At 48.0% G+C, this 467,951-nt stretch overlaps 5 protein-coding genes and 1 long non-coding RNA gene across 10 annotated transcripts; 3 read left to right on the forward strand and 3 right to left on the reverse strand.

Moving 5' to 3' along the window:
• Positions 1-10,727: 10,727 nt before the first annotated feature.
• STK33 (serine/threonine kinase 33) lies at positions 10,728-62,485 on the reverse strand. Its single transcript, XM_069740423.1, has 13 exons — positions 62,355-62,485; positions 37,435-37,548; positions 30,473-30,586; positions 30,287-30,391; positions 28,866-29,004; positions 26,014-26,102; positions 25,688-25,775; positions 25,251-25,326; positions 19,148-19,260; positions 17,228-17,313; positions 15,434-15,652; positions 13,335-13,418; positions 10,728-11,217 (listed from the first exon to the last, which is right to left on the reverse strand). The coding sequence occupies exons 2-13, from the start codon at positions 37,546-37,548 to the stop codon at positions 11,038-11,040; spliced, it is 1,407 nt and encodes a 468-aa protein (XP_069596524.1). The 5' UTR covers positions 62,355-62,485; the 3' UTR covers positions 10,728-11,037.
• A 157-nt stretch (positions 62,486-62,642) lies between these two features.
• LOC138649836 (uncharacterized) lies at positions 62,643-105,503 on the forward strand. Its single transcript, XR_011315372.1, has 3 exons — positions 62,643-62,693; positions 98,511-98,590; positions 105,078-105,503. It is a non-coding gene; the product is annotated as an uncharacterized lncRNA (long non-coding RNA).
• Positions 105,504-113,717: 8,214 nt separating this feature from the next.
• TRIM66 (tripartite motif containing 66) lies at positions 113,718-146,161 on the reverse strand. Its single transcript, XM_069738589.1, has 17 exons — positions 146,011-146,161; positions 145,659-145,785; positions 142,758-142,874; positions 142,244-142,358; positions 139,608-139,754; positions 138,034-138,151; positions 136,980-137,836; positions 131,056-131,223; positions 130,087-130,350; positions 128,477-128,732; positions 128,324-128,387; positions 125,798-125,972; positions 122,622-123,010; positions 121,768-121,903; positions 119,578-119,652; positions 116,722-116,874; positions 113,718-115,012 (listed from the first exon to the last, which is right to left on the reverse strand). The coding sequence occupies exons 1-17, from the start codon at positions 146,159-146,161 to the stop codon at positions 114,758-114,760; spliced, it is 3,567 nt and encodes a 1,188-aa protein (XP_069594690.1). The 3' UTR covers positions 113,718-114,757.
• Positions 146,162-184,600: 38,439 nt separating this feature from the next.
• Positions 184,601-452,320, reverse strand: DENND2B (DENN domain containing 2B). 5 transcript variants are annotated; one of them, XM_069739238.1, is made up of 21 exons: positions 452,235-452,320; positions 395,264-395,378; positions 315,024-315,128; positions 276,682-277,821; positions 272,115-272,251; positions 245,256-245,404; positions 243,986-244,201; positions 242,348-242,444; positions 242,186-242,230; positions 241,102-241,286; positions 238,535-238,644; positions 238,365-238,434; positions 210,726-210,803; positions 202,919-203,059; positions 202,693-202,841; positions 193,437-193,614; positions 188,441-188,482; positions 187,966-188,077; positions 186,548-186,787; positions 186,373-186,459; positions 184,601-184,986 (listed from the first exon to the last, which is right to left on the reverse strand). In XM_069739238.1, exons 3-21 carry the CDS (start codon positions 315,101-315,103, stop codon positions 184,952-184,954), a joined length of 3,291 nt encoding a protein of 1,096 aa, XP_069595339.1. In that variant the 5' UTR covers positions 315,104-315,128; positions 395,264-395,378; positions 452,235-452,320; the 3' UTR covers positions 184,601-184,951. The 5 variants fall into 5 exon arrangements, with proteins under 5 accessions (XP_069595339.1, XP_069595340.1, XP_069595338.1 ...); XM_069739239.1 differs by lacking the exon at positions 452,235-452,320 and adding an exon at positions 445,040-445,161; XM_069739237.1 differs by lacking the exon at positions 452,235-452,320 and adding an exon at positions 442,083-442,108.
• Positions 322,744-327,577, forward strand: LOC138649497 (dentin sialophosphoprotein-like). The gene is made up of 5 exons (XM_069739971.1): positions 322,744-323,028; positions 323,261-323,740; positions 323,859-324,115; positions 324,321-326,330; positions 326,527-327,577. Exons 1-5 carry the CDS (start codon positions 322,744-322,746, stop codon positions 327,575-327,577), a joined length of 4,083 nt encoding a protein of 1,360 aa, XP_069596072.1.
• Positions 404,475-405,704, forward strand: LOC138649499 (uncharacterized). The gene has a single exon (XM_069739972.1). The coding sequence runs from the start codon at positions 404,475-404,477 to the stop codon at positions 405,702-405,704; it is 1,230 nt and encodes a 409-aa protein (XP_069596073.1).
• Positions 452,321-467,951: the final 15,631 nt, after the last annotated feature.

Consider the following 467,951-nt stretch of genomic DNA (forward strand, 5'->3'; position numbering starts at 1 on the left):
CGTACTGTCCCCCTCATCATACACAGACTCCGCACCGTCCCTCCTGTCATACACCAACTCCGCACCGTCTCCCTAGTGATACACTGACTCCACACTGTCCCTCTCGCCATACACGGCCTCCGCACTGTCCCTCGTCAAACAGCCTCTGCACTGTACCTCTCGTGATACACGGCCTCCGCACCGTCCCTCTCGTGATACACGGCCTCCGCACCGTCCCTCTCGTGATACACGGCCCCCGCACCGTCCCTCTCGTGATACACGGCCCCCGCACCGTCCCTCTCATGATACACTGCCTCAGCACAGTCCCGCTCATCACACACGGCCTCCGCATCGTCCCTCTCATCACACACGGCCTCCGCACCGTCCCTCTCATGATACACGGCCTCCGCACCGTCCTGTTTTGAATTCTGTTGTCGAGCTCCCTCCTGTGGTCGTGAATGGTACTTCGGCGAGTTCTGTCTATGGGCTCCCTCTGGTGGCTATGAGTGAAGCTGCTGCTTCTGAGGTTCCTTACACAGGTGACGTGGTTTATCCTTTGGTTGGCTGCTCTATTTAACTCCTCTCAGATCGTTACTCCATGCCAGCTGTCAATGTTTTTTGCATTGCTTCAGTTCGCTCCTGGATCTCTCTGGTGACCTGCCTTCTCCTGCAGAAGCGAAGTTCCTGATAGTCTTTATTTGTTCACTGTTTTCTTGTCCAGCTGGTTATCATGATTTTGTCTTGCTAGCTGGAAGCTCTGGGATTCAGCGTGGCCCCTCCGCACCGTGAGTCGGTGCGGAGGTCCTTTTTGCACACTCTGCGTGGTCTTTTGTAGGTTTTTGTGCTGATCGCAAAGTTACCTTTCCTATCCTCTGTCTATTTAGTAAGTCTGGCCTCCCTTTGCTGAAACTTGTTTCATTTCTGCGTTTGTGACTTTCATCTATACTCACAGTCAATATATGTGGGGGGCTTCCTTTACCTTTGGGGAATTTCTCTGAGGCAAGGTAGGCTTTATTTTCTATGTCTAGGGCTAGATAGTTCTTAGGCTGTGACGAGGCGCTTAGGTCTGGTCAGGAGCGCTCCACGGCTATTTTTAGTGTGTGTGATAGGATTAGGGCTTGCGGTCAGCAGAGCTCCCACATCCCAGAGCTCGTCCTGTATGAGGTTTAACTATCAGGTCATTCCGGGTGCTCCTAACCACCAGGTCATAACACCGTCCCTTTCGTCACACACGGCCTCAGCCCTGTCCTCTCTTTTAAAGTATTCCAGCCACACACCCCAATATAAACTACTACAGTGTCCTCCCTTATGAATTAAATATCTATCACATGGTTCTCCTTTATGATCTGCCCTCCAGACCATTTCCATGTTTAGTACTCCCCCACACTGCCCCTCTCCATATTGCGCCTCATTCCCTTCTACAGCAAACGTCTCTTGTATCTTCAGCTCTAATATGGAGCACTTCACTTTTCCCCACTGAAGACGCTTTTGCCTTTGGTCTGGTGGAGGGGATCCATTCTTTTTCTTCTCTTAAGCCACCCTCAGTACCAGCCCCCCATCCTGGCACTTATGTCCCTGAATAGAGGGGTGAGTCTCCGCAGAGAAGTGTGGACCGTCCTGGGAGCTGCACCTGGCGATGAGATGTGGGCCAGTAGATTGCAGCCTCACGATGGTGCCATTGTGACGACACAGGTGACAGAGCGCTCTTATCTCCAGGCTGCAGGTAGCAGAACATCGCGGCTCCTCTTGTAACGCTCTGCGGCCGCGGACAGCCCCATCATGCGGCATTAATGCTGCATGCTATGACGGAGATCACTTCTTCATTCTTAATTGGTGCTTACATTTTTCTCCCTCTGATTGATCTAATGTTTAAATGAACTCATTTATTTATTAGAATTGCAGAGTCCTGACTACAAAGTCGCCCAAAATAAGGAACGTCGCTGCCAGATTGATCGTCCTGCCACCGAAAAAACCTGCCATCTGCTGCGCAGCCGCCACCGCCTCGTAAAACCGCAGAATGAATCTGGATTAAAGAATAAAAAGGCTTCATTGAGATTCTGGGGTGACGGTGCGGTGAGAACGAACTAGATTTAATAGTGTGGGGGAAGGGTCGCTGCTCTGTGATTGGCCGATTTATCCATAGATATACCTTACATGAAACAAGGTGGCAAATTCCCGGCAAGTAACAGCTGCACTAGAAAAATGGGAACGAGTCTGGTCCAGATACATAAAGGCGGCTCATATCATCACGGTAACTATCTCTGCTCACTGTCAGTCAATTGGAAGTTATCAGATTGATCTGCGCCTAGTCCTGCTCACACAGCTGATTTCACAGTGGCATGTAAAAGTGTCAGCACCCCTGGTCAAAATTACTGTTTTTGTGAACAGTTGATCAAGTAGCAAAAATGATTTCTAAAAGGCCAAAAAGGTAAAGATGACACATTTACTTTGTGTTTTAAGCAAAATTATATATATATTTTTTCATCTTTTACATTTTAAAAATTACAAAAAAGATGGGCCGATGTAAAAGTTTGGGCACCCTGCATGGTTCGTACCTAGTAACACCCCATTCTGCAAGTATCACCCCTTGTAAATGCGTTCTGTAGCCAGACAAGAGTCTTACAGTTCTTGTTTGAGGGACTTTCCACCATTCTTCCTCTGCTAGTTCAAGGTCTCGCCAATGATGGTCAGATCAAGGGACTGTGAGGGCCATTGTAACAGTTTCAGTTTGCGCCTTTTGAGGTCATCTATTGTGGATTGTGACATGTGTAGGATCATTATCCATTTGTAGCAGCCATCTTTTTCCTCTTTTCCTTCAGCTTTTTTACAGATGTGTTATGTTTATATCAAGAATTTGTTGAAATTTCATTGAATCAATTCTTCCCTCTACCCGAGAAATGCTCCCCGTACCATTGGCTGCAACACAACCCCAAAGCATGATTGATCCACCCCATGATTGGTGAGATTTTCTTTTCCTGAAATTCTGTGCCCTTTTGTCTACACACATAGCTTTGATCATTGTGGACACAGAGTTCTGTTTTATCCTCATCAGTCCACAGGATTTGTTTCCAAAATGTATCAGGCTTGTTTAGATTTTCTTTTGCATACTTCTGATGCTGAATTTTATGGTGAGGACGCAGGAGAGGTTTTCTTCTGATGACTCTTCCACGAAAGCCATTTTTGTGCGGATGACCCTGAACAGTAGAACAATGTACCACAACTCCAGAGTCTGCTAAATCTTTCTGACGGTCTGTTCCAGTTAACATAGTAACATAGTTAGTAAGGCCGAAAAAAGACATTTGTCCATCCAGTTCAGCCTATATTCCATTATAATAAATACCCAGATCTACGTCCTTCTACAGAACCTAATAATTGTATGATACAATATTGTTCTGCTCCAGGAAGACATCCAGGCCTCTCTTGAACCCCTCGACTGAGTTCGCCATCACCACCTCCTCAGGCAAGCAATTCCAGATTCTCACTGCCCTAACAGTAAAGAATCCTCTTCTATGTTGGTGGAAAAACCTTCTCTCCTCCAGACGCAAAGAATGCCCCCTTGTGCCCGTCACCTTCCTTGGTATAAACAGATCCTCAGCGAGATATTTGTATTGTCCCCTTATATACTTATACATGGTTATTAGATCGCCCCTCAGTCGTCTTTTTTCTAGACTAAATAATCCTAATTTCGCTAATCTATCTGGGTATTGTAGTTCTCCCATCCCCTTTATTAATTTTGTTGCCCTCCTTTGTACTCTCTCTAGTTCCATTATATCCAGTTAAGCAGGGATTCCGATTTGCCTCTGTAGCAATCCTACACGCTGCTCTCACTGACATTTTGCTTGGTCTCCCAGACCTTATCTTGACCTCCACTGTTCCTGGCAACTGACATTTCTTAATTACATTTCGAGCTGAGGAAAGGGCAACTTGACAACGCTTTGCTTTTCTTATAGCATTCTCTTGCTATTTGGGCCTCCACCATTTTCAGAGTGCTCGGCCGCTGCTTAGACGAACCCATGGCTGCTGTTTTATGGCAAAAGGTTTTCATAAAGCTGGGAAATTTGCATCACCTGGCCTTTCCTAACGATGCTCGTGAACAAGCCATAACCCTAACAAGCTAATTAAGGTCTGAGACTTTAATAGAAATCTGTGCATAGAAATCTCCAATGGCGCCCAAACTTCTGCACTGGCCCATTTTCCTTTTTGTATTTTTAAAAAATGTAAAATATGAAGAAAAAAAAATTATATATTGTTGGACTAAAATACAAAGGAAATGTGTCATCCGTAACTTTCAGCCTTCTAGAGATCATTTCATCTTCAACTTGCTTAACTGTTCACAGTAACAGTAATTTTGACCAGGGGCGCCCAAACTTTTACATGCCACTGTACAATACAAATCTTGGCAAGCTTAAATAGGCTGTCCTGGATTACATATACAGGGGCTTCTCACAAAATTAGAATATCATCAAAAAGTGAATCTCCTATATTCTATAGAGTCATTACACACAGAGTGATCTATTTCACGTGTTCATTTCTGTTAATGTTGATGATTATGGCTTACAGCCAATGAAAACCCAAAAGTCGTCATCTCAGTAAATTAGAATACTTTATAACACCAGCTTGAAAAATGATGGTAAAATCTGAAATGTTCCCTACTGAAATGTCTGTTCAGTAACTGCACTCAATACTTGGCTCCTTTTGCATCAATTACTGCATCAATGCGGCGTGGCATGGAGGCGATCAGCCTGTGGCGCTGCTGAGGGGTTATGGAAGCCCAGGTTGCTTTGATAGCAGCTTTCAGCTCGTCTGCATAGTTGGGTCTGATGTCTCATCTTCCTCTTGAAAATACTCCATAGATTCTCTATGGGGTTAAAGGGAACCTGTCACTCCCCCCAGGCGTTTTTAACTAAAAGAGCCACCTTGTGCTGTACTAACGCTATGTGCACACGTCAGGATTTCTGGCAAAAATTTTCCTGACAAAAATCTGACATTTCCGCCAGAAATCCGCATGCGGCTTTTTTTTGCGTGTTTTTGATGCGTTTTTTCCAAATGCATAGAATAGCGGGAAAAACACAAAATTAATGAACATGCTGCTTTTTTTTTACCGCAATGCATTTTTTTCGCGGAAAAAAAACGCATCATGTGCACAAAAATTGCAGAATGCATTCTAAATGATAGGATGCATATGTCTGCAGTTTTATCACGAAAAAACCTGAACGTGTGCACATACCCTAATGCTGCATTCTGACAAGGTGGCTCATTGCCGCAATAATCGCTTTTATAATGTGCCTCCCTCATACCTCGAATTTGTCAGCCTCCTCTTCCTTCATTAATGCCCCGACGCCTGCGCTGTAAGTTCGAAGGACAGCGCAACTGCGCATACCCCCCAAAAAAACAAAAAACCTTACAGTGCAGGCGCTGTAACGCTAATGTAGGAAGGAGGCGGGGCGCAGAGGCCCTGAGTGAAGGCGGTGGTGCGTCTGTGTCAGGGAGGAAAGACCTGCCCCCCCTGACAAATTCGAGGTATGAGGGGGCACATTATAAAAGCTATTATTGCAGCGTCGGCAGGGACCAGAACTAAAAGAGCCACCTTGTCAGAATGCAGCATTAGTGCAGCACAAGGTGGCTCTTTTAGTTAAAAACGCCTGGGGGGGGGGGAGTTTGGTGGGGACCGGAGACAGGTTCCCTTTAAGGTCAGGCGAGTTTGCTGCCAATCAAGCCCAGTGATACTGTTGTTTTTACACCAGGTATTGGTACTTTTGGCAGTGTGGACAGGGGCCAAGTCCTGCTGGAGAATGACATTTCCATCTCCAAAAAGCAGAGGGAAGCATGAAGTGCTCTAAAATGTCAAATCACCCACCTTTCGCCCCATTCAGAATAAAACAATCATTCAGAATCGCCTGATGAATTAAAAAAAAAAAAAAAAAATTAACCTGATTGCTTAACGGCGTAGCGAGAAAAAAGTCAAAACATCAGAATTACCTTCTTTTGGACGCCTCGACATTGCATTAAAATACAATAACAGGCGATCAAAAGATCGTATTTGCACCAAAATGGTATCATTAAAAATGTCAGCTCGGCGCACAAAAAATAAACGCTCACCCAACCAGAGATCTTGAAAAAAGGAGACTCTACGGGTCTTGGAATATGGCGGAATGTATTTATTTATTTTTTTAGCAAAGTTTGGATTTTTTTTTCACCACTTACCGTATATTCTCGAGTATTATTATTATTTATTGTTATAGCGCCATTTATTCCATGGCGCTTTACATGTGAGGAGGGGTATACATAATGAAAACAAGTACAATAATCTTAAACATTACAAGTCATAACTGGTACAGGAGGAGAGAGGACCCTGCCCGCGAGGGCTCACAATCTACAAGGGATGGGTGAGGATACAGGAGGTGAGAGGACCCTGCCCGCGAGGGATCACAATCTACAAGGGATGGGTGAGGATACAGGAGGTGAGAGGACCCTGCCCGCGAGGGCTCACAATCTACAAGGGATGGGTGAGGATACAGGAGGAGAGAGGACCCTGCCCGCGAGGGCTCACAATCTACAAGGGATGGGTGAGGATACAGGAGGAGAGAGGACCCTGCCCGCGAGGGCTCACAATCTACACGGGATGGGTGAGAATACAGGAGGAGAGAGGACCCTGCCCGCGAGGGCTCACAATCTACAAGGGATGGGTGAGGATACAGGAGGAGAGAGGACCCTGCCCGCGAGGGCTCACAATCTACAAGGGATGGGTGAGGATACAGGAGGAGAGAGGACCCTGCCCGCGAAGGCTCACAATCTACAAGGGATGGGTGAGGATACAGTAGGTGAGGATAGAGCTGGTCGTGCAGTGGTTTGGTCGATCGGTGGTTACTGCAGGTTGTAGGCTTGTCGGAAGAGGTGGGTCTTCAGGTTCTTTTTGAAGGTTTCGATGGTAGGTGAGAGTCTGATGTGTTGTGGTAGAGAGTTCCAGAGTAGGGGTGATACGCGAGAGAAATCTTGTATACGATTGTGGGAAGAGGAGATAAGAGGGGAGTAGAGAAGGAGATCTTGTGAGGATCGGAGGTTGCGGGTAGGTAAGTATCGGGAGACGAGGTCACAGATGTATGGAGGAGACAGGTTGTGGATGGCTGTGTATGTCATGGTTAGGGTTTTGTAGTGGAGTCTCTGGGCAATGGGGAGCCAGTGAAGGGATTGACAGAGGGGAGAGGCCGGGGAATAGCGGGGGGACAGGTGGATTAGTCGGGCAGCAGAGTTTAGAATAGATTGGAGGGGTGCGAGAGTGTTAGAGGGGAGGCCACAGAGCAGGAGGTTGCAGTAGTCAAGGCGAGAGATGATGAGGGCATGGACTAGGGTTTTTGCAGATTCATGGTTGAGGAATGAACGGATTCGTGAAATATTTTTGAGTTGGAGGCGGCAGGAAGTGGAAAGGGCTTGGATATGTGGTTTGAAGGAGAGATCAGCGTCAAGGATTACCCCGAGGCAGCGAGCTTGTGGGACTGGAGTATAAGCCGACCCCCCCCTAATTCTGCCACAAAAAAACTGGGAAAACTTATTGACTCGAGTATAAGCCTAGGGTGTGATATGCAGCAGCTACTGGTAAATTTCAAAAGTAAAAATAGATATCAATAAAAGTAAAATTAATTGAGACATCGGTAGGTTAAGTGTTTTGGAATATCCATATTGAATCAGGAGCGACATATAATGCTCCATAAAGTTTATGATGGGCCCCATAAGATGCTTTAGAGATATTTGCCCCATATAATGCTGCACAAATGTTGATTATGGCTCCAGAGATATCTGCCCCATATAATGCTGCACATGGCCACATAAGATGCTCCATACAGATAACTGCCCCATATAATGCTGCACATGGCCCCATAAGATGCTCCATAAATTATGCCCCATATGCTGTTGCTGCGATAAAAAAAAACGAGAAAAAAAAAAATAAAAAAAATCACATACTCCCCTCTCGTCGCTCAGGCCCCCGGCACTTGCTATATTCACCTGCTCCCCGTTCTACCGTCGGCACCGCTGTGTCTTCCGCGTCCTCTGCACTGACGTTCAGGCAGAGGGCGGCGCGCACTAATCGCGTCATTGCGCCCTCTGACCTGAGCGTCACTGCAGAAGAGACGGAAGACACAGCGGCGCCGACGGTAGAACGGGGAGCAGGTGAATATCGTGCACTGCGTCATACTCACCTGCTCCTGGGGCGGTCCCTGCACGTCCCTGGTTCTCCGGGCGCCGGCAGCTTCTTCCTGTAGTGAGCGGTCACATGGTACCGCTCATTACAGTAATGAATATGCGGCTCCACCACTATGGGAGTGGAGTGGGGTCCATATTCATTACTGTAATGAGCAGTACCATGTGACCGCTCACTACAGGAAGAAGCTGCCGGCGCCCGGAGAACCAGGGACGTGCAGGGACCGCCCCAGGAGCAGGTGAGTACTATAAGGGTATGTGTCCACTTTCAGGATGGCCGGCGGTATCGCCGGAGCGGCTTAGCCGCTCTGCGGTAAGCCCCGCCCCCTTTCTGGGACGCGATGATGCCGGATGTGTTCACAGCACACATCCGGCATCATCGCTCCCCACCATAGGGCCCTGTGCTATATCTTGCGGCAACGCAGCGTCGCCGCAAGATATACGGACATGCTGCGATCTGAAAAGATGCGCAGCATGTCCGGAGTCGCAGGGCCGCCGCGTGCGTGTTACCACGCATAGTGGAGACAGGATTTCATTAAATCCCCTGCACTATGCTGTAACATCTGGACGCTGCGTGTCTGACGCTGCGGCTCTATGCAGCGTCAGACATGCAGCGTTCCCTGCACGTGGACACATACCCTTAGACAGCTGCTGTTCTCCCTCCCATGCGTATGACTCGAGTATAAGCTGAGAGGGACAATTTCAGCCTAAAAAAAAATGGGCTGAAATTCTCTGCTTATACTCGAGTATATACGGTAGATAAAAAATAATCTAGACATGTTTGGGGTCTATGACCTGGAGAATCATAATGGCAGCTTAGTTTTAGCATTTAGTGAACCTAGCAAAAAAGCCAAAACAAAAAACAAGTGTGGGACTGCATTTATTTTTGCAATTTTGCCACACTTGGAATTTGTTTCACGTTTTCTAGTACATGACATGGTAAAACCAATGGCATCGTTCAAAAGTACAACTCATTCAGCAAAAAATAAGCCCTCAAATGGTCATATTGAGGGAAAAAAAATAAAAATATTTCTCTGGGAAGAAGGGGAGCAAAAAATGAAAATGCAAAACTAAAAATACCCCTAGTCGTTAAGCATTTAATCCCTTAGGAATTCTCTGCAGGTGTTTGTTGTTAATTCTAATTTACTGAGATAATGACATTTGGGCTTTCATTGGCTGTAAGCCATAATCATCAACATTAACAGAAATAGACATGTGAAATAGATCACTCTGTGTGTAATCACTCTACAGAATATAGGAGATTCATTTTTTGTATTGAAGAACTGACATTCACTTTTTGAGGATATTCTCATTTTGTGAGGAGTCCCTGTATATGGCTGCCTTCTGCCACATATAGTGCCACCCACACGTACACGTTGTGACTGGTCACTGATCTGCCACCATTTCAGCCACATCCGGCAGTATACAGGACAGCGGTCAGACGAGTGCGGCCAAGAGTCCTCGAAGAAGACAAAAAGTTAACTTTTATAAAAAGACAAACCAGCATGTGAATTGCCCCCTTTCAAATAAAATAAAAATTGTCTGCAGTAGGAAGGGGTTAATTAGGGGAACAATAATTCCCAGTCGGGGCCGTGGCTCACATAGGATCTACGTAGACATCACTAGTCCTACATACATGGCGCACAAGAACTGACAGCAGCCGCTGAAATTACTTTAATGGAAAGAAAGTCTGTGGAATTAACACATTAATCTGAAACCAGCCAGTCTGGGGGTCAGCCGTGTAACCAGCCAGTCCGGGGGGGGGGGGGGGTCGGCCGCGTAACCAGCCAGTCCGGGGGGTCGGCCGCGTAACCAGCCAGTCCGGGGGGTCGGCCGCGTAACCAGCCAGTCCGGGGGGTCGGCCGCGTAACCAGCCAGTCCGGGGGGTCGGCCGCGTAACCAGCCAGTCCGAGGGGTCGGCCGCGTAACCAGCCAGTCCGGGGGGTCGGCCGCGTAACCAGCCAGTCCGGGGGGTCGGCCGCGTAACCAGCCAGTCCGGGGGGTCGGCCGCGTAACCAGCCAGTCCGGGGGGTCGGCCGCGTAACCAGCCAGTCCGGGGGGGTCGGCCGCGTAACCAGCCAGTCCGGGGGGGGGGCGGGGGGGGGCGGTCTGGCTGGTTACGCGGCCGTCCGGGGGGGTCGGCCGCGTAACCAGCCAGTCCGGGGGGGTCGGCCGCGTAACCAGCCAGTCCGGGGGGTCGGCCGCGTAACCAGCCAGTCCGGGGGTCAGCCGTGTAACCAGTCCGGGGGTTGGCTGGCTCTGCTGCTGGTTACACACTCAGATTTCACACAGTTTTAGCAGCACGTGTAGGAACAGTGTATTGGATCTGGGCTGAGACTTTCTACCATGTTAGTAAAATAAAAAGGGTAAAATCCGGTCCCTTATAAAGTCTCTGCGCTCGCAGGCAGCAGATGTCTTGTGCCGCAGGCACCTGGTAATGAGAAGTCATCAGCGCCACTTTTCCTGAGGGTTACGGGAGAATACGACATAGAAAGACAACTGGTGACGGATGGCTGTGGCAGCGGGCGGTGTGACCAGCGTTTTTTTTTTTTATCCTGCTCTCCTTTGAAGATTCTGCTCTTTTTCTGTCTCCTTTAAGGCACTCATAGTTGGGGGACATAGGGGACTGCAGCCGTGTATCCGCACCTAGAGACGCTATACAGAGGTGGGGAGTCTGTGATGATTCCGACCATCAGTGCAGTTAAAGGGCCGATGCGCGCTGCCAGTTCAGGTTCTGACAAATTGCCATTGCAGTTCTTGACATTTGTCAATTGTTCACACTTTGCGGAAAACGCAATGTCTTCTGTCTGCTCCTCATCGTGGCCCCTGTTACTTTGGCAAAAGAACTCCTATAGTCTGATACTACAATGTCTTTTTTATCTGAGGGGTGCTCAGTGGTCCAGGGGACACCCGATGTCCCAGACTGGAGCTCGTGCTGAATCCCGGCTTCCCAGGGATCACTCTTATGGTCCGCGACAGAGAATGGTCCTGGCTGTCCTGGAGCCGGATGGGCTTGGGCTTTGGAGACATTTTTCTCTCCATCTTTGGGGAGGGAAAAAAAAACAAAAACGAAGATATACATGTTAAATTATCCCACTTTCCCTTCAGGCTCCTCCCTTACTTTTCCTCCCCCCCACCCCCTTTTTCTTCCAGGCTCCTCCTCTTTCCCTTCAGACTCCTCCATCTCCCCCTTTTCCCTGCAGGCTCCTCCAGCCCCCCCCCACCTTTTCTTCATGCCCCTCTGTCGCCAGCTTCTTCCCCTCTCCCTCCAGGCTCCTCCAGAGTCGTTCCATTTATCCTCCCCTTCAGCCGCCTCCGCTCCCCCCCTCCCCCCCATTTTCCTCCCCTTCAGGATCCTCCGTCTCCCCCTTTTTTCCTCCTGTCACGTTAATGTATAAAATGGAGTATGGCTTTCATTTCCCCCTTGTTATCACACACGAGGTGGGCTCAGACCCCCCTTCCCCTTGCCTTCGCTGATCTAGGCACAATCCCGGTTTAACTTGAAACTCCAGGGGGAGCCTTGAAACTCCTCTCTGCTCTTTTCCCCCTCCCATCGGAATGTTAATTAGCCATGCAAGTCTCTTTTGTCTCCAAACCCATGTGATTGCTGTAAAGGGGGGAGATATTAAATAAGTCATAATGCGCCGCCAGTGTATGATAGGAAAATTCCAGATACATATTCGGAACGTGCTTTGGTATAGCTTCACAACAGGGCCTTTTGCTGGAGTCTGGCACCAAGAGAATCAGAGAAATGGAGTTCTCCTAAACAGAGTGGAATAGCGAGACAGAGTTTAAAGTCATTAGAAAGCTAATTTTAATATAAGATGAATGATGTGTGTGCTGTGACTCTGCTAGGTTCTCAAGCCTATTTAGGAGTGTTACACGTTTCTTACCAAAATGTGCACCCTGGCAGCTAGGGGAGGGTGCAAATAAAACAACCCCTTTAGTGATGTCACAAGTATAAGTCACTGCACTCAGCCCAGCCTTCATTCTTGCCTGGGACCTCACTGCATCAAGACTCCCTGATTAACTGGGATATCTGGCTCTTCCCACCAGCATGGTTAGCTGAAATGATCTAAGCAGAATGTGAGTGTTAATCTTCTTTAATCCCTGTTTTTTTTTTTTTTTTTTTTTTTTTTATAATTGCTTGTACATACGTTAAGTTGTCTCATATTACAAAATCTTTATAGAATTTTGTAAACACTGCCTAATCTTTTATGGAGTAAAATATACATACTAGCTTTGTTTTCCTTGCTCTAAAACCGTAAGTCCTCTGAAGTTAATTACGCTACTAATTTGGGTTGGCTCGAATCCCTCTGGAGAAATCTGAGCTGGTGGCAGCGAAGTGTGTTCTGGGCTAGGTGGGTACAGCTGGCAGCGACGGAACGGGGTTTTATAAGCTATTGTCTGGCTGCAGCCTGAGCATTTAGAATTCCCTCGCTGCAGGGTGCCTGCTAGCCAGTTCACAGTGAAGCGGCCTGTCCGGCGACTAATTATCCTAGGTGTAGTTCCCTGACTGACCTGAGGGTAAGGGGGGCGCCGGAGAGCTGAAAGTTCCAAAGCGGAACTGTAAAACGGGATCTACATAAATCCCTGCAGTTCGTGATATATTGTAGCAGCAGTGGGATAACTAAAATAAGCCCCTGCTGTAAACTAAGAGGTCAGTCAATAGCCTTGTTTGTGCTTTCGTCACATTGTAGCAGTGGTGGGATAACTAAGATAAGCCCCCATACACATATGGTGATAGCCGTGTGCTAGCCAAAGGTCAACCCCCGATTCGTGACACCTCCCCTCCAGGATCCTCCGTCCCCCTATCCCCCCCCCTTCCTTCAGGCTCCTCCGTCCCCTTTTTCCTCTTTCCTTCCAGGCTCCTCTGGCGTCATCCCCTTTATCCTCCCCTTCAGCCTCTTCTGTACCCTCCCCCCCCCTTTAGGATCCTCCGTCCCCCTTTCCAGGCTCCAGCCAGTGAAGATCAGCCTGCACACTGTTTTCCTGTTCTTTATCAAGGGAGATTTAGGAGACCCCATACAGATATTAGAGGGTCCTGGAGGAATTATTGGGGTCAGCTGACATCTATAATATGGGGTCTTTTACAGTGACCCATCTCTGTTGCCCTCTTTGTCTGCGGTGCTGTTTTGGGGGCTCTGTATATGCCCTACCGCATTAGAAGGCCTAAGACTTGCGTTCTTCCTCAGGACGGTGCCGTTTGGTAGAGAACTGGACATGAGCTTCTTGTTTCCGACCTAAAGGGAAAGAAATGAAGATTTGTGAGCGGCGGCAGAGAGGAGAAGCGGTAACAGCGGGCGCCGCTGTGCGGCCCATACAATAGAAGGGGCGGACGGCGGAGAGGAGGCGGCAGCCACCATGTGTCAGTCACAGACGTGCCGACAGTTGAGCGAGTGTGAACAGCGGCCTATTAATACCAGGTAAGGCCGGCAGATGGGCAGCGCAGGAATCTAACCCTTAATGACCCAGAGGGCAGATGGGCAGCGCAGGAGTCTGACCCTTAATGACCCGGAGGGCAGATGGGCAGCGCAGGAGTCTGACCCTTAATGACCCGGAGGGCAGATGGGCAGCGCAGGAGTCTGACCCTTAATGACCCGGAGGGCAGATGGGCAGCGCAGGAGTCTGACCCTTAATGACCCAGAGGGCAGATGGACAGCGCAGGAGTCTGACCCTTAATGACCCGGAGGGCAGATGGGTAGCGCAGGAGTCTGACCCTTAATGACCCGGAGGGCAGATGGGCAGTGCAGGAATCTGACCCTTAATGACCCAGAGGGCAGCGCAGGAGTCTGATCCTTAATGACCAGATGGTGATTTATTTTTCACTGTTACTGTCCGCATCTTGGCAGCCATTGCGGTTTCTAGTCTCGGGTCTTTACAGGGTCTTAACGCAGGAGAACTCTGTGCGCTGATTGGGGAACTTGTAATCACGGTGTAATTGTCGTGTGGCCGAGAGGGATTTTGCAAGTCTTTACTTTTACCTTTCACAATAAGTAACGCGCCATGAGGTTATTACGTAGATATCAAATGTGCAGAGATGAGAGCCAGGGTCCAGGACGCCACTCTGCGCCCCGTCACCTGCATTATGCTGCGGTGGAGCTGCTGCACGGGGCGATCATTGGCCGCGGGTCCGGTGTACACAGCCCTGGCTGCAGAACGCTGGACGATCTCTGGAACAACTGTGCAGGTACGATGTGAAATATGCAGCTCGGGAAGGAGACATTTACCCCCGAGCACCGGCACAAGTGTAGGGTCTGAAGCTGCCGGCGGATCTCGTGTTCGCAGCCACGGAGCTTTACATAAAATCCTCGTCCCCCACAATCAGATGAAACAAAGCTCCGCATACGGGCGATGCGCGTCTCCGCTCTGCGGCCGGCCCGTCTGTAAGTCAGAGGCTGACATTTACTGTCCAGTAAAAAGACCGTGAAAACGTCGCACAGATATACGGCGCGGCGCGAAAATATCAGATCCTCCAATAAACCGCAAATAACAATAAAACGGAGACTTTATGGGACAATGAAGGAAAACATCACTCGTTAAATGGGGTTTAATGCAGCAGTATCTTCTCCACGATCACCGGCAGATGGCACTGCCGCCGTAAATCACCGATCAGTTACTGGGCAGACGGCACTGCCACCGTAAATCACCAGTTACCGGGCAGACGGCACTGCCACCGTAAATCACCGATCAGTTACCGGGCAGACAGCACTGCCGCCGTAAATCACCGATCAGTTACCGGGCAGACAGCACTGCCACCGTAAATCACCGATCAGTTACCAGGCAGACGGCACTGCCGCCGCAAATCACCGATCAGTTACCGGGCAGACGGCACTGCCACTGTAAATCACCCATCGGTTACCAGGCAGACGGCACTGCCGCTGTAAATCACCGATCAGTTACCGGGCAGACGGCACTGCCACTGTAAATCACCCATCGGTTACCAGGCAGACGGCACTGCCACTGTAAATCACCGATCGGTTACCAGGCAGACGGCACTGCCGCTGTAAATCACCGATCAGTTACCGGGCAGACGGCACTGCCACTGTAAATCACCGATCAGTTACCGGGCAGATGGCACTGCCACTGTAAATCACCGATCAGTTACCGGGCAGACGGCACTGCCACTGTAAATCACCGATCGGTTAACAGGCAGACGGCACTGCCGCTGTAAATCACCGATCAGTTACCGAGCATAAGTTCAGAGAACACCGGGCGCATACACAGTACCGGGGGGCTCACTGCCTACGCTGTGTACCGGTTTGGTTGGCGTGGACGGTTTGCTGCTGCAGCTGTCGGTCTCCGATGTCCCGTTGCTACTGGTTGGGCTGCTCCGATCCTCGACTACGTCCAGTATGGCCGCCCTGGGAATGCCTTTTGTCTCTCCTTCCAGACGGTCGTCGTGGTCTGGGCTGTTTCGCCACGTCTTCATCATTTCCAGAACATTGGACGGTCTCTGGTCGCTGCTGGTGTCCCCCTGACAAGTAACGTTATCAGAGCGTTAGGTCTCCTGCACCATTTTATACTAAGGGGAAGCGCTAACCTAGCAGCACCCATTCCACCCAATTATCCGGAGACAATGGTGTCCAGAGAGGACAATGGAGGACAGGGGCGTCCAGCAGGAAGAGGACGGGGGCGCAGAGAGGTTTGGAGGAAGACAAGATGGGGGGGAGGGGTAGTCAAGGGACAGAAGGATAAGTTATATATGGAGGACACAGTGGTCAGAGGACAGTGGGGTTAGGAGGGAGGACGACAGTGGTCAGGGGGGTCAGGAGGGAGGACGACAGTGGTCAGAGGACAGTGGGGTCAGGAGGGAGGACGACAGTGGTCAGAGGACAGTGGGGTCAGGAGGGAGGACGACAGTGGTCAGAGGACAGTGGGGTCAGGAGGGAGGACGACAGTGGTCAGGGGGGTCAGGAGGGAGGACGACAGTGGTCAGAGGACAGTGGGGTCAGGAGGGAGGACGACAGTGGTCAGAGGACAGTGGGGTCAGGAAGGAGGACGACAGTGGTCAGGGGGGTCAGGAGGGAGGACGACAGTGGTCAGTGGGGTCAGGAGGGAGGACGACAGTGGTCAGAGGACAGTGGGGTCAGGAAGGAGGACGACAGTGGTCAGGGGGGTCAGGAGGGAGGACGACAGTGGTCAGAGGACAGTGGGGTCAGGAGGGAGGACGACAGTGGTCAGGGGGGTCAGGAGGGAGGACGACAGTGGTCAGAGGACAGTGGGGTCAGGAGGGAGGACGACAGTGGTCAGAGGACAGTGGGGTCAGGAGGGAGGACGACAGTGGTCAGAGGACAGTGGGGTTAGGAGGGAGGACGACAGTGGTCGGGGGTCAGGAGGGAGGACGACAGTGGTCAGAGGACAGTGGGGTCAGGAGGGAGGACGACAGTGGTCAGAGGACAGTGGGGTCAGGAGGGAGGACACAGTGGTCAGAGGACAGTGGGGTCAGGAGGGAGGACGACAGTGGTCAGGGGGGTCAGGAGGGAGGACGACAGTGGTCAGAGGACAGTGGGGTCAGGAGGGAGGACGACAGGACAGTAGGGTCAGGAGGGAGGACTACAGGTCAGAGGACAGTGGGGTTAGGAGGGAGGACGACAGTGGTCAGAGGGGTCAGGAGGGAGGACGACAGTGGTCAGAGGACAGTGGGGTCAGGAAGGAGGACGACAGGACAGTAGGGTCAGGAGGGAGGACTACAGGTCAGAGGACAGTGGGGTCAGGAGGGAGGACGACAGTGGTCAGAGGGGTCAGGAGGGAGGACGACAGGACAGTAGGGTCTGGAGGGAGGACGACAGTGGTCAGAGGGGTCAGGAGGGAGGACGACAGTGGTCAGAGGACAGTGGGGTCAGAAGGGAGGACATGGGACAACTGAGCAGCAGCCTTCTGCCCACTGAAAACACATGAACATTAGTCTGGGCGTCCGTGTGTATGGGAGAGAGGGGGCTGATATCAGCCAGTGGGTCAGTAACCTGCATCACGCAGTTATGATTTCTGGGGGTCTCTGGGTGGGAGGATACGATGAGGCACATGTCCATGTAATGCTGCTGGCACCTACTGTGATCCAGGAATTGTCGAGCAGTTCGTTGGCGGTGATCCGGTCAGCAGGATCCACTCTCAGAAGTTTCTGTAGAACGTCTTTGGCTGGAAACAAATTGAAAGAACAAACAATACTTTACTAGGAGAAGCGCATCATGTGCGACATCGCTACGCATCCAGTCACATCACGTGGGGAGTCGCTACGCATCCGGTCACATCACGTGCGGTGTAGCTACACATCCGTCCCATCACGTGCGGTGTAGCTATGCATCCGATCACATCACGTGCGGTGTAGGTACGCATCCGGTCACATCACGTGCGGTGTAGCTACGCATCCGGTCACATCACGTGCGGTGTAGCTACGCATCCGGTCACATCACGTGCGGTGTAGCTACGCATCCGGTCACATCACGTGCAGAGTCGCTACGCATCCGGTCACATTGGGAATGGCATCGCTATGTCAGAATGGTTAATCTATTTCTATAGTCTCTGCTTGCTGTCAGTGAATGGGATGATTTTATTTACATCTGAAGATTTAAAACTCGCCCCGGTCTAGTGATGTAGACGGAGATAGTGATATAATTGTATCTAGTCTACACAATCATCTCTGCACACTTTGTGCCCAGTTCTCAGTACCTCCGCTTGCTGTGATTCAGGAGGACCCCGTCATGTGATGCAGAGGCAGGGGAGCACGGCTCGACACAGGCAGAGGCAGGGGAGCACGGCTCGACACAGGCAGAGGCAGGGGAGCACGGCTCGACACAGGCAGAGGCAGGGGAGCACGGCTCGACACAGGCAGAGGCAGGGGAGCACGGCTCGACACAGGCAGAGGCAGGGGAGCACGGCTCGACACAGGCAGAGGCAGGGGAGCACGGCTCGACACAGGCACCGGCAGGGGAGCACGGCTCGACACAGGCACCGGCAGGGGAGCACGGCTCGACACAGGCAGCGGCAGGGGAGCACGGCTCGACACAGGCACCGGCAGGGGAGCACGGCTCGACACAGGCAGAGGCAGGGGAGCACGGCTCGACACAGGCACCGGCAGGGGAGCACGGCTCGACACAGGCACAGGAGCTTCCGTCTGTCGATCACATGAACATTACAGGATTTTTAGGTCCCGAAAGAAACAGCAAGCAGAGATCTTGAAACTAGGTAAAATGACAATGACAGAAAAAAAAAAATCGTATAAAGCATTTTTGTAGGATCTGGAATATTCCAGAACATTACAAGCTACTTAACTTTCCAAAAAAGGGGGCCACGTTCTGTTCTGCAGGGTCCTGCCGCTGAGAGCGATTTCCTGAAGCAGACCGGAGGCTGCGAGTCACCGCTCCATTCAGTCTATGGGGCCATCAGAGGTAGCGGAGCTGCACTCCGGAGGAAGTGCGCCTGCGCTGCCCCCCGCTCCACTCTCTGGGGGTCCCAGATGTGATCACATCTTCTGTGGATTGGTGAAAACTTGTAATGTGGGGATAACCCTCGCAGTTACTGATTACTGGAAGCCATTTGTGTTTATTTCTCAGTCTTTGTTTTTCAGGCAAACTGCTGGATGTGATGGAATAAGTGGCGGCTCCAGGGGCTGGCGTTCTGTGTGGAGCCCCCCGGCTGCCGCATATAATAGCACTTGACTGTTGTGGTATTGCGGCAGCCCTGGGCGTCTGTGTGCGGAGATGGCGGCATTAGACTCAGGCTGTGATATTAGGTAACACAGGAGCTGAGCTGTTCACCATTGTCAGAGTCGCGGGCTAATGTAAGCGATCGATGGCTGAACCTTTCCTAAGTACACGTCCCTGTCAGCCGAACAATGGCCGCTCTGCCCGGCATGGCGGCTGCTAAAAGGCTGTCTATTTGTAGTGCTGCGGCCGGGGCTGTCGACAGCCATTAAAAGCCTTTTCTCTGCGACACGCTGCTTCTGTCCTCGGCCTTCTGCGTGGGCACTTACCCGCCTCGCTCACAGACTGCCACACCGGAGACGAAAAGTTTAGTTTCCCTCGCTTTATGTGTTCAAAAAGTTTATCCTCCGAGCTTCCCATGAATGGCGGATCCCCGGACAACCTGAGGAAATACAGACACAATCAGGGGACCTGGAGTAGTACCCCTATCATCCCACTCCCTGCAAAGTACATGGGGCAATGCAGATTCTCCCCACGGCTGCAGCGCTAAAATTTCACTTTGCATTTTGTTATCATGAGATCAAGTAACCGGCCGCTATCATTCATATAACCTAATGGGGTATGCAGATTGTGGACCCTCGTTTGTGTGGAAAGTCTGGTTTTTGGACGCAATTCTTCCATGAAGACGACTTCTGACCAGATTCCTCCAAACAGTAGATGGAGTAGCTGCTCCCCATGGTTGATGCCAGTTCTGAGATGATGGCACTGCTGGACATCTGATCTGTACAGGAAGCAACACGATGCATCTCATCTGCTGCACTAAGTTCCCTTGGCCAATCCTTGTGTCTATGGCCCTCAACGTTGCCCATTTCTTGGAGCCGCTTTTTCTTGAACGACAGGTCCTGACGCCCAGTATGTTGTAAAGCTTTGCCTAGGAGACACCTTGTTGATGCAGTATAACTACCTTGTGTCTTGTTGCGCTTAGTCTCGCCATGACCGTGTGTGACCATCGTCCACGACCTCACCTTTGTAGAAGAGTTTTGCTGATCCTCACCCAGTTTTCAGCCTCCTAAATGGCCATTTTATCCTCTATATAAAATGATTATTATCACAGGTTTGGTAGAATTTGTTACTCAGACAGCTGACCATAGTCCTGGGTGTATTTGCAGTCAGGGATTTTGCAGAAGTGATGAAGACGGGCGGTCACCAGCTACTGATGAAGGAGACGGGCGGTCACCAGCTACTGATGGAGGAGACGGGCGGTCACCAGCTACTGATGGAGGAGACGGGCGGTCACCAGCTACTGATGGAGGAGACGGGCGGTCACCAGCTACTGATGGAGGAGACGGGCGGTCACCAGCTACTGCTGGAGGAGACGGGCGGTCACCAGCTACTGATGGAGGAGACGGGCGGTCGCCAGCTACCAATGAGGGAGGCGATGGGCGGTCGCTAGCTACTTTTGCAGTGTCTTTTCTACACCTGCCCAAAACTTTTGCACACTGCTGTCTGTCCAATCTGCAGGTTTGTCATACGTCTAATACCAGCTGGATCCACGCTTGGCTTTATCCAGAATTCCCAAGCCAGTGCCTGCAGAAAGTGAGCTGCATCCATCAGATGTAGAGAAGGCTGTGCAGTAAAAGCTGCACTATACCTACTGGTGGGCATGCTCCGGGGTGGGCTGCAGAGATCAGACATTCGTACCCCACTACACGTTACTCCATATTACCCATCAGCCGATAGCCGGAGGAGCTGCAGTCACGTTCTGGATTATGAGATGACAGCATTGCTCTGCGTGGATGCACGGTCCCGGGACGGCCTGTAGGAGTCGCAGTCACTCCTCCGATTATTTTGACTAATAAATGGCTTCTTTTCGCAGTAGTCAATTATTTCGTTGCTCAGTGTAACCCAATTTCACAACTGTCAGCGTCGGCGCCATTACATAATGATCCTCATCAAAATGCAAATTCCTTTTATTTGTTTTGCAGACGTATAAAGATATTATAGACGGAATAATGAAAATCACAATTAGTCACTTGAGAGAGCAGAGAATTGCGCCACGATTTAGGCCTTGTTTTCACGCTATGATCACGGTACTTAAAAAAAATAAATAAATGTATATCTAGTGTACATATATCTATATACATACATACACTAGATGGTGGCCCAATTCTAACGCATCGGGTATTCTAGAATATGCATGTCCACATAGTATATTACCCAGCCACGTAGTATATTGCCCAGCCACGTAGAATATTGCCCAGCCACGTAGAATATTGCCCAGCCACGTAGAATATTGCCCAGCCACGTAGAATATTGCACAGCCACGTAGAATATTGCACAGCCACGTAGAATATTGCACAGCCACGTAGAATATTGCACAGCCACGTAGAATATTGCACAGCCACGTAGAATATTGCACAGCCACGTAGTATATTCAGACTTAAAATAAAAAATAAACATACTCACCCTCCGTTGAAGTCCTGGCCCTGTGTGCGGTGCACGCAGCAGCTTCCGGTCCCAGGGTTGGTATGGGCGCAGGACCTGTGATGACGTCGCGGTCACATGACTGTAACGTCATGGAAGGTCCTTGTCGCATACCATCATTGCCACCAGAACCTGCCGCTTGCATGGAGCGGTCACCAGAGCGTCGCGAGGAGCGGGAAAGGCCCCGGAATGTGAGTATATGATGATTTTTTATTTTTTTCATTATTTTTAACATTAGATCTTTTTACTATTGACGATGCATAGGCAGCATCAATAGTAAAAACGTTGGTCACACAGGGTTAATAGCAGCGTTAATGGAGTGCGTTACACCGCGGCATAACGCGGTCCATTAGCGCTGCCATTAACCCTGTGTGAGCGCTGACTGGAGGGGAGTATGGAGCGGGCACTGACTGCGGGGAGTAAGGAGCGGCCATTTTCTTCCGGACTGTGCCCGTCGCTGATTGGTCGCAGCAAAACAGCCATGACCAATCAGCGACTTGGATTTCCATGACAGAGAGGCCGCGACCAATGAATATCCGTGACAGAAAGAAGGACAGACGGAAGTGACCCTTACACAATCTATATACATAATTGTCTAAGGGGTACTTCCGTCTGTCTGTCCTTCTGTAACGGTTATTCGTTCGCTGATTGGTTTCGGCAGCTGCCTGTCATGACTGCCGCGACCAATCAGCGACGGGCACAGTCCGGAAGAAAATTGGCGCTCCTTACTCCCCGCACTCACTGCCCGGCGCCGGCATACTCCCCTCCAGTCTGCCCTCACACAGGGTTAATGGCAGCGGTAATGGACCGCGTTATGCCGCGGTGTAATGCAGTCCGTTACCGCTGCTATTAACCCTGTGTGACCAAGTTTTTTTTATTACTATTGACGCAGCCTATGCAGCGTTAATAGTAAAAACATCGAATGTTAAAAATAAAAAAAATGATTATATACTCGCCTCCGCCGCCTTTCCCGCTCCTCGCGATGCAACCGGCACGTTCCGGTCGCACGGATGGTCTGGCAGAAGGACCTGCCACGACGTCACGGTCATGTGACCGCGACGTCATCACAAGTCCAGTGCGCCTGCGCGAACAGGACCTGCCATGATGTCACAGTCATGTGACCGCTACACAATCATGTGACCGCGACATCACGGCAGGTCCTGCATGACAAGGACCTTGCCGATTGCAATGCAGCGGTCCCGGGAGCGTGGCGACAAGCGGCAAAGGCGGCGGATGGTGAGTATAGCAGGCTTCCAACGGGCCTTCGGAAGGTGAGTATATGTTTATTTTTTTTTTTTTACGTCTCTATACTACGTGGCTCTGTGCTGGGCAATATACTACGTGACTGGGCAAAATACTATGACGATATATTCCACGACGCGCAAATCGTTCCCGGCACAGAGGAGCCGCGTCCCGCAAAGGAAGTGTGTCTGACAACCGACGTGTGACAGCGGCCGCTCCGCTTCCCGCAGGTGACCCATACTGTGCGGGATATAAGGGACGTCTGTACACTGCACAATATGAAGCAGGGGGTCTCTGTGCCCCACGTCTCGGTGGATGCCACAACTATCTGATAGCAGAAGACAGAACAGAGTCCGACAGAGAGAGGAAAGAAAAGGTGGCGGGGCAGCCGGAAAGAGAAGAAGAGGTGGGGCAGCCGAAGAGACAAGGCGGCGAGCGAGGCAGTGCTGGAAAGAGATTAAGAAGAGGCAGGGGGTGGCCGGGAGGAGAAGGAGAAGAGGCAGGGTGCCGGAAAGAAGACAGCGAGCGAGGTGGCCCTGGAAAAAGGAGGCTGGGAGTTGGAAAGAAGGGAGGGAGAACGGTGCTGATGTGCGCAGTTCTAGAGCTAATGGCGCTGCACTGATATAGAGCGCCCTGTACAGGACAGAGGCGTTTGATGTTAATGTTTGGTATGATTCTTAGTTGTCCCTGTTAGCCCACATTGTGGGCTCTGACCCCCCTTCTCTCTGTGCTTCTGCTGGCAGAGATGTGTGTATGTGGATCCCAAATCCCTCATGGCCCCCACAAGAATTTTTATTGCCCTTATAGCTGCACAAATCTCCCTCCAGCTGAAACTGGTATGATATCCCTCTCAAGACATGAGGTTCTTTGTTCTATTATAGTAAGATATTGGGCCACCAATTTGGGCTAGAAAAATAAAGAGTATATTTTGCTAACTTTCATTGGTAGATCTTTCAGCCACTATAACCACTTCTCCTGCTCTAAAACGTACCCTAAGCCTTCTGAAGGGAATTACGCTACTGTTTCGGGTTAGCTTCAGACCCGTTAATCGGAGCTGGTGGCAGCATACCTTGTCCTGCACTTTTGGGAGTCATTGTAGCGACGGCGGCATTGATAATTATTGTTCCCGCCTGAGTGGGAGTATTTACATCGCCCTCGCTGCAGCGTGCCCAATAGCCAGTACATAGCAGGCAGCCTTTCTGGCGATAATTACCCTAGGTGCAGTACCCTGACTGACCTGAGGGTGAAGGGGGGCGCCAGAGAGCTGCAAGTTTTCAATCGGAACTGTAAAGCGGGATATACATAAATCCCTGCAGTTAGGGTTATATTGCAGAGCAGTGGGATAACTAAAATAAGCCCCTGCAGTAAATTGAGAGGTCAATAGCCATGCTTGTGTTTTCATCACATTGGAGCGGTGGAGGGATAACCAAGATAAGCCCCCCTGCACTTGTGATAGCCGTGGGCTGGCCAAAGGTCACCCCGATCCGTGACATAGGGGTGACAGTCACGGTGTGAATCCATGACATGGCGCTGCGCAGTTATAGAGTGCCCTGTAAAGGACAGAGGCTGATGGCGCTGCGCAGTTATAGAGTGCCCTGTAAAGGACAGAGGCTGATGGCGCTGTGCAGGACAGAGGCTGATGGCGCTGCGCAGTTATAGAGTGCCCTGTAAAGGACAGAGGCTGATGGCGCTGTGCAGGACAGAGGCTGATGGCGCTGCGCAGTTATACAGTGCGCTGTGCAGGACAGAGGCTGATGGCGCTGCGCAGTTATACAGTGCCCTGTACAGGACAGAGGCTGGTGGCGCTGTACAGGACAGAGGCTGATGGCGCTGCGCAGTTATACAGTGCGCCGTACAGGACAGAGGCTGATGGCGCTGCGCAGTTATACAGTGCGCTGTGCAGGACAGAGGCTGGTGGCGCTGCGCAGTTATACAGTGCCCTGTACAGGACAGAGGCTGGTGGCGCTGCGCAGTTATAGAGTGCCCTGTACAGGAGAGAGGCTGGTGGCGCTGCACAGTTATAGAGCGCCCTTTACAGGAGAGAGGCTGGTGGTGCTGCACAGTTATAGAGTGCCCCGTACAGGAGAGAGGCTGGTGGCGCCGCGCAGTTATAGAGCGCCCTGTACAGGAGAGAGGCTGGTGGCGCTGCACAGTTATAGAGTGCCCCGTACAGGACAGAGGCTGATGGCGCTGCGCAGTTATAGAGTGCCCTGTACAGGAGAGAGGCTGGTGGCGCTGCACAGTTATAGAGCGCCCTGTACAGGAGAGAGGCTGGTGGCGCTGCACAGTTATAGAGTGCCCCGTACAGGACAGAGGCTGATGGCGCTGCGCAGTTATAGAGTGCCCTGTACAGGAGAGAGGCTGGTGGCGCTGCACAGTTATAGAGCGCCCTGTACAGGAGAGAGGCTGGTGGTGCTGCGCAGTTATAGAGTGCCCCGTACAGGAGAGAGGCTGGTGGCGCCGCGCAGTTATAGAGCGCCCTGTACAGGAGAGAGGCTGGTGGCGCTGCACAGTTATAGAGTGCCCCGTACAGGAGAGAGGCTGGTGGCGCCGCGCAGTTATAGAGTGCCCTGTACATGACTGAGGCTGGTGGCGCTGCACTGATGATGGGTGCTCTGCACTCTATAGGTAACACTATCTTCACTCTTGTGGGAACTGGGGGGTGAAGGCCTCGCCCTTCCAGGAGGGACCCCGCTGCCTACTTACAGCATGTACATGATGACCCCGATGCTCCAGATGTCGCACTGCTGACTGTAGTCGTGCGCGTTGATCACTTCGGGAGCTGCCAGTAAAGGATAAACACGAATATTAATACAGAAATCACGTATAAATGCTTAAACACGCGGCGCAGCGATTCCGCTGATGGGGTCTAATTTATTCCCCGATGAGTCCAGGACGACAGCAGATGTGGAGATGAATTATGTACAGAGCTGTTCAGTCCGCGTTTCCCCCACAGAAGTGATGACTGGAGGAATATTCGGATGAGCGGTGACTGCGGCGCGGAGGTATATAGAAGAGACAGGCTTAAAGGTTTGATGTGGCGGCTGCTGATCCTGCGGAACATCACCCAACGGGACGGACCTGCCATGTCTCTACATAGTAATGGCCCCTTAAGAAAGGACTCTGGGCCCCGGCGATCTTACCCATATATATCGGGGTCCCACAGGTGGACTGCAGCATGTTCTCACTGCCCACCCCACCTTTCTGCACGGCCAAACCGAAATCTGTCACCTGATGATGGAAAACAATAATTAGTAAATTACATCATAGCGGATACATCTCAGTCCCCAATTTATAAGAGGCGATGATTAGAGGAGGCGCGGATGATGGGGGGGCGTGGATGCGTGCAGGATGGGGGGCGGATGTGCGGTGGTCTCCTTTCTTTATAGGGACCGGGATCCACCAACGCCTGACTGCAGCTCTGGTCTAGAACGTGCGCATATTCAGGAGCAGACCCCACACAACACACCTTTATGTTCAGCGCCATCACTTCACCTTCTGCTACGTCCGGGCTCTGCACTAAAATGTTCTCCAACTTCAGATCCCGATGCACGATGTCTATAGGAAAGAAACAAAGATTATAGCAAGAAGAGACCCCACAATGTCTGCCGTCATACAAGACCGGACCCTCACCGTCTGCCCTAAAACCGGACTCCAGAGAACCTGCACCGACCAACAGTCACCAGACGTGGAATAATGTATACCCCCATTATAGGAGCTCAAAACGGGGGTCTGTCCACAAGCGGGATTCCCATTAACAACCAGCAGAATAGTGAGTGCAGCTCTGGGGTATAATACAGGAGGTAACTCAGGATCAGTAATGTAATGTATGTACACAGTGACTGCACCAGCAGAATAGTGAGTGCAGCTCTGGGGTATAATACAGGATGTAACTCAGGATCAGTAATGTAATGTATGTACACAGTGACTGCACCAGCAGAATAGTGAGTGCAGCTCTGGAGTATAATACAGGATGTAACTCAGGATCAGTAATGTAATGTATGTACACAGTGACTGCACCAGCAGAATAGTGAGTGCAGCTCTGGGGTATAATACAGGAGGTAACTCAGGATCAGTAATGTACTGTATGTACACAGTGACTGCACCAGCAGAATAGTGAGTGCAGCTCTGGGGTATAATACAGGATATAACTCAGGATCAGTAATGTAATGTATGTACACAGTGACTGCACCAGCAGAATAGTGAGTGCAGCTCTGGGGTATAATACAGGATGTAACTCAGGATCAGTAATGTATGTACACAGTGACTGCACCAGCAGAATAGTGAGTGCAGCTCTGGGGTATAATACAGGAGGTAACTCAGGATCAGTAATGTAATGTATGTACACAGTGACTGCACCAGCAGAATAGTGAGTGCAGCTCTGGGGTATAATACAGGATGTAACTCAGGATCAGTAATGTAATATATGTACACAGTGACTGCACCAGCAGAATAGTGAGTGCAGCTCTGGGGTATAATACAGGAGGTAACTCAGGATCAGTAATGTAATGTATGTACACAGTGACTGCACCAGCAGAATAGTGAGTGCAGCTCTGGGGTATAATACAGGATGTAACTCAGGATCAGTAATGTAATATATGTACACAGTGACTGCACCAGCAGAATAGTGAGTGCAGCTCTGGGGTATAATACAGGATGTAACTCAGGATCAGTAATGTAATATATGTACACAGTGACTGCACCAGCAGAATAGTGAGTGCAGCTCTGGGGTATAATACAGGAGGTAACTCAGGATCAGTAATGTAATGTATGTACACAGTGACTGCACCAGCAGAATAGTGAGTGCAGCTCTGGGGTATAATACAGGATGTAACTCAGGATCAGTAATGTAATATATGTACACAGTGACTGCACCAGCAGAATAGTGAGTGCAGCTCTGGGGTATAATACAGGAGGTAACTCAGGATCAGTAATGTATGTACACAGTGACTGCACCAGCAGAATAGTGAGTGCAGCTCTGGGGTATAATACAGGAGGTAACTCAGGATCAGTAATGTAATGTATGTACACAGTGACTGCACCAGCAGAATAGTGAGTGCAGCTCTGGGGTATAATACAGGAGGTAACTCAGGATCAGTAATGTAATGTATGTACACAGTGACTGCACCAGCAGAATAGTGAGTGCAGCTCTGGGGTATAATACAGGAGGTAACTCAGGATCAGTAATGTATGTACACAGTGACTGCACCAGCAGAATAGTGAGTGCAGCTCTGGGGTATAATACAGGAGGTAACTCAGGATCAGTAATGTATGTACACAGTGACTGCACCAGCAGAATAGTGAGCGCAGCTCTGGGGTATAATACAGGAGGTAACTCAGGATCAGTAATGTATGTACACAGTGACTGCACCAGCAGAATAGTGAGTGCAGCTCTGGGGAATAATACAGGAGGTAACTCAGGATCAGTAATGTAATGTATGTACACAGTGACTGCACCAGCAGAATAGTGAGTGCAGCTCTGGAGTATAATACAGGAGGTAACTCAGGATCAGTAATGTAATGTATGTACACAGTGACTGCACCAGCAGAATAGGGATGATGAAAGCCAAAAATCTAATCAGTGTTACAGCCATGTCTGTACTTTACATAACAATTGTATGGAAAGGCTCTCTAAAAAAAAAAATATAAAGAAAAATAGTGCAGATACGCGTGTAAACTATTGAGTATTCAGAGGTTTGGGACGCTACACAGCATTGTACACGAGCGTCTGCCATGACACTATTTCTCCTTATGCCCTGCAGACTGTGAGCCCTCGCGGGCAGGGTCCTCTCTCCTCCTGTACCTGTTAGTGCCTTGTTTTACTCATGTTTATTGTACTTGTCTATATTTGCCCTGTTCACATGTAAAGCGCCATGGAATAAATGGCGCTATAAAAAATGAATAATAATAATAATAAAATGGGTAATGACATTTGTCAGTAATAAAGCCTGAAAGGCTCAGTTTGTGCAATGCCCCAAAGCTCCCAGCAGAGGGAGACAGCGTCCAGCCGCTCAGATAACAGGTCGGAGCTGCCATCATCCTCACATTATTTTCAGGGGAAGCAACAAACGCACTAACAGAATGGTTGTTACAAAACCCGGCAGAAAACGAGGGGTGAAGCCCTCAGCAGTCCTCACTTAGCTCCGCGACAATGGTGCATGCACCCGACAGCACACAATTAGAGCTCCTACAGTGGCTGTCTGTCCTCCAGGCTCCTGAGGGGGGTGCACAGCCGGGTCCCTAAAGACGAGACCACCGCAGCACCCACTCTCCAGCCTGCAGGACCGATTGTCAGCATCACTCAGCAGCAGAGCTGCGTACCATTCTTGTGCAGATAGGCGATGGCGGAGGCCAGGCTGTGGATGACATGTCTGGTTTCACTCTCTGACAGAAGCTTCCTCCGGTGCAGGATCGTCCGCAGCTCTCCACCTTCACACAGCTCCATCACCAGGTAGACCCTCTGAAAGGCAAATATCAGCATCTCCAGTTACATCCAGAGCTGCAACTCAATGCTTCTATGTCTCTGGCTACATCACAGGCTGCAAAGCCGCAACTCACCCACTGCAGCCGCCTACGCAACGCAATACTCACAGCGGCCCCGTCCAGTGGTCTCCCACAGCACCGGCACCAGACCGGCCACTCATGGGTGTGCTCCAGAGCAGAGGAGGAACCTGAACCAGCAAGTGTCCAGCTCTGGAGGTGACTGGAGGATAAGACACCATGTAACAGCAGAATAGTGAGTGCAGCTCTGGAGGTGACTGGAGGATAAGACACCATGTAACAGCAGAATAGTGAGTGCAGCTCTGGAGGTGACTGGAGGATAAGACACCATGTAACAGCAGAATAGTGAGTGCAGCTCTGGAGGTGACTGGAGGATAAGACACCATTTAACAGCAGAATAGAGAGTGCAGCTCTGGAGGTGACTGGAGGATAAGACACCATGTAACAGCAGAATAGTGAGTGCAGCTCTGGAGGTGACTGGAGGATAAGACACCATTTAACAGCAGAATAGAGAGTGCAGCTCTGGAGGTGACTGGAGGATAAGACACCATGTAACAGCAGAATAGTGAGTGCAGCTCTGGAGGTGACTGGAGGATAAGACACCATTTAACAGCAGAATAGAGAGTGCAGCTCTGGAGGTGACTGGAGGATAAGACACCATTTAACAGCAGAATAGAGAGTGCAGCTCTGGAGGTGACTGGAGGATAAGACACCATTTAACAGCAGAATAGTGAGTGCAGCTCTGGAGGTGACTGGAGGATAAGACACCATGTAACAGCAGAATAGAGTGCAGCTCTGGAGGTGACTGGAGGATAAGACACCATTTAACAGCAGAATAGTGAGTGCAGCTCTGGAGGGGACTGGAGAATAAGACACCATGTAACAGTAGAATAGTGAGTGCAGCTCTGCAGGTGACTGGAGGATAAGACACCATGTAAGAGCAGAATAGTGAGTGCAGCTCTGGAGGTCAGAGGATGATAGGACATTATGTAACTGCAGAACAGTGAGTGCAGCTCTGGAGGTGACTGGAGGATAAGAATGTAACAGTAGAATAGTGAGCGCAGCTCTGGAGGTGACTGGACTTTTAGGTTTTACCTTTGCGTAGATTGTGCACTTTGATTCATGAAATCATTTCCTTTCCTCCTTTTTGGCTTTTTGGTCTGGACAGTTACCGGCGAGGGGGCAGATGCGACATTACAGGGTCTCTGCCGCAAATAAATGGCAGAATTCGGGGCACTCACCTTGGGCGTCTCGAACACTTCCTCCAGGTGGATGAGGTGGTCGTGATTAACCCTTTTCAGGATGGAGACCTCTCGTTCCAGCAGTTTGACAGCGGAGCTCCCGGCCTGAAGGAGAGTGGCAGCATGAAGTATCAGTCAGCGCAGAGCGGGCATGCTGGGGGCAGTAGTACAGAGGAAACGTTTTACCTTTTCTCTATGGACCTTTTTAATCGCCCACTTCTTCCCCGTCTCCTTGTGTGTAGCTTCAATGACCACCCCAAAGCTCCCGCGTCCCAACTCGTTACTAAACGTATAGACTTGCTGAAACATAAAACGAATAAAGATTATGAAGAGAGAAAGACAGCAAATGTCACAGAGGATACAACGTACACAGGTCTCTTCACACGTGCCGTCATAATACACAGGTCTCTTCACACGTGCCGTCATATAATACACAGGTCTCTTCACACGTGCAGTCACATAATACACAGGTCTCTTCACACGTGCAGTCACATAATGCACAGGTCTCTTCACACGTGCCGTCATAATATACAGGTCTCTTCACACGTGCAGTCACATAATACACAGGTCTCTTCACACGTGCCGTCATATAATACACAGGTCTCTTCACACGTGCCGTCATATAATATACAGGTCTCTTCACACGTGCAGTCACATAATACACAGGTCTCTTCACACGTGCCGTCATATAATACACAGGTCTCTTCACACGTGCAGTCACATAATACACAGGTCTCTTCACACGTGCAGTCACATAATGCACAGGTCTCTTCACACGTGCCGTCATAATATACAGGTCTCTTCACACGTGCAGTCACATAATACACAGGTCTCTTCACACGTGCCGTCATATAATACACAGGTCTCTTCACACGTGCCCGCATATAATACACAGGTCTCTTCACACGTGCAGTCACATAATACACAGGTCTCTTCACACGTGCCGTCATATAATACACAGGTCTCTTCACACGTGCAGTCACATAATACACAGGTCTCTTCACACGTGCCCTCATAATACACAGGTCTCTTCACACGTGCAGTCACATAATACACAGGTCTCTTCACACGTGCAGTCACATAATACACAGGTCTCTTCACACGTGTCCTCATAATACACAGGTCTCTTCACACGTGCCGTCATATAATACACAGGTCTCTTCACACGTGCCCGCATATAATACACAGGTCTCTTCACACGTGCCCGCATATAATACACAGGTCTCCTCACACGTGCCGTCATAATACACAGGTCTCTTCACACGTGCCGTCATATAATACACAGGTCTCCTCACACGTGCAGTCATATAATACACAGGTCTCTTCACACATGCCCTCATAATACACAGGTCTCTTATATACCGTGGACTGTGAAAGTATTCACCCCCTCTGGCTTTATACCTATTGTGTTACATTACAACCGGTGTGTAAATATTTGTGTCATCCGCATTGTGTGTGATGTATCAGCACCGAATAGTCTACACTAGTGAAGGGAGAAAAATATCAGCATAAATTACATGTATGGGATCAAATAGCTGAATATTGGCATGTGCAAATGTATTCACCCCTTTGTCTATGAAGTCCCTAAACACTTCTGGTGCAAGCAATTCCCTTCATAAATCCCCTTGTTTAGTGACAGGACGTCCCCCTGTGTGCAATCTAATGGTCACACTGTCAGTATATACACGTCACCCTCTGTGTAAGGCCACAACACCATTAATAAGAGGCACCACTAACCAAACCACACCACCGAGAAGACCAAGGAGATCACCACCCACCACCGTGAACACCAAGGAGATCTCCAAACACCACCGTGAACACCAAGGAGATCGCCAAACACCATCGTGAAGACAAAGGAGATCGCCAAACACCATCGTGAACACCAAGGAGATCACCACCCACCACCGTGAAGACAAAGGAGATCGCCAAACACCATCGTGAAGACAAAGGAGATCACCACCCACCACCGTGAACACCAAGGAGATCGCCAAACACCACCGTGAACACAAAGGAGATCACCAAACACCACCGTGAAGACAAAGGAGATCGCCAAACACCATCGTGAACACCAAGGAGATCACCACCCACCACCGTGAACACCAAGGAGATCTCCAAACACCATCGTGAACACCAAGGAGATCTCCAAACACCACCGTGAAGACCAAGCAGATCTCCAAACACCACCCTGTATTATATTGTTATATTAATTACGGTATATTATACAACACCCTGTATGTTGTACATCCTGTATTATGCCCCAGAGCTGCACTCACTATTCTGCTCGTGCAGTCACTGTGTACATACATTACATTACTGATTGTCAGGATGCACACCGTGACCGTCACCCGTACGTCACGGGTTGGGGTGACTTTAGGCCAACAGACGGCTATCACATGTGCAGGGGGGCTTATCTTAGTTATCCCTCCACTTCACAATGTGATGAAACAACACACACAAGGCTATTGACCTTAGTTTACAGCAGGGGCTTATTCTAGGTATCCCACTGCTCTTCAATATACCACAAACTGCAGGGATTTATGTATATCCCGCTTACAGTTCCACTTAACACTTGCAGCTCTCTGGCGCCCCCTTACTCTCAGGTCAGATTAGGGTACTGCACCTGGGGTAATTAGTCGCCAGAAAGGCTGCCTGCTATGTACTGGCTATTGGGCACGCTGCAGCGACGCGATAAACTACTCCCACTCAGGCAGGAACAATAATTATTAACGCCGCAGTCGCTACAACATCACCCAAAAGCCGGCACACGGTACGCTGCCACCAGCTTCGATTAAACGGGTCCGAAGCTAACCCAAAACAGAAGCGCAATTCCCTTCAGAAGACTTAGGGTACGTATTAGAACAGGAGAACGAATCTAGTATATTAATTATTATACTCCATAAAATTTAGGCAGTGTTTTATCAAAATATTTTACAAGGATGTTACAAAAGAGACAATTGCAAATATGTACAGGGTAATTATAAAAAAAACAAGGATTACATGAGAATAACACTTACATGTGTTCAAAGCATTGCATGGCAGGCAACCAGGCTAGTGGAGTTTCCATCTGTCCCAATGCATGAGATACAGCTCTTCAGATCAGACTCATGTCCTTCCAGCAGCAGACCGACTGCTGGGATCTGGGCAGACAGTTATAGCTGCAGCCTGTGCCATCCCAGAAAGGGGTTGGATCACCTCGTCCCTCCTACCTCTTCAGTTAACTAATTTTACCCTAACTTTTATCTAATTTCTATAACTCCGCTCCAGAACATGTCATGGTCATAACAAACCCAGCATTCATCTCGTATTAACATTGGCATTTTAACGAGATCAAATATGTCCTATCTGGGATACATATTTACAGAGAAATCCCTACTTCTTTACCAGATGGAGCCAGTGTTTAGAGTGATGGGTAGATCCACAGAGGGAGATTAAGAATATATATTTGCGTGTTCTTAACTTAAATGGTTTGCGTAATATCTTACAAAAACAGAACAAAGAACTTCCATGGATTCTAGAGATTTCTAATCCAGTTCCTGCTGGAGGAAGATTCTAGCCTGGTCGTAAAAATTCCTTTAGGCAATAAAACTCCCATGTACATTGGCAAGGCAGCTCTTGCCTGAGTGAAAGGGAAGGGGTTTTTTTTTAGCCCACAGCCTGCTAGCAAGAGAAACTACTTATATGATATTTCATACAATATCGTGACACTGATCCTGAGTTACATCCTGTATTATACCCCAGAGCTGCACTCACTATTCTGCTGGTGCAGTCACTGTGTACATGCATTACTGATCCTGAGTTACATCCTGTATTATACCCTAGAGCTGCACTCACTATTCTGCTGGTGCAGTCACTGTGTACATACATTACTGATCCTGAGTTACCTCCTGTATTATACTCCAGAGCTGCACTCACTATTCTGCTGGTGCAGTCACTGTGTACATACATTACATTACTGATCCCGAGTTACATCCTGTATTATACCCCAGAGCTGCACTCACTATTCTGCTGGTGCAGTCACTGTGTACATACATTACATTACTGATCCTGAGTTACATCCTGTATTATACCCCAGAGCTGCACTCACTATTCTGCTGGTGCAGTCACTGTGTACATACATTACATTACTGATCCTGAGTTACATCCTGTATTATACCCCAGAGCTGCACTCACTATTCTGCTGGTGCAGTCACTGTGTACATACATTACTGATCCTGAGTTACATCCTGTATTATACCCTAGAGCTGCACTCACTATTCTGCTGGTGCAGTCACTGTGTACATATATTACATTACTGATCCTGAGTTACCTCCTGTATTATACCCCAGAGCTGCACTCACTATTCTGCTGGTGCAGTCACTGTGTACATACATTACATTACTGATCCTGAGTTACATCCTGTATTATACCCCAGAGCTGCACTCACTATTCTGCTGGTGCAGTCACTGTGTACATACATTACTGATCCTGAGTTACCTCCTGTATTATACTCCAGAGCTGCACTCACTATTCTGCTGATGCAGTCACTGTGTACATACATTACATTACTGATCCTGAGTTACCTCCTGTATTATACTCCAGAGCTGCACTCACTATTCTGCTGGTGCAGTCACTGTGTACATACATTACATTACTGATCCTCAGTTACATCCTGTATTATACCCCAGAGCTGCACTCACTATTCTGCTGGTGCAGTCACTGTGTACATACATTACTGATCCTGAGTTACCTCCTGTATTATACTCCAGAGCTGCACTCACTATTCTGCTGGTGCAGTCACTGTGTACATACATTACTGATCCTCAGTTACATCCTGTATTATACCCCAGAGCTGCACTCACTATTCTGCTGGTGCAGTCACTGTGTACATACATTACATTACTGATCCTGAGTTACTTCCTGTATTATACCCCAGAGCTGCACTCACTATTCTGCTGGTGCAGTCACTGTGTACATACATTACTGATCCTGAGATACATCCTGTATTATACCCCAGAGCTGCACTCACTATTCTGCTGGTGCAGTCACTGTGTACATACATTACATTACTGATCCTGAGTTACATCCTGTATTATACCCCAGAGCTGCACTCACTATTCTGCTGGTGCAGTCACTGTGTACATACATTACTGATCCTGAGTTACCTCCTGTATTATCCTCCAGAGCTGCACTCACTATTCTGCTGGTGCAGTCACTGTGTACATACATTACATTACTGATCCTGAGTTACTTCCTGTATTATCCCCCAGAGCTGCACTCACTATTCTGCTGGTGCAGTCACTGTGTACATACATTACATTACTGATCCTGAGTTACTTCCTGTATTATACCCCAGAGCTGCACTCACTATTCTGCTGGTGCAGTCACTGTGCACATTATATCTGCAGGACTCACTAGCTGTCACTAGGGATGCTGATCGGCGGCCCCACGCTCGCACTCCGCGCTGTGAGCTCTCTCTCATGCCGCCATCTCCTGTCATACTGTCACCCTGAGGACCTGACTGCTGTGGGTGAGGACGATCCACACAATGGCCATTATACTCAGCTATGTTAAGAACGCTCTTGTAATAAATTACAGGCTGTCACATCGGGGGGGGGGGGGGGGAGGGGGGGCGCTCTGCGTCGTTAAGTGACCGCCTCAACATGGCAAGAGACGGAGGATAAGACGAGAATCCAAGAACAGGATAAACCAGGACAAAACCTGGAGAACTGTCCAGTCATGAAGAGGTTAATGGGTATCAGCATTTTACATAGCAAGCCATGTCCTGGACATAAGAAGAACACATGGCTGAGAGAGAGCGATCAGAGAAAAGAGGCCGGGACAGAGGAAAAAGAAATAATAATAATAATAATAATTTTTATTTATATAGCGCCAACATATTCCGCAGCGCTTTACAAATTATAGAGGGGACTTGTACATACAATAGACAAAAGAAAGGAAGGAAGGAAGGAAGGAAAGAAGGTGAAGACAGAGAGAATTACAGCAGAGACAGAGACTTGGGGAGAGAAAGCGGAGGCAGAGACAGAGCTCAAAGCAGAGGGAAGGAGAGGAAGAGACAGAAGCCAGAGACCGGAGACCAGAGGTCAGGACAGAGAAAAAGATGAAGGAACAGAAGACACGACAGAAAGAAGAAGAGAGAAAGAGGAATTGGTCAGGACATAGAAAGAAGAAACAGCAGCAGCAGAAGAATGAGCAAACATAAGTGGCAGAGGAAGAAGAGGAGGACGGCAGCAGAGGAAGAAGAGGAGGACGGCAGCAGAGGAAGAAGTGGAGGACGGCAGCAGAGGAAGAAGAAGAGGATGACGGCAGTGGTGGGACAGTGAGGTCAGGAGGAATATGAGGATGGCAGCGGCACGACAGTGAGATCAGAGGAAGAAAAAGAGGAGGACGACGACAGCAGCAGTGGGACAGAGCAGAGGAAGAAGAGCAGTACGACGGTAGAGGAAGAAGAGAATAGGAGGATGGCAGCAGCGGGATAGTGAGCAGAAGAGGATGATGGCGGCGGCAGTGGGACAGATCAGAGGAAGAAGAGGAGGAAGACGACGACAGCAGCAGTGGGACAGAGCAGAGGAAGAAGAGGAGTACGACGGTAGAGGAAGAAGAGAATAGGAGGATGGCAGCAGCGGGATAGTGAGCAGAAGAGGATGATGGCGGCAGCAGTGGGACAGATCAGAGGAAGAAGAGGAGGAAGACGACGACAGCAGCAGTGGGACAGAGCAGAGGAAGAAGAGGAGTACGACGGTAGAGGAAGAAGATGAGGAGGAATAGGAGGATGGCAGCGGCGGGACAGTGAGAGCAGAAGAAGAGGAGGAGGAGGAGGAGGAGGACAACGACTGCGGCAGCAGTGGTACAGAGAGCAGAGGAAGAAGAGGAGGAAGACTGAGGAGGAGGAGGACGGCAGCAGCTGGACATTGAGAGCAGAGGAAGAGGAGAAGGACGGTGGAGGGACAGTTTAGAAGAGGAGGACGACGACAGGAGAGAGAACAGAAGAAGATTAGGATGACGGGACAGAGTAGAAGAGGAGGATGAGGATGACGAGACAGAAGAGGAAGAGGACGGTACAGAGGACGACAAAAGATGATATCAAGATGTTATAAAGAGAGGAGGTGAATCACAGGCCGCAGAGAACTCTTGGACAGGAGACTCGATACCTTGATGGCGGCTTCGTCGTCCATGCGGGTGTGCGGCACCTTATTCTCTGCGCTGCTGCTTCGAGACCACTGCGCCGCCATCTTCCTCCCATCTCGTCCTTCTGAGCTCAGCATCTTAAATACAATAATGAAGAGAAGGATGTGATGGGGTGTGGACGCGCACCGTGAGGAGCACTAGTGACCCGCAGCATTGGGTGCGGCAGTCCGCCAACACCGGAGATATGGGGGGCACGGTCTCCTCTTACCTTCCATGCTGTCACTTATACAGGGGAGCGGCCCCCCAATCTCTGCCCCCCACATTCCCCCTGGGTCTCCCCAATCTCTGCCCCCCAATCTCTGCCCATTCTCAAACACAGAATAATAGTTAAACAAAAAACAGTACAGATAACTGCTATTTAGAATGAAGTTAACCAACATTAAGCCAATCACACTGCTTGTATTTTGCTGGGGCTCCATTCACACCATGGGGTATTTTTTTTTTTTTTTTTTTATTGCTTACTCCTCCTTTCTCACTATGAAATGTGGACTCAAAATGCAAGGAGATAGATATCCAAGAACATGTAATGAAATCCTAGCACTAATTCCTTGCAATTGCACTTTCAGAAATCTGCATAAAAAGCGGTTTACTTACAAGAAACAAGTGACAGTGACAGACAAGCTGGAGATGATCAGCTCTCCTGGTCACACAGGTCTCTGTGCCTGGGCGCTATCCCACTCTCCCCCAGCAGAGGGCGCTCTGCCTCCACCTTCCATCCACACTGATGGCTACATAGAAGCCACAGAGGGAATTTATGGGATCACATTCTGATTATTAAATATTAGCACAGGGTCCGGTGTCTGCACAGGGCGAGGGTGCGCCGGCCATTATTACCTCCGCAGGGTGAACGCTCACAAGATTAGTGTGGATTTCACTGAAAGATGAAACCAAGGAGAAAAATGATCTTACAGAGCTAATTAATTAAGTGAGAGGCCAGGAAGGTTTGTCATAGTCCTGGGGTGCCGGACCAGTGACCAGAGCAGGCAAAGGGTCACCTGACACCCAAGGTGGTCTCCGGCACCAAGGATCCCACTGAATAATGTCTCCAGATCACACTGTCCCCCTACAGACATGACAGGACTGATGAGCCCCTCTTATAACGCTCCAGTACCGATATCAGCCTCTTATAACGCTCCAGTACTGATATAACCCCAGACACTACACCATATGTGACTGATATCAGCCCCTCTTATAACGCTCCAGTACTGATATAACCTCCAGACATTACACCATATGTGACTGATATCAGCCCCTCTTATATCGCTCCAGTACTGATATAACCCCAGACATTACACCATATGTGACTGATATCAGCCCCTCTTATATCGCTCCAGTACTGATATAACCCCAGACATTACACCATATGTGACTGATATCAGCCCCTCTTATAACGCTCCAGTACTGATATAACCCCAGACATTACACCATATGTGACTGATATCAGCCCCTCTTATAACGCTCCAGTACTGATATATCCCCCAGACATTACATCATATGTGACTGATATCAGCCTCTCTTATAACGCTCCAGTACTGATATAACCCCCAGACATTACATCATATGTGACTGATATCAGCCTCTCTTATAACGCTCCAGTACTGATATAACCCCCGGCACGGAGCAGTAGTTTGCAGTCAGTAATATTCAGACTTCCTGACCCCGGTCGCCTCCAGCACTGCAGGTAAACACCATCCGCTGCGCCGCATTGTGCCCATAATCCGCACTACACGACCACAGCACAGGGCGGCCGGTGCCTGGAGATCCCGGTATTAGTGTATTACAAAACCCACACAAAAGTCACAGCGTCCGTAGAGAACCCAAGCGGAACGCACAACACCGGCCACCAGGAATACAGGCCGGGGAGAAGATCACTGCCGCTAATCACCATAGGACGCGATGCTCCCAAATAATACAATTGTGTAACACTAGGCAGCGCCACAGCCAGCGCACCCAACACTAGTGAGTGCCACAACCAACACACCCAAAACTAGTGAGTGCCACAACCAGCACACCCAACACTAGTGAGCGCCACAACCAGCACACCCAACACTAGTGAGCGCCACAACCAGCGCACCCAACACTAGGCAGCGTCACAACCAGCACACCCAACACTAGGCAGCACCACAACCAGCACACCCAACACTAGGCAGCACCACAACCAGCACACCCAACACTAAGCAGCGCCATAACCAGCACACCCAACACTAAGCAGCGCCACAACCAGCACACCCAACACTAGGCAGCGCCACAACCAGCACACCCAACACTAGGCAGCGCCACAACCAGCACACCCAACACTAAGCAGCACCACAACCAGCACACCCAACACTAAGCAGCACCACAACCAACACATCCAACACTAAGCAGCGCCACAACCAGCACACCCAACACTAAGCAGCACCACAACCAACACATCCAACACTAAGCAGCGCCACAACCAGCACACCCAACACTAAGCAGCACCACAACCAACACATCCAACACTAAGCAGCGCCACAACCAGCACACCCAACACTAAGCAGCGCCACAACCAGCACACCCAACACTAGGCAGCGCCACAACCAGCACACCCAACACTAAGCAGCGCCACAACCAGCACACCCAACACTAGGCAGCGCCACAACCAGCACACCCAACACTAAGCAGCACCACAACCAACACATCCAACACTAAGCAGCGCCACAACCAGCACACCCAACACTAGGCAGCGCCACAACCAGCACACCCAACACTAAGCAGCACCACAACCAGCACACCCAACACTAAGCAGCGCCACAACCAGCACACCCAACACTAGGCAGCGCCACAACCAGCACACCCAACACTAAGCAGCACCACAACCAGCACACCCAACACTAAGCAGCGCCACAACCAGCACATCCAACACTAAGCAGCGCCACAACCAGCACACCCAACACTAGGCAGCGCCACAACCAGCACACCCAACACTAAGCAGCACCACAACCAGCACACCCAACACTAAGCAGCGCCACAACCAGCACACCCAACACTAAGCAGCACCACAACCAGCACACCCAACACTAAGCAGCACCACAACCAGCACACCCAACACTAAGCAGCGCCACAACCAGCACACCCAACACTAAGCAGCACCACAACCAGCACACCCAACACTAAGCAGCGCCATAACCAGCACACCCAACACTAAGCAGCACCACAACCAGCACACCCAACACTAGGCAGCGTCACAACCAGCTACAGTGTAAAGCATGGGGGAAAGCTAAAACTGCTCCTGAGGAGACAGGAGGATTCTAGACTACCTCAGACACCCGTGGACAGTGCAGCTGTGCTGGAGTCACTAGTCTCAGCCATGTCCTGGCAGCAGCGGCAGGCACTGTTCTTTGCCCCTCCCCGTTGTCTGGTGGCCGCACTCCTTGTTGCTCTCCATATTTGCGTTGCCATCATCTCTACATTAGACGGTGACACTGATACACTGGTATTCAGCTCCTGACGTCAGCAGAAGATCAGACAAAACACGGGGCGCGTCCCGGCCAATATTTGCAGAGCGTCTGCCGGTCCCCGACACCAGAACGGGCGATTCCCCGGATCACAGCAGCAGCTCCAGAGTCACAGAGAAAAAGTCACCGCCGTCATCACCGGCAAACCTCCAACTCCACAGCCCTGGTTATCACGGGGATGAGCAGCAAACTATTAGATTTATTCTGCATTGCTTATATGCTTATATAGCGCCATCGTATGCCGCAGCGCTGTACAGACACTGAGCCCCAATGGGGACAGAGATGGCAGTCTACAATCCCCATCAGTCTCTGGAGAGTGGGAGGAAACCCACAAAATATGGGGAGAACATACAACCTCCTGGCAGATGTCGTCCGCTGTGGGATCTGAACCAAGAACCCCAGCGCTGCAAAGCAACAGCGCTAACCGCCGAGCCGCAAAGCAACAGCGCTAACCGCCGAGCCACACGCAGCGCGCTAACCGCCGAGCCACACGCAGCGCGCTAACCGCCGAGCCACACGCAGCGCTAACCACTGAGCCTATGTGACCGAGCCATGGGACCGTGCTAACCACTGAGCTTCTGCGCTGCACTCTTTACGGTACAGTACTAACCACTGAACTTACACTAACCACCGAGCCGCCTAATCTATTTGCTTTTACTTGATTTGCTATACACAATCGGAATGAAAGCCATGTGGAAACCATCAACAAGCAGGCCATCTGTAAGGATAGGGATATTAGATTCCCCTATAGACGGCGGTGATCACAGTCCGGCGCCTCCTGATGCAGGAGAGCGATGAGCAGTGCACACAGGATTACCTGCACTGACACACTGTGACAAACCCTTAGGACAGAAGTATTCGGCCTCTGCAGGTTTTCAGGCTCTGGATGGGAACAGAAAACTTTCACTGACAGCAAGCAGAGATCCTGAAGACACCGAGTTTGTGAAGTTATGAAGTTTCCACGACAAGGATTTAGTACCCCCTCATCTCCACTATATGCGTGCGGGAATATCCTGTGTTCTCGCAGGTGGCAGCCATGAGAACGTCACCGACAACGTAACAGCACCATTCTGCCCAGGAACCAGGAGGCCCAGGATGAGCATGGTCAGAGCCGTTTCCGGAACAGTCACCAGCGTTGCTCCCACTGCAGCGTGCCAGAATCTCTGCACACCACCCAATCCTCCCACCAAACCGAAAAATGAGGCGCGCACGTCCCTGGCAGGGGGTAACCCACGAACAAACCTCTCCACAGAGCCGCAGGCAAGACACTGCAGCAGAACCGCCCCGAGCGTTGCTATGCCAGTAACTGGAGAGGACGGCGGCAAATCAGAGCAGCCGGTGGTGGAGGACAATGCCTGGCATAGACAGGCGATGAGCCGCAGCGGTGACGCACAGCGCCGTACACAAGGGTCAGTGAAGCGAACAAAAGCCACGCGTGATAAACAAGGACGCCGACACAGGTGGTCACTCACCGACACGGGCAGCGGGATGGAGACTGGCCCTATGACACTGGAATGTACGCTGTGGGGGCCACCACAAATCACAGATACAGGATGAACCTGCCAACCTCAGGGGGACACAGGACGACACCTTTATTGACAGATTAGGATAAAAGGATGGGGCTGTTCGGTTCAACATGCCCAATCCTCATGATTCCACTCTATCCATCGGGCACACGTGCAACCTCAGCATTTCCATGGCGGATCAGGAAGGAGCTCGCTCCACGTTAATACCTGGACCCAAGCATTCCACTTCCTGTACATGGAATGATGAGGGTTGTAGTCCGCACAGAGGGAAGCTTGGCTATGTGCACACGTTCAGGATTTCTGGCAGAAATTTCCTGAGAAAAACCTGAAATATTCTGCAAGAAATCTGCATGCGCTTTTTTGGTGCGTTTTTTTTTGCGGATTTTTCCGGACATTTCCGAATGCATGATATAGTGGGAAATCCGCAAAGTTAATAGACATGCTGCGTTTACCGCGATACGTTTTTTTTCGAGGAAAATAGAATTATTCTTACCGTTAATTCGGTTTCTAGTAACCCACCACGACAGCACACCTGGAGGATGTTACCCCTTTCCTAATAGGGACAGGAAATGACAAGGTTAAATAACCCTCCCTCATCCTCCCCTCAGTGTTATTATAAAGGACCACAGGAGAATGAATGCTTCAAATTATATTTATTCTTTTCAGAATGTATATCAAGCAAAGGGAGGGATTACTCCTGCTGTCGTGGTGGGTTACTAGAAACCGAATTAACGGTAAGAATAATTCTATTTTCTCTAGTAACCCCCCACGACAGCACACCTGGAGCAGTACCCAAGAGTAATTTTAGGGAGGGACTACAGCGCTAAGGACTTTTTCTCCGAAGGCTAAGTCTTCTTTTGACGTCAGGTCAAGCCTGTAATGTTTGGAGAACGTATGGACCGAGGACCACGTAGCCGCTCTGCATATTTGCTCGATGGAAGCACTGGCTTTCTCGGCCCAGGAGACAGCTGTTGCTCTAGTAGAATGGGCTGTGAGCTTTCCTGGTGGTGGGAGGCCTTGAATTTGATAAGCCTCCAGGATTGCTCTTTTGATCCAATTTGCAATTGTGGATCTGGAAGTCTTCTTCCCCTTATTCTGGCCGAGAAGATGAATAAACAGATTCTGGTCTTTTCTAATTTTCTCTGATGCATGAAGATAATAGAGTATCATTCTTCGAACATCCAAAGTATGGAAATGTTCCTCTTCCTCATTCTTTGGTTCTTGATAGAACGACGGAAGAATTATCTCCTGCGATTTGTGGAAATCAGAGACGACCTTTGGGAGAAAGGATGGGTCTAATCGCAGGATAAGCCTGTCCTGAAGAATCTTCATGTAGGGCTCATTGATTGACAGGGCTTGAAGTTCACCAACTCTTCTGGCTGTTATAGCTACCAGGAAGGTGGTCTTCCAGGCGAGTCTATCCATACTTATGGATGACAAGGGCTCAAACGGTGGCAGTGTAAGTCCTTTCAGGACTATATTCAAGTCCCAGGATGGAACTATATTTATGGGTCTTAGAGATATGCGGGATGCTGCAGTCATGAATCTTCTCACCCATCTATGGTCAGCTAAAGACTGGTCAAAATAAGAGCTCAAGGCTGCTACTTGTACCTTGAGGGTGCTGGGTCTGAGACCCTTTTCCAGCCCATCTTGTAGGAAATCCAGGATCTTGGCTAGGTTCGGTCTGTCTGGGTTAGGTTGTTCAGGAGCACACCATGTGATAAAAGTCTTCCAGATTTTTTGGTAGATGGAATTAGTGACTGTTTTACGGCTTTTTTGTAGTGTTTTAATTACTCTCTTTGATAGCCCTCTGGTTCTCAGAATTGAGAATTCAGAAACCAGGCATTTAGGTGTAACCTCTCGGGATCTGGATGGAGTATTGGCCCCTGGTAGAGAAGGTCTTTGACTGGTGGAAGTGCTATTGGTCCATCTATTTTTAGGCTGATGAGGGCCCCGAACCAACTTTTGGGCCAAAGTGGAGCCACTAAGATCACCTTGAGTTTTTCTGCCCTTATCTTCTGCAGGACTCTTGGTAGGACTGGCAATGGCGGGAAAGCGTATGCTAGCGAGAATGTCCATGGCTGGACCAATGCGTCCACAGCTAACCCCGGATTCATCGGATCTAGCGAGAAGAACTGGTCTACTTTTGCGTTCTGACTGTTCGCGAACAAGTCCACTTCTGGTTGTCCCCATCTTTTGACCAGTATCTGAAAGACTTCTGGGTTTAGGCTCCATTCTCCTGGATGGACCTCTGTTCTGCTCAGGAAGTCGGCTTGTACGTTTATCTCTCCTTTTATATGTAGGGCGGATATGAGAGAACATGTTCTTCGGCCCACGAAAATATTCTCGCTGATATTCTTTTTAGATCCTCGTGTCTTGTACTTCCCTGATGGCGAAGGTGGGCAACTGTTGTCATGTTGTCTGAGTATATTTTTATATGGGAATTTTGTACAAGAGTTACTGCCGCTTTGAGAACTTCTACTGCTTTTAGCTCTTTGAAATTTGAGGATTGCTGTGCTATTTCGGTTGACCAGAATCCCTGGAATATGTGCTGGTCTACCGTAGCTCCCCAACCTGGCATCTACTGTTATGGTCACTGCTGGGACCTGCAACCAGGGAACTCCTCTTATTAAGTTCTCTTTTTGTAGCCACCATGTCAATGAGGATCTTACATGCGGTGGTATCCGGATCTTTTTGTCTAGAGAACCTGGGGATCCATCCCAGCTTGATAGAATATGGGTCTGAAGTATCCTGGTGTGGGCTTGTGCCCATGCCACCATCTGGATGCAAGATGTCATGGTTCCTAGAACTGACATGGCCCATCTTAGAGATACTCTCTTCTTGTCCCGCAACAGTCTTATCTTTGATGTAAGCAGGGAACGCTTTTGTTCGGGCAAGAAATATGTTTGGTTGTGGGAATCTAATAAGACTCCTAAAAAGATCTTCGTTGTGGACGGAACCATATCCGATTTTTGGGGGTTTACCACCCATCCCAGGGATGACAGGATCTGGACTGTCGTTTGAAGATGTTCCTGTAGAATTGGAACCGTGGGAGCCACTACCAAGAGGTCGTCGAGGTATGGGATTATGCATATCTGCCGACTTCTGATGTAGGCCATTACCTCGGACATGACCTTTGTGAAGATCCTTGGAGCTGACGATAGTCCGAATGGGAGGACATTGAACTGGAAGTGGTCTATAACCTCTCCTCTGGTGACCGCAAACCTTAGAAATTTTCGGTAGGTCGGATGGACTGGGACGTGATAATATGCGTCCTGTAAGTCGATGGTTGCCATGACGAAGTCTTGCCCTATTAAGGGTACTGTCGATCTGACGGACTCCATTCTGAATCTTCTGTAGGTTACATACTGATTCAGAGGTTTTAAATTGATTATCATCCGATGGGTTCCGTTTGGTTTCCTTATCAGAAATAGGCTGGAATAATGCCCTTTGCTTCTTTCGTTTTCTGGGACTATGGAGATCACATTGTTGAATAAGAGATCTTCTATCCCAGTTATCAGGGTGGACTGTAGTTTCGGTGTTGATAACGTTGTCGTTTTCATTCTTTTTTGGGGATATGATGTAAACTCTATTTTCATCCCCTCTTTGACCAATCTTAAGGTCCACTGATCCACACCGATCTCTTGCCAGACTGGGAGGAAGTTTGAAATTCGACCCCCCACTATGACGGCGTCATTGCTTTCTCTGGTTTTGGGGTTGGGAAAGAAAAAGATTCCTGTCTTTCCCTCCTTTTGGATAACTCCAGTGACCTGTCTTACCCTTTCCTCTGTATTGAGGAGTATGCTCTTGCTGAGCGCGGAAGGGTCTTTTCCTAGGGTTTCTAGGTACTGGTAAGGTCTTTTTCTTGTCTGAAGCCCTCTCCAAAAGATCATCCAAGGCTGGTCCAAACATATACTTTCCCTTAAAAGGAATAGAACACAGCCTCCTTTTGGAAGTCATATCACCAGACCAGGATCTTAGCCAGAGTGCACGCCTTACTGAGTTTGACAGTGCAGATGATCTCGCCGTCACTCTCACGGATTCTGCGGAAGCATCTGCTAAAAAGCCTGTTGCTTTCTGGAAGATAGGCAAGGAGGCCAGAATATCTTCTCTCGGAGTACCTGAGGACAAGTGCTCCTCTAGCTGCCACAGCCAGCGATGCATCGATCTAGCCACGCAAGTGGATACTGAATTGATGTTCAGTAAGGACGCTGATGTTTCCCACGACTTTCTTAGTAGTCCGTCCATTTTACGTTCCAGAGGGTCTCTCAGTTGGGAGGCATCCTCAAATGGTAGCGTGGTCTTTTTGGCTAGTCTGGCAATCTGGACGTCCACTTTTGGGACTTCTGACCAGCATGACACTGTCTCGGCATCCACAGGAAATCTGTCTTTAATTTCCGCTGGAGTAGTCAGCTTCTTTTCTGGGGATTCCCACTCGTCCAGAACTAAATCCCGGATGTTTTGGTGAATAGGAAACACCTGACGCTTCCTAGAACGAAGTCCTCCGAACATCTCTTCTTGTACTGACTGGGCCGTCTTCTCCTCAACCTCCATAGTTTTCCTTACAGCCGTAAGGAGTTCTTCTATATCAGATGAAGAGAAGTAGTATCTCTCTTGCTGGACAGTTTCAGAGTCCAGGGATAATTCTCCTTCCTCTGGGGGTTCGTCTGATGTCTCAACTTGAGAGTCCTCCTGCTCTTCCTCCTGTGGATTAAGTTTCCTTTTCTTAGCCTCAGGATGGGCACTAGGAGATGGTGTAGGCTGGGAAAGAGTGGCCAGAGATGTTTTAATCTCCTGCTGGATTAAGGTTTTAATCTCCTCTATCAGGGATGGTTGTTCCTCTCTGATAATTTTGTCTGTGCATTCTTTGCACAATGATTTCTTGTATGAAGAGGACAGCTTCTTCATACAAACTGGCATTTGCGGGTAGTTTTTGTTTTGCTTCCTGATGTGGGTTCCTTGTCCCCCTAAAAAGGAAGGGGAAAAGGAATCATGAGACTACAACCCACATCAGGGAATGGACACCCGGGGCCAGATTACTCACTGGGGCCGGGATGGTGCTGTGTTCTGCAGGTGCAGAGCGCGAGGAAGTAGACATCTCCATAGTCTTCACCACACAGTGGTCCTACCTGCGATGTCTTCCTGTCCAGGGCCTGTATAGGCGACCGGACGCAGCACCTGTCCTCCTGGATGAGGACCTCCTCCTCCGGTGTCCGGAAGTACGTGGGGGGAGAACGCCAAGGTATCCCACGCTGTTTGCCTAGCGTTCCGGCTGGAACGCACAAGGAACTTCCTGTTTAGAGAAGCCGGCCGGCGTCTGACGTCATATCCGGCCGCCGGCTTCAGACCGGAAGTATTCACACGCGCGCGCGGAGGAGGAGAAGGGCTGGAGAGCTCAGAGAGGCTTCCAGCCGAAGAACGCCCCAGACCTTACCCACAGGTGCGGAATGGCGGCGAAAGGAGTCCCGAGTCGGAGGAGACGGGAGCAGCGACAGGGAATGGACGTAAGTCTGATCCCCGCTGCCCGGCTAGTTAACTATTCCCCCCGGTGACCGCTGCCGGCACAGTGCACCTGGGATGACCTCTTCATCCCTAGTAGGTACAGGAAAGAACACTGAGGGGAGGATGAGGGAGGGTTATTTAACCTCTTGTCATTTCCTGTCCCTATTAGGAAAGGGGTAACATCCTCCAGGTGTGCTGTCGTGGGGGGTTACTAGAGAAAAAAACGCATCATGTGCACAAAAATTAAGGAATTCATTCTAAATGATGGGATGCATAATGTATACTGTTTTTTTTAGGTTTTAGAGCGAAAAAAACACGAAAAATCAGCAACGTGTGCACACAGCCTTAGGCAAAGCACCCTCATGCTGTGTCCACCTAATAATTACCGCTCCATATTAACTCTACGCTGTCATTATCCCGTCTGATGATGCCTCACAGCCAACACAGACAGAAAAGCCATTGTCCTCCGAGTCAGAAGTAACCAAAGGCTCACAAAGAAAGAGCCGAACTGCCGCACAAAATCAACCTACAGAGCCCCCGACCAGGGACTGAGCTGAGGAGCTGACTCTCTGCTAGGAGCGGATCACCAGACAAAGTGCAAGCTCCTACATGTCAGACATGGAGAACACGAGAAGTCCCAGAAGATCGGAGAAGGGCAAACGTCATCCCTAAAAAGGAAAGAAGATGAAGCCAGGAAATTACAGGCCAGTGAGCCTTACTTCTGTACCAGGAAAGATCTGTGAGCAAATTATTACAGCATGTATGGAAGTACTTGGAAAAGAATACAGTAACTAACCAGAGCCAGCATGGGTTTGTACCAAACAGGTCATGCCGAACCAATCTAATTTCCTTCTATGATGGAATCACTGACTGGGTGGACCAGGAAAATGCTATAAATCTAGTGTATCTCGACTTCAGCAAAGCATTTGATAAAGTATATCACACTATCATTATTGAAAACATTACCAAGTATGGGATTGACAGGGCTACGATTAGGTGGATTGATAACAGGCTCAGTGCTCGCACTCAAAGAGTGGTGATAAATGGCTGCACATCCAATCGGAAGAGTGTTTCAAGTTGGTACCACAAGGCTCTGTCCTGGCTCCAATGTTACAAGTGGGGACCACAAGGCTCTGTCCTGACCCCAGTGTTACAAGTGGGGACCACAAGGCTTTATCCTGGCTCCAGTGCTACAAGTGGGGACCACAAGGCTCTGTCCTGGCCCCAGTGTTACAAGTGGGAACCACAGGGCTCTGTCCTGGCCCCAGTGTTACAAGTGGGGTACCACAAGGCTCTGTCCTGGCCCCAGTGTTATAAGTGGGGACCACAAGGCTCTGTCCTGGCCCCAGTGTTACAAGTGGGAACCACAGGGCTCTGTCCTGGCCCCAGTGTTACAAGTGGGGACCACAAGGCTCTGTCCTGGCTCCAGTGTTACAAGTGGGGACCACAAGGCTCTGTCCTGGCTCCAGTGCTACAAGTGGGCACCACAAGGCTCTGTCCTGGCCCCAGTGTTACAAGTGGGGTACCACAAGGCTCTGTCCTGGCCCCAGTGTTACAAGTGGGGACCACAGGGCTCTGTCCTGGCTCCAGTGCTACAAGTGGGGACCACAAGGCTCTGTCCTGGCTCCAGTGTTACTCAACTTTTTTTTTTTTATAAATTATCTAGATAAGGGAACTATAAACTGATCAAATTTGCAAACGATGCAAAGCCAGGAGGGATGGCTAAGGGTACCGTCACACAGTGGCATTTTGATCGCTACGACGGCACGATTCGTGACGTTCCAGCGATATCGTTACGATCTTGCTGTGTCTGACACGCTCCTGCGATCAGGGACCCCACTGAGAATCGTACGTCGTAGCAGATCGTTTGAAACTTTGTTTCGTCGCTTGATCTCCCGCTGACATCGCTGGATCGGCGTGTGTGACACCGATTCAGCGATGTCTTCACTGGTAACCAGGGTAAACATCGGGTTACTAAGCGCAGGGCCGCACTTAGTAACCCGATGTTTACCTTGGTTACCAGCGTAAACGTTAAAAAAAACAAACAGTACATACTTACCTTCCGGTGTCTGTCCCCGGTGCTGTGCTTCTCTGCACTCCTCCTGCATCCTGTGTCAGCGCCGGCCAGCCAGAAAGCACAGTGGTGACGTCACCGCTCTGCTTTCCGGCCACTGTGCTCACAGTCAGTGCAGGAAAGCAGAGCGCCGGGGACAGACAGCGGTACGCAAGTATGAAGTGTTTGTTTTTTTTACTTTTACGATGGTAACCAGGGTAAACATCGGGTTACTAAGCGCGGCCCTGCGCTTAGTAACCCGATGTTTACCCTGGTTACCAGGGGACTTCGGGATCGTTGGTCGCTGGAGAGCTGTCTGTGTGACAGCTCTCCAGCGACGCTGCAGCGATCGACATCGTTGTCGTATCGCTGCAGCGTCGTTTCAGTGTGACGGTACCCTAACACTAGAGAAGACAGAGAAAGGATTCAGAAGGATCTAGATAAGATTGAACAATGGGCAGTGACAAATACTGTAGAATGGTATTTACCAGGGAGAAATGCAAAATTCTACATCTGGCCAAGAAAAACTGAAATTACATCTACAAAATAGGAGGAATAGAACAAAGCAACAGCACGTGTGAAAAAGACTTGGGTATACTCTACTCTCTGCTTCACACCTGAATGCACGTAGTTGTACATATATTGCTTAGTACAAGTCTGCAATGACTTTAGTCTGCTGTGTGATTCCTATAAGTGTGTCCTAGAAGTGTGAAGATTAATGTAGAATTGAACCAGAAGGGAACTGAAGGTAACTGGCCAGTCACTAAACAATGTTTATGTTTGTTTTCACTTTCACCCCTATAATCCTTCACTTTCTGCAAACTCCCCTGATCCCTACTCCTAGTAAGGAACTGTTCATCTCCTCTTCAATCCTCCCCATCCATCTCACCTCCTCTGAACTGTTCCATAACATACAATCCTGTCTCCAAGCACAGACAGCCCCCTCATGCCCTCTCCTGCTCCCACCTGCTAACACTTTCTCTGCTCCTTCTCACTGCTGGTGAGATCTCTCCAAATCCTGGTCCTCCTCACCATATTCCCAGTCAGTTCTACCTCACATTCACGCTCTATCACAACCTTCCGTAACCTCTCTAACCTTATACCCATTCGCCCAGCCCCCGCCTCCCCAGTCCCACTAACAGGAGCTCTGTGGAACGCTCGCTCTGTCTGCAACAAGCTTTCCTACATCCATGATTTTTTTTGTTACTACCAAAATTTCCTTCCTCGCCATCACCGAAACCTGGCTCACCCCTTCTGACACAGCCTCCCCTGCTGCACTTTCCTATGGTGGCTTCCACCTTTCTCACACACCCCGTCCCAGCAGCAAACATGGTGGAGGAGTTGGTTTTCTCCTGTCAGATAACTGCTTCATCACCCCAATCCCACTGCCGCCCTCTGTTACCCTCCCTTCCTTTGAGGTGCACACTGTGCGCATCTACTCCCCCACCAACCTCCAACTGGCTGTCATTTACCGCCCCCCAGGGCCAGCCACCATCTTCTTTGACCACTTCACCACCTGGCTACTTCACTTCCTTTCTGCTGACATCCCCACTATCATCATGGGCGACTTCAACATCCCCATTGACACTTCCTTCTCAGCTGCCACTAAACTTCTAACTCTCACTTCCTCCTTCGGCCTCACTCAATGGTCTTCTGCAGCCACTCACAAAGACGGTCACACACTGGACCTCATCTTCATCCGCCTCTGCTCCCTATCTAACCTCTCTAACTCACCTCTTCCACTCTCTGACCACAACCTTCTCACATTCTCATCTCTCTCCACTCCATGTCTACAATCCCCACCCCACAAACTTTCACACCCTCGCAGAAATCTTAAACATCTTGACCTACATTCATTCTCTGAATCCCTCCTCCCTACATAAGTTCCATACACAATGCGGATGACGCTGCCGCTCTATATAACACCACAATAGCTGTAGCTTTGGAATCTCTTGCCCCTCACACGTACCAAAGCTCGCAAAATCAACAGACAGCCCTGGCACACCAGCCTGACCAAAGAACTGAGGCGAGCTTCCAGGGCTGCTGAGCACGGATGGAAAAGATCCCACTCCAACGAGCACTTCATCGCATTCAAACAGTCCCTCACTACTTTCAAGACCACACTCGCCACAGCTAAACAAACCTACTTCTCACCTCTCATATCCTCCCTGTCTCACAACCATAAACAGTTATTCAACACCTTCAATTCTCTCCTCCGTCCCCCAGCACCTCCTCCCTCCCCACTTATCTCCGCTGAAGACTTTGCCTCATTTTTCAAGCAGAAGATTGAGAACATCAGAGACAGTTTTAGTTGACAACCCCCAGAGCCCTTCCTCCCGACTTCCCAGCCCTCCACCTCCAAAACCAACTTCTCCACAATTACAGAAGATCGACTCTCCACTCTACTCTCAAGATCGCATCTCACACCTGTGCACTTGACCCGCTCCCTTCCCACTTCATCCCAAACCTCACCACAGTCTGCATCCCAACCCTAACCCATCTCTTCAACCTATCACTAACAACTGGTGTTTTCCCCTCAAGCTTTAAACATGCCTCCATCACACCTATCCTCAAAAAGCCCTCTCTTGACCCATCCTCTGTATCTAGCTATCGCCCTATATCACTTCTCCCCTATGCCTCCAAACTACTGGAACAACACGTCTACCTTGAACTGTCCTCCCATCTATCTTCTTGCTCCCTCTTTGACTGCCTACAATCTGGCTTCCGGTCACACCATTCCACCGAAACTGCCCTAACTAAGGTCACCAATGACCTCTTAACCGCCAAGAGCAAGCGACACTACTCTATCCTCCTCCTCCTGGACTTGTCGGCTGCCTTTGACACAGTGGACCATTCCCTATTACTACAGACCCTCTCATCCCTTGGCATCACAGACTTGGCCCTATGCTGGATCTCATCATACCTAACAGACCGGACATTCAGCGTGTCCCACTCACACACCACCTCCTCACCTCGCCCCCTATCTGTCGGAGTCCCACAAGGTTCAGTCCTAGGGCCCCTGCTCTTCTCCATTTACACCTTTGGCCTGGGACAGCTCATAGAATCTCATGGCTTTCAGTATCACCTCTATGCTGATGACACACAGATCTACATCTCTGGACCAGATATCACAGGGGTGGGCAATTAATTTAGCCATGGGGCCGCATGAGAAATTGGAATGGTTTTAGAGGGCCGGACTAATATAATTAACTAATTTTTACCCAATACTGTAGTATACTGTAATGGCCCCATATAGTGCTGCACAAACATTACGGCCCCCATATAATGCTGCACAAACATTATGGCCCCATATAGTGCTGCACAAACATTACGGCCCCCATATAATGCTACACAAACATTATGGCCCCCCTAAAGTGCTGCACAAATGTTATGTCCCGGCTGCCCCCCCCCCCCCTGGATACGCCACTGCCAGTCACAGCCCCCCAGGACCAGTATAGAAGGGGATGTCGCTAGTCACAGCCCTCCAGGACCAGTATAGATGGGGAGGCCACCAGTCACAGCACTCAAGAACCAGTATAGAGGGGGAGGCCGCCAGTCACACAACCTCAGAAGTCAGCCAGAATGCAGGCCGTTGGGTGCAGCCGGTCAGGGTGAAGCATGGACGGTGGGTGCAGGGAGGGCGGATACAGCCTCTCTTGGACACTTACCAGTGACCTTGGCGCCGGTCTCGTCCGCATGGACAATCTCAGGGATAAATCTCGGCTCCTCACACCCAGCCGCCACCGTTAGAGCCTGCAGAAGCCTCCAGAGACCGGCAGCTCCCCCTCACCGAGGTCAGTGACAGACTGACAGGCCAGCCAATCACAAGTAGTGATGGAGTGAGAGCCGGGCGGCTCAGCCAATGGTGTAGCACAATGCAGCCAAAGGGCGGGGCCAGGAGCTGCACAGTGTCTGAGGAACCGCCAATGGCGTCTGGCCGAGCGGTGGCGGGGGCGGCTGTCAGAAGTGACAGCTAGCTGGCGGGCCGTTCAAAATCATCAGGCGGGCCGGATGCGGCCCGCGGGCCGCATCTTGCCCAGGTCTGAGATATCACCTCCCTAATAACCAGAATCCCTCAATGTCTGTCCACTATTTAATCCTTCTTCTCCGCTAGATTTCTGAAACTTAACATGGACAAAACAGAATTCATCATCTTTCCCCCATCTCACACGACCTCCCCAACGAACCTATCCATTACAGTAAACGGCTGCCCACTCTCCCCAGTCCCACAAGCTCGCTGCCTCGGGGTAATCCTTGATGCAGATATCTCCTTCAAACCGCATAACCAAGCCCTTTCCACTTCCTGCCGACTTCAACTCAAAAATATTTCACAAATCCGTTCATTCCTCAACCAAGAATCTGCAAAAACCCTAGTCCATGCCCTCATCATCTCTCGCCTTGACTACTGCAACCTCCTGCTCTGTGGCCTCCCCTCTAACACTCTCGCACCCCTCCAATCTATTCTAAACTCTGCTGCCCGACTAATCCACCTGTCCCCCCGCTATTCCCCGGCCTCTCCCCTCTGTCAATCCCTTCACTGGCTCCCCATTGCCCAGAGACTCCAGTACAAAACCCTAACCATGACATATAAAGCCATCCACAACCTGTCTCCTCCATACATCTGTGACCTCGTCTCCCGGTACTTTCCTACACGCAACCTCCGATCCTCACAAGATCTCCTTCTCTACTCCCCTCTTATCTCCTCTTCCCACAATCGCATACAAGATTTCTCTCGCGTTCACCCCTACTCTGGAACCCTCTACCACAACACAGACTCTCGCCTACCATCGAAACCTTCAAAAAGGGCCTGAAGACCCACCTCTTCCGACAAGCCTATTACCTGCAGTAACCACCGATCGACCAAACTGCTCCACGACCAGCTCTACCCTCACCTACTGTATCCTCACCCATCCCTTGTAGATTGTGAGCCCTCGTGGGCAGGGTCCTCTCTCCTCCTGTATCCTCACCCATCCCTTGTAGATTGTGAGCCCTCGCGGGCAGGGTCCTCTCTCCTCCTGTACCAGTTATGACTTGTATTGTTTAAGATTATTGTACTTGTTTTTATTATGTTTACCCCTCCTCACATGTAAAGCGCCATGGAATAAATGGCGCTATAACAATAAATAATAATAATAATAATACTACTAATAGATCACAGACTGCACTGGAGTCAATAGTGCGATGCAGCAGCAAAAAGGTAAACACCGTTTTAGAATGTATAAGGAGAAGCATAGTGTCCAGATCACGTGAAGTAATTCTCCCCCTCTGCTCCTCCTTGGTCAGACCTCACCTGGAATACTGGGTCCAGTTCTGGGCTCCACATTATATAAAAGACATTGAAAAACTGGAGCAAGTTCAGAGAAGAGCGACCAGGATGGTGAGTGGACTGCAAAGTATGTCCTACGAGGAACGGTTACAGGATCTGGGAATGTTTAGCTTGGAAAAAGGAAGACTAAGAGGAGATTTAATAGCTGTCTACAAATATGTGAAGGGCTGTCACAGTGTAGAGGGATCATCATTATTCTCATCTACACATGGAAACATGAGACGCAATGGGATAAAACTGAAAGGGAGAAGATACAGATCAGATATTAGAAAAAAGTTCATTTTCTAATGAGGGAGATCAATGAGTGGAACATGCGGCCATGAGAGGTGGCGAGTTCTCCTTCAATGGAAGTCTTCACACAGAGGCTGGACAGACATTTGAGATGGTTTAGCGAATCCTGCATTGACCAGGAGGTTGGACATGAGGACCCCGGGGGTCCCTTCCACCTCTAACATTCTAGGGTTCTATGTAGGGGCGTGGTACGATCGGGGGGGGGGGGGGGGGGGGGGGAGGGGGGGGGAAGAGGTTAAAAAACAAATAGAAATAATGAAAAACCACGATGCCACCGACACCTGACTGCAAACCTGGCAATTATAAGGAGAGACTAGCACACGGTCATATTAAAAAATTGTGCACTTGAGGAAGGGACTCGCAGTTTAGAATTGTTGAGGAAGAAACCTCAGCACCACAAAAGAAACAAGGAGACTGGGCGTTTTGGTGCAGTGATCGTTTATTTTGATCCAGCAAGGAGTCAAAAACATGCAAGCTCCAACCTTTGGACCAGGAGCGGTCTTGGTCTAGGACATCTGTGTGGGGCAGGAGCCGGGAAGGCGGCCCACGGCTTGTACTCTGCTCGCCACATTCCCCGATTCCTGGCTCACACAGATATCACAGACTGCTCCAGGTCGAAACGTTGGAGCTTGTGTGTTTTTCACTCCTTGGCAGGGAAAAAACGAGCGTTCTTGATGGATTTGGGTAAAGTCAATGGTGAAAAACACAGGGCAAAAACGCACAGAGGATCGACGCTGCACATTACTTTCTGCACCAGATCTGCAAGTCACAAATACTCAGCGTGTGCGTGACACGTCAGGTCTGTCATTCAGTTTGTCAGCATCAGGTTGTGTCACAAATCAGCAGAAAAAAAATGTGACAAAAACGCTCCAGACCTGTAACGTGTGCACACAGACCAAATACAGAGGAGTAAAAAGTGGCGAAGGTCTCATTATAAATCCGGCACATCTCCGGGGGTCCCGACACAGAAGGTCAGCTACGGCCACAGGGGCAGCGGTGCGATATTTAATCATCATCACTCGTTAGTGATCACTATGTACATTACCTGTCAGCAATTAACATTCTTAGGCAGTTCACACCAGACAGCGAAACCCCAGACAGGACACTGGCCAAACATTAATTAGTGATATCCTGAGCACTCGCCAAAGAAAACAGCTGACGTGCCAAGGAGCACAGCGTGTACCCAGGACCCAGGGGCAACTGCACTCTACAACCTGCAGCAGCCCTGTAACCAAGACAGAAGTGACCCCAACATCACGGCCCCCTCCATTATATACAGTCATGGCCAAAAGTATTGACACCCCTGCAATTCTGTCAGATAATACTCAGTTTCTTCCTGAAAATGATTGCAAACACAAATTATTTGTTATTATTATCTTCATTTAATTTGTCTTAAATGAAAAAACACAAAGAGAATTGTCCAAAAGCCAAATTGGATACAATTCCACACCAAACATAAAAAAGGAGGTGGACAAAAGTATTGGCACCGTTCGAAAAATCCTGTGATGCTTCTGTAATTAGTGTAATTAACAGCACCTGTAACTTACCTGTGGCACCTAACAGGTGTTGGCAATAACTAAATCACACTTGCAGCCAGTTGACATGGATTAAAGTTGACTCAACCTCTGTCCTGTGTCCTTGTGTACCACATTGAGCATGGAGAAAAGAAAGAAGACCAAAGAACAGTCTGAGGACTTGAGAAACCAAATTGTGAGGAAGCATGAGCAATCTCAAGGCTACAAGTCCATCTCCAAAGACCTGAATGTTTCTGTGTCTACCGTGCTCAGTGTCATCAAGACGTGTAAAGCCCATGGCACTGTGGCTAACCTCCCTAGATGAAGACGGAAAAGAAAAATTGACAAGAGATTTCAACGCAAGATTGTGCGGATGTTGGATAAAGAACCTAGACTAACATCCAAACAAGTTCAAGCTGCCCTGCAGTCCGAGGGTACAACAGTGTCAACCCGTACTATCCGTCAGCGTCTGAATGAAAAGGGACTGTATGGTAGGAGACCCAGGGAGACCCCACTTCTTACCCCGAGACATAAAAAAGCCAGGCTGGAGTTTGCCAAAACTTACCTGAAAAAGCCTAAAACGTTTTGGAAAAATGTTCTCTGGTCAGATGAGACAAAAGTAGAGCTTTTTGGGTAAAGGCATCAACATAGAGTTTACAGGAGAAAAAAAGAGGCATTCAAAGAAAAGAACACGGTCCCTACAGTCAAACATGGCGGAGGTTCCCTGATGTTTTGGGGTTGCTTTGCTGCCTCTGGCACTGGACTGCTTGACCGTGTGCATGGCTTTATGAAGTCTGAAGACTACCAACAAATTTTGCAGCATAATTTAGGGTCCAGTGTGAGAAAGCAGGATCTCCCTCAGAGGTCATGGGTCTTCCAGCAGGACAATGACCCAAAACACACTTCAAAAAGCACTAGAAAATGGTTTGAGAGAAAGCACTGGAGACTTCTAAGGCGGCCAGCAATGAGTCCAGACCTGAATCCCATAGATCACCTGTGGAGAGATCTAAAAATGGCAGTTTGGAGAAGGCACCCTTCACATATCAGGGACCTGGAGCAGTTTGCCAAAGAAGAATGGTCTAAAATTCCAGCAGAGCATTGTAAGAAACTCATTGGTTACCGGAAGCGGTTGGTCGCAGTTATTTTGGTTAAAGGTTGTGCAACCAGGTATTAGGCTGAGGGTGCCAATACTTTTGTGTGGCCCATTTTTGGAGTTTTGTGTGAAATGATCAATGTTTTGCTTTTTGCTTCATTCTCTTTTGTGTTTTTTTCATTTAAGACAAATTAAATGAAGATAATAATCCCAAAGAATTTGTGATTGCAATCATTTTCAGGAAGAAACTGAGTATTATCTGACAGAATTGCAGGGGTGTCAATACTTTTGGCCATGACTGTAGGGTAATGCCCAGTAATGTACAAGCTGCAGCTGCCCTGTAACTAGGGCACCCGGCCACCTCCACTATATATAGGGTAAAGCCCACTAATGTACAACCTGCCGCAGCCCTGTAACCAAGACAGAAGTGACCCCAACACCACGGCCCCCTCCATTATATATAGGGTAATGCCCACTAATGTACAACCTGCAGCTGCCCAGTCACTACAACACCCGGCCCCCTCCATTATATATAGGGTAATGCCCACTAATGTACAACCTGCAGCTGCCCAGTCACTACGACACCCGGCCCCCTCCATTATATATAGGGTAATGCCCACTAATGTACAACCTGCAGCTGCCCAGTCACTACAACACCCGGCCCCCTCCATTATATATAGGGTAATGCCCACTAATGTACAACCTGCAGCTGCCCAGTCACTACGACACCCGGCCCCCCTCCATTATATATAGGGTAATGCCCACTAATGTACAACCTGCAGCTGCCCAGTCACTACGACACCCGGCCCCCCTCCATTATATATAGGGTAATGCCCACTAATGTACAACCTGCAGCTGCCCAGTAACTACGACACCCGGCCCCCTCCATTATATATAGGGTAATGCCCACTAATGTACAACCTGCAGCTGCCCAGTCACTACGACACCCGGCCCCCCTCCATTATATATAGGGTAATACCCACTATAGACTGGACCCATGCAAGTATCAAAACAAAACAGCAGATGACGCCGGACCCCTACAGGTGTCACACCCCCTCACAGGTGACGCCGGACCCCTACAGGTGTCACACCCCCTCACAGTAGTGGAAAAAACGTGTGCACTACTGTAGGAATGGTGCTAAGGTAGGTTCCGACACCTTAGTGTAATGTACAAAAAGAACCTAGCACTCAACTTGATGCTCCAGTGAAAGATTTATTGTAGTACCAAATAAACGTTTCGGTCCATCACACGGACCTTCATCAGTAACGTACTGTACTTGAGTAGGGTCAAAGAGACCAAAGTGTCTGGGCACACGTGTAAAGCAGCGTCTTATACCAGAGCTCCGTAGGGGAATCTATGTAGAATAAACTACTGTTACGGGTGTATAGAGCTGTGCCAAAAGCTAGACGCGGTGGACCCTACTCAAGTACAGTACGTTACTGATAAAGGTCCGTGTGATGGACCGAAACGTTTATTTGGTACTACAATAAATCTTTCACTTGAGCATCAAGTTGAGTGCTAGGTTCTTTTTGTACATTACAACCCCTCACAGGTGACGCCGGACCCCTACAGGTGTCACACCCCCCTCACAGGTGACGCCGGACCCCTACAGGTGTCACACCCCCCTCACAGGTGACGCCGGACCCCTACAGGTGTCACACCCCCCTCACAGGTGACGCCGGACCCCTACAGGTGTCACACCCCCCTCACAGGTGACGCCGGACCCCTACAGGTGTCACACCCCCCTCACAGGTGACGCCGGACCCCTACAGGTGTCACACCCCCCTCACAGGTGACGCCGGACCCCTACAGGTGTCACACCCCCCTCACAGGTGACGCCGGACCCCTACAGGTGTCACACCCCCCTCACAGGTGACGCCGGACCCCTACAGGTGTCACACCCCCCACACAGGTGACGCCGGACCCCTACAGGTGTCACACCCCCCTCACAGGTGACGCCGGACCCCTACAGGTGTCACACCCCCTCACAGGTGACGCCGGACCCCTACAGGTGTCACCCCCCCCCTCAAGGTGACGCCGGACCCCTACAGGTGTCACACCCCCTCACAGATGACGCCGGACCCCTACAGGTGTCACACCCCCCTCACAGGTGACGCCGGACCCCTACAGGTGTCACACCCCCTCACAGGTGACGCCGGACCCCTACAGGTGTCACCCCCCCCTCAAGGTGACGCCGGACCCCTACAGGTGTCACACCCCCTCACAGATGACGCCGGACCCCTACAGGTGTCACACCCCCCTCACAGGTGACGCCGGACCCCTACAGGTGTCACACCCCCTTCACAGGTGACGCCGGACCCCTACAGGTGTCACACCCCCCTCACAGGTGACGCCGGACCCCTACAGGTGTCACACCCCCTCACAGGTGACGCCGGACCCCTACAGGTGTCACACCCCCCTCACAGGTGACGCCGGACCCCTACAGGTGTCACACCCCCCTCACAGGTGACGCCGGACCCCTACAGGTGTCACACCCCCCTCACAGGTGACGCCGGACCCCTACAGGTGTCACCGGACCCCTACAGGTGTCACACCCCCCTCACAGGTGACGCCGGACCCCTACAGGTGTCACACCCCCCTCACAGATGACGCCGGACCCCTACAGGTGTCACACCCCCTCACAGGTGACGCCGGACCCCTACAGGTGTCACACCCCCCTCACAGGTGACGCCGGACCCCTACAGGTGTCACACCCCCCCTCACAGGTGACGCCGGACCCCTACAGGTGTCACACCCCCCTCACAGGTGACGCCGGACCCCTACAGGTGTCACACCCCCCTCACAGGTGACGCCGGACCCCTACAGGTGTCACACCCCCCTCACAGGTGACGCCGGACCCCTACAGGTGACGCCGGACCCCTACAGGTGTCACACCCCCCTCACAGGTGACGCCGGACCCCTACAGGTGTCACACCCCCCTCACAGGTGACGCCGGACCCCTACAGGTGTCACACCCCCCTCACAGGTGACGCCGGACCCCTACAGGTGTCACACCCCCCTCACAGGTGACGCCGGACCCCTACAGGTGTCACACCCCCCTCACAGGTGACGCCGGACCCCTACAGGTGTCACACCCCCCTCACAGGTGACGCCGGACCCCTACAGGTGTCACACCCCCCTCACAGGAGACGCCGGACCCCTACAGGTGTCACACCCCCCTCACAGGAGACGCCGGACCCCTACAGGTGTCACACCCCCCTCACAGGAGACGCCGGACCCCTACAGGTGTCACACCCCCCTCACAGGTGACGCCGGACCCCTACAGGTATCACACCCCCCTCACAGGTGACGCCGGACCCCTACAGGTGTCACCGGACCCCTACAGGTGTCACACCCCCTCACAGGTGACGCCGGACCCCTACAGGTGTCACCGGACCCCTACAGGTGTCACACCCCTACAGGTGTCACCGGACCCCTACAGGTGTCACACCCCCCTCACAGGTGACGCCGGACCCCTACAGGTGTCACACCCCCCTCACAGGTGACGCCGGACCCCTACAGGTGTCACACCCCCCTCACAGGTGACGCCGGACCCCTACAGGTGTCACACCCCCCTCACAGGTGACGCCGGACCCCTACAGGTGTCACACCCCCCTCACAGGTGACGCCGGACCCCTACAGGTGTCACACCCCCCTCACAGGAGACGCCGGACCCCTACAGGTGTCACACCCCCTCACAGGTGACCCCATAGCGGCCGCCTCTCGGTAATACGGGCAGGATCCTTCCGGTGACTGACGTCGCTCCGTTTACGCTCCGGTGATTTCGGAGGTATAATCTGGCGCACACTCCGCATATAACGCAGGGTGTGATCGCGGCCCTCCCCGGTAACATCCCTGCCCCTCACAGCGCGACCTCCGCCACTATATGCAGCGTCCTGTCAGCGGTCAGAGCTCCGCGGACTGTGCGGTACATGTGGGGGGCGCTGCCCGGAGACCCCCGGCTTCCCCTGCAGCCCGAGCACCGGAGATCACGTGGCCAGCGCTGCCTGCTGCCTAGCGTTACCATGACAACCGCACAACTCAGGTTACGCAGCCTCTGCCCCGCACCACGCTGCCCTCTCTGGCCGCTCCGCTTACCGTCAGCCCACCCGGGGCCGGAGCGGGACTCAGGCTGGATACCCGACTTCTTCCGCCGAGCCCGGAGTCCGGCTAAAACTTTCCAGCCATCAGCGGGAAGAGGAGTGAAGTTACGGAACGCAAGACGAGACAAACTTGGCCCAATCGCGTTACTGAGGCGGGGCTAAGAATCTTTTCATCCATCCAATCATTGGCCTTACCTGACAATTGTGAGCATGAAAGTAGCCAATCCGGAGCGGAGGGCGGGGCTTATGTGTCTGACTAAAAGCTGAGGTGACGAAGAGGCGGGAAAATGACGAGAGAAGAAGATGAGGGCGAAGTGTGAGGCGTCACTGAGAGGTGCGCAGCCGCAGACATGTAGCTGTACTAGTATATATATATCTCTATATACTGCACTCAGGATATATACCTGTATATGAGGGGCAGACATGTAGCTGTACTAGTATATATATCTCTATATACTGCACTCAGGATATATACCTGTATATGAGGAGCAGACATGTAGCTGTACTAGTGTCCATATATCTCTATATACTGCACTCAGGATATATACCTGTATATGAGGGGCAGACATGTAGCTGTACTAGTATATATATCTCTATATACTGCACTCAGGATATATACCTGTATATGAGGAGCAGACATGTAGCTGTACTAGTATATATATCTCTATATACTGCACTCAGGATATATACCTGTATATGAGGAGCAGACATGTAGCTGTACTAGTGTATATATATCTCTATATACTGCACTCAGGATATATACCTGTATATGAGGAGCAGACATGTAGCTGTACTAGTGTCCATATATCTCTATATACTGCACTCAGGATATATACCTGTATATGAGGAGCAGACATGTAGCTGTACTAGTGTCCATACATCTCTATATACTGCACTCAGGATATATACCTGTATATGAGGGGCAGACATGTAGCTGTACTAGTGTCCATATATCTCTATATACTCTGCACTCAGGATATATACCTGTATATGAGGAGCAGACATGTAGCTGTACTAGTATATATATCTCTATATACTCTGCACTCAGGATATATACCTGTATATGAGGGGCAGACATGTAGCTGTACTAGTGTCCATATATCTCTATATACTGCACTCAGGATATATACCTGTATATGAGGGGCAGACATGTAGCTGTACTAGTGTCCATATATCTCTATATACTCTGCACTCAGGATATATACCTGTATATGAGGAGCAGACATGTAGCTGTACTAGTATATATATCTCTATATACTCTGCACTCAGGATATATACCTGTATATGAGGGGCAGACATGTAGCTGTACTAGTGTCCATATATCTCTATATACTCTGCACTCAGGATATATACCTGTATATGAGGAGCAGACATGTAGCTGTACTAGTGTCCATATATCTCTATATACTCTGCACTCAGGATATATACCTGTATATGAGGGGCAGACATGTAGCTGTACTAGTGTCCATATATCTCTATATACTGCACTCAGGATATATACCTGTATATGAGGGGCAGACATGTAGCTGTACTAGTGTCCATATATCTCTATATACTCTGCACTCAGGATATATACCTGTATATGAGGAGCAGACATGTAGCTGTACTAGTGTCCATATATCTCTATATACTGCACTCAGGATATATACCTGTATATGAGGAGCAGACATGTAGCTGTACTAGTGTCCATATATCTCTATACACTGCACTCAGGATATATACCTGTATATGAGGGGCAGACATGTAGCTGTACTAGTGTCCATATATCTCTATATACTCTGCACTCAGGATATATACCTGTATATGAGGAGCAGACATGTAGCTGTACTAGTATATATATCTCTATATACTCTGCACTCAGGATATATACCTGTATATGAGGGGCAGACATGTAGCTGTACTAGTGTCCATATATCTCTATATACTGCACTCAGGATATATACCTGTATATGAGGAGCAGACATGTAGCTGTACTAGTGTCCATATATCTCTATATACTCTGCACTCAGGATATATACCTGTATATGAGGAGCAGACATGTAGCTGTACTAGTATATATATCTCTATATACTCTGCACTCAGGATATATACCTGTATATGAGGGGCAGACATGTAGCTGTACTAGTGTCCATATATCTCTATATACTGCACTCAGGATATATACCTGTATATGAGGGGCAGACATGTAGCTGTACTAGTGTCCATATATCTCTATATACTGCACTCAGGATATATACCTGTATATGAGGAGCAGACATGTAGCTGTACTAGTGTCCATATATCTCTATATACTGCACTCAGGATATATACCTGTATATGAGGAGCAGACATGTAGCTGTACTAGTGTCCATATATCTCTATATACTGCACTCAGGATATATACCTGTATATGAGGAGCAGACATGTAGCTGTACTAGTGTCCATATATCTCTATATACTGCACTCAGGATATATACCTGTATATGAGGAGCAGACATGTAGCTGTACTAGTGTCCATATATCTCTATACACTGCACTCAGGATATATACCTGTATATGAGGAGCAGACATGTAGCTGTACTAGTGTCCATATATCTCTATATACTCTGCACTCAGGATATATACCTGTATATGAGGGGCAGACATGTAGCTGTACTAGTATATATATCTCTATATACTCTGCACTCAGGATATATACCTGTATATGAGGAGCAGACATGTAGCTGTACTAGTGTCCATATATCTCTATATACTGCACTCAGGATATATACCTGTATATGAGGAGCAGACATGTAGCTGTACTAGTGTCCATATATCTCTATATACTGCACTCAGGATATATACCTGTATATGAGGAGCAGACATGTAGCTGTACTAGTGTCCATATATCTCTATATACTGCACTCAGGATATATACCTGTATATGAGGAGCAGACATGTAGCTGTACTAGTGTCCATATATCTCTATATACTGCACTCAGGATATATACCTGTATATGAGGAGCAGACATGTAGCTGTACTAGTGTCCATATATCTCTATATACTGCACTCAGGATATATACCTGTATATGAGGAGCAGACATGTAGCTGTACTAGTGTCCATATATCTCTATACACTGCACTCAGGATATATACCTGTATATGAGGAGCAGACATGTAGCTGTACTAGTGTCCATATATCTCTATATACTCTGCACTCAGGATATATACCTGTATATGAGGGGCAGACATGTAGCTGTACTAGTATATATATCTCTATATACTCTGCACTCAGGATATATACCTGTATATGAGGAGCAGACATGTAGCTGTACTAGTGTCCATATATCTCTATATACTGCACTCAGGATATATACCTGTATATGAGGGGCAGACATGTAGCTGTACTAGTGTCCATATATCTCTATATACTGCACTCAGGATATATACCTGTATATGAGGAGCAGACATGTAGCTGTACTAGTGTCCATATATCTCTATATACTGCACTCAGGATATATACCTGTATATGAGGGGCAGACATGTAGCTGTACTAGTGTCCATATATCTCTATATACTGCACTCAGGATATATACCTGTATATGAGGGGCAGACATGTAGCTGTACTAGTGTCCATATATCTCTATATACTCTGCACTCAGGATATATACCTGTATATGAGGAGCAGACATGTAGCTGTACTAGTGTCCATATATCTCTATATACTGCACTCAGGATATATACCTGTATATGAGGAGCAGACATGTAGCTGTACTAGTGTCCATATATCTCTATATATACTGCACTCAGGATATATACCTGTATATGAGGAGCAGACATGTAGCTGTACTAGTGTCCATATATCTCTATATACTGCACTCAGGATATATACCTGTATATGAGGAGCAGACATGTAGCTGTACTAGTGTCCATATATCTCTATATACTGCACTCAGGATATATACCTGTATATGAGGAGCAGACATGTAGCTGTACTAGTGTCCATATATCTCTATATACTCTGCACTCAGGATATATACCTGTATATGAGGAGCAGACATGTAGCTGTACTAGTGTCCATATATCTCTATATACTCTGCACTCAGGATATATACCTGTATATGAGGAGCAGACATGTAGCTGTACTAGTGTCCATATATCTCTATATACTGCACTCAGGATATATACCTGTATATGAGGAGCAGACATGTAGCTGTACTAGTGTCCATATATCTCTATATACTGCACTCAGGATATATACCTGTATATGAGGAGCAGACATGTAGCTGTACTAGTGTCCATATATCTATATATACTGCACTCAGGATTTATACCTGTATATGAGGGGCAGACATGTAGCTGTACTAGTGTCCATATATCTCTATATACTCTGCACTCAGGATATATACCTGTATATGAGGAGCAGACATGTAGCTGTACTAGTGTCCATATATCTCTATATACTGCACTCAGGATATATACCTGTATATGAGGGGCAGACATGTAGCTGTACTAGTGTCCATATATCTCTATATATACTGCACTCAGGATATATACCTGTATATGAGGGGCAGACATGTAGCTGTACTAGTGTCCATATATCTCTATATACTGCACTCAGGATATATACCTGTATATGAGGGGCAGACATGTAGCTGTACTAGTGTCCATATATCTCTATATACACTGCACTCAGGATATATACCTGTATATGAGGAGCAGACATGTAGCTGTACTAGTGTCCATATATCTCTATATACTGCACTCAGGATATATACCTGTATATGAGGAGCAGACATGTAGCTGTACTAGTGTCCATATATCTATATATACTGCACTCAGGATATATACCTGTATATGAGGAGCAGACATGTAGCTGTACTAGTGTCCATATATCTCTATACACTGCACTCAGGATATATACCTGTATATGAGGAGCAGACTTGTAGCTGTACTAGTGTCCATATATCTATATATACTGCACTCAGGATATATACCTGTATATGAGGGGCAGACATGTAGCTGTACTAGTGTCCATATATCTATATATACTGCACTCAGGATATATACCTGTATATGAGGAGCAGACATGTAGCTGTACTAGTGTCCATATATCTCTATACACTGCACTCAGGATATATACCTGTATATGAGGGGCAGACATGTAGCTGTACTAGTGTCCATATATCTATATATACTGCACTCAGGATATATACCTGTATATGAGGAGCAGACATGTAGCTGTACTAGTGTCCATATATCTATATATACTGCACTCAGGATATATACCTGTATATGAGGGGCAGACATGTAGCTGTACTAGTGTCCATATATCTCTATATATACTGCACTCAGGATATATACCTGTATATGAGGGGCAGACATGTAGCTGTACTAGTGTCCATATATCTCTATATACACTGCACTCAGGATATATACCTGTATATGAGGAGCAGACATGTAGCTGTACTAGTGTCCATATATCTATATATACTGCACTCAGGATATATACCTGTATATGAGGAGCAGACATGTAGCTGTACTAGTGTCCATATATCTATATATACTGCACTCAGGATATATACCTGTATATGAGGAGCAGACATGTAGCTGTACTAGTGTCCATATATCTCTATACTCTGCACTCAGGATATATACCTGTATATGAGGGGCAGACATGTAGCTGTACTAGTGTCCATATATCTATATATACTGCACTCAGGATATATACCTGTATATGAGGAGCAGACATGTAGCTGTACTAGTGTCCATATATCTATATATACTGCACTCAGGATATATACCTGTATATGAGGGGCAGACATGTAGCTGTACTAGTGTCCATATATCTATATACTGCACTCAGGATATATACCTGTATATGAGGGGCAGACATGTAGCTGTACTAGTGTCCATATATCTCTATATACACTGCACTCAGGATATATACCTGTATATGAGGAGCAGACATGTAGCTGTACTAGTGTCCATATATCTATATATACTGCACTCAGGATATATACCTGTATATGAGGAGCAGACATGTAGCTGTACTAGTGTCCATATATCTATATATACTGCACTCAGGATATATACCTGTATATGAGGAGCAGACATGTAGCTGTACTAGTGTCCATATATCTCTATATACTGCACTCAGGATATATACCTGTATATGAGGGGCAGACATGTATCTGTACTAGTGTCCATATATCTCTATATACTGCACTCAGGATATATACCTGTATATGAGGGGCAGACATGTAGCTGTACTAGTGTCCATATATCTCTATATATACTGCACTCAGGATATATACCTGTATATGAGGAGCAGACATGTAGCTGTACTAGTGTCCATATATCTATATATACTGCACTCAGGATATATACCTGTATATGAGGAGCAGACATGTAGCTGTACTAGTGTCCATATATCTCTATACTCTGCACTCAGGATATATACCTGTATATGAGGAGCAGACATGTAGCTGTACTAGTGTCCATATATCTATATATACTGCACTCAGGATATATACCTGTATATGAGGAGCAGACATGTAGCTGTACTATTGTCCATATATCTCTATATACTGCACTCAGGATATATACCTGTATATGAGGGGCAGACATGTATCTGTACTAGTGTCCATATATCTCTATATACTGCACTCAGGATATATACCTGTATATGAGGGGCAGACATGTAGCTGTACTAGTGTCCATATATCTCTATATATACTGCACTCAGGATATATACCTGTATATGAGGGGCAGACATGTAGCTGTACTAGTGTCCATATATCTCTATATACACTGCACTCAGGATATATACCTGTATATGAGGAGCAGACATGTAGCTGTACTAGTGTCCATATATCTCTATATACTGCACTCAGGATATATACCTGTATATGAGGAGCAGACATGTAGCTGTACTAGTGTCCATATATCTCTATATACTCTGCACTCAGGATATATACCTGTATATGAGGAGCAGACATGTAGCTGTACTATTGTCCATATATCTCTATATACTGCACTCAGGATATATACCTGTATATGAGGAGCAGACATGTAGCTGTACTAGTGTCCATATATCTCTATATACTGCACTCAGGATATATACCTGTATATGAGGAGCAGACATGTAGCTGTACTAGTGTCCATATATCTCTATATACTCTGCACTCAGGATATATACCTGTATATGAGGAGCAGACATGTAGCTGTACTATTGTCCATATATCTCTATATACTGCACTCAGGATATATACCTGTATATGAGGAGCAGACATGTAGCTGTACTAGTGTCCATATATCTCTATATACTCTGCACTCAGGATATATACCTGTATATGAGGGGCAGACATGTAGCTGTACTAGTGTCCATATATCTCTATATACTGCACTCAGGATATATACCTGTATATGAGGAGCAGACATGTAGCTGTACTAGTGTCCATATATCTATATATACTGCACTCAGGATATATACCTGTATATGAGGAGCAGACATGTAGCTGTACTAGTGTCCATATATCTATATATACTGCACTCAGGATATATACCTGTATATGAGGAGCAGACATGTAGCTGTACTAGTGTCCATATATCTATATATACTGCACTCAGGATATATACCTGTATATGAGGGGCAGACATGTAGCTGTACTAGTGTCCATATATCTCTATATACACTGCACTCAGGATATATACCTGTATATGAGGAGCAGACATGTAGCTGTACTAGTGTCCATATATCTCTATATACTGCACTCAGGATATATACCTGTATATGAGGAGCAGACATGTAGCTGTACTAGTGTCCATATATCTATATATACTGCACTCAGGATATATACCTGTATATGAGGAGCAGACATGTAGCTGTACTAGTGTCCATATATCTCTATATACTCTGCACTCAGGATATATACCTGTATATGAGGAGCAGACATGTAGCTGTACTATTGTCCATATATCTCTATATACTGCACTCAGGATATATACCTGTATATGAGGGGCAGACATGTAGCTGTACTAGTGTCCATATATCTATATATACTGCACTCAGGATATATACCTGTAAGTAAGACAAGAAAAACAACAACCATATCCAAAATGGCAACCTCTGGCTCCAATACTTCAGAGACCTCTATAAAGACATTCCAAAGGAAGGACTAAGCCAAGAACAGGAAAACATAATGGCGAAACTAAAAGCAATGGAGGAAAAAATCAAAAACTTCCAAAACCCGGTGGATACACCTATAACACTACAGGAAGTAACCGAGAGACTCTCCTCCATAAGAAGTAGAAAAGCCGGTGGCCTAGATGGAATCCTACCAGAAATGCTGAAGTACAGCCCACCAGAAATACAGGCTGCAATGGTTAAACTCTTCAATATTGTACTGAGTGCCGGCTACTTCCCTCGTACCTGGAACCAAGGCCTCATCACACCCATCCACAAGAGTGGGGACAGGTATGACCCAGCCAACTACAGAGGCATATGCGTCAGCAGCAACCTGGGAAAACTGTTCAACAGTATCCTGAACAAGAGGATCCTCACCTTCCTCACCGAGCACAACGTCCTCAACAAGAGCCAAGCAGGGTTCATGCCGAACCACCGCACCACTGACCACATCTATACTCTGCACAGCCTCATTCAGAGACACGTCTACAATACAAAGAATGGGAAGATATACGCCTGCTTTGTGGACTTTAAAAAGGCCTTTGATTCAGTGTGGCACCCGGGCTTATTCCTGAAACTGCTGGAGAGTGGAATAGGAGGAAAGACCTACGATGTCATCAAAAGCTCCTACACCGAGAACCGCTGCAGCGTGAGTGTGAGCGGCAAAAGAACGGCTTTTTTCCAGCAGAGCCGCGGAGTAAGACAAGGCTGCAGCCTAAGCCCAACGCTCTTCAACATCTACATCAACGAGCTGGCTACCGCCCTGGAATCCTCCTCAGCACCAGGACTCACCCTCCACGACGCTCAGGTGAAATTCCTGCTGTATGCAGATGACCTGCTGCTGCTGTCACCAACCGAGAAAGGCCTCCAGGACAACCTGAAAATCCTAGAGAAATTCAGCTCCACCTGGGCCCTACCGGTCAACCTAAAGAAAACCAACACCATGGTGTTCCAGAGGAGAAAGAGAAGATCAGACCAACACCCATCATTTATCCTCAACAACTGCGACCTCACAGGAACGGACAAATATACCTACCTGGGCCTAGAGATTCACCGGTCAGGGAACTTCAAACAAGCCATAGAGACCCTGAAAGACAAGGCCTGCAAAACCTTCTATGCCATCCGAAGGACACTCTACCATCTGAAGCCACCAGTGAGGGTCTGGCTAAAAATCTTCGACTCCATCATCGCCCCAATCCTCCTGTATGGCAGCGAAGTCTGGGGTCCTCACACCTACCCAGACTGGTCAAAGTGGGACTCCAGTCCAACAGAAATATTCCACCTGGAATTCTGCAAGCACCTTCTCCAGGTCCATCGGAGCACCTCCAACAGTGCTTGTCGGGCCGAGCTGGGCAGATTCCCTCTACACCTGACAGTTCTAAAGAGGGCGCTGTCATTCCGGGCTCACCTGCATAGGAGCAATCCAAGCTCCCATCACCATAAAGCCCTGATACATGAAGGTGAAACAGAAAAACCAGAACCCCCGGAACAGCCCAGCCAAACCCAACCGGAGCAGAACACCAATCACAACAACCTGACAAAAGCCGGAATTAGGAAGATGGCAGATGAAGGCCAGGAGAGGTATGTCAGTGACTGGAAGAATGATATCATCAGCTCACAGAAACTGACCATGTACCGGAGCCTACAGAGAGACTACAGACTGGCCCCATATCTGGAGAAACTCCCGGACCCCAGAGACCGCCAGATCCTGAGCCGATATAGACTCAGCGCCCACAGTCTGGCCATCGAATGTGGCCGACACAGGCAGAGCTACAAGCCCAGGGAGGAAAGACTGTGCCAACACTGTGACCAGGAGGCCATAGAGGACGAAACCCACTTCCTGCTACACTGCTCCAAATACTCAGCAGTGAGGGACACTCACTTCAGGAGACTCTCACATCTCTTCCCAGACTTCATCACCATGAAGGAGGAAGAGAAAACATATATCTTGCTGGGAGAAGAAGAGAGAGCGGTGGAGATAGCAGCGCGGTATGTGAGCGAATGTCATAGACTGCGAGAAAGAGAACTATGATGCCATGGACTATAGCCCCCAACCTGGATCTGCCCCATCCACCTCCCCTATGCCATGGACTATAGCCCCCACAATGGACCTGCCCCATCCACCTCCCCTATGCCATGGACTATAGCCCCCAACCTGAACCTGCCCCATCCACCTCCCCTATGCCATGGACTATAGCCCCCAACCTGGATCTGCCCCATCCACCTCCCCTATGCCATGGACTATAGCCCCCAACCTGGATCTGCCCCATCCACCTCCCCCCACAGCTCCTACCCAACATCCCCTCAGTCCCTATCCCTATTGCCTCTATACACTTGCTTTGGCAAAACTGATGTGTATTTGGTCCTGCCAATAAAGCTTCTTTGAATCTTGAATCTTGAATCTACTGCACTCAGGATATATACCTGTATATGAGGAGCAGACATGTAGCTGTACTATTGTCCATATATCTCTATATACTGCACTCAGGATATATACCTGTATATGAGGAGCAGACATGTAGCTGTACTAGTGTCCATATATCTCTATACACTGCACTCAGGATATATACCTGTATATGAGGAGCAGACATGTAGCTGTACTATTGTCCATATATCTCTATATACTGCACTCAGGATATATACCTGTATATGAGGAGCAGACATGTAGCTGTACTAGTGTCCATATATCTCTATATACTGCACTCAGGATATATACCTGTATATGAGGAGCAGACATGTAGCTGTACTAGTGTCCATATATCTCTATATACTGCACTCAGGATATATACCTGTATATGAGGGGCAGACATGTATCTGTACTAGTGTCCATATATCTCTATATACTGCACTCAGGATATATACCTGTATATGAGGGGCAGACATGTAGCTGTACTAGTGTCCATATATCTCTATATACTCTGCACTCAGGATATATACCTGTATATGAGGGGCAGACATGTAGCTGTACTAGTGTCCATATATCTCTATACTCTGCACTCAGGATATATACCTGTATATGAGGAGCAGACATGTAGCTGTACTAGTGTCCATATATCTCTATACTCTGCACTCAGGATATATACCTGTATATGAGGAGCAGACATGTAGCTGTACTAGTGTCCATATATCTCTATATACTCTGCACTCAGGATATATACCTGTATATGAGGAGCAGACATGTAGCTGTACTAGTGTCCATATATCTCTATACTCTGCACTCAGGATATATACCTGTATATGAGGGGCAGACATGTAGCTGTACTAGTGTCCATATATCTCTATACTCTGCACTCAGGATATATACCTGTATATGAGGAGCAGACATGTAGCTGTACTAGTGTCCATATATCTCTATATACTGCACTCAGGATATATACCTGTATATGAGGAGCAGACATGTAGCTGTACTAGTGTCCATATATCTCTATATACTGCACTCAGGATATATACCTGTATATGAGGAGCAGACATGTAGCTGTACTAGTGTCCATATATCTCTATATACTGCACTCAGGATATATACCTGTATATGAGGAGCAGACATGTAGCTGTACTAGTGTCCATATATCTCTATATACTGCACTCAGGATATATACCTGTATATGAGGAGCAGACATGTAGCTGTACTAGTGTCCATATATCTCTATATACTCTGCACTCAGGATATATACCTGTATATGAGGAGCAGACATGTAGCTGTACTAGTATATATATCTCTATATACTGCACTCAGGATATATACCTGTATATGAGGAGCAGACATGTAGCTGTACTAGTGTCCATATATCTCTATATACTCTGCACTCAGGATATATACCTGTATATGAGGAGCAGACATGTAGCTGTACTAGTGTCCATATATCTCTATACACTGCACTCAGGATATATACCTGTATATGAGGAGCAGACATGTAGCTGTACTAGTGTCCATATATCTCTATATACACTGCACTCAGGATATATACCTGTATATGAGGAGCAGACATGTAGCTGTACTAGTATCCATATATCTCTATATACTGCACTCAGGATATATACCTGTATATGAGGAGCAGACATGTAGCTGTACTAGTATATATATCTCTATATACTGCACTCAGGATATATACCTGTATATGAGGAGCAGACATGTAGCTGTACTAGTGTCCATATATCTCTATATACTGCACTCAGGATATATACCTGTATATGAGGGGCAGACATGTAGCTGTACTAGTGTCCATATATCTCTATACTGCACTCAGGATATATACCTGTATATGAGGAGCAGACATGTAGCTGTACTAGTGTCCATATATCTCTATACTGCACTCAGGATATATACCTGTATATGAGGAGCAGACATGTAGCTGTACTAGTGTCCATATATCTCTATACTGCACTCAGGATATATACCTGTATATGAGGAGCAGACATGTAGCTGTACTAGTGTCCATATATCTCTATACTGCACTCAGGATATATACCTGTATATGAGGAGCAGACATGTAGCTGTACTAGTGTCCATATATCTCTATATACTGCACTCAGGATATATACCTGTATATGAGGGGCAGACATGTAGCTGTACTAGTGTCCATATATCTCTATACTGCACTCAGGATATATACCTGTATATGAGGAGCAGACATGTAGCTGTACTAGTGTCCATATATCTCTATATACTGCACTCAGGATATATACCTGTATATGAGGAGCAGACATGTAGCTGTACTAGTGTCCATATATCTCTATATACTGCACTCAGGATATATACCTGTATATGAGGAGCAGACATGTAGCTGTACTAGTGTCCATATATCTCTATACTCTGCACTCAGGATATATACCTGTATATGAGGAGCAGACATGTAGCTGTACTAGTGTCCATATATCTCTATATACTGCACTCAGGATATATACCTGTATATGAGGAGCAGACATGTAGCTGTACTAGTGTCCATATATCTCTATACACTGCACTCAGGATATATACCTGTATATGAGGAGCAGACATGTAGCTGTACTAGTGTCCATATATCTCTATATACTCTGCACTCAGGATATATACCTGTATATGAGGGGCAGACATGTAGCTGTACTAGTGTCCATATATCTCTATACACTGCACTCAGGATATATACCTGTATATGAGGAGCAGACATGTAGCTGTACTAGTGTCCATATATCTCTATACACTGCACTCAGGATATATACCTGTATATGAGGAGCAGACATGTAGCTGTACTAGTGTCCATATATCTCTATATACTGCACTCAGGATATATACCTGTATATGAGGAGCAGACATGTAGCTGTACTAGTGTCCATATATCTCTATATACTCTGCACTCAGGATATATACCTGTATATGAGGGGCAGACATGTAGCTGTACTAGTGTCCATATATCTCTATACACTGCACTCAGGATATATACCTGTATATGAGGAGCAGACATGTAGCTGTACTAGTGTCCATATATCTCTATACACTGCACTCAGGATATATACCTGTATATGAGGAGCAGACATGTAGCTGTACTAGTGTCCATATATCTCTATATACTGCACTCAGGATATATACCTGTATATGAGGGGCAGACATGTAGCTGTACTAGTGTCCATATATCTCTATGTACTCTGCACTCAGGATATATACCTGTAACATAGTAACATAGTAACATAGTTAGTAAGGCCGAAAAAAGACATTTGTCCATCCAGTTCAGCCTATATTCCATCATAATAAATCCCCAGATCTACGTCCTTCTACAGAACCTAATAATTGTATGATACAATATTGTTCTGCTCCAGGAAGACATCCAGGCCTCTCTTGAACCCCTCGACTGAGTTCGCCATCACCACCTCCTCAGGCAAGCAATTCCAGATTCTCACTGCCCTAACAGTAAAGAATCCTCTTCTATGTTGGTGGAAAAACCTTCTCTCCTCCAGACGCAAAGAATGCCCCCTTGTGCCCGTCACCTTCCTTGGTATAAACAGATCCTCAGCGAGATATTTGTATTGTCCCCTTATATACTTATACATGGTTATTAGATCGCCCCTCAGTCGTCTTTTTTCTAGACTAAATAATCCTAATTTCGCTAATCTATCTGGGTATTGTAGTTCTCCCATCCCCTTTATTAATTTTGTTGCCCTCCTTTGTACTCTCTCTAGTTCCATTATATCCTTCCTGAGCACCGGTGCCCAAAACTGGACACAGTACTCCATGTGCGGTCTAACTAGGGATTTGTACAGAGGCAGTATAATGCTCTCATCATGTGTATCCAGACCTCTTTTAATGCACCCCATGATCCTGTTTGCCTTGGCAGCTGCTGCCTGGCACTGGCTGCTCCAGGTAAGTTTATCATTAACTAGGATCCCCAAGTCCTTCTCCCTGTCAGATTTACCCAGTGGTTTCCCGTTCAGTGTGTAATGGTGATATTGATTCCCTCTTCCCATGTGTATAACCTTACATTTATCATTGTTAAACCTCATCTGCCACCTTTCAGCCCAAGTTTCCAACTTATCCAGATCCATCTGTAGCAGAATACTATCTTCTCTTGTATTAACTGCTTTACATAGTTTTGTATCATCTGCAAATATCGATATTTTACTGTGTAAACCTTCTACCAGATCATTAATGAATATGTTGAAGAGAACAGGTCCCAATACTGACCCCTGCGGTACCCCACTGGTCACAGCGACCCAGTTAGAGACTATACCATTTATAACCACCCTCTGCTTTCTATCACTAAGCCAGTTACTAACCCATTTACACACATTTTCCCCCAGACCAAGCATTCTCATTTTGTGTACCAACCTCTTGTGCGGCACGGTATCAAACGCTTTGGAAAAATCGAGATATACCACGTCCAATGACTCACCGTGGTCCAGTCTATAGCTTACCTCTTCATAAAAACTGATTAGATTGGTTTGACAGGAGCGATTTCTCATAAACCCATGCTGATATGGAGTTAAACAGTTATTCTCATTGAGATAATCCAGAATAACATCCCTCAGAAACCCTTCAAATATTTTACCAACAATAGAGGTTAGACTTACTGGCCTATAATTTCCAGGTTCACTTTTAGAGCCCTTTTTGAATATTGGCACCACATTTGCTATGCGCCAGTCCTGCGGAACAGACCCTGTCGCTATAGAGTCACTAAAAATAAGAAATAATGGTTTATCTATTACATTACTTAGTTCTCTTAGTACTCGTGGGTGTATGCCATCCGGACCTGGAGATTTATCTATTTTAATCTTATTTAGCCGGTTTCGCACCTCTTCTTGGGTTAGATTGGTGACCCTTAATATAGGGTTTTCATTGTTTCTTGGGATTTCACCTAGCATTTCATTTTCCACCGTGAATACCGTGGAGAAGAAGGTGTTTAATATGTTAGCTTTTTCCTCGTCATCTACAACCATTCTTTCCTCACTATTTTTTAAGGGGCCTACATTTTCAGTTTTTATTCTTTTACTATTGATATAGTTGAAGAACAGTTTGGGATTAGTTTTACTCTCCTTAGCAATGTGCTTCTCTGTTTCCTTTTTGGCAGCTTTAATTAGTTTTTTAGATAAAGTATTTTTCTCCCTATAGTTTTTTAGAGCTTCAATGGTGCCATCCTGCTTTAGTAGTGCAAATGCTTTCTTTTTACTGTTAATTGCCTGTCTTACTTCTTTGTTTAGCCACATTGGGTTTTTCCTATTTCTAGTCCTTTTATTCCCACAAGGTATAAACCGCTTACACTGCCTATTTAGGATGTTCTTAAACATTTCCCATTTATTATCTGTATTCTCATTTCTGAGGATATTGTCCCAGTCTACCAGATTAAGGGCATCTCTAAGCTGTTCAAACTTTGCCTTCCTAAAGTTCAATGTTTTTGTGACTCCCTGACAAGTCCCCCTAGTGAAAGACAGGTGAAACTGCACAATATTGTGGTCGCTATTTCCTAAATGCCGAACCACCTGCAGATTTGTTATTCTGTCAGGTCTATTAGATAGTATTAGGTCTAAAAGTGCTGCTCCTCTGGTTGGATTCTGCACCAATTGTGAAAGATAATTTTTCTTGGTTATTAGCAGAAACCTGTTGCCTTTATGGGTTTCACAGGTTTCTGTTTCCCAGTTAATATCCGGGTAGTTAAAGTCCCCCATAACCAGGACCTCATTATGGGTTGCAGCTTCATCTATCTGCTTTAGAAGTAGACTTTCCATGGTTTCTGTTATATTTGGGGGTTTGTAACAGACCCCAATGAGAATTTTGTTACCATTTTTCCCTCCATGAATTTCAACCCATATGGACTCGACATCCTCATTCCCTTCGCTAATATCCTCCCTTAAAGTGGACTTTAGACAAGACTGTATATGAGGGGCAGACATGTAGCTGTACTAGTGTCCATATATCTCTATATACTGCACTCAGGATATATACCTGTATATGAGGAGCAGACATGTAGCTGTACTAGTGTCCATATATCTCTATATACTCTGCACTCAGGATATATACCTGTATATGAGGGGCAGACATGTAGCTGTACTAGTGTCCATATATCTCTATACACTGCACTCAGGATATATACCTGTATATGAGGGGCAGACATGTAGCTGTACTAGTGTCCATATATCTCTATATACTCTGCACTCAGGATATATACCTGTATATGAGGGGCAGACATGTAGCTGTACTAGTGTCCATATATCTCTATATACTCTGCACTCAGGATATATACCTGTATATGAGGAGCAGACATGTAGCTGTACTAGTGTCCATATATCTCTATATACTCTGCACTCAGGATATATACCTGTATATGAGGGGCAGACATGTAGCTGTACTAGTGTCCATATATCTCTATACACTGCACTCAGGATATATACCTGTATATGAGGAGCAGACATGTAGCTGTACTAGTGTCCATATATCTCTATACACTGCACTCAGGATATATACCTGTATATGAGGAGCAGACATGTAGCTGTACTAGTGTCCATATATCTCTATATACTCTGCACTCAGGATATATACCTGTATATGAGGAGCAGACATGTAGCTGTACTAGTGTCCATATATCTCTATATACTCTGCACTCAGGATATATACCTGTATATGAGGAGCAGACATGTAGCTGTACTAGTGTCCATATATCTCTATATACTGCACTCAGGATATATACCTGTATATGAGGAGCAGACATGTAGCTGTACTAGTGTCCATATATCTCTATATACTCTGCACTCAGGATATATACCTGTATATGAGGAGCAGACATGTAGCTGTACTAGTGTCCATATATCTCTATATACTGCACTCAGGATATATACCTGTATATGAGGGGCAGACATGTAGCTGTACTAGTGTCCATATATCTCTATATACTGCACTCAGGATATATACCTGTATATGAGGAGCAGACATGTAGCTGTACTAGTGTCCATATATCTCTATATACTCTGCACTCAGGATATATACCTGTATATGAGGAGCAGACATGTAGCTGTACTAGTGTCCATATATCTCTATACACTGCACTCAGGATATATACCTGTATATGAGGAGCAGACATGTAGCTGTACTAGTGTCCATATATCTCTATATACTCTGCACTCAGGATATATACCTGTATATGAGGAGCAGACATGTAGCTGTACTAGTGTCCATATATCTCTATATACTGCACTCAGGATATATACCTGTATATGAGGAGCAGACATGTAGCTGTACTAGTGTCCATATATCTCTATACACTGCACTCAGGATATATACCTGTATATGAGGAGCAGACATGTAGCTGTACTAGTGTCCATATATCTCTATATACTCTGCACTCAGGATATATACCTGTATATGAGGAGCAGACATGTAGCTGTACTAGTGTCCATATATCTCTATACACTGCACTCAGGATATATACCTGTATATGAGGGGCAGACATGTAGCTGTACTAGTGTCCATATATCTCTATATACTGCACTCAGGATATATACCTGTATATGAGGAGCAGACATGTAGCTGTACTAGTGTCCATATATCTCTATATACTCTGCACTCAGAATATATACCTGTATATGAGGAGCAGACATGTAGCTGTACTAGTGTCCATATATCTCTATATACTGCACTCAGGATATATACCTGTATATGAGGGGCAGACATGTAGCTGTACTAGTGTCCATATATCTCTATATACTGCACTCAGGATATATACCTGTATATGAGGGGCAGACATGTAGCTGTACTAGTGTCCATATATCTCTATATACTGCACTCAGGATATATACCTGTATATGAGGAGCAGACATGTAGCTGTACTAGTGTCCATATATCTCTATATACTCTGCACTCAGAATATATACCTGTATATGAGGAGCAGACATGTAGCTGTACTAGTGTCCATATATCTCTATATACTGCACTCAGGATATATACCTGTATATGAGGGGCAGACATGTAGCTGTACTAGTGTCCATATATCTCTATATACTGCACTCAGGATATATACCTGTATATGAGGAGCAGACATGTAGCTGTACTCGTGTCCATATATCTCTATATACACTGCACTCAGGATATATAGCTGTATATGAGGAGCAGACATGTAGCTGTACTAGTGTCCATATATCTCTATATACTGCACTCAGGATATATACCTGTATATGAGGAGCAGACATGTAGCTGTACTCGTGTCCATATATCTCTATATACTCTGCACTCAGGATATATACCTGTATATGAGGAGCAGACATGTAGCTGTACTAGTGTCCATATATCTCTATACACTGCACTCAGGATATATACCTGTATATGAGGGGCAGACATGTAGCTGTACTAGTGTCCATATATCTCTATATACTGCACTCAGGATATATACCTGTATATGAGGGGCAGACATGTAGCTGTACTAGTGTCCATATATCTCTATATACTGCACTCAGGATATATACCTGTATATGAGGAGCAGACATGTAGCTGTACTAGTGTCCATATATCTCTATATACTCTGCACTCAGGATATATACCTGTATATGAGGGGCAGACATGTAGCTGTACTAGTGTCCATATATCTCTATATACTGCACTCAGGATATATACCTGTATATGAGGAGCAGACATGTAGCTGTACTAGTGTCCATATATCTCTATATACTGCACTCAGGATATATACCTGTATATGAGGAGCAGACATGTAGCTGTACTAGTGTCCATATATCTCTATACACTGCACTCAGGATATATACCTGTATATGAGGGGCAGACATGTAGCTGTACTAGTGTCCATATATCTCTATATACTGCACTCAGGATATATACCTGTATATGAGGAGCAGACATGTAGCTGTACTAGTGTATATATATCTCTATATACTGCACTCAGGATATATACCTGTATATGAGGGGCAGACATGTAGCTGTACTAGTGTCCATATATCTCTATACACTGCACTCAGGATATATACCTGTATATGAGGGGCAGACATGTAGCTGTACTAGTGTCCATATATCTCTATATACTGCACTCAGGATATATACCTGTATATGAGGGGCAGACATGTAGCTGTACTAGTGTCCATATATCTCTATATACTGCACTCAGGATATATACCTGTATATGAGGAGCAGACATGTAGCTGTACTAGTGTCCATATATCTCTATATACTCTGCACTCAGGATATATACCTGTATATGAGGAGCAGACATGTAGCTGTACTAGTGTCCATATATCTCTATATACTGCACTCAGGATATATACCTGTATATGAGGAGCAGACATGTAGCTGTACTAGTGTCCATATATCTCTATATACTGCACTCAGGATATATACCTGTATATGAGGAGCAGACATGTAGCTGTACTAGTGTCCATATATCTCTATATACACTGCACTCAGGATATATACCTGTATATGAGGAGCAGACATGTAGCTGTACTATTGTCCATATATCTCTATATACTGCACTCAGGATATATACCTGTATATGAGGGGCAGACATGTAGCTGTACTAGTGTCCATATATCTATATATACTGCACTCAGGATATATACCTGTATATGAGGAGCAGACATGTAGCTGTACTAGTGTCCATATATCTATATATACTGCACTCAGGATATATACCTGTATATGAGGGGCAGACATGTAGCTGTACTAGTGTCCATATATCTCTATATACACTGCACTCAGGATATATACCTGTATATGAGGAGCAGACATGTAGCTGTACTAGTGTCCATATATCTCTATATACTGCACTCAGGATATATACCTGTATATGAGGAGCAGACATGTAGCTGTACTAGTGTCCATATATCTCTATATACTGCACTCAGGATATATACCTGTATATGAGGAGCAGACATGTAGCTGTACTAGTGTCCATATATCTCTATATACTGCACTCAGGATATATACCTGTATATGAGGAGCAGACATGTAGCTGTACTAGTGTCCATATATCTCTATATACTCTGCACTCAGGATATATACCTGTATATGAGGAGCAGACATGTAGCTGTACTAGTGTCCATATATCTCTATATACTGCACTCAGGATATATACCTGTATATGAGGGGCAGACATGTAGCTGTACTAGTGTCCATATATCTATATATACTGCACTCAGGATATATACCTGTAAGTAAGACAAGAAAAACAACAACCATATCCAAAATGGCAACCTCTGGCTCCAATACTTCAGAGACCTCTATAAAGACATTCCAAAGGAAGGACTAAGCCAAGAACAGGAAAACATAATGGCGAAACTAAAAGCAATGGAGGAAAAAATCAAAAACTTCCAAAACCCGGTGGATACACCTATAACACTACAGGAAGTAACCGAGAGACTCTCCTCCATAAGATGTAGAAAAGCCGGTGGCCTAGATGGAATCCTACCAGAAATGCTGAAGTACAGCCCACCAGAAATACAGGCTGCAATGGTTAAACTCTTCAATATTGTACTGAGTGCCGGCTACTTCCCTCGTACCTGGAACCAAGGCCTCATCACACCCATCCACAAGAGTGGGGACAGGTATGACCCAGCCAACTACAGAGGCATATGCGTCAGCAGCAACCTGGGAAAACTGTTCAACAGTATCCTGAACAAGAGGATCCTCACCTTCCTCACCGAGCACAACGTCCTCAACAAGAGCCAAGCAGGGTTCATGCCGAACCACCGCACCACTGACCACATCTATACTCTGCACAGCCTCATTCAGAGACACGTCTACAATACAAAGAATGGGAAGATATACGCCTGCTTTGTGGACTTTAAAAAGGCCTTTGATTCAGTGTGGCACCCGGGCTTATTCCTGAAACTGCTGGAGAGTGGAATAGGAGGAAAGACCTACGATGTCATCAAAAGCTCCTACACCGAGAACCGCTGCAGCGTGAGTGTGAGCGGCAAAAGAACGGCTTTTTTCCAGCAGAGCCGCGGAGTAAGACAAGGCTGCAGCCTAAGCCCAACGCTCTTCAACATCTACATCAACGAGCTGGCTACCGCCCTGGAATCCTCCTCAGCACCAGGACTCACCCTCCACGACGCTCAGGTGAAATTCCTGCTGTATGCAGATGACCTGCTGCTGCTGTCACCAACCGAGAAAGGCCTCCAGGACAACCTGAAAATCCTAGAGAAATTCAGCTCCACCTGGGCCCTACCGGTCAACCTAAAGAAAACCAACACCATGGTGTTCCAGAGGAGAAAGAGAAGATCAGACCAACACCCATCATTTATCCTCAACAACTGCGACCTCACAGGAACGGACAAATATACCTACCTGGGCCTAGAGATTCACCGGTCAGGGAACTTCAAACAAGCCATAGAGACCCTGAAAGACAAGGCCTGCAAAACCTTCTATGCCATCCGAAGGACACTCTACCATCTGAAGCCACCAGTGAGGGTCTGGCTAAAAATCTTCGACTCCATCATCGCCCCAATCCTCCTGTATGGCAGCGAAGTCTGGGGTCCTCACACCTACCCAGACTGGTCAAAGTGGGACTCCAGTCCAACAGAAATATTCCACCTGGAATTCTGCAAGCACCTTCTCCAGGTCCATCGGAGCACCTCCAACAGTGCTTGTCGGGCCGAGCTGGGCAGATTCCCTCTACACCTAACAGTTCTAAAGAGGGCGCTGTCATTCCGGGCTCACCTGCATAGGAGCAATCCAAGCTCCCATCACCATAAAGCCCTGATACATGAAGGTGAAACAGAAAAACCAGAACCCCCGGAACAGCCCAGCCAAACCCAACCGGAGCAGAACACCAATCACAACAACCTGACAAAAGCCGGAATTAGGAAGATGGCAGATGAAGGCCAGGAGAGGTATGTCAGTGACTGGAAGAATGATATCATCAGCTCACAGAAACTGACCATGTACCGGAGCCTACAGAGAGACTACAGACTGGCCCCATATCTGGAGAAACTCCCGGACCCCAGAGACCGCCAGATCCTGAGCCGATATAGACTCAGCGCCCACAGTCTGGCCATCGAATGTGGCCGACACAGGCAGAGCTACAAGCCCAGGGAGGAAAGACTGTGCCAACACTGTGACCAGGAGGCCATAGAGGACGAAACCCACTTCCTGCTACACTGCTCCAAATACTCAGCAGTGAGGGACACTCACTTCAGGAGACTCTCACATCTCTTCCCAGACTTCATCACCATGAAGGAGGAAGAGAAAACATATATCTTGCTGGGAGAAGAAGAGAGAGCGGTGGAGATAGCAGCGCGGTATGTGAGCGAATGCCATAGACTGCGAGAAAGAGAACTATGATGCCATGGACTATAGCCCCCAACCTGGATCTGCCCCATCCACCTCCCCTATGCCATGGACTATAGCCCCCACAATGGACCTGCCCCATCCACCTCCCCTATGCCATGGACTATAGCCCCCAACCTGAACCTGCCCCATCCACCTCCCCTATGCCATGGACTATAGCCCCCAACCTGGATCTGCCCCATCCACCTCCCCTATGCCATGGACTATAGCCCCCAACCTGGATCTGCCCCATCCACCTCCCCCCACAGCTCCTACCCAACATCCCCTCAGTCCCTATCCCTATTGCCTCTATACACTTGCTTTGGCAAAACTGATGTGTATTTGGTCCTGCCAATAAAGCTTCTTTGAATCTTGAATCTTGAATCTACTGCACTCAGGATATATACCTGTATATGAGGAGCAGACATGTAGCTGTACTAGTGTCCATATATCTCTATATACTGCACTCAGGATATATACCTGTATATGAGGAGCAGACATGTAGCTGTACTAGTGTCCATATATCTCTATACACTGCACTCAGGATATATACCTGTATATGAGGAGCAGACATGTAGCTGTACTATTGTCCATATATCTCTATATACTGCACTCAGGATATATACCTGTATATGAGGAGCAGACATGTAGCTGTACTAGTGTCCATATATCTCTATACACTGCACTCAGGATATATACCTGTATATGAGGAGCAGACATGTAGCTGTACTATTGTCCATATATCTCTATATACTGCACTCAGGATATATACCTGTATATGAGGAGCAGACATGTAGCTGTACTAGTGTCCATATATCTCTATATACTGCACTCAGGATATATACCTGTATATGAGGAGCAGACATGTAGCTGTACTAGTGTCCATATATCTCTATATACTGCACTCAGGATATATACCTGTATATGAGGAGCAGACATGTAGCTGTACTATTGTCCATATATCTCTATATACTCTGCACTCAGGATATATACCTGTATATGAGGAGCAGACATGTAGCTGTACTAGTGTCCATATATCTCTATACACTGCACTCAGGATATATACCTGTATATGAGGAGCAGACATGTAGCTGTACTATTGTCCATATATCTCTATATACTGCACTCAGGATATATACCTGTATATGAGGAGCAGACATGTAGCTGTACTAGTGTCCATATATCTCTATACACTGCACTCAGGATATATACCTGTATATGAGGAGCAGACATGTAGCTGTACTAGTGTCCATATATCTCTATATACTGCACTCAGGATATATACCTGTATATGAGGAGCAGACATGTAGCTGTACTAGTGTCCATATATCTCTATATACTGCACTCAGGATATATACCTGTGTATGAGGGGCAGACATGTATCTGTACTAGTGTCCATATATCTCTATATACTGCACTCAGGATATATACCTGTATATGAGGGGCAGACATGTAGCTGTACTAGTGTCCATATATCTCTATATACTCTGCACTCAGGATATATACCTGTATATGAGGGGCAGACATGTAGCTGTACTAGTGTCCATATATCTCTATATACTGCACTCAGGATATATACCTGTATATGAGGAGCAGACATGTAGCTGTACTAGTGTCCATATATCTCTATACTCTGCACTCAGGATATATACCTGTATATGAGGAGCAGACATGTAGCTGTACTAGTGTCCATATATCTCTATACTCTGCACTCAGGATATATACCTGTATATGAGGAGCAGACATGTAGCTGTACTAGTGTCCATATATCTCTATATACTCTGCACTCAGGATATATACCTGTATATGAGGAGCAGACATGTAGCTGTACTAGTGTCCATATATCTCTATATACTGCACTCAGGATATATACCTGTATATGAGGAGCAGACATGTAGCTGTACTAGTGTCCATATATCTCTATATACTGCACTCAGGATATATACCTGTATATGAGGGGCAGACATGTAGCTGTACTAGTATATATATCTCTATACTGCACTCAGGATATATACCTGTATATGAGGAGCAGACATGTAGCTGTACTAGTGTCCATATATCTCTATATACTGCACTCAGGATATATACCTGTATATGAGGAGCAGACATGTAGCTGTACTAGTGTCCATATATCTCTATATACTGCACTCAGGATATATACCTGTATATGAGGAGCAGACATGTAGCTGTACTAGTGTCCATATATCTCTATATACTGCACTCAGGATATATACCTGTATATGAGGAGCAGACATGTAGCTGTACTAGTGTCCATATATCTCTATATACTGCACTCAGGATATATACCTGTATATGAGGAGCAGACATGTAGCTGTACTAGTGTCCATATATCTCTATATACTGCACTCAGGATATATACCTGTATATGAGGAGCAGACATGTAGCTGTACTAGTGTCCATATATCTCTATATACTGCACTCAGGATATATACCTGTATATGAGGAGCAGACATGTAGCTGTACTAGTGTCCATATATCTCTATATACTGCACTCAGGATATATACCTGTATATGAGGGGCAGACATGTAGCTGTACTAGTGTCCATATATCTCTATACTCTGCACTCAGGATATATACCTGTATATGAGGGGCAGACATGTAGCTGTACTAGTGTCCATATATCTCTATATACTGCACTCAGGATATATACCTGTATATGAGGAGCAGACATGTAGCTGTACTAGTATATATATCTCTATATACTGCACTCAGGATATATACCTGTATATGAGGAGCAGACATGTAGCTGTACTAGTGTCTATATATCTCTATACACTGCACTCAGGATATATACCTGTATATGAGGAGCAGACATGTAGCTGTACTAGTGTCCATATATCTCTATACACTGCACTCAGGATATATACCTGTATATGAGGGGCAGACATGTAGCTGTACTAGTGTCCATATATCTCTATACACTGCACTCAGGATATATACCTGTATATGAGGAGCAGACATGTAGCTGTACTAGTGTCCATATATCTCTATATACTGCACTCAGGATATATACCTGTATATGAGGAGCAGACATGTAGCTGTACTAGTATCCATATATCTCTATATACTGCACTCAGGATATATACCTGTATATGAGGAGCAGACATGTAGCTGTACTAGTATATATATCTCTATATACTGCACTCAGGATATATACCTGTATATGAGGAGCAGACATGTAGCTGTACTAGTATATATATCTCTATATACTGCACTCAGGATATATACCTGTATATGAGGGGCAGACATGTAGCTGTACTAGTGTCCATATATCTCTATACTCTGCGCTCAGGATATATACCTGTATATGAGGAGCAGACATGTAGCTGTACTAGTGTCCATATATCTCTATATACTGCACTCAGGATATATACCTGTATATGAGGGGCAGACATGTAGCTGTACTAGTGTCCATATATCTCTATACTGCACTCAGGATATATACCTGTATATGAGGAGCAGACATGTAGCTGTACTAGTGTCCATATATCTCTATATACTCTGCACTCAGGATATATACCTGTATATGAGGGGCAGACATGTAGCTGTACTAGTGTCCATATATCTCTATATACTGCACTCAGGATATATACCTGTATATGAGGAGCAGACATGTAGCTGTACTCGTGTCCATATATCTCTATACACTGCACTCAGGATATATACCTGTATATGAGGAGCAGACATGTAGCTGTACTAGTGTCCATATATCTATATATACTGCACTCAGGATATATACCTGTATATGAGGAGCAGACATGTAGCTGTACTAGTGTCCATATATCTCTATATACTGCACTCAGGATATATACCTGTATATGAGGAGCAGACATGTAGCTGTACTAGTGTCCATATATCTCTATACTCTGCACTCAGGATATATACCTGTATATGAGGAGCAGACATGTAGCTGTACTAGTGTCCATATATCTCTATATACTGCACTCAGGATATATACCTGTATATGAGGAGCAGACATGTAGCTGTACTCGTGTCCATATATCTCTATACACTGCACTCAGGATATATACCTGTATATGAGGAGCAGACATGTAGCTGTACTAGTGTCCATATATCTCTATATACTGCACTCAGGATATATACCTGTATATGAGGAGCAGACATGTAGCTGTACTAGTGTCCATATATCTCTATATACTCTGCACTCAGGATATATACCTGTATATGAGGGGCAGACATGTAGCTGTACTAGTGTCCATATATCTCTATACACTGCACTCAGGATATATACCTGTATATGAGGAGCAGACATGTAGCTGTACTAGTGTCCATATATCTCTATATACTGCACTCAGGATATATACCTGTATATGAGGGGCAGACATGTAGCTGTACTAGTGTCCATATATCTATGTACTCTGCACTCAGGATATATACCTGTAACATAGTAACATAGTAACATAGTAACATAGTTAGTAAGGCCGAAAAAAGACATTTGTCCATCCAGTTCAGCCTATATTCCATCATAATAAATAAATACCCAGATCTACGTCCTTCTACAGAACCTAATAATTGTATGATACAATATTGTTCTGCTCCAGGAAGACATCCAGGCCTCTCTTGAACCCCTCGACTGAGTTCGCCATCACCACCTCCTCAGGCAAGCAAGTCCACATTCTCACTGCCCTAACAGTAAAGAATCCTCTTCTATGTTGGTGGAAAAACCTTCTCTCCTCCAGACGCAAAGAATGCCCCCTTGTGCCCGTCACCTTCCTTGGTATAAACAGATCCTCAGCGAGATATTTGTATTGTCCCCTTATATACTTATACATGGTTATTAGATCGCCCCTCAGTCGTCTTTTTTCTAGACTAAATAATCCTAATTTCGCTAATCTATCTGGGTATTGTAGTTCTCCCATCCCCTTTATTAATTTTGTTGCCCTCCTTTGTACTCTCTCTAGTTCCATTATATCCTTCCTGAGCACCGGTGCCCAAAACTGGACACAGTACTCCATGTGCGGTCTAACTAGGGATTTGTACAGAGGCAGTATAATGCTCTCATCATGTGTATCCAGACCTCTTTTAATGCACCCCATGATCCTGTTTGCCTTGGCAGCTGCTGCCTGGCACTGGCTGCTCCAGGTAAGTTTATCATTAACTAGGATCCCCAAGTCCTTCTCCCTGTCAGATTTACCCAGTGGTTTCCCGTTCAGTGTGTAATGGTGATATTGATTCCTTCTTCCCATGTGTATAACCTTACATTTATCATTGTTAAACCTCATCTGCCACCTTTCAGCCCAAGTTTCCAACTTATCCAGATCCATCTGTAGCAGAATACTATCTTCTCTTGTATTAACTGCTTTACATAGTTTTGTATCATCTGCAAATATCGATATTTTACTGTGTAAACCTTCTACCAGATCATTAATGAATATGTTGAAGAGAACAGGTCCCAATACTGACCCCTGCGGTACCCCACTGGTCACAGCGACCCAGTTAGAGACTATACCATTTATAACCACCCTCTGCTTTCTATCACTAAGCCAGTTACTAACCCATTTACACACATTTTCCCCCAGACCAAGCATTCTCATTTTGTGTACCAACCTCTTGTGCGGCACGGTATCAAACGCTTTGGAAAAATCGAGACATACCACGTCCAATGACTCACCGTGGTCCAGCCTATAGCTTACCTCTTCATAAAAACTGATTAGATTGGTTTGACAGGAGCGATTTCTCATAAACCCATGCTGATATGGAGTTAAACAGTTATTCTCATTGAGATAATCCAGAATAACATCCCTCAGAAACCCTTCAAATATTTTACCAACAATAGAGGTTAGACTTACTGGCCTATAATTTCCAGGTTCACTTTTAGAGCCCTTTTTGAATATTGGCACCACATTTGCTATGCGCCAGTCCTGCGGAACAGACCCTGTCGCTATAGAGTCACTAAAAATAAGAAATAATGGTTTATCTATTACATTACTTAGTTCTCTTAGTACTCGTGGGTGTATGCCATCCGGACCCGGAGATTTATCTATTTTAATCTTATTTAGCCGGTTTCGCACCTCTTCTTGGGTTAGATTGGTGACCCTTAATATAGGGTTTTCATTGTTTCTTGGGATTTCACCTAGCATTTCATTTTCCACCGTGAATACCGTGGAGAAGAAGGTGTTTAATATGTTAGCTTTTTCCTCGTCATCTACAACCATTCTTTCCTCACTATTTTTTAAGGGGCCTACATTTTCAGTTTTTATTCTTTTACTATTGATATAGTTGAAGAACAGTTTGGGATTAGTTTTACTCTCCTTAGCAATGTGCTTCTCTGTTTCCTTTTTGGCAGCTTTAATTAGTTTTTTAGATAAAGTATTTTTCTCCCTATAGTTTTTTAGAGCTTCAATGGTGCCATCCTGCTTTAGTAGTGCAAATGCTTTCTTTTTACTGTTAATTGCCTGTCTTACTTCTTTGTTTAGCCACATTGGGTTTTTCCTATTTCTAGTCCTTTTATTCCCACAAGGTATAAACCGCTTACACTGCCTATTTAGGATGTTCTTAAACATTTCCCATTTATTATCTGTATTCTCATTTCTGAGGATATTGTCCCAGTCTACCAGATTAAGGGCATCTCTAAGCTGGTCAAACTTTGCCTTCCTAAAGTTCAGTGTTTTTGTGACTCCCTGGCAAGTCCCCCTAGTGAAAGACAGGTGAAACTGTACAATATTGTGGTCGCTATTTCCTAAATGCCCAACCACCTGCAGATTTGTTATTCTGTCAGGTCTATTAGATAGTATTAGGTCTAAAAGTGCTGCTCCTCTGGTTGGATTCTGCACCAATTGTGAAAGATAATTTTTCTTGGTTATTAGCAGAAACCTGTTGCCTTTATGGGTTTCACAGGTTTCTGTTTCCCAGTTAATATCGGGGTAGTTAAAGTCCCCCATAACCAGGACCTCATTATGGGTTGCAGCTTCATCTATCTGCTTTAGAAGTAGACTTTCCATGGTTTCTGTTATATTTGGGGGTTTGTAACAGACCCCAATGAGAATTTTGTTACCATTTTTCCCTCCATGAATTTCAACCCATATGGACTCGACATCCTCATTCCCTTCGCTAATATCCTCCCTTAAAGTGGACTTTAGACAAGACTGTATATGAGGAGCAGACATGTAGCTGTACTAGTGTCCATATATCTCTATATACTGCACTCAGGATATATACCTGTATATGAGGAGCAGACATGTAGCTGTACTAGTGTCCATATATCTCTATATACTCTGCACTCAGGATATATACCTGTATATGAGGGGCAGACATGTAGCTGTACTAGTGTCCATATATCTCTATACACTGCACTCAGGATATATACCTGTATATGAGGAGCAGACATGTAGCTGTACTAGTGTCCATATATCTCTATATACTGCACTCAGGATATATACCTGTATATGAGGAGCAGACATGTAGCTGTACTAGTGTCCATATATCTCTATATACTCTGCACTCAGGATATATACCTGTATATGAGGAGCAGACATGTAGCTGTACTAGTGTCCATATATCTCTATATACTCTGCACTCAGAATATATACCTGTATATGAGGAGCAGACATGTAGCTGTACTAGTGTCCATATATCTCTATATACTGCACTCAGGATATATACCTGTATATGAGGAGCAGACATGTAGCTGTACTAGTGTCCATATATCTCTATATACACTGCACTCAGGATATATACCTGTATATGAGGAGCAGACATGTAGCTGTACTAGTGTCCATATATCTCTATATACACTGCACTCAGGATATATACCTGTATATGAGGAGCAGACATGTAGCTGTACTAGTGTCCATATATCTCTATATACTCTGCACTCAGGATATATACCTGTATATGAGGAGCAGACATGTAGCTGTACTAGTGTCCATATATCTCTATATACTGCACTCAGGATATATACCTGTATATGAGGGGCAGACATGTAGCTGTACTAGTGTCCATATATCTCTATATACTGCACTCAGGATATATACCTGTATATGAGGAGCAGACATGTAGCTGTACTAGTGTCCATATATCTCTATATACTGCACTCAGGATATATACCTGTATATGAGGGGCAGACATGTAGCTGTACTAGTGTCCATATATCTCTATATACTCTGCACTCAGGATATATACCTGTATATGAGGAGCAGACATGTAGCTGTACTAGTGTCCATATATCTCTATATACTCTGCACTCAGGATATATACCTGTATATGAGGAGCAGACATGTAGCTGTACTAGTGTCCATATATCTCTATACACTGCACTCAGGATATATACCTGTATATGAGGAGCAGACATGTAGCTGTACTAGTGTCCATATATCTCTATATACTCTGCACTCAGGATATATACCTGTATATGAGGAGCAGACATGTAGCTGTACTAGTGTCCATATATCTTTATATACTGCACTCAGGATATATACCTGTATATGAGGAGCAGACATGTAGCTGTACTAGTGTCCATATATCTCTATATACTCTGCACTCAGGATATATACCTGTATATGAGGAGCAGACATGTAGCTGTACTAGTGTCCATATATCTCTATATACTGCACTCAGGATATATACCTGTATATGAGGAGCAGACATGTAGCTGTACTAGTGTCCATATATCTCTATATACTGCACTCAGGATATATACCTGTATATGAGGAGCAGACATGTAGCTGTACTAGTGTCCATATATCTCTATATACTCTGCACTCAGAATATATACCTGTATATGAGGAGCAGACATGTAGCTGTACTAGTGTCCATATATCTCTATATACTCTGCACTCAGGATATATACCTGTATATGAGGAGCAGACATGTAGCTGTACTAGTGTCCATATATCTCTATATACTGCACTCAGGATATATACCTGTATATGAGGAGCAGACATGTAGCTGTACTAGTGTCCATATATCTCTATATACTGCACTCAGGATATATACCTGTATATGAGGAGCAGACATGTAGCTGTACTAGTGTCCATATATCTCTATATACTGCACTCAGGATATATACCTATATATGAGGAGCAGACATGTAGCTGTACTAGTGTCCATATATCTCTATATACTGCACTCAGGATATATACCTGTATATGAGGAGCAGACATGTAGCTGTACTAGTATATATATCTCTATATACTCTGCACTCAGGATATATACCTGTATATGAGGAGCAGACATGTAGCTGTACTAGTGTCCATATATCTCTATATACTCTGCACTCAGGATATATACCTGTATATGAGGAGCAGACATGTAGCTGTACTAGTGTCCATATATCTCTATACTCTGCACTCAGGATATATACCTGTATATGAGGAGCAGACATGTAGCTGTACTAGTGTCCATATATCTCTATATACTGCACTCAGGATATATACCTGTATATGAGGGGCAGACATGTAGCTGTACTAGTATATATATCTCTATATACTCTGCACTCAGGATATATACCTGTATATGAGGAGCAGACATGTAGCTGTACTAGTGTCCATATATCTCTATACACTGCACTCAGGATATATACCTGTATATGAGGAGCAGACATGTAGCTGTACTAGTGTCCATATATCTCTATATACTGCACTCAGGATATATACCTGTATATGAGGGGCAGACATGTAGCTGTACTAGTATATATATCTCTATATACTCTGCACTCAGGATATATACCTGTATATGAGGAGCAGACATGTAGCTGTACTAGTGTCCATATATCTCTATATACTGCACTCAGGATATATACCTGTATATGAGGAGCAGACATGTAGCTGTACTAGTGTCCATATATCTCTATATACTGCACTCAGGATATATACCTGTATATGAGGAGCAGACATGTAGCTGTACTAGTGTCCATATATCTCTATACACTGCACTCAGGATATATACCTGTATATGAGGGGCAGACATGTAGCTGTACTAGTGTCCATATATCTCTATATACTGCACTCAGGATATATACCTGTATATGAGGAGCAGACATGTAGCTGTACTAGTATATATATCTCTATATACTGCACTCAGGATATATACCTGTATATGAGGGGCAGACATGTAGCTGTACTAGTGTCCATATATCTCTATATACTGCACTCAGGATATATACCTGTATATGAGGAGCAGACATGTAGCTGTACTAGTGTCCATATATCTCTATATACTGCACTCAGGATATATACCTGTATATGAGGAGCAGACATGTAGCTGTACTAGTGTCCATATATCTCTATACACTGCACTCAGGATATATACCTGTATATGAGGAGCAGACATGTAGCTGTACTAGTGTCCATATATCTCTATATACTGCACTCAGGATATATACCTGTATATGAGGGGCAGACATGTAGCTGTACTAGTGTCCATACATCTCTATATACTGCACTCAGGATATATACCTGTATATGAGGAGCAGACATGTAGCTGTACTAGTGTCCATACATCTCTATATACTGCACTCAGGATATATACCTGTATATGAGGGGCAGACATGTAGCTGTACTAGTAACTTTCTGGGATAAATGCATCATCCCCACCGTCAGACATGGTGGCAGCAGGATCCTGTTGTGGGGAGGCAGGGCAGCTGGTCAGAGGTGATGGGAGATGGATGGAGCTAAATACAGGACAGTTCTGGAGGAATATCTGTTAGCGGCTGCAGGAGACGTGAGCCTGGGGCGCAGGTTCACCTTCCAGCAGGACAATGACCCTCATCATGCGGCCAAAGTTACAATGGAGGGTGTAGATCAGAGCATGTTCTGTGTTACCGTCTGGGGGGCTGAATACTAATGCTCCTCACAATTCTCAGATTTAGAGCCTTACAATGATGAGTAAACTTCGTATCATTTCCTTTACTTGTCACAAATACCTGTTACTTTAAGTTGGTGTCACATAAATCCCAATAATTACATGTACGTTTGTGGGTGTAATGTGAAAACTGTGGGAAAGTTCCCGTGGTGTGAGGACTTCTTCAAGGCACGGTGTATATTATATATACTATATCCACACAGACATCTGAGGGATATGCAGACATATGAAGGTACTGTAAAAGTTGTATACGTACAGTCATGGCCAAAAGTCTTAACACCCTTGACATTGTTCCAGTAAATGATACTTTTCTCCCAAGACATTATTGCAGTTCCCCATGTTTTGTTTGTTTGTGTGTATAGGACCAACCCAAAAAAGAGGAGAGAAAAAAAAAAAGCAAATTGGACATAATTTCACACAAAACCCTAAAAATGGGTCCCACAAAACTGCACACTTCCAAGAATGTGGAACTTTGTGTGTGCATGTGATGCTCGTTCACACTCACCTGTGGCAAGTAACAGGTGTGGGCAATAAGGGTATTGCACCTGAAGATGGATGATGAGGGGAGAAGGCTCCTTAGTCCTTGCATTGTCTGTGTGTGCCACACTCAGTGAGGAGGAGACGTTCTGGGGCTGCGTTGCTGCCCTGGGTGCCATGACGGTGTGTAAGGCATCATGAAATCTGAAGAGTACAAAGGGTTTTGGGTTGTAACGTGCTCGGTGTCAGTAATCTGGGTTTGTGTCCTATGTCGTGGGTCTTCCTGCAGGACAATGACCCCAAACATACTCCAAGAAGCCCCCAGAAATGAAGGCAACAAAGCGCCGGAGAGACTGAAGTGGCAGCAATGGCGAGATGTTAGAATATGAGACGCGCGCAGTCTATAAGTGTTGTCCATGATTGCAGGTGAGAGGTGCAAGAAGCCGGCGGTGGTTGTAGGAGGCGACGGGGTGCAGCTATTTATTACCATGGGCGCAGCCAAATATTACATTGAGGCTGAAAACTATTTTGTCTGGAAATTATGTCTAATCTGAATTTTTTGTGTGGTGTTTTTTTTCCAATCAACATAAAGGAAATAAACATGCTTGTATAACAAAACATGTGGAATTGTAAGGGTCTGTGCACACGCTGCGGATTCGCAGCAGTTTTCCATGCGGTGTACAGTATAATGTAAACCTATGGAAAACAGAAACCGCAGTGCACATGCTGTGGAAAATACTGCGCAGAAACCGAGGTTTATTTTCCGCAGCATGTCAATTCTTTGTGTGGAAACGCAGGGTTTCTGCACCATTCACTATACATTAAGTAAGGCAAATGTGCATGACAATCCGCATCAATTCTGCAACGATTTGGGCCTTTTTCTGCCAAGAGATGTGGATTCTGTGCGGACAGATCCACAGACAAATCTGCAACGTGTGCACATAGGCTTATTAATTCCCTGGGTGGAATAAAAGGGAACCTGTCACCCCCAAAATCGATGGTGAGGTAAGCTCACCGGCATCAGGGGCTTCTCTCCAGCACTCTGTAATGCATTCTGTAATGCTGTAGATAAGCCCCCGATGTATCCTGAAAGAGGAGAAAAAGAGGTTAGATTATACTCACCCAGGGGCGGTCCTGGTTCTGGTCCGATGGGTGTCGTGGTCCGGGGCCTCCCATCTTCTTACGATGACGTCCTCTTCTTGTCTTCCTGCCGCGGCTCCGGCGCAGCCGTACTGATCTGTCCTGATGAGGAGCAAAGTACTGCAGTGCGCAGGCGCCAGGAAAGGTCAGAAAGACCGAGCACCTGCGCACTGCAGTACTTTGCTCTGCCCTCAACAGGACAGATCAGTACCGGAGCCGTGGCAGGAAGACAAGAAGAGGACGTCATCGTAAGAAGATGGGCGGCCCCGGACTGGACCGTGACACCCATCGGACCAGAATCAGGACCGCAGCAGGACCGCCCCTTGGTGAGTATAGTGTAACCTTTTTCTCCTCTTTCAGGATACATCGGGGGCTTATCTACAGCATTACAGAATGCATTACAGAATGCTGGAGAGAAGCCCCTGATGCCTGAGGCCGCAGCTCATATGTGAAAAAATGAGGTGACAGGTTCCCTTTAATTTTCTGAAATAATTTCAAGGGCATCAACACCTTCGGCCATGACTGTATATTATACATGCACATATATACTGTACACAAATATATATAGCTATGGTACCAATGTCATGTGTCCCCACCCTTACACCTATATTATATACTCCTCACACCTGTGTACGTTTATTTCACACACACAAACTGTTATGATACATTATAACACCATATATCAGTATACAGCATTATTACACATATAGCTATCATACTCCTCTATACCTCATTGTATCATCATTGTGATTATTCACTCCTCAGCTGCTGCAGAACCTCCTAGTACACACCTAAGCCGCTGTTATTTCTCCCTAGTTGTTGGCAGCGGTGTCACTATGGCGTCTCCAGGCTGCACCATTTGCGGATCCCATGGTTTTCCGTACGTTCCTGTGACGGTAGGATGTGGTTTTGCTTCTCTAATATGATTACTTTTGTTAATGTTCCTCATTGGGTGTATGGGCTGCAGTGACCCAAGGGGTCCTATAGCGATGCACGGGGGGATTGGTGGTGGGTGCAGTGACCCAAGGAGGCATATATCGATGCACGGGGGGATTGGTGGTGGGTGCAGTGACCCAAGGAGGCATATATCGATGCACGGGGGGATTGGTGGTGGGTGCAGTGACCCAAGGGGGCATATAGCGATGCACGGGGGGATTGGTGGTAGGTGCAGTGACCCAAGGGGGCATATAGCGATGCACGGGGGGATTGGTGGTAGGTGCAGTGACCCAAGGGGGCATATAGCGATGCACGGGGGGATTGGTGGTAGGTGCAGTGACCCAAGGGGGCATATAGCGATGCACGGGGGGATTGGTGGTAGGTGCAGTGACCCAAGGGGGCATATAGCGATGCACGGGGGGATTGGTGGTAGGTGCAGTGACCCAAGGAGGCATATATCGATGCACGGGGGGATTGGTGGTAGGTGCAGTGACCCAAGGGGGCATATATCGATGCACGGGGGGATTGGTGGTGGGTGCAGTGACCCAAGGGGGCATATAGCGATGCACGGGGGGATTGGTGGTAGGTGCAGTGACGCAAGGGGGCATATAGCGATGCACGGGGGGATTGGTGGTAGGTGCAGTGACCCAAGGGGGCATATAGCGATGCACGGGGGGATTGGTGGTAGGTGCAGTGACCCAAGGGGGCATATAGCGATGCACGGGGGGATTGGTGGTAGGTGCAGTGACCCAAGGGGGCATATATCGATGCACGGGGGGATTGGTGGTAGGTGCAGTGACCCAAGGGGGCATATAGTGATGCACGGGGGGATTGGTGGTGGGTGCAGTGACCCAAGGGGGCATATAGCGATGCACGGGGGGATTGGTGGTAGGTGCAGTAACCCAAGGGGGCATATAGTGATGCACGGGGGGATTGGTGGTAGGTGCAGTAACCCAAGGGGGCATATAGCGATGCACGGGGGGATTGGTGGTAGGTGCAGTGACCCAAGGGGGCATATAGTGATGCACGGGGGGATTGGTGGTGGGTGCAGTAACCCAAGGGGGCATATAGTGATGCACGGGGGGATTGGTGGTAGGTGCAGTGACCCAAGGGGGCATATAGCGATGCACGGGGGAATTGGTGGTAGGTGCCGGTGTTAGGGGAATTGATCTGCAGTTCAGATTCTACTTGTCACTTTATACTGTGGATTTTCACTGCTAATTTCACCCCTAGCAAAGTGTGGGGTAAAAAATGAGCAAAATCCACGATATGTAACACTTCCATATTGTGCTGAGATTTGAAACCAGATTCTTTCTACACAATTTTACATCCTATTAATGAAGGAACCAACAGCAATCTGCCCAGATCCGTCCCACCCATGGGGTCTGCACTATCTGGGGTCTGACACAAACCAAACTGGTGTTATCCCATGGAGGGATGGAAATGCTGCAGCTGCCGCCTCCACCGCCCAGGATAGTGTGATGCTGCCATCTAGTGGCCAGATGCTGCCTGTTTACATTTCGGGGTCAGTGCTGATACACAAAAAAAACTTGGGGGAAAAGAAACACCATGAAGTTTGAGTTTTTCAATTATTTTATGTGGCTTTTATTTACATTAATTTTTTTTAAAGTTTTGTAAAAAAAAAATCTACACCCATAATATAATGTGTACAAAGAATTTGCATGATAAATGAATTGTGAAATGAATAAGTGATGTCAACCTTTATATCCACAGGGGCAGGAAATCTCTAAATTATAGTCTATAAAAGTGCTGGGTAAAATATGGTGTATGTTTAAAATAAAGAATTAAATGAAAAAAAAATGGTGTGGGCGTCCGATGTTAATAATCTGGGGCAAGGGGCGATACCCCATAAGGTTCCCAGGCCATTAAGAACAGCTTATAGCTGTAGGCTTAGCCTTTCCTGGTGAATTTACGGGGGACCCCAGAAAATCAAGACGTAGGGTCTCCCTATAAATTCAAACCTGCCAAGGCTAAACAGACAGCTGAGAGCTGATATTAAGAGCCTGGGAAGGGGCCCGAGATATTGCCCCCAGCCGCCCCATAAATGGCAGATCCATAAGATATAATAATAATATTATCCATAAGATGTGCCAGATCATGCACTTAGCCTCGCTCTCCCCACTTGCCTTGGTGCGGTGACAAGTTGGGTGATATCTGTAGGGCCGATGTCGGCTTTGTATTGTCCGGAGATATCAAACCTGCGGATTAGGCTAGGTTCACATTGCGTTAGTGCAAGCAGCGTCCGCGGTCCGTCTGAAACTAACAGGACATCGCTAGCGCGTGCCGAAAATGGCATGCTCTAGCGATGCACTAGAGATCCGTTAGCACATTGCCGTCAATGGGTGCGCTAAGGTTACGTTCACATTTGCGTTGTGCGGTGCTGCGTCGGCGACGCAACGCACAACGCATGCAAAACGCAGCTTTTAGTGACGCATGCGTTCATTTTTGCATGATTTTTGGCGCAGAAAAAACTGCATCATGCAGTGTCTTCTGTTGCGCCAAAATGACGCATGCGTCACAAAACGCAAGACAACGCATGTCCATGCGCCCCCATGTTAAATATAGGGGTGCATGACGCATGTTTCGCCGCGGCTGCGCCCGACGCAGCCCCGCACAACGCTAATGTGAACTTGGCCTTACGGATCCGTTGCATGGCGTTAATTGCGACAATTTCGCCATGTAACGGAGTCTGCTAGCGATAACCCATTAACGCAATGTGAACCTAGCCTTAGTAACAGTGAAGCGTCTAGAAGACACCCCATTACTAACCCCATAGTATTGAAATAAAAACGCTGCAAGAATAAAATCTTTTATTTGAAATAAAACAAGTTTTATTTAAAAATAAAAAATAAAGTTATGTTCACCTTACACCTAATGCATTGAAGCCCATATTTCCTGGAAAAAAAAAACCAAACAAACAAAAAAAACAACCCTCTCCCTCACCTGTCGGATGTGAAGATAATCCATACTGTGACATGAACCGTTCCGTGATGCGACCCTGCGAGTGCAGCTTCTTGATGACCGGTGACATCAGACGTTACCGCCAGTAATTTTCTCACGGTGCCATCGGCGATCTCATTGGGGTGAACTGAGCGTTGTCAGCGCAGTTTCGGTGAGCGGCGGTAACCTCTGTGACGTCACTGAGGCTGCGCCTGATATCTGCGGGCACATTGTGATCACCCGCTTCCATGATTTCTGCTCACTAACTGACGGCAATCACCACGGCTTGCAGCAATGCTTACAATGGATGCAGACTGCAGTGTAAAGCATGGAGGCCTGTGCTCTAGCAGCAAGGACTTGTATAGATCTCCTTGTAGTTTTGCTTGGCTTACAAGGAATGCAGACTGCAGTGTAAAGAATGGAGGTTCATTATGGCCGGCGTTACCTGTATAAGAGCTGCAGTGTACCCTAATTGTGAGTTTTTTTCATTATTTTTTTTATCTTAGACTCAATAAAAAAAAAGTTTTACCTCTACCTCATCCTCATACCTGTAACTTTGCATTACTATTTACCATTATTTAAAAACCCTCCATTCTTTGCACTGCAGGCGGATATAATAATAATAAAGATTTGTGCACAACATCCACATTATAACGTCACCATAGCTTCACTGGGTCCTGTAAGATGTGCACTTACCGTCCCCAAACCTGTGAGCGCACAGACCCCCCCAGACGCCGCACAAGTGGTCACTGGCGGACAATTCTAAACATTCCGGAAAGTTTTACATTTTTATTGACAAAAGCCTCGATGTTGCCACTTATCCTCCACACTCCGGCCCTTCCCCCGGCAGCTATCGGCTTCTGGCCGCCCGTTCTATCATCAGATCTTGGAGTTCTCACAATCTCTGGGTTTTGTCATTTTTTTTGAGGATTCTCTGCAGGTTCTCAGTGGGTTTGTTGCCGAAGACCCAAAATGCCATTGTTTTTCCCCCCGACCACTTAGTTCTCACATTGCCTTAAAACAAGGTCTCCATCATTGGGGGGGGGAGAAGTTTTTCTCTGGGGGAGGTTTAGACCTCGTTCTATATTCATGGCCATGGTGGTAAGTATAATTGTGAGTGATTACCCATCCATGGATGAGAAGCCTCCACATATTGAGCAAGCCCCCTCCATAGATGAGTAGCCTCCACATATTGAGCTAGCCCCCTCCATGGATGAGAAGCCCCCCACATGTTGAGCGAGCCCCATCCATGGATGTGAAGCCTCCACATATTGAGAGAGCCCCCTCCATGGATGAGAAGCCCCCCACATATTGAGCAAGCCCCCTCCATGGATGAGAAGCCCCCCACATATTGAGCAAGCCCCCTCCATGGATGAGAAGCCCCCCACATATTGAGCAAGCCCCCTCCATGGATGAGAAGCCCCCCACATATTGAGCTAGCCCCCTCCATGGATGAGAAGCCCCCCACATATTGAGCTAGCCCCCTCCATGGATGAGAAGCCCCCACATACTGAGCGAGCACCCTCCATAGATGAGAAGCCCCCCACATATTGAGCGAGCACCCTCCATAGATGAGAAGCCCCCACATACTGAGCGAGCCCCCTCCATAGATGAGAAGCCCCCACATACTGAGCGAGCATCCTCCATGGATGAGAAGCCCCCCACATATTGAGCTAGCCCCCTCCATGGATGAGAAGCCCCACATACTGAGCGAGCACCCTCCATAGATGAGAAGCCCCCACATACTGAGCGAGCCCCCTCCATGGATGAGAAGCCCCCACATACTGAGCGAGCCCCCTCCATAGATGAGAAGCCCCCACATACTGAGCGAGCCCCCTCCATAGATGAGAAGCCCCCCACATATTGAGCTAGCCCCCTCCATGGATGAGAAGCCCCCACATACTGAGCGAGCACCCTCCATAGATGAGAAGCCCCCACATACTGAGCGAGCCCCCTCCATGGATGAGAAGCCCCCACATACTGAGCGAGCCCCCTCCATAGATGAGAAGCCCCCCACATATTGAGCGAGCACCCTCCATGGATGAGAAGCCCCCACATACTGAGCGAGCCCCCTCCATGGATGAGAAGCCCCCACATATTGAGCGAGCACCCTCCATGGATGAGAAGCCTCCACATATTGAGCGAGCATCCTCCATGGATGAGAAGCCCCCACATATTGGGCGAGCACTCTCCATGGATGAGAAGCCCCCAGACATTGTGAGTGAGCCCCTCCATGGATGAGAAGCCCCCACATATTGTGAGTGAACCCCTCCATGGATGAGAAGCCCCCACATACTGAGCGAGCATCCTCCATGGATGAGAAGCCCCCACATATTGGGCGAGCACCCTCCATGGATGAGAAGCCCCCAGACATTGTGAGTGAGCCCCTCCATGGATGAGAAGCCCCCACATACTGAGCGAGCATCCTCCATGGATGAGAAGCCCCCACATATTGGGCGAGCACCCTCCATGGATGAGAAGCCCCCAGACATTGTGAGTGAGCCCCTCCATGGATGAGAAGCCCCCACATATTGTGAGTGAGCCCCTCCATGGATGAGAAGCCCCCATATATGAACAGTGTCAGGAGGCATTACTGCAGATACAGGACTGGTCGCAGCGCCCCCTTCTCTTCTCCGGACAATCATTATATCCGTGTTCCTACAATCTGAGGGGGATTTCAATATCTTCTGGGGATTGTGCTGCAGAGGACGAGGGGAAGTTTTGTCCATGACGGTATAGTGCATATGTTATGTGTGTAATATACACTGCTGCCCACCATTATTGCCACCCCTTAAGTTTTTATTCAATATAGTTATATGCTCGGGATTTTTAATTAATGGTACAAAGTCATACAACAGAACATTGTTTTTCAACGTACGTGTTGCAACCTCAAAGATTCAGCATGTGCAGCAAAAAAGTCAACTAGTGAATACTTTGTTTCACACCCTTTGGCATTGACTGCCTCCTAACGATTCTTGTAGCCATCTATCAGCTTCCCGCACTTCTCCATTAGTGTTTTCTCCCACTCTTCCTTTGCAGTTTGTTCAAGCTCTTGAATGTTTGCAGGCTTCTTTTCCCCAATGGCAGATTTCAGCTTCCCCAAATATTTTCAATGGGATTGAGATCAGGACTCGTTGGCCATTTTACAACAGTCCACCTTTTTTCTTTTATAACCTTTCCTGTGTACTTTTGGTTGTGTGCTTTGGGTCGCTGTCTTGCTGAACGACCCATGATCTTTGACTCAAACCAAGTTTTCTTACACTGGGTAGGACATTTTGCTCTAAAATCTCTTGATAATTCTCTGATTTCATGATTCCTGTGATACTGTCAAGGCCTCCAGTACCAGACACAGCAAAGCATTATCCTCCACCATGCTTAACTGTTGGTAGGGTGTTATTTTCCTTTATAAGCTTCATTGTGTTGATTATAAACAAACGGTTGCTTTGCATTTCCAAAAACCTCTATTCTTGTTTCATCTGTTCACAGAACGTTTTCCCAGAAGGATTTTGGCTTGTCCAGGTACTCTTTGCTGAAGAAAGACAAAAAGGAACGATTGATCTTTACCAATGTTTCTTCCTTGGCCTTTTCCCATAAAGCTCTGCTTGTTTAATGTGCGACTTATAGTACTTGTTGAAGCCATGACCCCAGACTGTTCCAGGTTGGTCTTTGGATGTCTGACGTGGTGTTTTTTCCACCATTCGCACCAACCTTGAAGACCTCTCTTGTCAATTATCCTCTTTCCCCCACGTCCAGGAAGGATCTTGACTGTTCCATGCTTGGAAACCTTCTAAATAACAACATTGTATGGTTTGTGTGTAATATATACGTGTAAATATATGGTATATGTGTGTATTATACATTTACAGTGTATATAGCCACTTCATTATTAATAAATTGCTGCTGTTTTTATTATTTTACAATCAATATCTGATGCTGCTAAGAAATGCGATTTCCGTGAGATTTCAGGACTCCAATCACCAATGACGCATTACTGACATCACAATAAAGAGGCAGCTGTAATCAGTCCAGTGCTTCATACTGATGGCTTATCCACAGCATAGCCCCTTAATATCTGATCAGTGGAGGGCCAACATCTGGCTCCAAAGCCAATCCGCTGTTCTTGGTGCTGGTGGCGTCCGGAAGTGATGATTTGTGGAGCTGAGGACACAGCGCCATCCTCTGTATAGTGGCCACAGCCGGGTACTGATCCTCGGATAGGCGTGGAGCTGCAGCATGCGCTGCGGTCAGGGAAGAGCAGACTGATTTGGGCATTTCCGCTCTGCAACTTTCCACTTCCACCCATCACGGAGAACTGATTGGCGGGGGCTGCAGGAGTCAAACCCCCACTGATCTAATATTGCTGACCGATCCCTTGTAGGCCATCAATATAAAGTACCAGACAACCCCTTTAAGACCTTACCTCTCCTAAATAAAGAGCCACTAACCCTAAAATCTGCATGTGAGGATAATGTATAATATAAGTTTTAGTCTCTCATTGCCAGCACCTATAGGGTGGGCGTTGACCCCCCTTTACTTCAGGGTTTAGCTTTTCTTTTCAATGGGTGTAGAAAAGCCTTTATTGATTCTTGCTGCAAATTCCTGACTTTGAGCAACTTACTCCTCATGCCCCTCCCAAAAGAATTTTTACGATCGCTTGTGTCGGCTCAAACCTTCCTCCAGCAGAAACTGGTCTGATCTCCTTCTGTAAAGGCAAGAAGTCCTTTGTTCCATTATAGTGAGATATTGGGCCAACGGTTTAGGCTAGGAAAATAATACGTCCAGTTTGTGAATCTCCATCGGCGGATCTATCGGTCATGGTAAGCGCGGGCTTCTAGTTCCAACAGGGACAGAGTATGGATTTCTCTGAAACTATGTATCCCATCAAGCCCAAATTTGGTCTAATTAGAATGGCAATGTTAATACAAGATGAATGCTGGGTGTGTTATGATTCTGACATGTTCTGTAGCGGAGATACAGGCATTAGACAATCTTGTGTTAAATTTAGTAAGACTGAAGAGGTAGGAGGGTCTGAGGAAACCAGCCCTGTTAGTGATGTCTCAAGGCTGTGGTTATTTACCGTATATACTCGAGTATAAGCCGAGATTTTCAGCCCAAATTTTAGGGCTGAAAGTGCCCCCCTCGGCTTATACTCGAGTCACGGTAGCGGTGGGGTCGGCAGGTGAGGGGCTGAGGGCGCTGAGGTATACTTACCTAGTCCCAGCGATCCTCGCGCTGTCCCTGCCGTCCCACGGGCTTCGGCGCTGCAGCTTCTTCCTCTCTTCAGCAGTCACGTGGGACCGCTCATTACAGAAATGAATAAGCGGCTCCACCTCCCATAGGGGCGGAGCCGCTTATTCATTTCTCTAATCAGCGGTGCCGGTGACCGCTGATAGAGAAAGAAGCTGCAGCGCCGAAGACAGGAGGGGACAGCGCGAGGATCGCCAGGACTAGGTGAGTATGTTATATTCACCTGTCCTCGTTCCAGCCGCCGGGCGCCGATCCATCTTCCCGGCCGGCGCCTCCATCTTCCCGGCGTCTGCGCTCTCTGACTGATCAGGCAGAGGGCGCGATGACGCATATAGTGTGCGCGGCGCCCTCTGCCTGATCAGTCAGAGCAGAGACGCCGGGAAGATGGAGGCGCCGGAACGAGACGCCGGGAGCTGCAATCAAGGGAGGTGAGTATGTGGTTTTTTTTTTTTATTGCAGCAGCGGCGGCGGCGGCGGCAGAGATTAATGTGGAGCATCTATGGGGCACAGTGAACGGTGCAGAGCACCGTATATGGCACAGCTAGGGGGCACAATGAACGGTGCAGAGCACCGTATAAGGCACAGCTAGGGGGCACAATGAACGGTGCAGAGCACCGTATAAGGCACAGCTATGGGGCACAATGAACGGTGCAGAGCACCGTATAAGGCACAGCTAGGGGGCACAATGAACGGTGCAGAGCACCGTATAAGGCACAGCTAGGGGGCACAATGAACGGTGCAGAGCACCGTATAAGGCACAGCTAGGGGGCACAATGAACGGTGCAGAGCACCGTATAAGGCACAGCTAGGGGGCACAATGAACGGTGCAGAGCACCGTATAAGGCACAGCTAGGGGGCACAATGAACGGTGCAGAGCACCGTATAAGGCACAGCTAGGGGGCACAGTGAACGGTGCAGAGCACCGTATAAGGCACAGCTAGGGGGCACAGTGAACGGTGCAGGGCACCGTATAAGGCACAGCTAGGGGGCACAGTGAACGGTGCAGGGCACCGTATAAGGCACAGCTAGGGGGCACAGTGAACGGTGCAGAGCACCGTATATGGCACAGCTAGGGGGCACAGTGAACGGTGCAGAGCACCGTATAAGGCACAGCTAGGGGGCACAGTGAACGGTGCAGGGCACCGTATAAGGCACAGCTAGGGGGCACAGTGAACGGTGCAGGGCACCGTATAAGGCACAGCTAGGGGGCACAGTGAACGGTGCAGAGCACTGTATATGGCACAGCTAGGGGGCACAGTGAACGGTGCAGAGCACCGTATAAGGCACAGCTAGGGGGCACAGTGAACGGTGCAGAGCACCGTATAAGGCACAGCTAGGGGGCACAGTGAACGGTGCAGAGCACCGTATAAGGCACAGCTAGGGGGCACAGTGAACGGTGCAGAGCACCGTATAAGGCACAGCTAGGGGGCACAGTGAACGGTGCAGAGCACCGTATAAGGCACAGCTAGGGGGCACAGTGAACGGTGCAGAGCACCGTATAAGGCACAGCTAGGGGGCACAGTGAACGGTGCAGAGCACCGTATAAGGCACAGCTAGGGGGCACAGTGAACGGTGCAGAGCACCGTATATGGCACAGCTAGGGGGCACAGTGAACGGTGCAGAGCACCGTATATGGCACAGCTATGGGGCACAGTGAACGGTGCAGAGCACTGTATATGGCACAGCTAGGGGGCACAGTGAACGGTGCAGAGCACTATATGGGGCACAGCTATGGGGAAATATGAATGGTGTAGAGCACTATATGGCACAGCTATGGGGAAATAATGATCTGTTTTTATTTTTGAAATTCACCGGTAAATGCTGCATTTCCACCCTAGGCTTATACTCGAGTCAATAAGTTTTCCCAGTTTTTTGTGGCAAAATTAGGGGGGTCGGCTTATACTCGGGTCGGCTTATACTCGAGTATATACGGTAAGTGATTCCACTTTACCCAGCCTTCAGAGTCTTAGTCTGAGTCTGATTTGAGGAGCCCTCACTGCCAGTCTTGATGCATTGGGACATGTGGGAGCTCTGCCCACTAGCCTGGTTCTGCCTGCCATGATCTGAACACGTGTAAGTGTTGATTTCTTATTTAATCCCTGTTATTTTTATAATTACCTTGTACATATTTTCAATTGTCTCATATTGTAACATCGTTAAAATTAAGGCAGTGATTATAAAAAGGAGTTAAAATACATGAAATACTAGTTTCGTTCTTCCTGTTCTAAAACGTACCCTAAGTCTTCTGAAGGGAATTATGCTACTGTTTTGGGTTAGCTTTGGACCCGGTTAATCGAAGCTGGTGGCAGCATACCTTTGTGCTGGGCCTTTGGGAGTCGTCGTAGCGACTGCGGTGTTGATAATTATTGTTCGTGCCTGAGTGGGAGTAGTTATATTGCCTCGCTGCAGCGTGCCCAATAGCCAGTACATAGCAGGCAGCCTTTCTGGCGACTAATTACCCTAGGTGCAGTACCGAATCTGACGAGAGTGAGGGGGGCGCCAGAGAGCTGCAAGTTTTCAAGCGGAATATACATAAATCCCTGCAGTTCGTGGTAAATGGAAGAGCAGTGGGATACCTAGAATAAGCCCCTGCTGTAAACTAAGAGGTCAATAGCCTTGTGTGTGTTTTCTTCACATTGTTAGCAGTGGAGGGATAACTAAGATAAGCCCTCCTGCACATGTGATAGCCGTCTGTTGGCCGAAAGTCACCCCGATCCGTGACGTGGGGGTGACGGTCACGGTGTGAATCGTGACATACAGTATGTACAAGTTCTGTAGCAGTGTCTTCAAAAGAGGAGCTGATATCGGCCGCCCTCCTTATATCACTCCAGCACTGTAATAAGAAGTGACTGATATCAGTCACATCTTATTACAGAGCTGGAGCGATATAAGGAGGGTGGCCGATATCAGTCACATCTTATTACAGAGCTGGAGCGATATAAGGAGGGTGGCCGATATCAGTCACATCTTATTACAGTGCTGGAGTGATATAAGGAGGGTGGCCATCAGTCACATCATTATTTTTTTTATTTTTTAAATTCGTTTAGTAAACATCCAAAGAACAATAAGATATACATGTTGCTTGCAACCAAGCCAGTACAGATGTATAGCACAGGTCCTATCTGCACATATCTTGGTATATAGAGCCAGTAATTCAGTTTATCCACGGACCTGTAATAAATCTCTCAAACTGTCTTGCTGCCAAAACCAATTCCATTTTAATTGTGTTTAAATGTTGAAACGGGGCGCGAAGCAATGTAGAATTCTCCCATTTATTATAATGAGGCTCTGTCCTGTGATGACATGGTGAGGCACGATGGTGAGGCACGATGATGAGGCACGATGATGAGGCACGAGGAGTTCCATATATCCCAGATCTTCCCAAACTTCCCCATATAGCCCCGATTCTGGTATAATGTGCGTTCATAAGGAATAACTGACTTCACCAGATTAGTCCCGGCCCTAAGGGATGGCTGATTGTTTCCCATCCAGCGCAAAGCTATTATTTTCCTTGCCAGAAAAAGCGTTTCTCTCTCAAAAAAATTTTGAACATGGTGTCCCCTTGTCTCTTCTTCCAGCACCCCGAAAAAAACATATTAATGGGTTCAAAGGAACGGGGACATGTACGAGGGAGGTTATTAACGATGTCGCCTCACTACAAGAGGACTGAATCACTGGACATTCCCCAGACCGTATGTATGAAGTCTGCGTCCCCTGCGTGGCATCTCGGACATTCCGAAGAGTTCGTCCAACCCAACGTAAATAGTCGTGACGGGGTTAAATATGATTGATGTATTACTGTAGTTTTCGCTTTGTAAGACACTCCGGATTAGAAGACGCACCCCAAATTTTGAGGAGAAAAATAGGAAAAAAACTTATAAATAAACTGGTGGTGCTTCTTATAATCCATGCATCTTATTGCTTACCGGGGGTTGTGGCTGCGGTGAAGTGGGGTCCCAGGGTCGCTACTGGAGACAGAAGTGAAGTGTTGCTGCAGACTGAGATGAGGGGGTGTGCAGGGGGGCTGCGGTGCTGCGGGGCTGTCTCTGGTGCTGCGGGGCTGTCTCTGGTGCTGCGGGGCTGTCTCTGGTGCTGCGGGGCTGTCTCTGGTGCTGCGGGGAAAATGGTCGCCGGGAGGCGGCTCATGCACAGATGGAGATCTTGGGACCAAGATCTCGAGAGATGAGATATCGGCGCTGAAATCTCACCTCCCGAGATTCCGGCGGCCATTTTCCCAAAGTCCGTCGCACAGGAAAGCCTAGACCAACTGCCGGGGGGCTCTGGCCTTTCACAAAACATCGCCAGAGCCCCCCCAGAGCACCAGAGACTACAGCATCACCCTGGGCGGCAGACAACCACGGCAGCGGTGGCGGACACCCCCCCTCATCCCAGCCTGTAACCGTAAGCGGTATATCCGCTTTGTAAGACGCACCCCCATTCCCCCCCCCCAAATTTGGGGAAAATAAAAGTGCGTCTTACAAAGCGAAAAATCCGGTGTATGTATAGTTGGATCATCTTATTGTTGGCCGAAGGGGACCCCTAGATGGGGATTCAAGAATTGTTTCCCAGTCCTCATCTTGAAGATCAGGAACTAGGAGTTTCCATTTTTCTTTAACCGGCAATGCCGCCGAGTCTGCACTTATGGACAGCATGTGAGTGTACGATGTGGATGAAGGACCCCGGGGCCCCTGTGATTTAAGGATCCCCATGAATGGAAGGGATGACATTAGCACGGCATTTACACTGCGCATGTACGGTTGTATTGCTGATCTGAGCTGCAGATAACGGAAGAATTGGGGCCTTGGGAAATCCTACTTAGTCTGTAACTGTTCAAAAGACATTAAAGGGAACCTGTCACCCCGTTTTTTCAGATTGAGATATAAATACTGTTAAATAGGGCCTGCGCTGTGCGTTACTATAGTGTATGTAGTGTACCATGATTCCCCACCTATGCTGCGCAATACATTACCAAAGTCGCCGTTTTCGCCTGTCAATCAGGCTGGTCAGGTCGGGTGGGCGTGGTGACATCGCTGTTTCTTCCCCAGCTTTCCGTTGGTGGCGTAGTGGTGTGCGCATGTCCAAGTGCCGAATCCACTGCGCAGGTGAAGAAAAAGCGCGCGATCTGCGCTATTACCCTTGTCATCGGTGGGGGCGGCCATCTTCCTGAGGTCGCGCATGCGCAGATGGAGTGCTCTGCTGCACGGGGCTTCAGGAAAATGGCTGCGGGATGCCGCGGGTGCGCAGATGGAGATCGCGGCGGCAATTTTCCTGAAGCCGAGATGCAAACTCTGCTTTGGGAAAATGGCCGCCGCGATCTCAATCTGCGCACGCGCGGCCTCAGGAAGATGGCCGCCCCCACCGATGACAAGGGTAATAGCGCAGATCGCGCGCTTTTTCTTCACTTGCGCGCAGTGGATTCGGCACTTGGACATGCGCACACCACTACGCCACCAACGTAAAGCTGGGGAAGAAACCGCGATGTCACCACGCCCACCCGACCTGACCAGCCTAATTGACAGACGAAAAACGGCGACTTTGGGAAGGTATTTCGCAGCATAGGTGGGGAATCAGGGTACACTACATACACTATAGTAACACACAGCGCAGGCCCTATTTAACAGTATTTATATCTCAATCTGAAAAAACGGGGGTGACAGGTTCCCTTTAAGGCTATGTGCACACGTTCAGGTTTTTTCACTTTTTTTCGCAATAAAAACGCATAAACACATGCATCCTATCACTTAGAATGCATTCTGCAATTTTTGTGCACATGATGCGTTTTTTTTTTCCACGAAAAAAACGGATCGCGGTAAAAAAAGCAGCATGTTCATTAATTTTTTGCGTTTTTCCTATTTAATGCATTGGGAAAAAAACGCAAAAAAGCACAATGCGTAAAAAACGCCAAAAAAAACGCATGCGGATTTCTGGCAGAAATATCCGTTTTTTGTCAGGAAATTTCTACAAGAAATCCTGAAGGTGTGCACATACCCAGACGCCCTGCTCATACAGATTATTAGTGGAACGGCCCCGCGTGAGGTCCAGAATTGCGCAGAGGGCGGTTCAGCAGCTCCGGGACGTCCGTATTATTCCATAATGGCATTTCGGCTATAAGACCTTCAGAATGAACGGCCCTTTTCACCTGATCCAAACCAATCTCGCTAAGCGGAGAAGCCGTAATAATTTTGAGGTGTTGGGTCTATCGATGTCTAAAAAGCCTAATGAGCAATCAAGCTTCGCAGCGCGGCCAGAGGACTCCCCGAGTCTGGAAAATGACCCCCAGGCATCAAATAATACAGGAAAAAGTCAGGCAGAGCCCACACCTCCATGTGCTTGGATCTGATATCAGTCACATCTTATTACAGTACTGGAGCATTATAAGGACAGCGGCTGATATCAGTCACATCTTATTACAGTACTGGAGCATAAGGACAGCGGCTGATATCAGTCACATCTTATTACAGTGCTGGAGCATTATAAGGACAGCGGCTGATATCAGTCACATCTTATTACAGTGCTGGAGCATTATAAGGACAGCGGCTGATATCGGTCACATCTTATTACAGTGCTGGAGCATTATAAGGACAGCGGCTGAGATCGGTCACATCTTATTACAGTGCTGGAGCATTATAAGGACAGCGGCTGATATCGGTCACATCTTATTACAGTGCTGGAGCATTATAAGGACAGCGGCTGATATCGGTCACATCTTATTACAGTGCTGGAGCATTATAAGGACAGCGGCTGATATCGGTCACATCTTATTACAGTGCTGGAGCATTATAAGGACAGCGGCTGATATCGGTCACATCTTATTACAGTGCTGGAGCATTATAAGGACAGCGGCTGATATCGGTCACATCTTATTACAGTACTGGAGCATTATAAGGACAGCGGCTGAGATCGGTCACATCTTATTACAGTGCTGGAGCATTATAAGGACAGCGGCTGATATCGGTCACATCTTATTACAGTGCTGGAGCATTATAAGGACAGCGGCTGATATCGGTCACATCTTATTACAGTGCTGGAGCATTATAAGGACAGCGGCTGATATCGGTCACATCTTATTACAGTGCTGGAGCATTATAAGGACAGCGGCTGATATCGGTCACATCTTATTACAGTGCTGGAGCATTATAAGGACAGCGGCTGATATCGGTCACATCTTATTACAGTGCTGGAGCATTATAAGGACAGCGGCTGATATCGGTCACATCTTATTACAGTGCTGGAGCATTATAAGGACAGCGGCTGATATCGGTCACATCTTATTACAGTGCTGGAGCATTATAAGGACAGCGGCTGATATCGGTCACATCTTATTACAGTGCTGGAGCATTATAAGGACAGCGGCTGATATCGGTCACATCTTATTACAGTGCTGGAGCATTATAAGGACAGCGGCTGATATCGGTCACATCTTATTACAGTGCTGGAGCATTATAAGGACAGCGGCTGATATCGGTCACATCTTATTACAGTACTGGAGCATTATAAGGACAGCGGCTGATATCGGTCACATCTTATTACAGTACTGGAGCATTATAAGGACAGCGGCTGATATCAGTCACATCTTATTACAGTACTGGAGCATTATAAGGACAGCGGCTGATATCGGTCACATCTTATTACAGTACTGGAGCATTATAAGGACAGCGGCTGATATCGGTCACATCTTATTACAGTGCTGGAGCATTATAAGAGGGCCCGATATCGATCACATAGAGATAGGTGTACTGTATAGAACAGGGATTTGCATAGAAATAGAAGTGCACCCGTTGTATAAACCTTGTATGTTTCCTTCCTTTGTGTGCAGACAGACATTACATGGAGCAGTAGTCCCATCTGCAGTACCAGACGCTGCCACTGTGGCTGTCACTGTGCGCTGCCATGCTGGCCGGCGCTTCCCGCGGGGCGCTCTAGCACAGGCTGAAGTCTCTGGCCTTCTGGTTGATGGCGTGGCGTCTCCTTCTCTTCGGCTGCGCACATTCGGCTCCATAGTTTGGCCAGTGGAAGCTTTTCAGATTCAGGGGGCCATCGTCCGCCCCAATCTCCTCAGTGTCAGAGTCCTCGTCCTGTGGGAAGGGGAACGCTCGGCCCGGATAAGTCTCTTTTAACATGTCCTCAAAACACAGCTCCAGGTCCCTCCCCGCCTCGGCGACCTCGGAGTCTTCCTGGGGAGACATGAGAGTTGCCGTTAATTACAGAAATCCCCTCATAAAGAAAATCACCTGGATATTCGATGTCTAATGATATTAGTGAAGGTGACCCTGGTCCTGCAGTGATGACCTTCTGTATGAAGCTGCAGTGATTGGCTGCAGTGGTCATTGCAGGAGGGGACGATTTGATTAGTTTAATCCTATTTTCTTTCGGTCTGTGTATGCACGCGCTGTTTATGGAGCCCATGCGTCCTTTGGGTTTAGTATCCCCCTGTGGCAGCCACCATTGCCGTCCCCCTGGGGATTTACACTGACCCCACTCTCCTCTATATCTGCTCCTGTTGTGCCCAGATATATATTGTCACGCTGCTTTCCTACAATCACAGCGTTGTATAAAGCGGTTATTAAGTAGGCGGCGTATTCACTACACAGTAGCGGGCAGCGGATGGTGCGGCGCTGGCTCAGGGCCGGGGTACCACAAGTCACATCAGACTCATCCACTACATGAAGCGCGGTCTGATCGGTTTCCATAGATTGACACCGAGTCGGTGCAGAAAATTCAATCTACATAGAATGCTTATGAATGGGGATTTCACCTTTTAGTCACATGCAAAAGTAAATGATTGCACCTTGGGGTTTTGAAGCGTGCAACTTTTAGATTCTGCCTAGAAAATGTATGGAAGCTATGGTGCGGATCCGCAGCAGAATTTCAGGGTCAGCCTCCCAAGTTGTGCGCTGCAGACCCCCTCTGACCACACTGTGAGGCTGCGGGCGTGTGATGTGTACACTGGTGCCCATTATTCCAGCACACCGCCTCTGTACTGAGCCCCACTCTTTGTCGCCCCCACTCCTACGCCCTGGTATCAGATACCCCAGCAGCCGGCCATGCCAGGGTTGTAGCACAAGTGAAAAGAGCTGGCGCCGGACCAAGATATCGTCTTACTGCAGAAATGACATAAACTGGCGAAGGCCTCGCTAATGATGGAAGCCTAAACTAATGTCTATACAGTCTGAGCAAATGCGTGCCCAGCCCAGGCACGTGGAAGCGGTGGCAGAGGCTTCTCTGCGCCCATCTGCCAAGCCACAGAACTGTCCTCGCCCCGGATCACCCACCACAGGCTGGGAATATTCTGCAAAGTAACAGGACTCCAGGAAAATGGCTTCTTAAAGGGGACTTCCACTAAATTAACAGATTCTAAATAAAAACTATCCCGGCCTCGTCCTGCTCCGCAGCTTGTTACAATGTATCAGTTTAAACTCTCCTCTTAGCAAAACTCAGAGGAACCTTACTCTCTCCTATGGTGCCTGGCCCTCCTGACCCTGCGCTGCTCGTCCGGTCCACGCACTTTCCTTGTTGCCCTGCGGTCGCCCCTTCTGGTGAGAAGTCATGCCACCGCTGCAGCTAGTTGGCATCTCTGATCGGCTGCATCCATCACATTTTGTTCGAGCCAAAATAAACAATCCCGTCTTCAGCAGCGGACAAAATGTGAAGGCTGCAGATGTGACTGTGATGTTCCCCTCCAGAAGAAGCAGCCAGGAGCCTGGCGGGGAACACGGTGCCCAGCCCAGAGAAGCGGTGTCCGTCCACAAGGCGAGTATCCATTATTAAATCCGTTTACAATGTGCTCTGATGAAGTGGATAAGCCAATGTTAATCCCACGTCTTGTGCCGTTCCCTCTCCGGCCCGGACACACCCGCGTGCCGTCCTTCACACCGTCACTTACGTAATTAAACTTGGCGCAGTTCCAGAACATGAGCCTGATGTCGGACACCAGCTCCTCGGGGGCGGAGTAATGAGGGATATGCCGCCTCTGGAGCTTCTTCCGAATGATTGACAGGTCCATCGGCCTCTTTATAATCTGGTAATAGTGACGTGCCTTCATTAAAAGACGTGCATATAACACAGCAATTAGTCCAATAAGCGATATAAGAATCCCTACGATACCGCGGTATCTAATGCTGCAGCTGCTGTGCTCCGCTCCCTCCAGCGGTACTATAAACTGTGCTTCTGGGACCATCACTATAATCAGACGGGCACTACGTAGTTATTGCCTCGGGGTCGGGGCGTTGTAGAGATGCTGCTCTGTGAACTAGGTGAGATAGTCTGCAGCAGACGGCAGGCATAGTACTGAGGATAATGTGACCGTGTGGGGCACTTAGGTCGGATAGTCTGCAGCAGACGGCAGGCATAGTAGTGAGTATAATGTGACAGTGTGGGGCACTTAGGTGGGATAGTCTGCAGCAGACGGCGGGTATAGTGGTGAGGATAATGTGACAGTGTGGGGCACTTAGGTGGGATAGTCTGCAGCAGACGGCGGGTATAGTAGTGAGTATAATGTGACAGTGTGGGGCACTTAGGTGGGATAGTCTGCAGCAGACGGCGGGTATAGTGGTGAGGATAATGTGACAGTGTGGGGCACTTAGGTGGGATAGTCTGCAGTAGACGGCAGGTATACAGTTGTGGCCAAAAGTATTGACACCCCTGCAATTCTGTCAGATAATACTCAGTTCCTGAAAATGATTGCAAACACAAATTCTTTGTTATTATTATCTTCATTTAATTTGTCTTAAATGAAAAAACACAAAAAGAATTGTCCTAAAGCCAAATTGGATATAATTCCACACCAAACATAAAAAAGGGGGTCGACAAAAGTATTGGCACTGTTGGAAAAATCATGTGATGCTTCTGTAATTAGTGTAATTAACAGCACCTGTAAGTTACCTGTGGCACCTAACAGGTGTTGGCAATAACTAAATCACACCTGCAGCCAGGTGACATGGATTAAAGTTGACTCAACCTCTGTCCTGTGTCCTTGTGTGTACCACATTGAGCATGGAGAAAAGAAAGAAGACCAAAGAACTGTCTGAGGACTTGAGAAACCAAATTGGGAGGAAGCATGAGCAATCTCCAGGCTACAAGTCCATCTCCAAAGACCTGAATGTTCCTGTGTCTACCGTGCGCAGTGTCATCAAGAAGTGTAAAGTCCATGGCACTGTGGCTAACCTCCCTAGATGTGGATGGAAAAGAAAAATGGACAAGAGATTTCAACGCAAGATTGTGCGGATGTTGGATAAAGAACCCCGACTAACATCCAAACAAGTTCAAGCTGCCCTGCAGTCCGAGGGTACGACAGTGTCAACCCGTACTATCCGTCGGCATCTGAATGAAAAGTGACTGTATGGTAGGAGACCCAGGAAGACCCCACTTCTTACCCTGAGACATAAAAAAGCCAGGCTGGAGTTTGCGAAAACTTGCCTAAAAAAGCCTAAGAGTATGTGTCCACGTTCAGGATTCCATCAGGATTTGGTCAGGACTTTATGCAGGTAAAATCCTGACCAAATCTGCACTTGAGGTCACTGGCAGGTCACCTGCACTGTCCTTGCGCTGTTTCTGCAATGTAAGGACATGCTGCGTTCTTAAAAGACGCGTCGCATGTGCGTTTTCGCGGGTATGCCGCCTGCGGCTTTTAATGCATAGTGGAGACGGGATTTCATGAAATCCCCTCCACTATGCTGTAACATCTGGACGCTGCATTTTGACACTGCGGCTCAAGCAGCGTAAAAAACGCAGCGTTTCCTGCACGTGGAAACATACCCTAAAACGTTTTGGAAGAATGTTCTCTGGTCAGATGAGACAAAAGTAGAGCTTTTTGGGCAAAGGCATCAACATAGAGTTTACAGGAGAAAAAAAGAGGCATTCAAAGAAAAGAACACGGTCCCTACAGTCAAACATGGTGGAGGTTCCCTGATGTTTTGGGGTTGCTTTGCTGGCACTGGCCTGCTTGACTGTGTGCATGGCATTATGAAGTCTGAAGACTACCAACAAATTTTGCAGCATAATGTAGGGCCCAGTGTGAGAAAGCTGGGTCTCCCTCAGAGGTCATGGGTCTTCCAGCAGGACAATGACCCAAAACACACTTCAAAAAGCACTAGAAAATGGTTTGAGAGAAAGCACTGGAGACTTCTAAGGTGGCCAGCAATGAGTCCAGACCTGAATCCCATAGATCACCTGTGGAGAGATCTAAAAATGGCAGTTTGGAGAAGGCAGCCTTCACATATCAGGGACCTGGAGCAGTTTGCCAAAGAAGAATGGTCTAAAATTCCAGCAGAGCATTGTAAGAAACTCATTGATGGTTACCGGAAGCGGTTGGTCGCAGTTATTTTGGATAAAGGTTGTGCAACCAAGTATTAGGCTGAGGGTGCCAATACTTTTGTCCGGCCCATTTTTGGAGTTTTGTGTGAAATGATCAATGTTTTGCTTTTTGCTTCATTCTCTTTTGTGTTTTTTCATTTAAGACAAATTAAATGAAGATAATAATCCCAAAGAATTTGTGATTGCAATCATTTTCAGGAAGAAACTGAGTATCATCTGACAGAATTGCAGGGGTGTCAATACTTTTGGCCACAACTGTAGTAGTGAGGATAATGTGACAGTGTGGGGCACTTAGGAGGGATAGTCTGCAGCAGACGGCAGGTACAGTAGTGAGGATAATGTGACAGTGTGGGGCACTTCTATGTGTCACTCTCCATCAGGGCTTATTAGAGCGCCTCCGCTAGGATGGTGCAGGAATGACACTTACGACAGGGCTGACTGGCTCCTGGAACGGCACACTCAGACTATTGCAGTACAGAGACAGCACCATCTTCTCGCACCGCTGTAATGGAAATGCACGGTGTCAGGTTATAAAGCTCCGTACAGCAATGAACACAACTGCAGAAGAGGTAGAGAGTATTGTCCTCAAAAATGCACAAAAAAATTAACATCAACAATAACAAAAAAGAACAATTACAGGAACGGAAATTATTAAAATACGGTATAATTTTATAAAATATACAAATTGCATAACTGGAATTAACAAAGCAAAGCCGGCTGTCACGGTTCACGGGGAGGATACCTTTATCATCCCCACCACTCACCAATTTGTCATGAACCGGGGTTGTTTGGTTGCCCCTGGTTCTTTCTGAAGGGGATTTCTCTATATCCCACTTCCCAGTTCCGATTTGGAACTTTCAGCTCTCTGGCGCCCCCCTTACACTCAGGTCAGTCAGGGTACTGCACCTAGGATAATTAGTCACCAGAATGGCTGCCTTACTTTGTACTGGCTAATGGGCATACTGCAGCGAGGGCGATATAACTACTCCCACTCAGGCGGGAACAATAATTATCAACGCCGTCTGTCGCTACAAAGCCTCCCAAACGCGCAGGACAAATCCGCTGCAACCAGCTCCAATTTCTTAATTAATAACGGGTCTGGAGCCAACCCAAATTAGTAGCGTAATTAGCTTCTGAGAACGTGACAGTTTGTTATAGAGCAAGGAGAAACAAAACTAGTAATTTTATATATTTTACTCCAAAAAGGTAGGCAGTGTTTACAGAAGTATAAAAAGGTATTATAAAAGTAGACAAGTAGCTTATGTACAGTACAATTACAAACAAAATGGGATTAAAGTAGAAAAACACTACAGTTCGTTCATATCATTTCATCTCATGGCTGACCATGTGCTGTGGGGGAGGGTACACATCTAGATGCATCACAGATCTGTCTTGCAGCTAGACCCTAGACAAAAGACTAGCGAAGACTGATGTTTCCCTTTCTTATCTCCTTGCCCAAAACCACGGCACTCCCCCTGTGGTGACCTCTCTCAGAGGCTGAATACTCCCCTTTCTTAGAGTTATGACAACCCATTTATGTACATAACTCGCTGTATGAACCTCGTAGAAGAACAATACAATGATCATGATGCGCACCACGTCAGGGAGGTTCGTTTAAGTATAAACACGGCGTAGGTATATGACTCGCTTACAGAGAAATCTGTTCCTTGCATTTCGTTGGCTTAGATCCTAGCGATTTCAGTGAGTTATAGATCTCTCTGTGGACATCCGGAATATGTAACTTTTATATCTCTATCCCTGATCAGTGCCAATATACATAACTTTTCAAGAACAAAAGAGTCCGATGAGGTTTGGAATTTGCCGTACCAGTTTTAGCTAGTATCAGACGGGAGGGGGATGAGGGGTTTAGGGAGAGGACTGGCTTTTCCAGTACAAAGCCATAACAATTCCTCAGTGGAGCTGGCACGATGGTCCCACATTACAGCCATATAGCAGGGGGGAGGGAGTTGCCTGCAGGCTAAGAGAGCAGAGCTTCCTAGGCAGAGTGAAGAGGGGAGGGGGTCGGAAAAGCCCACAGCGTGTGTCTGAAAAGCCATGGACCTTTTAGGTATATACTCAAAACCTGGCATATTCATATTATCGTGACACCGGCAGAGATGATGTCATCTAGGGATTGAATGCAAGGTGATAAGTACAGAGAACGAGCAAAAGGCAAAGAATGGTAAAAGGGAAGAGTCTGGCTCCCCGCGGCGGCCCAGAACACCAGTGTCAAGTACCGAGACAAACCCCAGCGCTCTTCACCACGGCTTCCCCCCACCCCCGGGCTGCTTCCTGCATTAGGCCTGACATGGCGTCCGTCATACCCGTCTGGTCGGCCGCTCCCGGCTCGCACACTGTTCTTGTGTTTCTGGATTTAGTAAATTCTAATTAATCTTTTTAATACATTTGATATCTGTATAATAATTCCTGTTCCGTCACTCGTTCCTTATTTCTAATAGGCATAATCCGGTACATTGTAGGATTAGATACACTGGTCAGCAGACAGTATCACACAGGATGGGATTAGATACACGGCTCAGCAGTCAGTATCACACATGGTGAGCTCAGATACTTAGTCCTTATTAATAAGTCGCGCTGCTTATAGTGAGGGTCTCACCCGCTGATCTGCGGTGTCCAGGTGCGGTAACATCCCGGCTTCGATCTTATTTTCCCGGCTGTAGCGCGTGTTATCGCAGTCATATTCCACTTCTGGCTTGCTCAGATGGCGACACAGTGTACAGACCCATTCACCTCTGCAACAAGCACATCAGATATCACCAAAATGCCTGAAACTAGCGCCCCCTAGGTCAGAAATCCAGTATTGCGAGAGCCCTGTCTGCTCAGCAGGGGGCAGCAGAGATCTGTTCTGTGTCTACAGTCATAAATGGGGTTGGGGATTCCCTATTTCTATCTCTAGGGTCCTGGAAATTCAAAAACCTGTGCCCCCCACCTGTCTGTCCCCCGTGCCCGTACCTCGGCTGTGTGCGTCCCCTGCCTGTGCCCGTCCCACACCTGTGCCCCTCTCCCATCACTAAAGTACATATTATATGCAGGAACCCATAGACAGTAAGGGGGCTTCTAAACCATGTAAAAAAAAAAAACCTTTTGACCCAATGAAAAATGTTTTTACTCCTTTACATCAAATTGAGGTCATGTAAACCGGACCCCAGTTTCTGGCACAATCACACGGCTGTATAACGGGGTCCAGGGTCGGGGTGCAGGGCGCAGACGGCTGCATACAAATGCATGAAGATGAAAGCCGCGGGCAATCTGCTGCGCGCCGAGCTCGGGCCCATTTATACGGTCACGCGCTCCGTGAACGCTCAGTGTTTTCCGTCAGTATTTGTTCCTCTCCTCGTTGTGGCCTACAATCAGAATATAATGGAGACCACCACACATACTGGAGGTGTGAGCGTGGCCTCGCATGGATCGTGCAGCATAGGACGCCCGCAGATACAGGTGACTCCGTACCCTGGGAAGCTGAGGAGCGCGGGCACGTGGCAGGACAGGTGGTAAACCTTCGGGCAGGTGTCGCAGCACAGCATCTCCCCGCCGTTCAGACACACAGCGCAGAAATCCTCATTTTCAATGTGATTGGGGTCATCAGATTTTTTCGACGGTCCTGTGTTCATCTTGCATTCATGGGGGTGTTCAGGCTCAGGCTCCACTATGTGTCTGATCTCCTGCGATCCCCCAGTATAAGACTGTATCCGAGGAAAAGGATGCGGCCTTACTGGTGGCGTCTGCACAGGAGGAGCTGTGACCTGTGGTACGGCGTCCGGATCATACGGAGACTGTGCTGCCGACTGTGGCGAAATCACCGTGGACGGAGATGACGAGTGTGAGCTATCCGCATTCACCTGCAGCAACCAGAACCAACATGTCAGCCAGGACTTCACTATACCTCCAGTCACATTGTGTCTTATCCTCCAGAGCTGTGGTCACTATCCTGCTGTTACATCATGTCTTATCCTCCAGATTCCTCCAGAGCTGCGGTCACTATCCTGCTATTACATCGTGTCTTATTCTCCAGAGCTGCGGTCACTATTCTGCTGTTACATCGTGTCTTATCCTCCAGAGCTGCACTCACTATTCTGCTGTTACATCGTGTCTTATTCTCCAGAGCTGCACTCACTATTCTGCTGTTACATCGTGTCTTATTCTCCAGAGCTGCACTCACTATTCTGCTGTTACATCGTGTCTTATCCTCCAGAGCTGCACTCACTATTCTGCTGTTACATCGTGTCTTATTCTCCAGAGCTGCACTCACTATTCTGCTGTTACATCGTGTCTTATTCTCCAGAGCTGCACTCACTATTCTGCTGTTACATCGTGTCTTATTCTCCAGAGCTGCACTCACTATTCTGCTGTTACATCGTGTCTTATTCTCCAGAGCTGCACTCACTATTCTGCTGTTACATCATGTCTTATCCTTCAGAGCTGCGGTCACTATCCTGCTGTTATATCGTGTCTTATCCTCCAGAGCTGCGGTCACTATTCTGCTGTTACATCATGTCTTATCCTCCAGAGCTGCGGTCACTATTCTGCTGTTACATCGTGTCTTATCCTCCAGTCACCTCCAGAGCTGCAGTCACTATTCTGCTGTTACATCATGTCTTATCCTCCAGAGCTGCGGTCACTATCCTGCTGTTACATCGTGTCTTATCCTCCAGAGCTGCGGTCACTATTCTGCTGTTACATCATGTCTTATCCTCCAGAGCTGCGGTCACTATCCTGCTGTTACATCATGTCTTATCCTCCAGAGCTGCGGTCACTATCCTGCTGTTACATCGTGTCTTATCCTCCAGAGCTGCGGTCACTATTCTGCTGTTACATCGTGTCTTATCCTCCAGAGCTGCGGTCACTATTCTGCTGTTACATCGTGTCTTATCCTCCAGTCACCTCCAGAGCTGCAGTCACTATTCTGCTGTTACATCATGTCTTATCCTCCAGAGCTGCGGTCACTATCCTGCTGTTACATCGTGTCTTATCCTCCAGAGCTGCAGTCACTATTCTGCTGTTACATCATGTCTCATCCTCCAGAGCTGCGGTCACTATCCTGCTGTTACATCATGTCTTATCCTCCAGAGCCGCACTCATTATTCTGCTGTTACATCATGTCTTATCCTCCAGAGCCGCACTCACTATCCTGCTGTTACATCATGTCTTATCCTCCAGAGCTGCAGTCACTATCCTGCTGTTACATCATGTCTTATCCTCCAGAGCTGCGGTCACTATCCTGCTGTTACATCATGTCTTATCCTCCAGAGCTGCGGTCACTATCCTGCTGTTACATCATGTCTTATCCTCCAGAGCCGCACTCATTATTCTGCTGTTACATCATGTCTTATCCTCCAGAGCCGCACTCACTATCCTGCTGTTACATCATGTCTTATCCTCCAGAGCTGCAGTCACTATCCTGCTGTTACATCATGTCTTATCCTCCAGAGCTGCAGTCACTATCCTGCTGTTACATCATGTCTTGTCCTCTAGAGCCGCACTCACTATCCTGCTGTTACATCATGTCTTATCCTCCAGAGCCGCACTCATTATTCTGCTGTTACATCATGTCTTATCCTCCAGAGCCGCACTCACTATCCTGCTGTTACATCATGTCTTATCCTCCAGAGCTGCAGTCACTATCCTGCTGTTACATCATGTCTTATCCTCCAGAGCTGCAGTCACTATTCTGCTGTTACATCATGTCTTATCCTCCAGAGCTGCAGTCACTATTCTGCTGTTACATCATGTCTTATCCTCCAGAGCTGCAGTCACTATTCTGCTGTTACATCGTGTCTTATCTTCCAGTCACCTCCAGAGCTGCGGTCACTATTCTGCTGTTACATCATGTCGTATACTCCAGTCACCTCCAGAGCTGCAGTCAGTAATTTGCTGTTACATCATTCCTTATCCTCCAGAGCTGCACTCACTATTCTGCTGTTACATCGTGTCTTATCCTCCAGTCACCTCCAGAGCTGCGGTCACTATCCTGCTGTTATATCGTGTCTTATCCTCCAGAGCTGCGGTCACTATTCTGCTGTTACATCATGTCTTATCCTCCAGAGCTGCGGTCACTATTCTGCTGTTACATCGTGTCTTATCCTCCAGTCACCTCCAGAGCTGCAGTCACTATTCTGCTGTTACATCATGTCTTATCCTCCAGAGCTGCGGTCACTATCCTGCTGTTACATCGTGTCTTATCCTCCAGAGCTGCGGTCACTATTCTGCTGTTACATCATGTCTTATCCTCCAGAGCTGCGGTCACTATCCTGCTGTTACATCGTGTCTTATCCTCCAGAGCTGCGGTCACTATTCTGCTGTTACATCGTGCCTTATCCTCCAGAGCTGCGGTCACTATTCTGCTGTTACATCGTGTCTTATCCTCCAGTCACCTCCAGAGCTGCAGTCACTATCCTGCTGTTACATCGTGTCTTATCCTCCAGAGCTGCAGTCACTATTCTGCTGTTACATCATGTCGTATACTCCAGTCACCTCCAGAGCTGCAGTCACTATTCTGCTGATATATAATTTTTATATCTGATGCCGTCATTTGATACGTTGTATGCAGAGTTCAGCTCTGGGTGTGACTGGAGCATGATACTGCTGCTGTCAGTCGGTGTGGTGCTCGCTCTCTGCCGCTCTCTTACCTTTATGGACATGCTTTTGTACCGGGCGCCATATTTAATCAGTAAGCGCAGAGAGCCGTCCTCATCCTTCTTCGGTGGCTGCACCTTAAACACCGGGAGCTCTCCTGACGGAGGGGGACAGATCTTCAGACGCTCCAGTCGCACATACGGGATCTTTGTTTCTTTTGCTTCTGCCCTGAAATAAAATGATGTTCCCGTTTTACTGGCTGTGTGCTAGATGCAGTGTAAAGAATGAAGGTTTTCAGTAATGGCCATGTTATGCTGATTTATTTCCTGGTCCAGTGCATACTACCGATGCTATCGGGCATGGAAAACACAACACATTCCTCCATTCTTTACACTGCAGGCTGCAGTCAAGAAAACACAGCTAAACAGGTACGTGTTCAAGTGATCTCCACTGCTGAAACGGCTTTATATCAGATAGACCTCTGAAAGGGTTAATACAGGCTGTATAGTGAGTGCTGGTGCTGACCTCTGGCCTTTCTGAGGCACCTGACCCCCATGGGGCAGAGAAGAGGGGCACTAACCTCACTAATGACAACTTGTGGATTATTAATGGGATTACACCCGTTCTAAAGGAAAGTGATGTCCGTCCAAGAGGCTTTGTGAAGGACAGACCCCGTAATCTGCTCGGACGGTCTTGTGATTGGCGCCTCGGGGAATGTCGCCACCTGTGCGGTCAGGATCTGAGCGCTTAGATTAGGGAGCACTCGTGCTTGCTGTTCTGATCCTGATACGATGACCTCGGTTCCCCTCTGGCTCCAGTGCTGCCTAATCTGAGCGTTATCCTGAAGCCCTGACCTTGGAAATGCAGCTGTGGCCCCGCAATGGTCACCGATACATCCAGCTCTACCTCCTCCGTATGGGACCGATCTGATGTGGAGAACCTACAGCCACAGACTCCCTTCTCCTGTGCCCATATGGTCTTGTGCTAGGAGTCCCTGCGGTGTTCACCATGTCTGTTTGCTGTCAGTGAATTACATTCAATCGTGTGCAAAAAAGAGCAGTTTATTACAGTTCCAGCAACGTGGGGGAGATTTAGGCGCATCTCATGTCCACTGCGCAATGTTTTTTAACGTAGCAGAAATCGACCGGCATTTAAAAAAAAAAAAAAAATTTGCAACGTGAATTTCTCTCATGCATTTTACTTTTCTCCATAGACTTGAATGAAACTAAGAAAAACATAGATATAACCTACATGTATCTTAAATGGGTGTGATACACACGACTTTACCAATAAGTTAGGTAACTCTGCAACTGGGATGATTCCAAAGCAAAGTAGATGGAAAACGTGACAAACCAAAAAGGAGAGAAAAAACACCACTGCAAAAATGTGGTAAAAACACACATAAAAAACCCCCAAAACACTATAAACAACCAGAAGTAAACTCAATTATCCAAGCAGAAAATGTACATCATCAAAGATGCACCAAATACTCGTCATGGAAGCTTAGAATCTGCTCCAGAGCTGTATTCACAATTCTGCTCTTTGGAAATAGTTGGTAGATTATGGACATTCGCCCTCCACTAGCTGAGCTGTTATACTGCAGGGGGCAGTAGGACAGATATCGCTCATCAGGCTGCAGTGTATTTGTCGGTCGCAGGGTTCTCGCAGGATAGTCGCCGGTCGCAGGGTTCTCGCAGGATAGTCGCCGGCTGCAGGGTTCTCGCAGGATAGTCGCCAGCTGCAGGTTTCTCGTAGGGTACTCGCCGGCTGCAGGGTTCTCCCAGGGTACTCGTCGGTCGCAGGGTACTCGCCAGCTGCAGGGTTTTCGCAGGATAGTCTCTGGCTGCAGGGTTCTCGCAGGATAGTCTCCGGCTGCAGGGCTCTCGCAGGGTACTCGCCGGCTGCACGGTTCTTATAGGGTACTCGCCGGTTGCAGGGTTCTCGCAGGATAGTCGCTGGCTGCAGGGTTCTCGCAGGATAGTCGCCGGCTGCAGGGTTCTCGCAGGATAGTCGTCGGCTGCAGGGCTCTCGCAGGATAGTCTCCGGCTGCAGGGCTCTCGCAGGGTACTCGCCGGCTTCACGGTTCTCATAGGGTACTCGCCGGTTGCAGGGTTCTCTCAGGATAGTCGCTGGCTGAAGGGTTCTCGCAGGATAGTCGCCGGCTGCAGGGTTCTCGCAGGGTACTCGCTGGCTGCACGGTTCTCGCAGGCTACTCGTCGGTCGCAGGGTTCTCGCAGGGTACTCGTTGGTAGCAGGGTTCTCGCAGGATAGTCTCCGGCTGCAGGGTTCTCGCAGGATAGTCTCCGGCTGCAGGGTTCTCGCAGGGTACTCGCCGGCTGCAGGGTTTTTGCAGGATAGTCGCCGGCTGCAGGGTTCTCGCAGGATAGTCACCGGCTGCAGGATACTCGCAGGATAGTCGCCGGCTGCAGGATACTCGTCGTTCGCAGGGTTCTCGTAGTTTAGTCACCGGCCGCAGGGTACTCGTCGGTCGCAGGATACTCGCAGGATAGTCACCGGCTGCAGGGTACTCGTCGGTCGCAGGGTTCTCGCAGTTTTGTCACCGGCCGTAGGGTACTCACCTGCTGGTGCCTTCTTGCCTCTTCAGCTCTTGGGGATAACGCTGCTGGAAGCGACTGTCTGTATCTAGGAGAGAAATGATTGTAACAGGGCAGAGCTCTGGTGTATTGTGGGGTCTATGAGGGGGGCTCAGACATATCTCAGGGTTCATTTACCGGCTTCATTCTTGATCTCCTTCATCACTGGTTGTGGGGGTGTGGGGTCTCTTTGGGGTGCAGAGGACGATCCAGTTGGGTAACATTTTTTAAGGGAGAGATTTATTGGCTCCTCAAACATATTCTCCAGCGGCAGCACAATATCATTCATTGCTGTGCTGCTGTCCGGCCCCAGAGTGGTGTCAGGCAGCGGCGGGGCTTGTGGGGGCAGTGGTGGAGGTGGTAGTCCACTGCAGCTGAAATTCTCATTTTCTATCTGAAGAAACACATTAAAATAAGAAGGGACCAAATCTACTTATGTTACTGGGATAACAGCAATGTATCTGGACAATGCAGGAGTCACCAGTTACTTCAGTCACAGACACACAACAGCTCCAAGGTGCAGGAGACCCTAAAACAAGTCGGTGTGAGCCCCTCTATGGGAAAATGGCCAAATCCACCTGCTCACAGCTGTGGGAGCTGCATGGTGCACTGACACTCTGGGTACAGTATAATAACACTGACACTCGGGGTACGGGAGAATGACGCTGACACTCGGGGTACGGGAGAATGACTCTGACACTCGGGGTACGGATAATGACACTGCACTCGGGGTACGGGATAATGACACTGACACTCGGGGTACGGATAATGACTCTGGCACTCGGGTACAGGATAATGACACTGACACTCGGGGCACAGGATGAGGACGCGGACACTCGGGGCACAGGACACTGACACTCGGGGCACAGGACGAGGACACTGACACTCGGGGCACAGGACGAGGACACTGACACTCGGGGCACAGGATGAGGACGCGGACACTCGGGGCACAGGATGAGGACGCGGACACTCGGGGCACAGGACGAGGACGCGAACAGTCGGGGCACAGGATGAGGACGAGGACAGTGACACTCGGGGCACAGGACACTGACACTCAGGGCACAGGACGAGGACACTGACACTCGGGGCACAGGATGAGGACGCAGACAGTCGGGGCACAGGACACTGACACTCGGGGCACAGGATGAGGACGCTGACACTCTGGGCACAGGATGAGGACGCGGACAGTCGGGGCACAGGATGAGGACGTGGACAGTCGGGGCACAGGATGAGGACGCGGACAGTCGGGGCACAGGATGAGGACGCGGACAGTCGGGGCACAGGATGAGGACGCGGACAGTCGGGGCACAGGATGAGGACGCGGACAGTCGGGGCACAGGATGAGGACGCGGACAGTCGGGGCACAGGATGAGGACGTGGACAGTCGGGGCACAGGATGAGGACGTGGACAGTCGGGGCACAGGATGAGGACGCGGACAGTCGGGGCACAGGATGAGGACGCGGACAGTCGGGGCACAGGATGAGGACGCGGACAGTCGGGGCACAGGACGAGGACACTGACACTCGGGGCAGAGGACACCGTGCTATTTCCTATGCTGAGGCTTCTTGTGTGTGCTGACACTTGTTAATAAGTTGTTGTTACATTTGCGTTGTATAATGTATCGTTTACGCCCTGTGCGTGGAGCGGGGAGCCCTGCGTCTGTGCACGGTCCCTGATCTACGCGGAGTGCGGCCTCAGAGCTCGGCATTGTTTGTGCTACAGTCCTCCGGGGATCAGTAAACCATACCTTACATACTGCGTTCCCCAGGAGAGCGCCCCCTGTTGCTAAGTGATCACTGCGCTCTAGATGCATCTCCTCCGCCACAGCTGCTCCCACTGCGCCGTAAGCAGCGATTCTCTCCGTCTCCCCTTCACTACCATAGCACCTGTCTGGGGGCTGACTGAAGAACTGGCAGGCCACCGCTGGCATTTGGGGATCCACGGAGCGAGAAAGTCTGGGAGATGATAATTCTAGTTCTGGAGAATTTGAGAAAGTTTCTGAGGCTGAACGCTGAAAAAAAAAAAAAAATGAGTTGGTCAGTCATATATGGAGTAGTGCGCCCGGTAGTGACGGCATCCACCGCTTGTGGAGAGCCGAGATATTACCACCCACGCCATAGAAAGCTGATGGGCTTGTTACAATGTATCAGTGAACAGTAGACCATAACCTGCACTGCTACATTTTAACAAACCCTCTGCTGTGCAAATACTCCGTAAATAACAACGATGGAAGCAAAATATTAGAAGCCTCCGAAGATTGACCATACACAGGACTAAATGGGTCCCCACAAGTTTTGTATTAATAGAGGTTAATAATTGGAAACAATCTGACGTTTTCAAGATCTTTGCTTGCTGTCAGTGAAGGAGAACATTCTTGCTCACATTGTGGGTTTTGCATTCACAGTACCAGACTTCGCCTGATGTGTCTGGGGCTCAGTATAGAGTCTTCCCTTACATCCCCCATTTGTCGGCCACAAAACCTGCTGGCATTGCCTAAAGCTGTGAAACCTGCGGCCGCGCGGACTCGAACAGGTCCCTCCAGCTCCCGCGACACTTGGTGCACTCATCGCTAGCAGTGGCCCTTTCTCAACAAGACCTTTGGACGAGGCACAAAGTGTCTATAGTGTGTGATAAATATTGTGCCCATGCTGCCCCATGTCGCCCGATGACCATCCCTCGGTGTATTGCAGATCTCCACTTTCCCGATGGCACGCACCTTCCTTGATGGATTTGCGGAGAGCTGGTTCCTCCGGCACGCATCGCTCTCCACCGCCGCAATAATCTCATCGGCTATAGACTGAGACTGCGGATTCCCAGGAGAATGAGCGGTTACGGGGGATAAATCCACGGTGTGACCCCCGGGTGATATGGGCTCATCACAGACCTGAAATATCAGCAAACAATAGAGATTAGCAGCACCCGCATCGTTAGCGCCCGTCCCGTGCTGCTTTCATCATGACCAAGAAAGGGAAGCTGCCACCAAGATTTGCTCCCCACCTGAGAGCAGCATGATGGCGGGGCAGAGACCCTGATTCCAGCCATGTCTCACTTACTGACAAAGCTGCACTCTGTAACGCCATGACTTGCAAACACGAAATATGACATTGGAATTACATTACTGCTCCAGAATATTGGAAAAAACGTAGATACTTATAAACTGGCCAATGTGTGTGTGCCCAGCAGCCATGACAAGGCGATCCTCTCTGCTGGGAACCTGCCCTAATGTGATTCCTCTCTACAATAAGCTGTGCTCAGATTATCTGTCACAGATTCCCTTTAAGGATCATAATACGGTAAAATGTCAGAATACATGAAGATCTACTTACAACATCTCTGCACTGCGCGTCCTTCACATCATCACCGCACCGTGCTCTCTACATTACATCATCTCCGCACTGCGCCGCACTGCTCTCTACATCACATCATCTCCGCACTGCTCTCTACATCACATCATCTCCGCACTGCGCCGCACTGCTCTCTACATCACATCATCTCCACACCGCACTGCTCTCTACATTACATCATCTCCGCACCGCACTGCTCTCTACATTACATCATCTCCCCACCGCACTGCTCTCTACATTACATCATCTCCACACCGCACTGCTCTCTACATTACATCATCTCCACACCGCACTGCTCTCTACATTACATCATCTCCACTCTGCTCTCTACATTACATCATCTCCGCACCGCACTGCTCTCTACATTACATCATCTCCACACTGCACTGCTCTCTACATTACATCATCTCCACACCGCACTGCTCTCTACATTACATCATCTCCGCACCGCACTGCTCTCTACATTACATCATCTCCCCACCGCACTGCTCTCTACATTACATCATCTCCACACCGCACTGCTCTCTACATTACATCATCTCCCCACCGCACTGCTCTCTACATTACATCATCTCCACACCGCACTGCTCTCTACATTACATCATCTCCCCACCGCACTGCTCTCTACATTACATCATCTCCACACCGCACTGCTCTCTACATTACATCATCTCCACACCGCACTGCTCTCTACATCACATCATCTCCCCACCGCACTGCTCTCTACATTACATCATCTCCACACCGCACTGCTCTCTACATTACATCATCTCCCCACCGCACTGCTCTCTACATTACATCATCTCCACACCGCACTGCTCTCTACATTACATCATCTCCCCACCGCACTGCTCTCTACATTACATCATCTCCACACCGCACTGCTCTCTACATCACATCATCTCTGCACTGCTCTCTACATGACATCATCTCCACACCGCACTGCTCTCTACATTACATCATCTCCCCACCGCACTGCTCTCTACATTACATCATCTCCACACCGCACTGCTCTCTACATTACATCATCTCCCCACCGCACTGCTCTCTACATTACATCATCTCCCCACCGCACTGCTCTCTACATTACATCATCTCCACACCGCACTGCTCTCTACATTACATCATCTCCACACCGCACTGCTCTCTACATTACATCATCTCCACACCGCTCTCTACATTACATCATCTCCACACCGCACTGCTCTCTACATTACATCATCTCCACACCGCACTGCTCTCTACATTACATCATCTCCACACCGCACTGCTCTACATTACATCATCTCCACACCGCACTGCTCTCTACATTACATCATCTCCACACTGCTCTCTACATTACATCATCTCCACACTGCACTGCTCTCTACATTACATCATCTCCACACTGCTCTCTACATTACATCATCTCCACACTGCACTGCTCTCTACATCACATCATCTCCACACTGCTCTCTACATCACATCATCTCCACACTGCTCTCTACATCACATCATCTCCACACTGCTCTCTACATTACATCATCTCCACACTGCTCTCTACATTACATCATCTCCACACCGCACTGCACTGCTCTCTACATTACATCATCTCCACACTGCACTGCTCTCTACATCACATCATCTCCACACTGCTCTCTACATTACATCATCTCCACACTGCTCTCTACATTACATCATCTCCACACTGCTCTCTACATTACATCATCTCCACACTGCACTGCTCTCTACATTACATCATCTCCGCACCACACTGCTCTCTACATTACATCATCTCCACACCGCACTGCTCTCTACATCACATCATCTCCGCACTGCTCTCTACATCACATCATCTCCGCACTGCGCCGCACTGCTCTCTACATCACATCATCTCTGCACTGCTCTCTACATCACATCATCTCTGCACTGCTCTCTACATCACATCATCTCTGCACTGCTCTCTACATTACATCATCTCCCCACTGCACTGCTCTCTACATCACATCATCTCCGCACTGCTCTCTACATCACATCATCTCCGCACTGCGCCGCACTGCTCTCTACATCACATCATCTCTGCACTGCTCTCTACATCACATCATCTCTGCACTGCTCTCTACATTACATCATCTCCACACCGCACTGCTCTCTACATTACATCATCTCCACACCGCACTGCTCTCTACATTACATCATCTCCGCACCGCACTGCTCTCTACATCACATCATCTCCACACTGCTCTCTACATTACATCATCTCCACACTGCTCTCTACATGACATAATCTCCCCACCGCACTGCTCTCTACATTACATCATCTCCACACCGCACTGCTCTCTACATTACATCATCTCCACACCGCACTGCTCTCTACATTACATCATCTCCGCACCGCACTGCTCTCTACATCACATCATCTCCACACTGCTCTCTACATTACATCATCTCCACACTGCTCTCTACATGACATAATCTCCCCACCGCACTGCTCTCTACATTACATCATCTCCACACCGCACTGCTCTCTACATTACATCATCTCCACACCGCACTGCTCTCTACATTACATCATCTCCACACCGCACTGCTCTCTACATTACATCATCTCCACACTGCTCTCTACATTACATCATCTCCACACTGCTCTCTACATGACATAATCTCCCCACCGCACTGCTCTCTACATGACATAATCTCCCCACCGCACTGCTCTCTACATTACATCATCTCCACACCGCACTGCTCTCTACATTACATCATCTCCACACCGCACTGCTCTCTACATTACATCATCTCCGCACCGCACTGCTCTCTACATCACATCATCTCCACACTGCTCTCTACATTACATCATCTCCACACTGCTCTCTACATTACATCATCTCCCCACCGCACTGCTCTCTACATTACATCATCTCCGCACCGCACTGCTCTCTACATTACATCATCTCCACACTGCTTTCTACATTACATCATCTCCGCACCGCACTGCTCTCTACATTACATCATCTCCACACTGCTCTCTACATTACATCATCTCCGCACCGCACTGCTCTCTACATCACATCATCTCCACACTGCTCTCTACATTACATCATCTCCACACTGCACTGCTCTCTACATTACATCATCTCCACACCACAGCATGCTTACTGCACTATGCATTCTACACACTATTCTGTTTTTGTACACTATATTTTGTACACTACTATATATATATATTTTCCATTCTGTGCGCTGTATACACTCCATTCTGCATTTTCTACACACGTTATGCTGTGCGCTGTATACACTCCATTCTGTGTATTATAGACACTACGCTGTGTGCTGTATACTCTCCATTCAGCATTTTATACACACGTTAAGCACATACAGTGGGGTAAAAAAGTATTTAGTCAGTCAGCAATAGTGCAAGTTCCACCACTTAAAAAGATGAGAGGCGTCTGTAATTTACATCATAGGTAGACCTCAACTATGGGAGACAAACTGAGAAAAAAAAATCCAGAAAATCACATTGTCTGTTTTTTTTTATCATTTTTTTTTGCATATTATGGTGGAAAATAAGTATTTGGTCAGAAACAAACAATCCAGATTTCTGGCTCTCACAGACCTGTAACTTCTTCTTTAAGAGTCTCCTCTTTCCTCCACTCATTACCTGTAGTAATGGCACCTGTTTAAACTTGTTATCAGTATATAAAGACACCTGTGCACACCCTCAAACAGTCTGACTCCAAACTCCACTATGGTGAAGACCAAAGAGCTGTCAAAGGACACCAGAAACAAAATTGTAGCCCTGCACCAGGCTGGGAAGACTGAATCTGCAATAGCCAACCAGCTTAGAGTGAAGAAATCAACAGTGGGAGCAATAATTAGAAAATGGAAGACATACAAGACCACTGATAATCTCCCTCGATCTGGGGCTCCACGCAAAATCCCACCCCGTGGGGTCAGAATGATCACAAGAACGGTGAGCAAAAATCTCAGAACCACGCGAGGGGACCTAGTGAATGAACTGCAGAGAGCTGGGACCAATGTAACAAGGCCTACCATAAGTAACACACTACGCCACCATGGACTCAGATCCTGCAGTGCCAGACGTGTCCCACTGCTTAAGCCAGTACATGTCCGGGCCCGTCTGAAGTTTGCTAGAGAGCATTTGGATGATCCAGAGGAGTTTTGGGAGAATGTCCTATGGTCTGATGAAACCAAACTGGAACTGTTTGGTAGAAACACAACTTGTCGTGTTTGGAGGAAAAAGAATACTGAGTTGCATCCATCAAACACCATACCTACTGTAAAGCATGGTGGTGGAAACATCATGCTTTGGGGCTGTTTCTCTGCAAAGGGGCCAGGACGACTGATCCGGGTACATGAAAGAATGAATGGGGCCATGTATCGTGAGATTTTGAGTGCAAACCTCCTTCCATCAGCAAGGGCATTGAAGATGAAACGTGGCTGGGTCTTTCAACATGACAATAATCCAAAGCACACCGCCAGGGCAACGAAGGAGTGGCTTCGTAAGAAGCATTTCAAGGTCCTGGAGTGGCCTAGCCAGTCTCCAGCTCTCAACCCTATAGAAAACCTTTGGAGGGAGTTGAAAGTCCGTGTTGCCAAGCGAAAAGCCAAAAACATCACTGCTCTAGAGGAGATCTGCATGGAGGAATGGGCCAACATACCAACAACAGTGTGTGGCAACCTTGTGAAGACTTACAGAAAACGTTTGACCTCTGTCATTGCCAACAAAGGATATATTACAAAGTATTGAGATGAAATTTTGTTTCTGACCAAATACTTATTTTCCACCATAATATGCAAATAAAATGTTAAAAAAACAGACAATGTTATTTTCTGGATTTTTTTTTCTCAGTTTCTCTCCCATAGTTGAGGTCTACCTATGATGTAAATTACAGACGCCTCTCATCTTTTTCAGTGGTGGAACTTGCACTATTGCTGACTGACTAAATACTTTTTTGCCCCACTGTACACACATGCATGGTCCTTCTTTCCTGGGCCTATACACTTATGCAGTGGTTGTGCTCCTCTCTCTGTGTTCTCTCCTCTGCACACTGGGAGGATTGGACACGCTGAAATCCACATGTACGATCCTTCTTTCTATACGCTTATGCAGTGGTTGTGCTCCGCTACTCCACGTGTTCTCTCCTCTGCACACTAGTAGGATTGGACATGCTGAAATCCACATGTACGATCCTTTCCCACACGCTTATGCAGTGGTTGTGCTCTGCTACTCCACGTGTTCTCTCCTCCGCTCAGTGGATATCACACACACATACAATGGCGCAGGTGATGCACTGACCGGAGACGCGTCCTCTTGGCTCTGCAGCGGTGCGGGCTGGCGCACGATGTAGTTGATCTGGCCCACTATGGTCTGCTGGACGTGCTGCGGCTGTTTGCTCTGGGTGAGCTGGACGCTCGATGGCTGGCTCTGGAGGAGAAGCTCCAGTCCTTTCTGCATTTGCTCCAGCTCGAACTGCTGGTTGATGAGGTCCATACTGTGGTGCATCACCTGCTCGTGGGTGGTGTCGGCCGGGCACACCGTGGTCTGGCTTTGGCTCTGCGCTCTCTGTTGTTGGACACTGTGCACTGGACCCAGCTGCATTTGCACAGAGGGGGCCGGTAATGGCGCTGTGGTACTCAGCGGGATGGCGGTGGCGTGCACCTGGCTATAGTCCTGCGAGGTCTCGGAACATATGGGGGCTACGTTCTGGACAGGGGGCTGGATGGCAGCTCTCTGCGTCTGACTGTCCGCCCAGTATGAGGAGTTGTCCTGCTCGGAGGGCGGCTGGTGCGGCAGCCATGGCTGGATGACTCTCAGAGGTCGGGACAGGCACTTCTGCTCCTTGCCGCCGCCGCTGTACTGTATGGGCTGCACCACCTGCTGCTTGATGGTGGTGGAGTGGGTGAAGTTCATGTGGTGGCTCACGGTGGGCTGGCTCTTGGTAATGGAGGGCAGCGTATGGCAGTGAGCGCAGCAGACGGGTGTGGGGCACTGGACGGTGGGTGCGTAGCTTTGGGAACTATTGATGGCTGGCAGGTGAGGACTGGGGGCAGGGTGATGAGCCGGGTAATAGGATGACTGCACATCGTCTATAGATCCACCATAACTGGGGGCATCAGTAGGAGGTAAGTGCGCCGGGTCCGTCAGTATGCAACCTGCGGAGAAGAGGTGGGAGTCGGGAGAGAAAAGTGATTGATGGGGGAGACTTATCAAATCTGGAGCAAGGAAAGTGCAGCTGGCATGCCCCCGGCATTGAGGCTCCCTGGCTGGTCACCGTGGGCGACTGCTCCACTCTTATTTTCGACTCCTTATGATAAATCTCCCCCACTATCTCTCTCGGCTAATGTCTTACCAAGGTTTGAGATTTGCTTGGTCCAAAAAGAGGGTTCCCAGCTAAACTTCATCTTCAGGGGACGTCCAAAGTCGCTTCCACAACTCGTTTCCAGAAGTCGCTGCATCTGGAACACAATCTGTAGGAACATGAAGTGTTAATTAGCGGTGCAGCACTGATGATGGGGCTTCCTCAGCAACAAACAAGCAACTTTCCGCTTTGTCTCTCATCAGAAATCCTCTCCATTCTCATGAATATTGGGATATTTCCATGCGATCACTTCCAGCTCGCTGCCTTGGTTACCAGCCTCCACTGCTGTCTTATCAGTGGCGGCAGGTTGTCTAGGCAAGGAGCGCAGCACTTGCAGACTCTTTGCTATAGAGCCAGTAAACGCTGCTGTGAAGCTGATGGATTCGGCAGCTCCGTGCCCCTGCGCTCCTCCGATGCAGCGGAGTAGTGTCGCGCCGTTGGTCTGACCTGTCAATCATCAGGTCTGTAGCTGGCGTGCCAGTCATTCCCCCGATCCTGGGGTGCGGGGAGCGGCCAGACAGTTCAGCAGGACCAGGGCCTGACAGTCATTGGGCCCCCAATGATCTGATACTGGTGTGGAGGCCATGCAGCGAGCACTAGTAGTTTATTTGCTGCGCATACTGGAGCATCAGAAAAAAGCCACGACAAGGCACCTGCGATCGCACCTCCCAGAATGTAGATTTTGGTGCAGCTCCAGTGTCGGCGAACCTCGGCAGCACAGATCTCTGCATGTCACACTGTATCTGCACTGTAAAGTCTTATAGATACAACTGTAACAAACCACCAGCTGTGAGATACTGAGGACACAGGATCGCTACCTGTCGCCTTCTACTGACAGCAAGCAGAGATCTTGAAAATATCAAATATGAAACGGTAAATGACAAAACTTTTTATTCCACACCTAATAACTATTGTTCCTCTACCAGACGCCACAGACGGCAACTGGTTACACGTTTTATGGCTCATTTCTCCATTTCCTTCCTTGCAGAACTTGCCGCTCTATAAGGGTATGTTCCCACGGTCAGGAACCGGCAGCGCTTTGGATGCAGCACATGTCTGCTCTACCCAAAGCACTGCCGGCTATTGATCGCCGGTGATGCCGCATGTGTTCACTGAACCGTGCTGAATCACCGCGCTCAGTACATTGGATGGAAAGTTTATCTCGCGGAGACTGAGCGTCTCCATAAGATAAATAGACATGCTGCGGTCTGAAAAGATGCACCGCATGTCCGTCTCCACAGGGAAGATGGAGGTGTCCGTGCACACATAGTGGAGATAGGTTTTCTTCAAATCCCATCCACTATGCTGTAACATCTGGCCGTTGCAGATGTACACCGCATCCAACCCGCAGCATTTAGTGACCGTGGGAACATACCCTCAGTCATGGCTCAGCTCATACTGATCTCTCTGGTGCATGAGCATCGTGGTAGAGCAATGGCAGAGACGGAAGAGAGAGGAGCTGCGGGGATGTAATCTGATTGTAAGAATGCCGCCACATAATGCCACGTGGGTCTTCTCGCCATTAACCCTCTGTGTACCGATAGTAGCCCATTTCCAGCACGTACCAGCTCCTTGCTGAACAGGAAGGGGACGCTGTTCTTGCTGTACATGGCCCAGTTCACAAAGTTCTGCACATGCTCCAGCTGACGGTTTATAAGAAGAACTGACTGCAGCTGCTGCTCGAACTTCTGCTGCTTCTCGCTCGTCATTTTCTGCAATAGATACAAGTAAAGGCGGTCAGAACGGAGCTAGAAAATCATCTGTGCGGGGGAGGGGCGATGACAACACTCAGCTCTTATTTAGAGCAGCAGTTGTCACTTTTTCACCTCCCACCACATCGGGGTGCAAAATGTTTTCTTTTTAAAGGGGTTGTCCAATGCCGCTCATTTTCAACTCAGGAGGTGTCAGGCACGCGTCGTGCACTTCTGTGTAGACCTCATTGTCACCACTCGCATGATGCAGAGCTGCGGTGGCCGGAGGCAGAGCTGCGGTGGCCAGAGGCAGAGCTGCGGTGGCCAGAGGCAGAGCTGCGGTGGCCGGAGGCAGAGCTGCGGTGGCCGGAGGCAGAGCTGCGTGGGCGTGAGGCAGAGCTGCGGTGGCCGGATGCAGAGCTGCGTGGGCGTGAGGCAGAGCTGCGGTGGCCAGAGGCAGAGCTGCGGTGGCCGGATGCAGAGCTGCGGTGGCCAGAGGCAGAGCTGCGGTGGCCGGATGCAGAGCTGCGTGGGCGTGAGGCAGAGCTGCAGTGGCCGGATGCAGAGCTGCGGTGGCCCGATGCAGAGCTGCGGTGGCCGGAGGCAGAGCTGCGTGGGCGTGAGGCAGAGCTGCGGTGGCCGGATGCAGAGCTGCGTGGGCGTGAGGCAGAGCTGCAGTGGCCGGATGCAGAGCTGCGGTGGCCAGAGGCAGAGCTGCGGTGGCCGGAGGCAGAGCTGCGTGGGCGTGAGGCAGAGCTGCGGTGGCCGGAGGCAGAGCTGCGTGGGCGTGAGGCAGAGCTGCGGTGGCCAGAGGCAGAGCTGCGGTGGCCGGATGCAGAGCTGCGTGGGCGTGAGGCAGAGCTGCGGTGGCCGGATGCAGAGCTGCGTGGGCGTGAGGCAGAGCTGCGGTGGCCAGAGGCATAGCTGCGGTGGCCGGATGCAGAGCTGCGTGGGCGTGAGGCAGAGCTGCAGTGGCCGGATGCAGAGCTGCGGTGGCCCGATGCAGAGCTGCGGTGGCCGGAGGCAGAGCTGCGTGGGCGTGAGGCAGAGCTGCGGTGGCCGGATGCAGAGCTGCGTGGGCGTGAGGCAGAGCTGCAGTGGCCGGATGCAGAGCTGCGGTGGCCAGAGGCAGAGCTGCGGTGGCCGGAGGCAGAGCTGCGTGGGCGTGAGGCAGAGCTGCGGTGGCCGGATGCAGAGCTGCGTGGGCGTGAGGCAGAGCTGCGGTGGCCAGAGGCAGAGCTGCGGTGGCCGGATGCAGAGCTGCGTGGGCGTGAGGCAGAGCTGCGGTGGCCGGATGCAGAGCTGCGTGGGCGTGAGGCAGAGCTGCGGTGGCCAGAGGCAGAGCTGCGGTGGCCGGATGCAGAGCTGCGTGGGCGTGAGGCAGAGCTGCGGTGGCCGGATGTAGAGCTGCGGTGGCCGGATGCAGAGCTGCGTGGGCGTGAGGCAGAGCTGCGGTGGCCAGAGGCAGAGCTGCGGTGGCCGGATGCAGAGCTGCGTGGGCGTGAGGCAGAGCTGCGGTGGCCGGATGCAGAGCTGCGGTGGCCAGAGGCAGAGCTGCGGTGGCCGGATGCAGAGCTGCGTGGGCGTGAGGCAGAGCTGCAGTGGCCGGATGCAGAGCTGCGGTGGCCCGAGGCAGAGCTGCGGTGGCCAGAGGCAGAGCTGCGGTGGCCGGATGCAGAGCTGCGTGGGCGTGAGGCAGAGCTGCGTGGGCGTGAGGCAGAGCTGCGGTGGCGTGAGGCAGAGCTGCGGTGGCGTGAGGCAGAGCTGCGGTGGCCAGAGGCAGAGCTGCGGTGGCCGGAGGCAGAGCTGCGGTGGCCGGAGGCAGAGCTGCGGTGGCCGGAGGCAGAGCTGCGGTGGCCGGAGGCAGAGCTGCGTGGGCGTGAGGCAGAGCTGCGGTGGCCAGAGGCAGAGCTGCGGTGGCCGGATGCAGAGCTGTGTGGGCGTGAGGCAGAGCTGCGGTGGCCAGAGGCAGAGCTGCGGTGGCCGGAGGCAGAGCTGCGGTGGCCGGAGGCAGAGCTGCGGTGGCCAGAGGCAGAGCTGCGGTGGCCGGAGGCAGAGCTGCGGTGGCCGGAGGCAGAGCTGCGGTGGCCCGATGCAGAGCTGCGTGGGCGTGAGGCAGAGCTGCGGTGGCCAGAGGCAGAGCTGCGGTGGCCGGATGCAGAGCTGTGTGGGCGTGAGGCAGAGCTGCGGTGGCCAGAGGCAGAGCTGCGGTGGCCGGAGGCAGAGCTGCGGTGGCCGGAGGCAGAGCTGCGGTGGCCCGATGCAGAGCTGCGTGGGCGTGAGGCAGAGCTGCGGTGGCCAGAGGCAGAGCTGCGGTGGCCGGATGCAGAGCTGTGTGGGCGTGAGGCAGAGCTGCGGTGGCCAGAGGCAGAGCTGCGGTGGCCGGAGGCAGAGCTGCGGTGGCCGGATGCAGAGCTGCGGTGGCCAGAGGCAGAGCTGCGGTGGCCGGATGCAGAGCTGCGGTGGCCGGATGTAGAGCTGCGGTGGCCCGATGCAGAGCTCCCGCTCACCTCCAGCTGCTCCAGCAGAGCGTTCATCCTCTTGTTCAGCTCGTTAATTAGCACCATCTTGGTCATCTTTATCTGGTTCTCCACCTTCCTGTGCATGTGCTTTATCTCATACAACCTGCAGAAGATGGAGTAAGCACAAGTCAGCTTCGGCCCCTGTCTCCCACCAGGTCAGGTAACAGTGCAGTTTACAGATCCTGACGGCACAATATGAGCGCAGGCGTCCTCCAGCTGATCCGTATGGTGCGTCCATCACTGGGAACCCGGACTGCATCCCAACTGAGGCTCCGCTGCTGAGCCTGCCGTGTCCGCGACCTGTCTGTGCACTCGGACCGCCCGGATCTGACTCTACCATGAGATCTTCTGGACTGGCATCAGGTTTAGGGACATTGTACTGTTTACCAGCAGTGATCAGAGATTCTCTAGATCTACAGTGTGAGATCAGTATGAAGAAGCCGCGACCGATTCTGGAGGGCCAGACCCCGGAAGGCGCGCTCACCTCTCCTCCATCGCTCACCTCTCCTCCATCTGTTTCCCTGCCGCCTGCACAACTATTTTCTTTTCCTCCACTTGAGTTATAACATTTTCCAACAAAACTCGCTGGTTCTGCAGAGCTTCATCCAATCTCCGAAATCTGCGCCAAAGATAGGGATGAAAACACATCATTAAATGTGCTCGGAGGTGGAGGAGCGATGCTCTGCAGATCTGTAGAAGTCAGTGGTGTAATAATCTGCAGGATATATCATCCTGTATCTGTCAGGAGGTGGAGGAGCGATGCTCTGCAGAGAGGTCAGTGGTGTAATAATCTGCAGGATATATCACTATGTATCTGTCAGGAGGTGGAGGAGCGATGCTCTGCAGAGAGGTCGGTGGTGTAATAATCTGCAGAATATATATCACTATGTATCTGTCAGGAGGTGGAGGAGCGATGCTCTGCAGAGAGGACAGTGGTGTAATAATCTGCAGGATAGATCACTGTGTATCTGTCAGGAGGTGGAGGAGCGATGCTCTGCAGAGAGGTCAGTGGTGTAATAATCTGCAGGATATATCACTATGTATCTGTCAGGAGGTGGAGGAGCGATGCTCTGCAGAGAGGTCAGTGGTGTAATAGTCTGCAGGATATATCACTATGTATCTGTCAGGAGGTGGAGGAGCGATGCTCTGCAGAGAGGTCAGTGGTGTAATAATCTGCAGGATGTATCACTATGTATCTGTCAGGAGGTGGAGGAGCGATGCTCTGCAGAGAGGTCAGTGGTGTAATAATCTGCAGGATATCACTATGTATCTGTCAGGAGGTGGAGGAGCGATGCTCTGCAGAGAGGTCAGTGGTGTAATAATCTGCAGGATATCACTATGTATCTGTCAGGAGGTGGAGGAGCGATGCTCTGCAGAGAGGTCAGTGGTGTAATAGTCTGCAGGATATATCACTATGTATCTGTCAGGAGGTAGAAGAGCGATGCTCTGCAGAGAGGTCAGTGGTGTAATAATCTGCAGGATATATCACTATGTATCTGTCAGGAGGTGGAGGAGCGATGCTCTGCAGAGAGGTCAGTGGTGTAATAATCTGCAGGATATATCACTGTATCTGTCAGGAGGTGGAGGAGCGATGCTCTGCAGAGAGGTCAGCGGTGTAATAATCTGCAGGATATATCACTATGTATCTGTCAGGAGGTGGAGGAGCGATGTTCTGCAGAGAGGTCAGCGGTGTAATAATCTGCAGGATATATCACTATGTATCTGTCAGGAGGTAGAGGAGCGATGCTCTGCAGAGAGGTCAGCGGTGTAATAATCTGCAGGATGTATCACTATGTATCTGTCAGGAGGTGGAGGAGCGATGCTCTGCAGGGAGGTCAGTGGTGTAATAATCTGCAGGATATATCACTATGTATCTGTCAGGAGGTGGAGGAGCGATGCTCTGCAGGGAGGTCAGTGGTGTAATAATCTGCAGGATATATCACTATGTATCTGTCAGGAGGTGGAGGAGCGATGCTCTGCAGAGAGGTCAGTGGTGTAATAATCTGCAGGATATATCACTATGTATCTGTCAGGAGGTGGAGGAGCGATGCTCTGCAGAGAGGTCAGTGGTGTAATAATCTGCAGGATATATCACTATGTATCTGTCAGGAGGTGGAGGAGCGATGCTCTGCAGAGAGGTCAGTGGTGTAATAATCTGCAGGATATATCACTGTATCTGTCAGGAGGTGGAGGAGCGATGCTCTGCAGAGAGGTCAGTGGTGTAATAGTCTGCAGGATATATCACTATGTATCTGTCAGGAGGTGGAGGAGCGATGCTCTGCAGAGAGGTCAGTGGTGTAATAATCTGCAGGATATATCACTGTGTATCTGTCAGGAGGTGGAGGAGCGATGCTCTGCAGAGAGGTCAGTGGTGTAATAATCTGCAGGATATATCACTATGTATCTGTCAGGAGGTGGAGGAGCGATGCTCTGCAGAGAAGTCAGTGGTGTAATAATCTGCAGGATATATCACTATGTATCTGTCAGGAGGTGGAGGAGCGATGCTCTGCAGAGAGGTCAGTGGTGTAATAATCTGCAGGATATATCACTATGTATCTGTCAGGAGGTGGAGGAGCGATGCTCTGCAGAGAGGTCAGTGGTGTAATAATCTGCAGGATATATCACTATGTATCTGTCAGGAGGTGGAGGAGCGATGCTCTGCAGAGAGGTCAGTGGTGTAATAATCTGCAGGATATATCACTATGTATCTGTCAGGAGGTGGAGGAGCGATGCTCTGCAGAGAGGTCAGTGGTGTAATAATCTGCAGGATATATCACTATGTATCTGTCAGGAGGTGAGGAGCGATGTTTGCAGAGGTCAGTGGTGTAATAATCTGCAGGATATATCACTGTATCTGTCAGGAGGTGGAGGAGCGATGCTCTGCAGAGAGGTCAGTGGTGTAATAATCTGCAGGATGTATCACTATGTATCTGTCAGGAGGTGGAGGAGCGATGCTCTGCAGAGGGGACAGTGGTGTAATAGTCTGCAGGATATATCACTATGTATCTGTCAGGAGGTAGAGGAGCGATGCTCTGCAGAGAGGTCAGTGGTGTAGTAATCTGCAGGATATATCACTATGTATCTGTCAGGAGGTGGAGGAGCGATGCTCTGCAGAGAGGTCAGTGGTGTAGTAATCTGCAGGATATATCACTATGTATCTGTCAGGAGGTAGAGGAGCGATGCTCTGCAGAGAGGTCAGTGGTGTAGTAATCTGCAGGATATATCACTATGTATCTGTCAGGAGGTGGAGGAGCGATGCTCTGCAGAGAGGTCAGTGGTGTAATAGTCTGCAGGATATATCACTATGTAACTGTCAGGAGGTGGAGGAGCGATGCTCTGCAGAGGGGACAGTGGTGTAATAGTCTGCAGGATACATCTTTGTGCCGCCGGGTCACTCTGCTACCTGTGGTCCTTGTGCTCCAGGACCAGGCAGTGACGACACATCAGGACGTCGCACGATTCACAGAATAACTTCAGCGACTCTTGATTGTGAATGGGACAAAGCAGGAGATTTGTGGATCCGTCGCCTCCTGTCCGGGAAGAAATCATTGACATCAGTGACATCATCCGTATATAGCGGAGCCGAGTCAGCCACCACCTTGTGCAGCCCTATGTAAATTCACAGACCGAACTGCACAAAACAAGAAGGAAGGCGTTAACTGCGCAGACTGAGTCGCCAATGGATTCTTATGAGACCCTATAGTCAGGGTGCAATGAGATTTCTGGACTGTCACCATCGGGACCCCCTGTGTTACCTCTTTGCGATGTTGCCAGGTAATGCTCCGCGGCCGCCGCCTTCCCATGTCGATGCTGCTCGGCGCAGGTACTGCACAGCCACTTATTGCATCGGGTGCACAGGCTGTGCGCAGGGTTCTTCTCCGTACAGTCATAGCAGGTCTGCAACATAGAGCATGTTATGTCAGTGATTGAGGGAACTACAGCGCTCAAAAAATAAGGGAAAACAACAGAATATAACTCCAAGTCTGTGACATCAAACTGCCCACTTAGGAAGCAACACTGCTGACAATCAATATCACATGCTGCTGTGCAAATGGAATAGACAACAGATGGAAACTATTGGCAATTATCAAGACCCCCTCAATAAAGGAGTAGTTCTGCAGGTGGGGGCCACAGACCACATCTCAGCACCAATGCTTTCTGGCTGATGTTTTGGTCACTTTTGAATGTTGGTTGTGCTTTCACACTCGTGGTAGCATGAGACGGACTCTACAACCCACACAAGTGGCTCAGGTAGTGCAGCTCATCCAGGATGGCACATCAATGCGAGCTGTGGCAAGAAGGTTTGCTGTGTCTGTCAGCGTAGTGTCCAGAGGCTGGAGGCGCTACCAGGAGACGTGGAGGGGGCCGTAGGAGGGCAACAACCCAGCAGCAGGACTGCTACCTCGGCCTTTGTGCAAGGAGGCGGTCAAAAGAGCGCTGAGAAGTATCACAGGGGGTTAATCCTTTATTCCACAAAGTGTTTCGACGGTTGCAATTGTCTTCATCAGGTAGCAAAGACTGTCACCTGATGAAGACTGTTGCAACCGTCGAAACACGTTGTGGAATAAAGGATTAACCCCTTGTGATACTTCTCAGCGCTCCTTTGACCACATTCTTCAGTACTTGTCATTATTCTTCCCTCTCAGAGGGCTCAAGGCTGGAGCTGCTGCGGACTTAACACTTATCTAAAGGTACCGTCACACATAACGATATTGTTAATGAAATCATTATGCGTAACAGCGACCAACGATCAGGCCCCTGCTGGGAGATCGTTGGTCGCTGGGGAATGACCAGGACTTTATTTTGTCGCTGGATCGGCGTGTGTGACGCTGATTCAGCGATGTCTTCACTGGTAACCAGGGTGAACATCGGGTTACTAAGCGCAGGGCCGCGCTTAGTAACCCGATGTTTACCCTGGTTACAAATGTAAAAGTAAAAAAACAAACACTACACACTTACATTCCTGTCACGTTCCTCAGCGTCAGCTTCCCTGCGTCCCCCAGTGTCAGCGCCGGCCGGCCGTAAAGCAGAGCACAGCGGTGACGTCACCGCTCTGCTTTCCGGCCAGTGCTTACACAGTGCAGGGAAGCTGACGCTGGGGGACGCGACAGGAATGTAAGTATGTAGTGTTTGTTTTTTTTTACATTAGCACTGGTAACCAGGGTAAACATCGGGTTACTAAGCGCGGCCCAGCGCTTAGTAACCCGATGTTTAATAACAGCAAAACGAGGCAGACATGCTTACCTGCCTAGGCCTCTAAACAAATGCACTATCAGGATGCAGTGGACCCATGTGGTTAAGATGGAGACTACACAGGTGCAGCATAACCGATGAGGCAGCCACTCTCAACCTACCAAACTAATGGAGGGGGTGGCTGCTTGGCACATTGCTGCACATAAAAGACTTGCATGTGGCGCTGTTCACACAATGGAGATGCACAGCATCCAGGCAGGCCTAGTAGTGACACCCTTCTATTAGATCAGGCGGGCCTGCCCAGCGCTATCCAAATGCACCCCATGTGAACAGACACCACAGTTTACAAGACAAAAATGGGCCCAACTGCACCCCGAAAAAAAGTGCAAAAAACACAAAAAAAAAATATATATAAAATTTTTTTGTGAGGTATTAGTCTCCATCTTAACCACATGGGTCCACTGCATCCTGATAGTGCATTTGTTTAGAGGCCTAGGCAGGTAAGCATGTCTGCCTCGTTTTGCTGTTATTTCTCATTTTTGGAGGATCTCTGAATCCTCTTCTTGTGCTCTTGCTGTTTAGAATTATAACCCGATGTTTACCCTGGTTACCCGGGGACTTTGGGATCGTTGGTCGCTGGAGAGCGGTCTGTGTGACAGCTCTCCAGCGACCACACAACGACGCTGCAGCGATCGGCATCGTTGTCTATATCGCTGCAGCGTCGCTAAATGTGACGGTACCTTAAATCTATTTGACCCCTCTGGCCTCTTGTTCAGCGCTCCCCAGAGACCACTAATCTGTTTTCCTTCACTTTGTGCAAGGAGGAGCACTGCCAGAGCCCTGCACAATGACCTCCAGCAGGCCAGAAATGTGCACGTGTCTGCACACAGGGTTAGAAACTGACTCCATGAGGATGGTCTGAGAGCCCGACGTCCACAGATGGGGGTTGTGCTCACAGCCCAACACCGTGCAGGACACTTGGCATTTGCCACAGAACACCAGGATTGGCAAATTCACCACTGGCACCGTGTGCTCTTCACAGATGAAAGCAGGTTCACACTGAGCACAGGTGACAGACGCGTCAGAGTCTGGAGACGCCGTGGAGAGCGATCTGCTGCCTGCAACATCCTTCAGCATGACCGGTGTGGCAGTGGGTCAGTAATGGTGTGGGGTGGCATTTCTTTGGAGGGCCGCACAGCCCTCCATGTGCTCGCCAGAGGTAGCCTGACTGCCATTAGGTACCGAGATGAGATCCTCAGATCCCTTGTGAGACCATATGCTGGTGCGGTTGGCCCTGGGTTCCTCCTCATGCAGGACAATGCCAGACCTCATGTGACTGGAGTGTGTCAGCAGTTCCTGCAAGATGAAGACATTGAAGCTATGGACTGACCGCCCGTTCCCCAGACCTGAATCCGATTGAGCACATCTGGGACATCATGTCTCGCTCCATCCACCAACGTCACACCACAGACTGTCCAGGAGTTGGCGGATGCTTTAGTCCAGGTCTGGGAGATCCCTCAGAAGACCATCCGCCGCCTCATCAGGAGCATGCCCAGATATTGTAGAGAGATCATACAGGCACGTGGAGGCCACACACACTACTGAGCATCATTTCCTTTTCATGAGGCATTTCCACTGAAGTTGGAGCAGCCTGTAACTTCATTTTCCACTTTGATTTTGTGCATCATTCCAACTCCAGACCTCCGTGGGATATTAGTGGTGATTTACGTTGATCATTTTTAGGTTTTATTGTTCTCAACACATTCCACTATGTAATCTGCGATGTGCGATTTTAGTGCTACCTTTATTTTTTTTGAGCAGTGTATAAGTCCCAGCACATAACATGGCTCTGACCTTTCCACAATCTCTGCTTGCTGTCAGTAAAACCCCTGCAGGTGATCAGTGTAGACAAAGCTGTACGCAGTGCAGCGACCCCTCAGCTGTGAGAAGGCGTCGGTGCAGCTCTCGGAGGTGACTGCACCTGTTTTCTGCCGCTCGCGTCTCCTCGCACTCGGTAATTATCTTGTTTACCTGCCACTCATGGAAAGTGACTATTTATAGCCGGATCCAGGTAATTACCTCCCGTCTCTGTGTGCACCGGCTGCACCTCCAGGTCCTGGCGCTGCCTGATAATGTGCCATAATAATGGAGGACAGACATGACGCACCCACCTTAGCCATAGTGACGCCACTGCGGGGGGCTCTGGAGACGGATTTACATGTGACACAGTGCGGGGCCGACACCTGAAATACAAAGCAGCATGTGAATATAACTGGCGGCCACCGGCCACGACAAAAAGCCTGGAAAATACCATACCCCCAAAGATTGGAGCGACCACTGTGTGCCAAGATGTCTGCAGACATAGAATATCTGGCGTAAGATTGTTACTGCCACAAACTGGAGGCGCACACATTGGCAATTCATGTGCCCACCGGCCACGACGAGGAGACATTTATTCACAGGACTGCAACATGCAGACATTCCCCACCCGAGTGTGACAGCCGCCTAGAAATATATGAAGCATGTCTGGGTTGGGAGAAGCGCGCTCAGTCCATGCATTGCGGTCCGTGATTGGACCTAAATCCATGAGCCCTAAGTCTGCTAAATGTTGGGGTCTCCTCAATAAAGGTGGCCTTGTCTTGGCCGGTGGGCACATGGCTTGGCTAATGTGTGCAGTAATGTATATGAAGTTTGGGCTGCATTACTGCCGTACGGACCAGATTCACGTCCGTCATCTCGGTACACACCGGCTGCTGCTGCTGCACTCTCTGGACATACCGCAGTCACAGCGCCTGTTCACACCTGCTTCTTTCTGTTAGGAGGAGACGGTCAAATTTGTGTTTTGTAACCACAGAACTAGATTTGTCATAGTTTTGTTCACTGGGAACACAGACACGGCCCTGGGCAATAACAGTAAATGGGCCCTATACAGCCCACTATCTCCTCATAATGAACAATGCCACCTGCCTTGGCGGTAGATGTGCCCCCCACCTCTTGGGTCCCTGTGCGGCCACATATATGGGGTACGGAAAGTACTCGGACCCCTGCAAATGTTTCACTTTTATTTCATTGTAGCCATTTGGTAAATTCAAAAAAGTTCATTTTTTCTCATTAATGTACACTCTGCACCCCATCTTGACTGGAAAAGAAACAGAAATGTAGAAATATTTACAAATGTACTAAAAAAAAAAGAAAAAAACTGAAATATCCCCTGGTCATAAGTCTTCAGCCCCTTTGCTCAGACACTCATATGTAAGTGCCATGCGGTCCATTTCCTTGTGATCCTCCTTGAGATGGTTCTCCTCCTTCATTGGAGTCCAGCTGTGTGTAATTACACTGATAGGACTTGATTTGGAGCGGCGCACACCTGTCTATATAAGACCTCACAGCTCACAGTGCATGTCAGACCAAAGGAGAATCTTGAGGTCAAAGGAACTGGCCAAGGAGCTCAGAGACAGAATTGTGGCACAGATCTGGCCAAGGTTACAAAACAATTTCTGCAGGACTCAAGGTTCCTAAGAGCACAGTGGCCTCCATAATCCTTATATGGAAGAAGTTTGGGACCACCAGAAGTCTTCCTAGACCTGGCCGTCCAGCCAAACTGAGCAATCGTGGGAGAAGAGCCTTGGTGAGAGAGGTAAAGAAGAACCCCAAGATCACTGTGGCTGAGCTCCAGAGATGCAGTAAGGAGATGGGAGAAAGTTCCACAAAGTCAACTATCACTGCAGCCTCCACCAGTCCGGCCTTTATGGCAGAGTGGCCTGACGGAAGCCTCTCCTCAGAGCAAGACATATGAAAGCCGTATAGAGTTTGCTAAAAAACACATGAAGGACTACCAGAATATGAGAAATAAGATTCTGGTCTGATGAGACGAAGATAGACCTTTTTGTTGATAATTCTAAGCGGTATGTGTGGAGAAAACCAGGCTCTGCTCATCACCTGCCCAATACAATCCCTACAGTGAAGCATGGTGGTGGCAGCATCATGCTATGGGGGTGTTTCTCAGCTGCAGGGACAGGACGACTGGTTGTCATTGAAGGAAACATGAATGCGGCCAAGTACAGAGATATCCTGGATGAAAACCTCTTCTCTGCTGTGGACCTCAGACTTGGCCGAAGATTCACCTTCCAACAAGACAATGACCCTAAGCACACAGCTAAAATAACAAAAGGAGCGGCTTCAGAACAACTCTGTGACCATTCCTGACCGGCCGAGCCAGAGCCCTGACCTAAACCCAATGGAGCATCTCTGGAGAGACCTGAAAATGGCGTCCACCAACGTTCCCCATCCAACCTGACGGGACTGGAGAGGATCTGCAAGGAAGAATGGCCGAGGATCCCCAAATCCAGGGGGGAAAACTTGTATCATTCATTCCCAAGAAGACTCATGGCTGTACGAGCTCAAAAGGGGCTTCTACCCAATACTGAGCAAAGGGGCTGAAGACTTATGAGCATGGGATAATTCAGGTTTTCTTTTTTAATAAATTTACAAAAAATTCCACATTTCTGTTTTTTTTCAGTCAAGATGGTGCAGAGTGAACATTAATAAGAAAAATGAACGTTTCTTGAACTTACTAAATGGCTGCAATGAAACAGAATGAAAAATGTAAAGGGGTCTGAATACTTTCTGTACCCTCTGTATGGTCGCACTGCAGGATTGTGTCTGTAGTCACCATGGCCTAAAGGGTACTGGGCGGCACTGCTGCATGACACTGCATGTGAGTATTATACGGCACTGCTGTGTTGGTACTGAGGAGTACTGCTACTTAGGCATCATGCCGCACTGTTTAGTAGGTGTTATATGGCACTTCTGTCTTCATGTTGGGTATTAGTTTTATATAGGCATTATATGGGGCACGGTCTGTGAGTACTGTATAGCACTGTGGTGTTTGTACGGTGTAGTAGAATCAATAAGGCACCTACTATACATGATGGACTCAATATGGCTCTGTTGTGTGGGTGTTATGTGGCCCTGTTGTGTGGGTGTTATGTGGCGCTGTTGTGTGGGTGTTATGTGGCCCTGTTGTGTGGATGTTATGTGGCGCTGTTGTGTGGGTGTTATGTGGCGCTGTTGTGTGGGTGTTATGTGGCGCTGTTGTGTGGGTGTTATGTGGCCCTGTTGTGTGGGTGTTATGTGGCCCTGTTGTGTGGGTGTTATGTGGTGCTGTTGTGTGGGTGTTATGTGGGTGTTATGTGGCGCTGTTGTGTGGGTGTTATGTGGCTCTGTTATGTGGGTGTTATGTGGCACTGTTGTGTGGGTGTTATGTGGCGCTGTTGTGTGGGTGTTATGTGGCTCTGTTGTGTGGGTGTTATGTGGCACTGTTGTGTGGGTGTTATGTGGCTCTGTTGTGTGGGTGTTATGTGGCTCTGTTGTGTGGGTGTTATGTGGCGCTGTTGTGTGGGTGTTATGTGGGTGTTATGTGGCCCTGTTGTGTGGGTGTTATGTGGTGCTGTTGTGTGGGTGTTATGTGGGTGTTATGTGGCGCTGTTGTGTGGGTGTTATGTGGCTCTGTTATGTGGGTGTTATGTGGCTCTGTTGTGTGGGTGTTATGTGGCCCTGTTGTGTGGGTGTTATGTGGCACTGTTGTGTGGGTGTTATGTGGCACTGTTGTGTGGGTGTTATGTGGCACTGTTGTGTGGGTGTTGTGGGTGTTGTGTGGCACTGTTGTGTGGGTGTTATGTGGCGCTGTTGTGTGGGTGTTATGTGGCGCTGTTGTGTGGGTGTTATGTGGGTGTTATGTGGCTCTGTTGTGTGGGTGTTATGTGGCTCTGTTGTGTGGGTGTTATGTGGCGCTGTTGTGTGGGTGTTATGTGGGTGTTATGTGGCTCTGTTGTGTGGGTGTTATGTGGCTCTGTTGTGTGGGTGTTATGTGGGTGTTATGTGGCACTGTTGTGTGGGTGTTATGTGGCACTGTTGTGTGGGTGTTATGTGGCACTGTTGTGTGGGTGTTGTGGGTGTTGTGTGGCACTGTTGTGTGGGTGTTATGTGGCGCTGTTGTGTGGGTGTTATGTGGCGCTGTTGTGTGGGTGTTATGTGGGTGTTATGTGGCTCTGTTGTGTGGGTGTTATGTGGCTCTGTTGTGTGGGTGTTATGTGGGTGTTATGTGGCACTGTTGTGTGGGTGTTATGTGGCACTGTTGTGTGGGTGTTATGTGGCTCTGTTGTGTGGGTGTTATGTGACACTGTTGTGTGGGTGTTATGTGGCTCTGTGTGGGTGTTATGTGGCGCTGTTGTGTGGGTGTTATGTGGCGCTGTTGTGTGGGTGTTATGTGGGTGTTATGTGGCTCTGTTGTGTGGGTGTTATGTGGCTCTGTTGTGTGGGTGTTATGTGGGTGTTATGTGGCACTGTTGTGTGGGTGTTATGTGGCACTGTTGTGTGGGTGTTATGTGGCTCTGTTGTGTGGGTGTTATGTGGCACTGTTGTGTGGGTGTTATGTGGCTCTGTGTGGGTGTTATGTGGCGCTGTTGTGTGGGTGTTGTGTGGCACTGTTGTGCGGGTGTTATGTGGCTCTGTGTGGGTGTTATGTGGCTCTGTGTGGGTGTTATGTGGCGCTGTTGTGCGGGTGTTGTGTGGCACTGTTGTGCGGGTGTTGTGTGGCACTGTTGTGCGGGTGTTGTGTGGCACTGTTGGTTGGGTGTTGTGTGGGTGTTACATGGCACTGTTGTGTGGCACTATTGTGAGGGTGTTGTGTGGCACTGTTGCGTGAATACTGTACAGCAAAACTCTCCTGGCACACACAAGTGGCATCAGACAATGGCGATATTTTGTATGAACTACATGACGGTTTTATTTGAGTAGTTTGCGTCACAACCTATATATTTTTATGCTAATTAGGGTGGAGGAACTAAAACACGAGCCCTCGCCTTGTGGAGCTACACCTGACTGTGGCTGTCAGTGCCGTGCCTCGGACAGATCCCAGTAGTGGAAACCTCTGCCCCCCCGCCCCCCCGCCCCCCCATGGAGCCTTTTATCTCTGGTCCAAGATCAGATTTCACCAATCAGGTCCTCTGATTGGGATCTGGCAGATCACTGAGGTTTACACAGCAGTTCTGGCTGCGGCTCAGGGAATCGTCGCCACAGCTGGTGCCCGGGTAAATCATCAGCCACGAGGGTCTCTTGCGTCACTGTTCCACTGATATCTGGGGGCCGAGGATGAGGCAATCTGATGACATGCCAGGGGCCCCTCCAGATGTGCCTGCAGATCCTCGGAGCAGAGTGACTGTAATCTGGGATCAGCCACCTTGAGGCAGAGACGTCATCTTCTCGGAGTCTGGAGGACATTTCTGGCCACATTTCTGCCCAGTTCTTAGTTGCACAAAAATTTTGCGACTTTTTTTAGGCTGGATGCACACGATCCAGAAGTGGCAGCACTTTGGATAAATAGACATGCTGCGGTCTGGAGAGACGCTCTTCATGTCCACCTCCTCGGGCCTCTGTGCACCCATACGGGACATGGGATATCTTGAGATCCCCTCCATTATGCTGTAACATCTGGCTGCTACATAAATACGCGACGTCCAACCCGCAGCGTTTACTGATCATCTGCACCTACCCTAAACGTTTTTTACACCAGAATTCTTTATGACCCTTTAACATTTCGGGCCCAGATTCATAATTCGCGGGTGGGGTGCCACTTATTTTTTATCTTGTGGTATTCACTGACATTTATTGTGCCAAATTCATCAAAATGGTGAACGCAAAATGTATTTCTTTTCCCACCAACAAACTTAATTTTAATCAACAGATCTTGGAATAATAATAATTTCTACAATTGAATGTGATGAATAAAATGTTCCTGTGCTGAGATAATTTTACATTGGGCCCCTGCTGTACTGTGTAATGGTCGTGTCCGACCATACAGGGGCATGGTCTGATCATACCACATCTCCTGGGCAGGGGGGGACGCAGGACACTACACAGACATTACAGCCGGGATCACAGATGATTATTTTTGTGAGGTAAAACATTTCTCCGCCTGTTTTTAACCCCTTAGTGACAGAGCCAAATTGATATGATGCAAAAAAAGCGCAAAAAATCACATGAGCAAGTGCAATAATGAATCTCTGCTTTCTTTTTTAATTTTTGCTGGTTTTGCCGAACACTGTCTTTTGCTTAAGTATATGATGATGGCGAATGCTTACATGACATCACGCTGTGTATATGATGACATCACCAGTCCTTCATGGATGGCGCCACCCCACAGTCTCGGTGACATCACCAGTCCTTCTCTTACGGTCCCACTCCACAGCCTCGGTGACATCACCAGTCCTCTTACAGCCCCACCCCACAGTCTCGGTGACATCACCAGTCCTCTTACGGTCCCACTCCACAGCCTCTGTGACATCACCAGTCCTTCTCGGATGGCCCCACCCCACAGCCTCAGTGACATCACCAGTCCTTCTCGGATGGCCCCACTCCACAGCCTCGGTGACATCACCAGTCCTTCTCGAATGGCCCCACCCCACAGCCTCGGTGACATCACCAGTCCTTCTCTTACGGCCCCACTCCACAGCCTCGGTGACATCACCAGTCCTTCTCGGATGGCCCCACCCCACAGCCTCAGTGACATCACCAGTCCTTCTCGGATGGCCCCACTCCACAGCCTCGGTGACATCACCAGTCCTTCTTGGATGGCCCCACCCCACAGCCTCGGTGACATCACCAGTCCTTCTCTTACGGCCCCACTCCACAGCCTCGGTGACATCACCAGTCCTTCTCGGATGGCCCCACCCCACAGCCTCAGTGACATCACCAGTCCTTCTCAAATGGCCCCACCCCACAGCCTCGGTGACATCACCAGTCCTTCTCGAATGGCCCCACCCCACAGCCTCGGTTACATCACCAGTCCTTCTCTTACGGCCCCACTCCACAGCCTCGGTGACATCACCAGTCCTTCTCGGATGGCCCCACCCCACAGCCTCAGTGACATCACCAGTCCTTCTCGAATGGCCCCACCCCACAGCCTCAGTGACATCACCAGTCCTTCTCGAATGGCCCCACCCCACAGCCTCGGTGACATCACCAGTCCTTCTCTTACGGCCACACCCCACAGCCTCAGTGACATCACCAGTCCTCTTACGGCCCCACTCCACAGCCTCGGTGACATCACCAGTCCTTCTCGGATGGCCCCACCCCACAGCCTCAGTGACATCACCAGTCCTTCTTGGATGGCCCCACCCCACAGCCTCGGTGACATCACCAGTCCTTCTCGGATGGCCCCACCCCACAGCCTCAGTGACATCACCAGTCCTTCTCGAATGGCCCCACCCCACAGCCTCGGTGACATCACCAGTCCTTCTCTTACGGCCCCACTCCACAGCCTCGGTGACATCACCAGTCCTTCTCGAATGGCCCCACCCCACAGCCTCGGTGACATCACCAGTCCTTCTCGGATGGCCCCACCCCACAGCCTCAGTGACATCCAGTCCTTCTTGGATGGCCCCACCCCACAGCCTCAGTGACATCACCAGTCCTCTTACGGCCCCACTCCACAGCCTCGGTGACATCACCAGTCCTTCTTGGATGGCCCCACCCCACAGCCTCGGTGACATCACCAGTCCTTCTCGGATGGCCCCACCCCACAGCCTCAGTGACATCACCAGTCCTCTTACGGCCCCACTCCACAGCCTCGGTGACATCACCAGTCCTTCTTGGATGGCCCCACCCCACAGTCTCAGTGACATCACCAGTCCTTCTCGGATGGCCCCACCCCACAGCCTCGGTGACATCACCAGTCCTTCTCTTACGGCCACACCCCACAGCCTCGGTGACATCACCAGTCCTTCTCGGATGGCCCCACTCCACAGCCTCGGTGACATCACCAGTCCTTCTCTTACGGCCACACTCCACAGCCTCGGTGACATCACCAGTCCTTCTCGGATGGCCACACTCCACAGCCTCGGTGACATCACCAGTCCTTCTCGGATGGCCTCACCCCACAGCCTCAGTGACATCACCAGTCCTTCACGGATGGCCCCACCCCACAGCCTCGGTGACATCACCAGTCCTTCTCGGATGGCCCCACTCCACAGCCTCGGTGACATCACCAGTCCTTCACGGATGGCCCCACCCCACAGCCTCGGTGACATCACCAGTCCTCGGATGGGCCCACTCCACAGCCTCGGTGACATCACCAGTCCTTCTCGGATGGCCCATTCCACAGCCTCGGAGACATCACCAGTCCTTCTCGGATGGGCCCACTCCACAGCCTCGGTGACATCACCAGTCCTTCTCGGATAGCCCCACTCCACAGCCTCGGTGACATCACAAGTCCTTCACGGATGGCACCACCCCACAGCCTCGGTGACATCACAGTCCTTCTCGGATGGCCCCACTCCACAGCCTCTGTGACATCACCAGTCCTTCTCGGATGGGCCCACTCCACAGCCTAGGAGACATCACAAGTCCTTCACGGATGGCCCCACCCCACAGCCTCGGTGACATCACAGTCCTTCTCGGATGGCCCCACTCCACAGCCTCTGTGACATCACCAGTCCTTCTCGGATGGGCCCACTCCACAGCCTCGGTGACATCACCAGTCCTTCTCGGATGGCCCCATACCACAGCCTCGGTGACATCACCAGTCCTTCTCTTACGGCCTCACCCCACAGCCTCAGTGACATCACCAGTCCTTCACGGATGGCCCCACTCCACAGCCTCAGTGACATCACCAGTCCTTCTCGGATGGGCCCACTCCACAGCCTCGGTGACATCACCAGTCCTTCACGGATGGCCCCACCCCACAGCCTCGGTGACATCACCAGTCCTTCTCGGATGGCCCATTCCACAGCCTCGGTGACATCACCAGTCCTTCTCGGCAGGCCCCACCCCACAGCCTCGGTGAGATCACTAGTGCCAAGATAATCCCGCACAGTGCACAGATAATACCATACAATGTCCAGATAATGCCGCACAGTGCCCAGATAATACTATACAATGTACAGATAATGCTTCACAGTGCCCAGATAATACCAGACAATGTCCAGATAATGCCGCACAGTGCCAAGATAATACCAGACAATGTCCAGATAATGCCGCACAGTGCCAAGATAATACCATGCAATGTCCAGATAATGCCGCCCAGAGTCCAGAAAATGCCAGTGTCGAGATACCAATGTTCAGATAATGCCACACAGTGCCCAGATAATACCATACAATGTCCAGATAATGCCGCACAGTGCCCAGATAATACCATACAAATTGTATGGTATTATCTGGGCACTGTGGGGCATTATCTGGACATTTTATGATACAATGTCCAGATAATGCCCCACAGTGCCCAGATAATAGCATACAATGTCCAGATAATGCTGCCCTGTCCCCAGATACCAATGTCCTGATAATGCCACCTAGTGCCCAGATAATACCATACAATGTCGCACAGTGCCCAGATAATGCCGCACAGAGCCCAGATAATGCCATACAATGTCCAGATAATGCCACCCAGTGCTCAGATAATACCATGCAATGTCCAGATAATGCCCCACAGTGCCCAAATAATACCATACAATGTCCAGATACTGCCGCACAGTGCCCAGATAATACCATACAATTTTGCAGTGCCCAGATAATACCACACAGTGCCCAGATAATACCATACAATGTCCAGATAATGCCACCCAGTGCCAAGATAATACCATGCAATGTCCAGATAATGCCGTCCAGTGTCCAGATAAATAGTATGCACATTGCTGAGATAATGCCTCCTGGTACCCAGATGTGTGAACATTGGTGCTATCTGAGCACTGGGTGGTATTACCTCTGATGAATGTAGTGTTAAGTGTCATAAAAGGTCCAGATAAATAATACATACATCATGGGAATAGTCCCCAGATAGCGCCATACAATGTCCAGATAAATGGTGCCACACACACACGAGGTCCCCAGACACTACGCACGGTGTATGACACAACACTTTCTTCTGGGGCAGATAATGAGACGCCAGGAATCGTATAGCGCCATCAGTGCCGCAGCGCAGATGTCCTCCCTCCACAGTGTGAGCTACAAGGTAAAAGGAAGAACTTTCCCCAGGAAATCAGGAAGGATGGAAAATTCTCTCAGAAGTTATCAATGAGAACAAAGTAACAAATCGCCAGTTTGTAACAATCTACCCAAGTAAAACCTGCAGCTCCCCTCTTCTCCTCCCCAGGACCCCGCAGCTCTTCTCTCCTCCTCCCCGGGACCCCGCAGCTCCTCTCTCCTCCTCCCCGGGACCCTGCAGCTCTTCTCCTCCCCGGGACCCCGCAGCTCCTCTCTCCTCCTCCCCGGGACCCTGCAGCTCTTCTCCTCCCCGGGACCCCGCAGCTCCTCTCCTCCTCCCCACCCCATGTACCTACTACCTGTAGTGCCTGCTGGCAGTCCGCGCTGTGGTGCCGGGTGCAGCAGCGCCTCTCTCCTCCTCCCCGGGACCCCTCAGCTCCTCCTCTCCTCCCCGGGACCCCGCAGCTCCTCTCCTCCTCCCCGGGACCCCGCAGCTCCTCTCCTCCTCCCCGGGACCCCGCAGCTCCTCTCCTCCTCCCCGGGACCCCGCAGCTCCTCTGCTCCTCCCCGGGACCCCGCAGCTCCTCTCCTCCTCCCCACCCCATGCTGGTACCTGTAGTGCCTGCTGGCAGTCCGCGCTGTGGTGCCGGGTGCAGCAGCGCCTCTCTCCTCCTCCCCGGGACCCCGCAGCTCCTCTGCTCCTCCCCGGGACCCCGCTGCTCCTCCCTCCTCCTCCCCGGGACCCCGCAGCTCCTCTCCTCCTCCCCGGGACCCCGCAGCTCCTCTGCTCCTCCCCGGGACCCCGCAGCTCCTCTCCACCCCATGCTGGTACCTGTAGTGCCTGCTGGCAGTCCGCGCTGTGGTGCCGGGTGCAGCAGCTCCGCTCTCAGCAGCTCCGCTCTCAGCCGGTCCCTGGCGGCGCAGCTGTTTATATGAAGAGCTGAATGATGCAAGCACTGGATGTAAATGGCGGCCCCCGGGGGCCCCGGCACTGCTGGGGAGGGGCCGCAGAGCTGACACTCTGGCGAGCATTAACCCCTGCTGATCTGCCTCCTCCAGGGGTGTCTGCTGAGTGGCCAGATCCTCCCTGCAGCCCTGCCTGTGTCAGTCCTCACTGCAGCTCTAGTATTCTGATCATGGAGGCAACAGGTAGATCAGGATGAAGACCGGAAAAGTGATCAGAGATAATTAGCTCGTTATTAACCCCGTGATTACTGAAGCGTCACTCATTAATGGGGTCTGTTCTGCCCCCTCTTCCTCTAGTTCTTCTCTAGTCTCATATCCTGGAGGATTCTTGGTGCTGGAACATCGGACATCTGAAAATGATAATAATAATCTTTACTTTTATATAGCGCTAACATAGTCCGCAGCGCTTCCCACACATTATCATTATCGCTGTCCCCGATGGGGCTCACAATCTACATTCCCCATCAGTTTGTCTGTGGAGCTACATAGTTCTCAGAATATTACAGATGTCTCTATTCACTGACAGTAAGCAGAGATCTCGAGACCTATAGTGATTATGGACGGTCGTTATCGACTTCTGATCACCGGCGACCTGAGCTCATCCGCAATCTGTGAAGTCTGATTACATCATGTCGTCCGCCAGGAGCGTGGGATTCTGCCGGGACAAGGAGACAGACACAGCCGTGAGCGGGGTCTTCCCACCCAGCTCTGCTGGGACCCTCGTCATCAGCAGCCACATGGGAGATGGAGGATCAGAAGATGCACTATTAATCGGAATGTAATGATGGGGGGCAGAGAGGCGGCTGACAGCAGCATGCAAAAGGTGGTGTTCACCCAGCCTACAGTCCCCCCCCCAGTAATGGCCGATAACAGGGAGCAATAGATTGTAGGCTCCTGTCCTACAGTCCCCCCCCCCCCCCAGTAATGGCCGATAACAGGGAGCAATAGATTGTAGGCTCCTGTCCTACAGTCCCCCCCCCCCAGTAATGGCCGATAACAGGGAGCAATAGATTGTAGGCTCCTGTCCTACAGTCCCCCCCCCCCAGTAATGGCCAATAACGGGGAGCAATAGATTGTAGGCTCCTGTCCTACAGTCCCCCCCCCCCCCCCCCCAGTAATGGCCGATAACAGGGAGCAATAGATTGTAGGCTCCTGTCCTACAGTCCCCCCCCCCCCCAGTAATGGCCAATAACAGGGAGCAATAGATTGTAGGCTCCTGTCCTACAGTCACCCCCCAGTAATGGCCGATAACAGGGAGCAATAGATTGTAGGTCTTTTATTAAATAAAAATACTTTCACGTGCCACTAACTATGATACATTACAAATAAAACACAACAGAACAAAACATAAGAACAAAGCTCCAATCAGACGGCAACAAACGACAAAAAAGAAACCTACTAATCAGGGTCAAGAAAGAGAAAAATTCCAATAAAATAAAGAAAGCAAAAACAAAAGACAACAAACAAAATACTCTTAACTTGCATGAATACCCCTGTAAAAATTATAAATAATAAATAGTATAAAATCATGTAAGACCCCTGGCCCAGCTTCATTCATACTACTATATACAACCCCAACTACATTCACACCGTCCTATATACAATATTATATACAATATATACACTATAAACACATTACACTAAACCAAACACTATACAACACCACAAACACAACAAAACCCTGCTGGTCCCCCCCTTACACCACCACATTCACCCTACAACAAACCTAAACACATCACAGTGTACAACATTGACATTTGTTGTTGTTTTTTTAAATATATATACACACACCTACTCTAACTATCCCGCCACCCCTGATCCAGCTCTGGCCACAAAGTTCAGGAATCATCCGAGCTAGGATCAGGCCCCAAAGTTTTTCCCCAGGCGGGGCCTGGGCCAGGCCAGATCAGTCTCTTATCACCGCCGTTGAACCCCCCAATCCCCCCACCCAACCTAACTAAGACCCTCTATTATACACACTATATACAATATATACAATACACTATATACAATATATACATAAACCAACATCATAGAACACAACCTACATTCTCACCACCCGAGGCTCACGTTCGATGCCTGCAAACCTTCTATTCAGGGAACAGAAATACAAAACAAAAGTCTAGGGTGTAAAGACATCAGCCCACCACCAGGATATAGGAGCGCTAACGGACTAAGACACCCGGAAGGAGAAACCCCTCCAGAGATGGGCCGCCCTCCGGGCACCCAGTCCTCCGCACTCCAGAGAACGCACCTTCACCAGGGCACCTAGGATGCTGCTACAAACTTCATCTACATGGAGGATTTTACTCTGCGTCGAAACTAAAACTCGTGCGTTCCACGTGAAATACCTGACCACTGCGCTGACTAAGAATAAAGTGGCTCGGTCCCTTCTCCCGAGGTCTCTGAACGCTCCATAGGCCCACTCGGCATAGGACAGAGTGGCCAGCCGCGGCCAACCAATGGAAGCGCCCACCCTGTTGTACACCTCTGTATTAAAGGGACAATGAAGCAGGAAGTGCTCCATGCTTTCCAGCATGGTAGCGCAAGCCTCACGGGGACAATTCCTGTCCGCGGAGCTCCTGTGCTTCAAATTGTACCTCACATACAACTTACCTTGGAAGCAGCGCCAAGTCAAGTCCCAATACTTTTTGGGGATCCTGCTAGAATTTAACAAACTCAACCCAACCTCTAGATCCCGACTCGGGCAGTCCTTGAGGACCAATGGTCTCTGAAAATGCGAAAGCAAGACCCGCATATCGAGGAGTTTCCTCGGGAGGGACCTCACTTCCCACATTCCCAGACCCCACCGGCGCATCATTTTCAGAACCGGGGTAACATAAGCCGGGAGATGCCTGTGCGGTGTGTGAAGATCCTTCAATCTTCCCCCTGTCTCCCATTCCTGGAAGAAAGGCTGAAACCATCCCTTGCAGGTGAATACCCACGGAGGAGCCCTCTCTTTCCAGAGGTTTGCCACGTTAACTTTCAAAAAGGTGTTCACTAGAAACACCACGGGGTTCACCATATTCAACCCCCCTAGTCTCCTCGTGCGATAAGTGACCTCCCGTTTGACTAGGTTTAGTCTATTCCCCCATAACATCTGGAAGAACAGACTGTAGACCCGTGTCCAGAGAGGCTCTGGCAAGACACAGACACTGCCCAGGTCAATAAGCAAGGGGAGCAGGAAAGCTTTGCACAGGTCCACCCTTTCCCTCAGGGTCAAAGACCAACACTTCCATTGGTCCACTCTTTGGGCGACACCTTTGATTCTGCCTTCCCAGTTTTTCGTGGGGTAATCACCCTGGCCAAATTCGATGCCTAGGACTTTGGCATGTTCTTGGGGTTCGGGGAGGGTGTCCGGAAGATCAAACGTGGGATCCCCGCCTCCCAGCCAGAGACTCTCACACTTGTCCTGGTTGACCTTGGACCCGGATGCCTCCGAGTAGCTCTCCACTTCTAACATCACCACCATCGCCTCCCCTTGCGAAGAAACAAAGACGGTGACGTCGTCCGCGTAGGCCACTACCCTCAGGATAGCCTCTGGCGCCACCCCGCCCATCCTCACCCTGCCAACGGTCCACAATCGACCCTTCTGAGGAAGGGATCGATCGCAAACGCGTAAAGCAAAGGGCTAAGAGGACAGCCCTGGCGGACACCAGATCCTACCCCGAAAGGTTGTCCACCCGTTTACCAGAGGGAAAGTCTCAGCCCATGCGTACAAGGTCTTAAGCAAGTCCACAAACCCTCCAGGCAGAACATACCTCAAAAGAGTGGAGCAGAGGTACTCGTGTTCGACCCGATCAATGGCTTTTGGCTGATCCAGGGTCAGCAAGAACTCCTTCCAAAGGCCCGCCCTGCCTTGCTCCACGGCCTCTCGGACACCCAGAACAGCACTGAAAGTGCTACGGCCAGGAACGCAACAGTGCTGGGCCTCCGAAAGGAGCCGCGGCGCAAACTTCACCAGCCTGTTGAAGAGTATCTTAGCCAAAACCTTCCTGTCCACATTGAGAAGTGCTATGGGACGCCAATTATCAATGCATGACGGATCCTTACCCTTTGACAAAATGATCAAAGCCGACCTCCTTAATGATCTCAGCAGAGTGCCCGAGGAGAGACACTCATTGAACACCTGAGTCAAGAGGGGGACAAAGGAGTCCCTAAAGGTCTTAAAGAACTCGGATGTTAAGCCATCCGGACCTGGCGATTTTTTGGGGGCCGGAGCCCATCGATCGCCAGTCTCACTTCCTCTTCTTTGATCGCTTCTGCCAAACCACCCAGCAAGTGGTCAGCCCCTGGCTCAGGAACAGCTTCAGCTAGGAAAGCTGACATCCTGTCACGATCCAGTTCCTTCCTCCCCAAGAGGTGCGAGTAGTATGAACTGACGACCTCCAAGATCCCTGATCTGGACCTTCTCAGGATCCCGTACTGTCCATCAGCCCTGTCACTATCTTACTATTCACTGACATCTTGCAGCTTCTGTAAGGGTCAGGCGAGTAGTACTTCCCGTAGTCCCTTTAAAAAAACAAAGATGCGTGCCTATCGTCCTTACACCTCATTAGCAAGGATTTCACACTGGAGATCGCCTCGCGGCTACCCCCAGTCGAGACAAGATGCTCGAGTTTCCTCCTCAGGCTCTGATACAGGCGATCCCTGTTCAGGCTTCTGAGGTTCGAGAGTTGCCGGAAGAATCTCGCCACCCAACGTTTGAACATCTCCCACCACTCAGACTTAGTGTTACTTAGGCCCAGCAGCGGTACCTGGCTCTGAAGAAATTCCTCAAAGGACCGTCTTACAGCTTCTTCCTCAAGGAGTGACGAATTCAGCTTCCAATAACCTCTTCCCATCCGAGGAGTCTCTGTAACGCTCAGAGAAAACATAATCAAACAGTGATCGGAGAATTCCACCTCCACAACCGACAACGGTGAGGAGACGGCCTCCACCTTCAAATAAAACCTGTCTAACCTAGACCTGCACTGACTACCTCTAAAAAAGGTGAACCCCGCATGGCCTGTGTTGTGCCGGATGTGGACATCCACCAGGCGTGCCTCACTTACTATCCTATTTAGCGCAACACAATTGTAAGCCAGCCGGTCTCCGGAACCTCCTCTATCACAGGGTCTCGTGACGTTGTTGAAATCCCCTCTGTCACGATATTGTATGAAATATAATATGATTTTGATGTTTTGCCCTTCAGACCCATGCTGCCGGCTAACCCCCCCCCCCCCCCTCTTTTGTGTGTTTCTGAATGTATGTGTAGAAGGTGTTTTTATTGCCCTGGCCATAAATTCCAACCTCTGAGCAACTTACTTACCCCCCCATCTGTACTAGCTAGGACTGGTATAGAAGTTCTTTAAAACATGAGGTCCTTGGTTTTAATCTTGTATGATTCTAGGCCAAAGATTTGGGCTAGGAAAATAATGAGTACATACTGCTAAAGTCCATCGGCGCATCTATCCATCACTGTAAGCGCTAGCCTCTAATTCCACCAGGTAAATAAGTACAGATTTCTCTGGAACGGAGTGTCCCTACTAGCCCGAATTTAGTATCTATAGAGAGCAAATCTTAATACAAGATGAATGCTGGGTGTGTTATGATTCTGACATGTTCTGTAGCGAAGATACAGGCATTAGACAAACTTGTGTGAAATTTACTAAGACTGAAGAGGTAGGAGGGTCTGAGGACACCAGCCCTGTTAGTGAGGTCACAAGGCTGTGGTTATTTAAGTGACCCCACCTTGCCCAGCCTTCAGTCTAGAGTCCGCAGAGTTTTACTTAACCCCTTTCTGCCATTGGATGTACTATTCCGTCCATGTGGGGTGGGCCCTACTTCCCAATGACGGAATAGTATGTCCAGCGCGATTGGCCGTGCTCACGGGGGGAGCGCGGCCGAGTGTCAGCTGCCTGTCGCAGCTGACATCCGGCGCTATGTGCCAGGAGCGGTCACGGACCGCCCCCGGCACACCGCGATCAAACATGATGGTACAGGGAAGCACCGCGCAGGGAGGGGGCTCCCTGCGGGCTTCCCTGAGACCCCCGCAGCAACGCGATGTGATCGCGTTGCTGCGAGGGTCTCCTTACCAAGGAGGCTTACCAAGTGCCTGCTCAGAGCAGGCGCTTGGTAAGCCTGCAGCCCTGTAAGTCAGATCGGTGATCTGACAGAGTGCTGTGCAAACTGTCAGATCACCGATCTGTGATATCCCCCCCTGGGACAAAGTAAAAAAGTTTTTAAAAAAAATTTCCACACGTGTAAAAAAAAAAATTTCCTAAATAATGAAAAAAAAAAATTATTCCCATAAATACATTTCTTTAACCCCTTCCCGACCCATGACGCCACGTAGGCGTCATGAAAGTCGGTGCCATTCCGACCCATGACGCCTATGCGGCGTCATGGAAAGATCGCGTCCCTGCACATCGGGTGAAAGGGTTAACTCCCATTTCACCCGATCTGTAGGGACAGGGGGAGTGGTAGTTTAGCCCAGGGGGGGTGGCTTCACCCCCTCGTGGCTACGATCGCTCTGATTGGCTGTTGAAAGTGAAACTGCCAATCAGAGCGATTTGTAATATTTCACCCATTATAACGGGTGAAATATTACAATCCAGCCATGGCCGATGCTGAAATATCATCGGCCATGGCTGGAAATACTAGTGTGCCCCCACCCCACCCCTCCGATCGCCCCCCCACCCCCCCGATCTGGCCGGTACACTGCTCCGGCTCCCCTCCGCCCTGTGCTCCGCCCCCCCGTGCTCGTGTCCGCTCCCCCCGTGCTCCAATCACCCCCCCGTGCTCCAATCACCCCCCCTGCACTCCGATCCACCCCCCCGTGCTCCATTCCAGCCCCCCCGCGCTCCGTTCCACCCCTCCCGCGCTCCGTTCCACCCCTCCCGCGCTCCGATTCCCCCCCCGTGCTCCGATCCCCCCCCCCGTGGTCCCCCCCACGGTCCCCCCCCACCCTATCATACTTACCGATCCAGCCGTGGTCCCGTCCGTCTTCTCCCGGGCGCCGCCATCTTCCAAAATGGCGGGCGCATGCGCAGTGCGCCCGCCGAATCTGCCGGCCGGCAGATTCGTTCCAAAGTGCATTTTGATCACTGAGATATAATCTATCTCAGTGATCAAAATAAAAAAAATTATTAATGACCCCCCCCCCCCCTTTGTCACCCCCATAGGTAGGGACAATAAAAAAATAAAGAAATTTTTTTTTTTCCACTAATGTTAGAATAGGGTTAGGGTTAGGGCTAGGGGTAGGGTTAGGGGTAGGGGTAGGGTTAGGGCTAGGGTTAGGGTTAGGGCTAGGGTTAGGGCTAGGGTTAGGGGTAGGGTTAGGGGTAGGGTTAGGGCTAGGGTTAGGGTTAGGAATGTGCACATGTATTCTGGTCCTCTGCGGATTTTTCCGCTGCGGATTTGATAAATCCGCAGTGCTAAACTGCTGCGGATTTATGGCGGATTTACCGCGTTTTTTTCTGCGCATTTCACTGCGGTTTTACAATTGCGATTTTCTATTGGAGCAGTTGTAAAACCGCTGCGGAATCCGCACAAAGAAGTGACATGCTGCGGAATGTAAACCGCTGCGTTTCCGTGCAGTTTTTCTGCAGCATGTGTACAGCGATTTTTGTTTCCCATAGGTTTACATTGAACTGTACACTCATGGGAAACTGCTGCGGATCCGCAGCGTGTGCACATACCTTTAGAATTAGGCTATGTGCACACGGTGCGGATTTGGCTGCGGATTCGCAGCAGTGTTCCATCAGGTTTACAGTACCATGTAAACATATGAAAAACCAAATCCGCTGTGCCCATGGTGCGGAAAATACCGCGCGGAAACGCTGCGTTGTATTTTCCGCAGCATGTCAATTCTTTGTGCGGATTCCGCAGCGTTTTACACCTGTTCCTCAATAGGAATCCGCAGGTGAAATCCGCACAAAAAACACTGGAAATCCGCGGAAAATCCGCAGGTAAAACACAGTGCCTTTTACCCGCAGATTTTTCAAAAATGATGCTGAAATATCTCACACAAATCCGCAACGTGGGCACATAGCCTTAGGGTTAGGGTTGGAATTAGGGTTGTGGTTAGGGTTAGGGGTGTGTTGGGGTTAGTGTTGTGGTTAGGGGTGTGTTGGGGTTAGGGTTGTGATTAGGATTACGGCTACAGTTGGGATTAGGGTTAGGGGTGTGTTGGGGTTAGTGTTGGAGTTAGAATTGAGGGGTTTCCACTGTTTAGGCACATCAGGGGTCTCCAAACGCAACATGGCGCCACCATTGATTCCAGCCAATCTCGTATTCAAAAAGTCAAATGGTGCTCCCTCACTTCCGAGCCCTGACGTGTGCCCAAACAGTGGTTTACCCCCACATATGGGGTACCAGCATACTCAGGACAAACTGCGCAACAATTACTGGGGTCCAATTTCTCCTGTTACCCTTGTGAATCTAAAAAAATGCTTGCTAAAACATAATTTTTGAGGAAAGAAAAATGATTTTTTATTTTCACGGCTCTGCGTTGTAAACGTCTGTGAAGCACTTGGGGGTTCAAAGTGCTCACCACATATCTAGATAAGTTCCTTGGGGGGTCTAGTTTCTAAAATGGGGTCACTTGTGGGGGGTTTCTACTGTTTAGGCACACCAGGGGCTCTGCAAACGCAACGTGACACCCGCAGACCATTCCATCAAAGTCTGCATTTCAAAAGTCACTACTTCCCTTCTGAGCCCCGACGTGTGCCCAAACAGTGGTTTACCCCCACATATGGGGTATCAGCGTACTCAGGAGAAACTGGACAACAACTTTTGGGGTCCAATTTCTCCTGTAACCCTTGGGAAAATAAAAAATTCTGGGCTAAATAATTATTTTTGAGGAAAGAAAACGTATTTATTATTTTCACGGCTCTGCATTATAAACTTCTATGAAGCACTTGGGGGTTCAAAGTGCTCACCACACATCTAGATAAGTTCCTTTCAGGGTCTAGTTTCCAAAATGGGGTCACTTGTGGGGGGTTTCTACTGTTTAGGCACATCAGGGGCTCTGCAAACGCAACGTGACGCCCGCAGAGCATTCCATCAAAGTCTGCATTTCAAAACGTCAGTACTTCAATTCCAAGCCCCGGCATGTGCCCAAACAGTGGTTTACCCCCACATATGGGGTATCAGCGTACTCAGGAGAAACTGGACAACAAATATTGGGGTCAAATTTCTCCTGTTACCCTTGGGAAAATAAAAAATTCTGGGCTAAATAATTATTTTTGAGGAAAGAAAACGTATTTATTATTTTCACGGCTCTGCATTATAAACTTCTATGAAGCACTTGGGGGTTCAAAGTGCTCACCACACATCTAGATAAGTTCCTTTGGGGGTCTAGTTTCCAAAATGGGGTCACTTGTGGGGGGTTTCTACTGTTAAGCCACATCAGGGGCTCTGCAAACGCAACGTGACGCCCACAGAGCATTCCATCAAAGTCTGCATTTCAAAACGTCACTACTTCACTTCCGAGCCCCGGCATGTGCCCAAACAGTGATTTACCCCCACATATGGGGTATCAGCGTACTCAGGAGAAACTGGACAACAACTTTTGGGGTCAAATTTCTCCTGTTACCCTTGGGAAAATAAAAAATTGCAGGCTAAAAGATCATTTTTGAGAAAATAATTTTTTTTTTTATTTTCATGGCTCTGCGTTATAAACTTCTGTGAAGCACTTGGGGGTTCAAAGTCCTCACCACACATCTAGATTAGTTCCTTTGGGGGTCTAGTTTCTAAAATGGTGTCATTTCTGGGGGATGTCCAATGTTTAGGCACACAGGGGCTCTCCAAACGTGACATGGTGTCCGCTAATGATTGGAGCTAATTTTCCATTTAAAAAGCCAAATGGCGTGCCATCCCTTCCGAGCCCTGCCGTGCGCCCAAACAGTGGTTTACCCCCACATATGGGGTATCAGCGTACTCAGGACAAACTGGACAACAATATTTGGGGTCCAATTTCTCCTATTATCCTTGGCAAAATAGGAAATTCCAGGCTAAAAAATCATTTTTGAGGAAAGAAAAATTATTTTTTATTTTCATGGCTCTGCGTTATAAACTTCTGTGAAGCACCTGGGGGTTTAAAGTGCTCAATATGCATCTAGATAAGTTCCTTGGGGGGTCTAGTTTCCAAAATGGGGTCACTTGTGGGGGAGCTCCAATGTTTAGGCACACAGGGGCTCTCCAAACGCGACATGGTGTCCGCTAACAATTGGAGCTAATTTTCCATTCAAAAAGTCAAATGGCGCGCCTTCTCTTCCGAGCCCTGCCGAGTGCCCAAACAGTGGTTTACCCCCACATATGAGGTATCGGCGTACTCGGGAGAAATTGCCCAACAAATTTTATGATCCATTTTATCCTACTGCCCATGTGAAAATGAAAAAATTGAGGCGAAAATAATTTTTTTGTGAAAAAAAATTACTTTTTCATTTTTACAGATCAATTTGTGAAGCACCTGAGGGTTTAAAGTGCTCACTAGGCATCTAAATTAGTTCCTTGGGGGGTCTAGTTTCCAAAATGGGGTCACTTGTGGGGGAGCGCCAATGTTTAGGCACACAGGAGCTATCCAAACGCGACATGGTGTCCGCTAACGATGGAAATAATTTTTCATTCAAAAAGTCAAATGGCGCTCCTTCCCTTCCGAGCCTTACCATGTGCCCAAACAGTGGTTTACCTCCACATGTGAGGTATTGGTGTACTCAGGAGAAATTGTCCAACACATTTTAGGATCCATTTTATCCTGTTGCCCATGTGAAAATGAAAAAATTGAGGCTAAAAGAATTTTTTTGTGAAAAAAAAGTACTTTTTCATTTTTACGGATCAATTTGTGAAGCACCTGGGGGTTCAAAGTGCTCACTATGCATCTAGATAAGTTCCTTGGGGCGTCTAGTTTCCAAAATGGGGTCACTTGTGGGGGAGCTCCAATTTTTAGGCACACGGGGGCTCTCCAAACGTGACATGGTGTCCGCTAAAGAGTGGAGCCAATTTTTGATTCAAAAAGTCAAATGGCGCTCCTTCCCTTCCAAGCCCTGCCGTGCGCCAAAACAGTGGTTTACCCCCACATATGAGGTATCAGGGTACTCAGGACAAATTGGACAACAACTTTCATGGTTCAGTTTCTCCTTTTACCATTGGGAAAATAAAAAAATTGTTGCTAAAAGATAATTTTTGTGACTAAAAAGTTAAATGTTCATTTTTTCCTTCCATGTTGCTTCTGCTGCTGTGAAGCACCTGAAGGGTTAATAAACTTCTTGAATGTGGTTTTGAGTACCTTGAGGGGTGCAGTTTTTAGAATGGTGTCACTTTTGGGTATTTTCAGCCATATAGACCCCTCAAACTGACTTCAAATGTGAGGTGGTCCCTAAAAAAAATGGTTTTGTAAATTTCGTTGTAAAAATGACATCGCTGGTCGAATTTTAACCCTTATAACTTCCTAACAAAAAAAAATTTTGTTTCCAAAATTGTGCTGATGTAAAGTAAACATGTGGGAAATGTTATTTATTAACTATTTTGTGTCACATATGTCTCTGGTTTAACAGAATAAAAATTCAAAATGTGAAAATTGCGAAATTTTCAAAATTTTCGCCAAATTTCCGTGTTTATCACAAATAAATGCAGAATTTATTGACCTAAATTTACCACTAACATGAAGCCCAATATGTCACGAAAAAACAATCTCAGAACCGCTAGGATCCGTTGAAGCGTTCCTGAGTTATTACCTCATAAAGGGACACTGGTCAGAATTGCAAAAAACGGCAAGGTCTTTAAGGTCAAAATAGGCTGGGTCTTGAAGGGGTTAAATAAAAAAACAAACAATAAAAGTACACATATTTAGTATTGCCGCGTCCGTAACGACCCATCCTATAAAACTGTCCCACTAGTTAACCCCTTCAGTAAACACCGTATGGAAAAAAAAAACGAGGCAAAAAACAACGCTTTGTTATCATACCGCCGAACAAAAAGTGGAATAACACGCGATCAAAAAGACAGATATAAATAACCATTGTACCGCTGAAAGCGTCATCTTGTCCCGCAAAAAACGAGCCGCCATACAGCATCATCAGCAAAAAAATAAAAGTTTTAGTCCTCAGAATAAAGCGATGCCAAAATAATTATTTTTTCTATAAAATAGTTTTTATCATATAAAAGCGCCAAAACACAAAAAAATGATATAAATGAGGTGTCGCTGTAATCGTACTGACCCGAAGAATAAAACTGCTTTATCAATTTTACCAAACGCGGAACGGTATAAACGCCTCCCCCAAAAGAAATTCATGAATAGCTGGTTTTCGGTCATTCTGCCTCACAAAAATCGGAATAAAAAGCGATCAAAAAATGTCACATGCCCGAAAATGTTACCAATAAAAACGTCAACTCGTCCCGCAAAAAACAAGACCTCACATGACTCTGTGGACCAAAATATGGAAAAATTATAGCTCTCAAAATGTGGTAACGCAAAAAATATTTTTTGCAATAAAAAGCGTCTTTTAGTGTGTGACGGCTAAAAATCCACTAAAAAACCCGCTATAAAAGTAAATCAACCCCACCTTCATCACCCCCTTTGTTAGGGAAAATTAAAAAAATGTATTTATTTCCATTTTCCCATTAGGGTTAGGACAAGGGTTAGAGTTAAGGCTACAGTTAGGGTTGGGGCTAAAGTCAGGGTTAGGGTTGGGGCTAGGGTTAGGGCTACAGTTAGGGTTGGGGCTAAAGTTAGGGTTTGGATTACATTTACGGTTGGGAATAGGGTTGGGATTAGGGTTAGGGGTGTGTCTGGGTTAGAGGTGTGGTTAGGGTTACCGTTGGAATTAGGGTTAGGGGAGTGTTTGGATTAGGGTTTCAGTTACAATTGGGGGGTTTCCACTGTTTAGGCACATCAGGGGCTCTCCAAACGCGACATGGTGTCCGATCTCAATCCCAGGCAATTCTGCGTTGAAAAAGTAAAACAGTGCTCCTTCCCTTCCGAGCTCTGCCGTGTCCCCAAACAGGAGTTTACCCCAACATATGGGGTATCAGCGTACTCAGGACAAATTGGACAATAACTTTTGGGGTCCAATTTCTCCTGTTACCCTCGGGAAAATACAAAACTAGGGGCTCAAAAATAATTTTGGGGGGAAAATGTTTTATTTTAATTTTCACGGCTCTGCGTTATAAACTGTAGTGAAACACTTGGGGGTTCAAAGTTCTCACAACACATCTAGATAAGTTCCTTGGGGGGTCTAGTTTCCAATATGGGGTCACTTGTGGGGGGTTTTGTCATGATCCCAATGGCAGGGGATCACAAAAGGACAAGCACACAAAAAACAGAACAAGCTCTAGGGTGATGGAAACTGAGCTGACCGCGATCCTGAACCTAATTCACAACACAACAAGACCTCTCTTGCCTCCAGAGAAACACCCCACAGAAATAGCAGCCCCCCACATGTAATGACGGTGAAATGAGAGGAAAGCACATACGTAGTAATGAAAACAGATTCAGCAAAATGAGGCCCGCTAAAACTTGATAGCAGAGGATACAAAAGTGAACTGCGCGGTCAGCGAAAAACCCTACAAAAAACCATCCTGAAATTACCTGAACTCATGTGCCAACTCATGGAACATGAGGAGTAATATCAGCCCACTAGAGCAACCAGCAACAAGGAATCACATAACTGCAAGCTGGACTAAAACAAAAATAAAACAAAACGTGGAACAGGAAAATCAAAAACTTAGCTTGTCCTGAAGATTACAGAAGCGGGAAGCAGAGGTAACAAGACACACTGATTACATTGATCGCCGGCGAGGAAATGACAAGAAAGCCAGGTTAAATAGGAAACTCCCATATCCTGATAGAACAGGTGGACACCAGAGACCGCAGAGAACACAAGTCACCCAGTACCATCTGTAACCACCAGAGGGAGCCCAAAAACAGAATCCACAACAGTACCCCCCCCTTGAGGAGGGGTCACCGAACCCTCACGAGAACCACCAGGGCGACCAGGATGAGCCCTTTGAAATGCACGGACCAAATCAGCAGCATGAACATCAGAGGCAACCACCCAAGAATTATCCTCCTGACCATAACCCTTCCACTTGACCAAATACTGAAGTTTCCGTCTGGAAACACGAGAATCCAAGATCTTCTCCACAACATACTCCAATTCTCCCTCCACCAGCACCGGAGCAGGAGGCTCAAGCGAAGGAACAACAGGTACCTCATACTTCCGCAACAACGACCGATGGAACACATTATGAATAGCAAACGATGCCGGGAGATCCAAACGAAACGACACAGGGTTAAGAATTTCCAAGATCCTATAGGGACCGATAAACCGAAGCTTGAACTTAGGAGAAGAGACCTTCATAGGAACAAAACGAGAAGACAACCACACCAAGTCCCCAACACGAAGTCGAGGACCCACGCGGCGACGGCGATTAGCAAACTGCTGAGCCCTCTCCTGGGACAACTTCAAATTGTCCACCACATGACTCCAAATCTGATGCAACCTATCCACCACCATGTCCACTCCAGGACAATCAGAAGGCTCCACCTGACCAGAGGAAAAACGAGGATGAAACCCCGAATTACAAAAGAAAGGAGAAACCAAGGTAGCAGAACTAGCCCGATTATTAAGGGCAAATTCGGCAAGCGGCAAAAAGGTAACCCAGTCATCTTGATCAGCAGAAACAAAACACCTTAAATAAGTTTCCAAGGTCTGATTAGTTCGTTCCGTCTGGCCATTCGTCTGAGGATGGAATGCAGACGAAAAGGACAAATCAATGCCCATCTTAGCACAGAACGTCCGCCAAAATCTAGACACAAACTGGGATCCCCTGTCAGAAACAATGTTCTCCGGAATCCCATGCAAACGAACCACGTTCTGAAAAAACAGAGGGACCAACTCAGAGGAGGAAGGTAACTTAGGCAAGGGGACCAGATGAACCATCTTAGAAAAGCGGTCACACACAACCCAGATGACGGACATTTTTTGAGAGACAGGGAGATCCGAAATAAAGTCCATGGAAATGTGCGTCCAAGGCCTCTTCGGGATAGGCAAAGGTGACAACAATCCACTGGCCCGAGAACAGCAAGGCTTAGCCCGAGCGCAAACTTCACAAGACTGCACAAAAGAACGCACATCCCTCGACAAGGAAGGCCACCAAAAAGACCTGGCCACCAAGTCTCTAGTACCAAATATTCCAGGATGACCTGCCAACGCAGAAGAATGGACCTCGGAGATGACTCTACTGGTCCAACTATCCGGAACAAACAGTCTTTCAGGCGGACAACGATCAGGTTTATCCGCCTGAAACTCCTGCAAAGCACGTCGCAAGTCTGGGAAGACAGCCGACAAAATCACCCCATCCCTAAGGATACCAGTGGGCTCAGAATTTCCAGGGGAATCAGGCACAAAACTCCTAGAAAGAGCATCCGCCTTCACATTCTTTGAACCTGGCAGATATGAAACCACAAAATCGAAACGGGAGAAAAACAGTGACCAACGAGCCTGTCTAGGATTCAGACGCTTGGCAGACTCAAGGTAAATCAGATTTTTGTGATCAGTCAAGACCACCACACGATGTCTAGCACCCTCAAGCCAATGACGCCACTCCTCAAATGCTCACTTCATGGCCAAAAGCTCCCGATTACCAACATCATAATTCCGCTCAGTGGGCGAAAACTTTCTAGAAAAGAACGCACATGGCTTCATCACCGAGCAATCGGAGCTTCTCTGTGACAAAACCGCCCCCGCTCCAATCTCAGAAGCATCAACCTCAACCTGAAAAGGAAGCGAAACATCTGGCTGACGCAACACAGGAGCAGAAGAAAACCGGCGCTTAAGTTCCTGAAAGGCCTCCACAGCCACAGGAGACCAATCAGCAACATCAGCACCCTTCTTAGTCAGATCCGTCAAAGGCTTAACAACACTAGAAAAATTAGTTATGAAACGACGATAGAAATTAGCAAAGCCCAAGAACTTCTGTAGACTCTTAAGAGATGTAGGCTGCGTCCAGTCACAAATAGCTTGAACCTTGACGGGATCCATCTCAATAGTAGAAGGGGAAAAAATATACCCCAAAAAAGAAATCTTCTGGACTCCAAAGAGACACTTTGAACCTTTTACAAACAAAGAATTGGCCCGCAGGACCTGAAACACCTTCCTGACCTGCTGAACATGGGACTCCCAGTCATCAGAAAAAACCAAAACATCATCCAAATACACAATCATAAATTTATCCAGATATTCACGGAAAATATCGTGCATAAAGGACTGGAAGACAGAAGGAGCATTAGAAAGTCCAAAAGGCATCACCAAAAACTCAAAATGGCCCTCAGGCGTATTAAATGCGGTTTTCCACTCATCACCCTGCTTAATCCGCACAAGATTATACGCACCCCGAAGATCAATCTTAGTGAACCATTTAGCCCCCTTAATGCGAGCGAACAAATCAGTCAACAATGGCAAAGGATACTGATATTTGACCGTAATCTTATTCAAAAGACGGTAATCTATACAAGGCCTCAAGGAACCATCTTTTTTGGCCACGAAAAAAAAAAACCTGCTCCCAAAGGAGATGAAGATGGACGGATATGTCCCTTTTCCAAGGACTCCTTAACATAATCCCGCATAGCAGTATGCTCTGGCACTGACAGATTGAACAAACGACCTTTAGGAAATTTACTGCCAGGAATCAAATCTATAGCACAATCGCAATCCCTGTGAGGAGGAAGCGAATTGAGCTTAGGCTCCTCAAAAACATCCCGATAATCAGACAAAAATACAGGAACCTCAGAAGGAGTAGATGAAGCGATAGAAATCGGAGGTGCATCATCATGAACCCCCTGACATCCCCAGCTTAACACAGACATCGCCTTCCAGTCCAAGACTGGGTTATGAGTTTGTAACCATGGCAGACCAAGCACTAAGACATCATGTAAATTATACAGTACCAGGAAGCGAATCACCTCCTGATGAGCGGGAGTCATACGTATGGTCACGTGTGTCCAGTACTGAGGTTTATTCATAGCCAAAGGTGTAGAGTCAATTCCTTTCAAAGGAATAGGGACTTCCAGAGGCTCAAGACTAAACCCACAGCGGTTGGCAAATGACCAATCCATAAGACTCAGGGCAGCGCCTGAATCCACATAGGCATCGACGGAAATGGCTGATAATGAACAAATCAGAGTCACAGACAGAATGAACTTAGACTGTAAAGTACTAATGGCAACAGACTTATCAACCTTTTTTGTGCGTTTAGAGCATGCTGATATAACATGAGCTGAATCACCACAATAAAAACACAACTCATTTTTCCGCCTATAGTTTTGCCGTTCACTTCTGGACTGAATTCTATCACATTGCATTGTCTCAGGTGCCTGTTCAGAAGACACCGCCAAATGGTGCACAGGTTTGCGCTCCCGTAAACGCCGATCAATCTGAATAGCCATAGTCATAGACTCATTCAGACCTGTAGGCGCCGGGAACCCCACTATAACATCTTTAATGGCCTCAGAAAGGCCATCTCTGAACCTTGCAGCCAGAGCGCACTCATTCCACTGAGTAAGCACCGACCATTTCCGAAATTTCTGACAATATATTTCTGCTTCATCTTGCCCCTGAGAGAGAGCCAATAAAGCTTTTTCAGCCTGAATCTCTAGGTTAGGTTCCTCATAGAGCAAACCCAATGCCAGAAAAAACGCATCCACATTGAGCAACGCAGGATCCCCTGGTGCCAATGCAAATGCCCAATTCTGAGGGTCACCCCGCAGGAAAGATATTACAATTTTGACTTGCTGAGCAGGGTCTCCAGAGGAGCGAGATTTCAAAGAAACAAACAACTTGCAATTGTTCCTAAAATTCAGAAAACTAGATCTATCTCCAGAAAAAAACTCTGGGATAGGAATTCTAGGTTCAGACATAGGAGCATGTACAACAAAATCTTGTATATTTTGAACCTTAGCAGCAAGATTATTCAGGCTGGAAGCAAAACTCTGGACGTCCATGATAAACAGCTGAGGTCAGAGCCATTCAAGGATTAAGAGGAGGTAAGACGCAGCCAGGCTGCAATTAAGGCTAGGCAGCAAACTCTGAGGGAAGGAAAAAAAAAAAAAAAAAACTTCCTCAGACTACTTTTCCTCCTACTTCAGCCAATACCACTTTTCTGGCCGGCGATACTGTCATGATCCCAATGGCAGGGGATCACAAAAGGACAAGCACACAAAAATCAGAACAAGCTCTAGGGTGATGGAAACTGAGCTGACCACGATCCTGAACCTAATTCACAACACTAGCAGTAGCCGGGGAACGTGCCTACGATGATTCTAGACGTCTCGCGCCAGCCGAAGGACTAGCTTCCCCTACTAGAAGAAACAAAGACCTCTCTTGCCTCCAGAGAAACACCCCACAGAAATAGCAGCCCCCCACATGTAATGACGGTGAAATGAGAGGAAAGCACATACGTAGTAATGAAAAGAGATTCAGCAAAATGAGGCCCGCTAAAACTTGATAGCAGGGGATACAAAAGTGAACTGCGCGGTCAGCGAAAAACCCTACAAAAAACCATCCTGAAATTACCTGAACTCATGTGCCAACTCATGGAACATGAGGAGTAATATCAGCCCACTAGAGCAACCAGCAACAAGGAATCACATAACTGCAAGCTGGACTAAAACAAAAATAAAACAAAACGTGGAACAGGAAAATCAAAAACTTAGCTTGTCCTGAAGATTACAGAAGCGGGAAGCAGAGGTAACAAGACACACTGATTACATTGATCGCCGGCGAGGAAATGACAAGAAAGCCAGGTTAAATAGGAAACTCCCATATCCTGATAGAACAGGTGGACACCAGAGACCGCAGAGAACACAAGTCACTCAGTACCATCTGTAACCACCAGAGGGAGCCCAAAAACAGAATCCACAACAGGGTTTCTACTGTTTAGGTACATATGGGGCTCTGCAAACGCAATGTGATGCCTGCAGACCAATCCATCTAAGTCTGCATTCCAAATGATGCTCCTTCCCTTCCGAGCTCTGCCATGCGCTGAAACGGTGGTTCCCCCCCACATATCGGGTATCAGCGTACTCAGGACAAATTGGACAACAATATTGAGGGTGCAATTTCTCCTGTTACCCTTGGAAAAATACAAAACTGGGGGCTAAAAATTTATTTTTGTGGAGAAAAAAAATATTTTTTATTTGCGCGACTCTGCGTTATAAACTAGTGAAACACTTGGGGGTTCAAAGCTCTCACATCACATCTAGATGAGTTCCTTAGGGGGTCTACTTTCCAAAATGGTGTCACTTGTGGGGGGTTTCTACTGTTTAGGTACATTAGGGGCTCTGCAAACGCAATGTGACGCCTGCAGACCATTCCATCTAAATCTGCATTCCAAATGGCGCTCCTTCCCTTCCGAGCCCTCCCATGCGCCCAAACGGTGGTTCCCCCCCACATATGGGGTATCAGCGCACTCAGGACAAATTGGACAACTTTTGGGGTCCAATTTCTCCTGTTACCCTTGGGAAAATACAAAACTGGGGGCTAAAAAATAATTTTTGTGCGAAAATTTTTTTGTTTTATTTTTTCGGCTCTGCATTATAAACTTCTGTGAAGCACTTGGTGGGTCAAAGTGCTCACCACACATCTAGATAAGTTCCTAAGGGGGTCTACTTTCCAAAATGGTCACTTGTGGGGGGTTTCAATGTGTAGGCACATCAGTAGCTCTCCAAACGCAACATGGCGTCCCATCTCAATTCCAGTCAATTTTGCATTGAAAAATCAAATGGCGCTCCTTCGCTTCCGAGCTCTGTCATGCGCCCAAACAGTGGTTTACCCCCACATAAGGGGTATCGGCGTACTCAGGACAAATTGTACAACAATGTTTGAGGTCCATTTTCTCCTGTTACCCTTGGGAAAATAAAACAAATTGGAGCTGAAGTAAATTGTTTGTGAAAAAAAGTTAAATGTTCATTTTTATTTAAACATTCCAAAAATTAATAAACTTCTTGAATGTGGTTTTGAGCACCTTGAGGGGTGCAGTTTTTAGAATGGTGTCACACTTGGTTATTTTCTATCATATAGACCCCTCAAATGAGATGTGGTCCCTAAAAAAAATGGTGTTGTAAAAATGAGAAATTGCTGGTCAACTTTTAACCCTTATAACTCCCTAACAAAAAAAAATTTTGGTTCCAAAATTGTGCTGATGTAAAGTAGACATGTGGGAAATGTTACTTATTAAGTATTTTGTGTGACATATCTGTGATTTAATTGCATAAAAATTCAAAGTTGGAAAATTGCGAAATTTTTTCACAAATAAACGCAGGTGATATCAAAGAAATTTTACCACTATCATGAAGTACAATATGTCACGAGAAAACATTGTCAGAATCACTGGGATCCGTTGAAGCATTCCACAGTTATAACCTCATAAAGGGACAGTGGTCAGAATTGTAAAAATTGGCCCGGTCCATAACGTGCAAACCACCCTTGGGGGTAAAGGGGTTAAGGAGCTGTTTCTATCCAAACCTCCCGATGCACTGGGACATTTGGGAAGCTCCGCCCACCAGCATGGTTTTGCCTGAAATGAACTGAGAACATGTAAGTGTTGATTTTCTCATTTAATCCCTTTATTTTTAGAATTACCTTGTATGTATTTCAGTTGTCTCTTTTGTAACATCTTTATATGCCTTTTTATAAACACTGCCTTAAAATCTTTTATGGAGTATACTATTTAATATACTAGATTCGTTCTTCTGCTCTAAAACGTACCCTAAGTCTTCTGAAGGGAATTACGCTACTGTTTTGGGTTAGCTTCGGACCCGTTTAATCGGAGCTGGTGGCAGCATATCGTGTGCGGGGCCTTTGGGTGTCGTAGCGACTGCGGCATGGGTAATTATTGTTCCTGCCTGAGCGGGAGTAGTTAAATCACCTCGCTGCAGCGTGCCCAATAGCCAGTACATAGCAGGCAGCCTGTCTGGCGACTAATTACCCAGGGTGCAGTACCTAATCTGACCTGAGGGTAAAGGGGGCGCCAGAGAGCTGCAAGTTCAAGCGGAACTGTAAAGCGGGATATACATAAATCCCTGCAGTTCGTGGTATATTGAAGAGCAGTGGGATAACTAAAATAAGCCCCTGCTGTAAACTAAGAGGTCTATAGCCTTGTGTGTTTTTTCATCACATTGTAGCAGTGGAGAGATAACTAAGACAAGCCCCCCTGCACATGTGATAGCCGTCTGTTGGCCTAAAGTCACCCCGATCTGTGACGTAGGGGTGACGGTCACGGTGTGAATCGTGACACTCTGTATACAGGGAGCTTTCCCTAGTGGTGGCTGCAGACAGGATCTTATCATGTATCTCTGTATATAGGGAGCTCCCCCTAGTGGTGGCTGCAGACAGAATATTATCATGTATCTCTATACAGGGAGCTCCCCCTAGTAGTGGCTGCAGACAGGATCTTATCATGTATCTCTGCATACAGGGAGCTCCCCCTAGTGGTAACTGCAGATAGGATCTTATCATGTATCTGTATACAGGGAGCTCCCCCTAGTGGTGGCTGCAGACAGGATCTTATCATGTATCTCTGTATACAGGGAGCTCCCCCTAGTGGTAACTGCAGATAGGATCTTATCATGTATCTGTATACAGGGAGCTCCCCCTAGTGGTGGCTGCAGACAGGATACTATGTATCTCTGTATACAGGGAGCTCCCCCTAGTGGTGGCTGCAGACAGGATACTATGTATCTCTGTATACAGGGAGCTCCCCCTAGTGGTGACTGCAGACAGGATCTTGTCATGTATCTCTATATACAGGGAGCTCCCCGTAGTGGTGGCTGCAGACAGGATCTTATCATGTATCTCTGTATACAGGGAGCTCCCCCTAGTGGTAACTGCAGACAGGATCTTATCATGTATCTCTGTATAGAGGGAGCTCCCCCTAGTGGTGGCTGCAGACAGGATCTTATCATGTATCTCTGTATACAGGGAGCTCCCCCTAGTGGTGGCTGCAGACAGGATCTTATCATGCATCTCTGTATACAGGGAGCTCCCCCTAGTGGTGACTGCAGACAGGATCTTATGTATCTCTGAATACAGGGAGCTCCCCCTAGTGGTGGGTGCAGACAGGATCTTATCATGTATCTGTGTATACAGGGAGCTCACCCTAGTGGTGACTGCAGACAGGATCTTATCATGTATCTCTGTAGACAGGGAGCTCCCCCTAGTGGTGGCTGCAGACAGGATCTTACCATGTATCTCTATATACAGGGAGCTCCCCCTAGTGGTGGCTGCAGACAGGATATTATCATGTATCTCTGTATACAGGGAGCTCCCTCTAGTGGTGGCTGCAGACAGGATATTATCATGTATCTCTGTATACAGGGAGCTCCCCCTAGTGGTGACTGCAGACAGGATCTTACCATGTATCTCTATATACAGGGAGCTCCCCCTAGTGGTGGCTGCAGACAGGATATTATCATGTATCTCTGTATACAGGGAGCTCCCTCTAGTGGTGGCTGCAGACAGGATCTTATGTATCTGTGTATACAGGGAGCTCCCCGTAGTGGTGGCTGCAGACAGGATCTTATCATGTATCTCTGTATACGGGGAGCTTCCTCTAGTGGTGGCTGCAGACAGGATCTTATCATGTATCTCTGTATACGGGGAGCTCCCCCTAGTGGTGGCTGCAGACAGGATCTTATCATGTATCTCTGTATACGGGGAGCTCCCCCTAGTGGTGGCTGCAGACAGGATCTTATCATGTATCTCTGTATACGGGGAGCTCCCTCTAGTGGTGGCTGCAGACAGGATCTTATCATGTATCTCTGTATACGGGGAGCTCCCTCTAGTGGTGGCTGCAGACAGGATCTTATCATGTATCTCTGTATACAGGGAGCTCCCTCTAGTGGTGACTGCAGACAGGATCTTATCATGCATCTCTGTATACAGGGAGCTCCCCCTAGTGGTGGCTGCAGACAGGATCTTATCATGTATCTCTGTATACAGGGAGCTCCCCCTAGTGGTGGCTGCAGACAGGATCTTATCACGTATCTCTGTATACAGGGAGCTCCCTCTAGTGGTGGCTGCAGACAGGATCTTATCACGTATCTCTGTATACAGGGAGCTCCCCCTAGTGGTGGCTGCAGACAGGATCCTATGTATCTCTGTATACAGGGAGCTCCCCCTAGTGGTGTCTGCAGACAGGATCTTATCATGTATCTCTGTATACAGGGAGCTCCCCCTAGTGGTGGCTGCAGACAGGATCTTATGTATCTCTGTATACAGGGAGCTCCCCCTAGTGGTGGCTGCAGACAGAATCTTATCACGTATCTCTGTATACAGGGAGCTCCCCCTAGTGGTGGCTGCAGACAGGATCCTATGTATCTCTGTATACAGGGAGCTCCCCCTAGTGGTGACTGCAGACAGGATCTTATCATGTATCTCTGTATACAGGGAGCTCCCCCTAGTGGTGACTGCAGACAGGATCTTATCATGTATCTCTGTATATAGGGAGCTCCCCCTAGTGGTGACTGCAGACAGTATCTTATCATGTATCTCTGTATACAGGGAGCTCCCCCTAGTGGTGACTGCAGACAGGATCTTATCATGTATCTCTGTATACAGGGAGCTCCCCCTAGTGGTGGCTGCAGACAGGATCTTATCATGTATCTCTGTATACAGGGAGCTCCCCCTAGTGGTGGCTGCAGACAGGATCTTATCACGTATCTCTGTATACAGGGAGCTCCCCCTAGTGGTGGCTGCAGACAGGATCTTATCACGTATCTCTGTATACAGGGAGCTCCCCCTAGTGGTGACTGCAGACAGGATCTTATCACGTATCTCTGTATACAGGGAGCTCCCCCTAGTGGTGACTGCAGACAGGATTTTATCACGTATCTCTGTATACAGGGAGCTCCCCCTAGTGTTGGCTGCAGACAGGATCTTATCACGTATCTCTGTATACAGGGAGCTCCCCCTAGTGGTGACTGCAGACAGGATCTTATCATGTATCTCTGTATACAGGGATCTCCCCCTAGTGGTGCCTGTAGATAAGGGTATTCATGAATCCTCTATCTACTTCTCACATGATACGATTCTAATATACCTAGCATCCTGTCATTTAAACCTAGCCATGAGTTAGCCAACTCATAATGAATTTACTGTGTTATCTGTGGTTTTGCATAGGACTGCAGGTAACATATGAAGTGTAAATGATCACACGACTCCATGCTTTAGTCTCCGCATTTATTCCGTCCTGCACATTAGCTGCGCTGTCCGCTACGATCGTTTCTCCTTCATTGGTGCAGTCATAGTGCAAGTGCAGTGACCATTAAACGTTGGCGGATGTGTGAGCGGGCAGAGCGAGCCGGTGCCATCTCCATCTGTAGGACGGACTCTGCCTTCTGCGCGATTTACCAGTTCATTCTGCCTCATAAAAAAATGACAATTAAAAAAAAAAAAAGTCCAATATTTACAAATATATAAGTGGTGATTCCCGATCATTAGTTCCTGCGCCTCCTCCTATCAGTCCATGTGAGGCGCGTGGTGTAATATCCGTAACCCGGCCGCTGCCGCCGAGGTCTCAGCTCTTCTTATGGAGAAACTTCATCTTGTTCCCTGTGGAAAGAAACAAAATGTCAGTGACCGATTCCCCGAGAAGAGGCAGAAACAGGGGAACACGGCCCGAAATATTCACCCTCCTGATACAGTACAACATCCCGTTATCAGCCATTACTGGGGAGGAGACTGCTATCTATTACTCCCTGTTATCAGCCATTACTGGCGGGGCTGTGGAGTCGGAGTCGTGGAGTCGGAGTTAGTTTTGGTTGGAGTCGGTAGAAATGTACCGACTCCGGCTTTAATAAAAATGTATTAATATTTCATAATTGAACTTTCATATGAATTTTATAAATGTTACTCAAATATATATGTTCTATCAAACTATGAACAACAGTGATGAGCATTTCTGCTGGAGATAGAGACATTTTTTACTTCTTGTGTGTCAGGCTATGTGCACACGCTCATGTTTTTTTTGTGTTTTTTTCATGTTTTTTCGTGCTAAAAACGCTATAAAAACTCATTAAAAATGCATACATTATGCATTCTATCATCTAGAATGCATTCTGCATTTTTTGTGCACATGGATGCATTTTTTTCCGCGAAAAAAAAACGCATCGCGGTAAAATAATGAACATGTTCATTATTTTTGCAGATTTTCTGCGTTTTTCCCGCAATTTTAGAAAAAAAACGCACCAAAAATGCGTGAAAAACGCGGTAAAAACGCATGCGGATTTCTGGCAGAAATGTCCTGTTTTTGTCAGGAAAATTTCTGCATATACCCTCACTGTTCTCCACTGCCCTTAACTAATCTTATACTTGGTTAACCTCATGCTGCCCCAACCCCCTACTTACAATGTATGAAACTGAAAGCGAAAATGTGCTGTAAATTCTTAGTAGTAAAGCTCCTCCTCTAGACTAGATGTTTGTTGTGCGTCTTCCAAGCATCTCACAGCTGCTACTCAGAAGAGGAAGACTGGAAGAAGTATTATCCTTTCAACAAACTTTGCATCAGTTAACTGTGAGTACATGAGGAATAACAGTATTACCAAGTGATCTCATTACTTATATGATGGTGAGACCCTGAATAAGCACGATGTTAATATTTTACAACAGTAAATTTATTGTTACGAATTGGCCATATATGAAGGAGCCGGAGTCGGAACCTGATAAAATCCAGGAGTCGGAGTCGCAACTGTGGCTTACCGACTCCACAGCCCTGATTACTGGGGGAGGTGACTGTAGGATAAGTGGCTACAATCTATTACTCTCTGCTATCAGCCATTACTGGGGGGGAGATGAGTACAATCTATTACTCTCTGCTATCAGCCATTACTGGGGGGGAGATGAGTACAATCTATTACTCTCTGCTATCAGCCATTACTGGGGGGGAGATGAGTACAGTCTATTACTCTCTGCTATCAGCCATTATGAGTTGCCTCTCACCGAGTCCTCTCCAGAACTTGTTGACCCCGCTCTGCTCGTGGTCGGGGAGCTCCTCCAGATACTGCTCCACCCTTTGCTCAAAGAGACCTAAGAGGAGAAGAGCGACACCAGGTCTGATATGGAAACCTGCGCAAACCCAGTTGGCCATTGAAAGGTGCAGACGCCAATCACTCACCTTTGGCTCGACATTTCCGGAGCTCTCTGTCTTGGATGAATCCGGCAAACATCTGAGATTCCATGAAGACCTCCAGGAATCGGCGAATGCTCTTGGAGGCCACGGATTTACGGAAAGCTTCTCTCTGGAAGACCCTTTCCCCGCGCTCATTCTGAGCCAGGAACAAGGAATAATGGCCGATGGTTTCCACAAAGAAGCGTATGAAGACCTCGGACACGAGACCATTCAGCGTGTTACACTCTGTGATACAGAAGGAGACGTCGTTAGTGACGGGCGAGAACAGAAGTTACGATGAATACATAACTGCAGCCACCACCCAATGGTCTGGAAGTCTGAGGCCAGCAAGGTCCACCTGATGGAGTCGGGTGCCAGACTCCCTCGCTGGTGGCTCCCGGGAATCTGTGCATGTGTGGAATCTACTTTACATATCTGCTGGAATCAACATTATTTCTGCATCTGAGCCAGGATTCATGGTGATAGGTGAGAAACGCTCATCATCTGCTGTAATAGCAGAGTACAGCTCGTCACAGTGTGTCAGCTCGTTCTGCACTTCATGGCACTTGTGTTATGAGGCATTTTCACTGTTTGCTGTCATTGAGAAGGAAATCTCTAGTTTCCATACAGAGATCATTACAACGGCGAGGAATCGCATCACAAGGTCTTATAGAAAGTTGCAGAACTCGATTGTACACTGATTATAGGAGCATCACGGAGGTGACCTCCACCCCACGTTGTCTCCATCAATGGAAAGGTGGCCACTCACCAGCAGGATCCATTCACTTGTCTGCTGGATGGGAGCCGCAGCCGTCAGATATGTATTATTTCCCGTGTACGGAATACCCCACACGTCTGTATAATACCGGTAAAAAAAAGGTACCGGTGCCGTCAGCGTGTTGGATCAGAGTGTTGTCAGCGTTTTGGATTAACGTGCCAACAGCATTTTGGATCAGCGTGCTGTCTCCTTTTGGATCAGCGTTTTGGATCAGCGTGCTGTCTCCTTTTGGATCAGCGTTTTGGATCAGCGTGCCGTTTCCTTTTGGATCAGCGTTTTGGATCAGCGTGCTGTCTCCTTTTGGATCAGTGTTTTGGATCAGAGTGTCGTCTCCTTTTGGATCAGTGTTTTGCATCAGCGTGCCGTCAGCATTTTGAATCAGCGTTTTGGATCAGCGTGCCGTCAGCGTGTTGGATCTGTGTCATCCTTTTTTTCCTGCATGGCTTAAAAAGAATAATTTGCCAAGCTTCTCCTATGCTTCGCAATGATAAACACGTACAGCACACGGATGACACGTGGATGATAGACACATGACACAGGGATGACATCCGTTTTCCATGGACCCATAGACTTGGATTGGCTCTGCATGCTGCTGGTTATACACAGACATGTGATCAGCCCCATAGACTATAATGGCCGCTCTCACCTTCATCCGTGTCGCTGTCCGAGTCCTGACCGATCAGCTCGCCCTTCCTCTCCAGCGCCTGCTCCAGAGCCGCCTGCAGCTTCCGGGGTAACAAGGCGTCCTCATCATCCATCTGTAAGTACAGATCATACAGCGGGAATCACTCCCACATATGAAGCCTCAATAATGGCAGATCGCGCAGAAGATCCCATCCAGGGCTCCACGGTCAGGGGCCCCTGAAGACACATTGTACTGAACATCTGACAGAGTATGGAGGAAAAGTTACAAGACCGGTTCATAAACTTTTCCCTACAGCGATCCTTGGAGAAACCACCATCAAGAATTATTGGAGAACTGCGGCCCCTGCAGTCACACCGCATGGCGGCACGGTCCCAGCACCACCGCAGCTTCCCGATGGTCAGACACATCTGTCCGGTAACGGACGAGTCTCAGATCACAGACTGTTAACCCTTTAACAGCTGCTGTATAATCTCACCTGTCTTATAAATCGATCAGAGCCGAGATCCACCATCAGCGCCTGTGGGGAGAGGGAGACGTTACGACAGGTGGGCACAAAACTCAGTACAGCCGAGACCCCAAAAATCACCAGAATGATGGGATGGGGAAGCAGGATTACTATGGAGGGCACAGACGCTACACGAGACACCATTACTACAGGGGGCACAGACAATGTACAGGGCAGAGACGCTACAGGGGACACAAATATACGGGCACAAATGCTACACGGGCACCATTCCTACAGGGGGCACAGACGTTATAGAGGACACCGATGCTACACAGGGCACAGATGCTACACAGGGCTCAAACTCTACAGGGGACACCGACTATATACGGAGCACAAGCTACAGGGGGCACCGATGACATACGGGGCACAGACGCTACAATGGACACAGACGCTACAGAGGGAACCGATGTGACATATGGGGCACAGACTCTATAGAGGACACCAATGCTACAGGGGGCACTGACGCTACACGGGGCACAAATGCTACAGGGGGCACAATTACTACAGAGGACGCCAACGCTATAGGGGCACTGGCACTACAGGGGGCACCATTACTACAGTGGACAGAGACACTACAGGGGACACAAAGGCTACAGGGGACACCAACAATATACAGGTCACCATTCAACAGGGGGCACAGACACTACAGGGGGCACCATTACTACAGTGGACAGAGACACTACAGGGGACTCTGACTACACGGGACACAAACGCTACAGGGGGCACAGACACTACACGAGGCACAAATGCTACAGGGTCACAATTACTACAGAGGACGCCAATGCTACAGGGGGCACTGACACTACAGGGGGCACCATTACTACAGTGGACAGAGACCCTACCGGGGACTCCGACTCTACATGGGACACAGACACTACACGAGGCACAAATGCTACAGGGTCACAATTACTACAGAGGACGCCAACGCTACAGGGGGCACCATTACTACTGTGGACAGAGACACTACAGGGGACATAAAGGTTACAGGGGGCACAGATGCTACAGGGGACACCGACAATATACAGGGCACCATTCAACAGGGGTCACAGACACTACACGAGGCACAAACGCTACAGCGGACACCTGATGCTACATGGGGCACCATTCCTATAGGAGGCACTGACACTACAGGAGGCACAGATGCTACAGGGGACACCGACAATATACAGGGCACCATTCAACAGGGGGCACTGACACTACAGGGGGCACAGATGCTACAGGGGACACCGACAATATACAGGGCACCATTCCTACAGGGGGCACTGACACTACAGGGGGCACAGATGCTACAGGGGACACCGACAATATACAGGGCACCATTCCTACAGGGGGCACTGACACTACAGGGGGCACAGATGCTACAGGGGACACCGACAATATACAGGGCACCATTCCTACAGGGGGCACTGACACTACAGGGGGCACCATTACTACAGTGGACAGAGACCCTACCGGGGACTCCGACTCTACATGGGACACAGACACTACACGAGGCACAAATGCTACAGGGTCACAATTACTACAGAGGACGCCAACGCTACAGGGGGCACCATTACTACTGTGGACAGAGACACTACAGGGGACATAAAGGTTACAGGGGGCACAGATGCTACAGGGGACACCGACAATATACAGGGCACCATTCAACAGGGGTCACAGACACTACACGAGGCACAAACGCTACAGCGGACACCTGATGCTACATGGGGCACCATTCCTATAGGAGGCACTGACACTACAGGAGGCACAGATGCTACAGGGGACACCGACAATATACAGGGCACCATTCAACAGGGGGCACTGACACTACAGGGGGCACAGATGCTACAGGGGACACCGACAATATACAGGGCACCATTCAACAGGGGGCACTGACACTACAGGGGGCACAGATGCTACAGGGGACACCGACAATATACAGGGCACCATTCCTACAGGGGGCACTGACACTACAGGGGGCACAGATGCTACAGGGGACACCGACAATATACAGGGCACCATTCCTACAGGGGGCACTGACACTACAGGGGGCACAGATGCTACAGGGGACACCGACAATATACAGGGCACCATTCCTACAGGGGGCACTGACACTACAGGGGGCACAGATGCTACAGGGGACACCGACAATATACAGGGCACCATTCCTACAGGGGGCACTGACACTACAGGGGGCACAGATGCTACAGGGGACACCGACAATATACAGGGCACCATTCCTACAGGGGGCACTGACACTACAGGGGGCACAGATGCTATAGGGGGCCCTCCTGATGAGCACGGTTTACTATGTGGACGTTTTTGGCAGCACATACAGAGGCTTCTCACAAAATTCTCAAAAGATTATCATCAAAACGTTCATTAATTTCAGTTCTTCAATACAAAAAGTGAATCTCCCATAGTCTACAGTATAGAGTCATTACACACACCGTGATCTATTTCACGTGTTTATTTCTGTTAATGTTGATGATTATGGCTTACAGCCAATGAAAACACAAAAGTCATTATCTCAGTAAATTAGAATTAACAAGAAACACTCCCTCTATTGCCGACATCATTGATATTATGTTCTCTGATAACTCTTCGCTTTAAGGAATAACTCTCTACCTAAATAGAATTCCAAATGGTTCTCTTGGAACGTAATCTTTTCTCTAAGTAAGAAAAGCCTCTTTATTTCAGGTCTTATTACCGTACTTTGCCAGAATACTTTTAATCTATACTTTATTTTATGTTGTTTTTGCACTTGGTATGTTAATTGTTGTGGTGCGGCCATGTTAAGATGATCTTCATTTCCCTTCTCTCCTCTTCCTCCCTAGCCCCTTTCCTCTTCTCCTTTGTTTGGATTCCTTCCATTCCCTTCATTACTTTCCTGTCCCATTATCCCCTATACTGTAAAAATCCCCTAATAAAAATTATTTTGAAGAGCCGCGACACACAGACGTCTCCAGGACCTGGGCCACAAGTATCACATTCCTTGTGTCCGGCCACTCATGACCAATAGACAACGCCAGAAGCCTCTTACCTGGGCCAAGGAGAAGAAGATCTGGACTGTTGTCAGTGGTCCAAGGTCCCAGAGTCTGGAGGAAGAGTGGAGGCCACAATCCAAGCTGCTGGAGGTCTGGTGTGAGGTCTCCACAATCAGTGATGGTTTGGGGGCCATGTCATCTGCTGGTGTAGGTCCACTGTGTTTTATCAAGACCAAAGTCAGCGCAGCCGTCTACCAGGACATTTTAGAGCACTTCATGCTTCCCTCAGCCGACAAGCTTTTTGGAGATGGAAATGTCATTCTCCAGCAGGACTCGGCCCCTGTCCATACGGCCAAAAGTACCAATACCTGGTGTAACCCCTTAACGACCAGATGTATATTTGTTTCTGCGTTTTTGTTTTTTGGCTCCCCTTCTTCCCAGAGCCATAACTTTTTTTTATTTTTTGGTCAAAATGGCCATGTGAGGGCTTGTTTTTTGCGGGATGAGATGTAGTTTTGAAAGACACAATTGGTTTTAACATATCCAGAGTATGTTGAAATTGCAAAAAAAAAAAAAGTGCACTCCCAGTTTTTTTTTTTTCCTACCATGTTCATTAAGTGCTAAAACTGAGCTGCCATTATGATTCTCCAGGTCATTACGAGTTCACAGACATCAAACATGTCTAGGTTCTTTTTTATTTAAGCGGTGAAAATAAGATTCCAAAGTTTGGCACCATTTTCTGATACCCGTAGCGTCTCCATTTTTTGTGATCTCTGCTTGGGTGAGGGTTTATTATTTAAGCTCCAAGCTGACGTTTTTATAGATACCAATTTGGTGCAGATACGATCTTTTGAACGCTCGTTATTGCACTGATGCAGGCACAGGTCAGCTGTATATATCAGGTGCAGGCGCAGAGCTCACATCAAACAGGGGTCCGACATCGGCGTAGTATTACGCCCAATGTCGCAAAGGGATTAAAAACAACAGTATCACTGGGCACGATTGGCAGCAAACTCGCCAGACCTTCACCCCATAGAGAATCTATGGAGTATTGTCAAGAGGAAGATGAGACACCAGACCCAACAATGCAGACGAGCTGAAGGCTGCTATCAAAGCAACCTGGGCTTCCATAGCCCCTCAGCAGTGCCACAGGCTGATCGCCTCCATGCCACGCCGCATTGATGCAGTAATTAATGCAAAAGGAACCAAGTACTGAGTGCAGTTACTGATCAGACATTTCAGTAGGACAACATTTTGGATTTTACAATAATTTCTCAAGCTGGTGTTAGTAAATTAGAATACTTTATAAGATAATGACTTTGGGGTTTTCATTGGCTGTAAGCCATAGTCCTAAACATTAACAGAAATAAACACGTGACATAGATCACTCTGTGTGTAATGACTCTATAGAATATAGGAGATTCACTTTTTCTATTGAAGAACGGAAATAAATTCACTTTTTGATGATATTCTAATTTTGTAAGAAGCCCCTGTATATAAAATATTTCCTAAAATTTCCTGGACAAGGCTGGTACTGCAAAATGTGGTGACCTGAGAATCTGTGCGCCACGGGAGCTTCTCCTCAGTGGTGCAGACATTCTGGTATTATTACTATGGTGGCACTGTGGGGCGCACGATTATGGTAGTGGCAATGTAGGAGCACAGTTATTTTGGGGCACTATGTAGGAGTACTTATTTTGGGGCACTATGTAGGAGCACAGTTATTTTGGGGCACTATGTAGGAGTAGTTATTTTGGGGCACTATGTAGGAGTAGTTATTTTGGGGCACTATGTAGGAGTAGTTATTTTGGGGCACTCTTCTATTTGCCAAGTTCAGGGCAGGTAGGGTTTTTATTTGCTGGGCACTGTTCCACTACCTCTTGTAATACTCGTATTTTCAGGGGGCCCCTGTAGCATCACTCGGTGGGGCAGGACAAATTCTCGCTATCAGGGGGTGCGGCCCACATCCCAATCATTGGGGGGCAGCAGTTTGTTCTCACCTCTTCTACCGGCAATTCCTTCAGTTTCGGCAGTGAGTTTGAGAGTAATCCCACCAGGAAGGGCGTGGGGCAGCAGACGATGTCAATCATGGAGGATGGCAGCACCGGGATGAAGGTGTGTTGCCAGGAAAATGGGTAAAGAAGAGCAACGACAGCGTGAGAGCAGCTGGACAGAGTGCTGGGGAGACAGAAGAGGACATGTGGGTCTGTACTCAGCACTGAGGAGCCCCCTGTTATATGTCAGGTGCCCCCTACTGTGTATTACACATTACATCATATGTGACTGATATCAGCCCCTCTTATAACGCTCCAGTACTGATATATCCTCCAGACATTACATCATATGTGACTGATATCAGCCCCTCTTATAACGCTCCAGTACTGATATAACCTCCAGACATTACACCATATGTGACTGATATCAGCCCCTCTTATAACGCTCCAGTACTGATATAACCCCCAGACATTACATCATATGTGACTGATATCAGCCCCTCTTATAACGCTCCAGTACTGATATAACCCCCAGACATTACACTGTATGTGACTGATATCAGCCCCTCTTATAATGCTCCAGTACTGATATAACCTCCAGACATTACACCATATGTGACTGATATCAGCCCCTCTTATAACGCTCCACTACTGATATATCCTCCAGACATTACACCATATGTGACTGATATCAATCCCCTCTTATATCGCTCCAGTACTGATATAACCTTCAGACATTACACCATATGTGACTGATATCAGCCCCTCTTATAACGCTCCAGTACTGATATAACCTCCAGACATTACACCATATGTGACTGATATCAGCCCCTCTTATAACGCTCCAGTACTGATATAACCTCCAGACATTACACCATATGTGACTGATATCAGCCCCTCTTATAATGCTCCAGTACTGATATAACCCCCAGACATTACACCACATGTGACTGATATCAGCCTCTTATAACGCTCCAGTACTGATATAACCCCCAGACATTACATCATATGTGACTGATATCAGCCCCTCTTATAACGCTCCAGTACTGATATAACCCCCAGACATTACACTGTATGTGACTGATATCAGCCCCTCTTATAACGCTCCACTACTGATATATCCTCCAGACATTACACCATATGTGACTGATATCAATCCCCTCTTATATCGCTCCAGTACTGATATAACCTTCAGACATTACACCATATGTGACTGATATCAGCCCCTCTTATAACGCTCCAGTACTGATATAACCCCAGACACTACATCATATGTGACTGATATCAGCCTCTTATAACGCTCCAGTGCTGATATAACCCCCAGACATTACACCATATGTGACTGATATCAGCCCCTCTTATAACGCTCCAGTACTGATATAACCTCCAGACATTACACCATATGTGACTGATATCAGCCCCTCTTATAACGCTCCAGTACTGATATAACCCCCAGACATTACACCGTATGTGACTGATATCAGCCCCTCTTATAACGCTCCAGTACTGATATAACCCCCAGACATTACACCGTATGTGACTGATATCAGCCCCTCTTATAACGCTCCAGTACTGATATAACCCCCAGACATTACACCGTATGTGACTGATATCAGCCCCTCTTATAACGCTCCAGTACTGATATAACCCCCAGACATTACACCATATGTGACTGATATCAGCCCCTCTTATAACGCTCCAGTACTGATATAACCTCCAGACATTACACCATATGTGACTGATATCAGCCTCTTATAACGCTCCAGTACTGATATAACCTCCAGACATTACACCATATGTGACTGATATCAGCCCCTCTTATAATGCTCCAGTACAGATATAACCTCCAGACATTACACCATATGTGACTGATATCAATCCCCTCTTATATCGCTCCAGTACTGATATAACCTCCAGACATTACACCATATGTGACTGATATCAGCCCCTGTTATAACGCTCCAGTACTGCTATAACCCCCAGACATTACACCATATGTGACTGATATCAGCCCGTTATAACGCTCCAGTGCTGATATAACCCCAGACATTACACCATATGTGACTGATATCAGCCCCTGTTATAACACTCCAGTACTGATATAACCCCAGACATTACATCATATGTGACTGATATCAGCCCGTTATAACGCTCCAGTACTGATATAACCCCAGACATTACACCATATGTGACTGATATCAGCCTCTTATAACGCTCCAGTGCTGATATAACCCCCAGACATTACACCATATGTGACTGATATCAGCCCCTCTTATAACGCTCCAGTACTGATATAACCTCCAGACATTACACCATATGTGACTGATATCAGCCCCTGTTATAACGCTCCAGTACTGATATAACCCCAGACATTACACCATATGTGACTGATATCAGCCTCTTATAACGCTCCAGTACTGATATAACCCCCAGACATTACACCATATGTGACTGATATCAGCCCCTCTTATAACGCTCCAATACTGATATATCCCCCAGACATTACACCATATGTGACTGATATCAGCCCCTCTTATAACGCTCCAGTACTGATATAACCCCAGACATTACATCATATGTGACTGATATCAGCCCCTCTTATAACGCTCCAGTACTGATATAACCTCCAGATATTACACCATATGTGACTTATATCAGCCTCTTATAACGCTTCAGTACTGATATAACCCCCAGACATTACATCATATGTGACTGATATCAGCCTCTCTTATAACGCTCCAGTACTGATATAACCCCCAGACATTACACCATATGTGACTGATATCAGCCCCTCTTATAACGCTCCAGTACTGATATAACCTCCAGACATTACACCATATGTGACTGATATCAGCCTCTTATAACGCTCCAGTACTGATATAACCCCAGATATTACACCATATGTGACTGATATCAGCCTCTTATAATGCTCCAGTACTGATATAACCCCAGACATTACACCATATGTGACTGATATCAGCCCCTCTTATAACGCTCCAGTACTGATATAACCTCCAGACATTACACCATATGTGACTGATATCAGCCCCTCTTATAACGCTCCAGTACTGATATAACCCCCAGACATTACACCATATGTGACTGATATCAGCCCCTCTTATAACGCTCCAGTACTGATATAACCTCCAGACATTACACCATATGTGACTGATATCAGCCCCTCTTATAACGCTCCAGTACTGATATAACCTCCAGACATTACATCATATGTGACTGATATCAGCCTCTCTTATAACGCTCCAGTACTGATATAACCCCCAGACATTACAACATATGTGACTGATATCAGCCTCTTATAACGCTCCAGTACTGATATAACCTCCAGATATTACACCATATGTGACTGATATCAGCCTCTTATAACGCTCCAGTACTGATATAACCTCCAGACATTACACCATATGTGACTGATATCAGCCCCTCTTATAACGCTCCAGTACTGATATATCCCCCAGACATTACACCATATGTGACTGATATCAGCCTCTTATAACGCTCCAGTACTGATATATCCTCCTGACATTACACCATATGTGACTGATATCAGCCCCTCTTATAATGCTCCAGTACTGATATAACCTCCAGACATTACACCATATGTGACTGATATCAGCCTCTTATAACACTCCAGTACTGATATATCCCCCAGACATTACACCATATGTGACTGATATCAGCCTCTTATAACACTCCAGTACTGATATATCCCCCAGACATTACACCATATGTGACTGATATCAGCCCCTCTTATAATGCTCCAGTACTGATATATCCCCCAGACATTACACCACATGTGACTGATATCAGCCCCTCTTATAACGCTCCAGTACTGATATAACCCCAGACATTACACCATATGTGACTGATATCAGCCCCTCTTATAATGCTCCAGTACTGATATAACCTCCAGACATTACACCATATGTGACTGATATCAGCCCCTCTTATAACGCTCCAGTACTGATATATCCTCCAGACATTACATCATATGTGACTGATATCAGCCTCTCTTATAACGCTCCAGTACTGATATAACCTCCAGACATTACATCATATGTGACTGATATCAGCCCCTCTTATAACGCTCCAGTACTGATATATCCCCCAGACATTACACCATATGTGACTGATATCAGCCCCTCTTATAACGCTCCAGTACTGATATATCCTCCTGACATTACACCATATGTGACTGATATCAGCCTCTTATAACGCTCCAGTACTGATATATCCCCCAGACATTACACCATATGTGACTGATATCAGCCCCTCTTATAACGCTCCAGTACTGATATAACCCCAGACATTACACCATATGTGACTGATATCAGCCCCTCTTATAACGCTCCAGTACTGATATATCCTCCAGACATTACACCATATGTGACTGATATCAGCCCCTCTTATAACGCTCCAGTACTGATATAACCTCCAGACATTACACCATATGTGACTGATATCAGCCTCTCTTATAACGCTCCAGTACTGATATAACCTCCAGACATTACACCATATGTGACTGATATCAGCCTCTTATAACGCTCCAGTACTGATATAACCTCCAGACATTACACCATATGTGACTGATATCAGCCCCTCTTATAACGCTCCAGTACTGATATAACCTCCAGACATTACACCATATGTGACTGATATCAGCCCCTCTTATAACGCTCCAGTACTGATATAACCTCCAGACATTACACCATATGTGACTGATATCAGCCCCTCTTATAACGCTCCAGTACTGATATAACCTCCAGACATTACACCATATGTGACTGATATCAGCCCCTCTTATAATGCTCCAGTACTGATATAACCTCCAGACATTACACCATATGTGACTGATATCAGCCCCTCTTATAACACTCCAGTACTGATATATCCCCCAGACATTACACCATATGTGACTGATATCAGCCTCTTATAACACTCCAGTACTGATATATCCCCCAGACATTACACCATATGTGACTGATATCAGCCCCTCTTATAATGCTCCAGTACTGATATATCCCCCAGACATTACACCACATGTGACTGATATCAGCCCCTCTTATAACGCTCCAGTACTGATATAACCCCAGACATTACACCATATGTGACTGATATCAGCCCCTCTTATAATGCTCCAGTACTGATATAACCTCCAGACATTACACCATATGTGACTGATATCAGCCCCTCTTATAACGCTCCAGTACTGATATATCCTCCAGACATTACATCATATGTGACTGATATCAGCCTCTCTTATAACGCTCCAGTACTGATATAACCTCCAGACATTACATCATATGTGACTGATATCAGCCCCTCTTATAACGCTCCAGTACTGATATATCCCCCAGACATTACACCATATGTGACTGATATCAGCCCCTCTTATAACGCTCCAGTACTGATATATCCTCCTGACATTACACCATATGTGACTGATATCAGCCTCTTATAACGCTCCAGTACTGATATATCCCCCAGACATTACACCATATGTGACTGATATCAGCCCCTCTTATAACGCTCCAGTACTGATATAACCCCAGACATTACACCATATGTGACTGATATCAGCCCCTCTTATAACGCTCCAGTACTGATATATCCTCCAGACATTACACCATATGTGACTGATATCAGCCCCTCTTATAACGCTCCAGTACTGATATAACCTCCAGACATTACACCATATGTGACTGATATCAGCCTCTCTTATAACGCTCCAGTACTGATATAACCTCCAGACATTACACCATATGTGACTGATATCAGCCTCTTATAACGCTCCAGTACTGATATAACCTCCAGACATTACACCATATGTGACTGATATCAGCCCCTCTTATAACGCTCCAGTACTGATATAACCTCCAGACATTACACCATATGTGACTGATATCAGCCCCTCTTATAACGCTCCAGTACTGATATAACCTCCAGACATTACACCATATGTGACTGATATCAGCCCCTCTTATAACGCTCCAGTACTGATATAACCTCCAGACATTACACCATATGTGACTGATATCAGCCCCTCTTATAACGCTCCAGTACTGATATAACCTCCAGACATTACATTATATGTGACTGATATCAGCCCCTCTTATAGGCTACGTTCACATTGGCGTTCCGCCAATGTGCGTCGCTGTTGCGCCGGCGACGCGCCCCTATGTTTAACATAGGGGACGCGTGCGTCGTTTTGGTGGCGTTTTTCGCCACGTGCGTCGTTTCCGACGCTAGCGTCGGGCGCAAGAAAACGCTACATTGTAGCATTTTCTGTGCGTCCGATTTTCGTCAAAAACGACGCACGCGTCGCAAAACGCGCGCGTTTTTGCGCGCGTTTTTACGTGCGTCGCGCGTTGCGTCGCCGACGCAGGGCGGCGCAACGCTAGTGTGAACCTAGCCATAACGCTCCAGTACTGATATAACCCCCAGACATTACACCATATGTGAGTGATATCAGCCCCTCTTATAAAGGTTCACTGTCCTTTGAAGTGTATGTGCTATTCCTAATTGCACCTGTAGGTGGCAGTAAAGCTCTGGGTGAATACTAGTAGTGGTTGTATGTGCGCCTCAGCCCATAGATCCGCTGCTGTATCTGTGTAGAACGTTATGATGGACATTGGAAGCTGACTGTCTTTGGAATTAACATGGATTTGGGGGAAATTCCATCCAGTCACCTAGAGGTCAGTGATTGACAGGTGACAGATGTCCAGCTCCGCCACCATCAGCTGCTTAGTTGTCATAGATCCATGTGTCAGGACAGCAGTGACTCATTCCGCCACAGTCCACGATGCTGGGACTGACCGGGATGGTGACATTTCGGGCTGCACTGTGTCTGGACCAGTTCCCTTGTTTCCATGTCTGGATATATCCATAGTAATGTGGCCCCTGCTGCACTCCGACCAGCGAGAGTTAATGGAGAGTTCTATATGTCCAGTCCAAACATATCTGTACAGGACGGCGCTATATATAGTGATAGAGATTCGACGTGATCCCTGGTCAGGTACAATGCCCCTATATATGATACTGTATGACATCACTACCCGACTCCTCCCTCCCTGTGATGTCATCACCCCTATCCTCCCTCCCAGTTACGTCACCACCCTTCTTTCTGTGATGGCACCACCCTTCTCCTCCCTCCCTGTGATGTCATAACCCCTATCCTCCCTCCTTATGATGTCACCACCCTTCTCCGCCCTCCCTGTGACTTCATCACCCTTCTCTTCCCCCTCCGTGATGTCACCACCCCTATCCTCTCTCTCTGTGACGTCACCACCCTTCTCCCTCCTTGTGATGTCATCACCCCTATCCTCCCTCCCAGTTACATCATTACCCTTCTCTCTGTGAGGTCAATACCCTTCTCCCGCCCGGTGACATCACCACCCCTATCCTCTCTCCCTGTGACATCACCACCCTTCTCCCTCTGACGCATCACCCTTCCCCTCCCTGTGACGTCACCACCCTTCTCCTCCCTCCCTGTGACGTCACCACCCTTTCTCCTCCCTCCCTGTGATGTCACCACACTTCCCCTCCCTCCCTGTGATGTCACCATCCTTCTCATCCCTCCCTGTGACATCACCACCCTTCTCCCTCCCTGGGATGTCACCACCCTTCTCCCTCTGATATCACTACCCTTCTCCGCCCTGTGACGTCACCACCCTTCTCTCCTCCCTCCTCGTGACGTCACCACCCTTCTCCTCCCTCTGATATCACTACCCTTCTCCGCCCTGTGATGTCACCACCCTTCTCCTCCTTCCCTGTGACATCACCACATTTCTCCTCCCTCTCTGTGACGTCACCACCCTTCTCCTCTCTCCCTGGGATGTCACCACCCTTCTCCGCCCTCCCTGTGACGTCACCACCCTTCTCCTCCCTCCCTGTGACGTCACCACCCTTCTCCTCCCTCCCTGTGACGTCACCACCCTTCTCCCTCCCTGTGACGTCACCACCCTTCTTCTCCCTCCCTGTGACGTCACCACCCTTCTCCTCCCTCCCTGTGACGTCACCACCCTTCTCCTCCCTCTGATATCACTACCCTTCTCCGCCCTGTGATGTCACCACCCTTCTCCTCCCTCTATCACCACCCTTCTCCTCCCTCCCTGTGACGTCACCACCATTCTACTCCCTCCCTGTGACGTTACCACCCTCTCCTCCCTCCCTCTGATGTTACCGCCCTTCTCCTCCCTCCGTGACGTCACCACCCTTCTCCCTCCCTGTGACGTCACCACCCTTCTTCTCCCTCCCTGTGACGTCACCACCCTTCTCCTCCCTCCCTGTGACGTCACCACCCTTCTCCTCCCTCTGATATCACTACCCTTCTCCGCCCTGTGATGTCACCACCCTTCTCCTCCCTCTATCACCACACTTCTCCCTCTCTGTGACGTCACCACCCTTCTCTTCCCTCTGATACTACCCTTCTCCGCCCTGTGATGTCATCACCTTTCTCCTCCCTCTATCACCACACTTCTCCCTCTGTGACGTCACCACCCTTCTCTTCCCTCTGATACTACCCTTCTCCGCCCTCCCTGTGACGTCACCACCCTTCTCCTCCCTCTGATATCACTACTCTTCTCCGCCCTGTGATGTCACCACCCTTCTCCTCCCTCCCTGTGACGTCACCGCCCTTCTCCGCCCTGTGACGTCACCGCCCTTCTCCGCCCTCCCTGTGACGTCACCACCCTTCTCCTCCCTCCCTGTGACGTCACCACCCTTCTCCTCCCTCCCTGTGACGTCACCACCCTTCTCCTCCCTCCCTGTGACGTCACCACCCTTCTCCTCCCTCCCTGTGACGTCACCACCCTTCTCCTCCCTCCCTGTGACGTCACCACCCTTCTCTTCCCTCCCTGTGACGTCACCACCCTTCTCCTCCCTCCCTGTGACGTCACCACCCTTCTCCTCCCTCCCTGTGACGTCACCACCCTTCTCCCTCCCTGTGACGTCACCACCCTTCTCCTCCCTTTCTGTGACGTCACCACCCTTCTCCTCCCTTTCTGTGACGTCACCACCCTTCTCCTCCCTCCCTGTGATGTCACCACCCTTCTCCTCCCTCCCTGTGATGTCACCACCTTTCTCCTCCCTCCCTGTGATGTCACCACACTGCAGTCTGGCCATACTGGGGGTTACAGTTTCTCCACCGCTGGACAGCCGCAGGTTGAAGACTCCGAGCACTACATACAGCAGATCCTGAATCTCTTGCACCCGCAGAGCAGCGGTCGTCGGCTCCAGGCCTTACCTCAGCTTCTCTGCCACAAATATGACTCTTCTCTCCAGCAGCAGCGAGGCAAATATCCGGATGATCTGCCGGACGCTGAGGCATCGGAAGAGACACTCGAAGTCCACATGTTCCAGCCGTGAATCCATCGGTCTCCGCAGCTCGATGACCTAAAGTGACAATGAAAGGCAATGAAATGTCAGAGTGACCACATGGGGGCGCTGAAGATAATACCCCTGTCCAGTACCTCATTCCCTGCGCCCGGGAGGAACGTCTTCACTCGGATTGTCTTCCCAGGAGCCGGGAAGGGAGACTCCATCAGACTCCTCATAAACGGGTAGACGAGTGCAGCAGAGATCCCCCTCCTCCGCTCCACCTCATCCAAGATCTGCGGAGAAAAGAAGTCGCTAATTACAATCAAAGTGAAATCCCCGCTAACGAAGGGACAGCAAGAGAAGAATAGGCCCTCCAACAAGACGAGCTCTGCTACATCTGTCCGCCAGGATGGGCCCTCCAACAAGACGAGCTCTGCTACATCTGTCCGCCAGGATGGGCCCTCCAACAAGACGAGCTCTGCTACATCTGTCCGCCAGGATGGGCCCTCCAACAAGACGAGCTCTGCTACATCTGTCCGCCAGGATGGGCCCTCCAACAAGACGAGCTCTGCTACATCTGTCCGCCAGGATGGGCCCTCCAACAAGACGAGCTCTGCTACATCTGTCCGCCAGGATGGGCCCTCCAACAAGACGAGCTCTGCTACATCTGTCCGCCAGGATGGGCCCTCCAACAAGACGAGCTCTGCTACATCTGTCCGCCAGGATGGGCCCTCCAACAAGACGAGCTCTGCTACATCTGTCCGCCAGGATGGGCCCTCCAACAAGACGAGCTCTGCTACATCTGTCCGCCAGGATGGGCCCTCCAACAATACGAGCTCTGCTACATCTGTCCACCAGGATGGGCCCTCCAACAAGACGAGCTCTGCTACATCTGTGTGCCAGGATGGACTCTCCAACAATACGAGCTCTGCTACATCTGTCCACCAGGATGGGCCCTCCAACAAGATGAGCTCTGCTACATCTGTGCTCCAGGATGGGCCCTCCAACAAGACGAGCTCTGCTACATCTGTCCGCCAGGATGGGCCATCCAACAAGACGAGCTCTGCTACATCTGTCCGCCAGGATGGGCCCTCCAACAATACGAGCTCTGCTACATCTGTCCGCCAGGATGGGCCCTCCAACAAGACGAGCTCTGCTACATCTGTGTGCCAGGATGGGCCATCCAACAAGACGAGCCCTGCTACATCTGTGTGCCAGGATGGGCCATCCAACAAGACGAGCTCTGCTACATCTGTGTGCCAGGATGGGCCCTCCAACAAGACGAGCTCTGCTACATCTGTGTGCCAGGATGGGCCATCCAACAAGACGAGCCCTGCTACATCTGTGTGCCAGGATGGGCCATCCAACAAGACGAGCTCTGCTACATCTGTGTGCCAGGATGGGCCATCCAACAAGACGAGCTCTGCTACATCTGTCCACCAGGATGGGCCCTCCAACAATACGAGCCCTGCTACATCTGTGTGCCAGGATGGGCCATCCAACAAGACGAGCTCTGCTACATCTGTGTGCCAGGATGGGCCATCCAACAAGACGAGCTCTGCTACATCTGTGTGCCAGGATGAGCCCTCCAACAATACGAGCTCTGCTACATCTGTGTGCCAGGATGGGTCCTCCAACAAGACGAGCTCTGCTACATCTGTCCATCAGGATGGGCCCTCCAACAATACGAGCTCTGCTACATCTGTCCACCAGGATGGGCCCTCCAACAATACGAGCTCTGCCACATCTGTGTGCCAGGATGGGCCCTCCAACAATACGAGCTCTGCTACATCTGTCCGCCAGGATGGGCCCTCCAACAAGACGAGCTCTGCTACATCTGTGTGCCAGGATGGGCCATCCAACAAGACGAGCCCTGCTACATCTGTGTGCCAGGATGGGCCATCCAACAAGACGAGCTCTGCTACATCTGTGTGCCAGGATGAGCCATCCAACAAGACGAGCTCTGCTACATCTGTGTGCCAGGATGGGCCATCCAACAAGACGAGCTCTGCTACATCTGTGCCAGGATGGGCCATCCAACAAGACGAGCTCTGCTACATCTGTCCACCAGGATGGACTCTCCAACAATACGAGCTCTGCTACATCTGTCCGCCAGGATGGGCCCTCCAACAAGGCGAGCTCTGCTACATCTGTGTGCCAGGATGGGCCATCCAACAATACGAGCTCTGCTACATCTGTGTGCCAGGATGGGCCCTCCAACAAGACGAGCTCTGCTACATCTGTGTGCCAGGATGGACCATCCAACAAGACGAGCCCTGCTACATCTGTGTGCCAGGATGGGCCATCCAACAAGACGAGCTCTGCTACATCTGTGTGCCAGTATGGGCCCTCCAACAAGACGAGCTCTGCTACATCTGTGTGACAGGATGTGCCCTCCAACAAGACGAGCTCTGCTACATCTGTGTGCCAGGATGTGCCCTCCAACAAGACGAGCTCTGCTACATCTGTGTGCCAGGATGGGCCCTCCAACAAGACGAGCTCTGCTACATCTGTGCGCCAGGATGGGCCCTCCAACAATACGAGCTCTGCTACATCTGTGTGACAGGATGTGCCATCCAACAAGACGAGCTCTGCTACATCTGTGCGCTAGGATGGGCCATCCAACAATACGAGCTCTGCTACATCTGTGCGCCAGGATGGGCCATCCAACAATACGAGCTCTGCTACATCTGTCCACCAGGATGGGCCCTCCAACACTACGAGCTCTGCTACATCTGTGCGCCAGGATGAGCCCTCCAACAAGACGAGCTCTGCTACATCTGTGCGCCAGGATGGGCCCTCCAACAAGACGAGCTCTGCTACATCTGTCAACCAGGATGGGCCCTCCAACAAGACGAGCTCTGCTACATCTGTCCACAGGATGGGCCATCCAACAATACGAGCTCTGCTACATCTGTCCACCAGGATGGGTCCTCCAACAAGACGAGCTCTGCTACATCTGTGCGCCAGGATGGGCCCTCCAACAAGACGAGCTCTGCTACATCTGTCCACCAGGATGGGCCATCCAACAATACGAGCTCTGCTACATCTGTGCGCCAGGATGGGCCCTCCAACAAGACGAGCTCTGCTACATCTGTGCTCCAGGATGGGCCCTTCAACAAGACGAGCTCTGCTACATCTGTCCACCAGGATGGGCCATCCAACAATACGAGCTCTGCTACATCTGTCCGCCAGGATGGGCCCTCCAACAAGACGAGCTCTGCTACATCTGTCCACCAGGATGGGCCCTCCAACAAGACGAGCTCTGCTACATCTGTGTGCCAGGATGGGCCCTCCAACAATACGAGCTCTGCTACATCTGTGTGCCAGTATGGGCCCTCCAACGAGACGAGCTCTGCTACATCTGTGCGCCAGGATGGGCCCTCCAACAAGACGAGCTCTGCTACATCTGTGTGCCAGGATGGGCCCTCCAACAATACGAGCTCTGCTACATCTGTGCGCCAGGATGGGCCCTCCAACGAGACGAGCTCTGCTACATCTGGGCGCCAGGATGGGCCCTCCAACAATACGAGCTCTCCTACATCTGTCCACCAGGATGGGTCCTCCAACAAGACGAGCTCTGCTACATCTGTGCGCCAGGATGGGCCCTCCAACAAGACGAGCTCTGCTACATCTGTCCACCAGGATGGGCCATCCAACAATACGAGCTCTGCTACATCTGTGTGCCAGGATGGGCCCTCCAACAATACGAGCTCTGCTACATCTGTGCGCCAGGATGGGCCCTCCAACGAGACGAGCTCTGCTACATCTGGGCGCCAGGATGGGCCCTCCAACAATACGAGCTCTCCTACATCTGTCCACCAGGATGGACTCTCCAACAATACGAGCTCTGCTACATCTGTCCACCAGGATGGACTCTCCAACAATACGAGCTCTGCTACATCTGTCCGCCAGGATGGACTCTCCAACAATACGAGCTCTGCTACATCTGTGCGCCAGGATGGGCCCTCCAACAATACGAGCTCTGCTACATCTGTCCGCCAGGATGGGCCCTCCAACAATACGAGCTCTGCTACATCTGTCCACCAGGATGGACTCTCCAACAATACGAGCTCTGCTACATCTGTCCACCAGGATGGACTCTCCAACAATACGAGCTCTGCTACATCTGTCCACCAGGATGGGTCCTCCAACAAGACGAGCTCTGCTACATCTGTGTGACAGGATGAGCCATCCAACAATACGAGCTCTGCTACATCTGTGTGCCAGGATGGGCCATCCAACAATACGAGCTCTGCTACATCTGTGTGACAGGATGGGCCCTCCAACAAGACGAGCTCTGCTACATCTGTGCGCCAGGATGTGCCCTCCAACGAGAGGTCACACTACTGAATCCCAGGCATGGAGACAAGCCGAGCTCTGCTACATCTGTATCAGGTCCTACAACATCTGCAGTGTAGCCTGTATGAGGCGGCGCTCAGCGAGTCTCCTCTGTAATACCTGGCGCCAACACAAACACCAGCGAGCTCAGCGCTCCCAGCAGCACGGGGATGTAATGAAGAGCGCCAGCTCTCCAGTGGTTTGACCTGGAACACGGCAGGATGTCTCTCCGTCCTCATACTGGGCGCACAGTGAATGCGCTGGCACCAGCTGTGGATGCAAGAGGGCGCTACTGTCCCTCCGGGCACAAGGATGGCGGAGGCCACTGCTATCGGCAGTCGTCAGAGGAGTACGGCAATCTCCAGTGATCGGCCGTTAGAACGGATCCAGCAGCGATACATTGGCTAAAAAGTTCTGTAGACACAAATTTTCTGTCCGTTTTTAATAAATTTGATTTCAATTGGATCCTTTTTTTTACATTGAAGTCTATGGAAAACGGATGTGTTAATTAGCGGTCCGTTTCCTTCCATTTGAGAAAAATCAGGTTTTTTTGCTTACTGGATCATGTGACATAGAAGATCATGAATGGCTAATAACAACAGACTTATGTTAAAAAAACAGATTCAGCTGAAATCAGTTTATTAAAAATGAACAAAAAAGTTGTCGATAGAACTTTTTTGCCAACAAATTGCTGCTGGATCCGTTCTAACAGATCATCACTGGACATATGAGCATTGCCTAAGTGTAAAGGGGTATTCCAACTATACAACCTCCTGTCAATCATAGTCGGGGGGCAGCAATAATGAATGACTGGACCTGGCAGAGGTGGCGACTGTAAGGCTACCTTCACATTTGCGTTGTTTGGTGCAGCGTCGTCGACGCAATGCACAACGCATGGCAAACGCATACACAACACAGCGTTTTTTGACGCATGCGTTGTCCTATACAATTGAAGATCCAAAACGCCAAAAAAACAAAAAAAAACATAGTCAAAAGACGCATGCGTCAAAAAACGCGGCTCAACGCAGGCACCTGCGCCCTACGCGTTTTTCATAGACACTAATGTGTTTTTTTGGCGCATTTATGACGCAGGTGCGTTGCATGCGTTTTTCTTCGGAAATGTGGCGCATCAAAACTGCAACGTGCAGCGTCGTCCGCGTCCTGTCTGGTGCGCCAAAAAAACGCATGCGTCATAAAACGCATGACCACGCATACGGCACATGTCCATGCGCCCCGCCATGTTAAAGATAGGGCGCATGACGCACGCGTCGGTATGCGTCGATGACGCTGCGCCCCACGGCGCAAATGTGAACGTAGCCTAACCCTGTATCTACTGCTCAACTACATCAGCGAGACCCTCACACTTTTCAAGAGACGCCCATAGAAATGGTGTCATCTGTGCGGCTGCAACTATCAAAAATGTCAAAATAATGCTGGAGGCAGAGTTATGTCACCAGCCGCTATGTGCTGTATGGTGCGGACCCCACATCACACCGTGACGATGGCGGCTGAATTACGTAGCCAGACAGGCCGCGGGTGGCTCTGATCATAAAGGCCGCATTTAAGTTGCTTGTATATCCGCTAAATGCTGTGTTATAGACCCTAGAGGGACTTAAAAAAATAAAGTAAAAAAAAGTTTTATAAAATATACACAGGGGCTTCTCACAAAATTAGAATATCACCAAAAAGTGAATTTATTTCCGTTCTTCAATACAAAAAGTGACTCTCCTATATTCTATAGAGTCATTACACACAGAGTGATCTATTTCACGTGTTTATTTCTGTTAATGTTGATGATTATGGCTTACAGCCAATTTAAAAGTCATTATCTCAGTAAATTAGAATACTTTATAACACCAGCTTGAAAAATCATTGTAAAATCTGAAATGTTCCCTACAGAAATGTATGATCAGTAAATGCACTCAGTACTTGGTTGCGGCTCCTTTTGCATCAATTACTGCATCAATGTGGCGTGGCATGGAAGCGATCAGCCTGTGGCGCTGCTGAGGGGTTATGGAAGCCCAGGTTGCTTTGATCGCAGCCTTCAGCTCATCTGCATTGTTGGGTCTGGTGTCTCCTCTTCCTCTTGACAATACACATAGATTCTCTATGGGGTTAAGGTCAGATGAGATTGCTGCCAATCAAGCCCAGTGATACTGTTGTTTTTACACCAAGTATTGGTACTTTTGGCCGTATGGACAGGTGCCAAGTCCTGCTGGAGAATGACATTTCCATCTCCAAAAAGCTTGTCGGCAGAGGGAAGCATGACGGGCTCTAAAATGTCCTGGTAGACGGCTGCGCTGACTTTGGTCTTGATATAGCACAGTGGACCTACACCAGCAGATGACATGGCCCCCAAACCATCACTGATTGTGGAGACCTCACACCAGACCTCCAGCAGCTTGGATTGTGGCCTCTCCACTCTTCCTCCAGAGTCTGGGACCTTGACGTCCACATGGAATGCACAATTTACTTTCCTTGTGGAGTGTGGCAATGACGCCTTCTGGACATCTGTCAGGTCCGCAGTCTTCCCCATGATTGTGGAGCTACTGAAACAGACTAAGGACCTTTATAAACACTTAGGAGCCTTTGCAAGTGATAATTGTTAATTATTCTAATTTACTGAGATAATGACTTTTGGGTTTTCATTGGCTGTAAGCCATAATCATCAACATTAACAGAAATAATTTTCATTGGCTGTAAGCCATAATCATCAACATTAACAGAAATAAACACGTGAAATAGATCACTCTGTGTGTAATGACTCTATAGAATATAGGAGATTCACTCTTTGTATTGAAGAACTGAAATAAATTCACTTTATGATGATATTCTAATATTGTGAGCCGCACCGATATGTGTACCCTCCTCCGCCTCTTCCCCTTTGAAAAATAAAGACATGAAAATAGATTAATCTATATAGAAAAACAAATCATGGAATTAATGGTGCTATATAAATAATAATAATCCATGTCTGGTATCGTGGTAATCACACCAGGTCATTTTTACGGCGCAATAAACCCTGTAAAAGTAAAACTCCAACAATTATGAGAGAATTGTATTTTTTCCACCATTTCACTTGGATTTTTTCATTTCTTGATGCACAGAAAACAAGCCGCCATATGGTGAAGTCGACAAAAGTCAAAAAGTTATGATTCTTGGAAAAGGAGAAAAGAGAAGGCACAGAATACACGGGCCTGTGACTACTCTGCTAGATCAGGGAGACCCCTGGGCCCATCAAGAGGCGCCGCCAGAATCCCCCTATAAGCCAATGGTGGGATCTGTACAGTTACAATAGTCAAAAATGGTAATTAACCCCTGTAACCCAACGAGAAATTGAAGATGGCCTCTAACACAACTGATCATAGGACTCTACAGAATGAGGCACGTGGACAAGAAAAACCAGCAAAAAGGGTCCGAAAATACCCAGCGCAAAATGTCGTCGGAGAATTTGCTGTAGTTTGACATTTGGAGCAGAGGAATGAAACCCAAACATTTTCTCCAGGGCTGCACATGATGGCGGCCGGAGGCTTGATGAATATAGGGTTTCTGCTTGCGCCGTTTTCATCTCCAGATGTTTGTTTTTTCCAGTACCCGAATCTCGCTGCCTCCTCTTACCTTGGAGAACAGGTCGAAGCATCCCAGCCGGCTGATGACACAGTAAACCTCAGGGAGCCGGGGGCCCTTCCCGCTGGGCTGTGGGAGAGATGATACAAGTCAGATCCCGGGGGCTCGCCGAGCAGCCGCTCTACAACAGCGCACAAAACACACTAGGAAAGGTTACAGCAGTGAAATATCCATTGGTTGCAAAAGTTTACATCCCCTTTAATACTGACATGGGTAAACACTACCCTCATGAGGGATCATCCCACTGATATTATGAGGTTTCCGCAAAATGACGGTGGTCGTCCTCCCCTCTCATTATCATAATGTGCTGGCTCCACAGGCTGTAATTTGGGGTCTCCAGTCTGTAATTTGGATTAATACTAATCCAGAAACAGTCAGTGTTATTCTGAGATTGATTTCAGGGCTGAGAAAAGCTCAACGGGCGGTGAGGAACGCTCTGCTATGCTGCACCACTGCTCCAGCACTACTGCCACCACTGCTCCAACACTACTGTAACCACTGCTCCAGCACTACTGTAACCACTGCTCCACCACTACTGCAACCACTGCTCCACCACTACTGCAACCACTGCTCCAGCACTACTGCAACCACTGCTCCAGCACTACTGTAACCACTGCTCCACCACTACTGCAACCACTGCTCCAGCACTACTGTAACCACTGCTCCACCACTACTGCAACCACTGCTCCAGCACTACTGTAACCACTGCTCCACCACTACTGCAACCACTGCTCCAGCACTACTGTAACCACTGCTCCACCACTACTGCAACCACTGCTCCAGCACTACTGCGACCACTGCTCCAGCACTACTGCGACCACTGCTCCAGCGCTACTGCGACCACTGCTCCAGCACTACTGCCACCACTGCTCCAGCACTACTGCCACCACTGCTCCAACACTACTGCCACCACTGCTCCAGCACTACTGCAACCACTGCTCCAGCACTACTGCCACCACTGCTCCAACACTACTGCCACCACTGCTCCAGCACTACTGTAACCACTGCTCCACCACTACTGCAACCACTGCTCCAACACTACTGCCACCACTGCTCCAGCACTACTGCCACACTGCTCCAGCACTACTGCCACCACTGCTCCAGCACTACTGCCACACTGCTCCAGCACTACTGCAACCACTGCTCCAGCACTACTGCGACCACTGCTCCAGCACTACTGCGACCACTGCTCCAGCGCTACTGCGACCACTGCTCCAGCACTACTGCCACTGCTCCAGCACTACTGCCACTGCTCCAGCACTACTGCCACCGCTGCTCCAGCACTACTGCCACCACTGCTCCAGCACTACTGCCACCACTGCTCCAGCACTACTGCCACCACTGCTCCAACACTACTGCCACCACTGCTCCAGCACTACTGTAACCACTGCTCCACCACTACTGCAACCACTGCTCCAGCACTACTGCAACCACTGCTCCAGCACTACTGCGACCACTGCTCCAGCACTACTGCGACCACTGCTCCAGCGCTACTGCCACCACTGCTCCAGCACTACTGCCACCGCTGCTCCAACACTACTGCCACCACTGCTCCAGCACTACTGCCACACTGCTCCAGCACTACTGCAACCACTGCTCCAGCACTACTGCGACCACTGCTCCAGCACTACTGCGACCACTGCTCCAGCGCTACTGCGACCACTGCTCCAGCACTACTGCCACTGCTCCAGCACTACTGCCACTGCTCCAGCACTACTGCCACCGCTGCTCCAGCACTACTGCCACCACTGCTCCAGCACTACTGCCACCACTGCTCCAGCACTACTGCCACCACTGCTCCAACACTACTGCCACCACTGCTCCAGCACTACTGTAACCACTGCTCCACCACTACTGCAACCACTGCTCCAGCACTACTGCAACCACTGCTCCAGCACTACTGCGACCACTGCTCCAGCACTACTGCGACCACTGCTCCAGCGCTACTGCCACCACTGCTCCAGCACTACTGCCACTGCTCCAGCACTACTGCCACTGCTCCAGCACTACTGCCACCGCTGCTCCAGCACTACTGCCACCACTGCTCCAGCACTACTGCCACCACTGCTCCAGCACTACTGCCACCACTGCTCCAGCACTACTGCCACCACTGCTCCAGCACTACTGCCACCACTGCTCCAGCGCTACTGCCACCACTGCTCCAGCGCTACTGCCACCACTGCTCCAGCGCTACTGCCACCACTGCTCCAGCACTACTGCAACCACTGCTCCAGCACTACTGCAACCACTGCTCCAGCACTACTGCGACCACTGCTCCAGCACTACTGCGACCACTGCTCCAGCGCTACTGCCTGCTCCAGCACTACTGCCACTGCTCCAGCACTACTGCCACCGCTGCTTCAGCACTACTGCCACCACTGCTCCAGCACTACTGCCACCACTGCTCCAGCACTACTGCAACCACTGCTCCAGCGCTACTGCCACCACTGCTCCAGCGCTACTGCCACCACTGCTCCAGCACTACTGCCACCGCTGCTCCAGCACTACTGCGACCACTGCTCCAGCACTACTGCGACCACTGCTCCAGCACTACTGCGACCACTGCTCCAGCGCTACTGCCACCACTGCTCCAGCTCTACTGCCACTGCTCCAGCACTACTGCCACTGCTCCAGCACTACTGCCACCGCTGCTCCAACACTACTGCCACCACTGCTCCAGCACTACTGTAACCACTGCTCCAACACTACTGCCACCACTGCTCCAGCACTACTGTAACCACTGCTCCAGCACTACTGTAACCACTGCTCCAACACTACTGCCACCACTGCTCCAGCACTACTGCAACCACTGCTCCAACACTACTGTAACCACTGCTCCACCACTACTGCCACCGCTGCTCCAGCACTACTGCAACCACTGCTCCACCACTACTGCCACCGCTGCTCCAACACTACTGCAACCACTGCTCCACCACTACTGCCACCACTGCTCCAGCACTACTGCAACCACTGCTCCAGCACTACTGCCACCACTGCTCCAGCACTACTGCAACCACTGCTCCACCACTACTGCAACCACTGCTCCAACACTACTGCCACCACTGCTCCAGCACTACTGTAACCACTGCTCCACCACTACTGCCACCACTGCTCCAGCACTACTGCAACCACTGCTCCAGCACTACTGCCACCACTGCTCCAGCACTACTGCAACCACTGCTCCAGCACTACTGCAACCACTGCTCCAGCACTACTGCAACCACTGCTCCAGCACTACTGCCACCACTGCTCCAGCACTACTGTAACCACTGCTCCAGCGCTACTGCTCCAGCACTACTGCTACCACTGCTCCAGCACTACTGTAACCACTGCTCCAGCACTGCTTCAACCACTGCTCCACCACTACTGCAACCACTGCTCCACCACTACTGCCACCACTGCTCCAGCACTACTGCCACCACTGCTCCAGCACTACTGCCACCACTGCTCCAGCACTACTGCAACCACTGCTCCAGCACTACTGCCACCACTGCTCCAGCACTACTGCCACCACTGCTCCAGCACTACTGCAACCACTGCTCCACCACTACTGCAACCACTGCTCCAGCACTACTGCCACCACTGCTCCAGCACTACTGCAACCACTGCTCCAGCACTACTGCAACCACTGCTCCAGCACTACTGCAACCACTGCTCCAGCACTACTGCAACCACTGCTCCAGCACTACTGCCACCACTGCTCCAGCACTACTGCAACCACTGCTCCAGCACTACTGCCACCACTGCTCCAGCACTACTGTAACCACTGCTCCAGCACTACTGCTCCAGCACTACTGCAACCACTGCTCCAGCACTACTGTAACCACTGCTCCAGCACTGCTTCAACCACTGCTCCACCACTACTGCAACCACTGCTCCACCACTACTGCCACCACTGCTCCAGCACTACTGCCACCACTGCTCCAGCACTACTGCCACCACTGCTCCAGCACTACTGCCACCACTGCTCCAGCACTACTGCCACCACTGCTCCAGCACTACTGCAACCACTGCTCCAGCACTACTGCCACCACTGCTCCACCACTACTGCAACCACTGCTCCAGCACTACTGCCACCACTGCTCCAGCACTACTGCAACCACTGCTCCAGCACTACTGCCACCACTGCTCCAGCACTACTGCAACCACTGCTCCAGCACTACTGCCACCACTGCTCCAGCACTACTGCCACCACTGCTCCAGCACTACTGCAACCACTGCTCCAGCACTACTGCCACCACTGCTCCAGCACTACTGCAACCACTGCTCCAGCACTACTGCCACCACTGCTCCAGCACTACTGTAACCACTGCTCCAGCGCTACTGCTCCAGCACTACTGCAATCACTGCTCCAGCACTACTGTAACCACTGCTCCAGCACTGCTTCAACCACTGCTCCAGCACTACTGCTACCACTGCTCCAGCACTACTGCCACTGCTCCAGCGCTACTGCCACCACTGCTCCAGCACTGCTGCGACCACTGCTCCAGCACTACTGCCACCACTGCTCCAGCACTGCTGCAACCACTGCTCCAGCACTACTGCCACACTGCTCCAGCACTACTGCCACCACTGCTCCAGCACTACTGCCACCACTGCTCCAGCACTACTGCCACCACTGCTACAGCACTGCTGCCACCACTGCTCCAGCACTACTGCAACCACTGCTCCAGCACTACTGCCACCACTGCTCCAGCACTACTGCAACCACTGCTCCAGCACTACTGCCACCACTGCTCCAGCACTACTGCAACCACTGCTCCAGCACTACTGCAACCACTGCTCCAGCACTACTGCAACCACTGCTCCAGCACTACTGCCACCACTGCTCCAGCACTACTGTAACCACTGCTCCAGCGCTACTGCTCCAGCACTACTGCAACCACTGCTCCAGCACTACTGTAACCACTGCTCCAGCACTGCTTCAACCACTGCTCCAGCACTACTGCCACCACTGCTCCAGCACTACTGCCACTGCTCCACCACTACTGCGACCACTGCTCCAGCACTACTGCCACCACTGTTCCAGCACTGCTGCAACCACTGCTCCAGCACTACTGCCACACTGCTCCAGCACTACTGCCACCACTGCTCCAGCACTACTGCCACCACTGCTCCAGCACTACTGCCACCACTGCTACAGCACTGCTGCCACCACTGCTCCAGCACTACTGCAACTACTACTCCAGCACTACTGCCACCACTACTCCAGCACTACTGCCACCACTGCTCCAGCACTACTGCAACCACTGCTCCAGCACTGCTTCAACCACTGCTCCAGCACTGCTGCGACCACTGCTCCAGCACTACTGCCACCACTGCTCCAGCACTACTGCGACCACTGCTCCAGCACTACTGCCACTGCTCCGGCGCTACTGCCACTGCTCCAGCACTACTGCCACTGCTCCAGCACTACTGCCACCACTGCTCCAGCACTACTGCAACCACTGCTCCAGCACTACTGCCACCACTACTCCAGCACTACTGCCACCACTGCTCCAGCACTACTGTAACCACTGCTCCAGCACTGCTTCGACCACTGCTCCAGCACTACTGCCACCACTGCTCCAGCACTACTGCCACCACTGCTCCAGCACTACTGCCACCACTGCTCCAGCACTACTGCCACTGCTCCAGCACTGCTGCCACCACTGCTCCAGCGCTATTGCGACCACTGCTCCAGCACTACTGGCACTGCTCCAGCGCTACTGCTCCAGCGCTACTGCCACTGCTCCAGCGCTACTGCCACTGCTCCAGCACTACTGCCACTGCTCCAGCACTACTGCAACCACTGCCACTGCTCCAGCGCTATTGCCACTGCTCCAGCTCTACTGCCACTGCTCCAGCACTACTGCCACCACTGCTCCAGCGCTACTGCCACCACTGCTCCAGCACTACTGCCACTGCTCCAGCACTACTGCCACCACTGCTCCAGCACTACTGCCACCACTGCTCCAGCACAACTGTAACCAATGCTCCAGCACTACTGCCACTGCTCCAGCACTACTGCCACCACTGCTCCAGCACTACTGCCACCACTGCTCCAGCACTACTGCCACCACTGCTCCAGCACTACTGTAACCACTGCTCCAGCACTGCTTCAACCACTGCTCCAGCACTACTGCCACCACTGCTCCAGCACTACTGCCACCACTGCTCCAGCACTGCTGTAACCACTGCTCCAGCACTGCTGCAACCACTGCTCCAGCACTACTGTAACCACTGCTCCAGCACTGCTTCAACCACTGCTCCAGCACTACTGCCACCACTGCTCCAGCACTACTGCCACCACTGCTCCAGCACTACTGCCACCACTGCTCCAGCACTACTGTAAACACTGCTCTAGCACTACTGCCACTGCTCCAGCACTACTGCCACTGCTCCAGCACTACTGCAACCACTGCTCCAGCACTACTGCCACCACTGCTCCAGCACTATTGTAACCACTGCTCCGGCGCTACTGCCACCACTGCTCCAGCACTACTGCCACTGCTCCAGCACTACTGCCACCACTGCTCCAGCACTGCTGCCACCACTGCTCCAGCACTACTGTGACCACTGCTCCAGCACTACTGCCACCACTGCTCCAGCACTGCTGCGACCACTGCTCCAGCACTACTGCCACTGCTCCAGCACTGCTGCCACCACTGCTCCAGCGCTATTGCGACCACTGCTCCAGCACTACTGGCACTGCTCCAGCGCTACTGCCACTGCTCCAGCGCTACTGCCACTGCTCCAGCACTACTGCCACTGCTCCAGCACTACTGCCACCACTGCTCCAGCACTACTGCAACCACTGCCACTGCTCCAGCGCTACTGCCACTGCTCCAGCACTACTGCCACTGCTCCAGCACTACTGCCACCACTGCTCCAGCGCTACTGCCACCACTGCTCCAGCACTACTGCCACTGCTCAAGCACTACTGCCACCACTGCTCCAGCACTACTGCCACCACTGCTCCAGCACAACTGTAACCAATGCTCCAGCACTACTGCCACTGCTCCAGCACTACTGCCACCACTGCTCCAGCGCTACTGCCACCAGTGCTCCAGCACTACTGCCACTGCTCCAGCACTACTGCCACCACTGCTCCAGCACTACTGCCACCACTGCTCCAGCACAACTGTAACCAATGCTCCAGCACTACTGCCACTGCTCCAGCACTACTGCCACCACTGTTCCAGCACTACTGCCACTGCTCCAGCACTACTGCCACCACTGCTCCAGCACTGCTGCCACCACTGCTCCAGCACTGCTGCAACCACTGCTCCAGCACTATTGTAACCACTGCTCCAGCACTGCTTCAACCACTGCTCCAGCACTACTGCCACCACTGCTCCAGCACTACTGCCACCACTGCTCCAGCACTACTGCCACCACTGCTCCAGCACTACTGCCACCACTGCTCCAGCACTACTGGCACTGCTCCAGCGCTACTGCCACTGCTCCAGCGCTACTGCCACTGCTCCAGCACTACTGCCACCACTGCTCCAGCACTACTGCAACCACTGCTCCAGCACTACTGCCACCACTGCTCCAACACTACTGCCACCACTGCTCCAGCACTACTGTAACCACTGCTCCACCACTACTGCAACCACTGCTCCAACACTACTGCCACACTGCTCCAGCACTACTGCCACCACTGCTCCAGCACTACTGCCACACTGCTCCAGCACTACTGCAACCACTGCTCCAGCACTACTGCGACCACTGCTCCAGCACTACTGCGACCACTGCTCCAGCGCTACTGCGACCACTGCTCCAGCACTACTGCCACTGCTCCAGCACTACTGCCACTGCTCCAGCACTACTGCCACCGCTGCTCCAGCACTACTGCCACCACTGCTCCAGCACTACTGCCACCACTGCTCCAGCACTACTGCCACCACTGCTCCAACACTACTGCCACCACTGCTCCAGCACTACTGTAACCACTGCTCCACCACTACTGCAACCACTGCTCCACCACTACTGCAACCACTGCTCCAGCACTACTGCGACCACTGCTCCAGCACTACTGCGACCACTGCTCCAGCGCTACTGCCACCACTGCTCCAGCACTACTGCCACCACTGCTCCAGCACTACTGCCACCACTGCTCCAGCACTACTGCCACCACTGCTCCAGCACTACTGCCACACTGCTCCAGCACTACTGCAACCACTGCTCCAGCACTACTGCGACCACTGCTCCAGCACTACTGCGACCACTGCTCCAGCGCTACTGCGACCACTGCTCCAGCACTACTGCCACTGCTCCAGCACTACTGCCACTGCTCCAGCACTACTGCCACCGCTGCTCCAGCACTACTGCCACCACTGCTCCAGCACTACTGCCACCACTGCTCCAGCACTACTGCCACCACTGCTCCAACACTACTGCCACCACTGCTCCAGCACTACTGTAACCACTGCTCCACCACTACTGCAACCACTGCTCCAGCACTACTGCAACCACTGCTCCAGCACTACTGCGACCACTGCTCCAGCACTACTGCGACCACTGCTCCAGCGCTACTGCCACCACTGCTCCAGCACTACTGCCACTGCTCCAGCACTACTGCCACTGCTCCAGCACTACTGCCACCGCTGCTCCAGCACTACTGCCACCGCTGCTCCAGCACTACTGCCACCACTGCTCCAGCACTACTGCCACCACTGCTCCAGCACTACTGCCACCACTGCTCCAGCACTACTGCCACCACTGCTCCAGCGCTACTGCCACCACTGCTCCAGCGCTACTGCCACCACTGCTCCAGCGCTACTGCCACCACTGCTCCAGCGCTACTGCAACCACTGCTCCAGCACTACTGCAACCACTGCTCCAGCACTACTGCGACCACTGCTCCAGCACTACTGCGACCACTGCTCCAGCGCTACTGCCTGCTCCAGCACTACTGCCACTGCTCCAGCACTACTGCCACCGCTGCTTCAGCACTACTGCCACCACTGCTCCAGCACTACTGCCACCACTGCTCCAGCACTACTGCAACCACTGCTCCAGCGCTACTGCCACCACTGCTCCAGCGCTACTGCCACCACTGCTCCAGCGCTACTGCCACCGCTGCTCCAGCACTACTGCGACCACTGCTCCAGCACTACTGCGACCACTGCTCCAGCACTACTGCGACCACTGCTCCAGCGCTACTGCCACCACTGCTCCAGCTCTACTGCCACTGCTCCAGCACTACTGCCACTGCTCCAGCACTACTGCCACCGCTGCTCCAACACTACTGCCACCACTGCTCCAGCACTACTGTAACCACTGCTCCAACACTACTGCCACCACTGCTCCAGCACTACTGTAACCACTGCTCCAGCACTACTGTAACCACTGCTCCAACACTACTGCCACCACTGCTCCAGCACTACTGCAACCACTGCTCCAACACTACTGTAACCACTGCTCCACCACTACTGCCACCGCTGCTCCAGCACTACTGCAACCACTGCTCCACCACTACTGCCACCGCTGCTCCAACACTACTGCAACCACTGCTCCACCACTACTGCCACCACTGCTCCAGCACTACTGCAACCACTGCTCCAGCACTACTGCCACCACTGCTCCAGCACTACTGCAACCACTGCTCCACCACTACTGCAACCACTGCTCCAACACTACTGCCACCACTGCTCCAGCACTACTGTAACCACTGCTCCACCACTACTGCCACCACTGCTCCAGCACTACTGCAACCACTGCTCCAGCACTACTGCCACCACTGCTCCAGCACTACTGCAACCACTGCTCCAGCACTACTGCAACCACTGCTCCAGCACTACTGCAACCACTGCTCCAGCACTACTGCCACCACTGCTCCAGCACTACTGTAACCACTGCTCCAGCGCTACTGCTCCAGCACTACTGCTACCACTGCTCCAGCACTACTGTAACCACTGCTCCAGCACTGCTTCAACCACTGCTCCACCACTACTGCAACCACTGCTCCACCACTACTGCCACCACTGCTCCAGCACTACTGCCACCACTGCTCCAGCACTACTGCCACCACTGCTCCAGCACTACTGCAACCACTGCTCCAGCACTACTGCCACCACTGCTCCAGCACTACTGCCACCACTGCTCCAGCACTACTGCAACCACTGCTCCACCACTACTGCAACCACTGCTCCAGCACTACTGCCACCACTGCTCCAGCACTACTGCAACCACTGCTCCAGCACTACTGCAACCACTGCTCCAGCACTACTGCAACCACTGCTCCAGCACTACTGCAACCACTGCTCCAGCACTACTGCCACCACTGCTCCAGCACTACTGCAACCACTGCTCCAGCACTACTGCCACCACTGCTCCAGCACTACTGTAACCACTGCTCCAGCACTACTGCTCCAGCACTACTGCAACCACTGCTCCAGCACTACTGTAACCACTGCTCCAGCACTGCTTCAACCACTGCTCCACCACTACTGCAACCACTGCTCCACCACTACTGCCACCACTGCTCCAGCACTACTGCCACCACTGCTCCAGCACTACTGCCACCACTGCTCCAGCACTACTGCCACCACTGCTCCAGCACTACTGCCACCACTGCTCCAGCACTACTGCAACCACTGCTCCAGCACTACTGCCACCACTGCTCCAGCACTACTGCAACCACTGCTCCAGCACTACTGCCACCACTGCTCCAGCACTACTGCAACCACTGCTCCAGCACTACTGCCACCACTGCTCCAGCACTACTGCAACCACTGCTCCAGCACTACTGCCACCACTGCTCCAGCACTACTGCCACCACTGCTCCAGCACTACTGCAACCACTGCTCCAGCACTACTGCCACCACTGCTCCAGCACTACTGCAACCACTGCTCCAGCACTACTGCCACCACTGCTCCAGCACTACTGTAACCACTGCTCCAGCGCTACTGCTCCAGCACTACTGCAATCACTGCTCCAGCACTACTGTAACCACTGCTCCAGCACTGCTTCAACCACTGCTCCAGCACTACTGCTACCACTGCTCCAGCACTACTGCCACTGCTCCAGCGCTACTGCCACCACTGCTCCAGCACTGCTGCGACCACTGCTCCAGCACTACTGCCACCACTGCTCCAGCACTGCTGCAACCACTGCTCCAGCACTACTGCCACACTGCTCCAGCACTACTGCCACCACTGCTCCAGCACTACTGCCACCACTGCTCCAGCACTACTGCCACCACTGCTACAGCACTGCTGCCACCACTGCTCCAGCACTACTGCAACCACTGCTCCAGCACTACTGCCACCACTGCTCCAGCACTACTGCAACCACTGCTCCAGCACTACTGCCACCACTGCTCCAGCACTACTGCAACCACTGCTCCAGCACTACTGCAACCACTGCTCCAGCACTACTGCAACCACTGCTCCAGCACTACTGCCACCACTGCTCCAGCACTACTGTAACCACTGCTCCAGCGCTACTGCTCCAGCACTACTGCAACCACTGCTCCAGCACTACTGTAACCACTGCTCCAGCACTGCTTCAACCACTGCTCCAGCACTACTGCCACCACTGCTCCAGCACTACTGCCACTGCTCCACCACTACTGCGACCACTGCTCCAGCACTACTGCCACCACTGTTCCAGCACTGCTGCAACCACTGCTCCAGCACTACTGCCACACTGCTCCAGCACTACTGCCACCACTGCTCCAGCACTACTGCCACCACTGCTCCAGCACTACTGCCACCACTGCTACAGCACTGCTGCCACCACTGCTCCAGCACTACTGCAACTACTACTCCAGCACTACTGCCACCACTACTCCAGCACTACTGCCACCACTGCTCCAGCACTACTGCAACCACTGCTCCAGCACTGCTTCAACCACTGCTCCAGCACTGCTGCGACCACTGCTCCAGCACTACTGCCACCACTGCTCCAGCACTACTGCGACCACTGCTCCAGCACTACTGCCACTGCTCCGGCGCTACTGCCACTGCTCCAGCACTACTGCCACTGCTCCAGCACTACTGCCACCACTGCTCCAGCACTACTGCAACCACTGCTCCAGCACTACTGCCACCACTACTCCAGCACTACTGCCACCACTGCTCCAGCACTACTGTAACCACTGCTCCAGCACTGCTTCGACCACTGCTCCAGCACTACTGCCACCACTGCTCCAGCACTACTGCCACCACTGCTCCAGCACTACTGCCACCACTGCTCCAGCACTACTGCCACTGCTCCAGCACTGCTGCCACCACTGCTCCAGCGCTATTGCGACCACTGCTCCAGCACTACTGGCACTGCTCCAGCGCTACTGCTCCAGCGCTACTGCCACTGCTCCAGCGCTACTGCCACTGCTCCAGCACTACTGCCACTGCTCCAGCACTACTGCAACCACTGCCACTGCTCCAGCGCTATTGCCACTGCTCCAGCTCTACTGCCACTGCTCCAGCACTACTGCCACCACTGCTCCAGCGCTACTGCCACCACTGCTCCAGCACTACTGCCACTGCTCCAGCACTACTGCCACCACTGCTCCAGCACTACTGCCACCACTGCTCCAGCACAACTGTAACCAATGCTCCAGCACTACTGCCACTGCTCCAGCACTACTGCCACCACTGCTCCAGCACTACTGCCACCACTGCTCCAGCACTACTGCCACCACTGCTCCAGCACTACTGTAACCACTGCTCCAGCACTGCTTCAACCACTGCTCCAGCACTACTGCCACCACTGCTCCAGCACTACTGCCACCACTGCTCCAGCACTGCTGTAACCACTGCTCCAGCACTGCTGCAACCACTGCTCCAGCACTACTGTAACCACTGCTCCAGCACTGCTTCAACCACTGCTCCAGCACTACTGCCACCACTGCTCCAGCACTACTGCCACCACTGCTCCAGCACTACTGCCACCACTGCTCCAGCACTACTGTAAACACTGCTCTAGCACTACTGCCACTGCTCCAGCACTACTGCCACTGCTCCAGCACTACTGCAACCACTGCTCCAGCACTACTGCCACCACTGCTCCAGCACTATTGTAACCACTGCTCCGGCGCTACTGCCACCACTGCTCCAGCACTACTGCCACTGCTCCAGCACTACTGCCACCACTGCTCCAGCACTGCTGCCACCACTGCTCCAGCACTACTGTGACCACTGCTCCAGCACTACTGCCACCACTGCTCCAGCACTGCTGCGACCACTGCTCCAGCACTACTGCCACTGCTCCAGCACTGCTGCCACCACTGCTCCAGCGCTATTGCGACCACTGCTCCAGCACTACTGGCACTGCTCCAGCGCTACTGCCACTGCTCCAGCGCTACTGCCACTGCTCCAGCACTACTGCCACTGCTCCAGCACTACTGCCACCACTGCTCCAGCACTACTGCAACCACTGCCACTGCTCCAGCGCTACTGCCACTGCTCCAGCACTACTGCCACTGCTCCAGCACTACTGCCACCACTGCTCCAGCGCTACTGCCACCACTGCTCCAGCACTACTGCCACTGCTCAAGCACTACTGCCACCACTGCTCCAGCACTACTGCCACCACTGCTCCAGCACAACTGTAACCAATGCTCCAGCACTACTGCCACTGCTCCAGCACTACTGCCACCACTGCTCCAGCGCTACTGCCACCAGTGCTCCAGCACTACTGCCACTGCTCCAGCACTACTGCCACCACTGCTCCAGCACTACTGCCACCACTGCTCCAGCACAACTGTAACCAATGCTCCAGCACTACTGCCACTGCTCCAGCACTACTGCCACCACTGTTCCAGCACTACTGCCACTGCTCCAGCACTACTGCCACCACTGCTCCAGCACTGCTGCCACCACTGCTCCAGCACTGCTGCAACCACTGCTCCAGCACTATTGTAACCACTGCTCCAGCACTGCTTCAACCACTGCTCCAGCACTACTGCCACCACTGCTCCAGCACTACTGCCACCACTGCTCCAGCACTACTGCCACCACTGCTCCAGCACTACTGCCACCACTGCTCCAGCACTACTGCCACTGCTCCAGCACTACTGCCACCACTGCTCCAGCACTACTGCCACCACTGCTCCAGCACAACTGTAACCAATGCTCCAGCACTACTGCCACTGCTCCAGCACTACTGCCACCACTGCTCCAGCACTACTGCCACTGCTCCAGCACTACTGCCACCACTGCTCCAGCACTACTGCCACCACTGCTCCAGCACTGCTGCCACCACTGCTCCAGCACTGCTGCAACCACTGCTCCAGCACTACTGTAACCACTGCTCCAGCACTGCTTCAACCACTGCTCCAGCACTACTGCCACCACTGCTCCAGCACTACTGCCACCACTGCTCCAGCACTACTGCCACCACTGCTCCAGCACTACTGCCACCACTGCTCCAGCACTACTGCCACCACTGCTCCAGCGCTACTGCCACTGCTCCGGCGCTACTGCCACTGCTCCGGCACTACTGCCACTGCTCCAGCACTACTGCCACCACTGCTCCAGCACTACTGCCACCACTGCTCCAGCACTACTGTAAACACTGCTCTAGCACTACTGCCACTGCTCCAGCACTACTGCCACTGCTCCAGCACTACTGCAACCACTGCTCCAGCACTATTGTAACCACTGCTCCAGCGCTACTGCCACCACTGCTCCAGCGCTACTGCCACTGCTCCAGCACTACTGCCACCACTGCTCCAGCACTGCTGCCACCACTGCTCCAGCACTACTGTGACCACTGCTCCAGCACTATTGCCACCACTGCTCCAGCACTACTGCCACCACTGCTCCAGCACTGCTGCAACCACTGCCCCAGCACTACTGCCACTGCTCCAGCACTGCTGCCACCACTGCTCCAGCGCTATTGCGACCACTGCTCCAGCACTACTGGCACTGCTCCAGCGCTACTGCCACTGCTCCAGCGCTACTGCCACTGCTCCAGCGCTACTGCCACTGCTCCAGCACTACTGCCACCACTGCTCCAGCACTACTGCAACCACTGCTCCAGCACTACTGCAACCACTGCCACTGCTCCAGCGCTACTGCCACTGCTCCAGCACTACTGCCACCACTGCTCCAGCGCTACTGCCACCACTGCTCCAGCGCTACTGCCACTGCTCCAGCACTACTGCCACCACTGCTCCAGCACTACTGCCACCACTGCTCCAGCACTACTGTAAACACTGCTCTAGCACTACTGCCACTGCTCCAGCACTACTGCCACTGCTCCAGCACTACTGCAACCACTGCTCCAGCGCTATTGTAACCACTGCTCCAGCGCTACTGCCACCACTGCTCCAGCACTACTGCCACTGCTCCAGCACTACTGCCACCACTGCTCCAGCACTGCTGCCACCACTGCTCCAGCACTACTGTGACCACTGCTCCAGCACTACTGCCACCACTACTGCCACCACTGCTCCAGCACTGCTGCGACCACTGCCCCAGCACTACTGCCACTGCTCCAGCACTGCTGCCACCACTGCTCCAGCGCTATTGCGACCACTGCTCCAGCACTACTGGCACTGCTCCAGCGCTACTGCCACTGCTCCAGCGCTACTGCCACTGCTCCAGCACTACTGCCACTGCTCCAGCACTACTGCCACCACTGCTCCAGCACTACTGCAACCACTGCCACTGCTCCAGCGCTACTGCCACTGCTCCAGCACTACTGCCACTGCTCCAGCACTACTGCCACCACTGCTCCAGCGCTACTGCCACCACTGCTCCAGCACTACTGCCACTGCTCCAGCAGTACTGCCACCACTGCTCCAGCACTACTGCCACCACTGCTCCAGCACAACTGTAACCAATGCTCCAGCACTACTGCCACTGCTCCAGCACTACTGCCACCACTGCTCCAGCACTACTGCCACTGCTCCAGCACTACTGCCACCACTGCTCCAGCACTACTGCCACCACTGCTCCAGCACTACTGTAACCACTGCTCCAGCACTGCTTCAACCACTGCTCCAGCACTACTGCAACCACTGCTCCAGCACTACTGCCACCACTGCTCCAGCACTACTGCCACCACTGCTCCAGCACTACTGCCACCACTGCTCCAGCACTACTGCCACCACTGCTCCAGCACTACTGCCACCACTGCTCCAGCACTGCTGCCACCACTGCTCCAGCACTACTGCCACCACTGCTCCAGCACTACTGCAACCACTGCTCCAGCACTACTACGACCAGTATCATATTAGGGCAGAGATGTATGGAGAGGACAGGTTATATACTGGAGATTATGTGTGGAGGTGTCAGGAGATTAGGACAGAGATGTATGGAGAGGACAGATTATATACTGGAGATTATGTGTGGAGGTGTCAGGAGATTAGGACAGAGATGTATGGAGAGGACAGGTTATATACTGGAGATTATGTGGAGGTATCGGGAGATTAGGGCAGAGATGTATGGAGAGGACAGGTTATATACTGGAGATTATGTGTGGAGGTATCAGGAGATTAGGACAGATATGTATGGAGAGGACAGGTTATATACTGGAGATTATGTGTGGAGGTATCAGGAGATTAGAGCAGAGATGTATGGAGGGGACAGGTTATATACTGGCGATTATGTGTGGAGATATCAGGAGATTAGGACAGAGATGTATGGAGAGGACAGGTTATATACTGGAGATTATGTGTGGGGAGGTATGAGGAGATTAGGACAGAGACGTATGGAAAGGACAGGTTATATACTGGAGATTATGTGGAGGTATCGGGAGATTAGGGCAGAGATGTATGGAGAGGACAGGTTATATACTGGAGATTATGTGTGGAGGTATCAGAAGATTAGGACAGATATGTATGGAGAGGACAGGTTATATACTGGAGATTATGTGTGGAGGTATCAGGAGATTAGAGCAGAGATGTATGGAGGGGACAGGTTATATACTGGAGATTATGTGTGGAGATATCAGGAGATTAGGACAGAGATGTATGGAGAGGACAGGTTATATACTGGAGATTATGTGTGGGGAGGTATGAGGAGATTAGGACAGAGACGTATGGAAAGGACAGGTTATATACTGGAGATTATGTGGGGAGTTATCAGGAGATTAGGACAGAGATGTATGGAGAGGACAGGTTATATACTGGAGATTATGTGGGGAGGTATCAGGAGATTAGGGCAGAGATGTGTGGAGAGGACAGGTTATATACTGGAGATTGTGTGTTGGAGGTATCAGGAGATTAGGGCAGAGATGTATGGAGAGGACAGGTTATATACTGGAGATTATGTGTGGGAGGTATCAGGAGATTAGGGCAGAGATGTATGGAGAGGACAGGTTATATACTGGAGATTATGTGTGGAGGTATCAGGAGATTAGGGCAGAGATGTATGGAGAGGACAGGTTATATACTGGAGATTATGTGGGGAGGTATCAGGAGATTAGGACAGATATGTATGGAGAGGACAGGTTATATACTGGAGATTATGTGTGGAGGTATCAGGAGATTAAGACAGATATGTATGGAGAGGACAGGTTATATACTGGAGATTATGTGTGGGGAGGTATCAGGAGATTAGGACAGAGATGTATGGAGAGGACAGGTTATATACTGGAGATTATGTGTGGGGAGGTATCAGGAGATTAGGACAGAGATGTATGGAGAGGATAGGTTATATACTGGAGATTATGTGTGGAGGTATCAGGAGATTAGGACAGATATGTATGGAGAGGACAGGTTATATACTGGAGATTATGTGGGGAGGTATCAGGAGATTAGGACAGATATGTATGGAGAGGACAGGTTATATACTGGAGATTATGTGGGGAGGTATCAGGAGATTAGAGCAGAGATGTATGGAGAGGACAGGTTATATACTGGAGATTATGTGTGGAGGTATCAGGAGATTAGGGCAGAGATGTATGGAGAGGACAGGTTATATACTGGAGATTATGTGTGGGGAGGTATCAGGAGATTAGGACAGAGATGTATGGAGAGGACAGGTTATATACTGGAGATTATGTGGGGAGGTATCAGGAGATTAGGGCAGAGATGTATGGAGAGGACAGGTTATATACTGGAGATTGTGTGGGGAGGTATCAGGAGATTAGGACAGAGACGTATGGAAAGGACAGGTTATATACTGGAGATTATGTGTGGGAGGTATCAGGAGATTAGAGCAGAGATGTATGGAGAGGACAGGTCATATACTGGAGATTATGTGTGGGAGGTATCAGGAGATTAGAGCAGAGATGTATGGAGAGGACAGGTTATATACCGGAGATTATGTGTGGGAGGTATCAGGAGATTAGGGCAGAGATGTATGGAGAGGACAGGTTATATACCGGAGATTATGTGTGGGAGGTATCAGGAGATTAGGGCAGAGATGTATGGAGAGGACAGGTTATATACCGGAGATTATGTGTGGGAGGTATCAGGAGATTAGGGCAGAGATGTATGGAGAGGACAGGTTATATACCGGAGATTATGTGTGGGAGGTATCAGGAGATTAGGGCAGAGATGTATGGAGAGGACAGGTTATATACTGGAGATTATGTGTGGAAGGTAACAGGAGATTAGGACAGAGATGTATGGAGAGGACAGGTTATATACTGGAGATTATGTGTGGGAGGTATCAGGAGATTAGAGCAGAGATGTATGGAGAGGACAGGTTATATACTGGACATTATGTGTGGGAGGTATCAGGAGATTAGGGCAGAGATGTATGGAGAGGACAGGTTATATACTGGAGATTATGTGGGGAGGTATCAGGAGATTAGAGCAGAGATGTATGGAGAGGACAGGTTATATACTGGAGATTATGTGGGGAGGTATCAGGAGATTAGAGCAGAGATGTATGGAGAGGACAGATTATATACTGGAGATTATGTGTGGAGGTATCAGGAGATTAGAGCAGAGATGTATGGAGAGGACAGGTTATATACTGGAGATTATGTGTGGAGGTATCAGGAGATTAGAGCAGAGATAAGAATCTTATAGGTCACTCACATTTGGGTCTGACAGTGATTCTGAGATTTCTGTTTTCTACCTCCTTCAGCTCCTGGGGATTTTTCTCCCCGGCTGAGGAAAAACATTATAGACCATTTCTTCCGGTATAAACTAACAGCGATCAAACACACAAGAACAGGTGCAAAATCCCGGATTTCCAGATCTCAGCACATCAGAGGGACGGGATCTCGCCTTTTGTCCTTATTAGGTAGAGGAGACGGCCGGCCATGGTGATTGAATCAAGTATGTTGGATTTTGGTTAAACCCCATTGTGTCAAATCTGAAGGAATTCTGTATGCAGCCAGGGGTCCTGGAGAGACACCAGGAAAGAGCGCGGGTGCTGCGTGCCAGTAAAAGCATCACATTCCTGAGTCACAGCGCCGTCCAGGAATAATATCTGCGGAGCTTACAGTCCACATGTGAGACATCGCTCCGGCCGCACTCTGCATTGTGTCCCAGCACAGGGAAACTGCAGCTTCACGGACACTTGTGACTCCTAATTGTGAAATCTGGGAAACTGGGCAAGATGACGACATAAGGGCTGCTGCGTGGTTCAGAAATTACCATTATCCCTCAATCAGCTCCTAAAATGGAGACGGCAGTAATAATCTAGAAATTTATGCTGAGACTGCACTGAGCATAGGGATGTGAATGAAAAGAAAAAGGGGGGGAATGTAAGGAGGAGGAAGGGGGGGAGACATAGGGGAGAAGGGGAATGAGTGGAGGAGGTAGAAGGGGGAATAATCGGGAGAAGGGGAATGATTGTGGAGGAGGAAGAAGGGGGGAATGATCGGGAGAAGCGAGAATGACAGGAGGAAGAAGGGGGAATAAGCAGGGAAGAAGGGGGAATGTGAGGAGGAGGAAGGGGGGGAGACATAGGGGAGAAGGGGAATGAGTGGAGGAGGTAGAAGGGGGAATAATCGGGAGAAGGGGAATGATTGTGGAGGAGGAAGAAGGGGGGAATGATCGGGAGAAGCGAGAATGACAGGAGGAAGAAGGGGGAATAAGCAGGGAAGAAGGGGGAATGTGAGGAGGAGGAAGGGGGGGATGTAGATGAATGAGTGGAGGAGGTAGAAGGGGGAATAATCGGGAAAAGGGGAATGTTCGTGGAGGAGGAAGAAGGGGGAATAAGCAGGGGAGGAGGAAGAAGGGGGGAATGATCGGGAGAAGGGAGAATGACAGGAGGAAGAAGGGGGAATAAGCAGGGAAGAAGGGGGAATGTGAGGAGGAAAAAGGGGGAATAAGGGAATGTGAGGAGGAGGAAGAAGAGGGAATAAGCAGGGGAGAAGGTGGAATGAGGGAAGGAGGAGGGAGGAATGAGTGGAAGATAAGGGGGAATGTGAGGAGGAAGAAGCAGGGGAGAAGGTGGAATGAGGGGAGGAGAAGGAAGGGGAGAAGAGGGAATAAGCAGGGGAGAAGGTGGAATGAGGGGAGGAGAAGGAAGGGGAGAAGAGGGAATAAGCAGGGGAGAAGGTGGAATGAGGGGAGGAGAAGGAAGGGGAGAAAAGGGAATAAGCAGGGGAGAAGGTGGAATAAGGGGAGGAGAAGGAAGGGGAGAAGAGGGAATAAGCAGGGGAGAAGGTGGAATGAGGGGAGGAGAAGGAAGGGGAGAAGAGGGAATAAGCAGGGGAGAAGGTGGAATGAGGGGAGGAGAAGGAAGGGGAGAAGAGGGAGGTGGAGGGAGCAATGAGTGGAGGATAAGGGGGAATGAGGAGAATAAGGGGGAATGTGAGGAGGAGGTAGAAGGGGAGAATGAGCAGAGAAGAAGGGGGAATGTGAGGAGAAAGAATGGGAATGAGGGAATTGACTGTTGGAGGAATGAGGGGAGGAGAAGGGGGAATGAGCGGGGGAAATGAGCGGGGTAATGAACGAAGAAGGGGGAATAAGCGGCGGAGGAGGAAGAAGGGGGAATAAGCAGAGAGGAGGGAGGAAGAAGTGGGACTGAGCAGAGGAGGAGGAAGGGGAAAATGAGTGCCGAAGCAGGAAGAGGGAAACGAGTGGCAGAAGAGGAATAGGTGATCGAGCAAAGGGAGGAAGGAGTGGAGGAGGCTGTGGAATGGGGAACACACAGTCGAGGAGGAAGGAAAGAGCTAGTGAAGGGGGAACGAGTAGAGGAAAGGGGGAATGAGGTGAGGGAGGGAAAGAAGCAAGAAAGGATGACAATTGTTTGGAAACTATTAGGCTGCAGTCGCAGGATGTGTTTGTTTGCAGGTTGAATCTTCCCCTCTTTTCTATATGACATCTGGATCAATCACCGCCATTAGCGAGTCCAGTCTAAACGTCAGGCCGTGTCCTCAGCATTTTACTCTTGCTCTGGTCACCTCCGTATACAGATAGCATGGCAGTCATATCATGAATTCTCCAGTAATTAGATTACCAATAATGAGGCAATGTAAATGATCCGGATCCTGACCCCGGTAATGGCATTATTCCGGCCTGTGTTTGTGTCTTACTATGTTAGTCTCCATAGTGATCTATGAGTAATCTCTGAGATTTGCCAATACAATAAGAAGTGAATGTGAAGCACACGCTGCTCTAATCCCAATGCTGCAATCTTTGGGTTTTTCACGAGGCGATATGTGACCTCAGGCCCGGAGACTTCCCTCGTCTGGATGAATAACTGCTCCCCATGGAGCGTCCATGTTCCCCACAGATCGCACGCTGAACATGAAACCCCAGGATGGCGGAGACTTACACAATGAAGTGTGTGGAGTGAGAGGTGTGAGCAATGGTTACGAGTCCTCGTGTGATTCCCACCCTAAAGTTACAGTCACCCCTCCAATGACCTAAAGAACTGCTGCCGAGTGTTCCCAAGAAAGCAGCCGAATCCCTCCTATAAGTTCACGCTCAAGGACCAAGAAGCTTTCGAGGACTCTTAGAACGAATCTCACCCATAATCAATAACATGAGCACTGGCCAATGTGGACCATTTCAGCTGATCACCATTTTAAGGATTGTACCATTATGTCCAACGACCGACAACTGTATGTCAGTGACTGTTCTGAGCCGGTCGGCTGAAGCGAAGCATGAGGCACAATCGGCTCCCACTTTTCGGCTCTGACATCTTCCATTTCCAGTCCGGCTTGCGGTAACAAACAGACATTGTGGTGACCACTTCTAGTCCTACGTGTTTGGCCGGGATTTGTGTAGCTGGATCTCTATTATGTTGTAAACTACGGTGACGACTGAATAACATCCAGTCCTGAGGATTCACCAGATCCACGTTTCCGATAACCATGGAAATCTGCAGTGAAAAGTGAGGCAAGGACAATGCTCAGAGGCCACGTGACCACGTAGAGCATTTCTTGTGCTGCGGTGCAGGGCTGGGGAGGGATTCGGGGTCAGGATGATGGGAGTAATGACTACATATCTGTAGGAGCCGCTCTGTGAGGAGCCACAGGCCAGTGCACAGTTCTCGTGGTGGCATCGAGCCACATTGCCCCTCGCTACGTGTCCACACTCCGCGCATAAAGTTTCCTTTATTTTGCTGACTGCGATGTGATTTCTCTTGATGTAAAATCTCAGAAATGTAGATGTCCTATAAATATACAGGCAGGGAGCAGAGAATTCTCCTTCTTATTGGCTGTTGGATGCCGTCCAGTTACAGTCTCCAGCCTGGTGATAGCCCCTCAGAAAACCCTTGTTCCATCAGTTTTAAGAAAACGATACAACTCAAGGCTCAGACCGCTGTGGATCAGAGTTCAGCTGGGAAAGTGACCGCAGCCGAGATCATGTTATGTAGCAGAAAATAAATGATCACAATGATTGAAAGTGGAAGGAGCCAGTGGATCATAACGCGCCCCCCGGGTTACGGCACGGTCTTCACGCATGCACCCGTCTGTGGTTATATCCGTGACACCTATTTTCCCGACTTGTCCCTAGATGTCAGACTCCATTTCTTTGTCTGATATCATTGCCCTATAAAGGCTGCAGGCGACAGCTCAGCTTCACCCAGGAGGGGGTCAGAAAGCAGAAATGAAGCATCATGGGAAATAAAGAATACCCTCATCATTGTATGTCTCCAACAGGGAAAATAAAATATTACTACAGGAGTTGTCCTATATTCCCAATGCAAAAATAAAACCAAACAAGGAAATGCCTCATGACATTTGGTGCGGAGGTTGTGCCAGCCCAGTGCAGGTTTAGTCCACCCATCAGACAATCTGCAGCTAAACACATCATATCCTCATTCCTCATGGGCGGTCTAAACCCGCTATTGGCTGGCTCATCTCAAGCCCTCATGGGTGGTCCAAACCTGCTATCGGCTCATCTCAAGCCCTCATGGGCGGTCCAAACCTACTGGCTGGCTCATCTCAAGCCCTCATGGGCGGTCCAAACCTGCTACTGGCTCATGTCAAGCCCTCATAAACCTGCTACTGCCTCATCTCAAGCCCTCATGGACAATCAAAACCTATCGGCTGGCTCATCTCAAGCCCTCATGGGCGGTCTAAACCTGCTATTGGCTGGCTCATCTCAAGCCCTCATGGGCGGTCCAAACCTGCTACTGGCTGGCTCATCTCAAGCCCTCATGGACAATCATCTCAAGCCCTCATGGACAATCAAAACCTATCGGCAGGCTCATCTCAAGCCCTCATAAACCTGCTACTGGCTCATCTCAAGCCCTCATGGACTGTCTAAACCTGCTATCGGCTGGCTCATCTCAAGCCCTCATGGGTGGTCCAAACCTGCTATCGGCTGGCCCATCTCAAGCCCTCATGGGCGGTCCAAACCTGCTACTGGCTCATGTCAAGCCCTCATAAACCTGCTACTGGCTCATCTCAAGCCCTCATGAGTGGTCTAAACCTGCTATTGGCTGGCTCATCTCAAAACCTCATGGACTGTCTAAACCTGCCATTGCCTGGCTCATCTCAAGCCCTCATGGGCGGTCTAAACCTGCCGTTGGCTGGCTCATCTCAAGCCCTCATGGACTGTCTAAACCTGCCGTTGGCTGGCTCATCTCAAACCCTCATGGACTGTCTAATCCTGCTGTTGGCTAGCTCATCTCAAGCCCTCATGGACTGTCTAAACCTGCCATTGGCTGGCTTATCTCAAGCCCTCATGGACTGTCTAATCCTGCCGTTGCCTGGCTCATCTCAAGCCCTCAAGGACTGTCTAAACCTGCTATTGGCTCATCTCAAGCCCTCGTGGACTGTATAAACCTGCTATTGGCTCATCTCAAGCCCTCATGGACTGTCTAAACCTGCTATTGGCTCATCTCAAGCCCTCATGGAGTGTCTAAACCTGCTGTTGGCTCATCTCAAGCCTTCAAGGACTGTCTAAACCTGCTATTGGCTGGCTCATCTCAAGCCTTCAAGGACTGTCTAAACCTGCTATTGGCTGGCTCATCTCAAGCCCTCATGGACTGTCTAAACCTGCTATTGGCTCATCTCAAGCCCTCATGGACTGTCTAAACATGCTTCTAGCTGGCTCATCTGCATTATTCTTAGAAGGTCCAAATAGGCTACTAGCTGGCTTACTTCTATTCCTTGTGGGTCATATAGACCTAGAGTGGAATAATCCATCTCTATTCCTTCTGGATGGTCCAAAGCAGCAATGAGCTGTCTCACCTCTAATAGGGGAAGTCTAAATCTACTGCTGACTGTCTCATCTCATTCTTCATACTTCGGCTGCACTGACAAGCCCTTAGTGCTTCCTCATGGGTGGTCTCAATCTGCACTGTTTTGGCACAACCTCTTCCCTTTTGGGAGGTAGATGGTGATGGGAACATGAAAACTGTTACCTGATCCCAATGTTAACAAAAATGGGGAAAAGGACTCATCATTCCTACACTGGATAAGATATCGGAGAAGTGAACTGGGACTTGGAAACAAGGATTGTGTTCCTGTGAAAAAGCGCAAGAAGGTTTAGATTCTTGTACGGAGCCGTCTTAGGCTACGTTCACACTAGCGTTCGGCTAGTGTGCGTCGCGCTAGCAGCGGCGACGCACGCGTCATGCGCCCCTATGTTTAACATGGGGGACGCATGCGTTTTTGCTTGTTGCGTTTTCCGACACGTGCGTCTTTTTTGACGCTAGCGTCGGACCAAGAAAACGCAACAAGTTGCATTTTTCTTGCGTCCGATTTTCGTCAAAAAACGACGCACGCGTCTAAAAACACAGCGTTTTTGCGTGCGTTTGCACGAGTTTTTCGGTGCGTTGCGTCGCCGACGAAGCGGCGCACAACGCTAGTGTGAACGTAGCCTAACAGAACTCTACTGCCCCCCTTCATGACCAGCAGTGTCCATGCAGGACCGGATTGAGCTGAAATCACTAATTTGGTGCAGAAGAAGCAAGAACATTCGTCTCCAGGAGACGGAAACACAAATATTATAAAATCTGCTGAAGAAAGAACATTTATAAGTGGAATCTGGAATAACCTTATTTATCACACAGCGATGCCATCAATCTGCAGAAAATCGGAGATGAGGAGCGCTGAAAGACAACGAGACCCCAGGGTGTCACATCAACACCCCCAATGGCTGCAGATCGACCTCTCACAAGACACCATGATGGAAAATAACCGGGGGTCATACAAAACAACAGAAGCATGGAGCTGTAATCTGCTGAGCCGTGTATCTAATCCTATCCTGTGATACTGTCTGCTGAGCCGTGTATCTAATCCTATCCTGTGTGATACTGTCTGCTGAGCCGTGTATCTAATCCTCTCCTGTGTGATACTGTCTGCTGAGCCGTGTATCTAATCCTATCCTGTGATACTGTCTGCTGAGCCGTGTATCTAATCCTATCCTGTGTGATACTGTCTGCTGAGCCGTGTATCTAATCCTCTCCTGTGTGATACTGACTGCTGAGCCGTGTATCTAATCCTATCCTGTGTGATACTGTCTGCTGAGCCGTGTATCTAATCCTATCCTGTGTGATACTGTCTGCTGAGCCGTGTATCTAATCCTATCCTGTGTGATACTGTCTGCTGAGCCGTGTATCTAATCCTCTCCTGTGTGATACTGACTGCTGAGCCGTGTATCTAATCCTATCCTGTGTGATACTGTCTGCTGAGCCGTGTATCTAATCCTATCCTGTGTGATACTGCCTGCTGAGCCGTGTATCTAATCCTCTCCTGTGTGATACTGACTGCTGAGCCGTGTATCTAATCCTATCCTGTGTGATACTGTCTGCTGAGCCGTGTATCTAATCCCATCCTGTGTGATACTGTCTGCTGAGCCGTGTATCTAATCCTATCCTGTGTGATACTGTCTGCTGAGCCGTGTATCTAATCCTATCCTGTGTGATACTGACTGCTGAGCGGTGTATCTAATCCTCTCCTGTGTGATACTGACTGCTGAGCCGTGTATCTAATCCTCTCCTGTGTGATACTGTCTGCTGAGCTGTGTATCTAATCCTGTCCTGCGTGATACTGACTGCTGAGCCGTGTATCTAATCCTATCCTGTGTGATACTGTCTGCTGAGCCGTGTATCTAATCCCATCCTGTGTGATACTGTCTGCTGAGCCGTGTATCTAATCCTATCCTGTGTGATACTGTCTGCTGAGCCGTGTATCTAATCCCATCCTGTGTGATACTGTCTGCTGAGCCGTGTATCTAATCCTATCCTGTGTGATACTGTCTGCTGAGCCGTGTATCTAATCCTCTCCTGTGTGATACTGACTGCTGAGCCGTGTATCTAATCCTATCCTGTGTGATACTGTCTGCTGAGCCGTGTATCTAATCCCATCCTGTGTGATACTGTCTGCTGAGCCGTGTATCTAATCCTATCCTGTGTGATACTGTCTGCTGAGCCGTGTATCTAATCCTCTCCTGTGTGATACTGACTGCTGAGCCGTGTATCTAATCCTCACCTGTGTGATACTGACTGCTGAGCCGTGTATCTAATCCTGTCCTGTGTGATACTGACTGCTGAGCCGTGTATCTAATCCTCTCCTGTGTGATACCGTCTGCTGAGCTGTGTATCTAATCCTATCCTGTGTGATACCGTCTGCTGAGCTGTGTATCTAATCCTATCCTGTGTGATACTGTCTGCTGAGCTGTGTATCTAATCCTATCCTGTGTGATACCGTCTGCTGAGCTGTGTATCTAATCCTCTCCTGTGTGATACTGTCTGCTGAGCCGTGTATCTAATCCTTCCCACTGTGATACTGTCTGCTGAGCCGTGTATCTAGTGCTGTCCCGTGGTACACAGCACTACTCCCCCCATCGTGTGCTGCGCTCCCTGTGGTTGCTCTGTGCACATTCCAGCGGGTGGCGCCGTGCACCAAACAAAAGCTGTGAAGGTAAATAAAGATGTGATTGCACAATAGGGCGGCACAACTCGCAGGATCCAGGACAGCGGTCACCAGGGAGACTAATAACACTGGTGGGAGTATTCCTCCAATTACAGAGCGGAAGACCCTGGTAAGGGGGTCCTGTACAGACTACAACGAGGATGGGGGGTCTCACAGGTTAACCATTTACAGTCTGAGGCTGGACACCCCTACTGCTCACCAGCTGTATAGTCTGGAGATTTGTGCTGCAGTCTGCAGCTTCTAAAACATTTTTATTTTTTATTATTTTACGCTGAACCATATTGTAACAAACCCTCAGCTGTGAAAGCTGCAGATCAGGACAAGCATCCAACCTTCTATGTTACCGGGCCTCAGAGGTTCTGACATCTCTGCGATCTCCAGTATTGAATGAGATCTTCATTTCACATCAACAGGTAAAAAAAGAGAAAGTGTTTGGTACTTACAAGTAGTCGCCGACAGTACCCGAACCGCCTGCTGCCATCTTCACCCGTCAGCATGAAGGAGAACGTCTCGCTGCAACAGAAGTCAGAAAAACATATAAAACCAACAAAGAATTCAGACACAAGATAAAAAGGATGAGACTCGAATACAAAACCGCAGGGGCCCCACCGACCTGCTATACTCCGACACCGGCACCCAGTCCCGGGCGTCCGGAAAACAGAACTGAGGAATGGCCTTCAGTCTCTCCTCCGCCTCCCGCATCTGCTTAGTGGGTCGCTCTAGCTGTGGAAGACACACGGGTATCACAGCAAAAAAGTATCACAGCGGCGGTATTATAGTAGATATATTCCTGTACATAGGAGCAGTATTATAGTAGTTATATTCCTGTACATAGGAGCAGTATTATAGTAGTTATATTCTTGTACATAGGGGCGGTATTATAGTAGATATATTCTTGTACATAGGAGCAGTATTATAGTAGATATATTCCTGTACATAGGAGCAGTATTATAGTAGTTATATTCCTGTACATAGGAGCAGTATTATAGTAGTTATATTCTTGTATATAGGGGCAGTATTATAGTAGTTATATTCTTGTACATAGGGGCAGTATTATAGTAGTTATATTCTTGTACATAGGAGCAGTATTATAGTAGTTATATTCCTGTACATAGGAGCAGTATTATAGTAGATATATTCCTGTACATAGGAGCAGTATTATAGTAGTTATATTCCTGTACATAGGAGCAGTATTATAGTAGATATATTCCTGTACATAGGAGCAGTATTATAGTAGATATATTCCTGTACATAGGAGCAGTATTATAGTAGATATATTCCTGTACATAGGGGCAGTATTATAGTAGTTATATTCTTGTACATAGGAGCAGTATTATAGTAGTTATATTCTTGTACATAGGGGGCAGTATTATAGTAGATATATTCCTGTACATAGGAGCAGTATTATAGTAGTTATATTCTTGTACATAGAGGCAGTATTATAGTAGTTATATTCTTGTACATAGGGAGCAGTATTATAGTAGTTATATTCTTGTACATAGGGGGCAGTATTATAGTAGATATATTCCTGTACATAGGAGCAGTATTATAGTAGTTATATTCTTGTACATAGGAGCAGTATTATAGTAGTTATATTCTTGTACATAGGGGCAGTATTATAGTAGTTATATTCTTGTACATAGGGGGCAGTATTATAGTAGTTATATTCTTGTACATAGGGGCAGTATTATAGTAGTTATATTCTTGTACATAGTGGGCAGTATTATAGTAGTTATATTCTTGTACATAGAGGCAGTATTATAGTAGTTATATTCTTGTACATAGGGGCAGTATTATAGTAGTTATATTCTTGTACATAGGGGGCAGTATTATAGTAGTTATATTCTTGTACATAGGAGCAGTATTATAGTAGATATATTCCTGTACATAGGAGCAGTATTATAGTAGTTATATTTTTGTACATAGGAGCAGTATTATAGTAGTTATATTCTTGTACATAGGGGCAGTATTATGGTAGTTATATTCTTGTACATAGGGGCAGTATTATAGTAGTTATATTCTTGTACATAGGGGCAGTATTATAGTAGTTATATTCTTGTACATAGGAGCAGTATTATAGTAGTTATATTCTTGTACATAGGGGCAGTATTATAGTAGTTATATTCTTGTACATAGGGGCAGTATTATAGTAGTTATATTCTTGTACATAGGGGCAGTATTATAGTAGTTATATTCTTGTACATAGGGGCAGTATTATAGTAGTTATATTCTTGTACATAGGGGCAGTATTATAGTAGTTATATTCTTGTACATAGGGGCAGTATTATAGTAGTTATATTCTTGTACATAGGAGCAGTATTATAGTAGTTATATTCTTGTACATAGGGGCAGTATTATAGTAGTTATATTCTTGTACATGGGGGCAGTATTATAGTAGTTATATTCTTGTACATAGGGGCAGTATTATAGTAGTTATATTCTTGTACATAGGGGCAGTATTATAGTAGTTATATTCTTGTACATAGGAGCAGTATTATAGTAGTTATATTCTTGTACATAGGGGCAGTATTATAGTAGTTATATTCTCGTACATGGGGCAGTATTATAGTAGTTATATCCTTGTACATAGGGGCAGTATTATAGTAGTTATATTCTTGTACATAGGAGCAGTATTATAGTAGTTATATTCTTGTACATAGGGGCAGTATTATGGTAGTTATATTCTTGTACATAGGGGTAGTATTATAGTAGTTATATTCTTGTATATAGGAGCAGTATTATAGTAGTTATATTCTTGTATATAGGAGCAGTATTATAGTAGTTATATTCTTGTACATAGGAGCAGTATTATAGTAGTTATATTCTTGTACATAGGGGCAGTATTATAGTAGTTATATTCTTGTACATAGGGGGCAGTATTATAGTAGTTATATTCTTGTACATAGGGGCAGTATTATAGTAGTTATATTCTTGTACATAGGGGCAGTATTATAGTAGTTATATTCTTGTACATAGGAGCAGTATTATAGTAGTTATATTCCTGTACATAGGGGCAGTATTATAGTAGTTATATTCTCGTACATGGGGCAGTATTATAGTAGTTATATTCTTGTACATAGGGGCAGTATTATAGTAGTTATATTCTTGTACATAGGAGCAGTATTATAGTAGTTATATTCCTGTACATAGGGGCAGTATTATATTCTTATACACACATACCTTGGGAAACTGATACGTGACTTCAGGGATATAGGTGTTTTTTGAAGGTTTTTTCTTCATCGAAATCACCACAAAATACTCAAACAGCTCTCGCTCCTGCCATTCGATCAGCTCCAATTCCAGTGTTCGGTAACTGGGGGCTCTGTTTAGCATGGACTGGATGAGGACCAGGCGTTGGGTATGTGCTGAAAGAGGAGCCCATTGACAAGTGTCAGTACATGTCACCTATGAAAGGTGAGATACCACACAGGTGATAGATAATCAATCAGAATTTTATATTTATATGTTATATATATTATTAGAGCACTGAACCTTAAAGGGATAGAGATAAGTGGCCCCTCAGTCTCCAGGACAGATATAGGTGCCAGACATCCAGTCGAGATGCCGATGAGAGACTCATGTGATAAAATGGGGGCCTGTGTGTCCTGAAGTCGCGCGGTCATTGATGACATTGTCCATAAAGCATCATTACCTGTATCTCTCAGCGCCATCTTGACTAGATGTTTTGCGCCTTTATGGTTCTGATGACGGTACACCTTGCCGGACCCGGCACAGAGCGGCAGCATTTCCATCTGATCATCGATCCTAGCACAACTCCGCAGGGTGAACCTTTATCTTCCTGTTCCTACTTCGCTCCTTTCTTGGAACGTACTCACCTTGTAGCGCCCCCTTCTGGTCTGGTTTATAACAGCACACGAAGGGCTGAAACATTCGGTAGAAGTCACTGTTGTAATCATTTGTGTTCCTCAGTGCTGTCGGCTTACACTCGGCTATGATCATCGCTGTTATGTGACTTTACACCACATTATTGCCATTTTAAATAAAACGATGTTACCCAAGTTGTCCCAGGAGCAATTACAGAGTCTAAATGAAGCAATAAATTCTACAGCTCATTTACATATAAGAAAAATGTACGATTTTTTTCTGAAATAAGACTTCGGATTCATTTTTATAGTGGAAGCAATGTGGCTTGAGCGGGGTTGCACGGTGTGTTGGAGCCTGGCGTAGCAGCAATTCCCTGCTTCATCAGACGCACAATGCCGCTCTGTCTGTCCACCATGCTTTACACAGATTCGCTGCTCACCTTTGAAGCGGTCGTCTGAGTCGCTTTCACTCTCACTGTTGTCATCTGCACAAAGAAGAAAATATCACAGTGAACGTTACTGGGATGGTCCATAAACCACCGACAGATCTCAGACCAGGCGCGTGCAGCACGGTCACATGATCAGGTCACATGATCCACTACCTCGCAGCGATGCCGTCTCCACGCTGGACATGGACAGCTTCTTTAACCTTTTCTTGCCTCGCTTGGCGTTGTAGATGGAGTTGATCCTCTGCACGAGCTGCAAGACAGGATTATTGACAAACTAGTCCTCCAGAGTCACAATGATGGCTGCTCATTTATCACACAGCCATTATCAGCGATTCCGCTGTACTGCACTGTCTATTGCACTCCGTGGTTGTCCCAAGGGTCAGATCACGTTATACAGATGCAGCAGATCTGCAGCAGGTGACAACAGCCAGAAAGTCAGCGGGTCATAACAGCCTGAGGCACAGCAGGTCATAACAGCCTGAGGTACAGCAGGTCATAACAGCCAGAGGCACAGCAGGTCATAACAGCTAGAGGCACAGCAGGTCATAATAGCCAGACATGCAGCAGGCCATAACAGCCAGAGGTACAGCAGGTCATAACAGCCAAAGGTACAGTAGGTCATAACAGCCAGAGGTACAGCAGGTCATAACAGCCAGAGGCACAGCAGGTCATAACAGGTAGAGGCACAGCAGGTCATAACAGCCTGAGGTACAGCAGGTCATAACAGCTAGAGGTACAGCAGGTCATAACAGCCAGAGGTACAGCAGGTCATAACATCCAGAGACACAGCAGGTCATAACAGGTAGAGGCACAGCAGGTCATAACAGCCTGAGGTACAGCAGGTCATAACAGCCTGAGGTACAGCAGGTCATAACAGCTAGAGGTACAGCAGGTCATAACAGCCAGAGGTACAGCAGGTCATAGCATCCAGAGGTACAGCAGGTCATAACAGGTAGAGGCACAGCAGGTCATAACAGCCAGAGGTACAGCAGGTTATAACAGCCAGAGGTACAGCAGGTCATAACAGCAAGAGGCACAGCAGGTCATAACAGCCAGAGGTACAGCAGGTCATAACAGCCAGAGGTACAGCATGTCATAACAGCTAGAGGTACAGCAGGTCATAACAGCCAGAGGTACAGCAGGTCATAACAGCCAGAGGTACAGCAGGTCATAACAGCTAGAGGTACAGCGGGTCATAACAGCCAGAGGTACAACAGGTCAAAACAGCTAGAGGTACAGCAGATCAAGAGGCTCAGAAGGTCATAACAGCTAGAGGTACAGCAGGTCATAGCAGTCAGAGGCACAGCAGGTCATAACAGCTAGAGGCACAACAGGTCATAGCAGTCAGAGGCTAAGCAGGTCATAACAGACATAGGTACAGCAGGTCATAACAGCAAGAGGCACAGTAGGTCATAATAGCCAGACATGCAGCAGGTCATAGCATCCAGAGACTAAGCAGGTCATAACAGCCAGACGCGCAGCAGGTCATAACAGCCCGAGATTAAGCAGGCCATAACAGCCAGAGGGCTCCACAAAGTACTACAGAGGCTGGTCATGAAGTGGTGAATAATCCCAAGACGGCAGGAGTCAGTAAAAGGGGCATTTTGTGGTGAATTTGGGGAGACAACTTGTTATACTAGCTGTGTTCGGCCATTTAAATTGTTCTTATTTCATTGCTTTATTTGAAAGAGCAGAACGTTTGTAAATTAAGTTTTAACCAATACATCGAATCTGCACTAGGGTGAGGGGATCATTTACATTGCCGCTGCAGACCATCCATCAAGAGCTTACCTTGGGGACTCGCCGGGCCCGACGTGACGACAGGAGCCCGCTGGTGGTGCTGAGGCTGTCTTCATTCAGGCTGGAGGGGGACGGTGGCATTGTCAGCTGTGCCAGGAGCAGCATGTCATCATGGCTGTGCCGCTTTGGCAGACGAGCTGAACGATGATCTTTTCTTTCGGAGGAATTTCCAACTCGCAGTGACTGGCTGCCACTTTTAGACGTCACCTAAAGTTAGGAGCGTAGACGTTAGAGACAGCAGGAGCCCACACAGGTAAACGAGGCCCCTCTAGGGATGGCTTTAGGGTCACTTGTTTTCCCAGTTTCCAACAAAAAAAAGTTGACTTCTGAACATTATTCTTCCTGCAGTGTAAAGAATGAAGGTTTTCCTCCTAAATTTACAGGTGTCAAAAGGAACGGCGGCCGCCTTTCTTTACACTGCAGCGTGTATCCAAACACCTGGTAACAGTTCACACTGCGACGTCTTCCCTTCCAGGTGATACATTTCATTATGTGAGGCGATCAGTGAGGATTACCGTTATGTTAATCACTTGGCTCCAGAAAACGAACATTCAGCAATATTCAGTCGCATCTGACGAGGTGCAGAAATAATATGTGGAATAACTGGAATGATTCCCTGTAAGTAATCGCCGCAGTCATTGAGCGCAGTATAAGGTCACAGATTCCGGTCACCGAGCGGTGGATCCCTGAACTTTATACGAATTGATCTACTGATACATTTTGGAAACTCCTCTCGGGGACCACCACGGTAGGGTTGGTACCACCAGTCTGATCTGTGCGCAACGGCAGGATCGATTAGTAATGTCTGCTCTGTATGAACAGGATACGCAGAGACAGAACAAAGTGTCATGTCCATACAGAGCAGCCTGGTGCATCCATCCTGCACTGGGGCTGAGGGGGGTAACATGAAGGGCTGACTTATAACCCCTGTATATAATGAACGCGTTCATGCTGGGGGGATATGTAACTAAAGATGAACAGTCGCATAGGAAAGAGGTCAGAGACTTTGTAACCAACCATGTGCTACATATCCTCATCTCTGCTTGCTTTAATGAATGGTAACAGCACAGATTTGTCCTGATAGTTTGCTGCAATATATCAGATACAACTATAACACCCCCGAACTAGGAGAAGTAGTAAGTCAGTACAAGAAGGACAACAAGCAATGGCGAGGATATGACCCCCAGTAGGTAACAGAACTTTCTATTATTACAGGGTCCTGAGCCCAACATCTGTACATGACGCAGAGGGGGCTGCGTACCTGGGGGGGCGCCGTGTACTTCCGCTCTGGCGTCCTCAGCATCCTGTTTGACGGCGGCTTCGAACTGTCCGGTGACAGCTGGGATTTGCGGGCCAAGTGTCGTCCCTTCAGGTCCACATCCTCGTAAGGGTTTTCCTTGGGCGAGTCGCCTTGTTTTTTAACCGAGAAGTAAAAACAGACTCAAGTTTAGAAAAATACGAAGATGTGAAATGAACGCGAACCGCTCAGCAAAATCTCCGAAGATTCCTGCGTGACTCATTCCCCCATCTGCAGCTGGGATCTGGCACCATGTCCTCTCGTATCCAACCTAGCGCACACAAAGAATTCGCTGCGCAGCTCCGCCAGCTGCGCCGTCTCTCTGGATCAGGCTCCGGAGAGCGGGAATGGCTGGGGTCTTCCCAAGAGCTGCCATCTACCCCCTGACTAATGAAGTCCTACAGCAGGAGAGGGGCCGGTAACCCCTCCAGCATCTGAGCCACAATGACGTGCGAGAGGATCAGGATCAGAATTATTAATAACCCAAATCCCAGGAATCAGGGAGAAGACGCCAAAGAATGATTCCTGCAGATCCTACAAATCCGGGACATGTTCTAGACTCGGGTTCTGGATACCTGAGCGTCGCACTGGCCACATACGCCCTATGGAAACGGAGCCCACCAGTGCTCCCAGTCTGTGGGGGCAGCAGGCACCATTGTAGGGCTGAGGGATGGTGCGGGGATGGGCAAGTATACAGCTGGGAACAACGGAAAAAGTCAACCAGACCCTAATCCTGACAAAATCCCCAAAACCAGTGTTCATACATGATCCTCCAAAGTGGGCGTCCTACCTGCCGGATGTCTGGCGGCCCCTTATCTCCCCTTCATGTCATGTAGCAGAGAACTTCGTGGGGACCGAGAGCCACAACCACGAGCCACAACCACGGGCCACAACCACGAGCCACAACCACGGGCCACAACCAAGGGCCACAACCACGAGCCACAACCACGAGCCACAACCACGGGCCACAACCACGAGCCACAACCACGAGCCACAACCACGGGCCACAACCACGAGCCACAACCACGGGCCACAACCACGAGCCACAACCACGAGCCACAACCACGGGCCACAACCACGGGCCACAACCACGGGCCACAACCACGGGCATGAAGAGCTTAGTCTATGCAGGCCTGAGAACTGGAGAATGGAAAGCGCTGACACTTATTGCTTTAACTTCTCAGCATTTTCAGGAGCTCTGCTGGCAGTCAGTGAAGAAACAGTCATTGCAAATGGCTGTAGTAACATTGCTGTAACTGACTGTGCACCTGTGGGACAAGGACAGCAGTGCAGGATCACATTCACAGCAAGCAGAGATCTTGAGAAGGCAGAAAAAATAATCCACAAATACTGGTAAAGTTTCTGAACTTCTCTGTAGGCTGGAGACAGCAGCGGACGGCATCGGATACGTTCTACTAATGACCCCGGTTTCCAGCTTCGCTGCCATTGTCAGTGCTCTGACCCTCCGAGAGAACGGCAGCACAGGTGCGGAGGAGACGGAGAAAGTAACTCTCCATCTCCTCCATGGCCGGACATCGGACTGGGATGACATCTGAGTGCAGTCCGAGACTTGTATGGATTAGTGAGCCGAGCCTCGCTGACTGGGCATGAGACAATAATGGCCGATCTGTGCGGTAACGTCCCATCGCACCGGCCGTGTTATACTGTGACCCCGGACTGAAGACGGCTGATGAAAACCAATGATACATTGCTGAACCCATCGTCTCCCCAGAAATGTCGCCACGTTCTGCTGCAGTTCTCCTTCACTGTAGGAAAGAACAGAATTGTGACCACTGAGCCAGTTTTCTGTCAGACCTAATGACTCCATGAAGGGTCCTCTCCCTGTAACTCTCCTGAAATACTCTGTGCAGCTTGTGATCCTGCTCATTCCACAATGTCACTTCCACAGGATCAGCGGATAATTCTGCTGAAATACTCTGTTAGGCCGGTTTCACACGTCAGTGGCTCCGGTACGTGAGGTGACAGTTTCCTCACGTACTGGAGACACTGACTCACGTAGACACATTAAAATCAATGCATCTGTGCAGATGTCATTGATTTTTTGCGGACAGTGTCTCCGTGTGCCAAACACGGAGACATGTCAGTGTTCTTGGGAGCGCACGGATTACACAGACCCATTAAAGTCAATGGGTCCGTGTAAAACACGTACCGCACACGGACAACGTCCATGTGCCGTGCAGGAGACAGCGCTACTGTAAGTGCTGTCCCCCCCCACTGGTGCTGAAGCCGCCATTCATATCTTCTCTGCAGCAGTCTTTGCTGTAAAGAAGATATGAATAATCCTTTTTTTTTTGTTTCTCGTGTTTAAAATAAAGGTCCATATCCCCACCCCCCTCCCACCCCCTGTGCGCCCGCCCGCTGCTTCCTGTCCTGGCCGCACCTTGTACTGTATGAGCGGTCACGTGGGGCCGCTCATTTACAGTCATGAATATGCGGCTCCACCTCCCATAGGCGTGGAGCCGCATATTCATCACTTTAAATGAGCGGCCCCACGTGACCGCTCATACAGTACAAGGTGCGGCCAGGACAGGAAGCAGCGCCAGCCAGCGAGGGAGCCGGGTGAGTATTTTAAGAACAGCGGGCGGGCGCACAGGGGGTGGGGATATGGACCTTTATTTTAAACACGAGAAACAAAAAAAAAAGGATTATTCATATCTTTACAGCAAACACTGCTGCAGGGAAGATATGAATCGCGGCTTCAGCACCAGATGCAGGGGACAGCGCTAAACTTTAGCGCTGTCTCCTGCACGGTGCGTGTGGTACCCAGTGGGCACACATGTGCCGCACGTGTGCCACAGAAACGCACGGGCACACGGACACGGATAATTCCGGTACCGGAATTATCTGGACGTGTGGGACTGCCCTAATGCTGGGACCCTGTTATCTTTCTTATTTTACTTTCAACCAGTGATGGCCAAAAAGATTAGCACGCTCCTCTCCGGAGAAACTCTGTGCTGTGGACCCTTTTCCTCTGCCTCCTCCGATAAGAGAAGCACATTCTTCTGCTGAAACCCTCTGTGCTGCTGTAAGCATCCCCAATCAGTCTGCCGTGCCATGGGCCTTGATACATAATAGTGGCCCGGTAAACCTGCAGCCGCGGACTGCGGTCAGACCGGAGACTGCTCTCCTGCTAATAAAATGATTACTGGAGAGATTAGGACATAAACGTTTCCTTCGCTTCCTGTCCCAAATTAATTCAATGAGAGAATTTAGCAACTGGAGTAAATTCTATTTATTCCAAATCTCTGCAGAATGCGGCAGCAGCTCATCACTCCCATCGTCCAGAGGAGGGAATCCGGTGGGGGTGCAGCGGTGCCACCGCCTCTCACTACAGGTTTATACCCAAGAGCGACTCTGCACATGGATACGGATGGACGGCATCGGCCAAGTCTCCGCTCTGGGACCAGTCTGCCATTGTCAGGATAAGAAGCGGCCGGAGAGGGGACACTGGGGGGAAAGGGTCTGATATCAGAAAGGAAGTCACCAGATCCCAACAACAGGAGCATATCCGACTCTGGTCACTGCGAGAGCTGCACCCCAAGCTACAACGTGACTGATACTCTAGTCACCGCGAGAGCTGCACCCCAAGCTACAACGTGCCTGATACTCTAGTGACTGCGAGAGCTGCACCCCAAGCTACAACGTCCCTCATACTCTAGTCACTGCTAGAGCTGCACCCCAAGCTACAACGTGCCTGATACTCTAGTGACTGCGAGAGCTGCACCCCAAGCTACAACGTGCCTGATACTCTAGTGACTGCGAGAGCTGCACCCCAAGCTACAACGTCCCTCATACTCTAGTCACTGCTAGAGCTGCACCCCAAGCTACAACGTGCCTGATACTCTAGTCACCGCGAGAGCTGCACCCCAAGCTATAACGTGCCTGATACTCTAGTGACTGCGAGAGCTGTACCCCAAGGATGAAGCTACAACATGCCTTATACTCTAGTCACTGCGAGAGCTGCACCCCAAGCTACAACATGTCTGATACTCTAGTCACTGCGAGAGCTGCACCCCAAGCTATAACGTGCCTGATACTCTAGTCACTGCGAGAGCTGCACCCCAAAGTATAACATGCCTGATACTCTAGCCACTGCGAGAGCTGCACCCCAAGTATGAAGCTACAGTGTGCCTGATACTCTAGTCACCGCGAGAGCTGCACCCCAAGCTACAATGTGCCTGATACTCTAGTCACCGCGAGAGCTGCACCCCAAGCTATAACGTGTCTGATACTCTAGTGACTGCGAGAGCTGCACCCCAAGGTATAACATGCCTGATACTCTAGCCACTGCGAGAGCTGCACCCCAAGTATGAAGCTACAGTGTGCCTGATACTCTAGTCACCGCGAGAGCTGCACCCCAAGCTACAATGTGCCTGATACTCTAGTCACCGCGAGAGCTGCACCCCAAGCTATAACGTGTCTGATACTCTAGTGACTGCGAGAGCTGTACCCCAAGGATGAAGCTACAACATGCCTTATACTCTAGTCACTGCGAGAGCTGCACCCCAAGGTATAACATGCCTGATACTCTAGCCACTGCGAGAGCTACACCCCAAGTATGAAGCTACAGTGTGCCTGATACTCTAGTCACTGCGAGAGCTGTACCAAGTATGAAGCTGCAACGTGCCTTATACTCTAGTTACTGCGAGAGCTGTACCCCAAGCTATAACGTGCCTGATACTCTAGTCACTGCGAGAGCTGCATCCCAAGTATGAAGCTATAATGTGCCTAATACTCTAGTCACTTCTAGAGCTGTATCCCAAGTATGAAGCTATAACGAGTGTAATACTCTAGTCACTTCTAGAGCTGCACCCCAAGTAATAAAAATAATAATTTTTATTTATATAGCGCCAACATATTCCGCAGCACTTTACAATTAAGCGGGGACATGTACAAACAATAACTTCGGTACGAGTTAAGACAATTTAAACAGTGACATTAGGGGTGAGGTCCCTGCTCGCAAACTTACAATCTACAGGGAAATGGGGACACAATAGGTGAAAAGTGCTCGTTATTTCAGGTCTGGCAATTATAATAAATAGGGATTTTCATACAAAGCTGCATGATCCGGTCATCAGCCCATGTGCAAGTATGAAGTTATAACGAGCGTAATACTCTAGTCACTTCTAGAGCTGCACCCCAAGTATGAACCTATAACGTGCCTAATACTCTAGTCACTTTTAGAGCTGTATCCAAGTAAGCTGTGCAGATAGAAGAGCTGTGCAGATAGAAGAGCTGTGCATATACAGTTAAGTCCATATATATTTGGACAGAGACATTTTTCTAATTTTGGTTATAGACATTACCAGGAGGAATTTTAAACAAAACAATTCAGATGCAGTTGAAGTTCAGACTTTCAGCTTTCATTTGAGGGGATCCATATTAACATTGGATGAAGGGTTTAGGAGTTTCAGCTCCTTAACATGTGCCACCCTGTTTTTAAAGGGACCAAAAGTAATTGGACAATTGACTCCAAGGCTATTTCATGGACAGGTGTGGGCAATCCCTTCGTTATGTCATTCTCAATTAAGCAGATAAAAGGCCTGGAGTTGATTTGAGGTGTGGTGCTTGTATTTGGAAGGTTTTGCTGTGAAGTAAACATGCGGTAAAGGAGCTCTCCATGCAGGTGAAACAATCCATCCTTAAGCTGCGAAAACAGAAAAAAACCATCCGAGAAATTGCTACAATATTAGGAGAGGCAAAATCTAGTTTGGTCCATCCTGAGAAAGAAAGAAAGCACTGGTGAACTCATCAATGCAAAAAGACCTGGGCGCCCACGGAAGACAACAGTGGATGGTCGCAGAATAATCCCCATGGTGAAGAGAAACCCCTTCACAACAGCCGACCAAGTGACCAACACTCTCCAGGAGGTCGGCGTATCAATATCCAAATCTACCATAAAGAGAAGACTACATGAAAGTAACTACAGAGGGTTCACTGCACGGTGCAGCCACTCATAAGCATCAAGAAGAAAAAGGCTAAAAAACATCTAAAAAAGCCGCACAGTCCTGGAAGAACATTCTATGGACAGATGGAACCAAGATCAACCTCTACCAGAATGATGGAAAGAGAAAAGTATGGTGAAGGCGCGGTACAGCTCATGATCCAAAGCATACCACATCATCTGTAAAACACGGCGGAGGCAGTGTGATGGCGCGGGCATGCATGGCTGCCAGTGGCACTGGGTCACTAGTGTTTATTGATGATGTGACACAGGACAGAAGCAGCCGAATGAATTCTGAGGTCTTCAGAGCCGCCATACTGTGTGCTCAGATCCAGCCAATGCAGCCAAACTGATTGGTCGTCGTTTCATACTACAGATGGACAATGACCCAAAACATAAAGCCAAAGCAACCCAGGAGTTTATAAAAGCAAAGAAGTGGAATATTCTTGAATGGCCAAGTCAGTCACCTGATCTCAACCCAACTGAGCAGCATTTCACTTGTTAAAGACTAAACTTCAGACAGAAAGGCCACAAAAAAACAGCAACTGAAAACCACCGCAGTGAAGGCCTGGCAGAGCATCAAAAAGGAGGAAACACAGCGTCTGGTGATGTCCATGAGATCAAGACTTCAGGCAGTCATTGCCAACAAAGGGTTTTCAACCAAGTACTAAAAATGAACATTTTATTTAAAATTATTGAATCTGTCCAATTACTTTTGGTCCCTTTAAAAACAGGGTGGCACATGTTAAGGAGCTGAAACTCCTAAACCCTTCATCCAATTTTAATGTGGATACCCTCAAATGAAAGCTGAAAGTCTGAACTTCAACTGCATCTGAATTGTTTGGTATAAAATTCATTGTGGTAATGTCTATAACCAAAATTAGAAAAATGTTGTCTCTGTCCAAATAAATATGGACCTAACTGTAGAAGAGCTGTGCAGATAGAAGAGCTGTGCAGATAGAAGAGCTGTGCAGATAGAAGAGCTGTGCAGATAGAAGGGCTGTGCAGATAGAAGGGCTGTGCAGATAGAAGGGCTGTGCAGATAGAAGAGCCGCGCAGATAGAAGGGCTGTGCAGATAGAAGGGCTGTGCAGATAGAAGGGCTGTGCAGATAGAAGAGCCGCGCAGATAGAAGAGCTGTGCAGATAGAAGGGCTGTGCAGATAGAAGGGCTGTGCAGATAGAAGGGCTGTGCAGATAGAAGGGCTGTGCAGATAGAAGAGCCGCGCAGATAGAAGAGCCGCGCAGATAGAAGGGCTGTGCAGATAGAAGGGCTGTGCAGATAGAAGAGCTGTGCAGATAGAAGAGCTGTGCAGATAGAAGAGCTGTGCAGATAGAAGAGCCGTGCAGACAGAAGAACCGTGCAGATAGAAGAGCCGTGCAGATAGAAGAACCGCGCAGATAGAAGAACCGTGCAGATAGAAGAACCGTGCAGATAGAAGAACCGTGCAGATAGAAGAGCCGTGCAGATAGAAGAACCGTGCAGATAGAAGAGCCGTGCAGACAGAAGAACCGTGCAGATAGAAGAGCCGTGCAGATAGAAGAACCGCGCAGATAGAAGAGCCGCGCAGATAGAAGAACCGTGCAGATAGAAGAGCCGCGCAGATAGAAGAGCCGTGCAGATAGAAGAGCCGTGCAGGGCCGTGCAGATAGAAGAGCCGTGCAGATAGAAGAGCCGTGCAGATAGAAGAGCCGTGCAGATAGAAGAGCCGCGCAGATAGAAGAGCCGCGCAGATAGAAGAGCCGCGCAGATAGAAGAGCCGCGCAGATAGAAGAGCCGCGCAGATAGAAGAGCCGCGCAGATAGAAGAGCCGCGCAGACAGAAGAACCGCGCAGATAGAAGAGCCGCGCAGATAGAAGAACCGCGCAGATAGAAGAGCCGCGCAGATAGAAGAACCGTGCAGAGAGAAGAGCTGTGCAGATAGAAGAGCCGTGCAGATAGAAGAGCCGTGCAGATAGAAGAGCCGCGCATAGGCGGCCACCAGTCCAGTCCTACAGACACACAACAGCACCCAGTATCTATCAAACTTCTGGTGGATCCCGAGAATGTGCCATAGATCTTGGCTGTAGATATCACACACGATCCGCACAGGTTTCCTGACGCGTAGAAATCGCAGTAAGATCCCCACAATCAGATCTGGTGTCTTTACAGCTTCAACTCATTTCCCAGGAGAAATCTGTCACACGAAAACAAATATCTTCCGTGTCACGTGGGATGGAAGGAAACCTGTCCGATCAGCCTCCAGAATATCCCTATCCTCCTCCTCCAGACTCCTCCGTTGTCCCCCTCCAAGAATCACCTCTGTCCCCATTCAAGAACACCAGACTCCTCCATTCCCTCCCTATTCTCCTCCTCCATACTCCTCATCCAGATTCCTTTGTCCCCATCCTCCAGGCTCCTCTGTCGTCCTCCTCCTGCAGACTCATCTGTCCTCATCCTGCAGACTCATCTGTCCTCTTGAATTCTCTGTTCTCCTCCAGAACACCTGTCTTCACCTCTAGACTCCATCCCCCTCCTACAGACTCCTCTGTCCTCCTCCAGACTCCTCAATCGTCCTTCTCCTCCTTTAGACTCCTCAGTCGTCCTTCTCCAGACTCCTCAGTCCTAATCCTCCTCCAGACTCCTCAATCGTCCTCCTCCTCCAGATTCCTCTGTCCTCATCCTCAAGACTCCTGTCCTCAGACTCCTCTGTCCTTCTCCTCCACCAGACTCTTGTCGTCCTCCTCCTCATCTTCCTCCAGACTCCTGTGTCGTCATCCAGATTGCTCGGTCATTGTCCTTCTCCAGAATCGTCTGTCGTCGTCCTCCTCCTCAATATTCCTCTGTCCTCCTCCAGACTTCTCAGTCCTACTGAATTCTCTGTTCTCCTCCTCCAGAACACCTCTGTCCTCACCTCCAGCTCCAACCCCTCTTACAGACGCCATAATCATCCTCCAGACTCCTCAGTCATCCTCCAGAGTGAATCCTCTGCCATCCTCTTCCTCCAGACTCCTGTCGTCCTCTTCCTCTAGACGCCTCTGTCTTCCTCCTCCAGACTCCTGTCCTCATCCTCCCCCAGACTCCTCCATCCTCCTCCAGAGTGAATCCTCTGCCATCCTCTTCCTCCAGACTCCTGTTGTCCTACTCCTCCTCCGTCCTCCTCCTGACTCCTCTGTCCTCTTCCTCCAGACTCCTCTGTCTTCCTCCTCCAGACTCCTGTCCTCATCCTCCTCCAGACTCCTCAGTCATCCTCCTCATCCTCCCCCAGACTCCTCCAGAGTGAATCCTCTGCCGTCCTCTTCCTCCAGACTCCTGTTGTCCTACTCCTCCTCCAGACGCCTCTGTCCTCCTCCTGCAGACTCCTCTGTCCTCCTCCTCCAGACTCCTGTCGTCCTCTTCCTCCTCCTCCAGACTCCTGTCGTCCTCTTCCTCCAGACTCCTCTATCTTCCTCCTCCAGACTCCTTTGAACCTAGAAGAATAGTGAGTGACGCTCTGGATGTAATCAGTCGTAGACATGATGGAACACAACGAGCAGTAAAATACTCATGTGAAGGATTTCGTTTTCCGTTTTTTATGCTGGTCACATGTATAATGCAGAGATCTTCCTGGCTTATCCATCTCGCAGCCACCACTGATCTTACAGACGTCCATCTCCCTGCAGGCCACTTTTCTTGCTGTGCAGTGCCGGTGGTCTCCTCTGGGGGGCGCAGTTCAGAGTGTGTTCTGTGAGAGCAGATAATGGGTGTCCTCAGCAGCCCCGGATCTCAGCGCTGTGTATTTATGCAGATGTGCAGGATGCTGGATATTACAGGTTTCACTTCCACAATGTAAATCCCAGTCACTGACTACAAACACTCAGAGACCTGAGCAGGGGGAGAACTCCTCTCTGGCAACAGAACAAGCCCACCTGGGACCCCAACAAGACAGAGCTATTAACCCTTCATCCGCACAGCGTCCTGTACAGAACAGGCGATAATGCGTCATCTCCACATGGTGTATACAAATCCACAAAAAGCAATTCCAGAAAAGTATAATCACAGACGCTTCCTGATGTATAAAACACAGTGACATCTAGGTGTCCTTCAGAAGTATAGTGAGCGCAGCTCTGGAGTATAATACAGGAGGTAACTCAGGATCAGTAATGTATGTACACAGTGACTGCACCAGCAGAATAGTGAGTGCAGCTCTGGAGTATAATACAGGATGTAACTCAGGATCAGTAATGTAATGTATGTACACAGTGACTGCACCAGCAGAATAGTGAGTGCAGCTCTGGAGTATAATACAGGAGGTAACTCAGGATCAGTAATGTATGTACACAGTGACTGCACCAGCAGAATAGTGAGTGCAGCCCTGGAGTATAATACAGGATGTAACTCAGGATCTGTAATGTAATGTATGTACACAGTGACTGCACCAGCAGAATAGTGAGCACAGCTCTGAGGTATAATACAGGAGGTAACTCAGGATCAGTAATGTATGTACACAGTGACTGCACCAGCAGAATAGTGAGTGCAGCTCTGGAGTATAATACAGGATGTAACTCAGGATCAGTAATGTATGTACACAGTGACTGCACCAGCAGAATAGTGAGTGCAGCTCTGAGGTATAATACAGGAGGTAACTCAGGATCAGTAATGTATGTACACAGTGACTGCACCAGCAGAATAGTGAGTGCAGCTCTGAGGTATAATACAGGAGGTAACTCAGGATCAGTAATGTAATGTATGTACACAGTGACTGCACCAGCAGAATAGGGAGTGCAGCTCTGGAGTATAATACAGGAGGTAACTCAGGATCAGTAATGTAATGTATGTACACAGTGACTGCACCAGCAGAATAGTGAGCGCAGCTCTGGGGTATAATACAGGAGGTAACTCAGGATCAGTAATGTAATGTATGTACACAGTGACTGCACTAGCAGAATAGTGAGCGCAGCTCTGGGGTATAATACAGGATGTAACTCAGGATCAGTAATGTAATGTATGTACACAGTGACTGCACCAGCAGAATAGTGAGTGCAGCTCTGGAGTATAATACAGGAGGTATCTCAGGATCAGTAATGTATGTACACAGTGACTGCACCAGCAGAATAGTGAGTGCAGCTCTGGGGTATAATACAGGATGTATCTCAGGATCAGTAATGTAATGTTTATACACAGTGACTGCACCAGCAGAATAGTGAGTGCAGCTCTGGGGTATAATACAGGATGTAACTCAGGATCAGTAATGTAATGTATGTACACAGTGACTGCACCAGCAGAATAGTGAGTGCAGCTCTGGAGTATAATACAGGAGGTATCTCAGGATCAGTAATGTATGTACACAGTGACTGCACCAGCAGAATAGTGAGTGCAGCTCTGGGGTATAATACAGGATGTATCTCAGGATCAGTAATGTAATGTTTATACACAGTGACTGCACCAGCAGAATAGTGAGTGCAGCTCTGGGGTATAATACAGGATGTAACTCAGGATCAGTAATGTAATGTTTATACACAGTGACTGCACCAGCAGAATAGTGAGTGCAGCTCTGGGGTATAATACAGGATGTAACTCAGGATCAGTAATGTAATGTTTATACACAGTGACTGCACCAGCAGAATAGTGAGTGCAGCTCTGGAGTATAATACAGGAGGTAACTCAGGATCAGTAATGTAATGTATGTACACAGTGACTGCACCAGCAGAATAGTGAGTGCAGCTCTGGAGTATAATACAGGATGTAACTCAGGATCAGTAATGTAATGTTTATACACAGTGACTGCACCAGCAGAATAGTGAGTGCAGCTCTGGGGTATAATACAGGATGTAACTCAGGATCAGTAATGTAATGTATGTACACAGTGACTGCACCAGCAGAATATTGAGTGCAGCTCTGGAGTATAATACAGGATGTAACTCAGGATCAGTAATGTAATGTAATGTAATGTATGTACACAGTGACTGCACCAGCAGAATAGTGAGTGCAGCTCTGGGGTATAATACAGGATGTAACTCAGGATCAGTAATGTAATGTTTATACACAGTGACTGCACCAGCAGAATATTGGGGTATAATACAGGATGTAATTTTTGTGATTATATAGTTACAGTACTACATCATCATGTTACGTGTACGGTACAGTTTATGTTGGGGTCCTTGCAGCACAACAGGATCTGTAGGACTGTGATTTCTGACCACAGATGCATCTTATGAATTAACTTCCTCTATGACCAGTATAACGTTGTGAAGGCCTTAGGGGGGAGAGTCAATAACTGCTGATACCTCTGAATAGGGGACATGAAAAGCTGATTACAGGAGAGTGAGATTGTAATCAGCAGACAGAGGAGGCTCATCCAGTCCGCGGGGAGCACAAGCATGAGGACCGTCCAGAGGTCACGGCGCTGCGCTCAGCACAGAGATGGATCTTCTTTCTTCTGCTTTATATAAGTACATTCTGGAGCGCAGCCACGGATTATTCCTCATACAGCTCCGCGACTGCTCAGCAGACAATGTGTTTCCAATATCGGCCTCCTCTGAGCTTTCCGGTAACTTATGAGTAATGAACTTGCACTCACTCCATGTTTGGCTCGGGATGCGGTCCGACGCCACCGGCTAGAGCTGTCCCCAGCCTGTCAGTGCTCGGCGTCTACACTGACCAAACCCCAGGGAAGGTGACCGCACAACCCAGCTACAGACAGGGCAACAACCAAAAAACTGCCCCAGTCTCACTGATAATAGAGGCTGCTGTGGACGGAAAGTATTAAGTAAAGATCTTAAGCACTATCAATCCCCAGCTGGGGACAACCAATATGGCCGCCATTATAGCTCCGCACGAGTGTCGCTCTATATTCTGCCTTCATGACTTGAACGGTTTCTCCTTTCTGTGTAACTTGCTTTACACTGCCTGAAGACACTGGGGGGTATATGGTGTCCCTACAGGAAGTGGGGTCTCTACAGGAAGTGAGGGGCCAGGTCTCTACAGGAAGCGAGGGGCCGGGTCTCTACAGGAAGTGGGGTCTCTACAGGAAGCGAGGGGCCGGGTCTCTACAGGAAGTGGGGTCTCTACAGGAAGCGAGGGGCTGGCTCTCTACAGGAAGTGGGGTCTCTACAGGAATCGACGGGCCGGCTCTCTACAGGAAGTGGGGTCTCTACAGGAATCGAGGGGCCGGGTCGCTGCAGGAAGTGAGGGGCCGGGACTCTACAGGAATCGAGGGGCCGGCTCTCTACAGGAAGTGGGGTCTCTACAGGAATTGAGGGGCCGGCTCTCTACAGGAAGCGAGGGGCCGGGTCGCTACAGGAAGTGAGGGGCCGGGACTCTACAGGAAGCGAGGGGCCGGGTCTCTACAGAAAGTGGGTCTCTACAGGAAGCGAGGGGCCGGCTCTCTACACGAAGTTGGTCTCTACAGGAAGCGAGGGGCCGGGTCTCTACAGGAAGCGAGGGGCCGGGTCTCTACAGGAAGCGAGGGGCCGGGTCTCTACAGGAAGCGAGGGGCCGGGTCTCTACAGGAAGCGAGGGGCCGGGTCTCTACAGGAAGCGAGGGGCCGGGTCTCTACAGGAAGTGAGGGGCCGGGACTCTACAGGAAGTGGGGTCTCTACAGGAATCGAGGGGCCGGGTCTCTACAGGAAGCGAGGGGCCGGGTCTCTACAGGAAGCGAGGGGCCGGGTCTCTCTACAGGAAGTGGGGTCTCTACAGGAAGCGAGGGGCCGGGTCTCTACAGGAAGCGAGGGGCCGGGTCTCTACAGGAAGTGGGGTCTCTACAGGAAGCAAGGGGCTGGGTCTCTACAGGAAGCGAGGGGCCGGCTCTCTACACGAAGTTGGTCTCTACAGGAAGCGAGGGGCCGGCTCTCTACAGGAAGCGAGGGGCCGGCTCTCTACAGGAAGCGAGGGGCCGGGTCTCTACAGGAAGCGAGGGGCCGGGTCTCTACAGGAAGCGAGGGGCCGGGTCTCTACAGGAAGCGAGGGGACGGCTCTCTACAGGAAGCGAGGGGACGGCTCTCTACAGGAAGCGAGGGGCCGGCTCTCTACAGGAAGCGAGGGGCCGGCTCTCTACAGGAAGCGAGGGGCCGGGTCTCTCTACAGGAAGTGGGGTCTCTACAGGAAGTGAAGGGCCGGGTCTCTACCGGAAGCGAGGGGCCGGGTCTCTACAGAAAGTGGGTCTCTACAGGAAGCGAGGGGCCGGCTCTCTACAGGAAGTGGGGTCTCTACAGGAAGCGAGGGGCTGGGTCTCTACAGGAAGTGAGGGGCCGCCTCTCTACAGGAAGCGAGGGGCCGGGTCTCTACAGGAAGCGAGGGGCCGGGTCTCCCTACAGGAAGTGGGGTCTCTACAGGAAATGAGGGGCCGGGTCTCTACAGGAAGCGACGGGCCGGGTCTCTACAGGAAGGGAGGGGCCGCCTCTCTACAGGAAGCGAGGGGCCGGGTCGCTACAGGAAGTGAGGGGCCGGGACTCTACAGGAAGTGGGGTCTCTACAGGAATCGAGGGGCCGGCTCTCTACAGTAAGCGAGGGGTCGGCTCTCTACAGGAAGCGAGGGGCCGGGTCTCTACAGGAAGCGAGGGGCCGGGTCTCTACAGGAAGCGAGGGGCCGGGTCTCTACAGGAAGCGAGGGGCCGGCTCTCTACAGGAAGCGAGGGGCCGGCTCTCTACAGGAAGCGAGGGGCCGGCTCTCTACAGGAAGCGAGGGGCCGGCTCTCTACAGGAAGCGAGGGGCCGGCTCTCTACAGGAAGCGAGGGGCCGGCTCTCTACAGGAAGCGAGGGGCCGGCTCTCTACAGGAAGCGAGGGGCCGGCTCTCTACAGGAAGCGAGGGGCCGGCTCTCTACAGGAAGCGAGGGGCCGGGTCTCTACAGGAAGCGAGGGGCCGGGTCTCTACAGGAAGCGAGGGGCCGGGTCTCTACAGGAAGCGAGGGGCCGGGTCTCTACAGGAAGCGAGGGGCCGGGTCTCTACAGGAAGTGGGGTCTCTACAGGAAGCAAGGGGCTGGGTCTCTACAGGAAGTGAGGGGCCGCCTCTCTACAGGAAGCGAGGGGCCGGGTCTCTACAGGAAGCGAGGGGCCGGGTCTCCCTACAGGAAGTGGGGTCTCTACAGGAAATGAGGGGCCGGGTCTCTACAGGAAGCGACGGGCCGGGTCTCTACAGGAAGGGAGGGGCCGCCTCTCTACAGGAAGCGAGGGGCCGGGTCGCTACAGGAAGTGAGGGGCCGGGACTCTACAGGAAGTGGGTCTCTACAGGAAGCGAGGGGCCGGCTCTCTACACGAAGTTGGTCTCTACAGGAAGCGAGGGGCCGGGTCGCTACAGGAAGCGAGGGGCCGGCTCTCTACAGGAAGCGAGGGGCCGGCTCTCTACAGGAAGCGAGGGGCCGGCTCTCTACAGGAAGCGAGGGGCCGGCTCTCTACAGGAAGCGAGAGGCCGGCTCTCTACAGGAAGCGAGGGGCCGGGTCTCTACAGGAAGCGAGGGGCCGGGTCTCTACAGGAAGCGAGGGGCCGGGTCTCTACAGGAAGCGAGGGGCCGGGTCTCTACAGGAAGCGAGGGGCCGGCTCTCTACAGGAAGCGAGGGACCGGGTCTCTCTACAGGAAGTGGGGTCTCTACAGGAAGTGAGGGGCTGGGTCTCTACAGGAAGCGAGGGGCCGGGTCTCTACAGGAAGTGGGGTCTCTACAGGAAGCGAGGGGCTGGGTCTCTACAGGAAGTGAGGGGCCGCCTCTTTACAGGAAGCGAGGGGCCGGGTCTCTACAGGAAGCGAGGGGCCGGGTCTCCCTACAGGAAGTGGGGTCTCTACAGGAAATGAGGGGCCGGGTCTCTACAGGAAGCGACGGGCCGGGTCTCTACAGGAAGGGAGGGGCCGGGTCGCTACAGCAAGTGAGGGGCCGGGACTCTACAGGAATCGAGGGGCCGGCTCTCTACAGGAAGTGGGGTCTCTACAGGAATCGAGGGGCCGGCTCTACAGGAAGTGGGGTCTCTACAGGAAGTGAGGGGCCGGGTCTCTACAGGAAGCGAGGGGCCGGGTCTCTACAGGAAGTGGGGTCTCTACAGGAAGCGAGGGGCTGGGTCTCTACAGGAAGTGAGGGGCCGCCTCTCTACAGGAAGCGAGGGGCCGGGTCTCTACAGGAAGCGAGGGGCCGGGTCTCCCTACAGGAAGTGGGGTCTCTACAGGAAATCAGGGGCCGGGTCTCTACAGGAAGCGACGGGCCGGGTCTCTACAGGAAGGGAGGGGCCGCCTCTCTACAGGAAGCGAGGGGTCGGGTCGCTACAGGAAGTGAGGGGCCGGGACTCTACAGGAAGTGGGGTCTCTACAGGAATCGAGGGGCCGGGTCTCTACAGGAAGCGAGGGGCCGGGTCTCTACAGGAAGCGAGGGGCCGGCTCTCTACAGGAAGCGAGGGGCCGGCTCTCTACAGGAAGCGAGGGGCCGGCTCTCTACAGGAAGCGAGGGGCCGGCTCTCTACAGGAAGCGAGGGGCCGGCTCTCTACAGGAAGCGAGGGGCCGGGTCTCTACAGGAAGCGAGGGGCCGGCTCTCTACAGGAAGCGAGGGGCCGGCTCTCTACAGGAAGCGAGGGGCCGGCTCTCTACAGGAAGCGAGGGGCCGGCTCTCTACAGGAAGCGAGGGGCCGGCTCTCTACAGGAAGCGAGGGGCCGGCTCTCCCTACAGGAAGTGGGGTCTCTACAGGAAATGAGGGGCCGGGTCTCTACAGGAAGCGACGGGCCGGGTCTCTACAGGAAGGGAGGGGCCGCCTCTCTACAGGAAGCGAGGGGCCGGGTCGCTACAGGAAGCGAGGGGCCGGCTCTCTACAGGAAGCGAGGGGCCGGCTCTCTACAGGAAGCGAGGGGCCGGGTCTCTACAGGAAGCGAGGGGCCGGGTCTCTACAGGAAGCGAGGGGCCGGCTCTCTACAGGAAGCGAGGGGCCGGGTCTCTACAGGAAGCGAGGGGCCGGGTCTCTACAGGAAGCGAGGGGCCGGGTCTCTACAGGAAGCGAGGGGCCGGGTCTCTACAGGAAGCGAGGGGCCGGGTCTCTACAGGAAGCGAGGGGCCGGGTCTCTACAGGAAGTGGGGTCTCTACAGGAAGTGGGGTCTCTACAGGAAGCAAGGGGCTGGGTCTCTACAGGAAGTGAGGGGCCGCCTCTCTACAGGAAGCGAGGGGCCGGGTCTCTACAGGAAGCGAGGGGCCGGGTCTCCCTACAGGAAGTGGGGTCTCTACAGGAAATGAGGGGCCGGGTCTCTACAGGAAGCGACGGGCCGGGTCTCTACAGGAAGGGAGGGGCCGCCTCTCTACAGGAAGCGAGGGGCCGGGTCGCTACAGGAAGTGAGGGGCCGGGACTCTACAGGAAGTGGGTCTCTACAGGAAGCGAGGGGCCGGCTCTCTACACGAAGTTGGTCTCTACAGGAAGCGAGGGGCCGGGTCTCTACAGGAAGCGAGGGGCCGGCTTTCTACAGGAAGCGAGGGGCCGGCTCTCTACAGGAAGCGAGGGGCCGGCTCTCTACAGGAAGCGAGGGGCCGGCTCTCTACAGGAAGCGAGGGGCCGGCTCTCTACAGGAAGCGAGGGGCCGGGTCTCTACAGGAAGCGAGGGGCCGGGTCTCTACAGGAAGCGAGGGGCCGGCTCTCTACAGGAAGCGAGGGGCCGGCTCTCTACAGGAAGCGAGGGGCCGGCTCTCTACAGGAAGCGAGGGACCGGCTCTCTACAGGAAGTGGGGTCTCTACAGGAAGTGAGGGGCCGGGTCTCTACAGGAAGCGAGGGGCCGGGTCTCTACAGGAAGTGGGGTCTCTACAGGAAGCGAGGGGCTGGGTCTCTACAGGAAGTGAGGGGCCGCCTCTCTACAGGAAGCGAGGGGCCGGGTCTCTACAGGAAGCGAGGGGCCGGGTCTCCCTACAGGAAGTGGGGTCTCTACAGGAAATGAGGGGCCGGGTCTCTACAGGAAGCGACGGGCCGGGTCTCTACAGGAAGGGAGGGGCCGGGTCGCTACAGCAAGTGAGGGTCCGGGACTCTACAGGAATCGAGGGGCCGGCTCTCTACAGGAAGTGGGGTCTCTACAGGAATCGAGGGGCCGGCTCTCTACAGGAAGCGAGGGGCCAGGTCGCTACAGGAAGTGAGGGGCCGCCTCTCTACAGGAAGCGAGGGGCCGGGTCTCTACAGGAAGCGAGGGGCCGGGTCTCCCTACAGGAAGTGGGGTCTCTACAGGAAATGAGGGGCCGGGTCTCTACAGGAAGCGACGGGCCGGGTCTCTACAGGAAGGGAGGGGCCGCCTCTCTACAGGAAGCGAGGGGCCGGGTCGCTACAGGAAGTGAGGGGCCGGGACTCTACAGGAAGCGAGGGGCCGGGTCTCTACAGGAAGTGGGTCTCTACAGGAAGCGAGGGGCAGGCTCTCTACACGAAGTTGGTCTCTACAGGAAGCGAGGGGCCGGGTCTCTACAGGAAGCGAGGGGCCGGGTCTCTACAGGAAGCGAGGGGCCGGGTCTCTACAGGAAGCGAGGGGCCGGCTCTCTACAGGAAGTGGGGTCTCTACAGGAATCGACGGGCCGCCTCTCTACAGGAAGTGGGGTCTCTACAGGAATCGAGGGGCCGGGTCGCTGCAGGAAGTGAGGGGCCGGGACTCTACAGGAATCGAGGGGCCGGCTCTCTACAGGAAGTGGGGTCTCTACAGGAATTGAGGGGCCGGCTCTCTACAGGAAGCGAGGGGCCGGGTCGCTACAGGAAGTGAGGGGCCGAGACTCTACAGGAAGCGAGGGGCCGGGTCTCTACAGAAAGTGGGTCTCTACAGGAAGCGAGGGGTCGGCTCTCTACACGAAGTTGGTCTCTACAGGAAGCGAGGGGCCGGGTCTCTACAGGAAGCGAGGGGCCGGGTCTCTACAGGAAGCGAGGGGCCGGGTCTCTACAGGAAGCGAGGGGCCGGGTCTCTACAGGAAGCGAGGGGCCGGGTCTCTACAGGAAGCGAGGAGCCGGGTCTCTACAGGAAGTGAGGGGCCGGGACTCTACAGGAATCGAGGGGCCGGGTCTCTACAGGAAGCGAGGGGCCGGCTCTCTACAGGAAGCGAGGGGCCGGGTCTCTCTACAGGAAGTGGGGTCTCTACAGGAAGTGAGGGGCCGGGTCTCTACAGGAAGCGAGGGGCCGGGTCTCTACAGGAAGCGAGGGGCTGGGTCTCTACAGGAAGTGGGTCTCTACAGGAAGCGAGGGGCCGGCTCTCTACACGAAGTTGGTCTCTACAGGAAGCGAGGGGCGGGCTCTCTACAGGAAGCGAGGGGCGGGCTCTCTACAGGAAGCGAGGGGCCGGCTCTCTACAGGAAGCGAGGGGCCGGGTCTCTACAGGAAGCGAGGGGCCGGGTCTCTACAGGAAGCGAGGGGCTGGGTCTCTACAGGAAGCGAGGGGCCGGGTCTCTACAGGAAGCGAGGGCACGGCTCTCTACAGGAAGCGAGGGGCCGGCTCTCTACAGGAAGCGAGGGGCTGGCTCTCTCTACAGGAAGTGGGGTCTCTACAGGAAGTGAGGGGCCGGGTCTCTACAGGAAGCGAGGGGCCGGGTCTCTACAGGAAGTGGGGTCTCTACAAGAAGCGAGGGGCTGGGTCTCTACAGGAAGTGAGGGGCCGCCTCTCTACAGGAAGCGAGGGGCCGGGTCTCTACAGGAAGCGAGGGGCCGGGTCTCCCTACAGGAAGTGGGGTCTCTACAGGAAATGAGGGGCCGGGTCTCTACAGGAAGGGAGGGGCCGCCTCTCTACAGGAAGCGAGGGGCCGGGTCGCTACAGGAAGCGAGGGGCCGGGACTCTACAGGAAGTGGGGTCTCTACAGGAATCGAGGGGCCGGGTCTCTACAGGAAGCGAGGGGCCGGGTCTCTACAGGAAGCGAGGGGCCTGCTCTCTACAGGAAGCGAGGGGCCGGCTCTCTACAGGAAGCGAGGGGCCGGCTCTCTACAGGAAGCGAGGGGCCGGCTCTCTACAGGAAGCGAGGGGCCGGCTCTCTACAGGAAGCGAGGGGCCGGCTCTCTACAGGAAGCGAGGGGCCGGGTCTCTACAGGAAGCGAGGGGCCGGCTCTCTACAGGAAGCGAGGGGCCGGGTCTCTACAGGAAGCGAGGGGCCGGCTCTCTACAGGAAGCGAGGGGCCGGCTCTCTACAGGAAGCGAGGGGCCGGCTCTCTACAGGAAGCGAGGGGCCGGCTCTCTACAGGAAGCGAGGGGCCGGCTCTCTACAGGAAGCGAGGGGCCGGCTCTCTACAGGAAGCGAGGGGCCGGGTTTCTACAGGAAGCGAGGGGCCGGGTCTCTACAGGAAGCGAGGGGCCGGGTCTCTACAGGAAGCGAGGGGCCGGGTCTCTACAGGAAGCGAGGGGCCGGGTCTCTACAGGAAGTGGGGTCTCTACAGGAAGCAAGGGGCTGGGTCTCTACAGGAAGTGAGGGGCCGCCTCTCTACAGGAAGCGAGGGGCCGGGTCTCTACAGGAAGCGAGGGGCCGGGTCTCCCTACAGGAAGTGGGGTCTCCACAGGAAATGAGGGGCCGGGTCTCTACAGGAAGCGACGGGCCGGGTCTCTACAGGAAGGGAGGGGCCGCCTCTCTACAGGAAGCGAGGGGCCGCCTCTCTACAGGAAGCGAGGGGCCGGGTCGCTACAGGAAGTGAGGGGCCGGGACTCTACAGGAAGTGGGTCTCTACAGGAAGCGAGGGGCCGGCTCTCTACACGAAGTTGGTCTCTACAGGAAGCGAGGGGCCGGCTCTCTACAGGAAGCGAGGGGCCGGCTCTCTACAGGAAGCGAGGGGCCGGCTCTCTACAGGAAGCGAGGGGCCGGCTCTCTACAGGAAGCGAGGGGCCGGCTCTCTACAGGAAGCGAGGGGCCGGCTCTCTACAGGAAGCGAGGGGCCGGGTCTCTACAGGAAGAGAGGGGCCGGGTCTCTACAGGAAGCGAGGGGCCGGGTCTCTACAGGAAGCGAGGGGCCGGGTCTCCCTACAGGAAGTGGGGTCTCTACAGGAAGTGAGGGGCCGCCTCTCTACAGGAAGCGAGGGGCCGGGTCTCTACAGGAAGCGAGGGGCCGGGTCGCCCTACAGGAAGTGGGGTCTCTACAGGAAATGAGGGGCCGGGTCTCTACAGGAAGCGACGGGCCGGGTCTCTACAGGAAGGGAGGGGCCGGGTCGCTACAGGAAGTGAGGGGCCGGGACTCTACAGGAATCGAGGGGCCGGCTCTCTACAGGAAGTGGGGTCTCTACAGGAATCGAGGGGCCGGCTCTCTACAGGAAGCGAGGGGCCAGGTCGCTACAGGAAGTGAGGGGCCGCCTCTCTACAGGAAGCGAGGGGCCGGGTCTCTACAGGAAGCGAGGGGCCGGGTCTCCCTACAGGAAGTGGGGTCTCTACAGGAAATGAGGGGCCGGGTCTCTACAGGAAGCGACGGGCCGGGTCTCTACAGGAAGGGAGGGGCCGCCTCTCTACAGGAAGCGAGGGGCCGCCTCTCTACAGGAAGCGAGGGGCCGGGTCGCTACAGGAAGTGAGGGGCCGGGACTCTACAGGAAGCGAGGGGCCGGGTCTCTACAGGAAGTGGGTCTCTACAGGAAGCGAGGGGATGGCTCTCTACACGAAGTTGGTCTCTACAGGAAGCGAGGGGCCGGGTCTCCCTACAGGAAGTGGGGTCTCTACAGGAAATGAGGGGCCGGGTCTCTACAGGAAGCGACGAGCCGGGTCTCTACAGGAAGGGAGGGGCCGGGTCGCTACAGGAAGTGAGGGGCCGGGACTCTACAGGAATCGAGGGGCCGGCTCTCTACAGGAAGTGGGGTCTCTACAGGAATCGAGGGGCCGGCTCTCTACAGGAAGCGAGGGGCCGGGTCTCTACAGGAAGTGGGGTCTCTACAGGAAGCAAGGGGCTGGGTCTCTACAGGAAGTGAGGGGCCGCCTCTCTACAGGAAGCGAGGGGCCGGGTCTCTACAGGAAGCGAGGGGCCGGGTCTCCCTACAGGAAGTGGGGTCTCCACAGGAAATGAGGGGCCGGGTCTCTACAGGAAGCGACGGGCCGGGTCTCTACAGGAAGGGAGGGGCCGCCTCTCTACAGGAAGCGAGGGGCCGCCTCTCTACAGGAAGCGAGGGGCCGGGTCGCTACAGGAAGTGAGGGGCCGGGACTCTACAGGAAGTGGGTCTCTACAGGAAGCGAGGGGCCGGCTCTCTACACGAAGTTGGTCTCTACAGGAAGCGAGGGGCCGGCTCTCTACAGGAAGCGAGGGGCCGGCTCTCTACAGGAAGCGAGGGGCCGGCTCTCTACAGGAAGCGAGGGGCCGGCTCTCTACAGGAAGCGAGGGGCCGGCTCTCTACAGGAAGCGAGGGGCCGGCTCTCTACAGGAAGCGAGGGGCCGGGTCTCTACAGGAAGAGAGGGGCCGGGTCTCTACAGGAAGCGAGGGGCCGGGTCTCTACAGGAAGCGAGGGGCCGGGTCTCCCTACAGGAAGTGGGGTCTCTACAGGAAGTGAGGGGCCGCCTCTCTACAGGAAGCGAGGGGCCGGGTCTCTACAGGAAGCGAGGGGCCGGGTCGCCCTACAGGAAGTGGGGTCTCTACAGGAAATGAGGGGCCGGGTCTCTACAGGAAGCGACGGGCCGGGTCTCTACAGGAAGGGAGGGGCCGGGTCGCTACAGGAAGTGAGGGGCCGGGACTCTACAGGAATCGAGGGGCCGGCTCTCTACAGGAAGTGGGGTCTCTACAGGAATCGAGGGGCCGGCTCTCTACAGGAAGCGAGGGGCCAGGTCGCTACAGGAAGTGAGGGGCCGCCTCTCTACAGGAAGCGAGGGGCCGGGTCTCTACAGGAAGCGAGGGGCCGGGTCTCCCTACAGGAAGTGGGGTCTCTACAGGAAATGAGGGGCCGGGTCTCTACAGGAAGCGACGGGCCGGGTCTCTACAGGAAGGGAGGGGCCGCCTCTCTACAGGAAGCGAGGGGCCGCCTCTCTACAGGAAGCGAGGGGCCGGGTCGCTACAGGAAGTGAGGGGCCGGGACTCTACAGGAAGCGAGGGGCCGGGTCTCTACAGGAAGTGGGTCTCTACAGGAAGCGAGGGGATGGCTCTCTACACGAAGTTGGTCTCTACAGGAAGCGAGGGGCCGGGTCTCCCTACAGGAAGTGGGGTCTCTACAGGAAATGAGGGGCCGGGTCTCTACAGGAAGCGACGAGCCGGGTCTCTACAGGAAGGGAGGGGCCGGGTCGCTACAGGAAGTGAGGGGCCGGGACTCTACAGGAATCGAGGGGCCGGCTCTCTACAGGAAGTGGGGTCTCTACAGGAATCGAGGGGCCGGCTCTCTACAGGAAGCGAGGGGCCAGGTCGCTACAGGAAGTGAGGGGCCGCCTCTCTACAGGAAGCGAGGGGCCGGGTCTCTACAGGAAGCGAGGGGCCGGGTCTCCCTACAGGAAGTGGGGTCTCTACAGGAAGTGAGGGGCCGGCTCTCTACAGGAAGCGAGGGGCCGGCTCTCTACAGGAAGCGAGGGGCCGGCTCTCTACAGGAAGCGAGGGGCCGGCTCTCTACAGGAAGCGAGGGGCCGGGTCTCTACAGGAAGCGAGGGGCCGGGTCTCTACAGGAAGCGAGGGGCCGGGTCTCTACAGGAAGCGAGGGGCCGGGTCTCCCTACAGGAAGTGGGGTCTCTACAGGAAGTGAGGGGCCGCCTCTCTACAGGAAGCGAGGGGCCGGGTCTCTACAGGAAGCGAGGGGCCGGGTCTCCCTACAGGAAGTGGGGTCTCTACAGGAAATGAGGGGCCGGCTCTCTACAGGAAGCGAGGGGCCAGGTCGCTACAGGAAGTGAGGGGCCGCCTCTCTACAGGAAGCGAGGGGCCGGGTCTCTACAGGAAGCGAGGGGCCGGGTCTCCCTACAGGAAGTGGGGTCTCTACAGGAAGCGAGGGGCCGGCTCTCTACAGGAAGCGAGGGGCCGGCTCTCTACAGGAAGCGAGGGGCCGGCTCTCTACAGGAAGCGAGGGGCCGGGTCTCTACAGGAAGCGAGGGGCCGGGTCTCTACAGGAAGCGAGGGGCCGGGTCTCTACAGGAAGCGAGGGGCCGGGTCTCCCTACAGGAAGTGGGGTCTCTACAGGAAGTGAGGGGCCGCCTCTCTACAGGAAGCGAGGGGCCGGGTCTCTACAGGAAGCGAGGGGCCGGGTCTCCCTACAGGAAGTGGGGTCTCTACAGGAAATGAGGGGCCGGGTCTCTACAGGAAGCGACGGGCCGGGTCTCTACAGGAAGGGAGGGGCCGGGTCGCTACAGGAAGTGAGGGGCCGGGTCGCTACAGGAATCGAGGGGCCGGCTCTCTACAGGAAGTGGGGTCTCTACAGGAATCGAGGGGCCGGCTCTCTACAGGAAGCGAGGGGCCAGGTCGCTACAGGAAGTGAGGGGCCGCCTCTCTACAGGAAGCGAGGGGCCGGGTCTCTACAGGAAGCGAGGGGCCGGGTCTCCCTACAGGAAGTGGGGTCTCTACAGGAAATGAGGGGCCGGGTCTCTACAGGAAGCGACGGGCCGGGTCTCTACAGGAAGGGAGGGGCCGCCTCTCTACAGGAAGCGAGGGGCCGGGTCGCTACAGGAAGTGAGGGGCCGGGACTCTACAGGAAGCGAGGGGCCGGGTCTCTACAGGAAGTGGGTCTCTACAGGAAGCGAGGGGCCGGCTCTCTACACGAAGTTGGTCTCTACAGGAAGCGAGGGGCCAGGTCTCCCTACAGGAAGTGGGGTCTCTACAGGAAATGAGGGGCCGGGTCTCTACAGGAAGCGACGGGCCGGGTCTCTACAGGAAGGGAGGGGCCGGGTCGCTACAGGAAGTGAGGGGCCGGGACTCTACAGGAATCGAGGGGCCGGCTCTCTACAGGAAGTGGGGTCTCTACAGGAATCGAGGGGCCGGCTCTCTACAGGAAGCGAGGGGCCAGGTCGCTACAGGAAGTGAGGGGCCGCCTCTCTACAGGAAGCGAGGGGCCGGGTCTCTACAGGAAGCGAGGGGCCGGGTCTCCCTACAGGAAGTGGGGTCTCTACAGGAAGTGAGGGGCCGGGTCTCTACAGGAGGGAGGGGCCGCCTATCTACAGGAAGCGAGGGGCCGGGTCTCTCTACAGGAAGTGGGGTCTCTACAAGAAGCGAGGGGCCGTGTCTTCCTACAGGAAGTGGGGTCTCTACAGGAAGTGAGGGGTCGCCTCTCTACAGGAAGCGAGGGGCTGGGTCTCTACAGGAAGCGAGGGGCCGGGTCTCTACAGGAAGCGAGGGGCCGGGTCTCTACAGGAAGCGAGGGGCCGGGTCTCTACAGGAAGCGAGGGGCCGGGTCTCTACAGGAAGCGAGGGGCCGGGTCTCTACAGGAAGCGAGGGGCCGGGTCTCTACAGGAAGCGAGGGGCCAGGTCGCTACAGGAAGCGAGGGGCCGCCTCTCTACAGGAAGGGAGGGGCCGGGTCTCTACAGGAAGCGAGGGGCCGGGTCTCTACAGGAAGCGAGGGGCCGGGTCTCTACAGGAAGCGAGGGGCCGGGTCTCTACAGGAAGCGAGGGGCCGGGTCTCTACAGGAAGGGAGGGGCCGCCTCTCTACAGGAAGGGAGGGGCCGCCTCTCTACAGGAAGCGACGGGCCGGGTCTCTACAGGAAGCGAGGGGCCGGGTCTCCCTACAGGAAGTGGGGTCTCTACAGGAAGTGAGGGGCCGGGTCTCTACAGGAAGCGACGGGCCGGGTCTCTACAGGAAGGGAGGGGCTGGGTCTCTACAGGAAGCGAGGGGCCGGGTCTCCCTACAGGAAGTGGGGTCTCTACAGGAAGTGAGGGGCCGGTTCTCTACAGGAAGCAACGGGCCGGGTCTCTACAGGAAGGGAGGGGCCGGGTCTCTACAGGAAGCGAGGGGCCGGGTCTCCCTACAGGAAGTGGGGTCTCTACAGGAAGTGAGGGGCCGGGTCTCTACAGGAAGCGACGGGCCGGGTCTCTACAGGAAGGGAGGGGCCGCCTCTCTACATGAAGCGAGGGGCCACCTCTCTACAGGAAGCGAGGGGCCGGGTCTCCCTACAGGAAGTGTGGTCTCTACAGGAAGCGAGGGGCCGTGTCTCCCTACAGGAAGCGGGGTCTCTACAGGAAGCGAGGGGCCGCCTCTCTACAGGAAGCAAGGGGCCGCCTCTCTACAGGAAGCGAGGGGCCGCCTCTCTACAGGAAGCGAGGGGCCGCCTCTCTACAGGAAGCGAGGGGCCGCCTCTCTACAGGAAGCGAGGGGCCGGGTCTCTACAGGAAGCGAGGGGTCGGGTCTCTACAGGAAGCGAGGGGCCGAGTCTCTATAGGAAGCGAGAGGTCGCGTCTCTACAGGAAGCGAGGGGTCGCGTCTCTGCAGGAAGTGAGGGGCCGCGTTTCTACAGGAAGTGAGGGGCTGCGTCTCTACAGGAAGTGAGGGGCCGCGTCTCTACAGGAAGTGAGGGGCCGCGTCTCTACAGGAAGTGAGGGGCCGCTTCTCTACAGGAAGTCGAGGGGCCGGGTCTCTATAGGAAGTGAGGGGCCGGGTCTCTACAGGAAGTGGGGGTGGGTCTCCCTCTCTTTCCAGGAAGTGGGGGCGGGTGTGTCTCTCTACAGGAAGTGGGGCGGGTCTCTATAGGAAGTGGGGCGGGTCTCTATAGGAAGTGGGGCGGGTCTCTACAGGAAGTGGGAGCGGGTCTCTCTACAGTAAGTGAGGGCAGATGTTTGTTTCTCTGCCTATAAAGTAAGATATAGGAAGTTCCAGAACCTCTAGTGCTGCCAGTATGCTGATAAAGAGGCCAAAAGCAGTTTTTCTTAGTTGTAGTGGATGAGGGCAACAAGACCTTGACTCTCTATAGGTACTTTAAGAATGGACAGGTACGCTTTAAGACCAGCTAAATTGGTTGTCCCCAAAAGACATGTTAGACTGTCTTCTAGGGACCGATTTTTATTGGTGCGACGTTTTGTGTTTGGAGACGTTCCTCACAGATTGTATAGAAGATACAGATTCACATTCTTACCCACAATATCCTCGTAGGCGTTCTCCTCTAAAGTGCTCTTAGAACCAGAACGGCGCTTCTTATCTGTACCATTCTCTACTGGTGCTGGGGAACCCGGGGAAGGGACGCTGTGGGCGTCCTCAAACTCCAGAGACTTCCTACACAGAAGAGAGCAGAGGGTTAAACAATCATGAGAGAGCTATGTAGGGACAATCTGTACATAATTATATATTTACAGCTGGTATAACCTGGGCATCTCCTGTATATAATTATATGTACACCCGGTATAACCTGAGCATCTCCTGTATATAATTATATATGTACAGCCGGTATAACCTGGGCATCTCCTGTATATAATTATATATGTACAGCCGGTATAACCTGAGCATCTCCTGTATATAATTATATATGTACAGCTGGTATAACCTGGGCATCTCCTGTATATAATTATATGTACACCCGGTATAACCTGAGCATCTCCTGTATATAATTATATATGTACAGCCGGTATAACCTGAGCATCTCCTGTATATAATTATATATGTACAGCTGGTATAACCTAGGCATCTCCTGTATATAATTATATATGTACAGCTGGTATAACCTGGGCATCTCCTGTATATAATTATAGGTACACCCGGTATAACCTGAGCATCTCCTGTATATAATTATATATGTACAGCCAGTATAACCTGGGCATCTCCTGTATATAATTATATATGTACACCCGGTATAACCTGGGCATCTCCTGTATATAATTATATATGTACAGCCGGTATAACCTGGGAATCTCCTGTATATAATTATTTATGTACAGCTGGTATAACCTGGGCATCTCCTGTATATAATTATATTTGTACAGCCGGTATAACCTGGGAATCTCCTGTATATAATTAGATATGAACAGCCGGTATAACCTGGGCATCTCCTGTATATAATTATATATGTACAGCCGGTATAACCTGGGCATCTCCTGTATATAATTATATATGTACAGCTGGTATAACCTGGGCATCTCCTGTATATAATTATATATGTACAGCCGGTATAACCTGGGCATCTCCTGTATATAATTATATATGTACAGCCGGTATAACCTGGGCATCTCCTGTATATAATTATATATGTACAGCCGGTATAACCTGGGCATCTCCTGTATATAATTATATATGAACAGCCGGTATAACCTGGGCATCTCCTGTATATGATTATATATGTACAGCTGGTATAACCTGGGCATCTCCTGTATATAATTATATATATACAGCCGGTATAACCTGGGCATCTCCTGTATATAATTATATATGTACAGCCGGTATAACCCGGGCATCTCCTGTATATAATTATATATGTACTAGATGGTGGCCCGATTCTAACGCATCGGGTATTCTAGAATATGTATGTATATATGTATATAGCAGCCACATAGTATATAGCACAAGCCACGTAGTATATAGGAGCCATGTAGTATATAGCAGACAAATACTACGTGGCCTATGCTATATACTATGTGACTGCTATATACATACATATTGTAGAATACCCGATGCGTTAATACAGACCACGCAATATATAACAGTGGCCACGCAGTATATAACACAGCCCACGCAGTATATAGCAGCCACGCAGTATTTAACACAGGCGACGTAGTGTATAACACAGCCCACGCAGTATATAGCAGCCACGTAGTGTATAACACTGCCCACACAGTATATAACAGTGGCAACGTAATATATTACACAGCCCACATAGTATATAACACTGCCTATGTAGTATATAACAATGGCCACGTAATATATAGCACAGCCCACATAGTATATAACACTGGCCAGGTAGTATATAGCAGCCACGCGGTATATAAAACTGCCCACGCAGTATATAGCAGCCACGTAGTATATAACACTTCCCACGCAGTATATAGCAGCCACGTAGTATATAACACTGCCCACGCAGTATATAGCAGCCACGTAGTATATAATACTTCCCACGCAGTATATAGCAGCCACGTAGTATATAACACTGCCCACGCAGTATATAACAGCGGCCACGTAATATATAGCACAGTCCACAGAGTATATCACACTGCCCACGTAGTATATAACACAGCCTATGTAGTATACAGCACAGAGCCACGCGGTATCTAACACAGCCCACGCAGTATACAGCAGTGTGGGCACCATATCCCTGTTAAAAAAATAATTAAAATAAAAAATAGTTAAATACTCACCCGGCGGGATCCACCGAAGCTCCGGCGTTACCCGCGCGGCTGCCGCCATCTTCCGTTCCCAGGATGCATTGCGAAATTACCCAGATGACTTAGTGGTCTCGCGAGACCACTAAGTCTTCTGGGTAATTTCGCAATGCATCGCCGGGAAAGGAAGATGGCGGCAGCCGCGAGCGGCTCGGCGAACTACGGAGGGTGAATATAGCAGGTTTTTTGTTTTTTTATTATTTTTAACATTACATTTTTTTTTACTATTGATGCCGCATAGGCAGCATCAATAGTAAAAAGTTGGGGACACTCAGGGTTAATAGCAGCAGTAATGGAGTGCGCTACCCGAGACATAACGCGGTCCGTTATCGCCGGCATTAACCCTGTGTGAGCGGTGACCGGAGGGGAGTATGTGGGCGCTGACTGCGGGGAGTAAGGAGAGGCCATTTTCTTCCGGACTGTGCCCGTCGCTGATTGGTCGTGGCAGTTTTGCCGCAACCAATCAGCGACTTGGATTTCCATGACAGACAGAGGCCGCGACCAATGAATATCCTTGACAGAAATACTGAGACAGACGGAAGTGACCCTTAGACAATTATATAGTAGACAGTTGGTATAACCTGGGCATCTCCTGTATATAATTATATATGTACAGCCGGTATAACCTGGGCATCTCCTGTATATAATTATATATGTACAGCCGGTATAACCTGGGCATCTCCTGTATATAATGATATATGTACAGCTGGTATAACCCGGCTATCTCTCCTGTATATAATTATATATGTACAGCTGGTATAACCTGGGCATCTCTTGTATATAATTATATATGTACAGCCGGTATAACCTGGGCATCTCCTGTATATGATTATATATGTACAGCCGGTATAACCTGGGCATCTACTGTATATAATTATATATGTACAGCTGGTATAACCTGGGCATCTCCTGTATATAATTATATATGTACAGCCGGTATAACCTGGGCATCTCCTGTATATGATTATATATGTACAGCCGGTATAACCTGGGCATCTCCTGTATATAATGATATATGTACAGCTGCTATAACCCGGCTATCTCTCCTGTATATAATTATATATGTACAGCTGGTATAACCTGGGCATCTCCTGTATATAATTATATATGTACAGCTGGTATAACCTGGGCATCTCTTGTATATAATTATATATGTACAGCCGGTATAACCTGGGCATCTCCTGCGTATAATTATATATGTACAGCTGGTATAACCTGGGCATCTCCTGCGTATAATTATATATGTACAGCTGGTATAACCTGGGCATCTCCTGCGTATAATTATATACGTACAGCTGGTATAACCTGGGCATCTCCTGTATATAATTATATGTACAGCCGGTATAACCTGGGCATCTCTTGTATATAATTTTACATGTACAGCCGGTATAACCTGGGCATCTCCTGTATATAATTATATATGTACAGCCGGTATAACCTGGGCATCTCCTGTATATAATTATATAAGTACAGCTGGTATAACCTGGGCATCTCCTGTATATAATTATTTATGTACAGCCGGTATAACCTGGGCATCTCCTGTATATAACTATATATGTACAGCCGGTATAACCTGGGCATCTCCTGTATATAACTATATATGTACAGCTGGTATAACCTGGGCATCTCCTGTATATAATTATATATGTACAGCTGGTATAACCTGGGCATCTCCTGTATATAATTATATATGTACAGCCGGTATAATCTGGGCATCTCCTGTATATACCGTAATTATGTATGTAGAGCCGGTATAACCGGGGCATCTCTTGTATATAATTTTACATGTACAGCCGGTATAACCTGGGCATCTCCTGTATATAATTATACATGTACAGCCAGTATAACCTGGGCATCTCCTCTATATAATTATATATGTACAGCTGATATAACCTGGGCATCTCCTGTATATAATTATATATGTACAGCTGGTATAACCTGGGCATCTCCTGTATATAATTATATATGTACAGCTGGTATAACCTGGGCATCTCCTGTATATACCGTAATTATGTATGTACAGCCGGTATAACCTGGGCATCTCTTGTATATAATTTTACATGTACAGCCGGTATAACCTGGGCATCTCCTGTATATAATTATACATGTACAGCCAGTATAACCTGGGCATCTCCTGTATATAATTATATATGTACAGCTGGTATAACCTGGGCATCTCCTGTATATAATTATATATGTACAACCGGTATAACCTGGGCATCTCCTGTATATACCGTAATTATGTATGTACAGCCGGTATAACCTGGGCATCTCTTGCATATAATTTTACATGTACAGCCGGTATAACCTGGGCATCTCCTGTATATGACTATATACCTCTGCGATCTGCGGTGGTCCTTCTTGGGCTTCCTGGTGACAGGGGGCGCCGGTGTGGAAGGAAGAGGCGGTGGGGACACAGGTGATGAGGAAGGAGGTATATTATTGGGGTTGTTCCGGTGGCTTTTATCAGCTTCATACTCGAATGTTCTTTTGGGTTTGGGGACAGGGTTGACATCAGCGGCGGGGCTCTCGGGGGCCACAGTTGGGCCTCTGCAGTCTGCAGTAGTTCCTTGTTTGTGGTCATTTACCACATTTACATTTCCAGATTTGTCGCTCGGATTCTCTAAAGTACCTGACGTTATTGAGCGTTTTCTCCCCAGGTCCACACTGAAACAACTGCTGGGCAGCTGCGGATGCCCCATGCCCGGGTTCTCCTTCAGCGCCTGCTCGATCTTCTGGATCCTGTTCAGCACCGCGGACGACTCTTTCCTCGAACCCCTGACAAAAGCATTAGCGGGTTCTGTTCTGCTGGAGCGCCTCTCATACCGATGGAGAGACTCTCGCTCCGACGCCGTCGTCTCCTCCTCCTCGGTCTCGGGGTAAGAGCACTCAGAAAATGTTCTGCTCATTCTCCGGTATCCTTTAAAGTCAAAGGTCTTTTCACTGCATGGCGATGCCAGCATGCTTGGGCATCCTTCGCTGGTGGAGCGGTCACCCGGGTCTCCTCTGTCCACAAAGAGGCTGAGACGTGGAGAAGGTTCTCCTCTGCATTCCCATTCTGAGATCTTACGCCGAATGTCGAGCACCTGCGAGCGGACAGCGCTTCTGTTCTGCGGCCGGTTCCGCTGATTGGCGGCAGAGCCCAGCGACAGCGTGCTCCGGCTGATCTGGCACTTACCGATCACATCACTCTCCTTGGCCTCGAAGACATTTTCTTTTTGCTTGGGTCCTTTAAATACTGAAAGTCTTTTATCCAGACACGCAACGCTGACAGATTTTGACAAGTGATTGGATGTGTCGACCCCCTGAGAGATCAGGCGGGGGTCTCGCAGGTTTGATCCTCTCAGGGTCCAGTCTTTGATCACCAGCTTGTTGTTGGGGAATCTGTTGGCTCTGCAGAACTCTTCGCTGTCACTGAGAGGATACGACGGGGTCCTGACTGGAGACAAAACGGGCGGAGGAGACACCGACTGGGACCTGGAAAACGGAGAACACATTGTCACAACATGACATTTTACCAGACTTTCTGCAATACCGGATGGCAGGGAAAACTCACAGGGGTGGTGGTCGCACACGCTCACTACGGCTCCATACATACAGGGGTGGTGGTCGCACACGCTCACTACGGCTCCATACATACAGGGGTAGTGGTCGCACACGATCACTACGACTTCATACATACAGGGGTAGTGGTGGCACACGCTCACTACGACTCCATACATACAGAGGTAGTGGTCGCACACGCTCACTACGGCTCCATACATACAGGGGTAGTGGTCGCACACGATCACTACGACTTCATACATACAGGGGTAGTGGTGGCACACGCTCACTACGACTCCATACATACAGAGGTAGTGGTCGCACACGCTCACTACGACTCCATACATACAGAGGTAGTGGTCGCACACGCTCACTACGGCTCCATACATACAGGGGTAGTGGTCGCACACGATCACTACGACTTCATACATACAGGGGTAGTGGTGGCACACGCTCACTACGACTCCATACATACAGAGGTAGTGGTCGCACACGCTCACTACGACTCCATACATACAGGGGTGGTGGTCGCACACGCTCACTACGGCTCCATACATACAGGGGTAGTGGTCGCACACGATCACTACGACTTCATACATACAGGGGTAGTGGTGGCACACGCTCACTACGACTCCATACATACAGAGGTAGTGGTCGCACACGCTCACTACGACTCCATACATACAGGGGTGGTGGTCGCACACGATCACTACGACTTCATACATACAGGGGTAGTGGTGGCACACGCTCACTACGACTCCATACATACAGGGGTGGTGGTCGCACACGCTCACTACGGCTCCATACATACAGGGGTAGTGGTCGCACACGATCACTACGACTTCATACATACAGGGGTAGTGGTGGCACACGCTCACTACGACTCCATACATACAGGGGTGGTGGTCGCACACGCTCACTACGGCTCCATACATACAGGGGTGGTGGTCGCACACGCTCACTACGGCTCCATACATACAGGGGTAGTGGTGGCACACGCTCACTACGACTCCATACATACAGGGGTGGTGGTCGCACACGCTCACTACGGCTCCATACATACAGGGGTGGTGGTCGCACACGCTCACTACGGCTCCATACATACAGGGGTAGTGGTGGCACACGCTCACTACGACTCCATACATACAGAGGTAGTGGTCGCACACGCTCACTACGGCTCCATACATACAGGGGTAGTGGTCGCACACGATCACTACGACTTCATACATACAGGGGTAGTGGTGGCACACGCTCACTACGACTCCATACATACAGAGGTAGTGGTCGCACACGCTCACTACGGCTCCATACATACAGGGGTAGTGGTCGCACACGATCACTACGACTTCATACATACAGGGGTAGTGGTGGCACACGCTCACTACGACTCCATACATACAGAGGTAGTGGTCGCACACGCTCACTACGGCTCCATACATACAGGGGTAGTGGTCGCACACGATCACTACGACTTCATACATACAGGGGTAGTGGTGGCACACGCTCACTACGACTCCATACATACAGAGGTAGTGGTCGCACACGCTCACTACGGCTCCATACATACAGGGGTAGTGGTCGCACACGATCACTACGACTTCATACATACAGGGGTAGTGGTGGCACACGCTCACTACGACTCCATACATACAGGGGTGGTGGTCGCACACGCTCACTACGACTCCATACATACAGGGGTGGTGGTGGCACACGCTCACTACGACTCCATACATACAGGGGTAGTGGTGGCACACGCTCACTACGACTCCATACATACAGGGGTGGTGGTCGCACACGCTCACTACGACTCCATACATACAGGGGTGGTGGTGGCACACGCTCACTACGACTCCATACATACAGGGGTGGTGGTGGCACACGCTCACTACGACTCCATACATACAGGGGTGGTGGTCGCACACGCTCACTACGACTCCATACATACAGGGGTGGTGGTCGCACACGATCACTACGACTTCATACATACAGGGGTAGTGGTCGCACACGCTCACTACGGCTCCATACATACAGGGGTGGTGGTCGCACACGCTCACTACGACTCCATACATACAGGGGTAGTGGTGGCACACGCTCACTACGACTCCATACATACAGAGGTAGTGGTCGCACACGCTCACTACGGCTCCATACATACAGGGGTGGTGGTCGCACACGCTCACTACGACTCCATACATACAGAGGTAGTGGTCGCACATGCTCACTACGGCTCCATACATACAGGGGTGGTGGTCGCACACGCTCACTACGGCTCCATACATACAGGGGTGGTGGTCGCACACGCTCACTACGGCTCCATACATACAGGGGTGGTGGTCGCACACGCTCACTACGACTCCATACATACAGGGGTAGTGGTCGCACACGTTCACTACGACTCCATACATACAGGGGTGGTGGTCGCACACGCTCACTACGACTCCATACATACAGGGGTGGTGGTCGCACACGCTCACTACGACTCCATACATACAGGGGTAGTGGTCGCACACGCTCACTATGACTCCATACATACAGGGGTGGTGGTCGCACACGCTCACTATGACTCCATACATACAGGGGTGGTGGTCGCACACGCTCACTACGGCTCCATACATACAGGGGTGGTGGTCGCACACGCTCACTACGACTCCATACATACAGGGGTGGTGGTCGCACACGCTCACTACGACTCCATACATACAGGGGTAGTGGTCGCACACGCTCACTATGACTCCATACATACAGGGGTGGTGGTCGCACACGCTCACTATGACTCCATACATACAGGGGTGGTGGTCGCACACGCTCACTACGGCTCCATACATACAGGGGTAGTGGTCGCACACGCTCACTACGGCTCCATACATACAGGGGTGGTGGTCACACACGCTCACTACGACTCCATACATACAGGGGTGGTGGTGACACACGCTCACTACGACTCCATACATACAGGGGTGGTGGTTGCACACGCTCACTACGGCTCCATGTATACAGGGGAGGTGGTCGCACACGCTCACTACGGCTCCATGTATACAGGGGAGGTGGTCGCACACGCTCACTACGGCTCCATGTATACAGGGGTGGTGGTCGCACATGCTCACTACGACTCCATACATACAGGGATGGTGGTTGCACACGCTCACTACGGCTCCATGTATACAGGGGAGGTGGTCGCACACGTTCACAACGACTCCATACATACAGGGGTGGTGGTCGCACACGTTCACAACGACTTCATACATACAGGGGTGGTGGTCGCACACGCTCACTACGACTCCATACATACAGGGGTGGTGGTCGCACACGTTCACAACGACTTCATACATACAGGGGTAGTGGTCGCACACGCTCACTACGACTCCATACATACAGGGGTGGTGGTCGCACACGCTCACTACGGCTCCATGTATACAGGGGTAGTGGTCGCACATGCTCACTACGGCTCCATACATACAGGGGTGGTGGTCGCACACGCTCACTACGGCTCCATACAGGGATGATGGTCGCACATGGTCCATTCACACAGGATATTCTGAGCCCCCCGTACTCTGGATTAGTGGTGGGTGACGGGTCGGAGTAGTCGAGGCCCCAGAGCTCATACATTTATCATCTGTCCTGTGGATATTAACGTGATCCAATCTATACAGATTAATCATTGTGTAATTAGAAGCGCTACAGCCTTGTAATAGACTTTTTGTTTACATTCGTAATAACTTTCAGGACCTCTGCTTGCTGTCCATGAACAGGCCAAATGCTGGTTGTTTGCATTCATTGTGGAAAAAAGCTGTCCTAGCCCAATACGTTTAACAGCAGAAAGTTTGTTACAGTGCATCGGTGGTGAATGCAGTCCATGGTGAGTGGAGCTGCAGAGCTGTCCGCCTCCAGACCTTTCCCTGAAATGAATGCTGACGTCAGGACTCAGCACAGTAATCTCCATTCTGCAAACACAAATGATCGGATTCTGCAGCTCTGCAAACAAATGTCAGGTCGCTTGTGTTATTCCCCTCCGTCAGCCTACATGGCACTGTTGGTATTGAGTGAACGCCAAGAAGAGATGGCGATGACAGGAGAACACTGCAAATGTGAGGCCAAAACAGCAGCAAAGTAAAGGCTGGCACTATGGCAGCCGAGGGGTTACTATGTGCAGATCCAAGAAGAATATAGTTATCACTGCTGAGAGTTTGTTACAATTGTATCCAACGCATCAAACGGTCTGATACCTGCACTGATACATTGTAGCAGACCACATGCAACTGTGCAGTTCAGTGGACACGTCCACAGGCCACACACAGAGTGGCAGAGAATCAGGTTATGTTCACATGCAGAATTATTTTTTATGCAAATTAAAAGCTGTGTTTTACCGGACAGTTCAGAATCTCATGCGCACACTTGTGCTTATTTTCCTGAGCACTGCGGCGGTTTTCCTTTCAGTGTTTATGCAGCAATTTTTCACTCAAAAATGAAGTACCGTTAGGAGAAAGTGCAAAAACTGCGGCTATCAGGTTTGTGAAATGCTCAGATCTTCATGTGACCGCAGGCCCGTGGTATAAACTGTGAGTCGTGGCAGTGTCGCCGAGCCCTGGGGGACAAAACAGGGCAGAATCTGATGACATAGCAGCCCCCAAAAACCTGACACAGGATATCTCCAAGCAAAAGGCCGAGCCCAGTGCCCACTAACATGGCTGCAATTACAGCCACAAATGAGCTGTCGCTCAGCTATTCCAGACATACGAAGGGTAAATCTGCAGCCGTGTGCTGACTAATGGCAGCCGTGTACACAGGCAGGCGTGTGCTGACTAATGGCAGCCGTGTACACAGGCAGGCGTGTGCTGACTAATGGCAGCCGTGTACACAGGCAGCAGTGTGCTGACTAATGGCAGCCGTGTACACAGGCAGCAGTGTGCTGACTAATGGCAGCCGTGTACACAGGCAGGCGTGTGCTGACTAATGGCAGCCGTGTACACAGGCAGCCGTGTGCTGACTAATGGCAGCCGTGTACACAGGCAGCCGTGTGCTGACTAATGGCAGCCGTGTACACAGGCAGGCGTGTGCTGACTAATGGCAGCCGTGTACACAGGCAGCAGTGTGCTGACTAATGGCAGCCGTGTACACAGGCAGGCGTGTGCTGACTAATGGCAGCCGTGTACACAGGCAGGCGTGTGCTGACTAATGGCAGCCGTGTACACAGGCAGGCGTGTGCTGACTAATGGCAGCCGTGTACACAGGCAGCCGTGTGCTGACTAATGGCAGCCGGGTACACAGGCAGCCGTGTGCTGACTAATGGCAGCCGTGTACACAGGCAGCCGTGTGCTGACTAATGGCAGCCGTGTACACAGGCAGGCGTGTGCTGACTAATGGCAGCCGTGTACACAGGCAGGCGTGTGCTGACTAATGGCAGCCGTGTACACAGGCAGTCGTGTGCTGACTAATGGCAGCCGTGTACACAGGCAGCCGTCTGCTGACTAATGGCAGCCGTGTACACAGGCAGGTGTGCTGACTAATGGTATCCGTGTACACAGGCAGACTAATGGTATCCGTGTACACAGGCAGCCGTGTGCTGACTAATGGCAGCCGTGTACACAGGCAGCCGTGTGCTGACTAATGGCAGCCGTGTACACAGGCAGGTGTGCTGACTAATGGTATCCGTGTACACAGGCAGACTAATGGTATCCGTGTACACAGGCAGCCGTGTGCTGACTAATGGCAGCCGTGTACACAGGCAGCCGTGTGCTGACTAATGGCAGACGTGTACACAGGCAGGCGTGTGCTGACTAATGGCAGCCGTGTACACAGGCAGGCGTGTGCTGACTAATGGCAGCCGTGTACACAGGCAGGCGTGTGCTGACTAATAGCAGCCGTGTACACAGGCAGCCGAGTGCTGACTAATGGCAGCCGTGTACACAGGCAGCCGAGTGCTGACTAATGGCAGCCGTGTACACAGGCAGCCGAGTGCTGACTAATAGCAGCCGTGTACACAGGCAGCCGAGTGCTGACTAATAGCAGCCGTGTACACAGGCAGCCGTGTGCTGACTAATAGCAGCCGTGTACACAGGCAGCCGAGTGCTGACTAATGGCAGCCGTGTAAACAGGCAGCCGAGTGCTGACTAATGGCAGCCGTGTACACAGGCAGCCGAGTGCTGACTAATAGCAGCCGTGTACACAGGCAGCCGAGTGCTGACTAATGGCAGCCGTGTAAACAGGCAGCCGTGTGCTGACTAATAGCAGCCGTGTACACAGGCAGCCGTGTGCTGACTAATGGCAACTGTGTACGCAGTCACCCATATTTCCCACAGGCTGATTCTATTTTCCATGTGGGGGGATGCAGCAGATGTTTCCTGTGAAGCCTGACGCCGGCCGCACCTGTACACCTGTGTGTGACCGCGGTGAGCCGCCTGCCTCCTCCGAGCACTGACCTTATGGACGGCTGCCGTCACCTTCACAATATGTCAGCCCTGGGAACAGCGAAGTGATCTGTATGTCCTCCTGGAAGTGTAACCAAAACCCAGCAATATCACCTGGTGCCTCCCCAGCAGCTGTACACAGCACTCATAGGTGCGCCCTCACCTGAGATCTCCAAGTACCCAGCATGCCAAAGGGCGGGCCACCACCATGGTGAGATTAACTCCTGCCGCTGCGAAGGAGAGGGAAGTGCATGATACAACAGGTGGGTGACGTGACCTCACCGGACATTATATTATAATAGAAGATGTGACAACTGACAGGAGACTCAGAGAAAAGACGATCGAGTAAATGCACCCTAAAAAACAGGAGGATGTACCTACAAAAGCACACAGGCAGCAACAGATAGCAGAAAACAGAGACAATTTGTAGTAGAGTACGAGCGCCCCTGCCTGTATATCCCAAGCCAAGCATGAGCACCCCTGCCTGTACATCCCGAGCATGAGCGCCCCTGCCTGTACATCCCGAGCCAAGCATGAGCGCCCCTGCCTGTACATCCCGAGCCAAGCATGAGCGCCCCTGCCTGTACATCCCGAGCCAAGCATGAGCGCCCCTGCCTGTACATCCCGAGCATGAGCGTCCCTGCCTGTACATCCCGAGCATAAGCGCCCCTGCCTGTACATCCCGAGCCAAGCATGAGCGCCCCTGCCTGTACATCCCGAGCCAAGCATGAGCACCCCTGCCTGTACATCCCGAGCCAAGCATGAGCGCCCCTGCCTGTACATCCCGAGCCAAGCATGAGCGCCCCTGCCTGTACATCCCGAGCCAAGCATGAGCGCCCCTGCCTGTACATCCCGAGCATGAGCGTCCCTGCCTGTACATGGGCAGCACGGTGGCGCAGTGGTTAGCACAGCAGCCTTGCAGCGCTGGAGTCTTGGGTTCTAATCCCACCCTGGACAACATCTGCAAAGAGTTTGTATGTTCTCTCCGTGTTTGCGTGGGTTTCCTCCGGGTTCTCCGGTTTCCTCCCACATTCCAATGACATACTGATAGGGAATTTAGATTGTGAGCCCCATCGGGGACAGCGATGATAATGTGTGCAACCTCTGTAAAGCGCTGCGGAATATGTTAGCGCTATATAAAAATAAAGATTATTTATTATTATCCCGAGCATGAGCACCCCTGCCTGTACATCCCGAGCATGAGCACCCCTGCCTGTACATCCCGAGCATGAGCGCCCCTGCCTGTACATCCCGAGCATGAACGCCCCTGCCTGTACATCCCGAGCCAAGCACGAGCGCCCCTGCCTGTATATCCCAAGCCAAGCACGAGCGCCCCTGCCTGTACATCCCGAGCATGAGCACCCCTGCCTGTACATCCCGAGCATGAGCACCCCTGCCTGTACATCCCGAGCATGAGCACCCCTGCCTGTACATCCCGAGCATGAGCACCCCTGCCTGTACATCCCGAGCATGAGCGCCCCTGCCTGTACATCCCGAGCATGAACGCCCCTGCCTGTACATCCCGAGCCAAGCACGAGCGCCCCTGCCTGTATATCCCAAGCCAAGCACGAGCGCCCCTGCCTGTACATCCCGAGCCAAGCACGATCGCCCCTGCCTGTACATCCCGAGCCAAGCACGATCGCCCCTGCCTGTACATCCCGAGCCAAGTACGAGCGCCCCAGCCTGTACATCCCAAGCGCCCCTGCCTGTACATCCCAAGCGCCCCTGCCTGTATATCCCGAGCCAAGTACGAGTGCCCCAGCCTGTACATCCCAAGCGCCCCTGCCTGTACATCCCAAGCGCCCCTGCCTGTACATCCCGAGCATGACCGCCCCTGCCTGTACATCCCGAGCCAAGTATGAGCGCCCCTACCTGTACATCCCAAGCGCCCCTGCCTGTACATCCCGAGCCAAGCACGAGCGCCCCTGCCTGTATATCCCGAGCCAAGCATGAGCGCCCCTGCCTGTACATCCCGAGCCAAGTATGAGCGCCCCTACCTGTACATCCCAAGCGCCCCTGCCTGTACATCCCGAGCCAAGCACGAGCGCCCCTGCCTGTACATCCCGAGCCAAGTACGAGCGCCCCAGCCTGTACATCCCAAGCGCCCCTGCCTGTACATCCTGAGCCAAGCACGAGCGCCCCTGCCTGTATATCCCGAGCCAAGCACGAGCGCCCCTGCCTGTACATCCTAAGCCAAGCATGAGCGCCCCTGCCTGTACATCCCGAGCCAAGTACGAGCGCCCCAGCCTGTACATCCCAAGCACCCCTGCCTGTACATCCCGAGCCAAGCACGAGCGCCCCTGCCTGTATATCCAGAGCATGAGCACCCCTGCCTGTACATCCCGAGCCAAGTACAAGCGCCCCTGCCTGCACATCTCAAGCACGAGCGCCCCTGTCTGTACATCTCGAGCGCCCCTGCCTGTACATCCCGAGCCAAGCACGAGCACCCCTGCCTGTACATCCCGAGCCAAGCATGACCGCCCCTGCCTGTACATCCCGAGCATGAGCGCCCCTGCCTGTACATCCCGAGCGCCCCTGCCTGTACATCTCGAACACGAGCACCCCTGCCTGTACATCCCGAGCCAAGCACGAGCACCCCTGCCTGTACATCCCAAGCACGAGCGACCCTGCCTGTACATCCCAAGCACGAGCGCCCCTGCCTGTACATCCCGAGCCAAGCACGAGCACCCCTGCCTGTACATCTGAAGCACAAGCGCCCCTGCCTGTACATCCCGAGCCAAGCACGAGCACCCCTGTCTGTACATCCCAAGCACGAGCGCCCCTGCCTGTACATCCCGAGCCAAGCACGAGCACCCCTGCCTGTACATCTGAAGCACAAGCGCCCCTGCCTGTACATCCCGAGCCAAGCACGGGCACCCCTGCCTGTACACCCCAAGCACGAGCGCCCCTGCCTGTACATCCCAAGCAGGAGCGCCCCTGCCTGTACATCCCGAGCACGAGCGCCCCTGCCTGTACATCCCAAGCACGAGCGCCCCTGCCTGTACATCCCAAGCACGAGCGCCCCTGCCTGTACATCCCAAGCAGGAGCGCCCCTGCCTGCACATCCCGAGCACGAGCGCCCCTGCCTGTACATCCCGAGCACGAGCGCCCCTGCCTGTACATCCCAAGCAGGAGCGCCCCTGCCTGTACATCCCGAGCACGAGCGCCCCTGCCTGTACATCCCGAGCACGAGCGCCCCTGCCTGTACATCCCGAGCACGAGCGCCCCTGCCTGTACATCCCGAGCACGAGCGCCCCTGCCTGTACATCCCAAGCACGAGCGCCCCTGCCTGTACATCCCAAGCACGAGCGCCCCTGCCTGTACATCCCAAGCAGGAGCGCCCCTGCCTGTACATCCCAAGCAGGAGCGCCCCTGCCTGTACATCCCGAGCACGAGCGCCCCTGCCTGTACATCCCAAGCACGAGCGCCCCTGCCTGTACATCCCGAGCACGAGCGCCCCTGCCTGTACATCCCGAGCACGAGCGCCCCTGCCTGTACATCCCAAGCACGAGCGTAAGAGGGATGATAACATGGAATAAGCTGCCAGAAATTACACAAGAGCTGTTGAGGGCTCCTTCTATAGCAGTTATAATTCCTGTAATCCGGAATGTTACGGCCTAGATCCAGATAATCCAGGATGAGACATCACTGCAGAATCAGCGCCCACCACAGTTCTGTATATATCAGCGTCTGGTCACTGGGAATATACAGTTACATCTGAGAGTTTCCGAATCATCAGAGGTTTACTATACACGGCCCTGCACACGTCCTGCCCCCATCTGTAGCCACCATATACTCCTGGATATATGGATACAGCAGGACGCCGGCCCCAGCATGGAGGCCACCAAGCACTGGGCACCAGGGCCATGTCCACCACTAATCCTTCCATACATCCATGCACATCATGGCCGTGTCATCAGGAATTACGGAGCATTGTAGCAATACGTACTAGCACCTATTATTTATGTGTATGAGATGGTGATATTATTTATTAGAAGTGTATGATGGTACTATGTATGAGGAGGTGGCATTATGTACATGACATGGTAGCTTTACTATTACAGTATAGTGTCATTATGTGTATGACATGGTAGCTTTATTAGTACAGTATAATGCCATTATGTGTATGACATGGTAGCTTTATTAGTACAGTATAGTGCCATTATGTGTATGACATGGTAGCTTTATTAGTACAGTATAGTGCCATTATGTGTATGACCTGGTAGCTTTATTAGTACAGTATAGTGCCATTATGTGTATGACCTGGTAGCTTTATTAGTACAGTATAGTGCCATTATGTGTATGACCTGGTAGCTTTATTAGTACAGTATAGTTCCATTATGTGTATGACATGGTAGCTTTATTAGTACAGTATAGTGCCATTATGTGTATGACCTGGTAGCTTTATTAGTACAGTATAGTGCCATTATGTGTATGACCTGGTAGCTTTATTAGTACAGTATAGTGCCATTATGTGTATGACCTGGTAGCTTTATTAGTACAGTATAGTTCCATTATGTGTATGACATGGTAGCTTTATTAGTACAGTATAGTGCCATTATGTGTATGACATGGTAGCTTTATTAGTACAGTATAGTGCCATTATTTATGTGTATGACCTGGTAGCTTTATTAGTACAGTATAGTGCCATTATGTGTATGACATGGTAGCTTTATTAGTACAGTATAGTTCCATTATGTGTATGACATGGTAGCTTTATTAGTACAGTATAGTGCCATTATGCGTATGACCTGGTAGGTTTATTAGTACAGTATAGTGCCATTATGTGTATGACGTGGTAGCTTTATTAGTACAGTATAGTTCCATTATGTGTATGACATGGTAGCTTTATTAGTACAGTACAGTGCCATTATGTGTATGACCTGGTAGCTTTATTAGTACAGTATAATGCCATTATGTGTATGACATGGTAGCTTTATTAGTACAGTATAGTTCCATTATGTGTATGACATGGTAGCTTTATTAGTACAGTATAGTGCCATTATTTATGTGTATGACCTGGTAGCTTTATTAGTACAGTATAGTGCCATTATGTGTATGACATGGTAGCTTTATTAGTACAGTATAGTTCCATTATGTGTATGACATGGTAGCTTTATTAGTACAGTATAGTGCCATTATGCGTATGACCTGGTAGCTTTATTAGTACAGTATAGTGCCATTATGTGTATGACCTGGTAGCTTTATTAGTACAGTATAGTTCCATTATGTGTATGACATGGTAGCTTTATTAGTACAGTATAGTGCCATTATGTGTATGACCTGGTAGCTTTATTAGTACAGTATAGTGTCATTATGTGTATGACATGGTAGCTTTATTAGTACAGTATAGTTCCATTATGTGTATGACCTGGTAGCTTTATTAGTACAGTATAGTGCCATTATGTGTATGACCTGGTAGCTTTATTAGTACAGTACAGTGCCATTATGTGTATGACATGGTAGCTTTATTAGTACAGTATAGTGCCATTATGTGTATGACATGGTAGGTTTATTAGTACAGTATAGTGCCATTATGTGTATGACCTGGTAGCTTTATTAGTACAGTACAGTGCCATTATGTGTATGACATGGTAGCTTTATTAGTACAGTATAGTTCCATTATGTGTATGACATGGTAGCTTTATTAGTACAGTATAGTGCCATTATGTGTATGACATGGTAGGTTTATTAGTACAGTATAGTGCCATTATGTGTATGACCTGGTAGCTTTATTAGTACAGTACAGTGCCATTATGTGTATGACATGGTAGCTTTATTAGTACAGTATAGTGCCATTATGTGTATGACATGGTAGCTTTATTAGTACAGTATAGTGCCATTATGTGTATGACCTGGTAGCTTTATTAGTACAGTACAGTGCCATTATGTGTATGACATGGTAGCTTTATTAGTACAGTATAGTGCCATTATGTGTATGACATGGTAGGTTTATTAGTACAGTATAGTGCCATTATGTGTATGACCTGGTAGCTTTATTAGTACAGTACAGTGCCATTATGTGTATGACATGGTAGCTTTATTAGTACAGTATAGTGCCATTATGTGTATGACATGGTAGCTTTATTAGTACAGTATAGTGCCATTATGTGTATGACCTGGTAGCTTTATTAGTACAGTATAGTGTCATTATGTGTATGACATGGTAGCTTTATTAGTACAGTATAGTTCCATTATGTGTATGACCTGGTAGCTTTATTAGTACAGTATAGTGCCATTATGTGTATGACCTGGTAGCTTTATTAGTACAGTACAGTGCCATTATGTGTATGACCTGGTAGCTTTATTAGTACAGTATAGTGCCATTATGTGTATGACATGGTAGGTTTATTAGTACAGTATAGTGCCATTATTTATGTGTATGACATGGTAGCTTTATTAGTACAGTATAGTGCCATTATTTAGGTGTATGACATGGTAGCTTTATTAGTACAGTATAGTGCCATTATGTGTATGACGTGGTAGCTTTATTAGTACAGTATAGTGCCATTATGTGTATGACCTGGTAGCTTTATTAGTACAGTATAGTGTCATTATGTGTATGACATGGTAGGTTTATTAGTACAGTATAGTGCCATTATTTATGTGTATGACATGGTAGCTTTATTAGTACAGTATAGTGCCATTATTTATGTGTATGACATGGTAGCTTTATTAGTACAGTATAGTGCCATTATGTGTATGACGTGGTAGCTTTATTAGTACAGTGTAGTGTCATTATGTGTATGACATGGTAGCTTTATTAGTACAGTATAGTGTCATTATGTGTAGGACATGGTAGCTTTATTAGTACAGTATAGTGCCATTATGTGTATGACATGGTAGCTTTATTAGTACAGTATAGTGTCATTATGTGTATGACATGGTAGCTTTATTAGTACAGTATAGTGTCATTATGTGTATGACATGGTAGCTTTATTAGTACAGTATAGTGCCATTATGTGTATGACATGGTAGCTTTATTAGTACAGTATAGTGTCATTATGTGTATGACGTGGTAGCTTTATTAGTACAGTATAGTGTCATTATGTGTATGACATGGTAGCTTTATTAGTACAGTATAGTGCCATTATGTGTATGACATGGTAGGTTTATTAGTACAGTGTAGTGTCATTATGTGTATGACATGGTAGCTTTATTAGTACAGTATAGTGCCATTATGTGTATGACATGGTAGCTTTATTAGTACAGGATAGTGCCATTATGTGTATGACATGGTAGCTTTATTAGTACAGTATAGTGTCATTATGTGTATGACCTGGTAGCTTTATTAGTACAGTATAATGCCATTATGTGTATGACCTGGTAGCTTTATTAGTACAGTATAGTGCCATTATGTGTATGACCTGGTAGCTTTATTAGTACAGTATAGTGCCATTATGTGTATGACATGGTAGCATTATTAGTACAGTATAGTGCCATTATGTGTATGACCTGGTAGCTTTATTAGTACAGTATAGTGCCATTATGTGTATGACCTGGTAGCTTTATTAGTACAGTATAGTGCCATTATGTGTATGACGTGGTAGCTTTATTAGTACAGTATAGTGCCATTATGTGTATGACATGGTAGCTTTATTAGTACAGTATAGTGCCATTATGTGTATGACATGGTAGCTTTATTAGTACAGTATAGTGCCATTATGTGCATGACCTGGTAGCTTTATTAGTACAGTATAGTGCCATTATGTGTATGACCTGGTAGCTTTATTAGTACAGTATAGTGCCATTATGTGTATGACATGGTAGCTTTATTAGTACAGTATAGTGCCATTATGTGCATGACCTGGTAGCTTTATTAGTACAGTATAGTGCCATTATGTGCATGACCTGGTAGCTTTATTAGTACAGTATAGTGCCATTATGTGTATGACATGGTAGCTTTATTAGTACAGTATAGTGCCATTATGTGTATGACATGGTAGCTTTATTAGTACAGTATAGTGCCATTATGTGTATGACATGGTAGCTTTATTAGTACAGTATAGTGCCATTATGTGTATGACATGGTAGCTTTATTAGTACAGTATAGTGCCATTATGTGCATGACATGGTAGCTTTATTAGTACAGTATAGTGCCATTATGTGTATGACATGGTAGCTTTATTAGTACAGTATAGTGCCATTATGTGTATGACATGGTAGCTTTATTAGTACAGTATAGTGCCATTATGTGTATGACATGGTAGCTTTATTAGTACAGTATAGTGCCATTATGTGTATGACATGGTAGCTTTATTAGTACAGTATAGTGCCATTATGTGTATGACATGGTAGCTTTATTAGTACAGTATAGTGCCATTGTGTGTATGACATGGTAGCTTTATTAGTACAGTATAGTGCCATTATGTGTATGACCTGGTAGCTTTATTAGTACAGTATAGTGCCATTATGTGTATGACCTGGTAGCTTTATTAGTACAGTATAGTGCCATTATGTGTATGACATGGTAGCTTTATTAGTACAGTATAGTGCCATTATGTGTATGACATGGTAGCTTTATTAGTACAGTATAGTGCCATTATGTGTATGACGTGGTAGCTTTATTAGTACAGTATAGTGCCATTATGTGTATGACGTGGTAGCTTTATTAGTACAGTATAGTGCCATTATGTGTATGACCTGGTAGCTTTATTAGTACAGTATAGTGCCATTATGTGTATGACATGGTAGCTTTATTAGTACAGTATAGTGCCATTATGTGTATGACCTGGTAGCTTTATTAGTACAGTATAGTGCCATTATGTGTATGACATGGTAGCTTTATTAGTACAGTATAGTGCCATTGTGTGTATGACATGGTAGCTTTATTAGTACAGTATAGTGCCATTATGTGTATGACCTGGTAGCTTTATTAGTACAGTATAGTGCCATTATGTGTATGACCTGGTAGCTTTATTAGTACAGTATAGTGCCATTATGTGTATGACCTGGTAGCTTTATTAGTACAGTATAGTGCCATTATGTGTATGACGTGGTAGCTTTATTAGTACAGTATAGTGCCATTATGTGTATGACCTGGTAGCTTTATTAGTACAGTATACTGTCATTATGTGTATGACATGGTAGCTTTATTAGTACAGTATAGTGCCATTATGTGTATGACGTGGTAGCTTTATTAGTACAGTATACTGTCATTATGTGTATGACATGGTAGCTTTATTAGTACAGTATAGTGTCATTATGTGTATGACATGGTAGCTTTATTAGTACAGTATAGTGCCATTATGTGTATGACGTGGTAGCTTTATTAGTACAGTATAGTGCCATTATGTGTATGACGTGGTAGCTTTATTAGTACAGTATAGTGCCATTATGTGTATGACGTGGTAGCATTATTAGTACAGTATAGTGCCATTATGTGTATGACGTGGTAGCTTTATTAGTACAGTATAGTGCCATTATGTGTATGACGTGGTAGCATTATTAGTACAGTATAGTGTCATTATGTGTATGACATGGTAGCTTTATTAGTACAGTATAGTGTCATTATGTGTATGACCTGGTAGCTTTATTAGTACAGTATAGTGCCATTATGTGTATGACATGGTAGCTTTATTATTACAGTATAGTGCCATTATTTATGTGTATGACCTGGTAGCTTTATTAGTACAGTATAGTGCCATTATGTGTATGACATGGTAGCTTTATTAGTACAGTATAGTGCCATTATGTGTATGACATGGTAGCTTTATTAGTACAGTATAGTGCCATTATGTGTATGACATGGTAGCTTTATTATTACAGTATAGTGCCATTATTTATGTGTATGACCTGGTAGCTTTATTAGTACAGTATAGTGCCATTATGTGTATGACATGGTAGCTTTATTAGTACAGTATAGTGCCATTATGTGTATGACATGGTATCTTTATTAGTACAGTATAGTGCCATTATGTGTATGACATGGTAGCTTTATTAGTACAGTATAGTGCCATTCTGTGTATGACATGGTAGCTTTATTAGTACAGTATAGTGCCATTATGTGTATGACATGGTAGCTTTATTAGTACAGTATAGTGCCATTATGTGTATGACGTGGTAGCTTTATTAGTACAGTATAGTGCCATTATGTGTATGACGTGGTAGCTTTATCAGTACAGTATAGTGCCATTATGTGTATGACATGGTAGCTTTATTAGTACAGTATAGTGCCATTATGTGTATGACGTGGTAGCTTTATTAGTACAGTATAGTGCCATTATGTGTATGACGTGGTAGCTTTATTAGTACAGTATAGTGCCATTATGTGTATGACATGGTAGCTTTATTAGTACAGTATAGTGCCATTATGTGTATGACATGGTAGCTTTATTAGTACAGTATAGTGTCATTATGTGTATGACATGGTAGCTTTATTGGTACAGTATAGTGCCATTATGTGTATGACATGGTAGCTTTATTGGTACAGTATAGTGCCATTATGTGTATGACCTGGTAGCTTTATTAGTACAGTATAGTGCCATTATGTGTATGACCTGGTAGCTTTATTAGTACAGTATAGTGCCATTATGTGTATGACATGGTAGCTTTATTAGTACAGTATAGTGCCATTATTTATGTGTATGACATGGTAGCTTTATTAGTACAGTATAGTGCCATTATGTGTATGACGTGGTAGCTTTATTAGTACAGTATAGTGCCATTATGTGTATGACCTGGTAGCTTTATTAGTACAGTATAGTGCCATTATGTGTATGACCTGGTAGCTTTATTAGTACAGTATAGTGCCATTATGTGTATGACATGGTAGCTTTATTAGTACAGTATAGTGCCATTATTTATGTGTATGACATGGTAGCTTTATTAGTACAGTATAGTGCCATTATGTGTATGACGTGGTAGCTTTATTAGTACAGTATAGTGCCATTATGTGTATGACATGGTAGCTTTATTAGTACAGTATAGTGCCATTATGTGTATGACATGGTAGCTTTATTAGTACAGTATAGTGTCATTATGTGTATGACATGGTAGCTTTATTGGTACAGTATAGTGCCATTATGTGTATGACATGGTAGCTTTATTGGTACAGTATAGTGCCATTATGTGTATGACCTGGTAGCTTTATTAGTACAGTATAGTGCCATTATGTGTATGACCTGGTAGCTTTATTAGTACAGTATAGTGCCATTATGTGTATGACATGGTAGCTTTATTAGTACAGTATAGTGCCATTATTTATGTGTATGACATGGTAGCTTTATTAGTACAGTATAGTGCCATTATGTGTATGACATGGTAGCTTTATTAGTACAGTATAGTGCCATTATGTGTATGACCTGGTAGCTTTATTAGTACAGTGTAGTGTCATTATGTGTATGACATGGTAGCTTTATTAGTACAGTATAGTGTCATTATGTGTAGGACATGGTAGCTTTATTAGTACAGTATAGTGCCATTATGTGTATGACATGGTAGCTTTATTAGTACAGTATAGTGTCATTATGTGTATGACATGGTAGCTTTATTAGTACAGTATAGTGTCATTATGTGTATGACATGGTAGCTTTATTAGTACAGTATAGTGCCATTATGTGTATGACGTGGTAGCTTTATTAGTACAGTATAGTGCCATTATGTGTATGACGTGGTAGCTTTATTAGTACAGTATAGTGCCATTATGTGTATGACATGGTAGCTTTATTAGTACAGTATAGTGCCATTATGTGTATGACATGGTAGCTTTATTAGTACAGTATAGTGCCATTATGTGAATGACATGGTAGCTTTATTAGTACAGTATAGTGCCATTATGTGTATGACCTGGTAGCTTTATTAGTACAGTATAATGCCATTATGTGTATGACATGGTAGCTTTATTAGTACAGTATAGTGCCATTATGTGTATGACATGGTAGCTTTATTAGTACAGTATAGTGCCATTATGTGAATGACATGGTAGCTTTATTAGTACAGTATAGTGCCATTATGTGTATGACCTGGTAGCTTTATTAGTACAGTATAATGCCATTATGTGTATGACCTGGTAGCTTTATTAGTACAGTATAATGCCATTATGTGTATGACCTGGTAGCTTTATTAGTACAGTATAGTGCCATTATGTGTATGACATGGTAGCTTAATTATTACAGTATAGTGCCATTATTTATGTGTATGACCTGGTAGCTTTATTAGTACAGTATAGTGCCATTATGTGTATGACATGGTAGCTTTATTAGTACAGTATAGTGCCATTATGTGCATGACGTGGTAGCTTTATTAGTACAGTATAGTGTCATTATGTGTATGACCTGGTAGCTTTATTAGTACAGTATAGTGCCATTATGTGTATGACATGGTAGCTTTATTAGTACAGTATAGTGTCATTATGTGTATGACCTGGTAGCTTTATTAGTACAGTATAGTGCCATTATGTGTATGACGTGGTAGCTTTATTAGTACAGTATAGTGCCATTATGTGTATGACGTGGTAGCTTTATTAGTACAGTATAGTGTCATTATGTGTATGACCTGGTAGCTTTATTAGTACAGTATAGTGCCATTATGTGTATGACATGGTAGCTTAATTATTACAGTATAGTGCCATTATTTATGTGTATGACCTGGTAGCTTTATTAGTACAGTATAGTGTCATTATGTGTATGACATGGTAGCTTTATTAGTACAGTATAGTGCCATTATGTGTATGACATGGTAGCTTAATTATTACAGTATAGTGCCATTATTTATGTGTATGACCTGGTAGCTTTATTAGTACAGTATAGTGCCATTATGTGTATGACATGGTAGCTTTATTAGTACAGTATAGTGCCATTATGTGCATGACGTGGTAGCTTTATTAGTACAGTATAGTGCCATTATGTGTATGACGTGGTAGCTTTATTAGTACAGTATAGTGCCATTATGTGTATGACGTGGTAGCTTTATTAGTACAGTATAGTGTCATTATGTGTATGACCTGGTAGCTTTATTAGTACAGTATAGTGCCATTATGTGTATGACATGGTAGCTTAATTATTACAGTATAGTGCCATTATTTATGTGTATGACCTGGTAGCTTTATTAGTACAGTATAGTGCCATTATGTGTATGACATGGTAGCTTTATTAGTACAGTATAGTGCCATTATGTGCATGACGTGGTAGCTTTATTAGTACAGTATAGTGCCATTATGTGTATGACGTGGTAGCTTTATTAGTACAGTATAGTGCCATTATGTGTATGACGTGGTAGCTTTATTAGTACAGTATAGTGTCATTATGTGTATGACCTGGTAGCTTTATTAGTACAGTATAGTGCCATTATGTGTATGACATGGTAGCTTAATTATTACAGTATAGTGCCATTATTTATGTGTATGACCTGGTAGCTTTATTAGTACAGTATAGTGCCATTATGTGTATGACATGGTAGCTTTATTAGTACAGTATAGTGCCATTATGTGTATGACATGGTAGCTTTATTAGTACAGTATAGTGCCATTATGTGTATGACGTGGTAGCTTTATTAGTACAGTATAGTGCCATTATGTGTATGACATGGTAGCTTTATTAGTACAGTATAGTGCCATTATGTGTATGACGTGGTAGCTTTATTAGTACAGTATAGTGCCATTATGTGTATGACATGGTAGCTTTATTAGTACAGTATAGTGCCATTATGTGTATGACATGGTAGCTTTATTAGTACAGTATAGTGCCATTATGTGTATGACATGGTAGCTTTATTGGTACAGTATAGTGTCATTATGTGTATGACATGGTAGCTTTATTAGTACAGTATAATGCCATTATGTGCATGACCTGGTAGCTTTATTAGTACAGTATGGTGTCATTATGTGTATGACGTGGTAGCTTTATTAGTACAGTATAGTGCCATTATGTGTATGACGTGGTAGCTTTATTAGTACAGTATAGTGCCATTATGTGTATGACGTGGTAGCTTTATTAGTACAGTATAGTGCCATTATGTGCATGACGTGGTAGCTTTATTAGTACAGTATAGTGCCATTATGTGTATGACGTGGTAGCTTTATTAGTACAGTATAGTGTCATTATGTGTATGACGTGGTAGCTTTATTAGTACAGTATAGTGTCATTATGTGTATGACGTGGTAGCTTTATTAGTACAGTATAGTGTCATTATGTGTATGACATGGTAGCTTTATTAGTACAGTATAGTGCCATTATGTGTATGACATGGTAGCTTTATTAGTACAGTATAGTGCCATTATGTGTATGACATGGTAGCTTTATTAGTACAGTATAGTGTCATTATGTGTATGACATGGTAGCTTTATTAGTACAGTATAGTGTCATTATGTGTATGACATGGTAGCTTTATTAGTACAGTATAGTGCCATTATGTGTATGACATGGTAGCTTTATTAGTACAGTATAGTGCCATTATGTGTATGACATGGTAGCTTTATTAGTACAGTATAGTGTCATTATGTGTATGACGTGGTAGCTTTATTAGTACAGTATAGTGCCATTATGTGTATGACGTGGTAGCTTTATTAGTACAGTATAGTGCCATTATGTGTATGACGTGGTAGCTTTATTAGTACAGTATAGTGTCATTATGTGTATGACGTGGTAGCTTTATTAGTACAGTATAGTGCCATTATGTGTATGACGTGGTAGCTTTATTAGTACAGTATAGTGTCATTATGTGTATGACGTGGTAGCTTTATTAGTACAGTATAGTGCCATTATGTGTATGACGTGGTAGCTTTATTAGTACAGTATAGTGTCATTATGTGTATGACGTGGTAGCTTTATTAGTACAGTATAGTGCCATTATGTGTATGACGTGGTAGCTTTATTAGTACAGTATAGTGCCATTATGTGTATGACGTGGTAGCTTTATTAGTACAGTATAGTGCCATTATGTGTATGACGTGGTAGCTTTATTAGTACAGTATAGTGCCATTATGTGTATGACGTGGTAGCTTTATTAGTACAGTATAGTGCCATTATGTGCATGACGTGGTAGCTTTATTAGTACAGTATAGTGCCATTATGTGCATGACGTGGTAGCTTTATTAGTACAGTATAGTGCCATTATGTGTATGACGTGGTAGCTTTATTAGTACAGTATAGTGCCATTATGTGTATGACCTGGTAGCTTTATTAGTACAGTATAGTGCCAATATGTGTATGACATGGTAGCTTTATTAGTACAGTATAGTGTCATTATGTGTATGACCTGGTAGCTTTATTAGTACAGTATAGTGCCATTATGTGTATGACATGGTAGCTTTATTAGTACAGTATAGTGCCATTCTGTGTATGACATGGTAGCTTTATTAGTACAGTATAGTGCCATTATGTGTATGACCTGGTAGCTTTATTAGTACAGTATAGTGCCATTATGTGTATGACATGGTAGCTTTATTAGTACAGTATAGTGTCATTATGTGTATGACATGGTAGCTTTATTAGTACAGTACAGTGCCATTATGTGTATGACATGGTAGCTTTATTAGTACAGTACAGTGCCATTATGTGTATGACATGGTAGCTTTATTAGTACAGTATAGTGTCATTATGTGTATGACATGGTAGCTTTATTAGTACAGTATAGTGCCATTATGTGTATGACATGGTAGCTTTATTAGTACAGTATAGTGCCATTATGTGTATGACATGGTAGCTTTATTAGTACAGTATAGTGTCATTATGTGTATGACATGGTAGCTTTATTAGTACAGTATAGTGCCATTATGTGTATGACCTGGTAGCTTTATTAGTACAGTATAGTGTCATTATGTGTATGACGTGGTAGCTTTATTAGTACAGTATAGTGCCATTATGTGTATGACATGGTAGCTTTATTAGTACAGTATAGTGCCATTATGTGTATGACATGGTAGCTTTATTAGTACAGTATAGTGTCATTATGTGTATGACATGGTAGCTTTATTGGTACAGTATAGTGCCATTATGTGTATGACATGGTAGCTTTATTAGTACAGTATAGTGCCATTATGTGTATGACGTGGTAGCTTTATTAGTACAGTATAGTGTCATTATGTGTATGACGTGGTAGCTTTATTAGTACAGTATAGTGCCATTATGTGTATGACGTGGTAGCTTTATTAGTACAGTATAGTGTCATTATGTGTATGACGTGGTAGCTTTATTAGTACAGTATAGTGCCATTATGTGTATGACGTGGTAGCTTTATTAGTACAGTATAGTGTCATTATGTGTATGACGTGGTAGCTTTATTAGTACAGTATAGTGCCATTATGTGTATGACGTGGTAGCTTTATTAGTACAGTATAGTGCCATTATGTGTATGACGTGGTAGCTTTATTAGTACAGTATAGTGCCATTATGTGTATGACGTGGTAGCTTTATTAGTACAGTATAGTGCCATTATGTGTATGACGTGGTAGCTTTATTAGTACAGTATAGTGCCATTATGTGCATGACGTGGTAGCTTTATTAGTACAGTATAGTGCCATTATGTGCATGACGTGGTAGCTTTATTAGTACAGTATAGTGCCATTATGTGTATGACGTGGTAGCTTTATTAGTACAGTATAGTGCCATTATGTGTATGACCTGGTAGCTTTATTAGTACAGTATAGTGCCATTATGTGTATGACATGGTAGCTTTATTAGTACAGTATAGTGCCAATATGTGTATGACATGGTAGCTTTATTAGTACAGTATAGTGTCATTATGTGTATGACCTGGTAGCTTTATTAGTACAGTATAGTGCCATTATGTGTATGACATGGTAGCTTTATTAGTACAGTATAGTGCCATTCTGTGTATGACATGGTAGCTTTATTAGTACAGTATAGTGCCATTATGTGTATGACCTGGTAGCTTTATTAGTACAGTATAGTGCCATTATGTGTATGACATGGTAGCTTTATTAGTACAGTATAGTGTCATTATGTGTATGACATGGTAGCTTTATTAGTACAGTACAGTGCCATTATGTGTATGACATGGTAGCTTTATTAGTACAGTACAGTGCCATTATGTGTATGACATGGTAGCTTTATTAGTACAGTATAGTGTCATTATGTGTATGACATGGTAGCTTTATTAGTACAGTATAGTGCCATTATGTGTATGACATGGTAGCTTTATTAGTACAGTATAGTGCCATTATGTGTATGACATGGTAGCTTTATTAGTACAGTATAGTGTCATTATGTGTATGACATGGTAGCTTTATTAGTACAGTATAGTGCCATTATGTGTATGACCTGGTAGCTTTATTAGTACAGTATAGTGTCATTATGTGTATGACGTGGTAGCTTTATTAGTACAGTATAGTGCCATTATGTGTATGACATGGTAGCTTTATTAGTACAGTATAGTGCCATTATGTGTATGACATGGTAGCTTTATTAGTACAGTATAGTGTCATTATGTGTATGACATGGTAGCTTTATTGGTACAGTATAGTGCCATTATGTGTATGACATGGTAGCTTTATTAGTACAGTATAATGCCATTATGTGCATGACCTGGTAGCTTTATTAGTACAGTATAGTGTCATTATGTGTATGACGTGGTAGCTTTATTAGTACAGTATAGTGTCATTATGTGTATGACCTGGTAGGTTTATTAGTACAGTATAGTGCCATTATGTGTATGACATGGTAGCTTTATTAGTACAGTATAGTGCCATTATGTGTAGGACATGGTAGCTTTATTAGTACAGTATAGTGCCATTATGTGTATGACATGGTAGCTTTATTAGTACAGTATAGTGCCATTATGTGTATGACATGGTAGCTTTATTGGTACAGTATAGTGTCATTATGTGTATGACCTGGTAGCTTTATTAGTACAGTATAATGCCATTATGTGCATGACCTGGTAGCTTTATTAGTACAGTATAGTGTCATTATGTGTATGACGTGGTAGCTTTATTAGTACAGTATAGTGCCATTATGTGCATGACATGGTAGCTTTATTAGTACAGTATAGTGCCATTATGTGCATGACGTGGTAGCTTTATTAGTACAGTATAGTGCCATTATGTGTATGACATGGTAGCTTTATTAGTACAGTATAGTGCCATTATGTGTATGACATGGTAGCTTTATTAGTACAGTATAGTGCCATTATGTGTATGACATGGTAGCTTTATTAGTACAGTATAGTGCCATTATGTGTATGACATGGTAGCTTTATTAGTACAGTATAATGCCATTATGTGTATGACCTGGTAGGTTTATTAGTACAGTATAGTGCCATTATGTGTATGACATGGTAGCTTTATTAGTACAGTATAGTGCCATTATGTGTATGACATGGTAGCTTTATTAGTACAGTATAGTGCCATTATGTGTATGACATGGTAGCTTTATTAGTACAGTATAATGCCATTATGTGTATGACCTGGTAGGTTTATTAGTACAGTATAGTGCCATTATGTGTATGACATGGTAGCTTTATTAGTACAGTATAATGCCATTATGTGTATGACCTGGTAGGTTTATTAGTACAGTATAGTGCCATTATGTGTATGACCTGGTAGCTTTATTAGTACAGTATAGTGCCATTATGTGTATGACATGGTAGCTTTATTAGTACAGTATAATGCCATTATGTGTATGACCTGGTAGGTTTATTAGTACAGTATAGTGTCATTATGTGTATGACATGGTAGCTTTATTAGTACAGTATAATGCCATTATGTGTATGACCTGGTAGGTTTATTAGTACAGTATAGTGTCATTATGTGTATGACATGGTAGCTTTATTAGTACAGTATAATGCCATTATGTGTATGACCTGGTAGGTTTATTAGTACAGTGTAGTGTCATTATGTGTATGACATGGTAGCTTTATTAGTACAGTATAATGCCATTATGTGTATGACCTGGTAGGTTTATTAGTACAGTATAGTGCCATTATGTGTATGACATGGTAGCTTTATTAGTACAGTATAGTGCCATTATGTGTATGACATGGTAGCTTTATTAGTACAGTATAGTGCCATTATGTGTATGACATGGTAGCTTTATTAGTACAGTATAATGCCATTATGTGTATGACCTGGTAGGTTTATTAGTACAGTATAGTGCCATTATGTGTATGACATGGTAGCTTTATTAGTACAGTATAATGCCATTATGTGTATGACCTGGTAGGTTTATTAGTACAGTATAGTGCCATTATGTGTATGACCTGGTAGCTTTATTAGTACAGTATAGTGCCATTATGTGTATGACATGGTAGCTTTATTAGTACAGTATAATGCCATTATGTGTATGACCTGGTAGGTTTATTAGTACAGTATAGTGTCATTATGTGTATGACATGGTAGCTTTATTAGTACAGTATAGTGCCATTATGTGTATGACATGGCAGCTTTATTAGTACAGTATAGTGCCATTATGTGTATGACATGGTAGCTTTATTAGTACAGTATAATGCCATTATGTGTATGACCTGGTAGGTTTATTAGTACAGTATAGTGTCATTATGTGTATGACATGGTAGCTTTATTAGTACAGTATAGTGCCATTATGTGTATGACATGGTAGCTTTATTAGTACAGTATAATGCCATTATGTGTATGACCTGGTAGGTTTATTAGTACAGTATAGTGTCATTATGTGTATGACATGGTAGCTTTATTAGTACAGTATAGTGCCATTATGTGTATGACATGGTAGCTTTATTAGTACAGTATAGTGCCATTATGTGTATGACATGGTAGCTTTATTAGTACAGTATAGTGCCATTATGTGTATGACATGGTAGCTTTATTAGTACAGTATAGTGTCATTATGTGTATGACCTGGTAGGTTTATTAGTACAGTATAGTGTCATTATGTGTATGACATGGTAGCTTTATTAGTACAGTATAGTGCCATTATGTGTATGACATGGTAGCTTTATTAGTACAGTATGGTGCCATTATGTGTATGACCTGGTAGGTTTATTAGTACAGTATAGTGTCATTATGTGTATGACATGGTAGCTTTATTAGTACAGTATAGTGCCATTATGTGTATGACATGGTAGCTTTATTAGTACAGTATAGTGCCATTATGTGTATGACCTGGTAGCTTTATTAGTACAGTATAGTGCCATTATGTGTATGACGTGGTAGCTTTATTAGTACAGTATAGTGCCATTATGTGTATGACATGGTAGCTTTATTAGTACAGTATAGTGCCATTATGTGTATGACCTGGTAGGTTTATTAGTACAGTATAGTGTCATTATGTGTATGACATGGTAGCTTTATTAGTACAGTACAGTGCCATTATGTGTATGACGTGGTAGCTTTATTAGTACAGTATAGTGCCATTATGTGTATGACCTGGTAGCTTTATTAGTACAGTATAATGCCATTATGTGTATGACCTGGTAGGTTTATTAGTACAGTATAGTGCCATTATGTGTATGACATGGTAGCTTTATTAGTACAGTATAGTGCCATTATGTGTATGACATGGTAGCTTTATTAGTACAGTATAATGCCATTATGTGTATGACCTGGTAGGTTTATTAGTACAGTATAGTGCCATTATGTGTATGACCTGGTAGCTTTATTAGTACAGTATAGTGCCATTATGTGTATGACATGGTAGCTTTATTAGTACAGTATAGTGCCATTATGTGTATGACATGGTAGCTTTATTAGTACAGTATAGTGCCATTATGTGTATGACATGGCAGCTTTATTAGTACAGTATAGTGCCATTATGTGTATGACATGGTAGCTTTATTAGTACAGTATAATGCCATTATGTGTATGACCTGGTAGGTTTATTAGTACAGTATAGTGTCATTATGTGTATGACATGGTAGCTTTATTAGTACAGTATAATGCCATTATGTGTATGACATGGTAGCTTTATTAGTACAGTATAGTGCCATTATGTGTATGACCTGGTAGCTTTATTAGTACAGTATAGTGCCATTATGTGTATGACATGGTAGCTTTATTAGTACAGTATAGTGCCATTATGTGTATGACATGGTAGCTTTATTAGTACAGTATAGTGCCATTATGTGTATGACATGGTAGCTTTATTAGTACAGTATAATGCCATTATGTGTATGACCTGGTAGGTTTATTAGTACAGTATAGTGTCATTATGTGTATGACATGGTAGCTTTATTAGTACAGTATAGTGCCATTATGTGTATGACATGGTAGCTTTATTAGTACAGTATAATGCCATTATGTGTATGACATGGTAGCTTTATTAGTACAGTATAGTGCCATTATGTGTATGACATGGTAGCTTTATTAGTACAGTATAGTGCCATTATGTGTATGACATGGTAGCTTTATTAGTACAGTATAGTGCCATTATGTGTATGACATGGTAGCTTTATTAGTACAGTATAATGCCATTATGTGTATGACCTGGTAGGTTTATTAGTACAGTATAGTGTCATTATGTGTATGACATGGTAGCTTTATTAGTACAGTATAGTGCCATTATGTGTATGACATGGTAGCTTTATTAGTACAGTATAATGCCATTATGTGTATGACATGGTAGCTTTATTAGTACAGTATAGTGCCATTATGTGTATGACATGGTAGCTTTATTAGTACAGTATAGTGCCATTATGTGTATGACATGGTAGCTTTATTAGTACAGTATAGTGCCATTATGTGTATGACATGGTAGCTTTATTAGTACAGTATAATGCCATTATGTGTATGACATGGTAGCTTTATTAGTACAGTATAGTGCCATTATGTGTATGACATGGTAGCTTTATTAGTACAGTATAGTGCCATTATGTGTATGACATGGTAGCTTTATTAGTACAGTATAATGCCATTATGTGTATGACCTGGTAGGTTTATTAGTACAGTATAGTGTCATTATGTGTATGACATGGTAGCTTTATTAGTACAGTATAGTGCCATTATGTGTATGACGTGGTAGCTTTATTAGTACAGTATAATGCCATTATGTGTATGACATGGTAGCTTTATTAGTACAGTATAGTGCCATTATGTGTATGACATGGTAGCTTTATTAGTACAGTATAGTGCCATTATGTGTATGACATGGTAGCTTTATTAGTACAGTATAATGCCATTATGTGTATGACATGGTAGCTTTATTAGTACAGTATAGTGCCATTATGTGTATGACATGGTAGCTTTATTAGTACAGTATAGTGCCATTATGTGTATGACATGGTAGCTTTATTAGTACAGTATAGTGCCATTATGTGTATGACATGGTAGCTTTATTAGTACAGTATAGTGTCATTATGTGTATGACCTGGTAGGTTTATTAGTACAGTATAGTGTCATTATGTGTATGACATGGTAGCTTTATTAGTACAGTATAGTGCCATTATGTGTATGACATGGTAGCTTTATTAGTACAGTATGGTGCCATTATGTGTATGACCTGGTAGGTTTATTAGTACAGTATAGTGTCATTATGTGTATGACCTGGTAGCTTTATTAGTACAGTATAGTGTCATTATGTGTATGACCTGGTAGGTTTATTAGTACAGTATAGTGTCATTATGTGTATGACATGGTAGCTTTATTAGTACAGTATAGTGTCATTATGTGTATGACATGGTAGCTTTATTAGTACAGTATAGTGCCATTATGTGTATGACATGGTAGCTTTATTAGTACAGTATAGTGTCATTATGTGTATGACCTGGTAGGTTTATTAGTACAGTATAGTGTCATTATGTGTATGACATGGTAGCTTTATTAGTACAGTATAGTGTCATTATGTGTATGACATGGTAGCTTTATTAGTACAGTATAGTGCCATTATGTGTATGACATGGTAGCTTTATTAGTACAGTATAGTGCCATTATGTGTATGACATGGTAGCTTTATTAGTACAGTATAATGCCATTATGTGTATGACCTGGTAGGTTTATTAGTACAGTATAGTGTCATTATGTGTATGACATGGTAGCTTTATTAGTACAGTACAGTGCCATTATGTGTATGACGTGGTAGCTTTATTAGTACAGTATAGTGCCATTATGTGTATGACCTGGTAGCTTTATTAGTACAGTATAATGCCATTATGTGTATGACCTGGTAGGTTTATTAGTACAGTATAGTGCCATTATGTGTATGACATGGTAGCTTTATTAGTACAGTATAGTGCCATTATGTGTATGACATGGTAGCTTTATTAGTACAGTATAATGCCATTATGTGTATGACCTGGTAGGTTTATTAGTACAGTATAGTGTCATTATGTGTATGACATGGTAGCTTTATTAGTACAGTATAATGCCATTATGTGTATGACCTGGTAGCTTTATTAGTACAGTATAGTGCCATTATGTGTATGACATGGTAGCTTTATTAGTACAGTATAGTGCCATTATGTGTATGACATGGTAGCTTTATTAGTACAGTATAGTGCCATTATGTGTATGACATGGTAGCTTTATTAGTACAGTATAGTGCCATTATGTGTATGACATGGTAGCTTTATTAGTACAGTATAATGCCATTATGTGTATGACCTGGTAGCTTTATTGGTACAGTATAGTGTCATTATGTGTATGACATGGTAGCTTTATTAGTACAGTATAGTGTCATTATGTGTATGACCTGGTAGCTTTATTGGTACAGTATAGTGTCATTATGTGTATGACCTGGTAGCTTTATTAGTACAGTATAGTGTCATTATGTGTATGACCTGGTAGCTTTATTGGTACAGTATAGTGTCATTATGTGTATGACCTGGTAGCTTTATTAGTACAGTATAGTGCCATTATGTGCATGACGTGGTAGCTTTATTAGTACAGTATAGTGCCATTATGTGTATGACATGGTAGCTTTATTAGTACAGTATAGTGCCATTATGTGTATGACATGGTAGCATTATTAGTACAGTATAGTGCCATTATGTGTATGACATGGTAGCTTTATTAGTACAGTATAATGCCATTATGTGTATGACCTGGTAGGTTTATTAGTACAGTATAGTGTCATTATGTGTATGACATGGTAGCTTTATTAGTACAGTATAGTGTCATTATGTGTATGACCTGGTAGCTTTATTAGTACAGTATAGTGCCATTATGTGTATGACATGGTAGCTTTATTAGTACAGTATAGTGCCATTATGTGTATGACATGGTAGCTTTATTAGTACAGTATAGTGTCATTATGTGTATGACCTGGTAGCTTTATTAGTACAGTATAGTGCCATTATGTGTATGACATGGTAGCTTTATTAGTACAGTATAGTGCCATTATGTGTATGACATGGTAGCTTTATTAGTACAGTATAGTGCCATTATGTGTATGACGTGGTAGCTTTATTAGTACAGTATAGTGCCATTATGTGCATGACGTGGTAGCTTTATTAGTACAGTATAGTGCCATTATGTGTATGACGTGGTAGCTTTATTAGTACAGTATAGTGCCATTATGTGTATGACGTGATAGCTTTATTAGTACAGTATAGTGCCATTATGTGTATGACATGGTAGCCCCTGCCTGTACATCCCAAGCACGAGCGCCCCTGCCTGTACATCCCAAGCACGAGCGCCCCTGCCTGTACATCCCAAGCACGAGAGCCCCTGCCTGTACATCCCAAGCACGAGAGCCCCTGCCTGTACATCCCGAGCACGAGAGCCCCTGCCTGTACATCCCAAGCACGAGAGCCCCTGCCTGTACATCCCAAGCACGAGAGCCCCTGCCTGTACATCCCAAGCACGAGCGCCCCTGCCTGTACATCCCGAGCACGAGCGCCCCTGCCTGTACATCCCAAGCACGAGCGCCCCTGCCTGTACATCCCAAGCACGAGAGCCCCTGCCTGTACATCACGAGCACTTTGGTGTGGGAGGAAAATGAGGGACTTTCCACAGGAAAGAAAACAGATAAAAGTATAAAGTTTTATGAGGCTAAAAGAGCCACTTCTAATTGCAGGAGAAAACATATAAAAGCCTTACATAATGGTGAGTAAGTAGCAAAGAGGATCTCAGGGGAGAAGACAAAGGTGCAAACTTCTGACAAAGTAAACATTCTAACCCTAAACCTGAGCTACATTTTATAAACCACGCCCAGCTTACAATAGACTCCGCCCTTGTACAGATAAGCCACACCCCTCTGAATAATAATGGTGGGCACTTTAAGAACACTTTTATATTGCATCTTGTGTGAATTCCTGTAGCAGACGAAGAGGACAGTAATTATAGAGCGGGATGTGATAATCATCGTAATGATATGATAATTTGTCAGGCTGAGGAAAGGCTTCATGTAATGCAGTAACACCATAAACATGATGAATGGGATTAACGCGTTTCACAACCTGACGTTCCCTGCGGTAATGAGCCGCGCACATTTACACAAGGTGAATCGCAAGAATCGCAGGTTCTCATATAAAAAAAGAAGAGGAAATCGAGACGACGGCTTCAATTACTGCATCTATTAGCACATTGTGACCGCAGGGCGAGGAGCGGCACACCGGGCGTAAGAGGGATGATAACATGGAATAAGCTGCCAGAAATTACACAAGAGCTGTTGAGGGCTCCTTCTATAGCAGTTATAATTCCTGTAATCCGGAATGTTACGGCCCAGATCCAGATAATCCAGGATGAGACATCACTGCGGCATCAGCGCCCACCACAGTTCTGTATATATCAGCGTCTGGTCACTGGGAATATACAGTTACATCTGAGAGTTTCCGAATCATCAGAGGTTTACTATACACGGCCCTGCACACGTCCTGCCCCCATCTGTAGCCACCATATACTCCTGGATATATGGATACAGCAGGACGCCGGCCCCAGGATGGAGGCCACCAAGCACTGGGCACCAGGGCCATGTCCACCACTAATCCTTCCATACATCCATGCACATCATGGCCGTGTCATCAGGAATTACGGAGCATTGTAGCAATATGTACTAGCACCTATTATTTATGTGTATGAGATGGTGATATTATTTATTAGAAGTGTATGATGGTACTATGTATGAGGAGGTGGCATTATGTACATGACATGTCAGCGTCATTCTCCCGTACCCCCAGTGTCAGCGTCATTCTCCCGTACCCCCAGTGTCAGCGTAATTCTCCCGTATCCCCAGTGTCAGCGTAATTCTCCCGTATCCCCAGTGTCAGTGTAATTCTCCCGTATCCCCAGTGTCAGCGTAATTCTCCCGTATCCCCAGTGTCAGCGTAATTCTCCCGTATCCCCAGTGTCAGCATCATTCTCCCGTACCCTCAGTGTCAGCGTAATTCTCCCGTATCCCCAGTGTCAGCGTCATTCTCCCGTATCCCCAGTGTCAGCGTAATTCTCCCGTATCCCCAGTGTCAGCATCATTCTCCCGTATCCCCAGTGTCAGCGTCATTCTCCCGTACCCCCAGTGTCAGCATCATTCTCCCGTACCCCCCAGTGTCAGCATCATTCTCCCGTATCCCCAGTGTCAGCGTCATTCTCCCGTATCCCCAGTGTCAGCGTAATTCTCCCGTATCCCCAGTGTCAGCGTAATTCTCCCGTATCCTCAGTGTCAGCGTAATTCTCCCGTATCCCCAGTGTCAGCGTCATTCTCCCGTATCCCCAGTGTCAGCGTCATTCTCCCGTATCCCCAGTGTCAGCATCATTCTCCCGTACCCCCAGTGTCAGCATCATTCTCCCGTATCCCCAGTGTCAGCGTCATTCTCCTGTATCCCCAGTGTCAGCATCATTCTCCCGTACCCCCAGTGTCAGAATCATTCTCCCGTACGAGTGTCAGCGTCATTCTCTCGTACCCCCAGTGTCAGCGTCATTCTCCCGTTCCCCCAGTGTCAGCGTCATTCTCCCGTATCCCCAGTGTCAGCATCATTCTCCCGTACCCTCAGTGTCAGCGTCATTCTCCCGTACCCTCAGTGTCAGCGTCATTCTCCCGTACCCTCAGTGTCAGCGTCATTCTCCCGTACCCCCAGTGTCAGAATCATTCTCCCGTACGAGTGTCAGCGTCATTCTCTCGTACCCCCAGTGTCAAGCATCATTTTCCCGTACCCCCAGTGTCAGCGTCATTGTCCCGTACCCCCAGTGTCAGCATCATTCTCCCGTACCCCCGGTGTCAGCGTCATTCTCTCGTATCCCCGGTGTCAGCATCATTCTCCCGTACCCTCAGTGTCAGCGTAATTCTCCCGTATCCCCAGTGTCAGCGTCATTCTCCCGTATCCCCAGTGTCAGCGTCATTCTCCCGTACCCCCAGTGTCAGCATCATTCTCCCGTATCCCCCAGTGTCAGCATCATTCTCCCGTATCCCCAGTGTCAGCGTCATTCTCCCGTTCCCCCAGTGTCAGCGTCATTCTCCCGTATCCCTAGTGTCAGCATCATTCTCCCGTACCCTCAGTGTCAGCGTCATTCTCCCGTACCCTCAGTGTCAGCGTCATTCTCCCGTACCCTCAGTGTCAGCGTCATTCTCCCGTACCCCCAGTGTCAGCGTCATTCTCCCATACCCCCAGTGTCAGCGTCATTCTCCCATACCCCCAGTGTCAGCGCCATTCTCCCGTATCCCCAGTGTCAGCGTCATTCTCCCGTATCCCCAGTGTCAGAATCATTCTCCCGTACGAGTGTCAGCGTCATTCTCTCGTACCCCCTGTGTCAAGCGTCATTTTCCCGTACCCCCAGTGTCAGCGTCATTGTCCCGTACCCCCAGTGTCAGCATCATTCTCCCATACCCCCAGTGTCAGCGTCATTCTCTCGTATCCCCGGTGTCAGCGTCATTCTCTCGTACCCCCAGTGTCAGCGTCATTCTCCCGTACCCCCAGTGTCAGCGTCATTCTCCCGTACCCCGTATCAGCGTCATTCTCCCGTACCCCCAGTGTCAGCATCATTCTCCCGTATCCCCCAGTGTCAGCATCATTCTCCCGTATCCCCAGTGTCAGCGTCATTCTCCCGTTCCCCCAGTGTCAGCGTCATTCTCCCGTATCCCCAGTGTCAGCATCATTCTCCCGTACCCTCAGTGTCAGCGTCATTCTCCCGTACCCTCAGTGTCAGCGTCATTCTCCCGTACCCTCAGTGTCAGCGTCATTCTCCCGTACCCCCAGTGTCAGCGTCATTCTCCCATACCCCCAGTGTCAGCGTCATTCTCCCATACCCCCAGTGTTAGCGCCATTCTCCCGTATCCCCAGTGTCAGCGTCATTCTCCCGTATCCCCAGTGTCAGAATCATTCTCCCGTACGAGTGTCAGCGTCATTCTCTCGTACCCCCAGTGTCAAGCGTCATTTTCCCGTACCCCCAGTGTCAGCGTCATTGTCCCGTACCCCCAGTGTCAGCATCATTCTCCCATACCCCCAGTGTCAGCGTCATTCTCTCGTATCCCCGGTGTCAGCGTCATTCTCTCGTACCCCCAGTGTCAGCGTCATTCTCCCGTACCCCCAGTGTCAGCGTCATTCTCCCGTACCCCGTATCAGCGTCATTCTCCCGTATCCCCAGTGTCAGCATCATTTTCCCGTACCCCCAGTGTCAGCGTCATTCTCCCGTACTCCCAGTGTCAGCATCATTTTCCCGTACCCCGTGTCAGCGTCATTCTCTCGTATCCCCAGTGTCAGCGTCATTCTCCCGTATCCCCAGTGTCAGAATCATTCTCCCGTAGGAGTGTCCGCGTCATTCTCTCGTTCCCTGTGTCAGCGTCATTATCCTGTACCAAATGTCATCAACATACACCCAGCCTGTCAGAGTCATTATCTCGTACCCCGAGTGTCAGCGTCAGTATTCTGTACTCAGAGTGTCATAGTCCTACACCCGAGTATCATAGTACTACACCCCGAGTGTCAGCGTCATAGTTCTTCACCCCAAGTGTCATAGTCATACAGCTCGAGTGTCAGCGTCATGGTCCTGCACCCCGAGTGTCAGTGTCATAGTCCTGCACCCCGAGTGTCAGTGTCATGGTCCTGCACCCCGGGTGTCAGTGTCATGGTCCTGCACCCCGAGTGTCAGTGTCATGGTCCTGCACCCCGAGTGTCAGTGTCATGGTCCTGCACCCCGAGTGTCAGTGTCATGGTCCTGCACCCCGAGTGTCAGTGTCATGGTCCTGCACCCCGAGTGTCATAGTTCTACACCCCAAGTGTCAGCTTCATGGTCCTGCACCCCGAGTGTTAGCGTCATAGTTCTACACCCCAAGTGTCAGTCCTACACCCCAAGTGTCAGCGTCAAGGTCCTGCACCCCGAGTGTCAGTGTCATAGTCCTACACCTCGAGTGTCAGTGTAATGGTCCTGCACCCCGAGTGTCAGTGTCATGGTCCTGCACCCCGAGTGTCAGTGTCATGGTCCTGCACCCCGAGTGTCAGTGTCATGGTTCTGCACCCCGAGTGTCAGTGTCATAGTCCTACACCTCGAGTGTCAGTGTAATGGTCCTGCACCCCGAGTGTCAGTGTCATGGTCCTGCACCCCGAGAGTCAGTGTCATGGTCCTGCACCCCGAGTGTCAGTGTCATGGTCCTGCACCCCGAGTGTTAGTGTCATGGTCCTGCACCCCGAGTGTCAGTGTCATGGTCCTGCACCCCGAGTGTCAGTGTCATGGTCCTGCACCCCGAGTGTCAGTGTCATGGTCCTGCACCCCGAGTGTCAGTGTCATGGTCCTGCACCCCGAGGGTCAGTGTCATGGTCCTGCACCCCGAGTGTCAGTGTCATGGTCCTGCACCCCGAGTGTCAGTGTCATGGTCCTGCACCCCGAGTGTCAGTGTCATGGTCCTGCACCCCGAGTGTCAGTGTCATGGTCCTGCACCCCGAGTGTCAGTGTCATGGTCCTGCACCCCGAGTGTCATAGTTCTACACCCCAAGTGTCAGCTTCATGGTCCTGCACCCCGAGTGTCAGCGTCATAGTTCTACACCCCAAGTGTCAGTCCTACACCCCAAGTGTCAGCGTCAAGGTCCTGCACCCCGAGTGTCAGTGTCATAGTCCTACACCTCGAGCGTCAGTGTAATGGTCCTGCACCCCGAGTGTCAGTGTCATGGTCAAGCACCCCGAGTGTCAGTGTCATGGTCAAGCACCCCGAGTGTCAGTGTCATAGTTCTGCACCCCAAGTGTCAGTCCTACACCCCAAGTGTCAGCGTCATGGCCCTGCACCCCGAATGTCAGTGTCATAGTTCTACACCCCAAGATTCATAATCCTACACCTCGAGTGTCAGTGTCATGGTCCTGCACCCCAAGTGTCAGTGTCATAGTCCTACACCCTGAGTGTCAGCGTCATGGTCCTGCACCCCGAGTGTCAGTGTCATGGTCCTGCACCCCGAATGTCAGTGTCATAGTCCTACACCTTGAGTGTCAGCGTCATGGTCCTACATCCCAAGTGTCAGTGTCATAGTCCTACACCTCGAGTGTCAGTGTCTTGGTACTACACCTCGAGTGTCAGTGTCTTGGTCCTACACCCTGAGTGTCAGCGTCATAGTCCAACACCCCAAGTGTCAGCGTCATAGTCCAACACCCCAAGTGTCAGCGTCATGGTCATGCACCCCGAGTGTCAGTGTCATAGTCCTACACCCTGAGTGTCAGCGTCATGGTCCTGCACCCCGAGTGTCAGTGTCATGGTCCTGCACCCCGAGTGTCAGTGTCATGGTCCTGCACCCCGAGTGTCAGTGTCATGGTCATGCACCCCGAGTGTCAGTGTCATAGTCCTACACCCTGAGTGTCAGCGTCATGGTCCTGCACCCCGAGTGTCAGTGTCATGGTCCTGCACCCCGAGTGTCAGTGTCATGGTCCTGCACCCCGAGTGTCAGTGTCATAGTCCTACACCCTGAGTGTCAGTGTCATGGTCCAGCATACATTTTCTCCAGCTCATCTCTTACCGTTCCAGAGACTCCCGCGGTATCCTACAGCCGGCAGCAGTTTGGGGGATGGCTGCGTTCTTGTTGGCAGTCATGGTCATTTCTGCTCTCTGTGGAGCACAGAACCTGGGACAGAAAGAGACAGGGGAGTTACAAATCTGCTCGTCAGCTGATCGCACGCCGCCATCACTCCAGGGCAGTCGCACAAGAGAAATCTGCATGACTGGGACGCTGCTTTTCTGTATTTATATTAATGACTCCTAAAAGATGAGAATATCCGGGGTGCAGCGATATATGGGGACCCAGAGACTGTAACTGATGAAAGGGTTTATCATCCATAGTAACCTCTGCGAGGATCACAAGTGACAACGCTGCACTGGATCCTACAACAGCCGGAATCATCAGGACTGAACTTTATGTCGGTGGAAGTTCCGCTACGACCGGAGGTCACATTAACAGCAGACGCTCCAATGACAGAAATACAGTATGCAATCCCAGCACTCCCATCATCTCTGAGACCCAGTAACATCCCCCTGTGTGGTCACAGCTTCGATAAAACCTGGAGAAATCTCTAGACCCCACTAAAGGTACCGTCACACTGAACGATATCGCTAGCGATCCGTGACGTTGCAGCGTCCTGGCTAGCGATATCGTTCAGTTTGTCACGCAGCAGCGATCAGAATTCTGCTGTGATGTCGTTGGTCGGGGCTAGAGGGCCAGAACTTTATTTCGTCGCTGGATCTCCCGCAGACATCGCTAAATCGGCGTGTGTGACGCCGATTCAGCGATGTCTTCACTGGTAACCAGGGTAAACATCGGGTTACTACTAAGCACAGGGCCGCGCTTAGTAACCCGATGTTTACCCTGGTTACCAGCGTAAACGTAAAAAAAAACAAAAAAAACCACTACATACTTACATTCCGGTGTCTGTCCCCCGGTGCTGTGCTTTCCTGCACTGGCTGTGAGCGCCGGCCGGCCGTAAAGCACAGCGGTGACGTGACCGCTCTGCTTTACGGCTGGCCGGCGCTGACAGTGCAGAGAAGCACAGCGCCGGAGGACAGACACCGGAATGTAAGTATGTAGTGTTTGTTTTCTTTTACGTTTACGCTGGTAACCAGGGTAAACATCGGGTTACTAAGCGCGGCCCTGCGCTTAGTAACCCGATGTTTACCCTGGTTACCAGGGGACTGGCATTGTTGGTCGCTGGAGAGCTGTCTGTGTGACAGCTCTCCAGCGACCACACAGCGACGCTTCAGCGATCGGGATCGTTGTCTAGATCGCTGCAGCGTCGCTTAATGTGACGGTACCTTAAAATGCGGCAGATAAAATCGATGACCATCACTGGGTGACATCTGCACAGAGCAGCGCAGCCAACAGATCAATGTCCAGCGTCTCCTGATAGCAATCTATGAATACATGCAATTAGGAAAACATTCCTTACTGACATCTATAGAATGAGCAGCCCACTTATGTCAGCAATTAGTGAGGGGCTCTACAGCAGGAAATGAATAATTCTATACACCTATATCATTGCCTGACCTTACATTCATATAATATTGTCCGCCAGCTGCCACAAATAGAGGGAGCTCAAGAGCTTAATGTATACAAATTTATTACGAAGTTCAATATATTGATGGTATACAGGGAGCTCCCCCTAGTGGTGACTGCAGACAGGATCTTATCATGTATCTCTGTATACAGGGAGCTCCCCCTAGTGGTGACTGCAGACAGGATCTTATCACGTATCTCTGTATACAGGGAGCTCCCCCTAGTGGTGGCTGCAGTCAGGATCTTATCATGTATCTCTGTATACAGGAAGCTCCCCCTAGTGGTGGCTGCAGACAGGATCTTATCATGTATCTCTGTATACAGGGAGCTCCCCCTAGTGGTGGCTGCAGACAGGATCTTATCATGTATCTCTGTATACAGGGAGCTCCTCCTAGTGGTGACTGCAGACAGGATCTTATCATGTATCCCTGTATACAGGGAGCTCCCCCTAGTGGTGACCGCAGACAGGATCTTATCATGTATCTCTGTATACAGGGAGCTCCCCCTAGTGGTGGCTGCAGAGAGGGTCTTATCATGTATCTCTGTATACAGGGAGCTCCTCCTAGTTGTGCCTGCAGACAGGATCTTATGTATCTCTGTATACAGGGAGCTCCCCCTAGTGGTGGCTGCAGAGAGGGTCTTATCATGTATCTCTGTATACAGGGAGCTCCCCCTAGTGGTGACTGCAGACAGGATCTTATCATATATCTCTGTATACAGGGTGCTCCCCCTAGTGGTGACTGCAGACAGGATCTTATCATGTATCTCTGTATACAGGGAGCTTCCCCTAGTGGTGACTGCAGACAGGATCTTATCATGTATCTCTGTATACAGGGAGCTCCCCCTAGTGGTGGCTGCAGACAGGATCTTATCATGTATCTCTGTATACAGGGAGCTCCCCCTAGTGGTGACTGCAGACAGGATCTTATCATGTATCTCTGTATACAGGGAGCTCCCCCTAGTGGTGGGTGCAGACAGGATCTTATCATGTAACATAGTAACATAGTAACATAGTTAGTAAGGCCGAAAAAAGACATTTGTCCATCCAGTTCAGCCTATATTCCATCATAATAAATACCCAGATCTACGTCCTTCTACAGAACCTAATAATTGTATGTATCTCTGTATACAGGGAGCTCCCCCTAGTGGTGACTGCAGACAGGATCTTATCATGTATCTCTGTATACAGGGAGCTCCCCCTAGTGGTGGCTGCAGACAGGATCTTATGTAGCTCCGTGTACAGGGAGCTCCCCCTAGTGGTGGCTGCAGAGAGGGTCTTATCATGCATCTCTGTATACAGGGAGCTCCTCCTAGTTGTGCCTGCAGACAGGATCTTATCATGTATCTCTGTATACAGGGAGCTCCCCCTAGTGGTGGCTGCAGAGAGGGTCTTATCATGTATCTCTGTATACAGGGAGCTCCCCCTAGTGGTGGCTGCAGACAGGATCTTATCATGTATCTCTGTATACAGGGAGCTCCCCCTAGCGGTGGCTGCAGACAGGATCTTATCTTGTATCTCTGTATACAGGGTGCTCCCCCTAGTGGTGGCTGCAGACAGGATCTTATCATGTATCTCTGTATACAGGGTGCTCCCCCTAGTGGTGGCTGCAGACAGGATCTTATCTTGTATCTCTGTATACAGGGTGCTCCCCCTAGTGGTGGCTGCAGACAGGATCTTATCTTGTATCTCTGTATACAGGGTGCTCCCCCTAGTGGTGGCTGCAGACAGGATCTTATCATGTATCTCTGTATACAGGGAGCTCCCCCTAGAGGTGGCTGCAGACAGGATCTTATCATGTATCTCTGTATACAGGGAGCTCCCCCTAGTGGTGGCTGCAGACAGGGTCTTATCATATATCTCTGTATACAGGGAGCTCCCCCTAGTGGTGACTGCAGACAGGATCTTATCATATATCTCTGTATACAGGGAGCTCCCCCTAGTGGTGGCTGCAGACAGGATCTTATCATATATCTCTGTATACAGGGTGCTCCCCCTAGTGGTGACTGCAGACAGGATCTTATCATATATCTCTGCATACAGGGAGCTCCCCCTAGTGGTGACTGCAGATAGGATCTTATCATCTATCTCTGTATACAGGGAGCTCCCCCTAGTGGTGGCTGCAGACAGGATCTTATGTATCTCTGTATACAGGGAGCTCCCCCTAGTGGTGACTGCAGACAGAATCTTATCATGTATCTCTGTATAAAGGGAGCTCCCCCTAGTGGTGGCTGCAGACAGGATCTTATCATGTATCTCTGTATACAGGGTGCTCCCCCTAGTGGTGACTGCAGACAGGATCTTATCATGTATCTCTGTATACAGGGAGCTCCCCCTAGTGGTGGCTGCAGACAGGATCTTATCATGTATTTTTGTATACAGGGAGCTCCCCCTAGTGGTGGCTGCAGACATGATCTTATCATATATCTCTGTATACAGGGAGCTCCCCCTAGTGGTGGCTGCAGACAGGATCTTATCATGTATCTCTGTATACAGGGTGCTCCCCCTAGCGGTGGCTGCAGACAGGTTCTTATCATATATCTCTGTATACAGGGTGCTCCCCCTAGCGGTGGCTGCAGACAGGATCTTATCATATATCTCTGTATACAGGGAGCTCCCCCTAGTGGTGGCTGCAGACAGGATCTTATCATGTATCTCTGTATACAGGGAGCTCCCCCTAGTGGTGGCTGCAGACAGGATCTTATCATGTATCTCTGTATACAGGGAGCTGCAGACAGGATCTTATCATGTATCTTTGTATACAGGGAGCTCCCCCTAGTGGTGGCTGCAGACAGGATCTTATCATATATCTCTGTATACAGGGAGCTCCCCCTAGTGGTGGCTGCAGACAGGATCTTATCATGTATCTCTGTATACAGGGAGCTCCTCCTAGTTGTGCCTGCAGACAGGATCTTATGCATCTCTGTATACAGGGAGCTCCCCTTAGTTGTGCCTGCAGACAGGATCTTATGCATCTCTGTATACAGGGAGCTCCCCTTAGTTGTGCCTGCAGACAGGATCTTATGCATCTCTGTATACAGGGAGCTCCCCCTAGTGGTGACTGTAGACAGGATCTTATGTATCTCTGTGTGCAGGGAGCTCCCCCTAGTGGTGGCTGCAGACAGGATCTTATGTATCTCTGTATACAGGGAGCTCCTCCTAGTGGTGACTGCAGACAGGATCTTATCATGTATCTCTGTATACAGGGAGCTCCCCCTAGTGGTGACTGCAGACAGGATCTTATAATGTATCTCTGTATACAGGGAGCTCCTCCTAGTGGTGGCTGCAGACAGGATCTTCTCATACATCTATGTATACAGGGAGCTCCCCCTAGTGGTGGCTGCAGACAGGATCCTATCATGTATCTCTGTATACAGGGAGCTCTCCCTAGTGGTGACTGCAGACAGGATCTTATCATGTATCTCTGTATACAGGGAGCTCCCCTTAGTGGTGGCTGCAGACAGGATCTTATCATGTATCTCTGTATACAGGGAGCTCCCCTTAGTGGTGGCTGCAGACAGGATCTTATGTATCTCTGTATACAGGGAGCTCCCCCCAAGTGGTGACTGCAGACAGGATCTTATCATGTATCTCTGTATAGAGGGAGCTCCCCCTAGTGGTGGCTGCAGACAGGATCTTATCATGTATCTCTATATACAGGGAGCTCCCCCTAGTGGTGACTGCAGACAGGATCTTATGTATCTCTGTACACAGGGAGCTCCCCCTAGTGGTGACTGCAGACAGGATCTTATCATGTATCTCTGTATACAGGGAGCTCCCCCTAGTGGTGACTGCAGACAGGATCTTATCATGTATCTCTGTATACAGGGGCACCTCCTAGTGGTGACTGCAGACAGGATCTTATCATGTATCTCTGTATACAGGGAGCTGCCCCTAGTGGTGGCTGCAGACAGGATCTTATCATGTATCTCTATACAGGGAGCTCCCCCTAGTGGTGGCTGCAGACAGGATCTTATCATGTATCTCTGTATACAGGGAGCTCCCCCTAGTGGTGACTGCAGACAGGATCTTATCATGTATCTCTGTATACAGGGAGCTCCTCCTAGTGGTGACTGCAGACAGGATCTTATCATGTATCTCTGTATACAGGGAGCTCCCCCTAGTGGTGGCTGCAGACAGGATCTTATCATGCATCTCTGTATACAGGGAGCTCCCCCTAGTGGTGGCTGCAGACAGGATCTTATCATGTATCTCTGTATACAGGGGCACCTCCTAGTGGTGGCTGCAGACAGGATCTTATCATGTATCTCTGTATACAGGGAGCTCCCCCTAGTGGTGGCTGCAGACAGGATCTTATGTATCTCTGTATACAGGGGCACCTCCTAGTGGTGGCTGCAGACAGGATCTTATGTATCTCTGTATACAGGGCGCTCCCCCTAGTGGTGACTGCAGACAGGATCTTATCATGTTTCTCTGTATACAGGGGCACCTCTAGTGGTGGCTGCAGACAGGATCTTATCGAGTATCTCTGTATACAGCCTATTTTAATAAATTAAAACGTTTGCAAATTTATTAAAAAAAAGAAAAACTGAAATATTCCATGATCATAAGTCTTCAGACCCTTTGCTCAGACACCCATATGTAAGTCACATGCTGCCCATTTCCTTGTGATCCTCCTTGAGATAGTTCTACTCCTTCATTGGATGCCAGCGGTGTGTAATTACACTGATAGGACTTGATTTGGAGCGGCGCACACCTGTCTGTATAAGACCTCACAGCTCACAGTGCATGTCAGACCAAATGAGAATCATGAGGTCAAAGGAACTGGCCAAGGAGCTCAGAGACAGAATTGTGGCAAGGCTCAGATCTGGCCAAGGGTACAACAGAATATCTGCAGTACTCAAGGTTCCTAAGAGCACAGTGGCCTCCATAATCCTTAAGTGGAAGATGTCTTTACTTTCTGTATCTAGCTCCTTAACACTACATCTCCTCTTATGCAACACTGCAGATCCCACAGACAGTGAGACAAGCGTATGGGCTGATTGCAGCTCTAGCTGTGACTGGAGTAAAGCTGTCCTTACATATCGGCCAGGCACATATCAGAAGATTTCTTGCAGACGAGATCCCGTAAGTCAGAATGTGAATTACACAAAAAAAAATCACCTTCCTAAATCCACAGAGACCCGGCTCCGACACAAGGGTGTGGGGTTCAGCCAAGTGCTAGGCCGGGGTGGGGGGAGGGGTACAGCAGGGTTGTCAGGGTGGCTACAAGTACAGCACATACATTTATTCATATGGCCGTTAATATAATTTAACATAGTTTATGTTTTACAGACAAGCGTCTCCGTTCCAGATCGCAGTCACGTGACCTCCCCGCGGTTCAACAGCTTTATTCTCCCCATTTTCCATGTTCTAAGTTTGGATGATTAAGAAAGAAGCGCGTGGGGGAAGGGATCCCGGAACCGGCCCCTCAGACAGTACATTTATGGCCCCATAAATAGAATTGTTATATTCCCATATGATTCTATAAATATTAACAGCCATCAGATGACGCATCGCTGCCCCACTGCACTGCAAATAACAGGCTGCTCCATAAAAGACATCAAAGGCGACGACTGCACCTTCCCAGAGACTGCGACCCCCAATGTGTGGAGCAGAAAGCGACCCTAGGTAGAGAGAGTGATAAGATCAGCGCTGCAGGCGATCACTAAACAAGCGGATAACGTGCAGGGATGACACAGTGAGGAGCGAAAAAGCAAAATGTATCACAAGGATCTCTGATGGCTGTCAGCGAATGGGAAACATTCTTGTCTACATCCAGAAAAGGAAAATCCTTCCTGACCCGATACCTTCTCAGAGCAGAGGGTTTGTTACAATGGTATCCTGCCAAGGCAATCCTGTGTGAGCTAAAAAGCATGGAAGAGACTTCTCAATCAGTGACAACAAGCAGAAGTCTTAACGATACCAACAACGATCCCGGAAACTATGCAGGGGACGATACCGGAGATACAGAAGACAGTAAAGAGGACAATACACAAAACCAGAGGACGATCCCAGGGACGATACTGAGGATACAGAAGACAGTAAAGAGGACAATACACAAAACCCGAGGACGATCCCAGGGACGATACTGAGGATACAGAAGACAGTAAAGAGGACAATACACAAAACCCGAGGACGATCCCAGGGACGATACTGAGGATACAGGAGACAGTAAAGAGAACGATCCTAAAGATGATACAGAGGATACAGAAGACAGAGGACAATCCCAAGGATGAGACCGAGGATACAGAAGACAGTAAAGAGGACGATCCCAAGGACAAAACAGAGGATACAGAAGACGGTAAAGAGGACAATACACAAAACCCGAGGACGATCCCAGGGACGATACTGAGGATACAGGAGACAGTAAAGAGGACGATCCCAAAGATGATACAGAGGATACAGAAGACAGAGGACAATACAGAAGATACAGAAGACAGTAAAGAGGACAATACACAAAACCCGAGGACGATCCCAGTGACGATACTGAGGATATAGAAGACAGTAAAGAGGACGATCCCAAGGACAAAACAGAGGATACAGAAAACAGTAAAGAGGACGATCCCAAGGGCGATACAGAGGATACAGAAGACAGTAAAGAGGACGATCCCAAGGATGATACAGAGGATACAGAAGACACAGGACGATCCCAAGGACGATTCCGAGGATTCATAAGACCGTAAAGAGGACGATCCCAAGGACAATACAGAGGATACAGAAGACACAGGACGATCCCAAGGACGATACCAAGGATACAGAAGACTGTAAAGAGGACGATCCCAAGGGCGATACAGAAGACAGAAAAGAGGACAATCCCAAGGACGATACAGAGGATACAGAAGACAGTAAAGAGGACAATGCACAAAACCCGAGGACGATCCCAGGGACGATACTGAGGATACAGGAGACAGTAAAGAGGACAATCCCAAAGATGATAGAGGATACAGAAGACAGTAAAGAGGACGATCCCAAGGAAGATACAGAGGATACAGAAGACAGTAAAGAGGACGATACCAAGGACGATACAGAAGACAGTAAAGAGGACGATCCCAAGGACAAAACAGAGGATACAGAAGACAGTAAAGAGGACAATACACAAAACCCGAGGACGATCCCAGGGACGATACTGAGGATACAGGAGAGAGTAAAGAGGACAATCCCAAGGATGAGACCGAGGATACAGAAGACAGTAAAGAGGACGATCCCAAGGACAAAACAGAGGATACAGAAGACAGTAAAGAGGACGATCCCAAGGACGATACAGAGGATACAGAAGACAGTAAAGAGGACAATACACAAAACCCGAGGACGATCCCAGTGACGATACTGAGGATATAGAAGACAGTAAAGAGGACGATCCCAAGGACAAAACAGAGGATACAGAAAACAGTAAAGAGGACGATCCCAAGGACAAAACAGAGGATACAGAAAACAGTAAAGAGGACGATCCCAAGGGCGATACAGAGGATACAGAAGACAGTAAAGAGGACGATCCCAAGGATGATACAGAGGATACAGAAGACACAGGAAGATCCCAAGGACGATTCCGAAGATTCATAAGACCGTAAAGAGGACGATCCCAAGGACAATACAGAGGATACAGAAGACACAGGACGATCCCAAGGACGATCCCAAGGATACAGAAGACTGTAAAGAGGACGATCCCAAGGGCGATACAGAAGACAGAAAAGAGGACAATCCCAAGGACGATACAGAGGATACAGAAGACAGTAAAGAGGACAATGCACAAAACCCGAGGACGATCCCAGGGACGATACTGAGGATACAGGAGACAGTAAAGAGGACGATCCCAAAGATGATACAGAGGATACAGAAGACAGTAAAGAGGACGATCCCAAGGAAGATACAGAGGATACAGAAGACAGTAAAGAGGACGATCCCAAGGACGATACAGAAGACAGTAAAGAGGACGATCCCAAGGACGATACAGAGGATACAGAAGACAGTAAAGAGAACGATCCCAAGGACGATACAGAGGATACAGAAGACAGTAAAGAGGACGATCCCAAGGACAATACAGAGGATACAGAAGACAGTAAAGAGGACAATACACAAAACCCGAGGATGATCCCAGGGACGATACTGAGGATACAGGAGACAGTAAAGAGGACGATCCCAAAGATGATACAGAGGATACAGAAGACAGAGGACAATCCCAAGGATGAGACCGAAGATACAGAAGACAGTAAAGAGGACGATCCCAAGGACAAAACAGAGGATACAGAAGACAGTAAAGAGGACGATCCCAAGGACGATACAGAGGATACAGAAGACAGTAAAGAGGACGATCCCAAGGAAGATACAGAGGATACAGAAGACAGTAAAGAGGACGATCCCAAGGACGATACAGAAGACAGTAAAGAGGACGATCCCAAGGACAATACAGAGGATACAGAAGACAGTAAAGAGGACAATACACAAAACCCGAGGACGATCCCAGGGACGGTACTGAGGATACTGGAGACAGTAAAGAGGACGATCCCAAAGATAATACAGAGGATACAGAAGACAGAGGACAATCCCATGGATGAGACCGAGGATACAGAAAACAGAAAAGAGGACGATCCCAAGGACAAAACAGAGGATACAGAAGACAGTAAAGAGGACGATCCCAAGGACAAAACAGAGGATACAGAAGACAGTAAAGAGGACGATCCCAAGGACGATACAAAGGATACAGAAGACAGTAAAGAGGACGATCCCAAGGATGATACAGAAGACAGTAAAGAGTACGATCCCAAGGACAAAACAGAGGATACAGAAGACAGTAAAGAGGACGATCCCAAGGACAAAACAGAGGATACAGAAGACAGTAAAGAGGACGATCCCAAGGACAAAACAGAGGATACAGAAAACAGTAAAGAGGACGATCCCAAGGGCGATACAGAGGATACAGAAGACAGTAAAGAGTACGATCCCAAGGACGATACAGAGGATACAGAAGACAGTAAAGAGTACGATCCCAAGGACAAAACAGAGGATACAGAAGACAGTAAAGAGGACGATCCCAAGGACAATACAGAGGATACAGAAGACAGTAAAGAGGACAATACACAAAACCCGAGGACGATCCCAGGGACGATACTGAGGATACTGGAGACAGTAAAGAGGACGATCCCAAAGATAATACAGAGGATACAGAAGACAGAGGACAATCCCATGGATGAGACCGAGGATACAGAAAACAGAAAAGAGGACGATCCCAAGGACAAAACAGAGGATACAGAAGACAGTAAAGAGGACGATCCCAAGGACGATACAAAGGATACAGAAGACAGTAAAGAGGACGATCCCAAGGATGATACAGAAGACAGTAAAGAGTACGATCCCAAGGACAAAACAGAGGATACAGAAGAAAGTAAAGAGGACGATCCCAAGGACAAAACAGAGGATACAGAAGACAGTAAAGAGGACGATCCCAAGGACAAAACAGAGGATACAGAAAACAGTAAAGAGGACGATCCCAAGGGCGATACAGAGGATACAGAAGACAGTAAAGAGTACGATCCCAAGGACGATACAGAGGATACAGAAGACAGTAAAGAGTACGATCCCAAGGACAAAACAGAGGATACAGAAGACAGTAAAGAGGACGATCCCAAGGGCGATACAGAGGATACAGAAGACAGTAAAGAGGACGATCCCAAGGACAAAACAGAGGACACAGAAGACAGTAAAGAGGACGATCCCAAGGGCGATACAGAGGATACAGAAGACACAGGACGATCCCAAGGACGATACCGAGGATACAGAAGACCGTAAAGAGGATGATCCCAAGGGCGATACAGAAGACAGAAAAGAGGACGATCCCAAGGACGATACAGAGGATACAGAAGACAGAGGACAATCCCAAGGCTGAGACCGAGGAAACAGAAGACAGTAAAGAGGACGATCCAAAGGACGATACAGAGGATACAGAAGACGGTAAAGAGGATGATCCCAAGGACAATACAGAGGATACAGAAGAAACAGGACGATCCCAATGACGATACCGAGGATACAGAAGATGGTAAAGAGGACGATCCCAAGGACAATACAGAGGATACAGAAGAAACAGGACGATCCCAAGAACGATACCGAGGATGCAGAAGACCGTGTAGAGGACGATCCCAAGGAGGATATTGAGGATACAGAAGACAGTAAAGAGGACAATCACAAGGACAATACAGAAGATACAGAAGACAGTAAAGAGGACGATCCCGAGGACAATACAGAGGATACAGAAGACAGTAAAGAGGACGATCCCGAGGACAATACAGAGGATACAGAAGACAGTAAAGAGGACGATCCCGAGGACAATACAGAGGATACAGAAGACAGTAAAGAGGACGATCCCGAGGACGATACAGAGGATACAGAAGACAGTAAAGAGGACGATTCCAAGGACGATACAGAGGATACAGAAGAAAGTAAAGAGGACGATCCCAAAGATGATATTGAGGATACAGAAGACAGTAAAGAGGATGATCCCAAGGATGATACAGAGGAAAATCCCATGGGCAATTCAGGGGATGATACAGAGGACGATCCCAAGGACGATATAGAGGAAAATCCCATGGACAATTCAGGGGACGATACAGAGGATGATCCTAGGGACAATACAGAGGACGATCCCAGGGACTATACAGAGGACGATCCCAGGGACTATACAGAGGACGATCCCAGGGACGATACAGAGGACGATCCCAGGGACGATACAGAGGACGATCCCAGGGACGATACAGAGGACGATCCCAGGGACGATACAGAGGACGATCCCAGGGACGATACAGAGGACGATCCCAGGGACGATACAGAGGACGATCCCAGGGACGATACAGAGGACGATCCCAGGGACGATACAGAGGACGATCTCAGGGACGATACAGAGGACGATCCCATGGACGATACAGAGGACGATCCCATGGACAATTCAAGGGACGATTCAGAGGACAATCCCAAGGACCATCCCAGAGACGATACAGAGGACAACCCAGGGACGATCCAAGGACGATATAGAGGATGATCACAGGGACAATCCAGAGGACAATCCTGAGAATGATCCAGAGGATACAGAAGACAACACAGGAAGACACACAAAACGATACGGAGGACGATACCGAGGACAATGTAAGGGATGATCCAGGGGACAATCCCAGGGACGATCTAGGGAAATATACAGGACGGATACAGGGGACGATGCTGAGGACGATCCAAGGGATGAACCCAGCGACAATACTGAGGACGATATAGGGGACAATCCCATTGACAATCCAGGGGACAATCCCAGAGACGATCTAGGGAAAGAACCAGAAGATGATCCCAGGGAAGATACAGGGGACGATACTGGGGACAATACTGGAGACAATTCAGAGGATGATAACGGAGACGATATACAGCTCTGGAAAAATTAAGAGACCACCACATCAAAACCCTGTTATGGGCAGCCCAATCTCCAGACCTGAACCCCCATTGAAAACGTCTGGAATGCAATAAAGAGGAAGATGGATAGTCACAAGCCATCAAACAAAGAAGAACTGCTTACATTTTTGCGCCAGGAGCGGTGTGAGAGACTGGAGGAAAGCTGCCAAGACGCATGAAAGCTGTGATTAAAAATCATGGTTATTCCAAAAAATATTGATTTCTGAACTCTTCCGGAGTAAAAACATTAGTATTGTAGTTTCTAAATGATTACGGACTTGATTTTTTTGCATCATTTGAGGTCTGCAAGCAATTCATTTTTTTGTTATTTTGACCATTTCTCATTTTCAGAAAATAAATACAAAATTTATTGCTTGGAAATTCAGAGACATGTTGTCAGAAGTTTATAGAATAAAAGAACAACTTACATTTTACTCAAAAAAAAATACCTATAGAGAGGAAAATCAGACAAACTGAACATTTTGCTGTTAATTTTTGCCAGAGCTGTAGAGAACGATACAGGGGTCGTTCCTGAGAAAACTCAAAGTAAATCAGAAAGTGACAGGACTATTACAGCTCATCTATTACTGCTGACAACCACCGGTTCTGGTCACATCTGCGGCTGTGTGTCATTTCCACTAAATCTGTGGCTCCGTTCCGATTTTATAAACCTCTGCACTTTGCCACAACCTGACTGCATCATCCGAATAAGCCCCAACACCAGAAGTCAGGGCCAGCATTAGCCCCGTGCCGAGGCGCAGAGATCCTCCACATTCACTTTAATAAACCATAAAAAGTTTTCTTGGAGCTCAGACATCAGAGCAGAAAGGAATCTGTGACAGAGAGGAAAAAAATCCTGAAATCGCAAGAAGTCCCTATTTGGTGGGGAATGTAGCCGCAAATCACAGAAATACTAGGAAACCACAGTGTACCACACAGGATGGGATTAGATACACGGCTCAGCAGACAGTATCACACAGGATGGGATTAGATACACAGCTCAGCAGTCAGTATCACACAGGATAGGATTAGATACACAGCTCAGCAGACAGTACCACACAGGAGAGGATTAGATACACGGCTCAGCATAATATCACACAGCAGAGGATTAGATACACGGCTCGGCAGTCAGTATCACACAGGATGGGACTAGATACACGGGTCAGCAAACAGTATCGCACAGGATGGGATTAGATATACAGCTCAGCAGACAGTACCACACAGGATGGGATTAGATACACGGCTCAGCATAATATCACACAGGAGAGGATTAGATACACAGCTCAGCAGTCAGTATCACACAGGATAGGATTAGATACACGGCTCAGCTGACAGTAACACACAGGAGAGGATTAGATACACAGCTCAGCAGTCAGTATCACACAGGAGAGGATTAGATACACGGCTCAGCAGACAGTATCACACAGGAGAGGATTAGATATACGGCTCAGCAGACAGTATCACACAGGAGAGGATTAGATACACAGCTCAGCAGTCAGTATCACACAGGAGAGGACTAGATACACGGCTCAGCAGTCAGTATCACACAGGAGAGGATTAGATACACGGCTCAGCAGACAGTATCACACAGGATGGAATTGGATACATGGGTCAGCAGTCAGTATCACACAGGATAGGATTAGATACACAGCTCAGCAGACAGTACCACACAGGATAGGACTAGATACACGGCTCAGCAGGCAGTATCACACAGGATAGGATTAGATACACGGCTCAGCAGACAGTACCACACAGGGGAGGATTAGATACACTGCTCAGCAGACAGTATCACACAGGATAGGATTAGATACACAGCTCAGCAGGCAGTATCACACAGGAGAGGATTAGATACACGGCTCAGCAGACAGTACCACACAGGATAGGATTAGATACACGGCTCAGCAGTCAGTATCACACAGGAGAGGATTAGATACACAGCTCAGCAGTCAGTATCACACAGGAGAGGATTAGATACATGGCTCAGCAGACAGTACCACACAGGAGAGGATTAGATACACGGCTCAGCAGACAGTATCACACAGGATAGGATTAGATACACAGCTCAGCAGACAGTACCACACAGGATAGGATTAGATACACGGCTCAGCAGTCAGTATCACACAGGATAGGATTAGATACACGGCTCAGCAGACAGTACCACACAGGAGAGGATTAGATACACGCCTCAGCAGACAGTATCACACAGGAGAGGATTAGATACACGGCTCAGCAGACAGTATCACACAGGATAGGATTAGATACACGGCTCAGCAGAAAGTACCACACAGGATAGGATTAGATACACGGCTCAGCAGTCAGTACCACACAGGATAGGATTAGATACACGGCTCAGCAGACAGTATCACACAGGAGAGGATTAGATACATGGCTCAGCAGTCAGTATCACACAGGAGAGGATTAGTTACACGGCTCAGCAGACAGTATCACACAGGATGGAATTAGATACACGGCTCAGCAGACAGTATCACACAGGAGAGGATTAGATACACGGCTCAGCAGTCAGTATCACACAGGAGAGGATTAGTTACACGGCTCAGCAGACAGTACCACACAGGATAGGATTAGATACACAGCTCAGCAGGCAGTATCACACAGGATAGGATTAGATACACAGCTCAGCAGACAGTACCACACAGGATAGGATTAGATAAACGGCTCAGCAGACCGTACCACACAGGATAGGATTAGATACACGGGTCAGCAGACAGTATCACACAGGGTGGGATTAGATACACGGCTCAGCAGACAGTACCACACAGGATAAGATTAGATACACGGCTCAGCAGACAGTACCACACAGGATAGGATTAGATACACGGCTCAGCAGACAGTATCACACAGGAGAGGATTAGATGCACAGCTCAGCAGACAGTATCACACAGGATGGGATTAGATACACTGCTCAGCAGTCAGTATCACACAGGATAGGATTAGATACACGGGTCAGCAGACAGTATCACACAGGAGAGGATTAGATACACAGCTCAGCAGACAGTATCACACAGGGGAGGAGTAGATACACGGGTCAGCAGACAGTATCACACAGGATAGGATTAGATACACGGCTCAGCAGACAGTATCACACAGGACAGGATTAGATACACGGCTCAGCAGACAGTATCACACAGGAGAGGATTAGATACACGGGTCAGCAGACAGTATCACACAGGATAGGATTAGATACACGGCTCAGCAGACAGTACCACACAGGATATGACGATGATATCATAATGGTTGCCATGGCGACGATGATGTCATAAAGGTTGCCTCGACCAATCAGCGACGGGCACAGTCTGCCGCGAATTCTGGAATCATCATTGTCCATATACTACGGTGACATGCATATTCTAGAATACCCGATGCGTTAGAATCGGGCCACAATCTAGTGTCTTATATTCTAGGTTCTTCAAAGTAGCCACCTTTTGCTTTGATGACTGCTTTGCACACTCTTGGCATACTCTTGATGAGCTTCCAGAGGTAGTCACCAGGAATGGTTTTCACTTCACAGGTGTGCCCTGTCAGGTTTAATCAGTGGGATTCCTTGCCTTATAAATGGGGTTGGGACCATCAGTTGTGTTGTGCAGAAGTCTGGTGGATACACAGCTGATAGTCCTACTGAATAGACTGTTAGAATTTGTATTATGGCAAGAAAAAAGCAGCTAAGTAAAGAAAAACGAGTGGCCATCATTACTTTAAGAAATGAAGGTCAGTCCGAAAAATTGGGAAAACTTTGAAAGTGTCCCCAAGTGCAGTGGCAAAAACCATCAAGCACTACAAAGAAACTGGCTCACATGAGGACCGCCCCAGGAAAGGAAGACCAAGAGTCACCTCTGCTTCTGAGGATAAGTTTATCCGAGTCACCAGCCTCAGAAATCGCAGGTTAACAGCAGCTCAGATCAGAGACCAGGTCAGTGCCACACAGAGATCTAGCAGCAGACACATCGCTACAACAACTGTTAAGAGGAGGCTTTGTGCAGCAGGCCTTCATGGTAAAATAGCTGCTAGGAAACCACTGCTAAGGACAGGCAACAAGCAGAAGAGACTTGTTTGGGCTAAAGAACACAAGGAATGGACAATAGACCAGTGGAAATCTGTGCTTTGGACTGATGAGTCCAAATTTGAGATCTTTGGTTCCAACCACCGTGTCTTTGTGCGACGCAGAAAAGGTGAACGGATGGACTCTACATGCCTGGTTCCCACTGTGAAGCATGGAGGAGGAGGTGTGATGGTGTGGGGGGGGGGGGGGGGGCTTTGCTGGTGACACTGTTGGGGATTTATTCAAAATTGAAGGCATACTGAACCAGCATGGCTACCACAGCATCTTGCAGCGGCATGCTATTCCATCCGGTTTGTGTTTAGTTGGACCATCATTTATTTTTCAACAGGACAATGACCCCAAAAACACCTCCAGGCTGTGTAAGGGCTATTTGACCAAGAAGGAGAGTGATGGGGTGCTATGCCAGATGACCTGGCCTCCAGTCACCAGACCTGAACCCAACCGAGATGGTTTGGGGTGAGCTGGACCGCAGAGTGAAGGCAAAAGGGCCAACAAGTGCTAAGCATCTCTGGGAACTCCTTCAAGATTGTTGGAAGACCATTCCCGGTGAATACCTCTTGAAGCTCATCAAGAGAATGCCAAGAGTGTGCAAAGCTGTCATCAAAGCAAAAGGTGGCTACTGTAAAGAACCTAGAATACAAGACATAATTTCAGTTGTTTCACACTTTTTTGTTAAGTATATAATTCCACATGTGTTAATTCATAGTTTTGATGCCTTCAGTGTGAATGTACAATTTTCATAGTCATGAAAATACAGAAAAATCTTTAAATGAGAAGATGTGTCCAAACTTTTGGTCTGTACTGTACATACACACACACACACTCTTCTGTCCAGAGACAAGGCAATGCTAGTCCTACATCAGGCTCTCATCTTGTGTGATACCTCCTGCGTGTCTACTTAATTTATGTGGTGTATGCCAAACTTCATTACCCCACCCATAATGGGTGACACTGTGTGCTGAGCCGTGTATCTAATCCCATCATGGGTGATACTGTCTGCTGAGCCGTGTATCTAATCCCATCATGGGTGATACTGTCTGCTGAGCCGTGTATCTAATCCTCACCTGTGTGATACTACAGTGGAGGAAATAACTATTTGATCCCCTGGTGATTTTGTACGTTTGCCCACTGACAAAGACATGAACAGCCTATAATTTTAATGGTCGGTTAATTTTAACATTGAGAGATAGAATATCAAAAATAAAATCCAGAAAATCACATTGTATAAATTATATAAATTTATTTGCATTTTGCATTGAGAAATAAGTATTTGATCTCCTACCAACCATTAAGAATTCTGGCTCCTACAGACCAGTTTTGGCTCCTAATCAACTCGTTACCTGTATTATAGGCAGCTGTCTTACATAGTCACCTTTATAAAAGACTCTTGTCCACAGACTTAATTAATCAGTCAGACTCTAACCTCTACAACATGGGCAAGACCAAAGAGCTTTGTAAGGATGTCAGGGACAAGATCCTAGACCCGCACAAAGCTGGAATGGGCTACAAAATCATAAGTAAGACGCTGGGTGAGAAGGAGACAATTGTTGGTGCAATAGTAAGAAAATGGAAGAAATACAAAATGACTATCAATCGACATCGATCTGGGGCATCATGCAAAATCTCACCTCGTGGGGTATCCATGATCATGAGAAAGGTGAGAGATCAGCCTAAAACTACACGGGGGGGAACTTGTTAATGATCTCAAGGCAGCTGGGACAACAGTCACCAAGAAAACCATTGGTGACACATTACGCTGTAAAGGTTTTTAATCCTGCAGTGCCCGCAAGGTCGCCCTGCTGAAGAAGGCACATGTGCAGGCCCATCTGAAGTTTACCAATGAACACCTGGATGATTCTGCGAGCGATTGGGAGAAGGTGCTGTGGTCAGGTAACACAAAAATTGAGTTTTTTGGCATTAACTCAACTCACAGTGTTTGGAGGAAGAGAAATGCTGCTTATGACCCAAAGAACACCATCCCTACTGTCAAGCATGGAGGTGGAAACATTATGTTTTGGGGATGTTTCTCTGCTAAGGGCACAGGACTATTTCACCGCATCAATGGGATAATGGATGGAGCCATGTACTGAGAGATCCCAAGGGACAACCTCCTTCCCTCCGCCAGGACATTAAAAATGAGTTGTGGCTGGGTCTTCCAGCAAGACAATGACCCAAAACATACAGCCAAGGCAACAAAGGAGTGGCTCAAAAAGAAGCACATTAAGGTTATGGAGTGGCCTAGCCAGTCTCCAGACCTTAATCCCATAGAAAACCTATGGAGGGAGTTTGAAGCTCCAAGTTGCCAAGCGACAGCCTCAAAATCTTAATTATTTAGAGATGATCTGCAAAGAAGAGTGGAGCTAAATTCCTCCTGACATGTGCGCAAACCTCATCATCAACTACAAAAACCGTCTCACTGCTGGGTTTGCCAAGCCAACAAGTGTTTTGCCAGAGGGATCAAATACTTATTTCTCACTGCAAAATGTAATACATTTCTATAATTTATTTATGCAATGATTTTCTGGATACATGTGTAAATGAGAATGATGATCCCTCTACACTGTGACAGCCCCTCAAATATTTGTAAACCGCTTTAAGTCTCCTCTTAGCCTTCTTTTTTTGCAGCTAAATAGTCCCCGATCCTTTAACCATCCCTCGTAGGACATACTTTGCAGTCCGCTCACCATCCTGGTCGCTCTTCTCTGTACTTGCTCCAGTTTTTCAATGTCTTATATAATGTGGTGCCCAGAATCGAACACAGTATTCCAGATGAGGCGTGACCAAGGAGGAGTAGAGGGGAACAATTACTGCACGTGATCTAGACTTCTCTTACAACGTCCTAGAACTGTTTTTGCCTTTTTTGATGCTGCATCACACTGTTGACTCCTGTGCAGTCTGTAATCAATTAGTACAGCCAAATCTTTGTCACACGTGCTGTTGCTTAGTTCTATTCTTCCTATTCTGTAATGTAATTTTCGTTTTTCTTGCTCAGAGGTAGAAATGTGCATTTCTTCCAGTTAAATACCTTTCTATTAGTCACTGCCCACTGTTCAAGCTCATCTAAATCCGTTCTCGGTCTTCCACTGGTGTTAGCAATCCCTCCTTGCTTTGTATTGTCTGTAAATTTGATTAATTTACATTCATTAACCTTATCTACATCATTTATAAAAATGTAGAACACCACTGGGGTCATGACAGAGCCTTGTGGTCCCCACTTGAAACACTTTTCCAATTGGATGTGCAGCCATTTATTACCACTCTTTGAGTACGATCACTGAGCCAGTCATGAACCCACCTTTCCGGAGCCTTGTCAATCCCATACTTGAGATTCATAAGGAGCGGACTGCTGCTGGAATCATTGCTTCAAGAGCCACCACAGACGTCTCCAGGACATGGGCTACAAGTGTCACATTCCTTGTGTCAGGCCCCTCATGACAAATAGACAATGGCCAGAAGCGTTTTACCGGGGGGGGGGGGGGGGGGGCCAAAGAGAAAAAGAACTGGACTGTTATCAGTGGTCCAGGGTGTTTGTTTTCAAATAAAGGTAAATTTTGCATTCCATTTGGAAATCAAGGTCCCAGAGTCTGGAGGAAGAGTGGAGAGGCCACAATCCAAGCTGCTGAGGTCTAGTGTGAGGTTTCCACAATCAGTGATGGTTTGGGGAGCTATGTCATCTGCTGGTGTAAGTCCACTGGGTTTTATCAAGTCCAAAGTCAGTGCAGCCATCTACCAGGAAACTTTAGAGCACTTCATGCTTCCCTCTGCCGACAAGCTTTTTGGAGATGGAAATGTCATTCTCCAGCAAGACTTGGCCCCTGTCCACACTGCCAAAAGTACCAATACCTGGTGTAAAAACAACAGTATCACTGTGCTTGATCGGCAGCAAACTCGCCTGACCTTAACCCATAGAGAATCTATGTGTATTGTCAAGAGGAAGATGAGACACCAGACCCAACAATGCAGATGAGTTGAAGGCGGTTATCAAAGCAACCTGGGCTTCCATAACCCCTCAGCAGTGCCACAGGCTGATCGCCTCCATGCCACGCCGCATTGATGCAGTAATTGATGCAAAAGGACCCGACCAAGTACTGAGTGCAGTTACTGAACAGACATTTCATTAGGACAACATTTCGGATTTTACAATCATTTTTCAAGCTGGTGTTATAAAGTATTCTAATTTACTGAGATAATGACTTTTGGGTTTTCATTGGCTGTAAGGCATAATCATCAGCATTAACAGAAATAAAACACTTAAAATAGATCGCTCTGTTTGTAATGACTCATATATTAGAGTTTCACTTTTTGTATTTAAGAACTGAAATAAATTAACTTTTTGATATTCTAATTTTGTGAGAACCAACTGTACATGCTGTTTAATAATTTGTTCAAAGATTTTTCCTGGTATAGAAGTAAGGCTCACTGGCCTGTAATTTCCTGGCTCCATCTTTCCTTTTTTTTTTTTTGAAGATGGGGACGACATTTGCTCTTCTACAATCTTTTGGGACTTTTTCGGTTCTCAAAGATTTTTCAAAGATTCTGGCTAGTGGCTTTGAAATTTCATCTGCCAACTTTTTCAGTACCCTAGGATGTAATTCATCTGGACCAAGAGATTTAAATTCATGTAAATTAGTTAAGTGTTCCCTCACCATCTCTCTGTTTATAAATAGTGTGGATTCCTTTATTGTTTCGATGGCGCCATGAAGATCAGTTGATGCTACATTTGTTTTCTTAGAGAACACAGATGCAAAATAGGAATTTAAACATTCAGTTTTCTCAACATCATTTCTGACGACACTTCACCCTTTTAATCCTATAGCATCTTTGACGTTTCTTCTGCTTTTGTTATACCCTAAAATCCGTTTTTGATGCTTTTCATCTCCCTTGCAAGCCTCACTTCATTACTGACTTTAGCTCCTCTAACTCTTGCCCTGCATTCCCTGCAGACAGCATTATATTATTCTTTAGATATGCCCCCTCTTTCCATTTAATATACATTTTCTTCCCTTTTTAACAAGTACCGTGTTCATCCATCCTGGTCTCTTTAAATGCTTCCAATTCTTCCTTTTCTGGATTGTCACCGATTGCACAGTGAGAATTTCATTTAGCAAAATCTCCCATCCTTCTTGTATATTTCTACTTCTTAGAACATCCCGCCATTGGATCGTTCCTACCCTCTGAGTCCAGTAAAATCTGCCTTTATGAAGTCCGACCTTAAAGTCTAAGTCCTCGCTGGTCTTCCTCCTCTTGTAATCCAAAATTCGAGAATAGCATGATCGCTGCCTCAAATTTCCAGCCACCTTTACTTCCTCAACCATTTCCAAGTCCTCTTTTTCTCTGAAGAGGCAATTTGCATATGACAGATTGTAGATCCTCTTGTTCGCTCTTCCACCTTGTGAAAGGTATCTAATCCAATCCTGTGTGATACTGTCTGCTGAGCCGTGCATTTAATCCAATCATGTGTGATACCGTCTGCTGAGCCGTGTATCCTATCCTATCATGTGTGATACTGACTGCTGAACAGTGTATCTAATCTTCTCCTGTGTGATACCGTGTTCTGAGCTGTGTATCTCGTCCCATCACGTGCTTGCAGCCTGGGGCTCCTGTGATGTCAACTGTGGACGAGGGTGCAGCAGATTGCGGTGTGCACGGGCCTTGCCGCTTACGCCGCTATCAATCTAATGAGGTCATCAGCTACAAGAACTGTCAGAGGAATAGAATATTGCCAGATAATTGTCTCCAGCTGTGAAACGCACAGAATCCTGAAAGAAAATCCACTGATCGCCAAATATTTCTTCTCTGACAGCGGCCCAGCGACCGGGTGACATTTTCCTTAATACTGCCATAGTTCTAGTTCCTTATCTCCACCACTAAAACAAAATGTTACCAAACCTTCTACACTGCCGAGATGTCAATTTAGTGTTTCTTTCTTTCTGCTATCCTCTCCAGGTTGGATCCAGGGTTTTCTGGAATGCCCGATCAGTAATGCTCTATTCTCGCCCCCTTTTCCATGTTGGATCCAGGATTTTTTGTGACGCCCCATGGCGGGCTCGGTTACCACTCTGGTCTCGCCCTCCTCTCCAGGTTGGATTCAAGGTTTTCTGGGACGCCCGTTAGCAGATCTGCTAATCGCTCTTGGTCTCGCCCTTCTCTCCAGGTTGGATTCAGGGTTTTCTGGGACGCCTGATGCCAGATCTGCTATCCCTCTCACCTAGCTCTCCTCTCCAGGTTGGATTCAGGGATTTCTGGGACGCCCGCTAGCGGATCAGCTGTCGCTCTTGGTCTCGCCTTTCTCTCCAGGTTGGATTCAGAATTTTCTGGGGCGCCTGATGCCAGATCTGCTATCCCTCTCACCTAGCTCTCCTCTCCAGGTTGGATTCAGGGATTTCTGGGATGCCCGCTAGCGGATCAGCTATCGCTCTTGGTCTCGCCTTTCTCTCCAGGTTGGATTCAGAATTTTCTGGGATGCCCGTTAGGGGATCTGCTAATCGCTCTTGGTCTCGCCCTTCTCTTCAGGTCCTTCTCTCCAGGTTGGATTCAGGGTTTTCTGGGACGCCTGATGCCAGATCTGCTATCCCTCTCACCTAGCCCTCCTCTCCAGGTTGGATTCAGGGTTTTCTGAGACACTCGTTAGCGGATCTGCTAATCGTTCTTGGTCTAACCCTTCTCTACAGGTTGGATTCAGGGATTTCTGGGATGCCTGATCTGCTAATCCCTCTTGGTCTTGCCCTTCTCTTCTGGTTGGATTCAGGGTTTTCTGGGATGCCTGATCTGTTAATCGCTCTTGGTCTCGCCCTCCTCTCCAGGTTGGATTCAGGGTTTTCTGGGATGCCCGCTAGCGGATCAGCTATCGTTCTTGGTCTCACCCTTCTCTCCCGGTTGGATTCAGGGTTTTCTGAGACGCCCGTTAGTGGATCTGCTATCGCTCTTGGTCTCACCCTCCTCCAGGTTGGATTCAGGGTTTTCTGGGACGCCCGTTAGCAGATGTGCTAATCGCTCTTGGTCTCGCCCTCCTATCCAGGTAAGATCCAGGGTTTTCTGGGATGCCTGACACCAGATTTGTTATCGCTCTCACCTCGCCCTCCTAACCAGGATGGATCCAGGGTTTTCTGGGGCGCCCAATGCCGGATCTGTTATCGCTCTCTCCAGATGGAGTCTATAACTAGGAGTTTACTTCTGTGGTCAAATCTAAACTGTTTACATATTTTCGTAGGCAAAGAATAAAATCCTCTCCCACTCGGCCTCCTCAGCTACAATTGCTTATGGTTTAATTTTAACAACACAATTTTCCTTGCGTAGCTCAGTAATTGGTGCAGAGCTGCAAATATGTAATGTGGAAATGTGCGGCCGTTGGGAACAGTAGTGCCAACCATTCCCATCGCAGGTGTGACCTAGTCAGTCATTATTGGGCATGGCTGAGATCTATGAAAATCGGTGCAAAGAAAAATGGAGAAGGATTTCACAGAAACTAATTATATGTGGGGCAACCAATACATGTTTGAATTGCTGTAATTTTTTTTTTTTTTGCACACCCCCTCACTGAGTCCATCTGTGGAACAAGAAATTACTGCACGCAACATATTGTTAAAGCAGCTCCAAGATTAGTCCAGTGCAATCACTAACGTGGAATCAGCTCCGGCATCAGTTTTCCCTGTGTTTTACAATCACACAAGAGGGGAAAAATAAAGGACAGCAAGATAGGAAGAAATCTCTAGATACATTGTATCAGTATAGTTAAGTAACAAACCCTCAAATGTGAATTATTTTTCAAAATGCATGTCCGGTGCACCTCTCCTCCCTACTGGGGAGATTCATGAAGAGCCATGATGATTTCTACAGCAACCCCAGGCTTTGCTTGGCCAAATCTTCACATATTGTCCTGTCCACCTCGTCCTTAGTGGAAACCAGAACATCTGTAGATATCCTGTAACAATACAGGGATGACATACAGACCCCCAAAGTACAGTCTGTATTCGACGGGCCGATGCTTCCAGAGGCCCCCAAGTTCCCAGGACTGTGAGACAAAGCTTCAATCCTGCACTTGGAAGGGTGAGACGACTTCAGTCCTTAGGGCACTGGTCTCACTTGGACATATGTTGGGGATTTTTTACGTATTCAGAGCATTTATCACAGCGGGAGTATCAATCCCTCGCCGATCCGGCACACATTCTCTATAGATCCGCCACGTTTTTTACAAGCTGCCGCAATGACGAGCCACACAGCGGCCTCAGGGATTACGTGGCATACTGACATAGGTGAGCGTTGATTGCACCTTATCAATATGGAGGGTCCGGGGATCCGCTGGCTCATCTGCGCTGGAATCCCGAGGACTATGAAGGGCTCTTTGTATCTTTTGTTCTTGGCGCTTTAAAAATAAAAAAACACTATAAGAACACGCTGCAGGTGCAAACAACAGGGAAATTAGGAATGGGAGCGTCCTGGGACCGGGGCCAGTCCGTGTCACCAGGGATGGCAGCACAAACACAAGGTTCACAGCCGAAGCACCCAGGACACACTGAAAATGTCACTATCAGGAGAGAATAAGTTAATGTTCATGATTGGCGACTGGGGGGCTGTGCCACTGTCCACGCGTCATTCAGTAGGGGACAGGTTTATACGGCTTGTGGCTCCGCAGTCACGGAGGACTACAAAGGAGGAGACAGATTAGATATTCGAAAAAACTTTTCGACAGTGAGGGTATGTGCACACGGTCAGGTTTGTTCGCATTTTTTCCCCGTGTTTTTTCACGATAAAAACGCGATAAAACCGCATTAGAAACTTCAGACATATGCATCCTATCATTTAGAATGCATTCTGCAATTTTTGTGCACATGATGCGTTTTTTTCCGCGAAAAAAAAAACGCATCGCGGTAAAAAAAAAAAAAGAAGCACGTTCATTAATTTTGCGGATTTTCTGCGTGTTTCCCGCTATTCTATGCATTTGGGAAAAACGCACAAAAAGCGCACCAAAAACACATCAAAAACGCGTCAAAAACGCATGAAAAAACGCGAAAAAAAACGCATGCAGATTTCTGGCAGAAATGTCCGGTTTTTGTCAGGAAAATTTCTGTAAGAAATCCGGACGTGTGCACATACCCTGAGGGTGATCAATGAGTGGAACAGGCGTCCAGGAGAGGTGGTGAGTTCTGCTCCAATGGAAGTCTTCAGAGACTGGACAGACATCTGTCTGGGATGGTTTAGTGGATCCTGCTTTGAGCCAGGGGTTGGACCAGATGACCCAGGAGATCCCTTCCAACTCTACCATTCTGATTCTATGAAATCCCAGCCTGTCCTCTCAGCTGGGCATCATACTCCATATTCTCCAGTTAGATGCAGGTAATGAAGGTAGTCTACTAGCACTACAATCACTGCCGTGAGCAGAGGTTTCCTGGGAAAAAAACGGTTAATCAATTCTACAAGCAGCAGAAGGCAAGACCATCGCAGACCCCAAGGGACAATGCCAAGCAGCGGAGACACTGATCAGACTGCGGCGACCTTTCAGCTTCATCCATGTTCTCAGACACAGAGCGTGACACTGGGAAACCGTATGTTGTGGGTCACTCTGCGCAGGTCACATCCCAAACCATAATACAAAGACGTCATTACAGTCCAGATACAATAATTCCTAACCAAACTACTAATCACCATGCGCATTCACCGGATGCGGGGGAAACCAGAACTTGTTTTCCTTGGATTCATCCAGAATAGTCTCTTAAAGGCTACTTTCACACTAGCGTCGTGTGACGGATGTCGCAATGCGTCGTTTTGGAGAAAAAAGGCATCCTGCAAAGTTGCCCGCAGGATGAGTTTTTTCTCCATAGAATTGTATTAGCGACACATTGCCACACGTCGCATCCATCGTGCGACGGATGCGTCATGTTTTTGGCGGCCGCGACGCACAAAAAACATTCCATTAATTTTTCTTTGTGCGTCGGGTCCGCCGTTGTGCTAATCCATCACACTGTCCGTCGGTACGTCGGACCGACGGTTTGCGACGGCCTGTACCGACTGACTAGTGTGAAAGTAGCCTTAAAAACAAACTTCATCAAAAAGTAGAAAGGCTCTGCCGGCCAATCTAAGGCCTCATTCACAAGTCTGTGTTTCTCACAGATCCAACGTGTGCCCATTACAGTCTATGGGGCTATTCACACGTTCATATTTTCTCACAGACCGTCAAGTCTTTTTTTTTTTTTTTTTTTACAGTGCTATGGATGAAAAGTGTCTGTACACACCAATGGCATCAGCCCTAAGGCCATGATTAAAGGTACCGTTACACTTAACGATTTACCAACGATCACGACCAGCGATACGACCTGGCCGTGATTGTTGGTAAGTCATTGTGTGGTTGCTGTGGAGCTGTCACACAGACAGCTTTCTCCAGCGACCAACGATGCCGAAGTCCCCGGGTAACCAGGGTAAACATCAGGTTACTAAGCGCAGGGCCGCACTTAGTAACCCGATGTTTACCCTGGTTACCAGTGAAGACATCGCTGAATCGGCGTCACACACGCCGATCCAGCGATGTCAGCGGGAGATCCAGCGACGAAAGAAAGTCATGATCATTCCCCAGCGACCAACGATCTCCCAGCAGGGGCCTGATCGTTGGTCGCGGTCACACAACGATTTCGTTAATGATATCGTTATGTGTGAAGGTACCTTAACACTGCAACAAAGAGGAGAAGCTTTGTCACTTACTGATCCACATGTGATAAACACTGATGGCGACACTGGCCAAACACTGATTGTATTGGTGAAGGCACACTGACCAAACGATGATAATACACTGACCAAACACTGAACGTAAAAAGTGACAAAACACTGATGGTAAAAACAAACGCACTTAAACAATGATAACAGCGGTAAAAAATTTTTGCACATGTGAAAAATACTGATGTCTGAATGAGACCTAAGCTTCTCATGTGTTACAGCCTGCTAAACTAATGTATCTAACCCCATCATGTGTGATACTGTCTGCTGAGCCATGTATCTAAGTCTATCATGCCTTGATATGATCTATCATGTGTCAAGAGCGGATGATCTGAGTGACATCAGCGGATGATCTGTACATCTCCTGGTCCAGATGAATTACATCCTAGGGTCCTGAGAGTTAGCGGAGGAAATGGCAGAACCACCAGCCAATATGTCTGAAAAACCATGGAGAACAGAAGTGCCAGAAGACTGGAGAAAGGCAAATGTTCTCCCCATCTCCAAAAAAGGAAAGAAGATGGAGCCAGGAAATTACAGGCCAGTGTGTAAGAGAATGGTCAGCCATAACATACTGACAGCCATGTTGGCTCTATCAGCCATCTTGTGTAAAGTTAAGGTACCTTCACACATAACGATATCGTTAACGATATCAGTGCTTTTTGTGAAGTAGCAACGATATCGTTAATGAAATCGTTATGTGTGACAGCGACCAACGATCAGGCCCCTGCTGGGAGATCGTTGGTCGCTGAACAAAGTCCAGAACTTTATTTCGTCGCTGGATCTCCCGTGGACATCGCTGGATCGGCGTGTGTGACACCGATCCAGCGATGTCTTCACTGGTAACCAGGGTAAACATCGGGTAACTAAGCGCAGGGCCGCGCTTAGTAACCCGATGTTTACCCTGGTTACCATCCTAAAAGTAAAAAAAACAACCACTACATACTTACCTACCACTGTCGGTCCTCCAGCGCTGTGCTCTGCACTCCTCCTGTACTGGCTGTGAGCGTCGGTCAGACGGAAAGCAGAGCGGTGACGTCACCGCTCTGCTTTCCGGCCGCTGTGCTCACAGCCAGTATAGGAGGAGTGCAGAGCACAGCGCCGGAGGACCGACAGCGGTAGGTAAGTATGTACTGTTTGTTTTTTTTACTTTTAGGATGGTAACCAGGGTAAACATCGGGTTACTAAGCGCGGCCCTGCGCTTAGTTACCCGATGTTTACCCTGGTTACCGGCATCGTTGGTCGCTGGAGAGCGGTCTGTGTGACAGCTCTCCAGCGACCAAACAGCGACGCTGCAGTGATCCGGATCGTTGTCGGTATCGCTGCAGCGTCGCTTAGTGTGAAGGGGCCTTTAGAAACCAACTGATTCTGCTTCTAAAAAGCTAATAGGATGTCCTTCTGGAAGCCAGATGAGATCACAGCCATTAGCAGGTAGAGCTGGCATACACACAGGGCAATGAGATAATAGAAAAATGGTACCATATGGTGCTAAACTATTTATTGGAGTGATATTGGACAATAGACATATATAGTAGTCAACATAGTAAGAATTACTTGACAGGATTAAGAGATGTGATGCGATTAATGACAGTGGCCAATAGAACCATGGAGATTTACAAGTTCTAATGAAGTTTGGGATAAAGAGCCTTAAAGTCATGACATTTAACCACTGTATGCTTTGTTCTTGAATATATGTTTTTCTCCCCAGTATGATGTTGTCATGTATACGCCCTTTTGCTGCAATGTGCTTTCTTTGTTTGGATCATGTATAAAAAGCCCGTTACTGTTGTTCGGGGCCACAACATCGCCAATCTGTTGCCAGGCCACAACATCGCCAGTCTGCTGCCAGGCCACAACATCGCCAGTCTGCTGCCAGGCCACACCATCACCAGACTATACCACACCATCACCAGACCATACCACACCATCACCAGACCATAGCACACCATCACCAGACCATAGCCAGACCACACCACACCATCACCAGACCATAGCACACCATCACCAGACCATACCACACCATCACCAGACCATACCACACCATCACCAGACCATAGCCAGACCACACCATCACCAGACCATACCACACCATCACCAGACCATAGCCACACCATCACCAGACCATAGCCACACCATCACCAGACCATACCACAACATCACCAGACCATACCACACCATCACCAGACCATAGCCAGACCACACCATCACCAGACCATACCACACCATCACCAGACCATAGCCACACCATAACCAGACCACACCATCACCAGACCATAGCCACACCATCACCAGACCATACCACAACATCACCAGACCATACCACACCATCACCAGACCATAGCCAGACCACACCACACCATCACCAGACCATACCACACCATCACCAGACCATAGCCACACCATCACCAGACCACACCATCACCAGACCATACCCACACCATCACCAGACCATACCACACCATCACCAGACCATAGCCACACCATCACCAGACCACACCACACCATCACCAGACCATAGCCACACCATCACCAGACCATACCACACCATCACCAGACCATAGCCAGACCACACCACACCATCGCCAGACATCCCAGCGTTACTTTGTCTGTCTGGACTCCTGTTCGTGCCTGCATGCTTTGTCTCACTGACTTTTCCATGTGCTGTTCTGCTGCGTATCTACAAATAAGGCCGGAGTCACACTTGAGTGTCCAATGCGAGAAACTCACACGAGTCTCTCGCCTCATTACCCGGCACTCGGGACCGGAGCATTCAGCTGCAGCCGCACACTCAGATCCCGAGTGCCGGCGGCAGTGCTGGGTATTGAGGTGAGAGACATGCGCAAGTTTCTCGCATTGCACTCACAAGTGTGACGCCGGCCTAAACATCAGTCTCAGCTTGATAACAGGATCGTCTACATATTTTTGCCGGCTCTTCCAGCTCTCAGTAAGGACTTTCTTACACAGTGAGCCTTGCTTCTATACCTGGAAAGATCTTTGAAGAAAATTATTAAACATCATGTATGCAAGTGCTTGGATAAGAATACAGTAATTAAACAGAGCCAGCATGGGTTTGTAGCAAACAAGTCATGCCAGACTAATTTAATTTCTTTCTATGATGGAATCACTGACTGGGTGGATCAGGGAAATGTGGTAGATAGAATATATCTTGACTTCAGCAAAGCATCTGATAAAGTATCTCATACTATCCTTATTGAAAAATTATAAAGTATGGAACTGACAAGGCTATCAATTGGAAGAGTGTTTCAAGTGGGGACCACAAGGTTCTGTCCTGGTCCCACTGTTGTTCAACATTTGTATAAACTATCTAGATAAGGCAACTGAAGGTAAACTAATAAAATTTGCAGACGATGCAAAGCTAGGAGGGATAGCGAACGCTAGAAAAGACAGAGAAAGTATTCAGAAGGATCTAGATAAGTTTGAACAATTGGCAGCGACTAATAGAATGGTATTTAACAGAGAGAAATGAAGGATTCTATATCTGGGAAAGAAAACTTACATCTACAGATTGGGAGGAATAGAACTAAACTACAGCACGTGTGAAAAAGACTTGGGTATACTAATAGATCACAGACTGCACATGAGTCAGCAGTGTGATGCAGTATAAAGAAGGCAAACACAGTTCTAGGATGTAGTAAGAGAAGCATAGAGTCTAGGTCACATGATGTAATTCTCCCCCTCTACCGCTCCTTGGTCAGGCTTCATCTGGAATACTGGGTTCAGTTCTGGGCACATTTTAAAAAAGACATTAAAAAACTGGAGCAAGTTCAGAGAAGAGCAACCAGGATGGTGAGTGGACTGCAAAGTATGTCCTAGGAAGAGCGGTTTAAGGATCGGGGACTATTTAGCTTGCAAAAAGGAAGACTAAGAGGAGATTTAATAGCGGTCTACAAATATGTGAAGGGCTGTTACAGTGTAGAGGAATCATCATTATTCTTATTTAGACATGGAAACACGAGAAGCAATAGAAGGAAACTGAAAGGGAGAAGATACAGATTAGATATTAGAAAAATCTCTTTGACAGTGAGGGAGATCAATGAGTGGAACATTCGGCCATGAGAGGTGGTGAGTTCTCCTTCAATGGAAGTCTTCAAACAGAGCCTGGACAGACATCTTCTGAGATGGTTTAGGGACTCCTGCATTTAACAGGGGGGTGGACATGAGGACCCCAGAGGTCCCTTCCAATTCTAACACTCTAGGATTTTATGACAGTGACAGTACTTTCCCAGAATTGGTCTTCTTCTGTACTGGAGACACCAAGGACAAGTAAAAATATCTGCAGCATTCTTAATATAATTTATCACAGTAATCTACAATTCATCACCAGAACACATCACACATACTGAAAATGTGACATATCTTATATTACATATTATCTTTTACTTAGAGCAGCATTATTAACCCCTTAACGACTGCCGATATGACTTTTAATGGCGGCAGTTAAGCGGTCTTATTCCTCAGCGCTGCTTTTTAACGATGCTGAGAAATAAGATTATAGCGCCCCCCGGGGGTAGCCAAGACCCCCGAGAACATGATTCGGATTGGTTTTTACCGTCAACAATCTTGTGTTGCCGATCGCAAAAAAAAACTCACTAACCAAACTATGTTTTTAAAATGCTCTCCCCTCAATAGGAATCAGCAGAATAGTGAGCGCAGCTCTGGAGTATAATACAGGACATAACTCAGGATCAGTAATGTAATGTATGTACACAGTGACTCCACCAGCACAATAGTGAGTGCAGCTCTGGAGTATAATACAGGAGGTAACTCAGGATCAGTAATGTAAAGTATGTACACAGTGACTGCACCAGCAGAATAGTGAGTGCAGCTCTGGGGTATAATACAGGATGTAACTCAGGATCAGTAATGCAATGTATGTACAGCAGGGTGGATTTGATTTAAATCTAACTGATTTAAATCACGATTTAAATCACGATTTAAATCACTAGTCAGTAAGGCTTGATTTAAATCAGTGATTTAAATCAAAGTTTCTACCTAACTGAATTTGACTCAGCAGAGGTCCCAGCCTCTTCTTCACGGCAAAAGTGTTACAACATGAACAGAGTTGAGAAAAAGACCTTAATGCTATTGTTCTACAAACCTATGAATACAGAATCAACCCCTTCAGTGCCAAGTCCAAGAAGTTAGACAATATGTTTCTGATTGTTTGGAGTGGAATAGATCTGCACAACACAAGAAGAATGTGAATCTAAGTGTGAGGAGGAGGAAGGGCAAGCAGACAAGAAAATGAAAGTGAAACTTTGAGCACAATACTGCAGCATAGCCACAGACAGACAAGTCTGGATCTGTTTGTGTGTACGATCTGAGGTTTATTACATTCTTTCCTTATAATGGCAGCAGGCCGTAAAAGAGACCCAGTTTGGAAATATTTTAATGAAGCTCCTTCGCCTATCGGTAAGGCAGGCATGCGTGCAAAATGCAAACGATGCAACAAAGAGATGCAAGGCCTGGTGGCGCGAATGAGGCAACATCATGAGAAGTGCGGTGATGAAGATGACTCAGATCATACACACAAACAGATCCAGACTTGTCTGTCTGTGGCTATGCTGCTGTATTGTGCTCAAATTTTCACTTTCATTTTCTTGTCTGCTTTCCCTTCCTCCTCCTCACACTTAGATTCACATTCTTCTTGTGTTGTGCAGATCTATTCCACTCCAAACAATCAGAAACATATTGTCTAACTTCTTGGACTTGGCACTGTATTCATAGGTTTGTAGAACAATAGGATTAAGGTCTTTTTCTCAACTCTGTTCATGTTAAAACATTTTTGCCGTGAAGAAGAGGCTGGGACCTCTGCGGAGTCAAATTCAGTTTTGAGAACTGCGTAAGTAAAGCGAGCGTCTGTGATAATATAGGAGAGAAACTGCCCACTAATCCTACAGAAACCTCTGGAAGAGCATGGCATTGTGAATGTTACACATATACAGCCTTTATTCTACTGAGTTAAACAACTCCGCATTATCTCATGATGGAAGAACCTTGGGATGGTAAAATATTTTCCTCAAAAAGCAGTTTATTGAAAAAAATCCGATTTAAATCAAAAAAATCCGATTTAAATCAAAAATATCCGATTTAAATAAAAAAAATCCGATTTTTTTTTATTTTAAAAAAAAAAAAAACATTGATTTTTATCCACCCTGATGTACACAGTGACTGCACCAGCAGAATAGTGAGTGCAGCTCTGGAGTATAATACAGGAGGTAACTCAGGATCAGTAATGTAATGTATGTACACAGTGACTGCACCAGCAGAACAGTGAGTGCAGCTCTGGGGTATAATACAGGATGTAACTCAGGATCAGTAATGTACTGTATGTACACAGTGACTGCACCAGCAGAACAGTGAGTGCAGCTCTGGGGTATAATACAGGATGTAACTCAGGATCAGTAATGTACTGTATGTACACAGTGACTGCACCAGCAGAATAGTGAGTGCAGCTCTGGGGTATAATGCAGGATGTAACTCAGGATCAGTAATGTAATGTATGTGCACAGTGACTGCACCAGCAGAATAGTGAGTGCAGCTCTGGAGTATAATACAGGAGGTAACTCAGGAGCAGGAATGTAATGTATGTACACAGTGACTGCACCAGCAGAATAGTGAGTGCAGCTCTGGGGTATAATGCAGGATGTAACTCAGGATCAGTAATGTAATGTACACAGGGACTGCACCAGCAGAATAGTGAGCGCAGCTCTGGAGTATAATACAGGATGTAACTCAGGATCAGTAATGTAATGTATGTACATAGTGACTGCACCAGCAGAATAGTGAGCACAGCTCTGGAGTATAATACAGGAGGTAACTCAGGATCAGTAATGTAATGTATGTACACAGTGACTGTACCAGCAGAATAGTGAGCACAGCTCTGGAGTATAATACAGGAGGTAACTCAGGATCAGTAATGTAATGTATGTACACAGTGACTGCACCAGCAGAATAGTGAGTGCAGCTCTGGAGTATAATACAGGATGTAACTCAGGATCAGTAATGTAATGTATGTACACAGTGACTGCACCAGCAGAATAGTGAGTGCAGCTCTGGGGTATAATGCAGGATGTAACTCAGGATCAGTAATGTAATGTACACAGGGACTGCACCAGCAGAATAGTGAGCGCAGCTCTGGTGTATAATACAGGAGGTAACTCAGGATCAGTAATGTAATGTATGTACACAGTGACTGCACCAGCAGAATAGTGAGTGCAGCTCTGGTGTATAGTACAGGGTGTAACTCAGGATCAGTAATGTATGTACACAGTGACTGCACCAGCAGAATAGTGAGTGCAGCTCTGGTGTATAGTACAGGGTGTAACTCAGGATCAGTAATGTATGTACACAGTGACTGCACCAGCAGAATAGTGAGTGCAGCTCTGGGGTATAATACAGGAGGTAACTCAGGATCAGTAATGTAATGCATGTACACAGTGACTGCACCAGCAGAATAGTGAGCGCAGCTCTGGAGTATAATACAGGATGTAACTCAGGATCAGTAATGTAATGTATGTACACAGTGACTGCACCAGCAGAATAGTGAGTGCAGCTCTGGTGTATAGTACAGGGTGTAACTCAGGATCAGTAATGTATGTACACAGTGACTGCACCAGCAGAATAGTGAGCGCAGCTCTGGAGTATAATACAGGATCAGTATAAGTAATTAGTAATAACTGACAGGCTGGAGATGAATTCTAACTGTAGGCCATAAAACAGTGTTTGGTGGAGAACTCAATGTCGCATATATGAGAAATAGGTCTGGCTGGGCTGAGCCAGTGTCTTAGTTGGAAGCCATTTGGATCCATGGATTCTCAGATACATAATATCTGTGGGGTGCAGTCTCCAAGCTTTTGAATGTGATCCTGGCTTCGATATGACAGGCTAACGCATAGTCCTGGCACGCTATAGACTTAAAATTGGGCACAGGTATAGAGCAGGACATGGCTGTGCAGGTACCAGGGACTTTTCAGTGTTATCACTGTGTATTTAGGGATTGCAGATGTAGAAGGAATGCAGAGCTAACAAGAGCAAGAATTGCAGAGCGGGCTTGCCAACATGCGGGCGGATAGAGACATGAAGCCCCAGCACGTTCCTCCATCATGGACAATTATTCACCTTTCTTTAAAGGGAAATTTCATCAAAGATATAAAAATGTCTGTATCGTAATAAATGGGATGTCAGAGTCAAGAGGGACAGAACTGGGAGGGACCACGACAGTCAGGAGAGACAGGGAGGGCAGAGGCGGTCAGAAAGGTCAGAAACAGTCTGGAGACACAAAGACCAGAGAAAAAGAGAGGGACTTGGACAGATGAGCGAGGATTTCTAGAGATTGTCCCTCCCGACTGAGACAGCCAGGATGTCCACATATAGTCAGGAGGGACAGAGATAGTCAGGAGGGACAGAGACAGTGAGGATGTCCACATATAGTCAGGAGGGACAGAGATAGTCAGGAGGGACAGAGACAGTGAGGATGTCCAGAGATAGTCAGGAGGGACGGAGACAGCCAGGATGTACAGAGATAGCCAAGATGTCCAGATATAGTCAGGAGGGACAGAGACCGTGAGGATGTCCAGAGATAGTCAGGAGGGACAGAGACAGCCAGTATGTCCAGAGATAGCCAAGATGTCCAGAGATAGTCAGGAGGGACAGAGACCGTGAGGATGTCCAGAGATAGTCAGGAGGGACAGAGACAGCCAGGATGTCCAGAGATAGCCAAGATGTCCAGAGATAGCCAGGATGTCCACATATAGTCAGGAGGGACAGAGACAGCGAGGAGGGACAGAGATAGTCAGGAGGGATGGAGACAGTGAGGATGTCCACATATAGTCAGGAGGGACAGAGATAGTCAGGAGGGACAGAGACAGCCAGGATGTCCACACATAGGAGGGACAGAGACAGCGAGTTTGTCCAGAGTTAGTCAGGAGGGATTGAGACAGCCAGGATGTTCACAGACAGTCAGGAGGGACGGAGATAGTCAGGAGGGATTGAGACAGTGAGGATGTCCAGAGATAGTCAGGAGGGACAGAGACAGCCAGGATGTCCACACATAGGAGGGACAGAGACAGCGAGTTTGTCCAGAGTTAGTCAGGAGGGATTGAGACAGCCAGGATGTTCACAGACAGTCAGGAGGGACGGAGATAGTCAGAAGGGACTGAGACAGCCAGGATGTCCAGAGATAGTCAGAAGGGACAGAGACAGCCAAGATGTCCAGAGATAGTCAGAAGGGACAGAGACAGCCAAGATGTCCAGAGATAGTCAGGAGGGATAGAGACAGCCAGGATGTCCAGAGATAGTCAGGAGGGATAGAGACAGCCAGGATGTCCAGAGATAGTCAGGAGGGACAGAGACAGCGAGGAGGGACAGATATAGTCAGGAGGGATGGAGACAGTGAGGATGTCCAGAGATAGTCAGAAGGGACTGAGACAGCCAGGATGTCCAGAGATAGTCAGAAGGGACAGAGACAGCCAGGATGTCCAGAGATAGTCAGAAGGGACAGAGACAGCCAAGATGTCCAGAGATAGTCAGGAGGGACAGAGACAGCGAGGAGGGACAGAGATAGTCAGGAGGGATGGAGACAGTGAGGATGTCCAGAGATAGTCAGGAGGGACAGAGATAGCGAGGAAGGACAGAGATAGTCAGGAGGGATGGAGACAGTGAGGATGTCCAGAGATAGTAAGGAGGGACAGAGACAGCCAGGATGTCCACACATAGGAGGGACAGAGACAGCGAGTTTGTCCAGAGATAGTCAGAAGGGACTGAGACAGACAGGATGTCCAGAGATAGTCAGAAGGGACAGAGACAGCCAAGATGTCCAGAGATAGTCAGGAGGGATAGAGATAGTCAGGATGTCCAGAGATAGGAGGGACAGAGACAGCCAAGAGGGGCAGTATTAGGAGGGTCAGTAATAGAGAGGAAGGGCAGATCATAAAAAGCTAAAAGAGCAATCAAGAGTGACGGAGAGGATAGAGTGCGGCTTCAAAAGAGATGTCAGAGAGATTAGTCAGATGAAAGTGTCAGTGACAGGTGGGCATCTTCAGTTGGCATACTGGCAACATTATAATGAAGAGGGATATACAGGTCCTTCTCAAAAAATTAGCATATAGTGTTAAATTTCATTATTTACCATAATGTAATGATTACAATTAAACTTTCATATATTATAGATTCATTATCCACCAACTGAAATTTGTCAGGTCTTTTATTGTTTTAATACTGATGATTTTGGCATACAACTCCTGATAACCCAAAAAACCTGTCTCAATAAATTAGCATATTTCACCCATCCAATCAAATAAAAGTGTTTTTTAATAACAAACAAAAAAACCAACAAATAATAATGTTCAGTTATGCACTCAATACTTGGTCGGGAATCCTTTGGCAGAAATGACTGCTTCAATGCGGCGTGGCATGGAGGCAATCAGCCTGTGACACTGCTGAGATGTTATGGAGGCCCAGGATGCTTCAATAGCGGCCTTAAGCTCATCCAGAGTGTTGGGTCTTGTGTCTCTCAACTTTCTCTTCACAATATCCCACAGATTCTCTATGGGGTTCAGGTCAGGAGAGTTGGCCGGCCAATTGAGCACAGTAATACCATGGTCAGTAAACCATTTACCAGTGGTTTTGGCACTGTGAGCAGGTGCCAGGTCGTGCTGAAAAATGAAATCTTCATCTCCATAAAGCATTTCAGCCGATGGAAGCATGAAGTGCTCCAAAATCTCCTGATAGCTAGCTGCATTGACCCTGCCCTTGATGAAACACAGTGGACCAACACCAGCAGCTGACATGGCACCCCACACCATCACTGACTGTGGGTACTTGACACTGGACTTCAGGCATTTTGGCATTTCCTTCTCCCCAGTCTTCCTCCAGACTCTGGCACCTTGTTTTCCGAATGACATGCAAAATTTGCTTTCATCAGAAAAAAGTACTTGGGACCACTTAGCAACAGTCCAGTGCTGCTTCTCTGTAGCCCAGGTCAGGCGCCTCTGCCGCTGTTTATGGTTCAAAAGTGGCTTTACCTGGGGAATGCGGCACCTGTAGCCCATTTCCTGCACACGCCTGTGCACGGTGGCTCTGGATGTTTCCACACCAGACTCATTCCACTGCTTCCTCAGGTTCCCCAAGGTCTGGAATCGCTCCTTCTCCACAATCTTCCTCAGGGTCCGGTCTCCTCTTCTCGTTGTACAGCGTTTTCTGCCACATTGTTTCCTTCCAACAGACTTACCATTGAGGTGCCTTGATACAGCACTCTGGGAACAGCCTATTTGTTGAGAAATTTCTTTCTGGGTCTTACCCTCTTGCTTGAGGGTGTCAATGATGGCCTTCTTGACATCTGTCAGGTCGCTAGTCTTACCCATGATGGGGGTTTTGAGTAATGAACCCGGCAGGGAGTTTATATAAGCCTCAGGTATCTTTTGCATGTGTTTAGAGTTAATTAGTTGATTCAGAAGATTAGGGTAATAGGTCGTTTAGAGAACCTTTTCTTGATATGCTAATTTATTGAGACAGGTTTTTTGGGTTATCAGGAGTTGTATGCCAAAATCATCAGTATTAAAACAATAAAAGACCTGACAAATTTCAGTTGGTGGATAATGAATCTATAATATATGAAAGTTTAATTGTAATCATTACATTATGGTAAATAATGAAATTTAACACTATATGCTAATTTTTTGAGAAGGACCTGTATGCAGTGAGCACAGAATGAACGTGGTATTACATATGGATGATGAAGATGCCATTTTCACTCATTGAAACCACAAAATCCACATGAACTCCAGCACATGAAGGGCATGATATGAAATGTTAATCACCATTCATTTGATTTGTACGGTCCATAATCTGCACTGAAAAGTGGCCACAAATCATCCGTATGAGAAACCTGTGGCCACGGCAGCGGGCGGCTTTCCTTCCTGTATCAGCAGTGGTGTCACTTTGTTTCTGGGCAGAGAGAACAGGATGTAATGGTGAAACAATCCTCCAGTGTGGTGCGGTATTATCAGCGCCACCCGCAGCCTTATCACAGGATGAATGACATCTGGAACTGTGCGCCCATTGTCACGCCACAAGGTCACCTGCCAACCGCAGAGGGAAGCCGAGAGGAATTCAGATTAATTCTCCAATACTGCAAATGACTAATTAATCCAATCACAGGCTGTGATCGTAGGGTCGCCACATGCAGGCACAAGGTGCCAGCAATACACAGCGGTCACATCTTCTATAGGACTCTCATACAGGCTCCACTATTAGTCCGTGGCATGACTCAAGAATGGAAGAAAAAAAAACACATCAATCGGTGTATATATTATGCTTTATTACCTCGATCGGTGTATATAATATGCTTTATTACCCCGATCGGTGCATATAATATGCTTTATTACCTCTATCGGTGCATATATTATGCTTTATTACCTCGATCGGTGTATATAATATGCTTTATTACCTCTATCAGTGTATATAATATGCTTTATTACCCCGATCGGTGCATATATTATGCATTATTACCTCGATCGGTGCATATAATATGCTTTATTACCTCTATCGGTGTATATAATATGCTTTATTACCTCGATCGGTGCATATATTATGCATTATTACCTCGATCGGTGCATATAATATGCTTTATTACCTCTATCGGTGCATATATTATGCTTTATTACCTCTATCGGTGCATAGATTATGCTTTATTACCTCTATCGGTGTATATAATATGCTTTATTACCTCTATCGGTGTATATAATATGCTTTATTACCTCGATCGGTGTATATAATATGCTTTATTACCTCGATCGGTGCATATATTATGCTTTATTACCTCTATCGGTGCATATAATATGCTTTATTACCTCTATCGGTGCATATATTATGCTTTATTACCTCTATCGGTGCATATAATATGCTTTATTACCTCTATCGGTGCATATAATATGCTTTATTACCTCTATCAGTGTATATAATATGCTTTATTACCTCTATCAGTGTATATAATATGCTTTATTACCCCGATCGGTGCATATAATATGCTTTATTACCTCTATCGGTGTATATAATATGCTTTATTACCCCGATCGGTGCATATAATATGCTTTATTACCTCTATCGGTGTATACAGTGGGGCAAAAAAGTATTTAGTCAGTCAGCAATAGTGCAAGTTCCACCACTTAAAAAGATGAGAGGCGTCTGTAATTTACATCATAGGTAGACCACAACTATCGGAGACAAACAGAAAAAAAAATCCAGAAAATCACATTGTCTTTTTTTAACAATTTATTTGCATATTATGGTGGAAAATAAGTATTTGGTCAGAAACAAAATTTCATCCCAATACTTTGTAATATATCCTTTGTTGGCAATGACAGAGGTCAAACGTTTTCTGTAAGTCTTCACAAGGTTGCCACACACTGTTGTTGGTATGTTGGCCCATTCCTCCATGCAGATCTCCTCTACAGCAGTGATGTTTTTGGCTTTTCGCTTGGCAACACGGACTTTCAACTCCTTCCAAAGGTTTTCTATAGGGTTGAGATCTGGAGACTGGCTAGGCCACTCCAGGACCTTGAAATGCTTCTTACGAAGCCACTCCTTCGTTGCCCTGGCGGTGTGCTTTGGATCACTGTCATGTTGAAAGACCCAGCCACGTTTCATCTTCAATGCCCTTGCTGATGGAAGGAGGTTCGCACTCAAAATCTCACGATACATGGCCCCATTCATTCTTTCATGTACCGGGATCAGTCGTCCTGGCCCCTTTGCAGAGAAACAGCCCCAAAGCATGATGTTTCCACCACCATGCTTTACAGTAGGTATGGTGTTTGATGGATGCAACTCAGTATTCTTTTTCCTCCAAACACGACAAGTTGTGTTTCTACCAAACAGTTCCAGTTTGGTTTCATCAGACCATAGGACATTCTCCCAAAACTCCTCTGGATCATCCAAATGCTCTCTAGCAAACTTCAGACGGGCCCGGACATGTACTGGCTTAAGCAATGGGACACGTCTGGCACTGCAGGATCTGAGTCCATGGTGGCGTAGTGTGTTACTTATGGTAGGCCTTGTTACATTGGTCCCAGCTCTCTGCAGTTCATTCACTAGGTCCCCCCCGCGTGGTTCTGGGATTTTTGCTCACCGTTCTTGTGATCATTCTGACCAGACGGGGTGGGATTTTGCGTGGAGCCCCAGATCGAGGGAGATTATCAGTGGTCTTGTATGTCTTCCATTTTCTAATTATTGCTCCCACTGTTGATTTCTTCACTCCAAGCTGGTTGGCTATTGCAGATTCAGTCTTCCCAGCCTGGTGCAGGGCTACAATTTTGTTTCTGGTGTCCTATGACAGCTCTTTGGTCTTCACCATAGTGGAGTTTGGAGTCAGACTGTTTGAGGGTGTGCACAGGTGTCTTTATATACTGATAACAAGTGTAAACAGGTGCCATTACTACAGGTAATGAGTGGAGGAAAGAGGAGACTCTTAAAGAAGAAGTTACAGGTCTGTGAGAGCCAGAAATCTGGATTGTTTGTTTCTGACCAAATACTTATTTTCCACCATAATATGCAAATAAATTGTTAAAAAAAACAGACAATGTGATTTTCTGGATTTTTTTTTCTCAGTTTGTCTCCCATAGTTGAGGTCTACCTATGATGTAAATTACAGACGCCTCTCATCTTTTTAAGTGGTGGAACTTGCACTATTGCTGACTGACTAAATACTTTTTTGCCCCACTGTATAATATGCTTTATTACCTCTATCGGTGTATATAATATGCTTTATTACCTCTATCGGTGTATATAATATGCTTTATTACCTCTATCAGTGTATATAATATGCTTTATTACCTCGATCGGTGCATATATTATGCTTTATTACCTCTATCGGTGTATATAATATGCTTTATTACCCCGATCGGTGCATATAATATGCTTTATTACCTCTATCGGTGCATATAATATGCTTTATTACCTCTATCGGTGCATATAATATGCTTTATTACCTCTATCGGTGTATATAATATGCTTTATTACCCCGATCGGTGCATATAATATGCTTTATTACCTCTATCGGTGCATATAATATGCTTTATTACCTCTATCGGTGCATATAATATGCTTTATTACCTCTATCGGTGTATATAATATGCTTTATTACCTCGATCGGTGCATATATTATGCTTTATTACCTCGATCGGTGCCTATATTATGCTTTATTACCTCGATCGGTGCCTATATTATGCTTTATTACCTCGATCGGTGCATATAATATGCTTTATTACCTCTATCGGTGTATATAATATGCTTTATTACCTCGATCGGTACATACAGTACAGATCAAAAGTTTGGACACACCTCAGTTAAAGATTTTTTTTTCCATGACTATGACAATTGTACATTCAGACTGAAGGCATCAAAACTATGAATTAACACATGTGGAATTAAATACTTAACAGAAAAGTGTGAAACAACTGAAAAGATGTCTTATATTCTAGGTTCTTCAAAGTAGCCACCTTTTGCTGTGATGACTGCTTTGCACACTCTTGGCATTCTCTTGATGAGCTTCAAGAGGTAGTCACCGGGAATGGTCTTCCAACAATCTTGAAGGAGTTCCCAGAGATGCTTAGCACTTGTTGGCCCTTTTGCCTTCACTCTGTGGTCTAGCTCACCCCAAACCATCTCGATTGGGTTCAGGTCTGGTGACTGTGGAGGCCAGGTCATCTGGCGTAGCCCCCATCACTCTCCTTCTTGGTCACATAGCCCTTACACAGCCTGGAGGTGTTTGGGGTCATTGTCCTGTTGAAAAATAAATGATGGTCCAACTAAACGCAAACCGGATGGAATAGCATGCCGCTGCAAGATGCTGTGGTAGCCATGCTGGTTCAGTATGCCTTCAATTCTGAATAAATCCCCAACAGTGTCACCAGCAAAGCCCCCCCAGACCATCACACCTCCTCCTCCATGCTTCACGGTGGGAACCAGGCATGTAGAGTCCATCCGTTCACCTTTTCTGCGTCGCACAAAGACACGGTGGTTGGAACCAAAGATCTCAAATTTGGACTCATCAGACCAAAGCACAGATTTCCACTGGTCTAATGTCCATTCCTTGTGTTCTTTAGCCCAAACAAGTCTCTTCTGCTTGTTGCCTGTCCTTAGCAGTGGTTTCCCAGCAGCTATTTTACCATGAAGGCTGCTGCACAAAGTCTCCTCTTAACAGTTGTTGTAGAGATGTGTCTGCTGCTAGAACTCTGTGTGACATTGACCTGGTCTCTAATCTGAGCGGCTGTTAACCTGCGATTTCTGAGGCTGGTGACTCGGATAAACTTATCCTCAGAAGCAGAGGTGACTCTTGGTCTTCCTTTCCTGGGGCGGTCCTCATGTGAGCCAGTTTCTTTGTAGCTCTTGATAGTTTTTTGCCACTGCACTTGGGGACACTTTCAAAGTTTTCCCAATTTTTCGGACTGACTGACCTTCATTTCTTAAAGTAATGATGGCCACTCGTTTTTCTTTACTTAGAATTTGAATTATGGCAAGAAAAAAGCAGCTAACAGTCTATTCAGTAGGACTATCAGCTGTGTATCCACCAGACTTCTGCACAACACAACTGATGGTCCCAACCCCATTTATAAGGCAAGAAATCCCACTTATTAAACCTGACAGGGCACACCTGTGAAGTGAAAACCATTCCCGGTGACTACCTCTTGAAGATCATCAAGAGAATGCCAAGAGTGTGCAAAGCAGTCATCAAAGCAAAAGGTGGCTATTTTGAAGAACCTAGAATATAAGACATTTTCAGTTGTTTCACACTTTTTTGTTAAGTATATAATTCCACATGTGTTAATTCATACTTTTGATGCCTTCAGTGTGAATTTACAATTTTCATAGTCATGAAAATACGGAAAAATCTTTAAATGAGAAGGTGTGTCCAAACTTTTGGTCTGTACTGTATATTATGCTTTATTACCTCGATCGGTGCATATATTATGCTTTATTGCGTCGATCAGTGCATTCAATATGCTTTTTTTGCAATTCATTTTACCACTTTTAAGCTCTCTGCTTGCTGTCAGTAAATGTACATGTTTGTTGATCAGAGGTTGAAAATCCATACAGATTGCTACAGACAGTACTATCAGGGAATCATCTGTGAGCAGAACACAACCACAGAAGTCTCCGTCACCCAGAGGCCTGGTCATCTTTAGTGAACGTTTCCTTCAGGATAGGACATAAAAATCCTAAAGCTTAGATGCCAGACATTTAAGAAGAGTTCAGTGGTCACATGAATAGTTGGTGTGTGCCGTATCACAGCCTCCCCACACCTCTTCTGGTTAGTAGGCCTGTCATGTCTTCAGGCTAGGTTGTCAAAACAGGAGCGAAGTGGGGATTCAGGCAGGTTGGAGGAGGCTCGCCGGGATATGGTCCAACAGACACGACAAGGGAACTGGACCAGGCATCTTCTGAATCGATTCACTAGTCTCAATCCAGGCTCCTCTGTCCCCCTATACCTAGAATTATGTGTCTTCTTCCTCCAGACTCCTGGGTCCTCCTTCTCCCTCCAGACTCCTGGGTCAGAATCCCGTGTCCTCCTCCTCCCTCCAGACTCCCGTGTCCTCCTCCCTCCAGATTCCTGGGTTCTCTTTCCTTCAGCATCCCATGTCCTCCTCCTCGCTCCTGATTCCTCTGTCCCCTCTCCTCCACACTTTTCCAACTGATATCTTGCGAAAAGAAAGGCTCTGTTTTTTTTTGGAGAAACACAGGTGACCATATCCTAAAGAATGTCAGCCGATACTGGTTACGCTATTGCTGACCTTGATTTATTGTATAACGCACCTTATATGTATACAGAAATGATTAAAAGGGAATCTGTCATCATTGCCTCCTAATCTACCCTAGCCTACTGCATCCTCACCCATCCCGTGTAGATTGTGAGCCCTCGCGGGCAGGGTCCTCTCTCCTCCTGTATCCTCACCCATCCCGTGTAGATTGTGAGCCCTCGCGGGCAGGGTCCTCTCTCCTCCTGTACCCTCACCCATCCCGTGTAGATTGTGAGCCCTCGCGGGCAGGGTCCTCTCTCCTCCTGTATCCTCACCCATCCCTTGTAGATTGTGAGCCCTCGCGGGCAGGGTCCTCTCTCCTCCTGTATCCTCACCCATCCCTTGTAGATTGTGAGCCCTCGCGGGCAGGGTCCTCTCTCCTCCTGTATCCTCACCCATCCCTTGTAGATTGTGAGTCCTCGCGGGCAGGGTCCTCTCTCCTCCTGTATCCTCACCCATCCCGTGTAGATTGTGAGCCCTCGCGGGCAGGGTCCTCTCTCCTCCTGTATCCTCACCCATCCCTTGTAGACTGTGAGCTCTCGTGGGCAGGGTCCTCTCTCCTCCTGTATCCTCACCCATCCCTTGTAGATTGTGATCCCTCGCGGGCAGGGTCCTCTCTCCTGTATCCTCACCCATCCCGTGTAGATTGTGAGCCCTCGTGGGCAGGGTCCTCTCTCCTCCTGTATCCTCTCCCATCCCTTGTAGATTGTGAGCCCTCGTGGGCAGGGTCCTCTCTCCTCCTGTATCCTCTCCCATCCCGTGTAGATTGTGAGCCCTCGCGGGCAGGGTCCTCTCTCCTCCTGTATCCTCACCCATCCCGTGTAGATTGTGAGCCCTCGCGGGCAGGGTCCTCTCTCCTCCTGTATCCTCACCCATCCCGTGTAGATTGTGAGCCCTCGCGGGCAGGGTCCTCTCTCCTCCTGTATCCTCACCCATCCCTTGTAGATTGTGAGCCCTCGCGGGCAGGGTCCTCTCTCCTCCTGTATCCTCACCCATCCCGTGTAGATTGTGAGCCCTCGTGGGCAGGGTCCTCTCTCCTCCTGTATCCTCACCCATCCCGTGTAGATTGTGAGCCCTCGCGGGCAGGGTCCTCTCTCCTCCTGTATCCTCACCCATCCCTTGTAGACTGTGAGCCCTCGCGGGCAGGGTCCTCTCTCCTCCTGTACCAGTCGTGACTTGTATCGTCTAAGATTACTGTACTTGTTATTATGTACACCCCCTCCTCACATGTAAAGAGCCATGGAATAAATGGTGCTATAATAAAAAATAATAATAATAATCTGATCAAAGCATAATGAAGAGACAGAGACCCTTATTCCAGCAATGTGTCACTTACTGGGCCGCTTGCTGTAGTTTTATGAACAGGAGAATATCTTTAGAGGACTATTAAACCTGCTGCCGTAGACTCCCCCATAATCAAACTCTGTATTACCCCCTTCCCACTACTAAGACATCTTTGTGTACACTGTGCATAGGCAGAAAGCTGCCAATCAGTGGTGTGGGCGGGGCTTTACAAAGCTCAGCATTCAGAAACTTGGTAGATCTGCAGCAGATAAAGTGCTTTTGCCAAGACTGAAGCAACTCAATGAATGACAGATCACTGGAATCAGGGTCTCTGCCATGACATCATGCTGCTCTCAGATGGGGAAGAAAACTCCGGTGACAGATTCCCTTTAACAGCCTGAAATTACGTGAAACAAACAAAGCCGATAAAACAATCCCTCCATATTCTCTATGTCCCATCTCGGCTCTGGGGTAGGTCCCATGATGTGGCGGGCTGACTTCACCCCCTCGATCCCTGCCAGGTGCTGTCCTGTAGTGTTCCCTCCTGGGGGCAGGCAGCGGTCGGTGCCAGCATTTCCAGTGGCACGAAGACTCTGTCATGACCTTGGCAATGAGGCCAGATACAGAATTGATTTCCCGGGAAGGCAGATAGCACAGCGTCCAGGTGCTGGCCCACGCTCCTCACACTGATTAACATTGTTGAACACTGTCCATGTCTGCTCTGCGATTACAGGATTAGGGCTCAGGACTGAGTAACAATCAATAAGACTGACTGTGGACAGCGATGGGGTGGGACAGGCTGGTGCTGGGAGTGCAGAACGTTCAGTCTAGCGCCCCCCACACCGTCTGTACGTGCATCTGGCACAGCACCAACTCCCAGCAGCTGTCCCTGTATAGGGGGGCATCCTAATAATGGAGTCACATAAGATATAACAAACGATGGCGACTTGTGGTGTGCGGAGCCACAAAGAAGCATATGGTGCAAATGTGAGAATTCAGTTTTTCTGTGAAATGTTGGCCCACTCGCCTCCGGGGACTCTGCTCTGGACACTGTAAAGGGGGTACACTACCTCACCACCATTTTATTACAAGAGTCTCCCTTCATGACATGAGCAGTACATGTACTGCTCATGTCGTGTCTCCCCCTTTGATGTGGGCTCCGGCGTTGAGCCCACATCAAAGTCGAGACATGTCAGCTGTTTTGTACAGCTGACATGTGCGCGCAATAGCGGCGGGTGAAATCGCGATTCCCCCGCCGCTATTAACCTGTTAAATGCCGCTGTCAAACGCTGACAGCGGCATTTAACCATCGTGCGGCCGGAAAAGAAGCGCATCGCCAACCCCCGTCACATGATCGGGGGTCGGCGATGCGTCAGGATGGTAACCAGAGAGGTCCTTGAGACCTCTATGGTTACTGATGCCGGATTGCTGTGAGCGCCACCTGTGGTCGGTGCTCACAGCACACCTGCAATTCAGCTACATAGCAGCGATCTGATGTTCGCTGCTATGTAGCTGAGCCGATCGAGTGGTGCCAGCTTCTAGCCTCCCATGGAGGCTATTGAGACATGGCAAAAGTAAAAAAAAAATGTTTTTCAAAATATGAAAAAAAAATAAAAAAAATATGAAAGTTTAAATAACCCCCATTTTGCCCCATGCAAAATATAATTAAAAAAAAAATCAAACGTACACATATTTGGTAACGCCGCATTCAGAATCGCCCGATCTATCAGTAAAAAAAAAGCATTAACCTGATCGCTAAACAGCGTAGCGAGAAAAAAATTTGAAACACCAGAATTACGTTTTTTTTGGTCGCTGCGACATTGCATTCAAATGCAATAACGGGCGATCAAAAGAACGTATCTGCACAAATGTGGTACCATTAAAAACGTCAGCTCAGCGCACAAAAAACAAGCCCTCACATGGCCATATTGACGGAAAAATAAAAAAAGTTACGGCTCTGGGAAGGAGGGGAGTGAAAAACGAAAACACAAAAATGAAAAAGGGCCGCAGCATGAAGGGGTTAATATGAAATGGTTATTACACATTGTCCTTCTGCTGGGAAACTCGGGGGTGAACTTTAGACAGCAGGAGAACCCGGACAAGCGTTACATTCCCCCGCAGCGCCTCCACAGGCCACATGAAGCACTACAGGAAATCAGTGCGCAGCCTCTGTGTGGTCCTCCAGGGAGAGCGTTTATGTTTGGACCTTTAGCCACTTATTGTGGATCCCAAATAAGAGACACCCCTCTATTAACGTACAAAATCATAAAACTTCCTAGAATTTTTGCTTTTTCTGTCACATGACTGTTGGAGCAACTACCCTCTGGTCCAGCAGAATTACGAAAGCAGCTCTGGAAATGTATGAAGAAATAAATCAAAGTGGTCACAAAAACAGGAAAGGATTTCCTAAATGAAACTGTTCAAATGCTGCAAAAAATGTGTCTGGTAATTTTTAAAGCGCTGTGGAATATGTTGGCGCTATATAAGTAAAATGATTATTATTATTACTTGGTGAATGGGGATGTGTGCGCTGTGAGGAGCAGATGTGCAGAGCCCACACCGAGCAGGACACTGATAACACGACACTGCTTACCTGTCTACACAGCAGCATCCCCCCATAATGAGGGGCCACCACACAACTACCTGGCCACCAAAGGGGCTGAAACACTAGAGGTCACAGGTCAAAAACAAGAATCATGTCCGATCCAGGAGCAGCGGGATCCCAGGTGTAAAAAGGAGAGCAAGGGCGAGCGGGAGAGGTTATGTCCATCAATCAGCAGGAAGCCCAGGATGGGTGATACAAAAGAAATTCGGAAAAGATGTGAAAGGGTAGAGACGCTTAGCTGCTGCACAAGGTGGTAGAACAGTCCTGGCAGTACAGACAGCATCAACCTTGGCAGGGATCCGCAAAATAGACAGAGCCTTCACGATGCTGAAGTTGGTTTCTTATTCGTTCAGTTTCTTATTCGGGCTGAAGTTGGTTTCTTATTCAGCAGTTTCTTATTCGGCTATTTTTTATTTTCTGTTTTTTTCAGGTTTTGGTATAAAAATAAACCATTCTGAGTATATAATAATATGCGGTCATGTGTCCTTTTGTGAATACACTTAAAAACAGATACAAAATTTAGAAGGCTGGCACAAAAATGGGCACTGAGGTATGGTATTGAAGGGGTTAAATGCCTTTGTGCCACTGATTTAACACCTGATTTACATATTTACTGATGCCCCACATGAAATGCATGTCACTCCAGCCTGGCACAAATGGGTTCTGGGCATCAAAACTGGCATCAAAGTGGGCAGAGAACCAATTTTCACACATGCGAATAAGTAACAGCTATTTTTAAGGGGTTAAATGCCTTTGTGCCACTGATATAACACCTGACTTACATACCTACTGATGCCCCACATGAAATCCATGTCACTCCAGCCTGGCACAAATGGGTTCTGGGCATCAAAACTGGCATCAAAGTGGACAAATCACCCATTTTCACAGATTTGAATAAGTAACAGCTATTTTTAAGGGGTTAAATGCCTTTGTGCCACTAATCTAACACCTGATTTACATACCTACTGATGCCCCACATGAAATCCATGTCACTCCAGCCTGGCACAAATGGGTTCTGGGCATCTAAACTGGCATCAAAGCGGACAAATCACCCATTTTCACAGATTTGAAAAAGTAACAGCTATTTTTAAGGGGTTAAATAGCTTTGTGCCACTAATCTAACACCTGATTTACATACCTACTGATGCCCCACATGAAATCCATGTCACTCCAGCCTGGCACAAATGGGTTCTGGGCATCAAAACTGGCATCAAAGCGGACAAATCACCCATTTTCACAGATTTGAATAAGTAACAGCTATTTTGAGGGGGTTAGATGCCTTTTTGCCACTGATTTAACACCTGATTTACATACCTACTGATGCCCCACATGAAATCCATGTCACTACAGCCTGGCACAAATAGGTTCTGGGCATCAGAACTGGCATCAAAGTGGGCAAATCACCCATTTTCACAGATTTGAATAAGTAACAGCTATTTTTAAGGGGTTAAATGCCTTTGTGCCACTGATATAACACCTGATTTACATACCTACTGATGCCCCACATGAAATCCATGTCACTCCAGCCTGGCACAAATAGGTTCTGGGCATCAGAACTGGCATCAAAGTGGGCAAATCACCCATTTTCACAGATTTGAATAAGTAACAGCTATTTTTAAGGGGTTAAATGCCTTTGTGCCACTGATTTAACACCTGATTTACATACCTACTGATGCCCCTCATTAAATGCATGTCAATCCAGCCTGGCACAAATGGGGTTTGGGCATGAAAACTGGCATCAAAGTACTCAAATCACCCATTTTCATAGATTTGAATAAGTAACAGCTATTTTTGAATGGTTAAATGCCTTTGTGCCACTGATCTAACACCTGATTAACATACCTACTGATGCCCCACATGAAATGCATGTCAATACAGCCTGGCACAAATGGGTTCTGGGCATCAGAACTGGCATCAAAGTGGGCAAATCGCACATTTTCACAGATTTGAATAAGTAACTGATGTTTTTATGGGGTTAAATGCCTTTGGGCCACTGATAAGACACATAAAATACACAGATATTGATGTCCTGCATCAAACCCAGGTCCTTTCAGCCTGGCAGAAATGGGTTCTGGGCACCAGAACTGGCATCAAAGTGGGCAAACAGCCCATTTTCACAGATTTGAATAAGTAACTGATGTTTTTAAGGGGTTAAATGCCTTTGGGCCACTGATACAACACGTAAAATTCACAGACAGTGATACCCTGCATCAAACCCAGGTCCCTTCAGCCTGGCCCAAATGGGTTCTGGGCACCAGAACTGTCATCAAAGTGGGCAAACAGCCCATTTTCACAGATTTGAATAAGTAACTGATATTTTTAAGGGGTTAAATGCCTTTGAGCCACTGATACCACAGTGCATATGTCAGGAAACAGGAAGGAGTCCTGATTACTTCAATTACACATACAGCGCTCTGAGCTGCAATTTCCTCTGCCTGCCCACACAAGGCTGGAATTCTAAGCCACTCTTTCTCCCTCCCCCCGCTATACAGCCGTAATGTACGACGAGCCTGCCAGCGTCATTGAAGAATTTATATGGCCCTGTGCTGCTGTCACGATGATGCCAAAAAATGTCTTATTGTGAGTGTAGTTTCAGAAGGACATGGCTAACTACACACACACACTCACAATGCAGCTGTGACCCCTTTCTCTTCCCCCCACCCCTCAGCTTCACTCCTACCCGAAACAAAGCCTATGATAGAGACTGGGCAACCTGATACTAATGGTGGGCAGGGTGTGGCTTTAAACTGCAGGTGACCAATCCGGCAAAGCCACCCGTTGTCCCTCCCCTCTCACTCAGGAATGCCTTTGTCTGAGACCTTGGAATAATGTAAAGAACTGTCCGATCAGTGCATATCATTAACCAGCCCTTTAGTGATGTCACAAGCTCAGAAGTATAAGTCACTATACTCTTAGACCAGCCATCAGTCTTGGTCGGGAAGCGATCTAACACAGTTTGGCAAAGCTGTTCCATGCATCTGGATGTATTTATCCTCCTAAGGCTCCTTTCACACTAGCGTCATTTTGGAGAAAAAACGCATTCTGCAAAGTTGTCTGCAGGATGCGTTTTTTCCCCATAAACTAACATTACCAACGTATTGCCACACGTCGCAACCGTCGTGCGACGGTTGTGCCGTGTTTTGGCGGATCGCCGGCACAAAAAAACGTTCAAAGTAACTTTTTTTGTGCGTTGTGTCCGCCATTTTCGGCCGCGCATTCGTGGCCGAAGCCACGCCCCTCCTCGCCGCAACTCACAATGGGGCAGCGGATGCGTGGAAAAAATGCATCCGCTGCCCCCGTTGTGCGGCGCTTCCACAGCATGCGTCGGTACCTGGGCCCGACGCTCTGCGACGGGCCGAGCCCGACGCTAATGTGAAAGTAGCCTAAGCCACAGGCCAGCCAAGATGATACCATGACATAACCTGTAAGTTCTCTTTTCAACGTTAATCCTTTTTTATTTTGTAATCTGTAATGTACCGTATTTTCCGGTGTATAAGACGAATTTTTAACCCCTGCAAAGCATCTCAAAAGTCGGGGGTCGTCTTATATGCCGGGTACGGGATGTGCAGGGAGCGGTCCTGTATGGTTCCCAGGATCTAAAGGAGAGTAGACTCTCCTTCAGGCCCTGGGATCCATATTCATGTAAAAAAAAAGAATAAAAATAAAAAATATGGGATATACTTACCCTCTGACGGCCCGCGGCTCTCAGCGGCGCAAGAGGCTGCCTCCGTTCCTAAGGATGCATTGAACGAAGGACCTTTGATGACGTCGCGGTCGGGTGACCGTGACGTCACCGAAGGTCCTTCGATCAATGCATCCTTAGGATTGGAGGCAGCCTCTTGCGCCGCTGAGAGCCGCGGGCCGTCGATGGGTAAGTGTATCCCATATTTTTTATTTTTATTCTTTTTTTTTTAACATGAATATGGATCCCAGGGCCTGAAGGAGAGTCTACTCTCCTTTAGATCCTGGGAACCATACAGGACCGATCCCTGCACATGCCGGACCCGGCATAGAAGACGACCCCCGACTTTTGAGATGCTTTGCAGGGGTTAAAAAGTCGTCTTATACGCCGGAAAATACGGTACATTACAGATTACAAAATAAAAAAGGATTAACGTTGAAAAGAGAACTTACAGGTTATGTCATGGTATCATCTTGGCTGGCCTGTGGCTTAGGCTACTTTCACATTAGCGTCGGGCTCGGCCCGTCGCAGAGCGTCGGGCCCAGGTACCGACGCATGCTGTGGAAGCGCCGCACAACGGGGGCAGCGGATGCATTTTTTCCACGCATCCGCTGCCCCATTGTGAGTTGCGGCGAGGAGGGGCGTGGCTTCGGCCACGAATGCGCGGCCGAAAATGGCGGACACAACGCACAAAAAAAGTTACTTTGAACGTTTTTTTGTACCGGCGATCCGCCACAACACGGCACAACCGTCGCACGACGGTTGCGACGTGTGGCAATACGTCGTTAATGTTAGTTTATGGGGAAAAAACGCATCCTGCAGACAACTTTGCAGAATGCGTTTTTTCTCCAAAATGACGCTAGTGTGAAAGGAGCCTTAGGAGGATAAATACATCCAGATGCATGGAACAGCTTTGCCAAGCTGTGTTAGATCGCTTCCCGACCAAGACTGATGGCTGGTCTAAGAGTATAGTGACTTATACTTCTGAGCTTGTGACATCACTAAAGGGCTGGTTAATGATATGCACTGATCGGACAGTTCTTTACATTATTCCAAGGTCTCAGACAAAGGCATTCCTGAGTGAGAGGGGAGGGACAACGGGTGGCTTTGCCGGATTGGTCACCTGCAGTTTAAAGCCACACCCTGCCCACCATTAGTATCAGGTTGCCCAGTCTCTATCATAGGCTTTGTTTCGGGTAGGAGTGAAGCTGAGGGGTGGGGGGAAGAGAAAGGGGTCACAGCTGCATTGTGAGTGTGTGTGTGTAGTTAGCCATGTCCTTCTGAAACTACACTCACAATAAGACATTTTTTGGCATCATCGTGACAGCAGCACAGGGCCATATAAATTCTTCAATGATGCTGGCAGGCTCGTCGTACATTACGGCTGTATAGCGGGGGGAGGGAGAAAGAGTGGCTTAGAATTCCAGCCTTGTGTGGGCAGGCAGAGGAAATTGCAGCTCAGAGCGCTGTATGTGTAATTGAAGTAATCAGGACTCCTTCCTGTTTCCTGACATATGCACTGTGGTATCAGTGGCTCAAAGGCATTTAACCCCCTTAAAAATATCAGTTACTTATTCAAATCTGTGAAAATGGGCTGTTTGCCCACTTTGATGACAGTTCTGGTGCCCAGAACTCATTTGGGCCAGGCTGAAAGGACCTGGGTTTGATGCAGGGCATCACTATCTGTGTATTTTAAGTGTCGTATCAGTGGCCCAAAGGCATTTAACCCCTTAAAAACATCAGTTACTTATTCAAATCTGTGAAAATTGGCTGTTTGCCCACTTTGATGCCAGCTCTGGTGCCCAGAACCCATTTGGGCCAGGCTAAAGGGATCTGGGTTTGATGCAGGGCATCACTTTCTGTGTATTGTAAGTGTCATATCAGTGGCCCAAAGGCATTTAACCCCATAAAAACATCAGTTACTTATTCAAATCTGTGACAATGGGCTGTTTGCCCACTTTGATGCCAGTTCTGGTGCCCAGAACCCATTTGGGCCAGGCTGAAGGGACCTGGGTTTGAAGCAGGGTATCACTGTCTGTGAATTTTACGTGTTGTATCAGTGGCCCAAAGGCATTTAACCCCTTAAAAACATCAGTTACTTATTCAAATCTGTGGAAATGGGCTGTTTGCCCACTTTGATGCCAGTTCTGGTGCCCAGAACCCATTTGGGCCAGGCTGAAGGGACCTGGGTTTGATGCAGGGCATCACTGTCTATGTATTTTAAGTGTCGTATCAGTGGCCCAAAGGCATTTAACCCCTTAAAAACATCAGTTACTTATTCAAATCTGTGAAAATGGGCTGTTTGCCCACTTTGATGCCAGGTCTGGTGCCCAGAACCCATTTGGGCCAGGCTGATTGGACCTGGGTTTGATGCAGGGCATCACTTTATGTGTATTGTAAGTGTCATATCAGTGGCCCAAAGGCATTTAACCCCTTAAAAACATCAGTTACTTATTCAAATCTGTGAAAATGGGTTGTTTGCCCACTTTGATGCCAGTTCTGGTGCCCAGAACCCATTTCTGCCAGACTGAAAGGACCTGGGTTTGATGCAGGACATCAATATCTGTGTATTTTATGTGTCTTATCAGTGGCCCAAAAGCATTTAACCCCTTAAAAACATCAGTTACTTATTCAAATCTGTGAAAATGTGCGATTTGCCCACTTTGATGCCAGTTCTGATGCCCAGAACCCATTTGTGCCAGGCTCGAGTGACATGGATTTCATGTGGGGCATCAGTAGGTATGTAAATCAGGTGTTATATCAGTGGCACAAAGGCATTTAACCCCTCAAAAATAGCTGTTACTTATTCAAATCTATGAAAATTGGTGATTTGAGTACTTTGATGCCAGTTTTGATGCCCAGAACCCATTTGTGCCAGGCTGTATTGACATGCATTTCATGTAGGGCATCTATAGGTATGTTAATCAGGTGTTAGATTAGTGGCACAAAGGCATTTAACCCCTTAAAAATAGCTGTTACTTATTCAAATCTGTGAAAATGTGCAATTTGCCCACTTTGATGCCAGTTCTGATGCCCAGAACCCATTTGTGCCAGGCTGGAGTGACATGGATTTCATGTGGGGCATCAGTAGGTATGTAAATCAGGTGTTAGATTAGTGGCACAAAGGCATTTAACCCCTTAAAAATAGCTGTTACTTATTCAAATCTGTGAAAATGGGTGATTTGCCCACTTTGATGCCAGTTCTGATGCCCAGAACCCATTTGTGCCAGGCTGGAGTGACATGGATTTCATGTGGGGCATCAGTAAATATGTAAATCAGGTGTTAAATCAGTGGCACAAAGGCATTTAACCCCTTCAATACCATACCTCAGTGCCCACTTTGATGCCCATTTTTGTGCCTTCTAAATTTTGTATCTGTTTTTAAGTGTATTCACAAAAGGACACATGACCGCATATTATTATATACTCAGAATGGTTTATTTTTATACCAAAACCTGAAAAAAACAGAAAATAAAAAATAGCCGAATAAGAAACTGCTGAATAAGAAACCAACTTCAGCCCGAATAAGAAACTGAACGAATAAGAAACCAACTTCAGCATCGTAGAGCCTTCCGGGCAACCAGGCGAAACGACGATGAAGTCCATCAGAGGCCTATGGAGCCACGCGGGAGTTCCACCTCTCCCCAATACAGCCACCCACTGACTCTCATGGCCAGGTACTTAACATGTGACGGTCACATGACCGTGACCTCACACAGGTCCTGTCAGGACTCTGCAGGTGGAGACAAGGTGGACCTCCTCCCACCCGCTCTATGGAGGGCCACTAAAAGCAGCCCACAACATAGGTTCCCATTAACCCTCTAATCACTTAGCGAGCTGGGGACAAAAAACACTCTGGCTTTAGATCACTGACCACAGTATGCACAGGGACACGTATCTCTCTTCACATACTATGCCAGTGACTGTCACAATAGATAATAGAGATAGATAGTAGAGATAAATATAGATAATAGATAAATAGACATAAATCCTCCGTGACCACCCACTCAACCCACCGAATCGACTTAGAATCTAATAAGGCTGATCCTGTAGAATAGACTGAGCTCACAGGGGACAGCACACTAAACCCTCCGTGACACTGCGCACCCCCCTCTCAGACAGCGCTCTCTCCCCTCTCAGACAGCGCTCTCTCCCCTCTCAGACAGCGCTCTCTCCACTCTCAGACAGCGCTCTCTCCACTCTCAGACAGCGCTCTCTCCCCTCTCAGACAGCGCTCTCTCCCCTCTCAGACAGCGCTCTCTCCCCTCTCAGACAGCGCTCTCTCCCCTCTCAGACAGCGCTCTCTCCCCTCTCAGACAGCGCTCTCTCCACTCTCAGACAGCGCTCTCTCCACTCTCAGACAGCGCTCTCTCCACTCTCAGACAGCGCTCTCTCCACTCTCAGACAGCGCTCTCTCCACTCTCAGACAGCGCTCTCTCCCCTCTCAGACAGCGCTCTCTCCACTCTCAGACAGCGCTCTCTCCACTCTCAGACAGCGCTCTCTCCACTCTCAGACACTACTACTCACATGTACAGAGCCTTGGAACTAATGGGGATGCAAAAATAAATAATACAAATGTCTCAGGTCCATGACCCTTGAGACTTCAGGATGGATGTCTGCAAAAGAGAGAGGAGACTGCTCGCAGTGACTGCAGAGGAGGAGGAGACTGCTCACAGTGACTGCAGAGGAGGAGGAGACTGCTCTCTGACTGCAGAGGAGGAGGAGACTGCTCGCGGTGACTGCAGAGGAGGAGGAGACTGCTCGCAGTGACTGCAGAGGAGGAGGAGACTGCTCGCAGTGACTGCAGAGGAGGAGGAGACTGCTCGCGGTGACTGCAGAGGAGGAGGAGACTGCTCGCAGTGACTGCAGAGGAGGAGGAGACTGCTCGCAGTGACTGCAGAGGAGGAGGAGACTGCTCGCGGTGACTGCAGAGGAGGAGGAGACTGCTCGCGGTGACTGCAGAGGAGGAGGAGACTGCTCGCGGTGACTGCAGAGGAGGAGACTGCTCGCAGTGACTGCAGAGGAGGAGGAAACTGCTCGCAGTGACTGCAGAGGAGGAGGAAACTGCTCGCAGTGACTGCAGAGGAGGAGGAGACTGCTCGCGGTGACTGCAGAGGAGGAGGAGACTGCTCGCAGTGACTGCAGAGGAGGAGGAGACTGCTCGCAGTGACTGCAGAGGAGGAGGAGACTGCTCGCGGTGACTGCAGAGGAGGAGGAGACTGCTCGCAGTGACTGCAGAGGAGGAGGAGACTGCTCGCAGTGACTGCAGACGAGGAGGAGACTGCTCGCGGTGACTGCAGAGGAGGAGGAGACTGCTCGCGGTGACTGCAGAGGAGGAGGAGACTGCTCGCGGTGACTGCAGAGGAGGAGGAGACTGCTCGCGGTGACTGCAGAGGAGGAGACTGCAGAGGAAGAGGAGACTGCGTGCAGTGACTGCAGAAGAGGAGGAAGAAAGTGAACATATATGAGAAACAGCCTGCACAGGAAGAAGAGACTGCTCGCAGAGAAGGGATAAGGGGATCAGGAAGGTCTTGTTTTTAAATGCGATGCCCTCGTCAGATTGCTCAATGCTGCCACATTAATCACAAAGTGATGACTTCAATTCCACATTGAAAAGGGAGGATCACATGCTCATTGGGGGCGGCCTCAAAGGGTTTGTTCACTTTGTGATGAAATTCTGAATTAACCTAATCTGGTGACTGCCACCATGGAAAACCCTAAACCCCCTCATTTCAACTTCCTGCATTCCAGGTCCTCAGATCAATAGCTAGAAATGACATAAACAGATTGAGAGATAGATTGTTAAGATGATGGCTAGATAGATAATACATAGATGACAAATAGATAACATAGATGATAAATAGATAACATAGATGATAGATAATACATAGATAAAAGAAAGGCAGCACTCCATATACAGGTGCATCTCACAAGATTAGAATATCATAAAGTGAATTTATTTCATTTCTTCAATACAAAAAGTGAATCTCCTATATTCTATAAAGACATTACACACAGTGATCTATTTCACGTGTTTCTTTCTGTTAATGTTGTGATTATGGCTTACAGCCAATGAAAACCCAAAAGTCATTATCTCAGTAAATTAGAATACTTTATAACACCAGCTTGAAAAATCTTTGTAAAATCTGAAGAGTTGGCCTACTGAAATGTATGATCAGTAAATGCACTCAGTACTTGGTCGGGTCCTTTTGCATCAATTACTGCATCAATGTGGCGTGGCATGGAAGCGATCAGCCTGTGGCGCTGCTGAGGGGTTATGGAAGCCCAGGTTGCTGTGATAGCAGCTTTCAGCTCGTCTGCATTGTTGGGTCTGATGTCTCTCATCTTCCTCTTGAAAATACTCCATAAGATTCTCTATGGGGTTAAGGTCAGGTAAGTTTGCTGCCAATCAAGCCCTGTGATACTGTTGTTTGTAAACCAGGTATTGGCACCTGTCCACACTGCCAAAAGTACCAAGTCCTGCTGGAGAATGACATTTCCATCTCCAAAAAGCTTGTCGGCAGAGGGAAGCATGAAGAGCTCTAAAATGTCCTGGTAGACGGCTGTGCTGACTTTGGTCTTGATAAAACACAGTGGACCTACACCAGCAGATGACATGGCTCCCCAAACCATCACTGATTGTGGAAACCGCACACTAGACCTTGGAACTCAAGGTCCCAAAGTCTGGAGAAAGAGTGGAGAGGTCACAATCCAAGCTGCTGGAGGTCTAGTGTGAAGTTTCCATAATCATCATAGTGGATTTTGGAGTAACCCCATAGAGACTCTATGGATATTGTCAAGAGGAAGGTGAGACACCAGACCCAACAATGCAGACGAGCTGAAGGCTGCTATCAAAGCAACCTGGGCTTCCATAACCCCTCAGCAGCCACAGGCTGATCACCTCCATGCCACGCCGCATTGATGCAGTAATTGGTGCACAAGGAGCCAAGTATTGAGTGCAGTTACTGAACAGACATATCAGTAGGGAACATTTCAGATTTTACCATCATTTTTCAAGCTGGTGTTATAAAGTATTCTAATTTACTAAGATAATGACTTTTGGGTTTCATTGGCTGTAAGCCATAATCATCAACATTAACAGAAATAAACACATGACATAGATCACTGTGTGTAATGACTCTATAGAATATAGGAGATTCACCTTTTGTATTGAAGAACTGAAAGAAATTCACTTTATGATGATATTCTAATCTTGTGAGATGCACCGGTATATGGAGTGCTGCCTTCCTTTTATCTATCGGTGTATTATCTATCATCTATGTTATCTATTTATCATCTATTATCTATCTAATAGATATGTATTATCTACTTATTTATCATCTATGTGTTATCAATGTATTTTCTATTTATCATCTATGTATTGTCTATGTATTATCTATTTATCATCTAAGATACCGTAATACATAGATGTTACATAGATGATAAATAGATAATACATAGATGATAAATAAATAGATAAAACATAGATAATAGATAATACATCTACTATATAATTGTCTAAGGGTCACTTCCGTCTTTCTGTCCTTCTGTCTTTCTGTCACGGATATTCATTGGTCGCGGCCTCTGTGTCATGGAAATCCAAGTCGCTGATTGATCGCGGCAAAACAGCCACGACCAATCAGCGACCGGCACAGTCCGGCGGAAAAATGGCCGCTCCTTCCTCCCCGCAGTCAGTGCCCGCTCCGTACTCCCCTCCAGTCAGCGCTCACACAGGGTTAATGCTAGCGTTAATAGACCGCGGTGTAACGCACTCCATTAACGCTGCTATTAACCCTGTGTGACCAACTTTTTACTATTATGCGGCATCAATAGTAAAAAGATCTAATGTTACAAATAATAAAAAAAAAAAAAAAAGGTTATTCTCACCCTCCGCCGTCGCATCCTCTCCTCTGCAGTGCAAGCGGCAGGTTTCGGGGCCAAGGATGGTATACGAGAAGGACCTTCCATGACGTCACGGTCATGTGACCGCGACATCATCACAGGTCCTGCGCTAATACCAACCCTGGGACACAGGCGACAGGACAAGAAGGGGCCCTCGGAAGGTGAGTATAAGTTTATTTTTATTTTAACTCTTTTTTAACCTGTTACATACGTGGCTGGCCAATATACTATGTGGCTCTCTGCTGTATACTACGTGGCTGGGCAATATACTACATGGCTGTGCAATATACTACGTGGCTCTGTGCTGTATACTACGTGGCTGGGCAATATACTACGTGGCTCTGTGCTGGATACTACGTGACTGGGCAATATACTACGTGGCTGGGCGATATACTACGTGGCTGGGGAATATACTACGTGGCTCTGTGCTGTATACTACGTGGCTGGGCAATATACTACGTGTCTGGGCAATATACTACGTGGCTGGCCAATATACTACGTGGCTGTGCTGTATACTACGTGGCTGGGCAATATACTACATGGCTGTGCAATATACTACGTGGCTCTGTGCTGTATACTACGTGGCTGGGCAATATACTACGTGGCTGGGCAATATACTACGTGGCTGGGCAATATACTACGTGGCTGGGCAATATACTACGTGGCTGGGCAATATACTACGTGGCTGGGCAATATACTACGTGGCACTGTGCTGTATACTACATGGCTGGGCAATATACTACGTGGCTGGGCAATATACTACGTGGCTGGGCAATATACTACGTGGCACTGTGCTGTATACTACATGGCTGGGCAATATACTACGTGGCTGGGCAATATACTACGTGGCTGGGCAATATACTACGTGGCTGGGCAATATACTACGTGGCTGGGCAATATACTACGTGGCTCTGTGCTGTATACTACGTGTCTGGGCAATATACTACGTGTCTGGGCAATATACTACGTGGCTGGGCAATATACTACATGACTGGCAATATACTACGTGGCTGGGCAATATACTACATGATTGGGCAATATACTACGTGTCTGGGCAATATACTACGTGTCTGGGCAATATACTACGTGTCTGGGCAATATACTACGTGTCTGGGCAATATACTACGTGGTTGGGCAATATACTACGTGGCTGGGCAATATACTACGTGGCTGGGCAATATACTACGTGGCTGGGCAATATACTACGTGGCTGGGCAATATACTACGTGGCTGGGCAATATACTACGTGGCTGGGCAATATACTACGTGGCTGGGCAATATACTACGTGGCTGGGCAATATACTACGTGGCTGGGCAATATACTACGTGGCTGGGCAATATACTACGTGGCTGGGCAATATACCACGTGGCTGGGCAATATACTACGTGGCTGGGCAATATACTACGTGGCTGGGCAATATACTACGTGGCTGGGCAATATACTACGTGGCTCTGTGCTGTATACTACGTGGCTGGGCAATATACTACGTGTCTGGGCAATATACTACGTGGCTGGGCAATATACTACATGACTGGGCAATATACTACTTGGCTGGGCAATATACTACGTGACTGGGCAATATACTACGTGGCTGGGCAATATACTACGTGGCTGGGCAATATACTACATGATTGGGCAATATACTACGTGTCTGGGCAATATACTACGTGTCTGGGCAATATACTACGTGGCTGGGCAATATACTACGTGGCTGGGCAATATACTACGTGGCTGGGCAATATACTACGTGGCTGGGCAATATACTACGTGGCTGGGCAATATACTACGTGGCTGGGCAATATACTACGTGGCTCTGTGCTGTATACTACGTGTCTGGGCAATATACTACGTGTCTGGGCAATATACTACGTGGCTGGGCAATATACTACGTGGCTGGGCAATATACTACGTGGCTGGGCAATATACTACGTGGCTGGGCAATATACTACGTGGCTGGGCAATATACTACGTGGCTGGGCAATATACTACGTGGCTGGGCAATATACTACGTGGCTGGGCAATATACTACGTGGCTGGGCAATATACTACGTGGCTGGGCAATATACTACGTGACTGGGCAATATACTACGTGGCTGGGCAATATACTACGTGTACATGCATATTCTAGAATACCCGATGCGTTAGAATCGGGCCACCATCTAGTAGATACATAAATACATAGATAATACATAGGTAATACAATCTATTATCTACAGTACAGACCAAAAGTTTGGACACATCTTCTCATTTAAAGATTTTTCTGTATGTTCTTCAAAGTGGCCACCTTTTGCTTTAATGACTGCTTTGCACACTCTTGGCTTTCTCTTGATGAGCTTCAAGAGGTAGTCACCGGGAATGGTCTTCCAACAATATTGAAGATTCCCAGAGATGCTTAGCACTTGTTGGCCCTTTTGCCTTCGCTCTGCGTCCAGCTCACCCCAAACCATCTGGATTGGGTTCAGGTCTGGTGACTGTGGAGGCCAGGTCATCTGGCGTAGCACCCCATCACTCTCCTTGGTCAAATAGCCCTTACACAGCCTGGAGGTGTTTGGGGTCATTGTCCTGTTAAAAAATAAATGATGGTCCAACTAAACACAAACCGGATGGAATAGCATGCCGCTGCAAGATGCTGTGGTAGCCATGCTGGTTCAGTATGCCTTCAATTTTGAATAAATCCCCAACAGTATCACCAGCAAAGCCCCCCCCCCCACATCACACCTCCTCCTCCATGCTTCACGGTGGGAACCAGGCATGTAGAGTCCATCCGTTCACCTTTTCTGCGTAGCACAAAGACACGGTGGTTGGAACCAAAGATCTCAAATTTGGACTCATCAGACCAAAGCACAGATTTCCACTGGTCTAATGTCCATTCCTTGTGTTCTTTAGGCTGGGTTCACATTGCGTTAGTGGCAGTCCGCTAACGGGATCCGTTACATAGCGCCACTAACGCAATGTAACGGATCCGTTAGCGCACCCAACTTGACTGCAATGTATCTGACGCGTCGCTAACGTATGCAATTTTTTGCATGCGTTAGCGATGTCCCGTTATTTTCTGACGGACCTCGAACGCTGCTTGCAGCGTTTTTCGGTCCGTTCTTGCTAGTGCAGATCGGTCATCTGCACTAGCGGGATCGCTAAACGCAATCCCTTTTTGTACATTGCGTTAGCGCATTCCGTTAGCGTATGCAATGTGAACCTAGCCTTAGCCCAAACAAGTCTCTTCTCTTGTTGCTGGTCCTTAGCAGTGGTTTCCTAGCAGCTATTTTACCATGAAGGCTGCTGCACAAAGTCTCCTCTTAACAGTTGTTGTAGCGATGTGTCTGCTGCTAGAACTCTGTGTGGCATTGACCTGGTCTCTAATCTGAGCTGCTGTTAACCTGCGATTTCTGAGGCTGGTGACTCGGATAAACTTATCCTCAGAAGCAGAGGTGACTCTTGGTCTTCCTTTCCTGGGGCGGTCCTCATGTGAGCCAGTTTCTTTGTAGCGCTTGATGGTTTTTGCCACTGCACTTGGGGAGACTTTCAAAGTTTTCCCAATTTTTCGGACTGACTGACCTTCATTTCTTAAAGTAATGATGGCTACATTATATATATATATATATATATATATATATATATATATATATATATATATATATATATATATATATATATATATATCTATATCTATATACATACACACACACACCTCTACCGGTATATACAATACCTTGGATATCACTGTTGTGTTTATTTAAATCCATTTTTTCTATGTAGATAGATAGATTCATCTATCTATTTATTTATCCATCTATCATCTGACAATCTATGATATTGTAATGGGTCAGTGACCTCCGGCCATTGCGGAGGATAATGTGATTTTACTGCAGGTCACTCCAGTGTCCCCCCATGAACTGTCAGCTCTTGTGCTTTTTCATTCTGAAGAGAGCGGAAACAGGAGTTTAAGAGCAAAGTTGGCCAATCCTCGCCCAGCGCCATTGTCCCAGGAAGACAAAGCAGCTCTGTGTGCAGCCCAGGCCTCTAATCTGCACCCAAAGAATGGACTGACTGATGAGCGGCCAAAAAACGAAGCCTGCAATGGCATCTGGGCCCGGCGGTGGCGGCCATCTTTACTGTCCCCTTTAAGTTTGTTTGTTTACACTTCCTGCCTGGGGGACATTCCTGCCTGGGATCATTAGCAGATGCAGCAAATGAGCAGGAGGCAGATTCTTATCAGTCTGTGCAGCCCCTGCTATTCTGCATTAGTCTCCCCTTTGTCAAGGATTAACCACTTCAGTCCCAGTGAAGTTCACAGCCAGGAGTCTCCAGCAACACTCAATTCCAGCACTCAAGCAGTTAACGGTAGAACATGTGGAAGCTTCTATAGGCCCCAGCTCCTCCAAAACACAGACAACACACAGGAACAGGACTGTCGACAGGATCCTGGACCAAGGAGGAAACTGCTCCAGGTCCCCAATATAAGCCCCCATACCTCGCAGTCAGTGCCGGCCCAGAGCTCACGGTCTAAACAACAGAATATAGAAAAGTTACATTTATTACATATTGTTTGCTGCAAAAGAGTTACAAAAAAAAAATCACCAAATGTTAAACAGAAAGGGCTAAAGGTCACAATGCAAAGTCCATGTCCTAAACTACTGGGAAATCACCGAGATCAGACCGTGGAAAGGAGGGCATCACAGGACCACCATAGAAAGGAGGGCATCACAGGACCACCATAGAAAGGAGGGCATCACAGGACCACCATGGAAAGGAGGGCATCACAGGACCACCATAGAAAGGAGGGCATCACAGGACCACCATAGAAAGGAGGGCATCACAGGACCACCATGCAAAGTCCATGTCCTAAACTACTGGGAAATCACCGAGATCAGACCGTGGAAAGGAGGGCATCACAGGACCACCATGGAAAGGAGGGCATCACAGGACCACCATAGAAAGGACGGCATCACAGGACCACCATAGAAAGGAGGGCATCACAGGACCACCATAGAAAGGAGGGTATCACAGGACCACCATAGAAAGGAGGGCATCACAGGACCACCATAGAAAGGACGGCATCACAGGACCACCATGGAAAGGAGGGCATCACAGGACCACCATGGAAAGGAGGGCATCACAGGACCACCATAGAAAGGAGGGCATCACAGGACCACCATGGAAAGGAGGGTATCACAGGACAATCGTGGAAAGGAGGGTATCACAGGACCATCGTGGAAAGGAGGGCATCACAGGACCACCATGGAAAGGAGGGCATCACAGGACCACCATGGAAAGGAGGGCATCACAGGACCACCATAGAAAGGACGGCATCACAGGACCACCATGGAAAGGAGGGCATCACAGGACCACCATGGAAAGGAGGGCATCACAGGACCACCATAGAAAGGAGGGCATCACAGGACCACCATAGAAAGGAGGGCATCACAGGAACACCGTGGAAAGGAGGGTATCACAGGACCATCGTGGAAAGGAGGGCATCACAGGACCACCGTGGAAAGGAGGGCATCACAGGACCACCATAGAAAGGAGGGCATCACAGGACCACCGTGGAAAGGAGGGCATCACAGGAACACCGTGGAAAGGAGGGTATCACAGGACCATCGTGGAAAGGATGGCAGTCATAGGACCACCGTGGAAAGGATGGCAGTCACAGGACCACTGTGGAAAGGAGGGCATCACAGGACCACCGTGGAAAGGAGGGCATCACAGGACCACCGTGGAAAGGACGGCAGTCACAGGACCACCGTGGAAAGGACGGCAGTCACAGGACCACCGTGGAAAGGACGGCAGTCACAGGACCACCGTGGAAAGGACGGCAGTCACAGGACCACCGTGGAAAGGACGGCAGTCACAGGACCACCGTGGAAAGGAGGGCATCACAGGTCACTATGGGTCTGAGAGATGAGGCGAGCTCGGCCGGTTCCAGACACTGTCTACCATATTGTTTGTACACATCACAACCTCAGCACTTTAATTACTGTGTCCAACAGAACTCACCCCAAAAATGATCTGGTAAAGCCATAAATTATATACCATGGTCACAAGTATCCAACTCTCTCTACAGACATGGTGGAAATATCCAATATCTGCTACAAAACACATGTAAGCTATATATTGCATCCGTGTGACCGTTCCTGCCCGCTATACTTTATATCCGTGTGACCGTTCCCATACCATATACATTAGGTCTATGTGACGTTCCTGTACCGTATACATGTGACCGTTCCCATACCGTATACATGTGACCGTTCCCATACCGTATACATTGTGTCTATGACGTTCCTGTACCGTATACATGTGACCCTTCCCATACCGTATACATTGTGTCTATGACGTTCCTGTACCGTATACATGTGACCGTTCCCATACCGTATACATTGTGTCTATGACGTTCCTGTACCGTATACATGTGACCGTTCCCGTACTGTATACATTGTGTCTATGTGACGTTCCTGTACCGTATACATGTGACCGTTCCCATACCGTATACATTGTGTCTATGACGTTCCTGTACCGTATACATGTGACCGTTCCCGTACCGTATACATTGTGTCTATGTGACGTTCCTGTACCGTATACATGTGACCGTTGCCGTACTGTATACATTGTGTCTGTGACGTTCCTGTACCGTATACATGTGACCCTTCCCATACCGTATACATTGTGTCTGTGACGTTCCTGTACCGTATACATGTGACCCTTCCCATACCGTATACATTGTGTCTATGACGTTCCTGTACCGTATACATGTGACCCTTCCCATACCGTATACATTGTGTCTATGTGACGTTCCTGTACCGTATACATGTGACCGTTCCCGTACCGTATACATTGTGTCTGTGACGTTCCTGTACCGTATACATGTGACCCTTCCCATACCGTATACATTGTGTCTATGACGTTCCTGTACCGTATACATGTGACCCTTCCCGTACCGTATACATTGTGTCTATGTGACGTTCCTGTACCGTATACATGTGACCGTTCCCATACCGTATACATTGTGTCTATGTGACGTTCCTGTACCGTATACATGTGACCGTTCCCGTACCGTATACATTGTGTCTGTGACGTTCCTGTACCGTATACATGTGACCCTTCCCATACCGTATACATTGTGTCTATGACGTTCCTGTACCGTATACATGTGACCGTTCCCATACCGTATACATTGTGTCTATGTGACGTTCCTGTACCGTATACATGTGACCCTTCCCATACCGTATACATTGTGTCTATGACGTTCCTGTACCGTATACATGTGACCCTTCCCATACCGTATACATTGTGTCTATGTGACGTTCCTGTACCGTATACATGTGACCGTTCCCATACCGTATACATGTGACCGTTCCCGTACCGTATACACAGTATACATGTGACCGTTCCCGTACCGTATACATTGTGTCTATGACGTTCCTGTACCGTATACATGTGACCCTTCCCATACCGTATACATTGTGTCTATGTGACGTTCCTGTACCGTATACATGTGACCGTTCCCATACCGTATACATTGTGTCTATGTGACGTTCCTGTACCGTATACATGTGACCCTTCCCATACCGTATACATTGTGTCTATGACGTTCCTGTACCGTATACATGTGACCCTTCCCATACCGTATACATTGTGTCTATGTGACGTTCCTGTACCGTATACATGTGACCGTTCCCATACCGTATACATGTGACCGTTCCCGTACCGTATACACAGTATACATGTGACCGTTCCCGTACCGTATACATTGTGTCTATGACGTTCCTGTACCGTATACATGTGACCCTTCCCATACCGTATACATTGTGTCTATGTGACGTTCCTGTACCGTATACATGTGACCGTTCCCATACCGTATACATTGTGTCTATGTGACGTTCCTGTACCGTATACATGTGACCCTTCCCATACCGTATACATTGTGTCTATGACGTTCCTGTACCGTATACATGTGACTTTTCCCATACCGTATACATTGTGTCTATGTGACCGTTCCTGTACCGTATACACAGTATACATGTGACCGTTCCCGTACCGTATACATTGTGTCTATGACGTTCCTGTACCGTATACATGTGACCCTTCCCATACCGTATACATTGTGTCTATGTGACGTTCCTGTACCGTATACATGTGACCGTTCCCATACCGTATACATTGTGTCTATGTGACGTTCCTGTACCGTATACATGTGACCCTTCCCATACCGTATACATTGTGTCTATGACGTTCCTGTACCGTATACATGTGACCCTTCCCATACCGTATACATTGTGTCTATGTGACGTTCCTGTACCGTATACATGTGACCGTTCCCATACCGTATACATGTGACCGTTCCCGTACCGTATACACAGTATACATGTGACCGTTCCCGTACCGTATACATTGTGTCTATGTGACCGTTCCTGTACCGTATACATAGTATAAATGTGACCGTTCCCATACCGTATACATTGTGTCTATGTGACGTTCCTGTACCGTATACATGTGACCCTTCCCATACCGTATACATTGTGTATGTGACGTTCCTGTACCGTATACATGTGACCGTTCCCATACCGTATACATTGTGTCTGTGACGTTCCTGTACCGTATACATGTGACCGTTCCCATACCGTATACATTGTGTCTATGTGACGTTCCTGTACCGTATACATGTGACCCTTCCCATACCGTATACATTGTGTATGTGACGTTCCTGTACCGTATACATGTGACCCTTCCCATACCGTATACATTGTGTCTATGTGACGTTCCTGTACCGTATACATGTGACCGTTCCCGTACCGTATACACAGTATACATGTGACCGTTCCCGTACCGTATACATTGTGTCTATGTGACCGTTCCTGTACCGTATATATAGTATAAATGTGACCGTTCCCATACCGTATACACGTGACCGTTCCCATACCGTATACATTGTGTCTATGTGACGTTCCTGTACCGTATACATGTGACCGTTCCCATACCGTATACATTGTGTCTATGTGACGTTCCTGTACCGTATACATGTGACCGTTCCCATACCGTATACATTGTGTCTATGTGACGTTCCTGTACCGTATACATGTGACCGTTCCCGTACTGTATACATTGTGTCTATGTGACGTTCCTGTACCGTATACACAGTATACGTATACATTGTGTGTATGTGACCGTTCCCATACCGTATACATAGTATACATGTGACCGTTTCCATACCGTATACATAGTATACATGTGACCGTTTCCATACCGTATACATAGTATACATGTGACCGTTCCCATACCGTATACATTGTGTCTATGTGACGTTCCTGTACCGTATACATGTGACCGTTCCCGTACTGTATACATTGCGTCTATGTGACGTTCCTGTACCGTATACACAGTATACGTATACATTGTGTGTATGTGACCGTTCCCATACCGTATACATAGTATACATGTGACCGTTTCCATACCGTATACATAGTATACATGTGACCGTTCCTGTACCGTATACACAGTATACATGTGACCGTTCCCATACCGTATACATTGTGTCTATGTGACGTTCCTGTACCGTATACACAGTATACATGTGACCGTTCCTGTACCGTATACACAGTATACATGTGACCGTTCCTGTACCGTATACACAGTATACATGTGACCATTCCCGTACCGTATATATAGTATACATGTGACCGTTCCCATACCGTATACATTGTGTCTATGACGTTCCTGTACCGTATACACAGTATACATGTGACCGTTCCTGTACCGTATACACAGTATACATGTGACCGTTCCCATACCGTATACATTGTGTCTATGTGACGTTCCTGTACCGTATACATGTGACCGTTCCCATACCGTATACATTGTGTCTATGTGACGTTCCTGTACCGTATACATGTGACCGTTCCCGTACTGTATACATTGTGTCTATGTGACGTTCCTGTACCGTATACACAGTATACGTATACATTGTGTGTATGTGACCGTTCCCATACCGTATACATAGTATACATGTGACCGTTCCCATACCGTATACATAGTATACATGTGACCGTTCCCATACCGTATACATAGTATACATGTGACCGTTCCCATACCGTGTACATAGTATACATGTGACCGTTCCTGTACCGTATACACAGTATACATGTGACCGTTCCCATACCGTATACATTGTGTCTATGTGACGTTCCTGTACCGTATACATGTGACCGTTCCCGTACTGTATACATTGTGTGTATGTGACCGTTCCCATACCGTATACATAGTATACATGTGACCGTTTCCATACCGTATACATAGTATACATGTGACCGTTCCCGTACCGTATATATAGTATACATGTGACCGTTCCCATACCGTATACATTGTGTCTATGACGTTCCTGTACCGTATACACAGTATACATGTGACCGTTCCCATACCGTATACATTGTGTCTATGTGACGTTCCTGTACCGTATACATGTGACCGTTCCCATACCGTATACATTGTGTCTATGTGACGTTCCTGTACCGTATACATGTGACCGTTCCCATACCGTATACATTGTGTCTATGTGACGTTCCTGTACCGTATACATGTGACCGTTCCCGTACCGTATACATTGTGTCTATGTGACCGTTCCTGTACCGTATACATAGTATAAATGTGACCGTTCCCATACCGTATACATGTGACCGTTCCCATACCGTATACATTGTGTCTATGTGACGTTCCTGTACCGTATACATGTGACCGTTCCCATACCGTATACATTGTGTCTATGTGACGTTCCTGTACCGTATACATGTGACCGTTCCCATACCGTATACATTGTGTCTATGTGACGTTCCTGTACCGTATACATGTGACCGTTCCCGTACTGTATACATTGTGTCTATGTGACGTTCCTGTACCGTATACACAGTATACGTATACATTGTGTGTATGTGACCGTTCCCATACCGTATACATAGTATACATGTGACCGTTCCCATACCGTATACATAGTATACATGTGACCGTTCCCATACCGTGTACATAGTATACATGTGACCGTTCCTGTACCGTATACACAGTATACATGTGACCGTTCCCGTACCGTATATATAGTATACATGTGACCGTTCCTGTACCGTATACACAGTATACATGTGACCGTTCCCATACCGTATACATTGTGTCTATGTGACGTTCCTGTACCGTATACACAGTATACATGTGACCGTTCCTGTATCGTATACATTGTATACAAGTGACCGTTCCTGTACCATATACACAGTATACATGTGACCGTTCCCGTACCGTATACACAGTATACATGTGACCGTTCCCGTACCATATACATAGTATACATGTGACCGTTCCCGTACCATATACACAGTATACATGTGACCGTTCCCGTACCGTATATATAGTATACATGTGACCGTTCCCGTACCATATACACAGTATACATGTGACCGTTCCTGTACCATATACACAGTATACATGTGACCGTTCCCATACCGTATACACAGTATACATGTGACCGTTCCCGTACCGTATATATAGTATACATGTGACCGTTCCCGTACCATATACACAGTATACATGTGACCGTTCCCGTACCATATACATAGTATACATGTGACCGTTCCCGTACCGTATATATAGTATACATGTGACCGTTCCTGTACCGTATACACAGTATACATGTGACCGTTCCCGTACCGTATACATTGTGTCTATGTGACCGTTCCTGTACCGTATACACAGTATACATGTGACCGTTCCTGTACCGTATACACAGTATACATGTGACCGTTCCTGTACCGTATACACAGTATACATGTGACCGTTCCCGTACCGTATATATAGTATACATGTGACCGTTCCCGTACCGTATACATGTGACAGTTCCCGTACCATATACACCGTATACATGTGACCGTTCCCGTACCGTATACATTGTGTCTGTGACGTTCCCGTACCGTATACATTGTATACATGTGACCGTTCCCATACCGTGTACATTGTATACATGTGACCGTTCCCGTACCATATACATTGTATACATGTGACCGTTCCTGTACCGTATACATAGTATACATGTGACCATTCCCGTACCGTATACAAGTGACCGTTCCTGTATCGTATACATTGTATACATGTGACCGTTCCCGTACCATATACACAGTATACATGTGACCGTTCCTGTACATATACACAGTATACATGTGACCGTTCCCATACCGTATACACAGTATACATGTGACCATTCCCGTACCGTATACAAGTGACCGTTCCCATACCGTATACATTGTATACATGTGACCGTTCCCGTACCATATACACAGTATACATGTGACCATTCCTGTACATATACACAGTATACGTGTGACCGTTCCCGTACCATATACATTGTGTCTATGTGACCGTTCCCGTACCGTATATATAGTATACATGTGACCATTCCCGTACTGTATACAAGTGACCGTTCCTGTATCGTATACATTGTATACAAGTGACCGTTCCTGTACCGTATACATTGTATACATGTGACCGTTCCTGTACCGTATACATTGTATCTGCATTTATAAAGAGTTGAGACAGTAGAATTACATGGCGTCTATCATAACCAATAAAGAATTAAATGAACTTCATGTGACCAGCATTATAGATCTCGCCCTTTATTTCATGGCTGCATTAATCCCGGCGCTGTGGTGGTCGCTGCCTTTTCCATTACTTAAATCCAAGGCTTTTCTCTATTTGCTTAATAGGGTTATCTCCAAAATAGATCCCATAATGTGAAGGGTGACATCATTCTGCTAATGTGTAAGCGGCTCACGGCTTAACCCTCTCTGCAGAACATTGCACAGCAGCCGAGATCATCTGCCCCTTGTATCTAGCACATTGCCCAACAGAAGAGATCATCTGCCCCTTGTATACAGCACATTGTACAACAGCCGAGATCATCTGCCCCTTGTATACAGCACATTGCACTGCAGCAGAGATCATCTGCCCCTTGTATACAGCACATTGTACAACAGCCGAGATCATCTGCCCCTTGTATACAGCACATTGCACTGCAGCCGAGATCATCTGCCCCTTGTATACAGCACATTGTACAACAGCAGAGATCATCTGCCCCTTGTATACAGCACATTGTACAACAGCCGAGATCATCTGCCCCTTGTATGCAGCACATTGTACTGCAGCCAAGATCATCTGCCCCTTGTATACAGCACATTGTACTGCAGCCGAGATCATCTGCCCCTTGTATCTAGCACATTGCCCAACAGAAGAGATCATCTGCCCCTTGTATACAGCACATTGTACAACAGCCGAGATCATCTGCCCCTTGTATACAGCACATTGCACTGCAGCCGAGATCATCTGCCCCTTGTATACAGCACATTGCACAGCAGCCGAGATCATCTGCCCCTTGTATACAGCACATTGCACTGCAGCCGAGATCATCTGCCCCTTGTATACAGCACATTGCACTGCAGCAGAGATCATCTGCCCCTTGTATACAGCACATTGTACAACAGCCGAGATCATCTGCCCCTTGTATACAGCACATTGCACTGCAGCCGAGATCATCTGCCCCTTGTATACAGCACATTGCACTGCAGCCGAGATCATCTGCCCCTTGTATACAGCACATTGTACAACAGCCGAGATCATCTGCCCCTTGTATACAGCACATTGTACAACAGCCGAGATCATCTGCCCCTTGTATACAGCACATTGCACAGCAGCCGAGATCATCTGCCCCTTGTATACAGCACATTGTACAACAGCCGAGACCATCTGCCCCTTGTAAACAGCACATTGCACAGCAGCCGAGATCATCTGCCCCTTGTATACAGCACATTGTACAGCAGCCGAGATCATCTGCCCCTTGTATGCAGCACATTGTACAACAGCAGAGATCATCTGCCCCTTGTATACAGCACATTGTACAACAGCCGAGATCATCTGCCCCTTGTATGCAGCACATTGTACAACAGCAGAGATCATCTGCCCCTCGTATACAGCACATTGCACAGCAGCCGAGATCATCTGCCCCTTGTATACAGCACATTGCACAGCAGCCGAGATCATCTGCCTCTTGTATACAGCACATTGTACAACAGCCGAGATCATCTGCCCCTTGTATACAGCACATTGTACTGCAGCCGAGATCATCTGCCCCTTGTATGCAGCACATTGCACAGCAGCAGAGATCATCTGCCCTTGTATACAGCACATTGTACTGCAGCCGAGATCATCTGCCCCTTGTATACAGCACATTGTACACCAGCAGAGATCATCTGCCCCTTGTATACAGCACATTGTACAACAGCCGAGATCATCTGCCCCTTGTATGCAGCACATTGCACAGCAGCCGAGATCATCTGCCCCTTGTATACAGCACATTGCACAACAGCAGAGATCATCTGCCCCTTGTATACAGCACATTGCACAACAGCAGAGATCATCTGCCCCTTGTATACAGCACATTGCACAGCAGCAGAGATCATCTGCCCCTTGTATACAGCACATTGCACAGCAGCCGAGATCATCTGCCCCTTGTATACAGCACATTGCACTGCAGCCGAGATCATCTGCCCCTTGTATACAGCACATTGCACAACAGCCGAGATCATCTGCCCCTTGAATCAAACGCTTCTGGATTCAGAAAAGTATAAATAGAATATATTGAAAGATACAAAAGTCCCAATGGGACAAAATAGACAAGATTCTATAATTAGTACAAGGAGACTAGGGGTTGTAGTGCATTACCTCCAGGGTGCAGCTCCAGCCTCTCCGCTCCATTCTCAGCTTTGTATTTCCCACACAAATCCTTATCCTATTGGCAAGTCCTGAGCAATCTCAGCAGATTGAGACCCCTGGGAGATGGTGTGAGCCCCACATCTGCCTCGTGTGACCTCCTCCCCACTCCAGGCGGGACCTCTGCCCTCAGGATAACCAGGGCAATGGTTACAGGGATAGGAATTGCCCCTATGAGAAGTTTGTAGCCCCCACCCAGCAGCAAGAGCTCCAGCAAGGAGCAGAGTGTCAGGCACAGTGTGCAGAGTAGTACAACCCCTCTCGTCCTCTCCACCCCCAGCACATTATCCCGCAGCATCCAGTGATAGCAGAAACTCAACACAAAGAACTTTCTTCATTCATTTACATAGGGCCCTGGCAGAAGCTTTCACTTACAGGGGGCAGTCATTCAGGGGTCCGCGCCCAGCCTCTCACAGAGGTCATTCTACCCTATAGCACAATAATATTATATATATATATAGTGACAAATGAGATCAACCAGCCTGCAAGTGTGACAATCAGTCACTAGCCTCCTAAAGAGGTCAGACCCCAAACCGAGCACTCCGCGGCCGCCGGCCTCCAGTGGTGACACGGACAGATGAGTGCATGGAGTGAGGGTCTACATCATATGTTGGGGTCCTGCTCACGTCCAGCTTTTTGTCTACATTTAATAAACATCGAAGGTAAAGGTCCTGACGTATATGGTAAATGGAGGAATCGGACACATAGCGGCGGCAGCGGTCATACAAGGGCTGGAATAGGATCCATCTAACATATCGGGGTCCTCAAAACGCACGACGCATGAGATGCTCCTGAGGGAAGACAAATCCTGGTGTTGAACCCTCGGCCTCCTTTTCACTTGCGAGAAATACGTCCGAGTCTCGCAGGTTAAAAAATACGCGGAGCCGCACGGCAATACACGGAGCCGCACGGCAATACGCGGAGCCGCACGGCAATACTCGGAGCCGCACGGCAATACGTGGAACCGCACGGCAATACACGGAGCCGCACGGCAATACGCGGAGCTGCACGGCAATACGCGGAGCCGCACGGCAATACGCGGAGCCGCACGGCAATACGCGGAGCCGCACGGCAATACGCGGAGCCGCACGGCAATACACGGAGCCGCACGGCAATACGTGGAGCCGCACGGCAATACGTGGAGCCGCACGGCAATACGTGGAGCCGCACGGCAATACGCGGAGCCGCACGGCAATACGCGGAGCCGCACGGCAATACACGGAGCCGCACGGCAATACACGGAGCCGCACAGCAATACATGGAGCTGCACTCCCAAGTGTCGGCGCCAGAGCGAGACAGAGAGAGCGAGACAGAGAGAGCGCCAGACAGAGAGAGCGCCAGACAGAGAGGAGAACACACAGAGTTCGTGCTACTCAATAAAAGATACATTTTATTAATCAAAATAAGTGCAAAAGAATCAGATAAAGTTACCCCATTACTGTGCAAGGACTACTGCTATGATAAAAAAATGTGTGTCTAGATGGGAAAATACAGGCATTCTAAGCCTGAATAGGGAATGCATATGCAAATATTAAATGATTATTCACTTTTGGAGACATGACCAATTCCAAAGTCCTCAGTAGTACATGCCTAATAGCCTTAGTTTGGTTTGTCCCCCTAACACCCGGCGGTATGTTATGTAGCGGGTGTGTCATGGGTACAGCTCGCAATAGTTAGGAACAGTATACATCAGCGCTGTTTCCATATCACACAAGCAGGTGGTAATAGAATACAAAACATGACAAGATGTTTGTAAAATGAATAAATATCCAATACTTTGGTGTTGGCAGTGCACCAGCCCAGACCCCCCGAAGTCTGTTAGAAGGCAATGATGCATTTATAGGATTGGTCACCAATCCAGAATGTGGTCTTATAATGGACACACAGATTGATCCAGATCTGCCAGTATCACCCCCTCCAGTTGCCATTGGATCCATCCTGCTCCCAGTTGATCAGTGCTCCCATCTGGCCTCCAGCACAGTGTGTCATCTACCTTCACAATACACGATTCCTCTGCGCACCGTCTGCTGCTGAACGGTTGTATCTTCTGCCATCTACATCTATCTGCAGAGAGACCTGCGTGCTGTTACATCATTGTCCACTAACTGGTCTCCAGCAGACGATGGAGCAGAGCTGACAAAGCACAGCTGAGCTGGGTTCGATGCCTGCAGCAGACATATCTGCAGTCCCACAGTAATGATCGGTCTGCTGCACGCTTCAAACACAGCTCAGGCCTGCTTTGTCAGCTCTGCTGCGCTCCATAGTGCAGCACTGTCATCTCCACTGGAGACCAGCTGGAAGAGCATTGATGTAGCACCACACAGGTCACTATGCTGGTGTAGATGGCAGAAGATAGTCGCTCAGGCAGGGTCCTGGACAGGAGCAGACAGTGCGCAGGAGAATCGTGTGAATTCTACACTTAGATCAGCTTTACGATATGCCAAATATCTGTGGTGGATGCAGAGGAGCACAGCAGAGCTAAACACGGCGCAGCAGAGCTGAACACGGCGCAGCAGAGCTGAACACGGCGCAGCAGAGCTGAACACGGCGCAGCAGAGCTGAACACGGCGCAGCAGAGCTGAACACGGCGCAGCAGAGCTGAACACGGCGCAGCAGAGCTGAACACGGCGCAGCAGAGCTGAACACGGCGCAGCAGAGCTGAACACGGCGCAGCAGAGCTGAACACGGCGCAGCAGAGCTGAACACGGCGCAGCAGAGCTGAACACGGCGCAGCAGAGCTGAACACGGCGCAGCAGAGCTGAACACGGCGCAGCAGAGCTGAACACAGCGCAGCAGAGCTGAGACATTCATTATTCAGCCGTCTTTCAGCAGATTTATGTCAACAAAGAGAAGAGTTGCTTTGAAAGAAGCAGGCAGGACAGGGGCCTTCAGTACTAAGGAAAAGTGGTTTGCTGCTGGGAAATGTAGATTTATCAGATAAGAATAGGACTGCCCAGTCTGCTCCGTGAAGCTGGATACACCAAGGGGCAGGTAGAGAGCCCACAAAGGTACAAGACAGAAGCTTTATGTTAGGCTTGTATTGCATATTAACCCCTTCATGACCAGGGGATTTTTCGTTTTTCTGTGTTCGTTTTTCGCTCCACTCCTTCCCAGAGCCATAACTTTTTTATTTTTCCGTCAATTTGGCCATGTGAGGGCTTATTTTTTGCGGGACGAGTTGTACTTTTGAACGACATCATTGGTTTTAGCATGTCGTGTACTAGAAAACGGGAAAAAAATTCCAAGTGCGGTGAAATTGCAAAAAAAGTGCAATCCCACATTGGTTTTTTGTTTGGCTTTTTTGCTAGGTTCACTAAATGCTAAAAATGACCTGCCATTATGATTCTCCAGGTCATTACGAGTTCATAGACACCAAACATGACTAGGTTATTTTTTATCTAAGTGGTGAAAAAAAATTCCAAACTTTGCTAAAAAAAAAAAAAAAAAAAATTGCGCCATTTTCCGATACTCGTAGCGTCTCCATTTTTCGTGATCTGGGGTCGGTTGAGGGCGTATTTTTTGCGTGCCGAGATGACGTTTTTAATGATAGCATTTCGGTGCAGATACGTTCTTTTGATCGCCCGTTATTGCATTTTAATGCAATGTCGCGGCAACCAAAAAAACGTAATTCTGGCGTTTCGAGTTTTTTTCCCACTACGCTGTTTAGCGATCAGGTTAATACTTTTTTTATTTGATAGATCGGGCAATTCTGAGCGCGGCGATACCAAATATGCGTAGATTTGATATTTTTTTTATTGATTTATTTTGATTGGGGCGAAAGGGGGGTGATTTAAACTTTTATGTTTTTTTTATTTTTTTCACATTTTTTTAAACTTTTTTTTTAACTTTTGCCATGCTTCAATAGCCTCCATGGGAGGCTAGAAGCAGGGACAGCACGATCGGCTCTGCTACATAGCAGCGATCTGCTGATCGCTGCTATGTAGCAGAATTGCACGTGTGCTGTGAGCGCCGACCACAGGGTGGCGCTCACAGCGACGGGCAATCAGTAACCATAGAGGTCTCAAGGACCTCTATGGCTACAATGGAGACGCATCGCCGACCCCCGGACATGTGACGGGGGTCGGCGATGACGTCATTTCCGGCCGCCCGGCCGGAAGCGGTAGTTAAATGCCGCTGTCTGCGTTTGACAGCGGCATTTAACTAGTTAATAGGTGCGGGCAGATCGCGATTCTGCCCGCGCCTATTACGGGCACATGTCAGCTGTTCAAAACAGCTGACATGTCCCGGCTTTGGTGCGGGCTCACCGCGGAGCCCTGCATCAAAGCAGGGGAGCCGGCATCGGACGGTATAGTACGTCCGATACCGGTAAGGGGTTAACAATAAGTCTGCATTTACTGAGTGTTGTGAAGAATACTACAATTCTGGAAATAACCCTTTAATACTGTGCATAGAAGCAACATGATGGAATCTCACCTTGATTTTAGTCTCAGAATTAAGCGGTCAAATAGCAAGAGTCTGCCAGGACCCAATCATCCTTCTACTACAGGAAGACACAAGTGTGACTGATCCGGAGAAAATGTGATCAGACCTGCAAAATAAGAGCAAACGGAGAGAGAAATTAGCTAAATAATACTACTAATAATAATCATAAATCAACAAATATCACTGATCTACCACGTTGTACTACTGTACCTAAATCACATAGTACAAGGAACATAACTCAAAATCTGCAGCAGCTGAGGTGTGTATTATAAGGTTCTGCAGTAGCCAAGTTGAGTAATATGAGGTTCTGTAGCAGCTGAGGTGTGTATCATGTGGTTCTACAGCAGCTGAGGTGTGTATCATGAGGTTCTGTAGCAGCTGAGGTGTGTATCATGAGGTTCTGTAGCAGCTGAGGTGTGTATCATGAGGTTCTGTAGCAGCTGAGGTGCATTATAAGGTTCTGTAGCAGCTGAGGTGTGTATCATGAGGTTCTGTAGCAGCTGAGGTGTGTATCATGAGGTTCTGTAGCAGCTGAGGTGCATTATAAGGTTCTGTAGCAGCTGAGGTGTGTATTTTGAGGTTCAGCAGCAGCCAAGGTGTATTATGATGTTCTGCACCAGTTAGGATGTGTATTATGAAATTTGGCAGAAGCATGGGTGCATTATGAAGTTCTGCAGCAGCCAGTGTGTGTATTATGAAGTCCTGCAGCAGCTGAGGTGTGCATTAGGAGGTTCTACTGTAGCCATGGTGTACATCATGAAGTTCTGCAACGGCAAAGTTGTGTATTATGATGTTCTGCACCAGTTAGGATGTGTTTTATGAAGTTTTGCAGCAGGCGGGTGTGTATTATGAGGTTCTGCAACAGCTGGCATGTGTATTATAAAGTTCTGCCGCAGCTGGGGTGTGCATCATGACATTCTGCCGCAGCCGGGGTGTGTATTATGTTCTGCATCAGCCGGGGTGTACATCATGATGTTCTGCAGCAGCTGGGATATGCATTATGAGGTTCTTCAGCAGCCGAGTTGTGTTTTATGATGTTCTGCACCAGTTGAGAAAAGGTGTGTTATGAAGTTTTTTGCAGCACAGATGTGTGCTGGGACCAACTACAGGTACTCCCTTTAATGTATGGGATAAGCAGGGAATCGGACTCTGCAGGAACACGGGTGCGTATGAAATAGCATGAACAGCATAGTGGGGGAAAAAAAAAAATTGCACTCACCATCCTTTAAAATGTTTCTTCTTTATTGGAAAATTAACACACAGGATTTGCAGGGGTGAATGGAATCCCTGCAGGACGGCAGCCGTTTCTCACCAGCTGGTACTTCAACAGATCCTTGTGTAATACACAAGAAAACCCTACGTTTTAATTTCCCAATAAGGAAGAAACATTTTAAAAAAGAAGGCAAGTGCAATTTTTCCTCAGTGTATGAAGTTCTGCAGCAACTCACACATGTATTCTGAGGTTCTGCAGCAGCCGAGATGTGCATTATGAGGTGGCAGTCCTGCAGCGCCTCCATTATTTTAGTGTTTTCCAACAATACTGAAGACTCCTATAGATATTTTCATAAGGAAACAACCAGATTGAGCATATTTAAGCAATAACTGAGTGTTTACAGTGTTCTCACTTTAAGAACCATTAAATAGAATGTATCATTCCAGAGCTCATGTGACCGTCACCATAAACAATGGTTCTGTGTTCCAGAAGCCACAAAGTAACTGGAGGCTCAGATCTGAGTATTCCGGATATGCGAGTTACATCTGTATCTGCGCTCGTACAGGACACCAATATCACATCAGCTTGGGGGTCACTTTCCCCAGACGCCGAGTGTCAGTAGGTACCAGGCGAGCAGGAAGGTCAGAGATAAAGTGCGCAGAGTCCTGGGAGATCTGACTCTGGTGTTCATGAAGACGATGAGCGGTGAGGGCATGAGCAAGACGCTCAGTATTAGGCAGCGCTTTGGACGCAGCACATGTCCGCTGCCGGCTACTGAACGCATGTGAATCCACATTGTACCGTGCGGAATCACGGCACCCTATACATTGTACGGGTGACAATTATCTTGTGGAGACTGAGCGTTACTGCAAGATAAATGGACGTGCTGCGGTCTGAAAAGAGGCGCCGCATGTCCGTCTCCACAGGTGAGCCGTGGGCGTCTCTGGACGCATAGTGGAGATGGGATTTCTTGAAACCCCATCCACTATGCTGTAACATCTGGACGCCGCACAAGTACAAATATCTGGATAGTTAAAATCTTTCATGATTACTACGTCATACTTTTTTGAGAACAGAGACATTTGATGTTATAAGAGTTCATCCATATCTTCAGACTGTCCAGGCGGCCTATAGTAAACAACTACAATAGTGTCCTTTCTGTTGTTCTCTCCTTGTATTCTTACCCAAACGGTTTCTGCAAAGCTACCAGTCTCTGAAGCTTGGATCTTTGTGGAGTTATACATTTTCCTAACATATATTATATCATATCATAAATAAACCCCTCTTTTAATGCTCCACTACTAATATAACCTCCAGACATTACACCACATGTGACTGATATCAGTACTGGAGCATTATAAGAAGGGCTGATATAACCTTAAACCTTCAGACCTTTCACCATATGTGACTGATATCAGCCCCTCTTATAATGCCGTGACATTCTCTGCTGTTTGGAGCGTGTGAACTCCTAGAAGTTAATATCGCCCAGAGATCCCGACAGGTTATGATGCTAGGTTATATATAATCGTTATAATAGATGAATGTGGGTTAAATCTGCGCTGCTGCGACAAATGATGGATCCAGATATAGTTATAAGATGTTCGGGTGGTTTATTCAACGCGTTTCGAAGCTCATGGCTTCTTCTTCAGGAAGTTTCCACAGAAAGATATGACACATGGTACTGTTGCCTCGCTTATATACATTCAGAATTCAAATAACGGCGCCAAGCAGTCTTCTGACATGTGACAGACAGTGTCAAAGTTCAAAAAAGCCGTATTACATAAAAATAAGTTATTTCCAACATGTACATAAATCGTTGATATCATGATTACAATTAATGAGCAATATAACATTTCACTCATTTTTCAGAGACCAGAACGGAAAAAATAGAAAAAAAATGGAAATGTTTGCGAACTGACGGGACAAGAACTTGTTTGAGGGTGTAAACAATCCCCATTCTGCTCCCTCCACTATCCATGTCGCCACGAGAGGAGTTATTCCTGGGGAATGAAATCGGCCACCACCCTTCTATGCATAATTCATGTACATTTGTATTTGTTTATTAAACAATATTTTAAAATGTAAAATTAATAAAGATAAAAATTAATAAAATATAGCAATGAAATTATCCTTTTGGATTTATCGTTATTGTCTTCTTCTGATAAAAATAAGGTACTAATTGTGATGATTGTGGTGGAATTTTTAAAATCACTGATAAAATAATCATTATATCCTGACTTGGAGCGGTTTACTGGCGCACTAATCTCTCTGAACTCGGAATAAATCACTGAAACAGGATGAACTAGACCACGATGGTAACGCAGATAGATAGCGATCGCAGATAGATAGCGATCGCAGATAGATAGCGATCATACAGGTTGATAGGATACATCTGTTTGTATCTTCCTAGTCTCTCTCGATCTTTCACGGGTTCTTCACCTAAACTTCAGCCCACGAGAACGACAGAAGGAATTCTCCTTGGTTCGCTCCAAGTGAGGATATAATGATTATTTTATCAGTGATTTTAAAAATTCCACCACAATCATCACAATTAGTACCTTATTTTTATCAGAAGACGACAATAAAGATAAATCCAAAAGGATAATTTCATTGCTATATTTTATTAATTTTTATCTTTATTAATTTTACATTTTAAAATATTATTTAACCCCTTCCCGACCTTTGACGCCACGTGGGCGTCATGAAAGTCGGTGCCAATCCGACCCATGACGCCTATGTGGCGTCATGGAAAGATCGCGTCCCCGCAGATCGGGTGAAAGGGTTAACTCCAATTTCACCCGATCTGCAGGGACAGGGGGAGTGGTAGTACAGCCCAGGGGGAGTGGTAGTACAGCCCAGGGGGAGTGGTAGTACAGCCCAGGGGGGGTGGCTTCACCCCCCCCCCCCCCCCCCCGTGGCTACGATCGCTCTGATTGGCTGTTGAAAGTGAAACTGTCAATCAGAGCGATTTGTAATATTTCACCTATTATAACGGGTGAAATATTACAATCCAGCCATGGCCGATGCTGCAATATCATCGGCCATGGCTGGAAATACTAATGTGCCCCCACCCCACCGATCGCCCCCCCAGCCCTCCGATCTGTCCAGTACACTGCCCCGCTCCCCTCCGTCCTGTGCTCCGCTCCCCCTCGTGCTCTTGTCCGCTCCCCCCGTGCTCCAATCACCCCCCCTGCACTCCGATCCACCCCCCCCCCCCCCCGTGCTCCGTTCCACCCCCCCGTGCTCCGTTCCACCCCTCCATGCTCCGATCCACCCCCCCCCCCCCCCCACCCTACTTACCGATCCTGCCGGGGTCCGTCCGTCTTCTCCCTGGGCGCCGCCATCTTCCAAAATGGCGGGCGCATGCGCAGTGCGCCCGCCGAATCTGCCGGCCGGCAGATTCGTTCAAAGTGCATTTTGATCACTGAGATATAATCTCTCAGTGATCAAAATAAAAAAAAATAAATAAATGACCCCCCCTCCCCTTTGTCACCCCCATAGGTAGGGACAATAAAAAAATAAAGAATTTTTTTTTTCCACTAATGTTAGAATAGGGCTAGGGGTAGGGGTAGGGTTAGGGCTAGGGTTAGGGCTAGGGTTAGGGTTAGAGCTAGGGTTAGGGGTAGGGTTAGGGTTAGGGCTAGGGTTAGAGCTAGGGTTAGGGCTAGGGTTTTGGTATGTGCACACGTATTCTGGTCCTCTGCGGATTTGATAAATCCGCAGTGCTAAACCGCTGCGGATTTATGGCGGATTTACCATGTTTTTTCTGCGCATTTCACTGCGGTTTTACAACTGCGATTTTCTATTGGAGCAGTTGTAAAACCGCTGCGGAATCCGCAGAAAGAAGAGACATGCTGCGGAATGTAAACCGCTGCGTTTCCGTGCAGTTTTTCTGCAGCATGTGTACAGCGATTTTTGTTTCCCATAGGTTTACATTGAACTGTAAACTCATGGGAAACTGCTGCGGATCCGCAGCGTTTTCCGCAGCGTGTGCACATACCTTTAGAATTAGGCTATGTGCACACGGTGCGGATTTGGCTGCGGATCCGCAGCGCATTGGCCGCTGCGGATTCACAGCAGTGTTCCATCAGGTTTACAGTACCAAGTAAACCTATGGAAAACCAAATCCGCTGTGCCCATGGTGCGGAAAATACCGTGCGGAATCCGCAAATGAAATCTGCACAAAAAACACTGGAAATCCGCGGAAAATCCGCAGGTAAAACGCAGTGGTTTTGAGCACCTTGAGGGGTGCATTTTTTAGAATGGTGTCACTTTTGGGTATTTTCAGCCATATAGCCCCTCAAACTGACTTCAAATGTGAGGTGGTCGCTAAAAAAAAAATGGTTTTGTAAATTTCGTTGTAAAAATGAGAAATCGCTGGTCAAATTTTAACCCTTATAACTTCCTAGCAAAAAAAAAATTTTGTTTCCAAAATTGTGCTGATGTAAAGTAAACATGTGGGAAATGTTATTTATTAACTATTTTGTGTCACATAACTCTCTGGTTTAACAGAATAAAAATTCAAAATGTGAAAATTGCGAAATTTTCGCCAAATTTCCGTTTTTATCACAAATAAACGCAGAATTTATTGACCTAAATTTACCACTAACATGAAGCCCAATATGTCACGAAAAAAACAATCTCAGAACCGCTAGGATCCGTTGAAGCGTTCCTGAGTTATTACCTCATAAAGGGACACTGGTCAGAATTGCAAAAAACGGCCAGGTCATTAAGGTCAAAATAGGCTGGGTCATGAAGGGGTTAATAAACAAATACAAATCTACATGAATTATGCATAGCAGGGTGGTGGCCGGTTTCATTCCCCAGGAATAACTCCTCTCGTGGCGACATGGATAGTGGAGGGAGCAGAATGGGGATTGTTTACACCCTCAAACAAGTTCTTGTCCCGTCAGTTCGCACACATTTCCAATTTTTTCTATTTTTTCCGTTCTGGACTCTGAAAAATGAGTGAAATTTTACTATATTGCTCATCAATTGTAATCATGATAGCAACGATTTATGTACATGTTGAAAATAACTTATTTTTATGTAATACGGCTTTTTTGAACTTTGACACTGTCTGTCACATGTCAGAAGACTGCTTGGCGCCGTTATTTGAATTCTGAATGTATATAAGCGAGGCAACAGTTTCATGTGTCATACCGTTCTGTGGAAACTTCCTGAAGAAGAAGCCATGAGCTTCGAAACGCGTTGAATAAACCACCCGAACATCTTATAACTGTATCTGGATCCATCGGTTGTCGCAGCAGCGCGGATTTTATCCACATTCATCTATATATATAATTGCCTAAGGGTTTTTCTGTCTGTCTGTCTGTCTGTCTTGGAAATCCCGGCTCTCTGATTAGTCGAGGCCGCCTCGACCAATCAGAGACCGGCACAGCATCGACGTAGAAATCCCGCGTCTCTGATTGGTCGAGGCCGCCAGGCCTCGACCAATCAGCAACGGGCACAGCGACGACGATGTCATAAAGGACGTAGACATCTCACGTTTCTGCGACGGGCACAGTATCGACGTAGATGTCATAATGGTTGCCATGGCGACGATGATGTCATAAAGGTTGCCTCGACCAATCAGCGACGGGCACAGTGTGCCGCGAATTCTGGAATCATCATTGTCCATATACTACGGGGACATGCATATTCTAGAATACCCGATGCGTTAGAATCGGGCCACAATCTAGTCTATTATAACGGTTCTGAGCGGTCGCAGCGCCGACCTGTGGATCTGCAGCAGCTGACAACTACAGGCTTTTACTGTGGACCACCAGGCGAGCAGTTCTCTCATAACTGATTGGAAACAATCCTGGGGATAAGACCCTACTTGCGCTTTTCTTGTCTCCTACCTTCTATACTAGGTTATCTATAATGACAGATGCAGACAGTGCGAGGATCAGCTCACTGCTTGTCCTCCCTCTATTCTAGGGATTATTCGAGGCCTCAGCCCCTAATAAGAAACTTTGCCCCTTTTCTATTTGACCCTTCAGAAATGAAGGACCCTTCTGACCTCCCTCTAGCCTCCCAGCGGCCTTGTCAGTCTGTGTACAGAGCGGAGGCGCCTCTATCACAGATTCCATAGGAGCGGTCTTGGTCCAGCAGTCAGACGCACAGCGAATGGGGCAATATGACATATAGGGCCATATAGAGTATACAGGTGATGGGTGATTGTCCGCAGGGTCACAGTACTCTCATTTCTTACCAGGGAGATAACGAGCACTGTGCCCTACAGACCTGCGTGGTGTGATGGGAAATGGACCAGTACCGGTAACAGTTGCCTTCCCTCTTCTGCATACACCACGAAATCCCAAATTTACAGCAGCAGCCTGAACGTCCATGCCAAATACATCACAATAGTGATGAGGGAATGTGCTTGGATAAGGTGCTATCCGGGCTTTCTCGGGGTGTTATCCCAGTATCTTGGCATGCCTGGATAATTTGGTTGCGTTGCCGCGGCTGAATGTTTTGGGGCAGTTAGGCAATCCCCGCATGTGTTGCAGCTGTCTAACAAACAGACAATCCCCGCATGTGTTCTGACTGTTGAGCAGCCGCGGGGACTCAAACATGTTTTTCGAGCACGCGAAGACACTATTAGCACACGAGCATGATCAGATAACACTTCATCCGAGCACGTTCACTCATCACTAGTATCCACTTGAATAATCAGTGGAGCGCACCGTATGGGAGCCACAGCCACGCTAGAAGTAGCCTCTAAGGCTGCGTGCCCACAAACAGGAACAGCAGCGTTTTGGACGCAGCGTACTTGTGCTGTGCCCAAAATGCTGCGTTCTACATTACAAGCACAGTGGATGGATTTAGAGGAATCCCACAACCAGTGTTCTTCCATTTGCCGCTGTCACATTCACCCGAGATGCAGGTTTACTGGTCGCGGCCTGGTGTTCTTTTTGGCAGCAGACACGCTGGTCTCCGCTGCGTAGTCTCCCTCATAGCCATTCATTAGATGCGGTAAATCAGTAGAGTTCACTATGAACTTGCGGATTTTGCTGCGTGATTAGAACGCAGCATTTGAGTTAGCGAAAATACAGTGTGTCCAAAACGCGGCTCTATCCTGATCGTGGGCACATAGCGTCACTGGGCATTCATGTTCAGGACTCGGTGCCGGCTCATCGCCCGTGAAAAGGGGGCTGAAAATGGAATATTGGAGCGCATTGGTCCCATTCACAATTCTTGCACAGGGGCCCTTTGTTGGCTGCATCAGCTGCTGGAAAAGTATTAGATTTGTAGTGATTTTGCCCTCAGGATACAAACAAGAATGATTCAATTCACTGACAGTAAGCAGAGATCTTATCACTGCACGCCTGACGATTTTGCTACAATTTGAGATACAAATGACATTGAATCGCTGTGTGCTCACGTTATACAGTAACTATGTCACTTTGTGAGATCTATTTCCCATCAAACTAATAAAAGACTGGAAAAGCTTTAGCCTCATTTTTGTTAGGAATCTACATTTGCTCATAGCAGGCGTGGATCTAATGCTTTGTCTTTCAGCGTGCGTCACAGACTCGCATTTGTTTTGAGACAGGCAAATAAAAAGGTGTAAAGTCTGGGCCAAGGTTACAAAACGCTTCATTATTTGATGATTCATCGTCATTTACAGAACTCCAGCGCGGCGGGATCTGATGGAATACGCTGCTTTTGCTTATGTCACATTCATGGTATTTTTACATATGTTGAAGTTCTGGGGAACATCGGCCGCTCCCTGTGAGAACATGCTGAGAGCGCTCTGACCTCAACCCAACGAGAATGGGAATTAAAACAATCGCAAACTGCTTAATCACATCAGTGAGAAGCAGCGGACCGGACCCAGAACAGCCGAGACCCGGCCCAATGCAACACCTCCTGTCATCATTGACTTCCTGCCCGCCGGTATCGTATGGCAACCATTATGTCCAAGATCACAGAATCATAAGGGATCATTACACAACTTTCCTATAGCCCTGAACAGTATAAATGTGGGATTGTCAGAGATCATCTCTCCGACACCATCTGTCAGATGACACTGATCCAGACATCATCATTCTGATGCCACCCATCAGTTATCACCGGACAGATGCCAACCGTCAGACGTCACCCATCCGATACCACCCTTCAGACGTCACCCATGAGCTATCACTGGATAGATACCACCCGTCAGACGTCACCCATTCGATACCACCCTTCAGACGTCACCCATCCGATACCACCCTTCATACGTCACCCATTCGATACCACCCTTCAGACGTCACCCATGAGCTATCACTGGATAGATACCACCCGTCAGACGTCACCCATTCGATACCACCCTTCAGACGTCACCCATCCGATACCACCCTTCATACGTCACCCATTCGATACCACCCTTCAGACGTCACCCATGAGCCATCACTGGATAGATACCACCCGTCAGACGTCACCCATTCGATACCACCCTTCAGACGTCACCCATCCGATACCACCCTTCAGACGTCACCCATGAGCTATCACTGGATAGATACCACCCGTCAGACGTCACCCATCCGATACCACCCTCCAGACGTCACCCATCCGATACCACCCTCCAGACGTCACCCATCCGATACCACCCTTCAGACGTCACCCATCCGATACCACCCTTCAGACGTCACCCATCCGATACCACCCTCTAGACGTCACCCATCCGATACCACCCTCCAGACGTCACCCATCCGATACCACCCTTCAGACGTCACCCATCCGATACCACCCTCCAGACGTCACCCATCCGATACCACCCTCCAGACGTCACCCATCCGATACCACCCTTCAGACGTCACCCATCCGATACCACCCTTCAGACGTCACCCATCCGATACCACCCTTCAGACGTCACCCATGAGCTATCACTGGATAGATACCACCCGTCAGATGTCACCCATCCGATACCCTCCAGACGTCACCCATCCGATACCACCCTTCAGACGTCACCCATCCGATACCACCCTTCAGAGGTCACCCATGAGCTATCACTGGATGGATACCACCCGTCAGATGTCACCCATCCGATACCACCCTTCAGACGTCACCCATCCGATACCACCCTTCAGACGTCACCCATCCGATACCACCCTTCAGACGTCACCCATCCGATACCACCCTCCAGACGTCACCCATGAGCTATCACTGGATAGATACCACCCGTCAGATGTCACCCATCCGATACCACCCTTCAGACGTCACCCATGAGCTATCACTGGATAGATACCACCCGTCAGACGTCACCCATCCGATACCAGCCGTCACCCATCCGATACCACCCTCCAGACGTCACCCATCCGATACCACCCTCCAGACGTCACCCATGAGCTATCACTGGATAGATACCACCCTTCAGACGTCACCCATGAGCCATCACTGGATAGATACCACCTGTCAGACGTCACCCATCCGATACCACCCTTCAGACGTCACCCATGAGCCATCACTGGATAGATACCACCCTTCAGACGTCACCCATCCGATACCACCCTTCAGACGTCACCCATCCGATACCACCCTTCAGACGTCACCCATGAGCTATCACTGGATAGATACCACCCGTCAGATGTCACCCATCCGATACCACCCTTCAGACGTCACCCATCCGATACCACCCTCCAGACGTCACCCATGAGCTATCACTGGATAGATACCACCCGTCAGACGTCACCCATCCGATACCAGCCGTCACCCATCCGATACCACCCTCCAGACGTCACCCATGAGCTATCACTGGATAGATACCACCCTTCAGACGTCACCCATGAGCTATCACTGGATAGATACCACCCTTCAGACGTCACCCATGAGCTATCACTGGATAGATACCACCCGTCAGACGTCACCCATCCGATACCACCCGTCAGACGTCACCCATCCGATACCACCCGTCAGATGTCACCCATCCGATACCACCCTTCAGACGTCACCCATCCGATACCACCCTTCAGACGTCACCCATCCGATACCACCCTCCAGACGTCACCCATGAGCTATCACTGGATAGATACCACCCGTCAGATGTCACCCATCCGATACCACCCTTCAGACGTCACCCATGAGCTATCACTGGATAGATACCACCCGTCAGACGTCACCCATCCGATACCAGCCGTCACCCATCCGATACCACCCTCCAGACGTCACCCATCCGATACCACCCTCCAGACGTCACCCATGAGCTATCACTGGATAGATACCACCCTTCAGACGTCACCCATGAGCTATCACTGGATAGATACCACCAGTCAGACGTCACCCATCCGATACCACCCGTCAGACGTCACCCATCCGATACCACCCGTCAGATGTCACCCATCCGATACCACCCTTCAGACGTCACCCATGAGCTATCACTGGATAGATACCACCCGTCAGACGTCACCCATCCGATACCACCCGTCAGACGTCACCCATCCGATACCACCCGTCAGATGTCACCCATCCGATACCACCCTTCAGACGTCACCCATCCGATACCACCCTTCAGACGTCACCCATCCGATACCACCCTTCAGACGTCACCCATGAGCTATCACTGGATAGATACCACCCGTCAGACGTCACCCATCCGATACCACCCGTCAGACGTCACCCATCCGATACCAGCCGTCACCCATCCGATACCACCCTCCAGACGTCACCCATCCGATACCACCCTCCAGACGTCACCCATGAGCTATCACTGGATAGATACCACCCTCCAGACGTCACCCATGAGCCATCACTGGATAGATACCACCTGTCAGACGTCACCCATCCGATACCACCCTTCAGACGTCACCCATCCGATACCACCCTTCAGACGTCACCCATGAGCTATCACTGGATAGATACCACCCGTCAGATGCCACCCATCCGATACCACCCTTCAGACGTCACCCATCCGATACCACCCGTCAGACGTCACCCATCCGATACCAGCCGTCACCCATCTGATACCACCCTCCAGACGTCACCCATGAGCTATCACTGGATAGATACCACCCTTCAGACGTCACCCATGAGCTATCACTGGATAGATACCACCTGTCAGACGTCACCCATCCGATACCACCCGTCAGACGTCACCCATCCGATACCACTCTTCAGACGTCACCCATGAGCTATCACTGGATAGATGCCACCCTCCAGACGTCACCCATCCGATACCACCCGTCAGACGTCACCCATCCGATACCACCCATGCAATACTACCAGCCCGAAGCCACAGGACATCATTAGACAAATACCAGTCTTTATGTATCACAGCTTAGATACAGTATCACAGCAGACATCACAGATCAGACATTACTGCTTATTTATCACTGATACTTTTGATGCTCTGGAGTCTGGGACATTTGGGTAACAAGTAATCACTGCAAAATCTTCAGATCTTTTCTAAATTCCTGTATGGAAATATTACAGTGTCTGTAGTCGTCACTGTTTTTTTTGTTTGTTTGTTTTTTTACAGCAGGATTTAGAGGGTCCTCCCTAGTAACCCATCAATATTTTATGCAGCGACACAAGAAAATATAGTAAATCAGAGCAGCAGGAGGACGATTGACCTCCTGCAACGTGAAAACCACAAATTTAGGAATGTATCAGGAGGCCAAATGCAATATGTAGCTCCTTGCATATATGTGCAAAATCAGGAACAGATCAGTCGGTTCTGGGATCAGTCTGGAGACCGTTACCTCCAAGAAGTGTCTGTCCCGAGATTATACTCATAGAAGTATAAAAGTTAGAAACAAAAAAAATGTATTTGGAACCAAGATAGAAAATGAAAAGTCTACCGTTTGGTGCCCCGCTCCGACGTAGACCCATGTGTCTCCATATTTATATAGAATCCATACATCGCTTACCGTCCCGTGTTATACACAGCTGTGCGTGTCTTTCACGACCATGGTGCCATTACTATCGCACACATTACTCCATTTTTCCTTTTATATCAGTCTCACTGTTGAGAACTGAGACACTTAGGTCCTAGACATCATCTGGCTCATCCATTAGAAATTGAGATCACTGATCAGTAGATGAAATGCTGGGGTCTTGTGGCGCCACACAGTGGATGAGCGTGTAATTACACCGCAGATATCAGAGTGGTGAGCAATGATGGGGATCATCTCTTCTGCTCAGCTGCCCGAGATCCTTGGTCGTGGACACAAGTTTGTTCTTTATTACAAATCACTGATACAATATCCTAATAACAGGACACTTTGTGCCTCCATCAGGTTGATAGAAGCTAAAGGCAGTGTGACACAATACCAGGCCTTACACTATGTATATGGTCAGTTCTGGAGATCTTCCATAATGTCCCTATGCATCAATGAACCTCATCGTCTCCTATACACGGTGGAGAAATCCGCTGATCAGCAGAAATCCAGCAGTGAGGTGCGGAGGTCGGCGCCATGACTCACACTTTGGAAGGTTTGCTCCAGGAAAGTTTTGGCAGCAGAGATCGTCCACAGTCCGTCTGTTCTGTCCCAGCTGCTCATGAAGCCACAATCTGCCAGGACAGCGGCCTACACGCGGCTTCATCCTGTAGACACAGCCCTGCGACACATTAAAGGGGGATTCTAGCAGAATCTATCACTACATCAGTAATGGGGGCAAGTCCACTAAAAAAGCCCAAATGTACGGTGTGTGCTACGGACGGCTGCACAGTTAGGAGGTCCACGGTGGCTCACTCAGATCCTACGTCTGAATGCTGGACAACCTCATTTGTCCTCACACCATGATACTACAAATCATCACTATGTCCAAAAGGGTTAAATCTTTCCTGAAGAGCGGGATCAAGCATGCTGATTTTTTACATGCCTGATCCTTTTTTCCATGGAGCTACGCCGTGTACAGGTGTGTGAGGGGAGATGGAGCGAACAAATGGACACCTTCAGGGTATGTGCCCAGGTTGTGGATTCGTGTGCGGATTTTTCCACGCAGATTCTGAAAAATCCGCAGGTAAAGCGCCCTGCGTTTACCTGCGGATTTACCACCTGCGGATTCCAATTATGGAGCAGGTGTAAAACGCTGCGGAATCCGCAAAGAATTGACACGCTGCAGATAATAAACCGCAGCGTTTCCACGCGGTATGTTCCGCAGCATGTGCACTGCGGATTTGGTTTTCCATAGGTTTACATGGTACTGTACAATGCATGGAAAGCTGCTGCGAATCTGCAACGTGTGCACAGAGCCTCAGTCTCTGGTGTTTCTGCTCCTCACACCTTCAGCTACTTGTGCTCAGCCATATTAAGCTTACATATGCCCTAACAGTCTATGGAGCCGATTCAGAACTTGAGGATTTTATGAAATTACTTCTTTCTTTTCTTGTAGTAGGCTACGTTCACACTAGCGTTGTGCGCCGCTGCGTTGGCGGCGCGACGCACAACGCACCGAAAAACGCGTGCAAACAAAACGCTGCGTTTTTCGACACGTGTGTAGTTTTTTGACGAAAATCGGACGCAAGAAAAATGCAACTTGTTGCGTTTTCTTGGTCCAACGCTAGTGTCAAAAAAGACGCACGTGTCGGAAAACGCAACGAGCAAAAACGCATGCGTCCCCCATGTTAAACATAGGGGCGCATGACGCGTGTGTCGCCGCTGCGTCGCCCGACGCTAGTGCGACGCACACTAGCCGAACGCTAGTGTGAACGTAGCCGTATTCGTTGACTTTTTAAAAAAAATCAAATTGTTCAAAATAGTGCAAAAGAGCTGATTAATTTAGTGCAAAAATCAAGATGATCGTTTTTGTGTTTTTCTTTTTATGCGACTTGCAGAAACTACTGAAAAGTTCCTGTAAAATGTCACAAAAAAAAATGCACAAAAGACAAATGTATACCCCTGTGAGGGATGGGAGTGCATGTGCGTAAACAGACATTGTGAAATGTTGCAAATGATGAATAATGGGCTAAGAATGTAGATTTTCAAAACACTGTAAAAGGTAACTTAAAGGTGAATATGAAATAATTAAGGCAAAGACAGAAAAGTCAATTTGCTACCAAAAGAAAATAAAATAAATGCAAGCAGCCCCTGAGGCCGTGCGGCCATCCATCCGCCTCCGCAGGGCTGTGAATAGCTGAGCGGATCCCTGGAGCCACCCGTCACTACAGAGCAGGAGTGATCCGCTCATCCCCTTCATTTCCTCTGGATCCCGTCCAAAGACCCCCAATGCTCTCAGCCATGGAAAGAAGGATCGGATACGCTGCATTTCAATCTGTGCGATTTCTTAGGCTGTGTGCAGCAGATTTTTCTGCGCAGAAACGCTGCAGTTCTGCACAGTGATTTACAGTACAATGTAAATTAATTGGGAAAAAAAAGGCTGCGCTAATGGTGCGGAAAAATCCGCATGAAAACCACTGCGGAACAAAAGTAGCAGCATGCTACTTCTTTTGTGTGGATCTGCAGCGTTTGACCCCTTCCATAATAGAAATCCGCAGGGGTAAAAACCGCAGAAAATCCGCACAAAAACCGCACAAAACCTGCACCTGCGGTTTCTGCCAGGAGATGCGGATTTTGTGCGTAAAATTCTGCACCCCAATCCGCAACGTGGGAAAGCCTTATCACAAACCTTTGGTAACTTCTACATTTTTGCGGTGTGTTTTCTGACCACACAGCACATTATTGACCCTGTGGTTACACTATAAAACATTGCATAAAGGTAAGAAGAATTACTTAACTTTTCTCCTTTATGTAACTTTTGTGCATTTTGTCATGTACCGCAGTCAGGTCAGAACCGCAGGCTGGTACCGGGCCATCAGCTAACCACAGTAACATGATAAGATGATACACCAGCAAAAAAAACAGTTAAAAAAAAAAAAAATCACTCTGACCCCAAACCATAGACCAACATATGCAGCAGCTCCAGCATGAAGAGATACCGGCCAGAGGATAAATGGAGGTGCAGGTAATAACTGGGGTCAAGAGGTCGTACAAAGCAGAAGGGTCTCAGGGGTGAAGACAGAACTTCATGTGGCAGCAATGCCCCGAGGTGGAAGATGGAGGAAGAAGAACATGGGACCCGTTATCTGGGGCAGCAGGGATCAGGTATTAGGGCTGCACATCATTCCCGGGCTCCGCTAAACCTGATGGACAAAGGGCTCATCAACGGTATAAACTATCAGTATATGATCCCAAAGATCACCATAGCATTGTTACATTGTATCACTGTGTATCGGGTACTCGGGCCTCACAGATGTAGTGTCGTTACATTGTATCACTGTGTATCGGGTACTCGGGCCTCACAGATGTAGTGTCGTTACATTGTATCACTGTGTATCGGGTACTCGGGCCTCACAGATGTAGTGTCGTTACACTGTATCACTGTGGTATCGGGTACTCGGGCCTCACAGATGTAGTGTCGTTACATTGTATCACTGTGTATCGGGTACTCGGGCCTCACAGATGTAGTGTCGTTACACTGTATCACTGTGGTATCTGGTACTCAGGCCTCACAGATGTAGTGTCGTTACATTGCATCACTGTGTATCGGGTACTCGGGCCTCACAGATGTAGTGTCGTTACACTGTATCACTGTGGTATCGGGTACTCAGGCCTCACAGATGTAGTGTCGTTACATTGCATCACTGTGGTATCTGGTACTCAGGCCTCACAGATGTAGTGTCGTTACATTGTATCACTGTGTATCGGGTACTCGGGCCTCACAGATGTAGTGTCGTTACACTGTATCACTGTGGTATCTGGTACTCAGGCCTCACAGATGTAGTGTCGTTACATTGTATCACTGTGTATCGGGTACTCGGGCCTCACAGATGTAGTGTCGTTACACTGTATCACTGTGGTATCGGGTACTCAGGCCTCACAGATGTAGTGTCGTTACACTGTATCACTGTGGTATCGGGTACTCAGGCCTCACAGATGTAGTGTCGTTACATTGTATCACTGTGGTATCGGGTACTCAGGCCTCACAGATGTAGTGTCGTTACATTGTATCACTGTGGTATCGGGTACTCAGGCCTCACAGATGTAGTGTCGTTACATTGCATCACTGTGGTATCGGGTACTCAGGCCTCACAGATGTAGTGTCGTTACACTGTATCACTGTGGTATCGGGTACTCAGGCCTCACAGATGTAGTGTCGTTACATTGTATCACTGTGGTGTCAGGTACTCAGGCCTCACAGATGTAGTGTCGTTACATTGTATCACTGTGGTATCAGGTACTCAGGCCTCACAGATGTAGTGTCGTTACATTGTATCACTGTGGTATCAGGTACTCAGGCCTCACAGATGTAGTGTCGTTACATTGTATCACTGTGGTATCGGGTACTCAGGCCTCACAGATGTAGTGTCGTTACATTGTATCACTGTGGTATCGGGTACTCAGGCCTCACAGATGTAGTGTCGTTACATTGCATCACTGTGGTATCGGGTACTCAGGCCTCACAGATGTAGTGTCGTTACATTGTATCACTGTGGTATCGGGTACTCAGGCCTCACAGATGTAGTGTCGTTACACTGTATCACTGTGGTATCGGGTACTCAGGCCTGACAGATGTAGTGTCGTTACACTGTATCACTGTGGTATCGGGTACTCAGGCCTCACAGATGTAGTGTCGTTACATTGTATCACTGTGGTGTCGGGTACTCAGGCCTCACAGATGTAGTGTCGTTACATTGTATCACTGTGGTGTCGGGTATTCAGGCCTCACAGATGTAGTGTCGTTACATTGTATCACTGTGGTATCAGGTACTCAGGCCTCACAGATGTAGTGTCGTTACATTGTATCACTGTGGTATCGGGTACTCAGGCCTCACAGATGTAGTGTCGTTACATTGTATCACTGTGGTATCAGGTACTCAGGCCTCACAGATGTAGTGTCGTTACATTGTATCACTGTGGTATCGGGTACTCAGGCCTCACAGATGTAGTGTCGTTACATTGTATCACTGTGGTGTCAGGTACTCAGGTCTCACAGATTTAGTGTTGTTACATTGTATCACTGTGGTATCGGGTACTCAGGCCTCACAGATGTAGTGTCGTTACATTGTATCACTGTGGTGTCAGGTACTCAGGCCTCACAGATGTAGTGTCGTTACATTGTATCACTGTGTATCGGGTACTCAGGCCTCACAGATGTAGTGTCGTTACATTGTATCACTGTGGTATCGGGCACTCAGGCCTCACAGATGTAGTGTCGTTACATTGTATCACTGTGGTGTCGGGTACTCAGGCCTCACAGATGTAGTGTCGTTACATTGTATCACTGTGGTATCGGGTACTCAGGCCTCACAGATGTAGTGTCGTTACAATGTATCACTGTGGTATCGGGTACTCCGGCCTCACAGATGTAGTGTTGTTACATTGTATCACTGTGGTATCAGGTACTCAGGCCTCACAGATGTAGTGTCGTTACATTGTATCACTGTGGTATCGGGTACTCAGGCCTCACAGATGTAGTGTCGTTACAATGTATCACTGTGGTATCGGGTACTCCGGCCTCACAGATGTAGTGTTGTTACATTGTATCACTGTGGTATCAGGTACTCAGGCCTCACAGATGTAGTGTCGTTACATTGTATCACTGTGGTATCGGGTACTCAGGCTCCAGCGGGTTGTGCACTAGCATGACACCGTTACGCTGCATTGTGATGTCATAGATTGCTGTGTACTATGAGGTCATCATACTTCCTGTGCTGGATGGATGGCACAGAGCAGAGATGTGGACATTTCAGCGCATGTTTCCTCCATTATAAAAGACGCCATCTGCTTCCACATTTACAGAGTAACGAGATCCCTTCCCCAAAGGACAAGTAGAAGGGGAACGCAGTAAACTGAGGATCCCGGGATCTTAGCGCTGGCAGAGGAGTTAACCCTTGATTTCCTTAGCGCACTCCTCAATCTGTTCTCCATGTACTGTCCGATATACAGTGGGTACGGAAAGTATTCAGACCCCTTTACATTTTTCTCTCTTTGTTTCATTGCCGCCATTTGGTAAAATTCTAAAAAGTTCATTTTTTCTCATTAATGTTCACTCTGCACCCCATCTTACATAGTAACATAGTTAGTAAGGCCGAAAAAAGACATTTGTCCATCCAGTTCAGCCTATATTCCATCATAATAAATCCCCAGATCTACGTCCTTCTACAGAACCTAATAATTGTATGATACAATATTGTTCTGCTCCAGGAAGACATCCAGGCCTCTCTTGAACCCCTCGACTGAGTTCGCCATCACCACCTCCTCAGGCAAGCAATTCCAGATTCTCACTGCCCTAACAGTAAAGAATCCTCTTCTATGTTGGTGGAAAAACCTTCTCTCCTCCAGACGCAAAGAATGCCCCCTTGTGCCCGTCACCTTCCTTGACTAAAAAAAATAAAAAAATAAATGTAGAAAGTTTTGCAAATTTATTAAAAAAGATAAACTAAAATATCACATGCTCATAAATCTTCAGCCCCTTTGCTCAGTATTGAGGTGAAGCCCCTTTTGAGCTCGTACAGCCAGGAGTCTTCTTGGGAATGATACAACAAGTTTTTCACCCCTGGATTTGGGGATCCACGGCCATTCTTCCTTGTAGATCCTCTCCAGTTCCGTCAGGTTGGATGGTGAACGTTGGTGGACGCCATTTTCAGGTCTCCAGAGATGCTCATTCGGTTTAGGTCAGGGCTCTGGCTGGGCCGGTCAGGAATGGCCACAGAGATTTTCTGAAGCCGCTCCTTTGTTATTTTAGCTGTGTGCTTAGGGTCACTGTCTTGTTGGAAGGTGAATCTTCGGCCAAGTCTGAGGTCCAGAGCCTCTGGAAGAGGTTTCATCCAGGATCTCTCTGTACTTGGCCGCATTCATCTTTCCTTTCCCTGCAGTTAAAAAACACCCCCATAGCATGACGCTGCCACCACCATGCTTCACTGTTGGTATTGTATTGGGCAGGTGATGAGCAGAGCCGGGTTTTCTCCACACCTACCGCTTAGAATTATCACCAAAAAGGTCTATCTTCATCTCATCAGACCAGAGAATCTTATTTCTCATAGTCTGGGAGTCCTTCATGTGTTTTTAGTAAACTCTATACGGCTTTCATATGTCTTGCACTGAGGAGAGGCTTCCGTTGGCCGTCGGGCATAAAGGCCGGACTGGTGGAGGCTGCAGTGATAGGTGTCTTTGTGGAACTTTCTCCCATCTCCCTCCTGCATCTCTGGAGCTCAGTCACAGTGATCTTGGGGTTCTTCTTTACCTCTCACCAAGGCTCTTCTCCCCTGATTGCTCAGTTTGGGTGGACGGCCAGGTCTACGAAGACTTCTGCTGCTCCCAATCTTTTTCCATCTAAGGATTATGGAGGCCACTGTTCTCTTAGGAACCTTGAGTACTGCAGAAATTCTGTTGTAACCTTGGCCAGATCTGTGCCACAATTCTGTCTCTGAGCTCCTTGGCCAGTTCCTTTGACCTCATGATTCTCCTTTGGTCTGACATGCACTGTGAGGTCTTATATAGACAGGACTTGATTTGGAGAGGCGCACACCTATCAGTGTAATTACACACAGCTGGACTCCAATGAAGGAGAAGAACCATCTCAAGGAGGATCACAAGGAAATGGACAGCATGGGACTTACATATGAGAGTCTGAGCAAAGGGGCTGAAGACTCATGACCATGTGATATAAGTTTTTCTTTTTTTAATAAATTTGCAAAACGTTCTACATTTCTGTTTTTGTTCAGTCAACATGGGGTGCAGAGTGCACATTAATGAGAAAAAAAATCTGAACTTTTTTTTTTTTAATTTACCAAATGGCGGCAATGAACAAAGAGTGAAAAATGTAAAAGGGGTCTTTATACTTTCCATACCCCCTGTGTAGACAGCTTATACACACACAACAGAGCTGCATACTTGCCTGTTTCATAAAACATCTTCTTAAGACTCCCCACCACAAATCTTATCAATATACTGTACATGTGTGTAGATCGACCTTTGATCCTTGGGGGTCAGCCGTTGGGGGCTACCCTCCATTAAAGTGAAGTGCTGGATGAGCTCTCATAATTAGAAGAGACCGCACATGTGCGACAGTCTCTCCATCACCCCGAAAATCTAGTAGGTTGACCAGCATAAACCAATTCTCTTCAATTTGAATTCTGGGGTGTGATGCGGTTACTCCAAGGGGTCCGAAGCCCCTCAAATAACAGAACAAGCTGCATGGACTGGTGCCGTCCTGAGCTCCCCCCAGTGGTGGTGGCAAAGACTTTCACCTGACGTATGAAGCGAAGCAGGGGACCTGGCAATCTAGAACGCAGTTTATGAAACAACGGTGATCATTATATTAACATAAAACCTGCATATTAGGCGCAATTCTCAGTGAGGGGATGAGGTTACTCCGATTTTTGCTACGGGGCCCTTTCATGTATGAGTGCACCCCTGACACGATCACAACCTTCCTGGGATAGAAGTATCACACCAACACTGCACAAATTATAGCACATTAAATAATTGGCAAATGTGAATTCTACATCTGCAGTCAACAAAGTACAGACCCGACTGTGAGGCTTTGTGCACACGTTGCGGATTAGGAATTTCTGGTGCAGATTCTGCATGTCTTGCCAAAAAACGCAGCTGCGGATATGTCGCGTTTTTTGTGCAGATTCGCAGCGTTTTTGCTGCGGATTTTTTGCGTTTTTTACCCCTGCGGATTTCTCTAATGGAATGGGTACAAAAACGCTGCAGATCTGCTAAAAGTAGTGACATGGTACTTCTTTTAATCCGCAGCGTTTCCACACTGAATTCTCCGCACCATGTGCACTGCTTTTTTTTTCTTATTGATTTACATTGTACTGTAAATCAATTGCGGATCTGCAGCGTTTCTGCACCACAAAAAACTCTGCGGATCCGCAGCAAATCCGCAACGTGTGCACATAGCCTTAAACCCATTCCCCACATTTATCAGACGTCTGCACCATCAGCAATGACAGATCTGCAATAGAACACAACACTGCTATGGGGTCAGGACTGAAGACAAATGGCTGCTCTGCCGCCCGGCCCCCACGGCTGAACGGCGGCTCTACCACCCCATGAGGTCCATGTAGTCTCCCAATCATCAGCCTTTTAATACAATCGCAAGAGCACAGACGTCTGATCACACAGACATCTCTCCCACCTGTACAAAAATACATACAGGTATTAAAACAGCTTTACAATTCTAAGTGATTGTAAGATTAAAGGCACCAATTATTTATAGCTTTCATGTAGCAATTCCCCAAAATACTCACTTGCTGCATACATACATCTCCCGAGTTACCATACTTCCTGTGTTATACCCCAGAGCTGCACTCACTATTCTGCTGGTGCAGTCACTGTGTACATATTACTGATCCTGAGTTACTTCCTGTATTATACCCCAGAGCTGCACTCACTATTCTGCTGGTGCAGTCACTGTGTACATACATTACATTACTGATCCTGAGTTACCTCCTGTATTATACCCCAGAGCTGCACTCACTATTCTGCTGGTGCAGTCACTGTGTACATATTACTGATCCTGAGTTACTTCCTGTGTTATACCCCAGAGCTGCACTCACTATTCTGCTGGTGCAGTCACTGTGTACATACATTACATTACTGATCCTGAGTTACCTCCTGTATTATACTCCAGAGCTGCACTCACTATTCTGCTGCTGCAGTCACTGTGGACATACATTACATTACTGATCCTGAGCTACATCCTGTATTATACTCCAGAGCTGCACTCACTATTCTGCTGGTGCAGTCACTGTGTACACACATTACTGATCCTGAGTTACATCCTGTATTATACCCCAGAGCTGCACTCACTATTCTGCTGGTGCAGTCACTGTGTACATACATTACATTACTGATCCTGAGTTACCTCCTGTATTATACCCCAGAGCTGCACTCACTATTCTGCTGGTGCAGTCACTGTGTACATACATTACATTACTGATCCTGAGTTACCTCCTGTATTATACTCCAGAGCTGCACTCACTATTCTGCTGGTGCAGTCACTGTGTACATATTACTGATCCTGAGTTACTTCCTGTGTTATACCCCAGAGCTGCACTCACTATTCTGCTGGTGCAGTCACTGTGTACATACATTACATTACTGATCCTGAGTTACCTCCTGTATTATACTCCAGAGCTGCACTCACTATTCTGCTGGTGCAGTCACTGTGTACATACATTACATTACTGATCCTGAGTTACATCCTGTGTTATACCCCAGAGCTGCACTCACTATTCTGCTGGTGCAGTCACTGTGTACATATTACTGATCCTGAGTTACTTCCTGTGTTATACCCCAGAGCTGCACTCACTATTCTGCTGGTGCAGTCACTGTGTACATACATTACATTACTGATCCTGAGTTACCTCCTGTATTATACCCCAGAGCTGCACTCACTATTCTGCTGGTGCAGTCACTGTGTACATACATTACATTACTGATCCTGAGTTACATCCTGTATTATACTCCAGAGCTGCACTCACTATTCTGCTGGTGCAGTCACTGTGTACACACATTACTGATCCTGAGTTACATCCTGTATTATACCCCAGAGCTGCACTCACTATTCTGCTGGTGCAGTCACTGTGTACACACATTACTGATCCTGAGTTACATCCTGTATTATACCCCAGAGCTGCACTCACTATTCTGCTGGTGCAGTCACTGTGTGCATACATTACTGATCCTGAGTTATATCCTGTATTATACCCCAGAGCTGCACTCACTATTCTGCTGGTGCAGTCACTGTGTACATACATTACATTACTGATCCTGAGTTACCTCCTGCATTATACCCCAGAGCTGCACTCACTATTCTGCTGGTGCAGTCACTGTGTACACACATTACTGATCCTGAGTTACATCCTGTATTATACTCCAGAGCTGCACTCACTATTCTGCTGGTGCAGTCACTGTGTACATACATTACATTAATGATCCTGAGTTACATCCTGTATTATACCCCAGAGCTGCACTCACTATTCTGCTGGTGCAGTCACTGTGTACATACATTACATTACTGATCCTGAGTTACATCCTGTATTATACCCCAGAGCTGCACTCACTATTCTGCTGGTGCAGTCACTGTGTACATACATTACATTACTGATCCTGAGTTACATCCTGTATTATACCCCAGAGCTGCACTCACTATTCTGCTGGTGCAGTCACTGTGTACATACATTACATTACTGATCCTGAGTTACATTCTGTATTATACCCCAGAGCTGCACTCACTATTCTGCTGGTGCAGTCACTGTGTACATACATTACATTAATGATCCTGAGTTACCTCCTGTATTATACCCCAGAGCTGCACTCACTATTCTGCTGGTGCAGTCACTGTGTACATACATTACATTAATGATCCTGAGTTACCTCCTGCATTATACCCCAGAGCTGCACTCACTATTCTGCTGGTGCAGTCACTGTGTACATACATTACATTAATGATCCTGAGTTACATCCTGTATTATACCCCAGAGCTGCACTCACTATTCTGCTGGTGCAGTCACTGTGTACATACATTACATTACTGATCCTGAGTTACATCCTGTATTATACTCCAGAGCTGCACTCACTATTCTGCTGGTGCAGTCACTGTGTACATACATGACATTACTGATCCGGAGTTACATCCTGTATTATACTCCAGAGCTGCACTCACTATTCTGCTGGTGCAGTCACTGTGTACATACATTACATTATTGATCCCGAGTTACATCAAGTATTATACCTCAGAGCTGCACTCACTATTCTGCTGGTGCAGTCACTGTGCACATACAGTGGGGCAAAAAAGTATTTAGTCAGTCAGCAATAGTGCAAGTTCCACCACTTAAAAAGATGAGAGGCGTCTGTAATTTACATCATAGGTAGACCTCAACTATGGGAGACAAACTGAGAAAAAAAAATCCAGAAAATCACATTGTCTGTTTTTTTTATCATTTTATTTGCATATTATGGTGGAAAATAAGTATTTGGTCAGAAACAAACAATCAAGATCTCTGGCTCTCACAGACCTGTAACTTCTTCTTTAAGAGTCTCCTCTTTCCTCCACTCATTACCTGTAGTAATGGCACCTGTTTAAACTTGTTATCAGTATAAAAAGATACCTGTGCACACCCTCAAACAGTCTGACTCCAAACTCCACTATGGTGAAGACCAAAGAGCTGTCAAAGGACACCAGAAACAAAATTGTAGCCCTGCACCAGGCTGGGAAGACTGAATCTGCAATAGCCAACCAGCTTGGAGTGAAGAAATCAACAGTGGGAGCAATAATTAGAAAATGGAAGACATACAAGACCACTGATAATCTCCCTCGATCTGGGGCTCCACGCAAAATCCCACCCCGTGGGGTCAGAATGATCACAAGAACGGTGAGCAAAAATCCCAGAACCACGCGGGGGGACCTAGTGAATGAACTGCAGAGAGCTGGGACCAATGTAACAAGGCCTACCATAAGTAACACACTACGCCACCAGGGACTCAGATCCTGCAGTGCCAGACGTGTCCCACTGCTTAAGCCAGTACATGTCCGGGCCCGTCTGAAGTTTGCTAGAGAGCATTTGGATGATCCAGAGGAGTTTTGGGAGAATGTCCTATGGTCTGATGAAACCAAACTGGAACTGTTTGGTAGAAACACAACTTGTCGTGTTTGGAGGAAAAATAATACTGAGTTGCATCCATCAAACACCATACCTACTGTAAAGCATGGTGGTGGAAACATCATGCTTTGGGGCTTTTTCTCTGCAAAGGGGCCAGGACGACTGATCCGGGTACATGAAAGAATGAATGGGGCCATGTATCGTGAGATTTTGAGTGCAAACCTCCTTCCATCAGCAAGGGCATTGAAGATGAAACGTGGCTGGGTCTTTCAACATGACAATGATCCAAAGCACACCACCAGGGCAACGAAGGAGTGGCTTCGTAAGAAGCATTTCAAGGTCCTGGAGTGGCCTAGCCAGTCTCCAGATCTCAACCCTATAGAAAACCTTTGGAGGGAGTTGAAAGTCCGTGTTGCCAAGCGAAAAGCCAAAAACATCACTGCTCTAGAGGAGATCTGCATGGAGGAATGGGCCAACATACCAACAACAGTGTGTGGCAACCTTGTGAAGACTTACAGAAAACGTTTGACCTCTGTCATTGCCAACAAAGGATATATTACAAAGTATTGAGATGAAATTTTGTTTCTGACCAAATACTTATTTTCCATCATAATATGCAAATAAAATGTTAAAAAAACAGACAATGTGATTTTCTGCATTTTTTTTTCTCAGTTTGTCTCCCATAGTTGAGGTCTACCTATGATGTAAATTACAGACGCCTCTCATCTTTTTAAGTGGTGGAACTTGCACTATTGCTGACTGACTAAATACTTTTTTGCCCCACTGTACATTACTGATCTTGTACAGATCCTGAGTTACAGTATATCTTGTATTATACCCAGAGCTGCACCCGCTGTTCTGCTGAATGTTTAACAGGACTCAACATATGAATAATTAATTCAGTGGGATGCTAACAATACTTTGAGGGGTTATAACGTAACTAAGGGTACCGTCACACTATACGATTTACCTATGATCACGACCAGCGATACAACCTGGCCGTGATTGTAAGTAAATCGTAGTGTGGTCGCTGGAGAGCTGTCACACAGACAGCTCTCCAGCGACCAACGATGCCGAGGTCCCCGGGTAACCAGGGTAAACATCGGGTTACTAAGCACAGGACCGCGCTTAGTAACCCAATATTTACCCTGGTTACAAGCGAACGCATCGCTAGATCAGTGTCACACACACCGATCTAGCGATGACAGCGGGAGATCCAGCGACGAAAGAAAGTTCCAAACGATCTGCTACGACGTACGATTCTCAGCAGGATCCCTGATCGCTGCTGCGTGTCAGACACAGCGATATCGTATGGATATCGCTGGAACGTCACGAATCGTACCGTCGTAGCGATCGAAATGGCACTGTGTGACGGTACCCTTAAGGTACCGTCACACTGAGCAACTTTCCAACGAGAACGACAACGATCCGTGACGTTGCAGCGTCCTGGATAGCGATATCGTTGTGTTTGAAACACAGCAGCAATCTGGATCCCGCTGTGACATCGCTGGTCGGAGCTAGAAGTCCAGAACTTTATTTGGTCGTCAGGTCGGCGTGATTCGTCATGTTTGACAGCAAAAGCAACGATGCCGGCAATGTGTTTTCACAGAGCGAACAACCAGTGAGAACGATAAGTCACTGGATCGCTCCTGCATCGTTCTGCTGTTGCCGTGTTTGACGTCTCCATAGCGACCTAAACAGCGACGCTGCAGCGATCGGCTCATCTATATCGCTGCAGCGTCGCCTTATGTGACGGTACCTTAAGTCAAAGATTAGGTAAGGATGCCCCTCATCCCCATTATTTTTCCTGTTCTGTAACCAAACGATGTTAGAGAAAGTTAGGACAATCCAAAACATCTCAGGAATTCAGCGTGCTCGCTGTGAACATAAAACGGCTATTCTTTAGTAACTAACCCTGGTAAATGTTTCCCAGCATTACTGGCAAAATTAAAAACAATCTGTGTAATCTCCAACTGTGAAACTACATTTTCCGAGATCTTTACTGTAATTGTCACACTGAGACTTCTCTTTTATACCTGTCAAAAATATTCCACTTCTGCTTCATTCAAGAGATAGATTAACAGAAAGAACAAACAAATTGCTGACGATTGTGATTAATAGTGACATTGTAGTGGTCACCTACGGTAGCGCTGATCGCTGCTGTTTAACCCTTAAACGCTGGTGTCAATCACTGACTGCAGCGCCTTAGAGTTGTGATCCAGGGGATATGATATTATGTGGATCACTGGCGCCCACTGCCACACAATCAACAGTTGTTGAGCTTCATAAAACTTTTTTTTTTTTTTTTTGCACAATAAGGGAATATACGGTACGTATTATACATATGAAATACACAGTGACTCAGTGGTTAGCACTATACGGTGGCTCAGTGGTTAGCACTATACGGTGACTCAGTGGTTAGCACTATACGGTGACTCAGTGGTTAGCACTATACGGTGACTCAGTGGTTAGCACTATACGGTGGCTCAGTGGTTAGCACTATACGGTGACTCAGTGGTTAGCACTATACGGTGGCTCAGTGGTTAGCACTATACGGTGGCTCAGTGGTTAGCACTATACGGTGGCTCAGTGGTTAGCACTATACGGTGGCTCAGTGGTTAGCACTATACGGTGGCTCAGTGGTTAGCACTATACGGTGGCTCAGTGGTTAGCACTATACGGTGGCTCAGTGGTTAGCACTATACGGTGGCTCAGTGGTTAGCACTATACGGTGGCTCAGTGGTTAGCACTATACGGTGGCTCAGTGGTTAGCACTATACGGTGACTCAGTGGTTAGCACTATACGGTGACTCAGTGGTTAGCACTATACGGTGACTCAGTGGTTAGCACTATACGGTGACTCAGTGGTTAGCACTATACGGTGACTCAGTGGTTAGCACTATACGGTGACTCAGTGGTTAGCACTATACGGTGACTCAGTGGTTAGCACTATACGGTGACTCAGTGGTTAGCACTATACGGTGGCTCAGTGGTTAGCACTATACGGTGGCTCAGTGGTTAGCACTATACGGTGGCTCAGTGGTTAGCACTATACGGTGGCTCAGTGGTTAGCACTATACGGTGGCTCAGTGGTTAGCACTATACGGTGGCTCAGTGGTTAGCACTATACGGTGGCTCAGTGGTTAGCACTATACGGTGGCTCAGTGGTTAGCACTATACGGTGGCTCAGTGGTTAGCACTATACGGTGGCTCAGTGGTTAGCACTATACGGTGGCTCAGTGGTTAGCACTATACGGTGGCTCAGTGGTTAGCACTATACGGTGGCTCAGTGGTTAGCACTATACGGTGACTCAGTGGTTAGCACTATACGGTGACTCAGTGGTTAGCACTATACGGTGACTCAGTGGTTAGCACTATACGGTGGCTCAGTGGTTAGCACTATACGGTGGCTCAGTGGTTAGCACTATACGGTGGCTCAGTGGTTAGCACTATACGGTGACTCAGTGGTTAGCAATGCAGGTTCAAATCCCACCAAGGACGACATCTGCAAGGAGTTTGTAAGGTCTCCCCGTATTTGCGTGGGTTTCCTCCGGTTCCTCCCACACTCCCCAAGACATACTAATAAGTGATGTAGATTGTGAGCCCTAATGGGGACAGTGATGATGTCTGTACAGAGCTGTGGAATTAATAGCGCTATATAAGTGAGTAAAATAAATAAATACTAAAAAGGCAAAACATTAAAAAGAACAAAAACAAAATTCAACTTACCGCCCTTTTCCCAAAACGAATAAATAAAAGCATATTAGATGTCAATGTGTCTATAAAAGTTGGATCAAAATGTAGATTTTTTTTACCCACACTTTCAAAACACAAATCAAACAGGTATTAGTCAATAATTTGACTATCAACTGGAATCAAACATGTAAAATTCCCAGATCTTATAATGCCAAAATTACATATGGACATGTCACTAATGTTCAGTACAAGACATGGAAATCCGGAAAAAAAAAAATTGTATCGAGAACAAGAAATTAAAAAGGCATATAATTTTTATTTAGTAGAAAAAAAATACATACAAATCACACATAAAAGGACAAGGTTTAACCCCTTCATGACCCAGCCTATTTTGACCTTAATGACCTGGCCGGTTTTTGCAATTCTGACCAGTGTCCCTTTATGAGGTAATAACTCAGGAACGCTTCTACGGATCGTAGCGATTCTGAGATTGTTTTTTCATGACATATTTGGCTTAATGTTAGTGGATAGCAGGGCTAGCCGACGAGGAGCGGGGGCGCCACGGCATAGGAAAATAGGGTGCCAACCTCCGCAGGTAGGTAGGGTGCACTGAGAAAGCGTAGGGCTTGGCACTAACCCGGCCTCTCCTGTAGTACGCTTGCATCTATTGGTGATGGTTTTGTCAAGTGCACACTTATGGTTATAATATTTATAATAATAAAGGATAATTTTTATGATATTTCTGTAGGGATTTTTTGGGGGCTTTTTTCTGTGAGTCTAGTCTAATTCACCCCAAATATACATTTTTTTGACTGAGGGCTTAATGTTAGTGGTAAATGTTAGTGGTAAATTTAGGTCGATAATGTTTGCGCTTATTTGTGGAAAAATTGGAAATTTGGCAAAAAGTTTGAAGATTTTGCAATTTTCAAATTTTGAATTTTTATTCTGTTAAACCAGAGAGTTATGTGACACAAAATAGTTAATAAATAACATTTCCCACACGTCTACTTTACATCAGCACAATTTTGGAAACAAATTATTTTTTTTTGCTAGGAAGTTATAAGGGTTAAAATTTGACCAGCGATTTCTTATTTTTACAACAAAATTTACAAAACCATTTTTTTTAGAGACCACATCTCATTTGAAGTCATTTTGAGGGTTCTATATGGCTGAAAATACCCAAAATGACACCATTCTAAAAACTGCACCCCTCAAGGTGCACAAAACCACATTCCAGAAGTTTATTAACCCTTCAGGTGCTTCACAGCAGCAGAAGCAACATGGAAGGAAAAAATGAACATTCACTTTTTAGTCACAAAAATGATCCATTAGCAACATTTTTTTTTATTTTCTCCTTTTCCCAACGGTAAAAGGAGAAACTGAACCACGAAAGTTATTGTACAATTTGTCCTGAGTACGCCGATACCTCATATGTGGGGAAGGGGGGGGGAACCACCGTTTGGGCGCACGGCAGGGCTTGGAAGGGAAGGAGCGCCATTTGACTTTTTCAATGAAATATTAGCTCCAATCTTTAGCGGACACCATGTCACGTTTGCAGAGCCCCTGTGTGCCTAAAAATTAGAGCTCCCCCACAAGAGATCCCATTTTGGAAAGTAGACCCCCCAAAGAACTTATCTAGATGTATAGTGATCACTTTGAACCCCCAGGTGCTTCACAAATTGATTCGTAAAAATGAAGTACTTTTATTTTTTTTCACAAAAAATTTCTTTTAGCCTCAATATTTTCATTTTCACATGGGCAACAGGATAAAATGGATCCTAAAATTTGTTGGGAAATTTCAACTGAGTACACTGATACAGTAACAGGGTGGCCGCACTGCCCGCACAGGCGCAGGCAGGAACCCGGCATCTGAGATCTATGACCGCCAATTCTCACTGCGCCTGCCCCAGGCAGGCCACGCACAGTGCAGGCGCCGGATTTCAGAAGAAAACAGCGCGCAGGGGGCGGCGACCATCGCCCCAGAAGAGATGAGTGACGGCAGTTGGGCGCTTCACAGAGGAGGCTTCAGACCCGCCTCCATGGACAAAGGACAGGTATTTTTGAAAAGTTTCAAAATGCTTTATTTTAGTAATACATGAACACAAAACTAAAAGAGCCACCTTGTTAGAATGCAGCATTACTGCTGCACAAGGTGGCTCTTTTAGTTTATAACTGCTGGAGGGGGTAACAGTGGCCCTTTAAACCCCCAAGCGCTTCACAGAAGTTTATAACACATGAAAATGAAACCGTGAAAATATAAAATAATTTTTCTTTCCTCAAATTATTTTTTAGCCCGCAATTTTTTATTTTCACTAGAGTAACAGGAGAAACTGGACCCCAAAATTTGTTGTCCAGTTTGTCCAGAGTACGGTGATACCCCATATGTGGGGGTAAACCACTGTTTGGGCGCATGGGAGGGCTCGGAAGGGAAGGAGTGACGTTTTGGAATGCAGACTTAGATGGAATGGTCTGCGGGCGTCATGTTACGTTTGCAGAGCCCCTGTTGTGCCTAAACAGTAGAAACCCCCCACAAGTGACCCCATTTTGGAAACTAGACCCCCCATGGAACTTATCTAGATGTGTGGTGAGCACTTGAACCCCCAAGTGCTTCACTGAAGTTTATAACGCAGAGCCGTGCAAATAAAAAATCATTTTTTTCCCACAAAAATAAGTTTTTAGCCCCCAATTTGTTATTTTCCCAAGGGTAACAGGAGAAATTAGACCCCCGTTGTTTTTTTCAATTTTTCCTGAGTACGCTTATGCCCCATATGTTTGGGTAAACCCCTGTTTGGGCGCACGTCGGGGATCGGAAGGGAGGGAGCACCATTTGACTTTTTGAACGCAAGATTAGCTGGAATCAATGGTGGCGCCATGTTGCGTTTGGAGACCCCTCAACAGTGGAAACCCCTCAATTCTAACTCCAACACTAACCCCAACACACCCCTACCCTAAACCCAACTCTAGCCATAACCCTAATCACATCCCGAACCCCAACACACCCCAACCACAACCCTAACCCCAACACACCCCTAACCCTATTCCCAAGCCTAACCATAACCCTAACCACAAGCCTAACCCTAACCCCAACACACCCCTACCCTAAACCCAACTCTAGCCATAACCCTAATCACATCCCGAACCCCAACACACCCCAACCACAACCCTAACCCCAACACACCCCTAACCCTAATCCCAACCCTAACCCCAACACACCCCTAACCCTAATCCCAAGCCTAACCATAACCCTAACCACAAGCCTAACCCTAACCCCAACACACCCCTAACCCTAATCTTAACCCCATTTCCTACCCTAACCCCAATTCCAACTCTAACCCTAAGGCTATGTGCCCACGTTGCGGATTCGTCCGCACAGTTTTTGAAAATTTACCGTGGATTTCCAGTTTTTTTTGTGCGGATTTCACCTGTGGATGTCTATTGAGGAACAGGTGTAAAACGCTGCAGAATCCGCACAAAGAATTGACATGCTGCAGAAAATACAACGCAGGGTTTCCTCACGGTATTTTCCGCACCATGGGCAAAGCGGATTTGGTTTTCCATACGTTTACATGGTACTGTAAACGTGATGGAAAACTGCTATGAATACGCAGTGGCCGAGCCGCAGTGGATCCGCAGCCAAATCCGCACCGTGTGCACATAGTATAATTCTAACCCTAAATGCAACCCTAACCCTAGTCCTAACCCTACTTCTAACCCTAACCCTAGTTGTAACCCTAATTGTAACCGTAACCCTAGTTGTAACCCTAACCCTAGTTGTAACCCTAGTCCTAACCCTAACCCTAGTCCTAACCCTAACCCTAGTCCTAACCCTAACCCTAGTCCTAACCCTAACCCTAGTCCTAACCCTAACCCTAGTCCTAACCCTAACCCTAGTCCTAACCCTAACCCTAGTCCTAACCCTAACCCTAGTTCTAACCCTAACCCTAGTTCTAACCCTAACCCTAGTTCTAACCCTAACCCTAGTTCTAACCCTAGTTCTAACCCTAACCCTAGTTCTAACCCTAACCCTAGTCCTAACCCTAACCCTAGTTCTAACCCTAACCCTAGTTCTAACCCTAACCCTAGTTCTAACCCTAACCCTAGTGGAAAAATAAAAGTAAAATATATTTTCGTTATTTTATTATTGTCCCTACCTATGGGGGTGATAAAGGGGGTGTGTTTATTCATTTTTTATTTAATCGCTGTGATAGAACCTATCAAAGCGATCAAAATGTACCTGGAACGAATCTGCCGGCCAATTCGGCGGGCGCACTGCGCATGCGCTTGCCATTTTGGAAGATGGTGGCGCCCATGTAGAAGACGGACGGACACCGGGAGGGAAGGGACACCGGAGGTCGGAAAGTATGCGGGGGTGGGATCGGACAGCGGGGGGGGGGGATGTGAGATCGGACTGCAGGGTAGGCAGACAGGAGGACGGAGGGGAGCGGAGCACAGGACAGGACGGAGGACGGTAACGGTGGATCGGTGGCAGAACGCGGTCTCCAACCATGGCTGATGATATTGCAGCATCAGCCATGGCTGGATTGTAATATTTCATGACTTTTCATTGGTGAAATATTACGATTGCTCTGAAACGTCACTTTCAGCCCCCTGGGCTGAAGTACCACTCCCCCTGTCCCTGCAGGTCGGGTGAAATTAGTTAACCCTTTCATCCGGCCTGCAGGGAGGCAATCATTCTGTGACACAGCATATGCGTCACAGGTCGGATTGGCACCGACTTTCATGACGCATACGCTGTGTAACAGGTCGGGAAGGTATTAAAAGAGTGGGAAACCACAAAATGGTACCATTACCCACTATAGAGCCATAAAGAGGCTGCACATAATAGATACATCTAATAATGACCCCCTATCCCCAATAAATGGAGACACCATGCGGTCATAGTGTCCCATCAGAGAGCACAACAATAGTCTCTACTAACTAAACAAAAAAGGTGCAGAGAATATTACCTCCAGTGGGTAATGGTGCCAACATTGTGTTATAGTAAACACACTCAAATACTCACCTGTTTACACCCAGAAATCCTGAAAAGCTGAGGTGGTGTACAACTGGGAACAGCAATACATAAAAACTCTGAATTTATGGACTACGTTTGAAAACAAAAAGAATGGAAGAGACACAATGAAAGTTACAGATTCAAAAAAAATAATACACATAACGGGAGAACAGATCATTCTGTCAATCAGAAATTGGCATTGTAATAATAAAAAAAAAGTCCAGCAATGCAGAGATTTACATTAATTTATCCATTATAGAAAAAGTTATATAAAAAAAATAAATAAATACAGGAGCCTATGAACTGGGTGATGTGTGTCGGCAGGCAATGCCTTATTCATGGCTGTTGGTGAGACCGAGCATTGGTGGCCGAATCACACGCATGTTCTCACATGCTCTTATCAGAAATCTCGTACCAGAACAATAAAGATGATATATTGTATATTGAAGAACTCAAAAAGAATAAAGGTTCTCATAAGATTACAGGAGAGTACTTTATGGCTGTCTGATGCTGAGAATGCTACATTGTATCCGCATCGTTACATTACCAGGATATGGTGTATGGACACAGGAATGTTTAGACTTGTATTCTTCGGTATTCAGCACTGAATTCTGGACGTCTCCCCAGAATAAGAGAGAAAGGATGAGATGTTCTAACAAATAAGGCAACGGGAAGTTTCCATTATTCTGTAACTTGTAACGAACAACGAGTCATGTCAGGTCAGACTAATACCAGGGTTAAAGGGGGCAGAAGATTTTAAAGGAGCACAGATTACAAAATAAAGGGAAGACCAAGTACACACGGGGCAACGGGTCAGTGGTGCCGACACTAGGGGCACGGGACAATGGCGCCGACACTCGGGGCACGGGACAATGGCGCCGACACTCGGGGCACGGGACAATGGCGCCGACATTCGGTGCATGGGATCTGCCGGGTGACTCATTACCTGCATCTTATAGGGAGGCGCAGTTCTAGGATCCATTCCTCTCATTTCTACTATTGTAAACGACGCAGCAGATGTCACAAAGTAAATGAGGAATGTCAGGGACTCCATGGAGCTGTGGAGGCACCTGGGTCTCATTTAATAATAATAATAATCTTTATTTATATAGCGCCAATATATTCCGCAGCGGTTTACAGATTAACAGCTTCAAACACAAAAGTGATAAGTAACAACATTAACAATACAATAATTAAAGCATAACACAGACATAACACCCAGACAGAGCACCTGCTGCCGGGGTGTTATTATGGTGCCACCCACGGAGAGGGAAACGTCAGGTTTAGGGAGGTTAGTAGATGGTGGGAGAAGTTCAGTTTTGGAGAGGTTGAGTTTCAGATAGAGAGCGGACATGATGGCGGAGACAGCAGACAGACAGTCAGCGGTGTTCTGTAGTACAGCGGGGGTAAGGTCAGGGGATGATGTGTATAGTTGTGTGTCGTCAGCATAAAGATGGTACCGAAAGCCAAATCTGCTGATGGTCTGTCCAATTGGGGCCGTGTAGAGGGAGAAGAGAAGGGGGCCAAGGACTGAGCCCTGAGGTACCCCGACAGTGAGAGGAAGAGGAGATGAAGTGGAGCCAGAGAACAGAACACTGAAGGAGCGGTCAGAAAGATAGGAGGAGAACCAGGAGAGAACAGTGTCCTTAATGCCAAGTGACTGGAGCCTAGAGAGCAGGAGAGGGTGGTCAACAGTGTCGAAAGCTGCAGAAAGGTCAAGAAGAATGAGCAGAGAGTGGTCACCATTACACTTTGCTGTCAGAAGGTCATTGGTCACTTTGATGAGTGCAGTTTCTGTCGAGTGTAGGGCGCGGAAGCCGGACTGTGAAGGGTCTAGGAGGGAGTGAGTGGAGAGGTAACGGGTCAGGCGGGAGTAGATCAGGCGCTCCAAGAGTTTAGAGATGAAGGGGAGATTGGAGACCGGTCTGTAGTTGTTTGTGCAGTGATAGAGTGTTTGAAGGAGGATGAGAAGAAGAGAGGAGCCTGGAGACTTCTTCTATGATATGATCAAACGTGGAGAGTGAGCCAGGGGAGATGCAGGGAGGGATGGGAGTCACTGAACTTGGTGATCGGGAGCGGATTTCCTGACTTTTCTCTATAAAGTGGGAGGCCAGGTCATCAGCACAGATGTCTGTGATAGGGGCTTGTGCTTTTGGCCTGAGGAGGGAGTGAAAGGTGACAAAAAGTTTCTTAGGGTTGTTGGATAGTGAGGAGATCAGAGTGGTGAAGTAGGTCTGTTTGGCGAGGTGAAGGGCTGAGTTATAGGTCCTTAACATAAATCTGAAGTGTATGAAGTCTTCTGGTGTGCGAGTTTTCCTCCATAAGCGTTCAGCACACCTAGAGCATCGCTGGAGAAATCGGGTTTGCGATGTGAGCCAGGGCTGTTTTATTCTGTGTTTGGAGGTTCTGAGGGTGAGAGGAGCTACTTGGTCCAGGGTGCTTCTAAGAGTGTCATTGTAGTGATGTAAAGCCAGATCAGGACAGGAAAAAGAAGAGATAGGGGACAATGATGAGTGTAGGGAGTCTGAAAGTGCGTGAGGATTAATAACATGTAGATATCTGAATGCTGGGGTGAGCGAGGAATTGTGAGTGTGAAGGAGAGAATGTTGTGGTCAGAGGGGAAGCGGTGAGTTATCTAGGTACAAAGACCAGGTCCAGGGTGTTACCATCCTTGTGTGTCTCAGAGGTTAAGAGCTGTGAGAGGCCGAGCGAAGTGGTTAGTGATAGAAGCTGGGATGCAGATGTGGAAGTGGGGCTGTTTATGGGGATGATGAAGTCTCCCAGGATAAGGGTTGGGAGTTCTGAGGACATGAAGTGCGGCAGCCAGGCAGAGAAATGGTCCAGGAAGTGGGTGGGCGAGCATGGATAGCGATATATGACCGCTACTCTGAGGGAGAGGGGACGGAAGAGCCTGATGGTGTGGACCTCAAAAGAAGGGAATGAGAGTGATCATTTACTAATCAGTCCTGCAGGCCACGCTCTGTGCTGACAATACAGCAGAATGAAAGCTGAGAATAGTCCAGCCTCTGCAGAAAACCTGGCACTATCCTGTCACCGATTGCCTGCAGTGGTCACATACTGTTCCTGCTGGATGAGATAGAGGAGACCTGCAGAAGACATGGGCAGAGATATGGCGGAGGGGCATAGATAGGTTGGGGAGAAAATGCTTCAGAGCTGCATTTATACTTCTACAGGCTTCAGAGCTGAAATCTCCCAGAATCCCCAGCTTGGTCAGTGCCTGCACAGAGCATACTTCAGTAATTGGCATCTAGATGGTGTGTTAATAGAAGGCACTAAAAGCTTCTAAATGTTGCAAAAAGCATCTGCCCCAGTACATTATAACATTGCGCGGCCATAAATCTCCACCCCTGAATTTCTAGACACTTACAAATCAATTTTATATTGGAGCCATTGGAGAAAGTTCATGCTGTGCAACCTGCACGAGAGGGTACAATCCTGTCCGATCATTGTGAAACATCTCAACCCCCGTGACGGTGAGATCCACGCTCAGCCTCCGAGGGGGGCTTCATGCTTTTACATCTGTAATGTTACTATATGGTATGGAGATTATTCTCGGCATCTGGCAAAAATCTGCAATCCTAATATAAAACATATTGGGGATTCATGCGCGAGCGTCTCCGTCCTGTCAGGAGCCGCGTTCTCGTTATGTTACTGTAAAGCTTTTATTACACTCAATATAAATCCACTTAACTGTTATTAAAAAATAAAAAAATTCTGGTGCTGAAATAAAGAATATTACTAGAATCTGCAGCGGAGGAAGAGAGACCATGAATACCTGATAACAGGAGGAGGACGAGCAACATAATATACATAGAACAAACCGCCCATCACCAGAGATCAGCGGTGACATCACTGAGAATGCCTCCTATCCATCACCAGAGATCAGCAGTGACATCACTGAGAATGCCTCCTATCCATCACCAGAGATCAGCAGTGACATCACTGAGAATGTCTCCTATCCATCACCAGAGATCAGCGGTGACATCACTGAGAATGCCTCCTATCCATCACCAGAGATCAGCAGTGACATCACTGAGAATGCCTCCCATCCATCACCAGAGATCAGAGGTGTCATCACTGAGAATGTCTCCTATCCATCACCAGAGATCAGCGGTGACATCACTGAGAATGTCTCCTATCCATCACCAGAGATCAGCAGTGACATCACTGAGAATGCCTCCTATCCATCACCAGAGATCAGCAGTGACATCACTGAGAATGCCTCCTATCCATCACCAGAGATCAGAGGTGACATCACTGAGAATGTCTCCTATCCATCACCAGAGATCAGCAGTGACATCACTGAGAATGTCTCCTATCCATCACCAGAGATCAGCGGTGACATCACTGAGAATGTCTCCTATTCATCACCAGAGATCAGAGGTGTCATCACTGAGAATGTCTCCTATCCATCACCAGAGATCAGCGGTGACATCAATGAGAATGCCTCCTATCCATCACCAGAGATCAGCGGTGACATCACTGAGAATGCCTCCTATCCATCACCAGAGATCAGCGGTGACATCACTGAGAATGCCTCCTATCCATCACCAGAGATCAGCGGTGACATCACTGAGAATGCCTCCTATCCATCACCAGAGATCAGCGGTGACATCACTGAGAATGCCTCCTATCCATCACCAGAGGTGTCATCACTGAGAATGTCTCCTATCCATCACCAGAGATCAGAGGTGTCATCACTGAGAATGTCTCCTATCCATCACCAGAGATCAGCAGTGACATCACTGAGAATATCTCCTATCCATCACCAGAGATCAGAGGTGACATCACTGAGAATGTCTCCTATCCATCACCAGAGATCAGAGGTGACATCACTGAGAATGCCTCCTATCCATCACCAGAGATCAGAGGTGACATCACTGAGAATGTCTCCTATCCATCACCAGAGATCAGAGGTGACATCACTGAGAATGTCTCCTATCCATCACCAGAGATCAGAGGTGACATCACTGAGAATGTCTCCTATCCATCACCAGAGATCAGAGGTGTCATCACTGAGAATGTCTCCTATCCATCACCAGAGATCAGCGGTGACATCACTGAGAATGTCTCCTATCCATCACCAGAGATCAGAGGTGTCATCACTGAGAATGTCTCCTATCCATCACCAGAGATCAGAGGTGTCATCACTGAGAATGTCTCCTATCCATCACCAGAGATCAGCGGTGACATCACTGAGAATGTCTCCTATCCATCACCAGAGATCAGAGGTGTCATCACTGAGAATGTCTCCTATCCATCACCAGAGATCAGAGGTGTCATCACTGAGAATGTCTCCTATCCATCACCAGAGATCAGCAGTGACATCACTGAGAATGTCTCCTATCCATCACCAGAGATCAGAGGTGACATCACTGAGAATGCCTCCTATCCATCACCAGAGATCAGAGGTGACATCACTGAGAATGTCTCCTATCCATCACCAGTGATCAGCGGTGACATCACTGAGAATGCCTCCTATCCATCACCAGAGATCAGCGGTGTCATCACTGAGAATGCCTCCTATCCATCACCAGAGATCAGAGGTGACATCACTGAGAATGCCTCCTATCCATCACTAGAGATCAGAGGTGACATCACTGAGAATGTCTCCTATCCATCACCAGAGATCAGCGGTGTCATCACTGAGAATGCCTCCTATCCATCACCAGAGATCAGAGGTGACATCACTGAGAATGCCTCCTATCCATCACCAGAGATCAGAGGTGACATCACTGAGAATGCCTCCTATCCATCACCAGAGATCAGCGGTGTCATCACTGAGAATGCCTCCTATCCATCACCAGAGATCAGAGGTGACATCACTGAGAATGCCTCCTATCCATCACCAGAGATCAGAGGTGACATCACTGAGAACCATACTTCGTAAATAAAGTTTAATATCATGCATTTATCCGCTACATTAATATTTTCGGCAACACATTTGTTGCATTTAACAGATCAAGTAAATGGATGCCAAGTCATAAAAACTCATGGCCTCTGGCCATTTAGGGTCTGTGCACACGTTGCGGATTTGACGCTGTGGATCTGCAGCAGTTTTCCATGCGGTGTACAGTACCATGTAAACCTATGGAAAACAAAATCTACAGTGCACATGCTGCGGAAAATAGCACGTGGAAACGCTGCGGTTTATTTTCCGCAACATGTCAATTCTTTGTGCGGATTCCGAAGCATTTTACACCTGTTCCATAATTGAATTCTGCACAAAAACAGCGGAAAAATCCACACACAAATCCGCAATATGTGCACATACCCTAAATGATGCTGTCAAGTCAATTAATTCCTTTATTTCATTTTTTTTTTTTTTAAAGAGAGTTAGGGGATTTTCCCTTACAGGATTTTATGGGAAGCCAAGGAGAGAAAAAAAGCATGTAGAGAAAAACCAAACGCAGTTGTATCAATTAAGTGCAGAATCCCAGTGTTTCTGCAATAAAAAAATGCTGCTTTAACCCTTAACGAGAGCTGATGTGTCTTAACGGTGGCAGGGTACGTATTCATAGTAACAGTTAGTAAGGCCGAAAAAAGACATTTGTCCATCCAGTTCAGCCTATATTCCATCATAATAAATCCCCAGATCTACGTCCTTCTACAGAACCTAATTGTATGATACAATATTGTTCTGCTCCAGGAAGACATCCAGGCCTCTCTTGAACCCCTCGACTGAGTTCGCCATCACCACCTCCTCAGGCAAGCAATTCCAGATTCTCACTGCCCTAACAGTAAAGAATCCTCTTCTATGTTGGTGGAAAAACCTTCTCTCCTCCAGACGCAAAGAATGCCCCCTTGTGCCCGTCACCTTCCTTGGTATAAACAGATCCTCAGCGAGATATTTGTATTGTCCCCTTATATACTTATACAATGTTATTAGATCGCCCCTCAGTCGTCTTTTTTCTAGACTAAATAATCCTAATTTCGCTAATCTATCTGGGTATTGTAGTTCTCCCATCCCCTTTATTAATTTTGTTGCCCTCCTTTGTACTCGCTCTAGTTCCATTATATCCTTCATGAGCACCTCAGTGTCACTTCATAACGGCGCTGAGAAATAAATGCGTAGTGTCCCAGCGTTGGTAAATCTCCGGGGTCTCGGCTACTGACCCTGGAGAACATGATCGGGGACAGTTTTTATGGTCCCGTCATGTGATCGCAGTTATTCACCAAATAACGGTGATCATAAAAAAAGTCTGATTTAAAATTAATTTCTCTCTTCTCTGATATAGCAAATCAGAGAAATGAGTTCCCCCGAGCCCCCCTGATACCTCTGCCTTTCCCAGACCCTCCTGCTCCGTTTCCTAGCCTTCCGTGTCATCTTACTGGAAAAAAAAAAAAAAAAAAAAAGGGTGGGTGCATGCGCAGTGCGCCCGTCGAAATCTGCTGGTTGGTACCTGGCAACAATAGGAAGTTCTTCCTTTTGATGACTGTTATAGGGTCTATAACAGTGATCAAAATTTGGGGTTGGTGTTAGGGCTGTGGTTGTGATAAGTTTGTGGTATTGACCCTCGCATATTATCCCCCCTCCCTGCCTCACACACTGGATACAATCCTTGAGGGGTGTGGATTCCAAAATGGGGTCACTTGTGGGGGATTTCCACTGTTTAAGCACATCAGGGGTCTCCAAACGCGACATGGCGTCCGCTCTTGATTCCAGCTAATTTTGCGTTCAAGAAGTTCTCCCTCCCTTCTGAGCCCTGCCATGCGCCCAAACAGTGCATCTCCCCCACATACGGGGTATCGGCGGACTCAGGAGAAATTGCACAATAAATGTTGTGGTCCATTTTCTCAAAGTACACCTGTGAAAATAAAAGAGTTTAGGTCTAAAGTAATTTTTTTGTGAAAAAAGTAAAAATGTTATTTTTTTCTTTCCACATTGCTTCAGTCCTCGTGAACTGAAGGGTTAATAAACTTTTTGAATGTAGTTTTGAACACCTTGAGGGGTGCAGATTTAAGAATGGCGTCACTTTTGGGTATTTTCTGTCATATAGCCCCCGAAAGTCACTTCAAATGTAATGTGGTCCCCAAAGCAAATGCTTTTGTAAATTTTGCTGGAAAAACAGAAAATCACTGGTCAACTTTTAACCCTTCTAACAAAAAAAAAAAAATCAAGTTTCCAAAATAGCAGTAATGTAAAGTAGACATGTGGGAAATGTTATTTATGAACTATTTTGAGTGACATAATTCTCTGATTTAACGGCACAAAAATTAAAAGTTATACAAATTTGTTTCTTTTCTTTTTTTTTTTTAAATGCAAGTTATTATCAAAGAAATTTTACAACTATAAAGTACAATCTGTCACGAAAAAATACTGTAAACTGTACTGTCAAAATTGGCTCGGTCACTAAGGGGTTAAATCTGCACCAATATTGCACAGGGAAAAAAAAAACCCCACAACAATCAGAGCGGATTACTGTGAAAACCTGCAATAAAAGGCTGTGGAAAAAAGCCGTGGGAATGTGGCCTAAGCCATAATTATGAAATCCAGCTTTCTAAAAAGTTTAACAAAGTCTCAAACCAGCTCTAGACAGAAGAGTTTCATGTAAAGAAGTTAGAAACTTTGATAAATTTGGTGCAAATGACAACGCAGCCACAAGCACATCTGGGCCTTCGGAGGGCGCCGTCCACGTGTGAGGAGGTTACAGGTCTGGCATGAGAAGCCTCCAGGCTGTCTGCATCCACACTGCGGCCTGGAGCTGTCTGGTTACTTGATAATCTGCACCCTGACATTTCAGAAAAGATAAATCCTTCACAAAAACAATACAAACCTATGAGTGTCCTATGGTGACACACATGGGGCCTCAGGTCCCGGCACATTAGAGGATCTGTACATCATATTGTGCCGCACACTACATCAGCTAGGAGCGGATGACTCGGGGCCAGTGGCCGGACACTGAGGCACATAGTACCTCATACCCCAGTGCCTTCACTATGCTGACCCCCGGGGGAAGTGGACATGCCGGACTACGTGCAGCATTTGCCGTCTCCTTTACTGCTCGCATACAGAGCCCCTTGTCGGTCCATCCTATTCTCAGGAGATCCAGTCACAGATCCACTAAGGAGTTGCACAAGTCACAAATCTGGAGCAGATTTCTCTCCCCGAGCTACAAGAAACAAAAGTCTCCACTAAAGCAGCAAACACGTGAAAAAGAGGACAGGTAAAAATATCCTGGAATCAGTGGGACATGGCGCCAGATTATCTGACAGTCACAGTAAAGTCTAGAAGGTGTTCAGTGCTCAGATACACAGCTATTTACAAAGCCAACGCTGGGAGCAGATACACAGCTATTTACAAGGTCAACGCTGGGCAGCAGATACACAGCTATTTACAAGGTCAACGCTGGGCAGCGGATACACAGCTGTAAATAAGGCCAACGCTGGCAGCAGATACACAGCTGTAAATAAGGCCAACGCTGGGAGCAGATACACAGCTATTTACAAGGCCAACGCTGGGCAGCAGATACACAGCTGTAAATAAGGCCAACGCTGGGCAGCAGATACACAGCTATTTACAAGGTCAACGCTGGGCAGCGGATACACAGCTATTTACAAGGCCAACGCTGGGCAGCAGATACACAGCTATTTACAAGGTCAACGCTGGGCAGCGGATACACAGCTATTTACAAGGCCAACGCTGGGAAGCAGATACACAGCTATTTACAAGGCCAACGCTGGGCAGCAGATACACAGCTATTTACAAGGCCAACGCTGGGCAGCAGATACACAGCTGTAAATAAGACCAACACTGGGCAGCAGATACACAGCTATTTACAAGGCCAACGCTGGGCAGCGGATACACAGCTGTAAATAAGACCAACGCTGGGCAGCAGATACACAGCTGTAAATAAGGCCAACGCTGGACAGCAGATACACAGCTATTTACAAGGCCAACGCTGGGCAGCAGATACACAGCTGTAAATAAGGCCAACGCTGGGCAGTAGATACACAGCTGTAAATAAGACCAACACTGGGCAGCAGATACACAGCTATTTACAAGGCCAACGCTGGGCAGCAGATACACAGCTGTAAATAAGACCAACACTGGGCAGCAGATACACAGCTATTTACACGGCCAACGCTGGGCAGCAGATACACAGCTGTAAATAAGACCAACGCTGGGCAGCGGATACACAGCTGTAAATAAGGCCAACGCTGGGCAGCAGATACACAGCTGTAAATAAGGCCAACGCTGGGCAGCAGATACACAGCTGTAAATAAGCAACACTGGGCAGCAGATACACAGCTGTAAATAAGACCAACGCTGGGCAGCAGATACACAGCTGTAAATAAGACCAAAGCTGGGCAGCAGATACACAGCTGTAAATAAGACCAACACTGGGCAGCAGATACACAGCTATTTACAAGGCCAACGCTGGGCAGCGGATACACAGCTGTAAATAAGACCAACGCTGGGCAGCAGATACACAGCTGTAAATAAGGCCAACGCTGGACAGCAGATACACAGCTATTTACAAGGCCAACGCTGGGCAGCAGATACACAGCTATTTACAAGGCCAATGCTGGGCAGCAGATATACAGCTGTAAATAAGGCCAACGCTGGGCAGTAGATACACAGCTGTAAATAAGACCAACACTGGGCAGCAGATACACAGCTATTTACAAGGCCAACGCTGGGCAGCAGATACACAGCTGTAAATAAGACCAACACTGGGCAGCAGATACACAGCTATTTACACGGCCAACGCTGGGCAGCAGATACACAGCTGTAAATAAGACCAACGCTGGGCAGCGGATACACAGCTGTAAATAAGGCCAACGCTGGGCAGCAGATACACAGCTGTAAATAAGGCCAACGCTGGGCAGCAGATACACAGCTGTAAATAAGCAACACTGGGCAGCAGATACACAGCTGTAAATAAGACCAACGCTGGGCAGCAGATACACAGCTGTAAATAAGGCCAACGCTGGGCAGCAGATACACAGCTATTTACAAGGCCAACGCTGGGCAGCAGATACACAGCTGTAAATAAGGCCAACGCTGGGCAGCAGATACACAGCTGTAAATAAGGCCAACGCTGGGCAGCGGATACACAGCTGTAAATAAGACCAACGCTGGGCAGCAGATACACAGCTGTAAATAAGGCCAACATTGGGCAGCGGATACACAGCTGTAAATAAGACCAACGCTGGGCAGCAGATACACAGCTGTAAATAAGGCCAACGTTGGGCAGCGGATACACAGCTGTAAATAAGACCAACGCTGGCAGCAGATACACAGCTGTAAATAAGGCCAACGCTGGGCAGCAGATACACAGCTGTAAATAAGACCAACGCTGGGCAGCAGATACACAGCTATTTACAAGGCCAACGCTGGGCAGCAGATACACAGCTGTAAATAAGGCCAACGTTGGGCAGCGGATACACAGCTGTAAATAAGGCCAACGCTGGCAGCAGATACACAGCTGTAAATAAGGCCAACGCTGGGCAGCAGATACACAGCTGTAAATAAGGCCGACGCTGGGCAGCAGATACACAGCTGTAAATAAGGCCGACGCTGGGCAGCAGATAGACAGCTGTAAATCAGGCCGACGCTGGGCAGCAGATACACCGCTGTAAATAAGGCCAATGCTGGCAGCAGATACACAGCTGTAAATAAGGCCAACGCTGGGCAGCAGATACACAGCTGTAAATAAGGCAAACGCTGGGCAGCGGATACACAGCTGTAATTAAGACCAACGCTGGGCAGCATATACACAGTTATTTACAAGGTCAACGCTGGGCAGCGGATACACAGCTGTAATTAAGACCAACGCTGGGCAGCATATACACAGTTATTTACAAGGTCAACGCTGGGCAGCAGACAGCTGGCAATGCCATTCAGGGCATCAGGGACCTGTGACAGGTCAATCATCTCAGGAAAAAATGGTAAAGACCAGAGGAGACACAGAACTAAGGGCAGATGCCTCTTACCTGCCCTCTGCCCAGCTGCGACCCTCTCACTAATAAATATTACGGGTCAGGAGGAGCTGTGAAGCTGCACTATGCAAAGGAAAAGCTGAGTGACATCTGCAAAATGGTCGGATCTGAGACAGGTCACAAACAGCAAAGATGGCGGCGAGGAATCAGTGAAGAGCGCTGTTATTGGGGGAGATCTGAGAAGAGCAGACATACCCCGATAATGACAAGCAAAAATCACACAGATGAAGAGAAAGTTATACAGTTGCAGGAAATAACTTAAAACATTACTCAAAAGAAAATCAGATTAAGGACGACATAAGACGAGAGCATGTAAAATCGTCGGAGTTTCATCCAGAAAACTTGGATGATTTTCAGATGATTTTGATACCTGTTTCTTTATGTCCATGTGTGATTCGTTTTCATACATCTACAGAAAAAAAAATGTACATGATAAAACACAGTTTCCAAGATTAGTAGAAATGTATCCATAAAAATTAAATGTCATGTGTGGAATAAGATTTTTTTTACATCCCCGTAGCCTAGAATGGGCGAGTCTCATCGGAGACTAAGATTAGTGCATGCAGCGATTTTCTATTTCACGGACAGTCGGACCAGGAGAAGGATCGATCATCGTGCATGGGTCAGTGTGCTGTCAATGTGCTGTTAATGTGCGATCTGATTATCATCTCCCTGAGCCCTTATACTGAGAATTTACTGGGTAACCTCATGTTATAAAATGAGGGCAAATACCTGGGACATAGATCATATTGTGATCCGTGCACTGAAGCAGATGACCGCTCCCTCTGATCAGGAGAATGGAGGAGAAGGAGCTTTTTCACCATTCCATCGATTTTAGCATTAGATGAGAATATCCCTTTAAGTGCATTGTGTCCTCATCCATCGAGATGACCTCACCAAATCTATATCCAACTAAAATGACCATCAGCCAAATAAAACTGAATACCAAGGGTTCGCTGTCTGCTGGCTCATGGGAAGAGTCTAGAAAGTGGTGTCTGGTCATCAGAGCTCTGCAGCGTATTAGAAGGTCTCACAAAAGTTGTCTGGAAAGGGTTAACCTCCGATCGGACCCGTGTACAAATAATCCTGACCCGATCACTAGGATCGCAGCGACTGGGAGGACCAGACGGCAATTACCGTGCCGAGCCGCCTGTGGATTTACCGCTGTATTCTCCCCTATAAGCCGTACATTTAGGAAGGATAGCCGAGTAAGGGGAAGTTCACACAGGGCGTATTGGCTGCATTTTTTATGCTAATTGTCAGCTGCTTTTTACAATGCCAGCAAAGCCTATGAGATTTCAGAAATCTCCTGCACACACATTGGTTTTTTGTTTGATCAGTATTTTCTGCTTTGCTGTGCTTAGTAACCCGATGTTTACCCTGGTTACCCGGGGACCTTGGCATCGTTGGTCGCTGGAGAGCTGTCCATGTGACGGCTCTGCAGCGACCACACAGCGACGCTGCAGCGATCGGCATCGTTGTCTATATCGCTGCAGCGTCGCTTAATGTGATAATACCTTTACCCTAACACTGCATGTGCGGCAAATAAAAATTATAGGGGGCGCACAGAGGAACCGTAGGAGCCAACAGAATTAGAGCCCATAGAAGACCATGAGGCCTTATGTTCCATACCAACCAGTGACATATGAGGGTTACACTGGGATCGGACAGCCTGTATTTCATGGTCTGTGCAGAGACCACTAAGCCCGGACCGACCGTGGCTCCCTGAAATAACAGCCTGAATAGGTCTATGGGGCTGTTCGTTTAGCTGGTTCATGCACCGACTTCTGTATAAGGACCCGAAAACAAACTCATCTAAACCCTACTGAAGGCAAAAATGGTCACCTCCGGCTCTGTGCTCATTCACCTGCACAGGTCAGGAGCTGCCTGCCATACAACCATATTAATGGCCTGCGATCTTCTCCACATTAGCACATAGGCCACTGGGGGGTCCGTGCCCGGTCTGTGGTGGGCATACACTCCACACAAGGACCACAAAAACGTTCCTGTGAGGCTCCGAGCATTTCCACTACGGTCAATCCGAACATCTGTCCACAAACACAGCACATTACACAATCCAGAGATCAGGTGCGGAGGCTCAGTCCACGGCGTCATCTACACGGCTGCACCTGGGTCCTGCCAAATTGGACAGGTCCAGCACTCCGAATAATGAGAAACAGCAGCGGACGGAAGCGCCTGCGCTCTGCCCCATCCTATCCAGATATTCATTATCATCATCATCATCGCAGAAAACGGGAAGCCTGATATATACATCTCTATACACCCTGTACACTGCCAGCACCACAGAACACGACCACCTGCCAATAGTATCCCCTGCCAGACAAGTATCTAATCCTGCCATCTGTGATCAAGCCTGCTGAGCCACTGTATCCAAGCGTGCCATCTGGGATACTGCCTGGTTAGCCACTGCATCTAATCCTGCCATCTGTCATACTGCCTGCTGAGCAACTGTATCTAAACCTGCCATCTATGATAAAGCCTACTGAGCCACTGTATCTAAGCGTGCCATCTGGGATACTGCCTGGTTAGCCACTGCATCTAATCCTGCCATCTATGATACTACCTGCTGAGCCACTGCATCTAAACCTGCCATCTATGATACCAACTGCTGAGCCACTGTATGTAATCCTGCCATCTGTCATACTGCCTGCTGAGCTGCGTATCCAATCCTGCCATCTATGATACCAACTGCTGAGCCACTGTATGTAATCCTGCCATCTGTCATACTGCCTGCTGAGCCATTGTATCTAATCCTGCCATCTGTCATACTGCCTGCTGAGCTGCGTATCCAATCCTGCCATCTATGATACCAACTGCTGAGCCACTGTATGTAATCCTGCCATCTGTCATACTGCCTGCTGAGCCACTGCATCTAAACCTGCCATCTATGATACCAACTGCTGAGCCACTGTATGTAATCCTGCCATCTATGATACCTGCTGCTGAGCCACTGTATCTTATCCTGCCATCTGTCATACTGCCTGCTGAGCCATTGTATCTAATCCTGCCATCTGTCATACTGCCTGCTGAGCTGCGTATCCAATCCTGCCATCTATGATACCAACTGCTGAGCCACTGTATGTAATCCTGCCATCTGGGATACTGGCAGGTAACAGCAGCTCTGATATATATTTCTATACACAGATCGCACCCCACTATGCACGGTAAGCCCAGCTCTGCTACACCTGTGTGACAGGAGCGCCTCTGCCCCGGGGGGATTAGGTACCACCACGCTTTGTATCCCTCTCATCATTAGATGTCACCGAGATCTGCAGCATCACAAGAAGTGAGGTAAAATCCACGTACCGGAGCGGCGGCTGCAGAACTGCGCGGAGCGTCCTTCCAGCTCTGATCTCTGAGCCTGAAACTAATTTTTGTGGAAACTGGGAAAAAAAAAAATTGCAAAGACAGGAAGTGGGGACGAGCCGTCACTGGGAGATGAATGTGAAACACTAAACCCAAACCGCCAGGAAAGGAGCTGAAGGAGGGGGAACGGGTCTGGGAGGATTGCAGCTACAGAGCACGCCAAATGTGCCAAACTCCAGCCAAAAGTCAGGTGAACCCCGCTGCAGCGCTCCCCAAAATAAAGGAATCTACTAAGAGGAAGAATGCACCGCAAGTAACGCACAAAGATGCAGATCGGATCTGGGACCGGATTCACCGACTACAAAAGGAAATATGTTTTTATGTTTCGTCACTTATGAGTAAAGTTTATACTCATCCGATAATCGGGCACCTCTGACTACTAATGTTGGATTAAAGGACTTGTCTATAGTAAAACATTCAACAAGCTACAAAATAAAAAAGAATTGTGATTGCTGCTCTTGAGAAAACAATGCTGCCTTGTCACTGTGCACTGAAGACCCAGGAAAAACCTCCACGTGTACCCCCAGACGTGACGAGGACGCCGTATACTCCCCCACGTGTACCCCCAGATGTGACGTGGACATCGTATACACCTCCACGTGTACCCCCAGATGTGACGAGGACGCCGTATACACCTCCACGTGTACCCCCAGATGTGACGAGGACGCCGTATACACCTCCACGTGTACCCCCAGATGTGACGTGGACATCGTATACACCTCCACGTGTACCCCCAGATGTGACGTGGACATCGTATACTCCCCCACGTGTACCCCCAGATGTGACGAGGACGCCGTATACACCTCCACGTGTACCCCCAGACGTGACGAGGACGCCGTATACTCCCCCACGTGTACCCCCAGATGTGACGAGGACGCCGTATACACCTCCACGTGTACCCCCAGATGTGACGTGGACATCGTATACACCTCCACGTGTACCCCCAGATGTGACGAGGACGCCGTATACACCTCCACGTGTACCCCCAGATGTGACGTGGACATCGTATACACCTCCACGTGTACCCCCAGATGTGACGAGGACGCCGTATACACCTCCACGTGTACCCCCAGATGTGACGTGGACATCGTATACACCTCCACGTGTACCCCCAGATGTGACGAGGACGCCGTATACACCTCCACGTGTACCCCCAGACGTGACTAGGGCGCCGTATACTCCCCCACGTGTACCCCCAGATGTGACGAGGACGCCGTATACACCTCCACGTGTACCCCCAGACGTGACGAGGACGCCGTATACACCTCCACGTGTACCCCCAGATGTGACGTGGACATCGTATACACCTCCACGTGTACCCCCAGATGTGACGAGGACGCCGTATACTCCCCCACGTGTACCCCCAGATGTGACGAGGACGCCGTATACACCTCCACGTGTACCCCCAGATGTGACGAGGATGCCGTATACACCTCCACGTGTACCCCCAGATGTGACGAGGACGCCGTATACACCTCCACGTGTACCCCCAGATGTGACGTGGACATCGTATACACCTCCACGTGTACCCCCAGATGTGACGAGGACGCCGTATACACCTCCACGTGTACCCCCAGACGTGACTAGGGCGCCGTATACTCCCCCACGTGTACCCCCAGATGTGACGAGGACGCCGTATACACCTCCACGTGTACCCCCAGACGTGACGAGGGCACCATATACACCTATACATGTACCCCCAGATGTGACGAGGACGCCGTATACACCTCCACGTGTACCCCCAGATGTGACGAGGACGCCGTATACACCTCCACGTGTACCCCCAGATGTGACGAGGACGCCGTATACACCTCCACGTGTACCCCCAGACGTGACGAGGACACCGTATACACCTCCACATGTACCCCCAGACGTGACGAGGACGCCGTATACACCTCCACATGTACCCCCAGACGTGACGAGGACGCCGTATACACCTCCACGTGTACCCCCAGACGTGACGAGGACGCCGTATACACCTCCACGTGTACCCCCAGACGTGACGAGGACGCCGTATACACCTCCACGTGTACCCCCAGACGTGACGAGGACGCCGTATACACCTCCACGTGTACCCCCAGACGTGACGAGGACGCCGTATACACCTCCACGTGTACCCCCAGACGTGACGAGGACGCCGTATACACCTCCACATGTACCCCCAGACGTGACGAGGACGCCGTATACACCTCCACATGTACCCCCAGACGTGACGAGGGCGCCGTATACACCTCCACGTGTACCCCCAGATGTGATGAGGACAGTATATGACTCCAGGTGTACACCTCGGGATGCTGAGGAAACAGTATATAACTCCACGTGTACACCCAGGTGTGCGGAGTATACAACATATAAATCCATGTGTACCTCCCGATGTGCTGCGGACAGTATATAATGCCACATGTACCCCCAGGGATGCTGAGCATACAGTATGTACCTCCACGTGTACCCCAGGTATGCTGATGATACAGTGTATAACTCCAGGTGTACCCCCATGGGTGCTCAGGATACAGTATATACCTCCACATGTACCCCAGGTATGCCGATGATACAGTGTATAACTCCAGGTGTACCCCCATGGGTGCTGAGGATACAGTATATACCTTCGGTTGTTCTCGAGGTAAGCTGATACAGTATATTCCTCCTGGTATACCCCCATGGGTGCTCAGGATACAGTATATACCGCCGGGTGTACCCCCAGGGGTGCTGAGGACACAGTATACACCTCCATGCCTACCCCCAGACATGATGAGGACACAGTATATACCTCCACGTGTACACCTAGGGGTGCTGAGGATACAGTGTATACCTCCACGTGTGCGGAGGATACAATATATAAATCCATGTGTACCCCCAGATGTGCTGCGGACACAGTATATAACGCCACATGTACCTCCAGGGGGGCTGAGCATACAGTATATAACACCACGTGTACCCCAGGTATGCTGATGATCCAGTATATACCTCCTGGTATACCCCAATGGGTGCTCAGGATATAGTATATACCTCCAGGTGTACCCCCAGGGGTGCTGATGATACAGTATATATCTCAGGGTGTACCCCCATGGGTGCTCAGGATACAGTATATACCTCCACATGTACCCCAGGTATGCTGATGATACAGTGTATAACTCCAGGTGTACCCCCATGGGTGCTGAGGATACAGTATATACCTTTGGTTGTACCCGAGGTATGCTGATGATACAGTATATAGCTCCGGATATACCCCCATGGGTGCTCAGGATACAGTATATACCTCCACATGTACCCCAAGTATGCTGATGATACAGTATATATCTCCGGGTGTACCCCCCAGGGGTGCTCAGGATACAGTATATACCTCCACATGTACCCCAAGTATGCTGATGATACAGTATATAGCTCCGGATATACCCCCATGGGTGCTCAGGATACAGTATATACCTTCACATGTACCCCAAGTATGCTGATGATACAGTATATATCTCCGGGTGTACCCCCAGGGGTGCTGAGGACTCAGTACAGATTCCAATTTACATGAGTATTAAATGATGGAGCGCAGGGGGTGAAGTGGTTTAGTTTAACCAGTGCAGATTGGGACTGATTTATCTTTGGACACACTGGAGCAGGACACAGCTCGCAGCTGGTTTTAATCTTTAAAATCACGGAACATATCGGAATGTGACAAAGAAAATGCTGCATTTCTGGAATGATAGTGATACAATGGAAAGGGGTCTATACCTGCCAAAACACTGATGCGGGGCATAAAAACCTCAACTTCCTAACACTGAAGCCTGGATCGTGCTGTGTGATATACGGTAAATCACCTACCAGCGGAAAGCCAATATTCACCAACAGGCAAAAAAGGTCACAATTCTGCTGGATTCCTGTTCTAAGAGACGACAGTGACTACTGGGTAGATATACGAGATTGTTTATTTCCAGTGGAAACCAGCAGCCTGTAAATCACTGCAAAAAAAGGGAAAATTACACATTTGCAGTTTGATTTCTCCATCTGTTTTGACATGCCTTGTGGTTTTTAATGGTGAGTGCACTTAGGCTCCTGCCAAGATACCGAGGAGACGAAAAGTCCCCAAATATTTGTGCAGTTAATTAAGGAGGCGTTATAGTTTAATATTAACAGAGGAGGAACAGCGATCAGGGGAGCCATGGCCTGACAGAGGCTTGGAGGTCGGAGGCAATGGTTAGCCAAGGGTTAAACGAAAGGAGAGGAACTGTTTTGGCAGGAGGAGGAAGGCGGGGCCAAAGATGCAGCGCATGTGAGGGGAGGAGCCTACTTTTGCGCCAGAGGAGGAGCTTACATCGACGCCAGCATCTTTCTACCTGGCGCCATTAGGGTGTTTTTTCATCTTCAGGTGAGAAGCACTGGCCATAGGTACCCAGAGACCAGCACACACTGTAATAAACACTCAGCTGTGAGAAGCATTAGGTGAGGACAGCTTTTTAACATGCGAATGTAAACAAATACGCGTTCATTAACTGACAGCAAGCAGAGATCTATGAAACAATAGGAAATTACTTCACAAAAGAATAAAGCAGCATAATACTTGACATCTCTTACAATGATGTTGCTTTATTCTTGGACAAAAACAGAAAAGAAAACTGCAAAGAATCAAAACGCTCAGAATAAAATGTACGTATCCGTGCCATAAAATGACGCTAATTCCTCAGCGGCTGCACCTTACATGAATCCGTTCTTTTCCTTATACGGAGCGGAGAACATTTTATGAATTCCTATAAAATGAAAGTTATTATTTGCCAATCGATAAAACAGCTGTGGCTCCAGGGGAAATGTTCAGGCTCCAGATTAGAAAATCCTTTATGTTGTAAAGCAAAGTGGAATCTGCCAGTAAGGAGGGCGCACATAGGGGGGATCCGCCAGTAAAAAGGGGAGCAAATAGGGGATCCGCCAGTAAGGAGGGGCGCACATAGGGGGATCCGCCAGTAAAGAGGGGCGCACATAGGGGGATCCGCCAGTAAAGAGGGGCGCACATAGGGGATCCGCCAGTAAAGAGGGGCGCATATAGGGGATCCGCCAGTAAAGAGGGGCGCACATAGGGGATCCGCCAGTAAAGAGGGGCGCACATAGGGGATCCGCCAGTAAAAAGGGGAGCAAACAGGGGGATCCGCCAGTAAAAAGGGGCGCAAATAGGGGATCCGCCAGTAAGGAGGGCGCACATAGGGGGGATCCGCCAGTAAAAAGGGGAGCAAATAGGGGGATCCGCCAGTAAGGAGGGGCGCACATAGGGGGATCCGCCAGTAAAAAGGGGCGCACATAGGGGGATCCGCCAGTAAAAAGGGGCGCACATAGGGGGATCCGAAAGTAAAAAGGGGCGCACATAGGGGGATCCACCAGTAAAAAGGGGCGCACATAGCGGATCCGCCAGTAAAAAGGGGCGCACATAGCGGATCCGCCAGTAAAAAGGGGCGCACATAGGGGGATCCGAAAGTAAAAAGGGGCGCACATAGGGGGATCCACCAGTAAAAAGGGGCGCACATAGCGGATCCGACAGTAAAAAGGGGAGCAAATAGGGGATTCGCCAGTAAAAAGGGGCGCACATAGGGGATCCGCCAGTAAAGAGGGGCGCACATAGCGGATCCGACAGTAAAGAGGGGCGCACATAGGGGATCCGACAGTAAAGAGGGGCGCACATAGGGGATCCGACAGTAAAGAGGGGCGCACATAGGGGATCCGACAGTAAAGAGGGGCGCACATAGGGGATCCGACAGTAAAGAGGGGCGCACATAGGGGATCCGACAGTAAAGAGGGGCGCACATAGGGGATCCGACAGTAAAAAGGGGCACACATAGGGGATCCGCCAGTAAAAAGGGGCGCATATAGGGGATCCACCAGTAAAAAGGGGCGCATATAGGGGATCCGCCAGTAAAAAGGGGCGCATATAGGGGATCCGCCAGCAAAAAGGGGCGCACACAGGGGGATCCGACAGTAAAAAAGGGGAGCACATAGGGAATGACAATAAAGAGGGGAACACATAGGGGATACGACAGTAAAGAGGCGCACGATGGACATCAGAAAGTAAAGAGGGGTGCAAAACAGAGAAGATAGTAAAGGGGGTGGAATGACAAAGTTCAGTAAAGTGGGATGAATAACGGAGATCAGACTTTAAACAAGGTCTACGTGGAGAGAATAGCCAGGGGAAGATGTAAAAACAACAGCTCCAGGATGGAGCGTGGAGAAGGATAGTGTAACCGCACAGCAGGAAATGCTTCCTAGCTCCAAGATAAATACAATCTACATTCCTTATTATCTGACTATAGAATGTGTCCTCCTGGGTTCTGTGTCCCAAACTGGTTACATCTCTCAGAGGATCACAGCGCCTCCTGGGTACTGGTATTACTCTGCACGCACATGGCACATGCCGGCTTTAATTTCACTGTAGAAGGGACCTGATCTGCATAGAGATGTGGGACCTGCATTATCAGACATGCTGCATTCACATATATTTCAGATGCACACATTGCAAAGATTTAAAATCCATATCACATGACAATTATTTGCTGCAGATATTATCCGAAAGGAAAGGATGAGATTTGGTAAAACTTTCAAAAGAAATCCATGTTAGAAATGCATGAGTTTTTTTAATGAGATTTTCAGTTCTGACACGGTTCTTGAGGTTCCTCTACCCTCAGTTACTCTTTTTTTTGCAGCCTTTTCACTTCAGTATTGAGTTGGAGCAGATTTCACAAGAAATCTGCATCAAGGTGACATGCGAATCTTATCCTGTGGCGCAATTATCAAAAAAACAGCATTAACAGCCTAAGAAGCTGCAATTTTTTTTCCTGAAAAACCAGAGTGAATAACTACAGCGTTATCCACAGTGTGTGAACAGTCCCTTATGCAGAATAAGCTTCTGTTATCACAGGTATCCTGATCTCCAGCCATTCCCTACAGTCAGCAGTTCCAGCTTACTCTTCACACAGAATGATTCTTGAGTTGGCAGGTCATCAGTGCCGTGTGTAGATACGGAGATCATTAGCCAGCACTCTTCACACACAGTCCTGATGTGACGCCGATACAGAAAACGTTCTCCCGGATTAGTATTTTCTTTACTTAATTACCGTGTCATGTAAATGCAATCCTGAATCTTCTATCCATATACAAAAGCTTACCGTACCTTGCTCCTGCACCAACATCTGCTTGAATCGTTCCAAATGTCCGGGAGAAGAATCATTAGCTTCCTCCTCCAGTGTCACTATCATGAAAATATCCTCTTGTGTCTGATGTAGGAAATGAGCACAAGACGCAGAACAAAATATTTCTCACTAATCTGAAAGTCGGTGACGTGTTTTACATTCCTTTATCCTGGTTTCTGAGTGGCAGGTTTGTGGCCTAAAGCAACAAAAGATGGAAAAATGAAGAAATATGTGAAATGTTTATGGATAAGCAAGGAACTGATTATTCCAAAGACATACCGATAGGGAATTTAGATTGTGAGCCCCATTGGGGACAGTGTGTGCAAAACTGTAAAGCGCTGCGGAATGTTAGCGCTATATAAAAATACAGATTATTATTATTACTAGATGGCAGCCCGATTCTAACGCATCGGGTATTCTAGAATAAGTATGTAGTTTATTTATGAAGATTTTAGAATAATACATTGAATACACAGGATTCAACCAACCGTGACCAATTAGCGAAGCGTGGTTCAAATCCCGCGCCAATTCGCAGCCGGACTGCGCCTGTCGCTGATTGTTCGCGGTCGGCCACGCAGTATATACCACAGCCCACGCAGTATATACCACAGCCCACGTAGTATATAACAATGTGGGCTAACGCTGCCATTAACCCTGTGTGAGCGCTGACTGGAGGGGAGTATGGAGCGGGCACTGACTGTGGGGAGTAAGGAGCGGCCATTTTGCCGCCGGACTGTTCCCATCGCTGATTGGTTGTGGCTGTTTTGCCTCGACCAATCAGTGACTTGGGATTTCCATTACAGACAGAAAGACGGAAGTGACCCTTAGACAACTATATTGTAGATAAACTAGATTAGATGGAAGGCTGTCTCACCTCCCAAAAGTTAAAGAGCTTCAACTCCACAATGTCCACCAAGCGATGGCATGGTCACCATACCGTATTTCCTTTGCTGCAATCCACAGTCTTGACTGCCACAAACAGTAACCCCTTCACAACCAGAGGTATTTCCATCTTTGCGCATTTTTTGCTCCCCTTATTCCCAGAGCCATAACTTTTTATTTTTACGTCAATATGGTCATGTGAGTGCTTGTTTTTTGCAGGATGAGTTGTACTTTTGAAAGAAACCATTGGTTTTAACATATAATGTACTGGAAAAAGGTGCAATTCCATAGTGCAATTCCATAGTTTTTTTTTACCATGTTCACTAAACGCCAAAACTGGCCTGCAATTATGATTCTGCAGGTTATTACAAGTTCACAGACACCAAACATTCCTAGGTTCTTTTTTTTATTTAAGTGGTGGAAAAAAAAAACAAAGTTTAGTTAAAAAAATGGTGCCATTGTCCTGAGATCTGTAGCGTCTCCATTTTTCATGATATGGGTTGGGTGATGGCTTATTTTTTGCCCGCCGAGCTGACTTTTTTTTTTTTTTATACCTTTTTGGTGTAGATACGATCTCTTTTTTGTCTGTTATTGCATTTCACTGCAATGTAGATGTGACCAAAAAAAAACGTAATTTTTTTTTTCTTTCATTATGCCGTTTAGCGATCGGGTTAATTCTTTTTTTTTTATATTGATAGATCGGGCGATTCTGAGAGCGGCGATATAAAATGCATATATTTGATTTTTCTATTGCTTTATTTTGAATGGGGCGGTGAATTGAACTTTTATATTTTTAATTTTTTTTTTTTTTTTTTTTTTACTTTTTTTCCATGCTTCAATAGTCTCTATGGGAGACTAGAAGCTGCAGTACTCTGATCGCCTCTGCTATATACAGACGATGATCAGATCGCCTGCGTGTATCAGAAGTGTTCCACAGGGTGGCGTTCAGAGCAATCTGGAAATGAACCACAGGGGTCTGCTGCAGACTCCACTTGGTCATGCCAATCCATGGTGACCCACGATTATGTGACGCTGTCACCGATGGGCGGGATTTAAGACGCGCTTCCGGTAAGCGAAAGTTAAATGCCGCTGTCTGAAATTGACAGCGGAATTTAACTAGTTAACAGCCGCGGATGGATCACGATTCCACCCGCTGCTGTTGCGTGCACATCAGCTGATGTGACCGGAAAGGTGCGGGCTCAGCATCGGAGCCTGCAGAAAACAGGGGGAATCTGACATCGGCGTACAATTACATTGTCGAGAAGGGGTTTAATATATTTTCTGCACTGCACATTCATTACGTACGCTGTGTGATCAAAATGATTCACGGTAGCCTTGAAGATTTTTTTCTTATCTTTTCCTGCTTACTTGAATGTAGAAAAACATAGCAAATACCTTTTACCTATATACTTTACAATATACAGCTTCTTTAATACACGTTTCTGAAACTAAAAAGGTATTGAATATAACTTGTGTTTTCTCATATTTGATTGGACATACAGTGGCATGTAAAAGTTTGTGCCCCTCGGGTCAAATTTACTGTTATTGTGAACAGTTAAGCAACTTTAAATGATCTCTAAAAGGCATAAAACAAACAAAAAGTAATTTTTACATTTTAAAAATTACAAAATACCGGATTACTCACCGGTAATGCTCTTTTATAGAGCCCACGACAGCACCCACGAGAGAGGGGATCCGCCCCTAGGAACAGGAAACCTACAGAGAGATAAAAGGGGCGGCCCCCCCTCGCTCCTCAGTTGTTTTACAGAGAATAGGAGGAACCGCCGCCAGGTTTTAGTTAATAGGTCCAGGTATATATACATATTTACAACCTTATACTACATCTTTCTAATATTTACACCTCACCAAAAAAGCACCACGTGCAACTATACAAAGAAAATGGAGGGATGTGAATGGGTGCTGTCGTGGGCTCTATAAAAGTGCATTACCGGTGAGTAATCCGGTATTTTCCATTCGCCACGACAGCACCCACGAGAGATTTCAGAGACAATAGATTGGGTGGGTTAACTGAGTCAAGAACCGAAACCCCAAAGGTTAGATCAGAAGCAGCAGATAGGTCTAATCTATAGTGCTTATAAAAGGTGCCCGGTGAAGCCCAAGTTGCGGCCTTACATATGAGTTCTATTGGCACGTTCGCCCTTTCTGCCCAGGAAGTTGATACGGCCCTTGTGGAATGAGCCCCCACATGCATCGGAGGATCTCTTCCTTTGGCTCTGTAAGCCAAGGTTATGGCTTCTCTGATCCAACGAGATAACGTCCCCTTCGTGACTCTGGATCCTTTGGTTTTACCCTGAAAAGACACAAACAGGGCCCTACTCTTCCTCCAGTCCCTAGTTCTCTCTAAATAGGCTAGAATAGTCCTCTTAACATCTAGGGTATGAAGTCTTACTTCCTCAGGAGATGAGTGGTCTTTATAAAAGGTAGGTAATAGGATCTCCTGGGACCTATGAAAACTAGTGGCCACCTTAGGCAGGTAACATGGGTCTGTTTTCAAAATTATTCTATCAGGTGTTATAGATAGGTATGGAGGATCGATTGACAATGCCTGCAGATCACTTACTCTTCTAGCTGATACCAATGCTACTAACAATATCGCTTTTAACGAGATGTTCTTTAATGAGGCTGCATGAATAGGCTCAAACGGGCTTTGTGTCAATGCATCCAGGACCAAAGATAGATCCCACTGGGGCACCTGTGGAATATTTATTGGTTTCGACCGTTCACATGCAGATATAAAACGGGATATCCATCTATCACCTGCGATATCATAACTGAAGAGGGCCCCTAACGCTGAAACCTGAACTTTCAAAGTATTAACCGAAAGTCCCAATTCTAGTCCTTTTTGCAAAAACTCCAGTATTGAAAATATAGGCACCTCTGAAGAAATTTGTGTAGTGTGAAATTGAAGAAATTTTTTCCAGATTCTAACATAAATTTTGGTGATAGAAGGCTTTCTACTCTTCATAAGGGTATCTATCAATCCACTAGAAAACCCTTTTCTACTTAGTAATTGCCTCTCAAATTCCAGACAGTTAAGTTCATGCCCTTCACTTGAGGATGGAAAAACGGACCTTGAGACAGCATGTTGTCGGCCAGAGGCAGAATCCACGGGTCTGTCACTGACATGGCTCTGAGCCATGAAAACCATGGCCTCTTGGGCCAAAAGGGGGCTATTAACACAACTCTTGCCCCTTCCTCTCTTATCTTCCTTATCACCATGGGCAATAGATTCCATGGGGGAAAAGCGTATGCCAGGTCGAATGTCCATGGTACCTGAAGGGCATCTAATATGTCTGGATTGTCTAGCCTGCATAGGGAGGCAAACATCCTGACCTGTCGATTGGATCTTGTTGAGAACAAGTCTATTTGAGGCATGCCCCATCGGGCTGTTATCATTTTGAAAATCTTCCTGTTGAGCATCCATTCCCCTTGATGAAGAGTATGACGACTGAGAAAATCGGCCTGAAAGTTGTCTACCCCTCTTATGTGTACCGCTGATAAGGACAACAGATGACCTTCGGCTAACATTATGATGTCTGATGTCACCTCCATGAGAGTGTCCGACCGTGTACCTCCTTGACGGTTTAGATAGGCCACCGCAGAGGTGTTGTCGGAGAGGACCCTTGTGTGAGAGCCTCGCAGCTGAGGAAGAAAGTGGAGCAGGGAATAATATACAGCTCTCAACTCTTTAACGTTAGAAGAATCACTATACTCTGATCTGGACCAGAGTCCCTGGACCATCTGATCTCGAAAATGTGCACCCCAACCTTCAGGACTAGCATCTGTGGTAACTATATTTGAAGGAGTGATTACCCACAGGACTCCCTTTGACAGATTTCCCCAATCTAACCACCATGTGAGGGAGTGTACCACTTCTGTTGGAAGAAAAACTATCTGATCTAAACGACCCTGATTCTCAATATTCTCCTGTAATATAAATCTCTGCAGCTGCCTGGTATGAAACTGTGCCCACTCAACTGCAGGAATACAAGAAGTTAAAGACCCCAGCAACGACATGGCGCTTCTCAAAGTCATACTACGCCTATTGATTGCCAAGTTCACTTTATCAATTATGGAGGTCTTTTTACTATCTAGCAGGCAACATACTTGATCAACCAAATCTAAAAGGAGGCCAAGGAACTTCTGACATGTAACAGGCCGGAGTCTGGATTTCTCCCAATTAATAATCCAACCAAGAGATTGTAATGAAACGGCTACCTCTTCCAATCTCTGTTCACACTGTAGGGAGTCTCTACCCACTATTAGAAGATCATCTAAATACGGGATGATTAGTGTGTCCTTTAACCTCAGAAAAGACATTACCTCTAAGGGTACCGTCACACAGTGCAATTTTGATCGCTAAGACGGCACGATTTGTGACGTTCCAGCGATATATCCGTGACGTTCCAGCGATCTCGTTGTGTCTGACACGCTCCTGCGATCAGGAACCCCGCTGAGAATCGTACGTCGTAGCAGATCGTTTGAAACTTTCTTTCGTCGTCTAGTGTCCCGCTGTGGCGGCATGATCGCATGGTGTAACAAAGGTGTGCACGATATTGTATACGATGTGCGCATAGTAACCCAACGGCTTCTACATCGCACATACGTCATGAAATTATCGCTCCAGCGTCGTACATTGCAAAGTGTGACAGCAGTCTACGACGCTGGAGCGATATTGTTACAATGCTGGAGCGTCACGGATCGTGCCGTCGTAGAGATCAAAATGCCACTGTGTGACGGTACCCTAACAATAATTTAGTGAAGACCCTCGGAGCCAAAGATAGGCCAAAGGGCATTGCCCTATATTGCAGATGACAAACCTGACCATCTAACACAACTGCTACCCTGAGAAACTGCTGGTGTAACTGGTGTATAGGCAGATGGTAGTAAGCATCCTTAAGATCCAGCACCACCATGTAACAGTTGGGAAATAGATTTTTAATGGCTGATCGAATGGACTCCATTTTAAAGGCTTTAGGTCTTATGAAGGTGTTTAACTTTCTTAAATTAAATATAGTCCTAAAGGACCCATCCGGCTTAGTTATTAGAAATAAGGGAGAATAAAAGCCCTTTCCTATTTCAGATGGTGGAACTTTTATTAATACTTGTTTAGACAAAAGAGACTTGATTTCAGTTTCCAGTGCTTCTTGCTGCAGCCTGGATTTCAGGGATGTAAGAAGAAAAGAATCCGGAGGTGTCCGGATGAGGTCTAAGGTGAGACCTGACGAAATTAAATTTAAGGCCCATGTATTAGCCGTTATCTCTCTCCATTGTTCCACAAATTGTAGTAGTCTACCGCCCACTGGTGGAATAGGGTTCACGGAATTTATCCGCTGGTCTGAAGGGACGCTTATTGAACAGATTGCCCTTCTGCCTGAACTCCCTGTTACTCCAGCGGTCTTTAAAGCCTCCTTTCCTTCCAAATGGTGGCTTCCTGAACGCTCTTCTGTAGGAAGGAATAAAGGGATTAGGAAACCCTTTTTTCCTTTCGCCCGCCTTAGTGAGTATGTCATCCAGGACAGATCCAAAGAGGTACTCACCCTGGCAGGGTATGGCACACAATTTAGCCCTGGACTGGGCGTCTCCCTTCCAATTCTTTAGCCATAACGCTCGACGAGCCGTATTTGAGAGATTTGCTGATCTAGCCGCCAGGCGGAGAGAGTCTATTGAGGCATCAGATATAAATGCCGCAGCCCCCTTGATTAATGGAATGGAGGCTCGCAACTTTTCTCTGGAAACGCCACTTCTGATGTTCTGATCTAGCTGATCCAGCCAGACCAACATGGATCTACTGGTACATGTAGCGGAGATTGCAGGTTTAAATGCAGTCACACAGGCTTCCCATGATTTTTTGAGAAGCGCATCAGATTTTCTGTCCATTGGATCGGACAAAGAACCCGCATCCTGTACCGGTAAAGAGGAACGGCGAGCAGTAGATGCTACAGCCGCATCAACTTTCGGTACTTTAGCCCAAGTCCTCATCATCAAAGGGGTAGCGTTTCTTACAGGACACTGGCACAAACCCCTTTTGACCCTTACTCCATTCTTTCTTGACCAGGTCCTTTATAGCCTGGTTCACCGGAAATACATGGCCCTTTCGCTGAGAAAGACCCGCGAACATCACCTCCTGCTGAGTCTGAGGTTCTTTTAATTCAGAAACCCCCATAGTACTTCTTACGGATTTAACCAAGTTATTTATGCCATCTGTGGGAAAGCAGACATAGTCCTCTTCATCTGGTGAATCTGATAACTCAGAGACATCTGACTCGACCTCCCCACTTTCTGCCGACGTGTCAGCTTTAGGCGAGGATGCTCTGCTAACTCTCCTCTCAATATTTACGGACGGACTGCTTCGCAAACTTTGAAGCTCCTCCCGAATCATAAGGCGGATTTCATCCATTTTAACGGACTCTTCCTGCCGCAGGGTGTTATCTATACAAGCTGGGCACAATTTTTTGCTATAAGCATCAGGTAAGGGCTCAGTACATATTGCACACTGCACGTGCTTGGTCTTCCCCGTCCTTTTCCCCTACAAACACATAAGGAGAGGAGACCTAACATAAGCTTTCATGAAGTTAAATGAACACTCACCCCGAAGTATCTCTATATACCGGGTCTCGGCTCTTTTGTTCGGCCTGGGGTGTGCCACGGGACGACCTCCTTCCTGACTTGTCAGTGGAGTCGCTCACTTTTGCACCATCTCTCTTCCTGACCTTTTCACTGGGTACAACCAATACCTCCATAGGGCGCTCACAAATCTCCTCATGAGACGACATGTTAACGCACCTTCTACACAGCTGAGCTGCAATTTATAGCGCCGGTCTCACACACCCCTTTCCCATTTTTTTTTTTTTTTCTCTTACCAGCGCCGTAGTGCAGCCCAGGGGGGAGGATCGCTCATAAAATCCAATATGACGGCGCCCCCGGAAGTAGCAACTCGACCTCTGAGTGCAGGGAGCGTCACCGCACTGCGCATGCGCCGGCGTTCCTTCCACCCGCCGGCGCCATCGCTAGGCCGCACCGCCGCCCCCGGAAGTGGTAACGCGACCTCTGAGTCCAGGGAGCGCCGCTGCACTGCTCAGCGCCGGCGTCCCTGCCGCTTGCCGGCCGCTCTCACCACCATCCAGGATCGGAAACAGCGACGCCGGCTTCTACACAAGGCAGCACCGCTTACCTGAGGTACATTTCCCCTCCTCGGTCATACTTCACAACGATGTCCCAGCAGGGACATTGTTGCTCCACGCCATAGCATATGAGGGGGGAGCCAGCAGGAACCCCCGACTCTGTCCATCCGTCCTGGAGCCCCTGTCTCTCATCAGAGACGGACAGGCGGCATCCAGGCAGACCTTCCTCTTCATCTGTACTCCATAGAGTTTTTCTCTGTGGGTTCCCTTCTAGGAACAGGAAACCAACTGAGGAGCGAGGGGGGGCCGCCCCTTTTATCTCTCTGTAGGTTTCCTGTTCCTAGGGGCGGATCCCCTCTCTCGTGGGTGCTGTCGTGGCGAATGGAAAAATTAAAATTTGCCGATGCAAAAGCTTCACTCTACCCGTGAAATGATCCCCGTGCCATTGGCTGCAACACAACCAAAAAGCATGATTGATCCACCCTCATGCCTAATAGTTGTCAAGATGTTTTTTGATTGAAATTATGTCTTTTTTTCCACATTCTCAGCCATGCCAATGACCTGCTGTGGCCTCGGTGAGATCACCGCTAGCACAGTGAGAAAAAGTCTCACTGCGCAGAGGTGAGTTCACCGCAGTGAAATTCTCCCGGTGAACTCGCCTCTGCAACGTGAAACTTTTTCTGACTGTGCAAAAGGTGATCTCACCAAGGTCACTTGGGGAAGGGTGGTTTGGGGGGGAATAGGGCAAAGCCGAACAGTAACATGGACTTCCTGGTGGAGTCTGTGGTCGCTGTCCGTGCCCAAACAGTAGGTGTTCGGTACGGACGCTGAATTTTAATGATTGGGTTCGCCCATCTCTGCTCTTTAGCAATCCTACGAGTAGCTCTTACTGAAATTTTGCTTTGTCTTCCAGACCTTATCTTGACCTCCACTGTTCTTGGTAACTGCCATTTCTTAATTACATTTCGAGCTGAGGAAAGGGCAAATTGAAAATGCTTTTCTATCTTCTTATAGCCATCTCCTGCTTTGTGGGCCTCCACCATTCTCAGAGTGCTAGGCAGCTGCTTACAAGAACCCATGGCTGCTGTTTTTTGCCACAACATTAGAGGAGGCTGCATTTCTTAAAGCTGGGAAATTTGCATCACCTGGCCTTTCCTAATGATGACAGTGAAAAAGCCATAACCCTAACAGGATCATTAAGATCTGAAACATTGGTCAAAGTTATCTGAACACACATCTCCAAGGGTGCCCAAACTTTTGCATTGTCCCATTTTCCTTGTTTCATGTACTTCCTCAGACACTCCAAAAACTGATAGGTAATGTAGATTGTGTGCCCGGATGGGAACAGCGATGATGGTATATGTAAAGTGATGTGGAATGAATGGTAATATATGTTACTTAATATATTTATTATATACCGTTCTCTCATCTCCATCATGTCCGTTATTGGATTTATTATCACAGCTGTTACACTGTAAGAATCTGTGATCAAATAGAAAAGTTTTCATTCACTGGCCCGAGCAGATACCTTAAAATGGTGAGGAATGGAAAGAAAATCTATTAGAAAGATACAGGACTTACTACATAATGGGGACAGTGATCGTAATGTCTGTAAAGAGATGTGAAATATGGTGGTGCTGTATAAGCAAGGCATAATAAGTAATTACGGTAATACACAGCTTGAATGGGAGCCAATAGAACAGGCACACGGAGTCCTGAGAGGCGAACGTTCAATTGTAACCTTCATACACTCTAAGGCTGCCATCACACCAGCAGTATTTGGTCAGTATTTTACATCAGTATTTGTAGCCAAAACCAGGAGTGGGTGATAAATACAGAAGTGGTGCAGATGTTTCTATTATACTTTTCCTCTATTTGTGCCACTCTTGGTTTTGGCTACAAATACTGATGTATAATACTGACCACATACTGAGCGTATGACGGCAGCCTTATAGTTTATAAGGACAGCATTGTGCATACCATACATACATGGGGCGAACTTCTCCGCTGATTGGCTTTAAGGCCCAGATAGCTGCGGATGCCGTGACCAATGCATAGACCACAGGATTCTCCTAAAATCTCTTCTATTCCAGAACCATCGCTATAACGTCACCGACACATTGTAAACAGCCCTTCAATAAGGGCTTTGTTCTCACTGCTGTAAGAGCCTCAAAGAACAGAATAGGCTGAATCCAGGGCGATTCCACCTGTAAAAAGAGTAAAAAACCATAATCAAACCTAACTGACTCCATGATGAATGATCGGGGTCCGTGTGGCACCGAGGTATCAGATCCGGCAGAACATTGTGGATTCAGATATAAGCTGTAACCACTACACACTAACAATACAGCTTTTATACAGATGGGTCTTCTGTCTCTGAATGTATTTATTCACTGACACAAAGCCGAGATATTGAAAATGAAAATAAAATATAGAGTATATTAGAAAGCTGCAAAACCTTTCATTACACAATGATGGCCACAGATTATATTAATTGGCCCCTGAAACAAACTATATTTTGAAGTTCACCAGGTCATGAGGTTTTAACGGATCGTACACATAGTATTGCTGCCCGTATGTCTCAGGACACACTTGATTATCAATCAATACTAACCAATCATTTATAATCAAATGCAATTACAAGATTCAGAATTGAAGGTAACATGCCGATAAGCGTCACCAATCAGCTCTAGTTGTTATTTTGACACTTCTTCATGCTGTGCAACTTTTATACACATCTGATCTAATTCTTGGAGGGTAAACATTGCCTTGTCCATGGTACAAAGAAAACCGGGATCTCCGCGGTCGCTCTCCCACAGCCCAAGTGTCACTGACCCAAAGAGCAGCACAACAACCCCTGTCCGGAACTGATTACATTCCAGAATGATGGGGCCTGTACCTCTCCGTTACAAAGTGTCAGTCAACTATTCATGAAACTATTTTAATAGGACGTCAGATATAAAAATCCAAATTACTTATCCACTTGATGAAGATTTTGAAGTTCTATAGTGAACCGGGGGCAGCGTTCTGATCCCGGGGTGAAGAGCTTCCATCCCGACCGGTCACAGGGAACAATCACTCCAATCCCGGATAGGAGCCAGCTGGGGGTGATCACTGCTAGTGATGGATCTGACATGAAGTGTTTACTTCCATCCAGATGGAAAATTAATGCGATAAATTGTCCATGAGGGCATTAACTAGTTATAGGTCGGCCTCACAAACTACACTTTTCTGAAAACTCCACAGTTATCGTTCAGTTGATAACCAGTTAAAAAAAAAAAAATAACCAGAAATACAACTGTGGCTTGCTGCTGTCAGGGGACGCTTGGAGTCGTAGTCGAACAGCATGAGCACCTTAGGATTCGCACAAACACTGCAATGTGAATGAGCCTCATGGAGGCTGAACGCCCTCACCACCTTAACCCTTTGGCGACCACAACTCATACGCTTGTGGCAGGAGTATGTAGTAGGTTCGGGATCAAGGCACCATACCCGGCAGATACCAGCTGTGGTACACAGCCGTCGTCTGCTCGTAAAAGCAGAGGCCAGGAATTGTTCCAATTACTACCATTTAAATATTATTTTTAAATCACAGAACAGCGGCATTCAATAGCAAATTTGCTGGTGGATTTTGTACCAAATTTATCAGAATGTTGCACAATAATTAACGAATTTGCTAATTCCTTTGTTGGGTAAAAATGTCACCTGATCCATTAAGTAAGCTTTAAGGCTGTGTGCACACGTTGCGGATTTATCGCGTTTTTTTTTGCTATAAAAACGCATACATTATGCATCCCATCATTTAGAATGTATTATGCAATATTTGTGCACATAATGCGTTTTTTTCCGCGAAAAAAACGCATCATGGTAAAAAACGCAGCATGTTCATTAATTTTGCATTTTTTTGAGGATTTCCCACTATATCATTGCATTGGGAAATCTCCGGAAAAAATATGCAAAAAAAAGCGCAAAAAACGCATGCGGATTTCTTGCAGAAAATGTCCGATTTTGATCAGAAAATTTCTGCAAGAAATCCTGAACGTGTGCACATAGCTTAAAAGTCTCCAAAAACAGAATCAGGCAGGCTTTGTCCTCCACTCGGGCACTGGATTACCACTGCGCAAAAAATGCTGCAACATTTTATAAGGTCTCAAATGATGAATTAACAAAAAATATCTGGATAATGGAAACAACAACCACAATGTCAAAGCAAAACTAAAGGCCCCTTCACATTAAGCGACGCTGCAGCGATACCGACAACGATCCGGATCGCTGCAGCGTCGCTGTTTGGTCGCTGGAGAGGTCACACAGACCGCTCTCCAGCGACCAACGATGCCGGTAACCAGGGTAAACATCGGGTAACTAAGCGCAGGGCCACGCTTAGTAACCCGATGTTTACCCTGGTTACCATCCTAAAAGTAAAAAAAACAAACACTACATACTTACCTACCGCTGTCTGTCCTCCGGCGCTCTGCTTCTCTGCACTCCTCCTGTACTGGCTGTGAGCACAGCGGCCGGAAAGCAGAGCGGTGACGTCACCGCTCTGCTTTCCGGCTGACCGACGCTCACAGCCAGTACAGGAGTGCAGAGCACAGCGCCGGGGACAGACAGCGGTAGGTAAGTATGTACTGTTTGTTTTTTTTACTTTTAGGATGGTAACCAGGGTAAACATCGGGTTACTAAGCGCAGCCCTGCGCTAAGTTACCCGATGTTTACCCTGGTTACCAGTGAAGACATCGCTGGATCGGTGTCACACACGCCGATCCAGCGACGAAATAAAGTTCTGGACTTTGTTCAGCGACCAACGATGGCAAAGCAGGGGCCTGATCGTTGGTCGCTGTCACACATAACGATTTCATTAACGATATCGTTGCAACGTCACCAAAAGCAACGATATCGTTAACGATATCGTTATGTGTGAAGGTACCTTTAGAACACTTCCCAGCAAATTCACAGTGGCCGGCTTGTTTCAGGCTTTGTGTATCTGAATACTGGTGGGAGCTTCTTGGTAACCAAAATTAAAACGGACGGGCTCGATGAGGAGTCAACGGGGTCCCGTCTGTCACCAGGGGTATCGGATGAGGCAAAGCGCCCCAATATGGTGCTCGCTACAAACAGCAGGCTCAGTCCGGATGGGTCTTCTGTCTTTATTCACTGACATCAGGCAGAGATTTTGAAAATGAAATACGAGATATATTAGAAAGTTGCAGGACATCTCAATATTCTGTGACGGCCGCATATTACATGACTTGGCGCCAGATGAGACCTGGATTTTGAAGTTTATGAGCTGTACCTATGGTGATTACAAGTTTCAGAAACAATGGTTTTAGCTCTTTAAACCCATAGATCAGCGTCACCGATCAGGTCATCATTCTGTCACTTTTTCATGCTATATGGTTGGGCTCACTTTAGCACAGGTCTTCAATAATCAGATTGGTGGGGGTCTACCTGGCACCCCCACAATGATCTACCATGGCTGGATGTAAGCAGCACAGCTCTATACAGTGTAGTGGTCGTTCTCGGTACTGCAGCTCCTGTTGAAGTAAATGTGATCAGCGCTGTTAGGCCTCTTTCACACTTCCGTCTTTCTTTTTCCGTCACGATGCGTCATTTTGTGAAAAACGGATCCATCAAATGTTTGTTTTTTTTCTCATAGACTTGTATTAGCGATGGATTGCCTTCCATTTCATCCGTCGTGCACTGAATCCATCGTAAAATTGCTGTCCGTCGGGCGGAGACAACGCACAAAGGAACGTTTTTTCTGTACATTGGAAAAACGCTCAGCGACGGATCCTGCGCTACCAGTCGTTGGCTATAATGGAAGCAGGATCCGTCGCTGACTGTCAAAAGCAGGAATCCAGCGACAGATGCCGTCTTTTGAAACTGAGCATGCCCAGAAGAATTTCCAGTCAAGGAAATTCTCTCTCGCACTCTCTCTTTTTACTATTGATGCTGCCAATGCAGCATCAATAGTAAAAACATACGTTAAAAATAATAAAAAAGTCGTGATATTCTTACCTTCCCACGTCCACCGCAGCCTTCCCGATGGTGCCGGCAGCTCCCGTTCCCAGTAATGCATTGCGAGACAGTGACCTGTGATGATGTAGCGATCTCGCCAGAAGGTAAGAAAATCACAATTTTTTTTTTTTATTATTATTTTTAACCTGGGTTGTGTATGCGTTTTGCAGTGGAAAAACACGGCAAAGACGCATACACAATGTGTGCACATAGCCTTGATGGATCCGTAAAAAAAAAAACGGACCCAGTGCACCCGTTTTTTTACAATCTGCACATAGCTAACCCCTATAAAGTGTTTGTACCCTCCTATACGACCCCTTCATGCGCCCCAGGAAAAAAAAAAAAAAAGCGTATATTTCCCGGATGAGCAGAACGGTGATGGCTGCAGCACAACGTCAAGTGACCACCAAAAGACGCCACGTCGACATGGCCTCAACACCCCATGCCCGTATCCCACCTTCACAGTTGATGAATGCAAGCACCTTTACAATTTATTGCATGTTAAATTTTTCAGCTGTTCTTGAGATATTACTTTTCCTTTGTTTACAGTTAATTGCCATGGAGACCGACCACTGCTGCTGGACAGGGTGCCCACAGCGCTTACAAGCTCTTTTGTATAATCCACGTAATCACCTTTTGGAAGCTGGATTACCTCCTTATCCTGGTGCAGTGCTTACAAGACAGCGGGGGTGGTCGGTCTCCATGGCAACAAGCTAGAAACAAAAGAAAAGCATCAATATCTGAAGACTGGCTGCATATATTAAAGGGAACCTGTCAACCCCAAAATCGATGGTGAGGTAAGCTCACCGGCATCAGTCGCTCATCTACAGCACTCTGTAATGCATTCTGTAATGCTGTAGATAAGCCCCCGATGTATCCTGAACGATGAGAAAAAGAGGTTATATTATACTCACCCAGGGGCGGTCCGATACGATGGGTGTCACGGTCCAGTCCGGGGCCTCCCATCTTTACGATGACGTCCTCTTCTTGTCTTCCTGCCGCGGCTCCGGTACTGATCTGTCTAGTTGAGGGCAGAGCAAAGTACTGCAGTGCGCAGGAGCTCGGCCTTTCTGACCTTTCCTGGCGCCTGCGCACTGCAGTACTTTGCTCCTCATCAGGACAGATCAGTACCGGAGCCGCGGCAGGAAGACAAGAAGAGGACGTCATCGTAACAAGATGGGAGGCCCCGGACCACGACACCCATCGGACCAGAACAGGACCGCCCCTGGGTGAGTATAATCTAACCTCTTTTTCTCCTCTTTCAGGATACATCGGGGGCTTATCTACAGCATTACAGAATGCATTACAGAATGCTGGAGAGAAGCCCCTGATGATGGTGGGCTTACCTCACCATCGATTTTGGGGGTGACAGGTTTCCTTTAAGAAGCGATAAGATGTAAGGCCCCTTTCACACATCAGTTTTTTGCCGTCAATCACAATCTGTTGGCTCGACGGATCTGTCGCAGATTGTGAAAAACTGATGCGATGGATTCATTTTTCGACTATCTAAATAAATCGAAGCATGTTCAGTTAAAAAAAAGGAATCCGTCGCCCATAGGCTTCCATTCGAGCAAACGACTGACGATGACGGATCCGTCGCTGTCCGTTTTTTCAACGTACACAAAAAACAATACTTTGTCAGTTGGCTCCGGC

This window comes from Ranitomeya imitator, chromosome 9, assembly GCF_032444005.1.
Source record: "Ranitomeya imitator isolate aRanImi1 chromosome 9, aRanImi1.pri, whole genome shotgun sequence".
In the NCBI taxonomy this organism is placed as follows: domain Eukaryota; kingdom Metazoa; phylum Chordata; class Amphibia; order Anura; family Dendrobatidae; genus Ranitomeya; species Ranitomeya imitator.

Excerpts from the sequence above, each read along its gene's own strand:
- STK33 (XM_069740423.1), bottom strand. The coding sequence starts at position 37,548 with ATGCTGAGCTCAGAAGGACGAGATGGGAGGAAGATGGCGGCGCAGTGG. Across the intron at positions 29,005-30,286 it reads AAGTGTTCGAGACGCCCAAG|AGGGTCTACCTGGTGATGGA; the intron begins GTGAGTGCCCCG and ends TTTGCCTTTCAG. Across the intron at positions 17,314-19,147 it reads GCAGTCTGTGAGCGAGGCGG|CCAAAGACGTTCTACAGAAA; the intron begins GTAAGTGCCCAC and ends ATTTGTTTCCAG.
- TRIM66 (XM_069738589.1), bottom strand. The coding sequence starts at position 146,161 with ATGTTGCAGACCTGCTATGACTGTACGGAGAAGAACCCTGCGCACAGC. Across the intron at positions 137,837-138,033 it reads CAAGCAAATCTCAAACCTTG|GTTGCATACTGACGGACCCG; the intron begins GTAAGACATTAG and ends TCTTCTCCGCAG. Across the intron at positions 115,013-116,721 it reads ACTGCGCCAAGTTTAATTAC|GAAGACTCCGAGGTCGCCGA; the intron begins GTAAGTGACGGT and ends ATGTCTCCCCAG.
- DENND2B (XM_069739238.1), bottom strand. The coding sequence starts at position 315,103 with ATGACCATGACTGCCAACAAGAACGCAGCCATCCCCCAAACTGCTGCC. Across the intron at positions 272,252-276,681 it reads GACCACCGCAGATCGCAGAG|GAAGTCTCTGGAGTTTGAGG; the intron begins GTATATAGTCAT and ends TCTTCTGTGTAG. Across the intron at positions 242,231-242,347 it reads GGAGACGGCATCGCTGCGAG|ATGACAACAGTGAGAGTGAA; the intron begins GTAGTGGATCAT and ends TTCTTTGTGCAG.
- LOC138649497 (XM_069739971.1), top strand. The coding sequence starts at position 322,744 with ATGATACAGAGGATACAGAAGACAGAGGACAATCCCAAGGATGAGACC. Across the intron at positions 323,029-323,260 it reads AAAACCCGAGGACGATCCCA|AGGATACAGAAGACACAGGA; the intron begins GTGACGATACTG and ends AGGACAATACAG. Across the intron at positions 323,741-323,858 it reads GACCGAGGATACAGAAGACA|GACGATCCCAGTGACGATAC; the intron begins GTAAAGAGGACG and ends ACAAAACCCGAG.
- LOC138649499 (XM_069739972.1), top strand. The coding sequence starts at position 404,475 with ATGTGGGATTGTCAGAGATCATCTCTCCGACACCATCTGTCAGATGAC.